The 576716-nt window shown below is 37.4% G+C and overlaps 3 protein-coding genes, 2 long non-coding RNA genes, 2 other non-coding genes and 2 pseudogenes across 12 annotated transcripts, besides 8 other annotated features; 6 read left to right on the top strand and 3 right to left on the bottom strand.

The window, feature by feature from the left end:
* Positions 7788 to 7957: an enhancer, noted in NCBI's record as "experimental_65484 CRE fragment used in MPRA reporter constructs". NCBI's record gives its function as "activates a minimal promoter by MPRAs in K562 erythroleukemia cells, with activity observed for both the introgressed and non-introgressed 3:154250890 or rs115812451 variant alleles {active_cell/tissue: K562}" and the evidence as "EXISTENCE:reporter gene assay evidence [ECO:0000049][PMID:34662402]".
* Position 7872: a transcriptional cis regulatory region, noted in NCBI's record as "Neanderthal adaptively introgressed variant 3:154250890 (GRCh37/hg19 assembly coordinates) or rs115812451 in the experimental_65484 CRE". NCBI's record gives its function as "modulates activity of the experimental_65484 enhancer by MPRAs in K562 erythroleukemia cells {active_cell/tissue: K562}" and the evidence as "EXISTENCE:reporter gene assay evidence [ECO:0000049][PMID:34662402]".
* GPR149 (G protein-coupled receptor 149) lies at positions 110783 to 206030 on the top strand. The gene is made up of 4 exons (NM_001038705.3): positions 110783 to 112338; positions 113265 to 113457; positions 119486 to 119934; positions 202702 to 206030. The coding sequence occupies exons 1-4, from the start codon at positions 111358 to 111360 to the stop codon at positions 203272 to 203274; spliced, it is 2196 nt and encodes a 731-aa protein (NP_001033794.1). The 5' UTR covers positions 110783 to 111357; the 3' UTR covers positions 203275 to 206030.
* Positions 156988 to 157157: an enhancer, noted in NCBI's record as "experimental_65451 CRE fragment used in MPRA reporter constructs". NCBI's record gives its function as "activates a minimal promoter by MPRAs in K562 erythroleukemia cells, with activity observed for both the introgressed and non-introgressed 3:154101690 variant alleles {active_cell/tissue: K562}" and the evidence as "EXISTENCE:reporter gene assay evidence [ECO:0000049][PMID:34662402]".
* Positions 177254 to 177423: an enhancer, noted in NCBI's record as "experimental_65446 CRE fragment used in MPRA reporter constructs". NCBI's record gives its function as "activates a minimal promoter by MPRAs in K562 erythroleukemia cells, with activity observed for both the introgressed and non-introgressed 3:154081424 variant alleles {active_cell/tissue: K562}" and the evidence as "EXISTENCE:reporter gene assay evidence [ECO:0000049][PMID:34662402]".
* DDX50P2 (DEAD-box helicase 50 pseudogene 2) lies at positions 186107 to 189057 on the top strand (annotated as a pseudogene).
* A 5123-nt stretch (positions 206031 to 211153) lies between the features above and the next one.
* On the bottom strand, positions 211154 to 211257 carry LOC124906350 (small nucleolar RNA U13). The gene has a single exon (XR_007096317.1). It is a non-coding gene; the product is annotated as a small nucleolar RNA U13 (small nucleolar RNA).
* Positions 216299 to 216593: an enhancer, noted in NCBI's record as "tiled region #7914; HepG2 Activating DNase unmatched - State 1:Tss, and K562 Activating DNase unmatched - State 1:Tss". NCBI's record gives its function as "activates a minimal TATA promoter and a strong SV40 promoter by Sharpr-MPRA in HepG2 and K562 cells {active_cell/tissue: HepG2 | K562}" and the evidence as "EXISTENCE:reporter gene assay evidence [ECO:0000049][PMID:27701403]".
* On the top strand, positions 216486 to 268427 carry DHX36 (DEAH-box helicase 36). 2 transcript variants are annotated; one of them, NM_001114397.2, is made up of 25 exons: positions 216486 to 216799; positions 224810 to 224934; positions 225693 to 225927; positions 229299 to 229337; positions 231150 to 231320; positions 234678 to 234757; positions 235805 to 235879; positions 236001 to 236167; positions 237563 to 237644; positions 239846 to 239986; positions 240277 to 240379; positions 241048 to 241135; positions 245676 to 245689; positions 247161 to 247225; positions 248279 to 248422; positions 251147 to 251264; positions 252009 to 252107; positions 255986 to 256159; positions 256304 to 256390; positions 257702 to 257785; positions 260111 to 260210; positions 260304 to 260394; positions 263255 to 263375; positions 264074 to 264226; positions 264617 to 268427. In NM_001114397.2, the coding sequence occupies exons 1-25, from the start codon at positions 216557 to 216559 to the stop codon at positions 264800 to 264802; spliced, it is 2985 nt and encodes a 994-aa protein (NP_001107869.1). In that variant the 5' UTR covers positions 216486 to 216556; the 3' UTR covers positions 264803 to 268427. The 2 variants fall into 2 exon arrangements, with proteins under 2 accessions (NP_001107869.1, NP_065916.2); NM_020865.3 differs by having other exon boundaries at positions 245634 to 245689.
* Positions 255426 to 255626: a silencer, noted in NCBI's record as "peak4869 fragment used in MPRA reporter construct". NCBI's record gives its function as "represses an SCP1 promoter by STARR-seq MPRAs in K562 erythroleukemia cells {active_cell/tissue: K562}" and the evidence as "EXISTENCE:reporter gene assay evidence [ECO:0000049][PMID:32103011]".
* On the bottom strand, positions 283148 to 419970 carry ARHGEF26 (Rho guanine nucleotide exchange factor 26). 5 transcript variants are annotated; one of them, NM_001251962.2, is made up of 15 exons: positions 419738 to 419970; positions 417898 to 419031; positions 416524 to 416563; positions 411254 to 411399; positions 391528 to 391584; positions 388041 to 388201; positions 353136 to 353288; positions 349555 to 349684; positions 346255 to 346329; positions 323015 to 323104; positions 314963 to 315117; positions 300394 to 300603; positions 287790 to 287857; positions 286149 to 286253; positions 283148 to 285642 (listed from the first exon to the last, which is right to left on the bottom strand). In NM_001251962.2, exons 2-15 carry the CDS (start codon positions 418978 to 418980, stop codon positions 285500 to 285502), a joined length of 2616 nt encoding a protein of 871 aa, NP_001238891.1. In that variant the 5' UTR covers positions 418981 to 419031; positions 419738 to 419970; the 3' UTR covers positions 283148 to 285499. The 5 variants fall into 5 exon arrangements, with proteins under 5 accessions (NP_001238891.1, NP_056410.3, NP_001238892.1 ...); NM_015595.4 differs by lacking the exon at positions 419738 to 419970 and adding an exon at positions 419454 to 419583; NM_001251963.2 differs by lacking the exon at positions 419738 to 419970 and adding an exon at positions 419454 to 419583 and having other exon boundaries at positions 286149 to 286188.
* On the top strand, positions 287000 to 292505 carry LOC105374167 (uncharacterized). The gene is made up of 2 exons (XR_924597.4): positions 287000 to 289651; positions 289746 to 292505. It is a non-coding gene; the product is annotated as an uncharacterized LOC105374167 (long non-coding RNA).
* Positions 419763 to 516572, top strand: ARHGEF26-AS1 (ARHGEF26 antisense RNA 1). Its single transcript, NR_037901.1, has 4 exons — positions 419763 to 419901; positions 432188 to 432304; positions 510597 to 510696; positions 514331 to 516572. It is a non-coding gene; the product is annotated as an ARHGEF26 antisense RNA 1 (long non-coding RNA).
* Positions 470456 to 470625: an enhancer, noted in NCBI's record as "experimental_65370 CRE fragment used in MPRA reporter constructs". NCBI's record gives its function as "activates a minimal promoter by MPRAs in K562 erythroleukemia cells, with activity observed for both the introgressed and non-introgressed 3:153788222 variant alleles {active_cell/tissue: K562}" and the evidence as "EXISTENCE:reporter gene assay evidence [ECO:0000049][PMID:34662402]".
* On the bottom strand, positions 516636 to 517177 carry RPL21P42 (ribosomal protein L21 pseudogene 42; annotated as a pseudogene).
* On the top strand, positions 533471 to 533606 carry LOC124900552 (U8 small nucleolar RNA). The gene has a single exon (XR_007096300.1). It is a non-coding gene; the product is annotated as a U8 small nucleolar RNA (small nucleolar RNA).
* Positions 566653 to 566822: an enhancer, noted in NCBI's record as "active region_20719". NCBI's record gives its function as "activates an Ori minimal core promoter by ATAC-STARR-seq in GM12878 lymphoblastoid cells {active_cell/tissue: GM12878}" and the evidence as "EXISTENCE:reporter gene assay evidence [ECO:0000049][PMID:35858748]".

Raw genomic sequence — 576716 nt, 5'->3', positions numbered from 1 at the left:
GGATAACATTCCTGATCCTGATTAATCAATCAAGAAATCTGTATTTATTTATTAGTTATCATTTTAATTTTTTTAAATATAATATTTCACAACAAATTCAATCTCAGAAAGAGCCTAAGGTTGTCTATTTGTTATGTGGGAATATCACTCAAGACACTGTTGAAAAATAACCTTTGTTCTGGAAATGGACTCTTGTTAAAGAGACATATGTTAATGCCATGTTTATCAGAGTTAGAGCATATAAGAGTTCATAGGATAAGTATAATGAATATGCCTGGATTATCAAACTTCATTGAAGATTTAGAAAAGACATATTTATAACCAAATAAACATGGAGCAATTCTATTTTTATATATTATGTTTTATATAATGTCTATAATAAAATAAACAGAGATAATAGAAGGGAAATTATATGTTATTTTAAAAATACCAAACATAAAAATATTGAAAATATGACAATCCCTTCAGACTAAGCTTCCAGCCCCTGGAAATTGGAATTCTTCATTTGTAGGAGAACTTTGGTAGGAAACTGTATATCCATAACAAAGAGAATCAAGATAGTTCTAAGAGCAAATGGATGACAAATAATTAGTACGTGGAAATACTGATACGATACACATGATTGCACAAGAGTATCTTATCCTCTTTGTTATCAATTTGTTGTTCCTCCTGAATTTGAACCTAGGGTTGATTTATTCCATAGATTTATTTACTCTCACTATGATGCAGGCACTCACCAGGCAATGAAAGCACAGGGATAAATATGACGTGGCCTCTTACCTTAAGGAACAAGTCAGTGATGATGGATATGCATGCAAGTGGCATAGGGATTATGATACAGTGAGGCCTAAGGAAGATGGCAGTCAGAATAATCTTCCTGAAACAAATAGGTATGCATTGTACTTTAGGATTTTAAAATTGAGTAAATTATAAAAAAAAAATTCTAAAGTCAGCCTGAGAGATATTTTTCCAAGTTTCCAAAACTATCTGTATATTATAAATATTCAATAGTTGATCTGTTGCAGACAGGATTCTCTAAGGATATTCAGACATGACCTTCATTTATTTTGTGTTCTGGCAGCAGTAACAAAGCTTCGATAGCCACTAAGAGCCCCTGGTTCCACTATAGCAGCAATGCTGGCTTCTTAGGAAAGCCATGGACCATTGAGAGAAAGGATTTTTGAATACTTCAATGCTTCTTTTAAAGCCATGGCAACCTTGAAACAATTGAAGAAATAGAATGTTTTGAATTCTTGACATTTAAAAAACATTTTTAGTGTTATGAATGTGTACTTGAGGAACTCTTATACAATCCATTATATTGAAAAGGAAATACAACATTATATTTAAGATTATACTTAAGATATGATGACTCTAAAGTGGCCAAAGTCCCCTTTGTCAGGAACACTGAATAATTTCAGCCTGCATCAGACTTTTTACATGCTTTTAATTTGAAAGTATTTATAATATTCTGAAAAAACCATCAGCCACTAAGACATTGAGAAATGTCGAGTTTTTCTGGATTTTATTCCATACCTTGATATGAGCCATGAATGAATAAGACAAATGACTATACTTTTTACTTTACAAGAAAACAAATCTGAACGTTTTAGCCCTTGATTTTTACAGACCACACCCAAAAACCTCAAAAAAGGCTCTATGAGCTGCTAAATACATTTTTGGAGATTCACTATTCTGTTTAGAAACGTAAGTATTATGCTTTCATAACTGAAACTAAGAATAAATTCTCTCTCTGTACAACTTTTCTCTAGGATATAATACCACTCTGTTTAGATCAGTGACCTTTCTTGGCATATTTATCCATGTCTGATAGAGGATCTGAGCGAATTGCTAAGCAGAGTAAAAACAAAGGAAGAATTCATTGATCTTTAAAAACAGGAAAGAAAAGAAAAACACATATTTGTCTTTATAAGTGTTCTTATTATCAACAGCTAACATGTATGCATGTCATTTAGCCTCATAATGAAATTATATATTACTCAGAGAACTATGTACAAATATTTTATTATTAATGATTTTGACATCACAAAGATGAATGTTATTACTGGAAAATCAATTGCTTAAAATAAGTTTAGAAAATGATTCAGTTTAAAAATGATTGAAGTTGCATCTAAAAAAATCTCTACGTACTAGTGAATCGTGAATCATAACTTCTGAGTCAAGTTTATTGTTTTCCACTTCCCACATACACTCTAACAACAAGGTCAACTCTAGGAATGGAATGGAAATTCTGTCTCTATACTTAGTACTGCCACACATTGGGAAACAGACTTCAACACCATCACGTTCATAGCAACTTTCTAAATCCAACTGAAACAATCACCATCAAATCTGGACTTCTACATTTGCTGATTTCCTTGGTAGCACCAGCCATTATGAACACTGAGATTTTGTTCAATAGACACCGACACTGGCAATTCAATAATAAGGGTAACACTGTTCAAACACCAAAACTTTTCCTTTCTTTTTCTTTCCTTGTTATTTTTGTTTGCTCTGTTCCCCCATCACAACTGTCATCCTTAAACATGACCAATACTATTCTACTGTTGGTCACAAAGTAAACTAAGACAAAGCCTGAAAAAAATTAACTCAAAATGGATACAATCCTGATTGCAGTCTTCTAAATCATGAACTCCTGGCAGCGAGGGATGGTGTTACCTTTATTATTGAATTGCCAGAGTCTAGCACATAGTTTTAATAAATACATGTTTTTAGAATAAAACTTAACTATTGCCTAGCCATATCAATATAAAATATGAAGAATATCCCAAGTAATGAGTTAAAGTTTTACTACATGCCCGTCCTCTCAATTTCTACATAACTTGTCTAAAAACACATATGAAACTTTGTGCTGCCTTGTATAGGAGGTTTATTTTTCTTTCTTCTCTTCATTTTCTTTCAAAATCACATGTATCCTATCCATTTGATGAGGCAATAAACAGCTAGAGAACAACAATCCTGACATGTTTTCATGTATTTCCAAACAAGTCATAAATTTCAATAGATAAATCCAGATTCATACACAATGTTCTACTTTCTATAGTTACTTTTATAATCATCATACTATTATCAATAATTTGAAAACATACCATAATGGCAATCCACTAACTAAATCTACTGAATCCACAAACATGTTAAGACAAGATTAATCGGGTTCTGATGATGTTAAAGATAATCAGGTTAGAAAGAAGATTGTTAAGAGAAAATTATGGTAGGATAGTGACCTTTCCCCTCCACTCTCAACTTTAAGCTATTTTATTTTCCTGACCAAATGCCTCTGGGATCTACAATTGAAGGGAGACTTTGGGCTTACCCTGGCATAAAAAAACTATTATGAAACTTTATCCAAGTGTCAAGCCAAGGTCAGGAATGAAAAGCAACAGGAACTGGGAAGAACTTGCCACTTAAGGGTTCCAAAAGTAAATTTGCCATCAGCTCCTTATGAATATGACAGGTGTTCCTAGAAAGAGTAATGGGAGAACTACTATAAATTTACCTGCACCTGAAGTTTGGAAGGCACAAGAACACAATAACTAGAGGCTTTGCCAGGTACCTCAGCCAACAACAGACAGACTTCCTGCCTTTGCAACTGAGGGCTACAGGGATAGAAACCTTTCTACGTTCCACCACCTCTGGAACTCCCACAGTTTGAAAGACTCCCCACAGCTAAAGCTGAGTTGTAATGAGCCAACAAAGAAAAAACATAACCCATCTAAGAGAGACCATCAGCCAACAAAAATCATAGAACAAATTTACAGTAAAATAGAATTGCTGGACTAGAGAACAGAACCCTGCATAAGAAAGTGAGAGCATCAAAAGAGATTCCAAAATTTGATGACTTCTCACTACTTTTACAATTACCATATTCCATGCCACCATTCTCTCCTGTCAGTGTTATTGCACTTGTCTCCTATTACTCTTCCTATTGTCTTTTCTCCACACAGAAACCAGCTTGTTTTATTGGGAAAGCAAATCAGAGAGGAAGTTGTGTGGACTATTTCGACATCCAAAGCTTCATTTATGAACCTCCCAAAAACCCCCATAGAAACAGAGAGAGCAACTAGAAAAGCCAAAACAAAAACCCATGAATAGCATCTCTAACAAAACTAGGTGGCAAGATAAGCCCACAGATCTCAAAATATAAGGAGGTAGTAAAAACTCTGAAATCTCCATGCTGCATGGTGTCAGCATTTCTGTGGGAGGAAGTGGAGAGAAGGCATGTGGTCTTCTGTTTGCTCTGAGAATAGGAGAATTCTAAAATCAGGAAAAAGTATCCTCCAGAAAGTGTAGTGGATAAGTCTAAAAACCACAGCGGAAGCTTTTTAAATCCATGCTGAGTGGAGATTATAATGGACTCTGCTGTAGTTGTGCTGGAGCAGTCTGGGTCTCATAAACTCTTGACACTAACAAATCTGACTTCAAAGCTTTACACTGAAGAAAAAATGCTGGTAGTAGGATATCAATTAAAAAGACACAGGTAAATATGGAAAGATAAAGAAAGAGGAGATCCATATAACAGTGGAGGAGAAAAACAGAAGAATCCAATATCTGAAAATATAAGACCGTATTTTAATCACTTGGCAAAATGGAAGGAATGCTTTAATACCCTTGGTGTTATAAATCAATCTGGACTTGTTTATTCAATGTTGTTAGGGGTCAAAAAACTACAGCCCAATGGCCAAATGCGGCCTGTGGCTGATTTTCTGTAGCCCTACAAGATAAGATTGGAAAGAAGAAAAAGAAAAAAAGAAGAAGTTGCCGGGGGGAAGCAGGGAAGGAGAAGGAGTAGGAGGAAGAGGAAGAGAAAAGGGAAAAGGAAGAAAGGGAGAAAGGAGAGGAGGAAAAAAGGAAAATGATGAGGAAGATGATGAAGTAGATGATGAAGGTAAAGGAAGTGAAGGAGAAGGAGAAAGAAGAAGAGGAGAGAAAGAAAGGAGGAAGGAAAGGAGGGGAGGAGGAAGAAGATAAAGGAGGAAGAGGGGGAGGAATGGAAGGTGGAGGAAGAAGAGGAAAGGAAAGATGGGGAGGGGCAGGAGAAAAACAGGGGAAAGGAGAGAAGGAGGCAGAAGCTTTATGTAGCCAACAAAACATCAAGTATTTACTATCTGGCCCTTTACATTAAAAGTTTGCCAGCCTCTACTTTAACAAAATTGAGACATAAATGCAATGTTGGATACCTCTTACTCCTAAAGGTAGGCAAAACTCATATCTTTTTTTAAAAAAAAACTAGGCAATATAATTTTTTTCTGAAACAGGTTATTGCTCTTTGCCCAGGTTGGAGTGCAGTGCCATGATCATAGCTCACTGCAGCCTTGAATTCCTGGGTTCAAGAGATCCTCTTCCCTCAGCCTCTCAAGTCACTGGAACTATAGGTGTGCATCACTGCACCCAGCTAATTTTTAAATTTTTTTAAAGAGACAGAGTCTTGCTATGTTGCCCAGGTTGTATAATTATTTAATCAAGGTAAAGAGAAGTTGTTACACAAAATAATGTTCCTACATACACACCAAAAAAAAGGTTAAAAGTATAAGTAAAACTATAATCTAATGTTTCCAAATGAGAATTTAAAAATTGAGAGAAGTATCAAAATTATAAAAGAACAACAAAAGTTAGAATTTTAAAAACTGAGAAACAAGATGGTAAGAAACAGGGAAGATATAAAAAGAAAGATAAAATAATATGGGAAGAATTAAGAGAAATGCTAAAAGTTATTTCAGAAATAAAGACCAAATTAGAATGAACACAAGAGTGAATAAATCATAGAAATAACAAGTTATATTAAGCTAAAAATAAGACATGAATACATGAAGTAAGGTTTAAGCTAACAACTAAAGAAAAGGGCAAGGACTGTATGACTGACAAGTTAACAGAGAGGATAAGGGAGTAGTAAAATATATTTGATTAATGTAAAAAAATTCAAGAAAGGAGGCAAAATGTCCAACAATGATAGACTGGATTAAGAAAATGTGGCACATATACACCATGGAATACTATGCAGCCATAAAAAATGATGAGTTCATGTCCTTTGTAGGGACATGGATGAAGCTGGAAACCATCATTGTCAGCAAACTATCACAAGGACAAAAAACCAAACACCACATGTTCTCACTCACAGGTGGGAATTGAATAATGAGAACACATGGACACAGAAAGGGGAACATCACACACCGGGGCCTGTTGTGGGGTGGGGGGAGCGGGGAGGGATAGCATTAGGGGATATACTGAATGTTAAATGACGAGTTAATGGGTGCAGCACACCAACATGGCACACGTATACATATGTAACAAACCTGCACATTGTGCACATGTACCCTAAAATTTAAAGTATAAAAAAAAACCATAAAACTAATGGGTCAATTAGAAAACAAGTAAAAAAGATCATATATAAAAACCCAAATGAATCAAAATTACACTAAATGTAAATTACATGCTTTCTTGTCTTACTAAATTTTCATAAAAATTAGTTTTAGCTTGCTGGACAATGAAAAGACCATAGAACACTTTAACTCCATTTACATTCACCTCACCTGCTTTGGTACTATTCTTGTGTATTTCAATGCCACCTGTGTGCAAGTGTGTGTGTGTGTCTCTCAGATAGTCACGATTCATTTTTAAATGTTTTAAATAGTTAATATTGATTTAGATTTACTCATATATCTTCTTGCATGTACTGGGATAATTTTTCTTCTGCCTAAAGAACATCCCTTAGTATTTCCTTTAATGTATGTCTGCTGATAATGGATTCTCTGCCTTTTTTCCCAAAAATATTTTATATTACCTTCATTTTTGAAGGAAATTTTTACTTATTATAGAATTATAGGTTGACAGTGATTTTTTCTCAGCACTTGGAAGATTTCAACCCACTCTCATTTATTTCTATTGAGAAATCAGCTGTCAGCCTTAGTGTTGCTCCTGTGAAGGTAATGTATTCATCTTCTTGGGATGCTTTTAAGGTTTCCCTTTATTTGGGGTTTTGAGTAGTTTTACTACAGTGGTATGATGTTTTCTGCATTTATTCTGCTGAAAACTCACAAAAATTCTTGAGAAAATCTATAACATTATCTCTATAGTCAATTTTGAAAAATTCCTGGATATTAAATTTCCAAATACTGCTTTTGTCAAATTCCTTCTCCACTCACTTTCTTGAATTCCTAATTTACATATGGTACATAATTTTATTATATCCATTACAGATATACATTGCTGTATATTCTTCCTATCTCTGTAATCTAGCCTAGATATTTCCTCTTACTCATTTTCTAGTATACTAATTCTCTGTTCAAGTGAGTTAAATCTGTTAAGACCACCTCTTGATTTCATAATTATTGTGTTTTTAAACTGGCTCTAGATTTTTCAATTAATTTTTCATAGTATTCAATTATTTCTTGAATGTTTTCCCCTTGCCATTTTCTGGAATATATTAACAATTGCTATTTTAAAGTCAGTGTCTATTAATTCCAATATTCACATCTCCTGTGAATCTATTCTTATGTTTTAAGATAAAAATTTAAATGTATATATCATATATCTCATATACATCGTATAAGATAATTCACATATGTATAACAAAACCAAAAATATAGTATATGTATGTATTACTTTGTGCATGCTTGGTTTTTTTTTTATTGACTGACAGAAATTGCCTATAGTCAAAGGAAGACAAATTTAAGTCCTGAGTGATGTCATCTTCCACCAGAGAGTGTTACTTTTCCTTCTGGCAGACATTTGAGTAGGAGTAGATTATATTAATTCATTAAGATATTAATTATTTCAAGGCTGGGCTTCAGTCATTTTGAGGCTTGGTCTTCTTTTGTTCACCTTATTTCTTTAGGTTCACAATGGAAAGCCTTGTGTGTTATTAGCACCTCATCTCTTTGTGGGCCCTAAACTCCAGTTTTGTTTTGATTTGTTTTACACAGCTATGTGGGAATGCCACAAGCTCTCTTGCTTTTCAACCTCTTGGCTACTGATTTCTTATCAGTTTAACTTCTCTGCTGCCACTTTAGAGTTGAAAATACTTGGAAAGAAAATGTAACATTTAACATTATGCTCACTTCTCTGAGAATCTTAGCCTCTCAAGAATCTTCAGAATATTAGGCTAAGAATCTCCAGAATCTTAGCCTCTCAAGCCTCAATCCCTTCATAGCTCTCTGATGCTATCAGATACATGCTGTCTACATGAGTCTTTCTTTTTAGCTGCTTTCAGTGAGAGATTTGATCTATAACAAGCTAGTCTGCTGTTACTGGAAGAAGAAGTTTATTATAATAAATATTGATGTAAAAGAAAAATATATAGAATGAACTATAATGCAAAGAGACTAAAATCATCTCTTAAACACAATAAACTCTTGAGTTGACGAATAAAATTGTCTGTTTTGAACACAGTGGTAACTAAGATAACTGTATCCTGCTAAAAACATCCAGAATCATGGATACAAATTTAAAGATATAAAAGATTTTTAATGGATTATTGAGCTCACAATTAGGAAATTAAAATCCTCACATAACAGAAATGAAGTTCAAACTGATAATCAGAGACATAAGATAGGAGCTGTTGTAGCAGCTCTCTCTCTCATAGTAATAGATTCATATCGGTCCAATAAATTAGGGGCTGGGTTTTAATGTGCACCTGAGGCAGTCAGCAAGGGCTATGACCCTTGCAAAGTAAAAAATTAAAACTGAGAATTCCACATAAAGTCTAGGCTACTCAGTAAAAGGATAGATATATAAAAATTCATTCACTGTAGAAGAGAAAATACAGCACAACTCATCTACCTCTGCTGGGACTCTGAGTAGGAAAAAACAAACATTTCTGCTAAACATCAAACTCCTGGTTTTGCATTGAGCTAAAGATTAACATAAAAATCATCCCAGAACAGTTATATCCTTGGAATACATAACAGAAACAATGCAAAACCAGTCATGGAGAATATTCCTGCAACTCAAGCTACAAAGAGTTTCCACAGGAAAAAAAAAAAAAATTAAGCCCTACTAAAAATAAGTTCACACACACAAAAATTAAAAGCACAGTAGAAAAACAATTCATGAGTGAAAGTGAGCAGATACAGCAAAAATCGTGGAAGTAAAGACACATGAACTTCATGTAAATTTTTTTAAAAATTAGAAAAGATATGAGTATTTTTCAGCGATTAAATACCTAAAACAAGAAACAAAAATGTTAACAACAGTACAAAGCTTATGAAATAAATAAACAGATGTAAAAAAGAACTGAGTAGAACTTTGACAAATACAAAGGTAGACATTAAAATTAAAAACAAAATGCAAATGTTAGGTGAAAGATTAAACACAGCTAAAAAATTACAAAAACTGAAGATAAAACTAAGGATAAAAAAACAAGATAAAAAAGAGAAAGATAAAAGAAAAATAAATATATTATGGGAGCAATAGAGATTAAACCCATAAACAGTGAGAATTCTGAAATTGATTAAAGTCATGTATCTTCACGTAGAAAAATTATAGAGTTCCAAGCAAAATAAAGCAAAATTAAATCAACACCTAGACATATCTAATGAAAACTATACAATAAAAAAGAAAGTCTTCAAAATTATCAAAGAATAAAAAACAGATTATATTTTAAGAAACAATACTCAGACTAACAACAAAGAGGCGAGAAATCAATGAAGTGATATTTTCAAAGTGATGAGAAAAAATAAATGTCAACTTAAAATTTTAAAGCAAGTAAAAATAAGTAAACCAGGGCCGAAACATCATCCAAGAGTGGGGAAGATGAAAGACATAGACACTGAGTAATGAATCTTATAATATTCAAACATATAAACATAGTTACCCTTACAGGAATAATGAAAGGCTGGAAATATTTTATATAGGTATAAAATAAAATATATTTGAAATAAAAATACTAAGCTACCTCAACAATAACTAGAAGATAGAGGCTAAAGTTGGGAGAGTGAATACATTAAAATATTCTAAGGATCTCCTCTGGGGAAGAGGTGAAAGAGAGGGAAGTAAAAGCATTGCAAAAGTCTCATCCAAATGGGTTTGTGAGACACTTAGAACAGCTATATATAATCACTTGGTAAAGAGTTGTATCTCATTTTTATATGATAGCTAGCAATCTGTTTATGACCAGGAAAGGAAAAGTAATCATTGTGAAAATGCAGAAATAAAGTAGAAGTTCCATATTAACAAGGAGAAAATAGAATAAATTGCAACTTGATCAGCCCAGCAAAAATAGCAAAAAAGAAATGGGACTTTAGAAAAAAATTAACCACAAACATAAAGATAGAAGGAATAAACCAAGTAAATTAGTCATTACACTAAATGTGAACAAACTTAAAGCTATCATTAATCAGAGTGGGTTGAAAAAAAACAAGCCATTTGTGGCTTTGAAGAAATACACATAAAACAAAGTTATCAAAAATGATTAAAAATAAAGGTTTAGAGTATTCTCACTTATAAGTGGGAGCTGAACAATGAGAACACATGGACGGACACAGGGAGGGGAACAATACACACTGGGGCCTGCATGGGGTGAGGGGGTGGGGAAGGGACAGCATCAGGATAAATAGCTAATGCACTTGGGGCTTAATACCTAAGTGATGGGTTGATAGATGCAGCAAACCACCATGGCACACGTTTCCCTATATAACCAACCTGCACATCTGCACGTGTATCCCGGAACTTTAAATTACATTTAATTAAATTTTTTAAAAATTAAACATAAAATTAAAATAAAATAAAGGATTATGCAAAGAAAAGTTTACCAGGCAAAGGTAAACAAAAAAAGTAGAGGGAATAGAATACCAACAAAGTGAAATTTAAAATTAAAAGCAATACATAGGATACAAAGAGATATTAAATCAGAATAGACACAAGAATTTTTGAAGAAGAAGCAATCAGTATGCACAAAAAAATAAAGCAGCTAATTACAAAAAGCAAAAACATTCCAAATGAAATAGGAATTTGATATGTAGACTGTTAAAATAAAACTCTACAATAGGCTTCTTTCAAATTGAGATTGAGCTAGCCAAAAAATAAATAGCGTATTTCCAAATTGATGATTTGACTTGCTATAAGAAAATCTCAGAAAAAAAGTTAATTAAGTGAAAAACAAATGTTTAAAGAAAACTTTAAGTACTTAGGTATTAGGAAACATGCTCCTGGATAATGCTTGCATCAAAGAAAGTATAAAGGTGATAACAAACTGTATAGACAGCAATGAAAAGAGAACACAGAAGATAAAATAGCGCACAAACTTTATTAGAATATAGGCATCTCTGTGACAACAATTTTGTGTTTACGTGGTCCTAAGTCAGTGAACACAGTAAGTGCTCAATAGATATCCGCTGGATATACATCAAAACTAACAGGCCACAGTGAGAACAGTATTCAGGTGAAAACTAAAGGGATTTAGTAATCACCATCAGAAATTAGAAAAAGAATAATAAATTTTAAAAAAAGTAAAAGAAGAAATTAACAAGAGGAATCTTAAAATTAATTATTTTTTCAAAATGAAAAAATATCCAAAAGCTGGTTCCCTGAAAATATAAAAATCATTGATTAATTTTGTCAAGAAAAACAAAAGAGGAAAACATACTTATGAGTTTAGAAACTAGAGTCGAAGTGAGGTTCCATAGTGTAATGGTGAGCACTCTGAATTCTGAAACTAGAGTAGAAATATAACCATATAAAAGGAGAATGAAAATAATTATTAGAAAATATTATGTGTAACTCTATAACTTTAAATTTACAAACTTCTGGAAAGGATGATATTCCTAGCAAAACTAAAACCATTCACTTTGGCCTCGAGAAGAAATTTAAAAATCTGAATAGACTTATTACAGTGAAGAAATTGGAAAGGTGGAAAAAGAATGCTTGTATTATTGGAAAAGGAATTTTATGAGATATCATTGACCAAGAAGCAACTTAATGATGATTATAATAATAATTAAGAAGAAAATGGGCAATTATCTAGTACTTTGCGTGTACCAGCAATATATATTAACTGATTTTACTTCTCAATATCTGTGGGGTTAATACATTTATACTCATATTACAGATGAAAAAATTAAAACACAAGGAGCACACACTCACGGATTTGGTGAATGGTAAAGCTAGGATTTGAACCCAACATGGCTGACTACAAAGTTTGTTTTCTTAATCACTATACTATGTTGAGAATGTGGAAATGTGGTTTATAATGACTGCCATTCTTGAAACGGTAACACACTGTTATATTTGCAAATACTTACATATGTTTATATATATAAATATAATGTGTTTATATTGAAGTATACAAGCATTGAGGAAAATGCAGAAGGGTGTATTCTCACTTTTTTATGTGACCCACATTATAAAGAAAAAGGAAAAGGAGGAAGGGAAAAGACAAGCAAAACAGAAACAGAAAAATCAAAAGACAATAAAAAAGCACGCATGCCATTAGTATCCAGATAGTGGCCTTGAAATACAACTTCTCATTCTAAAAACACCAGGGCTTCTTAGAGAAAAAGATGATGCCAAGTTGACCTGAGAAATGTACAAAATAATTATATATCATCTTGATATACCAGTTAACAAAGACTGCTAAGACCATGCCAAAGGGCTCAAGAGCCAAGTTGAAGGGTTTCCCTCTGGCCACATAATAAAATATGCATAACACTTGGGGGATAATTTAAAACTTTACTAGTAGACATAAAGGTCTAAATTTATAACTTAAGACCTAAATATAAATATAAATGCAGAAAAAGAGGGATATGGCAGATACATTGTTCTCTGAGAAATAAAATAAAATAAAATATTATAAAATAGTCAATTCTTACCAATAAATCAATCCATAGATTTGACATACTTCCAAGCAAAACCCTAACAAACTTTCCTATCTCACATTTATGGTGAACTTGTATTCCTATCAAATCAGGAACCAGACAGGAATATTGCTATTATTTGAAGACAAACTTATTATCTATGTAGGAAATCTAAGAAAGTTTATTGACGTATTATTATAATAAGAGAGCTTAGCAAAGTTATTAACTATAAGCTCAACATACAAAATCATTAGCCTTGCACGCTATTAATAAGAGATCCTTCAGACTGTCGATAACAATTAGAAGTGTACCTGAGAGATCAGTGATCTTTGATGTTACTATTGCAATTGTTTTGGGGCACCACAGATTGCATCCATATAAGATGATAAACTTAATTGATGAACGTTGTGTGTGTTCTGATTGCTCCACCAACCAGCCATTCCCCTGTCTCTCTTCCTCTCCTTGAGCCTCCCTTTTGCTGAAGCACTATATCGGAATTAGACTGATTAATAACTCTTAATGGCCTTAAATGTTCAAGTGAAAGGAAGAGTTGCATGTCTTTCACTTTAAATTAAAAGCTAGAAATGATTATGTTTAGTGAGAAAGGCATGTCCAAAGCTGAGACAGGCCAAAAGCTAGGCTTCTTGAACCAAACAAGTAGCCAGGATTTAAATGCAAAAAAAAAGTTATTGAAGGAAATTTAAAGTGCTACTCCAGTGAACACATACATGAGAAGAAAGCAAAACAGCCTTATTGCCAATATGGGGAAAGTTTGAGTGCTCTGAATAAGATATCAAACCAGCCATAACATACCCTGAAGCCAAATCTTAATCCGGAGCAATGCCCTAACACTCTTTAATTCTATGAAAACTGAGGGAGGTGAGAAAGCTGCAGAAGAAAAGTTGAAAGCAAGCAGAGGTTGATTCATGAGGTTTAAGAAGCTGTCTCCATAACATAAAAGTTCAAAGTGAAGCAGCAAGTGCTGATGTAGACACTGGAGCAAGTTACCCAGAGGATCTACTAAGATCAGTGATGAAGGTGGCTACACTGAATAATAAATTTTCAGTTTACATGAAGTAGCCTTTCAGTTTACATGAAGTAGCCTTAGATTGGTAGAATATGCCATCCAGGACTTTCATAGCTAGAAAGGGGAAGTCAATGCTTGGCTTCAAAGCTCCAAAAGACAGGCTGATTCTGTTGTTAGGGGCTAATGCACCTGGCAACCTCAAGTTGAAGCCAACACTCATTTACCATTCAAAAAATGCTAAGGCCCTTAAGAACTATGCTGAATCTACTGTGCCTGCACTCTAGAAGTGGAACAACAAGGCCTGGATGACAGCACATCTATTTACAGCATAGCTTACTAAATACTTTAAGCCTAATGTGAGACCTACTGCTCAGAAAAAGATTTCTTTCAAAATATGACTGCTCATCGACAATGCACCTAGCCATTCAAGAGCTCTGATGGAGATGTATAAGGAGATTAATTACTTTTTCATGCCTGCTAACACAACATTAGTTCTGCAGCCCATGAATCAAGAAGTAAGTTTGACTTTCAAGTCATACGATTTTAAAAATGCATTTCATAAGGTTATAACCGCCATAGGCAGTGATTCCTCTACTGGATCTGGGAAATGTAAATTCAAAACCTTCTGGAAAGGATTGACCATTCTAGATGCCATTAAAGACATTTGTGATTCATGAGAGAAGGTCAGAATATCAGCATTAACAGGAGTTTGGCAGAAGTTGATTCCAACCCTCATGGATGACTTTGAGAGGTTCAAGACTTAGGTGGAGAAAGTAACTGCAGATGTGGTGGAAATAGCAAATGTTCTAGAATTACAAGTGGTGCCTGAAGATGTGACTGAATTGCTGAAATCTCCTGATAAAATTTGAATAGATGAAGAGTTGCTTTTTATGGATGAGCAAAGAAAGTATTTTCTTGGGATAGAATCTACTCCTGGTGAAGATGCTGTGAACATTGTTAAAATGACAACAAAGAACTTAGAATGTTACATAAACTTAGTTGATAAAGCAGCAGCAGGGCTTAAGAGGATTGATTCCAATTTGAAATAAGTTCTACTGTGGGTAAAATTGACTCCAATTTGAAATAAGTTCTACTGTGAATAAAATTGACTCCAATTTGAAATAAGTTGTACTGTGGGTAAAATGCTATCAAACAGCAATGCAGACTACAGATAAATCTTTTATGAAAGTAAGAGTCAATAGATGAGGCAAATTTCATTGTTGTCTTATTTTAAGAAATTCCACAGCCACCCCAAACTTTCAGCAACCGCCACCCTGATCAGTCAGCAGCCATCAACATCCAGGCAAGACCCTCTACTAACAAAAAAACATTACAACTTGCAGAAGGCTCAGATGATTCTTAGCATTTTTTAGCAATAAATCATCTTTTAATTAAGGTGTTTACATTGTTTACTTAGATATAATGCTATGGTACACTTAATATACTATAGTATAGTGTAAATATCACTTTTATATGTACTGGGAAACCAAAAAATTTGTGTACCTCACTTTATTGAGATATTTGCTTTATTGTAATGTGGTTTGGAACTGAACCTGAAGGATCTCTCAGGTATGCCTGGAGAAAGTGTAATAAAATAAAGATTTAAAAGCTATATGGTATCTAGGGAAAGATATAATAACATATATGTGGGAATTTTACTAAGAAAATATAAATATTATTGAAGGTTAGTTAAAAGACATGAAATGAAGATAAATGAGCATGGATGGGAAAGCTCTGAGGAAGAAAATTTTCTATAAAGTAATTTAGAAAATCAATGTAATTTAAATAAAAATTTCACCAGTGTCCTTTATGGAACTTGACACACTAATTCTGACATGTATATGCCTGAATAAATAATAAGACGCTTGGGAAACAGGAAGATGCCAGATATCAGTACTGCTTTAGTTTATTAAAAACTAAAGAGTATATAACAGCACAAGAATAGGCAAAATGGTCAAGAAAGCTGAAAAAGAAGCCTAAACATAGACTTAAATGTACATAAAACTGTAGAACAGGATAGAGAAGGCAAGACACAAACTGGGGGAAAATATTTGCAACGTATAAAGCATTAGTATACTTTTTAAAACTTGCACATTTGATTATAGACACTAAGTCAAAAAAAGGCTTACACAAGTCAGTAGAGAAATAGAAAAGTTGGAAGATGATATAAAAAGATTATTCACAAAGAAAACACTGAATGGAAAATAAGAATGAAAAGTTGTTTTAACTACCAAGAAAAGAAAATACCCATCAGATTGATGAGTATTTTAGACCCTGATAATCAGACGTTTGTGTAGCAGTGGGGAAACAGGAACACTTTCACAGATAGGAGAGGAATAAATTAGACCAATCACTGAACAGAATACAGAATGTGATCTCATGTTCCACATTCTAAGAAATGCTACCTGTGTTGAAGTTGAAGAGCCTCTTTGACATTTAATAAATAAGGTCCTATTTCAGGAATTATTCCATTCCTCCTTTGGTTAAGAAGACAAGGGAGAAGAGTGAGGAAAGAAACATTACGAACCTTCGTCTTGTAGGAAATGTAATGTTCTTGATTTTCCCCATTCTTGTCATAAAAGCAAGAGAGGCTACTTCCCTGCTCCAAGGCAAAATAAAGGAGGCAAACTCCAAGAAAAATCATGTAATAATATAGGTGCTAGCAAGAAGGGGAAGATGGCATCTCACACCCCAGCTGGTGGCCTGCTGAGCTGCAGAATTCTCCTTCAGTCTTAGGATCATTGTGGGATTGCAAGGGGATGGAGCATGGTGAAGGAGTTCTTGGGCTATGTTGATATATATCCCCTGGAGTTTGAGGGCATACATGATTAATGAGACTATTCTCTGCTCCTCACCTGAATATTTCTGAAGGAGGGAGGCTTGATAGGGTAGTTGCAATATAAGGGCAGGTAGGCACCATGATGTAGTATACCTGGAAATAAAAGGATCAGGAGGAACCTATATTATGGTCCTCTGAAATTGCGTACAAGCAACTCAGTGGTCTCCATAGCAATGTGCATTGGAGAACAGAGCTTAGAGAAAGGAGGTAGGGCCAACTAAGCAAGATGTTCTCTTTGAAAAGGATTTGGGAATATGGACAACTAGCTGGGTTGAAAGTAGTCATGGCTACCTCTCTGAAACAGTCCTGGATATCAGTGGGGCTGCATAAGCTGCACACCAATCCAAAAAAACCCATGGTTACTTTTTATGTGCTTAACAAAAGTGAAGGCAACAAGCAGCAGGAAGAATTACAGTAACTCAGTGAGACAAAGAACTCCTCAACCACCTGAGGAAACCAGTTATGTGAGATCTCTGCTTTCACCCATCCTATCTGGCCTATCTTCAAAGACGGAGATCTAGAGCAAGAGATACGGAGGAAGTTTTACAAAGGTAGATCACACCCTGACCAGTTCCATCTTGCCACTAAGATGTTAAGAGTAAAATAGCAGATCATGCTGCCCTCTTCTCTACAAGTCCCTACAGCCGTATCTCTTCACTTTAACGGGGGAGTGGGATAATTCTGAACAGGATGTGATACTGAAGTTTTAACTGGCATGAAATAAGTTGTAATTATTGAAATTAACCAAAAGTTATAAGATCTACTCACAATACCATTAAGAAATCTACCACCCAGCGGAAAAAAAGATTCAAAAGAACAGAGTTGCAAGCATTGATTTGAAAAAGAAAAACATGTTTGTAGCTGTCCAAGTTGTTACCCATTCAACAAAACAATTACAATGGTCACAAAGGGAAATTTGTCAGTATTTAGCAAAGTAGTCAATGGGCATATGCAATCCTAGATAGGCTTTACCACAAGTGCAGAAGGAGACATGAATGTTTATTGCATCAATATTTACTAAATAGTCAAAATTTGAAAATAATCTAAATGTTCATGGGAGGGGGATGAATAGTACATTGTGATGCATTAAAACAAGTGAATATAATTCCACAATTAAAGTGGATACAGCTTTAAAATATGCTGAGTGAAAAAAAGAAAGTTGCAGAAAAATACATCAGTATATGAAACCAGCTACGTAAATTGAAAAAAAATAGGATAAGAACTTCACATTTGTTTTGGACACATGTGTATGCAATAAAAGCAAAATAAATACAAACTAATTCTATAGTAACATCACAATTGTTGCTCCAGACAAAGAAGCATACACTGGGAAAAGAAAGGAGGGGACTTCAACATTAATTTTCACCATTAAAAAATAAAAATGATCTGAAATGAATATGACAAAATGTCAACATAGTTTAAAATTTGGAAATATACAAAATTTTGTATAATTATGTGTCAAATGTTGTAATTTATATTGCCTCCCCAAGCCCTTTTCTACAGTCCTTTTCTCCTGTATGGTTCCATTTTCCTCAGAGGTGCCTAGTGGTGTGTCCTTTCTCACCATTGCTTTCCAAAAGCAATCCAATATCTGCCATTGATATTTAGTATAAATTAAATCAGTTTATTACTTTCAGAGCTATCTAATCATTGAATCTATATCCATGTGTACTTTTAAAACATTACAAATATCAAAGAACAGGTGGTTGCATCTTTTTAATTGCAGTGTTGTTTTTCTGAAAAAGTGCTTTTCCCCAGGCTCCTGAAATCACATCTGCTAAGCAACATTTTCTATGCCTGTGTGCAATTCAAGGCCAGCTCAATGGAATGTAACTAACTTGAGTATTGTTTTAGTATTAATGAGAGAAACTTGCATAAAGAGATGCTGGTATTCATGGCATCATATAGACATGCATTCATGAATGCATGTCTCAGTTCCCTAGATAAATAGGGTGAGCAAACACATGAAAAATCTTATCTTTACTTAGAGAGTGGTCCAGAGGCTATATAGGCTATCTCTGTGTGATGTGCAAGCTACTGAGCAGGATTTAAATTGTTGGCTGTTATGCATACAGGCAAACTGCCATTGGCTGGAACAAAAAGCCCAGTAACTTCCCTATTTGCAGTGGATTTAGATTTTTATCTCAGTTTGCTTTAAGTAACATTTCCTATAATTCAAGATTCTTTTAATGAGATAAACAACATTTTTGTAATATAATAAGAAGTTTATCCACTGGCAAATTCACTGGAAGACTCCCAGAAGCAATTTCTTTTGGAAATTGCTTCATGAGTCTTCCCGCTGCCAATATGGCTACAGAAAAAAAAATTTAAGAAAACTTGATATGATGGCCCCAAACAATACAACAGAACATTCAGTGCCTGTCATTCTTAAAATGTAGCAAAATATACTTGATTGAAGCTCACCAGTTAACATTCCCAAAGCTATAAGGAAGAAGCTGATTACAAAATGAATTAGAAATTAAGGAAAATATTCTATGTTAACACAGTAGTAAAGGTTGGTAAATGACAATTTATTATGTTGATTTTTGAAATGAAATATATGTATAGATTATTGGTTGGGTATAACTATAGATATGTATTAAGATTAAATTTTTGCAAGTTTAGAAAAAAGAATTTTAAAAAGGAAGATGTATAGCATATCCTCATTTCTAAGATCTTTACAAATGTCACAGGCAATTAGTAAATTTTATAGGTCTTTACAAGTATAATGAGAAATTCTAATACAAAATTACAGTTTGGTATTGTACTTTATGAGGTAGCCAGAATAGTGAGAAGAAACAATGGGCCGGGCACGGGTGGCTTATGCCTGTAATCCCAGCACTTTGGGAGTCTGGGGAGGGCAGATCACTTGAGGCCAGGAGTTCAAGACCAGCCTGGCAAACATGGTGAAACCCTGTCTCTACTAAAAATACAAAAAGTAGCTGGGTGTAGTGGCACGCGCGGCTGTAATCCAAGCTCCTCTGGAGGCTGAGGCAGGAGAATCATTTGAACCCGGGAGGCGGAGGTTGCAGTGAGCCGAGATGGTACCACTGTACTCCAGCCTGGGCGACAGAGCGAGACTCCTTCTCAAACAACAACAACAAAACAAACAACATTTTGAACACATTTATGCTTGGTTTATCAATGTTTGAGACTCTAAAATGAGAGCTAAAACATAAGTTTTTGGGTTCTTCATGTAATTAACTTTAAAACTTACAAAATATTTGATACAGAAATGTTACTATTTCCTCTCCCTAGCCTTGGGAAAATTGGTTAGAAAAGATGACAGTTGGAAAAATAATAGAAATAAAACCTTTGATAATATCAGTTAAAATCGTAATCTTTATGTAAATCACAATCTTTATGTAAAATCATTATCTTTAAAGGTTATTTACATAATGTTTAATCATTAGGTTATTGTTTGCTGAGCTGATGCTTCTCTTAGGAGACTGAAATAGTTCTATTTAGACAAGACCAGTCATTTCCTTAATGCAGGCCAGTTTTATTTAATGATTAAATCATGTTTTGTATCATTATATTTTTTTCATTTTGTTCAAGAACTCAACTGCACAACAGCCTGATGCATTCAGGAAGTTGCAAAACAAAATTTTCAGAATTTACTCTTTTAGTCAGTTAACCAACTTTATTGAGGGCAGGCACTCAAATGATGTGCTAAGAATTGGAGATACAGCATGGATACTGCCCTGAGAGAGAACTTGGTATGTATGGAGTTCAGTAATTGCAAAGGTAGAAACACCATCTGATATTATTACCAGAATCTGATATATTTTAATGTATAGCTTCATTTAACTTGAGAAAGAATCTAATAAAAAAAGTCATTAAGCTTCTCCATGTAACAATATCAGATTTGATATAATTTTACTATATTATTTCCTCTATGGAAATTATTTGCACAATGCATTTCAGCATTTATTGAGTGGTATGATTATTTAGCATCTTCAACCTCAGTTTTCTAGTCTATGAAAGAAGCAGCTAACAGTATCTAATTGGTGGTTTGGGGAGGGTTAAATGAAATTATACATATCAGCTTACCCTTACTTCAGACCTCAGTAGAAAAATATTTCCAGCATTATCCAGAAAGTGTTTATTTGCTCATAGTTAAAGCAATCACCATCAAGAGGAATAGGATTATTCAGGTTTTAACTTTGATCTGTGGGAGGAAAGGTACAAACACAAATAAATCTCGCTTTACCAGGAAGGCAGAAAAGAGGAATGGATATTGCAGGTTACTATTTGTGCGTGCCAGAGCAGTGACGACACTTTCATCAGAAGGGCATATATTGAAGGTTAGGGAAATCAAACCTAGAAAGGATACTCTGACCAAGGATCTCCTAGAACATGAATTTATTTAAGTAGGCAGGTAGTTAGGTAGATACAATTGTAAGATCAGGTGATATGAAGCCCTCAATGCAAGTCTGAAATTCAGTAACCAGAATACAAGGCTTGGAAGAATTGATGAAAACACAGTTCCACTCTTCTAGAAATTAAGATAGCTTTAAAGTAATTTATAGATTCAATGCTATTCCTATTAAACTAACAACATTATTTTTCATATAATTCAAAAAAAAATTCTAAAATTTATTTGGAATCAAAGAACAGCCCAAAAAAAATCCAAAGCTATCCTAAGCAAAAAGAACAATGCTGAAGGCATCACATTAGCTGACTTCAGACTATACTACAGGTCTACAGTAACCAAAACAGCATGGTACTGGTAGAAAAAATAGACAGACCAATGAAACAGAATAAAAAACCCAGAAATAAAGCCCCACATCTGCAACCATCTGATCTTTGACAAAGTTGATAAAAATAAACAATAGAGAAGACTCCCTATTCAATAAATGGTACTGGGATAACTGGCTATCCATATACAGAAGAATGAAACTGGTGATGGGTAAATCCTATCACCATGTACTGGTGATAGGATACACCTACCTATCACCATATAAAAAAATTAACTCTAGATGGATTAAAGACTCAAATGTAAAATCTCAAACTATAAAAGTCCTAGAGGAAATTTTAGGAAATATTCTCCTCAATAACAGCTTTGGCGAAGAATTTTTAGCTAAATTCTCAAAAGCAATTGTAACAAAAACAAAAATTGACACATAGGATCTAATTAAAGTACCGGGCTTCTGCACAGCAAAAGAAACTATCAAGGGAGTAAACAAACAACTTATAGAATGGGAGAAAATATTAGACCTATGCATCTCACAAAGGTCTAATATCCAAAATCTATGAAGAACTTAAAGAAATTAACAAGCAAAAACAACCCAATGATAAAATGAGCAAATAATACGAACAGACACTTCTCGAAAGAAGACATATAAGTGGTAACAAACTTGATAAAATGCTCATTATCACTAATCATCAGAGAAATGCAAATTAACACCACAATGAGATACTATCTCACATCAGTCAGAATGGCTTCTGCTAAAGTCAAAAAATAACAGATGCTGGTAAGGCTGTGGAGAAAAGGGACACTTACATACTGTTAGTGGGAATGTAAATTAGTTTAGCTGCTGTGGAGAATAGTTTGGAGATTTCTCACAGAACTAAGAGTTGAACTACCATTGGACCCAGCAATCCCATTACTTAGTATATACCCAAGGGAAAATAAATTGTGCTACTAAAAAGACACACACACATGTTCATCACAGCACTACTCACAATAGCAAAGACTTGGAATCAACCTAGGTGCCCATCAACAGTGAACTGGATTTTTTTAAAAATGTAGTACGTATGCATGATGGAATACTATGCAACCGTTAAAAAAAAAGAATGAAGTCATCTCTTTTGCAGCAACATGGATGTGGCTGGACGCCATTATCCTAAGTGAATTAATGCAAACAGCAAAACAAATACTGTAGGTTCTCACTTATAAGTGCGAGATAAACACTGAATACATATGGACATAAAGACAGGAACAATAAACACTGGGGAATAAAAGAGGTGGGAGGGAGGAAGTGGGGAAAGGGTTGCAAATCTACTTATTGTGAACTATGATCAATTATTGGGTGATGGATTCATTCATACTCCAAACTTCAGCGTCACATAATATACCTTTGTAACAAACCTGCACATGTACCCCCTGATTCTAAATAAAAGTTGATGACTTTTGGGTTGTAAATATATGAACACAAGTAAAAGTGATGTGACTGAAATTACAGTATGTAAAATTGTGTCACAGAAAAATTATGTGAGCCCATCTCTTTTGGACAATACCCTGGAAGGAATGGGTTAACCCCTGGACACTCAATCCTCTCCTCTAGTTACAGGAACACTTCAGTAAAACTTGGCCATTGGACAAATTGCTTGCAACATCAACTAAAAGAATGTGTCTGATTGGAAATAAATGTCCCTGAGCATATGGTATCTGGTTGTCAGGTTTGTCTATTATATTATCTGGTAAATTATGGACCACAGCTAAATTAAAGAATGAGAGCTAAATCCAAGAAGACTAGCAAAGTATTTAAACTGAAAATATCCAAGCCCCTGGGGCTGTCCTGTGCTGATATGACTCAAATGCCTGCTGGTTCTTATCCCACATGATGGAAGCATATCCCATGTGGTAACAGTGATCATGAAGAAGCATCTGGGAGCTTGTGGCCTACATGACACTGTTTTTATGCATAAGTGTGTACTTTATTCTTTCTTAAAGCTAATAACATTTTTGCTGAGTAAGCCTATACAGCTTTATTAGGCTGAATAAAGCTAAAACCCACTCTGGTGTCCTTATAGACAATTAATATGGTCGTGAATAAAATGGCTGAATTGATGCTGAGCCAACCACTGAACAGATGTTCTTTGAAGTACTCGTAACTAGTAATAGCATAGGCTCCATGGTCTTGGGTAAGGATTAGCTTTAAAATGAGTGGACAGGGTTTAAATGTCCCAGATTTAGGGTTTCAAGAGTGTGTTGACAAAGTGATATTAGCAAACAGTATAAAACTTTAATTCTTGTCATATTTATGCCTTCATGAATTAACACTGTAGTTCAATAACAGGTGCTCTGAGAGAAGCCATGTTATTGTATGAAATTAATTATGACCTCTTCTGGAGAAGGTACATAAAAATACATTTCTTCTGTGGGTTTCACAATTGAGTAGCTGCTTACTTCAAAATTTTCCATTTTTTCTGAAGGTATTAGTGATCATATACTGACTCAGATAATCCTTACATTAACTAGAAGAGTTACAATATGCTGTTTGTTAAATAAAATAATAAAAATAAAATTACCATACTATCCAGCAATTTTACTTCTGCCTACACAGACAAAAGAATTGAAAACTGGGACTCAAGAGATATTTTCACACCCATGTTCACACTAGCATTATTCACAATAGCCAAAAGGTGGAAGCAACCCAAGTGTCTATCAACAGTTGTTCCATTTATCAACAGTTAAATGGGTAAACAAAATGCAGTATATACTGTCAAACTAACTAACAGAGAAATAGGCTCTCTAAAGGAAAATGGTATTTATTGGAAGTAGCATTGTGATGAGCATATGTGTGCCATGGTAAACTACGTGCATATTCAAAGAGGTTGAGGTAAGGGGAAGTTTTTAAAGGCAAAATGAAGACTACTTAATTGTTTTGAGATAATTATTCTTGATTACAATGATCAATAACAAAGATGGCATCAGTCCAAGGTTGGACAGACAGTACCTGGGCAGATGTTGTCACCCAAGTAATTTTTTGTAAGGTTGTGTGGCCTTTGTGCAAGGTTGTGGTTTTTTGCAGTCTTGTGATAGTTCTTGTTATCAGGTATACATGCGTGAGAACCCTCTCTTCATGGCCTTCACTTGCTCTGCTTGTCAGGGTTTTAACACAAGTGACTCCATTTTGATTCTGACAGCTTTTGCAATACAGACAATGGAGCATTATTCAGACTTAAAAAAGGAGAAAATTTTAGCACACACTACAACTTGAACAAACCTTGAGGACATCATGCTAAATAAAATAAACCAGTCACAAAAGGACAAATACTTGTGTGTGGTGTGTGTGTGTTTGTGTATGGTCATGTCATCTACAACTGTATGTATATAAGTTTCCTGGAGTGGGCAAATTTATAGAGAGAGTAGATTGGGTCTTACATTTAAGCTTTTAATCCATTTTGAATTGGTTTTTGCAACTCAAAATGGTGAGATATAGAGGCCTAGTTTCATTTTTCTGCATATGAATAGCCCATTTTCCCAGCACCATTTACGGAAGACTGTCCTTTCCCCAGGAATATACTGTATGCATATGTTTCCTGGAGTCAGCAGGGAATTTATATAGAGAGGAAATAAATTGTTCATTTCCAGGGGCTGAGAGGAAAGAAAAATGTGGAGCTATTTTTTAATGGGTACAGTTTTGCAAGATAAAAAGAGTTCTGGAGATGGGTGATGATGATGGTTGCACAACAATGTAAACATACTTATGCCACTAAAATATTCATTTAAAAATAATTAATTTGGTTAATTTTATGCTATGAATATTTTACCACAATTAAAAACTTTTCATGGAAAAAAAATGCTGTTTAAATATTTCCCACCTCTTCAAAGTTCCAATCAAATTAAATACACTAAAGATTGGGCAGTTTCCAGAGAAATTCAGCAAGAGAAGGAAATAAAGGCCACCCAAATTGAAAAGAGGGAGGTCAAATTGTCCCTGTTGGTAGATGACATGTCCATATACGATATATAGAAAAGCCTAAAGACTTCACAAAAAAATTGATTAGAACTAATAAATAAATTCAGTACAGTTACAGGATACAAAATCAATATACAAAAATAAGTAGTGTTTCCATATGCCAATAGCAAAGTATCTGAAAAAATCAATAAAGCAATCCCATTTACAATAGCTACAAAAAATTGAATAACAAGAAATAAATTGAACCAAGGAGGTAAAATGTCTAGACAATAAAACTGTAAAACATTGATGAAAGAAATTGAAGATCACACAAATAAATGGAAAGATATCTTATGTTCATGGATTGGAAGAATTAATATTGTTAAAATGTTCATACTTTCCAAAGTGATTTACATATTCAGTGTAATCTCTATCAAAATATCAATGACATTCTTCACAGAAATAGGAAAAAAATCCCAAAATTCATATGGAAACATACAAGATCTCAAATAGCCAAAGTAATCTTGAGCAAAAAAACAAACAAAAAAATAAAGCTTGAGGCATTTTACTACCAAACTTCAAAATATTCTACAAAACTATAGTAACCAAAACAGCATAATGTTGGCATAAAAATAGATACATAGAACAAAATAGAGAACACAGAAATAAATCCACATACTTCACAATCACATTTTTTTTTTTTGACAAAGGTGCCAAACATTGGGGAAAGGACAGACTTTAATAAATGGTGCTGGGAAAACTGGATATTCATATGCAGAAAAATGAAACTAGGCCCCTATATCTTACTGTATGCAAAAACCAACTCAAAATGAATTAAAAGCGTAAATGTAAGACCCAATTCTATGAAACTACTAGAAGAAAACAAAGGAAAATCCTTCATTACACTGATCCAGGCAAGGAGATTTTTGGATAAGAGTTCAAAACCACAGGCAACAAAAGCAAAAATAGACAAAAGGGATGACATCTAAATAAAAAGCTTCTGCACAACAAAGGAAATAGTCAACAGAGTAAAGAGACAACCCACAGAATGGAGAAAATATTTGCAAACTATGCATCTTGCAAGGAGTTAATATCCAGAATATAAATGAACTCAAAGAAGCAAATAAATTGATTTATTTATTTGCTTCTGGGGCCAAAGGACTTGAATAGATATTTATAAAGAAGATATATGGATATATATTTATATATTTATTTATTTATTCAGTGGCCAAAGGACCTGAACAGATATTTATAAAAAAGGTATATAGATAGACGGCCAATAGATACATGAAAATATGCTTGACATCACAATCATCAAGGAAATACAAATCAAAACTGCAATGAGATATCGCCTCATCCCAACTAGAATGAACATTAGCAAAAAGGCAAAAAATAACAAATGTTGACATGGAAGTGGAAACTGTTGTACACTGTTGGTAGAAATGTAAATTGGTACAGCCATTATGGAAAACAGTGTGGAGTTTCCTCAAAAAATTAAAAACAGAAATACCATATGATCCAGCAATTCCTCTCCTGGTTGTTTAACCAAAGGAAATAAAATCAGTGTGTTGAAAAGATATGTGCACGCCAATAAACATGTAGCACTATTCACAATAATCACAATATGGATTTTACCTAAGTGTCCATCAATGAACAAATGGATAAGGAAAATGTGGTGTACAACAACAGGCAAGCCAAGAGCCAAATCATGGATGAACTCCCATTCACAATTGCCACAAAAAGAAAAAAATGCCTAGGAATACAGCTAACAAGGGGAGTGAAGGACCTCTTCAAGGAGAACTACACACCACTTCTCAAAGAAATCAGAGATGACGAAAACAAATGGAAAAACATTCCATGCTCATGGATAGGAAGAATCAATATTGTGAAAATGGCCATACTGCCCAAAGCAATTTATAAATTCAGTGCTATTCCTATTAAACTACCATTGAGATTCTTCACAGAATTTGAAAAAATCTATTTTAAAATTCATATGGAACCAAAAAAGAGCCCAAATAACCAAAACAATCCTAAACAAAAAGAACAAAGCTGGAGGAATCACACTACCCAACTTGAAATTATACTACAAGGCTGCAGTAACCAAAACAGCATGGTACTGGTACAAAAACAGATACATAGACCAATGGAACAGAATGGAGAACTTAGAAATAAGACTGCACACCTACAACCATCTGATCCTCGACAAACCTGACAAAAACAAGCAATGGGTAAAGGATTCTCTATTTAATAAATGGTGCTGGGAGAACTGGCTAGCCATATGCAGAAAATTGAAACTGGACTTTTCCCTTACACAGTATACAGAAATCAAGTCAAGATGGATTAAAGACTTAATGTAAAATCTGAAACTATAACAACCCTGGAAGAAAATCTAGGCAATACCATTCAAAAGATAGGCACGGGCAAAGATTTCATGACGAAGATGTCAAAAGCAATCGCAACAAAAGCAGTGGAAAAATATTTAAAGAGCCCAAACCCATTTTCACTGAGTAATATAAAGAAATACTGAACTTGAAGCTGAGAGGCACTAAATCAATAACATTCCGCTTACTCAGATCTAGTCCACATGGCTATCCTGATTTTTGCACAGTGTTCCTCTAACTGGTGAGTTGGAGGCCCTGGCTTTTTCTTCTTTGTGGTTTTTCCATCTTTTGCATGCAGTGTTTTCAATGTCACAGCACTTGGCTATATCAAATTGGTCAAATGAGAAAGAATATAGAAATTTGTGTGAGAAAGGTTTCTATGGGCAAGGTCTGGAGGTGGCACCTATCATTTCTGCTTACATTCCATTGGCAAGAAATCAATCATATGGTCACACCTAACTGTAAGACAAGCTAAGAAATATAGTCTAGCTGGTTCCAAGGAGAAAGAAGGAATGGTTTGTGACTAGTTAGCTAGTCTCTATTATAGGTTATTTGTCCTAATTTATTGTTGTATTAATTCTGGCAGCAATGCATCCTAACCCTGGCGTGGGTGATGATAATATATGTGTGTAATATCCCTAGATGTCCATTGAGATCTGATGATGCTGGTAATGTAGGCCCAAATGTCAGCTAGGGTCCTTCTGACCATTGAGTTTCTAATAAAATCTGCCCAAATTCCCCATTTAATGCACCAGAAATATCATTCAGATTCCCAGGGTCTTATATTTTCATGGTCTTCTCCATGCCCAACTCCTACTTTTACACATGCTTTTGCTATTTTTCACTGCCTTTTTTTTTTTTTTTTTTTTTTTTTTTTTGAGACGGAGTCTCGCTCTGTCGCCCAGGCTGGAGTGCAGTGGCGGGATCTCGGCTCACTGCAAGCTCCGCCTCCCGGGTTCACGCCATTCTCCTGCCTCAGCCTCCCAAGTAGCTGGGACTACAGGCGCCCGCCACTACGCCCGGCTAATTTTTTGTATTTTTTTAGTAGAGACGGGGTTTCACCGTTTTAGCCGGGATGGTCTCGATCTCCTGACCTCGTGATCCGCCCGCCTCGGCCTCCCAAAGTGCTGGGATTACAGGCGTGAGCCACCGCGCCCGGCCTTTTTCACTGCTTTGATACAGATATGAAATCCAGATCTTTCATGGATTTCCACTGAAAATACTCTTTTAAACACTGCATTTGTGGCCAAAAATGACTTTCCTAAACACTTGAGAATGACAGAGGAGGTTTAAATTATAACAATAGGAGCAACTTCACAGTAAATAGCAGGCAGCCTCCAGTCCTTTAGAACCTAATTCTGGGACATTTCTGAGGCCCTTCACCTCATCTGGTTTTCTTCCTCACCTCACCTCACTGTTTCCTTTCTCCCTAGACTCTCTTTATCTCTCAAAAGAAAAAAACGGATTCCCCTTATTTTGTCATGCAGAACGATAACCATTTTTATTTCATTGTTCCTTAGGTTCCTGCTGACACCAGTGTTCTGAGGGGCCTTATCTTCCACCCCCAAGGAGTTTATATGCATCCTAAGAGAAATTCACACATGGGCTATAAAGCTAAAATTTTCACATTATTTTGTACAAAGTCAAAATGACTTGAATACTAACCACAGAATATTAAGTGGCTTCCACTAGATCAGCATTCCCAATGTGTATCCTGTGCCCCAATCCTGTGAGTAAATTTGTAGACCAAAAAAATTGTGATCCATGATGAAAACATTTTGAGAAGCCCTGCATACTATATTCCCCTGTTGGAAATTCATAATGCACATTAAACACATTGAAAACTGTTGGAAGTCCTGCACTAAGAAACCTGCTTAGCTCTGATAGTAGCTAACTCACTTGATGACATAAACTTTTCTTCACAAATGTCCACACAAATGTATGGAATACAGTTTAGGAAACTCCGGGCTAGATGATTTCTAAGGTCCCTTCTAGCTGTGATGTTATGAAATGTTATAACTCTTAAGCACCTTTGTGATCAATGAGGAAACAACTGTGAGAGAATCAGCCCAACGGCATGGCCAGAATCGGTGATTTCATGGCCAGAGTTGGAGCTTTCTTGCTATAAGAGCCCTCTCAGATGACAACTGACTCCACCCAGAGCTTTCAGCCATCTGGTTATTCTAAGAATGTGAGACAGAGACCCTCAGAAACTAAGCAGCAATAAACAACAACAAAAAAGACAGACAGATTTCCAAGTTGAAACTGAAAGCTTCCTGTACTGTACCTCCACTTTCATCTTCGCCAAGCCTGCTAAGACAGGGCTTTGCTACCTGAAAAATGTGTCCTTCCTCTTTCCTCTCTGTATTCGTCTACTCTGGGATTGCTGTGTTCTCTTGAGATGAGTTGCTTCCACTCCCCTCCCCCTGCCCTGACACCCTGCAATACTCCACCTTTCATGAATCCTCATCTTCACATTTAATACTTTTGACCAAAGGTGTTTGGTTATAGCCAAATTTTACAGCAACTCAGCAGTCTAGACAGTAGATGACTTGTACTGCTCCTTCTAACCTTGGCACTATGAAATAGTTTGATTTTTCTTCTAGTAGAACATATTGACTAGCAAATTAAAGAAAAACAATTTAAATGAAAAATATTATTAGATAGCACAATACACTTTTGAATATTGTCACCAAGGCACAGGTCCACGCATTTCATTTGAAAGTGTCTTGAAAAATACAAAGAATAATATAAATATAGTAAATCATTAGTATTTCTTGTCACTTTCTATGAAGAACTATCCCTGCTTTACTTAGGTATTTCAGATGTTGGAATAAATGTATGCTGAAGTTTCATTCCATCTCCTCTCAAATAAATTAATTCTGACTGATACAACTTTCTTTAGAAAATATAAGCTTTGGTGCACTGATTAATTTGTTTTGTGAATTCCAATATAATGTCCTAACCAAAGCATGTGAGAAAATAAGTTTTTCTTTATTGTAAGGATCATAAATCCCTTTGAAAATGTGATGAAAGGGAACCTTTTCCAGAGGGAAAATGTACTCTGCCAGTTAAGATAGAATTTGACAATGAAAAAAAGAAAACCAGACCAGTCACTTGAGCAAAGTAGGAGATTTTTTTTCCCCAGAGTTAAGCAATATAGGACTGGTTACAGCAGTTCCACAATACAAGCAGACCTGTGGCCTTTCACTTTTCTGCTCCGCAACCTTTAACAAGACATATGCTCCACTTCCAACATGAATCTGTATTTCAGACAGGGAAAAAGGAAAGGATAGAGGGCAAAAGCTTTCTGCAGTTGAGTAAATTCCTTTTATCCAGTAACTTCTGCCTATGTTCTACTGGCCAGAATGTGTCACATGTGTAGTCCTAGCTGCAAGGGAGGCTGAGAAATGTGAATTTCTAGTGGGGTTCATTGCGTCCCTCAAACAAAATCCAACAGTGTCTGCCACATGTTCATATACAAAACATGAAGCTCTTTTAGGAAGGTTCCAAGTTAAGAATCATTGATTTAAAGACAAGGCACATGTAGGGCAACAAGTGATATTTTATTTATTAAAACTGTTTGTGGTCTATCTATTAGAAATTCATGTTTTAACATCCAAGGTAGTAAGACAATTGCTGTGTAAAATAGCCTAAAGCAGCAACTATTGAAGGCCACAGTTTCTATCAGATACATCATCTGTGATGCTGTTTCAGCAACATACAGATTATTTGACTCTACCAGAGACCTGATGAATTAGAATCTCTAGAGATGACACTCATGGTTTTTCATCTCCATTGGTGGTTCTTGTACAAACGAAAGTTAGAGAACTATCAGCCTAAACTCAAATGCCTGTGGAGGCCATGAAGTAACATAAATGAATCAACACATTGAGAATATAGAATACAATAAGGAATGAGGAGCCCATGGAATATATGACCCAGCTAATAGAGGCTAACACTACTTAGTGCCTACTATGGGCACCATGTGGCAAGGTGGACTGTGTGTTTCCAGTTCTTTAAATTTTTTTTCAAGGGAAGATGAACAACTGATTTTTAGGTAAAATCTCCTGATTTTTAAATGCTGGGAACCAGCATTAAAATATTTAAAAGAAGTTTTTTTTCAATAAATGATGCTGGAGCAACTGGAAATCCACATGTAAAAAAACAATAAATCTAGACATGGACCTTACACCTTGAAAAAAAATTACTCTAAGCATATAATAGACTTAAATGTAAGATGCAAAACTATAAAACTTCTACAAAATAACATAGGAGAAAACCTAATGGACCTTGAGTATAATAATGATGTTTTAGATACAACACCAAAGACATTATCTAGGAAAAGAAATGTATATGTACATGTGTATATACATGTATATGCTTATGTCAAGAGAATGAGAACCCAAGAAACAGACTGGGAGAAAATATTTGCAAATTACACATCTGATAAATAACTGTTACCCAAAATATACAAAGAGCTCTTAAAACTCAACAATAAGCTGGGCACGGTGGCTCATGCCTGTAATTCCAGCACTTTGGGAAGCTGAGGCAGGTGGATCATGAGGTCAAGAGTTTGAGACCAGCCTGGCCAAGATGGTGAAACCCCGTCTCTACTAAAAATACAAAAATCAGCCGGGCGCAGTGGCAGGCGCCTGTAATCCCAGTTACTTGGGAGGCTGAGGCGTGACGATCGCTTGAACCCAGGAGGTGGAGGTTGCAGTGAGCTAAGATCATGCCACTGCATTTCAGCCTGGGTGACAGAGTGAGACTGTGTCTCAAAAAAAAAAAAAAAAAAAAAAAACTGAACAATAAGAAAACAAACAACCCAATTTAAAAATAGGCCAAGGATATGAAAAGATATATTACCAAATAAGATACACAGATGGTAAGTATGCAAATAAAAAGATGTTCAACTTCATATGTCATTAGAGAATTGGAAATAAATATAACAATGAGATAGCACTACACATCATTGGAATGACTAAAAACAAAATACAACATCAACTGCTATTGAGGATGTAGAGTAGCAGGAATGCTCATTCATTGCTGATGAGAATGAAAACTGGTACAGCCACTTTGGAAGGCAGTTCAGCAGTTTCTTACAAAAGTGAACATACTTTTTTACCATACAATTCAGCAACTGTGCTCTTTAGTATTCACCTAAAAAAGTTAAAAATTTATATACACACAGAAACCTGAACAGGGATATTTATAGATGCTTTATTCACAATTGCCAAAACTTGGAATCAACCAAGATGTACTTCAGTGAGTGAATAGATAAGCAAACTGTGGTACATGGAATAGTATTTAGTGCTCAAAGAAATTAACTATCAAGCATAAAAACACATGGAGGAAATTTAAAAGCACGTTATGAAGCGAAAAATGTCATTCTGAAAAGGCTACATACTGCATGATTCCAACTATATGGCATTCTGGAAAAGGCAGAATTATGGAGACAGTAAAAAGATCTGTGGTTGTTAGGTGTCAGTGGGGAGGGAGGTATGAATAGATAGAACCCAGGGGACTTTTAGGTCAGTAATACTGTTCTATGTGAAACTATAATGGTGAATATATCAGTAAACATTTGACAAAATCCATAGAATGTGCAACACCAAGAGCAAATCCCACTGTAAACTATGGACTTTAGGTGATGATGGGTCAATAAAGGTTTGTCAGTTGTAACAAATGTACCATTGTGAGGCCGAGTGTGGTGGCTCATGCCTGTAATCCCAACACTTTGAGAGGTGAAGGTGGGAGGATTGCTTGAACTCAGGAGTTTGAGACCAGCCTGGGCAATATAGTGAGAACCCCATCTCTAAAAAACAAAAACAAAAACCAAACAAGCCAAATAATAATAATAATAATAATAATAATAATGTACTACTGGGCCAGGCGTGGTGGCTTACGCCTGTAATCCCAGCACTTTGGGAGGCCGAGGCAGGTGGATCACGAGGTCAAGAAATCGAGACCATCCTGGCTAACACAGTGAAACCCCGTGTCTACTAAAAATACAAAAACTTAGCTGGGCGTGGTGGCAGGCACCTGTAGTCCCAGCTACTCAGGAGGCTGAGGCAGGAGAATGGCATGAACCCGGGAGGCGGAGCTTGCAGTGAGCCGAGATCGCGCCACTGCGCTCCAGCCTGGGCGACAAAGTGAGACTCCGTCTCAAACAAAATAATATAAAAATAATGTACTACTCTGGTGCAGGATGTTGATAATGGGGGAGATTGTGTATGTGTGGACACAGGGGTTATATGGGACAGGGGAACTCTAATTTTCACTCAATTTTCCTGTGAACAAAAATTTCTCTAAAAAATAAAGTTTATTTTTTTAAAAAATTAAAGGACTGTGTATGGGTAAATCAAAGCAGGCCTATGATTTGCCTGTTAACAACCTCTTTTTGTTTGTTTGTTTGTTTGTTTGTTTGTTTTGAGATAGAGTCTCGCTCTGTCACCCAGGCTGGAGTGCAGTGGCCCAATTTTGGCTCACTGAAACCTCCACCTCATGGGTTTAAGCAATTCTCCCTGCCTCAGCCTCCCAAGTAGCTGGGATTACAGGTACCTGCCACCACACCCGGCTAACTTTTGTATTTTAGTAGAGGCGGGGTTTTGCCATGTTGGCCAGTCTGGTCTTGAACTCCTGACTTCAGTGATCTGCCCACCTTGCCCTCCCAAAGTCCTGGGATTACAGGCATGAGCCACCACGCCCGGCCTGGCATTTTTTTTTTTTTTTTAATGAAAGGGATATCAGAGTTTATCTGGCTCATGCCAGTAGCTTTATAAATTAGAATGTTTACACTCAAAAAAAGTAAGTGATTTGACTATGATGGCACAAGTAGTGTTGACAAAACCAGGCTAAGTGCTTAAACCACCAAACCTCCAATTTACTTTCTTATATAAACTTTACGGGCAGTAGCCCTCAAATGTTAGCTCTAAGAGAGATTATCATTCGTTATCATTCGTGTAGTAGTAATATTGGTAACATTTTAAATTAAAATCTTAAGAAGCATGCCTTGCTTCCCATCAGTAAAATGCAGAATATCTCCCCACACAACACCCTCTAACAAAATCAACAAGAGATTAACAAATGTTTTAATTTAAAAATACAAATCTCTTCTATAGGCTGGGCACAGTGGCTCACACCTGTAATTCCAGCACTTTGGAAGCGGAGGCAGGTGGATCACCTGAGGTCGGGTGTTTGAAACCAGCCTGGCCAACCACCCCGTCTCTACTAAAAATACAAAAATTAGCCTGGTGTGGTGGCGTGCACCTGTAGTCCCAGCTACTTGGGAGGTTGAGGCAGGAGAATTGCTTGAATCCAGGAGGCAGAGGTTGCAGTGAGCCAAGATCGTGCCACCGCACCCCAGCCTAAGCAACACAGTGAGACTCCATCTCAAAACAAACAAACAACAACAAAAACCAAGTTTCTAAAGTACGTAGGCCAGGAACAGAACAGAAGTAGACAGTAGAAGGCAGAACTGGCCCTGGAAACTACTGAGCTCTGGATTGTTAAGGGGCAAGGATACTCAGAGTTTTCTTGAGTAATTAAGTTCTGAGAGTGCTACATACTGGCCGTCTGTGAAACCAGGAATAAAAAGGACTTCTCTGGCCAAAAATTCAGCTTCAAAGAAGCTTGTAGCCATTGTCAAGGGCTGTGGTGGGAGCAGAGACAGCCACTAGCAGACAACTGGGCTACGTCAATGTCAGACTAAATCTGAACCATCCCTGGCATCATCACAAGATGAGAGGCTTAACAAAAATAGCAAACCACCAGTTTCTCAACCAGAAATTCAGGTGGAGGCAAACAAGCAAACAAACTGCAAGAGAAAAGGATGAAAGCAAAATGCACAAAAACACCATTTTACAGATGAACAAATTAATTAGCAGAGATGTTGCATATCTTGCTTGAAGTGCCTAAGTAGTGAAGTCAGGATTCCAACCCCGGCAGTCTGATTGCTGAGTCTATGCTTTTTACCTCTGTGGCGTACAGCCTCCCCAGTGAAAAAATTACCTAGTCTATAGAAAGTCTAACAATTTGATTAGCTGTTGTTTTTCACAGAGCAATTTATTTGTTTGTTTATGTAAACATTGTGTATACTGCATTTCACAGATCTTTCTATGAGTTTTGCAACACCTTCCCATGGGTAGCCCCTGTTTTGATTTCCCTCACCATAGATTAGTTTTGCCTATTTGTGAACTTTACATGAATGAAATAATACAATTTATAGTCTTTTGTGTCTGGCTTCTTTCACTCAACGTAATGTTTTCAAGGTTCATCCATGTCATAGCACGTATTAAGTTTGTTCTTTTTGAGTATTACTTTTTGGTATGAATACCACAATTTGTTGATTCATTTTTTTGTTGCTGTTGATAGACATTTAGGTTATCTCCAGTTCTGAGTTATTATAAATAATGTTTATAGCACCTGAATAAAGGTGCTATATGACACCTTTATTCGTATGTAATGACACGTAAACATTCTTTTATGTGTCATTTTCTGGACACATATTTTCATCTCTTTGGGACAAATACCTGGGAGTAAAATTGCTGGGTGCTAGGGTAGTTACATATTTAACTTGATAAAGAATTGCCAAGAGTTTTCCAGAGAGATGTTACTACTTTACATTCCTACCCTCATTGTTTCTATTGCTTTTCATCTTCAGCAACCACTTCAGTGGGGGCAAGATGACACTTTATTGTGGCTTTAATTTGCATCTTCCTATGACTAATGATGCTAAGCAGTTTTTTTGTGTATGCTTAATGGCTATTTCATATCTTCTTTTGTGAAGTTTCTGTTAAGATCTCTTGCCCAATATAATTGGGTGATTGCCTTCTTAACATTGAACTGTAGTTATTTATGTATACTGAATACAACTCCTGTGCCTGATATATGTGTTGCAAGTATCACCTACTCTATAGCTTACCTTTAATTTTATTTTTATTTATTTATTTATTTATTTATTTTGTATTATACTAAGTTCTAGGGTACATGTGCAGAACAAGCAGGGTTGTTACATAGGTATACATGTGCCATGGTGGTTTGCTGCACCCATCAACCCGTCATCTATATTAGGTATTTCTCCTAATGCTATCCCTCCCATAGCACCCCACCCCCTCCGACAGGCCCTGGTGTGTGGTGTTCCCCTCCCTGTGTCCATGCATTTTCATTGATCAACTCCCACTTATAAGTGAGAACATGCGGTGTTTGGTTTTCTGTTCTTGTGTTAGTTTGCTGAGAATGATGGTTTCCACCGTCATCCATGTCCCTGCAAAGGACATGAACTCATCCTTTTTTATGGCTGCATAGTATTCCATGGTGTATATGTGCTGCATTTTCTTTATCCAGTCTATCATTGATGGGCATTTGGGTTGGTTCCAAGTCTTTGCTATTGTGAACAGTGCCGCAATAAACATATGTGTGCATGTGTCTTTATGGAAGAATGATTTATAATTCTTTGAGTATATATCCAGTAATGGGATTGCTGGGTCAAATGGTGTCTTTTAAAAAGCAGAGGTTTTAAATTTTGTATTAAGTCCATTTTATTCATTTTCTTCTAGAATAGTTATACTTTCAGCTTTTATGTTTAAGTATGCAATCCATATCAAAATAATGTCTGTAAATGGTGTGAGGTAATTAATTAAGATTAATTATTTTTCATATATTTATCCAGCACAATTTCCTGAAAAAAATTTCCTTTCCTCATTGACATTTCTTGGTACTTTTGTTGAAAACTTTACTGACCATATATGATGGGTTTATTTCTGAACTCTATTCTGTTCTATTGACCTATTTTTCTATTCTTATACTAATATCACACTCTCTTAATTATTATTGCTTTATACTATGTCTTGAAGTCAAGTAGTATAAGTAGTATAAGTCCTCCAATATTTTTCTTTTGCAAGATTATTTTGTTTATTCTAGGTTTTTTTTTTTCAAAATAAAGTTTAAAATCGCATTGACAATGTTTACCCAAAAAAAGAATAAAAGCTATTTTAAAAGGGGCTGCATTGAGTTTAAATATCAATTTGGTAGAATTTACATTTTAAAAATATTGAATGGTCTCATTCATAAAAATGGGCTGAACTTCCATTTATTTAGATTTCCTGAAATTTCTCTTAGAAATATTTTTTAGTTAACTGTATAAAGTCATATATACTTTTATTAAGGTTATTCGTAAGTATATAATATTTTGATGCTGTTATAAAGCATGTTATTTTTGTTTTGTTTTTCAAATATCTGTTGCTAGTATATGGAAACACTACTATCTCCATTGTTCATCTGATTAAAATATTTTTTTCAGATTTACCATATGAATAAGACGATTTTAAAAGATAAAAAACAAATAAGTTTAACTCTGTAAACTACAAACCAAAATACAGTTTACATACACACAAAATTGATTTTTCAGAACTTATTTCCCACTAATGTCTTCATAAATTGGCTCTTCATTTATAATAAAGCTATTTAGGGGACTGTAATAGATAACACTAGAAATAAAAATTCTTAAATAATTTAACCAAATTTAGTCTTTTATTTCCATTTGTAGGCTCTCTAGCCTAAGCCTAACAACCAAACTTTCTCCTGCTAACGAATCCATGTTTAAAATTATGCTAGCTAATCCTGTAATTATCTGCTTTTCCTTCTCTTTTCAAATCTCTGAAGTTCTACTTCCATATGTTTTCCTTTTCTTTTATAATATCTCTCCTCATGCACTGATTATTTTTTTTACTTTGAGTTTAACCTCTCCTCATGCACCAATTTTTTTTTTACTTTTAGTTTAAAGATAATTAGATTTTGCTTTCTTTGAATGAATCTTCATAAAGGTGGCTTCCTCTAGATCCCACCTTTTTAATCTGCTTAAACCCAATGAATGAATGTATAAATGAAATAAATCTAGCTTCTATTCTCACAACTTTCTCTAAATTCTCTCATTAAAATTCCAATAACCAAATTCAGTAATTGTTTCTCATCCTAACCTCTTTTTAAAAATTTTGCTGCATTTGACGCTGTTGACTTCTCCCTCCTTGATGTCTTCTCCTGTACTTGCTTTAATGTCTCCCTTCTTTTCACATTATTACATTTCCATCAGATTGCCTTGTTCGTCACCTTCTTCCCTCTCACTTATAATGGCCTTCTAAATCTCTCCCTTCGCACTTATTCCTCAAGAGTTCAGCCAATTCCCACATTTAAATTACTCTTAGGTCATACAGCACATGTGTGAATGCAAAAATGACAAAACTTCTGGGCACCAGATGCAACACTATAGATGCACAGACTCTTTCCACCTTGGTGCAAATTTAAAACATCTGCCCCTTCCTTGGGCTTACCCAAGTGTAAAAACTATTCACAGAAATCCTGGGAATGGTTCCCAATTTTTTAGCCAGGACACCATGGCTTATTTATTATAAAGAGTTCCTGTGAATACTCCAATGTCATGTGGAATTTGACATGTCAAAAATCAAAGTTAGTTTTTCACACCCAAATTTCCTGTTATTTCAAATCCCAAGATCTCATAACCAGGCCCTCAGATACATACTCAACTTTCTATCATGTCCCTTCATTTTTTTTTTCGGAGACCACCACACTAAGCAAGACCCTACCATCTGACGACTTCACTATTTCAGTAGTCTCTTGCTGGAAATGCTTATCTCTTCAGTATCTTTACCTGATAACTAATTATTGATTTCAAAATAAAATCCACTAAAGGCTTACAAGCCTTTGCATGATCTGGCTCCCACTTCCTTGTGTAACGTTAGTATTAGAATTAGTCTCCCCGACATTTCATAAACCTTGTGCTTTCCCTTGACAGTCTGTTAGCATTGTAATTAAACAACTGTTTATTTATAAAATTATCTGTTTTATATTTGCCTCCAGCAGAATCACATGAAAGTAAGAATCACCTGTGAAAATGAGGATTGTGTCATCTTATTCGATCTTTATGTCTAGAACTTAGCACAGCATCTAGCACATAGTAGGCCATATATACACACAGTAGGAGATATATATATATATATATGTATATATATATATATATTAGAGAGAGAGAAATAAATGCAAATACTAGAATAGCATCATTTTAAAAATTGAAAGTGTCTGGTTAGATATAGCATATACTGAAAAATCCATGAATAATAGAGGGCAAATTCTGCCATGTAAACAGAGGAATAATTAGTAACCATTAGTTATTCCCACAATTTTATAGAGGTCTGGTTTCCTTAGAGAACATCATCAATCATTGCTACTGTTACAGACCTTATACTTCAGTATCTCGAAAACAGAACACTCCCTAATACTTACCACTTAACATTAACATTTTAACTAGTTCATCTCTCTTTATTAATGAGAGCTAGCACTGACACAAACAGCTGGAAGGAAGAAAGAGCTATTTGTAAATGAAACATGACTTTTACTCATCTGTTTAATATTTTAAAAGGTGACGTGGCAGAAAAGCTAACAGAAATATACATGAACAGAGTATATAACCGTTTTTCTATTTGTACCAATGGAAGAGAAAATTAATATTGATTTATTATTTATTACTAAGTGTAGAAACAGAAATGCCAGAGTTAAAATTTCCACAGCCCATTTCTAGTCAGATAGACCTCTGCCATGCCATTTCCACTGTGACCTTTGGTTAACAGAACTTTTTTTTTTTTGAGTCAGAGTCTTCCTCTTGTCACCCAGGCTGGAGTGCAGTGGTGCACTGGAGGTGCAGCTCACTGCAACCTCTGCCTCCTGGGTTCAAGCAATTCTCCTGTCTCAGCCTCCCTAGTAGCTGGGATTACAGGCGCGTGCCACCATACCCGGCTAATTTTTGTATTTTTAATAAAGACAGGGTTTCACTATGTTGGTCAGGCGGGTCTTGAACTCCTAACCTCATGATTTGCCCGCTTCAGCCTCACAAAGTTCTGGGATTACAGGTGTGAGCCACTGCACCTGGCCAACGGAACTTTTTATATGCAACTTCATTACTTACTGAGTAACCATGTAACAACATATGTTACATGGTTACTGTGCCACAGTTTCCCCATCTGTAAAAGCAGGATGATACTAACACTTAGCTTGTATATAATGAGATAATGCATCTAAGACTTTTGTCACAGAATTTAGCACATAGAATCAATAACTACTGACTCTCATTATTGTTAATATTGAATACTTATGGGGAGAGATTTGATAAATTTCTTTGACATCAAATTCCAGTGCCCATAGCCAGTTCTCTCAGAAGATTTTTTTCCAATTAAGGATAAAAATGTTTCGGTTTTTTTTAGATGGAGTCTCGCTCTGTCACCCAGGCTGGAGTGCAGTGGCATAGTCTCGGCTCACTGCAACCTCTGCCTCCCAGGTTCAAGCGATTCTCCTGCCTCAGCCTCCCAAGTAGCTGGGACTACAGGCATGTGCCACCACTCCTAGCTAATTTTTGTATTTTTAGTAGAGACGGGGTTTCACCATACTGACCAGGCTGGTCTTGAACTCCTGACCTCAGATGATCCACCCGCTTCAGCATCCCAAAGTGGCGGGATTACAGGGGTGAGCCACGGCCAAGGATAAAATTTTTATGTACAATGTAAACACATCAGAACCATTTGCAAAATTATCATTTAGTCCTATCCACACCAGTCACTGCCTGTTTGCTTATTAAGATCTTTGCTCAATGAGTTATACAATTACCCACAATTTGCATTTTTTGGCACTATGGTAAGTCCTCTACATTTGCAATCACCTGTATGCTACTCATCATTCAAAGATGAATGCCCGATATATGTCATCAGGACAGCGAATATTTCTTCTCCTATACTTATTTTGCATACAATGCAATTGATCTAACTCCCAAGTCACTTTGGGATGCGAATTTTATACTGAATATTTCTTTAGCACAGCCATTTCCATCCTTGCTTCTTTGCCATTTTTTCCCTACAACATGGACACGAGGTCAATATCTAACAGAATTATAAAGTATTTCCCTCTGTTAAAGGAATCTTCAAGCCAGGCGCGGTGGCTCACGCCTGTAATCCCAGCACTTTGGGAGGCCGAGGCGGGTGGATCACGAGGTCAGGAGATCAAGACCATCCTGACTAACACGGTGAAACCTCGTCTCTACTAAAAACACAAAAAATTAGCCAGGCGTGGTGGCGGGCGCCTGTAATCCCAGCTACGCGGGAGGCTGAGGCAGGAGAATGGTGTGAACCCAGGAGGCGGAGCTTGCAGTGAGCCGAGATCGCGCCACTGCACTCCAGCGTGGGCGACAGAGTGAGACTCTGTCTCAAAAAAAAAAAAACCTTCAGAAGATGCTCCAGCACAGCCAGTGCCGAGCACTAAGGAGACAACCCAAGAGGGAATGATATCTGCCTCTCCTCCTACTATGTTTATACTACCCATCCAAGCCAGAAATAGGAGACCCAACACCACAGGCCAGTGAAGATAATGTGTGAACTCCAACTAGCTCTTTTCATGACAATCACGCATATGGATCCCACTCCACAGCAGATGATATTCCAAAAAGGAGAACATGAGAAGAAACCGTCATTGAAGAGGCACCTGACCTTTGGCAATACCAAAGATTTTTCTAGGACTCAGCTCATTGGGAATGACATGGGATAGCAATTCCTCAAAACTCACTGCCTGCCTCAGCAAGTACTATAACTCATCAAATATTTCTAACAGTAAACTCGAAATGCAAGTTAGAAGGAAAATAGGAGCCCCTTCTTTCTGGAGTCCTTAAATAGGACAAGCTCACCCAAAAATATGACGGCAACAACATATAAAAATCTAGAATCAGGGGTATCCAAGAGACAGAATATAGTCATGGATTCTTAGTTTCTGTTTCTGGTTGGGCCAGTAAATCCCCTTTCTCATCCCTCTTTTCTGGTTATCATTAGAGACAGAAATTAAAAACCTGGTTTCAGGCTGCTAAAAGCCTAAAGTAAAACAAAACAACAACAAAATAAGGTGGCTTGGATAAACTTGATAGATGTATTGTTTCCAGTATTTGGCCAGACTCACTTTTTCTCTTGTATTCCCTAACTCTGGTCTTTTTTGAATTCTGACTTTGGCTCAAATGGTCACCTTAGAAGAGCATCACTAAGCATGCATTTCAGACACACTCCCTGGCTGGCTGGATCCTCTGCAGTCATTCAATTATGACCTAGTTTTGCTCACAGGTTTTAAATACTATTGATGGCTAAAGTTGTTTCTGCCTTCTTCCCAGGTTAGCATGTCTCAAGTAATTCTCCTCAAATTAAACAAATCTAAATTTTTATATAATTTTAATTAAAAACCAAATGTATACTTTTAAAAATATTTTCTTCTTAACTTTCAAATCTCTTTATAGCCCCTTTAAAATTTTCATAAAGTAATTTAGAGCCAAATAGTTTTACAAGGCTTGTGGGAGAAAAATATTGTCTCTTTACTATCCTATTTCTTACCCTACTTAAGCAACTATTTTCAATTCTTTCATAATTTTAACTCTAAATGGCAAGAATATTCTTTGCTTTTCAGTTCTATCCATTTTTCTATTGATTTCTAAATAATCAATAATTGTACAATTTTGAATAAGGATTTCAACTAACATAGTAATTAGAATAATAAGTTTTCTATGAAAAATTTTTGAATCATTTTTGTTACACAATAGAGCGACAGATTATAATTTAATCATTTTCTCTTCTGTCGGATATTTATTTCCAACTTAGAGGAGAGATGGCCCACGTAAAATAAAAATTAAAACACAATCCTGGTTTAGAAATCCAGGTGGCAAGATGACATTAGCATTCTCACAGAATGGTGGTTATCCCCAGTGTGACGATTCCTTTTGGATTCTCGACAGATGAGCAACTACCTGAAGAACAGGGTTCCATGGAGTTGTAAAACCTAACAATGCGTTCCTAAGAACTAACACTCAGTGTGCCAGCTAGCTGTGAAATGAAATCCCTGGTGTCTTGCTGGAAAACAAAAGCAAAAATAACTAAAAAGATGGCCTACTGCTGAACAATCCTTTTCATATGATACCAGTCAAAAGGCTTATGAAATGTAAGGTTTTCTATGTCAGCAGGAAGGCTGTAGAAGGTGATGAGTCATTTTGTCTAAAGCAATTCTTCATCATTTAGAACAAGATAAAAGTCATCTTAACACTGCCAGTCAGCTGCCCTGCCTTGACATCTGGACATGGATGTCCTACAGGGAGAACAGATGAGTGATGATGAAGATGACAAGCACCGGCATCACCACGAGTCTTGGGGAAAGGTCAGAAAAGCCAGAAGAGAAGCTGTGGCTTAAATAGCCATCACAGGGCAGCTTTCAGGTTCAGTCATTTTTAAACTTTTTCTTTTCTTGTGAGAAGGATCTTTCACTACTCAAGTTTTAAAGAAGTGGTCATAATTCTTGTCATTGTTGGTATCTAGAACTATTTTTCAATTTGCTAATTAAAAATTAAAATACACAATGCCATAAATGATAACAGCAGTGTCACTCAACAAGGACTGTGGAAATGCTTTCCCAGAGTGCACCCATAAAGTATTTTAATTCTCAATGCCTTTGCATATGCCGTTCTGTCTACGAGAGTCCTCCCTGCTCCTCTCCAAGCCTCCAATCTCCTTAGCCAGGGGAATACTTACCATTCAAGATGCAGGATTCAACAATCTCCTCCCCCACAGCTTTACTAGGACCTAATTCTGTACAAAGAAGCTGTTCTACACCTCCTTAAGGCACACAATGAGGATGCTGCCTTACCTCTTGCCTGTGTTTCTATTCCCCAGCTGTCCTAGCTCACCCTTGTCCCAAGACCATTGTCTCTGTCCCCACAAGTTTTTCCCACATCCCTGTGAATTTCTCTGAGAACCTCTTACCCTGGTGCTGGAGAGGGCCTAACCCAGAGACCTGTTCTGGGAGGCTGACTGGGATTTTCCTGCAGCCTAGGTAAAGATCCCACATTCTGAGCTCAGAGAACCACCACAGGCTATGCCATCCATCTCCTTTCAAGAACCACTTAGAAATGTCAGTTCAAAGACTTTCCTAACAACCTAGACTCCACCCACATCCCAAGATATTTTAAGGGGAGGACTAAGAGAAAGAAGGCTACCCTTTTGAGTGCTTCAGGGTTTTTAAAAAGAGACTATTCCCATCACCACACACCTACCCTCCCCACAGTGGTAGGAATGAAGAGGGGCTTCTTCTCCTTCCCAAAGCAAAGGAGGAGGACTCCAGGAGCATCAATACTAATATAACTTAAAATACAATTTGGCTGGGAGCAGTGGGTCATGGCTGTAATCCCAACACTTTGGGAGGCTGAGGCCGGTAGATCACCTGAGGTCAGGAGTTCGAGACCAGCCTGGCCAACCTGGCGAAACCCCACGTCTACTAAAAATACAAAAATTAGCCAGGCATGGTGGAGAACGCCTGTAATCCCAGCTACTCAGGAGGCTGAGGTAAGAGAATCGCTTGAACCTGGGAGGCAGAGGTTGCAATAAGCCAAGATCATGCCACTGCACTCCAGTCTGGGAAACAAAGCAAGACTCCATCTCAAAAAGAAATATGTGTGTGTGTGTGTGTGTGTGTGTGTGTGTGTGTATGTATGTGTATATATATGTATGTACATATGTATGTATATATTTATGTATGTATATATATGTGTATATGTATGTATGTGTGTGTGTATATATATATATAGAGAGAGAGAGAGAGAGAGAACAATTTTATTTTCCTAATTTAGGCTCTTCTAGAAAAAAACACCTGAGCAAGAGCTCAAATGCAAAATTAATTTATTTGAGAGATACAGGAAGTATTAGTAAGGGAGAGGAGAAATGAGAACGGGAAGGGTGGGCAACTGGAGGTTAATCTGTCTGGGGAAATTCAGAGTCAGTGTAAACCGCATGTCTCAGAGTGTTCTTTAATGTGCAAGGGAGCTGGGGCATTTATACATCAACTCCAGTGAGTAATATGTTGAAGACTGCCTACACAGGAGGGTGTTGGTGTTAGTAGGCCAGCACTCGGAGACTACTTCAGGTAACACATAGATGAGAAACTGGACTATGTTAGCAAGAGAGAAGGCTCTCAGACAAAGACATACAGATGCTGAAAGTTAGAAGATAGGCTTGGATGCACTAAGGTGGCAAGGACAAGGATATAGATAAAGCACTAAAAGCATTTGCTATGTTTATTATCATTTTGCCGGTAAATGGTTGCTGTACATCACACTTTATATTGCATATTATCTACTGCATATAGAACATCAGTTTAAGTACAAGGTTAATACATATAAACACAGTGTGATTCTGGATAATCCCTTGTGGTCTCAGTTACAATGTACATGTTATTAAGTACATGTTATTAATTTTTTAAATTGCTTCACCAGATATTTTCAAGAGAGAGACTACATGGTGTGAAGCATGTAGGGTGCCTGGTTGACTGAAGTCCCATTAAGGGTGTTACCCGGTAACTGAGCAGGAGTTCAATTTTTCTGTTTTCTAGCAGTGCTTAAACTGTACCAATTTAAAACTTTTAACTCTCAATATCCATTGACTTATTTTATTTGACTTCCTCTCTTATATGGAATGACATTTCAATGAGAGAGGAAACTGAATCATATATTCATGAATTTTTCAGATTCACAGCTAGTGACAGTTTGACCTAACATTCAAGACTCCTCTCAATTCAGTTTTCTTTTCCATTTGTGAACCTCCTGAGTTCTTCCTTGACTTTCAGTTCTTAAAATTATCCAGAGCCCATGGATATCAGTACAACACTAACACCAATGTATTGCTATTGCTTTAAAGATAATGTTTATTTTCTTGTCAAACTGATGTTCATTTGATGATATCTCTACAGAAACAATACACACATACAATGTCTGACACATTAGTATAAAGTGGAGGATCTATATTCGTATGTGCATCATCTTCTAAGTTTCTTCAAAAAATTCAGTACCAAAAAGATCCATTACATTTTTAGTATAGGCTTTAGAGTCTTCTCTGGTAGTATACAAGGTAATAATTTCTTTTTATTTTCTGTGCTCTCAGATATCCCAATAATGGGAAAAACATGTTGTTATGAAACAAGTGGAAAAATACTGTCTGTACTGAGAGCCATACAACAAGAATGATGACATTAGGTAGGCTTTCATCTAATCAAATGTATTGCTATATTCCTGAAAAGGGGAATTTGGGGATATGAGAAATGGAGAAAAAGGCCCAGAGCACAACACAGTCAATAAAAGTTTTCCCTATGAGAAGGAGTATTCTTTTTCCCTTTTTGTAGGGAACTGGCACAAATGTTTTGAATGAATGGTTAGTTTAATTGATTTTTAACATTTTGGAGTTTCTCACCTTAGAAGTACCAAAAGTTCACATTGGTTTTCTGTTTATAAACATATATATTTCATTTAGCCCTCCATTTAGACGAATACAATGATGATTAATTGTTGTTTAGTAAATGTATTAGTCAACTGGAGCTGCATAACAGAATACCATAAACTAGGTGGCTTAAGCAACAGAAATTTATTTCACACAGTTCTGAAGGCTGACAAATTCAATATCAAGGTACTGACTGATTCAGTTCCCCAGTGTGGGCCTTCTCTTCCTATTTCCCAGTTGGGTGCCTTCTCACTGTGTCCTCACATGGCAGAGAAAGACAGAGAGAGAGAGAGAGACTGAGAACTCTGTTCTCTCCTTTTCCTTATAAATACACTAATCCCATCACAGAGAACTGACCTGTATTAGCCCGTTTGCATGCTGCTAAAAAAGACATACCCAAGATTGGGTAATTTATAAAGGAAAGGGGTTTAATTGACTCACAGTTCAGCATGGCTGGGGAGACCACAGGAAACTTACAATCGTGGCGGAAGGGGAAGCAAACACGTCTTTCTTCACATGGCAGCAGCAAGGAGAAGTGTGGAGTGAAGCGGGGAAAAGCCTCCTATAAAACCATCAGATCTCATGAGAACTTACTATCATAAGAATAGCAGCATAGGGGGAACCACCCCCATGATTCAGTTACCTTCCACCAGGTCTCTCCCATAACACATAGTGATTATGGGAACTACAATTCAAGATGAGATCTGGGTGGGGACACAGCCAAACCATAACACCATCTTTATGAACTTATCTAAACCTAATTACCTCCCAGAGGCTCCATTCTCAAATACCATTATACTAGGGGTTACAGCTTCAACATATGAATTTGGGGCTTCAACATATGACACACACACACATTCAATTCATAACAGTAAGACTAGGACTCAAAAGAGTGATTCCTGGATGGTTATGTATTTTCAAGAATTTCAGGTATTACACGTCTGAAAGAACAACAACAAGCACCACAGAGAGTTATGAGGCACAAACAAACACACACACACACACATACACACACACACACACACATACACACATATATATTTTAAATTTTATTTTACTTTAAGTTCTGGGATACATGTTCAGAACATGTAGATTTGTTACATAGGTATACATGTGCCATGGTGGTTTGCTGCACCTATCAACTGGTCATCTAGGTTTTAAGCCCCACATGCATTATGTATTTGTCCTAATGCTCTCCCTCCTCTTACCCCCCACCCTCCCACAGGCTCTGGTGTGTGATGTTCCCCTCCCTATGTTCATATGTTCTCATCGTTCAACTGCCGCTTATGAGTGAGAATGTACAATGTTTGGTTTCCTGTTCCTGTGTTAGTTTGCTGAGAATGATGGTTTCCGGCTTCATCCATGTCCCTGAAAAGGACATGAATTCATTCTTTTTTATGGCTGCATAGTATTCCATGGTGTGTATGTGACACATTTTTTTTATCCAGGCTATCATTTATGGGCATTTGGGTTGGTTCCAAGTCTTTGCTATTGTAAGTAGTGCTGCAATAAACATACATGTGCATGTGTCTTTACAGTAGAATGACTTTTAATCCTTTGGGTATATACCCAGTAATGGGATTGCTGGGTCAAATGGTATTTCCAGTTCCAGATCCTTGAGGAATACCCACACTGTCTTCCACAATGGTTAAACTAATTTACACTCCTATTTCTTCACAGCCTCACCAGCATCTGTTGTTTCCTGACATTTTAATGATCGCCATTCTAACTGGAGTGAGATGGTATCTCATTGTGGTTTTGATTTGCATTTTTCTAATGACCAGTGATGATGAGCTTTTTTTCAAGTTTGTTGACTTCATCAATGTCTTCTTTTGAGAAGTGTCTGTTCTTATCCTTCATCCACTTTTTGATGGGGTTGTTTGTTTCTTGTTCCTTGTAGATTCTGGATATTAGCCCTTTGTTAGATGGATAGATTGCAAAAATTTTCTCCAATTCTGTAGGTTGCCTGTTCACTCTGATAATAATTTCTTTTGCTGACAGAAGCTCTTTAGTTTAATTAGATCCCATTTGTCAATTTTGGCTTTTGTTTCAATTGCTTTTGGTATTTTAGTCATGAAGTCTTAGCCCATGCCTATATCCTGAATGGTATTGCTTAGGTTTTCCTCTAGGGTTTTATGATTTTAGGTTTTACATTTAAGTCTTTAATCTATCTTGAGTTAATTTTTGTATGAGGTGTAAGGAAGGGGTCCATTTTTTGTTTTCTGCATATGGCTAGCCAGTTTTCCCAGCACCATTTATTAAATAGGGAGTCCTTTCCCCATTTCTTGTTTTTGTCAGGTTTTTTGAAGATCAGATGGTTGTAGATGTGTGGTGTTATTTCTGAGGCCTCTGTTTTGTTCCATTGTTTCTTATATTTGTTTTGGTACCAGTATCGTGCTGTTTTTGTTACTGTAGTCTTGTAGTATAGTTTGAAATCAGGTAGCATAGTGCCTCTAGTTTGTTCTTTTTGCTCAGGATCGTCTTGGCTATACGGGCTCTTTTTTGGGTTCCATATGAAATTTAAGGTAGTTTTTTTTCTAATTCTGCAAAGAAAGTGAATGGTAGCTTGATGGGAATAGCATTGAATCTATAAATTACTTTGGGCAGTATGGCCATTTTCACGATATTGATTCTTCCTATCCATGAGCATGGAATTGTTTTCAATTTGTTTGTGTCCTCTCTTATTTCCTTGAGCAGTGGTTTGTAGTTCTCCTTGAAGAGGTCCTTCATGTCCCTTGTAAGTTGTATTCCTAGGTATTTTATTCTCTTTGTAGAAAATGTGAATGGGAGTTCACTCATGGTTTGGCTCTCTGCTTAATTATTATTGTATAGGAATGCTTTTTATTTTTGCACATTGATTTTGTATTCTGAAACTTTGCTGAAGTTGCTTATCAGCTTAAGGAGTTTTGGGGCTGAGACGATGGGGTTTTCTAAATATACAATCATGTCATCTGCAAACAGAGATAATTTGACTTCCTCTTTTCCTATTTGAATACTCTTTATTTCTTTCTCTTGCCTGATTGCCCTGGCCAGAACTTCCAATACTATGTTGAATAGGAGTGGTGAGAGAGGACATCCTTGTCTTGTGCTGGTTTTCAAAGGGAATGTTTCCAGCTTTTGCCCATTCAGTATGATATTGGCTATGGGTTTGTCATAAATAGCTCTTATTATTTTGAAATATGTTCCATTAATGCCTAGTTTATTGATACTTTTTAGCATAAAGGATGTTGAATTTTATAGAAGGCCTTTTCTGCATCTATTAAGATAATCGTGGTTTTGTCACTGGTTCTGTTTATATGATGAATTATGTTTACTGATTTTTGTACATGGAACCACCCTTGCATGCCAGGGATGAAGTCGGCTTGATTGTGGTGGATAAGCTTTTTGATGTGCTGCTGGATTCGGTTTGCCAGTATTATACTGAGGATTTTCGCAGCAATGTTTACGAGGAATATTGGCCTAAAATTTTCTTTTTTGTTGTGTCTTTGCCAGGTTTTATTATTAGGATGATGCTGGCCTCATAAAATGAGTTAGGGAGGAGTCTCTCTTTTTCTATTGTTTGGAATAGTTTCAGCAGGAATGGTACCAGCTCTTCTTTGTACCTCTGTTAGAATTCGGCTGTGAATCCATCTGGTTCTAGGCATTTTATTTTTTTTTTTGGTTGGTAAGCTGTTAATTACTGCCTCAATTTCAGAACTTGTTATTGGTCCATTCAGGGATTCAACTTCTTCCTGGTTTAATATTGGGAGAGTGTATGTGTCCAGGAATTTATCCATTTTTTCTAGATTTTCTAGTTATTTGAGTAGAGGTGTTTACAGTATTCTTTGATGGTAGTTTGTATTTCTGTGGGATCAACAGTGATATCCCCTTTATCATTTTTTATTGTTTCTATTTGATGCTTCTTTCTTTTCTTCTTTATTAGTCTAGCTAGCAGTCTGTCTACTTTGTTAATCTTTTCAAAAAACCAGCTCCTGGATTCAGTGATTTTTTGAAGGATTTTTCTTGTCTCTATCTCCTTCAGTTCTGCTCTGATCTTAGTTATTCTTGTGTTCTGCTAGCTTTTGAATTTGTTTGCTCTTGCTTCTCTAGTTCTTTTAATTGCGATATTAGGTTGTTGATTTCAGGTCTTTCCAGGTTTCTGATATGGGCATTTAGTGCTATAAATTTCCCTCAACACTGCTTTACCTGTGTCCCAGAGATTCTGGTACGTTGTCTCTTTGTTCTCATTGGTTTCAAAGAACTTATTTTTTTCTGCCTTAATTTCATTATTTACCCAGTAGTCATTCAGGAGCAGGTTGATCAATTTCCATGTAGTTGTGCAGTTTTGAGTGAATTTCTTCATCTGAGTTCTAATTTGATTGCACTGTGGTCTGAGATACTGTTATGATTTCTGTTCTTTTGCATTTGTTGAGGAGTGTTTTACTTCCAATTATGTGGTTGATTTTAGAATAAGTGCTATATAGTGCTGAGAAGAACGTATATTCTGTTGATTTGGGGTGGAGAGTTCTGTAGATGTCTATTAGGCTTGGTCCAGAGTTGAGTTCAAGTCCTGAATATCCTTGTTTATTTTCTGTCCTGTTGATGTGTCTAATATTGACAGTGGAGTTTTGAAGTCTCCCAGTATTATTGTGTGGGAGTCCAAGTCTCTTTGTAGGCCTCTAAGAACTTGTTTTATGAATCTGGGTGCTCCTGTATTGGGTGAATATATATTTAGGATAGTTAGCTCTACTTGTTGCATTCATCCCTTTACCATTATGTAATGCCCTTTGTCTTTTTTTATTTTTATTGGTTCAGAGACCAGGATTGCAACCTCTGCTTTTTTTTTTTTTCTTTCCATTTGCTATTCCTCCATCCCTTTATTTTGAGCTTATGTGTGTCTTTGCACATGAGATGGGTCTCCCGAATACAGCACGCTGATGGGTCTTGACTCTTTATCCAATTTGCCAAGCTGTATCTTTAATTGGGGCATCTAGCCCATTTACATTTAAGGTTAATATTGTTATATGTGAATTTGATCCTGTCATCGTGATGCTAGCTGGTTATTTTGCACAATAGTCGATGCAGTTTCTTCAAAGTGTCATTGGTCTTTATATTTTGATGTGTTTCTGCAGTGACTGGTATTGGTTTTTCCTTTCCATATTTAGTGCTTCCTTCAGGAGCTCTTATAAGGCAGGTCTGGTGGTGACAAAATCACTCAGCATTTGCTCATCTGGAAAAGGTTTTATTTCTCCTTTGGTTATGAAACTTAGTTCAGCTTGATATGAAATTTGCGGTTGAAAATTCTTTTCTTTAAGACTGTTGAATATTGGCCCCCACTCTCTTCTGGCTTGTAGGGTTTCTGCAGAGAGATCCACTGTTAGTCTAGTGGGCTTCCCTTTGTAGGTAACCTGACCTTTCTCTCTGGCTGCCTTTAACATTTTTTCCTTCATTTCAACCTTGCAGAATCTGATGCTATGTGTCTTGGGGTTGCCCTTCTCGAGGAGTATCTTAGTGGTGTTCTCTGTATTTCCTGAATTTGAATGTTGGCCTGTCTTGGTAGGTTGGGGAAGTTCTGGATAATATCCTGAAGTGTGTTTTTCAACTTGGTTCCCTTCTCCACATCACTTTCAGGTACACCAATCAAACGTAGGTTCAGTCTTTTCACATAGTCCCATATTTCTTGGAGGCTTTGTTTGTTCCTTTTCATTCTTTTTCTCTAATCTTGTCTTCATGCCTTATTTCAGTAAGCTGATCTTCAATCTCAGATATCCTTTCTTCTACTTGATCAATTCAGCTATTGATACTTGCATGTGCTTCACAAAGTTCTTGTGCTGTGTCTTTCAGCTCCATCAGGTCATTTATGTTCCTCTCTAAACTGGTTATTCTAGTTAGGAGTTCCTGCAACCTTTTATCTGGGTTCTTAGCTTCCTTCCATTGGGTTAGAACATGCTCCTTTAGCTCAGAGGAGTTTGTTATTACCCACCTTCTGAAGCCTACTCCTGTGAATTCAACAATCTCATTCTCTATTCAGTTTTGTGCCCTTGCTGGAGAGGAGTTGCAATCATTTGGAGAAGAAGAGGCATTCTGGTTTTTGGAATTCTCAGCGTTTTTGCTGTTTTTTCCTCATCTTAGTGGATTTACCTATCTTTGATCTTTGAGGCTGATGGTCTTTGAATGGGGTTTTTGTGTGATGATCCTTTTTGCTGATAATGCTGTTGTTGCTTTCTGTTTGTTAGTTTATCTTCTAACAGTTGGGCCCCTCTTCTGCAGGTCTGCTGCAGTTTGCTGGAGGGTCCACTCCAGATCCTGTTCACCTGGGTATCACCAGTGGAGGCTGCAGAACAGCAAAGATTGCTGCCTGCTCCTTCTCTGGAAGCTTCATCCCAGAGGGGTACTGGCTTGATGCCAGCCAGAGCTCTCCTGTATGAAGGGTCTGTCGACCCTTGTTGGGAGGTCTCTCCCAGTCAGGAGTCACGGGGGTTGGGGACCCACTTAAAGAGGCAATCTGTCCCTTAGCAGAGCTCGAGCGCTGTGCTGGGAGATTCACCCTTGTGAGGATCAGCTGCCCTCTTCAGAGCCCGCAGGCAGGAAAGATTAAATCCACTTAAGCTGTACCCACAGCTGCCCCTTCCCCCAGGTGCTCTATCCCAGGGAAATGAGAGCTTTATCTGTAAGGCCCTGACTGAGGCAGCTGCCTTTCCTTCAGAGATACCCTGCCCAGTGAGGAGGAATCTAGAGAAGCAGTCTGGCCACAGCCGCTTTGCCACGCTGTGGTGAATTCTGCCCAGCCAGTCCAAACCTCCCAGGCTTCCTTAGCACTGTCAGGAGAAAACCGCCTACTCAAGCCTCAGTAATGGCAGATGCCCCTTCCCCCACCAAGCTCAATCGTCCCGGGTCGCCTTCAGACTGCTGTGCTGACAGTGAGAATTTCAAGCCAGTGGTTCTTAATTTGCTGGGCTCCGCGGGAGCGGCACCTGCTGAGCAAGACCACTTGGCTCCCTGGCTTCAGCCCCCTTTCCAGGGGAGTGAATGGTTCTGTCTCACTGGGATTTCAGGTGCCACTGGGGTACAAAAGAATTCCTGCAGCTAGCTTGGTATCTGCCCAAATAGCTGCCCAGTTTTGTGCTTGAAACCCATGGGCCTGGTGGTTTAGGAACATGAGGGAATCTCCTGATCTGCAAATTGCGAAAACCATGGGAAAAGTGTAGTATCCAGGCCAGGTACCACAGTCCCTCAATGGCTTCCCTTGGCTAGGGAAGGGAGATCCCCCAGCTCCTTGCACTTTCCGGGTGAAGCAACTCCCCACTCTGCTTCTGGACCCTCCATGGTTTGTACCCACTGCCTAACCAGTCCCAGTGAGATGAACTGGATACCCCAGTTGGAAATGCAGAAATCACCCGCCTTCTGCATTGGTCTCGTAGGGAGCTGCAGACCAGAGCTGTTCCTTTCAGCCATCTTGGCCCCTCCTCCCTGAGGCACACATATTAATGTGTACAGCTTCTTCTTAATATCTAGAAAGGAAATAAAAGCATTATTGAGAAGATTATCATTATGTCCATTAGAGATTTTTTTACACTATTAGAACATAATTTGAACATCTATATAAGAGTGGGACAGAATGTGAGTGTTTCTATATTTAAAAATTGGAGCTGTTTTTTGTGGTTTAGTTCAGAATAACCTCCTAATCAAGTCTGAAAGGCAGCTCACCATTACATCTACAAAGTGTGAGTTTTCTGGGAACAATGTGGTAAATCATTAATCCAGCAAATATTATTATGAGAAACAAAAGATACAATGGTGAATATTTTATGGTATTTGACTTCTTGGATATTGAACTCAAATGAGAAAAGCATTAAACTAAACAGACAAGTATGATGCAAAATAAGTACGAGTATAATGCAAAATAAGTAGTGGGAATACATAAGAGGGACAACCAACCCAGATTTTGGGATTCAGGGAAGACGCAGTTGGCCATGAGAGACATGGAAGAGCTATAAATATATTACAGACAAGGGCACTGAGGCAAAGGAATGCACAGCACCTTCGGGAAACTGAAACTAGTTTGCTGGGCTGCAGAGAAGTGAGTAAGGACTATAAATGGTAACAAATGGGCCAGGTAGGTGGGTTCCTGACAAGTCATATTAAAAAGTTGGAAATTTGTCTGAATATAATAATAATTATTTAAGGGAGCTTAAGGGAGAAAATTTCATTATCTTGTGCACATTTGAATGATCACTCTGGCTATGCCATGGATACTGTTCTTGGAAAATGTTAGACTTGTAGGCAGGGAAATTCTGAAGGGTGTTCTAGCAATAATTCAGATGAAAAAGAATGGTGACCTGAACTAGAGTAGTGATGGTGGGTGTGGTAAGAAATAAGTGTAGTTGAGAGATATTGACAAAGTAGATTTTGTAGGCCCTAGTGATTGGTTGGCTGCCAGTAAGGAGGAGAGAAATATTCAATACTTCTGGTCTGGGCAATTGGACAGGTACTATGCCACTTACTACAGATTGGAAATTGAGGAAGAGGTGCAGTTTTGGTGTGTTAAGCCATTTCCTGTAAATGAAATTAGTATTTACATAATAATATTTATCATTGTTTTAAATCGTCTCATATAATGTATATTTACAGGTAATGAATTCAAGGCTTAAAAACATTAAATATCTTCCCTAAGATTACACAGATCATAAATGATAACACCTGGACTGGGACCAGATATTATATGTTGAACACTTTTGCTTATTGCACTCTGCCTGCCTACCCTAGAAACTGCATTAACTCATAAGAGGGATAATATCTTTAGTAGTAATATCACTGACTTCCGGAATGATGTTCTCATGACCTGAAAGGGATGATGTTACCTTCCAAGCTATTCAATTTACTCATCCAGCAAGGCAATTTCAACCCCCCAGAGTATACTATCTTCACTGGCATCTTTATTTTTAAAATAACAACCTTGAAATAGCTTTTCTACTTTTCCCTTCAAAGTATTCCACAACTAAGTTGGAAATGCAGTTTGAAAAAAAAAATTCAGAAGTAGGTTCTCTTCAGATAATTAAATTATCTTATTTTTGTGATCATTGCATGACAAAAATACCGTGAAGTCTATTTCTCTGACTATAGATAAATCATTTACCATGGGCAGTTTTAATATATTCCCTTTTCTGCAGGAATTTTCCCCATATTACTGTCTCAGCACCACAGAGGCTTTCTGAGATCAATATCTAAAGGGGCTTTGCTCATATAAATCAAGTAAAATCTAATTTTTCCACATTTGTAAGATAGTAATAAGTAATGGATACAATGTTTTCAGTCATTGTTTTCTTTCACACATTTTTATTAAACTTGGTATCGGCTACAAATTATCTATATCAAAATCTAGTAAAAGGGATTCTGGGAGGATGGTAGCAGCAACAAGCTTTGAATTCCTACATAGAAATAGATAGAAAAACTACATAGAATCAACCATGGCAACATTAGGGAACAGACTATCCTCAGGAATGTCGAAAACACAAGCAGGTGAAGACAGACTGTACAGCCACAAGACTTGATGATATTAGCATTTGAGCAGGAAACACACAGGAGAGAAACAGAGCATCTGATGGACCTGATAATAAGAAAATTCCGAAAGAGCCAAAAACTAATCACTGGAAAGCACAGTGGGCTGACTTGGAAATAACTTAAAATTTGGAGAGGTTTTGCTTAACTCAAAGTTGGATGAATACAAGGAGTCCATGAGGGGAGCTAAAGGATTAGTTAAAAGTCTGGCCACTAAACCATGTGTACTCTTGCAATTGACTTGCCATGGCTTCCTCTTCAGATACTGCTCACACTCAGTAGCAACTCCTGGGAGCAGAATAAAAATCAAGTAGAGTATGTGTAACAGAGATGAAGAAAATAGGAGCTCCAGATGAAAGTGGGGAAGGGGAAGAGAGTCAAGAAATCTCAGAAAGCAAGTCGCCATATTTTTGAACACTATGCAAAAACAGGAAAAGAATGAGCACTGTGAAGAATGAGCTCAGATACAAAACATATCTGAGCAAAACCTCCTTCCAAAATGGCAGGAAAACTAATTTATCTTAAAAATGAGCCAAGATTAAGTATTGAGGTTAAATCTCATATGAAGCTACTATAAGAAAACAAATTGAAAAAAAGTGTTCAAAACAGTATCCTATTTTATACAGAGCTAAAAGATATTAATAAAACTATAAAAGAACAGTGAAAGAATAATATAAATCAGTATCAGAAAACCTCAGAGATAAAATGACAGTACTCAAAAAAAAAAAACACATAAAATGAAGATTAAACCAGAGGGAATAAAAAAGTCAGTGAACACTGAGATGATGAGAAAATCACTTATGAGAAATACATGGTGAAAAAAGGAGAAAAAAATTTAAACAAACATGATGAAGATATTTAAAAATTTGAGAGAAAGTGATAAATATTTAAGATAGGTTTTTAAAATATATACAAATAAAAGGAGTCTCTGAAGAGAAAAACCAAAGAGAACAGAACCAATACAAAACCTATAATTCAAAAAAAACTTTCCTTAAATAAAATAAATTTGAATCTATATATTGAAAGAGAAGTCCATATACTTGAGTCCGTATACAACTTAGAAAAACTAATACCAAGTCATATTCAAATAAAACTACTGGATTTTAACGAAAACAAAAAAAATATTTGGCCATCTAGGCAAAAGAAACAAAAATAGCAAATGACTTGTAGATATTACATCGTTAGCAGACTTTTCAAGAGTCACACTTTCTTTCACAACAAAATGGAGGATATTCTAGGAAAGAAAATATGAACCAATGATTTTATGATTTTAGATACAAACAGTTATCAACATGAAAGACTGCAGTAAATATTGTTTCCATAAGTCCTTGGTAAGGAATGTAGTAGAGAATGAACATCAGAAAACCAAATGACTGAAGAGAATTAAACATGTAGAATATATAGTTACTTTTAGAACTAAGACTAAATGAGGTTTAAAGAAAGACTGCAGTATGCAATGGTATTAAGTTCAGGCAATGTAGATAGAATATAACTCTAAAAAACGGTAGAGCGTGGGAAGAGCATATGCAAACAATATTTTAATTGTTCTTGTTAATTATGTTGAGGATGATAGTACAGTAGTGTTATTTTAAGACAGATGTGTGTATGATGTAAGATAAAATAAATGGGCTATTCAGATTTTACTATCTCCTGTGCATTTGAGACTGATTATTTGTGTAATTTAAATGAAGCTATGTAGAAATCCTGTAGTCCTGAATTTGAATTGCACATATCAGGATGAAGTCATGAGGAATTCTCTCTTTAAAATTATATATGTTTTCTGCCCACTAAGACGCCAAGAAGTAGTGACCTACTCAGTAGCAATTAACATTCCTTGCACCCAGATTGTAGTCTTCAATTGTCATTTCCTAATAAAAGAAACCAGAGCTTCTTGAAGAATTGGTTGATTCCAGGCTTGGGACAGGAAAGGCATGTAATGAACTAGGAAATCTTGTCAAACCGTATAGTGAGCAAGTTCTCACAAATGTCTAGGATCATGTTGAAAGGACTCAAGAGACCACTCAAAGATCACTGCCATTACCACCTCTAACATGAGAGATGAGCAGACACCGCATGCCATCTGAAGGAACACACCACCACCTAGAGTCTTGCCAAAAGGATCCAATCTGAATTTAATTGAGCCTCTGGTTCCAGGTACCAATTTGCAAAGGACAGAGGTACATGATGAAGTTTGCCATGAAAATGCAGTCAGCCAAATCTAGACAGTGGGAAACTCTGCAGGTCAAATGTCCTGGGTCTTTTAGCAGATGTAATGTTAGAGGGGTAGAGGGGTGAAAGGGGAAACTGTGAATTAAAAGAGACTTAAAAAACATTTCAAATAAAATTTTTTAATGACAAGACTAAACTATATTTTAAACTAGAGATTCACACCTCAGTGATAACACTGTAAACAAGGCAAAGTTATTACTTTAGAAGTTGAGATAGTGGTAGCCTTTGTGGGGGCCACACACATGAAGGGACATCTGGGGACGCTGGCAAAGTTTCTTAACTTGCTGATGATTGTATGGATGTTTACTTCAATATCTCAAAAAGTTATCTATTTGTTTGTGAAGTTTTTCTATATCTGTGTTTTATTTTAAACTAACATGTTTTTAAATTCAATATAATATGTAATTGCTCTAAGAGAAATAATATATTTTATTATTGTAGATATTTAAAACACTTTCTTTTTTCAGATTTTTTTAAGTTCAAGGGTATATGTACAGGTGTGTTACATAGGTAAACGTGTGTCATGGTGTTTATTGTGCAGATTATTTCATCACCCAGGTATTAAGCCTAGTACCCATTAGTTGTTTTTCCTGACCCTCTCCCTCCTCCCACCCTCCATCCCCTGATAGGTCCAGTGTGTGTTGTTCCCCTTTCTGTGTCCATGTGTTCTCATCATTTAGCTCCCACTTAGTGAGAACATGCAGTATCTGGCTCTGTGTTTCTACATTTAGTTTGCTAAAGATAATGCCCTCCAGCTCCATCCATGTCCCTGCAAAGGACATCATCTCATTCTTTTTATGGCTGCATAGTATTCCATGGTGTATATGTACCACATTTTCTTAATCCAGTCTATTATAGATGGGCATTTAGATTGATTTCATGTCTTTGCTATTGTAAATAGTCGCAATGAACATATGCCTGCATGTGTCTTTAGAATAGAATGATTTATATTCCTTTGGGTATATACCCAGTGATGGAATTGCTGGGTCAAATGGTATTTCTGCCTTTATGTCTTTGAGGAATCACCACACTGTCTTCTACAACGATTGAACAAATTTACACTCCCACCAACAGCATGTAAGTGTTCCTTTTTCTCCACAACCTCACCAGCATCTGTTATTTTTTGACTTTTTTTTTATTATTATACTTTAAGTTTTAGGGTACATGTGCACAATGTGCAGGTTAGTTACATATGTATACATGTGCCATGCTGGTGTGCTGCACCCATTAACTCATCATTTGGTATTAGGTATATCTCCTAATACTATCCCTCCCCCCTTCCCCCACCCCACAACAGTCCCCAGAGTGTGATGTTCCCCTTCCTGTGTCCATGTGTTCTCATTGTTCAATTCCCATCTATGAGTGAGAACATGTGGTGTTTGGTTTTTTGTCCTTGCCATAGTTTGCTGAGAATGATGATTTCCAATTTCATCCATGTCCCTACAAAGGACATGAACTCATCATTTTTTATGGCTGCATAGTATTCCATGGTGTGTATGTGCCACATTTTCTTAATCCAGTCTATCATTGTTGGACATTTGGGTTGGTTCCAAGTCTTTGCTATTGTGAATAGTGCTGCAATAAACATACGTGTGCATGTGTCTTTATAGCAGCATGATTTATAGTCCTTTGGGTATATACCCAGTAATGGGATGGCTGGGTCAAATGGTATTTCTAGTTCTAGATCCCTGAGGAATCGCCACACTGACTTCCACAATGGTTGAACTAGTTTTAATAATAACCATTCTGACTGGTGTGAGATGGTATCTCATTATGGTTTTGATTTACATTTCTCTAATGATCGGTGATGTTGAACTTTTTTTCATATGCTTATTGGCTGCATGTATGTCTTCTTTTGAGAAGTGTTTATTCATGTCCTTTGCCCACTTTTTAATGGGGTTGTTAAAACATTTTCATAATGAAACTATGTTTCATATGATCCACAGAGACCTCTGTCACTCTAGTTTTGAGTTAAACAATTATCTGACATTTGAGAACTACTGTAACGAGCAGTCACTGGTATTTCCCCGCTTCATGTTGATATTCGCAGAGCCTGGCATGCAGTAAATAGTCAATAATCTCCATTGAAAGAACAATGGCTGTTTTTCAGATGGCATATTTGGTCTTGAATTTTAAATTGTCATCTTTAAATAGACACTCCTTCATTTGCCGGCCTTTATAAAACTACTATGGTATAGGGAAGCCAGCCCATTCTTTGTAACCTCACCATTAATCTGGGGATAATTCTATTTTTTAAAACGGAAATTCTAATCACTTGAATAATAAATATTAGTCTTTTTTGTATAAAAATTTTTCTAGAGAAATAACATTTATCTACTTTAATACTTTAATCTCTTTGAAAATATAAATTAAAAAGTAAAGAAATTATAGGTGGCTTTGTATTTTTTCATAAATATCAAGTCCTTGACACTGGCATTTAAAAAATTAAATTCTAGTTGGAGAATAGGGAGTAAAATGAAAGTATTATTTCATTTATCCCCAGAAAATGTACATCAATATTTTGTAAAGTGAAAAAATAAAAACCAATATCAAAAGTTTAGGAAAAAGAATGTGAGCTTATAGCTATTTGATGCTCAAAATGTAGGATCTATTTCAGGTATAAATTCATTTTTAATTATGACCTGAGATTCTTCCAGTAACTTTAATCAGGGTTATTTAACTGCCTTCTGCACATTTTTTCTCTCCTTTGTTCTTCCTATTTAGAATTCTGGTTTCATTTTCTAAAGTGCAAAATCTATCTCTCCTTTCTAAATATGACTATTACATTTAGATCTTTAAAAACAGAGCTATTTTGAGCTGTTACATTTACTTTCCAAAATCATTGCCTTTGTCTTGGACAGAGAACTCCAGAATAGGCCAAATGTCTAAAAAGTAATTATCCTTGATTTTTTTTTCCCTGAGAATTCAAAGCCATTTTTATCCGATGCCCTAGTTGGACCTATGTAATATTTCCCTGATCAGTTCTATGTTGCTCTTTCTGGCATTGTTCATTACTAACATTTGGCAAATTTATACCACTCCACCTAGAAATAGCCTGGAAAATTCCAAAAACATAAAGATATTATTAAATTTGTAATCAAAACTTTGCTAGTCCTTAATTTGGCCGACAAAGTCATTTTTTTCATACCCTTGTGTTTGTGATCACCAACTATCAAATCATTCCATGCAGAACTCAGTAAACAGTGATCAGTCAGAACAGGCAACAAATTTACTAACTTTTTAATTAGTATCATTAAATTAAAGCTATTAATTTTATCCAACCATGAAAACTTTAAGAAAATCTGGAGCTTAGAAATACACAAATGGTGTACATGTAGGTACCATTTATTTTATGTCATTACTTGGCATCATATAGATACAAGGTGACAGGGAGGGCTCAATTCTGTACAACAATGGAACATATTTAATGGAAAAAATTACTCAGAAGTTCAGGTTCTCTGACACATATGCGTACAATGATTAGAGAGGCAGAGGCCTATGGGCAACATTCACTTAAGGAGAACATTTAGAACAATGACACAACTAACAATGACAAATGGAGAGCGGTTTTCAGATGTCTAGACCCAGCTCTGCTGTTGGGCCTTGCATAAACGTGTCTGAGCAAAGGAGGAAAGAGGGCTAAAATCCATCCTGTGCACCGTTCGCCAAGCTCGCACCCTGGCATGGGACTGCCTATCTCAGCATGTCATCTGATGGCCAAGCCATACTGTCCAAGTAGTCACACTCATCAGAGGGATGCTAGTCCTTAACACTCACAAGGTCCTGCTTAGACCAGTGTTGGGCCTACCTTACATCCACCTTAGAGCCACTGAATGCAAATAGGCAGGAGTGGTCCCAGTCATTTTCCCAAGTCCTCTAGTGATCTCTAATGATGCTCCATGGCTTAGGGCGATTTTAGAAACAGGGCTCTTTCTTGTACAGCATTCTTTCCGTACATATGAATCAGTTTAGGCTGTAAGAAGGCATGAGTCCTTCCAAGCTGAACGCTGTCTGGAAGCACTCTCTAAAGCCCCTCCCACTTTAGTTGTCTTTGTTCTCTTTGTCTGTCATGAAATATATAATATATTTTGTGAAGACAAAATCGAGTCTGTCGTGCATTGTATCCGCAGTGTCTAGCACAGTCCCCGGTGTGGATTCATTAGACATTTCTGAATGAATATATGTATGAATGGATAAATGGGTAGTTTGATGCATGGATGAATGAATAAATATTTTCTGCCAAACCAAATGTTTTCTATTAACTGCTTTAACCTCATAATAAATACGTCGAATGCAGGAAGTGCAAAATCAACCCAATGATCTTTAAATATCTAGTTGCTCTACCTCATGCTAGGTATACATATGATTAAACAGTTAATTTTATTTTCCCTCCATGGATTTCATAATAAACTGGTCATTTTGGCACTATATGGAAACAAATTACAACTTATAGAAATTATAACACTGAGAACAATAACAGAGAGAAAATGACAAAAATAACTTTCAGATATTCAGGTCAGGAGGATTTGGGGAACACTTTGTTTGGATAGTCTCAGATTTGCTTAAAATTGAAATTGCTGGTTCAGGGAAGATGGATACAGGAGGAAAAAAAGAAAGAAAAATTGCCAGCTGATTTAATAAACTACAACAAAATTAAATAAGGTTTATGTTTCATGTTATCTAATAGCATGAGTGGATTTCCCCAGGGAGCCATCAATGGCAAGACTTAGGCTTGCATATAAATATATCCTACAAATGGTATAAATATGACTCTTGGCCTAGGTGACAGCATGAGAAAATCAAGTGTTTATACTCAGAACTTTTTAAAATTTCCAGCGCCATCAGGTGCTGCCTATACTTCCCTAATCTTGTTCATTTCCCTCTTCAAAATAAGCCTATTCATCTATATTTCACAGGATTGTGTGTAAAAGAGACAAAAAGTGCCAGATATTTCAGAGCATAGAGCAAACACAAAGTACATGTTAATTCTCAGCCACTGTTTCACTAATTGGCATTATTACTATTTTATAACACTAAGGGAGCATGGTTCTTTCAAATATAAAAGGAAGCTAACTACACGCTTCAGGAGGACTTAGAGGCAGAGGAATGAGAAGAGCCCATGTGGAGTGTTAGGTGTGGAAACTTAGAAAGGAGAGAGTTGAGAAAAGTGGGGCTGATTACAATGTCGAAATTTTAGAGTTTAATCTTATAAACCTCCTTAAAATATTCACTTGTGTCTCACTCCCTTAAATCATAATTTGTGTCAATTTTTATTAGAATTTTTTCATTCACTCTCTCTACTTAACCTCCTCTCTCCATTTTATTTCCTGTAGTATCCCTAATTTTACACATCTCATGTACTTTATGAAAACAGTATCCTTTGACTCCACCACTGACCATAACACCCTTCATGTTCTTTTTTTTCTCTTTATCCAGCAAATATTGAAAGTTTATCTCTAGTATCACTCTCCTACTTAAACCATGAATTCCCTTACTCCTCTCTCCCCTCTCTCCTCTCTTCCTTCACCTTCCATTTTTTTTTTTTTCTTTTGAGACAGGGTCTCACTTTGTCACCCAGGCTGAAGTGCAGTGGCACTATCTCAGCTTACTGCAGCCTTGACCTCCTGGGCTCAAGCAATCTTCCCACCTTAGCCTCCCAAGCATCTGGGACTACAGGTATGAGCCATCATGCCTGGCTAATTTTTGTATTTTTGTAGAGAAGAGGTTTCACCATGTTGCCTAGGCTGGTCTTGAACTCCTGAGCTCAAGCGATCCACCTACCTCGGCATCCCAAAGTGCTGGGATTATAGCGGTGAGCCACCATGCTCTGCTCACCTTCCTCTTTAGTAAAGGCCTAACTCTGGTTAGCTCAACTCTTTACTTACTCTGCACCTGTATACAAGCAGCTGAACAGAGCAGAAGGAAGACTCACAACTGGGGTCTCTATTCAACTTTGAAAATACAAGTGGCTACTCAGTACTGCCCTGCAATCTTGCTTCATTCTCGTAGTAAATTAGCTTTCTTCTTCTCTTAGAAAACTAATTCACACCTTCTTTCTTATACTCAAATTTTCATTATCTCGCTTGCCACCGCCACCCCACCCCCCACCCCCGCCGTTCTCACTTCCTCCTGATGACCTTGCCTTCTATTTCTCTCAGAAAACTAGAAGCAATTAGGGAAAAAAACCTCCAATTTCCAGCACCAAATCTGCTAAAGTCCCTGCCTCTGTGCCCATATTCTGTGCCTTCTTTCCTGTTACAATGTGTGTTCGTAACCTTTCTGTGTGCCTTGATACCCTTTAGCAATCTGGTGAAGCCTGTGGACTCTTTTCAGAATAATGTTCTCAATGCATAAAATGAAATGCCTATGGATACAAAGGAGACTGATTTTATTTAAATTCCGTTATCTAAATATTTTTAAGCTGTGATTTAGTAATATATGTACTTCTTTATTAATGTATAATATAAACTGACTTAGCAGGCAGCCTAATAGCTATCTGTTTTAATGTAGTGAGCATAGTAAATGATATTTTAAGATATTTCCAACAGTTGTTATGTGATTTGAAAATATTTGTATTAGTACCTAATTCTGATTTGTTGACAACATTTAATATTGAAGGAAATGTTAAATTTCAGTCAGAGATTAGTAAAAATAAAAATGTCGTAGTTTGCTCATTCAAGTTCACAAACTGTACGTATCCTGTTTATGGGTTTCTGGGAAGTCAGTGGATCTCAAGTTTAACATGCCAGATAAGGCCAACCCCTCTATTTGTGCATTAAATACCATTTCTGTAAAGTATTCATAGACAACTGTGTAAGGGTTACATTCCTGAAATAATTCTGAGCTCCTTACCTGTCTACTTAATTATTACCATTGGCATATAACTGTTTTCTAATATCTTCCATCTCAAAGCAAACAAACAAACAAACAAAAAACAAAAATAATTCCTGTTATCTTGTGCCCCTCACTTCTTTGTTTCCGTTTATGGTAAAACTACTCAAAGGAGCTTGTTAGAATCATTGGTTCTGGCTCCACTTTCTCATCTCTATTTCTCTTATTGAAGCTAAAATAAACTTTTCTAAAATATTAATAATACATTAAAAAATTTTGATTAATCATGCAGAAGGAAAGACTACATTTATTTTTTACTCTCTCAATCAGAAATGCTATTACCAAATTTTTGTTACATAAACAGAAAGTGGCTTACCAAATTGGTAACTAAAAAATCCAAAATGGACAGAGGAAAAATATTATACCAAAGTCAGGCAGTTAATTAATTAGTATATTTTGAATTTTTAAAAGGTCTTTGTTGTATTTTGAATTTTTTTGGAATTTGCTGAGATTTATTGTATTATACTAAATAAGTAATATGATTTGTACCTAACTTTTGTGTTAGTCCATTTTCTTACTGCTGTGAAGAAACACCCAACACTGGGTAATCTATAAAGGAAAAGAGGTTTAATGGACTCACAGTTCCACATGGCTGTGGAGGCCCCACGATCATGGCAGCAGGCAAGAGAAGCATGTTCAAGGAAACTGCCCTTTATAAAGCCATCAGATCTCATGAGACTTATACACTATCACGAGAACAGCCCAGTAAAAACCTGCCCCCATGATTCAGTTACCTCCCACCAGGTCCCTTCCACAAGTGGGAATTATGGGAGCTACAATTCAAGATGAGATTTGGGTGGGAACACAGCTAAACCATATCAACTTTGTATTCTTAAATGTTATTATGAAATTGTAAAAGTTTTAGGTCCCCAAAAACCTAGATCCATATCTAAGCAAAAGCAATATTTAAAGAGGTAATGGCTGAGAATATTTCAAAACTAATGGTGGACATCAATACACACATTCAAAAAGGCCAACAAACCCTGAGCAGTATTAACAACAAAGACAAAACAAAACACATAGCTATATTGCAGTGAAACTATTTTTTAAAAAAGTGAAAAAAGATACCTTAAGAGAATCTAAAGAGAAAGGACATGTTACTCTAAAGCCAGAGTTTCTCAACCTCAACATGATTGACATTTGAGACTGGATAATTACTTGTTGTAGAGGGATTGTGAGATGTTTAGCAGAATTCCTGTCTTCTGTGCACCCAATGTCAGTAACATACCCACCCACCAACTTGAAGCAACTGAAAATGTCTCCAGACAATCAAATATTCATTGGGGGAAAAAAATCACACCTGGTTGAAACCCAGTATTCTAAAAAGAGCAATAGTAGACTGACAACTGACTTTTCAACAAAAACAATAAAATCTGGGTGACAGTGGAATACTTAACAGGAATCTAACCAACCCTTTAACTTCCAGGTTAACACAAAATATAGGAGTTAGAGAAACAAGTCAAATAATATCACAGACAAATCTATAAGTAGCCTTATCTCTTAAAAAAACTCAACATCATAATAGAAAAGCTAGGTTGGGAGAGGTTGTTCTAGATTTTAAAGACAAAATAATAAAAAGACATAATAACCAAATAAAGTATGGATATTGATTGAATTCTGATTTGAAAAGAAAGCTATGAAAGAGTTTTGGGGACACTGGCAGAAATTTGAATATGGACTAGATATAGATAATATCAGAAAAATGAGTCACATTTTTTAGATGTGATAATAATATTATGCTTAAGTAAGAAAATGTCCTTATTCTTGGGATGTGAATAGAATAATTAAGGATGAAGTAGCATGATGTTGACAATCATTATTTTGAAATGGGTTGAAATAAAATATTAATAATATATATTTAACCACAAATATGGGTGCATATATATGTGAAAATGCTAACATTCTGTGTGATGAAATTTTTCATTAAAAACTTTTTAAAACTTCTGAAAAGATTTTCATACTGGATAACACATACATACATACACATGCACACACACAGCTGAAGGTTGTTTATAAGACAGAGATGTAAAATATAAAGATATGTAACAATTAAAATTAACAAAATGAAAAATTATATGCCAGCAAACACTAATCAAGAAAAAGCAAGTGTATTTAAGTATTAGACCATGTATACTTTAAGGCAAAAAAAATTACTATAGATGAAGATAGTTTATAATAAAATGTTCAATTCATCAAGAAGATGTAACATTTTAAAATTTCCAGCACTACTGGCAGAACTGCAAATACATTTAAGAATCCACAATTAACATAAAAATTTAACACATCTGCCTCAGTATTTGATGATACAAGAAGAGACAGGATCAGAAAAGATATGAAAGATTTGAAAAACATGAATAATAAATATGGACAAACAAATATATATAGGACACAAAAACTAACAACTGCAGAAAACATTATTTTCAGGCATATTGCTTATCAACATTGGACTTATGCTGAATCATAAGGCAAATTTCAAAAAATTAAAATCTGGCTTCAGTGAAGTTAAGCTAGAAATCAATAACAAAAAGATTACTAGAAAAGACCTATATATTTGGAAATTAAAAAATACTAAATTACCCATGCATCAAATAATGAATTACAATAACAATTAGAAAACACTTTTATCTGAATTATAACAAAATTATATAATGAACTAAATATTAATATTTATGTGATGCAGATAAAGAAGTGTTAAAGAAAATTTATAGCGTTAAATGCATAGATTAGAAAAGAAGGGTTGAAAATTAATGAACTAAGCATCTATCTCACGATTGAGAGAATAAAAGCAAAAATAAACTCAAGGAAAAAAGAAGAAAGATAAGAGTAAAAATTTAAAAATTTTAAAAATACATATTAGAGGGAATTGACAAAGTCACAGCTTGATTACTTAAAAAGACTAATAAGTTGGTAAATCTGTTGAATAAAATAATCAAAAATATCCAAAAGAGACAACACATAAAACCAAGGAAATATTACTACAGATTCTTTAGACACTAAAAATGTATGAGCATGTTATGAACGACTTTATGCTGATAAAATATTGAAAATTTAAGTAATATGAACAAATTATAATAAAGAATATCTAGCAATATGAATAAAGTAGAATTTTTAAATATAAATAGTCCTGTGATTATTAAAGAAATTAAATCCATAATTTAAAACCTGTCTTAAATAAAACTCTAGGCCAAGATAGCTTCCCTGGTGAATTTTTCTAAACCTGTAAGAAATAGTAATAGTTATCCCCAATCTTACAAAAACTCTTAGAATATGGAAAAAGGGTAAGCACCATTCCGTTTGTTTTATAAAGCAATTATAATCTTGATACTACAACCTAACAAGAAAACCACAAGGAAAGAAAATCAAGTCCAACCTCATCCATGAACATAGACACAAAAATTCTAACCAAGATGTTAACAAATCAAATTCAACAAACAGAAAATTAATAAAACATAATGAATAAATAGATTTATACCAAGAAAGCAAGGTTGTTTTAACACTTGAATATCAATTTGTATAATTCATCACACATTAACAAAATAAAGTCATGTGATCTTAGCAAATACAGAGAAAAATAGTTCTGTAGAATTTGATATCCATTTATAATCATTGAAAAGTACTCAGCAAGCTAGAAGTTTCTTGAATAAGATTTTTTAAATACCAAAAATAATCTGCAAAATATTAAATAAGTTTGGTTAGGTTAATGAGTATGAGATCTGCCTTCCAAAAACTTTTTTTTTTTTCAGAAAAGCAGTAGCAACAATTTATAAAACAATACCACTCACAATAGCATCAACAAATGTCACATAGGCCTCTTTGCTTCCATTTTCTGAGTGAGTGAAAGCCTAAGGAGCCCCAGGAGAAATGAGTAGGCAGCAATAAAGGTGGAGTAGAGAATGGCATGTGAGTTACAGAGGTGAGAGGGAGGTTGCAAGTATTAATGAGAAGGGGTCACATACTGAAAATGCAAATATGAGGTCCTGCAAAGATGGAAGCAGCTGCGGCAGTGTTTCCACTGACATTTTAGGTTATATTTCAGACACTTGAAATAAGAATAAATGCAAGTTTAGGGAAGCAATGTGCAAGGACAGAATTATACACAGCTGTGTGGTTTACAAAATCTCACATATAAAAATATTGCACTGAGAAGCACTTTGTAAAAGTGGGGTTTACTTAGCTATAATACAGATACAATACAATTTATTATTCTTTTGTATATGAGTTTTACAAACATATTCAATCACGTAGCCATCACCACAAGATATAGCATCTTGTTATCACTTGTAAAAGCTTCACTATGCTCATTTGTAGAAAATTCTCCCACTCCCCACAAACTCCTAGCCTTTGGCAAAGATTGATATGTTGTGTGTTCTTATAGTTTAGTCTTTCACAAAATGTCATGTGCCTCTTTGCTTCCAGAAATATATTTTAAAAGAATGTAGGTATTTCTACAATACTTCAAAGAGGGTTCATTACAGCATCATTTTAATGAAAGAATTTCTGATGGCTTCATATTCTAAGCACAATTCTAAGTAAAATTCCCATGCATATTATAGTCATGTTTACTAAATTAGACAAAACATAGCCCTGATAAAAATGTGTTAAAATAATTTAAGACACTTATATAGTCTTTCCTATGTGCCAGATAGCCTTTTAAACACTTTAGAATTTCATTTCTATTATAGTTTCACATGTAATAACTCATTCAATCCAACAAAACTATAAGAAAATTACTATAATCCTCATTTTATGGATGAGAAAATTGACACTCAGACAAAATAATTTGCCCAAGGTCATATGGCTAGTAAGTGGCAAAACCAGAATTCAAACCCAGGCAAGTTGGTTCTATATCCATGCACTTAAAGAAAACAGAATATAATGTTCAACTGTAAAAAATTAGATCATAGCAACCTAGAAATAGAGGCTGACCTAGTCATGTACCTGTGTATGTACGCTAATGAATTAGATTCATCAAGTCATGGCACACTGCATATGGAAAGGAACTTAAAGCTCATCATGCCAAATCCTCTCACATTGTCACTGAGGAAATGCAGGCCCAGAGAAAAACAAAAATTTGTCCCGTATCACTAGTCTAATTTATTGTGAATTTGGCAGTAAAATACAGGCATTCTTTTCTACGCCATTTCAAACTATCCTTAATCACCTTGAAGCAGATGCTCCATGCCAGTTGTATGTCATATACAGTGGTCCTTTCTGAACACCCACAAGTGCCTTCATTCTCACAGACCCCATCTGAATAAAGATACATGAGGTGCCTTACACATAGGTAATTATGTTTTATTCCATGTGACCTTGCTAGTGCAGCATCTTTACATGACCAAGAGGACCTATGTGAGATATCTGTTATGAGAGCTGTACCTTACAGAGATACTCTCTACTGAAGAGTGATTAGAATATCTAATCCAACACTTAAACTCCCCAGGGGAATGCAAATAAGAGACACAGACATAGTCAGCAGGCACAAAGTGGCACAAAGGCAGGAGTCACAGAGAGCAAAAGTAAAAAGCAGAAGTCACAAGGCACTAAATTTCATAAGGAGCCAAAGACTTGAAATTAAAAATGAGAACTGGTGTCGGAGGATCCAAAAGGAATATGGAGGCACAGCTGAAAAAACTAAGTCAATAGGTCTAGAGTGGCCCAAGGTCAATGAAGTGGCTTTTATACTATGAGGCCAGGGTGCTCAAAGTGTGGACCCCGGTTGATCTAGCAACATGAGAATCACCTAGGAACCAATTAGAAATGCACATTTTCGGAGCCCATTGAGACTTACTGACTTTAAGACAGGAGGAGGCTAGGCTAACTGTGTTTTTAATAAGCACCTGGGTGATTCTGATACATCATTACAGTTTGAGAATTACTGTACTAGGTCAGTGACAGCATCCTACTGACCTACTGTACTAGGTCAGTAACAGTGGTCTCTATGACATCCCCTTCCCATGAGCAACTCCTGGATGCCCACACAGATTGCTTTTCTTCTTCCTTACTTCCCCCTCAGTCCATTAAGATAATTCCTGGAGTAACCCAACAGTTTTTGTTCCTTGCAGTAATCTAATTAACAACCAGCTTCAAGCTCTGGAGAACTATAAATAATCAATTTTAATGAATTGTTTGAAGTTCAATTATTCAAATTATGCTACTCTTTTGCACATTAATTTCTTCTTTCATTCATTAATTCAATAAATATTTATTACGTACTTACCTACCATGTGCCAACAGTACCTAGCAGTGAACATATAAAAATCCTTGTCCAAAATGAAGAAATTAAGAAGTAAATTATGAAGTACGTCAGATGGTCATAAATGCTATGGAAAAAACAATAAAGAAACAAGGAAGGAGGTAGAGAGTGCAGAGCAAGGTTTTGTGATTTTAAACAGGGTGGTCAGGAAGATGTCTCTGCTAAGGTGACATTTGAGCTAAAACCTGAAGATAAATGGGAGCAAGGCTTGTGTTTTCCTGGGGTTAGGGCCTCTTGGAGGATTATAGGAACAGCAAGGAGGCCAATGTGGCTGGGATGAAGGAATGATGGGAAGAGCACTAGCCATAAAACCACAGAGACCAGTGGGAGGCTAGATGTGTGAGACTTCACAAGTGGCTATAACCACGGGTTTTGATTCATTCCTGTTATAAGGCATGGATATTTTAGCTCTCTAATCACATAAACGTTGGGAGTCTTCGCTTAATAGGAATAAACTACCCAGTCTTTTAACCTACGAAGTACAGTCATGCCATTTGGGAGTGCCAGACTGACCTTCTAGCTTTACGATCATAACTCCAGGCTGACTCTGGAGAGAGAAATGCCAAAAACAGCAGTCTAAATTATCTTAACCACTTTGACAGGGAGAATCAAAAAATAAATCTGTCTTCTGGTTCTCTGGAGATAGATGAATTCTGTGCAGCATTTTGAGTAAAGAGACTTTATCTGACATGAAAATGACTCCACAGAGAGAACCATTCTCTTTTGGATAAGATTTGCCATCAGGAATGAGTTGCTTTCTGAAGACCTTTTGTTACTGAACACATAGAAAGTTATATGAAAGTGTTCAGCTTGACATAGCTGCAAGACCTAAATTCATATGAATAGACATGCGTGAAAACAAGAGTGATTGTGGAGAGCACATGTCTTCATTGCAATGTCCCAGAGAATGGGAGTCAGCAATGAATACAATAAACAACAGTCCCTGCAACATGGAGCTCACATTACAGTATCGGGGGACTGGGAAAAAAAAAAAACCACACATAAATGAAAAGTAGGTTAATTTTATATTGTTATGAGTGGTATAAAAAAGGTAGCAGGCAGGGAGTAACTGGCAGAGGCTCTGATTTCTACTTTCGATTAATTCTTCAGGGAAGCCCTCTCTGAGGAGATGACATTTAAGTTAAAACCTAAATGATGAGAAGCAGCCAGGCTTGCAAAAATTTGGGATCAAAAACAATTCAGATGGTTTATGATCCACAACAGTCCTTAAGATTTATGTTGTGTTCCAAGGTTTTCATTTCTGTTTCACATACACTAAGTTTTTAATCCTCATCATAATGTTGTGGAGAACATACAGTTGATATTAGAGAAACTAGGCTTCAGAGAGGTCAAAGGGTTTGCCAAAGACAGGATTTACAGATGGCTCCTTGGCAGCCATTCCTTCTTGACCCAGTTTGTTGTTACTGTGATTCCAAAGAAAATGAGTATCCTCAAGTCTGGAAACATCAATATGATACACAGGATAGAAAACAAGAAAAAAATTATATTTAGGTTTCAGTTATTTATAAAAGATGTAAATAATTCATTTGTAATTATTTAACTATAGATTTTAACTGCTCTCTATTTTTCATTTAGGAGTTGTAGTTTTGGTCATCTAGATTTGAGGGTTTATAGTACTCTTATGCTAATTATTGACTTGCATTTCTCTCTAAATTTGAACAACAATAGATAAATATCATTTTGAGAAAGCCAAAAGAGTAGAACTTAGTTTAAAATTTTTTTGAGCATATATATTCCCCATATCTAGGAATTTTCAGAATAAATCCATGTACAATTTTCAAAACCTAGTGTTACCTAGGACAGAGATATAGTTGATGATCCAATGAGATTAGTACAAGAGTTTTGAAAGATATAATACAAACTATTATTCTCTGTTATTGATATTGGTATTAAGAACTACATAAATATAAGTTTTTTTTCAATTCCCAGAGGCCTATACCACAGGAAAGACTATCTATATTTTTCCTAGGATTTCTTTACTCCCTAGCATTCTGACAATATCAACTATATAAATAACAAGAAGTTTTTTCTAGCTTTTCTGGAAATGTGTGGTTCTCTGTGTCATTTTACAATGATAAATTTCAGGGAACAGATTAAGAAATATCCTTGTCATCTTTTCATGAAATGAGAAATCCTTTTTTGCCTCATGGATCTAAGATGACTACAATAATATGCTTAGCTACTATACACCACAATTATGTGAAAAATATTGCTAAAATGTACTGAAACATAGTATTTTGAAAGTATAGGATAAAATGTTTCCAGTTTAACATTAAAGCTGATTTTATCACACCAATCTATATCAGTATATAATAAGCCAGTATGTAATTTCTAGGCTTTTTGAGAGTAAATCCTAGGCAATGACTTTGGGTCACAGCTCAAGGCAGGAAAGCAGAAGGGTAATGGCAAACATTGGTGGTGATAAAATTGAACAGTAGATGCAAATTGTGCTAATAATTGTAGTATAATAAAAGACAATATTTACTACTGGTTATAATGTGCTAGGTGCCAGGCTAAGCATCTTACTCACACTATCTTATTTAAGTCTAACAACTTTTAATATAGTGACTACCAGAATTATTGTATCTATTTTATATATGAAATACTGATTTGCAAGAGATTAAGTTTACCCAAGATCACGTATTTATTGAGCAGTAGAGCCAGGCTACCATTCAGAGAACTGTGAATATAAAGCTATCTTCTATAGTAATCTTATAATAATTCTGTGATATATACATATATGTGGCACATTTATACACTAGTAAAACATTGTTCAGTTGGTATCCCATAAAATACTACTGTAGGATAAATAATATCCCACATCAAAAAGATTTCATAACTGAATAATCTTAAGAAGGCCTGCATATTAAATCCCTTTCTTTCAGATTCATAATGCATATTATTATATAAAGGCTCAGAGAATATCTACAGTAAAGAAATATGTTTAACCAGCATTTTCCAAGGGGTGTGTGTGTGTTTGTGTGCTATGTAATACTTCATGAAATCCTGTGGGAAACGTAATTGGAGAAAATACAGCACTAAGTATTTTTTAATAATATTCAGATACATTCATTCAGGATAAGAATTCAAATCTATATGAGTGTAATTTAAAGCTTGCCATTAAAAAAGAAAAAGCTTCAGAAAATTTTCGACTGTCTTTTACCCACAGCTATTGTTCCTATGTCACCCACTTCTCACTCATCAGCATGCATGTGAATGTGTAATATTCTACAGGGTGTCTGCAAAATTGGGAAAAATGGGGCAAGCTTATTGTTAAGTAATTTTAGTTTAATTGTCAAATCATGTGCTCAACATATTTTCAGGTGATATACTCTTGCAAAGAAATGAGAAAGACCAGTAGGATTTGCATAACAGCAAGCTGATTATATGGCACTCAAGTATCTAAGGAGGCAGAGCAGAGAGATTCGGCAGATAGGCTGAAAACAAATTTTCCTGGTCCTTATATACAATCCTAAAGTATTTGGATTTTATCCTACAGTATATACCAGAGGTAGGCAAATCTTTTTTGTAAAGAATAAGATAGTAAATATGTTAGAATTTGTGGGCCATAAGGTGTCTGTGACAATATGTAATGCTGCCATCATAGTGCAAAAGTAGTTATAGATGATAGGTAAACAAAGAGATGTGTCCGTGTTCCAATAAAATTTCAAAACATTTGGCTGGCTAGATTTGGCTCATAGGCTATAGTTTGCCCCACTCCTCAGCCCTAGTACAGATCTTTGTCTTTCAAAGTTTCATCTGAGGTCCAGCAGCAGCAAACTTAGAAATTTGGAATATCAGACTCCACTGCAGACCCACTGAATCTGAATCAGCAATTAACAAGGTCATCAGTTTAATTGTATGCATGCATTCAAGTTTGAGAAGCACAACTAAAAAACATGAAAGGGTTTTAAGCATGGGAATAACATAGACAGCTTTGTTCCATATGCAGTGTGAATTTTTCTGAATATTCCCCATCCAATGTTTTCCATATCTGCAAACTGTCTAAAGTATTCAAGCCTCAGCTTGAATCTGACTCACCCATGAAACTATTTGCCACCAACCTGAAATAATTACTTCCCTATTTGACTCCTTGGAACACAAATACATGTTTTATCATGTAATTGTTTCATTGTTTCTCTGACTTCTCATAGGTAGTAATCTGTTCAAGCATAAGAATTATCCATACATTTTCCTGTATTTCCCTCAAAACCTACCAATGCAATATTTGGAGTAAATAGTATATTCCAAAAGGATCTGCCAGTTAAGTAATTGACCATTGTAATTTAGACTGGGGCTACAGAGTTGTTCACTGTGGCATTGGTATTGCCTTAGGAGAGCATAGCTTCATATCCCACATAAGCCAGTTACAAGATGGATGTGGTGAAAAGTGCCTGTAGGCCCAGCTACTCAGGAGGCTGAGGCAGGACAATTGCTTAAGCCTAAGAGTTCAGAGCAACAACATAATGAGATCCCTGCACTTTTTTTTAAAGCCAGCACAGTTGGGCTGGGTAATTCTCTAAAAGTATACTTCTAAGCCATGAGGTTTTTTTGGCTGCAAGAGGACTAGGTCAGAAAAATTGAATGGCTCAGGACAAATTGGTCTAAAGTTTGGAGGAAAAAACAAACATTCAGCAAGAGCATCATCTTTAAATATTTCCTCAACTCTTGCAAGTTTGATCTTCAGAAATATCCATCAAAACTTTGTTTCACCATATGAAGAGGCTTGTACAGTTCCAAACCAAGGCTCAAAAGAGTAGACTCAGGCTGGGTCAACCTGCAACATCTGTGGTATTTGTAACACTCTTGTAACCTCAACCAGGAAAGGTATCCAGCCTCCCAGGGTCAGCTCTACTTTAGTCCTGGTTCAGAGCCTAAATGATCTCTGGATGCCTTATTTACATAACCTTGGGTCACTCTGCAGAAAAATGAACTTGAGCTTTTAGTTCTCCAGGACAATCTCTACTCTGGGAATACCCAAGATTCAGGGTACTTACTGACTCCCTGTCTCTAGACAGGGACCTTAGGATGGGGTAGAACATCCCAAGGTCCCTGTCTGAAGGAACATAAAGCCAAAAAGGGAAAAACTGAAAGACAGATTGTCTAAGGGTGGAATCAGAATTAAGCTGAAAGACTGTCTGTTACAAATGATCTGAATAGTTACAGAAGAGAGAAACCAGAACCATCAAAGAAGAGCAAGCACTTATGATGGGAAGGTGGAAGGCACAGCCAGGAGTGATTCACAGAGATGTGGGAATGTGACGGCAGCTCTTCATGCTGTGCCAGAGACCTTGTTCTTACAAATATCCCACAAATTAAAAAGCAGAATAGAAGTCTGTTCTAAGTTTCATATATTTTTCAACTTAGGACAGAGCCAAGTGCAGTGACACATTCCTGTAATCCCAGCTACTCAAGAGGCTGAGGTAGGAGGATCGCTTGAGCTCAGGAGTTTGAAACCTGCCTGGGCAATATAGTGAGACCCCATCTTTAAACAAAACAAAACAAAATTTAGAAAAACACACATACACCAAAGGAAGTTTTACAATACAGAAAATTGAAAGAATGACAGTCTATTTACTAGATAGCTTATTTTACACAATGGACATCACAATATTGTTTTAAAATGTCTGCGTGAATTGTTTTGGGAAGGTTTAGATTTATTACCTTTGAAAAGGAAACAGCTTGAATATTCCCTTCCTTGGCCATCTAAGCCCTTCCCCAACCTCATCTAGAATGAGGATTGGCACTAAAACATAGTGAAATCCCATTATAATTGAGGCCTGGCAGCCATAGTTCAATTTAATGCCTAAATATTATCAGGTTTTCTTGAAAGAAATGCCATTAAGGAGGCATTAAAAAAGCAATGGGTTAGCATTCCAGAAATCACCTATGAAAATGATACCATGAATTATAGTAATAGAATAAAAGTTAACTTTGAGTGATTATAACAGGGCCCGGGGACTCCATACAGATGATTTCATTGTTTCCTTACAATGACACTTTAGATAAGTGTCAATGCATTCCCCATTTTATAGATGAGAAAACTGAGTTGCCAATCTGACCCTCTGTTTTTAACCACCACACAAGATGGCACCGCACCATGCTGTGTGCTCAGCAGGCTATAGACTCCTATCGTCGGAAGTGATCACTTGCCTAACATAAAAGACCATCCTTATCAGTACAAAGATGTTTGAGACACTCTCATTTTATGTATAATTTTACTAAGATAAAATACTTTAAATGTACAAACTTTTCAAATATCAATGACAGCATTTTTTCTTACAAATTCAGCCTTAGGACTCCCAAGTTTTTCTATTTTTATAGTGCACATAGCCCTAAGTGTGTCCCCAAATGTAACTTGTCCATCAATTATCTTTAGATAGCTTCCTGTAAAAAAGGAAACTAAAAGAGTCCAATAATACTGAATTTAATTAGCATACAATGATTTACACACATTTCAGCATTTTAGTCCACGCAGTTTCTATGTAACTGTTTCAGACTGGAGTATGACAAAACCTCCATGAAAAATAAAGATGAATGTTCTGAAATACAGCAATTAATTGACTTAAACATGGTAAATGATAACTAAAGAACCTCTTCAGAATGAAAACTTTTATGCCTGCTTTAAGAAATCTACAGAAAAAAACAGTTCACTAAAATATATGAGTCATGACCATTTTTAAGAGCATATGTGTCTTTACTATTTATTTAATTTATCCTCCAGAAATGTGGGAACTACAAAATTCTCTATTTTTATTTATACTCATTTATTTATATCTATTTTTATTTACACATCTAGTTGCCAGAATTTTTTTTAAAAATACTTTAAAATGGCTCATTGTCTAATTCCTTTCAAATCAAACTCCCTTTAATTTTATAATCTATCTTTTACAGCCTGTTTTGCTGCTTCCGTAAACTCTAAATGCAAGAGAAACATACACAACTTCAGAATTTTGATGATAAGTATGTTATCAATAAATGTTAACCATTATTACTATCATTAAATGTCTTTAAGAATAAGCTAACCACAAATAATAATAATAGCAAGATGTCCTTTTAGTGGGCGTAAGAAACCATTTTAATAAACGTTTATTGAGGGCAATGTGTCAGATGCTATTCTGAAAAGGAAGGTTACAAAGATAAATGGAGCATGGTCACCTACCTTTCATGGAGCTCATAGTTGAATGGGGAGGAAAAGCCCTCGAAAATGCCTTTTTGTATAATGGAAACAGGTATGAGATTCAATAGGGATATAAAGCAAAGAGCAAATGGTCATCTTAAGGATAAAGTGGGCCGGGCACGGTGGCTCACGCCTGTAATCCCAGCACTTTGGGAGGCCGAGGTGGGCGGATCACCTGAGGTCTGGAGTTTGAGACCAACCTGACCAACATGGAGAAACCCCGTCTCTACTAAAAATATACAGAATTAGCCGGGCGTGGTGGTGCATGCCTGTAATCCCAGCTACTCTGGAGGCTGAGTCAGGAGAATGGCTTGAACCAGGGAGGTGGAGGTTGCTGTGAGCCGAGATCGCGCCATTGCACTCCAGCCTGGGCAACGAGAGCGAAACTCCATCTCAGAAAAAAAAAAAAAAAAAAAAGGATAAAGCGATGTTTGAGTTAAGTCTTAAAAAATAAACAGGTGTTCATAAGATGAGAAGGAGAATTACAAACTGAAAGAAAAGTGTGGATAAGGATAAAGAAGGGGCAAAAGAACATGACACATTTAGGGAACAACTGGTCAATCAGGATGGCTAGAGAATAACAGTAGTCTACAAAGAAGGTATAGATTTCTAGATGTAAAAAAAAGTTATGGTTTAGCTTTGAATTTGAATATGAAGACTTAGAAGTGGGACATCTAAGTATGGAAGCCTAGGAGGCAGTTGCATACAGGTTTCTAGCTGAAGGGAAATATTTGATTAGGAGATATAGATATCTCAATCATCAGCAATCAGTTGTCAATTGACGTTCTGAAAATAGGTTAAGTCATCTGGAGAAAGTATATAGGATAATTGAAAAAGAGGCCTATGTTAGAAACCTTGGAAACTAATATTTAAGGGGCAGGAAAAGAGCACAAGACAGGGAAAGAACAGTCAAAGTAGCAGTAAAAGAATGAGGAAAGTGCACTATTTTAGAAGCTAAGACAGTTAAAAACAGGTACACTAGTACATACCAATAGTCCCACCTGCTCAGAAGGCTGAGGCAAGAGGATCACTTGAGCCCAGGAGTTTGAAGCCAGGCTGGGCAACATAGCAAGACCCCATCTCTAAAATAAAAATAATAACAACAATAATCATCATTAAATTTTTTAAGAAAGAAGCTAAAGCAATAAAGATGCTCAAGAAGAAGAGAGTGGTCATTAGTACCAAATTATAAAGAGATATCAACTCAGTGACCACGTAGAATATGGATGGTCAAAAGATACTCATTTTAGCAGGCAAGAGGGCCAATTATCAATTAATACCAAAATTCTTATGTTCATCAACTCATGGTCAGTATAGTTTCCAAATATATACAATATACTTGCCAAATATTACACAGCTAAAGGGTGGTTGAGCAAGCATTTTATTCTGCAGCTTTCAGACCCCAAAGCCCGTTCTTGAACATTGAGTTTGTTTAGTGGATTGAAGACATTTCTATTTTCTAACTCTTAGAACCTGTGGATATAACCTTATTTAAAGAAAAGGTCTTTGCAGATGTGATTAAGAAACTCAAGATGAGATTCTGCTGGATTATTCAGGTGAGCCTTAAATCCAATGGCCACTGTCCTTATAGGCAACACACAGGTGACAGACACAGGGAGAAAGGGAGAAGGTCGTATGAAGGGAGAGATAGAGATTGGAGTGATACAGCCACAAGTCATTCTTTGGAACCATCAGAAGCTATAAGAGGCGAGGAAGAATTCTCCCCTGGAGACTTCGGAGAGAATACAGCCAGTTCTACACCTTCTTTCATACTTCAAGCATCCAGAACTGTGAGAATACATTTCTGTTATTTTAAACCACCAAGTTTGTGGTAATTTGTTATGGTGGTCCTAGGAAATGAATACGGAGGATAAAGCTCCCCCAGTCAACAACCGGCACTCGTATTTTAGATAAAGAAACAATTCTAAGAAAAAGGAATTAGACTAATCAGATAAAAAACTGTTAAATAAAAACTTCTTGATTATCACTAAAGGACTATTACTATGCATATATTTTAGAGAATCAAAGGCACTTGTTTCATTTGAACTTAATGTCTATCACTGATGCAGCAAAATCTCATAATAAACCATCAAAACATGGCTTTCAATTAAAACTTTTGATTACAACTTATAACAAATGCTTTTGAAAAAGCAGAATGTTTTCTTCTAATATTTCAGTACCTTACAAAAGTAATCGACTGTGTCTTTTTTCAGCAGATCTAATCAAGATTTTTCCAGAAAAAAAAAATCATTGTATTCAACAACATTGAGATATTCTAGCATCAGATAAAACTAACTTTAGTTTGACGACTGGAAAATATGTTGATGATCCGAATTAAGAAGTATTACGTGGTAATCCTCAACTAGTATTTTCCCAGTGAGCCAAATTCAAGATTTGTAGCCTATAAAGGAAAGAAATTTCATTTTTAATTTTTAAACATCAATATTTACAATTTTATCAATAAGTCACCAAAGATAATGCAAATTTTTCTCCAAAGGTATGTTATGGACTTCACAGTACTCGTTTCTCAGATTAATAAAGGATAAATGATTTTTGCCTTGTATATGTGGCTTCATTTCTTTTTCTTATTTGACACTTTGACAGATCCTGCTTTTAGATACTATAACTCATTCAATATAATTGTGCTCTATTTTATAGCTTGCTACATTGTGTTTGAAAAGTACATTAAGTATTGTGACCTGAAAACATTATGGAATAAATGTGAATGTATTAATTTAGTTAACAATGGTTCATGCAAAGTGCAGATAGTATTAAAATTGATGTTTTCTTTGACTGCTAGTGACACACACATTATGGCAAATATAAAAGTAATTACTTACTTTGAAGTATAGTCATGTTACACTAGTATAAAACAACTAAGATAAATATCAGAAATGAGATTTTATTTTAATGCAAAGTGCAGTAAATAAGAACAGGAAATGAGGTTAAGGCATAAGAAATAAGTACATTTTTAGGCTCTTAAGGCAATTTTGAGGTAATATTGTGTTATGGAAATATTATGAACTTTGTACTCAAGCAAACATGATTTTCAGTTTCTGTTCCGCCACTAACAGACTGAGTGATACAGCATGTAGTAATTAACCTCTCTGAGATGTTACTCTGATCTGCATAACAGAAGAATATCTACTACCTCTGGACCGTTGTGAAGATTAAATCCAGTAAGTGAGAAAGACATCTAATAGCAAGTGACAGATAGTAAATGATCTTTCCACAATTGACATTCTAGGATGTGAAGTTTTAAAAGGACATTTGTATGATTTGAGAGTCTTCTTAGACATGAAATCACTTCTTTTCTCAGCCACGCTTCTCAGACTCTGCTACCATTTCTTGAGAAATTTGCCTTGTTAAAGATTCTTTTACGGGAAATAAATCATGATTTTTAAACCTGTCTTACTTGACTCATTATTATGTGACTTCATAATATTTTTCTAGGCAACTAGGCCCAAGCTCACTTCAGAGATATGCTATCCATGATGTATGAAGAGATGTATACTTAGGAAAATATTTGACCCATGTTTTACTTTTACCTGATATAAGACAATGATAAAATTTTCTGTCCCTCTTTGGATATAGACAGGAACATAACAAAACACTGGAGTACGATAAAAGCCACAGTAGAATTAGACAGATTGAGCACCTCTCCTTTAAAACTTGTAACTAAGTTGAAAGATTTTAATTTAAAAGATTTCCTTTTTACATGTTAAGAGTTATTCTTCAGAAATATCTGGGGCCAGGCACAGTGGCTCACACCCATATTCCCAACAGTCTGGGAGGCTGAGGCAGGAGGATCACTTGAGCCCAGGAGTTCAAGACCAGCCTAGGCAACATAGTCAGACCTTGTCTCTACAAAACTTCAAAAAAAGTAACCAGGTATGGTGGCATGCACCTGTAGTCCCAACTAACTTGGGAGGCTGAGGTGGAAGGATCACCTGAGCCCAGGAGATGGAGGCTGCAATGAGCTGTGATCATGCCACTACACTCTAGCCTGGGTGACAGAGTGTCACTCTGTCTCAAAAAAAAAAAAAAAAATCCAATTATATGTTATTAGTCCAAAGGTGATATCTTTCTCCTCTCACAAAAACCTAGAGGAAATCATTGTGATATCATCTTTTCAGACATATTAACGATTGTGAATTACACTATTGAGAAAATTCCAAGCTCCTCTTTAAGAATAAGAAAGGACAAAGTACTGCCTTGGCTGAGGTCCTGGGAGACTCTTCTGGGTGAGGAGTGAGGTGGGGTCAGCCCACCCTGTGCAGCAAGAAGCCTAGGCAGAGGGGAAGGATAACATTCATGGAGGAGGGCAACTCAATGCCAAATAAACTACTCACAGACAGAATCAAGCTCAAAGGGGTCAGGAAGAAAGATGAGAAGTTGTTCCAAGGCACTATGTCTACACATAGAACTAAACATGTTAGGAGGACAGATGAGTCTGAAAAGCCTCCAGTAAGCAGAGCCAGGGACCACCTGTGACATTATCTATGGAGATGAATGGAGCCACTCAACGTAATTCAGTCCAAAGACTACAATCAGTAGAGGTCATCAACACTCAATAGCTCACTTCCCAAATGCTGGTTTAAAATAGAGTCACCAGTAATATATTTCTACCCCAAATATTCTTTGGCCATTTGTGTTGCAGGATTATCTATTATGTGACTTTATCAGTCACATTAAGCTGACCCTGAAACTTACCTTGACTAAAAAATAATTCATTGCCAGTTTGGGTGCAGCAAACATGTAAAATGGGCCTAGAATATTACTTCTTATCACACCAAAGAGAAAGGAGGCAATTAAAGAATACAAATCCAGTCTAGATAATTGTTTTTATAAGAACTTGTTAGTATTTTTATGTGTCATGGTATGATTTTAAAAAGCAATGTTTATCTTTGAAAAATACAGTACATTCTAAAATATTTCCAGATGAAAAGCCGTGGTATCTGGAATTTGCTTTAAAATAATCTAGAAAGAAGTGGTGGAGCACAGACGAAACAAGTCTGACCATGAGTTAAGAACTGTTGAAGTTGGGTAATGGGGGTTCGTTATCCTCTTCTTTCTGTTTTTAAATGTATGTAATTTTTCATAATAAAAACTGTTTTATTAAAAATCCTTGACCTTGACCTTGTTGCCATTTATTTCGATTGATTTTTTATGGTTAGAATCACAATTCAAAACATGTTAGAAGTTATTACAAGGAAAGAATATTTCTATGACCATTGCCTCACAGAATAGACATGAGGTTATAAACAATAAACACAAAAAATTCCTAGCCATTTCCTTACACATCAAAGATGTCCAATAAATAGTGGTTATTATTATCATCTGTTTGACTAATGTAGTCCAAAATGAGTATATCTGAAAATACAAATTGGAATCTTCCTAGAAATGTGGTAAATTGAAGTTATGCCAGAAGCTTCTCTCTCCACCCCTTGCCTCTACCTTAGCTAATAAAATTTATTGACATGTATTGAGAGCTTACTACGTACCAGATACTGTTCTAAAACTTTGCTTACATTAACTCACTTAGTCCTCACAATAGCCCTATGGAGTTACTACAGAGTTAGAAAAACTGAGGTACTGCTAACAAATACAGAGCAGAAATATGAAGAAAGAGCTTGTGTTCCTAAACTTGGGTTAGATTGTCTCTCCTATATGAACATAACTGAAGAAACTAGAATACAGCTAAATGAAAGTAAGAAATTATTTCACATTATGCTGAATTCGGATATTTTCCCAACAACAACAAAAAGTACTGAGGCTACATTAGAATCATGTGAAGTCAGACAGAGTCAATCATAGTAATCCCACTTGCTTTGTCATGATTGGTTTAAGAATGGACTTACAAGGCAATTTTGGCCAATAATACATGACAGAAAACCTAGTGGTAAGATTTTGTAAATAGTGTTCTTTGATATTACAAAGGAAAATTAACTTTTCCACATTTAGACATTGTCTTGTGATATCTGGATGCGTGGCAGCCATCTTGAGACCATGAGGTAAACCTGGCTCTCAGAGAAGTCTACACACTGAAGAAACTAGATGTCCAATAAAACAAGGTAAACCCTAGTTCTTTGAAGGCATGTTGCACCGCTGATTAACCAACCCTTGGCACTGCCATTTAGATCAGTTGGCTTCAACCATTTTCTTCCTCATTTCCTCAGGTTTCAAAATTACAGGAGGAAGCAGCCAATGGGCTTAGCAGGAGGAAGAAGCCAATGGGCTTAGCTTGGGCCACATGCCCACCCCTTAGGTCATGGAGAATGGAACACCTTGAATGATATTATCATCACAATGCTGGTGTGCTTTACCACAGGTAGGAGAGCTGATTTTATCCTATGGAGAAAATAGGAAGCTTCTGCTTTTAGCCCAGTATGTGATTTTTATATAAAGATTCAGTATTTATACAGTAACATTGGCCTTTAATAAATTTCAGTTCATCCTAAATCCAAATTAATTTATATGCAAATATTTAGATAATACATAATGGTGATTAACATTACAATCAGACCTTAAAATTTATTTAGGGTTTCAAATTGAGTTCTTTTAAAAATACATTATTATCTTCTTTTCAATTTCAGTTTGCGAATATGTGTACTCCCCACGATTTATGTAAATGGAGTAAAATGTCACCATCAAAGTTACAGAATAATGTTTTGAATGATATGCCTATTACTGTCATAAATACATCTCATTAATGTAGGATCACAATGTACTCTGCTATACAATTACAAGTACCCGACTATGATGAAAATCAAACCCTAAACATTTTAAATTATGTTTGCATAATAGCTTACAATATTTTGTCTGGAAGAAATATTGACATTTTTAGATAGTTAAGATTTCAAAGCTCTTAATTTCTTTCAAAAAGCAGTCTGGGACCGGGCGCAGTGGCTCACACCTGTAATCCCAGCACTTTGAGAGGCTGAGGTGGGCGGATCACCTGAGGTCAGGAGTTCAAGACCAGCCTGGCCAACATCGTGAAAACCCATCTCTACTAAAATACAAAAATTAGCAGGGCATGACGGCGGGTGCCTGTAATCCCAGCTACTCAGGAGGCTGAGACGGAAGAATCGCTTGAACCCAGGAGACGGTGGTTGTAGGGAGTCGACATCACGCCACTGCACACCAGCCTGGGTGGCTGAGCAAGACTCTGTCTCAAAAAAAAAAAAAATGCAGTCTGAGTGAAAAAATATCACTACAGTGCCATTGTACTTTAGCCTGGGTAACAGAAGCAAGAAAGACCCTGTCTGAAAAAAAGAAAAAAAAATGTTGGAGGAACTTGGAGTAAATGACTTTAAAAATGCAACCCACTCATTCGGCAGATGTTTATTGGACTGTTCCTTGTTCCAAGTACCACAATAAATCCGTGGTATATAATGATAAGCAAGATATATTACCTTACCTCCTTCCACAGTGCAGAAAGGAGGACTCCTGTCTAAATAACCACTGTAACAAATGCTATGTCAGAAGTCTACACTCAATTCTGTGCAAGATGGAGGAGTGCTAAGATTCTCCTGGGGACCAAGAAAGAATGAGCTGGAGTTGGGGACAATATGGAATAAGTAGTAGAAATGCAGTTTGACTATAAAATTCATGGAATTTCACACTTAAAATTAATAATTCAAACCTGTAGAGTCACGGTTATATAATATACATATTTTTAGAAAGATCACTCTGGCAGCAATGTAGAAATGGATTAGTGTGGGGGTAAGACTGGAAACAAGAACACAGGGAGGAAGAAATTTCAAGAGGGGAGAATTAGGACAGAGGCAAGTAACTGAAGAGGAGACTTGTATATGAGGATATTTAGAAGGTAGGATTCAGGACATTGTGTGAGTGATTAAAAAGCAGAGGAATGGAGTAAGAAAGATTAGACCAGTGGTTCTTAAATGGTACCTGGGACAGCAGCATCAGTATCACCTGGGAACATGTTTGAAATATAAACTTCCCAGGCCGCACCCTAGACTGTCTGAATCACAAACTACTGGTTTTCAAATATATATGCACCTTGGAATAACGTGGGAAGCTTAGAAAAAGAGTATACTCATCCTAGAGATTCTGATTTAATTGGGCAGACTCTCTAATTGGGCAGAAAGGGGCTGGGGTGTGGGAGACCTAAAACATCAGAAAATCATTACTGAAACGCTTTGATTGCCCAGCAGAAGAGTAAGGAAACTTCATCATCTCAAAAATGCTGCCAAAAAACTAAAGCACTATCTGAGGCTTGGTAGACTTGGAATCAAGGCCAGCTCTGCCATTAGCTAGCTCCTGAGATTGTGTGAGTCACTTAGCCTCTCTGAGCCTCAGTTTCCTCCTCTCCAAAATAAAGCACTGACTAATCATCTGAAAGGTTCTTTGCAGTTCTTTGATTCTAACAGCAGATTGAAATTTTAAGCTCTTTCAAGGACAAATCAAATACTTTCTTTTTAATTCATTGAGCTATTGCAGGGACTCTATATCTCATTTGTGTGTAATAATACATCTACTCTTAAAATTCACTATGTGTTTTATACTTTTATTTATAATAATAGAGACTGATACCAAGTTTAGGATAATTACCAACAAATACAGCTAATGCACTAGATCAATTTATTTTTAACCTTGAGCCACCCAACTCAATTTTATAATGGCAAAATACTATGAAAATCCTAACGGTCTTTAAAGGGTCATTGTAAAAACTAGCCTGAAAATATTATAATGCCTATTTAGTTCTTGAACAATTTATTAGTAAAATTTTAAAGGTTGCACCCACTATCTGAGTTATGATTATTCTCTAAGCCTACAAAAAAACTCAACTACTAACTCTGAGGTGGATAGATAAGAATAATGAGTCACAAGTCTATGATTTTTATGTTTAGATGCAATTGCACATATCACATTTAGGGATTTGTGTCAAACTTGGGTTTAAATGGTGACAACTTATTTCTCTATTTTGAATTGATTCACAAAATGTCAGAGCCCCTCAAAAATCAATCTCTTTGCAAAAAGACATCAAGTTATTTGAGATTTTTACTACAAAATCTACTATGCTTCAGATATGCTATCTTCTTAAATGAAATCTTAGTTGGCATAAAAGTTCATCATAGTAGGACTCTTGATGGCTTCAGAGAAACACTTTATTAGATTCTAAAGCACTCAAGTCATACCTCCAAAGAACAGGCTAACCTACAGAGTCTCCATAAATTACTCATAGCCCAGCTACTACTGGGGCCATAAAAGGCAACCTCAGGCCGGGCGCATTGGCTCACGCCTGTAATCCCAGCACTTTGGGAGGCCGAGGCGGGAGGATCACGAGGTCAGGAGATCGACACCACAGTGAAACCACGTCTCTTCTAAAAATACAAAAAAATAGCCGGGCGCGGTGGCGGGCGCCTATAGTCCCAGCTACTCGGGAGGCTGAGGCAGGAGAATTGCATGAACCCAGGAAGCGGAGCTTGCAGTGAGCCGAGATCACGCCACTGCACTCCAGCCTGGGAGACAGAGCGAGACTCCATCCATCTCAAAAAAAAAAAAGAAAAAAAAAAAAGACATAGCCTCAGAACCACATAATTAAGACAGAAATTAGTTATTTATTCTGCTACCTTCAAAAGGAATATTTTTCATGTTATTAAGATCTCTAAAGCACTGTAAAATATCATGTTCCTGTCAATATTGACTTTAGATAAACATTCTCAACGTGAAATTAGTTCCCAGCAACTTAAAGTCAGTTCTTTATTTGACATATAGGTAGGGCTTACCATTCCCAATGAAACATTCTTCACATTGAATATTTCTAACAAATGTAGAAGGTTCATGCTATCCATTAATTTATCAATATTTTTGCCTAATTTGTACATAAGTCTTTTGCACAGAAATGAGAAATTTAACTATTAAGTGAATCTAGCTGAACACACATCGTCTTTTTTTTTTTTTTTTGCCTTCCTAATCTCAGTCTTCTTTTATTAACATTTTTTTAGTTCTATTGAGGTATAACTAACAAATAAAATTTTTATAGATTAATAGTATACAATGCGATGTTTTGATATACTACATAGACATTGTGAAAAAAATAACAAGCTAATAACATATTCATTAATGTACATGGTTTCCATTTGTTGCTGTCATTAGAACATTTAAGATCTACTTTCTTAGCAAACTTCAAGCACATAATACTGTTTTTTTTATTTTTAATTTTCTAATTTCAATAGATTTTTGGGGAAGAGGTGGTGTTTAGTTACGTAAATAATTTCTTTAGTGGTGGTTTGTGAGATTTTGGCACACCAATCACCCAAGCAGTGTACCCTGTACCCAATGTGCAGTCTTTTGCCCTTCGCCAGCCCCCACCCTTTCCCCCGAGTCTCCAAAGTTCAATATATCATTCTCATGCCTTTGTGTCTCATAGCTTAGCTCCACATATAAGTGAGAACATACAATGTTTGGTCTTCCATTCCTGAGTTACTTCACTTAGAATAAGTGGAGTCTCCAATTCCAGAGAGGTTGCTGCAAATGCCATTATTTTGTTCCTTTTTATTGCTGATTAGTATTCCATCATATATATATATACATACCACAATTTCTTTATCTACTCATTTGGACTGGTTCCATATTTTTGCAATTGCAAATTGTGCTGCTATAAACATGCGTGTGAACATGCTGCATCTTTAAAAATGTTTTTTTAATCTACTTGCAATTCTCATGAAACTCTAAGAAAAAATTTTTTTATAAAAATGGCCTCTGAAAGAGAGTCAAATGCTCACGATGGTGATTAAAATGCAGAAGAGTCATAAGCTGCCCCAAAACAGATAGTTCTTGACTGGAAAAAATTCTATGGGGGAAATTATATACCATAGGAAGTTATTGCATTGTACGTTCCGAAAATTTTGGAATATAGTTATTGCAAATGTTAAAGGTCTGTTGTCATATAAAAAAGACAAATAATAAAGAATCCTAAGTATTTGTTAAATCAACTACACTGTAGTAAGAATAAACAAGATCACAAGGTGAAATTACATAGTAAACTGTATCACGTTACAGATTTTAAAAAATGGTAGGAGCTATATAGATAAAAATAGTAAGATGCATCATGATTTTTAAATGCTAGAATATAACAAAAGACAGAGACCATTTCTGTAGTCCTGAGAAAACAAAAAGTTCTAGGTACATTTTGCCTCTAGGCATTTATATTTCCACAGGTTTCTAAAAGAGAATTCTGTTTGGAAGAACTAAATGAGAAACAAAATTAGAAGCTTTGGGAGAGATGGAGAGAGAGAGAGAGAGAGCAAAATCAATCTAAACTAGAGAACTAGAAGATTTGTGTATTGCATGTGTTTAATTGTGGATAAGTGGAACTACAAAAAGAATATTTTGTAGTCTTGTGTCATTCTTGCCTTTTAAATAAACTGGTGGCAGTTGTGCATTGGGTATTGGCTATGTCAACAGTAGAGTAAAACTCTTCTGGGGATATGTTTAAGAGACAAGTGTCTTTTGTTGGTTTTATTAATCAAATATTAACTAGCCTACAATTTTATTACTTTAATATGTGTCTCAAAGTCTTGTAGAATAATTTAAATCTAGTAATAACTACAATATCTCATTATTAAAAGCCTATATTTTTATTCCTAAAGATGCATTACCTTCTTTAATGAGATCCAAGAAATGGATTCTAGAATCACAGAGTTTCAGACCTTCAACTGAAATCATGAATCATTTCTAAAACTTCCCAAGCCAATAAGAATCCAGGTGCTCTTTGGACACTTCCAATAATAGGAAATCTCACTACTTCAGGATATCTTCATTTGAATTTCAGTGAGTTCTGGTCTTTTTTTTAATTCATATATTCACTTTAAATCTATCCCTTTCTAATTTCCCTTAGTTCTAATTTTCCCATTTGGAGAATCAAAGAATAAATCTAAGTTCTCTATTCTGTTCCATAAGCCATTATCCTTAGCAAACTAATGCAAGAACAGAAAACCAAACACTGCATGTTCTCACTTATAAGTGGGAGCTGAACAATGAGAACACATGGACATAGCGAGGGGAACGACACTCAGTGGGGCCTGTAGGGGGAGGGCAGTGGGGCAGAACATTTGGGAAAAGAACTAATGCATGCTGGGCTCAATACCTAGGTGATGGCTTGTTAGGTGCAGCAAACCACCGTGGCACACATTTACCTATGTAACAAACATGCACATCCTGCCTGAAACTTTAAAAAAAATAAAATTAATTAATTAAATAAATAAAAAAGAAATAAATCTAATATCATTTCTCTAATAAAAACTCCATAAATGTTCAGAGATAACTATCACAAGTAGAACCCTTGGAAGAGACTCTAGTATGAAGTATCCACTCAATAAATGCAAGGTATTATTATTTTTATCATGAAAACTCTGATTTTTTTATTTCTCTGACCTCTATAACGACTTTATTCAAAATCCCCTTGTTTAGAATGTCTTAAAGACCTCTCTCTCTCTCTCTACCTCAACCTAACACCATGTTCAGGACACTCAAATTATTCGCAGAGAGTTTGAGAACCTGACCTGAACTGACAAGATGCTATGTTTTCATCTTTATTTTTTTGCCTTTTTTTTTTTTACAAAGGCAGCTTAACTCAAAAAACAAATATTTACTGAAATATTTACTGAAAAACTTACAATCTCACATACTTCTTGGCTTTCAGTATATCTTCTTTCATAAATTGCCTGTTCATACTCTTTTCTTATTTTTCCATCAGGACAGTTGTCCTCCTACTATTGATTTGGAGCTATTCCTTTCAATAGATGCTAATAATTTGTTTTTCTTCAGTTCTAGCAACTGCAAAAATATTCTTTCCTTTTCTCATCTCTCCATAAACCTTGGGCATGGCATTTGCTTTTTAGCAAAAATTCTAAATTTTGATGAAAAAAGCTTCATCAATATTATTGCTTTGTAGTTTATGTTTGAAGTTTTAATCAATAAGATCTTCACTGTACCAAATTACAAAGAGCTTTTTTTAGTTTTGCTTTTTATATTTAGGTCTTTAATCCATCTAAAATTACACTTACTTGTGTTACAACGTCAGGAGCCATTTTTATTTTTTTCCATAAAGTAAGTCAGTTTTCCCATTATCATCTACCCTACAGCCTGTACTTCATGGGACCATGTTTGAAATACAGTAAGTTAAGTTGTCATATACATTCAGTCCTGTCTCTGAACTGTCTTCTGTTGTATTGGTAGTTCATATGTTCTTGTACCAATACCACACTACCTTTGCAACAGTAGCTTTATTGCATGTATTGTTGCTTTTTTAAAATACTGACTTAGCTTTTCATGGACCTCTATTTTTTCCAAGCAATTTAAGTTCATTGAACTTCTCAAGAAATTCAAGTCGAATTTTTATGTGGATTATATTTAGTATATAGATATTTTTAGAAATAATTTCTATCATTTTAATACTAAGACACTTTATCCAGAATCATAGAATCTCTCTATCTATTTAGATCATCTTCTATACCTTTTTTATTAAAGCTTTCAAGTTTTCTCTAAGTAGAGCTTGAGTGTTACTGGTTAAATTAGTTCCTCAAATACTTCATAACTTTCAGTGCTTCAAGGAATTAAATTATGAAAATAAGTATTTTATTAGATTTTTAAAGTTGTCTGTTCCTGCTACTGATTTTTTAAAATTGATCTTATACCCAACAATTGAATTCTCTTTGTAGCTGTTATAATTTATCTATAAATTCTTTGGGTACTTTTATGTTTATGATAATTTCATCTGCACATTAGGATAATTTTTTTATTTACATCTATCCTTTTCAAACTCTGCTTGTATTTTTCTTCATAGCACTGGGTAATATTATTAATGATATATTAAACAGTAATGCCAATAGTGGACAACCTTGTCCTATTCCTGTGGGGAGACAATTCTCCATGGGTCTCTCATGTTTCTGCAGGTTTTACAAGAAAAGACACCGACTGCCTTTTTTCTGGGTTCTCTTTTCAGTGCGGTTTGTATACCAAACAGCCTGGGAAGAAAAAGAAACTGTCTCCTTCCAAAGTAAAGGGCAAATCTGCTTACAGCCTTGGAAGACAGGGATAGTGTCTCCAGAGTAAGGGGCAGGTATTCTCATTATAAACTGCCATCAGATGTCACTTAACAATAGGGATATGTTCTAAGAAATGAGTCCTCAGGTAATTTTGTTACTAGATTACACTAATATCATAGAGTGTGTTTACACAAACCTAGATAGTATAGCCTACTGCACACCTAGGCTAGATGGTCCAGCCTGTTGCTCCTAGGCTGCCAACCTGTACAGCATGTGACTTGTACATGTTACTGTACTGAATACTGTAGGCAATTGTTGACACAATATTTGCCTAAATATTTGTGTATCTAAACATATCTAAACATTAAAAACATACAGTAAAAAGGTGCTATAAAAGATAAAATGGTATACTTCTACAGGGCATTTACCATGAATGAAGCTTGCAGGACTAAAAGTTGCTCTGGCCGATTTAGTGAATGAATAATGAGTGAATGTGAAGGCCTAGAACTTTACAGTACACCATTGTAGACTTTATGTACACTGTACACTTAGTCTGTCCTAGATTTATTTTTAAAAATTATTTATTCAATAATAAATTAATCTTGGCTTACTGTAAGTTTATAAACTTAAAATGTTTTTCACTTTTTGACTTTTTGTAATAACACAGCTTAAAATGTAAACACATTGTGCAGTTAAACAAAAATATTTTCTCTATATAGTTATACTATAAACTTTTTATATTTTTAATTTTTAATTTTTTTACTTCTTAAATTTTTTTTTAAACTAAGACCCTACACATTAGCCTAGGCCTATGCAGGATCAGGATCATCAACATCACAGCCTTCCATGTCCACATCTTGACCCACTGGAAGCTCTTTAGGGGCAATAACATGCATGGAATTGTGATCTCTTATGACGACAACGCCTTCTTCTGGATTACCTCCTGAAGGACCTGCCTGAGGCTATTTTCCAGTTAACTTCATTTTGTAAGTACAAGACACAAAATCTAAAATAACAATTAAAAGCATAGTACAGTATATATGTAAACTAGTAACATAGTCATTTATCATTATTATCAAGTATTATGTCCTGCACCTAATTGTATGCACTAGACTTGCATTGGACTGGAAGCACAACAGGTTTGTTTACACTAGCTATTTATTAAAGGGACTTCCAGTCAAAGATGGTGTAAACATAATTTTACCCAACTCTTCTCTAATAATTATATTAATTATTTTATTGTTCTCTACAAAATCAGCCATCCTTCCTTCAAAAAAATAGAATTAAAAATAGAGACAAGAACTCTAGCGTCACCACAAACATGTAAGTAATGCATCGTGCTACCATGTTATAACAGCTACAGTGTCACTAGGCAACAGGAATTGTTCGGCTCATATGGGGCCACCTTTCTATATACAGTCTGTCGTCGACTGAAACTTCATTATGACCAAAATGTGATTATGTGGCGCATGACTGTATTTGCATTCTCTAAACTCAGGGTTCCTCTTCTCTAACATAACCCTTACTGTATGTATGGATGTTACCTGACCCTCTCCACCTATTCCTTTAGGAATTTGGGGTTGGGAAACTGGCAAAAGAAAATGATAATATTCTGACTACTGCTGTTGCAGTCTTTTATTTCTGAACCAGGAATTCTATGTCTTTTGCCAAGAAACTGTAGCAAGCTCATTTATTAGCTTTGCAAGTTAGCTTGCAAAGGTAAAATGTACCAGCATTTCTTTGCAGTATCCCCCAACTGGCAACAACATAGATGTTCATCTGTGATGAATTAATAAATAAACTGTGGAAGGTTCATAAATTTAAATACTATACCTCACAGAGAAAGAACAAACCACTGTATTCCAAAACATGAATAAATTTTACAAACATTATGTTGAACAAATGAAGCCAGACATACAAAAGTACGTTATCATTCCAAGGAAACCTAATCAATAATTACAGATTAAAAATCAGCATAGTGGTTGCAGGAGGAAAGGTAGTAACTAGAAGGAGAACAACGCGGCTTCTTACACTCTGCTAATGTGTTTTTCTTCAAGGTTAGTTCACTCTGTGAAAACTTATTGAACTGCACACTTATCATTTGCACACTTTTCTGTATTCATGCTATACTTCAATTGAATTCATTGAAAAATATTATTTCTTTGGATGAATCAACAGAAAAGAATAGGTAGAACAGAAAAGAAAGTCTCAAATAGACCTAATTCATATGGGAAATTATTATACCTGTATATTAAAGGTGTCATATCAAATCAATTGGGAAAAGATAGAATACGTAAAATTATGTTGGTGCAACTGAATAGCTTCTTGGGAAATAAAAATAAAATAATGTTATTTTCTAAGCTCTTATGCCAAAATAAATTCAGCAGGTAAAACTTAAAAAGTGATAGCAAAGACTACTATCAAAAAAAGACAATAGCAAGTGTTGACAAGGACGCAGAGAAATTTAAACCCTTATGTATTGTTAGTAGGACTATAAAATGGTGCAAACACTATGAACAACAATATGATGATTCCTTTAAAAATTAAAAATAGAACTACTACATGACCCAACAATTTCACTTCTGGGTATATATCCAAAGAATTTAAAGCAGAATCTCAAAGAGATATTGCACATGAATTTTTATAACATCACTATTTACAATGACCAAGAGGTGGAAGCAACCCAAATGTCCATCAACAGACAAACTGATAAACAAAATGTGATGCACACATATGATGGAACATTATTCAGCCTTGTATTTTTTCTTTTTTTTATTTTGGTGACGCTGAGTCTCACTCTGTCGCCAGGCTGGAGTGCAGTGGCGCGATCTCAGCTCACTGCAACCTCAGCCTCCCAGGTTCAAGCAATTCTCCTGCTTCAGCCTCCTAAGTAGCTGGGATTACAGTCACGCACCATCACACCCGGCTACTTTTTGTATTTTCAGTAGAGATGGGGTTTCGCCATGTTGCCCAGGCTGGTCCTGAACTCCTGACCTCAGGTGATCCACCCCCCTCGGCCTCCCAAAGTGCTGGGGTTACAGGCATGAGCCACCATGCCTGGCCCAGTTTTGTATATTTTGATGGTCTGATATTAGATGCATAAATGTTTTTTATTGTTATGTATTCTTGTTGTATTGACACTTTTATTAACTTACAATGTCCTTTTTTGTCTCTTGTAAGCATTTTTTTTGTTTAGTCTCTATTGTCTGGTATTACAATAATCTGCTCTCTTTTTTCCTGCTATTTGCATGAAATATCTTTTTCTATCCTTTCACTTTTACCTACTATGTCTTTGGTTCTAAAGTGAGTCTCTTGTAGACAGCATTTGGGATTGTTTTGTAAAGCAAAATAATAGGAAAAAAAACTAATACGTACTTCAGTTAGAAAATAATTAAATAAATTATAGTATATCCATAAAATAAAATACAAAATAGTAATATAAAAATAATTAAGTGATGATATGATGTGATCTCCAATGAAATTTGATTCATGAAAGAACAAGATATTGAAACATATGTAAGTGTAGATTTCATTTGTATGTACACGTGAAACTGCCAATAGTCATCATTTCTGCAAAAGGAGAAGATAGTTTTCTTTTGTACTTTTGTGACTGTTGTTGTTTGCCATACCTTTAGTTATATTTAGCCCATTTTCAAATCTGACTTAATGGCATTCATCTCAAATCCTTTTTGAAACAAATAAACTTTAAAATATGTAATCTTTGTCTATTAACTTGTCTATATCCCTAACCTTTCTGGGATGACCATATTTCTTTAAATTCCAACGCCTTGACACAAGCACCAAAATACATCTGCTTGGACACCTCAAATCCACGTCCACTATGTATTCTCTTTCTTCCTTCCCTTTTCTCTCTTCTCCCCTCTCCCTCTCTCTCTCTCTCTATCACTTCCTCTTTCCTTTCTCTCCACTCTTTTCATTGTAAAGCATATTAATGAGCATCAAATGGAGAATTTAATTGTGTATACAGTGACCTTTGTTATTCTGATCTGCTTTTCATCTGAGCTTTAAAAGTTCTTCAAGATAGATATTATTATGTTTATGAAGATAGTGGAATTCAGCCATAGCTTAAGTGACTTGATGAAGGATTCAAAGAAATCCACAATGAGACATTTAGGTTATCAGATTCCAACTTCTCCACCATAGTAACTAGAGAATTGATATCACTTTTCACCTTTGCAGGACTCTTATTTTTAAGCCCTCACTACGTTTTTCTTTCATTCAAAATTTTTAAAAATCCTTCATAAATGCTTCACTTCAAATGCACCTAAAGTTTGGGCGTGGTGGCTCATGCCTGTAATCTCAGAACTTTGGAGGCCAAGGCAGACAGATCACTTGAGCCCAGGAGTTCAAAACCAGCCTGGGCAACAGAGTGAGACCTCGTCTCTACACAAAAATCAAAAAACGAGGTGGGAGGATGGTTTGAGTTTGGGAGGTCGACGCTACAATGAGCCATGACCACTGCACTCCTGAATACACCCAAACTAGGGATATTTCTCACTACATATCTTAAAGAACTTCCAACTTTGTGAGTAGACAAAGCATGAGGAAAATGAGGGAGATCAGTTTAATTTCTAATTGTCACTGAACTGCGGTGAACAAATGATTTTGTTTGCGTGCTTTAACATCTCAAGTGTAGAGTTTGGACAAAACCTAACTTTTTCTTAGGAAACTAAAAGCTACTGAGGTAATTTTTGTAAGAACTTGGAGCTCAATGATACTAAATGAAAAGAAAGAACAGGAGGCCATCTGCTGATTTAGGAACTGTAAAATATGTATTGCCTCAAGAAGTTCTCTTCCCTAGCAATCACTCTGATTTACTGAGGCTCACAGTATGTTTGGAAAGGCAAGAAATCTAGAGAATAGGGCAGAAAAATAAAGCACCTACCATCCTGTCCCTATAAGCCAGGGTTCTGTCTCTGAATAATCAAGTTCAATCCTAACCCCTTCGATTACCAGCAGTGTGGCTATAGGTTGGTTATTTAACCTCTGCTTCAGTTCCTCTGTCTGGAAAATGGGGCTAAACCTAATACCCATACCATAAGACTGTGAAATTAAATTAGTTAATACATGTAAATAACTTAGAAGAATGCCTAGCACATTATAAGAATTAAAATATTAGCCATTGATATTGTTGCCATAAATATTATTAATAATTATACATAATTTATGTATAAATATATTTATTACATAATATAGCATATTATTATGTATTTTAGAATAGACAGGGTGTATGGATATGTCTAAATCTCACAAATGACCCAAACATTCTACCAGAGATAATTTTACATTGAAATATTCCTCCATATAAACCAAGAATCAACAAAATGTTTTTTGAAAAGGGCCAGATAGTAAATATTTTTGTCTTTCTTGTTCACATAGCTCCTTTCAGAGCTACTCAGAGTTCAACTCTGTTGTTGTAGCTTGAATGTAGCCATTTAAGAAAAAGTAAATGAATGGGTGTGACTGTGTTCTGATAAAACTTTATGTACAAAAACAGGTCATAGTTTGCCAACCCCTAAAATAAACCAAGAAATGTTTCAAAGTCCTTGTTTTAACCTAGTGAGGAAAGCTTAGACCTCACTCAATAACACAGTTACTTTTCTGATGAAAGACATAAGATAAAACATATTTCCCATTACATTCTCCAGATATCACCTCAAGACAAGATAATGATGCTTAAAGAGAACACAGAGTGCTCAGGTTAAAAAGCAAAGCTGTAGCACTTGGCAAAGAGAGAAATTACTTCCAGGGCAATGTATGTCATTCATTTTGCAAAGGATTGGAAAGAGCAACCATCTTTGAGAACATGGTTGATTAACTTTTGGTACTTAAACTTTGAGCAATTGTAGATGTAGAAAGTGAGATATTTCTGAAAATGCTAAGAAAGGCATTATTTTAAAAGGAGCAATATCCCAATACATCCTGGTATGGGACAGAAATAATGAGGGTGCAGGGGGTGGTACATAATCATCAAGGATTAGCATATCATAAACCATACAAGATGAAGAGAAAGGGATTCTATCAGAACCAAAAACCATTGTCGTAACTACATAACAGTTTTCACCAGCTCTCTGATAAAAAAGAAACTAAAAATTAATAGCAGAACTCCCTTGCATATCATTTATAGTGATAGTAATTAGCTCAAGGTAATATTCTATTCTTGAAATACTGAGATGTTTGAAAGAATTTCTTTGAAATCTTGTAACTCAAGTGGACCTCATAATAAGGAACAAGGGTTCTCCCTGCATTACCTCATTACTAACTTAAGGCTTAGTCAACTTTATTTTTTTGCATCAGAACATTCTCATCCCAAGCATTAATTATTTATTATATTGAGTCCCTTGGGATGAGAGGTTATTTTCAAAAAGAAGAATTTAAGGAAGGTGATAATATGAAAAGTGATTAGACTGTAAGATTCACAAGAACAGTAACTACAGTATTCTGTTTACCACTAATGTACATGGTCTGATTGCTAGACACTCAAATAGTTGTTGAATAAATGAATGAATGAATGTTTATAGTATATTATTATGTTTAGGAGGACAGTATATTATTTATATTTTTATTCTATGGGATAGGTTGAGTCATTCGCAATCCATTTAACAGCTTCACACAGCTCTATATGAAAGCTCTCTTCCAGATATATTTATTATATGGCTAAATAGATGTTACATAACTACTGTGGTTAAGATCCATGTCCAGAATAGGTATTATTAAAACTGAATAAACAACACCAACTAATGAGAAAGCTTTTTCTCTCTAGCTGTTCTACTTTTACATGTAAACACACATATCTTTAACATTTTTGTGTCTTATCCATGGAATTGGTTAAAAATAAAAGTAATTTCCCATTTGAGACACCTTTAAAACAATCCCCACAAGTGTCAAGTACTGTCTTTGAACTGACAGCTTATTAATCAGGTTTCTAAAGATTATATTCACAAAAAAGTCTCTCTGACTTTGAGCCATGTGAAATTGTGTCCTAAACTCATAGTTATTAGATAGTACTAAGATGTTGTAGGTTTTTAATGATACATTGAAAAAGAAGAAAATAAATCACAGCATTTGGGTTCTCCTGTGATGCCAAATTGCTAGTCACTTTCTTGGAAAACTATCAGCTGAAGCAGAGTATGCGTGTATTTTATATAATGTAGATATACATACAATTATATAAGTTATAAATTTATATACTCAAATCTATTTGTATTTATAAAATATGAATTTTATTTATATGTTTTATGCATGAAATTGAATAATTTATGGATCTTTCACTTGAGATTTGTTGATAAGTTTGTAAGCATCTTATGCTAAGCCAGTACTCTAAAATGTTTTGGGTGCATAGCACTCTATTTCTAAAAACAGAAAAAAAAAATACCTTCATGATTAACTTTATCTATGATGCTTTATTTATTTTTATAAAACAAAACTAACTTATTTCATTTGGTCCTGTGGTAACTTTTTTATTGTCAAAGCCCCACATTGCTAAGAATGTTATTTTATAATATTCAACTATAACTTTTTACACTATTTCCTAGTCTTTGAGGATTTTCAGATATCATGCTCCGAGAATTTTTAGATATAGTGTGGACTTTTAGGGAAATAAATTGCCTGTGGTGCTTTGCAAAGATATAATTACATCAGAGCTTCATAAACTACAAGCCTAATGGAATTATTGCCATGCAATTTTCTGTAGGTTGTTTAAATTGTCTGCAATTTATTCCTGTAAAATTTCTGTAATTTAGCACTCTGTAGGTTGTTTAACAGTTTATAATACTGTATTACATATAGTACATGTTTTAAAGTAGCCAAAGAAGCAGTGAGATAAAAATAAGTGTCTTCACCTAAGCTATTCTGGCAGAACCATAACTTTTATTTAAATTAATGCAAATTTGCATTAACAAATTTAAAGACACAATTTACAATCATTGAAGATATAAAGTTCCATTATAGGTGAGACAGATGAACAAAGCTCACTCACAGGAACTGAGTAAAATTTTTTAAGGCACAAAGAAGCTTCTTAGAAATCTTTTTTCATGGTCTCCTGAAAGTTATTCTGGTTATTGAAAATGCACTGGGGTGCAGCCAAGATGGCCGAATAGGAACAGCTCCAGTCTACAGCTCCCAGGGTAAGCGATGAAGAAGACAAATGATTTCTGCATTTCCAACTGAGGTACCGGGTTCATCTCACTGGGGATTGTTGGACAGTGGGTGCAGGACAATGGGTGAAGCGCACCTAGCATGAGCCAAAGGAGGGCGAGGCATCACCTCACCCGGGAAGCACAAGGGGTCAGGGAATTCCCTTTCGTAGCCAAAAAAAGGGGTGACAGACGGCACCTGGAAAATCGTGTCAATCCCACCCTAATACTACGCTTTTCCAATGGTCTTAGCAAACAGCAAACCAGGAGATTGTATCCTGCGCCTGGCTAAGAGGGTCCTACACCCACAGAACCTAGCTCATTGCTAGCACAGCAGTCTGAGATCAAACTGCAAGGCAGCAGCGAGGCTGGGGGAGGGGCGCCCACCATTGCCGAGGATTGAGTACGTAAACAAAGCAGCCCGGAAGCTCGAACTCGGTGGAGCCCACCGCAGCTCAAGGAGGCCTGCCTGCCTCTGTAGACTCCACCTCTGGGTGCAGGGCATAGCCAAACAAAAGGCAGCAGAAACCTCTGCAGACTTAAATGTCCCTGTCTGACAGCTTTGAAGAGAGTAGTGGTTCTCCCAGCACACAGCTTGAGATCTGAGAACAGACAGACTGCCTCCTCAAGTGGGTCCCTGACCCCTGAGTAGCCTAACTGGGAGGCATCCCCTAGTAGGGGCAGACTGACACTTCACACGTCCAGGTACTCCTCTGAGACAAAACTTCCAGAGGAATGATCAGGCAGCAACATTTGCTGTTCAACAATATCCGCTGTTCTGCAGCCTCTGCTGCTGATACCCAGGCAAACAGGGTCTGGAGTGGACCTCCAGCAAACTCCAACAGACCTGCAGCTGAGGGTCCTGACTGTTAGAAGGAAAACTAACAAACAGATAGGACATCCACACCAAAACCCCATCTGTATGTCACCATCATCAAAGACCAAAGGTAGATAAAACCACAAACATGGGGAAAAAACAGAGCAGAAAAACGGAAAATTCTAAAAATCAGAGCACCTCTCCTCCTCCAAAGGGACACAGCTCCTCACCAGCAACGGAACAAAGCTGGACGGAGAATGACTTTGACGAGTTGAGAGAAGAAGTCTTCAGACGATCAAACTACTCCAAGCTAAAGGAGGAAGTTCGAACCCATGGCAAAGAAGTTAAAAACCTTGAAAAAAGATTAGATGAATGGCTAACTAGAATAACCAATGCAGAGAAGTCCTTAAAGGACCTGATGGAGCTGAAAACCATGGCAAGAGAACTACGTGACAAATGCACAAGCCTCAGTAGCCGATTCGATCAACTAGAAGAAGGGGTATCAGTTATGAAAGTTCAAATGAATGAAATGAAGTGAGAAGAGAAGTTTAGAGAAAAAAGAATAAAAAGAAATAAATAAAGCCTCCAAGAAATATGGGACTATGTGAAAAAACCAAATCTACATCTGATTAGTGTACCTGAAAGTGACAGGGAGAATGGAACCAAGTTGGAAAACACTCTGCAGGATATTATCCAGGAGAACTTCCCCAATCTAGCAAGGCAGGCCAACATTCAAATTCAGGAAATACAGAGATACTCCTCAAGAAGAGCAACTCCAAGACACATAATTGTCAGATTCACCAAAGTAGAAATGAAGGAAAAAATGTTAAGGGCAGCCAAAGAGAAAGGTCGGGTTACCCACAAAGGGAAGCCCATCAGACTAACAGCCGATCTCTTGGCAGAAAATCTACAAGCCAGAAGAGAGTGGGGGCCAATAATCAACATTCTTAAAAGAAAAGAATTTTCAACCCAGAATGTCATATCCAACCAAACTAAGCTTCATAAGTGAAGGAGAAATAAAATCCTTTACAGACAAGCAAATGCTGAGAGATTTTGTCACCACCAGGCCTGCCTTACAAGAGCTCCTAAAGGAAGCACTAAACATAGAAAGGAAAAACCAGTACTAGCCACTGCAAAAACATGCCAAATTGTAAAGGCCATCAAGGCTAGGAAGAAACTGCATCAACTAACGAGCAAAATAACCAGCTAACATCATAATGACAGGATCAAATTCACACATAACAATATTAACCTTAAATGTAAATGGACTAAGTGCTCCAATTAAAACACACAGACTGGCAAATTGGATAAAGAGTCAAGACCCATCAGTGTGTTGTATTCAGGAAACCCATCTCACATTCAGAGACACACATAGGCCCAAAATAAAGGGAAAGAGGAAGATCTACCAAGCAAATGGAAAACAAAAAAGGTAGGGGTTGCAATCCTAGTCTCTGATAAAACAGACTTTAAACCAACAAAGATCAAAAGAGACAAAGAAGGCCATTACATAATGGTAAAGGGATCAATTCAACAAGAAGAGCTAACTATCCTAAATATATATGCACCCAATACAGGAGCACCCAGATTCATAAAGTAAGTCCTTAGAGACCTACAAAGAGACTTAGACTCCCACACAATAATAATGGGAGACTTTAACACCACACTGTCAACATTAGACAGACCAACGAGATAGAAAGTAAAAAAAGGATATCTAGGAATTAAACTCAGCTCTGCACCAAGCAGACCTAATAGACATCTACAGAACTCTCCACCCCAAATCAACAGAATATGCATTCTTCTCAGCACCACACCACACCTATTCCAAAATTGATCACATAGTTGGAAGTAAAGCATTCCTCAGCAGATGTAAAAGAACAGAAATTATAACAAACTGTCTCTCAGACCACAGTACAATCAAACTAGAACTCAGGATTAAGAAACTCACTCAAAACCGCTCAACTACATGGAAACTGAACAACCTGCTCCTGAATGACTACTGGGTACATAACGAAATGAAGGCAGAACTAAAGATGTTCTTTGAAACCAACGAGAACAAAGACACAACATACCAGGATCTCTGGGACACATTCAAAGCAGTGTATAGAGGGAAATTTATAGCACCAAATGCCCACAAGAGAAAGCAGGAAAGATCTAAAATTGACACCCTAACATCACAATTAAAAGAACTAGAGAAGCAAGAGCAAACACATTCAAAAGCTAGCAGAAGGCAAGAAATAACTAAGATCAAAGCAGAACTGAAGGACATACAGACACAAAAAAAACCTTCAAAAAAATCAATGAATCCAGGAGCTGGTTTTTTGAAATGATCAACAAAATTGATAGACCGCTAGCAAGACTAATAAAAAAGAAAAGAGAGAAGAATCAAATAGACGCAATAAAAAATGATAAAGGGGATATCACCACCGATCCCACAGAAATACAAACTACCATCAGAGAATACTATAAACACCTGTACGCAAATAAACTAGAAAATCTAGAAGAAATGGATAAATCCCTGGACACATACACACTCCCAAGACTAAACCAGGAGGAAGTTGAATCTCTGAATAGACCAATAACAGGCTCTGAAATTGAGACAATAATTAATACTTACCAACCAAAAAATGTCCAGGACCAGATGGATTCACAGCCAAATTCTACCAGAGGTACAAGGAGGAGCTGGTACTATTCCTTCTGAAACTATTCCAATCAATAGAAAAAGAGGGAATCCTCCCTAACTCATTTTATGAGGCCAGCATCATCCTGATACCAAAGCCTGGCAGAGACACAACAAAAAAAGAGAATTTTAGACCAATAACCCTGATGAACATCGATGCAAAAATCCTCAATAAAATACTGGCAAACCGAATCCAGCAGCACATCAAAAAGCTTATCCACCATGGTCAAGTGGGCTTCATTCCTGGGATGCAAGGCTAGTTCAACATACACAAATCAATAAACATAATCCAGCATATAAGCAGAACCAAAGACAAAACCCACATGATTTTCTCAATAGATGCAGAAAAGGCCTTTGACAAAATTCAACAGCTCTTCATGCTAAAAACTCTCAATAAATTAGGTATTGATGGGACGTACCTCGAAATAATAAGAGCTATCTATGACAAACCCACAGCCAATATCATAATGAATGGGCAAAAACTGGAAGCATTCCCTTTGAAAACTGGCACAAGACAGGTATGCCCTCTCTCACCATTCCTATTCAACATAGTGTTGGAAGTTCTGGCCAGGCAATCAGGCAGGAGAAGGAAATAAAGGGTATTCAATTAGGAAAAGAGGAAGTCAAATTGTCCCTGTTTGCAGATGACATGATTGTATATCTAGAAAACCCCATCATCTCAGCCCAAAATCTCCTTAAGCTGATAAGCAACTTCAGCAAAGTCTCAGGATACAAAATCAATGTGCAAAATCACAAGCATTCTTATACAACAATAACAGATAAACAGAGACCCAAATCATGAGTGAACTCCCATTCACAATTGCTTCAAAGAGAATAAAATACCTAGGAATCCAACTTACAAGGGATGTGAAGGACCTTTTCAAGGAGAACTACAAACCGCTGCTCAATGAAATAAAAGAAGATACAAACAAATGGAAGAACATTCCATGCTCATGGGTAGGAGGAATCAATATCGTGAAAATGGCCATACTGCCCAAGGTAATTTATAGATTCAATACCATCCCCATCAATTTACCAATGACTTTCTTCACAGAATTGGAAAAAACTACTTTAAAGTTCATATTGAACCAAAAAAGAGCCCACATTGCCAAGTCAATCCTAAGCCAAAAGAACAAAGCTGGAGGCATCACGCTACCTGACTTCAAACTATACTACAAGGCTACAGTAACCAAAACAGCATGATACTGGTACCAAAACAGAGATATAGACCAATGGAACAGAACAGAGCCCTTAGAAATAATGCCACATATCTACAACTATCTGATGTTTGACAAAACTGAGAAAAACAAGCAATGGGGAAAGGATTCCCTATTCAATAAATGGTGCTGGGAAAACTGGCTAGCCATATGTACAAAGCTGAAACTGGATCTGTTCCTTACACCTGATACGAAAATTAATTCAAGATGGATTAAAGACTTAAATGTTAGACCTGAAACCATAAAAACCCTAGAAGAAAACCTAGGCAATACCATTCAGGACATAGGCATGGGCAAGGACTTCATGTCTGAAACACCAAAAGCCGTGGCAACAAAAGCCAAAATTGACAAATGGGATCTAATTAAATTAAAGAGCTTCTGCACAGCAAAAGAAACTACCATCAGAGTGAACAGGCATCCTACAGAATGGGAGAAAATTTTTGCAATCTACTCATCTGACAAAGGGCTAATATCCAGAATCTACAATGAACTCAAACAAATTTACAAGAAAAAAACAAAGAACCCCATCAAGTGGGCAAAGGATATGAACAGACACTTCTCAAGAGAAGAAATTCATGCAGCCAAAAGACACATGAAAAAATCCTCATCATCACTGGCCATCAGAGATGGCCACAATGAGATACCGCAATGAGATACCATCTCATACCAGTTAGAATGGCGATCATTAAAAAGTCAGGAATCAACAAGTGCTGGAGAGGATGTGGAGAAATAGGAACACTTTTACACTGTTGGTAGGACTGTAAACTAGTTCAACCTTTGTGGAAGTCAGTGTGGCGATTCCTCAGGAATCTAGAACTAGAAATACCATTTGACCCAGCCATCCTATTACTGGATATATACCCAAAGGATTATAAATCATGCTGCTATAAAGACACATGCACATGTATGTTTATTGTGGCACTATTCACAATAGCAAAGACTTGGAACCAACCTAAATGTCCAACAATGATAGACTGGATTAAGAAAATGTGGCACATATACACCATGGAATACTATGCAGCCATAAAAAATGATGAGTTCATGTCCTTTGTAGGGACATGGATGAAGCTGGAAGCCATCATTCTCAGCAAACTATGGCAAGGACAAAAAACCAAACATCACATGTTCTCACTCATAGGTGGCAATGGAACACTGAGAACACATGGACACAGGAAGGGGAACATCACACACTGGGGCCTGTTGTGGGGTGGGGGGAGGGGAGAGGGATAGCATTAGGAGCTATACCTAATGTTAAATGACAAGTTAATGGGTGCAGCACACCAACATGGCACATGTATACATATGTAACAAACCTGCACATTGTGCACATGTACCCTAAAACGTAAAGTATAATTAAAAAAAAAAAAAGAAAATGCATTGAGAATGATTTTTTTTCCTCAGGAGGGTATTTTAAAGAAAATGAAATTATGGCTAAGGAGTTTACAATTTTCAAGAAATTCATCACTCATATATAATAATGTTCATGAACTCAATTTATAAACAACCTTTTACCAACCTTTATGTTTTATAATACATATAATGCATTATAAATACGTATATACATTTATAATACATATAATGCATTATAAAACATATTTATGTATGTTGTAGATACATATATAATACATTATAAAATATAAAGGCTGGTAAAATATTGCAAATTAAAATTTTATAAAATGAGACATTTCAAACATTCTTTGAAAGAAAGAAAAGCAGAAATAAAACTTTAGATTATCTGTATCCATTGAAAGTGTTCCCAAGGATGGAGAACTAAAAAGGAGTTACTAGCAAATATGTATCTGTTGTGATTAAGAATGCAGAACTAAACTACAGTTTTAAAATCTAACTTAATAAATGTGTGACTTTGGGCAAATCAATTAATCTCTCATGCCTCTGTTTTCTCACCTATGAAAGGGGAGCAATAATATATCTAACAATATTGGGATGAGCTAGGGTATTATCCATTATCAGTCAACTCCACAAATTCAGTGATTTACACAACAAATTTTACCTCTCATTCATACAAAACTTGCTTTAGGTTCATACAGATCTCCAGAGCAAGACTTAATCTCTCAGTTGGCTCAAGATTTCAGGCTGCTTGAGTCTTATACTACCTTCTTATAAACAGGAGCCCCCAGGCTATCACAGAGAAGGAGAAATCATGCAGACCCAAGCATTAGTTATTGCTGGCTTCCACCTCTTATTAGATGACAATGTTGATTATTATAAAGTAGGCAGGAAATAAAATAGAGATAAGGTTAACCTGAACTTTTAAAAATTGTATCATTTAATTTTAGAACTGGAAAGGTCTCTAAAAATAATCCAGTCAAATCCCTCACTATGCTTTGAATGTGTCCCCCAAAGCTCATGTGTTGAAAACTTAATACAAGTGCAAGAGTCTTGGAAAGTGGGGCCTAAAAAGAGATGATTGGATCACGAGGGTTCTGCTCTCATGAGTGAATTAAGGCCATTACCTCAGAAGTGGGCTAGTTACAGAAGGTGGGCTTGTTATAAAAGTGAGACCATGTGCAGAGGCTCACACCTATAATCCCAACACCTTAGGAGGCCGAGGTGGGTGGATCACTTGAGGCCAGGAGTTTGAGACCAGCCTGGACAACATAGTGAGACCTTGCCTCTAAAAAATACAAAAAAAAAAAAACAAAAAAAAAACACCGTAACTGGTCATGGTTGCTCAAACCTGTAGTTCCAACTACTTGGAAGGCTGAGGCAGGAGAATCACTTGAGCCCAGGAGTTGGAGGCTTTAGTGAGCTATGATGGTGCCACTGCCACTCCAACCTGGGTGACAGAGCAAGACCCTGGCTCTTTAAAAAGAAAAAAAAAAGTGAGTTCAGCCCCCTCTTTCTCTCTTTCTTTCTCTCATGCTCTCTTGCCGTTCTACCTTCTACCATGGGATGATGCAGCAAGAAGGTCCTTGCAAGATGCTGGAACCTTGATATTGGATTTCCCAGCCTCCAGAACTATGAGAAATATTTTTTTTCTTTATAAATTTCATAGTCTGTGGTATTCTGTTTTGGCAACACAAAATAGACTAAGATGCCTCTTTATTTTACAGATGCAGAAACAGACAGCCAGAGAAAGTACAAGAATTGTTGTCCTAGGTTACCTATCCTGCAATAGCAGAGTCTAAAGTTAAATTCAGATATCTCTACTAGCTCTCTCCTGGCTGCAGTTCTGCTACCAACCCTTGGAAATGTGCTAAACATTCTTGTTTCTTCTGTAATAGCCCAAAGAACAGTACAACATGGTGATTAAGTATCCCTTTTCCAAATTTATATTTAATGGAAAACCCAGAAATGATGATAATAATAGGGGAAATGTTCTCAGACCTGAAATGGTACTACAGTAGCTATTATTAATTTCTATTCATTGTATATTAACAATCTGAGACTTATTGTCCAACCTAACTGAAAATGCAGGATTCAATACGATATTGAAGAATAATATTTTTGCTATGGCAAGGAAGAATAAGGTTTGTGAGAAGAGACAGAATGGCATGTCATGGAACTTTGAAGTCTTCAAAAATAAGATTTGTTTTTCATCATACTTTCTGAATCAACATTATTTTAAAATGAATATACCCTCAACCTTTCCTACTCACACAGCCCTACACAGTCTATACTATCAGTAGGGAGAGCTAGAGTGCTGAGCTAGCTGTTACATGTGTTTTTTGTTTCCATTTGCTGAGTAAGGGGGAAAATCAAACAATCAACATATCAAGATAAGTGAAATACCTGCTGTGTTTATTGAAGGGTGTGGCTGGTAATGACTAATGCAACCATTTTCTACTTGAACAGATTCGGGTTCAAAATGATACTTCAGTTATTTCTAAAATGAAAAGAATGATCGCAGTTCTATTACTACTTCCAGTTATTAAATCATTATCAATATCAACTATTTCCTTTCCCTTCCCCTGTTTCCATTTAAACCTCCAGCACTATGTGGGAGAATGCAGCCATCTGGTCATGAGGCTAAGCTGAGAAGAATGCTGCCCTAAAGCATCCTGGGAAATGCTGGACCAGAAGTACTTCTGTTAGATACTTCTTTGCTAAATCACGCATCTTGCAAAATTGACCATTAAGAGATACAACTATTGTATGTCCCAAATACTCTGGTTAAAAATGTAGGGTGATCTTCCTTTTAGGCCCTATGTAATATCTTCCGACTTTATGGATACTTAGACATATAATTTATTCGAATGACAGCCTGCTTACTTGATACCATTGACAGAAAATAGTTATAAATAAATGTCTAAAGCTAGTGTGACTCTATCCAAAGATTCTGTATAATCCCGTTTAGAGTAATGAGGACTATAACGACAATCTTAAGTACACTATTTTTTTAAAAGAAATCTGATACATCTGACTCTTATGCATGGGATTGATGATATTCTTCCTCCAATGGATTATGAAGCAGAAAGTCTAGGTAAGAATAAAAGCAGTCCCTTAGTTACTGGAGTAGCTTAGACCTCTCACAGGTTATATTTGTAGTTCACATCAAGCCTGAGCAAGTATTTGGACTAATTTTACATGTTGAAACCAAAGGGGAAGCTTAGCAAGTACACCGTTTCTTGCTTTGAAAGAGTCAGTCTAAGATATACGTATATCATTTTGTTCACACACTGAACTCCCCTCCCTTTTTTTCCTGCTTCTCTCCTGCTTGGAGCTGACTCCTCCTTCCTGCAGCTCCGAGGATCACAGGCTGATTGAAGAACACAGCGGTTCAGATGGGATTCTGTGCACAAGCTCCCTCTGACTGGCTCGCGCTCGCCCTCTCTCTCTCTCTCTCTGTCTCTCTCTCTCTCTCCACCTTCAAAGCTGAAACCTACCTGACAATCTCCTGCCTTTGAATCCAGCTCTGGAACCAAATGCATCATTTTACTGCTCTTAAAAGTGAACAGAGTTTGATTATCTCAAGCTACAAGCTGCTTTGCTCCATAAGAAGGACCCCAAAGGATCCAGACATCATTGGTTTTTAATGTACCTGAAGAGTTTTGTTTTGTTTATTTTTTTGGCTTTCTTCCCTGAAACTTGATGGTGGGAAGGAGTTTTTGCTTTGTTTTTAATTGGAATGTTGAAAAGTTATCTGTTCGGGTTTTTTTTTTTTTATGCTTGAAATGGAACCTAATTTTTAAATATAGCTTGAGTCAGATCTAAAGGAGACATGGCTGACCATTTTCTGCAGGACTGACAAGGAGAACATCTAGAGGGGAACTTGGTAGGAGGAATGAAATCTGATTTGCAGCAGCCGGTCTTTCTTTTGAGAAAATTATCAGACTCATTGATAAGGGAAATTAAATATTGACCAAGGACAATGTCTTTATTTCTCAGTAACTTATCAACAAATGACTCTAGCCTGTGGAAAGAGAATCATAATTCTACGGACCTTTTAAATCCGCCAGGAACCCTGAATATCTATCTTTTTTGCTTGACATGTCTCATGACTTTTGCAGCCTTGGTGGGCAGCATTTATTCACTAATTTCCCTGCTGAAAATGCAGAACAGAACTGTTGTGTCCATGCTTGTGGCTTCCTGGTCTGTGGATGATCTCATGAGCGTCCTGTCGGTGACCATCTTCATGTTTTTGCAGTGGCCAAACGAGGTCCCCGGTTACTTCCAATTTCTGTGCACCACCTCTGCCTTAATGTATTTATGCCAGGGCCTCTCTAGCAACTTGAAGGCGACTCTCCTAGTCTCTTACAACTTTTATACGATGCACAGAGGTGTGGGGAGCCAGACAGCCTCCAGAAGATCGGGCCAGGTGCTCGGCGTGGTGCTGACCGTGTGGGCAGCCAGTCTGCTGCTCTCGGCGCTCCCGCTGTGCGGCTGGGGCGCCTTCGTGCGCACGCCCTGGGGCTGCCTGGTGGACTGCTCCAGCTCCTACGTACTATTCCTCTCTATCGTGTACGCTTTGGCCTTCGGACTCCTCGTGGGCCTCTCAGTCCCACTCACTCACCGATTGCTGTGTTCGGAGGAGCCGCCGAGACTCCACTCCAACTACCAGGAAATTTCCCGTGGAGCTTCAATTCCTGGGACCCCTCCTACTGCGGGGAGAGTGGTTTCCCTGTCCCCAGAGGATGCTCCAGGCCCGAGTCTGCGGCGCTCTGGGGGATGCTCTCCGAGCTCCGACACCGTGTTCGGACCGGGTGCGCCCGCTGCCGCTGGGGCTGAAGCCTGCAGGCGTGAGAACCGGGGGACTCTCTATGGCACCAGGAGCTTCACCGTGAGCGTAGCGCAGAAGCGCTTCGCTTTGATCCTAGCGCTTACAAAAGTCGTCCTTTGGCTGCCCATGATGGTAAAAGTGCAGTTGCTCACAAAGCGCGAGTGTGTGTGCCAGACAGTGTAAATGAGTGTTGGGACCGGCGTCGCCGGTTTGGGGAGTCACCAAGAGACACACAGTGAAGTCCGCTTCCAAGTGTATCTCGCTGGGTTTTAGACATGCACTTAGAAGAAGGCAGTTCGGGACAGGGCTAGTTGGCTGCGAAACCTTTACTACTAAATGCTTCTCCTTTCAAAAGTCAGGGGCATGGGGATCGCTTTCCGTCGCGAGCGACTTAGTTTTCCATATCGGTGGTGGCCAAGGATATTGTCTCACACAGCAAAATCAGAGAGTATTCAGAAAAGGAAAGAGGGAATTAAAAGGTTTTTTCCCCACAACCTTCTGTCATCCCTTTCTCGCCGTTCCATTCCCGCCTAGAGAGGACGACGCCCATCTCCAGCAGGGCGGGATAGAGGGGAGGAGAGATCAGTTGTGGAGGGAGAAGACAGGGAACAAAACAGGCTTTTGTTCCTCCTTCCAGGAGGAAGCCGATTAAGAGGTGGCAGAGTGGCGCCCCACTGTGACGAGCGCGCATGGGCGGAGGTGAGGGTCCAGGGAGGCGACAAAGGCCATTCGGAGAATCAGATGCGGGTTTCACGGACGCCTGTTTCCTAGCTAGCGTCCCCCACGTTGTAGACTGTGCCTTTCTGGTGGAGTCTTGAATAGGCAGCGGGCGCAGATCCGGCACTCAAAAGCTGAAACCCCTCCCAACCCTGGGGGTGTGCCCCGCCGTTCCCAGGAGCCCATCACCAAGGACAGGGAGCCAGCTCCGTAGCAGAGGTCCCCGCTGTCCATCAGGAGAAGGAACTGGAAAGGGAACTGAGGCAGCGTGCGTGGAGAAAAGGCTTGAGAAGTACAAAGTATAATTTTAGGTTAGGTCTGAAGTTCTCTTGCCCTTGCAGATGCACATGGTGGTCCAGAACGTCGTGGGGTTTCAGAGCCTTCCCTTGGAGACATTCAGCTTTCTACTTACCCTGCTGGCCACCACTGTAACCCCAGTGTTTGTCTTGTCCAAACGCTGGACCCACTTGCCCTGTGGCTGCATCATCAACTGCAGGCAGAACGCATATGCAGTGGCGTCCGATGGGAAAAAAAGTAAGTCCTCAACACTGCAGTGATTGGCAGCAATATGCATTAGGTGACTTTCAGAAAAGTGGTCTATTAACAAAGTTGCCTCAGTAGGGGATGGAGAGTCCAAGGATAAATGTCAGTGGTAAATAGTGAGAAGAAATTATAACATGAAACAATCACTACAACAGTTTGGGGGTAGATTTTAAATTCAGCTGGTTTTGAAAAACCCCATGAAGTGCCTGTGGTACTGAATAATTATTTTAGGTAGAAAAAAAAAAGGGAAGACTAGGATTCATTCAGCACACCATGTCAACAAAGGCACTTAGATGATACATTCACCATAGTTCTTAGTCCAGAATAGAAAATATATTCCCCTCCCAAGTCTAGAATGAGATGCAGCATTGCTATAAGAAGCTTGCATTTGAAAAAGGATTATTAACCCTCTGAAAGGAGTTGAAAACTCATTACATTATAACATTATTATGCAATGGAACAGTAAAGAAAGGCATTTTTGTTGTTTTACTGCTAGTATTCTTCCAGGGTTTTGGAAAGTTTTCAGAGTAAGGAATCAGAGTGCTTGAAAACAGTTCCAAAACAAATTGTAAGTGTAGGCCTCTCTCTGTCTCACACACACACACACACACACACACACACACACACACACACACGCCCTGGTCCAAACATAAAAACAAACAAAACCCTCAGTTTAAAAAAAAAAGACACAAGTGACAGTTTGTTACTGTGTGTTCATGTATGGATCTAGCCAAGTTATTTACTTAAAGAAGATTCTGTGGTCTGAAGAGTACACCTAGAATGAGAGTGGAAAGCAGGGTCCCTTCCAGAACTCCCTACAGTGTAATTGTTCCCATATGCTAAGACAAGAAAAGTGTTGAGGAATGAGCTGTATATTTTGACTCTGCCAGGAAGAAAAAGGAGATTATTGTATTATTCTAGACAAAATATAGGATGTTCTATCACTTAATTAATCTGAGAATGCATTAGTGTATGCTGCATTAACTGTCCTATTAATTGTCCTTTGCTCAGAGTATGCAAGTATATTATTCTTTAACAGAGATGAAGGTTAAATTTAAACAGTCCATCTCAGGCTATTTTAGGGTTGCAAAATCTAGAGGATATCAAAGTATACTCTGCCATCAATTCAACGACAAAGTTATTTTATATAATTAGCCATGAACTGGCCATTTTTCCTATGTCATAGTGATGGCATTTAATATTTAGAATGTCTAGATATTTTTCAAATTACCAGAAAATTTTTTATTGTTAAGAATGCCATTAAGTTTTATTAGTAGTAGATGGCAGATGCATTTGTCTTTAAAATAACCTTAGAACTTATAATAATGATGTGTCTCTAAAGATTAATATCCAGAACAACAGTGACAGAGAAAATTAATAATAAACCCTTATGGGCCACTTATAAAAACATATAACATAAAGGAAACAATTCACAAACCTCAAAACTCTAACATTCTAATAAATCTTAGCATTTTGCCACTAAACTAGTGAACGAGCCCGGTCTTACAACATCTAAAATTGTGAGAAGGATGGTCTAGTGCCAGTGAAAATGAAAAGTCATAATGAATTGGTTGAAGGCAGTCATTTTTAAGAAGTGGGGACCACCCATCTCAGAGCTGAAAACAAAGCAAACAACAGACTTATTCTTGTAAATGACCTATGAAATATTCTACTTTCTGTACTGCACAGACAGAAGAGTCTTACGGCAGGCTAGCAGAATCAACAGTCACACTCATATCACAGGTTTGAAATTAAAAATATGTCTTTCGAGATCAAAATAATATTTTTTTCTAAAATTACCATTGCTTTTATTTGTGTTTATTTTAAAATTCCAAAGAAAGACTTGAAATATGAAGGCTTATGAAAAAGAAGCATGGCTTCACAAATAAAACATTGTGAGAAACTTTAGCTTAAGATGCTTATAGTTCAAATGACTCCATTCCCTCTTATGATCCAGGCTGTGATATCAGAAAATTCTGATAATAACAATGATGTGTTTCTACTGTCTGAGAAGCCACCATCAATTTTCCTATTGATAGTGTAACACAACAAAATTTTAAAACCCCAAAGGTAGCACATGCTTAGGTGGGCCAGGTGGTTGATCAGCTAGAGTATCTTAATTCTTTGATGGTTCGAGTTTTATGTTTAAACTTTTTGTCCATAACAAACTAAGATTCCCTCTCTTTACATCCTTTATCAGTCAGTGAACTTCAGAAGCAAGAGAGAGAAAATATTTTTTCCTAACATATTTATCATAGGTTAATGTTGAAGATGTAAATATAATTATACATCTCAACTTCACTAAATGGGAACTGAGAGAAGTGCAACCAGAAAATGAATGTGAGCAGTGGAAAATAATTTGCAGAAATAATAATCCTCTCCTGTTTCCAACAAGAATCTGTACTACTAGTGTCTCAAAAGTGTTTTTTTGTTGTTGTTGTTGTTTTGTTTTGTTTTGTTTTGCTTCTCAAATGATTTTAACATAGAGGTCTCAGGCAGTAGACACACTGTTTGGATATGGCTTTCAGACTCATTTTGTTTGCCTGACATGACGTTTTTTAAATTAAACAGCTAAATGTCAAACACATTGTATAAAAAACAGATTTTTGGTCTTTTTTTTTTTTTGACAAAATGATAGTATCTGGTAAGTGACATTACTCCGAAAAATGATTTGTTTTTATAAGTGGATGTAATTACTCACATCTAAAATTGTAATTGGCAAGATGTGACTAAAAGCAGAAGACTAGAGCTAATTCATATTTTATCAAGGATTTTGGAAGAATAAAGATTTTGCTTTTAAGAACAAAAATTATATTTATTTTTAAGATGTTTAGTATAAATTTCAAAAGATTCTAGACAATATTCTGATGGCTTTTAAGTTTCTTGCAAATTATTAATCAGTGAAAGATCTCTATCTTTCACAGACACACACACGAAATACAAAAAACAGTTTTTAAAAAATCTCAACTATGTATTTTTTTAGTGATATAAAAGTAGGAGTCAGGAACTGTAGCACTGTCAAGGCCTTCCTCCTATAAATAAATCAATATTATAAAGATACCATTTTTTTGAAATCATATGTTATTCAGCTAGCATCATTGAGTCAAGGCTAACCTAACAAACCATTCCTATCACACCAAGCATGATTCCTACAGGTTGCTTCATTCATTCATTAATTCACTCACTCAATAAATAAATATTTATTAGGGAAAAAGTCACTATGTGTCTAGCACTGTGCTGCATGTTCAGTAAGGAACAGAAATTCCCAACCCATGACCCATGAGCTGAATTTGGTTCAAAGATCTGGTGTTTAACCAATTTTTATTGTTACTTAAAACTAATTTTAATTATGGACCGAAATTTTAAGATCAGGATATTTTACATCAAGTCTATGAACGTGGTTTGTCTGAAAAATTAGAATTATTGACAACACAACCCCTAATCTCCCCACAACTGGCTGGAGCTGAGAATCCTCCTTAGATGGAGGAAGAACTTTCCCATTTGCCTTTGTTAATAATTAAAGCATAGGAGATATACCTAATGTAAATGACGAGTTAATGGGTGCAGCACACCAACATGGCACATGTATACATATGTAACAAATCTGCACGTTGTGCACATGTACCCTAGAACTTAAAGTATAATAATAATAAAAAATAATAATAATAATTAATGTTACCTAACTGGCCCCATAGACACTTTTTATTTTATATTTTTGGTTCATTTTTTAAAAAGACCTAATCTTTACCCTCAAAGAACTTAAAAATGATTAGTTTTGACTCTGATTCTCATATTTTCTTCAACCTAATTTTGATTATTAACTATGTTGTTTTAATTTGTTTTTATAGGGATTCGCCCCCTTACAACCAGCCTCTCATCTTACATTGTCAACTTTATGATACTGTTATAACCTATTATCTCAAGTTCAGGTACATTAGTTACTTCAGGCAGAATTTGCCATTTAAGTGATAAGTCACTAACAAGAAATGTTTCCATTGATTACACTTCATAATTACTGTATTTCCTCTGACTTAAAAACAGCACATTGTGTAATTCTGCTTCCATTAACATAATTCTTTCATGGGTCTGATTAGCAAGAAAACAATTTCAAATAAAGACAACTCCAATTCTGAAAACAGCTAGCTTTAAATTCATATCGTTTTACCTGTAAGCAATCTTCAGTAGCTTTCGTCTGTCACCCCCCGTTTTCTCCAGTGTAAAATAGAATCAATACGTTTTTTATTATGTAGGGTTGTTGTGTGTTAAATGAGATAATCGATGTGCAAAATGGCCTCAGAATGTTCTATCACATCATGGTCTCTTGATAATTCTCCTTTCTTTTCATAGCCTACCTCACACTGCCCCTTGTCCCTTGTGACATGGAGGTGAAGTCTCCTTTAACACATTCTGCACACTCCTTCAAAAACATTACTAATTTTTGCTTTATATATTTGAGATTACAATGTGCAACTAATAAAATTATAGTCATAGACATCAATTTTATCATGTTATATCACAAAATTGGGATTTTATGACAGCATTTGTTTTCTTAATGGCCTTGAAATGACAATTTGTCACTTTATATCTTTTTTGGAGAACAATAGAAACCCATCAATAATTTAAACATCCTTTTAGTTCCTTCACCTTTCACATTCTTAAAGCAAGTTAAACAGTATAACTTAATTTTACTTGACTATGTTACTAGAAAAGGTCAGTAAAAATATAAATGAGACAGTATATAAAATATGAACATCTGTTTCTACTTCTATTTTTTCTTTGAATCAAACTTGTTCTTGTTTGTGTTCTGGCTCAAACAACAATGAATGATACTAATAAATTCTATTTTTCAGTCAACAGAATTGGTTTATAAATCTTAGATTCTGAGAAACATTTCAGTAATAGAATCAGCATATGAATGACACTCGGGTATATTGCAAAATGGATCAAATTTTACTTATCTTTTCCATAGAAAGATTATAGCTTTTCATACATTTTTTTCTATCGAAGATAGCTAAATGTCTCAGTATAAAACACAGAGCTATCAAAGTAGAAAATATGTTTGAAACAAACCATGTTTTGACAGATGAAAGCAAAAACATTAAATTATATCTTGTCTACCACCTTGATATAACTTCATTCTTAATATATAAAACTTATCTAGCATTTAATGACATTCAACATAAAAATTGTATCACTTTCTGTCACTTTCTTGCTTTTTATTCTAAGATTTTGCATCACTCCACCAACTAATAGTACTATAATTATTATTTCATCATATTTCACCTGATTTAAATCATAAAAAGTTTTATGCATTCCTGCTAAACTCTTCTTGTAATAATCAGCTTTATAGACATTGTAAAGTGCTTCAATTTACAAAAAATATTAATCCATCTAATTTTTACCAGTTCTTTTCACATTTATTTGTATCAGAAATGTACATGTTATTTTTTAAAATTTAAAAGCTGTTTTGCAGTATAGTCTAATTTTTAATGTATGCACTTATAGACATATAAATGACAAAAAATTATATACCAAAATATTTTAAGAAGTTATATTTATTGGTGGTATTCTTAGCTGAATAACTCACATAATATTAAGGCTACTTAATAATTAATTTCTAGCAAAATAAAATTTATAAATAATATCTCTTATCCCAAAATATAAGGAAATGTGCAAAATCATTGGTAGACTAAGAAAAGCTAAAACAATGTATTTGAGAATTTCCTAATGTATGGCTAAGTTTTTGTTATGTAAGGCTTCTTTAGAGACTGAAAGAGTTTTTAAGATTGTATGTATTTAAAGACCATCATTTTGTAAATGAGAAAAATTAGGCACAGGGTGGAAAGATAATTTTCTGAGGCATAATTTCTTTGCATAACTGACAAAAAGTAAATGAAGATAGTTTTAAAATGTATAATAATCAAGTTGAATGCGCTTTCTATTTTTATTTGCTATATATATACAATGTTGTCTTTATCTACCTTACTAGCCATAAACTGTTGTTTTTATTTTTACTCAGTCAAGAGAAAAGGCTTTGAATTCAATCTATCATTCCAAAAAAGTTATGGGATTTATAAAATAGCACATGAAGATTACTATGATGATGATGAAAATTCCATATTCTATCACAACCTGATGAACTCTGAGTGTGAAACTACAAAAGACCCTCAGAGAGACAACCGTAACATCTTCAATGCTATAAAAGTAGAAATCAGCACCACGCCCTCTCTGGACAGCTCCACACAAAGAGGCATCAACAAATGCACAAATACTGATATTACAGAAGCTAAACAGGATTCCAACAACAAAAAGGATGCGTTTTCTGACAAAACAGGAGGTGATATTAACTATGAAGAAACTACCTTTTCTGAAGGGCCAGAAAGAAGACTGTCTCATGAAGAGAGTCAGAAACCAGATCTTTCAGACTGGGAGTGGTGTAGGAGTAAATCAGAAAGAACCCCTCGTCAGGTACAGTAAAAGTTGTTCTTGCTGTTAAATTGAAAGTGATACTAAATATGATAGTCATGAAAAACATTATCAGTTGTTTGTTTTATTCAATCAAGCCCAACATTAACTTCACTTGCCTCAATTAATTTCCATGCTATTTAATTTTATTTCAAGGTCTCTTTTGAAGGACTTTTTAATTCTTTTAATCAGTTTAAAATCTATACATTTTATAATAGGAAGAGTTAAACAGGCTCTTTAAGAAGGGTAGGGAATTCTTTTTTAACCTCAAGTAACCTGCATAAATTCAGATTAGATTCGCAGAACTCATGGTCCAAATTAATTTAATTTGTATATTTTATTTTTCCCTCCTCCATTCCAAAGGTATACCTTAAGTCTCCAAGGGAAGTTTTATTTTTTCATGTAAAGGCAAATATTTATACAACTAGCAGTGAGAAGTGTTGTTCTGTTGAAAGTATATTAGGCAGCTTGCCTATCAGTCTTACTAGAACTAATCCCTCCAGTACCCAGCAGAAAAAAAATATTACAGAATACATTCTCGTGAGCATTTGCAAGCCCTTACGAATGTTCCATCTCCTTAAATATGGAAGAATCATTTTATAATATTTTATAAAACTAAAAGAATTTGCACATGAATTTCTCATCCTTTCCTAGATCTCAGCCTTCCAAAAATGGTGAGGGATCCTTCTTATTCATTGAAATGGCAGTGTGATATTGATATGAGATTTTTTCTTTCCCCAAGCTCTCATATGTGATAATCAAGTTGCCCTTGCTTTCCACACTATTGATTTCCTAGGAAAAAGGAGTCTTTTTTTCTACATGAGTTAATGGAAATCAGAATCTACATGCACCTAATCTCTGGAATCAAAAGCATTATTTTAGAAATAAATACACTGCTAGGAGTAATGTACTCATTGATCAAAAGTATGATCATATAACACCAACTATAAATATGAGCAGAATAATTTGAGATTTTCTTTATTCTCATTGATTAAATAAAACTACTAGTCTCCTGATACCATTGTTTTAAAAGTGAGTTGAATAGTAAAATAAGGTGTACAAAATATATTATACAAAGAGACAATTGTGCATATGTTTAGAGTTTAGAAATCAAAGGAAAATATCACTAAATATTTGTCATAAATTAAATAGTACAGTAAAAGGTGGAGGCCAAAGAACACAACGCTCCATATGTTTAGGAAAAATGTGTTTCCCTAGCTAAGAGGGGAATTCCAACACTTTCATCGCCAATTTGCTCCTGAATAATGTAAACCTCTTAGTGTTGCACTTAGAAATTGTTAAGTTATATTCATAATGAAGCGCATATATGTGTGTGTGTGTCCATCCCAATAACTTGTAACTACCTTCTGTGCTAGTCACCTATATCATCCTCGTGATTACCCCTTACAGATTACAGCTATCTTGAATCTTACTCATATTTTTTGTTGTATTCTTCTATCACAAATGTATGTACTTCTAACATACTATATTGTTTAGCTTTGCTAATTTTGAGCCTTCTAAAGATGGTATCATGCTATATATAGTCTTCTGGGGCCTGCTTTTGTTCATTTAACATGACTAAGCTCAATTTTCTTATTTATTTCATCAAAACCATGGAAATTATTATCTAAAATACCACAACTTAACATCCTCATTTAAAAGCCTTGGTTATAGTTTGGAAAGTAGGGTCAAATAACTATAACTAGAAACGTGAAAGAATCAGACACTGCTTGCACATAAGTACATTGTCCTGGGAGAATGATGAAGAACAACTTACCCACAATCTTCTTTAAATCGAAAATTAAAATGATTTATGTAAAGTATAAAACTTTGATCAATCCAGGTATCTTTCAGCTATAAATATTGACTTGTTAAATATAGATATTTAAACAACTGTGATGATCAAGTCTTTCAGGAAACTTCTCTGAAATGGTCGCTATGAAAAATAATGATTAGTGGTAAAAGATGGATAATACAATATTCTGGAAAGGTAAAACTTTTTATTTCCAGGGACTAATTAAAATTAAATAAAATACTATCATAAATTTTAAAACAACAGGAAGAAATCCTAAACCACAGACTGACATTTTTTGTATAACCTTCCCTTAGTAAAAGTACCTGTGGTCTTTAAGGTTAGCCTTAAACACAAATACAAAATTTTAAATTAAAAAGGTTCTTTTTTTTTGAAAGTCAAAGTTGAATAGTGACCTCTTTTTTATTATTATTATTATACTTTAAGTTTTAAGGTACATGTGCACATTGTGCAGGTTAGTTACATATGTATACATGTGCCATGCTGGTGCGCTGCACCCACTAACTCGTCATCTAGCATTAGGTATATCTCCCAGTGCTATCCCTCTCCCCTCCCCCCACCCCACAACAGTCCCCAGAGTGTGATGTTCCCCTTCCTGTGTCCATGTGATCTCATTGTTCAATTCCCACCTATGAGTGAGAATATGCAGTGTTTGGTTTTTTGTTCTTGAGATAGTTTACTGAGAACGATGATTTCCAATTTCATCCATGTCCCTACAAAGGACATGAACTCATCATTTTTTATGGCTGCATAGTATTCCATGGTGTATATGTGCCACATTTTCTTAATCCAGTCTATCATTGTTGGGCATTTGGGTTGGTTCCAAGTCTTTGCTATTGTGAATAATGCCACAATAAACATACCTGTGCATGTGTCTTTATAGCAGCATGATTTATAGTCCTTTGGGTATATACCCAGTAATGGGATGGCTGGGTCAAATGGTATTTCTAGTTCTAGATCCCTGAGGAATCGCCACACTGACTTCCACAATGGTTGAACTAGTTTACAGTCCCACCAACAGTGTAAAAGTGTTCCTATTTCTCCACATCCTCTCCAGCACCTGTTGTTTCCTGACTTTTTAATGATTGCCATTCTAACTGGTGTGAGATGGTATCTCATCGTGGTTTTGATTTGCATTTCTCTGATGGCCAGTGATGATGAGCATTTTTTCATGTGTCTTTTGGCTGCATAAATGTCTTCTTTTGAGAAGTGTCTGTTCATGTCCTTCGCCCACTTTTTGATGGGGTTGTTTGTTTTTTTCTTGTAAATTTGTTTACAAAATTCTACAAAACATTCTAAATCACAAAGTTTAAAATGTTCACATTGTAATTTAAAATGCTAGCAAAAACACATTTAGGACTGAAAACCTTATGAGGACTTTTCCTAAGACTAAAACAACTTTTAATTCTTACCCTTTTCTTCAGCAGCAAATATTACATGGAAGTGAATGATGACTTAGAAAGGACTTTCATTTTTATCTTTTTCTTCCCAGTGCCGTTTTTTGCTCTCAAAGCAATGTTAACATATGTATCGTATATAGTGATGCATTAAACTGTGTGGTAGACACAGCAGTTACTCTATAAAAACACTACTTCTTTTGATTGTTTTATGGTTGTACTTTCAAACACTTAGGCTCAATTTATCAGTTTGTATCTAATGGTACTACATTTAATAGTAGGTGTTCTCAGGATATTTTAAAAGCAGATTTGATTTTAAACATATTTAGTGAGCTCTCTTTTATTTCTACAATATGCTTTTTTTTAATTAAAGTTTATGTTAACAATTTTCAGAATATTTTCTTGGAAGTCCTGGTAGGAGTGAGAATATCATCAAATTAAGGTTAAGGTGTAGAAATTATGGCAATACAATGGCTTCAGTAGATTTAAATGTGATCCCATAAAATTTACAAGAATTGAAGGTATTCATAAGACTGAAATTCAATTTAAACATGGCCACACAATTACTTCTTTTTGAACCCCTAATAAGTAGAAATCTAAGCAGTTTACCATTTTGAAAGTTCAGAAGAAATAGTAAGAAACGTCAGAGTTTTTTAGTTAGAAAGTCTTAATGTGATAGCCACCAGTATGACTCTTTCTGAAATGAAATGATAATTTTCTAGAACCCCACATTTTGTCATCTATGAATAAAGAAAATTGGACTTATAAAATAATTGGCTGGCTTGTGGGTGATCACTCTATTTTCTCTTTTAATACCAAGTTCATAAAATTACCCTGGATTCCATTTTCTTTCCTTTTAATGTTTTGTTTTAGAGTTCCAGAAACTCACTCATTTATTTTTGTGAATCAAAAACATAGATATCCTGAAACTTTTAATCTATTTACAATCCTATCATTATAGGATCTGTAAGGTGCAAGGTCCTCCATTTTGCCAGTAGGGTGTTTTAAAAACAGATTCTGAAATATTCCCTCTCAAATGAGAGACAAAGCAGAGGGAGGTAATTGTGTTTAAATTTACTACATAACCACTTAGCTTAAAGGATAAATAAGGCCAACAAGAACTAATTTTAAAGTCGCCTGAGAATCGAGGAAATTTTATTTTCATTTTAAGGAAAATGTTTTAGCTCTCTAAAAAGAGTTTTCTAAAGTTATGTTGTGTCAGTTGTTAACAGAGTTTAGTAGCAGCGTTGGTTTCTATAGTATTTTTAAAATATTATTATTTATTTAAGTAATTTTCATAGGAAACTACAGAATCCAAAAGCCAGCTAGACTATTTTGAGCTCTTTAGATCAGAGCTTCTCAAGTTTTAATGTACATACGAGTCAAATGGGTATCTTATTAAAATGCAGATTTTGATTGATTAGGTATGAGATGGGATCCAAGATTCTCCATTCCTAATAAGCTTCCAGATGATTTCTGTACAAACCAAGGTCCCACCTCAGACCTATAATCAAAATCCCCCAGTGGGCTAATATGCACATTAAAAATTTTAAAGTGCTGCTTTAGATTCTAATGGCTAGAGAATGCGCATGAGTTTGAAGTGCAGGGCAAAATTAATTCTTTCTATTTAATATACGACCCATAAAGTATAAGGCTGGAAGAAAATACTCAATACGGGTATCTTTTTCCTCTTCCTAAAAACTGTGCATCTTTTCTTTTCACTTTAAAAAATAAACTATTTAAAAAACGAGAACAGTGTATTGCTGTTTTCTGTTATATTATTAGCTTAAAATGAAGATGCCTAAACTTGTCTCTGAGTAATTTCTGACATTTTAACTGAAATGACCATACTAGAAAAAATCCACTTAAAACCTATTTATAGCCTCCACCCAGTCATCTTAACAAAAATAATCATCTGGAATATACTTTATTTTTGACTACATCCATTTGTTTGAAGTGCTTAGTTTATTACTAGCTGTTCAGAAAATTGAAAATTTGCTACACTGCCTAGTTTTTTAAAAGTACAAACTTTATTGTTTTTATAATTATTAAACTAACTTATAATTATTGTAGAAAATCTAGAAATTGCCGATAAGCAAAGAAAAAACTCACTTCCACCTACCCAGAGTTAACCACTGTTTACATTTTGTTGTATAAAATATCTGGCTGTTTTCTATGCATATATTTTTACTTTTGACAAAAACATACAAACCAAAAAAAGTCCTGCTGCATGTACTGCATGCGCTCTGCTTTTCTCCACTTCACAGCATAACTTTAACCTCAATTTAATTGTTTCAGCCCTTTGTGTCATTATCTGGTATAGTTTAGAGTGGCTATTTGAAGTGTGGCTGAAAATTCATCCATGAATATAAATTTGTTCTCAAGTATATAAAATCTTGGAAGTTGAACCTAAGGGAATTTTATTCTAAACTACTTCAGATATTTCATAGTACATTTTGTGATCTTCACAGCATGCATCATTTGCTGCAATGAGTAAAATAGCTCTAACTGCTCACGTTCTACAAATTGAAGGGAATTAGCATTGGATCAAAGCTTGTGTGGAATCATATAATTTATCTGTTAGCTAAGAATTCTGTTAACATTCTCATAAAAGTCTCCTGGCTTAAGAAACCTAAAAGATTGTGTACTGAAATGACCCAGCTGTGGCTTAAATCTCTTCTTGGTTACTCTCTACTTGAACTCAAGTGACTAGGAACTCACTACATTTTTTAAACTTTTTATTGTGAACTAATACATGACCTACAAAACAGTTGCAAAAAAATAGTACAGAGTTTCAATATATCTTAATTCAGTTTCCACTAATGTAAAGTTACACTGTACAATGCAATTATCAAGAAATTAATAACTAATCTCTAAATTTTATTTCAGCTTTACCAATTGTTCTCTTTCTGGTTCTGGATCTAATCCCTGATGATAAATCGTACTTGTTTTTATGTCTCCTTACCTCCAATTTGTAACAGCTTCTCAGTCTTTCTTTGTTTCGCAGGACGTTTACTCTTTTGAAGACTACTGGCCAATTTTGTTTTTTATTTTTGGAATACCCCTCAATTAGTAATTGTCTTATTTTTCAATTGACAGAATTAAAGACAAGAATATCACAAAAGTGATGTTCGTCTTTTCTAGTGCATCATCTCAAAAGGTACATGATGTTGATACATCTTATGATGGTGATGTGAACTTTGATCCCTTCATAAAATTGGTGTCTGCCAGATTTCTCTATGTAAAGTTTCTATTTTTCCCCCTTGTAATTTTTAAGTGTCTTGTGGAGAGACATTTTGAGGTTATGAAGATATTATGCTTCATATCACAACTTGCCAACTAACTTTAGCATGCACTGATGAATCTTACCTGCAACAATTATTATGCGATGGTAATTTTCTATTTCTACGATTCTTCTTTTGGTTTCATTCTTTGTATATTATGAATAATGTGGTGATAAACATTTTTATACATGATTCCTGATGCACATAAACACATTTTATTTATTTTTTTGTTTTTTTATTTCAATAGGTTTTTAGGGAACAGGTGGTATTTGGTTACATGAATAAGTCCTTTAGTGGTGATTTCTGAGATTTTGGTGCACCCATCACCCGAGTAGTGTACACTGTACCCAATGTGCAGTCTTTTAGCCCTAGCTAGCCCAACCCTTTCCCCTGAGTGTCCAAAGTCCAATGTATCATTCTTACACCTTTGCATCCTCATGGCTTAACTCACACATATGAATGAGAACGTATGATGTTTGATTTTTCATTCCTGAGTTGCTTCACTTAGAATAATAGTCTCTAATTCCATGCAGGTTGCTGTGAATGCCATTATTTTGTTCCTTTTTATGGCTGAGTAGTATTCCATGTATATATATATATATATACTACAATTTCTTTATCAACTCGTTGATTGTTGGGCTTTTGGGCCAGTTCCATATTTTTGAGATTACAAATTCTGCTGTGATAAACATGCATGTGCAAGTATCTTTTTCATATAATGACTCCTTTTCCTCTGGGTAGATACCTTCTAGTGAGATTGCTGGATCAAATGGTATATCACTTTTAGTTCTGCAAGGAATCTCCACACTGTTTTCTATAGTGGTTGTACTAGTTTACATTACCACCAACAGTGTAAAAGTGTTCCCTTTTTACCACATCCCTGTCAACATCTATTTTTTTTTTTATTTTATAATCATGGCCATTCTTGCAAATGTGAGGTGGCATTGCATTGTGATTTAGATTTGCATTTCCCTGATCATTAGTGGTGTTGAGCATTTTTCTATATGCTTCTGGCCATTTGTATATCCTCTTTTGAGAATTGTCTATTCAAATCCTTAGCCCACTTTTTGGTAGGATTGTTTGTTTTTTCCTTGATGACCTATTTGAGTTCTTTGTAGATTCTAGATATCACTCTTTTGTCTGATGTATAGATTATAAAGATTTTTTTCCCATGCTGTGGCTTGTCTGTTAACTCTGCTGATTATTTCCTTCACTGTGCAGAAGTTTTTTAGCTTACTTAAGTCCCATCTATTTATCTTTATTTTTGTTGCATTTGCTTTTGGGTTCTTGGTCATTAAGACTTTGCCTAACCCAATGTCTAGAAGGGTTTTGCCAATTTTATCCTATAGAATATTTATGGCTTCAGGTCTTAGATTTAAGTCTTGATCCATCTTGAGTTGATTTTTGTGTAAGATGAAAGATGAGGATCCAGTTTCTTTCTTCTACATGTGGTTTGCCAATTATCCCAGCACCATTTGTTGAATAGGGTATCTTTTCCCCACTTTATGTTTTTGTTTTCTTTGTCAAAGATGAGTTGACTATAAGTATTTGGTTTTATTTCTGGGTTCCCTATTCTGTTCCATTCGTCTATGTGCCTATTTTTATACCAGTACCATGCTATTTTGATGACTATGGCCTTGTAATATAGTTTGAATTTTGGAAATGTAATGCCTCCAGATTTGTTCTCTTTGCTTAGTCTTGCTTTGGCTATGTGGGCTCTTTTTTGGTTATACAAGAATTTTAGGATTGTTTTTCTAGTTCTGTGAAGGAATGATGGTGGTGTTTTGATGAGAATTGCATTGAATTTGTAGATTTCCTTTGGCAGTATGGTCATTTTCACAAAATTGATTCTACCCATACATGAGCATGGGATGTGCTTCCATTTGCTTGTGTCATCTATGATCTCTTTCAGCAGTGTTTGGTAGCTTTTCTTGTCTTTCACCTCTCAGTATTTTATTGTCTTTGCAGCTGTTGTGAAAGGGGTTGAGTTCTAGGTTTGATTCTCAGCTTGGTTTCTGTTGGTGTATAGCAGAGCTACTGATTTGTGAACATTAATTTGTATCCTGAAACTTTGCAGAATTTATTTACCAGTTCTAGGAGCTTTTTAGATGAGTCGTTAGGGTTTTCCAGGATCATCGCAAACAGCAACAGTTTGACTTCCTCTGTGCCAATTTGCCCTTTTTTCCTTTCTCTTGTCTGATTGCTTGCCTAGGACTTCTATGTTGAACAGAAGTGATGAAAGTGGGCATCCTTGTCTTGTTCCACGTCTCAGGGGTATGCTTTTTACTTTTCCCTGTTCAGTATAATGTTGGCTGTGGATTTGTCATAGATGGCTTTTATTACCTTAGGATATGTCCCTTCTATGCTGATTTTGCTGAGGGTTTTAATCATAAAGAGATGCTGGACTTTTGTCAAATGCTTTTTCTGCATCTATTGAGATGATTATGTGATTTTTGTTTTTAATTCTGTTTATGTGGTGTATTACATTTATGGACTTACATATGTTAAACCATTCCTGCATTCCTGGTATGAAACCCACTTGATCATGGTGGATTCTCTTTTTGATATGCTGTTGGATTCAGTTAGCTAGTATTTTGTTGAGGATTTTTGCATCTATGTTCACCAGGGATACTAGTCCATAGTTTTCTTTATTTGTTATGTCCTTCCCTGGTATTGGTATTAGAATGATACTGGCTTCCTAGAATGATTTAGGAAGAACTCTCTCTTTCTCTATCTTTTGGAATAGTGTCAATAGGACTGGTACCAATTTTTCTTTGGATATCTGATAGAATTCATTTGTGAATTCGTCTGGTCCTGGACTTTTTTTGGTTGGCAAATTTTTAATTACTATTTTAATCTTGCTGCTTGTTATTGGTCTGTTTAAAGGTTCTATATCTTCCTGGTTTAATCTAGAAGGGTTGTATAATTCAGGGAATTTATTCATCTCCTCTAGGTTATCTAGTTTATGTGCATAAAGGCATTCACAGTAGCCTTGAATAATCTTCTGTATTTCTCTGGTATCATCTGTAATATTTCCCATTTCATTTGTAATTGAGCTTATTTGGATCTTCTCTCTTCTTTTCTTGATAAATCTCGCTAATGGTCTACAGATTTTATTTATCTTTTCAAAGAACCACCTATTTGTTTAATTTATCTTTTGTATTAATTTTTTTTGTTTGTTTCAATTTCATTTAGTTCTGCTCTGATATTTGTTATTTCTTTCCTTCTGCTGGGATTGGGTTTGAATTGTTCTTGTTTCACCAGTTCCATGAGGTGTGACCTCACATTGTCTATTTGTGTTCTTTGAGAATTTTTGATGTAGGTATTTAATACTATGAACTTTTCTCTCAGCACCACTTTTGCTGTATCCCAGAGGTTTTGATAGGTTTTGTCACTATTATCATTCAGTTCAAAGAATTTTTAAATTTCCGTCTTGATTTCATTTTTGACCCAATAGTCATTCAGGAGCAGGTTATTTAATTTCCATGTATTTGCATGGTTTTTAGGCTTCCTTTTGGAGTTGATTTCCAATTTTATTCCACTGTGGTCTGAGAGAGTACTTAATATAATGTTAATTTTCTTAAATTTACTGAGACTTGTTTTGTGGCCTATCATATGGTCTATTTTGGAGAACGTTCCATGTACTGATGAATAGAATGTATATTCTGCAGTTATTGGGTAGAATGTTTTGTAAATATCTGTTAAGTCCATTTGTTCTAGGATATAGTTTAAGTTCATTGTTTCTTTGTTGACTTCCTGTCTTGATGACCTGTCTAGTGCTGTCCGTGGAGTATTAAAGTCCCCCACTATTATTGTGCTGCCATCTATCTCATTTCTTAGGTCTAGTAGTAATAGTTTTATAAATTTGGGAGCTCCAGTGTTAGGTGCATGTATATTTAGAATTGTGATATTTTCCTGTTGGACTAGTTCTTTTATCATTGTATAATGTCCCTCTTTGTCTTTTTAAACTGCTGCTACTTTACAGTTTGCTTTGTCTGATGTAAGAATAGCTACTCTTGCTCACTTTTGGTGTCCATGTGAATCCTTACGTGTTAGGCGAGTCTCCTGAAGATGGCAGAAACTTGGTCAGTGAACTCTTATCCACTCTGCCATTCTGTATCTTTTAAGTGGAGCATTTAGACCATTTACATTCAATGTTAGTATTGAGACGTGAGGTACTATTCTATTAATCATGCTATTTGTTGCCTGAATAACTTGGTTTTTTTCATTGTTATTGTTATATAGGTCCTATGAGATTTATGCTTTTAGGGGGTTCTGTTTTGGTGTATTTTGAGGATTGGTTTCAATAGTTAGAGCTCCTTTTAGCAGTTCTTGTAGTGCTGGCTTGGTAGTGGCAAATTCTCTCAGCATTTGTTTGTCTGAAAAAAACTGTGTCTTTCCTTCATTTATGAGGCTTAATTTCACTGGATACAAAATTATTGGATGATGATTGTTTTGTTTAAGGAGGCTAAAAGTAGGACCCCAATCCCTTCTAGGTTGTAGGATTTCTGCTGAGAAATCTGCTGTTAATCTTATAGGTTTTCCTTTATATGTTACCTGATGCTTTTGCCTCACATCTCTTAAGATTATTTCCTTTATCTTGACTTTCGGTAACCTGATGACTATGTTCCTAGGAGATGATCTTTTTGCAGTGAATTTCCCAGGTATTCTTTGACTTTCTTGTATTTGGATGTCCAGATGTCTAGCAAGACTGGGGAGGTTTTCCTGGATTATTCCCTCAAATATGTTTTTCAAACTTTCAGATTTCTCTTTTTCCTCAGGAACACGATTTGTTCTTAGGTTTGGATGTTTAACACAGTCCCAAACTTCTTGTAGGCTTTGTACATTTTTAAAAATTCTTTTTTCTGTATCTTTGATGGATTTGGTTAATTCAAAAGCCTGTCTTTGAGCTCTGAAGTATTTTCTTCTGCTTGTTCAATTCTATTGCTGAGACCTTCCAGTGCATTTTGCATTTCTCTGAGTGTGTCCTTCATTTCCAGAAGTTGTGATTGTTTTTTATTTATGCTTTCTATTTCACTGAAGAATTTTCCTTTCGTATCCTGTATCATGTTTTTGATTTCTTGAAGTTGGACTTCACCTTTCTTTGGTGCCTCCTTGATTAGCTTAATAATTGACCTTCTCAATTGTTTTTCTGGAAATTCCGAAATTTTGTCTTGGTTTGGATCTACTGCTGGTGAGCTGGTATGATCTTTTCAGGGTGTTAAAGAAACTTGTTCTGTCATATTACTAGAATTGTTTTTCTGGTTCCTTCTCATTTGGGCAGACTATGTCAGAGGGAAGATCTGGAATTCAAGGGCTGCTGTTCAGGTTCTTTTGTCCCACGGGATGATCCCTTGATGTGGTGTTCTCCTTCTTCCCCTAGGAATGGGGCTTCCAGAGGCCAAACTGTAGTGATTGTTTTTGCTCTTCTGGGTCTAGCCACCCAGCAGAGCTACTGGATTTCAGTCTGGTACTGGGGAGTGTCTGCAAAGAGTCCTGTGATGTGATCATCTTCAGATCTTGCAGACACGGATACCAGCAACTGCTCTGGTGGAAGTAGCAGGGGCATGAAGTGGACTCTGTGAGGGCCTTTGGTTGTGTTTTTGTTCAGTGTGCTGGTTTTGTGTTGATTGGCCTTCGGCCAGGAAGTGACACTTTCAAGAGTGCATCAGCTGCAGCCCTATAGGGAGGATGTAAACTTGCCCTAGGGACACCTGGTTAAGTATTCAGGTTTCTCAGGTGGTGAGCAGGGCCATAGAGCTCCCAAGAGGTTATTGCTTTTGCCTTCGACTACCAAGGCAGATAGAGAAAGACCACCAGGTGGTAGCAGGGATAGGCATGTCTGAGCTCAGCCTCTCCTTGGGCAGGGCTTGCTGTAGCTGCTGTGGGGGATGGGGGTGTGGTTCCCTGTCCAATGGAGTTATATTCCCAAGGAGAGGATTATGGCTACCTATGCTGAGTCACACAGGTCACCAGGAAAGTGGGGGAAAGTCAACAGTCACAGGCCTCACCCCTCTCCCAAATGCAGCCCACAGTCCTAGAGGCCCATCTCACTCCCACTGTGCCCCACTAACAGCCTTGCGTCTATTTCCAGGCAGCCAGTGACCAGGCTGAGAACTTGCCTCAGACCACAGGCCTCCCTGCTGAGAATGCAAGCTGACTCACAGGTTTTTGGGGTCTCAGGGAGCCTGCAGTGGTGATCCAATTCCTTCAGTGGGTCTGTGGATTCTTTTGGCTTTCTTGGTATGTTCCTGCAGTAGTTCTTGGAGCAAAAGTTCATGATGTGAGTCTCCACATGCTGCTCTGTCCATCTGAGTGGGAGCTGCAAGCTAGTCCTGCCTCCTATCTGCCATCTTCACAAGGTCTTATTTCTACCATTCTTTCTATATTTAGCATAGGAATTCTACTGTAAGGAAAAGCTATCTCTTCTCCTTCGTTTACCTATTTATTTATTTATATCAGTATGGATTCACAGATATTTATTTTAACTTATAGATCATAAACTATGCTATCATTTATTTTGTTACCCCAACTATCCTATATTTGGCCATTGGGAGCTCTTTCATGTTGGTATCTCTATCTATCCAACATGACATAATCATTTTTTAGCATTTTCTGACTTTCTGACAGCATGAGATATCCCAGCATCATTGTGTATTTTCCTTAACCTGGCCCCAGAATCAAGAGTTTTTCCAAGGAGCTCTGGTTCCTTTAATTGGAAAATAGTATTTAGAAGCCAAAATCTGGGTGCTAGATACACTCATTGCTACTGAGGTGTCTTGCTTCTAGGCCCTAACCTACAGAGCTAGGAAATATATATATATATATGTGTGTGTGTGTGTGTGTGTGTGTGTATACACATGACATATACACACATGAACATATATATACACATATGCTTATGTGTTTATCTATATTTCTATATTAATCACCCCATATTAATAATTTTAAAACAAGTTTATACTGATACCTCCAATTCCAATCAACTACTACAGAGTTCATTCAAGCCTTTCTCTTTTCTTATTTACTTCCTTTCCTGACAGTGAAAAAACAGGCTTTTATCCACAAATACGTTTACTTTTTTGCCCAGTTCTGATATACACATAAAGAAATTTTAGAATTGCTAACCCACACCCCTGTAGGAAAAAATATTAAGAGTATAATAATTGCAAATGGTTATTACCTTTAGCTTACAGGTTACAGTCAAAACATTATCTTCCAAAGTTACTTAGGTCAGTTCTTTGCATTTCCATTTTTCCATTCCCTTCATTTTATATTACATTTTTCATTATTTATATTTGACTATGTGAAGCATGATCAGGTTTTCAAGCATCAGAACTATATAAAACATGATGTGGTTTGGCTGTGTCTCCACCCAAATCTCATTTTGAATTGTAGCTCCCATAATTCCCATGTGTTATGGGAGGGACCCAGTGGGAGATCCTTGAATCATGAGGGGTGGTTTCCCCCATACTCTTCTTGTGGTAGAGAATAAGTCCCACAATATCTGACAGTTTTATAAGGGGAAACTCCTTTCACTTGATTTTCATTCTCTCTTGCCTGCCACGATCTAAGACATCCCTTTTCCTGTCTGTCATGATTGTGAGGCCTTCCCAGCCATGTGGAACTGTGAATCCATAAAACTTTTCTTTCTTTATAAATTACCCAGTCTCAGGTATGTCTTTATCAGCAACGTGAGAACGGGCTAATACAAAAGGCATATGCGCTTCATTCATTTTTCTTCCCTGATTTTATTTTTCTCATTCTTTCCACCTTGTTCCTACATACCTTCTGTAAGTAACCACTCATATAGTTTATGGTTTAACGTTCCTGTATTTCTTTTTGCAAAATTGGGTAGATACATGTTTGTCTTCTTATATCCCCTCTTTTCTTACACGTAGATATGATTCATGCTTTACTTTTTTCCTTAACAATAAATACTGGACATCTCTACATATTAGTTCATAGACATCTTCCTCATGGCTGTGTAATAACCCAGTGTGAATATACCATAGTCAATTTAACTACTCTGTAGCTTGTTTCCAATATTTTGCAATAAAATCAGTACTGCAATGAGTAACTAACCTTGTATGTATGTATTTGCACATTGTTGGAGGTGTAGCTTCAGGATAAATTCTTAGAATTAGAGTTTCTCGGTCAAATAAAAAATGTAGTTTTGCTAGGAATTGCCAAATACCCCTCTAGAAGGTTATACCAGTTTCTACTCCCACCAGCAATGTGTGAAAGAGGATCTTTTTTCCTACCACTTCAGTAACAGTGTATATTATCACACTTTTAAACTTTTTCCAGTGTGATAGGAGAGAAATGATTTCTCAGGGTTGTTTTAAATTATACTTATCTAATTGTGAGCAAGCTTGAATAGTTTTTATATATTTAAGGAACTTCTATCTTTTTCTCTATTATAAATTGTTATTATTTTTTCCAATTTTTATAGAGATTTCTTTTTCTTCATCTTCTAATTTTTAAGAGTTCTTTACATATTAGAAATATTAGTTCTTCATCCATTATATCCTATGTTACAAATATTTTTCAGCATTTATCAGATACCTTTTGATTTTTGTTTATAGTATTTTTTTACCATGCACAATTTTTTGTTTATAATAAAAATTATCAATCTTTTTATTAATTGCATTTGAATTTTTTTAATAATAGTTAGAAATCCAGTTTAAAATGGAATTCACCCATGCTTTTTTCTAAGTACTTGTATGGCTTAATTATTTCTATTTTGATCCCAGGTCCATTTGGATTTTATTTTTGTGGTAGATGTAAGATAGGGTATAATTGTATATTTTTTCCAAATGGTTGCTTATTATTATTAAAAAGTATTATTTATTTAAAGGTCAATCATTACCCACAGTGAGTTATCGTCTTTATCTTATACATTTCTATATCTACTTGGATCTATTTCTAGGCTTTCTACTTTTTTTTTTTTTTTTTTTTTGATGGAGTCTTGCTCTGTCACCCAAGCTGGAGTGCAATGGTGCAGTCTCAGCTCACTGCAGCCTCTGCTTCCCAGGTTCAAGTGATTTTCCTGCTTCAGCCTCCTGAGTAGCTGGGACTACAGGCGCAAGCCACCATGCCCAGCTAATTTTTTGTATCTTTAGTAGAGACGGGATTTCACCGTGTTAGCCAGGATGGTCTCGCTCTCCTGACCTCATGATCCACCCACCTTGGCCTCCCAAAGTGCTGGGATTACCTGCGTGAGCCACCACACCTGGCCATATTCACTCTTTTTTGTCTTCAGTATAAATGAGGTTTTCTCTATCATTATACCCTCTCACTGGCTATTGTTTGTGTGTATTAAAGGTATTGATTTATGCCCGTAAATTTTATATCTGCCACATTACTGAATTCTTTTATCGTTTAAATTTATTTTATCATTATCAAAAATTTATAAGTATAATATCATATCATCTGCAAATAGAAATTGCTTTACTACTTCTTTATTAATTCTTATGCCTCTGTTTAATTTCTCTTGTCTGATTATATTGGCTAACACTCCTAAAACATTGTTGAATAGTGGAGGAGGTGGTAAGCATTCTTGCCTTCTTCCTGATTTTAGTGGAAAGGTTTCTGATGTTTTCCTATTAAGAAAGATGACAGCTCTCACTACTTTGTGAGGCAGATAATTTAAATTTCTGCTGCTGCTGCTGATGATGATGATGATGATAGCTAGTATTTATTGAATACTTGCTATGTTTCACATGAGGTTCTAAGTACTTTACAAAAAATTGCTCACTTAGTATTCACAAAAACTCTGTGTGGTTTGTACTGTTACTCAATTTTACAGATGAAAAAACTGAAGCACAGAGAAGTTAAGCCTAAGGTCTATCAGAGCCTGTGAACAAACTTCAGTTATCTGATTCCAGAGACAGTCCATATGTTCACTACCATACACTGTTTCGGAGAGATAATTTTGATAGTTAGCAATCCTTTCCTACACTGAGTTTAAATCTATTCCCCTCACAGAGGCAGATTAGTATCACCTAGGGGATCTTTAAATATGTCACAATCTCACCCATAGAAGTTATGATTTAATTGGTCTGGAGTGAGATTTGGGTATTATTCTCTAAAACTCTGTGTGTGGATATTTGAAAAATATATAACAGAGAACTTATATTTAGAGTATGTAACTTATAAAGAACACCAATAGTACAACAAGAAAACAATAGACAACCCAATAGTATGTGGGCAAAAGATTTAAACTGATACTTCATGTAAAAGGAAATCCAAATAATCATGGCCATGTGTAAAGGTATATCTCAATTAAAATAACAGTGAGTGACCACCACACACCCACACAAATAGCTCCAATTAAATATTCTGAAAATTTCAACAGTTAATGAGAATATGGAAAAACTTAAATGTATATAAACTGTTGGTACGATAAATTGTTAAAAACACTTTGTAAAACAGGTTAGAAATATTTCCAAAAGTTAAATATATCCATGCCTTATGCTTCAGCAATGACACTCTTGGTTACACATCCTAGAATTGCACTGTCCAATACATTAACCACTAGTCACATGTGGTTGTTTACATCTAAATAAATTAAACATTTTTTAAATTTAAAACTTCATTCCTCAGGTGCACTAACCACAGCTCAAGTACTCAGTAACCAGATGTGGCTGGTGACTACTGTACTGAGCAGCACCCATATGGAACAGGACCATCTTGCAGTTCTATTGGATAGTGCCACCTAAATCATATTTACATGCTGGCAGCTCTTTTTTTTTTCATAGAGTTAGCATTTAGGAATGGACCAAAAGTCCATCAACATTAGAATACATTGTTGAATTATTTTTACAATAGAATACCACATGCGGAATTGTATTTTTCATGAAGCCAGTGAAGCTGAAACTTTGGGCAACTCGCTTGTGCTGATCTCTTCCAAGGCTGGGAGGATCCCTATCAATGTGTTCATGGGAAAATATGTTTTCATAAAGTTAGCAAAAAAGAAGATTTCTATACTTTTTTAAAGAACAAAGCTATATATGCTTTCAAGCCCCTTGAAATCTGGTTCTACCTCTAACTAAAAAAGAACAGAACAAAACTAAAGCTAACAAAACATGAATGAGTTTTGCAAACATGACAGAAATGTAGCATAAAAAGCGCTGACACCCTCAAGCCCTTTTTGCCCATGCTACTGCCTAGCATAAAGCATCCCATATTGTACATTTGTCATCTGTTGTTTGGACCCAATTATGTCTTATCTCTGTTAAATTTCATCCTGCTTCCTTTAATTTACTCTTTCTTAATTTCAATAGCCTTTCCTAATGCTGTAAAAAATGCTTTCAGATGCTGCTCCTAAGATCTGGCTTCTATACTATGATACCAAAATTTGTGTCACCTATGAACTTAATAAGTTATCCTTCATGTTTCTATCCAAACCATTGATTGTGGATCAAGACAGGGCCAAAGACAGAAGCCCTGCTATACACTACTAGAAACAAGTCCTCTCATTCATTTTTATTTATTTAAAAACACTGTTAATATTTTGGGTTCATATAGTTATTAATTTACTTAGTTGCCCTTGCAATCAATATGTTTTTCCTCCCTCTTGTTCACAAAGATTCCATTAGGAAATTACAAAATGCTTTAATGGAATACTAACATAAAATTTTCAAATGCATTTCTTTCATCTGCCATTAGTTTATTCAGTAAATATTTTTCATAGAAGCACTGTGGATATAAAGATATAAGCCTCCTGCTTTCAAGTTCCACACAGGCATGTATGTGAAGAAGATTTTCAAACAATTAGCTGTACTTCAGTGAGAAAAAAAGTGTACAGGATATAGACAACGCACTTACAGACCACAGAAGGTGGAGTGGTAAGTCCAGCAACATTGAGGAAGAAAGGAATTGATCCACAAAGACTTAGTTGTAGAGAAATCATACCGTGTTTTGGGTCTTACAGCTTTTTTTTTCTTGGCTTTCAAACTCTGTCCTTTCATCTTAGAAAGATGGATCTTAGAAACTTTCATGGATCTTTGAAACTTTCATGGATCTTTGAAACTTTCTAGGAATTGATGTAAATATCACTTGTCTACTTTGTTGAATTCACTGCTTTCTATTCTATATTTATTTATTTATTTATTTATTTATTTATTTGAGACAGGGTCTCACTCTGCCATCTAGGCTGGAGTGCAGTGGTATGATCATAGCTCACCATAGCCTCCAACTCCTGGACTCAAAAGATCCCCTGCCTTAGCCTCGTAAGTATTGAGATTACAGGTGTGAGCCATGGTGCCTGGCCTGCTTCCCATTTTAAAAACTGAAAATATTTGCACAGTTTTAATGTTCCCATTTGCTTTAAGGACATCAGCAACAACCATATTCATACAGCAACTTTTCATGGTAACTTTCAGTATAATTATTTTCAGAGAGAAATTTGCACTTCTGCAGTAGCAAGGATCTCTCATTATTTTTATTTTAAATTTGTCTTTCTTAATATTCACAAATACTTTCTTAGTGCTTTAAGATTCATTTACAAAGGATACAGAAACAAGTTTGGAGCTGAGGATATCAGCTTCTTCTTTGCCATCCCTTGACTTGATGGCATTAGCTGCAAGAAGTGGGCCTATTCCTTATTTTGACCTTTTGATTTAAACATAGGTTTCCAAAGACCTACTTTGTTGCTTTAGTATTTTTGCAAGCCACAGATTATTACATTTATTTAGACTTCCTAACATCAAACTTCCCATCTTTTGCAATGAGTAATTTGTTGCATAGGTCTCCCTCAGGCCGGATCTGATCTGCACTAATTTTAAAGATGAAATTTTCCTTTATCCCTTAACTGCATCACTTATGATTATACAGCCAAAATTGCAGTCTTGACACTCACATGTAGGTTTTTTTTTCCTGTTTTTCCCCCCAGTTTGCCTTCTGAAAGTTGAAATGTATCTAGCCTACTAAGTTCAGCATTTTTCTTCTGGATATCACATACTCTAGGAATTAATAGTTGTTTTTCTCCTTAGGTATCCAACTCTTCTACTTTCACTAATTATTTCTCTCTTATTGATAAGAATTATATTCTAAGAAACTGTTCCTTCTTGCTTCCTGTACTCTCTGTGAGATGAAGCTGTCAGCAAGGCAAGGCAAAAATATGCCATCTGATTTGCTTTATAGTTTAATAGATCCCAGCAGAATCATTTGAAAACATTGCCTTGCTACTGGGCAAACACAGATTCTCTCCACCTTCAAAAATAATCTCTATTCAAGAGCCACCTTTTCTATACCTTAAGCTGTGATTTAGAAATATTTATTTAGTTCAGTGGCACTATCTGCAAAGCCAGAAAAGTGTCAACACAAAAAGCAAATTAATACCACTTGCTAACAATTATTAGCAATGTATAAGAGTCACCAATTTTAAGCAGTTATAGGAATTAAAAGAGAAAATTTTCAGAAAATAGCTCACAGTGTTTTGCATTTCATCCTTTAAGATAAAGATAAAATTTGAAACAGCTTTCTTCTCTCATGAATCATACAACACTAAGTGGTAAAACCAGGACTCAAACGCATTCGTCATCCTGTGATACAACAAAAAATTCTATAATATTTTAGTGTAAAAGTCTAGTGTGTGTCCATTCATTTTGGAACAAATATTACTCTAGATAAAATGATATTTAATATCCTTTGTTTTAATCACTAATTATCATGTGTTTTCACTTTAGTAGTGGCTAGTCTCTTATGAAATGTTGCAGGTAGAGCACGGGCTTTGGAAACAGGCAGGCCTGAGCTTTAAATCGCCTTCAAATATTTCAAGATTATGACTCTTATTAACTGCGTATAACTTAATTCTGTAACCTTAGGAGGGTGGCTTTACAACTTTTGATTCATTGCAATAAAAATGAAGCAGAAATTACTCAGAGATGATGTCATGTAATTCAATAGAACATAGTACAGTGGTATCAGGGGAGGCTCTGGGATTTCTACATAGAGAGAGCATCAGAATGACAATATTGTGGAAGGAGTGTCTAGAGAAATTATCTTAAAGTTCTTTGCATATAAAGCTCCTTGGTTTTCATTAGAGAGCATGTTTATTGAAGTGGCTTTGAGAACACAGTGAAGAATATTGAAAAGGATACTAAGACCCTCTTCGAGGTTACCCATTGACACAACCACTACATATTATATGAAATATTACTTAAGGCAAATAATATAATTTCTGATCCTTAGTAAGCTTATAAAACTACTATGAGGATTCAATATTATGATAATTTGTAAATAATTTCAAATAAGGGCCGGGCGCGGTGGCTCACCCCTGTAATCCCAGCACTTTGGGAGGCCGAGGCGGGTGGATCACGAGGTCAGGAGATTGAGACCATCCTGGCTAACACGGTGAAACCCCGTCTCTACTAAAAATACAGAAAATTAGCCGGGCGCAGTGGCGGGCGCCTATAGTCCCAGCTACTCGGGAGGCTGAGGCAGGAGAATGGCGTGAACCCGGGAGGCGGAGCTTGCAGTGAGCCGAGATCGCGCCACCGCACTCCAGCCTGGGCAACAGAGTGAGACTCCGTCTCAAAATAATAATAATAATAATAATTTCAAATACAATTATTGACACACGTATATGATAATAGTACAGAAGTACTATTGAGAGAACCTCCAGATATGCATGTATTTCATAGAGTAGGGGCTCTATAATATGCTGTTAACTGAATGAATAAATTTCAGTGAAAGCAACTGTGTTTTTCAAGCTGGAGTGTGGAGGTGATTTAGGTGTTTGTAACAGAGTTGTTTCCTTGCTCTTTGGTAAAGAAACTCAAAGGATATCAAAGACTTCCTAATAATAGTGCACCAAAGATACCTCAGGCCATGCCTTCAACTTCTAACAGTTTTAAATGACTAAATGGACCATCAGTCTCTAGAGCAGAGGAAAGTTGCTAACAGGCCTGAAAACGCTGAGGGAATTTTGATTCCAATGTGAAGACTTAAGTTCCACACTGAATTTAAAGTTCTACCTGGAACTCTAGGTTCAAAGTAGGATACAGAGTGATTAGAAAGAAGGATTACAAGCTTAGACTAAGGAGAAAGGTGATATTTACTACACCAAGTGATGACTGACAATTTTTGAACATTTTTGGGGAAAGAAAGGTTATAACTGGCCATCTTTATGTGAAAAATATTAATTTATAATAGCATTTATTCGTTTTCTAGTATTACATAAAGTTTAACTTTTATATGAGAGTTGCAGTATTTTTTACAAAAGTATGAAGAAAAAGTTATTGTAACATGAATCTTTGACAAGATATTCACATTACAGGTGTAAGCTCTGACTTGTCTTTAATGAACCTGACCTCTGGAGAAGTACTTACTATAGGAAAATATCATAAATCCAGCCAGTGGTTCTCAACCTCCTCCAGACGTTAAAACTTAAAAAAAAATACTAATACCAAAGCCCAACTTCCGAATAACCAAATGAGGATCCCAGCAGGTTGGGACTAGCATTTAGTGTTTCTTAAATTAATGATTCCAATGAACATCTTAGACTGAATAACACTAGTTTGCCTTTTATAAATCAAAGTTATAACATAATGAGGGAAAAAGTGTTCCAATTTTAATTAGAGTCCTTCTCTTATGTTTATTGGAGTTACATTCAGCTCTGTGAATAGGATGAGACGTCATTTTGTACGTTAATTTGAGCAAATGGTGAAAATTAAGCAGAGTTGACTTGATCCAATCTTCCTGCTGTTTGCCAAGTCATCAAGGGGTAATAATCATGAGCATCCATGAACAAATGGTATTGGTTTCTCTGAGTTAGTTCCTACATTGATGAAATGAGTCATGGCCATTTTTAATTATTTAAGATCCAAGAGCACATATGGAAATAGTTGGGTTTTTGAACTTGTCATTTCAGCCAAATTTCAATTTTAGTAATTATTCTGCTTACCTCATTTCCCCATGATATTATAGGGTTGTTGTTGTTTCTTTCTTTCTTTTTAAATTGTACTCAAAGCTTCCTGTTCTCAGCTGTGTAAATTGAAAAACCACAATGGTTTCAATTCAGATGCAAATAGAAATAACCATTCTGAATGATCTATTTTATAGTTTAGGATAAAAGACCATTAAAATAAGCAAGAAAAATATCAGAGATAGAGAAAATTGACACAATTTACTAAAAGCAACTTTCTTCTCCAGTGAAACTTTTTTTGTTTCAGAAAGTCAAGATATTGTCATTTTAAAACCTTGAAGAAAGCCTGGACCACAAGAGGAAAGGCGGTTTCCCTAATCATTACCTTAATTGTTATTTGTGTAGTACTTAGCAGTGTGTAACAAACTTTCACATGCATTGACTAATTTCACCCTCTTTCTAGATAGTCAGGGAAGATGTTTTCTTCCTCTTTGACTGACAGTTGAACTGAGATTAATATCCCAATGGTGTGTTGATAAATGTTTAACAACTGCAACTGGCATTGTGGGGAAAATGTGTATGTGTATAAGTGTGTATATATATAAGCTTATATGACCTTTACTGATATAAAGAATGTGTAGCACATAATTTACAAATAATATTAACATAGATATTACTTTGTATTGTAATTTCCATACAACTACCTGATTCTCACAGAATACTTTGGTTGATTTTTACAAAAATCTTATAACCATTGCCAACCTGTAGTTACAACTGACAATATAAATGTTGGTTAACATTTATATATACTAATGAGTAAGATAAAAATTAAATAACTAAGGTATATGCTAAACTCACTTGTCAATGAGTAATTTTTTATTGAATTACACAATAGTTTTCAAATATACAATTTCCTGTGCATCTCTTCCCAAGTCTGCATTCAATGATGTCACAGTGCTAGCTTTAAATCAGCCATGGTGGGAGTATTTATAGCATGCAAGTCAGAAAATGCGACAAATTAGGACTCGTGATGTGCAGCAACACAATATTATATAGTATTTTCAACATATAGATACAATAGATGGAAATAATCTCAAGAACATGAGTAATAACAAAATATATTAGAATAATTGGGAGTGATGAGTTTTGAGTATTTATTGCCTTTGTTTTTCATATAATTCAGTTTAAGTTTATATAATTTATTTTTAATAATCAGCTTGCAAGATTTCTAAAAATTGCATGAGCCAGTTTGAGCCAACTCTAGCACACTCCTGACATAATCCATTCTTTAAGAAAATACAGCATAAAATGCATTCAAAAACAACCAAAGTCTGATCATATAAGCCATAATCCCTCCAAGCTGGCTGTCCTCAACTGCTCTTTCCCTCTCTGCCCTCTCTTAGACTGGTCTTTTCTGACCCTTCTTAAAATTTGATTCTTGCTCTGTTTTTTCATTTATGAGCCTGTCCTTTACCAGACACCTCACCTGAGAGTTGGTTTAGGTGTCTGGTCTTCCCAATTTGACTCTCAACTTTCCCCAATTAATAGGAGTTGGATTTGCTTCCATTTCAAATTCAAGCTCTAATTCAGCAACACTTACTTCTCTCCTTCCTCTCACCATATCCAAAAGACACAATAATCAGTGGGAAAGACTCAAACACCCAAGTTACAAGGCTGGCATTATTATACATTTTAAACTCAAGGTCATACCTTCTGACTCAATTTTAGTGCTCTTAAAAACAACAACAACAACAATGACAAAAAATATATATATAATATAATAAAAATAAAAACCCTTTCTTTAAAATAAGGAGATAACAGAAAAGACCATCTATTTTTTTTAACCTCTACTCCCTCACTACTCCAGTCTGATAGTCTGATAGAAATGATTCATGAAGAGCTAAAGTGTTAAAAAGACAAAGGGAAGAGCAATAGGAACTCGCACCTACAAAGTTCTTACATACATAATAAAGTCTGATCTTGATATTTATATTCCTAAAAATATTTTGTTGATATCAAGCTTTATTTGTAATTGTGTTTTATAGAATCATATTTTGTTTACATTTAGATATATTATAATTTAGATTTAAACTCCCTAAAAATGATACCCTACCAAATTATATAATGATTAATTTAAACTGTCTAAAAATGACACCCTACCAATGCCCTCATACTAAGTCACAACAAATTTAGATTTGTGGAGACTTTGAAGCAAAAGAAGAGTAACGAAGTCATCTAACTACAGACAGAAACATTTTAAGCCTCCCATTGCTACAAGTTAAAATTCATAAATCAAAAGAAAATGTATTTTAAACAGATATATTTATAATCAAGAATACTGTTGCTTTAGTAATGTCTTAAACAAAAATGAAAATTTCTTAATAATGGAAATAAAAAACATGTGAACTCTACTATTCCTCAACAATTAATTAGGTGCTTGAATTTGTTTCTTAAGTGTCTGTGACCTGTCTTGTAAAATGAGAATTGTTAGTTGATCCCACACTAAACAAACATTTCCTAATTTAAAAATGGGAGTTGATCCGAATGAAAAATTTATGTAATTTTATATGATTTATAAGTTAAAATTCAGCTAGGCAACGTTAAAAAAAATCTGTTTGGAACAAAATGTTCCAATGAGAATCTCAGAATTCAGACCACCTCAGTGCTTTTTAGACTTAGGTTCAAAACTAGACACACATTAGCATATTTATAATTCTTGATTGCTGGTTCCTCTATCTGAGCCTAAGGAATCAGGAAAAATATTGAATAGTCAAGAAATTATACACTTTCAAATATTAAATATTTTGAATCCCTTGGCTGTGTTTTTCTATAAAGAAATCACATTTGGTTTGTTTGTTTATTTGTTTGTTTGAGACAGGGTCTCCCTCTGTCACCCAGGCTGGAGTACAGGAGTACAGTGGCACAGTCATAGCTCACTGAAGCCTCCAACTTTTGGGCTCGAGGATCCTCCTACCTCAGCCTCCTGAGCAGCTGGAACTACAGGCACACACCACCATGCCTGGCTAAAGTTTAGTTTAGTTTATTTTCGTAGAAACAGGGTCTTACTATGTTGCCCAAGCTGGGCTCCAACTCCTAGGCTCAAGCAATCCTCCTGCCCTGGCCTCCCAAAGTGCTAGGGTTACAGGCATGGGCTAAAGCCCAAAAAGTAACTTATAAATGATTTCCTGCTTTCCTACTATTTTTAAAATTATATATATATATACTTATATATATATAATTTTACATATATTGTGTTTTTAGAATCATATTTTGTTTACATTTAGATATATATATATCAAGGTTTAAAAAACATTACCTTTAACTGGTAGAGTGTATATGTTCTTTAAGGTATTCATGGTTTTAGTCTTGCTCTAGAAATTACGATAAAACTTGATTTTAAAGGTATTTCCCAAAATCTGCCTTCTTAACTTGCTGCTCACATTCTAAGAATAAGTCAGTTCTTCTTAGAAGTATTATTTATTGCTTTTTTTGGTCAGTATCTCAATCTTCATATCTGTTCTGGTTTTTTAGCAAGTTGGTATCCCAGCACTCACTATTCTTTCTAAAATCTTCTGATATTTAAAAATCCTTCCTCATTATAGTTTTTTACCTACATGAACTATAGACTTGCTGATTTAAGACAATATATTTCTGCCTTGTAATCTGTAAGAAGGCAATTATTTGTTTTATAAATAAAGAAGGGAGGAGTTAACTACAATAATAAATAGTAGATGGAAGCTACTAACAGTTGGAATGCTATTAGAAGATCATTACAATAGCCATTCTAACACATGTGAAGTGATATCTCACTGTGATTTTGATGTGCATTTTTCTGATGACTAGTGATGTTGAGCATCTCATCACATATCTGTTGGCCATTTGTATGTCTTCTTTGGACTAATATCTATTCAACCCCAGAGCATATTTTTAAAAGTTGGTTATTAATTGTTGCTTTTTCTATGCATTGAGTTGTATGAGTTCCTTATATATTCTGAAAATTAACCTGTTATCTGATATTAACCTCTTATCTGATATATGGTTTACAAATATTTTCTTCTATTCTGTAGGTTACCTTTTCATGCTATTGATTGTTTCCTTTGCTGGACAAAAGCTTTTTAGTTTCATGTATTTCCACTTGTCTGTTTTTCGTTTTGTTGCCCATGCTTTTGGCATTACATCCATGAAATCATTGCCAATAGTAACATCATAAAGTTTTTTCCCTATATTTTCTTCTGATAGTTTTACAGTTTCAGGACTTATGTTTAAGCACTTAAACCATTTTGAGCAAGGGTCCACTTTCATTCTTTTGCATGTGGATGTGCAATTTTCCCAGCACCAATTATTGAGAATATGATACTTTCCCCATTGTTTATTCTTGGTGCCCTTCTTAAAGATTAGTTGATTATATAAATGTGGGTTTACTTCTAGGCTCTCTATTCTGTTCCATTTGTCCATATGTCTGTCTTTATGCCAGTACTATATCGTTTAAATTACTATAGCCTTGTAATGTATTTTGAAAATCAGGAAATGTGATGCCTCCAGTTTTGCTCTTCCTTCTTAAAATTGTTTTGGCTATTTGGTGTTTTTTGTGATTCCATATGAATCTTAGAACTATTTCTTCTCTTTCTGTAAAAGATGTGATTGGGTTTTTTGGTAGGGATTGCATTGAGTCTCTACATTGCTTTGAGTAATATAGACATTTTAACAATATTAAGTTCCAACACAAACATGGAATATCTTCTCATTTGTTTATATTCTTTAATTTTTTGTCAGTGGTTTATAGAGTTCAGTATATTAGTCTTTCATCTCCTTAGTTAAGTCTATTCCTAAGTATTTTATTATTTTTGATGCTATTGTAAACAGGATTGTTTGCCTAATTTCCTTTCAAATAGCTCATTGTTAGTATATAGAAACACAGCTAATTTTTGTATGTTGATTTTGTATCCTGCTGTATTACTGAGTCATTTATTAATTATAATAGTTCTTTGGTAGAGTCTTTAGGGTTTTCTATATATAAGATCATGCCATCTGCAAGCATGGATAACTTTAACTTTTTCTTTCTCACCTACATGCCTTTTTTTCCTGCCTAATTACTCAGGCCAGGATTTCTCTACTATGCTGAATAAAAGTAGCGAGAGTGGGCATCCTTGCCTTGTTCCTGGTCTTAAAGAAAACACTTTTAAAAGCTCTTCACTATTGAGTGTAATGTTAGCTATGATAATCTCATGTATGGCTTTTCATGTTAAGGTAATTTCCCTCTATTTCTAGTCTGTTGAGAGTTTTTAACATGAAAGGATGTTGAATTTTAACAAATGCTTTTTTGCATCTATTAAGATCATGTGGTTCTTATCTTTTATTCTGTCAGTGTGGTGTATTACCTTAATTGATTTTTATATGTTGAACCATACTTGCCTTCCAGGGATAAATTGCAGCTGGTCATGGGTGTCTGATCCTCTTAGTAAGTTGTTGAACTTGGTTTGTCAGTATTTTCTTGAGGATTTTTGCATCTATGGTCATCAAGGATATTGGCCTGTAGTTTTCTTTTCTTCTGATATTTTTGTCTGGCTTTGGTATCAGGCAACACTGGCCTCATAAAATCAGATTGAAAGTGTTCCATCTTCCTCAATTCTTTAGAGGAGATTGAGAAGAATTGGCATTAATTCGTTTTTGGATGTTTGTTCAAATTCACTATTGAAGCCATTTGGTTCTAGGCTTTTCTTTGGTAGGAAGTTTTTGATTACTATTTCAATCCCTCCACTGGGTATAGGTCTGTTCAGATTTTCTGTTTCTTCATGACTCAACCTTGGTAGGTTGTATGTTTCTGAGAATTTATCTATCTCTTCCAGGTAATCCAATTTATTGGTGTATAGTTGCTCATAGTAGTTTTTTACAATCTTTTTATTAATAGTTTGGTTCCATCAGTTGTAATGTCTCCTGTTTTATTTCTAATTTTATTTATTTGGGCCTTCCCTCTTTTTTTTTAATCTACTAGTGGTTTGTCTATTTTGTTTATACTTTCAAAAAATAAACTCTTACTTTTGTCCATTTTTGTCACATTTTTATTCTATTTCATTTAGTTTTGTTCTAATCTTTATTATTTCCTTCTTTCTGCTAACTTTGGCCTTAGTTTGTTCTTCTTTTTCAGCTTCTTGAGACGTAAAGTTAGGTTGATTATTTGAGAGTTTCCTGCTTTTTAAATATAGGCATTGACTGCTATAAACTTCTCTCTTAGTACCTCTTTTGCTGCATCCCCTAAGTTCAGGTATGTTGGGGTTTTTTTGTTTGGGTTTTTTTGTTTGTTTGTTTGTTTTCATTTGTCTTAAGAGACTTTCTAATTTTCCTTTTGATTTCTTCCTTGACCCATTAGTTGTTCAAGGTGTGTTTAGTTGTCACATTTTGCAAATTTTCCAGTTTTTCTTCAGCTACTGATTTCTAGTTTTATTCTATTGTGATTGGAAAAGAGGAGAAGGTATATTCTGCTGCTCTTTGGTGAAATGTTTTGTATAGATCTGTTAGATTAATTTGTTCTATACTGTTGTTCAGATCCTGTTTCCTTATTGATTTTTTTCAAATGTTATATTATTAAAAGTGAGATATTGAAGTCTCTCACAATTATCATATTATTTATTTCTTTTATCAGTTATGTTACATTTTGCATTGTATATTTAAGTGCTCTGATGTTGGATGTGTATACATTCATAGTTGTTATATCTTTTTGGTGAGTTGATCATTTTATCTTTGTATAATATCCTTCTTTGTCTCATGACAGTTTTTGACTTAAAGTCTATTTTGTCCAATATAAGTATAGCCAGTCTTTCTTTTGGTTAAAATTTGCAGCATGATTTTTTCCATCCCTACACTTTTGGCCTATATGTGTCCTTAAATCTAAACTTAATAAGTTTATTAAGTTTATTAATAATAATAAGTTATGTAAACTTAATAAGTTGTCAAACTTAAGAAGTTTACATAAATTGATCCAATATAAGTTGGATCTTGTTTTTTTTCATCCATTCAGCTACATTATGTCTTTTGATTGAGGAGTTTAATCCCTTTATATTTAGAGTAATTAATGTACTTCCTTTTGATGGGCGAGTACTTACTATAGCCATGTTTTTTTACTACCTTGTAGTTGTTTTGTTCATCTTTTTTTCCTTGCTGTATTCTTCTGTATTTTGTTTTGTATTTATTGCTATACTTTGATTTCCTTCTCTTTTTTTATGGCTCTTCTGTATGTACTTTCTTTGTGGTTACCAAGAAGCTTGTATAAAACAACTCATAGTCATAACAGTTTATTCTAAGCTTTAAACAACTTAACTTCAGTTGCATACAAAAGCTACACTTTTACTTCTCCCCCCACAAACCCCCCACACACGTTATGTTCTTGATGTCATGATTTATATCTTTTTATATTGTGTATCAATTAACACATTTTATGGTTATAATTATTTCAGTACTTTTGACTTTTTTATATTATGATTAAAAGTTTACCCACTACCATTACAGTATTATAGTATTTGTCTTTATATTTACCCTTACCAGCAAGTTTTATACTTTCATATATTTTATTATTGCTGTTTAGCTTCCTTTTGTTTCAACTTGAAGAACTTCCTTTAGCATTTCTTGTTAGGCAGGTCTGGTAATGATGAACTCCCTCAGATTTTATTTGTGAAGGAAAGTCTTTATCTCTCCTTTATTTTTGAGATCATTTTTATCAGGTATAGTATTCTTAGCAGGGGTCTTTTCTTTCAGCACTTTGAATTTATTCTCATCTACCTTCTCTGGCATGCAATGTTTCTGCTGATAAATCTGTTGATAACCCCACGGAGATTTCCTTGTATGGAATGAGTCACTTTTCTCTTGCTGCTTTCAAATTCTCTCTTTGTCTTCAAATTTTGTCAGTTCAATTATGTGTCTCACTGTGAATTTCTTTGGGTTTACTCTATTTGAATTTGTGGAACATCCTTGATCTGGGTGTTCATTTCCTTCCCTAGATTTGGGAAGTTTTCATTCATTATTTCTTTGAATAAGCTTTCTGTCTCTTTATCTCTATTTCTCCTTCTTCTTACACTCCCATAATGTGTATATTAGTCCACTCAATGGCATCCTATAAGTCCCTTAAGCTTTCTTCATTCTTTTTTCTCTTTGCTTTTCTAACTAGATAATTTCCAGTGACCTGTCTTGAATTTCACTAATCCTGTCTTCTGTTTGATCTAGTCTGCTGTTGAACTTCTCTAGTTAATTTTTCATTTCAGTTATTTACTCTTCATCTCTATGATCTGTTTCACATTTTCTTATATTTTCTATCTCTTTGTTGAAATTCTCCTTTTGTTTATATGCTTTGTTCTCCTGAACTCACTGAGCACCTTTACAAGCATCTATTTGAATTTTCTATCAGGTAAATCATATCTCTGTTTCATTAGGGTTGGTTTCTGGAAGATTATCGTGTTGCTTTGTTTGGAACATATTTTCCTGTTTCTTTATTCTCGACTCTTTGTGTTTATGTCCGCACTCCCAGTCTTCATGGATTGACCTTGTACAGGAGAGGATCCTCACCAGTCAGACCAGCCAGAGATTCCAGGGGCCCCTCAAATCCTCATGCTAGATAAAACTGTGACCTTTGTTCTCACTGATCATCAGGCATCTAGAACATGCTAGGTCTTATCAGAGTTCTGAGACAGATAAGACAGATGTCAATGCCTCTGGCAGCCCTCAGCACAATCAGAGTTTTGGAAGTATGGTCCAATTCTTTTCTTCCCTCACAAGAGAAAATCTGGAGCTAAGGATTTTTCCTACCCAAACACTTTGCATTGAGCAAGGGAGTGGGGCTGTGGCATGTGTTAACTTACTATTTCAAACCACAGTTTCTGGTCTCATTAGCTCCCAGGTAGCTATAATATGCCAGATTTCATTAATCCTCTAAGGCAGGCAAGACAGGATTCAGTGCTTTGGGAACCCTCCAAAAATATTAGAGCATTGGATTCATTGTCCTATTCTTTCTTACCCTTCCCATAGAGACACTGGGAGCTCTTTTGTTTGTTTCTGCTTGTTTCCCTTGTGCTGAGCTGGGCTGCTTCATGTGTTAGCTTGCCATTTCAAACCACAGTCATTATTCTCAGTAGCCCCAGGTGGCTGTAGTGTTCCTGGTTCCATCAGCTCTCCAAGGCAAGTGAGACAGAAGCCAGTATCTCAGGTGGCCTCCAAAAAAAATTCAAATGCTGAATGTATGGTCTTGTCCTTTCTTCCCTCCTCAGAGAAAAGCTGGGAGCTAGGATCTCCCCCAGTTGTATGGCACCATGACCATGCCAGGGGTAGGGCCCTTGGCAAGAGGGTGTCCTTGTCTCTCTTGCTGGTTTTCATGTAGTTGGTTTTACACTTGCTCCAGGATGCAGGAGACTTGTAACTAGTTTCTGGATTTCTCACAAAGTAAATTAGTTTGTATTTTATTATAGAATCATTGTTTCCATTGAGGAAAGATGGATCCAGGGCTTCTATTCTACCATCTTGCTGACATTACTGATTGAATTTTCAAATCTTTATATCTCCAAGAGCCTAGTATAGTGCCTAGTGTGAAATTAATACTCCATAAGAATGAACGAATGAATGAATGGATGAATGCCCTGGGGTTCAACCACTTTCTCCCATATTTTCCTACAAGTGATTTACCTTTTTATGGAGCTTTGAGGAAATCCATTTGCTCTTCCTCCTCACCTGGATTAACTCCCACTCCCATTCCTGAGGAAGTGCTTTTATGCAAGATGAAGTGGTTCTTTGTGTGTGTGTGTGTGTGTGTGTGTGTGTGTGTTTTTCATATGTGTGAAATGTTACCATAACCCTGGTTCTTCTGACAGTAGTCAATTTATCAGAAAGAATTCTCCTTTCTAGTGTCTGTGGTATGAATGATAAAGTTCAGTGTTAGGATGGTCAACCTCCAGCACATACAGATAGACTGGGGTCAAGTTAAGGGCAATAGAGTCAGGTGGAATAGAGTTAGGGAACGCTGAGTAATGGATTATAGCCTGCCTGCCTCTGTTCCTGCCTGTCAGCTCCACAGGCATTGCTGGGAAGGAGGCAAGGACTATGCTTTCTGAATGCTGTTTCTAAGGTACCAGAAAATTACTCCTAAATTAGCCCTCAGGTAAAAGCACAATTGGAGGCTCAAGTATATAGAAACTAAGAAAAATACAGAAATAGTAGCTAAGAGAACAGTGGAAAGCTGGGGAGAAAGAGAGACAGAGACAGAGGAAAAAAGATGTAGAGAAATTGAATTCTCCTAACACACTTAGGAAAAGCAAAAGGAAAATTGGATTCCAAATTGGCACTTTTCCCACAAACTACAGTCCATAAGGGTGTGTGTGTGTGTGTATATATATGTGTATATATATATGAATACTGCTGTTTACTCATCAATTTACAGTGTATTTTTCACAACTAATTTATAGATGAAAAAACAGTAAATGTAAAAGCACTATAAATGTAAGGTAACATAGATCAGTGGATTTTTCTAAATAACTCATTAACTAAAGCATACTTTTCCAAAATAACCTGAAAAACAAGTGTTTTTAAAAGTATTTTATTAGAATCTATATAGTTCACATATCAATATGCTTTCCTGCAATTCAAAATAGGCAAAAATGATTATTTCTTTATTTTAAATATCTCTGCACATTGAGGCAAGTTATAAAAATCAATGTCCCCACACATTAAAAAAATAAGCTATGCTTAGACTTGTTTTTCTTGCTGTTTGTCTTATTATTTTTTCAGTTTTTTTAAGGTCATGCCATAGAGGTTCACAAGACGTGTATTGTTTAATAATAGAAACAGCATAGGTAGAGTAAAAATGTTTCCAGTTTTGATTTGTTTTGTTTTTCCTGAGGGTAGATTTTTTAGCACTCTGGAGAGTGCCCGGAGCTTGCTTGATATAATGATAATAATGTACTCTCTAATAAGAAACCCTGGTTCTTTAGATGTGATCTCATTTATTTTTCACCATTCCCATGAGATGGAAGAAGGCACAGATTTTTGAAGCTTAATTAAGACAACCAGAGATAGTAGATGATTGAACTGGGGAAATAATTTAGGCTCACTGACTCATACTCTACCAAAATTGAAGGAGACATGGGATCTGACCTATACTTGGCTCCAGACAGGTTTGAGCTTATGTCAGGCTCACTGCATTTCAACCTCAGACACCGTGAGAAGAATATGAGTATGCTTCTGACATGGCCTATATTATTCACTCAACAAACATTCATTGAGCCCAAGGCTGGGTCTGAAACATTCAGTGCCAAATAAGACCAAGCCCTTGTTCTCAAGTAACTCAGAGATCAGAAGGAACAGGAGGGCACAGATAATGACAGTACCTCAAGAAAATTGAGTTCTACAGTTTGTGCAAAAGTGTTACAGGCACGGGTAATTTTGCCAAAAAGAGAAGTGAAGTCATTACAGCTTTCACTGTGAGCCTTGAAAGGAATAATAGTTCACCCTGCAGAAAAGGTGGGAGGAAGAGAGTGTGCTCAACACCCATAAGCATAAAATGTCCAGGAACTTTTCGCATTTCTTTTCAGTATAAAATGTATATTCAAAAATTGTCATGATAGGTATTGTTTTATATATATTCAGTTAATGGTTTTAAATGTTAACATATGTTGTAGCATAATCCTGAGATTCTCTCGGCTATTTCCCTTAATAGGGAAAAAAAAAGGAGAAAAATATACTTTAGCTCCTTCTTCCAAAAAAGAAAAGCTGAATTTATCCCAGTTGAATAGGAGGGAAATACATACATTATTATAAAATTTTTAAAATATTGGCTCTTCTATTCAGATATATTTAACCTTATTATTGGGAATTGTTTTATAAGAAAAAATTATAACATTATTTTTTAGCTATCCAAATCTTAACATCAGCTATATGAGAATTCAATCGCAGTGGTTTTGCTTCCTTTTTTGTCCTTAATCTTTTGTTTTCTTCAGCATGTCTTTTACAGGAGTAGCTTGTCCATAGAACACAGTCTCCCTAAGGCAGGTTCTAGGTGAAATCAAAGAGTAGAAGGTGATATCTCCTGAGGGGATGACACATGTTGCTTGAAGGAATTGGTTTGCACTACAAAGGGCTTCCTGTGCAGTAAGGAGATGAATACAAGCTCAACCTTGAAACTCTGATCTTCTGTTTTTAAATGTCTGTACCAACAGCCTTTTCTTATGACAACAGAGTCACACTATGAGACAGTGCCACCCAGGTTTCTCAACAGAGTATGCCCTTGACATCAGGTATGAATCTCTGGTGGGAATTCGTCAGGCTGAGCCTGTACTGTTGCAAACAAAGGTAGACAGACATTCTTGCGTCTTTAGAAATGATGTGTAGCTCTTTGCAATTGTGTAAGTTATAATTGCAGGTCTTTGGAGTCAGAACCAGGTACTTCAAAACTGGTATTGTCTAGTCCTGATTCACAACTATTGTTAGACCTCTTTTTGACTCTCAATTCCCTTAACTAAAAAGGAGGATGAAAACACTCACTTCACCAGATATTAAGGTAAAACAAGATAAAAGTATGAAATATCCTTCAAATATTAGATATTTTTATTCATTAAATATGTATTTAATAATGTATTCATTCAACTAATATTTGTCACAAGCCATTAGTCATTCCCCTTACCTGTACCTGAAGAGTCAGAGAGTTATAGAAATTTGTGTCATGCCTGTAATCCCAGCACTTTGGGAGGCCAAGGCAGGCAGATCACGAGGTCAGAAGATCGAGACCATCCTGGCTAACAGGGTGAAACCCCCGTCTCTACTAAAAATACAAAAAATAGCTGGGCGTGGTGGCAGGCACCTGTAGTCCCAGCTACTAGGGAGGCTGAGGCAGGCGAATGGTGTGAACCCGGAAGGTGGAGCTTGCAATGAGCCAAGATGGCGCCACTGCACTCCAGCCTGGGCGACAGAGCAAGACTCCTTATAAAAAAAAAAAAAAAAGAAAGAAAGAAAGAAAGAAATTTGTGAAAGTTATTGCATTGGAGATCTTTGGATGTGTGACTGTCCCTTATACAGCTCCTAAGAGTGAAGTTCATGTGTAGATGTGATTGTATAATAAAAACGAACAAACCAAAAAGAGTTTCCTTAAAATCACACAGCTGGTAAAAAGCCTAATCAACATCCTACCCAGAGTGTCAGACTCCAGTATTCACTTTCAACTCTTTTTGCCCTGCTCACTCCCCAGAAGACAAGGCAGTAATTCACAAAGAGGACAATGATTGGTTTATTGGAATTTTACAAAACATTTGTACCCAAGGGTGTTGTTCCTGTAGTAAGAGTGCCTCTTCTGATTTTCAAGCTTCTTATTGTTCACAACCGGTACAAAAAATATGAAAGCCCGCTCTAAATTTTCCATCTCCAAAGAATTCGCAGGGATTGGGGATGAAAGCCAGGTGAAATAATCTCCAATTCCATCATCCTGCCCTACAGCAGACATAGCACAAATTTCTTTTTAGCAAATTAGCTGAAAATCTAGTCATCTCTAGCTAAAAATATCTAAACACCAAGCACAAACAGATCCAAGTTCAACACATAAGCTCAGCTATGCACTCACACTTTTATCCTTTAGGAAACACACTCATATCCTTTGAGAAATAGTATTTCTGAAGCACAGACACACATACTATCACACGCAAAAGATATTCATCAAAGGCTTTATTTATATATCCATTTGGAGAAAGTCCATAGGAGAATTTGCCAGGAATGAAGATGAAGAGGAGGCAGCAATGATTCGTATTTTGCCCTCTTCTGCCCAAGAGAAATATTGATAACTATTCTATAGTTGTGCCATAGCCAAAAACAGTGGTCATCCTGATGTTAGAATTCCAATGACAAGCCCTAAATTAGCTCTAACCTGGCACAGAGTAATTCTACAAAAGGGCACAAAAACCCCAGAACTTTGGATGGCTTCCTTGTTGCTGGGTAGATTTTGGACTCTAGCTCTGGCTCTGGGACTGATTAATTGTGTAACAGTGAGCAGGCTCTTTGCCTGTGTTTTCTCATCTGAAAAATGAGGCATTTGAGAAAAACAGGAAGATTGGAGCTAAATAGCCTCAGGTCTTTTTCAGCCCTAAAAATGCTATAGTTTGTAATTCTTTCATACATTGCACAGCCCCAAGTTCCACTTTGAAAAGCTTCTGTCTCCAGAGTATTAGAGTTTTCCCCATCCCAGTCATATCAACACAACTTTTAGGCTTCCATGGTTACTATATAATTGTCTCAGTTGGTATTTCTCACTGATGTTGTTTAGAACAGCTGTAGAGGTATGTACCTTGATTATTGGTGCAGTTACTGATGAGGCAAATAACCTTGGTCTTGAATAATTCTTTTTATGCTTGAGGTGTTCCTAATTGCTATATGTAATTAAAGAGCCTGAACATATAGAAGCTATGAGAAAGTGAGTTTAGTTTACTGAAAATAAGATCTCACCCGAGGCTTTATGTAAACGCCTGGGGCTTTTTAATCTTCACAGTTTTCTAAATGTCCTTTAAGTTTCAGCACTCTGAGTGCAAAGTACATTGTCTCAATGCAGTATCTTGTATGTAAATTTCTCTCATCTTGTCTTAGTTGGCTCAGGCTGTTATAACAAAATACCATAAATAAGCTTATAAATAGCTTATTTCCTCCGAATAGCTTAAAAACAACAAAAACTTATTTCTCACAGTTCTGGAGGCTGGAAAGTCCAAGATCAAGGCACTGGCAAAGTCGGTGTCTGGTAAAGGTCTGCTTTTTAGTTCAGAGACAACCGTCTTCTCACTGTGTCGTCGCATGGTAGAGAAAGGGCAAACAAGCTCCCTTGGGCTGTTTTACAAGGGCACTAATCCTACTCATGAGGGCTCTACCCTCATGACCTAATCATCTCTTAAAATGTCCCCCAATACCATAATTTGGGGGATTAAAGATCAACATACAAATTTTGGGGGGACACAAACATCCAGACCATAGCATCTCCTCAAATATCAAGGAATGACTATAGTACCTCTGTTTTCCAAGCATATGCCCATGAACTCTAAACACTGAAAAATTTGCCACACAAAGTATAAATCAGAACTTTGTCATGGAAGTGTCCATAAATGACTTGAAAAGAGTCTGCAAGTGTCCACATATGACTGTATCAAGTCAACAGGCATTTTTTTTAACTACTTCGATATGGCAAGCAGTGTGCCCCATATTCACTGTGAAGGACTCGCACAAAGTAAGAAATAGAAATACTGCTTCCTTCCTAGGAAATAAATCTATAGAATCAGGTGCCCCCAATCTCAGCCAAACCTAACTTGAATCATTTCCTTTAATGGAACTGCCCATGATTTCAAAGAAGCAGAGATGATATGTTAAGTCTGAGATGGCATAAATTTGGCCTGCTCAGTGGAATGTCTCGCCCCCATTCCTGTTTCCCCAGCTTCTGCCTGCCCCAGTTCTCCCACAGCTGGGTCAACTCATTTAATCTTCTACAGATCCAGCCTCACTATTTATTTTCAGAGCAATTTGAGTTTTAGCAGGATATAAATAAGTAGCCTCAAGCCCAATGCCTCCATTTATCTAGGCTTATTATAGCACCCCTTTTCCTGCAGGCTGGCCCCAGCAATGGACACAGGCACTATGTCCTAGGCTGCCCTCACTTCATTCTCAACGAGAGCCATTCTGTATTGTTTCCAGATCCCACCACCCTCATCCCAACCCTAATCCTGCCCCACTAATTTCAGTCCGCATTGAAAACAGACCAAGTCATCAAAAATCAGTTCCCTGAAGGAGCAATTTTTTGAATGACTAATTCACTGAATGTAATAAATTTTCTAGTGTGCCAACAATTTTGTTGAAACATTTATTTTGAGTATATTAAATTAATTTGAGTATATTAAATTAAAACAATATTGAAGACACACTTTGTTTAGATATGATTAAGAATGTATTCTTCTTGAGTATATGAAATATGAATATTCTCATGAACCTATTCTTCAGGAACATACTCATACTCATAAGAAAACTAAATGACTCGTGATTTTCAGCATTTATAAATTTGAGCATTATTTAAAATACAGCTGAGTAAAATATATTAATTGAAGATATTCAAAAGGACTATTTTTCAATATGATATTTTGATAATTGAAAAATTTGATCAAGTGGTCATTTGACATTTGACCCTTTAGTGAATTAGCTTTCTGCAAATTGACTTGTCAATGGGATCTCGAGCCATCTGAGTGCTGTGTTCATACTTCTATACTTACCAGCAGCCTTCCTGGATTTCTGAGTGTTTCCCCACACCATCCACCTTGGTTGAGCTCTGCTACATCTGACCCCTGGTGTTGACTGGAGAATGCCATTCCCTGAAGTAGCTGGGTCTTACTTATGTGACTGAAACACCATTGCTAGATGCCTTGCCCTACCCAAATGGTGCCACATAGCTCTAAGACCCAACTCCTCTTCCAATCTCCTGCTCAGCATCACTGGTGAATCTTGAGCTATGACAGAACCAACAGCCTGTGCTCTTCTACTTTCAAAACCCAGATTTTAAATGTCTTCTAGTCTCTCATAATCATGCAAAGGGGATAAGAAAACTTGAAAACTCTCAGAGATATGTATTAAGATTGACTCACTATGTAGAAAAAAATCTTCTCTGGCTTTTAACCAACTATCTCTATTAGAAAAAACCTTATCATTTAGGGTATGATAGAAGTAGCTGGGCAAGAAAGTGGATCATTTTTAGCATCTATTTGACGCATCTGGGTTAAGAATAATATTTTCCCTTACTTCCTTATAAAGACAAATATGTATTCCTAAACAATTTATGCTAGGAAGTAATAACATATTTTTTTTAATAGTGCACATCACCAAATTCAATTTTGGATATTATGACTTATCAACAAGGCTTTCCTGGTCTTTCATAAACAGACTTCAAATAATTACCTTTATTTCTTCAAATAGACCTACATAAGTTGTTAGAGTAGTTCCACCAAACATCCTAAAGTCTTTTTTACCTTGCAGATCCTCATCCTCACCACAGATATAATGACTTTATATTAAATATCTTAAACCAATTAGAGATTTCTGGTATGGTATGAAACATTTCAAAATAATTATCAGTTATAAAAAAACTAAATCCTAAAAACTTGACGACTAACAGAGCTGTATTAATTTGTAAATACAGCCATTAAAATAGTAAAACCTTATTTTTCTTGGCACTCAAGAAAAATGCTAGTTTAAAAAGCTTGATTTCTCAGATAAAAATATTGTAGCAATTGTTGAACTGCCACATGTATAAGGTATAGTTATCAGAAAAGCAAGTATATGAGGAGCAACGAGAACACATCAGTTCTTTGGGTTATTTTCTGTTAGATTGTGACAATGTGAATGGAACGGATGAGATCATGTGAATAGCAACAGGTGCTGGGGTCCAGTGAATACACCATGATGGTCTACAGTGACCTTCTCCAAGGGTATCCATGTTTTATTCAGTATAAGTATTTTAACCTGGAAAAAAATATTTCAATTGCATCCATCATGATGGCATGCTTAACTGCCTTTTGGAGGCTTTATTTATAATAATGGTTTTCTAAAACTGACTACACGTTAGAATTATCTAATGATGTCCTGTTTCATATAGACTAATTAAGTTAAAAAATTCTGAGTGTGGAGACCTGATCTTTGTATTTTTTAAATTTTCTCCAAGAGATTCTGATGAGAACCTAGGTTGGAAAACACTGGTTTTGAGCATAATATCTGCTGGATTCAAAAAATAAAATAGCTATAGGAATTTTCTTTCAGCTCTTTCTGCTAATGGAGCCTGGTCATTGGCTTTAATGTTCCTCCTTTTAAAACCCCATATCTGACATTGGCTTAGCTCAAAAGATACTGAGCTTGAATTTGCTTGGGATTTATTTGGACACCTGGTCTAATAGCAAGTGGTTAAGCTAGTAGGTTTTCATTTAAAAAAAACTCTATATGAATAATTTAATTCTTAAATGCTTTTATAGAGTTGGATATTGGCAGTTTGAATTTAATTGATTTCAAGGACAAAATTTGACCTTGAAATAATTTATAGGGCTGGGTACAGTGACTCTTGCCTCTAATCCCAACACTTTGGGAGGCTGAGGCAGAAAGATCCACATAAATAATTTAGTGCAATCATATAAATGTAGGAATAGTGTAGAGGCAGTTCCGTTGCAAAATATGGTTTGTGCCTTTCTCGTTAACTTTATTTTGTTGTCTTCCTTATTTCTGTTAAATGACTGGGACAACAGTGGGGATTAGGAGAGATGGACATCAATTCAAATAGTAGAGAAACCTTTACACCAAACAATAATTTTTTGATTTTGAGGGTTTCTGCTGTGCGATACAATGCATGCAGTTAACTTTCTGGAAGCACAGTGAAAGCATAAAAGCTAGTTCCAGTCCACTGCACACCATTGATACTTGCCAGTTTAGCCAATGGAAAATTCTCTCTCTCTCTCTCTCTCTCTCTCTCTCTCTCTCTCTCTCTCTGTCTCTCTCACACACACACACACAAATTTTGTCAGAGGTGTTAATGAATAAGAGCTAGCAAATGTAAACTGTGTACCAAAACAAAATATATATATATTCACTTACCATATGAGCCTAATTATTTGATTCTCTAGACAATAGAAGATCATTCTGGGTTTTGTTGGGGGAGTTGTTTATTTTTATTTGTTTGCTTGCTTGTTTCTACCAAAAGATGAACAGAAAACACACATACACATATATATCCCCAAATTTATCCTGTGTTTAAATCTTATATTTTAAGAAAAAATACACAGAACTTACACTATCTGACTTCAAAACTCGCTATAAAGACACAGTAATTATGACAGTTCATGACTGGCATAAAGATAGACATATAGATATTATAAATGAAACAGAATTAAAGTTCTTACATTTATGGGCAATTGGTTTTTCACAAAGATGCCAAACAATTGAATAGGCAAAGTTTAGACTTTTCAACAAATGGTGCTGGGACACTTGGATATCAATATTCAAAAAATGAAAACAAAAACTTAGGCCCTTTCCTCATACTATACACAAAAATTAACTCAAAATGGGTCAAAGATTTAACTGCAAGAACTAACAAAACTTATAGAAGAAAATTTAGGAAAAAATTACTGTGACCCTGCATTAGGAAAAGAGTTCTTAGATATGACACCAAAAGCACAATCCATAAAATAATAAATTGGTAAAGTTTAACATCAAAGTAAATAAATAAGAGTTTAACATCAAAGTAAATAAATAAATAAGTACATTTAATTTATAAAAGAAAGTAAACAAATAACTTTGTGCTCCAAAAGACATCATTAAGAAAATGAATAGATAAGCCATAAACTGGAAAAAAAAAAAACCTTTGCAAGTGATATATCTGATAAAGGACTTTTTTTTTTTTTTTTTTTTTTGAGACGGAGTCTCGCTCTGTCGCCCAGGTCGGACTGCGGACTGCAGTGGCGCAATCTCGGCTCACTGCAAGCTCCGCTTCCCGGGTTCACGCCATTCTCCTGCCTCAGCCTCCCGAGTAGCTGGGACTACAGGCGCCCGCCACCGCGCCCGGCTAATTTTTTGTATTTTTAGTAGAGACGGGGTTTCACCTTGTTAGCCAGGATGGTCTTGATCTCCTGACCTCATGATCCACCCGCCTCGGCCTCCCAAAGTGCTGGGATTACAGGCGTGAGCCACCGCGCCCGGCCGATAAAGGACTTTTATATCCAGAATATATAAAGAACTCTTACAAACCAGACAACCTAATTTAGCCAGTTTTTAAAATGGAGAAAAGATTTAAACAGATATTTGATCAAAGATATAAGTGGCTAATAATCACATAAAAAGATCCTCAAAATCATTAGACAAACAGAAATTAAAACCACAATGAGATACCACTACACACCCACAAAAATGGCTACAATCAAAAAGGTACAGCAATAAGTGTTGGTGAGGTTAAAAAATGAAACGTGCATTGCTGGTGGGAATGTAAAATTCTAAATTTCTGTACAGACTATTGCACAACCTGTTTGGAAAACAAAGTTGTACAAATTAATTGGAAAATAGTTGAGCTGTTTCCTTAAAAATTAAACATAAACTTATAACACAAGCCAGGAATTCCACTCCTAGCATTCTACCAAAAAAAATTAAAAACATGTGTCCCTACAAAGGCAGCTACATGAATGGTTACAACAGCATTGTTCATAACAGCCAAAGATTGTAAGTAATCCAAATGTTCCTCAAGTAGAGAATGGATTAAAAATGTGTTATATAGTTCCGGTGTGGTGGCTTACACCTGTAATCCCAGCACTTTGGGAGCCCAAGGTGGGCAGATCACTTGAGGCCAGGAGTTCAAAACCAGCCTGGCCAACATGGTGAAACACTGTCTCTACTAAAAATGCGAAATAATAATAATAATAAGCCAGGTGTGGTGGTGCACACATGTAATCCCAGCTACTCCAGTGGCTGAGGCACAAGGATCACTGGAACCCGGGAAGCAGAGGTTGCAGTGAGACAAAATCATGCCACTGCACTCCATTCTGCATGGCAGAGGGGACTCCATCTCAAAAAAAAAAAAAGGGGGGGGGGATATATCAATATAATGAGATCCTGTTAAGCAATATAAAGAAATGAACTCCTGATACATCCTACCACATGAAAAACTTCAAAAACAGTATGCAAAGTAAGAGAAGCCAGACCCAAAAAACTACATATTGTGTGATTTCTTTTATATAAATGTCCATAAAATTTAAATATATATAACCAGAGGCATGTCAGTGATTATCAGGGCTGGGAAGCTGGAGCTAGGAATTAACTAAAAATGGGCATGAAGCAATTTCTGTGGGATATAATGGAACTGTTCTAAAACTGGATTGTGGTGATGGTTTCACAACTCTATAAATTTACTAAATATCATTGAACTGCACTCTTTACAATGAGTTAGTTTAGTGGAATGCAAATTATATTACGAAGAAGTTGTTTGTAAAAATAATTGCAGAGTGGGCCGGGCACAGTGGCTCACACCTGTAATCCCAGTACTTTGGGAGGCAGAGACGAAGGGATCACGTGAGGTCAGGAGTTCAAGACCAGCCTGGCCAGATGGTGAAACACCGTCTCCACTACAAATACAAAAATTAGCTAGGCATGGTGGCGCACGCCTGTAGTCCCAGCCACTCAGGAAGCTGAGGCAGGAGAATCATTTGAACCCACGAGGTGGAGGTTGCAGTGAGCCAAGATCACACCACTGCACTCCAGCCTGGGTGACAGAATGAGACTCAGTAATAATAATAATAATAATAATAATAATAATAATAATAATTACAGAGCAGATCAAGATCTTCTAGCCCAAAGTTCACTGTTCAATATTAGCTTACAAAGACATGCTTTATAAATTTAAGGACAAAACATCCTTTGCCTAAAATCCCTTTTATTTAATATTCTTGTTGAAAGGCCACACTATCAAATATTCACTAAGTCATAACACATTTCTATTCGATTTACTTTAAAATTATGTTCCACTGGCAATTCACGTCTTTTTACTTTATAAATACCTGCTATGATTTTCTACTATCCTCTACCCCATGTATTTTATTGCTTGTTATCCTCTTTTTTTTTTTTTTTTAATTCAGGGCTACCAGTGCTAACACTAATAGCTAATATTTTTGAAGTATACAGTCTTCTAAATACTTTACACATTTGTTTTATTTCATTATTTCACCTTATTTTATTTAATTCTCAAAATAATTCTATGAAGTGGTCATTATTGTTATCTTTTTATTATGTAAAGGCAACTGAGGCACAGAGAAGTTGCTCAAGGGCATCCATCTGTAAAATGGTAAGGCCAAGATATGACTCCTCTACCCAACCTCTTAACCACTGAGCTGCACTGCCTCTCAGGAGCAGTGCAAGAGAGGGAGTGTTTTTGCATTTTATCTTCCATGTTATAATAGACATGTATATTTTTAGATAAAGCTCTCCAAAACAGAAATGCCCAGTGAACACTGCTGCTTTCCTCCCGTTTCTCTAAGACAAAACATGAAATATGTGAACACATTATATGAATTTGTTTTCCATTCCTCCAAAATATTTGTTTGGTGTTGGTAACTGGAAAAAATTATAAATTCACATACTATATGAATACATATACATGTACACACTTACACATTTATTTGACTTCATTGTAGAACTTTGACATTAATCCCAATAACTAATCTCTTTATACATATTGTTTCATCCTGACATCAACCTGAACAGGGAAAATTGACTTATATAAGCACACAGCTACTACAGATGTCTTTTTAGAAACTGATTATTGATATATAGCAGAGAAACTTAAAATCTCTTTAACTAACTTGAAGTCCTGACCATATGACTTCTTTACAAACAATGAGATGAGTACCCTGAGAGATGCTGCTTCCAGCAACTAAAGATTGAATTAAATCATTAACAAATACATGATAAAAACAGGAATACATTGTATACATTTTGTATTAACTAGGGTTTCCTAGAGAAACAATAGATAAATGATAGCTAGCTAGCTAGATAGACTGAGTAATAGATTCATTATAGAATTTGGCTCACATCATTATGGAGGCTGAGAAGTCCCACAAATTTCTATTTAGAAGATGAAGAAGCTGGAAAGCCAGTGGTATAATTCAGTTCAAGTCAGAAGGCCTGAGAACCAGGGGAGCTGATGGTGTGAGTTCCAGTCTAAGGCCAAAGGCCCTGAAAGCAGGAGCATGGATGTTAGAGAGCAGGGAAAGATGGATGTTCCAGCTAAAACAGGGAGCAAATTTGTGTTTTCTATGGCTTTTTGTTCTATTTAGGCCCTCAGTGGATTGGATGATGCCCACCAGCATTGGTGAGAGCAATATTGTTTGCTGGGTCTGCTGACTGAAATGCTCATCTCTTCTAGAAACACCCTCACAGACCACCCACACCCCCCAAAAAATAATGTGTTACCAGCTGTCTGAGGATCCCTTAGTCCAGTCAAGTTGACATATAAAATGATATACTTTCCATAATCAGGGACATGAATATCTGTCTATTTTCAACATAATTCATCTGTTAAAATGTTTGATAAGACTGACTGCAACTAGGGAATATGAGAAAACATAATTTTATTCATGATAAATTTCAGTATTAGGATTCATTCAGCATGTTAAAAGTTTACATTCTGGAACATACAGTCCTCTGGTAAAAATAATGTTTTAGCTTCAATTTGACAAAATAGCCTACAGGTATTTTGGACAGGAATTTATAGGGAGTTAATACCAACAAAAATGCCCTGTGATAGGCTATGATGATGGTACTGAATAGAGTTCAATAGAGGAAATAGAGGAAAAAAACTCTCTTAAAAAGATTACAGTCATTTGAATTAATACAACATGTACAAAATGTAATGTTTTGGCATGGAACTATTGAAGACAAAGTGTCCTCAAATCATTTGTTAAATTTTTGAAGGTAATGTTTCCTATTTAACCCAAATAAAATTGGATATTGACCCAGTGTGCCTCTAGTAGGAAAAGGAGAGTAAAGTGAAAGAAAATGAAAGAAAGGGAAGCAAGTGATATTAAAAAGTGGCTCTTGGGTAAACACTTTAATTAGCATTTCATATTGAATATTTCTTAAGGAGCATATGAAATGTGAATTTTCAGGAACAAACCTCTGCCAAAAGCTGCCATATAACTAATTCTAAATACTTATCTTTGCTCAAACTGTACCACATTATATAGCTTGGAAGGCTAGCCAGAGGAAACAAGGCTAAGTAACTGTAATAGCAGTCTGTTAGAAAGGTTGGATGTGTTATTGGAAATGCCAGTAGGTTTGCTTAGCCCATTTCAAGTGTTTCTCTGAGGACCAAAGGCTGCCTCACTAATGATGGTATCAGAAAAGCATAAGGCAAGCCAGCAGTCAACTGCTTTTCAATCCTCCCTTGGTTCATAAGATTTGCCATGATTTCTTCTAATATATATATATGCCCTTTGGACCCATATTATAACCCAAATAAATTTGGCATGCCAATGTTCCTCTTCTTTGCTTTTTGAAAATCAGAATATTAATTTTTATGCATTTTGACTAACCCTAGTTTGAGTCTAAAACATCCCTCTATTTCTGGATATTGTGAGGGACTAGAGAGCCCTCACCTTCAGCTACCTACCATTTGGGGACCCTTGGGGAATATTAGGACTTTTGGGCTGAGTGTGTTCACTCATGCCTGTAATCGCAGCACTTTAGGAGGCCAAGGTGGGCGGATCACTTGAGTCCAGGAGTTCGATACCAACCTGGCCAACATGGCGAACCCCATCTTTACAAAAATACAAAAATTATCTGGGTGTCATGGAGCACACCTGTAATCTCGGCTACTCAGAAGGCTCAGGCACAAGAATCGCTTGAACCCAGGAGGCAGAAGTTGCAGTGAGCCAAGATTGTGCCGCTGCACTCCAGCCTGGGCAACAGAAAACAGAAAGAGACTCTGTCTCAAAAAAAAAAAAAAAAGAAAAGAAAAGAAAAGAAAGAAAGAAAATAGAAGGAAAAAAAGACTTTTGTTGGTCACTTCAGATATATGATTGAGCTCTCGAACAGCTCATAAATTTTTTAAACTGGTCAGGAAAACAAACTCTAAGCACCCAAAAGATATTTTCTGTGGCTGTTTTTGTTGTTTTGTTTGTTTGTTTATTTTTTCCCTTTTTTGTTAGACACAAAACTTAAAATTGATTTTCCCATTTTGCTTTCATCCATTAATTGAACAAACATTTGTTAAGTGCCTACTATATGTCAGACCTGTATCAGGCACTGTGAATACAGCAATGAACAATCATTTACTCTATTCATGGTAGGTTAGCTTTACCTAAAATCTCACACATCATACTGGTGCAGAAGATTTGAGGTATAGATGCCTGAATAAAGGAGTCCTGAGAGGAGTAGAAGACAGAGAATTCTAGATGCAACCCATGTATGTTCTTGTCTAAGTCATTTAAGTACAAGAAGGTAGAAAACAGGGTGAGTTGTATCTCTTGTTCTAATCATGTCTGTTCCTAAAATATACAAGCACCATATTTCCTTGAACAAAAACATCTGATGACTAGTTCTGACAGATACAAACAAACATAACAAGAGAGGATTTTATAAAATTGAAACTGTCAGATAAAACACAGGCTATTTAATTAAAGTACTTGGCAATCCGTGATGAAAGCTCCTGGGTTCCTTTCAAAATCTTCCAAGTGCTTTTCGATGTAAATTTCATCAGCCACTGTCCCAGTATGGGCCCCTGGTAGTAAAGAATGTGTATGTTCATCTTTGCATTGATTCCATTTTAGTAGCCTGATTGCTTATCTTGTGTTCCCTGCTCTTCCAGGGATCAATGAGCTTTTCAGTTCTTATCCTACCTGATATCTAAGCAGCATTTGACACTGTTCTACTCCATCCTTGACTTCCATGACATGACACATTCCTGACAATCCTCCTACCTCTTTGGCCCACTTTTTCTCAGCCTCCTTTATTGTCTCCTTTATCTCTGCCCATTCTTTAAATGTCCATGTTCCTTAATACCCTCTTCTCATTTCACACAAACTCCTGATTCAATTTTATTTCAAATATATACCCAAATATTTACTGAAATATATATTCCAGAAAAAATATCTCCTGAGCACCATGCCCTAGACCCAATCTCCTGCTACTGAATTTCTAAAATTGGACATCCAATTTCACCTCAATTTTAGCTTTACAACACTGAATTTATTATCTTCTCCTGAACCCACTATCCCATCCTCCCAAACTTGCTTCTCTTCTGTGTTTCCTGTCTCTGAAAATAATACCATCATCATTCAGTTGCCCAAGCCACGTACTTGGTCTACATTCTTAACTCCTCTTTCTCTGCCGCAACTCACATCAAAGCAGTGACCAAATCCTACAACCTAAATATGTCTTGATATACCAATATCTCATTATAGCCACTATTTCTCATCTATCCTCATCACCATTCTCTCTCCATGACCTCCATACTGGTCCTCTGGCCTTTAGGTTTGAACCCCTTGCTCTGGTTTGAAAATAATGGTGTCCCCTTCAAAATTCATGTTGAAACTTAATCCCCAATACAACAATAGCAGTAACCTTTGGAAGGTGAGATATTGGTATATCTACTTTATGACCTTGCAGCGGCATGGCAAGGGAGACAGGATCTTACAGGATTTTACAAATTGTGTTTACAAGGAATTGGAATTGGGAGCATAGGTAAGGTCTGCTGATCACAGAAAAACTGGTTTTTAACATTCCTTTTAGTTTTGGAGGGCGGAAGGGAGAGAGGGAGCGAGGACACAGGGAAGTTTACAACAAAATTTTCACTGTTAATAGCTTTCTTGGGAAGAAAACACACACACAAATTCTGATGTTAGGAATATTTTAAGCATATATCTTCAATATTATTCATCCAGGACCAAAGTAAGTCCTGATGCAGGAAAGGAGTGAGTTTCACAGCTTTCTGAGCCCCTACTTGACCCAGGAAGCCCAGCTGGAACCTCCTCTCAGTCTCCCCTCTAGACAGGACACCCCAACTGCTGTTGGGAACTGGACGGCAGTCGTTCTGGCTACTTTCTGCTGATGAGGGGCGAAGAAGGGGCCCTGCAGTTGTGGTGTCTTCCAGAGGGGAACTTTTTAGGCTAGTCAGAGACCAGTATGTCGATCCAGGGGTCCTTGGTAGATGCCGTGAGTTGAGCTCATTTGAGGTTCCATTTGTAAGACCATTTGTACCTTGATGGCCTCGATCCTGAGGAAACAAATTTGACAAGGAGGTTAAAAATGCAAGGCCCAAAAACGAGTAGGATGGCTGTCGCAGGGCCTAGAAAGGGGAGGAGCCGAGGTATCCATTGGTTAAACATATTCAAGCGCCCTGAGTGTTCAAGCTCCTTTTTTCTACTTTCTATTTGTTCTCTTATTTCTTTGACCTTTTCAGTAATGATTCCTGACTGGTTAACAAAATAGCAACATTCTTTTCCTAAGAAGAGGCAAGTTCCTCCTTTTTTAGCTGTTAATAAGTCTAGGGCTCTCCGGTTTTGAAGGACTACTGCAGCTAGAGAATTAAGCTGGCTTTGTAGGGTCACTAGGGAGTTGGCAATTCATTCCATGTCATCATTTAATTTTAGTGATAATTTATAATAAATTGGTGGTGGAGGTTATGCCTCCAATTCCAGTCCCAAGCCTGCCCAGTATTCCGACTCCTACAATAAAAGGGACAATAAGGGCTCACGTGTGGCGAGATTGGGGTATAAGGAGACTTTGTAACTCCTGTTCAGTATATATGGACATGGGAGGTGCTAGAAAGGAGAGAAAGCATTGTTCTTTCAGAGTGCCATTTAGGCATCAATAGGCTGTGTTATTATAGATGAAAAAAATGCCTGAAGTTAGACAAGTGAAACCTGAGGTCTTGCACTAGTCTCTGCTGACCATTTGTTTTTTGTATTCCTAGCATTCGGTTATTGCAAGGACTGTTACATTTTCTTACTAAACCTTGAGCTTTTAAATGTCTAACAATATCCTGTAATCCTTTGAGAGCTTTAGGCCTTAAGGTATATTGCCTTTAATAAGGAAAAGTGGTGGGGTCTTTTAGCTTGATTTGGACTGGATGGGCATTCTTTGCCTTTCCAAATTGTCGTTTTAAGGCCCATACCTCAAAGTTGATTCCTTCTTTAATTAGGGACAACAAATAGGTAATTTGTTCCCCATATTCCTGTAGATAATGGCCCCAGCTTTGGCTAATATGTCCCTCCCTAATAAGGGTGTGGGACTTTTGGGCATAACAAGAAAGGCATGTGAAAAGAACAAAGTCTCCTAATGGCAGCTGAGGAGGCAAGAGAAATACCTGGTTACAGGCTGTCTTAAGATTCCTCGGATAGTAATGGACTTTGAGGACAGTCGTTCAGGGCAGGAGATTAAAACTGAGAAGACCACACCAGTGTCCAGGAGGAAGTCCACTTCCTGGACCTCAACAGTCAACCTTACCTGGGACTCTGTGTGGGTGATGGCATGAGCTGGCACTTGCCCCAGGCACATTCAGTCCTGTTGCTGAATCATCTGGTTGGGTGCCTCTGGTCCAGAGGGCCTTCATCCTCTGGAGCAGTGCACCTTCCAAACCTTCCTTTCAAACCTTCTTGGCATATTGGACATGGGCGAGGGGACAGTTTGTTTTTTGTTGGACAATTTTTCTTAAAGTGTCCTTGCAAACTGCACTGATAACAAGCCCTACTAAGCGATTGGCCTCCTCTTCTCTTGGTTCCCTCTGAGCCACCAAGGTCTGCCTGTCTGAGGGCCATGTCTAAGGCTGCAGCCTTTATCTTATCTTGCTTGTCCCTTTTGGCCTGTTCCTCTTGGTCCCTGTTATAGAATACCAAGGTTGCCAGGTTTAATAATGTCTCCAAATTTTGTTCTGGGCCTAAAGCAGACTATGCCAGACACTGATTGGGTGATAAATTTATCCTTTAAAATAAGTTGACCTTCTACAGAATATGGAGTTAGGGAGGTGTGCTTTCTTAGGGCCTCCCTTAGCCTTTCTAGAAAAGCGGAGGGGTTTTTCTCTTTTTCCTGTGTAATTGTGGATAGCATTGAATAGTTGATAGGCTTTTTCCTAGTCTTCCTCAACCCTTCTAAAATGCAAGTTAGCAAATGCCTGCGGCTCCAATCTCCATGATCTGAGTCAGTATCCCAATAAGGGTCTACAGTGGGGGCTGCCTGTTGCCCTGTGGGGAATTTTTCCCTCTCCTCCGGGGTCATTCGATCATTTACCTGGCTAAAGTACCACAGATCCCCAAATTGCCGGGCTACAGCTAAAGCTGCTTCTTTTTCAGTAGGACTTAAGGTCTGATCAAGAAGCAACATGATATCTCTCCATGTTAGATCAAAGGACTGCCCCAATCCTTGCAGGACATCTATATAGTTATAAGGATCATTTGAGAATTTCCCTAAATCTGCCTTTATTTGTTTTAAATCTGAGAGTGAGAAGGGGGCATGCACGTGAATGGGCCCAAATTCTCCTCCTTGTAAGGGACATAGTCCCTTGTAAGGGAGATAGTTTGGGTGCCTGGCTCACGGAGTTTACGTTCTCTTTCCGGTGTGCCTTTAACACTTCGGTGGGACCGGATGGAGGAGAGTCAGTTGGGGAGGAGAGTGGGGTTGAGGGAAGAGGCCCTGAGTGTGGAGGCAACTGTGGGCCTCTGTCATTTGGGCAAAGCTTGCAGGCTTGGCACAGGGCAGTATTGTCACGAAGGGCAAAGAAAACCTGTACATAAGGGACTTTACTAAATTTACCTTTCTGTTTACAGAAAAGATCTAGCTGTAGAAGGGTGTTATAATTAATACTTTCCTCAGAGGGTCAAGTTTCTCCATTTTGTAAGGAATACTGTGGCAAGGCAGTGGTACAGAAGAAAATCAGCCGCTTCTTTTTTAAGGTTTCAGGGTCGAATTTGTCCCATCTTAAGGGAGTGTCCAGTTTTGAAGGCATGGTGCCCATTTGGAATTTTAAACACAGGGATTCCCACACCCGTGGTTAGTCTTGGGACTCGTCTTCCCTATGGCATCCCCCGAGGGTCAGGTCCAGTTGTGCTCAAGGCTCATGGCTGCTTTTCCTGAGCCCTCCATGTACCGGATTTAACCATGCTTACCAGCGGGATGGAAACTTCCCTTGCCCCTGCTGTGCGCCCATTGACCACTAAATGGGGCACAAGGACTGTTGGATTTATTGTGATCCTTCTGCCAATGCATTCTACCTGTTCCAGGGTGGCAAGGCCCGGGTCTGGGGCACCACTGATGCTTGCATGCTAAGGCCCAATTTACGTGGGCCTGGCCATAAAACTGTCCTTCAAGGAGGAATCTCTGAATTAGCAACAGGAGGCTTAGTAAGCATAAAGGGGTGGTAGATGTCTTCTAGGCCAGGGCTGAGAGAACAGCTGCTGTACTCTAGCCTTCTGTCCCCACTTGCCATCAAAGGAGTAAGCCCCTCTCTTAAGGCAGTACCAGTATCCTGTGTCCCAACTGACTATATTTTCTTCCTTCCAATACCAACTATTGAATGGTTGAAATAGCAATTCAACGGCTCTAAGAGCTGTACCCATGCACCACAGATTGTACTTGAGAGGCCCTAAGGAAGGGGAAAACCTATGTGGGAAGCAATGGAGGAAATGCCTTAAGGTTTTTACTATTCACATGAAAATTACAGGCCTGTCTTTAAATTGTCCTGATGTAGGGGACCATACCCTATGGTGGGGAACTGGCCCTTTAAAATAGCCATCAAACGATGATACCTGCCTAAACCCTGGAAGGTACCATGAAGAGGGATCCTCTGGGCACTACCCCAAAAATTTAAGACTTCTAAATAGGGAATCTTGATCCTGCCTAGTGGGAATAACCTTGCTTGCAAGATGAGAAAAGAAGTCTAGCCAGTGGACATTGGGACCCAGGAGACAGGGGTCAGAAGATGTGGTGGTCTCACGCTCAGTAACCCTTGCAGGGGGAGCCTCTGGCGGGGCCATGGTCTCAACCAGGAAATCTGGAAGACTAGAATGTCTACTGATAACTCCCGGGTGTACTTCGGGACCACCACAGAAAGTGAAAGAGTAGGAACTGGGTCCAAACTAACCAACGTTCCCAGCCCTGGAGGGTCGGGGGTTGTTAGACAGCCCTTTTCCAGACAGCCTGACACCCGTGTCTTTAGTCCGGCGGCCGCGCTAATCGCCTTTAAGTGGCTGACAGGTGCCCAGTTTAGCCTCTGAATTCTAAGGAAAGACAGGACAGAATAGCAAGCGAAAGAGGTCTAATCGTACTCACCATGTGAGGATCGAGATGCCTTTCCTGGAGATCCTCCTGGCTGGCTCGCCAAAATGTAACTCCAAAGGTTCTTGCCTTAGCCATGCCAAAGATTTGGTGGGGCGGCCGCCCATGGTGAGAGAGAGACATGGATCAGACCAAGAGAAAAAAAGCTGTAAGTTTTATTGAGCAGAGTGACAGTACAAAGCTTCCACAGCATGGAAGGTGTCCCAAGTGGGTAGCCAGTGTTAGATTTTTCAATTACATTTTAAACTCTTTAAGGAGGGAAATACGTGCAGTGGGAAGATGTTACCAGAGCAAGAAACAAAGACAATTAACATGTCTCAGATCTTGAGGAGAACCGGAATTGTAACTTAAGTTTATCTACTTTATGACCTTGCAGTGGCATGGCAAAGGAGACAGGATCTCACAGGACTTAACAAACTGTGTTTACAAGGAATTGGAATTGGAAGCATAGATAAGGTCTGCTGATCACAGAAAAACTGGCTTTTAACATTCCTTTTAGTTTCGGGGGGGGGAAGGGAGAGAGGGAGAGAGGACACAGGGAAGCTTACAACAAAATTTTCACTGTTTATAGCTTTCTTGGGGAAGAAAACAGAGGCACAAATTCTGATGTTAGGAATATTTTCAGCATATATCTTCAATATTATTCATCCAAGACCAAAATAAGTCCTGATGCAGGAAAGGAGTGAGTTTCACAGCTTTCTGAGCCCCTACTTGACCCAGGAAGCTCAGCTGGAACCTCCTCTCAGAAGCAGCGTGTAGTCTCCACCAGACACCAATCCTGCCAGAGCCTTGATCTTGAACTTTCCAGCCTCCAGAACAGTGAGCAATACATTTCTGTTCTTTATCCAGTCTCAGGTATTTTATTAAAGCAGCACAAATGAACTAAGATGGAAATTTGTTGACAATAAAACCAAACTCTGCAAAATATTTAAAGAGGTTTATTCTGAGCCAATATGAGTGACCATGTCCTGGGGAACAGTTTCAAGAAATCCTGAGAAAGTGTGCCCAAGGTGGTGAAGTTACTGTTTGGTTTTACAGATTTTAGAGAGACAGAAGCCACAGACAAAGATATAAATCAATACATGTAAGGTATACCTTGATTTGGCCCAGAAAGACAGGACATCTCAATGCCAGGGCTTATAGGTCATAGGTAGATTCAAAGATGTTCTGACTGGCAATTGGTTGAAAGGAGTTAAGCTTTACCTAAAGACTTAAAGTCTGTAGAAAGACATTCTTGAGTTAACATAAGGGGAGTTGTGGAGACCAAAGACAGATGAAGCTTTATAGGTAACAGCCATCACAGAGAATAGATGTAAATGTCTCTTTTTGGACCTTAAAAGGTGTTAGACTCTTAGTTAATCTTTCCTAAATCAGGGAAAGTCCTGGCTGCATTAATGGAGATTGTCTACAGATGCAAATTTCCCCCACCAAAGGCAGCTTTGCAGGGCCATTTTAAATTATGTCACAGAAATGTATTTTGGAGTAAAGTATTTTGATTTCCTTCAGGGTCTGCTATCTGTCATGTAATGCTGTACCAGAGTAGGTTCTAATATGATATCTTATTGCCTCAAGGAGATCAGTCTTATGATCTCTATTTTAATGTCAGTGCTGGTCAGTTGTGCCTAAACTCCAACAGGAAGAGAGTATAACAAGGAGTGTCTGACCTCCCTTTTTGTCATGGCTGAGAATTCAGTTTTTCAGGTTTCTCTAGGGGTCTGTTTGGCCCAAAGAGGGTCCAGTCATTTGGTTGAGGGCCTAGGATTTTATTTTTGGCTTACAGATTGGTACCATAAGTAAGGTATTGTTATAACAAATACCTGAAAATATGGAAACAGCTTTGGAAATAGATAATGGGTAGAGGCTTGACCAGTTTTAAAGTGCGTGCTAGAAAAAGCCTAGATTGCTGTGAATGGAGCATTAAGGGCAATTCTGGTGAGGTCTCAGAAGAGAAAAGCAGTATAAAAGCTTCAGTGTTAGATATTATCTAAGTGGTCATGAACAGACTGTGGGTAGAAATATGGATAGAAAAGAGCATTTTGAAGACATCTTAGATGGAAATAAGGCATATCTTATTGGAAACTGGAGGAAAGGTCATCTTTGTTACAAAGTGGCAAAGAACTGCCTGAATTATGTTCATGTCCTAATCCTTTGTGGAAGGCAAAATTTAAGGGCCATGAACTAAGACATTTGGTGGAAGAAATCTCTAGGCAAAGTGTTCAGGGTGGTGCATGGCTTTTCTTAACCGCTTATAGTAAAGTGTGAGAAGAGAAAAAATGCTCGAGATTGAATTTACGGTCAAAAGTAGAGCAGAAGGTAAAGATTTGAAAAAATTTCAGCTTGGTTATATAAAGAACAAAAGTATGGTTAAGGAGGGAAAACTGAGGATGTGGCCAAGCTACTCATTGATAAGGAAATTAGTATGAATAGAGGGAAGCCAGATGCTATTGATCAAAACAATGGAAGAATAACTCTGAAGGCATTTTGGAGATCTTTGAGACTGCCACTCCCATCACAGGCCAAGAATACCAGAGACTTGAAGGCAGAAGTTTCAAAGGAGGGGCCCAGGGCACCTGTGGAACCTTGGGGTTTGCTGCCCAGGGTCACCTCAAGTCTCTCCTCCCCCATACTCTGGTGAACTGCTCCCAGCTGTGGGGTTAAAAGGTATCAACATTCATCATTGAAGTGGTGCTAAGATTGCAAGCATGCAAAGTACACAAGCTGTGGAGGTATTGCTACCTCCACCTAGATTTCAAAGGATGACTCAGAGAGTCTCAGGTGGCCAGGCAAAGAAATGCCACAGGAGCAGGGTGGCTGCAGAGAGTCTCCAGTAGAGCAATGCCTAGCAGAGTCATGGGGTGGGGCCACTGCAAAAAGTCCCCACCAGGGCAATGCCTAGCAGGTCTGTGAAGGTGGGGCCACCACAGAGTCTCTACTTAGTCAATGTCTCATGAAGCTGTGGGAGTAAGGCTGCCCTGAAACTCCAGAACTCTAGAACTGCCAGAGTGCAATCCCAGCTTGCAGGCACATGACTCCAACTCATGAGAACTGCTGCATGAGCAGCATCCAGCAAAGCCATGGGGGTGGGATCCCCCAGGGCCTTTGGAGCCCAACTTCAGTCTCAGTAAGTCCGTAAGACAGGAGATAGAGCTGAAGAAGATTATTCTCAAGACTTGATATTCAACGTTGTTTTCCCTTTTAGGTTTTGGACTTACTTGAAACGTATTACTTCTTTCTTCTTGCCTATTTCTCCCTTTTGAGATGAAAATGTCTGTGTCATGCCTATCTCACCATTGTATTTTGAAAGTAGATAATTTGTTTGATTTCACAGGCTCATAGCTAGAGAGTAATTTGCCTGAGATGATTTATACCTTGAGTCTCACTCACATCTGATTTAGATGATATTTAGATAAGACTTTGGACTTAGACTTTAAAGTTGATTCTGAAACAAGTTAAGACTTTTGGGGTCTACTGGAATGGAATGATGTATTTCGTATGTGAGAAAAACATGAATTTTGAGGATCCAAGAGTGGAATGCTATGGTTTAAATCATGATGTCTTCTCCAAAACTCATGTTGTAACTTAATGCCCAATGCAGTAGTATTAAGAAGTATGACTTTTGAAAGGTGATTAGACCTGTGGGTTCTGCCCTCATGAATGGGATTGTTGCAGCTTTTTTACTCCCATAGTTCAGCAAGCAGGAGGGAGTGGCACCCAGTGGCTTCACTTCTTCACTCCCATACCTTGGTTAGTAGGAGGGAGTGGTGCCCAGCAGCTTCGCTTCTTCTCTCCCATTGTTCCATGAGAGGGAGAGAGAGTTACAGCTCTTTTATTCCTGCTGCCCACAGCTCAGCACAGCTTCCACTCCTGCATTTCAGTGAGTTCCAGGTTCTTGTCCCACAACCAAGAGGAATAAGGTACATGAACACTGGAGAGTGAGTAAGGCAGAGTAGAATTTTATTGAGCCACAGAAAGAAAGCTGTCAGTGGGAGGGGGACCCAAAAGTGGGTTGTCATCTGGGGTTTTTATGGGCTTAAAATAGGGGAATGCACGCTGATTTGTCCATGGCTGGTCTTGGAAAAAGCACCTTTGGATTGAAAAGGCATCATTCAGAAGGAACCAACCAAGAGAGACTGGGCAAGACAGGGATGGAAGTTCTCACTCCTGTCATGGACTCTATCCAGAAGTGGCAGCTTGGTTTTCAGGTTTTAGACTGCCCTTGGCTTGAAGGTTGGATTTCACTGGGGACTTGTCCCTGTCTGCCTAAGGAATTTGTCTGTTTCCTGTCACTATCAGGATTAACATCCTTATAAATGGGCTCAAGGTTGAAGAGAGCACCCTCTTCCCTGTCATTTTTGCTATGAGAGGACACAGTGTTTGTCCCTCTGGAGGCTGCAGCAATGGGACAGCATCTTAGAAGCAGAGAGCACCCCTCACCAAACACTAATGCTGGAACCTTGATCTTGAACTTCCTAGCCTCCAGAACCAGGAGGCCAATTATTCAAGACTGAATAATTTGTAAATTATTCAGTTTGTAGTATTTTGTTATAGCAGCAAAAGTGTACTGAGACAACCCTCTGATCTACACATCACAGCCCGGAATAAATTTGCAAAAATATAATTTTTCTCCTGTCAATTTTATGCTTAGAACACTTTGGTAGTTCCTTTCGCCTTAAGGACAAGGTTAAAACTCCTTAATGTGGCTTCAGTGATTGGTTCCTGTGGTTTCATCTCCCCTCAACCTCCCCTTGAACTATTTGCTTCAGTTTCTAACCTATTAATTTTATTTCCTTGAATATGCCATGCTCTTTCTTTCTACAAGACCTTTGCACCCTCTACCCAGATTCTTCTTAGAGGAGTCTTCAAAGATTATCTGCTAATGTGCATTTTCAAGTGATCTCATGTGTAATCATTTTCCAATGGAATACCTCTAAATAGCCCTGATATTTCTGCACTGAATCCTTAATATTGATCATTGACACATGGATGGATCCAGGTTATATAGGACTTGAATAGTGTTTGTTTGGGAAAAACAACTGTAAGAAAAAGTATGCAAATCATGAATACAAAATTAGATACAAAAATGAATATTTATTTATAATAAAAAAATATAATAATAAGTGTATTGGTGCCTTGGAGATTCAGACACACATTGTCTGAGATCTCTTTAGGCCATTTCCCAGATACACTTACAAAGAATGCATTCTGATTGCAACCTGGCTTCCACTCTTCACTCAGGGCACTGCCACTTTCAACAATAATCAGCACTCAGAGTGGCCCATGCATGTGATTAGCTGTGGAACTTAAGCTTCATTAGCTTCATGATAAATGTTTCTTCCCCCTGAAGTTTTGATATTTTTAATAGTTTTTAAGTGTTTCAGCTAACAAAAATGCTTATTGGCTTCTTTAGTTGTAATTCTGACTAAAACTTGGGAAACAGGAGAATATGGAAATCTAGCAAGATATTTCTCCATGTCTTTTTTGGGGTGACAGTAAATTAACCAAGAAAGTGTTTGCTCCATGTGACATCACAGCTCTGTCATTTTTTTTTTTTTTTTTTTTTGAGACGGAGTCTTGCTCTGTCGCCCAGGCTGGAGTGCAGTGGCATGATCTCGGCTCACTGCAGGCTCCGCCTCCCGGGTTCACACCATTCTCCTGCCTCAGCCTCTGGAGTAGCTGGGACTACAGATGCCCGCCACCACGCCCGGCTAATTTTTTGTATTTTTAGTAGAGACGGGGTTTCACCATGTTAGCCAGGATGGTCTCGATCTCCTGACCTCATGATCCACCTGTCTTTTTTAGGATATTCTAAGTCAGTAGTTCTCAGATCTGGCTATATATGAAAATAATCTGGAGAACTCTTCACAAATATAAATTTTGGCTTCCAATTCTAAACTACTAAATTAAAATTTCTCAAAGTAGAGACTATAAATGTATCTTTTTAATAAGCTCTGCTTGTATTTGTATGTGGTCAGTTCAGCACCAATCTAAGACTGGCATTTGTAAACAACATGTCTAAAGAATAAAGATTAGAGGTCTGGACCCTGGAAGAACAAATAGGTTCAATCAGTGCATTTAATGTTCCTCGAATACTTTTATAATAAAGGGAATTATTGGTTCTAAGAAGGTGGATACCCAGATTCCTAGACTTCCACATTAGGATGGCCAATTTATTCTGAAACCCTAACAAGTTTTGATAGAGAAAAGAAAAAAAGCACCCCGTACTGGTCCAAAATTTTTGAAAACAAAAGCTTTGGAGCATCACAAATTTTCACCCTGTAAAATTAAAATATACATTAGTGCATATGATTGTCCTATCCACTATATAAATAATGAATGTGAATTAAAACCAAAACTGAGAAAAAATTTAAATGCAAATATCTTAGTAATTCCATCAATTGAAAAAGCACTATCAATCAGGTTACAAAGAAACATCTAGATTTTATTAGGACACGTACTTTTATGTATTCCTGATGTTGTTGTTAAAATGTGTATGCTATTCTCTCCCCAGGAATAAGAAGACTAGTTGAATATGCCATTTTCACTTTCACAGAACTCATTTCCCCTGAAGGCAAGTGTCTAATTTCTGAAAAGTGTGCATATGAGTGATGTTCTATGTATAACTTCATCATTAGCATTCTTTTTATTTGAGATTCAATAATACCACTAGAATTTTCAGTTAATTTTTTATAAAGAATCTTTGTAATAATGTATTTTAAAAAGAATTGCTTTAGTATCTGCTGTGTGGGATGGGAAGATTTTGGAGACTTTGTCTTCTAAATCAATTTTAGAAAAGAATTTTCCGTATACTATATTCTGTTGCTATGTAGGTAGTGGGAAGAAAGAATACTTAAAAGTGGAAGAAAGAACAGAGCAGTCTTTTCATACTCCTTTAAGACTTGAAATTTTACTTTGTATTTTCTTCAAAAGAGAAATTAGTTGTGTTCAGTTTTGTCTTAAGAATAATTACTTTATTGTTTTTAATAAAAATAGCTTATGCTCATTATTTGTAAAATTCAAGCAGTACAGAAAACTACCAAGAAGAGAGAGGCATCTAACCTAAAATTATACTACCTAGAAATTACTATAGGTCTCTATGCACATATGCAGAGAGAATAATGAATGGATGTTTGGATGGACAGATGGATAATCATTTTGTATCTCCGATCCCTGGAGTAGTATCTGCCTCATATTAAGTACTCAATAAAAATATAGTGAATGAATAAATTGAATTGTACTATCTATTTTTTTCTAGTGCCATACTGCCCAGATTGGAATTCCAGTTCTACCACTTATTGGCTGTTTGACCTTGAAAAACATACTTAACATCTGTGCATCTCAATGTTCTCATCTGTAAAATGGGGATAATCGTAATACACACCTTCATCAAGGACATTCTTAAGTGAAATTGTTGGTTTATTTTTTACTCTATATGTGCAGTGATTAGATATACAGTGGCTACCAAGAAAATGTGTTGCCACAGCCTTGATTCTTGTTAAACTGCCAGCAGTTTTACCCACCATTGCTTTAGTACCTTCAGTAAAAATGTTACCATGGTGAAAATGATAAATAAAACCTTAGTATAGTCATTAAAATAGCTTGGGCCATACAGACCCCCTGAAACTGTTTGTAAGATGGGTTTTGACCACAGATCCCCTGAAACTGCTTGCAGCCCTCATTTTGAGAATCATTACTTTAAACCATCTCTTACCAAAATGGAATTCATTCATAGCCAGAATTCTCAGATTTTTTCAAATCGTCTTCTTTCTGGGCAACTGCTTACAGAAGTGGATGAATCTTTTGTTTCTGTTTGGTGGCCAGCACTCTTAGAAGTTTTGCATGAGACTGGACACTTTCCTTGTTTGGTTGCTCCTGGTGAATCTGTGACTGTTGTCTTTCTTCATCTTACTGGATGAGAGAGATTCTGTGATTGGACTACCTTCCACCACCTTCATCCATAAATGTTTTTGGGTTTTTTAATTAATTAAAATCATCATATTTTTCTTCATTATTTTAGTTAGGTTTTCTCTTCCATTGATTAGGAATTTGTATCTATTAAGGTTTAGTCCAAGGAGCAAAAACACTATGGGTGTTATGGGATAAGATACTTCGTTTAGAATTGTGGAGAAAGCTGGAGAAGAAGAGGACTTGAAGAGAAGTTTGAGGATCAGAGACAGAGTTACCACTCAGTCAGCTTGAGAAACCAAGTATGTCTAGCCAGCAAAGTAGGACCACAAAGGGGAAATTTGTGGAGAGGTCTATGAAAAGCTGTTGCCTCTGAATAACCACGACCTCTGTGGGCCCATAGCCAAGCATCTGGGGTGGATTGGAGGCTCTGTTGGTCAACAATACCAGTAGTCAAGAAAAGCTAGATGTGGAGCAGAAGTGAGTGATGACAAGCTGGCCCCTCTCTGGTACCCTTTCTTCTGTCTGTCTCTGATTCTGCCTATGAGAAGATTTTTCAAATGGTTATGGCCATTGCTTTTTCCACCTTCCAAATAGCATGTAACTTCCTTTCTTGGCCAACTTCAATCTGCAGGGATACAAGTAAGAGACATATGGAAAATGTAATTAATTCCCAGCTTAGCTTCACTGACAAGAATACAAACTACCAGAGTATAATGCCATATGTTATGTTTTTAAGGCATAAATATTAAACTTATCAAATTATTTTCTAGATAAGAAGTATCACAGAATTTTCTAAAGAATGTCCCTTATTTTGCACAAAAAAAAACTGAGAAGAAAATTCCATTGATTTAAATAATGCATACTACCCGTATAGGCTCTATGGAGTTAAACGATTTTTTTCACAAGGGTTAAAATTATTAAAGTTATAGTGATATAGAAGTCATCCTTAATTTTCTATGACCTAAGGCACTTCTTGGTGCATGTTCTTTAGATATATTTCAATAGCAAAATGAAGCAGTAATGTATTATTTCTATCACCAGAAAAGAGTTAACTATACATTATATATACAAACACCCATGCACAAATACATAAGACATGCACATCCCTGTATATGACCATATCTACAGGATCTTACATGGTCTCTTACCTGTATTCGAGCTTAATAAGTGTTTCCTATTGAAAGAGGGTATAAATTAGAAGTGTATAAGCATCATTAAATCATCCTTACAGGTTTCTTTCTAGTTCATAAAGGTCTATGAAACTCATAAACATGGGTTTATAATCTGCTTTCTTTTCATTCTTGTTGTATCTTCCCACCTCAGACATTTTCATTGTAGGCTGCGTAGTGGCTTTGATTTCATATATTTTGGAAGGATAAAAATATTCCTTCAACAACAATGCTTTATTGATAAATAAAGTTTCTTTTCAAGTATCTTGGATCTGTAATTTCTTTGGGGAAGTTTTTAAAGGTTTGGTGATTTTAATTTTTTTTAGAAGAGCTTTTATACTTAGATATTTTTCAAGGAAAAAAAGTGATTTCATTGAGGCTACTTTGCCAAAATAGCCATAGAATGTTGGAATAGGAAGACATAAGAGATACTTTGGGGTTTATTTAGCCCAACTTCTTTCTTTTATTTTTATTTTTATTTCTTCTTATACTTTAAGTTTTAGGGTACATGTGCACAATGCGCAGGTTAGTTACATATGTATACATGTGACATGTTGGTGTGCTGCACCCATTAACTCGTCATTTAACATTAGGTATATATCCTAATGCTATCCCTCCCCACACCCCCCACCCCACAACAGGCCCCAGTGTGTGATGTTCCCCTTCCTGTGTCCATGTGTTCTCATTGTTCCATTCCCACCTATGAGTGAGAACATGCAGTGTTTGGTTTTTTGTCCTTGCGATAGTTTGCTGAGAATGATGGTTTCCAGCTTCATACATGTCCCTACAAAGGACATGAACTCATCATTTTTTATGGCTGCATAGTATTCCATGGTGTATATGTGCCACATTTTCTTAATCCAGTCTATCACTGTTGAACATTTGGGTTGGATCCAAGTCTTTGCTATTGTGAAAAGTGCCGCAATAAACATACGTGTGCATGTGTCTTTATAGCAGCATGATTTATAATCCTTTGGGTGTATACCCAGTAATGGGATGGCTGGGTCAAATGGTATTTCTAGTTCTAGATGCCTGAGCCATTGCCACACTGACTTCCACAATGGTCGAACTAGTTTACAGTCCCACCAACAGTGTAAAAGTGTTCCTATTTCTCCACATCCTCTCTAGCACCTGTTGTTTCCTGACTTTTTAATGATCGCCATTCTAACTGGTGTGAGATGGTATCTCATTGTGGTTTTGATTTTCATTTCTCTGATGGCCAGTGATGGTGAGCATTTTTTCATGTGTCCTTTGGCTGTGTCTTTTTGATGGGGTTGGTTGTTTTTTTCTTGTAAATTTGTTTGAGTTCATTGTAGATTCTGGATATTAGCCCTTTGTCAGATGAGTAGGTTGCGAAAATTTTCTCCCATTTTGTAGGTTGCCTGTTCACTCTGATGGTAGTTTCTTTTGCTGTGCAGAAGCTCTTTAGTTTAATTAGATCCCATTTGTCAATTTTGGCTTTTGTTGCCATTGGTTTTGGTGTTTTAGACATGAAGTCCTTGCCCATGCCTATGTCCTGAATGGTATTGCCTAGGTTTTCTTCTAGGGTTTTTATGGTTTCAGGTCTAACATTTAAGTCTTTAATCCATCTTGAATTAATTTTTGTATAAGGTGTAAGGAAGGGATCCAGTTTCAGCTTTCTACATAGGGCTAGCCAGTTTTCCCAGCACTATTTATTAAATAGGGAATCCTTTCCCCATTTCTTGTTTTTGTCAGATTTGTCAAAGATCAGATGGCTGTAAATATGTGGCATTATTTCTGAGGGCTCTGTTCTGTTCCATTGGTCTATATCTCTGTTTTGATACCAGTACCATGCTGTTTTGGTTACTGTAGGCTTGTAGTATAGTTTGAAGTCAGGTAGTGTGATGCCTCCAGCTTTGTTCTTTTGTCTTAGGATTGACTTGGCGATGCGGGCCCTTTTTTGGTTCCATATGAACTTTAAAGTAGTTTTTTCCAATTCTGTGAAGAAAGTCATTGGTAGCTTGATGGGGATGGCATTGAATCTATAAATTACCTTGGGCAGTATGGCCATTTTCACAATATTGATTCTTCCTACCCATGAGCATGGAATGTTCTTCCATTTGTTTGTATCCTCTTTTATTTCATTGAGCAGTGGTTTGTAGTTCTCCTTGAAAAGGTCCTTCACATCCCTTGTAAGTTGGATTCCTAGGTATCTTATTCTCTTTGAAGCAATTGTGAATGGGAGTTCACTCATGATTTGGCTCTCTGTTTGTCTGTTATTGGTGTACAAGAATGCTTGTGATTTTTGCACATTGATTTTGTATCCTGAGACTTTGCTGAAGTTGCTTATCAGCTTAAGAAGATTTTGGGCTGAGACGATGGGGATTTCTAGATATACAATCATGTCATCTGCAAACAGGGACAATTTGACTTCCTCTTTTCCTGATTGAATACCCTTTATTTCCTTCTCCTGCCTGATTGCCCTGGCCAGAACTTCCACATTCAAATTCAGTGACTCACAGTTGAACTGTGAGTCAATTAAACCTCTTATCTTCATAAATTATCCAGTCTCAGGTATGTCTTCATAGCAGCGTGAAAATGGACTAACATAGCCCATAAGTCATCCACTTCAAGTGAGCAAGTGAATGATTTCTAGTAAGTTTACCAAGTTGTACAAACATCACCATAAATCAGTTTTAGAACATTTCATCACACCAGGAAGGTCCCAAGTGCTCATTTACTCTTATTCCCTGTCACTAGCCTCCTCTACCCTAGGACACTGCCTACTCTATTTGCCTCTTTAAATTTGCTTTTTAGTTTGATGCTCTTTGTATCCCAATATGATGTTTGACGAAAGTATTCTTGTCTTCCATACTTACATGAATATCATCAATGTAAACTTTAACACCTTTTCTGGAGTATAGCAACCTTACAAAAACATTGTATTTATCCTTTGAAACTGTCTTACGAATGAAAATATATCATTTCTGACCTAATTCTGGTGAATTAGGTATGAGAAATTTTTTTCTTGCAAACATTTTTTGTAGGATATTCCTAACATCCAATTGAATGAGTGCTTATCATTAGGATATAAAAAATTATTTCATTTCTTAGGATTCATTTATTCCTGATGAAATTTTATTTTCTTGTTAAATTACAATCAGTGTATGCTTTCTTTCAAGCTAGTTTATCCTCTTTTATTTTGTTAGAAAAACAGAAATAAAGGATAAAATATGGAAATAAATTTGGATACATATCATATCTGATTTGAAATGCCATTCTAAGAGATAAAACTAGAGGTTTCGTTTCTATTAGAACAGAGAATGAAAAACCCTGTCTAATAATCCCAAGAGAAACAACACACTTAAATCCAAAATTCCCTAAGGATTTATTGCAGTCTGTGATGATTGTACACACGGATTCACACAGGGCTAAAAAGTATGAATTGAAAATATGAGAATACAAATTTCCATAATAAGAAATGAAGTGGCCGGGCGTGGTGGCTCACACCTATAATCCCAGCACTTTGGGAGGCCAAGGTGGGTGGATCACGAGGTCAGGAGTTTGAGAACAGCCTGATCAGCATGGTGAAACCCCATCTCTATTAAAAATACCAAAATTAGCTGGGCCTGGTGGCACGGACCTGTAATCCCAGCTACACAGGAGGCTGAGGCAGGACAACCGCTTGAACCCAGGAGGCAGAGGTTGCAGTGAGCCAACATCGCGCCACTGCACTCCAGCCTGGGTGACAGAGTAAGACTCCAACTCTAAATAAATAAATAAATATAGTAACTTAAGTATCAAGATATATTCATTTCAGAAGCTTACGTTTTGGCCATAAAATCAATGTAAAATGAGGTTTCATGCAGAAACTTGATCATTTTTCATCAGAATGATTCATCATTTTCAATATCAGTGTGATTTGAGTAAAGCATTAGGCCCAGCTTCCTTCCATGCTGTCACTGCCCACAGGTAGTTGTGGCCACTGTGCGTGGAGGGAGGTGGTGGCCAGTAATGCCTGGGAAACTCCTTGGGGCGACATTATGGAGCTGAAAACACCCTTGGAGGAGTCCGAGAGCCAGAAGAAGGACAGGCAAAAGGTATTTATTGAACCTAATTTGTACTATACTCTTTGCTGAGCACCGAGGGGCTTAAACTAAGAAATGGTCCCTGCCCTCAAGGAGCCTGTAGAGGAGTTGTAGAGTCTTTCCTCCTCCCACCCGCCTGCCCTCCAAAAAAAAAAGGAAAAGGAAAAAAAAATCCTGAAACACTCAGAGGATCACAGGGTGCTGGAAAATGCACAGGTAAAATTTTTACTGGAAACATTTGACCTGCAAAAAAGAAATCAGCTGAAGAGGCTAAGGTGGCAGTATTTGAAGGCTGACATTCAACAAAAGAATGAGACTTATTTTGTATAGCCTTAGAAAGCAGAATCTACCCCCTGACCTTATCACTAAGAGCTCTATCGATATTGCAATTTCAGATAAGGGATTATAGACCTGTACTTCCCTTATAGGGTTGTTATGAAGATTTAAACAAGATAAGCTGAAAACACATTACACAGTGCTGGAGTGACAGAAGGAAGTCAAGGCACCATTATGACCCAGATGAGAAATCAAAAACAAGAGAAAATGTTGTTATAGATGACCTGGATGCTTCCAAGGCCAAAAAAAACTAAAATGAAAGAGAAGCTAAATGGAGACACTGAAGAAGGATTTGTAGACTTTCAGATAAATTCTCTAAATCTCATAGGAAGAAAAGATCTACCAAATGGAAATATTGATGAATATGAAAAAAAAAATCAAAGCAAGTATCATCCTTAGATAGTTCTACTCATAAATCAAGTGATAATAAACTAGAGGAGACCTTAACATGTGAACAGAAAGAAAGAGCTTTCTCCTATTTCCGTATTTCTGAAGAGACTGTAAAGCTTCTGAAACATCAAAGGGTAACATATCTCTTTCCTATTCAAGTTAGGACCTTGTCCTGTATTTGAAAGAAAAGATTTAATAGCTCGAGCATGGACAGGAACAGGAAAGACATTCTTTTTTGCCATCCCCTTGATTGAAAGACTCCAAAGAAATCAAGAAACAATTTTTAAAAAGCTGCTCAACAAAGGTACTTGTTTTGGCTCCAGCAAGGGAACTGGCAAACCAAGTAGCCAAAGACTTCAAAGATAAAACTAGGAAACTCAGCATGGTGTGTTTTTATGGTGCAATACCATATCAAAGCCAAATTAATCATATGCAAAATGGTATTGACATCTTGGTTGGAACCCCTGGTCATATCAAAGATCATCTGCAGAGTGGCTGATTGGATCTTTCTAAACTGTGCCATGTTGTGCTTGATGAAGTGGATCAAACGTTAGATTTAGATTTTAATGAACAAGTTGAAGATGTGATTCACAAATCCTACAAAACTGAATCTGAAGACCATCCTCAGACTTTACTTTTTTCTGCAACTTGCCCACAGTGGGTATACAAAGTTGCAAATAAATACATGAAATCCAGATATGAACAGGTTGACCTTATTGGATAAATGACTCAAAAGGCTGCAACTACTGTGGAACACTTGGCCATTCAGTGTCATTGGTCTCAGAGGCCAGCAGTTATTGGAGATGTCCTTCAAGTCTACAGTGGGTCTGAAGGGAGGGCTATTATTTTCTGTGAGACCAGGAAGAATGTAACTGAAATGGCCATGAATCCACACATAAAACAGAATGCCCAGTGTTTACATGGGGATATTGCACAGTCACAAAGAGAAATTACACTAAAAGGCTTCAGAGAAGATAGTTTTAAAGTTTTGGTGGCAACCAATGTGGCTGCCCATAGTTTGCACATTCCTGAAGTAGACCTGGTGATTCAACATTCTCCTCCTCAGGATGTTGAGGCCCGTATCCATCGCTCTGGATGCACAGGTAGAGCTGGACAGGGATTTGTATATGTTTTTATCAACCAAGAGAAAGAGGTCAACTAAGATATGTGGAACAAAAAGCAAGAATTACTTTTAAATGTGTAGGTGTTCCTTCTACAATGGATTTAGTTAAATCTAAAAGCATGGATACCATCAGGTTTCTGACTTCCGTTTCTTATGCTGCTGTTGATTTTTTCTGACCATCAGCTCAGAGACTGATAGAAGAGAAAGGGGCAGTGGATGCATTGGCTGCAACTTTAGCCCACATTTCTGGTGCATCAAGTTTTGAACCACAGTCTTTGATCGCCTCTGATGACCATGACTCTGGAAAGCCTAGAGGAAATACAGGATGTCACCTGTGCCTGGAAAGAACTTAATAGAAAGCTAAGTAGTAATACAGCGTCTCAGATTACCAGTGTGTGCCTCCTGAAAGGAAATATGGGTGTTTGCTTTGATGTTCCTACAACTGAATCAGAAAGGTTACAGGCAGTGTGGCACGATTCCAACTGGATACTCTCAGTGCCAGCCAAATTACCTGAAATTGAAGAATATTATGATGGAAACAAGTCTTCTAATCCCCAACGGAGGAATGGCTGGTCAAGTGGCTGGTCAGGCGGGTCAGGCCAGTCAGGTGGTCCATCTGGTGGCCTATCAGGTAGACAGAGTCGACAAGGGAGTCACTCAGGAAGTCGACAAGATGGTAGAAGATGAAGTGGGAATAGAACTCGATCAAGAAGTGGGGGCCACAAATGGAGTTTTGACTGAATATTTGATACTTAATCTACCAGTGTGAACTTGCCTATTTGTGCCTAATTATGTATATTATCCACCAAAAATTAGCTCATGATAGTTGAGGTATGTGTCTGCTATTTGCACAGAAGTTGGTCGTATTTTTTTTAAAAAGTGTTTCACAAGAATAGCTATAAACAAATCTACCTATTCAGTTATACCTTTGAATTAAAAAACCTCCTTTTATTATCTTTTTAGAAAAAATGAGAATATTAGATAATTAAAGACATTTGAAAAGATAACATTTTGTTCTTCATTTTATACAGCTATAAAATTGGATTTTGAGGGGTTTCTATTATTCCTTCCACTGAAATTATCTCCTCTACTTCTCTTAATTGTGAACCCTATAAAATAACAAAATTTATTTGTCCATTAAATTATTTATCCCTGTAATTTTAGGACTGTAAGGAGCCAAACAGATTGTCTGTCTTTTGCTATTCAAAGTATGGTTCCTACACCAGCAGCTTCAGCATCATCTGAAAACTTTTAGTAAGTGCAGAATCTCAGGTTCAACAATAGACTCCCTGAATCAAAATTTGCATTTGCACAAAACAAGTTTTTAATTTAATGAAGTCCAGTTTATCAAATATCCTTTTATGGATCATGATTTTTGTGTCAAGTCTAATAACCCCTTCCTAGCCTTAGATCTCAAAGATTTTCTCCTATATCTTTCAAATAAAATTTTTAGTTTTACATTTTACATTTAAGTTTACAATTCATTTTGAGTTAATTTTTGAATAAACTATGAAACAGATGTAGCTGGTTATTTTTTTTTTTTTTTTTTTTTTTTTTTTTTTTGTATGTGGATGTCTAATTGCCCTAGCACTGTTAATTGAAAAGGCTAACTTTCCTCCATTGAATTGTTTTTGTACCTTTGTAAAAAGTCAGTTGGGTATATTTGAGTGAGTCTACATTTGGATTTTCTATTCTGTTCCATTTTTCTGTGTCTCTATCCCTCTAGCAACAACTCAATTTTGATTATTATAGCTATATTGAAATTAGATATCCTGATTCCTCCCATTATACAGTCAACTCTCTGTATCTGTGGGTTCCTATATGTGAATTCAGCCAACTTTGGATCAAAAATATTCAGATACAAAATTATGCCTGTACTAAACACATACAGACATTTTTCTTGTCAGTATTCCCTAAACAATATAGTAAACAGCTATTGACATAGCATTTACATGATATTAGGTATTATAAGTAATCTAGAGATGATTTTAAAGTATATGCGAGGAGGTGCACAGATTATATACACATACTATGCCATTTTATATAAGGGACTTAAGCATCTGAAGATTTTGCTATCCACAGGAGGTCCTGGAACCAATCCCCCACAGATACCAAAGATCAACTGTATTTATTTTTTCAAAATAATTTTAGCTATTCTGGTTCATGTACCTTTTCATTTTAATTTTAGAATGATCTTGTCTATAACTGTGAAAATATCTTGCTGGGATTTTTGTAGGAATTATATTAAATGTATAGATCAATTTCTACAGAATTGATATCTTTACTGTCAAGTCTTCCAGTCTATGAACACAATATGTCTCTTCATTTATTCAGATTGTCAACTTTTTAAAGTGTCATGTAGTTTCCAGTATATTAGTCCTATACATGTTTCATAAGATTTACATCTAAATCTTTAACCTTTTTAGCAATTGTAAATGGTACTGCATTTTTTATTTTGATGTCCAAGAGTTCATTGCTAGTCATAGAAGTACAAATGATTTTGTACATGTATCTTATATCCTGTGACCTTGCTTAGCTCAATCATTAGCTTGAGGATTTTTTGTCGATTCCTTGGGATTTTCTACATAAATCAATCATGTCATCTGCAAGTTGCAAAAGTTTCATTTCTTCCTTTCTGGTCTGTACAATTTTTGTTTCCTTTTCTTTTCTTTTTTATTTTTGAGACAGGGTTTCACTCTGTCACTGAGGCTGGGTGCAGTGGCATGATTATGGCTCACTGTAGCCTCAAATCCCCAGGCTCAAGTGATCCTCTCACCTCAGCCTCCTCAGTAGCTGGGATTACAGGCACACACCACCATGCCTAGCTAAATTTTTTTATTTTTTGTACAGATAGAGGTGGAGGCTACAGTGAGCTGTGAGCATAGCACTGCACTCAGCCTTGGTGACAGTGCAAAACCCTATCTCAAATAAGTAAAGAAATAAATATTGATGCAGCCTTGAATTTCTGAAAGAAACCCTGCTTGATCATTGTACATAATTCTTTTTATAGATTGCTGAATTCTATTTGCTAATATTTGTTAAGGATGCTTGCATCTATATTCATGAGTGATACTAATCTATAGTTTTATTTTTTTGTAGTGTCTGTAGAGTTTGATTATTAGGGTAAAACTAGGTTTATAAAATGAATCAAGAAGTATTCCTTTGTCTTGTATTTTCTGTAAGAGATTGTGCAGAATTTATATTAATCCTTACTTAACTATTTGCTAGAGTTCTCCAGAGAAAACATAAGGCTGAAGAGATTTCTTTTTGAAGGTTTTAAACTACAAGTTTAATTATCTTAATAGTTACAGGGCTATTCAAATTACCTATTTCGCATTTGGCACATTGTAGTAGTTTGTTTTACAAGGGATCAATCTATTTCATGTAAGTTGTCAAATTTGAATGTGTAAAGGTGTTTGTAGTACTCCCTTATGGTACTTTCGATGGCTGCAGACTCTGCAGTGATATCCTGTTTCATTCCTAATACTGGTAATCTGTGTCTTCTCTTTGTCACTGCTGCTAGAGGCTTTTCAATTTTATTGATCTGTTAAAAAAATAACTTTTTGTTTCATTAATTTCCTCTTTGTTTTTCTGTTTTCAATGTCATTGATATCAGCTTTTATCTATTTTCCTCCTTTATATTTGCTTTCAGTTTATTTTGCTCTTCTTTTTCCAGATTATCAAGGTGGGAGGCTAGACTATTGGTTTAAGACTATTACTCTTTTCTAATGTATGCATTTAGTGCTTTAAATTTCTCTCTCAGATCTTCCCTAGCACCAATTTCAATATGTTGTATTTTCATTTTCATTCACTTTTTTTTTTATTTCCCTCAAGACTACCTTTTTAACTCTTAGATGATTTAGAAGTGTTTAGTTTCCAAGGGCTTGGAGATTCTCTTGCTATCTTTCTGCTATTTATTTCTACCTTATTTCTGTTGTGGTCAGAGAACATACTGTTTAATTGTGTTTCCTTTAAATTCCCTAGGGTTTGTCTTATGGCTTAGATAGGGTCTATCTCAGTATATGGTTCATGGGCACTTGAAAATAATGTGTATTCTGTTGTTGTTGGATGGAGTGTCCTATAAATAAAAATTTTCTATCTATAACATTTTCTACAAATGTTGATTAGATCTTATTGATTAATGATGCTCTTCTACACTCTTGTTGATTTTCTTTCTAGTTATCCTATGGATTGTTGCGAGAGAGGGGTTGAAGTCTCCAACAGTATTTGTAAATTTGACTATTTCTCCTTTCAGTTCTATCAGTTTGGCTTTATATATTTAACAGTTCTGTTGCTTGCTCTATACATATTTAGGATTGCTATGTCTTCTAAGTGGATGGATCACTTTATTATTATATAGTAATTTTCCCTGTCTCTGATAACTTTCTTTTGTCTGAAATCTATTTTATGTGATATCACTATAGCCACTCTTGTTTTCCCTTTGATTGATGTTTGCATGATATATCTTCTTTTTTTACTTTCGACCTGCTTATATTATTATATTTGAAATGAGTTTCTTATAGACAATATATAACTGAGTTGTGTTTTTAATCCATTCTGCCAATGTCTGGCTTTTAATTGGTTTATTTAGACTACAAGAATAAACTACTGCAGAGGAATCTGCTGTCTAATTCAGAGATAAAGATTGTAGAAATCAAGTTTTATTATCTACCTCTTCCTAGTCTCAACTACTGGCACTAGACACTAGGATTAGAAAGCTTAAAAACATCTTGGATTCCTCTCTCTTACTCAGCTTCCAATAATAACTAACATTTATGGAGCACTTACTATGTATGAGGCACTCCCCTAATCATTTCACACGCATTAACTCATTTAATCTTTATATTTTGCAAGTGAGACAACTGAGGCTTACAGAAGTAAGGATTATAGAGATAGTGACTCAGGTGTATGCGACTCCACAGCAGTACTTCACCACTACCCTCCACAGCCTCAATAGTTTTGCCTTTGCAATACTTCAATAGTCCATCCCACGTTTGCCATTTTTGCTACCTACTGAAGTTCAGATCTTGTTTTTTCTTTCCACGTATGATTTTAAAAACCTTCTATTGGTGCTCCCTTCCACCACACTCTCCTTTCTCCAATTCATCTTAGATCCTCAGTGGCATCATGGAAAGGATTTGGAATGTGAGCTGAATTTAGATCACAGTTAAAACTTTACCTTCCTATATTACCTGGGCAAGTTAGTTAATGTCTTCACATATAAATTTGTTTGTCTGTAAAATGTAAATAATTTTACCACCCGTGTGATTATATTATATATTTCGCATGTAGTAGATTTCACATGTAATATGGTTTGGCGGTGTCCCCACCTAAATCTCATCTTGAATTGTAGTTCCCATAATCCCCACACATCATGGGAGGAACCCGGTGTGAGGTAATTGAATCATGGGGGCAGTTACCCCCATGCTGCTGTTCTCATCATAGTGAGTGGATTCTCATGAGATCTGATGATTTTATAAGGGGCTTTTCCCCCTTTTGCTCAGCACTTCTTGCTGCCACTATGTGACGAGGGATGTGCTTGTGTCCTCTTCCGTCATGATTCTAAGTTTCCTGAGGCCTCCCCAGCCATGCTGAACTGTGAGTCAATTAAATCTCTTTCTTTTATAAATTACCTAGCCTCGTGTGTGTCTTTATTAGCAGCATGGGAACCAGCTAATACAACATGTAAAATGCCAAGTGCAATGCCAGCATATAGTACACACTTCATATATATTCATTACCTTCCCTTATTACCTCCCTATGACTCAATTATATCATCTATGAGTTCAGGATAATTACTATCTCTATTTTATAAGGTTGTTGTGAATATTAAATAAGAAAGTGCATAGACAGTGCTTAGGAAGAAGGTTGATACAAGGCTCTTATTCAGCAGGATCAGTAAATATTTTGGGGGATGGATATCAATCCTAAAAATCTGTTACTCAGTTGTTAGAGTTTTCATCATTAAAAACAACAAGCTGGCCAGATGCTGTGGCTCATGCCTTTAATCCTAGCACTGTGGGAGGCCAAGGCGAGCAGATTACCTGAGGTCAGGAGCTCAAGACCAGCCTGGCCAACATGACAAAACCCTTTATCTACTAAAAATACAAAAATTTAGCCAGGCATGGTGGGGCACACCTGTAACACTAGCTACTCGGGAGGCTGAGGCATGAGAATCACTTGAAAGAGGCAGAGATTGCAGTGAGCCAAGATTGTGCCACTCACTCCAGCCTGGGTGACAGAGTGACATTCCATCTCAAAAAAAAAAAAGAAAAAGAAAAGAAAAGAAAAACCTTAATTTGTAGCTTGAAGGCCTTTGAGGATTAAATGTGAAATGTGTTAAAATTCTTAGCACTTTTCATGCCTCTTACAGACCCTTGATGAAGGCCCTCATTTTCTTGCCCTTGTTCTCTCTTTCCTTGAGGAATTCTTGTGTTTTCTCTAATTTGTGTTCATCAAACATTTAAATGAAAATGACAGAATGACACAAGGTATATTCTGCGAGTTGAATATGTGAAAACAGTAACGACATAGTTTTGCATATTGAATAAAAAATAAATTCCAAAAAGTAAATTATTAAAAATCTACTTTTGTTTTTCTCACAAAGTTCTTGTTCTTAGTGCTATTTTTTCCCTCTCAATGTCCTTATCTCTACTAACCATCTTAAATGGTCGTGTTCCACTTAAATTCCTCAATGTCTGTACTTTAAGAGGCCTAAAGTCACCTAAATTACCTAACGATCATCTATATGAGTTTAATTGGGATTAAAATTGTCAGTCATTTGGGTTACTCATGAGTTAGTGACAGAATTCTACCTTCTAGGGCAGAAAACCAACAACTGACTCTTAGCTAGAGCAGATTTCTTTTAAAATAACAACATGATACAAATAATAGAAAGAGCACTTAACTGAGAGTTAAGAAACCTGAGTCCTGATGCCAGTCCTGATACTACCTATGTGACCCTGGGCAAGTGTTTGACCTCTCTGGCTATGAGTTCTTTTTTCATAAAATAAGAAATTAAAATGCCATGGTTTCTGATAAGTGCCATGATCCTAGATGCTATATAATGTCTTTCTAAAATTGAATGATTCAGATTATCAACAGACTACTTCACCTTCTTAGGAGAAAATTTTGCTGCAACTCTTTTTATATTATAATTTCACCCTGGATTCACCTGGAGGCTCGTAGTGAAGAAATCAAAACATTCAATGTGCCGAAGGTCAGTAACTCTGAATCAATTATCACAGGAGATTATGTGTGCTAGTGTGTTTACATGGCATGCTGTCTTCTCCTGGAGCATTTGTGTGGCTTAAAGACTGCTCTTTATTACCAAATAAAAAGCTCCTTGCCACCTACACTCAAGAATATAGCAATAATGGATTATCATTATTCCTGACAGCATATGCTAATTCATAGACTTTTAAATGAAAAGAAAGCAGAGATTACAAAAGGAATCGTTTTATGCTCTCTGAATGTATCATTCTTTGTCATTCAATAACTTTCACATAAAATTCAGTGCCATAATATTTTATTTTCATAAAAACAATCTATTCTAATATGACCTTCTGATGTACTTGTAACTATCATCATTTATTATATAAGGCTGTTTAAGTATAAATTTTAAACAGCAATGTTTTAAAAGATGATCCTATTTTTTGTGCGAAAAGTTAAAATATGAAATCTGAAAAGGACATAAGGTCAGTGTTGCCAATTTATGCACACTTTTGTTTGTCCATTCAACAAATATTTTTGAGGGCCTGTCATATGCCAGACACTGTTATAGGTAGCAGAGAAGAAAAAGATCAACAAGAGAATGTTCACTTCTTTTGAAGAGATTACATCACATGTGGATTTGACAGAAAGGGCCACATAGCCCCAGTGTCCAGAAAAAGATGGTCTGTTGCAGGACTTTTAAAAATAAGTTTTTTTCGAAATGTATTTTTGTACTGTTTGCATACAAAATTGAATTAGTTTCCCAAGGCTGCTGTAACAAACTATCACAAATTAAGATGGTTGAAAACAACAAAAATTTGTTGTCTCGCATTTCTAGAAACCAGAAGTCTGAAATATGGTGTTGGGAAGACCATGCTCCCTCTATAAGCTCTTGGGGAGGATCCTTTCTTGCCTCTCCCTAGCTTCTGGTGGCTCCCAGCAATCCTTGGTGTTCCTTGACTGGTGACAGCATAACTCCAATTGTTATCTGCATCTTCACATGACTGTCTTACCCCAGGTACATCTGCGTCCAAATTTCCCTCTTCTTAGAAGGATAAGAGTCATTGGATAAGGCCCATCTTCATTCGGTATGACCTCATACAACTTGCTTACACCTGCAAAAACCCTATTTCCAAATAAGGTCATATTCACAGTTTACAGGGGGACACGAATTTGGAGGGGGATGCTATTCAACTCATTACAAACATGAACATAAATTAAACCAATATTAACAGTTTTTGTATCATATTCTACTTCTTTCAATTAATGTTCATTTTCTGTTAAGATACTATTGCCTTTTACTTTTGAAGTCTCTTTTTGAAGTTGTCCTTAAACTTTTTGAATGATTTTCAAATCTGTTGGCTACACTGTGGTTTGTGACTCAAGTTGTATAGTATTTTCTTGTTTGTTGTTATTGTTTCCTGAGATGAGACTCTTTATTTGAACTTCACATTGACAGCTTGTTGGACTCAAATGTTTATAACAGTTTTCTAGTAAAATTCGTGAGGATAATCTGACTTATTACAGACAGTGGACTCTTTGAGAGTGCTATAAATATTTGTCTTACTAGAACCATAGGATTATTTAATCACTTTTCCTTTCAGATAATTTTAAAATATTTCTTTCCAGTCATGAGTGCCATTCTCTACATTTTTTCTTTTTCTTTCTTTTTTTTTGGGGGGGCGGTGGGGACAAGGTCTCACTGTCACCCGGGTTGGAATGCAGTGGCGTGATCATGGCTCACTGCAGCCTCTATCTCCCGGGCTCAAGTGATGCTCCCACCTCAGCCTCCGCAGTAGCTGGCACTACAGAAACACACACTACCATGCCCACCTAATTTAAAGAATTTTTTTAGAGACAGGGTCCCTCTATGTTGCTCAGGCTTGTCTCAAATTTCTGGGCTCACGTGATTCTACTTCTTCAGTCTCCCAAAGTGCTGACTGACAAAGGGATTACAGGGATGAACAGTCGCACCCAGCCTCTCCACCCTTTTCAAATGTGAATGGGAAATTAGCTATACCCCAGTTGAGACTCTCATTCTAGTCAACCAAACCATTAGGGCAAATTTTTGAAATAGTGCCCTCTACCCAACTTGTCTCCTGTCTCTTAACCTAAAAATAGAACAAACCCCAACACATACTCCAGATGATGAACGCTGAGGCTAACTACCAGCATCCAGCATCAGCAACACACACTCAGTACCCTACCCCTACCTCCTGGATGCCTTTCTAGTAATATTTTGTAATCTCTGCCTCCCTCACTACCTAATAAACTTCCTTGATCAAAAGAGTAATCATGATAATAAGAAAATAATTTAGAAATATAGAAATACCGAAAGTGAAATGCCAAGCCACTATTCACTCCCAGAGGAAGAAATTCTTGGTGTGTAGCCTCTCAAACCTTTTTCTATGACTGTCATATACAGGTATGCTTGTATGTCTGTGAATCTATTTTCATTCCTATACATGCTTAATTTTCTGGGCTGATTTCTCATGACTATTTTTAACAAGAAAACTAGATCATACTGTACACATTGTTTTGCAATTTGCTTGCTTTTATATCTTACAATATATGGAAATTATTTTACCCAGGCAGAACTTACAGCCTTACCTCATCTATTCAAGATAGCTTTTCAGAACATAACTGTATCACAATTTATTAAACTATTTTCTAAATGTAGATCTTTAGATTGTTTCTAATTTGGGGCTTACAAAAGTGCTGAAATAAACAAACATTATGATGTTCTGGTATTTGGAGGAACCGACTCACAGACATAGGATCAATGGTAAGTATACGTAGTTTTTATTTTATAGTCAAATACACAATCAAAATATACTCTAAAGATGGCATCAATCTTTTTATTTCTGCTGGGGTTTTTTTCTGTTTATGTTTTATGGAGGGCATTCTGAAAAGCTAAAATGACCATTGTTTTTACTTACTTTTAAAATTATTTGTAAGGCCAGGCATGGTGGCCATGGCTGTAATCCTAGCACTTTGGGAGGCTGAGGAGGGTGAATCACCTGAGGTCAGGAGTTCAAGACCAGCCTGGCCAACATGGCAAAACCCTGTCTCTACTAAAAACACAAAAATGAGCCAGTCCTGGTGGGGTACGCCTTTAATCCCAGCTACTTGAGAGGCTGAGGCACAAGAATCACTTGAACTTGGGAGGTGGAGGTTTCAGTGATCTGAGATCGCATGTACCACTGCACTCCAGCCTGGGTAACAGAGCAAGACTCTCTCAATAAAAAATAAAATAAAATAATTGGTCAAATTGCACATATTTTTATGTGTTTACTCTCCATTTTTCTTTAATTGTTTTGCCCACTTCCCTTTTCCATTTTTCTGCTAGATTGTTTATCTTACTGGTTGAGAAGAATTCTCCATAGCATCACTATTAAACTTTGTTTTATATAGACTACAAATATATCCTTCTGAGCTGCCTTTAGTCTTTCACTTTTGTTTATAGTATATATTTCTATACAGACATTTCAAAGTTTTTTGCAATCAAATCTGTCCATCTTTTACTTTGTGGTTTCCAGTTTTCATTCCAGATTTGGAAAGGTCTTATTCACTCAGCACTTTAAAAGAATTATTAAGAATTTTTTAAAATTTTTGCATGTAACATGAGATAGGTATCTAACTTAATTTTGTAATGGATAACTAATAATATGTAAGAAGTTTATTTGATTAACTCATTCTGTTTTTTGTTTGTTTGTTTTTAAAGTATAATTACCCTGCTTATTTTGAAATGCCATCTTCAGGGTATACTATATCTACTTTCTTGGCTGGCTGTCTTCCTTCATGGATTTACCAAATCTTGCAATGAACACCCTGTATTAATTGCTGTAGCTACATATTATACTTGGGAATCCACCTTGTTGTTTGTTTCCAAGTTTTCTTGGTTATCTGCAAGCATTTACCCCTGCAACTATATCTTAAGAGAAACTTTCAAAATAAAATTTCAGTGGAACTTTTATTAATATTGTATTAAATCAATAAATTAAAAGAAAACTGCCATAGTTGCGAAATAGTTTTCTCATGCAGAAACATTATTCTTTCTCTCTTACTTTTTCAAGACTTCTTTTATTATTGCTGTTTTTTCTTCATAAGGTCTCACATACTTCTATAGTATTGTTGCTATTTTGGATGGTACCTTTTAAAAATTATTTTTGATTGGCAATAGCTATTGATTTCTTAACATTTTTACCTAAAATTCAGCCACCTTACTAAACTCTCTAATTTTTTTAGATTACTTCTTTAGAATTTTCTAGGAAGATAATATTTTCATCTGTAAATTACAATAATGTCTCTTCCTACTCATTTTATATATATATATATATATATATATATATATATATATATATATATATATGTCTTATTTTTTTCTTGATTTTTTGCACAGCTAGGACCTCCAGAACAATGTTAGACAATAATATGGATATTATCTATAAAAACTGAGCCCTGCTCTGGGAAGGATTCTCAAGTCTTCTTTTTTCTCACCCCATCTAAGTTAGGCACCCCAGCCTGGGTCTATTGTTTCAGTCTTTGATAACAAAAATGTTTTCTCAGGATGGAAAGTTTTCAATATAACCCTTTAACTTGTGGTTTATCACTCAGAAAGCAAGGTTTTAAAATTGTAAATCTTGGCCGGGCACGATGGCTCACGCCTGTAATCCCAGCCCTTTGGGAGGCCGAGGCAGGGAGTTCATGAGGTCAGGAGTTCGAGACCAGCCTGGCCAACATAGTGAAACCCTGTCTCTACTAAAAATACAGAAACTAGCCAGGTGTGGTGGCACGCACCTGTAGTCTCAGCTACTCAGGAGGCTGAGGCAGGAGAATCACTTGAACCCAGGAGGTGGAGGTTGCAGTGAGCCGAGACGGCGCCATTGCGCTCCAGCCTGGGTAACAGAGCAAGACTCTGTCTCAAAAACAAACAAACAAAACTAAATCTTTTCTTGATTTTTAAGATCAATTTCACATGTCCCCCCTCCACAATATGACATCTCCCTACCCGAGATAGTCATTCCTTGGACCTTATAGAACTTGGTAACTATCTCTCAATTACTACATTTAGAACTAAAATTTTTATTTTGTTTATTTACATCCAATCATCTGTGGGGTCTTAAGAGATAGCATCTCCATACATCCAATGCAAGCTCAGAATCATGTACATCCTTACTTAGCAAATGTTTAATAAGTGGATGTATAATAATAGGAATGAAACCTACTTCTCTTTTGCCAAAAGTTGCCACCACTCAAATATTAATAGTAGTCTGATGCTGTGATGAACCTGTGTGGTCCCTCTGTCTCACTTATTTCAGCCAGCATTACACATGTAGAGTCAATGAAGTTCTTTGCCTTGGCAGACGGCTGGACTGAACATTATAGTGTAAATTTTCAAAATTTCCAAAACTTTATCGTGCAAGGCTCTACAGTTAGGTTCCTAGGTCTCCTTATGAGTAAAGAGAATTCAAGACCACTCCACAGAGAATAACCAGGAAAGAATGATCATATGTCTCACACAGCCCAGACTGTATTTTTTTCTAGTCTCTCAATTCAAGAAGTAGAGCGTGGGCCGGGCACGGTGGCTCATGCCTGTAATCCCAGCACATTGGGAGGCCGAGGCGGGAGGATCACAAGGTCAGGAGATCGAGACCATCCTGGCTAACACAGTGAAACCCCGTCTCTAATAAAAAAATACAAAAAAATTAGGCGGGGGTGGTGGTGGGTGCCTGTAGTCCCAGCTACTCGGGAGGCTGAGGCAGGAGAATGGCACGAACTCAGGAGGCAGAGCTTGCAGTGAACCGAGATCGAGCCACTGCATTCCAGCCTGGGCGACAGAGGGAGACTTCGTCTCAAAAAAAAAAAAAAAAAAAAAAAAAAAAGAAGTAGAGCATGAAGGCACCCCCAATGAAACTCATTCTTTTTCAAACTTCTTTAAACAGAAAATAATCTAAACTGTTCTCCAATAGTGAGAACCTGTCTTCGTCTAGCCACTGTTGGGTCCAGATTGAAAATGCCCATAGCAAGTAGGGTGATCAATCTCCCACTGCCCCGACTCCTGCCCATTTGTCTAACTAAGACTGAGGGATTTCCTGGGATGCAGAAATTTCAGTGCTAAATATGGGACAGTCCCAGGAAAATTGAGAAAGCTGGTCATCCTAAATTGGAAAAATACCATTATCTCCCATGCCAATTCCCCAGGTGGACAGACACATTTAGGCCAGTCCAGTTAGTAACTGTAGGTTTTACAAGTGGTAAGCACTTATATAAAAAGTGTCTGTTTATCTCCACCATTACCCCTTTTTTTCTGGACTACAACATTTCTTTAGTTAGAGCAATGGATCCCAAACTTTACTATGCAACAGAATCACCGGAAAGGCTTGTTAAAATACAGATTGCTTGACCCTGTACCTGGGTTGAGACCTAATTGAGTAGGTCTGGGATAATGCTAAAAACCTGTATTTCTGACAAGTTACCAGAAGCTGCTGACGATGCTGGGTTGGAAACTCAGTTTTGAGAATTACTGCTCTAGAAGTTTGGTACATTATCATCTTCTGGGACTAACACATAATCAAAAATCAAAACATGTCAGTTGAAAGTATGAAGACATGAATCAGCAATAAAAAGTACAGACTATTTTAAGAATCAATCTTATTTTCTTCATTTCTGAAGCACCTCTCAGTGGTAAGTACAGTTTTAAAAAAATCTTAATACATAAAGCATAATAGAAAATGTTTACCCTTTTAGGCAAGTTTTTGAAAGAGGTGGAATAGTATTCTTTATTATTGGGTTTACTTTAATGACTGATTTCTCTGTGGAAAAGTACGCTCTTTGTAGCATAGTTCTGGTGACATTCGGTTCCTGTTATGTATGCTCAACTCTAACAGTTGAAGTATCTTTTGTCCTTAAGCCACCGTTTCACAATTATCATTTACTTTGGCATACTAAACAGAAAAAAAAAGTTCATGTTGATAACACAGTCTACATTTCTTCCAACTTTTGCAAACGTTTTAATGTAACTGAGTATGTAACAAAAATATAAAAGTAATTTCAGATTGTAAATATGCATTCAATTTTATGTTCAAATTCTGCCTTTGAAAACATCTATTGCTTCCCATCAGTACACACCTTTGCCTTTAACTGGGGAAATATGCCCCTCATCTTCAAATAAAGGTTCCTAACTACCCTCATTAAATGTCTGATTTGGCCTAGGAGAAACTGAGGTATGGTGCTTTGGTGGCAGTATTTAAATCCCGTATCTGTAAAATGTTTCTAGGGAAATGGATCTGAAATAGAAAACCTTTATCATTCTGATGAACAAAATGAATTTCTAAATGTCTCAACCTCAGAACCTAGCTTTCAACAATAACAATTTTGTTTTTGTCCCCAGCGTTCCGGTTATGCCCTTGCCATTCCCTTGTGTGCATTCCAGGGGACTGTGTCTCTCCATGCACCTACAGGGAAAACCCTATCTCTTTCTACCTATGAGGTAAGCGCAGAAGGGCAAAAAATAACTCCAGCCTCTAAGAAAATAGAAGTCTATCGATCCAAAAGTGTTGGCCATGAACCAAACTCAGAAGATTCTTCATCCACGTTTGTGGACACCAGTGTGAAAATACACTTGGAGGTTCTTGAAATTTGTGATAATGAAGAGGCCTTGGACACTGTGTCAATCATTAGTAACATCAGTCAGTCCTCCACACAAGTCAGATCTCCATCCCTACGTTACTCCAGGAAAGAAAACAGATTTGTTTCATGTGACCTAGGGGAAACAGCCTCATACTCCCTCTTTTTGCCCACCAGTAATCCTGATGGTGATATTAATATCTCCATTCCAGACACAGTAGAAGCACACAGGCAGAACAGTAAAAGGCAGCATCAAGAGAGGGATGGCTACCAGGAGGAAATCCAGTTGTTAAATAAAGCTTACAGAAAAAGAGAGGAAGAAAGCAAGGGTAGTTAGTGGGTATTTGGTCTAACAGGAGCAAGAATGGATCTGCAACGTCAACTGTGAAACTAACACCTTTGTTATGAGACTGATTTCCTTTTATTTGTTGGCTTACATTAGTTTTACTGATTTAATAGTTAATTTTTTTGTGGGAACAACTGGAACTAGTGTAAACACTTAAGTGCATTTGATGTGTTACCTAAAGATCACACACTGTGGTAATGAAAAGATTTTACTTCTTATCTGACTTCTAAAAAATATTTTCTAAATCAAATCTTGGCCTAGTTTACCAATGTTTTTGCTTGTCAACTTCCTAGTAAACAGAAAATTGTATAAACTCAGTGAATATACTGTTCCATGCATATGTTTCTATATACAATGTTGGCCTTTACTGCAAAGGGGAAAAAAGAGGAATTCTGGGAATGGAAGAAATGTAACAAAACCCCAAATTATATTTGAAGGAACTTGCCTAAATGTGGCTAGCAAAACAAGCTTATTACACTTACTGCTTTAGCTTTACATTCTTCTGTAAAATGAAAAATTAGCTTCCAACTGAGAAACACGCAGGTTCCTAGTCTATAAATAGTTGTTTCCTTCATTTCTACCAAATATAAATTGTTTACTGTTTTTTCTTTTTTTCTTACCTATAACAGTTTTCCTTTCATCTTTTCAGTATGTCAAGACTGTCCCATAAAACAAATATATTGTGTGTTAGAGGTGGAATTAGAAGTATCTTTAACTCAAACATTATTGGAAAAAAGTTGTAATTGTGTAATTGTATACTTTATCCTAAAATTGTTTTTTTTTTTAACTTGAGTGGAAATTGGGAGAAAATACTGGCAGATTCAGTTATGAGAGGTACATCCAAACATGGTAGGCTTCTGGATACAGCAGAGCAAAATCCTCTAAGTCTAAAACAAAAGTATCTGTTTTTAAAGCTGAGGATTGGGCAACCTTTCTTAGTCATTCTTGAAATAGAAAAGTTTACTTCAAATATTATATCAAGTTTAGCTGCTTTTTTGTTTCTTCTCTAAAGACGTGTTGTCTCAAAGAAACAGTTGAACCTATTTTATTAAGTGATTGTAAGGTATACATTTCAAGATAATTCTAGAATGCATTACATTGCAAAAATGCAGGAATCACCTTGGCAGAATAATAGTAAGATGTATTTCAAAAATTATAAAGTGATTTTCCTTCAAATTGCTTTATTCTAACCTTCCTGTAAACATATATGAAATGTATTACCTAAAAGTTTATTTTCCAAAGTTACTGAGTTGACACTTTACATAGTCTTAGACTTTGTGCCCCTCACATCACTCACATACTTTATTTATTTATTTACAGATTGAATGAATTGTGTTTTAGAATGATTTATTTTGGTTTCTGTTTTATTAGGTTGAATTAGAATTCAAAATTACTTGACATCGGCTTTCAGAATGTTTCATCTTTTGTTGCCACAAGCATGAGTCATTTTCAAAATAATTATCTCAATGGACTTTCTCAATCTTTAACTTCTCAATATCTAGTTATCTAAATTTGGGAAACATATGTATTACCACTAATAATGTTTGTAAAGCAAGCCTCAAATAATGTGTAACATATAAATTCAAAGTCAAATGTATTCTCGTTACAAATATATTTTATTTTAAAAGACTGTATCACCAATATTAACAGCTATTTTAACACAGTGACAAATGGACAGATAAATCAGATATTATAAATCAGTAGCATTAAATGTCTTTATAAAAGAAAAATTGAATTGAATATTCTCATAATGCTTTGTAGAAGATAGGCTTTGATATCTTAAACTTAGATGTATAATTTTCTGAAAGAGAAAGGTGATATTGCTGCTTTAAAATGCAATTTCAGGCAAAAAGGAAATTAGACACAGGATCATAATAAAGCTGAAGAAAATAGCAAAGATTTGAAGGCAAACAAATTCTTTATAACTGCACAGCAATTTGAATGGGATGGAGATTATAACAGAAATCAAGGTTTAAAGAGCATTAAGAAATAGATAGAAGACAATAATACCCATTTTCCGTCTCATTTTATTTTAACTGGACAAGGGCTTAAACTGGGGGAATTGGAAAAATAATTAGGATATTCCCATTTAATTGCCCTTGGTTGTTGAATTAACTGTATAATGGATGCACATAAAAATTCTGCTGCATTGAAACAACACCAGTATTATTTAGCCCAAAGTCTTAGTTTGAAAGGCTAATCAGCACCATATTACTAACCTGTAACACTTCAAACTCCAAGCCAACAATAGCTGAATATACAAGAAAAATCTACTAGAGCTGTGCCTAAGCATGAATGACGCTCCAAATCCTTGTTAAGGGAGGAGAAGGTTAAACTACATAAGTTTACTTAAGTCTGCTTACTCTTTAGAGTGATTGATTATAAAAGTGTGTTTCTAGTAGAGGAAATACCTTTCTAGATATCTTGTGATATAGCCAAATACCTTACCCTTGTATAGTTATATTGTTCTTCTTATTAATAAATACTATATTTTGTATAGTTTTCTCTTTTCTCTATAAATTGATGTATCTGAAGGCAAAAACTTATTACCTAATAAAAATATCACCATCTGGTGGTGACTCCTATAAACTGCAAACACGTAATCCCCGAGACTCCCAAATAGTATAAACACCTAATATATAATCCCTAAGACTTCTGAGAGTTGTGACTGACAGAGGCAACTCTTTGAAGATAGCAAATGGCACAATATTACTTAAAAATATAATAAAAGAGTCTTAGTTATGCATTTTTTGGAAGCTTTTCTTGATGTGGTTCTATAATATTGGATTTTACAAATCGATTTTCTCTTAATTTCTTATACTTTTCAGCTACCTTCATTCATTTCTTCATTCTAATATTTAATAAATGACTACTACATACTAAAAATTGTTCTAGATACTTGGTTTTATAACTTTTGAACAAAACTCAAACAAAACAAATATATGTTTTTACATTTACTGTGAGTTTGAGACAACCACAAAGTCAGAGAACACAGTCCACAAAAGATTGCTCTCACTCCTGACACAAATCGCAAATTCAAGGAATTCCCAAAACCACTGCTAGTTTCAATAATTCACTAGAAGGACTCACAGAATTCATAGAAAACTGTGTACTCATGGTTATGGTTTATTACAGCAAAAGGATACAGAATAAAATCAGCCTAGAGAAGAGGTCATAGAGCCAAGTCCAGGAAAAGTTGTAAATGTGGAACTTCTATGGTACTCTCCCCATGGAGTCATGGACGGCATTACTTTCTTTGGCGACGATGTGTGACACCTTGCACAGACTACTGCCAAGCAGAAAATCTCAACTGAACCTTGGTGTCCAGAGTCCTTCCTGGGGCTGCATCATGGTAGGAGCAAGGGTAAGCATGGTTGACTACTCACATGACTGATATCTCTTTCTGGCTCTCCAGGAGGCCAAGTTGATACAGAATGCCCAAAACTCCCCTCTCAAAAACACATTGTTACTATCTGCTGGTCCAAGGCCCCCAGACAAACAAAGATACTATTTTCGGCTATGACATTCCAAGGGCTTAGAAATTACCTCCCCCAAAGCCAAGGACAAAGGCCAAACCTCTCTTTGGATAGGTTAAGTTCTTTACTATATATTTACATATATACATATGGTAGTGATAAGTGTGTGGTACATATATATGTATGCTGGTATTAAGTGTGTTGACAGAAAATAGGGACCAGAGGTAACAATGGCCAAAGAATAAAATTAGAATAAAGGGACAAAGATGGGAAGAGTGCTTTTTTCAATAATTTAGTCAGAAAAGCCTTCACTGATAAAGTAACATTTCATCAGAGTCTCAAATAAAGTGAGGAAACATGCTATGTGATTATCTAGGGAAATCATAGTCCCAGCAAAGGGAACAGCAAGTATCCAGAGGTAGGAGTGTGCCTTTTGTAATCTGTGAAACCATTAAGGAGGTCAATGTGAATGCAGCTGAGTGAGAGAGGTAGAGAGTGGTTGGAGATAAAGGCAAACAGATAATGGCAGGAGGAAACTGGCGTTGCAGACCAGGTATGAACATCTAGTCTTGTTCTAAATGAAGTGAAAAACCATTGGAGGGTTCTAAGCAAAAAAGTGACATGATCTCATTTCAAAAATGATTGTCTATTGCAAGGGTCAAAGACTGTACAGACACAAAGACCACCACAGAAAGAACAGTTAGGCTATTTTAATAGTCCAGGCTAGAGATGATGTTGGTTAAGTTTAGGGTGGTAGTAGTCGGGATGGCGTCATAATTGTATTCTGATTCAATAAGTGGAGAGGATTTCCTTGGTAACATGAAATAAATTACACATTTTTTAAAAGCCTATCTATGAAGTCTGTAGCTCAAGGGAAAAACAATTATCTCATTTATTTTCTGTCAATACTCTGCAATATCTCAATGTTTCTCAACTCCTTTATGTATCACAGAGGCTAGAAGACAGAAAACTTTATTTCCAAGACCCTCTTTTCAGCAAAGTTCAGGTTTCGCATCTAAAAATGAGAGGCATTTGTACAAGATTTGGAAGGCAGAGAGCAGCAGCAGTTAAATGAATGTTCCTTATCAGTAGGGCCTTTCTTCTTTAAGATATGGTTAAGGGGCCTAGGTTCATGTAGTTTTACATTTTTAATGTACGGTTCTTATGATCATTATGCTCATCTGCATCAGCTGACAGATGGGAAAAGGACATGAAGGATTCTGCACTGGAGTGCTTAGTGTGACTGGCTTGGAAGAACTGCACCTCAGTCATTGCAGCTTCTGCTATTGGATAGAACTCAATACAGAACCACAGCTGGTTCCAGAGAAGACTAGGAAATATATCTAGCTGTGTACAGGAAGAAGAACCCAAAATATGGTGAAGAGCTAGCTAGCCTGTCTCTGTTACATGCCCTGTAATCAACTAGACAAGCACATACTATACCATAACAGAATGTAAATAGCGCTCCCTGCCCATTTTTATAAGCTGCAGAGGCAGAGGCACTGCACACGGTAATTGAACAATGATACATTTTCCCAACTTTGAATTGTATGGTCTTAACCCTGAATCTGTGACGTCAACACTCTAGTTCAGACTATACTGCTCCAAATGTATGTTAGTTTATACAATCTCTTTCATAGTTTAATATACAAAGAAGATCATATCTACTAGTCTTTCCTACAGTCTTGAAGTCTTAATTTCAAATACATAGAGAATACACATACACAAACATTCATACACACGCATAGAAACATACATTCCTCTCAAGAATACACAGTCACTTTCCGGAATTGAGCAGTCAAAGATCCAAATACAAAAAAACTTTGAACACAATCTTTTGCAATGTCATATAGAGCAGTTTAGATATCCGGAGGCATGTCGTTTTTGCAACACTTTGTTACAGAGGAGGATCTTTGCTCTACCTTCACATATGCATAGTCTCACTGGGTAATTTTTCAAGAATAAGGGAAAAAACATGCCTCAGAGGTAAATTGTATTCTCTACCATTTAGTAGAAATACAACTTCCAAAAACTTTCTTTTTTCTTTTTTTCTTTTTTTTCTTTTTTTTCTTGAGACAGAGTCTCCTTCTGTCGCTCTGGCTAGAGTGCAGGGGTGCGATCTCGGCTCACTGCAGCCTCTGCCTCCCAGGTTCAAGCAATTCTCCTGCCTCAGCCTCCTGAGTAGCTGGGATTACAGGCACCTGCTACCACACCCAGCTAATTTTTGGTAGAGACGGGGTTTTACTACGTTGTCCAGGCTGATCTTGAACTCCTTACCTCAAGTGATCCACCTGCCTCGGCCTCCCAAAGTGCTGGTATTACAGGCATGAGCCACCGTGCCCAGCCCCAGAAACTTTCTAATGTCAGGGTCAAAAAATATTAGAGTTTAGACAAAGCCATGGTTGCCTAGTTAGAGTGGCAAAGTTACATTATCTACTTGCTAACTGAAAACTTTAGGCCTTACATTTTCATTATCGTTTTTAAATTTAAAAAGTTCTGTTCATTAAATAAAATTTCTTAGCACTCTTTCACAATATTTTTTCCTAAGATCTAAGATTGCATGCTTAAATTGGGTGAGGAAAATCCACCAATTTAATGAGATTCTGTAGTTTTAAAAGGAAAATGTTATGAAAATCTCTCAAGAGGGTCTTTAATGTGGATCTTGAAATCCTATGACCTCACGAAGTCACAATTTTTGTTTTCCTTTTTGTGGGAAACAGATGGAATTAGTAGGCAGACATGGCATTTGTTCAAACAAATATCTGATTCACCTAGGATAGTGCTATTTTAGAATTGTTTTCCTTCCATCCCACATGCTCTTCCTCTTCTTCCTTTTTTTTTTTTTTTTTCTGAGACAAGAGTCCTGCTCTGTTCTCCAGGCTGGAGTGCAGTGGCATGAATGCACTCACTGCAGCCTCGATCTCCTGGGCTCGAGCTATTCTCCCACCTCAGCCTCCCAAGTAGCTGGGACCACAAGCTTTCCACCACGATGCCTGGCTAATTTTTGATTTTTTGTAGAGCAGGGTCTCCCTATGTTGCCCAGGCTGGTCTCTAATTCCTGCATCCTGCTCTTCTAATGTGACTTTGGCTCTACTCCCACGGTGTGCTAAGGCCCTAGCCACCCTTAAACCTAAGTGGACATCTGTAACTGCCTCAACTAGTAAAACACAGTGGAAGTTATGCTATGTGACATTGGAGACTAGTTCATAAAGATGTCAAATGTCATGTACTTCCAACTTGCTTGGTGACATTTGCTCTTGAATCCAGCTGCGATGCTGTGAGGAGGCTCAAACTAGGCCACACAGAGAAACCAAATGGAGAGGCTATGTGTAGGCGTTCCAGCCCATAGCCAGACTTTATATTCTATAGAAGGGTAGGGTCACTTTTATCTTCATGTCCCTATCCCCACCTCCAAGTGAAAGTAGAAGTTAAAGATTTCATTTTCCAAGAACACTGAAGAAAATCTCCTTCACCCCCATGCCTTTGTGAATATTACACCTATGAATAAGTTATATAAGAGTTGTTTCCCAGGGTACAGATAAAAAAAAAAGATGAAGAAGAAAAGATTCCCTGAAACTGAGAAAATTGTGACAGTTTCCAGTGGTGGTGTGGCTCTGTGTGGCTCACCTTTGCTGCATTCCAGATGCAATGGCAGGTGTGATAGGGAGAACAGAAGCTGGACACCAAATGCTGTGGGTTTGAAAGCAGTGGCTATGCATTCTGTGGCCCAGGCCACCATTAATGAAGAGGACATTTGAGAGAGACATCTTTGTTGCCTGCCCAAAGAACAGCACACAACAGAGGACCAGTAAGAGAAACAATGGCAATTATAATGAACCATTCTGTTTGTTTTCTGGCATTAGGTAATGTAAAAATTTTCGCAGTTCTGATCAAGGCAGGGAAAAAAGAAAAAGCAGGTAACAACTGACATTTTCCTTCCCATCAATATCTTTCAGGTCTTTCGTTGAAAATCTTCCTTTTGTGCAGATTTTTACTACAGTGACATTTGTACTAAAGTGTTTGCCTAAAGGAATAGGCTCAAGCAATACCTTAAATACTTCATGCTGAAGAAGTATGGAAAACATAGTAATTTTACATTTATAACTAAGAATCTACTTAGGATCAGCAAACATGAGGCGAAGGGCAGTAAAACAATTTATCAGAAAATAGAGATAACACTAACTTTCTCTGGGGCTGTCATGAGGATTGTGTGAAATGAGATAAGGAATTGTATTACTTTTCTAGTGTAGCCATAAGAAATTACTACAGTCTTAACTAACACAAATTTACTATCTTACAGTTCTGTAGCATAATGTTTTGACAAGAGTCTTCACTGGGCTAAAATCAAGGGGTCAATATGGTTGTATTTCTTTTTATTTATTTATTTTTCTTCCTGTTAGATGAGCAATGTGCCGATGTCATAACAAGGTTCGAGGGTGGCACATCTCACACATGTGCACGAATACCCAATCATCATGCTCATGAACTGCAAAAGGATCAGTATGGTTGTATTTCTTTCTGGAAGCCCTGGGGGAGAATCTATTTTCTTTCCAGTTTCTAGAGGCTGCCTGAATTCTTTTGCTTGTGACCCCTTCCTCCATCTTCAAGGCCAGCAACAGCTAGTCAAATCCTTATGTCACATCACTATGACCTTCTGTTCTACCACCCTCTTTCACTTTTAAGGACCCTTATGATTACATAGGGCTCACCCAGATAATTCAGGATATCTTCCTGTTTTAAAGTCAGCTGCATTCATCAGGTTTCCCAGAGAAACAAAACTAATAGGACAGATATAGATACACAGAAACTGAGCTATATCATGAGAGATTGGATCACATGATTATGGAGACTGAGAAGTCCCACAATATACTTTCTATAAGCTGGAGACCTAGGAAAGCTGGTGGTGTAGTTCTAATCCAAGCCTAAAGGCTTGAGAACCAACAGTGCTGATGTCCAAGAACAGGAGATGGATGTCATAGCTCAAGAGGAGAGAGTAAATTAGCCTTCCACCTTTTCATTCTACTTGGGCCCTTAATGGATTGGATGAAGCACACTTACATTGATGAAGACGATCTTCTTTAGTCAGTCTATGAATTCAAATGCTAATCCCTTCCAGAAACACCCTCACAGACCTACCTAGAAATAATGTTTTACTGGCTCTCTGAGCATCCCTTAGCCTAATTAAGTTGACATATAAAATTAATTATCACATCGGCTGATTAGCAACCTTACTTTGCCCTGGCCATGTAATATATTCACAGTTTCCAGGGAGTTTCCATGAACATCTCAGCCAGGCACAGTTGCTCACACCTGTAATCTCAGCACTTTGGGAGGTTGAGGTGGGAGGATCACTTGATCCCAGAAGTTCAAGACCAGCCTGGGCAACATAGCAATACCTCATCTCTACAGATAATAATAATAAAAAAAATAGCCAGGCATGGTGGTGTACACCTGCAGTCCTAGCTACTTGGAAAGCTGAGGTGAGAGGATTGCTTGAGTCTGGGAGGTCGAGGCTGTAATGAGCCATGGTCATGCAACTGCACTCCATCCTGTGCAACAGAGTGAGAGCCCACCTCAAAAAAAAAAAAAAAAAAAAAAGACAAGGACATCTTTGGGGCCATTATTCTGCCACAAATGCCTGCCACTTAGTCTAATACCTAGCAAATGCTAAGTGACAAATAAACACTAATTCTCTTCCCCTCTGACTCTCCATATTAGTCTGTTTGTGTTGTCATAACAAAACGCCACAGCCTGGGCAGCTAAAACAACAGAAATGTGTTTCTTAAAGTCTGGAAACTAGGAAGTCCAAGATCAAGGTGCCAGCTAATCCAGTTCCTAATGAGAGCTGTCAGCGAAGAGTCAAACTCTAAAACATTTGAAGAGATTTATTCTGTGCCAGATGCTAATGTCCATGGCCCATGACACAGTCCCAGGAGATACTGAGAACATGTATCCAAGGTGGTCAGGGTACAGCTTTGTTCTATATATTTTAGGGAGACATAAAACATCAATCAATACATGTAAGATGCACATTGATTCCATCTGGAAAGGTGGGACAACTCAAAGGAGGAGGGAGTTTTCCAGGTCACAGGTGAATTCAAAGATTTCCTGATTGATTGAAAGAGTTTATCTAAACACCTGGAAACAACAGAAGGGACTGTCTGGGTTAAGATAAGGAGTTGTGAAGACCAAGGTTCTTATTATGCTGATAAGACCTCCAAGGTTGCAGGCTTCAGAAAGAATAGATTGTAAATATTTCTTATTCAACTTAAAAAGGTTCCAGACTCTTAGTTAATCCTCTTCTGGATCATGGAGAAGAAATGGAAAGGGGGAAGGAGGTTCTCTACAGAATGTAGATTTTCCCCATGAGAGACAGCTTTGAAGGGCCATTTCAAAATATGTCAAATAAATATATTTTGGGGTAAAATGCTTTCTTTCAGGGCCTACTACTATGTTGACATCATATTGCTACAAAGAGTCTGTTCTGTCAGTCTTAAGGTCTCTGCTTCAATGTTAATACTGGTCAGCTGTACCTGATTCCAAAGGAAGGAAGGTATAATGAGGCATGTCCAACCTCCCATTCCCATCATGGCCTGACCAAGTCAGGTTTACTTTAGGATGCTTTTGGCTTAGAGGACGGGTCCATTCAGTTGGTTGGGAGGGCTTCCAATTTTATTTTGGGGCAATGTGCGGTGGCTCACACATGTAATCCCAGCACTTTGGGAGGCCGAGGCAGGAGGATTGCTTACACCCAGGAGTTCAAGGCCAGACCAGCCAAAATAGGAAGACCCCATCTCTACCAATCTTTTTTTTTAATTAGCTGGGTGCGGCAGTACGCGTCTATGGTCCCAGCTACTTTAGGGGGCTAAGGTGGGAGGATCACTTGAACCAGGGATGTTGGGGCTGCAGTGAGCCATGACTGTGCCACTGCACTCCATCCTGGGTAACAGAGTGAGACTCCATCTCAAAAAAAAAAAATGTATTTTTGGTTTACAGAGCTATTCCTGGAGCATGGATGGCTGCTGTTTTGTCCTCACATGGCCTTTCGTCTGAGAGGGAGGAACAAGCTCTCTGATGTCTCTTTTTAAAGGGCACTAAACCTATTATCAGGATCTCACCTTTATGACCTCATTTTGCTTTAATTACATTTTTTAGAGGCCTCTTCTACAGCCATATTGGGAGTTAGGGCTTCATCATGAATTTTGCATGAACACAAAGATTTAGCCCATAACACTCTCACCATTTTCTTCCCACTTTGCCCCTATCATCTTCAGTATGCCTACTCAATCTCATCTCTTAGACAGTTGACATATTTTTCACATCAGGAGTGCCCAATTGGGATGCTTTTATAGAAACTATTCATTCCTACGGCCTTAATCACATGTGCCAAGGACTCCCAAAACATATAATTTCAGTCTACTCTCTTTGTACTTTTAACGTTTCAACTTTTCTTTTTTCTTTTTTTTTTTTGATGGAGTCTAGCTCTGTTGCCCAGGCTGGAGTGCAATGGGACAATCTTGGCTCACTGCAACCTCCATCTCCTGGGTTCAAGTGATTCTCCTGCCTCAGCCTCCTGAGTAGCTGGGATTACAGGCATGCACCACCATGCACAGCTAATTTTTGTATTTTTAGTAGAGACGGTTTCACCATGTTGGCCAGGCTGGTCTCAAACTCCTGGCCTCAAGTTATCTGCCCACCTTGGCCTCCCAAAGTACTGGGATCACAGGTGTGAGCCACCACACCTGGCCTCTGTGCTTTTAACTCTTACAGCCTGCTTTCTAGATACTCCATTTGTATGTTTCATAAGTTCCTCAAAGTCCACATGTAAAAATAAAACACATTAACTTGCCCTGCCCCTCACCCCCAAAATGTTCCTTGTCCTGTGTTTCTCATCTCAGGATACAATGTGCCTCCCCATGGGTTAATAATTCAAATCTTAAACTTGGAGTCGTTTAACCCTTCCAATTCTCCACATTCAATGAATCATCAAATTTAAGTAATTTTATCTTCTAATGTCTCCTGATTCCAATTCTTTCCACATGTAATGCCCTGTCATCCCATTTTGCCTCCCCTACATCACATTAACTAGTTTCCCTGTATCCACTCTTGTCTCCGCTATTTATTTCCAATTGAAGCAGTCAAAATAACCACTGCTCTGCATAAACATATCACTGTTCTTTAAGTGGCACATAAGTTTTCCATAATCAGACCCCTATCTACCTCTTTGGCCTTCCCCATCAGGCTTTAAGATTCAGGGTAGTTGTTTTAAGTTCTCCGATGTCTCACATCATTATCTGTCTTTACACATTGTTCCTTTCACCTGCCATACTTTTCTTCTGCCCATTAGTCTGGCAAAAGTCTACTTATCTCAAAAGTTGTTGCATAACTCACCTAACTCCAAAATTAAATTCTTTTGCTGTAGTATCTCTTGGCTCTTAGGGAGGAAATACTTTTTGTCTACTTTCTTAGATTCAGTGTTTGCAGGCCCCAGACTTAAAGTGACAAAACAGATTAGCAAAAGAAAAGACAGACTTAACCACATACATAATAGAGTTCACAGAAAAAGGTGATTCAGGGAGGTAGAGTTCTGACTTATCTACCATCTTATAAAGGGAAGGAAAGGGGAAAACAGCACGTATGGAAAAAACAAATGACTTTTAGTAAAAATAAATGACACCTTAAAACAGATGCCAGATATGATAGCTTTGTGACAATGTCTATTCAAGTGTGTTGCCAGCTTCTAACCTCCAGTGATAAGAGTCAGTCTTCCTGGGTTTCCCTCCCAGGGAGGAGCTTGATTTGAATTCCTCCGTGTGGTTCTGCATTTAGACAGGTAGATTTCAGAAACTCAAATGTCTTTGCTCAAAATAATTTTTAGGCCACAATGGTGTATTGTAGACCCCTTCCTGGCATACAGCATTTCCCTTTCTTAATTCACTGCACAAAGATAGCCTTTGTCTTTCCCTTAAGACTGTAGGCAAATAAAAGCTCATGCCATACTTGCTTTGTTCAGTGAGTATTCCCAGCACCTTTACATCAGTTAACTGTAACATGAGCTGGATATCTCCTGGTGTACATCCAAGCCTGTGTGGCCCAATTACTTGATTATTCAAGAACAGCTTGTACAAAACACTCAGTGTGCTGGTTAATAAACAGTATGTGGCTTCATATGAACACATGAATCTTCAAAGTAGTTTATTTACATTGCCTAAGAGCTCTGCACCGAATTTGGGTAGACACGCTCATCTTAACACTATTGGATAAACGTACTAAATAGTGACAACACTTTCAAGGAGGTAAGGGGATTTTAAATTACATATTTGAATAGTTGTCAGGCTGTTTTCAAGACTAGAAGAACTCATTTTTTAGAGACTTTTCTTTAGAAGACGGCGAATTGATCCAAGGGTTCTTTTGTTTCAATCAACGTTTACTACCCTAGGACCTAAGTGCAAAAAAACTGCGGATTTACCAGGAATAAGAAAGTAAAAACCAAAAGCTATTGGCTCACTTGCTGGGCCTAGGGAAAGAAAATCTACGAGCCTTTGGCTGGCTGTTGCTCCAGAGGTACAAAGATAAACAACTCGGGGGCTCAGACAGAACCTGATCCCTGCCACCCTCCAGACCACCGGGGTCGTCCTCCCGTGACGTCACCAGAAACCACTGCTTGTGACGCTAAATGGCCCGCCCTCTTGTGCGGTGCTACGGAAGCAAAACGGAAGTGGGCGCACAGTGGCTTCCGGGCCCGGACGCCATTTCCAGCGGTTGCTGGTTCTGACGGGTTGTAGTCTGCCAGGACAATGAGTTATGACTACCATCAGAACTGGGGCCGTGATGGGGGTCCCCGCAGCTCCGGTGGGGGCTATGGAGGGGGGCCAGCAGGGGGTCATGGAGGTAACCGAGGCTCCGGAGGAGGCGGCGGCGGCGGAGGGGGTGGTCGAGGCGGCAGGGGCCGGCATCCCGGGCACCTGAAAGGCCGCGAAATCGGCATGTGGTACGCGAAAAAACAGGGGCAGAAGAACAAGGAAGCGGAGAGGCAAGAGGTAATCTCGGATTCAGTAGTGGAGAGGATGAGGCAGCACAGGTTTTCTTCTCTCTCCCGCTGCCCCCTTTTTCTTGGTTTTGTTTCTTAAGTGATGCACGTGTTTTGTGAAATGTAAATGAGGCGCAAATATATTATGCTGGCGCTCCCCGTAGCGGGTGTACTGCGTAACATTAGCCATGCTCATCTGACCAAAAACAGGCAGGATTTATGCAGGCTGAATATATACTTTGCTTAAAGGACTTGAGAACTGTGACAAAGCAAATGTTAAGTTCACGTTCCAACCGAAATTAACTTTATTAGGAGTGTCGTTGTCGTATCTCTGGCCGTCCTTTCCCTTAGAATAATAATTGTCACTTTAAGGTCTTTGCCTGGTGAAGAAGCACATAGCGACCTTTCTACATTTGAGATAGGTTTGCGCGGAACAAAAGCAGGCAGACACTGTTTTGGATGTGGATCATTCAGAAAAATAGTCCAGCTTTTATTATTAGTGTTAAAATTATCTGCAAACCTAGGTTTTTGTTTTTTATGTTGGGGTGGAGAAATTTCTATTGATGAGCAGATTCTCTTTGAAAAGGAAAATGAAAGGAATCTCCAGAGATGATTTGGCTTACTCTCCTCTCTTCAGGTGATTGTCAGGTTGATTTGTGTCTTAAAGATCTGTAGTAAGGGAAACAAAGTTCTCCGAGTGACTAGTAAATAAAATTCTAATAAAAAATAATTTTTATCATTAAGCAGGAACTTTCTTAGTATAGGCCTTTGGTGACTTTTTAAAAGCACCTTATAAAATGTATTATAGAGTGTAATTAGATCATCATTTAGGCAACTTTTTTTTTTTTTAAGACAGGGTCTCACTCTGTCGCCCAGGCTGGAGTGCAGTGGCACGATCTTAGCTCACTGCAACCTCCGCCTCCCAAGTTCAAGCGATTCTCCTGCTTCAGCCTCCCGAGTAGCTGGGATTACAGGCGTCCGCCACCACCTCCGGCTAATTTTTGTATTTTTAGTAGAGACGGGGTTTCACCATGTTGGCCAGGTTGGTCTCGAACTCCTGACCTCAGGTGATCCACCCAACTCGGCCTCCCAAAGTGCTGGGATTACAGGCGTGAGCCACCACGCCAGGCCTAGACTACTATTTTTAAACCGTTCCATTTCTTTTTATTTCTTTTAACCATGTCATGTTCATTCAGGTGTTTTGGGGGCCTTATCCATTTATCTTCATAATTTAAACTTTTCTTTAAAAAACAAATCCATTTCTTTTACAGCCCCAAATTAACTTTTTCGTTGGGCATACTGGCTTGAAAATCAGGATACGGACGTCTAAGTAACTTTACAACTTTTATTTATTAAGGCTCTGTTTGAAACAAGGTTTTATGCATATTGCTCCAGGGACTTGAAGAAATGTGGTATTCAAAGAGCTTACAGTCTAGCTGAGAAAATAATACCTAAACAGATGAAAAGTTAAATAAGTCAGGAAAAAATGTTCATTATTGTTTCCACATGAAGGGTATAGCCAGTTGTGCAGTGGATGTTATGAATGGAACTTTTCATTTCTACTTGCGTTCCCATCCTCCTTTTAGTGGTGACACGACCATTTATTCACTTGGCAAGGCCAAATGAGATTTATCTTTGCTTCTTCCCCTTCATTTCAGCAAATCTCTGCCTTGTTAATATATCCCAATCTAACCACTTACCTCCAGAATAGTTACCATAGATCAAGCCACTGTTTGTTTTCTGTTCTTGCCTTCTAACTAGTCATCTAGCTTCCATTCTTGCTCTGCATTGTCTGTGCTTTACAGAGCCGCCTATGGTGATCTTTTAAAAGGAAAAATTAGATCATTTTATTACCTAATTCACAACTTCAGATTGGAAGTCATGTCACTTCTGTCTCAGTCTGATATATTTCAGTTGCATCTTGACATGTTCTCTGGAAATCTTGGTAATACGGCTTCAACGTAACAGGTTTACCGCTGTGCACATTTCTCTGAGCCCATGTCTCCAGTCTGATATAATTATAGTTTTTTTAGGCATACTTTATTTTTACTTTTCATTACAGTGTCATACTGTTCTCCTGTCCAAAATGTACCTTTCTTTCTTGTTTAAATAGGAGTATTTTTCAATGGGCTCGTCCCAGCTCTTCTTTGACCACCTTTAGCTTGATATCATTGTTTCCCAGTCAGAATTTCGGTAGCTTTCACTTTTAAAGTCATGTCATGTGTTTTCAAAATGAAGACTTTTTTTTTTTTTTTTTGAGTTGGAGTCTCACTCTGTTGCCCAGTCTGGAGTGCAGTGGTGTGATCTCGGCTCACTGCACCCTCTGCTTCCTGAGTAGCTGAGATTACGGGTGTGCACCACCACACTTGGCTAATTTTTGTATTTTTAGAAGAGACAGGGTTTTGCCATGTTGGCCAGGCTGGTCTTGAGCTCCTGACCTCAGGTGATCCACCAGCCCTGGCCTCCCAAAGTGCTGGGATTACAGGCGTGAGCCATGGCGCCTGGCTGAAAATGAATGCATTCTAATGATGCATTCTTGAACAAATGTTCTTTCAACAAATATTTATTGAGGACATTATTTTTGTGACAGTATCTTAAGCACTGTATTAATTAATAAAATAGATATAGGCTCTACAGAGATTGTGGTGTGTTTGGAGCGATAAATAGAATACAGTATTAAGGTATTAGAGAATATGGGCTATCACCTAACTCAGGGCAAGGTATTTTAGAAGATTTTTCAGGGACAGTAACCCTTAAGTTGAAACTTGAAAGATAACAAAGTGAATGTACGTGTGTGTGTTTGAAGTTTGGGGTTTGGAAAAGATTCCAGGCAAAGGCAGTAGCATGTGCCATAACATAGAGATCAAGGAAGCACATTTTCAGTTCGAGAAACTGTAAAAGATAAGAACATGGATGTGGAGTGTATTGAGATGAGGTTAGGGCAGTCAATTTCAAACTTGTTGGCCACTTTGCCCAAAAAGGAATGTATTTGAATTTACAACCCAGTACACACATATGTATAACTAGATGAAAAGTTTTGTAAAATAATATTTAATTATCTGCACATTGCTTTGAGGTTTTTTTGCTTTTGAACTTCTCTGTTCTCTTTTTATTAATGCTGGTCATGATCCTTTAATATAATTTCAGAAACAGCAATTTGAAAATCTCTGGGCTAGAAAAATACGCGGGGCCTTGAGATACATTGAGTCTTTCTAAGGACTGTAGCAAGTCATTAAAACATTTTAAACAAAGAATGAAATGACTGGATTTTAAATGTTTAAATTCACTCTGGTAGCAGTATAAGGAATGGATTGAAGAGAGGTAATCCTGGTTCAGGGGGACCAGTGAAGTAGCCCTTGCAGTAACTAAGGTGAGAAATGACAGCTTGAATTAGCACGTTGGCAGTGGAGATGGAGGGGAGTGGACAGATTAAAGTGATTTAGGAGGTAGACTCAAAATGATTTTGTGATGTATTTTATCTGAAGGGACGAGTACAGTGTTAATGATGACTCTTTTATGCCTATCTGTAAGGATCAGGCTTGTTGGAAGAAGGCTCAGCTATGGACACTATGAGTTTGATATTGTTATAGGGCATACAAATGAGGATTTGCAGGAGGGAGAGGGCTGTGTAGATCTGATGCCTAGAAAAATCTAGACTGGAGATAAGTATTTGACAGTTAATGGGCTCATGGGTAGTAGTTGGAGTGTGGGAGTGAACAGTCAGAAATAGAGTGGGCCCAGCCTGAATTCTATAGACCATTGCTTCTCAGACTTGAATGTGCATAGGAATCACCTGACATCTTGTTAAAATGTAGGACACTGGTGGGATCAGAGATTCGACTTTTGTTACAGGCTCCCAGGTGATGCCAGTGTTGCTGGTCTGTAGATCACTCAGGCTGTCAAATACGGAAAATGAAAATTTAAGGACAGGCTGAGGAAAAGAAGGTTACAAAATAATCTAGGAAAGATCAGCTAGAGAAGAGAAAAATAAGGTGTGTGTTGTTTTGAAATCTAAGAGTAGTGTTTAAAGGAGAGAAGAGCGTATCAACAAGAAGTAATTGATAGTGGCAAGCATGCACAAATGATGTAAGAGCAGAGAATGTCTATTGGATTTATCAACAAGGTCGTTGATGATCTTAATGGGAGTCCTTTCTGTGGCATTGTGGAAGTAAAAGCCAGATTGCGGTAGGGTGGCAAGTGAAACAGAGATTCAGAAGTGGAACATTTTCCAGTAGTTTTGCTGTGAAGATGAGGAAGAAAAATAGTGCCGTAGCTGATAGGGGTAGGGGAATTCACGAGAGGGTTTTTTGTTTTTAAGGTGAAGAGATTTGACCATGTTCATGCCCTGAGGGAAGCACCCAGTGAAGAGGAAATCAAAGTGGGCAAATCAAAGTGGGCCAAATTATGCTGCAGTAATAACCAACCCCCAAATCTTAATGGTTTATAACAAGCAAGGTTTGATTCTCTACCACATTACTAAAAGAAGCAAACCAGAATATCGGTTGACTGCCTAATGTCTACTGGAGAGGTTAGAAATTTAGGAAAGCAAGGTAAATTTCAGTGAAGGAGGTGGCCCTGAGGACATGAAAGGAACTGGACTGCAGAGCTCAGGTTGAGGGGTTAGCCTTTAAAATGCACTTCTTTTATAACAAGAAAGAAAAGAGAAAAGGATAAATTCTGATACAGGCGGGTTTAGGTTTGGTGATAACCAACTGAGGACCTTTTCTTAGGGCTTTTGTTTTGTGAAAAACTGCGTGTGAATGCTGAGGGCAAACAAAAGGGTGGTATTGGCCTGTTACAGAGAATGGGGAGACAGTGTGAAGTAGTTGCAGATAATTAGAAAGCTGATAACATAAATTTGATGGACATCATTTAGGGTTTCTTGCCAGGAACTGAAAACTAGAAGCAGGGTATTTGAGAATGTCCAAGAAAGTGGGAAATAATCAAAATTCTATGATAAAAGAAAATAGTCATGAAAAAAATGTGTTTTGAGATTCTCCAGGCAAGGAGTGAAATAAAGTGAAGCGTGGTAGAACTAGAAGAAGGTTGTTGAGGGGGAGAGAGGCATCCTACAAAAAGGCAAGATCCAAGTTTGGAATTAAGGTATGTTCTCTGCTACCTGCAGCATCCAGAAACTCATTGTGGGGAGAACATCATTAAAAATACAAATGTTTTTATTTAGAGTGTAAATTACATTTTCAAGGGCTAATCATACATGCTCATTGTAAAAGATTCAGCTGTTCATTCCTTCCATTGACAGACTTCTCTGGGGCACATACCATGTACCAGAATTATATCTGGCAGAGACACTGCAAGAAGTATAGGATATGGAGAGTGAATAACCTCTTTTCAAATTAATAGTAATAAAAACAAGATCCTACTACACAACTGACTTATTTAATACTTTGGTCATCTTTCCTGTTTATATACTTGCAGAAAGATCTACCCACTGTTAACCACTGGGTGTACTACAATTCAACTAATTCCTTATTGATTAGCAGATGCTTACTTGGTACATATGCATTGTGTAAGGTATCTTAAAGTCTACCAACTGATGTTGACTTTTTAATGAAAATGAATTTTGTTGTGATAGTTTGGACTGGAAGATTGTGTAGATCTGTTTATTTTCAGTAGACTGTTATGTTATCCAGTAATTCACCTTTTCCGGGGGCGTGAAATCTCATAAAATTAGAATAATCTTTTGTGCTGTTACGGGCAGGAAGTGGGCAATGTATTGTGAAATGTCAATCTAGGAAATTGTTTACTAAACAAAATATAGAGTAATGAGTTAACATGGAAAAGTGAGAACTGTAGGAATAGCAGATATAGGTTATATTCTAACTAAACAGATACATCAAAAAACCTTAAGAGGACTTTTAGTAGAGACATTTTATGTCCTGACAACTGAAATTAGCCACTCATTTTCACTTCAAAAAAGGAGGTAACATATAGTTCATTTGCTTTGCTTCTTCAGGTTTGTTGTTTTATCACTGATTTCTCATATTTATTACATTAGGTTATCCTCCTACCCATGTAAACTTATTTGAGCTTTCACAAAGCATGTAATACTGATTAGAATTAGAATGTCTTACAAAACCCTGTCTCTTGTCTTAAAGATGCTTATGTCTTGTTCTCCTGGGACACATACTCCTCTACCCACCCTGGGTTTTCAAACTTTATGTTAAACTTTGTTGTGACCAGCTATTTTGGTGTTTGTTTAATTGGGATAGAATACAGTGAAGAGAAGATAAGAGTTGCACTGTACAGAGTAAGGGAAGTATTTTGTGAAATTACTTGTATATGTGTGTACTGGGTCATTAGTTTTACTGTGGATTGCTATAAAAAATAAACAATTGAAATCTATTGCTCTAGATTTTACAGTATTTTACACATTGCTGTCTGCTTTCATCAGTCTCCTTACCCTAGCTCCTGCTTCCCTCTTTTTTCCCCAAAAATCAAAACCAAACCTCAAAAACCAAAAATACCTTGAAGATCATTCCCAACTGCCTAGTTGTTGGATACAGTAGTAATTTTTTCAGTTCTCTGCCTTACTTACGTCCATTTTATACTTCTGAGTCCTTTTTTAACACCTTTCTTCACTTCATAGGAGTGGTTTTCTCACTGTGTGCTCCTAGTCTTTTGTTTGTTCTCTTGATTACTCCTCTGACTTATTTTCTTGCCTTGGCCCCGTGAATGCCAGACTTGGTCATCCGTCTGTCCTCATCTTTGGAGGTGGTATTATTTGTAAATTAAGAGAATTCCTGTGTCTCTGTGATTTCAACTTTGCAGAACACTCCAAAATTTCTATCATAACTCTAAAAACAAAACCTCTCAGAGATCAATTTCCATATATTCATCTACCTAGTCATTATTACAAGTCGGGAAATTTCATCTTTGTTCTTAATTGCCTAAAATCCAAACTTAGCATCCTATTGTGACCTCCATCACCACCACATGTACACAAAAATGTACAGTAACACAGAGCAGCTTCCTTTTAATGATTCATCTTACTGCTGCTCTCTCAGGATCCACCCTTGAATTTGAAAACAGTTCTTTGATTCTTTCTTCCTTTTTGTCTCTCCCCAACTTCCACCAAATAGTCATTAAGTCCTGTGGTTTCTTTCTTTCGATTTTTGACTGTTTTCTTTCCATTTATACTTTTACCTTCCTCCTCCTTTGGTTCTTTAACCTAACACACTCTAATTTTCACCACTCCGCGTGTGTTTCCTTTTGCCTGTGGATTTATATGCACGTTAGAACCTAAGGTTTGTAGTCCCATAAATTTTGAAGAATCTGTTTTTCAACTTTTCAACTTACTATATCTAAATATAAAAGTCTCCAAAGAATTGGGTTTTGGCATTCATTCTCTTTTTTTTTTTTTCACCTTGGACATTTCTTAGATGCGTAAAGTTTCTGCAAAGTTTCATAGTTCACCAAGGACCTTTATATTTGTCCAGTCTGTTGTGTTTTATTCTCATTCTTTGAAGCAACTGCGTCATTTGCCACATTGGATCACCTTATAAGCACTGATGAATTTTATTTACTCCTTCTGAGCTCAGCCTTACTTACCAATTTATTCTTCTGTTTAGTGTAAGAACTTTCAAATGTTCATTACAACCAAACTATTTCCAGTTTTCAACTTTTTTCGTAAACCATTTGAGTTTTAATAACTTTGAAATTTTAAGATAAGGAGAAATTCATAATAATTAGTATGTGAGGGTTTGGGGTAAGAGAACCAGAGTTGTAGGAAGAGACATAAATGAGCTTTCTTTGCCAATCATATTAGGGCTAATTTTATAAATGCTTGTTGGAAAAGGTCTAGAAGGATATGTACGAAAATTTTAACAATTAATTAGGTCTAGGAAGGGGGGTATTGGGCTAGAGGACACCTGTGGATAACTTTCTTTTATATGTATTTGTTGAACATATATTACTTAGCCTTTATTTTCTTCAGTATCAAATAATTTTTGCATATGCTTTCTTATGTTGACAAGGATGCTTTTTTCTTTGCACAAACTAGAGAGCTGTAGTACACATGGATGAACGACGAGAAGAACAAATTGTACAGTTACTGAATTCTGTTCAAGCGAAGAATGATAAAGAGTCAGAAGCACAGATATCCTGGTTTGCTCCTGAGGATCATGGGTACGACAAGAAATATTTTTTTAAAGAATAGGCAAAGAGTAACACTTTAATAATAAAAATAACATCTTTATTTTCTTCGATAAGTGAATTTTAACCTTTACGTACTTTTTTTCCTTATGTAGATTAAACAGATTTAGAAAATGACTTTTAAAAATTTAGATGGCATGTTTCCATAGGAAAGCTAAATGGTATGAATAATAGTGTATCTGGATATGAGATGTATTAAGTTGTTATTTATTGTTCTCCCTACCTGTCCTCTTTGTATTTATGAAATTATTCTGTCTGGGAGATCTGCAAGAAGTGAAATTGCTACCGTTTTAGAAAGATTACAAGAACTGTATCATTTAGAGGAAAAATTAGTACAAGTATTTCAAAGACTGTGTATTGTAGCATCCTATTTGTAGCTCAGAAAGGGTGGCAAGAAAAAAAGATGTTGTGACATAAAACAAGTTCGAGAAATCCAGAAAAAGAGAAACACTGTAAGTAACCGCAGTGAAGGAATGACTATTCTGTGGATTTTTATTTTTAACTATCACAAGGAATAACTTAATCTGGCAATATCTATTTAAAGGGAAGAAAAATTTGAATTTATTATAAGAATCTAAGTATATTTTCATAATTACTGTACTAAGAGAAAAGAAAAGCTTTGGATTTGGATGACTTTGAAATATTTCAACAGCGTATTGTTTTGTTTTGTTTTGTTCCAGTGTTTGAGTGGCTCATCTGACCTTTCTTCCTTTCTTATTTTGTCAAAACAGATACGGTACTGAAGTTTCTACTAAGAACACACCATGCTCAGAGAACAAACTTGACATCCAGGAAAAGAAGTTGATAAATCAAGAAAAAAAAATGTTTAGAATCAGGAACAGATCATATATTGACCGAGATTCTGAGTATCTCTTGCAAGAAAATGAACCAGATGGAACTTTAGACCAAAAATTATTGGAAGATTTACAAAAGAAAAAAAATGACCTTCGGTATATTGAAATGCAGGTAGTAGAAAGATGTCAAAAAATATTTTGTCATTTTTTTCTTACACTTTATAAAAATGTATGTATGGTTAGAGGTAGCTGCATGGCATAGATCAGTGAGATCCTCAACAAGACATCCCTGTGGGAATTAATTTCTTTTCGAATGGTAGAGAAAAGCAGTGGGAATGGAAGTTACACATAACCTACAGTATCCTATCTCATCCACAGAAGCTTATGTGGTGAGAAGAAATGTTTGAGAAATGCTAGTGCCAATGAAAAAAAAACTTACTCTTCAGCTTTTCTAGGCCAGTTTAGTGAGGTGCCATGTGCAGTAAAGGCAGTTAAAATTGTAAAGCTTGTTCCAGATTACTTAATACATCTTCTTTTTATAGATGATAAAATTAAATATTTCAAAAATTATGTGATGTGCTTTGTTCACTAACATTTTAAATACAGGACTATCACAACACCTGAGATCTCCTGAATTCTGATATTTTCTTTCTATGCTAGGCAAGATATTTTAAGGTCCCTTTCAGTTAAAACATAAAATTGTGTGATTTGTGGGTGTTCTAGAGATGTAATAAAGTGGTCTCATGTATGTATGTATATGTTTAAGAGAAATTACTGAGGAAACTCTGAGGGCCATATCTTTAATATGTAAATACATACTGCTGTCTTTGATAAAGGAAGGATATAGCACCTCCTATAGGAAAGAAAGGATCCCTTGGCTCACTGATGAAAGCTGAATTTCCTTAATAGGAAAGAAAGGATCCATTGACTGTTACTGATGACAGTTGGATTTCCGTATTAGAATAGATAAGCTGAGGTTGTCCAGGGCCAAATTGTGTAGCTCTTTGATGCCTGTTGGGTAAAAATGTGATTTGAAAATGGAGGAAATTTCAGGATGAATTAATTGAGAATCTTCTGGTTGAGAAGAGCTGCTTTAACAGCCTTAACAGGAGGAATTAGTGTCTTTCTCTTTGCTGTATATGATGGACAGAACTCATATACTAAAGATGGGTGATTGATCTAGTTCAGAGAAAGAAAAATGTGTAAAACATTTAAAAAGTTGGTGGTCTTCCTATTTCCCATATGTTGTCATAAATGCTTCATGTGTACTATATTATTTAAGCTTCTCAACAACCTTGAATAAGAGACTACATGTCTGTTGTAGATGAGGAAAAAGATTTAAGTGACCTACCTGAGGTTGCATAGCTCATAACAGAATCAGATCTAAAATTCAGCTGTGTTTAACAACTCAGCTTTTTAATCATTTTTAGCATGTGCAATATTTTTTCTTTATGTTCTTTAATAAACATTAATTTTCTACTTACTGGATGCCAGTTACTGTGCTATATATGTGTGCGTGTATGTATATATATATATTTAAGACAGGGTCTCACTCTGTCACCCAGGCTAGAGTACAGTGGTGCCATCATGGCTCACTGCAGCCTCGACCTCCTGGGCTCAAGTGATCCTTCCACCTTAGCCTCCTGAGTAGCTGGCACTACAGGCATGTGCCAGTACGCCTGGTTAATTTTTGTATTTTTTGTAGAGACAGGGTTTTGCTTTGTTGCCCAGGCTGGTCTTGAACTCCTGGGCTCAAGCAATCCTCCTACCTCCACCTCCCCAAATTCTGTAATTATGGGAGTGAGCCACACCAGCCAGTTATGCTTATTACTGTTTTTGAAGAGTAATAAGATATTTCCTGTCCTCAGAGAGCTTATAGTTGAATTATCTCACATCTTCGTTATGGTCAAAAGTTAACAAAGTAGAAACTTTGGCTGCCTTGGGAAAGAATATTGGACTATACCTCTCTTTCCAGTGGCATTTACATGTATAAAGCAAATACGATTAATGCCAGTTTGAAATGCAGTGGGATAGCTTGTGTATAATTATGTGTTAAGATGGTAACATTTGACTACCTGGGGTGTTAATACTTATGTCATTAAAAATAGTTTTTAGATAATTTAAAAATTATTACAAGATAAGTAAGTTATTACAAGGTAAGATAAGTGTGGTAGCTTTTGTTATTTTAAATGACTAGAATTCATTTCAGTCTTCACATTGACTGTTATTTTTATGGTATTGGTAAGAATTACCTGACCATAACAAACATGGCAATAATATAATACTAGATTACCAAAGACAGTTCTTTATTTATTTTATATATATATATATATATATATATATATATATATATATATATATATATTTTAATTATTTCCTTTTTTTTTTTTGAGATGGAGTCTTGCTCTGTCACCCAGGCTGGAGTGCCGTGGCACGATCTCGGCTCACCACAACCTCCACCAATTCTCCTGCCTTAACCTCCCAAGTAGCTGGGACTACAGGCGTGTGCCACTATGCCCAGCTAACTTTTTGTATTTTTAGTAGAGACGGGATTTCACCTTGCTGGCCAGGCTGGTCTCAAACTCCTGACCTCATGATCTGCCTGCCTCGGCTTCCCAAAGTGCTGGGATTACAGGCGTGAGCCACCATACCCAGCCGATTTTTTCCATCTTAATAAAGGGTGTTTATTAAAGCTGACTTTATTTTTATGCCACTGAAGTTTTTTTTTTACATTATATGTACCTAGTTGAATGTAAACTACAGGACTGCTTCTTAAATGTTTTTATGTAATACGGGTATAGAGTTCCATAAAAGTTTTCAGAATTAGGAAGAAATTGTCACATAAATATAGGAAAAATAGTCATTCCTTTTGTAGTATTCTAATTGTAATTTAACACATTTGAAATTCATTGAGTAGCTTATATGTTTCAGAAACTGGTATTTGCTTTTTATATAAAGGTTTTTCATTTAGATCTTGTGGCAACCGTATGAGATAAAATCTTTGAGGCATTCATACTTTAAGTTTGACTTAACTGAGATCACAGCTCTAAAATGGCAGTACCAGATTTTCTGACTGCAGATATTACTTGTTTTAAGTTTTCTCTTACACTCAAAGGCAAGTATATCCTGAAATTTTTGATTCTGCTCCAGTACTTAATGTATTAGTAAATAGTGCACTGTTGGGTGGGAAAAACATAATATAGAAATCAAATCTAAGATGAATATATAAAACATATTGAAAAATAGTGAAAGTAATTTAGCAATTATTAGAATACTGTTAGAGGACAGATCCGATTTCATTTTACTGCCACTGACTTAAAGCATTGTCTCTATTTTGCTGGATGTAATGGAGTTCTGGTTTTGAATGTTTCAGACATAAAAGGAATTGGTAAATTATTCTTTATAATGTTTTTACACAAGCCATGAGATAATAAAAATACTTTCGGATTCTAGCCAATTTACCCTGTGATGTATCCTAAATACCATGATTATAATTTGATTACATATCTTCTGTGAAAATTTAAAACTTTTTTTAAATTTCAGCATTTCAGAGAAAAGCTGCCTTCGTATGGAATGCAAAAGGTAAAGTGCTTTTTTCCACTATTTAATTTGATTTGCAAATTAAATACACAATTTTTTTTAAAGCTCTATATCAAGAAAAAATGTAAATTAATGAACTTTCTTTTACAGGATAGTATTGGAAGTTAATTTTATTCTTTTGAATTAAGGACAAAAAGAAAAAAAAGGTTCATAAACAATTTTCCTCATGTTTGCTCCTGTTTTTGTCCATAATTGAAATCTTTGAAATTTAAAAAGTAAAATTTCCTCCTATAAGTTAGTTTGGATAAATACCTTGCAGTTAAGTCAAGACCAAATACTTCAGTTAAAAATAATATACAAATTATTGTATTAATTAAAATCAATGTACAAAAAAAGTACTACTAAAAATACAGTTAATTTTAATTTATTACACTATATCTTAACATATGATTACCCTATGTAGAATAATAGGATCTCTCATCCTTCTCTGTTTTCTCAACCTTATTTTATTTTATTTTACTTTATTTTTTACTTTTCATAGCACTTGTTACCACCTGACATCTGTTTGTCTTCCCCTCCCAGGCCAGTGTAAGTTCTTGAGGATAGGATTTGTTTTGTTCACTCTGTGTCTCTTGACTCAGAACAGTGCCTGGCATTCTAAAGACTTCCAGTAAATAAACTTCTGATTGGATGAATCACATTTCACTTCTGAGTATTTACCAGCTATAATTTCAGTGTTCAAACTTAAAACTTTTTCTGATATATACACATCTATGTATGTATAATGTGTTAGAATAAGTGGGGAATATATATATATGTATATACATATATATATATATATATATATATATATATATATATATATATATATTTTTTTTTTTTTTTTTTTTTTTTTTTTTTGAGAGGGAGTCTTGCTCTGTTGCCAGGCTGGAGTGCAGTGGCGCAATCTCGGCTTACTGCAAACTCCCGACTCTCGGGTTCAAGCGATCCTCCTGCCTCAGCTTCCCGAGTAGCTGGGGTTACAGGCACCCACCACGCCCAGCTAATTTTTGTGTTTTTAGTAGAGATGGGGTTTCACCATGTTGGCCAGGATGGTCTCAATCTCCTGACCTCATGATCCGCCTACCTCAGCCTCCCAAAGTGCTGGGATTATAGGCATGAGCCACCATGCCCGGCCTAAGTGGGGAATTTTTAAAAGGTAGGTTTTCAAGTTAAATTGTTTTATACATGAAAATAACCCCTAACATCCCTTTGAGGTAGTAAGATGACTTCGTTTATACAGTGAATATTATTATTAAAAATATTAATGTATACAATTTTGAGGAAGAATGAAACCCAAATATGAGGTTTTCTAGATAGCTTTGGTTTAGATATTCAATGACTTTATTTTAATTATTTGAAAGGAAGTAATTTTAAAATACAATATTCTCTTCCTTGCTCCTAAAATGGCATACAAAACTTGTTCTGCAGACAAAGCCATATTTATGAATTATATAAATTTGTAATGTCCTCAATAGTTGTTTAGGCCAGGAGTTTGCTTCTGTACTCAGTAGCCCCACATATCAACATTATTTTAATTCTTCTCCATGGAACTTATAAGCTGTCTCTTCTTGTTTATGTCAATATGTTTTTCTTTAACAGTGCTTTGGCTTTGTTCTTTATAATTTGGTGCACTTATCTCTTGCAGGTTGGTAGATCCAGATATCCAAACTGCCAGTATTGGATATGGCAAAATTTAGAAAGCATTAATATGTTTGTTAAAAATAGCTATGTTCAGTTTGGTCGAATTTTGATTAATATCTTTTTTCAGACTTAGTCAACATGTGATATTCTTTATTTTCCCTTTTGAAATAGGAATTGGTAAATTTAATTGATAACCATCAGGTAACAGTAATAAGTGGTGAAACTGGTTGTGGCAAAACCACTCAAGTTACTCAGTTCATTTTGGATAACTACATTGAAAGAGGAAAAGGATCTGCTTGCAGAATAGTTTGTACTCAGCCAAGAAGAATTAGTGCCATTTCAGTAAGTAATCTCTTAACTTATTAAAAATTGTCTTTTTAAAAGTAATCTTGCTAGAACCTACTGATTCTGAAGGTGTGGAGTGATTCTTAATTAGGCTTAGGATTGGTGACTATGAAAGCAAATAGTTGCTTAACATGTTTAATAATAAAGCCCAAAAAATTGAGTAACCTCTCTCTTAACAGATAATAGATATTTATGAATTCAAGATAAAATTGATATCCAGGCAAATTTCAGTACATGTTCACAAGAATGAAATAGATAAAATATTTATAGAATTGATTACAAGCTTCAAATAATCTCCATCATTTGATTCTTTAAATTTTACTACTTGGTTTATTTAACTTTTTTTTTTACTTCTGTCATTTTTTGAGTATGTAAATACACTGAATGGTGGTGAAAGTGGGAAACCTTGTTTTTTTTTTTAAGCTGCATTTCTGTAGTCAGTGATTTATTTATTTATTTTTTGAGACAGGGTCTTATTTTGTCACTTAAGCTGGAGCGCAGTGGTGATAACACGGCTCAGTGCAGCCTCAACCTCTAGGGTTCAAGTGATCCTCCTGCCTCCGCCCCCCAAGTAGGTGGTACTATAGGCATGTGCTACCATACCTGGCTAATATTTGTATTTTTTGTAGAGATGGGGTTTTGCCATGTTGCCCATGCTGGTCTCGAACTACTGGGCTCAAGCGATCTGCCCACTTCAGCCTCCCGGAGTGCTGGGATTACAGGCATAAGTCTCTGTGTCCAGCCATAGTCAGTCATTTTTGAATGCAGCTACTCAGTAAGAGGAAATTTATGAGGAAAAATAAGGTATTGTTTCTGGTTTGTCAAGTCCAAAATTTTGGGAAGGCATACTTAAGTAACAGTTTATAAGTAACTTTTAGTTCAGGTTGACTATACGAAATCCAGAATGCTCCCAAATCCAGAACTGTTTGAGTAGCAAAATGGAAATGCTCACTAGAGCATTTCACATTTTGAATTTTCAGATTTGGGATGTTTAACAAGGGCAAGTATAATGCAAATATTCCAAAATAGAAACCGGAAACACTTCTGGTCCTGATCATTTTGGCTAAGGAATACTCAGCCTGTACATTGATTTTGTTGTCGTCATCGTTTTTAGTTAGATGACCTAGTTAAATATGTGAGTTATATATTTTTTAAAGGTGTTTGGGGTTTCTTGTCATATTTCAGTGTGCATAGTGAATTTATTTATGCTATATAATTCTGTGTATAAATTATAAAGATTTGTGTTTGTCTTTGGTTTTATGGCAGTGCTGCTTATCACATGTCTAAGTCATTTAATATAGAATCTGTGGTTAAAAACATTACCAATTATGACAGCACTTGGCAGTAAATACAGTATATGTTTTAAGCTTTGGTTTCTAAGAAGTACTATAAAGAAAGAGCAGTAGACTTCACCCCTTTTTAAAAAGAAGTGTGTAAATTTATGGGATACAAGTGCAATTTTGTTACATGCATAGGTTGTGTAGTGGTTAAGTGAGAGCTTCTAGGTTGTCCATCACCCACATCATATACATTGTACCCATTAAGTAATTTCTCATCATCTGTCCTCCTCCTGTCTTCTCTTCTGAGTCTCCATCGTTTGCCATTCCACACTCTATGTCCACATATACCTGGTTTTTAGCACCCACTTATGTGAAATATGATATTTTGTCTTTTTGTGTCTATTTCGACATGATTTCACTCTTACAGCTAAATAGTATTCCATTGTGGTGTATATATACACCACATTTTCCTTATCCAGTCATCCATTGATGAGCACTTAGATTGATTCCGTATCTTTACTGTTATGAATAGTACTGTGATAAACATGCAAGACAAGTATTTTTTTTTTTTTGACACATTGATTTCTTTTCCTTTGGGTAGAAACCCAGCAGTGGGATTGCTGGATCAAATGATAGCTCTATTTTTAGTTCTTTGAGCAATCTCCATACTGTTTTCTATAGAGGCTGTGCTAATTTGCATTCCTACCAACAGTATGTAAGAGTTCTCTTTTATCCATGTCCTGGCCAAGATCTATTATTTTTTGACTCTTTAATAGTAGCCATTTTGACTGGGGTAAGATGATATCTCATTGTGGTTTTAATTTGCATTTCTCTGATGATTAGTGATGTTGTGCATTTTTCATATACCTGTTAGTCATTTGTATATCTTCTTTTGAAAAATGTCTGTTCTTGTCTTTTGCCCTCCTTTTAAGGGGATGATTTGTCTTTTATTGTTGTTGTTTGAGTTTCTTGTATATACTGGGTATTTGTCCACTGCTGGATGAATAGTTTGCACATATTTTCTTCCGTTCTGGAAATTATCTGTTTACTCTGTTGATTATTTCTTTTGTTGTGTAGAAACTTCTTAGTTAATTCCCATTTGTCTATTTTTATTTTTGTCGCCTGTGCTTTTGAGGTCTTAGTCATAAATTCTTTGCCTAGACCAATGTCCAAAGGAGTTTTTCCCTAGGTTTTCTTCTAGTAGTTTCAGTTTCAGGTAGTCTTCACCCTTTTATGGGGACTATATTCCAGGAAATTGCATAAAATTACAGAATGGTGAAAAATAAACCACTTTTGTCATAACACACTTTTGTAGCTAGACTTAAATATTTTCACTAATATATAGCAGTTACTGTATATGCTGATAGTAGGAAGAAATGCTAAGTAGGTAATTTTTCTCTTCTTTTTTCCACCATCTGTTGGAATTTGAGTAGACAGGTTAATGTGGTCTGTCAGTGTATACTAGATATACTTATTGGAAAGTTTTACTTGTAAAGTATTATTTCTTACAAATTATGCCATTTTCTATTTCTAATACCTTATTATCACTGTTCTGTCACAGAATAACTGTTGGTTACTTTTAGTTGTACAAATCAGTATTAGATTATAACATTTCATCTTTCCAAATCTTATTTTTGGCAGTCATAACTTTCAAAACATGACCAAGAACTAGAAATTCAACACCAGTCCCTACCACAAACAAAAACACAAGGGAAGAGTATCAATATGTAATTACTTTCAAATTACACATAACTTCTACAAGTTTAGATCTTGATTTACAACTCTTAGAAAAGACCAGAAAAGTATAAATTAATGAGAGGATGCTATAGAAAGGCACTTTGAAACTAGTGATGAGAGAACTTGGCCTTAAAAGACTTTATAAGAGGAAATGAAAAATAAACAGCTCTTAAGAGAGGCACACACTGTTTTAGATACCTCAGATTTTAATATCTATTTTTTTAACTCATTTAGAAATCTGAAGAACAATTTTTCAACAGTCCTAGATTTTCATGGACATTCAGGATATTTGTTCTAAAGGAAATTATATTCTCTTTATGTTTTATTTGAATTAAAGGTTGCGGAAAGAGTAGCTGCAGAAAGGGCAGAATCTTGTGGCAGTGGTAATAGTACTGGATATCAAATTCGTCTCCAGAGGTAAGAAATGTTCACTTCTTATATACAGGCAGATTTTAGTGAAACTTTGAAGCTGGAGATTCAAAAGAAAGGATATTTTCCCCATTTTTATGATGGTTATTACTATTACAATTACCATTTAAAGTAACTGCAGCGTAGATGACTTGCTGCCACAAATTTATCTTTTAACCCCACATCAGACTTGTATTGCCTTTTTTAAATGATGCTTTTATATTTGGAATGATTAGAAAAATAAACATTTTTCCTGGACATAGATTAGTAGACCATTACTCTCTCTGAAAAGATTGTGTAGACCTTTCAGTACCACCTCCATATACTTCCGACTGACTTTTTATTGATTTTGATATCTTAACCCCCTATCCAACTCCACTGTGCAGTACATAGTTGGTCCTTTTCTGGAGCTTAGGACTCCATTTGCCTTTTTATGTTTTAATTTACTTAATGTTTTTTAGAGATAGGTTCTCACTCTGTTGCTCTGGCTGAAGTGCAGTGGTGCAGTCAACTCACTGCAGCCGAAGACTCCTGTGCTCAAGCAGTCCTCCCACCTCAGCCTCTCAAGTAGCTGGGCCTACCGGCGGACACCACCACAACTGGCTAATTTTTTTACTTTTCGAGCCTGGATCTCGCTGTGTTGCCCAGGCTGGTCTTGAGCTCCTGGGCTCAAGCAACCCTCCCATCTTGGCCTCAAAGTGTTGGGATTACAAGCCTGAGCCACCATGCCTGACACATTTGCCTTTTCAAATGAGCTTTCCAATTACGAACCAAATATTTAGGCCCCATAAGTAATTCAGTTGTTGTCTGAATGTGAATGGTCGTATCTTTTAAAAGAAATTAACATTATATCAATGACAACAAAGATAATGTATAATGAACTTGAAGTATTTCCCATTACCCCATTGTGGTAGGTGTTCTTATAAGTAAAAAATTAAGTGTGAAGATTTTCATTAAAACTGAAAGCATTTCTAAAATTGAAGATATAAACCTTTGTGGTAGTTAATTATTAGAAGAGAAAACCAAGGCTTATTAATTCATGTCTTTCATTCACAGTCGGTTGCCAAGGAAACAGGGTTCTATCTTATACTGTACAACAGGAATCATCCTTCAGTGGCTCCAGTCAGACCCGTGAGTATGTTTCAATTAAGGAAATATAAGTGTTATCAAAAGATGTAATTATTAAATTGGATTTTACTAGTTGTTAAAGAAAAATGGTTTTAAAATTTTGTACTTCACACTTCTGCCTTAGGTATTTGTCCAGTGTTAGTCATATCGTACTTGATGAAATCCATGAAAGAAATCTGCAGTCAGATGTTTTAATGACTGTTGTTAAAGACCTTCTCAATTTTCGATCTGACTTGAAAGTAATATTGATGAGTGCAACATTGAATGCAGAAAAGTTTTCAGAATATTTTGGTGAGTAAAATGTATAGTTATTACATTAGAAAAGGTACTAGAAAAACAATTAAAAAAATTAATATGGTACTAGGTAAAGAGTAGTCAAAATGAATGTTTAGCTGTTAATTTTATTTTAATATTATTCTACCCTCCAGTTTCATGGATTAGACAATTGGGTCTATTTTTAAATGGTGGCATCATCTCTCATAGTGAGGACAGGTAGCTTCTTGTTGCTACCACCACACAATTAAGATGGCATCATTGAAGTCAAACCACAGATTTGCATAATTTTATAAACTTCTTTCTGTTGTTTTTCTGTGGCTTTTATCACAGGTTAGGGTGGCAGTTTGCTGCTAATACTGCTAGTGACCACTTATGGAACACCTTCAATGTTCCAGGTAGTATATTTGCCACTTTGTCTTCCTTAGTCTTTATAACACTTTATGAGGTAGTTGCTATTATCATTCACATTTTTACAGATGAGAAAGCAGCCTCAGAGCAGTTAAGTAGGTTTCCCAAGCTGAAGCTAGATTGGACCAGCTGCAAAAGCACATTCTTTTAAAATTAATCCTCACTGTCTTTCCTGCTTATACTTGTGAAGGAAGGAGGGGGAAAGGGAGGGAATTACAATGTAATATATTTATGTTTAATAAATGTTCTTGTCATCAGCTTTTTAAAAGTCCTTTAAAATACATCCCAGTTAATACTGAAAACCATGTAAGATTAGTTGGGGTAGGTGTTATTATTGTTATTTTTAAATGAGACTTCTAGAACTAACATTGAGTACTTTGCTCAAATGTGTGCACATCATGGGTAGAGCAGTGATACCTACTTAGGTATTTTGACCTCTGATGTGATGTTTGCTTTTTACAGTGTGTACTGCTTGTTTCGCTTGTTATGAAATGTAAAGAGCATTTAAATAACAGTACCGAAGTGATTTTTTTATTAGTAATTTTGAAATAGTAACAATCTATTTGTTTAGGTTTTGTTTTGATTACCTTTCTCCGCTAATTCCGGGTGCTACAAGTAGTAATGCTTATCTAGAATTCAGTAAAACTTTGATATTCTGGATATTCTATTATGGCACCATCTGGGTTAATGATGAAGAGAAAATAGACTTCTAACTAATGGATTTTGAGTTCAACTTAAAACTCTATTCTTTGATATTCTGTGTTATTTTGTAGAACTGTGAGATGTGTGTACAGTTTGGTAGCAGTAAAATGGTATTGAGTGAAGACTAGACTGCTGTTTTTTATTAAAGTAGGTGTGGAAAAGTAGGGTAGAATTGTAAAAGCTACAGGACCATTTTCTGGAATTAATAGTAAGTAATAGAGTCATTGTCCTATTTACAGTATATTAATGTTTTTAACATTTGAGTACAAATTTATGCTTATATTTTGTCTGCCGTAATAGGTAACTGTCCAATGATACATATACCTGGTTTTACCTTTCCGGTTGTGGAATATCTTTTGGAAGATGTAATTGAAAAAATAAGGTAAGTAAACATTAGGAAATAAAAAACATTAAAAAGTACTAATATATCACTTTTCTCATGTCAAACTTTAGTCTCAGAAACCCATCATTGACTATTTCCTTGTAAAACATTTTTCTGGGAATTAGCCACACTTGGCTGCACATTAAAATTGCCTGGAGCTTTTTAAAATCCAGATGCCTGATTTATACTCCCTACCTAAATTACATTACAGTGTCTGAGGTAGTAGCCAGGCATCCGTGGTTTTTTTTAATTGAGACAGAGTCTCTCTCTGTCGCCTAGCCTAGAGTGCAGTGGAGCTATCTCCGCTCACGGCAACCTCCGCCTTCCAGGTTGAAGTGATTCTCCCACCTCAGCCTCCCAAGTAACTAGGATTACAGGTGTGTGCCACCATGCCCAGCTAATTTTTGTATTTTTAGTAGAAACTAGTTTCACCGTGTTGGCCAGGCTGGTCTCAAACTCCTGACCTCAAGTGATTTGCCTGCCTCAGCATCCCAAAGTCCTGGTATTACAGGTGTGAGCCACCACGCCTGGCTGGTGTCAGTGTTTTTTGAAGATTCCTGGGCAGCAAAGTTTGGGAACCTTTGTCTTTAGTGTTTGAACCCTTTTGCTGGTTCTCCTGCCTGATTTTCACTTTCCTTTGTTGGCTTCCATTGCCGAACCTTTAAATATAATTTCCCCCAGTCTTCTCAATCATTTATGTTTTCACTGTGCAAACCTGTTTATATCCCTAACTGTAGTTCTGTATTTTCACAGCTTTCAGTAGTGTAGCTTCAGAACTGAAGCTTCTCCTGACCTTCGAACTGGCTTTCTGCTCAATAGTATTCTAGTACCACAGATGCCTTGAACCTAACATTTCTCAAGCCTAAATCATTATCTTATATTCTCCCACCAAAAAAATAAAACAATGTGTCTTGCCCAGCATACTTTATAATGGTTAATAATTATCCTCCACTTAGTTTTCTGACCTATAAATCAAAAAGTTAGTGTGTATCAGGCAGTTATGTACCAGGGTATGGCAACTGTTTTACACAGTGAGTAACCAAGTTAATCCAAGTCATTTTGTACTGCCTTCAAACACACACAAACTCTGGGAACTTTCTTCTTGAACATGCTTTCTCATTTTTATTTCTTTGCTAAGGTCCTTACTATCTCTCCTGTGCTAATACAATAGTTCCTCTTTTGGTACTATGTTCTTCACTCTTAGGGAAGCACTCTTTGTGCTATACATGAGGCTTTATCACTTTTTTTTTTTTTTTTACTTTATCACATTTTTAAAAATCTCATGCCAGTACTGTTACAAACATTAATCTCTCAAATAAGATAACTAAAGGCCAGATGTTTAATGCCTTGTCTAAGGTTACACAGCTAGTCAGTAGCAGAGGAGGGATATTCTGACTTGGGAGTCCATGCTCCAGCCCCTCCCCCATTCCATCTAGATGCTGTCCTCTAGTTGAGCTCAGAGATGCCTTGGGGTTAAAGTGTGGGTTCATTTTTGTCTTTTCCCACCTCGTGCCTCTCAGGACTGACAATGATAGGTAGAATTATTGTCCAGATGCGCCCTCTATGGTTTTAGCAATCACTACAGGATGGTAGTAGAATCATAGTACAGCACTCAATTGACATATGAGAGACTTGAATACTGATTCTGGATCTGCCATTAACTACAACTGTGTGACTGAGCAGAATTAAATAGTTCTCTAGCGTGGGTCTGTAGATCTGGATACACTATCTGAATCTCCTGCAGGCACTAATTAAAATTCTTAGATTAACAGACCCAAGGCATACCTACCAAATCCAAATCATCAGGGATGGGATTTAGGAGTCTGTATTTTACAAGCTCTCTGAGGGATTCAATTCTTACGTGCAGTCAGGTTTGGACTTAACATTAATATTAACTTTTGTTCTAAAGCAAACTTAAAATAGAAGGTAAAAGTTACTTACTTTAGTCTTTTTCTAAATTTTTGACTAAAAATGATCTATAGGTTTATATACTTCAATAAAGAAGAATGATTTTTATCCAAAATATCAGGTTTTATAAGTTAATGAACACAAACTGATATTTTAGCTAGCATTCACTTGAAAGCATAATGAAAATGTTCTTTGGAATCCTTTTTGAAAATCCTAAATATAAAATGTCACAGATTTTAGCTAAAACTAGAGTTTCAAAAAAGTGAAGATATTCAAGAATGTTTTTATTTTAGGTATGTTCCAGAACAAAAAGAACACAGATCCCAGTTTAAGAGGGGTTTCATGCAAGGGCATGTAAATAGACAAGAAAAAGAAGAAAAAGAAGCAATATATAAAGAACGTTGGCCAGATTATGTAAGGGAACTGCGAAGAAGGTAAGTTTATTTTGTCTGAAGGTGAGAAATCAGTGGCTAAATAAAACAAAAAGCCAGAGGCTGGGGGCATCTTCTTGAATCTGTACGTACTTAAAGGAGAGCATTGTGAGTCTCTTATTCGAGCTAAATATTGTGCTGATTTGACTTTTAAGCAGTAATTACCCCAGTAATTCTCTCCGATCTGTAGATTATGTTCCTCCATTTGCAGATTGAGTTAATTTTAAGCTTTTGTAGCAAGTTAACAGAAAACTTGATTAAGTATTTCATGACTTTGTGTTTAACTTTGATAGGTATTCTGCAAGTACTGTAGATGTTATAGAAATGATGGAGGATGATAAAGTTGATCTGAATTTGATTGTTGCCCTCATCCGATACATTGTTTTGGAAGAAGAGGTTAGTTTTATTTTTCTTTCTTCAGTTAACATAATTTTAATTTTATTAACGTATCAAGGCCATGAAAAATACAGTTTTCTTAAATGCTTATGAAATAGACTGGAAGAAATTACTTTTGATACTAGAAATCATCTCATAGTAGCAAAAGATTTAGGCATTTGACCTGTTTGAAGAAAAGACTAAACAAATATATGGATTATAAATCTCATTTTTTAAAAGTGAGCTTAGCTGGATGCAGTGGCTCATGCCTGTAATCCCAGCACTCTGGGAGGCCAAGGCAGGTGGATCACTTGAGGCCAGGAGTTCGAGACCAGCCTGGCCAATGTGGCAAAACCCTGTCTCTACTAAAAATACAAAAATTTGCTGGGCGTGGTGACACAGGCCTGTAATCCCAGCTACTTGGGAGGCCGAGCATGAGAATCACTTGAACCCAGGAGGCAGATGCTGCAGTGATCCGAGATCATGCCATTGTACTCCATCCTGGGTGACAGAGCAAGACTCTCTCAAAAACAATAATTAAAAAAAAAAAGCTTATATACTTTTAATTATTAACGAAAATTATCCTGAGCTAGTATAATTTTAATGGAGACTTCAGTGTGCACACAATTTTACTGTTACTGCATTTTGTTGATGTGATCCTTTGTAATGGTTATTTCCCCTTCATATAGGATGGTGCGATACTGGTCTTTCTGCCAGGCTGGGACAATATCAGCACTTTACATGATCTCTTGATGTCACAAGTAATGTTTAAATCAGGTACTATGTAAATGTATTTTACTGTAATTCAAAGAGTGGTATTTGAATTATATATGATGTGTATTTTTTTCTTTTATTCAAAGAAGTGTTGCTTCTACTAGGTCACAGATGAAGGTGAAGCTTTTTATTTAGTATTATGAAGAGAATATTTTCTTTCTTTTTCACAATTTGCCTAATAAAATTGGCTCTTAAAGCATAGGTATGTGAGGTTTTTCATTTTTTCACTTACTGCTGCAAAAAAGAAATCCCTTGGCCCAGTGTTTCTGAATTCTGAGTATACAACAGAGTCACCCATGGAGCTTCTTTAAGATTCAGATACCTAGACCCCATCATCACCCCAAATCTAAGAATGCGACCTGAACATCTGAAGTTGTTAAAAATTCCTCAAGTGATTTTGATCCTGTATGAACAGCATATTTTGAAACATATAAACTCTAGAGAAATGAATGAGAACCTTTTTTTCTATAAAATTTAGAGTATTTTCAGCAATCATTAACTTCAAATATAAAAACTACAAAGAAAATTCTATTTAATTTTTACAGTTCTGAATATAATTTTTTTATTTTGAGATGGAGTCTCGCTCTGTTGCCAGGTTGGAGTGCAGTGATGCCATCTCGGCTCACTGCAACCTCCGCCTCCTTTGTTCAAGCAGTTCTCCTGCCTCAGTCTCCAGAGTAGCTGGGATTACAGGCATGTGACACCATGCCCGGCTGACTTTCTGCATTTTTAGTAGAGATGGGGTTTCACTATGTTGACCAGGCTGGTCTCGAACTCCAGACCTGAAGTGATCCTCCCATCTCAGCTTTCCAAAGTGCTGGGATTACAGGCTTGAGCCACCACGTGTGGCCTCTGAATATAATTTCTAACCCTACTCTGTTGAAGTGCTTTTGACAAAATTAATTATTTATTTATTAATTTATTTTTGAAACAGCATCTCACTCTCTTGCCCAGGCTGGAGTGCAGTGGTGCGATCTCGGCTCACTGCAACCTCTACCTTCCAGGTTCATGAGATTCTCCTGCCCTGCCTCCTGAGTAGCTGGGACTGCAGGCACCTGCCACCACGCCCGCCTAATTTTTTGTATTTTTAGTAGAGACAGGGTTTTACTGTGTAAGCCAGGATGGTCTTGATCTCCTGACCTTGTGATCTGCCTGCCTCGGCCTCCCAAGTGCTGGGATTACAGGCATGAGCCACCACGCCCAGCCAGACAAAATTTATAGGCACTAGAAAATATTTTGATCTAATTGTATTGACTAAAATAATAAATGTATATATTTATTATTTGTTAAATCCTGTTATGCTCTGAAAGCATTCTCTGTAATTAAAATTATTTACTATCTAGCTTGCAAAGTATTTTGATCTAATTGACTTCTCTATAAAGAAATACTGCTTTCTGTTTTCTTTTTGTGTGATAACTTTATAGAAAAATTTGTCATGATTAGACAGCTGAATTTTTCAAACAACTAGAATTTTTTTATTGGCTAAATCTAACTCTGGCCTTTCCTTCCCCCATTATTATAAACATTATTGTATAGTGTACTTATAATTTTAAAAAATGTGTGTGCATATATTTACCAATGAAGATAAGATATATACCAAAATATAACGTTATCATTTAGTGTATGTGATGGAGAGTGGGAAAAGGGTATATTATAGATTATTATAATTGACTTCGTTAACTTTCTAGTTTGAATTAATTATTCTCAAGGAAAGAGTTGCTAATGTATACACTTCCACTACCAGCTCAATTCCTTTTAAAGGAAATCTTTCCAGAACTTGAGTGTTTTTTCTCAAATTATGTTGAAAAAAATTTAGCCTTGATAATCAGTTGTATAGTTAACCACTATCATGGGGAGAAAATTGGCCTAACTCTGTGCTGAGAAATTGAGTTTTGAAACTCAGTTTATTAAATGCTTATCAATTTCTTGTTTTTTTCTTTTCATAAGAGTATAGATTTTGTTCTCATTAACTCTCTTAGTTGTATGGTGTCAACAATATAAATTTTTTTTCCCAATTATATAGTCTTCAACAGAATTGTTTTTACTTTTATTATCCCTGGCTAACTTTTAAACTTTTTATAATGAAACATTTTAAATATACAAAAAAACTAGAGACTTTTTTTTTTTTTTTGAGGTGGAGTCTCGCTCTGTTTCCCAGGCTGGAGTGCAGTGGCACGATCTCAGCTCACTGCAACCTCCGCCTCCCAGGTTCAAGCAGTTCCCTGCCTCAGCCTCCCGAGTAGCTGGGATTATAGGCACCCATCACCACACCTGGGTAATTTTTGTATTTTTAGTAGAGACAGGGTTTCACCATCTTAGCCAGGTTGGTCTTGAACTCCTGACCTTGTAATCCACCTGCCTTGGCCTCTCAAAGTGCTGGGATTGCGGGCGTGAGCCACTGCACCCAGCCAAAACTAGAGAATCTTAATGAATCCACGACTTCAGTGCCAACAATTATTTTTTCAGTCCTAGTTTTTTCTTAAAGTCAATTGCAGCTGTCACATTTCATTTCTAAATGTATAAGCAAGAATCTCTAAAGGCAATTTTCTATATAACCATCATGTCTTTATCATACCTAATCCTTAATACCATCTGATAATCCAGTCTGTAATCAGATTTTCCCATTTTTCTGAAAAGTGTCTTTCACAACTAGCCTGTTCAAACTATAGAAAGTGTCAACATCTTTTGATCTAGCTCTAGAACATTGCTCCCCTCCACTCCCTGCTTTTCCTCATGGTAATGTAAAGTCATGGAAAAGACCAGGCCATTTGTTCTCTAATAAGTCCAACTTTCTGAATTTGTGTGACTCTTTATGCTATCATTTCATTTGATTCTCTCTTACCTTTATTTCCTGTAACTCGAAAGTTATATCTGAAAGCTTGATTCAATTCAAGTATTTTTGGCTTGAATATTATAGTTGTAATATTTCATACTGTCACAGAGACAAGTAATTCAGAGGATTCTTTTTTAGCAACATCAGTTGCTTGGCAGCTGTTCACTACTTTTTATTTTTAAGATTCGTAAAATCTCTTCACAGTCAGAGTCCATGGGGATCATCATATCCTTTAGATAACAACAGTTCTTTTCTGGGGAAGTATAGCTGACTTGAATCATTTGGGCATTTAAGTCAGATTGTATTTTTGTAAGCATAGTTAAATGTGAAATTAACTCTTGCTTTCTTGATACTCTCCCTTTCACCCATCACTGTATTACACCAGACTTTCTGTGTTGGCTAATAATTGTGAATGGGCTTGAGCTATTTCATTTGGAAACTTAAAAAGTAGGAATTTCTTATATTTTTAACAAAATATGTGTAAAATGTGGGTCACTTTTGGAATGTATTATTATTATTATTATTATTATTTTTGAGACGGAGTCTCGCTCTGTCACCTAGGCTGGAGTGCAGTGGCGCGATCTCGGCTCACTGCAAGCTCCGCCTCCCAGGTTCACGCCATTCTCCTGCCTCAGCCTCCCAGGTAGCTGGGACTACAGGCGCCCGCCAACACGCCCAGCTAAGTTTTTGTATTTTTAGTATAGACGGGGTTTCACCGTGTTAGCCAGGATGGTCTTGATCTCCTGACCTCGTGATCCGCCCGCCTCGGCCTCCCAAAGTGCTGGGATTACAGGCATGAGCCACCGCGCCTGGCCTGGAATGTATTATTTTTAACAAGGACTATTTCATTATTTTCTAACTAGGACATGGGTATTTAATAAGTAATTTGCTCTAAAAATTTAGATATTATCGGTTTGATTAAAATAGTGAGGATTGCCAGGTGCAGGGCTCATGCCTGTAATCTGTAATCCCAGTACTTCGGAAGGCTGAGGTGGGTGGATTGCTTGAGCTTGGGAGTTCAAGACCAGCCTGGGCAACATGGCAAATCCCCATCTCTACAAAAAATACAAAAATTAGCCAAACATGGTTGTGCATGCCTGTGGTCTCAGCTACTCGGGAGGCTGAGGTGGGAGGATCACTTGAGCCCAGGGGGCAGAGGTTGCAGTGAGCAGAGATCACACCACAGCAACGGGCAACAGAATGAGACCCTGACTGAACAACAAAAAAATAGGATCACCCAAAGTGTACAAACGTATTCATGTTAAACAGAATTGTTGCCTATTCATTCAGTTTTTATTGGTGTAATTTGAAAAGATTACTCCCAACTTTTGAGCATTCTTTAAGAATTTGGGGAAAATACTTATCAATATGAAATAAACTAACAGAACAAAATGTTAGCTTGAACTTGGAGCGCTCAGAAAACAAGACTATAAAGAAATTAAGTTGGTCTGTTTGTATGTAGAAATAAAAATAAAGAATTTTTGGTTCACTTAAACACATGGGCAGTTTGTCAACTCAGATGGTTTAGCTGTTTTCATTAAATAATGTTCAATGTCTTATCAAAAAAAGAATTGAGTGGTTCAGCTTCTGAATTCATTGTCTCATATGTGTTTGATGGAGCTTTTCTGCAACTCTTTATCTTAAAATTTAATTCTCTTTAATTTTCAGATAAATTTTTAATTATACCTTTACATTCACTGATGCCTACAGTTAACCAGACACAGGTATGTTAAATGGATACATTTGTTAAATGTATTTCAAACTGAGGCAAGCTTTAAGGACTGCTTGTTACGTGTTTTCCTTTATTTTTTTTAAGGAGTATTTTCAAATAGTAATTCATGTAAAAAAATACTTCTTTGAGAACCTTTGCAAATGAGTCTTCAGGGGATGATTGCTCAAAAACTTGAATATCAGCGGATAACCCACAAATCAGATTAGTTTTGTCTACATTAGGAAAAAGTTTAAAGAATTGGTTTCACCAGTAACTTCGTTGAGTTTCCTGAGTAAGAGAAAAAGGTCTGTGAGTACTACTAAAAGTAACCAAACCTAGAAATTAATGATCTGTGACATACTACAGTTTGATGATGATTTGAGATTTAATTTCACAAAGCTAGTATATTCACAGGTATAAAATTTCTGTTTTAATAATGTATTATGAATGTTTGGCTCCATCAGATACAGGCGCTTTCCTAATTAGAGTGAACACTACATTCTCAGAGGCAGGATAATGTTATGATCTACAGTATTTGCAGGCTCTTGCAAAATGAAATTGATTAGAAAACCTGCTCCTCCCCCCATTTCTAGTTTATCCTTTTCTCTTTTTATAAGAAAATATCAAGATACTTTTCTTTGAGACCCTTTTAATATTTTTGTTGCTGGTACCTTAGTCATGAATTAGATACAGAGTACATACCTGAGAGAAGAGAGGGGGCAAGAAAGAAAACTCTTGATTCCAAAGACTGAAAGAGTATCCAGCATGGAAGTATTCATCTTCCACACCATAACCTAGTAAATTATGTATTCCTTTGCTGGAGAGTATGTGAATAGCCTGGGAAACATTTTCTGTATTGACTACCAGTTTTGTAAATGAAGGGATAAGTTTTTGCTTTTTGTTTGTTTGCATTATCGCCAGTGGTACTTGATTACCTATCTTCTTTCTACTTTAGTGACATTGTCGGGTTGTGGGGCAGTATTTGTAGAATTCTCCATTTAAAGAGGATTTTTTTTTTTCACTCCAATCTGATCTCAAGCTAGTAGACAGTGGTTGGTACAGCTGCACAGTTGACATTTGTTCTGCTGGGTTGGGCATCTGCCTGATTATTCAGTGTTCTTACCCATGGAGACTTGACTTCATTATTCTTGTCCTAACAGAAATATCCCTCCCTCTACTTTATAACCTCCAGCTTTTGTTAAAAAACTGCTGTAAATTTAAATAATGATACCTCATTGGAAATCTTGTTTGTGATAAGATTGTGACATCTGTGGGAGATTTAATGTGGTTTACCAAAAGATAATTTTGTAATATTGAAAATGATCTGTACTTCATAAATACATCGATAAATATTAGATGTATATGTCAGTGAATGAACATAGAATGCTAAAAATGAACAGTATCTGAGGTAATTCCTCTAATTACAAATATAATGTATTAGAAGTTAGTGTACTTTTGTGATTCTGATGTATTTATTTTTACAGGTGTTTAAAAGAACCCCTCCTGGTGTTCGGAAAATAGTAATTGCTACCAACATTGCGGAGACTAGGTAAAAATAGTTTTAAATATCAAATACTGATGATTACATAAGTTTTAAACACCATAACGTGTTTATATACCTTAATCTTTTTTCTCTACCATATACCTTGTAATTTATTAAAAATAAAACCTTTTTTATGGCAGTGAGCATAGTTTTATTTTTTGTGGGCTTTTTTGAGACAAGGTCTCATTCTGTCACCCATGCTGCAGTGCAGTGGCACGATCATGGCTCACTGCAGCCTTGATCTCCTCAGCTCAAGTGAGCCTTCCACCTCAGCCTCCCAAGTAGCTTGTACTACAGGCTTGTGCCACCACACCTGTCTGATTTTTTAAATTTCTTGTAGAGATGGAGTCTCACTATGTTGCCCAGGCTGATCTCTAACTCCTGGGCTCAAAATGATCCTATTACCTCAACCTCCCAAAGTGCTGGGATGACAGGCCTAAGCCACCATGCATGGCCAGTTTTGTGGGGGTTTTTTAACCTATAGTAATGCTTTAGCTCAGAAATAGCATTTTAGGTGTTGGTTTTTGTTTGTTTTGTTTTCCTAAAGAAGCATGGGAGCTGAGGTAAATTTTGTCCTTTCGCCTGTTTCTGGTTGGGGGTAGTATTTGGTAATTAGTTATATCCAGCCTTTAAATGTTCTTGTATTCTCTTGGAGGTACTAAGATGTAGTTTAGTCACTGAAACAGATTCTTTTCTGGAAGCTGATATTAAACCATGCTGTTGGGGCTCCCATAGTGCTAGGTATGAGGCAACCTGTGATATTTGACTGTAGGCAAGTAAGAATTTAGTATATGATCTGAAGAACTAATACTGTGCTGTCACTTACAGTGCCTGACACTGCCTACTGTTAGGTACTCGATCCCTATAATATTGGTAATGTGGGTGTGAAGAGTAGTGAAAATCCTGAATGGCTAAAATCATTTGATGTAATAAAAAAAAAATGCTCTGAAATACCTATTTATTGGTCTTTTATAGGTTAATAGTGCTTTCGATGTGTGTGTGTGTGTGTGTGTGTGTGTGTGTGTGTTTTAACATTTTATATATCTGTTTTCCAAACAGCATTACCATAGATGATGTCGTTTATGTGATAGATGGAGGAAAAATAAAAGAGACGCATTTTGATACTCAGAACAATATCAGTACAATGTCCGCTGAGTGGGTTAGTAAAGCTAATGCCAAACAGAGAAAAGGTCGAGCTGGAAGGTAAGGTGGGAACTCTGTCCAAAGCTTTTAGAACACACAAAAATTTTGTGTAACAAAATGTGATGTTGGCATTTAAAGATATTTATTAAAAGAGTTACCTTTCTTATTATTTTGAGCTTATTGCAAAACATTTTTAAATAGGAAAGTTGTTCTAATCGTAGTTTGTTTGGAAAAGTATCTGCCAAGTTTTCTATTTTATGAATCTTTTGCCTTCAATTTCTAAGTTTGATTAATAAGTTATGTTACTTATAATAGTTGGTTTTCATTTTTTTAAAGCATATATTGTGTGATAATAATAGCAACTAATACTTTTTGAGTGTCAGATCATCTCCTGAACACTTGATCCATATTAACTTTCTTAATCCTCACTACAGTACTATGAGGTAGGTTATTATATCCATTTTACAGATAAGGAAATTAAGGTACAAGGAAATTAAATGACTTGTCCAAAGTCCCATAGCTTTCTAAATTACAGAGCCAGGATTTGAATCCAGGCATTCTGACTACACAGGCTAGGCTCCTAATCACTGAATTTTATAGCAGTACTGATTTTTCACCAGTAGTTTTCAATGAAAGCACAAGGAAAGTACTTTTCCTCATAATGTCATAATAACTTAAGAAGTAAAACTATCTCTGTCTTAATGATAGGAAAAATGATCTGTCTTGAACTTCTACAAAGAATTGGACTTTAATGCATATTTCACAGTATTTCTGCACTTATTCATATGAGTGATAAGAGCCATATATGGATTTTCAGAAGAGGGTTTTTCTTTTGCCTCTTACAGATAGAATGAGAGATTTCCATTAATCTTTCGATACAGACTTAAGAAAAGGAGAGTTGAAAGAAAACTTTACAGGCCATTTATCAACCCCTCGTTTTAAGTTTGTACAATATCCATAAAGCTCTGACTGACTTGCTGTAATCTTTGCACATTATCCCAGTATAATTTGATTTCAAGACAGTTTATTAGATAGTTGATGCTATTGAACCAAAATCGTGGTTTAGTCAAAGAAGTATACCCTCCTAATAATCAGTTATCAGGGAATAACTTGATAAGGGACCCAGAAAGACTGAGGTTTTCCCATGTAGACCCATCACCTCTAAATATTGATTCAAAAAGTATTCACCATAGTGAACAGGTTTTGGCACACCTTTATATGTGAATAATAAACATACTAAGCCTTAGATTTGTTCCATGAAACAATAATAGAGCTAAATACTAATCCTTCGTCCTCACTCCTGTGCGGTAGGTTAACTGTGGAATTGCTGTTTTAATTTAAAAGGAAAACAGTCTTTTGTAGGCTCCATGGATAAAAATTCCTTCTGCAAACCTTATTATTTTGGAGATCAGAAAAAGCTATAGTATGTGGCTTTCAATGGAGGTACTCTTTTTTTTTTTTTTTTTTTTTTTTTTTGAGACGGAGTCTCGCTCTGTCGCCCAGGCTGGAGTGCAGTGGCGGGATCTCGGCTCACTGCAAGCTCCGCCTCCCGGGTTCACGCCATTCTCCTGCCTCAGCCTCCCAAGTAGCTGGGACTACAGGCGCCCGCCACTACGCCCGGCTAATTTTTTTGTATTTTTAGTAGAGACGGGGTTTCACCGTTTTAGCCGGGATGGTCTCGATCTCCTGACCTCGTGATCCGCCCGCCTCGGCCTCCCAAAGTGCTGGGATTACAGGCGTGAGCCACCGCGCCCGGCCTCAATGGAGGTACTCTTATTTTAGTTTCTACTGGAGAGATATTGAGGTATATTATATAATAGACAGTGGGTCTATGTAGACTCATGGAAAAAATAACTAAGATTTTTAGAATTCATTTTTGTTCCTATAGCAGCAAGAGCCTAAAGAAATATCTCTTCTACTTGAGAATACATGAATATGGTCACCTCTTCACATCTAGTTTTTTTTTTTTTTTTTTTTGAGATGAAGTCTCGCTGTGTCACCAGACTGGAGTACATGGCACGATCTTGGCTCACTGCAACCTCTGCCTCCTGGGTTCAAGTGATCCTCCTGCCTCAGCCTCCCACTGGGACTACAGGAGCACACCACCACACCCAGCTAATTTTTTGTATTATTTTTTAGTACAGATGGGGTTTCACCATGTTGGCCAGGCTGGTCTCAAACTCCTGACTTTAGGTGATACACCCACCTCGGCGTCCCAGAGTGCTGGGATTACTGGTGTGAGCCATCGCGCCCGGCCTACATCTAGTCTTATCATTGTTCAAAAAATGATATCATTCATGGCTCTAGTTACATACATAAAACAGAAACTTTTAATATCCCTCTGAAAACTCACTAAATATATAGTACTTAAAATGTTTTTCAGTAATATAGACAGGTTAGCATAATGCCAGGATTCATTACATAATAAGATTGATCACAAGGCATACTTGACGTTACTATTCTTAACCTTAACCTAGGTAGACTGCTGTTACTGAGCACAGTAATTTGGAATCTGTCAGAAATAGGGAAGCAAATTATTGGCATGGGGAGGAATTACTGTGTATCTTTCTTAAAACTGTGATGAGGGTAGAGGGTATAACGTTTTTCTAAACAGAAGAAATACATGATTCATAAAAAGGAAAAAATAATTACGTACATTAGCTATTATGTGGCATGTAAGAAATTGATATTGGCTACTTCCCTGCCTAGTATTTTCTCTGCAGTTCTAAAAAGTCATTGATGACTGTCCCTCTTTGTTTCATTTTGTTTTGTTTTTTTTTTAAGAGTTCAACCTGGTCATTGCTATCATCTGTATAATGGTCTTAGAGCAAGTCTTCTAGATGACTATCAACTGCCAGAAATTTTGAGAACTCCTTTGGAAGAACTTTGTTTACAAATAAAGGTAAATTAGGTGGGAGAATGAAGAAACTAAATGGAAGTGATCTCATTTTCAACATCTTTTGTAGAACAAAGTACTGTATTAATCTCCAAGAAACAATTATTAACTCACAATTTATTTCATGTGTGCATTAGTAAATTGTGTGTTTAAACTTCCTTCAAATGTATATTCAACACTTTTAAATTATATACTGCTCTAGAGGAGGCAGGCTGCCTGTGTTTGAATCCTGCTTCTACCCCGGAAAAGCTAGTTCTGTTATATTGGGCAGGTTGTTTAAATTAACCTCCTAAAATCCTTAGAACAGTGCCTGGCACGTGGTAAGTGTTTAGTAAACAGTAGCTACTGTTATTACATGTTAACATGTTATCCTTCATTATAAACTACTTATTTCAGTATCTTGTGTCTTTTGATATAGTTAGACTTGTTTTGAAGATAGTGAGTAATCAGCTTGTTCACTGAGATTTTAGCCAGCTACTTTTGAAGATAGTGGGTAATCAACTTGTTCATTGAGATTTTAGCCAGCTACTTTTCCTATTAATAGAGTTGATGGTAGAAAGTAGTAATATATATAGGACTTTAAACATGTTTTTATAGAAATACAAATATAATTTTAATTCATTTTGGTAAAATAACTTGAAAGTCATGTATAAATTTGATGCTTTGAGTCATCAGCCCAGGTAGGACTAAGTTGTAATGCTAATATATTAATATTATATGTATTTAATAATATTTGTCTCCCCCACTTAGATTTTAAGGCTAGGTGGAATTGCTTATTTTCTGAGTAGATTAATGGACCCACCATCAAATGAGGCAGTGTTACTCTCCATAAGACACCTGATGGAGCTGGTAAATTTGTTTTCTTGTTTTTTTAATTCTAACTTAGAATACTACAGCATGTAAACCAGTTAATTATAATGTTTACTCTCATTACTGCAAAGTAGACCAATAATGTCCAATGCCAAATTTGATTGGCTATTTGACTATCAATTTAGAACTATCAGGTTATGAGATAGGCATTAGAAAGTTATAAAGTGATATCTTCGTAATAATTCTTAAAAGACTAGGATCTTTTTGCACATTTTTTTTTATTGTAGGCTTGATTTAAGATTACATAAAATTTGAAATTTTTAAGTTACTGGTCTTTAATTACTGGCGAGTAAAACAAATATGCAGCTAAATGATTTATCACAAAGGAAGGACTATGTAGTAATTACTTACATCAAGAAGAACATTCCCAGTATGCTAAAAGCCCCCTTCCTACCCTCTCATAATCACTCCACTGTCCCTTAATCCCAATCATGATAGATAACCTCTATCATGACTTTAACTATAATGGCTTGATTTTTTTTTTTGATGGTTTTTACAAGTATGCATCTTCATAAAGAGTTCAGTTTTGCCTATTTTGTGAACTTTACATGAACCCATACAGAATGTGTGTGGTTTTTTTGTTCTTTGAGGGAGCAGAGCTCTGGATTATTTCACTTAATATTATGAGATTCAAATGTATTGTTGCTTTAGCTATGGTTTTTTTTCTTTTTCCTCTTTTTTTTTTTTTTTTTTTTTTGAGACAGAGTCTCACTTTGTCACCCAGGCTGGAGTATACTGGCATGATCTCAGATCACTGCAACCTCCACGTCCTGGGTTATAAGGTACATGTATGATCAAGTTGGGTAGATAACGCCCAACAGTTTTCCATGGTTGCAAACCACTTAAACTCCTACCAGTGGTGGATGAGAGTTCCCATTGCTTTGTAGCTTCACCAACCTTTCTTATTAATTGGCCTTTTATTCTAACCATGCTGGTAGGTATGTAGTGGTTTTAATTTGCATTTCTATGACTGTCATTGAAGTTTTCAGCAGCTTTTATGTTTATTATCCATTTGTGTAGTCTCTCATAAATTGCTAGTGTCTTCTGTTAGGTTGCAGATCATACAGTCCTTTTGTACTCTTGATCTGCGCTTTTTATTGGTTGTATATTGCATATCTGTTTTCAACTTTCCTTTTTTTAATACCTTGATAAATTCCTTATTTTATTTTATTTTATTTTATTTTTGGAGAGAGTCTCACTCTGTCACGCAGGTTGGATGGAGTGCAGTGGCATGATCTCGGCTCACTGCAGCCTGCAACCTCCACCTCCCAGATTCAAGCGATTCTCCTGCCTCAGCCTCCTGCTGGGATTACAGGCACCTGCCACCATGTCTGGCTAATTTTTGTATTTTTCGTAGAGATGGGGTTTCACCATGTTGACCAGGCTGGTCTGGAACTCCTGACCTCAAGTGATCCGCACACCTCAGCCTCCCAAAGTGCTGGGATCATAGGCATGAGCCACCACTCCCAGTCTAAATTCCTAATTTTAATGCAGTAAGATGTATCATTCTCAAAGGTTATTGCTTTTTACACTTTAATAAGTCTTTTCCTGAGGTCATAAAGATACATTTAAAAAAAATTTACTGTTTTGTTTATAATGCATCTGCAGTTGATGTGTGTTGGGGTTGAGGTAGAAATAAAAGTTTTTATAAATAAATGTAGAGCATTGACTGAGCACCATTTATAGAAAAGTTCATCTCTTTTTGTCCTTGTTCTGCAGTCTTTGATAGGTCAATGTCTGTGGATTTGTGTGTCTGTTTCTAGGCTTATTTCTCATCTGTTGGCCTGTATTTCTCTCCTGAGCTGGTATCACATTGCCTTAATTACTCTAGCTTTATGATAAATCTTGTTTTCTAGTGGAACAAATCACTCCCTTTCATTCTTCTTCAAAAACGTCTTGACTCTAGAGACTGAGGTGGGAGGACTGCTTGAGCCCAGGAGTTTGAGGGACACAGTGAGCTGTGCTTGCACCACTGCACTCCAACCCAGATGACAGAACAAGACCCTATCTCTTAAAAAAAAAATAATAATAGTAAATTTTTTTAAAACAGAGTGTCTTGGTCCTTCTTGGTGATTTGTTTTTCCAAATACATTTGAGAATCTTTGGAGTTTGATTTTGATTGAATTCCATCTATAAATCAGTTTGGGGAGAACTGACATCTTTACAGTATTGAGTCTTAGCAAAAAGATCATCATCTATTCCTCTGTTTATTTGGGTATTCAGTCTCAGTATTTTAGAGTTTTCTTTGGGGTTTTATATGTCTTTATTTAGATTTTTTAAAATTTAGATTTCAAATATTTAAAAGCAGAATCCAAAAATACCACTAATCTTCTAGGTTAGTGGTATTTTTGGATTCTGCTTTTAAATATTTCATCATCTTTCGAGTCTGATAATACAGAAATAAAGTTGCTTTTTGAATGATTGTATTCATTAATGCTGTAAAGTCCCCTTATTCAAATAACTTCATGTAGATTTTTTTCTGCATATATTATCACATCTTTAAATAATTAGAGTTTTATTTATTCTTTTTTAAGTTTCTGGGACCCTTAATACAATGTTGAGCAGAAGTGATATGATAGTGTGCCTTCTTGTCTTATTCTTCTTAAAGGAGAAGCTATCAGCAAATCATTGAGAGTAAAGTGTTTGTTGGTGTTTTTTTTTTTTTTTTTTTTTTTTTTGGTGTGTGGAAGCTCTTATTACGTTAAGTTTACTAAGACATTTTTATCTTGTATGGATAATCAGTTTTATCAAATATCTTCTGCTTCTGATGAGATTATGGTATGACTATTTTAGTTGGTTCATGTATTCAGTTAAACTGATGTTTCAAATATTAAACAAATTTTTCTTTTTAGAGTAAACCTAACTTGCCAGCATTCAATTTGCCATTATTTTGTTTTGTGATTTTCATATGTAAGTTTATTTAGTTTTCTTCAGATGTCCTTGTAAGATTTAGATATCAAGCTATTCTAGGTTCAGAAAACAAGTTGAGGGTTTTACATTTCTTTTATTTGAAAGAGGTCTTTTAAAAAAAAAAAAATTAAGTGTATTTTCTCCAAAACTGTTTAGTAAAAATCTGTGTCTGATGGGATGCTTATGGGTTCTTTTATTATTATTTCTTGTTTGCATCTATATGCCTAGTTATTTTAATTGTGCACTGGAAATTCTGTTTACAAAATTCTTTATAGATAAAAATTTGAAGCTTGGGATGAGGGTAGCTTTTTTTCAGCAAGGTTTTATGTTCCTTTCTGCCAGGAAAAGAGGCCCCAACCTCTGCACTCACCTCCCCTAGATGTCTCTCATTCCCTAACCTCTTGATTTACAATTCTTTGTTAACTCCTTGTATCTTCAGGCTACTTTTCTAGCTGTCCACAGTGGGGTGGTTGGACCAGATGACCTAGGGAATCAGAGCAGAAGTCACTCCCATTTTCTGTGGTTTTAGATAGTTCCTTTTTCTTTTGCTTTTCTGTCTCGCGTCACCTAAACTACTAGAATCTAGAGAGTGTGCATTATGTATTCCAGATGTATAATAGTGTATCTTTTGTTTTTGTTGTTTGTTTCTACAACTTTTATACTTTATTAGGTGACTTTATTTAACAGAAAGTTTGTCATTTCTGGTATTTCTCTCAACACAGAAAAGCCAAGTTGTGTGTTAATTTTGGTTATGTTTAAATAAGTTTGTAACCTTTGCTGACCTCACAACTTATGTTTTGGTAGGGAAAACTAAAGCTGAACAATATTTGGGCATTTGGACTTAGAAGAGAGAGTAGTGGCTTGTTACTCTTTTTAAAGCAAGCTAAAATCGTTTTAAATGTAATGCTTTACAGGATCTATTTTAAACACACACTCTTCCTTTACAGAACGCTTTGGATAAACAAGAAGAATTGACACCTCTTGGAGTCCACTTGGCACGATTACCCGTTGAGCCACATATTGGAAAAATGATTCTTTTTGGAGCACTGTTCTGCTGCTTAGACCCAGTACTCACTATTGCTGCTAGTCTCAGTTTCAAAGATCCATTTGTCATTCCACTGGTAAGAAAAATGGAAATAAAACCGAGTTATTTTAGATGTGAACAGGAGTTGCTTAGATATATTTTTCATTAGCGTTTTATTAGAATGTCATTCTCCATTATAGCATCAGAGCAATTTAAATTGGCTATGTCTGCTATTTTTAAGGGAAAAGAAAAGATTGCAGATGCAAGAAGAAAGGAATTGGCAAAGGATACTAGAAGTGATCACTTAACAGTTGTGAATGCGTTTGAGGTAAAAAAAAAAAATTTTGTCCTGGATTATGATAGTTTATTCAAATGAAATGCTAATAATAGAATAAGGATCATATTTAACCTTTTGAAATCTCTGTTATAAGGCCGGGCGCGGTGGCTCATGCCTGTAATCATAGCACTTTGGGAGGCTGAGGCAGGTGTATCACCTGAAGTCAGGAGTTTGAGACCAGGCTGGCCAACATGGCGAAACCCTGTCTCTACTACAAATACAAAAATTAGCTGTGTGTGGTGGTGGGCATTTGTAATCCCAGCTACTCAGGAGGCTGAGGCAGGAGAATTGCTTGAACTCCGGGGCGCGGTGGTTGCAGTGAGCTGAAATCATGCCACTGCACTTCAGCCTGGGCGATGGAGTGAGACTCAATCTCAAAAAAACCAAAAAACCAAAATCTATATTATCATAGGTATCAGGAGTAAATTACTGAGAATGTTGAAATTTAGCTGAACATTTGAAAAAAGTTATAATTCATTTTTAATTTTGTAATAGTTCATTACATTTACCGTTTTGGGGAAATAATAGTTTTTGGTAAGAATGAACAAGTGAATAGTTTATTTTAAAATTTTGTATTTAATAATTTCTTTGTATCTTTGGCTTATTAACGCTAATGACAGTCTCTTTCTATTCATTAATAAACTACCCTGTATTCAGATTTAACATGTAATAGAGGATCATAATCATGTACATAATTCAGATTAAAGAGACATTTTCTGCTCCCAAAAGCCACGTGTATCTGAGGGTAAACATTTATCACCTATCTTGGTAAAATTTAAATGTAATTTGGTTTTTAGAGGCAGTATCTTTTTTCTGTGGCTCTACATTCTGTTTCATGTGACATATTATGGGAAAGTTCATGTTTTTTTGTCTTTGAGCTTATTCAGCTTGTCTTTCCTTTTTCCCCATTTCCCTCCTCTTAAAAAAAAAAGCAAACTATAAAGAAAATCTGTGAATTTGAAAATATATAATAGCATTTAAGTCAGTTTAATAGTGTGTTCTTTTTGATTAGTGTATTATGTACAGTTTGGATGCCATTTTGTGTAAAATACATAATTAATATATTACTATATACTTAATTGTATAAAGGTCTGGAACTTCAGTGGTGGTTGTCTCTTAAGGACTAGGATCATGGGGAGTGTATGTGTTTTTAGTTTTATCAGTTATAAAATTCTTTGAATTTTTTACAAAGAAAATTAAATATTAGTAGAATATTAAGCTTTTACTAAAGTAAAGAGGGAAACCAGTAGTAATCTTTGTTTGCGGGAGAAATATAGATTTCTTCATTTCTTTGCCCCATAGGGCTGGGAAGAGGCTAGGCGACGTGGTTTCAGATACGAAAAGGACTATTGCTGGGAATATTTTCTGTCTTCAAACACACTGCAGGTAATGGTGAATGTTTTGCAGTAATTATCATATATGCTAGATTAGAGAATATATACATCCATTTTGTACAATTAGATCTATAGCAAAAAAGTCAAATATATGGAAATTGAGTATATTTGTATATATACACAAAGTAATGGGGGATCTTTCTGAAATCAACTGCAACAAAACAAGGAAAAGAAACATGGTTCCAGAGGATAAGAGCAAGGCACAGTAGGGTTCGATTTCTGTTCCTGTCCCCACATTCTAGTTGCTATTTTGATGATTCAAACTGAGAATTTTTGCTAACACTACTAAAATCTGTTGAAAAGTATCAAATAGGATAGATATCTGTAAGTTTTCTGGTTTAGTATAGTGAAACACCACAGGCAAGCATTTGTAAAACAGAAGAAAACAGTAAAGAGGGCATATGCCATCACATTTCAGACTACACTGAACTGGGTATTCGAAGCCAGTGAGAATAGAAATATCCTCATCTTCTCCCAGTACACATACACTCCAGCTATGTGACATGAGGCCTGATACTGGACATTTAACAGATCTACAAATTAGTAAACAAAAAAATCTAACATACCAAATCAGAAGTGCCCAGTCATTAGCAAAATGGAAAAAAAGGATCACCACAATTCGGAAGGAAAGGAAAAGAAAAAAAAAAGAGTGGAATGCCATGTTTCAGTAGAAAACACCTTTAAACTGTTTCATAATATGGAATAGCTAATAAGAATATGAATTCAGCAAAACATAGGTTAGAAAATAAACAGTAGAGTGAATGAAAAGACACCTGAGCTAAGAAAACAAATTGAAGATCAAAAGAAATCACAAGGAACAGAATGGACACCCCTTAAAAACAAGTTATTGCCATAGGAAAAAAGCTTGAAGTAATCACAGTTTATGGAGGTACCTGAAAAAGACAAAAATTAAAGCAATAAGTAAAATCTTAAAGACAGGAAGACAGGACTCATCCATTATGAGAACAGTAGACATTAGTGTCTGCATACAAATCCTGTGTAATTGAACGTTTATTTTGAGATGTATGTAAGAACACGTTTTGAAATGGAAATAATGAAATGAACAGAGAAGTGAACAGAAGCATGAAAACATAACTGAATCCAAGTGTTTGAGAATGTCATGTCCAGTCAGGATATGAATTCAGGTGTAAAGAAAAACAACAGGCATTCAAGAAATACTGTACCCCTGAGCTCTTCTTGAAAAGCCCATTGACGGTGAAATGCTGTTAGTTAAAAGGGGAATCACAGTGGAGATTTCAGGAATGGAGAGTGCATGCTTAATCAGCTGGTGTATATACATTAGAAGTATTTAAATATAGAGCTAATAACAAAATGGTGTTAGGAATTACACATGCAAAATAGAATGTAAAGATTATTATCCTGAACAGTATAAAATAATGGCAGTAAAAACCAGGAGGTGTCTAAGAAAGTCAGGTGTCAGAAAAATTAGGTGGGGAAAGTCACACCTTTCATAAAAGGGATATATACTTAAATATAACCAACTTTATGTTTCATAATCTCTAAAAGGAATTCCTTAGGAAATATTTCTGTTATGAAAATACAAGATTCATCTGGTCATTCACTTTCCTTTCTATTTAACTTTTCTTTAAATTGTACTAAAGTTAATTGTTTTATAAAGAATTTCTATACTATGATTCTGTTATTAGGATGCATTTCTTCTATCAGTATATATACTTAATGGGTGTCTGCAATCTTATTTATTTAGAAGACTGAGTATTGAGGCAAGGGAAGTACTTTTCTATGTTACTTGAATGCTTTGTAATAAGCCATGTATCATTATTTAAAAAAAAAACAAAACCTTAAGCTTACCTGCCATTTTTAACCATATTTAATTCTCAGTAATAGAAATATGGATGTGGATTATTTTCTTTATGCTTTTCTATATTTTTTAAAAAATGGGGGTGGAAAGTAATTTTAAAAATTCTATTAGTCTTTCACAAAATAGAGTAATCCTTAAACATCAGTGGCTATTCCTTACAACATGCAAACTTTTTCTGTGAAAAGTCGGGTAATATTTTAGGCTTACAGGCCATAAGATCTCAGTTACAAGCATTGACCTCTGCCATTGTAGTGCAAAAACAACCAAATGTAGATGAATGGGTGTGGCTGTGTTCCAATAAAATGTTATTGACAAAAACAGCTTTTGTAGTTTGCCAACCCTTGCTTTAAAACATGTTTGCTAAAGTGTTTTCATAAAGCAGGGATAGCTTACAACTCAATTTATCTATTAGTGTATGGTTTATAGCCTCAATGTGTGAAAGGTATTCTAGTTCTATTTGTTACCATTGCTCCCTAGATGCTGCATAACATGAAAGGACAGTTTGCTGAGCATCTTCTTGGAGCTGGATTTGTAAGCAGTAGAAATCCTAAAGATCCAGAATCTAATATAAATTCAGGTACAGCAGGAAACACAGTGTAAATAAGTATCTTTTGTCTATTGTATCAGTATTTTACTTTTCTTTTCCCCTCTACCTTCTCACCCCCCATAGATAATGAGAAGATAATTAAAGCTGTCATCTGTGCTGGTTTATATCCCAAAGTTGCTAAAATTCGACTAAATTTGGGTAAAAAAAGAAAAATGTAAGCATTGAAGATTATTATTAATTACTCGTAATTCTCTTCTTAAACTTTTGAAATCTGCTCATGTAACAAGGCTTATATTATAAATTTGTTCTTATTCATATGTGGGTTATATTCTTGTTCTTTTAATCATTTCAGAGAAGGTGAACTGTTTAGCCATTGGTATCACTTTCCCTCACAACACATCCTGGAATCACCTCTTTGATAACCCATTATTCACAAAGAATGCTACCACATGATACCAGTGTAAATATTAGAAGAGCCAGCCTGCTAGTAAATACCAGTGGCTGGATAAAAATTGCTTAGAGTAGATTTTATTTCAGAAACTTTTTTCCTCTTGCCTTATAAATGGATAACTTAGCTCTTTGAATAACATTGTGATTTCACTATTTTGAGAAATAAAGTGTAATAATATATTTACAGGTAGCCTCAGTAGTAATTGGAGACAACAGTGAAGCATGAGCTAGAATGAGCTCATTCTAGCTAAAGGATACAGAGAAACTAAGAGTCACAAATGGCCAGTAGTGTGGTTGCTGCTATTTTGGAAGACACTCTGTATTAGAATTATGATTGAATCATTAAAATAGTCAGTGACCCAGTGCATGAGTTTTTAATTTGATAGATGTGTCTTAAGGAAGTAATTTCAAATGTTTTCTAACAGCTATATTGTAAATAATATAGATTTCTAGTAGCCATGGGAAAATTGTGGTTTTATAATACTGTAATGCATCTCCATAGGTGGGCATTAAAACAGTCATTGTGTAGTAACATGTAAAGTATTTAAACTGATGTTAAATGAAAGTTGGATATTCTAGAATTATAAACATGAAAAAATAAAGACTTTAAAGATAGGCCAAAGTGCAGACATTGTTCTTGGGCAGTGGTTCTCAACTGGCATGATTTTGCCCCCAAAGGGGACATTGGAAAGTGTCTGGAGATACTTGTGGTTGTCATAACAGTGTGTCAGTAGTACTAAAGTCAAGAAACCCTATTCCAAGGTATAAAGTAATGGGTAGCTGATGAATTTTAATCATTGTGGTTGGATTATTCACATTTTAAGTGACCTAAGTACTTTTTCAAAATAATACTTGGCCAGAAATTTTTTTGTATGTGTGTACCTAACTTTACAGGTAGCTTAACAGTGAGTCACTTTGAAATTCATTTTATTTTCCTCTCTGCCATCCTGGGAGGGCTTTCTGAAAAAATGTAGTTTTCTTTGGACTGGTGCATTGTTTTGGTCCAGACTAGGGGTCAGCAAATTTTGACCTATAGGCCAAAAACTTGTTTTTGTCCTTTTTTTGTTGGAACACAAACATGTTGTTTTCATGTTGTCTATTCTGCTTTCCTTCTACACTAGCAGAGTTGGACAGAAATTATAGAGCCCCAAATATAGACCCTAAAATATTTACTCTCTGGTCCTGTATAGAAATTTGCTGGGCCAGGCACAGTGGCTCACACCTGTAATCCTAGCACTTTGGTTGGCTGAGGCTGTTAGATTACTTGAGCCCAGGAGGTGGAGGTTGCAGTGAGTCAAGATCACACCACTGCACGTTGAGAGATCATGCTACTGCAGTCCAGCCTGGGTGACAGAACGAGACCCTGTCTCAAAAAAAAGAAAAAAGAAATTTGTGAAGTTCTACTGCTCTAGTTATGCAGGGTGGCAGGATGGCATTGGTAAATTGACTTGAAGTGAGAAAAAATAATTTCTGGTTTTATTCTAAGTATTTAAAACTGTAAATTCATAACCATGATTCATGATTTTGATTACAAGTCTTATGAATTCTTAGAACTTCAGAAGTGGCCGGGTGTGGTGGCTCACACCTGTAATCCTGGCACTTTGGGAGGCCAAGGTAGGCGGACCACCTGAGGTCAGAAGTTTGAGACCAGCCTGGCCATCGTGGTGAAACCCCATCTCTACTAAGAATACAAAAACTAATTGGGTATGGTGGTGGCACATGCCTGTAATCCCAGCTACCCAGGAGGCTGAGGCAGGAGAATCGCCGGAACCCGGGAGGCGGAGGCTGCAGTGAGCTGAGATTGGGCCACTGCACTCCAGTCTGGGTGACAGAGCAAGACTCCGTCTCAAAAAAAAAAAAAAAAACTTCGAAAGAGACACTCGTAAAAACAAATAGGAAAGATTAGTGGATTATTAGCTTTTATGCTGTTAGTTAATACAGGTAATTAACATTAACTATTTAAAAATAAATTATTAAACATCTCCCTGTTGAATAATACTAAAGACTTTTACAAATTGAGATAAAATGTGTATGACTATCAAAAAAAAAATGACCTAGGAATTGAGAGATTGAATTAGAACTGTCAACATGAATTTAAACAGAATTCTTAACTTTTCATTTTTTATTCATCTGGGTCATACTCTGTAAAATTTTTAAGTTGATAATTTTACAGTTATTTTGTAAATCAAGGGCTGTTTATCAGTATTATGATTGTCATAGTAAAATGTATAAACTCTTGGTATGAATCACTTAATTATTTTAGGTACTTTTTTGTTATTTATTCTTCAGTGGTATAGTGTGCATTAACATTAAGGAAAAGAATATTCTGCCATTTTTCTAAAATGTTGAGTAATTATACCTGCAAGAAGAAGATTAGTTACATGATTTAAATTATTCATACTGATAGCATTTTTTCATATATTTTTAAGGAAATTATGCTCTGTCCTCAAATATAAATATATTTTTTTGCAAAAATAAACTGAATTATTCTCTGGAATTTTTTTAGATTCCGGGATTTGTTTGGTTTTTACCAAGCTCTTCTATCAGTTTTTCAAGTAGTGTAAAAAAAGAAAATCCTCTAGAAGACTTCTTTTTAACAAACTGCATTTTAACTTTTTTTAAAGGGTAAAAGTTTACACAAAAACCGATGGCCTGGTTGCTGTTCATCCTAAATCTGTTAATGTGGAGCAAACAGACTTTCACTACAACTGGCTTATCTATCACCTAAAGATGAGAACAAGCAGTGTAAGTGAACATTTAAAATAATTAAGGATCTGATTATCAGTCTCATTGTATTTTTATGATTGTGTAGTTTTAACAATTATATACAAAATTTTTTTTTTGTTGTGTCTTATTCCTGTGACGTGAGTAACTTTTTCCCTCTAACAAATAACCTATTCTTTTAATTTTCAGGTCTGTAATGATGGATCTTTGTATTTTAATTAGTTAGGACAGTTATTTGATTGCATAATTTTCTTTCAGAACTTGCTTTCAAGAAATATTGGCATATTTTATGGTGTACAGGAGTTTACATTGTATAGAAAGTTTTGTTAGCATGTCAGTATACCTTATAAGTATTGTTCAGCATGTTGAGATTCTGTTTATTTATATTTTTCTCTTTAGAACAGTAATTTGAGATGATTTATAAAAAACTGGATAAAAATAACTTCGGCAACATTAGTGTTTTGCTTTTGTCACTCAGAAAATATTTTGTTCAGAGTAGTGCTTAGTTTAAACTAAAAAATATTAAAATACCTATGTTCTCTGAATAATGAAGATGGCTCATTTAAAATGGTATTTCTTACAAATCTCTGTAATTACAATAGAAGGTTAATATTTTAGAAGGAAGATACTCATTAATTAATACTGGTAATATTGTTGAATTTATATAGTAATCTTTTCAGACTCCTGAATGTATTAATTCACTTTAATTTTCATTACAGATATACTTGTATGACTGCACAGAGGTTTCCCCATACTGTCTCTTGTTTTTTGGAGGTGACATTTCCATCCAGAAGGATAACGATCAGGAAACTATTGCTGTAGATGAGTGGATTGTATTTCAGTCTCCAGCAAGAATTGCCCATCTTGTTAAGGTGACTGACTTTATGTGATTATCTTAAATCTACATGTAAGTCAGCATGTGGTCATGTGGTTTTGTTCTAACTGTTAAATAGATTAACATTTCTTGCTCTATTTCAGCAGAGCAAATAATTTTGAAAAAATGATTCCTGGTTTTTCTGAATTGTGTTTTGAGGTGGTAACAGACCAGCCATTCTAAATGGCTCAGTGTGATTGCAGTGTGAATTTTAACTGCACTTTAGTTATTCACTCATAACCACACTTTAGTTGATTGCTCACTAAATGTTTTAGCTTTTGAGCCATCGCTTGTGAAACTCCTTGTATCAGGTAAATTAGTTTCATTTATTATGTTATTTGGTAATATATCTGCCTTTGTTGAACATGTATAATTTTTCCAACCTTAGGAATTAAGAAAGGAACTAGATATTCTTCTGCAAGAGAAGATTGAAAGTCCTCATCCTGTAGACTGGAATGACACTAAATCCAGAGACTGTGCAGTACTGTCAGCTATTATAGACTTGATCAAAACACAGGAAAAGGCAACTCCCAGGAACTTTCCGCCACGATTCCAGGATGGATATTACAGCTGACAGCTTTTCAGGGGTGGTCTGAAAAGCCAGTTTGACAGCCATTCTTCATCATTGTTTAAATTTTGGCTGGATGCCAAACCCTGGGACATGAACAATTTTCATGTGTAAGGTAGAAGCCTTCAGTAGGTAGTAAAGACTTAATGTGCATGACTTGATGTTATATGTAGAGATATATATATATATATATATATACCATAAAAGCAATATGTTCTCTGATCATATACTCTGCTGTGGTCATGCCCACTCTTTGGGAGTATATTCCCTTTATATATATTGAGTATTGTACCACTTGAGAAATTCCTTTGTTCTGTTATACAAAATTAATCTTTCTGCTCATAATGATTGATGATACCACCAGTAAAAATAGGATGTTTACCCCAAAACAAGTGTCAATTAAGAATTTGAACACAACCACATTTTTTAAAATGAAACTTCTATCGGAAGTAAATTAATTTGTTGTAATAAAGTCCAGTATTTAATAAAATGTACAATGTTAAATCTCAGCCAACCTCTTGGATTGGTTTCTACATTTTCACCTATGGCTTGGTTCATTTGATATTTTTACTATTTTTAAAACACGTGCCCTTTTTATATCACCCTGTGCCTCATAATACAGCAATTGAGAGCACGGTCTGGAGCCTGATTACCTCAGTTCCAGTCTCAGCTCTGTCAGTTAGTCAGTGTCTTGGCTTCTCTCCTTTTTCCTTATCTTGTAAGATACAGTTGGCCCTTCATATCCATGCATTCCACATCTGTGGATTCAAACAACTGTGGATAGAAGATATTTGGGGAAAAAAAGGATGGTTGTGTCTATACTGAACATGTGCAGACTTTTTTCCTTGTCATTCCCTAAACAATACAGTTTAACAGCTATTTATATAGTATTTACATTGTATTAGGTATTATAAATAATCTAGAGATGACTTAAAGAATATGGGAGGTTGTGCCTAGGTAACATGCAAATACTACGCCATTTTATTATAAAAGACTTGAGCATCCATGGATTTAGGTATTTGAGGGGTTGGGGTTGGAAACCAGTCCCCCACAGATACTGAGGGACAACTGTACATGTAACAGTTGTGAGGATGAAGTACATTAATACATGTAAAGCACATAGGCTAGTGCCTGTACTCTCTGAATCTTAGTTGTTATTTGTCCCTGAAATATTTTCGTAAATGTCTAACAATCTATTATATTACACTTTTTATTTTATTGCTACTTATCTTCTTCGCCAAGGAATAGTGTAACAACACATGCTGTACATTTTCAGCCCTATCAGATTGTGATAAATACTGTTGGTTGCCGGCCAGCAACTATTTTGTCCCTCCCTTCTTGCTTGCTTATTCTGGTGTTCCCTTCTGTGCAGCTCTGTGTCCAGGTATGTTGGACCCTTTCCCTAAGGGTGAATCCTGCTGTTCTAAATGAATCACATGTGGTCTTATCCCCCTTATAAGTAATTGATAAGGCATGAGTACATAAACATGTCCTAGTGAATGGCAGCTGAGAAGTGATCTTCAAGGGGGTGTCTGAAAAATGTTTTACTCACTAATAGGCTTAGAGGAGGAAATCCTGCTCTCTCTGGACATTGTCTTTTCTGACTCTGATAGTTGGAACTGCTGCAGCCAACTAATGATCACAAGGAGACACGGACTCAGACTGAGGTTAGCTCAGTGGAAAGATAGAACTCACCAGAGCCTTTGATAATGCCGGTAAGCTTCAGAATTAACCCATTCTAGAGCTGCTTTACATGTGGACTTATGTTGATATAATAAAAACCCTTCAATTGTTTAAGCCACTTTTAATAGGATATTGTTAGTTTTTTGTTGGTTTTTTGTTTTGTTTTGTTTTGTTTTTTGTTTTTTGGAGACAGTGTCTTGCCCTGTCACCCAGGCTGGAGTGCAGTGGTGTGATCTTGGTTCACTGCAGCCTCGACTTCCTGGGTTCAAGTGATCCTTCTGCCTCAGCCTCCCAAATAGCTGGGACTATAGGCATGCATCACCACACCCAGCTAATTTCTGTATTTTTTGTAGAGACACCGTTTCACCATGTTGCCCAGGCTGGTCTCAAAACTCCTGTGCTCAAGCAGTCTGCCCGCCTTGGCTTCCCAAAGTGCTGACATTACAGGTATGAGCCACTGCACCCGGTCCCTAGTAGGGTATTTTTAACTTGGCAAAAAGGGTATTAATCAGAAACATACACTATCCATCACTGAGTATTATACTCTTGATTTTGCAATGTAAGAGTTTTAACCTATTTGTCTGACAGAAGGTGTAAAAGTGCTGGACATGCTGCAGAAAGAAACAGGAAAAGCATCTTGCTGCACTCCAAAGAATGCAAATTTTAATGTGCCTTCCAATAAATGCAAGGAAACCGAAAGAGTTAATAGTATCATACAATGACTGGGATGTATTGATAATGCTACAGTGATCCATTAACAGCACTTGTTCAGGTACTGCTCCCAATCCTGGGAATGTGTGTTACCTGTTATGTCTCAAATCCTTTATCTTGGCTGTTCTTCTAAAAGTGATCTGTCTGTCATTGAATGCTGGCATTAGAGTCATGTCACAATATTAGAGCATACTGGTTTTGCCTCTAACGTCGAGGTGACCATCTGGTCTTTCTTGCTCTGTAAGAGTTTCTGTTTGTGCTTTTTTTTCCCTTACTTTTATTATCCAGTTTAAATCCAGTCAGTTGGCCAAAATGGTCTTGGAAGAAAGGATTTAGAGATTCTGTAAAAAAGATTATTAGTTGGTTCTGTGTTTGCAAACCAGTATGTAATTCCCATATGAATGGGGAAAATGTTCCTGAGGAATTATTTAATTGATGAGGCATTCACAGAGATTAAAGCAGTTATTGTTACCTCCAATTTATGTCTTCTGCACAGCTGATTAGGTTGGACATTTTAATCCAAGGTGCTACTTACATTCTGTTTCTTTTGTTTACAAAATAGGGCATTACTGAGTAGAAAATACATTCCAGGTCTAAGAACTGTTTGTTCTTTAGTGGATTTTAAAGAATAAGACATTAAATTAAGAAGGAAAATCTGTTTGATTCATCATTTTGAGTAATGCAGAGAATAACTCTTAAAAAAAAAACCTGAAACAGAAACTTTCAGGAAAAAAACAAAAGAAATTAAACTACTGAATAATCTTTCAAAAGCATCGTTGAACAGTGAGCACATGTGATGCCTTCCCAATTAATTAATTTGGGCAAAAGCTCTAGATAAACTTACACCAATTGTTGCAAGGCATTCTCTATTACTGCATTTTTAAAACAAAGTCCTCCCCTAAAAGTTATGAATTATACAAAAGCTTTAGGAGGAATTTTAGTACTCCTTTACCCAAAATAAATAGTGGTAAATTTCCTTCTGTTCTTAGCTCTGAGTTTGTATTTATTTATAAGTCATTGTGATCATGTATACTTATATATTTTTAATATGCTAATTGCTTTTAAATGGGATTTTTGTTCTGATTTTAAAATAATACATCCTCCCTGGACAATATTTGGAAATGTAGCAAAGTAAATCATGTTACCATTGTTCCATTTTGATATATATAAACTTTAGGTATTATTTTATATATAATAAATTTTAAGATATTATATACAATAAAATTAACCAATTTAAGTATATGATTCAGTGAATTTTGTCAAACATATAGTAGTGTAATTACCACCACCACAATCTTGATACAGAACTTTTTTTTCCCCAGAGATGGAGTTTCGCACTGTCACCCAGGCTGGAATGCAATGGCGCAATCTCGGCTCACTGCAACCTTCGTCTGCCCGGGTTCAAGCAATTCTCTGGCCTCAGCCTCCTGAGTAGCTGGGATTACAGGCACGCGCCGCCATGCCCGGCTAACTTTTGTATTTTTAGTAGAGATGGGGTTTCACCATGTTGGCCAGGCTGGTCTCGAACTCCTGACCTCATGATCCACCTGCCTCGGCCTCCCAAAGTGCTGGGATTACAGGCGTGAACCACCACACCCAGCTGATATAGAACATTTGTATCACCTAAAAATTTCCCTTTTACCCCTTTGTAGTCAATCCCTCACCCCCACTTCTATCCCCTCGAAACCCATTGATCTGCGTTTTGTCACTTTTCGTTTTGCCTTTTCTAGAATTTCAAATAACCAGTCTTTTGTGTCCAGCTTCTTTCACTTAATGTAATACTTTTGAGATACTGATATTGTTACATGTATTAGTAGGTAGTTCCTGTTTTATCTTCTATTCAGTAGTATTTGCATTGTATAGTTATACCACAGTTTGTTAATTCATTTACCAGTTGATGGACATTTGAGTTGTTTTCAGTTTTTTTGCTGTTATGAATAAAGCTGCTATGAACATATGTATATAAGTCTTTGTGTGGTTATATGTTTTCATTTGTCTTGGGTAAATACCTAAGATTAAGGTTGTTGTATTATAGTAAGTGTGTTTGTATAAGAAACTGCTAAACTGTTTTCAGAATTTGCTGAAATTTTACATTCCCAACAGCAATGTGTGTTGGGGGGGTCAGAGTATTCCACATCCTTGCCAGTACTTGGTATTTTTAGCTGTCGTTTTAATTTTAGCCTTTAGTGGATGAGGAGTCCTGTCCCATTATGGTTTAATTTTTGTTTCTAAAATGATTAATGATGAGCATCTTTTCATGTTGTTTGCTTTTTCCTTAGTTATCTTATGTATTTCTGTTTGGGTTTTGATTTTTCATCTCATGTCAAATGATTGGAGTTTTAAGGATATATCTGACTACGGAGAAGGAAGATTACTAATTAATTTTAGAGATACAAAAAGTTGTTATTTACATTCCTTGAGATTTATAATGGCCAGATGTGTTACTCTTGACTTGGTTGGTAAAGTGTAAAGAGTTAAGCCAGTGTTATTAAGTGCCAGGAGAGACTAGCACCAGTTTTATATAGTTATGAAGGCAAGAGGTGTATTCATCATGAGGTGAAGAATGGGACATAAGAAAAAATATTTATTAGTATTGGGAAAGTCATTGGAGATAAGGAAAACAGCTGATATGGAAGCACTGTAGAGGCGATCTACTGTGGATGATAGAGAACTTTTAAATTGTGACTACCTTTTTTTTTCTGGTTCTTAAATTTGATTCATATCTTAATGGTCTGGTATAAATTTTTGAGTTGTATTTTTCTATTTCTGAGTCCTTATGTAGTATATTATGTTACCTTTACACAGTGAACATCATGGTTGGGAATAAAATTAACTTTAGCAAAGCTTTAATTTAATGAAAAAGTGATTCCTTGGTGACTTTTATCTTTTAGGCCCTTTTAAATATTTCAATACTTAATCTTTCCCATAGCTTCCATTCACCTCACTTTTCTCTTAATGGCTGTTTCTCCTGTTAAATGAGAGAGTTTGATTATTTTTACTTGTTCTGGAAGCCAATTTTTTTCTTGTTTATTCAAGCAAAGGCAAAACAGACCTATCTCTAACGTTTTTGTGGTGTCTGAAGTAAGAATATAAATGGAAGCCAACATACTAGATCTCTAAATATTTTAAAATTTTAAATTAGTTTAACAAACTTAAATAAAACGTCCTTTTAGCCAGGTGTGGTGGCTCATTCCTGTAATCCCAGCCGTTTGGAAGGCCAAGGTGGGTGGATCATTTGAGCCCATGAATTCAAGACCAGCCTGGGCAACATGGTGAAACCCTGTCTTTACAAAAATTACAAAAATGAGCCAGGCATGGTGGCATGTGCCTGTAGTCTCAGCTACTCAGGAGGCTGAGATGGAAGGATTGCTTAAGCCTGGGAGGTCAGGGCTGCAGTGAGCCACTGCACTCCAGTCTGGGCAGCAGAGCAAGACCCTGTCTCAAAAAACTCCTTTTGACAGATACACATTAATAATGACAAAATAAAAAATGGCATAAAACAATATTGAAGATGACTTTTAGCCATAGTTTCTTATTTTTTCGAAATATTCTTTTTTGCATCAATTGGCACAGTAACCATATGTTTTTTTCTTTAGCTTGTTAATATTGTAGATTGCTGTCTTAGTCATTTTCTGTTGCTGTAACAGAATATCAAAGACTGGGTAATTTATAAAGAAAACACATTTTTTTCTTACAGTTCTTAAGTCCAAGACCAAGGTATCAGCATCTGGTGAAGGCCTTCTTGCTGTGTCACAAATGGGGACATCACATGGCTAGAGGGCAAGAGTGTGTGTCATCTCAAGTCTCTTATAAAGCCACCAGTCCCATCATGGAGGCTTCACCCTGATTAACTTAGCTAAGCTTAAAATTACCTCACAGAGGGCCCACCTCCAATCAACATATGAATTTGGGGATTAAGTTTCCAATGCATGAAATTTATGGGACACATTCAAACCATAGCAGTCACATCAATTGATTTTTAAATATTGAGTAATCCTTGCATTTCTTTAATAAACCCCGCTTGGTCTCAGTGTGTAATTTTTTAAATATATTGCTGGATAGGATTCGGCAGTGTCTTGCTGAAGATTTTTGTCTCTCTATTCAGGAAAGATACAAATCTATAGTAGCTTTTGTTTTAATAATGTAATGCTGGCCTCATAAAATATGTTGGAAGCTGTTGTCTTCCTCTTACGTTTTCTGGAAGACATTATGCATAATTGCCATTAATTCTTTAAATGGTTGTAGAATTTTCCAACGAAACCATTTGCACTTGGAGATTTTTTTTCAGAAATTATTTTAAATTGTGAGTTTATTTAGTAATTATGAGATTACTCAATGTCTTGGTAGTTTGTGGTTTTTATTGGTTCATTTTCTCTAAGTTGTTGAATTTATGTATGTAAAGATTTTTTGTATTGATCAGAAGCCTGGGAAGCAGTAAAAAATTTTTGAGTTTTTTGTAACGCCCCTTTATTATTTTTTTAATGTCTGTAATGTGGGATCTTTAATGATATATTCATTTTTCATTGATTTTTCTCACGTATTCTGTTTTCAATTTTATTGATTTCTACACTTAACCTTATTTAGTTCTTACTGCTCTTTTGAGTTTATTTTGTCTCATTTCTTGAGGTGAAAGATTAGATTTCTTTTCTAATACAAGTTTTTTGTGCTATAAATTCTCTAAGCAGTGCTTTAGCTGCATCCTATGTATGTTGATATTTTGTATTTTCATGTCATTTAGCCAATGTATTTTTTATTTCCCTCTTTATATATTTTTCTCTTTAATAAATAGATTAGTTGTGAGTGTGCTGTTATAAGTTCCTAGTGTTTGGAGATTTTCTTGTCCATTATTAATTTTTAGCTTGATTCCATTATGGTCAGAGAAAATACTTTGTATGATTTCAGTCCTTGTAAATTGGTCAGTTTGTTGTATGACTCAGAATATGGTTATCTTGGTGAATATCCCTTAGCTATATTTAAAAAATGGATAATCTTATGTTATTGGATAGTACACTGTAAATGTCAATTATATCCCATGTGTTGGTGTTCTGTTCTATACTCTTTTTTTCTTTTTTTTTAAGTTCTAGGATACATGTGCACAACGTACAGGTTTGTTTCGTATGTATACATGTGCCATGTTGGTGTGCTGCATCCATTAACTCATCATTTACATTAGGTATTTCTTCTAATGCTATCCCTCCTCTCTTCCCCCACCCTGCGACAGGCCACCGTGTGTGATGTTCCCCACCCTGTGTCCAGGTGTTCTTATTGTTCAATTCCCACTTATGAGTGAGAACATGCGGTGTTTGGTTTTCTGTCCTTGAGATAGTTTGCTCAGAATGATGCTTTCTGGCTTCATCCATGTCCCTACAAAGGACAGGAACTCATCCTTTTTTATGGCTGCATAGTATTCCATGGTGTATATGTGCCACATTGTCTTAATCCAGTCTATCATTGATGGACATTTGGGTTGGTTCCAAGTCTTTGGTATTGTGAATAGTGCCACAATAAACATACATGTGCATGTGTCTTTATAGCAACATGATTTATAATCCTTTGGGTATATACCCAGTAATGGGATGGCTGGGTCAAATGGTATTTCTAGTTCTAGATCCTTGAGGAATCGCCACACTGTCTTCCACAATGGTTGAACTAGTTTACAGTCCCACCAACAGTGTAAAAGTGTTCCTATTTGTCTACATCCTCTCCAGCACCTGTTGTTTCCTGACTTTTTAATGATCGCCATTCTAACTGGTGTGAGATGGTATCTCATTGTGGTTTTGATTTGCATTTCTCAGATGGCCAGTGATGATGAGCCTTTTTTTCATGTGTCTGTTGGTTACATAAATGTCTTCTTTTGAGAAGTGTTTGTTCATATCCTTCGCCCACTTTTTGATGGGGTTGTTTGATTTTTTCTTGTAAATTTCTTTAAGTTCTTTGTACATTCTGGATATTAGCCCTTTGTCACATGGGTAGATTGCAAAAATTTTCTCCCATTCTTTAGGTTGCCTGTTCACTCTGATGGTAGTTTCTTTTGCTGTGCAGAAGCTCTTTAGTTTAATTAGATCCCATTTGTCAATTTTGGCTTTTGTTGCCATTTGGTTTGGTGTTTTAGTCATGAAGTCCTTGCCCATGCCTATGTCCTGAATGGTATTGCCTAGGTTTTCTTCTAGGGTTTTTATGGTTTTAGGTCTAACATTTAAGTCTTTAATCCATCTTGGATTAATTTTTGTATAAGGCATAAGGAAGGAATCCAGTTTCAGCTTTCTTCATATGGCTAGCTAGTTTTCCCAGCACCATTTATTAAATGGGGAATCCTTTCCCCATTTCTTGTTTTTGTCAGGTTTGTCAAAAATCAGATGGTTGTAGGATGTAGTATTATTTCTGAGGGCTCTGTTCTGTTACACTGGTCTGTATCTCTGTTTTGGTACCAGTACCATGCTGTTTTGGTTACTGTAGCCTTGTAGTATAGTTTGAAGTCAGGTAGCATGATGCCTCGAGCTTTGTTCTTTTTGCTTAGGATTGTCTTGGCAATGCAGGCTCTTTTTTGGTTCCATATGAACTTTAAAGTAGTTTTTTTCCAATTCTGTGAAGAAAGTCTTTGGTAGCTTGATGGGGTTGGCATTGAATCTATAAATTACCTTGGACAGTATGGCCATTTTCACCATATTGATTCTTCCTACCCGTGAGCATGGAATGTTCTTTCATTCTGTTTGTGTCCTCTTTTATTTCTTTGAGCAATCATTTGTAGTTCTCCTTGAAGAGGTCCTTCACATCCCTTGTAAGTTGGATTGCTAGGTATCTTATTCTCTTTGAAGCAGTTGTGAATGGGAGTTCACTCATGATTTGGCTCTCTGCTTTTCTGTTATTGGTGTATAAGAATGCCTGTGATTTTTGCGTATTGGTTTTGTATCCTGAGACTTTGCTGAAGTTGCTTATCAGCTTAAGGAGATTTTGGGCTGAGATGATGGGGATTTCTAGATATACAATCATGTCATCTGCAAACAGGGACAATTTGACTTCCTCTTTTCCTAATTGAATACCCTTTATTTCTTTCTCCTGCCTGATTTCCCTGGCCAGAACTTCCAACACTATGTTGAATAGGAGTGGTGAAAGAGGGCATCCCTGTCTTGTGCCAGTTTTCAAAGGGAATGGTTCTAGTTTTTGCCCATTCAGTATGATATTGGCTGTGGGTCTGTCATAAATAGCTCTTATTATTTTGAGATACGTCCCATCAATACCTAGTTTATTGAGAATTTTTAGCATGAAGGGCTGTTGAATTTTGTCAAAGGCCTTTTCTGCATCTGTTGAGATAATCGTGGGTTTTGTCTTTGGTTCTGTTTTATGATGGATTATGTTTATTGATGTGCGTATGTTGAACCAGCCTTGCATCCCAGGGATGAAGCCAACTTGATCGTGGTGGATAAGCTTTTTGATGTGCTGCTGGATTCGGTTTGCCAGTATTTTATTGAGGGTTTTTGCCTCGACTGATCAGGGATACTGGTCTAAAATTCTCTTTTTTTCTTGGGTCTCTGCCAGGCTTTGGTATCAGGATGATGCTGGCCTTATAAAATGAGTTAGGGAGGGTTCCCTCTTCTTCTATTGATTGGAATAGTTTCAGAAGGAATGGTACCAGCTCCTCCTTGTACCTCTGGTAGAATTCGGCTGTGAATCCATCTGGTCCTGGACTTTTTTTTGGTTGGTAGGCTATTAATTATTGCCTCAATTTCAGAACCTGTTATTGGTCTATTCAGGGATTCAACTTCTTCCTGGTTTGGTCTTGGGAGGGTGTATGTGTCCAGGAATTTATCCATTTCTTCTAGATTTTCTTATTTGCGTAGAGATGTTTATAATACTGTCTGATGGTAGTTTGTATTTCTGTGGGATCAGTGGTGATATCCTCTTTGTCATTTTTTATTGTGCCTATTTGATTCTTCTCTCTTTTCTTCTTTATTAGTCTTCCTAGCGGTCTATCAATTTTGTTGATCTTTTCAAAAAGCCAGCTCCTGGATTCATTGATTTTTTTGAAGGGTTTTTTGTGTATATCCTTCAGTTCTGCTCTGATCTTAATTATTTCTTGCCTTCTGCTAGCTTTTGAATGTATTTGCTCTTGCTTCTCTAGTTCTTTTAATTGTGATGTTAGGGTGTCAATTTTAGATCTTTCCTGCTTTCTCTTGTGGGCATTTAGTGCTATAAATTTCCTTCTACCCACTGCTTTAAATGTGTCCCAGAGATTCTGGTATGTTGTGTCTTTGTTCTCATTGGTTTCAAAGAACATCTTTATTTCTGCCTTCATTTCGTTTTTTACCCAGTAATCATTCAGAAGCAGGTTGTTCAGTTTCCATGTAGTTGTGCAGTTTTGAGTGAGTTTCTTAATCCTGAGTTCTAATTTGATTGCACTGTGGTCTGAGAGACAGTTTGTTATAATTTCTGTTCTTTTACATTTGCTGAGGAGTGCTTTACTTCCAAGTATGTGGTCAATTTTGGAATAAGTGTGATGTGGTGCTGAGAAGAATGTGTATTTTGTTGATTTGGGGTGGAGAGTTCTGTAGATGTCTATTAGGTCTGCTTGGTGCAGAGCTGAGTTCAATTCCTGGATATCCTTTTTAACACTCTGTCTCCTTGATCTGTCTAATGTTGACAGTGTGGTGTTAAAGTCTCCCATTATTACTGTGTGGGAGTCTAAGTCTCTTTGTAGGTCTCTAAGGATTTGCGTTATGAATCTGGGTGCTCCTGTACTGGGTGCATATATATTTAGGAGAGTTAGCTCTTCTTGTCGCATTGATACCTTTACCATTATGTAATGGCCTTCTTTGTCTCTTTTGATCTTTGTTGGTTTAAAGTTTGTTTTATCAGAGACTATGATTGCAACCCCTGCTTTTTTTTTATTTTCCATTTGCTTGGTAGATCTTCCTCCATCCCTTTATTTTGAGCCTATGTGTGTTTCTGCAGGTGAGATGGGTCTCCTGAATACAGCACACTGATGGGTCTTGACTCTTTATCCAATTTGCCAGTCTTTTTCTTTTAATTGGGGCATTTAGCCCATTTACATTTAAGGTTAATATTGTTATGTGTGAATTTGATCCTGTCATTATGATGTTAACTGGTTATTTTGCTCGTTAGTTGATGCAGTTTATTCCTAGCATCAATGGTCTTTACAATTTGGCATGTTTTTGCAGTGGCTGCTACCAGTTGTTCCTTTCTACGTTTAGTGCTTCCTTCAGGAGCTCTTGTAAGGCAGGCCTGGTGTGACAAATCTCTCAGCATTTGCTTGCTGTAAAGGATTTTATTTCTCCTTCACTTATGAAGCTTAGTTTGGCTGGATATGAATTTCTGGGTTGAAAATTCTTTTCTTTAAGAATGTTGAATATTGGCACCCACTCTCTTCTGGCTTGTAGAGTTTCTGCTGAGAGATCTGCTGTTAGTCTGATGTGCTTCCCTTTATGGTAACCTGACCTTTCTCTCTGGCTGCTCTTTAAGATTTTTTTTTCCTTCATTTCAACCTTGGTCAATGTGAGAATTATGTGTCTCAGGGTTGCTCTTCTCGAGGAGTATCTTTGTGGCATCTGTGTGTTTCCTATATTTGAATGTTGGCCTGCCTTGCTAGGTTGGGGAAGTTCTCCTGGATAATATCCTGCAGTGTTTTCCAACTTGGTTCCATTCTCCCCGTCACTTTGAGGTACACCAATCAAACATAGATTTGGTCTTTTCACATAGTCTGATATTTCTTGGAGGTTTTGTTTGTTTCTTTTTACTCTTTTTTTCTCAACTTCTCTTCTTGCTTTATTTCATTCTTTTGATCGTCAATCACTGATACCCTTTCTTCCACTCAATCGAATCGGCTACTGAAGCTTGTGCATGTGTCACGTAGTTCTCGTGCCATGGTTTTCAGCTCCTTCAGGTCATTTAAGAACCTCTCTGCACTGTTTATTCTAGTTAGCCATTCGTCTAATCCTTTTCAAGGTTTTTAGCTTCCTTGCGATGGGTTCGAACATCTTCCTTTAGCTCGGGAAAGTTTGTTATTACCGACTTTCTGAAGCCTACTTCTCTCAACTCATCAAAGTCACTCTTTGTCCAGCTTTGTTCTGTTGCTAGCGAGGAGCTGCAATCCTTTGGAGGAGAAGAGGTGCTCTGGTTTTTAGAGTTTTCAGCTTTTCTGCTCTGATTTCTCCCCCTTTGTGGTTTTATCTACCTTTGGTCTTTGATGATGGTAACCTACAGGTGGGGTTTTGGTGTGGATGTCATTTTTGTTGATGTTGATGCTATTTCTTTCTCTTCGTTAGTTTTCCTTCTAACAGGACTCTCAGCTGCAGGTCTGTTGGAGTTTGCTGGACGTCCACTGCAGACCCTGTTTGCCTGGGTATCACCAGCAGAGGCCGCAGAACAGCAAATGTTGCTGCCTGATCCTTCCTCTGGAAGCTTTGTCTCAGGGGGGCACCCACCTGTATGAGGTGTCAGTAGGCCCCTACTAGGAGGTGTCTCCCAGTTAGGCTACTCAGGGGTCAGGGACCCACCTGAGGAGGCAGTCTGTCTGTTCTCAGATATCAAACTCAGTGCTGGGAGAACCACTATTCTCTTCAAAGCTGTCAGACAAGGATGTTTAAGTCTGCAGAAGTTTCTGCTGCCTTTTGTTTAGCTATTCCCTGTCCCCAGAGGTGAAGTCTACAGAGGCAGGCAGACCTCTTTGAGCTGTGGTGGGCTCCACCCAGTTCAAGCTTCCTGGCCGCTTTGTTTACCTAGTCAAGCCTCAGGAATGGCAGACGCCCCTCCCCAGCTTCGCCACCGCCTCGCAGTTTGATCTTGGACTGCTGTGCTAGCAGTGAGCAAGGCTCCATGGGCTTGGGACCCTCTGAGCTAGGCATGGGATATAATCTCCTGGTGTGCCATTTGCTAAAACCATTGGAAAGGTGCAGTATTAGGGTGGGAGTGTTCCGATTTTCCAGATACTGTCTGTCATGGCTTCCCTTCGCTAGGAAATGGAATTCCCCAACCCCTTGTGATTCCCCAGTGCAGCGATGCCCCGCCCTGCTTCCCCTCACACTCTGTGGGCTGCACCCACTGTCCAACAAGTCCCAGTGAGATGAACCCGGTACCTCAGTTGGAAATGCAGAAATCACCCGTCTGTGTCGCTCACGCTGGGAGCTGTAGATTGGAGCTGTTCCTATTCGGCCATCTTCGAAATCCTGTTCTATACTCTTAACACTATATTGTCATTTGTCTATGTTTTCCTTTTAGTTCTGTTTTGTACTTCATATATTCTAGTTCATGTATTCTGTCCTAGTTTGTACTTCATGTATTTTAAAGCTGTATTACTTGCTGCATACATATTTAAGATTTTTATGTCTTCTTGGCATACTGACCCTTGTATCGTTATATATTGTCCCCCTCTGTGCCTGATAATTCCCTTTGCTCTGAAGGCTTTGTCTGATATTAGTATAGCCATTTCAGCTTTTTTTTTTTTTTTTTGGATTGGTATTTGCTTGACATGTTTTTCCCTTCATTTATTCTAAACCTACCTATATTTATTGTATTTGAAATGTGTTTTGAATGGATAGCATATGGTCCGGTAATTTTTAAAGTTTCTGTGAATCTGTCTTCTAATTACAATTTAGACACTCAAATTTTATATATTCATTCATGTTAGGAGTGAAGTCTGCTGTTCTATTTTTGCTTTCTTTATATATTTTTTTCTTTCCTGTTTCCCTTTTCCTGCCTTCCTGTGGGTACCTGATTTTTTTCTTATTTTTTACTGTTCTGTTTTGCCTTGTCTATTGTGTTTTTAAATATATCACTTCGTATACATTTTTTGTTGCTCAGTGGATTACAGTATACATATATAACATCAGTTGACTAGTATCAACAGTTTGACACTTCTAGTGAAATGTAAGAACTTTACAGCCACTTAGGTATTTAGCTTACTGCTTTATAATTTATTTTCTTAAATAATTCCTTTACATACATTGACAACCATGTCAGATAATATAATTTTGCTTTCAGCCATCTCACATTTTTAAAACTCAAGGATAGCCTATTATATTTACCCAAATGTTTACCCATTCTGTTCTTCATTCCTCATCTTCCAAGTTTCATTCTGTTATTTCCTTACTTTGAAAAACTTTCTTCAGCAATTCTTTTTTAAAAATTAATACTTCACTTTTTAGAGCAGTTTTAGGTTTACAGAAAAATTGAGCAAAAGGTACAGAGGTCCCATAATCCCCTTTACCCCCTCCCACCAGTTTTTTTAAATTAACATCTTGTATTATGGATTATATTTGTTATAATTAATGAGCTAATTTTGATACTTCATTATTAAAGTCCGTAGTTTACATAGGGTTCACTCTTTGTGTTGTACATTTTGACACATGTATATGTATCCACTATCACCGTATCAGAGAACACTTTCACTGCCCTAAAAAATCCTCTGTGCTCTACCTATTCTTCCCTCCCTACCCCTGAGTCCCAGGCAACCACTCTATGTGGTTTGCCTTTCCAGAATGTCATTTATTTGGAGTCATAAAGTGTGTAGGCTTTTCAGATTGGCTTCTTTCACCTGGCAATGTGCATTTAAGGTTACTTCATGTCTTTTTATGGCTTGATAACTTTTTTTTATTGCTCATTAATATCCCATTGTATAGATGTAACAGTTTATCCATTCATCTATTGAAGGACATCTTAGTTGCTTTCAAGTTTTGACAATTATGAGTAAAGCTGCTATACACATTTATGTGCAGGTTTTCCTGTGGGCATATTTTCAACTCATTTGGATAAATACCAAGGAGTGTAATTGTTGGATCATATGGTAGGTGTGTATTTCTCTAAGAAACTGCCCAACTGTCTTCCCAAGTTGTTTTTGCATTTCCATCAGCAGTGAGTAAGAGTTCCTGCTGCTCCACATCCTCATCAGTATTTGGTATTTTCAGGGTCTTAGACTTCAGCTATTCTAATGAATATAGTGGCATCTCCTTTAAATTCATCCCTCATGTATGATCTTAGATATCTTTTCATATGTTTATTTACTAATTGTGTTATCTTTGGTGAGTTGCCTAGTTCCCCCCCCGCCACCCCTGAATTTGAACACTGGGTTGTTTTTCTGTTGAGTTTTAAGTTTTCTGTATGTTTTTGATTGCCAATCCTTTGTTTTGCAAATATTTCCTGTCTGTGGCTTTTTATTCTAACAGTGTCTTTCACAGAACTGAGGTTTTTACTGTAAAAGTTCAACTTACCAATTTTTTTTCTTCATGGACCATACTTTTTATGTTGTAGATAAAAAGTCATTACCAAACCCGAGGTCACCTAGATTGTCTCCTATGTCATCTTCAAGGAATTTTATAATTTTGCATTTGGAAAGGCCTAACTTTCCAAATAAATTGATAATTCTTAATTTTTGTTTTCTGACCTACTTATGTTGCCATCAAAGAACTCACTCTGCATAACTTCAGTTCTTTAAAATTTGTTGGAATTTGCCTTATGGCCCAGGGAATAGCCAAATGTTGTAAATATTTTATGTGCTTGAAAAGTATGTATATGCTGAAATTGTTTGCAGAGTGTCCTATATATTCCCATTATGTTAAACTATTTCATTAAAATTTTCTATTCTTTTCCTGATTGTATCTATTCTTCCTATCAAATACTGAGAGATGTGTTGAAGTCTCATGCTATGATTTTAATTATTTTTTCTTATATTTCTGCCAACTTTATTTAGTTGAGGCCATATAGTTAAATATGCTAGGTTATTGCTAGAATATATATTTAAGTTACTCCATCTTCCTGATTAGATGAAACGTTCATCACTATGTAGGCACCCACTTTATCCCTAGTGATACCTTTTACCCTAAAGACCACTTTATGTAACATTGATAGAGCTCCATTTAGTGAACGTTGTGATGTTCTGCCCTGACCCCCCATCAGGACTGAAGGACTTTTTGCTTTAGGTGCTGGGAATGCAACTGGATGACAGCCTTCACCCATCAACCCTCTATGGGAATTGTCCTGAGCTGAAGGGAGCCACCTTATCCAAGACCACTCTCTTTTCCTGGGGATAGCCTGCCTCTCATATCTGGTCAGAGCAGGGTTATAAAGGTCCAGCCCCTTGCCAATGCTGCTTTCTCTCTCCACTCTCCTCTGGGATTCCAGTTAAATCCCTACATTCTCCAGGTCTCCTCTCTCCATGCTTCCTTATGGGTAGAATCTTCTAGCCTCTCTTCCCGTTCCCCAATATCTCTTTTAACTCTTACCTAATCTGGCATTAAACGCGGTTCCATAATTTCTAGGTTTTTTTCTTCTACTACACAGCTGTGTAGTTCCGTTATGGCTTTATCTCCATCAACAGCAATGGTAAGTACTTTAATGTCTATACCTAATGATTCTAGTATACAGAGTCCCTGTGTTTGTTTTTTTCTGGATCACAATGCCATGTCTTAGTGTTTACTGAAACTTTGACAATTTGCTTTTAGAAGTAACAGAAGTCTTAGTTCTGATGATGCTGGTTTCTTTCAGAGACAGGATGTGTTTTCTTCTTCCAGGACTTTAATATACTGAAAACTCAGAAAGCAAACCTTTAGATCTTTCAGATTCATACTCCCACAGGAGAATAAGCCCTTTAGGGACCAAATCCATGAGAAGTGTTATTAATGGTACTAAACACTGACCTGGATTATTTTTTAGCACTGCAAGTCCACCAAGTAGCTCTGCCTCTCTGGTACTTGCCAAAGCCTAGGAAAAATGCATCAGCGATTTCAGATAGGGGATGGAGCAAATAGGAGGATGCATCCTGCTACTTCCAGGGATGGTATTCCTTACCTCTTTCCTCTTCCATCACTAGCTTGAGTGAAAATCCAGGAAAGAAGGCTTTGAGTGGTGTATTCTAAGATAGAGGTAGCTGATTGCTGTTTCCTATCACATAGCTAGGTGTATCTTAGCTGCAAGAGATGCTGGAAACTCTAAGCCTCAAACATCTTAAGGTTTTATAGAAGGTGTTATAGGCAGAAATCTAAGATGTCCCCCAATATCCCTCCCTGATACTACATCCATAATTATTTTATATTGCATGGCAAAGGAATTTAGCAGATGTAATTAAGGTCCCAAATCATTTGATTTTGAGTTAGTGTCATAAGGGACTTATCTCATGAGTCTAACCTAATTATGTAAGAAGTTATTTAAAAGCAGAGTTTTCTCCCGCTGGTAGCCTAGGAGGGAGTCAAACAGATTCCAAGTGAGAAAAGGAGTTAACATGCCATTGCTGCTTTGAAGATGGAAGGAGCCTGTGGCGAGGATATGAAGGGCCTCTAGAAGCTGTGAGCAGCCCCCAGCTCACAGCCAGCAAGCAAACAAGGACCTCAGCTCAGCAACAGCAAGGACGTGAATCCTGCCAATAACAGAAATGAGCTTGAAAGAAGACACCAAGCTCCAGGTAAGAAAGCAGCCAGCCAACACTTAGAGCCTTGTGAAACTCTAAGCAGAGAACCCACCCATGCTATTCTAGACTTCTGACTACAGAACTGTGAGATATTAAATGGGTATTGTTTTATGCCACTAAGTGTGTGGCAATTTGTTATGCAGCAAAAAAAAAACTAATGTCAAGGAAGTCATTTTTTTACTTCTACCAAGGTTCACAAGGTGGTAAAATTTCACAAACACAAGGGTTCAGATACGAGGTGACCAAATGAATGGTAGAATATGCTCCAGGGGATAAGGGAACTGTGCACTATGTAAGATAAGCGATTTAGTCCTGCAGGTTTATGCCAACTACGAGAAGAAACAGCATGACCCATCTCCTAAAAATGTTCTAGTCTTCTAGGGCAGCTGATGCCAGCATGTACCCAAAGAGAAAAGATTAGTCCTCTGAAATGTTAGCTACAGATACCTTTTAAATAGAGCTCTGATTTGGCCAAAAACCCAGGAAACTGTATACTTAACTGAAAACAACCTAGAGTAAAATAAATCACACCAGCACAAAAGGACAAGTATCTACAAAATCTTTATAAATTCACATATTTTTCTGAAAGTGTACAAGCAGTCTCAATTTACTGGGACAAAAATGAACATTTTTGTTCTTTAGTAATGAAGTCAATGTACAATTCAGAGCAGGTGTCCATAGAAACAACTAGGTTTGAAAAAACTTAAGACAATTCACAGTTGAAATCAAACAAACACTGTGAATGTGTTAAATACTTGCCATATAACAACACTTTAACATTGATCTTGCTAAATAAGGCTATGATTCATAAGATGCATGTATTTCCAAAGCTGTTTAACATTCTTATAAATTAATTCACAGGATTCAAATAGTTGCTTTTTAGCTTCAACTGGGTATTAGCAAAAATAATACAAAATGATCCCCGTGCAAGCACAAATTTACCTTCCTTCCTAAATAAAACATGACAGATTATATTACAACTTGATAGCCTCTCTTTTAAAAAGTCTGTGACATTATTAAAGAGGTGACGGAATGCTTGTTTTGCAAACCCCAACACATCTTTCACTGTGGACCATTGCTATTACTTCATTAACACAGTTGCTCAGATCTCAAGGTACTCACGGTCTGAAATATATTTTACAATTAGAAGGTATGCACAGGTCAAAAAGAGCAATCCAAGGGTTAGAAGTCCCCAGTGCCCCACACTGGCTCATTGCCGAGGTGACAGGGTGCAGGCTGTGTGAGCCAGGCACACTTACCCCTCAACTGGGCTTCTGTAGCTTTACAATTTGGATAACTAGTTAGCGGACAGTAGTTGGGACATGTCACATACAGATTTGAGTCCTCCAATAATGTACACTTTGCCAGGTTTTATCCCTTTGTTAAAGCAAATAGAACAGAGAGGGAATATAGCTGCCAGTAAAAATCATTTCCCCCCTCTTAATCTCCCATCCTTCATCTCCATGAAACCGACTATTAAGATAACCTTTCTCTCTCTGTGCACTAGTGGAAAAAGTAAAGTTCTATAGAAACTCACAGTTAAGAGGGACTCTGAATACAGCAAGTTAAGGCTTTTAGTGCAAATAGAATGAATTCCCACTAAGGTCAAAAGGTTTCAATTGGGTACCATGCTGACTTCTTGGTATCTTTTAAGGCCTAATTTTCCCTTCCTTGAGATTACTGTAGTGTGTTCCAGCTAATTTCTATTTGGAAACGAGTTGGAACAGCTGAAAACTAGGTATTATTGAAGGCAAAGCAGCCTCACGTCAGTTTTTTATCAGCTCATTTGGGAAGGTTTTTTTTTTTTTTTTTTTTTTTTTTTAATTAATTAGAAAGTAGGCTGGGCACGGTGGCTCATGCCTATAATCCCAGCACTTGGGGAGGCCGAGGATCTCCTCTCTGGTGGATCACTTGAGGGCAGGAGTTAAGAGACCATCCTGGCCAACATGATGAAACCCTGTCTCTACTAAAAATACAAAAAGTAGCTGGGCGTGGTGGCATACTCTTACAATCCCAGCTACTTGGGAGGCTGAGGCAGGAGAATCACTTGAACCTAGGAAGCAGAGGTTGCAGTGGGCCAAGATCACACCACTATACTCTAGCCTGGGCGACAGAGGTGGGGAAAAAAGTAGGACCCCTGTCCTATATTCAGGTTTTTCTCACATATATGAACCCATCTAAATTCTACGTTGTTAAAGGTAGCTTAGGTTAATTAGTCTATACTTATTTAAGAACAATATGGGGTGAGATGGATTTTTTTTTAAAAATCCTAAAGTAAGGCTTTCTACTTTCCTTCTAATGAGGAAAAAGGTGACAAAAATTCAAGTGTCAATGTCCCCTTCCTGGGAAGAGGTTTAGAAAAACAACAGCTCACCTTCTGAACTCTACCAGTTCCTTTTGAAGTTAACGAAGCATTAAAATCAGATGTAAAAAAAGAAAAAAAAAGGCAGGGAAATATTTACAAAACTGGACATTCTTTACAGATATACAATCTTGCTAATACTGGGAGAACCATACAAGGATGTATAAAGAGAGACAGTCACCTTAGTAATGCAAGGATAGAGAAAACCAGGATATAATATGTGTTTTTTATTGCCAGAACATGGTGAAACTAGGAGGAGCAGAGATGACCTGATCCCTGAAGTGAACTGCTCAGCTATTCTGTGTACCTCAGGAGGTCTGCAAGTGTGTGGTTAGGTAAAAACTGAGCTGTGCAAACTCACTGTATCCAAGCTCTTCTCATGAGAGAGCAGAACAACCTGGCAAGCTTAAAGGCAAGTGTTTTCGTTCTTTTAATTAAATAGGCTGTGACAAAATTAACAATAAAACTAGCCCAGAACCAACCAGCCCGGTAAGTGTCGTGCAAATCTTGCAGTAACAAAAGACCATCTGAGAGACTACACGTTGGTCTCCAGTCCTAGCAAGCGTCCCATTCTCTCCACATTCTTATCAATTGTAGCTTGACATGTTATCTCCTTGGCACATTCCATAGGAAACCAGCCTCTTTCTCCATCTCGTAGTCGTTCCCCCTCATACCAGCCTGTGAAAAAGAACAGAGTCCACACCAAACAACAAGTATTTGGAGTGTGCCAGGCTCCAAGGATATGAAAAAGCTGAGAGGCAGCATCCCTCCCCAGGCTAAGTGCTACGGTGAGAAGAGAAAGTGGGACAGGGAAAGCTTTCGAGGGGGAATGAATGACATGGCAGGGAAAGAACGTGAGCAGAGGCCCTGAAGTGAGAAGGCTGAGAGTATTTGAACCTGGGCTGAGCTGGGAAAGGAGATGCTTTGGGTAAAGGATAGCAGGAAGAATGCTATTTTTGAAAGGACGAATATTTAGAGATAAGAACTGGGTCACTGAGGGACTGGGGAAAAAAGAAAACGTCATGGTTTAGCCTTAGAGATGAGAAGACAGTACATATATGTGATCTCAAACATTAACATGTCAAGATTTGGAATATGGGCAATGATGACAAAATGACACTCCTCGGGTCTATAGCACTCTGCATCCTGGACCACGAGTGTCCCATAAGAACGCTCCCACTCACCATCGCTGACACGTTGATAGATGAGGACGACGTCAGCCACCTGCAGGGAGAGTTCATCTGGCTGCTTAGCAGTAAATGACCTAACGATTTCCACCTGGGTCAGTGCTGAGGCCAAAAGAGGACATACTAAGTTTCCAGTAGCAGAGAAAAAACATGTGCAATCCAATAATGTACACTTACTTATTTTTCTCTGCAATTCAGGGCCAGCATTGAGAGAAACAAGTTGGGCTTCTAATAAAAAGCAGAACATCTTTTCTAGCAACTCCCTTGCTTGGCTATAAGCTTTAGAATTTTAGAAGCTCAGATTTGAGAGGCCTTTTATGATGCATGATTCCCCTCAATAACAGGTTGATCAGGAGTCATTAGTCATGTCACACAATGGAACAGAAAACAGCCACTCTGCATTAGGGAAACTGAGACATGAAAGAGTTGCTGATGTGCCAAGGCCATGCAAAATCTGCAACAGACACAGTTCTCCTGGCTCTCATCAGAGTGTCTCCCCATCCCAACAGCAGCACATGAAAGTTTCCAAAAAAAAGTTTAGAAATAAAATGAGCTCCAACCAAAAGCTGAGAAGTCATGTTAGACCTCCTCAGAAATGCTGACATGTGGCCGGGCACGGTGGCTCACGCCTGTAATCCCAGCACTTTGGGAGGCCGAGGCAGGCGGATCACGAGGTCAGGAGATTGGGACCATCCTGGCTAACACGGTGAAACCCCGTCTCTACTAAAAATACAAAAAATTAGCTGGGCATGGTGGCGGGCGCCTGTAGTCTCAGCTACTTGGGAGGCTGAGGCAGGAGAATGGTATGAACCCAGGAGACGGAGCTTGCAGTGAGCTGAGATAGCACCAGAGCGAGACTCCATCTCAAAACAAACAAACAAAATGCTGACATGTGACTTCTTAATTTGCTTTTTAATACAAAGCTTGATTTCCGGGAACTTTCAAACCAGTCATTTTGGCTTTTAATCTAAGCTTAAAGCTATAATTTTTGAGTGTTCCAGGATAACAATGTTTTGTTCTAATTCTTTGGATTTGACCTTGCAACTGTAATAATCTAAGAAACCACAGCATCAAAGTTAGGAAGCTAATAGGCATACAACACCCCCCTTCACTGCGCCAGTTTCTAATTCTCTAGAATAGTGAAACACACTTTCTTAGAAGGTCAAAAAGAATTCTTAGGTAATTTTCTTTTAGATTAAAAATACTTTTCAGCTTAAATCCAGACTGTCAGTATGTAGAAGGTTTAAACATGATCAACTGTTGCCCACTGATAATAGCTAAAAATTTAAGGGCTTTACAGTTCAAGTAGGGCTTTTAACATAGATTATTTAACTTAATCTTCACAATAACCCCATGTTGTATATAATGGTGTAACTGACTTGCAGATGGTTAAATAGGCTCTGCAATGCTAAGCAATGATTTGACACGTTTACACAACAAAGAAATGCACCTTGGATTTGAATTCAGACCCCCTGACTTCCAAAGCAAGGATCATACATTTTTGGTGTAAAGCAGAAGGAAGCCCTGGAGGAAACTTAGGCAAGTATTGTGGCAATATAACTCGTTAGTAACCCGGCGTCCAGCAGGGGGCAGAGCCCATCCATGTTCCCAAGTGGGCTTCCCCTTGAGAGAACTTACAGGTTCGGTCTGCAGGCGGCTTCCCGCTGCTGTGTCCCAGGGCAGTTATCCAGCGGGCTCGCTCGCTCCTAAAACAGAGGGCAGATCCAACTGAGAGACTCAAGGTGTAAAAACACAGAATGGAGTGTTTTCTAGGCAGCCAATGCAAAGGCACTCCCAGAAAACAAGAGATTCTCTAGAGAGGTATGGTAAAACAGGGTGAGAGTAGTTTAAAAGTGATAAGCTGGAAAGTCTAAAATAAGCAGGAGACTAGTCATCATTGTCAAAAGAGTCTGAATGAACTTGGCTCATTATTGATTAAAAGGAACTTCCCATATGACAGTTTAAAAGTTAATAAGGAGCTGATTACACGAACACATTATAACTCCAAAAGGTATTTAGCATACCCATAATTTGATGTTTAACATTTCAAAAGCAGTTAAGTTTCATTTTTTAAAAATCCTACTAATTTCTCTGCTTCCTCCCCACTTCCCTTCCCACACACTCAAACCTTTCCGTAAACTTGAGAAACTTGACATATTTAGTTGTCTCATCCCTCATACAACTAATTTTGCCAAATATGAGTCTTACTGAAATAGAAATTCTTTGGCCACTTTTACACTGTTCCCAAATGCTTAAAATGGTTTAATGAGCACAGGAAAAATGACCAATACTTTTAATATAATATTAAGCTATAATTACATAAAAATAATTATTCAACTAAAGGATCAAAAGTTTCAGATAAGCAAGCACTTCTCTACATAATGCAGTCACCCTGGTTTTTTATTTTGAGCACCAAGTATTAAAATTACAATTAATTAAATACTGCCCCGCCACACACATACTTTTAACTCTCTTATGTATTTATTAAACACATGCTACATGTCAGACACTGCACTCAACATCCACTATTCCATGTAATCCTCTCAAAAGCCCATCTGAAGGATGCTAAGATCAGACAGAAGTTCAGAGGCAAGCAATTCAAACCAAAGTCAGTTTCTACTGTGCCACTCTACATTCTTAAGAAAAAATGCCTTCATGACCAACACCTGGGGAAAAAAACTCTTCTCTCATAGCAGCCTGAATCTACAGATGCTTGTCGCTGTCACCCCACCTTCATCCCCATATGCATCCTTCCAACCCAGGCAGAGAGGATGACTTACCGCATTGGAACATAGCACCCTTGCCCCAGCCTTTCCTATTCCTTCCCTGTTTTTGCGTAGATAAGCCCACTCATTATTGCCATTAAAATTTCTTAACATACATAACATAAACTGAGTTAATCATAAGCGTGTACAGCTCTGTGTTTACTTACCAAGACACAGATGCGCCAGGCATTTCCATTCTGACCCTTTCCAATCAATAACCTCTGTCCAAAGGTGACTGCTCTTGTTTTCCATTACCATGGAATTTCTATTACCATGCTTCTTTTGTACTTTTTGCAAATGAAATCCTTTAGTATGTATGCTTTTGTATTTGGCTTCTTTTGCTCAACATATATCCACTCAATGCTGAAAACACAAGGCTCACTTCCTCCAGTGGGGGCTCCTCTGATACATAAACCAATCCTTCCATCTCCATCCCAGTCTGATAATCCTGTTTCTAGGGCACCCCTCTGCACAATTCTATTATATTGCTGGTCAACAGTAAGCCTCATAAAAGCAGGCAGCTTATCCATTTGGTTCACTGCATTATCTCTACAACATTGCCCAACACGTAACAGGGGCTCAGTATATGTCTGCTAATGAATGAATTATATAACTCATCACATATTGAGCCCAATCATTTACTGACTCATCTGCTTCTCTTACCAGGCTATAAACTCCAGAATGGCAGGAATTGGGCCTTGTTCTAAATAATATTCTGAAGCACCTATGTGTCAGGTATGGTACTAAACAATTGCAAGTATCATCTAATCTAATTTTTACAACAATCTTGAAAAGAAAATATTACCAAAATTATTTCTATTTTTTTCAGAGGACAAAGCAAGTCTGGTATGTTAAGCACCTAACCCAGGCAGTCTGAAATCAAAGAGGTGGTGTTACGCAGCAGGTGTTTACAAAATAATGATGGAAGGCAGGAAGGGTGGAAACTGTGGTATCTTGAAAGACAGGCATTTTCAAAGATTAAGATGAGGCTGGGCCTTGATCAAGATGGTGTGTCAAGTAGTAATATGCACAATTTATATAGAAGCCAAGGCTCCTGTCTTGCTTTTAAAACCTCTCTCTCTCTCTCTCTCTCTAATACAGGACAAAGGGCTTTACAATAGTTCTGTAAGAAATAAGCAAAGCACAACTTCATGTAAAATAATTCCCAGGCAAACACTTGTATCTTTGCTATGATGTCTTTATTGGGAATAAGATCTATTTTTTACACAGGCTCAAGTGGAATTTGCAAAGTACAAAGCCAATCGAAAACAAAATACCTCATGAATAGAAGTGTTGCTCACCAAGAGAAATCTAAAATGATCCATTTGTGTCTCTCTATGCCATACTGAAACAAATTATACATAGCCTATACTGCTGTCTTCTGGAGCAATTTAGAGCAACTTGGAGCCAGTGAGGCAGATCTTCCTGTACACAGACACCGTCTCTGGCACTGAGTGGCCAGTATCAGCAGTGGCTTTGCCCTACAGCCAGTTTCCAGAAGTCCAGATGAAATCTTTCACTTCTGTGGCATGCTGCCTGGATGCTAATAGCATCTCTTAGACATGGCCACCCCTCACAGGGACTCCAGAGGATAGAACAAGACACTCCTTGTTGCTATCACTAAAAGGAGCAGCTTTTTGAGACTTTCAATTGAGTGAGTCCCACCCCCCCCTCTTAGATGCTGTCAAATCCACAGGACTTCCCCTGGGGCTTTCAAGAGTCTGCCAAGAGGCCGGGCGGGGCGGCTCACACTTGTAATCCCAGCACTTTTGGAGGCCGAGGCAGGGATCACCTGAGGTCAGGAGTTCGAGACCAGCCTGACCAACATGGAGAAACCCCATCTCTGCTAAAAATACAAAATTAGCTGGGCGTGGTGGTGCACGCCTGTAATCCCAGCTACTCAGGAGGCTGAGGCAGAGAATTGCTTCAACCTGGGAGGCGGAGGTTGCGGTGAGCCAAGAGTGCACCATTGCACTCCAGCCTAGGCGACAAGAGCAAAACTCCGTCTCAAAAAAAAAGAGCCTGCTAAGGAGCTCCCCCAGCTATGAAGCAGAAAGTACTACATCTCTAAAGCAGGAACTAAGTTGTTATAAGATGGATTCTAGGGACAGGAAAAACCAGGGCATAGACTTACCCACGATTAAATTTAGACATGAAGTCTAGGGCTCACTCACAGACATCTATTTTCTCCAGGGACGTATCGATATAAAACAATTGAGATGAATTCACAATCTACCACACAGCCAGTTCACAGACTTTTCCCTTTGCACAAAGTGACAAGAGTAAGCAATGCTGCACTGAATCCCATCTGTGGCATATCAACTTTGAAGACTCGCCTTACCACTCCTTCCTCTACCCACATTCACTTTGCACAGGCCCTGGGCTAGCTTGGAGAGGTGCACAGCAAATACACTGGAGTCCCTTGCTTTTTACCGCCCTCAGTATGAGGGAACACACAGAGCAGAAAACACTCACAAAATCCAATACAGCATGCAGTGTGCTGAAATGGAACACTCTACCAAAACATTTGACCTACGTAGAGAAAGACGACTAAATTGAAAAGAGACTCTTTTAACTTAAATGTCTATAAATGTAGTCTTTTCATAACCCTCAAGTTCTCCATGCATGGCATGAAATGATGTTTCTACAGTTTCCTATCAGCTATGGTAGCACCTTGTCCTGTCTCTCATATAATTCATTATGCACAGTAGGTTTAACTTAATTGCATGAAGGTCAAAGATACAGCAAAGTCTCACTTCTTATGGAATACCAGGCATCAGCTACAAAACATAGATACATACTGAGAAAGTAGGAAGTAGGCTTTGAAATCACAGAGACAGGGCTGCAGGTGAGGCTGCACAGAACAGAACATTGGCTGAGGACTCCATCACTAACAGGGTTTTCTGATTTCTCAATAGAAAAAAATAGCCCTTAGTTGCTCTTTAACCTTCCTTTTATCCCTCCCAAAGTGGCATTTGACCAGTTACCTTTTGTGTTTCTTTTTACAGCCTACACATTTACCTGTGGTTCCTTTTGATTTCTCTAAAGTCCTTCGAACCTTTGTAAAGAATAGGATTGTGAAGATAGTTGTTTCTGTTCATTCCCTCACAAACTCAATTCAACTAGATTAGTTCAGAAAACTGATCCATGAAAGAAAGCCCCATAGCGTGAAAAAAAGTCATTAAAAATGCTGAGACCAGGCCTTAAAAAACTAGATATCAGTTCAATTTGCCAAATTTTAAAAAATCTAACTGAAGCAAAATAATATCCCTAGCCCACTAAGAGTTCTAAAATTTAGATTTTTGTCACATGCTATATAGTTAAATCAATTATTTCTTGTTTATCATATTACATTAGCTCAGACCTAAAAAATCTGGTCCAGAGTCCTTCAGTTAACCTGAAGCGGGTCAATGATGTTTTCCTGCTGATAAAAGACCTCTTGTCCTATTGGGGTTGGTGATGAGGACCACATTAAGATCAGATCCTTTGACAGGCACTAGATAAATGTAAGATTATGACTGGACTTAGAATTTAGATTTAACAAGGAAAAAAATGCTATACCCTACAATAAATAAAATGTTTCCATGTATACTGTCTTTATGTTGTGATTTTTCTAAAAGGATGAAGTATATGACTATGTCAGAGATACTATTTACAATTTTATTCCATTCCATGTACTTCCTGTTGTTAATTAAATCATTAACAGAAGCAGGAAAAGCTCAAAGACTCCCTGCAAACAATGCCCCTTTATCAGGAGGCCCAGGAATTGGTGTCTGGATGGTTGACAGCACCAACCACATTCATTATGCTTCTAGCTCTGTGAGGGAGAAATTTTGAGAAGGATATTTGATTATGGGCTAAGGTCATCATATCCTATAACTGACATATAATGAGTGAGGAAAGTTTGTGTTCATCACTGAACATGTCCTAGATGTTTCATGACGGTATACACTACACCCAAATGACATCTAAATTTTACTGCAAATGCAGGAAGCCAAGGACTCCACTTGCCACAGCCTGTTGTGTGTGCCAGCTGCAGCTGTCTGTGCTTCATTTTAATGAAGGCAGACAAAGGGGGCTCTCTGGCTCCCACATTCCTCTTGAAAGGCCCAGAGGGAAAAAAGAATGACAGTGGTAAAACATTCTTCCTTTGTCCTTTTATAAAGGGTAGACTTCTGTATTTTTCACAGAGTATTGTCTCATTGACGATACCATGACTTAGGGCCTGTCATGGACAAACAGATATAACACAGTATACATGACTTCGACGTACATCCTAAAAAACATTTGACTGAATCCTTAATAGCAAAAAATTGAAAAACAAGTAAAATTTGGGAAAAACCTGCTCCAGCAGTAACAAAAAGGGCAGTAAATAGAGACAGGAAGCAGTTTTTCTCCACACCTGGTTACTCTTCTACCTTGTCTCAGATAGAGAAAAGCTAGTTATAATAATTATGGGTCAATCCCAAAAATATTTATTGGGAACCTACTCGCTATGTACAAAGCAAGGAAAGGACAAAACTAGAGCTGAGCTTAGGGATTAGTGATAAAACTACTGTATTGATGGGAGAGGAGAATGGCTAGGAGGCCATTGGGGTAGTTCAAAAGCCATGTGGTTGACCTAGGAAGGAGGCAGTGGAATGGAAAGATGGGGAAAGATGAAATAGACTTTTACACAGGAAGAACTGGCAGGTGATGGATCTGTTCTGACACAGAAGCATCAAAAACAGCACCAAGTCTCCAGACTGGATAACGCAAAAGAGTGTCAATAGTACCATTTACAGAAATGTGTGTGTCGGGGAAAGCCACGGGCAGTGTTGATGTTTGGTTTTGGACAGGCTGCATTTCTGAAGAGACAGAGAAGAGGAATGGTCATAGGTGTGAGAGGCAAACTAAGAGCATAGATAAGAGGCTGAGAAAAACATAATCTCAAAAAAAGGGTTAGCATGAAAGAGCTGGATGGTCAATAAAACTAAATGATACTAGAGGTAAAGAAAGGAAGATTGGACTGCTGGGTGTGAAACTAGGAAGCCTGTTAATCTGATGGAGAGGCCTCAACAGGGTGCCAGAGGAAGAAGTCACGCCAAGGTTGATTAAGAAACAACTCAACTAGCTAACAACTCACTGCACGTACCCCTACCTTGATTAAGAAACAACTCAAGCTAGCAGCTCACGCCAGCAGCTCACGCCAAAAATCTAAATATCATCGATTCCTCTCTTCCACTTACTGCCACCTCAACTCATCCAATCCATCAGTTGGTCCTGTTGTTTTTGTCTCCAAAATATAACATTTCTATCTCCTCCTACATATCACGGTCCAAGCCAACATCGGGACTCCCCTCGACTACTCCAACAGGATTAGGGTTAGGGTTCTTATTGTTTGCCCCACTGAAACTTCTGTCCCCAGGGCCCCTGTTGTTCCTGGAACTTCCTGCTATGGCTTATGTGGTTCTAAATCAGTGTTTCTCGAGATATCTCTGGTAGAGAACCAGTCTCCACCCCTTGAATCCATTGCAGACCAAGCATTTTTAGAAATACAGTAAAAATAAATTAATTGTTAAAATAATCACAAGTTTTGATGCCTCAGAAATGTCAAACTGCTTCCTACATACCAGGCTGGTAACTACTTGAGGACTGATGGCCCACAGACAGCACTGGGGTAGCTCTGAAGACAAACTGGACTTTGTTGCCCATTGACTGCCACCCCTCTCCCTGGTTTATTCTGCTCCAGCCACATTCTCCATGTTCAAGCCAAGTTTGAGAACACTAAATTCGTTTCCTTAGAGGTTTTGCACCTGCTGTTCCCTTTGGCTGAAACATTCTGACTCTGCATTTTCCTAAGGGTTGACTCCTCCTTTTCACTCAAGGCTCAAATATCACCTCTTAAGAGAGGTCTTTCTGCACCACCTAAGTTAGAGTACCTATCCTCACCACCCCCCAATTAGCACTCACTCCGGATCACATCACCAGCTTTAGGGTCTTCACTGCACTTACCACTACCTGAAATGATCCTTTATTTTTAACTGGATCATGAAGAAATACTTTCCCATCATCCTAGCTCATTGCAGACCATTTGCCCAGGCAGACTGGCCAAAGCTCCCTTCCATCCAAAGTCACCCTTCCTAAGAGCAGGAAGCCCAAGGGGATCGGTTCTTCACTTGGATATAAGCCTAAGAGCAGAGATCTGATCTCCGTATGGTTCACTGCTACATCCCAGCACTGAGAATAACACTTGATGGGAAGTAGGTGCCTGACAAAAATCCACTGAATTAATCTGGAGAAATGAAGGCCACTCTCTTGAGAAGTTCTGTAAAGGAAAGGAAGGATGTAGCAGGAGGCTGGGAGTTTGGAGTCATACAGTGGAGGGTGGGTGAGACAGAAAACATGAGGGGAAAAGTGAACTAATGAGTGGCACACACAGCGAGCACTGGGCATTCTCAAGATGAGACTGCAGTGTGCAGTACTGAGAGGCTCCTCAGCAGAGGAAAGGCTTGACATGGGCCCTAAGAGGAGCCATCTGGCCATCTGAGGAGGCCTGAAGAGGGCATTCCAGGAAGTATGAAAAACACAGGCAAAGGAACAAAAAAGGAAGTTTAACATGGAAAATAATTTTGGGGATGCAATATCTATTTAGCATTTTATCATAAAATATTCTAACCCATATGATATCCTAAATTTAACATCTAGGTTTCCACAATCTTTTTTCCTTTTTAAAGCCTACGGATTGAGGCCGGGCACAATGGCTCACGCCTGTAATCCTGGCACTTTTGGAAGCTGAGGCAGGCAAATCACTTGAGGTCAGGAGTTTTGAGACCAGCCTGGCCAACATGGTGAAACCCCGTCTCTACTAACAATAAAAAAATTAGCCAAGCATGGTGATAAGCACCTGTAATCCCAGCTCTTTGAGAGGCTGAGGCAGGAGAATCACTTGAACCCGTGAAGGGGAGGTTGCAGTGAGCCGAGATCGTGCCACTGCACTCCAGCCCCGGCGACAGAGTGAAACTCTGTCTTAATAAAATAAAATAAAAAATAATAAAGTCTTTGGACTTAAAAAATTCTATATTTTAGTAGTTTCTCACAGTTAATAGCGACTGACTTCCTGGAGGTTTCCTTCCAAATCCAGAACAAGCCAAACTGAGCAGCAAAGTGGGGGTGGAACAGCCTACTGGTTGGCAGCTTCTCCGTAAAAAGAATAAAATTTGTTACTAGAAAGACTGCTAGACTGTCAGGAAGGCCAGATTCTAGTTCCAGCTTTGGCAATAACTCACTTCCTGTATGGCCTTTGTGAGTCACTTCACATGGGGGAAGAAAATGAGAGAGTTGGACCATGTATATAATTATAAATATGTGTATATATTTATAATTTGTTATTGATAATATTTTGTTTTATGTAATATTATAATTATATATAATTAGGGTCACCATATATTTCATTGTATAAACGAGGACCTTTTGAGAGTCAAAAAGAGTATCATTCATAATTTCACCAGGACAACGGACCCAAACTTGAACAACTGATTCTGGGAAAACCAAGATGTCTGATCACTTCCCTATATGCTTTCTTCAGCTCAAAATTCTGTCCTCCTCTAGAAACACCCATGGGTCCCTTCGTCATGTTCTATAGCTGGCTCAGTGCCTGGCATATCCCAGATGCTCACTGTTTGCCCCAACTCCTTTTGGTGAGCATTTCTGCATTCTTTACGTAATCAAAGCCATTGATTTTTCTTCCACAATTTCACTGTCTTATGAAGTTGAATTGTCCTTGTGCCAAACAGCTGCACCCCTCCTACTGCTGATTTTACATGTTGTATATCCTCAGGTGGCCTTTAGTGACAACAGTTTTTCAAAGAAAGTAAAGATTTAGGTGTAAAATTCATTATTTTTCAGGTCAAAGAGTAAGTAGTGAAATTATATACCTGACTCTAAGTTCTTCAATTACTTAAGGCTAGAATGGTAGTGCAAACCTTGTTTTTTCAACTAGATTGCCAATGAACCATATTAACCAAAAAGACATAAAAGAAAGAAAACCTAAACAATATATACTTATTGATGCATTTCACAAATGTTGGAAGAAAATAACACATTCTATGCATATCAAAACTCTAATTGCTCAAAACTCGGTAGCCCAAAGCTAACCTGCATATTTGCAAACATGGCATGTAACAATTTGCCAGGTTTTTTAATAGTCTTTTTTATTTTTAAGGAAAGTGCGTCTTTAGTTGTTAAATATATTTTTTCAACACCAATACTATTTTATGTCTTGAAAGCATGTCCATTTATTTACTTCTCAACTGTAATTGAGGGTGGGGGTGGGGAGAGCAAAGAGAATGAGAGAGTCACTCCCTCTGTACCCAAGGAGACCTCTGTCCCATGCCCCTTCTGGAATGTTCTCTTGCTATTAATTAAATAACTACAAATATGAGTCAGACCTATGGGTTTCCAAGTGACATGACTAAATATTCTGAGAACATGTCTGATTGAGGAAACGAACAACCATTCAGTCTTTGGCAAGATTAAAAGGCAAAAGGATGGAACAAATGCTACAGAATGTCCCAGGAAAGGATCTAGCCTTGGCGTGAAATAAGCTGGACATGTCAGTTCACCTCCTACTCTCTTGGAATCATCTCAGAAATGAGTGGTGGAGACTACATAAATTATGAATGAGACAGTCAGGAAAATCTCTGTTGAGATGTTGGCAAGGCCTGAATAAAGAACAAACAATCCTTGTAAACCAAAGAAAAGGAAAACACAAGGCAAAACCAGCAACACTTTCACCATTACTAACTATACGGGGAAAGGGAAGTCTCTAGTTTCTGAGAATTCTCTGGAACACTGGAAAATTACTGATTTCCAAAGTGTTAAAGTCATTCTCATCCTTAAAGTCATATAAAATCCAAAGCACAGGCATACTAAAAATTCTGTTTTGAGGAGAAGTTTCCCCACACAAAGGAAGTCTAGTTTGTCCTCACTGGCCAAGAGGTTTAAACCACTTTTGGAGTTCAAGTAATGCCTCCCCTTGACCCTGGTCTTGGGTGTGTCACTTGCTGGTCACCTCACAGATCAGCAAGCACACGCCCACCCAAGCTCACCTCCCCACAGCCGCAAACACAGAGGGGCATGCTTGGAATGCCATCAGCGCTTTTCAGCACCTTTAGGGGAAGAACTCTGGGATCTCAGAGAAAGGCATTTGTTTGTTTTGTAAACAAACACATGAAGATGAAGCTCCCTTTTTTTTTTGATGGCTGCTGACTAGGGTGATGGTTGCTGAAGGTTTGGGTGGCTGTGGCCGTTTCTTAAGACCACAGTGAAGTTTGCTGCATCAATTGACTCTTTCATTCATGAAAGATTTCTGTATAGCATGCAATGCTGTTTGATAGTATTTTATCCTCTGCAGAACTTCTTGCAAAATTGGAGTCAATCGTCTCAAACTTTGCCACTGCTTTATCAATTCAGTTTACGGAATATTCTAAATCCTTTGTTGTCATTTCCACAATGCTCACAGCAACTTCACTTTCTTTGCTCATCCTGAAGAAGCAACTCCTCATTTGTTCAAGTTTTATTATGAGATTGCAGCAATTCAGTTGCATCTTCAGTCTCCATTTCTAAATCTAGTTCTCTCGCTATTTCCATTGCATCTGCAGTTGCTTCCTCCGCTGAAGTCTTGAACCCCTCAAAGTCATCCATGAGAGTTGGAATCAACTTTTCCCAACTCCTGTTCATGTTGATATGTTGATCTCCTCCCATGAAATTATGAATGTTTTTAATGACATCTACGATGGTGAATCTTTTCCAGAAGGCTTTTAATTTACTTTGCCCAGATCCATCAGAGGAACCACTGTCTATGGTAGCTGTAGCCTTATGAAATATATTTCTTTTTTCATTACCTTGGTGAACTCTCCAGCTCATTTGGAATATGCTACAGCTTTCACCAACCTGTCCTTGGTTTTTTCTCTAGCCTGTGAAATGCTACTTCTAGTGCCAAAAGATATGAAATAATTTGACATTTTATGTGGGTGCCTTGTAATTTTCACATTTTTCTTATGTCTCTTGACAAAGATTCTTGGCTTGGCCAAACTTCAGTTAGATTTCTGTACCTTCTCCTAGGCTCATCTGTACAGTTCTTCGTAAAATCCAGTTTTAGCAAAGAACCCTACTAAGTCAATTTGGCAAGAATATCCCCTACCCCATCCTCAATATCTGATAAGATTCATTATTCTCCATCATCCCAGAGGTTATGATGTCTAATTACCCTGGCCTGTCTTCAGCAAGAATCCTGTTTGGTTAGTTTAGCCAGAATAGCCCTTATCTCTGATATTTCCTCTCAGTAAGTTTCCATCCACTGACCTCCATCCTGCCCTATGGCTATGAATTCCCACTTGCCCATGCTGTGTTGGAAGTTGAGCCCAATCTCTCTCCCCTACTGGAGACGTTGCTGCAATGGTCCTTACGCCTGTTAAGATGACCTTGCATAAAGGCTGCGAAGCTTACTGCGCTTTAGCAAGTGTCCTTCAATAACTTTTCTTGAATATTCTCGTTAATCATCTAGGAACACTGTTAAAATCAGTCTTAAGGTGAAGATACCTCTTTGGGATCACTTTCTCTAAGATCTTGCTACAATTTTAGGGTTGTTATTCATCAGCTGCTGATCCATTTTAACCACACCATTTAGGAACCCTGGCAGACATGGAGTTGGAGGCAGGAATCTGAGAGGACAAAGAATTAGGGAACTTCTCCTTTCCCTCCACTGTTCCACTCTCTGACCCAATATAATATCTGCCCATGATGATTATTGCAAGAGGAAGTTTCCAGTTTCTAAACAAAAACATTGGTCAGTCATCTTTAAGTGGACCAAAAAATCACTAAGGTGGACTTGAAAGTTAACCCTCACTGCCACTCATCCAATGTGAGAACTAAGTGCACACTAACTGCTGGCGAAACTGCAGGCACCAACAGGACGCCTGTTTTGGTCGTGCATAAACTCTGGATTAGAAAGAGGATTTATCAGTATATTTCCGTAAACTGGGTAGCTCTTTTGACAGAAATCATTGGGCTTTCTGCTCTCTGGTTGAAGGTAGGTGACTGAGAAACGACCTGAATTCCATTACCTAAGAAGGCTTATGGCCTAGACTCAAAATACCAGTTGAGTCATATTCCTTAAGGATAGTGTATCATATTTTTGTCAATGAAAAAAGTAAAATGATTTTTAAACCACTCTATAAAAATAAAGACATCACCTAAAGCACAGTGCATCTATCAGGACTTATAGGGAAAAAATAACAACATCCTTCTCCTGTAAGAAGATTACAATGAAAAGAACAACATCTGTAAAAATTACCCAGTCATAGTGCTTAGCGAACAGTAGGTGCTCAACAAAAACATGAATAGTAGCTGCTGTTTTTAGGAAGTCTGTAAACCAAAGAAAATCAGGTCAGGGAGATACTATCAGCTATTCCAATCTTTTCCCCACATATACTTACTGCGTCTCAGCTCCTAGTAGCATCTCCACTTTCTCATTCGCGTGGTTACTAAGGACTGTCAGAGTAAAGAGGTGACTGGCAGAGCTCTGTCTTGAATAGAGCATTGTGGAGCTGTTCTTCCCTGGAGAAGAATTAAGCTCTTCATTGTCACAAGATTCCACCAATAGCTGATCTCTTAAGGAATAATCATTGACGTTGTAACTTTCTTCACTGTAAAGGAAAGGGAAAAGAACACGTCAATTATTCAGCAGATAAGACTGACATTGTCAGTTTTCGAGGCACATTTTGGTGGAAACAGCAAGGAGTGGGCAGGAAGGAGAGGGAAAGAATGACTTATTTTAAACTATGAATTGGAATTTGAATTCTATCTACTGATTATGAATCAATGTAACCCCCTCCAATTAAACCTAATTACTATTTTTATGGATGTAACACACTAAATTGCATCTCAAGTATTGACATCATCCTGGAACTGTTATAATAAGTGATCCTTGCATCCTTACATGCATCTTGGTCATGCTCCAGCAGGTGTACCTCCCCAGCTTCCACATCTCTATTTGCAGAATGAAGGAGGAGCCTTCTACTCATGCTCTGGGTAACAAGACCTCACCCCCCAAACCCCCCATCTCCAAATGACCATGCATTGAAGAGAAGAGCCCCAGAGGTCTGCTTGCTTCTGGCAAGACACCCAACCCATCCTTGTGTCCCACACTCAGAGCCTCACCACCTGTTTCACAAACCACCAGGACTAATCTCATTATGCCCTCCATTCCTGCTTAGGCTCAGGAACCCCAATATCCTTCTTTCTCCTGCACTCCCATTCCCATCGCACTGTGAACATGCCCAATCTGGCCCCACTTTTTTCCACTCCTCAGCTGGTTCCTGAACCCCTTCCACTGTACCCTCTGGGAATGCAATTCCCTCATTTAAGAAACTAGTAAAGTCTTCTAAATACTTGGCCTCGTCTCTGAACCCTCCCTTCACATTCTTGCCTTAAAAGAAACCTGGCTCTCCCTAGAGAACAAGGCGTCTCCTGAGAGCTCTCTGCCTGCTTGCTTTTTATTCCTGCTTCTATACAATGATCACTTCCTCCTCCTGAAACATCATCAGCTTTGAAGCTCATGGCATCAGTCTCTAACTCATAACTACAGTCATCTATAGACCCCTGGATCGTTTCCGATCCTCTCCCTTGAGTTTCACTGCTGGCTCTCTGTCTCTCTCCAACAATACTTCTTCATACACACACACACACACACACACACACACACACACACACACACTCTCTCTCTCTCTCTCTCTCTCTCTCTCTCTCTCTCTCCCTCTCTCTCTCGGTCATTTACATCAAGTCCCCAACACTACTTCTTTCTTGAAGTCTCCTGTAAAGGATCTTTCCATTACCCTGTACCCTCAATTCCCCGACTTTACTCTCCTCCGATGATCTTGTTTTCTGCCCTACTTCAGCCACAAATCCATGGTTATACCTTAGTCCTTGTCATTACCATCAACTACAAACTCTCTGTAATCCCAGTGTCAAACATACCACTCTCTAACCAGCATGGCCTTTCTTTCCAACTCACCTCCTCTAATCCTCAACACCAACCATTATTTAACTCACCAGTTCTTACAACCCATTGACTCTACAACCTTCCGCCTCCCCCCCTTAATTCCCTCATGTCCTCTTGTTCATGCATATTAAATTAGCTAGCTTGCATTTCTTGGTACCCAGTTAAATCACATCTTGCATACACATTCATCTCCTTGATTGTATTTGCCTGGCAAATCCCGAACCTGGTGACATACAGCTTTTCCTCTACTCTGCACCTGCACCCTTGCGAGTGAACATGAGAGTGCTCAATAAATAACTGTCACATAAGTGGATGAATATGCAATAAATTCTAATATACGCTAGGAATATCGAATAATTACCTCATTTAATAATAAATGCAAATGAATGATGTCAGGGGAGCTTAGAGAAAAGAAAACTCCTTGTGCCTAGTCCAGTACACTAGGAGGAATTTCAGAACAGGCCACTTTGCTCAAGATTTCCTGGAATTTATTTTCCTCAGAATGGACATCTACCTGTCAACCACTCTTTTGTCATGCTCCTTGAAAAACTTTATAATCTTTTCTAAAATTTGGTTTGATAGATTCTGCCCTCAAAAAACAGCAAATGCAGTTATCTATAAAAGCAAAATATTGCCTTCTGATCAAGCCTAATTGTTCCTAGGATAGTAATCTGTATTAATTAAAAGATTGTGTGGCACGATTATCTCCAAAGTTCTCCTGAGACTGCCTACAGACCAGCACACCCACACTTGGATATGTCAAATATTTCTCACATCCAAAATGAGACTTATCAAAGTAGACATGATGTTTATAAAAAGAGGAAGGTGAATAATACGCTTTACAAACAAATACGGTCATTTTTTAAAAGACTATGTTTACTAGAAACAAAGCAGTCAATTTTTAGCAACACAGAACAAGTTTATCATGTTGTATAGATACTATATCAGACATGCATTGAACAGCATAGGACTCAGGATAAAAACCAAAACCAGGATAAAACAGCAAACATAACAAAACCTCAACAACAACAGCATCAAAAACAAGAGAAAAAGAGGATGAACTGAGGCTTCTTTGTTACTATTTTCTCTCTGCCCCTTATGATTACTCTTTTGGTCCAATTTACAAGTTAAAAAACCTGTTAGTCAAAGGCACCTGTTTCTGTTTAAAAACAATTCTGCTTCAGAAAGAGAAATGGAAGCAACCTAATATTGTGAACATGGGGTAAGGCCCTAAACAATGACATGTGTGTAGGCGTTGTAGGTATTTCCAAAGAAATAAAAGTCAAAGAAATGAATATGCTATAAAGTCATCATTTGAGATGACTCAAATTCGAAAATGTTGTCAACATAAAGTGGTTTCACCTATCAAGTCATCCCAATAGAATTCAAAACCAAGGGTTCACAGAAAATGAATATAAGCTAATATGAATAAACTAGTTAAGTGTGTGTGTGTGTGTGTGTGTGTGTGTGTGTGTGACGGAGTCTCACTCTGTCACCCAGGCTGGAGTGCAGTGGTGCACTCTCAGCTCACTGCAACCTCCGCCTGCCAGGTTTAAGTGATTCTCCTGCCTCAGCCTCCCGTGTAGCTGGGATTACAGGCATGCACCACCATGCCTGGTTAATTTTTGTATTTTTAGTAGAGACAGGGTTTCACCATGTTGGCCATGCTGGTCTGGAACTCTTGACCTCAAGTAATCGGCCTCCCAAAGTGCTGGGATTACAGGCCTGATCCACCACACCCAGCCAGCTTCTTTTTCAATTTTCAGTCATAAATGCTTTAATTTCTTGTCTTTGGGGGATAAAGACAGAAGTAGATACTTTTTTAAAATGTTTATTAATTGTTCTCTTAAGCAATGACAACTACAATGCCACTGATTAAGACCCAGGATGGCTGCTGGGCTCAGTTTATGCCTGTAGTCCTCTCAAATGTCCAGTTTGAATGATAAACTGTGGCTGCCCTAATCACAGCTATATGATTTCACCTCAAGTGTTTATTTCCACACATCTGCATAGTTGTGTCATTGAATATGCCTGAACAAGGAACTTGGCCCACTGGACTTCTGGGTCCAAAACAAAATGCAGGAAACATGTTGGCCTTTTTGTTTGTTTTTAAAGTAATTTACTATCACCCAATATCCAATATCATTACTTCGTCTAGGCCAGTAAACTTCTGCATTATGCAATAAATAATGTAGGTCTTTACACCTTCCTTACTGCTCTTTTAGGAAATCTACTATAAAAAGAAACAATTCCATTTAACAGTAGTGCTTCAGTAGAAAGAGGAGCAGAAACTCTATAGCCAGGTGCAGCTGTTTAAAGCCCGTTTCCCATCTCTGCTTATTTACCCCATGTCCAATAAGTATGGAGCAGGCTAAACAGGGTTGGGAAAGAAACCCCCTTCCTGAGGGAAGCTGATGCTAATCAGACTTCCCCATGTTTGTCTCTATCGTTTAACAAACATATGGTTTATATAGTCTCTGAAACAATTTGGAACATGTAATGAGGAAGTTAAAGTGCTCAGAAAAGGGCAAATGGAAAAACCATCTTTCCTTGCATGGAGAAGTTTATATGGAGACTTCCTTTGATTGTCTTATATGTGCTCCAAGTTTACCAGCTGCTCATCAAGGCGTCTGCTTTGTGCAAGCAGCAGCTCCTATCAGGTGCTTCAACTGAATCAAATCTATATAAGTCTGTTGCTTGAAGTGTAAACAGTGATGGGTTCCTCTGTTGAAATCCACTTAAGGTCCTAGTAACCTTTGTTGAGATTTCTTTCTTTTCTTGTTTTTAACAAAATAAAGAACTACTAGTAGAGAACAGGATATGATGGTAAATACATATTCTGATTGTTTTTTTCTTCTCTGGAGGGCATTCTTTGTTAAGCAGGTCAGTGTTTGGTTCTACTATACGCAACATAACATCAAAGGCAGAAAAATGATATACCTTATTATCAACAGTGGCTTTCTTAAGGAGATTATTATGAAGCCCTTTAAGTTTCTGTCCCATAATTTCTATAAAGGTTAGAATTTTCATTCTGAGCATATATTTATTACTTTGAAATCAGGAAGACATTTAAAAATTTGCATACAACTTGCATACATTTTAAAAATACTAAAGCTCCATATATGTATCTGCAGTAGTTAGCACAAGAATAAAGAGATGCCAACTTCAGCGGAGCAGGTACTCTGGAGAAGAGGAGGAAGAAGGGCTGAGGGTGGAAGGACTTTGGGTAATCTGAAGTGTTTTATATATTTTTTTTTGTTTAAAAAGGAGGGATCTGACACTAATACGGCAAAAAGTATCTGTTAAGTATGGATGATAGGTATGTTCATGTTTGATAATTTTCTGCAAGGTTGAACCATTTTACAAGTAAAAGTAAAAAACAAGAATTTCATCAAAAATACATAGATATGACAGCTATCATCACTCTAGGTGTCTGTGGCTGCTTAAGGATGCAACTGAAGTGACTACCTGATAGTGGAATGTCTTTTCTGCCCTCTAACAACTAACTCTTTGCAGATGACATCATTGACTGAAAATATACTACCAAGTGAGAGTGAATTCAGTAAAGTGATTAGGTGTTAAAAAATGGCTTTTGTATATATGAATAACACCCAGTTAGAATATAAAATGAAGATGTCACTTTATTTATGACAAAACCCACTTTATGACAAAACCCACAAAACCCTTAATATGGATTAAACTTAACAGGTTTCTTCTATATGTAGATAACCTTAAACAACTTTAGAAGAAGGCCCAAATTAATGAATAGAAAAGCTTGATATTATCAAGATACCAATTCCTCCTAAATTAATACATAATTTAAACACAACCCAGTGAAAACACAAGCAAGGGTTTTTTGAGAGATGGCAGGGAGTAGAAATAGTTGAGTTGATTGTAAAACACGGAAAAAAAATAAACATGCAGAAATAGCCAGAAAGATTGTGGAAAAAAAAAAGAATAAACTAGCCTTATGATGTATTAAAACATACTGTAGGGAGGCCAAGGCGGGCGGATCACAAGGTCAGGAGATCGAGACCATCCTGGATAACACGGTGAAACCCCGTCTCTAAAAATACAAAAAATTAGCCGGGCGCGGTGGTGAGCGCCTGTAGTCCCAGCTACTCAGGAGGCTGAGGCAGAAGAATGGCGTGAACCTGAGAGGCGGACCTTGCAGTGAGCCGAGATTGCGCCACCGCACTCCAGCCTGGGCGACAAAGTGAGACTCCGCTTCAAAAAAAATTAAAATTAAAATTAAAAAATTAAAAAATAAACATACTGTAAAGCTGCAGAAATTCAAAGACTGGGACAAGGGCACGAGTTGACTGATGAATTGTGAAGCAGAATAGTGGGTTTGCGAGTTGACACAGACATGTCTGGGGATATAGAGGTGACATTTCAAATCTCTAAAAAAATTAATGGGTTAATCAATAAATAATATTGGGACATTTGGGGAAACATATCAAATATTTTTTTAAAATGTTGATCCCAATCTCACTCCTTAAACCAGGATATTTCCTTGGACCCAAGCTCTGGGTACATAAAGAGTTGTGAAGAAAAACTAAGTGACAAGACAGGTCTTTCTGCTGGATACAGACCTTTAACGGCCTGCCTTGTGGTCAGAGAGGTGCTGTTAAACATGTACATACCTTAGGGCAAGTTCTCATCTTAATCCTTATTAGCAAGCATTTTAGATACTTAATACGGATGAACAGGAATGGAAAATAGGCTAGCTTACCAAGATGCACCCAGGATAGTGAAAGGAAGGATGGTGATGGGGAGGCAAGGGAAAGGGTTAGACTGCACAAGCCAGCTTTCCCACAACCCACGTCTCTCAGCCCCAGCTGTAGGTGTAACTCTCACGTACCCGCTTACATTGTTTTAAAACTCTGTTTTATGGCCCAAATCCGACAGATGGAAACCCAAGCAGCACTTCCAGTTCTTCCTTTTGTAAAAAGGTTTAATTTAAAAGAAAAGATGCTATTGAGATTTATCACATCATTGATATTCATATGATTTTTGGCATATATTCTCAAGATAGTGACATTTATTTTTTACCTATTCAGTAGTTTCCTTTCCATAGGCTTTAGAACATTCACATAGCTTTTCTGTCCCGAAAAAAATATTTACTAGAATGTGCTGGTGCCACAACAAATGTTTCCTGAGTTAGCAGCTGCCTGCGTTTTTTCAGACCCTTGTGCTTACAGGCCAGTGAAATGGCTTCCGAAGGCCACCATGGCCCATCACCCCACCAAATTAAACACCTGGATTTCACCATTATTTCTCTTTGCATGTATACAGAATCTAGTGACACTGAGCAACTGTGAATCCTGAAACTCTATCTTCTAATGCCTTCTGTGACATTTCTAAGTCATTCTTCTTTGGGGACACTCTCCAAGATCCTCTTCTAGACTGTCGTGCATTAAATCCCTCTGAGGAATTTAATGGCTCTGACATTCCCCCCCAGTAGCACTGATACACAGGAGTTAATGGGGTTTATGAGATCAAAGGAAATTCTTCCTACTTTCCTCCAATATATGTATGAGAAAAAGTGTTCTGTAGATTTCAACTTGTTTCCCTTCTCCTTCTAAAAAACATGATTCCTAAACCGTCGCACTTGATCGTGTGTTTAAATGGAACAGAAACACTCTAGTCAAACTTTGCTGGGATGAAGGACATTGAATTTATGCTGAAATTTATTTTAAGTCAAGGAGTTAAAAATTTTTTTTCACTTGACTGAGGTTGATTTCCATTTCAATTTGGTTTTAGAATTATACTACTAACATGTTTTTAGTGGAATAATATACAATTTTAAAGGAATGAAATATGGCACAGCAGGTAAGAGTAGAGCCATGATTTGGAATGTCTGGTAAGAAACCCAATTCTAGGCTGGATGCAGTGGCTCACACCTGTAATCCCAGCACTCTGGGAGGCAAAGGCAGGTGGATCACGAGGTCAGTAGATCCACACCATCCTGGCTAACATGGTAAAACCCCGTCTTTACTAAAAATAGAAAAAAAAAATTAGCCGGGCGTGGTGGCAAGCACCTGTAGTCCCAGCTACTCCGGAGGCTGAGGCAGGAGAATCGCTTGAACCCAGGAGTTGGAGGTTGCAGTGAGCCGAGATCATGCCACTGCACTCCAGCCTGGGTGACTCCGTCTCAAAAAAAAAAAAAGAAAGAAAGAAACCCACTCACTCACTGGCTTTGTGAACCAAAGCAAGTTACTGATCCTCTCTGTGCTTCAGTTTTCTCATCTGTAAAGTGGGAATAACAGTACCAACTTGACTGGATTGTTGAGAGGATTAAATGAGATAATACATTTATTACCTCATTGTGTGTAAGGCACTTACAATCATGCCTGACTTACAGTAAATGTCAGCTATTTTTTTTATTTTCTTAACAGAACGCCATCCATTTAAATTGCCTGACATTTTGTTAAAAGCCTGATAATTATATGTTTTGCAAATGCACAAGTGGACCAAGCATAATTAGAGCTAAATACCCATGTCAAGAAATCCACAATTTGGCAAGTGCTCAGACCAGCAAAACAAGGCACAATATTTATCCAGAAACTGATTTCAAATAGGCTTACTTGCTCAGTTCCTCAAGCTAATTCTGAAGTCTAACAAACATGCCACATACATCCTATTTCATTGTTAATAATATAACAAATAGTGGAGATGAGGATCCCCATTCATCAGTATGACTGCCACCAAAAAAGATGGCCAGTGACCCAGAAAAGGGCCAGGAAGCCCCATCCCTGTCACCAAGGGTCACCAGATGCCACAGCCCAGCACTTCTGTGGCTGCTCATGGGATGCTCTGAACCCATAGTCCTTGAAAAAGAGGAGATGGACAGTTCTGAGAGGCTGTCACCACCTTTCTGAAGCTCTCTCCCTGGGATAAGCTGAACTAAGCAAGCCCTGAAGAGCAGGCACAGCTTCTTAAGTGGGTAACAAGGTTATCCAAATTATACAGCAACCCCACACTCCAATTCAGGAGTACCACACTACTGACGACATCAATAAAAAGGAAAAATATACTATTTATTTCACATTTTTCAGCAACAATGTTATAGTGTCTCCTAGTCATTTAGGAATAGTGAAAAAAAAAAAAAACTGCTACTACAACGTGTACACATGATTTACACCAATTTATAAAGAATAAAAATTGACCAATAGTTTTTCCTCACTCACTTGCCGCCTGACATGGGTTTCATGAGGAGGGAAAGGCATAGAGTTAAAGGCATTTATTCCTAAACTGCTCATGTTCTGGAGGCCATAAATTCATGTCTGGTCCTAGAGCGTGCCGTACCTTCAGCTATGTAGCAATTACGTAAAGGTTTAAAATCATTTTTTAAAAACAATAAAATATTCTAGAAGCAGAAGGGCAATAATTTGATTTACGGCAAAATCTTTAGAGAGAGAACACAATACCAAAAATAATCTTAATGATAGCATGTATCAGTTACTTAGCAGGACTATTCATATTCACTGTAGTAAGAGCTTTATGTGCATTATCTCATTTAATTCTCACAGAAACTCCATGATGAAGATGATGTTATTATCCCCATATTACAGATAGAACACTGAGGCTCTGAGAGACGAGAAGTAATTTGCCCAGGATTTGAGCTCAGTTTTCTGACCCCAGGCATCGATATTGTGCTTCTCAGTAGTGGCAGCTTTCAACATTTAACAGCAATGCCAACTCTCCTTACAGATGCAGGGGAAACAATACCTCATAACATCAGAGGAATCAAGGCTGCAAATGACAGCGGAAGAAAAAAAGGAGCAAAAAGGAAACAGGGCTCCCATTTCTTTTCCACCCCATCTTGCCATCTTGAATTTAGAACTCAATTCCAAAATGGTCAGAAATAAGCAAGCTTCATGTGTTTCAGGAACAAAGGAGCTTGCAATCATTTTTACTGCCTTTCCTTTAGCCAGGATACTCTTGACTTCCCTAGGAACGAGTTTATTCTGCAGATGAAACAGGTATCAGGTGATTTTCAGCTTTCTATAATAGGAAAGAGCATTCTCATGGAAAAAGCAAAAAATGGAACCAAACCAGGCCATGAACCTTTCAAGGGAGCCTGCACAGCTTTGAGCCACTGGGTGTTCAAACTATTTGGGAAAATCCAAATTTGAACTTAAGTCCTTGACCTTATGATAATGACCTAGTAGTTTGCTATTACAGAAAATTTTATAAAACCTGAAAAAAAAATTAAAAATTTTGAAAACCTTTTTATAAAACCTAGAAAGTTGTAACCAGGGCTCAAGCTATACACAGTATTTATGGAACCAGAAATCAGGAAGTAGAAATCTCCTGTCTTAAATGTCTGCAGGAAGGAAATGTTAACAAAGGGAAACTCTTCCCCAGATTCTGATGCTAGATTAGCTAATGGCAGAGGAAAACTCACAAATATGATTTGGTACTGGTTCTAGTTTTCTCCTACAACCAGTAAAACTATAAAAATACTCAACAAAAGCTTACTTTGGAAAAGATGTTTCTCCAAACAAACAAAAAAGTTGTAAGTTTCTATGCTTTTTTCCCCCAATAACTTTATAGGATGAGGGGAAAAGTGAAATATTCTAGAAAAATAAAATGAAGAAGTAATGAACATAAAGAAATTGAGCCTCTGGAAACAAAGACTCAGATTAGAATCCTGGCTCTGCTGAAAGACCTTGAAAAAGATATTTTATCTCTCTTTTCCTCAGCGTCTTCATCTGTGAAATGGAAATAATCCTGGCCTCCAGAACTGTGAGACAATAAATTCTGACTGTTTTAAGCCACTCACTTTGTTTGTGGCACTTTGATACAGCAGCTGTAAGAAACTAACACAGTAAGGAAACAAATACAGGAAGGAAAATTTTGCTTTCAGCTTCAGGTGATATTGGTAGAGAAGACCTAAGCCAGATAGAAGGGACTATATCTTACAAAATAAATCTTTTAGTAGCTTGAACCTAGTTAGATCTTGGATTCAGTTTTGTATTTCAAAACTAGGAACAACAGTATTTAGACCATAGGTTATACATGAAGGTACAGTCTGTAATTCATCTTTATTATAATAAGTTATCAGTAGGCACATATTGGATATTATAATGTTATTTGTTAATCTATGAGTATAACTTGACAATAAATTACTTTTATAATACAATATTACTATTCTTGCTGTGTCAGTCTGATAGATTTTCACACCTTCACTACTCCAAAGGCAAAGCTAGTTTAGTTTACTACCATGCTAGTATAGTGGTTGTCAACTAGCAGGGATTTGCTCCATGGGGACATTAGGCAAAAACGTCCAGAGACATTTTTGGTTGTCGCAACTAGGGTGTAAGGGGGCTGTTACTAGCGAACAGTGGATAGAGACGAGGAATGCTGCTAAAACATCCTACATTATTGCACAGGACAGTCCTCTACAACAAAGAAACATCAGGCCCCAAAATGTCAATCGTGCCAAGGTTGAGAAGTCTGCTCTTGCAGTACCCAGATAACTTCTAGTCAAAGCTTCAAATACCAAAGTGTTCATGTCCTCATCCCTCATCCAGAGTAATCAATCATGTATCCTTTTGAAATCTGGTAGAACCAGGCTATTAACAGAGTGACTCACTAGCAGCCAGGGCTAATGAAAACTTTAAACTTTCTTGTAAAGAGAAAGGCACATGCCCACAGCCCCAGCTACTCAGGAGGCTGAGGTGGAAGGGCTGCCTGAGCCCAGGAGTGTGAGGCTGCAGTGTGCTATGATCATGCCTGTGAATAGCCACTGAACTGCAGCCTGGGCAACATAACAAGGTCCCGTCTCTAAAAAAAAAATTAATAATTAAAATAAGCTTGTTTTTAATGTTCTAAAAAAGTGAAAATTCCTGTCACAAAGACAGTGTCATGGCCACTCATCAAGCCAGCTTTACAAGCACAAGCAGTGATACATGCACTGTGAAGTGGAGGGGGTCCACACACCTCAGCAATCTATGGAATGTGCCCAGTATAAACCTTCTGCCAGTCTGGATCGGAGGAGGAAGAGTAACTGTCCTCCCGAGCAGCTTTTCTCAGTAGCTGAAAAACCTCCCTGAAGAGGAAAACCACTGGAAGCCCAGCTGCTAAGTTCCTTGACTGAAACCTGGAATTAGAATTAGGCAGTGGGTGGCTAGATCAGTCCTCAAGCGCTGGCACAGGTGATTTTCCTTTATCTGTAACTTGTGGCCAAGCCTAAATTATCGCCTTGTTCAGGGTTGTTGTATCTCCTTTACTGTTGCCTCTGGCATGCAAAGCATTTGCAGTTCGCCTCCTTGAAGCTATCATGTAAATACGGTCAGGCATAGTGTACATTTTTAACCAAGTCTGTTTATGAAGCTTCTGTGGTTTGCATGTAACCTCACCACATATTCAGGTCATAAACAATTAGGTCTCCAATACTATTACCTAAGAACACCCTAGAAATATAATGAACTAATTGGTAAGGCAAAAAAAAAATTCTAGTTTTGGTAAAGGCCAAGTTAGGTACTCAGGTTGTCCTCTCCATTGGAGCTGTGTATCTTGCTCTTAAAAAAAAGAAAAAGAAAAAAAAGAAAAAGAAAAAAAAAAAAAGGCCAGGTGCGGTGGCTCACGCCTCTAATTCCAGCACTTTGGGAGGCCGAGACAGGCAGATCACCTGAGGTCAGGAGTTCTAGACCAGCCTGACAAACATGGAGAAACCCCATCTCTACTAAAAATACAAAATTAGCCAGGCATGGTGGCGCATGCCTGTAATCCCAGCTACTCAGGAGGCTGAGGCAGGAGAATCACTTGAACCTGGGAGGCAGAGGTTGCAGTGAACCAGAGATCATGCCATTGCACTCCAGCCTGGGCAACAACAGCAAAACGCCCGTCTCAAAAAAAAAAAAAAAATTCTCAAAGACTCCCAATGGCATTGCTCTTTATTAATAATACAAGTTCAAATTTACCTGAGCAAATAAATGTGGGATAGCTAGGAGAGCAACACCATCTGTGAAGGGCAAAGTACGCTACTAAGTAGAAGAGCATATACCTTAATTCTGACTTTCAATAGTCTATATTTATTGAGTAGGTCTGTGCAAATTCAAGAACAAAAGTTGCACTGTACTGGTTTAAATACCTTTAATATTTTCATTAAGTCACCAAAGTCATCATAATCGAAATTACATTTATATTTAAAATTGGCTTGGTACTGTCAGTGTACATTTTACCATTTAAATCAAATTTTAGTTAAAGCTCTTGGTCTACTGAGACAGAACAAATATTTCAACAGCTGGAAGATGTTAAAAGTCAAGAGTTCTGGCATTTGAAGAGACATATATAACTACTCTCCCCTAAAAACAAAACATCCTGGAGAAAGCCAAGGAAAAATGCTATCTCATAGGAAACCAACAAAACACAAAAACATAAAAATTATAATTCTTCTCCCATCTTTCTTTATAAAATTTACGGCTGGGCGCAGTGGCTCATGCCTATAATCCCAGCACTTTAGGAAGCTGAGGCAGGCAGATCACGAGGTCAGGAGATTGAGACCATCCTAGCTGACATGGTGAAACCCCATCTCCACTAAAAATACAAAAAATTAGCTGGGTGTGGTAGCGGGCGCCTGCGAGAGGCTGAGGCAGGAGAATGGCGTGAACCCGGGAGGCGGAGCCTGCAGTGAGCCGAGATCACGCCACTGCACTCCAGCCTGTGGGACACAGCAAGACTCTATCTCAAAAAAAAAAAAAAAAAAAAATTTTTACTTAGCTGCTAGAACTATTTAGACTACTCCAGGTAAGAGAAGTAATTTCTCCTTGGAGATATGGAAATAGAATTTTCCTAAGTATGAAAAATAATGATCAGCATTTTAATGTATGTATCATTGTCACATTATGGCTTCTCAGGGAAGACCATACTAACATTTCATTTCAGCTAGACAGCCACTCAGCTGAAATAATTCATAATATGGTCTGATTAAAAGGAGCAAAAAGAAGAACTCAATCTGTTTTAATTTAGTTTGAATTTTCAAGCTATAAAGTCAGCAACTCAGAACTAGCATTTAATTAAATATGCCTGATACATTTGGACATTTATTTTGTATTTTCATAGAGATCTGTTTCTATAATTCTCTTCACCTTGCCTAAATTGCACCCCAGGACCACCCCTGATCCCACCATATGCCATCAATTCAGGCCACCATCATTTCCCTCATATGTGGAAATAACAGCCCACAGATTTAAGTTTTCACTCTAAGTTCATATTCTAGGAAAGACGGAATATTTACATAGGACCTTACATGTGTTGGGTGCATTTAATAAAGTATGTTCCCTAGAGAAAGGCAGAGCTGAAGGGGTGTGTGTGTGTGTGTGTGTGTGTGTGTGTGTGTGTAGAACAGAAACAGTCTGACAGAAGAAATACTGGAAAGAAAAGGTTTCTACAATATTCTTCATGGACATCTCACCAGAGCTGGACACAAACACAGAACTAGAAGCCTGGAGTAAGAAGAACAAACACTCTGCCAATCAAATGATTTACTTCATTCCCTTCAGAAGGGAGTATGGCTAACACCTTCCCAGTCACAGGGGAATGTTTTAGACTAAGGATCATTAAAAGCAGTGCATTTTAAATTAAGTTAAAAGGAGCACTAGAGTTGCTCCCCAACCTGTTCTCAACTGGACCAACTTTTTTCTGTTTTACACAAAAATTTTATGGTAGAAGGAGTCTGAAAAACACAGAATGAGAATAAAAACAGTGCTACCTTCTCAGGGATATCATAAGAATTGAATGATATAAATGTGTAAAATGCTTAGAACAGTGGCTCAATAGAGGTTGGCAAGAATTATGATGCAGATAATGATTCGTCTGAAACTACATAAGCAATTTAAAGAAAATGAACCATAGATGCAATTATGATTCAGTATGTAGAAACTATACTTCCAACATTTCTAGCTTTTAAAGGATGATCACCCTAACAGGCATCTGAATTACAGAACTTTAAAACTGGAATGTCTAGTCAGCAACACCAGATAAAGACTTACCTCTTCTTCTTGGTGATAATGAGCACATCGTTAAAGAGAAAGAAGTAGACTTGCTGTTTGGATGTCCTTCTTGAGAAAAGCACAGTGTCTTCAACATAGGCTGTCAATTCACCTCTTTTTACCAACCACCGGGAAGAGGAGACTAAAGGAAAAGGCTACAAAAGGAGAAAAACCCAGTGACCAAAGCTAAATTGAAATCCTTTTAAGTTTACTGAAAGTAAAAGCTAAAACGTACATTCAAACAAATGATACTTATCATAGTATGCATCATTGTTTTATAGGCATATAAAACTGAACTATAAATACAGAAGTACAGTGCATTCTTCAAGAAAAAATGAAAAAGAACAATATATCTTCCACTATAAAAAACTATTAACTTCCCAATATGAAACTAAAACTCAATGAGAAAATGTTATTGGATCAATAAAAAATTATGACCCTTCTATTAACTCTTAACTGAAAAAGAAAGTAAGGAGTTATTTACAATTGAAAAGCCTAGTAATAAAATATATCAGAATCAACTAGTTATTTTAAATATCTCAAATCAGAATCTAAACATACAGAAAAACACAACTATAGGTTAACGAGACAAATATAAAAGTCTACATTTACTTCATGAAGTAAAAAGGTTTCTTTCAAGAGAAAAAAACCTACATGCTTATTTTTTTGTCTACAAATTATCTATTTAGCCATATTCTTGAGAACACCTGTTCTTAAGATCATGGTAGCTTGCTTCATGGAAGTTTGTACCTGAAAGCATCATACTACTTTCTGGCTGTGAAAATGAGGTTCTTCCAAAATAATCCATCATAATCATTATAATATCATAGAAAAGGCTGTATCCAAAAAATTACATACTGCTTTTTTATTTTCTTTATTCAGTCTTGTACAAGCCAACTGGAAAACTCTCAAAACTACAGAACAATCCTTACCCTTGAAAGCTTTTTTTTTTTAAGTTACCAGAAATGTTTACTGCCAAAACTCTGATTTAAAAGACTACATCCATAAAATAAGCAAAAGTTCTTGGACACACAAAACATAATGCAGAAATGTGATGCAATCAAACATCACCCTTTTCAGGAAATAATGATTAAAAATAGCTAAAGGAAATTGAGGATATTAGAGAGGAAATGAGAAGGCTAAGAAAGGATTTCATATTTATTTTAAACTTTATAAAGAGCTTTTATAAGAAGGTTGCTTATCATTTATATACTATTTTCCTGAAGGTCCAAAAAACGAAGATAAAAGATTATGGCTAACCCCAAACTTTTCAAAACTGGCTGCTAAGGGAGTTTATGAAGTTCCCAACCCCCAAAATCTCGAAATCAGACAATTACCCTACAGAGACAGCTGAAACCTTAAAGGTCGACAGATTGCTTAGATAACTCCGGCAGACTAGGCAGCACATACAAGAGGTCACCTTGTGTCAGGGTAGGTCCGGCTGAAGGGCCGGAATTACAGGAAACACAGGACTATCTTGCTATTGCGTATAACCCTACAAGATGAACCAAGGACAATATTATGGTTAAGTTTCAGTGCACATGCTGCCCTGTGACTGTTCTGATTTAGGGGGTGGAGAAAGAAAGATTTTTAAATTGTTTTATTGTTTTTAAAGCAGATTCATTTTTATGGAGTCCTCATACTCCACTAGGGGCAAAACTAAATTTCTACCTATAAACACCTAAAATTGACAAAAGCTTTCAATACATCTATGCTTCTTTTGAAAACAAAAGCCCAACATTTTATATATAGTTTATGTTTCAGATTTATTGTTAGAAGACTGAACTCAATCAGATAGGTTTTATTAAAGAAGAGATATTAAAATGATCCAAATAAAGGAAATCAGAACAGCCCAAAGTGAGCATGAGTGAATTCCCCTAGTAAGGAAATGCTGAGACTAGAATCCATGTGTGAACCAGAAACTAGAAAAGAAATTCATGAACAAAGATATATCCTAAATAGTACTGAAATACTATCCTAAATAGTACTGAAATAGTCTGTGCCTATGGAGCACAGACATTTCATTTTTTTTTTTCTATTACCTGGCATCCTAGAAAGCTAGCCTTGGCATAAAATGTAACTAATTTTATGGGGCAGCAAGAAAAGAGAGAGCTGCTGAAGAGCAAATAATTTTTTTAATGTTGAGATAAAATTTACATAACATGAAATTCACCATTTCACCACTTCAAAGGGTGTAGAATACAGTGGTTTCTAGTATGTTCATAATATTGTTCAATAATCAACATTATGTAATTCCAGAGCATTTTCATTACCTCAAAAGGAAACCCCATATGCATTGAGCAGTCATCTGCCACTCTTCCTCCCCCAAGCATCTGGCAACCACTAATCTACTTTCTAACTCTATGGATTTGTCTATACTGGATGTGTCATATAAATGGAATTATACAATATGTGATCTTTGAATTTGGTTTCTCTCACCTAGCATAACATTTCCAAGGTTCATCCACAAGGCATGTATAAGAACTTTATTCCTTTCTGTGCCTAAATATTTTACTATATGCATATATCACATTTTGTTTATCAATTCATCCGTTGATTTGGGGTATTTTCACTTTCTTGGCTATTATGAACAATGCTGCCATGAAGATTTGTGTATATGTTTTTGAACATCTCTTTTCAGTTCTCTTGGGTATATACCTAGGAGTGGAACTGCTGGGTCATATAGTAGTAACTCTTATGTTTAGATTTTTGGGAAACTAACAAACTGTCCTCTACAGCACAAAGATTTTTCTTGGATTTCCATTGTTAGCAAGGCCCCCAAATGGCAACCAGCAAAGCCTTCTGTCAACTAACATACCACCACTCCACTCAATCACACTGAATGTATGTCTCCTAAAGCAGCCTGAGAAACCTCAACTTCTCCATGTGCTTATTCATAAGGTCAAACTTTCCATCGCAAGACAAAAAAACAAAATTCTTCCCAACTCTGTAGAGGCAACTTTTAAAGAAAGCTGTTTTCTAGTGGAGAAAAAACACTGGATTTGAGACACAAACTAATCTCTGGTTTTCGATCTTCTTGGTTTAGTGACCAGCTTTTTCTCTACAACCATCATTTTCTTTCCTCCCATCTCAGAGGATAAGCTCTCCTGTCTTCAACACCCTGTTTTCAGCTCTAAGGCCTTATTCCCTTGATTTATTCCCCTCTCATTAGTATTCTCTCCCTCCTGGCTCCCTTTCTGCAAACTATCCTGAAGACTATTCACAAAAAATGGTCCCTTGACTTTGTGAATCCTCTAGTTATCATCACTGCCCTATCCTCTTGATAGTCAAGCTTCTGGAATGAAAAGTCTAATCTGCTTCAACTGCTTCACATCCCACTCACTCTTCAATGCACCCACATCTATTTAACTACTCTGATAAAACACATCAACAATGTTTGCTGCTTGTTTACTATAAATCAGGTCTATTTAAACCCTTTATATCTCTTAAATAATTTAATTTTCAAAATAATTCCATGAGGGAAAGTACTATCATCAGCTTCACTTTAGGGTTCAGAAAACCAAGACATGAAAAGGTAAGTGATGCCCAAGGTTGTACAGCTAGTAAGTGGTGGAGCTTCTACTGCAACTCAGGCAGGTCAGTTCTGGAGCCTGTGCTCTAACTTTACACTAGCTTCCAAAGTGCCAATCCAGGGATGCTTTCCATCTCCTCTCATATTACTGCAGTTTAGCACTTGACAGTCTTCCAGAAAATCATAAGCAAAATTAAAAATAAAAAACGTGTGAAATGACAATGAAAAACACACACACATGCCCTACAAAATTTACTTTCCTCCAAATTAGAAAAATATCCATATTATCATTATCATACAGTCATTGTTAAGAATGTGGACTCTGGAGTCAAAGATTTGAATCTAGACTTTATAACGTCTTGGTGTATAACCTTGAGCAAAGAATTTAATCTCTCTAGTTTCAGGTTCTTCATCTATAAAGTGAAGTTAATAATAAGGGTACATTATAGGGTTCATGTGAGAATTAAATCAGATAAATGTGAAAATGGCACTACTTAGTAAATTTGCAACCAATATTCTCATAGTAGTAGCACCTATGGCCATACCATAAACCAAATATGGCCAAAATAGAACTCATTACCTTCCCCCAAAACTTGTTCCTCCTCCTGAATTTCCTATCTGAGTGAGTGGGTGGCTCTCCACCCAGTCAACCCGACAAGGCCCACTCCCTGACCACTGCCCCTCACGGGTAATGACCAATAACTAGTTTCATCTGCATCTGTCCAAATATTTCATCTGCAAAAGCAAACTGTATTTTTTTATATCTAAACCTTACTTTTTTCATTTAATAATATATAAGAAAGCTTTCCATATAGGTATCTAAAATTCTCCTTTATTCTTTTGAGTGGTATCACATTATTTGCGTATACTATAATTTATTTAATTAATCCTCTTTGATAGATATTTAGATGTTTTTCCTCATCTTTCACTATTACAAACAACACTATAATAATAGCTCAGTGTGTGTTTAATTTTATACATTCATGAGTACATCTGTAGAATTCTTAGAAGTAAAATTGCTGAGTTGTAGTAACTTGCATTTGTAATTTTGATAGTTATTGCCAAATTGCACACCATTGGGGTAAAACAATCTTTCCCACCAGCAACATATAAAAATGCCTTTTTCTCCAATTCCATCAATAAAATGGGGTATCAAACTTTTGAATTATTTATAAATCTAAAAGGTGAAGTTCATTATCTTTATCTGCTAATCTTCAATTAGCAATTTTCCTCTGAGTGAAATAAAGCATCTTCAAAACTTTGTCATCATTTGGATTTCCTTTTCTGGTAGCAGTTTTCTAATTTGCAACTTTCTAGTGGTTTTTTTTTTTTGTTTTACACAACAGGAATTTATGTCTCACAGTTTTGGAAGACAGGCCAAGATGAAAGTGTCAGCAAGGCCAGGCTCTCAGAAGGTGCTAGGGAATAATCTGTTCCAGGCCTCTCCCCCAGCTTCTGGTAGTTTGCTGGCAATCTTTGGTGCTCCTTGGCTTGTAGACTAGTGGGTCTTCTCTTATCATTTTGATTTTATACATCGGGGATATTTACCCTTTGTCTATATGTGAGTTGCAACTATTTTTTTCTCCAGTTTGCTATTTGCCTTTTCACTTTTTTCATGGTCTTTTTCCCTCTATAGAGAAATTTTTTAAAAATTTATATAGATTAATTAGGACTTTTTTCTTTTAATGACTTCTGGATTTGGAGTAAGTTGGAAAAGCCTTTCCCCATTGCTGAAGTTGTCTTTACTAAACACACATCTGATTGCTTCACTTCCCTGCTTAGAACTTTTCGGTGGCTCCCAAATGACCTCACTCAGCTCCTCCTCTTGGTACACAGGGCTGTCCGCAGGAGTGTTTGCCTGCTACTGTAGCTCCACCCTGCTCCTCTTGCACCCCAAGTCTACCCACACTGAATGCTTACAATTCCTGGGCCACAGGAGTGGAAACTGTGCATTTGTTTCTGCTCTAAGGCCCTTCTTAACTCACCTTTCAAGATTCAGGTCAAACACACCTCTGGCATTAAGCCTTGCCAGACTGCTCCAAGTCCCCCAGCCCTCTCTGTCTCTTGCTCTTAGAGTTGTCCATCTCCCTTCCATTTCCAGTATTTTCCATAGTCTTCTAGCTACTGTGACAGCTGTAGACTTTGCTGACTCCTTTGATTTTCAGCAGTCTTCTACTAGACTATGAGGGGAGGGATGATCACGTTTTTATCTACTGCCTTCCACATGGAAGATGCTCAGTAAATCTGCTCTATTCTTACAATACTTGCCATGTACTTGGATAAATCATTTAACCTCATTGAACCTCTATTTTATCATCATTAAAATAAATTAAATAGAAATGTCCACTGTTATTCATATAGTATTATAAGGTCCTAAGATTTTACGAGTATTTCCAATTAGTAATAATTAGTAATTCTAAGTGTTCTAAATGAGGTGCTCCACTGTAAATCCATACTTTATGCTCGCAAATATTTTAATCATTGAATGAAAACAACCAAAACTCAGGAACTCAACTGATGTTAATCACTTACTTTTTTGTTTGTTTTTTGTTTTTTGTTTTTTTTGAGACGGAGTCTCGCTCTGTCGCCCAGGCTGGAGTGCAGTGGCACGATCTCGGCTCACTGCAAGCTCCGCCTCCCGGGTTCATGCCATTCTCCTGCCTCAGCCTCCCGAGTAGCTGGGACTACAGGTGCCCGCCACCACGCCCGGCTAATTTTTTTGTATTTTTAGTAGAAAAGGGGTTTCACTGTGTTAGCCAGGATGGTCTCGATCTCCTGACCTCAGTTAATCACTTACTTTTAATGATCCTTGGGGTTAGCATTTTTCAATTACAAATTAATTTTGGGTACTGGACAGAGTTTCTTTTTCTTTTTCTTTTTTTTTTTTTAAGAGTCTTGCTCTTTTGCCCAGGCTGGAGTGCAGTGGTGAGATATCAACTCAATGCAACCTCTGCCTCTTGGGTTCAAGCAATTCTCCTGCCTCAGCTTCCCAAATAGCTGGGATTACAGGTGCCTGCCACTACACCCGGCTAATTTTTGTATTTTTAGTAGAGACAGGGTTTCATCACGTTGGTCAGGCTGCTCTCGAACTCCTGACCCCAGGTGATTCACCCACCTCGGCCTCCCAAAGTGCTGGGATTACAGGCATGAGCCACCTCGCCCGGCCTAGACAGAGTTTCTTAAAGTAATCTTATACCAAGTGACTTTCAGTGAAGAAGGGAAAAGAAAAATGGTTAGGGAATTTTTCATCTTTCAAAAGGAGGAAATTAAAAAACAAAAAACAAACTTGTCAGATATACTTTCCAAAATATTTAGAAACAAATTAGAGAGAACGAGATTCTGAGAGTTGGGAGAAAGATGGGTTTTTTAATTGCTATAAAATTCTGTACAAGAACATTAAAACTATTTAAAGTGTGCGTGCATGCATGTGTGTGCATGTGTGTCTGGTTTTTGGCAAATACCCATCTTCTTCCCTTTTACAGTTTGTGTTTCTGCATCTAAACCATTAGAGTCAGAATGTTACAGTAGAAGAGTTTACACTGACCTGCAAGTCAGGACATCTAGACCTTAGTCCTGATTTTATCACCACTAGCCAAGTGACTCTGCTGACAATTATTCTCTGGGTTTCTTTTCCTCATTCATAAAATAAAAGGGTGTAGCTGGACTATATCAGTGATCCTCAATTCTAGTATATATGCTGCCAAAGCAAGCATGCAGTAATCCTCAAACTACATGACATGGCAGAGAATCTGCTCTTTACAGAATACCATGAAATGCTGATCACTATAATTTGACTGCATGAAATAGAAACACTTTTACTAGGGAAAAATATGACCAGTCATTTAAAATTGTTTAATTACATTTACAAGTTATAAAACAATAGAGTCACAATCGTGAGCACTCACTTCCCATTAAAAACTCAGCCATGAGCCAACAAAAGAATGGCCATGACCTAGATTTGCCATTAGCTGTCATTTTCTTCTTTTTTGTTCATCTTGTCATCTGCTCAAGAGCAGTATCAGACAAGGAATAACAAGCAGCACATATTCAAAAAAATTATGAGAGAAAAACAAACTTGAAAAAAATTATCCATTAACGATCTGTTTTGTAAACGAGAAAAGGAGTGTCCTTATTTAATTTAGGAGAACACTGGTCCAGCTCATGGAATATTACTGTTTTTCAGAACATTTTGAGAATAATGAAGGAATCTCCTTTCAATTCTAAAATTCTATTATTTTAACTACCCTATTCTATTATTTTATTTATTCCCCTAAGCTTGGTGTCTTCCTGGAAAAAAAAAAGTGCTTCTTAGATAATGCCTGGCTTCAGGGCCTGGAGGAAGGTCACTCTGTCTGGTACAAGCAAAAGCAAAATTGCCTGAAGCATCTGCTACTCCCTCTTAGCAATTTATGACCCTTCTTTGAAAAGCAATTTCCTATCTACTTTGTTGCCCTCAACTGTCTCTCTCTATTTAGAGAAAAACATAGGCAAGAACAGTAATGAACAAGGTACGAGAATACCTTAATTTTAAATTCCAGCTGGGAGTTAATTGTGTACATCATCTCAGTCCTTTCCATCTTCCGGGCGCCCTCATTGCATAGTCGAACCAACTGGGAACACAGAAGAGTAACGAGGGTTAAAGGTCAAGGAGAGAAACCTCACTTTCAAAAGCAGAACTCTCACAGGAAATAATTACCACTTGGGAAGCCCTAGAGATTCATTTCTGACAGAGAACTCACAGTTTTTCACAGTTAAGACATTCGTATCCAGTTAGAAGTGGTGTGATTAGGATGTGAAGACAGAAGGGAAAAAAAGGTCACCCTATCTCAGGGAAAGCTGCAACCCTCGCCCTTCTTCCAAATCAGAGCAGCTGAAGGGAGATGGCCAACCTCAAAGGCAAAATCTAAGCAGAGTGCTGTGTAAAGCATGTGACCAGTAAACAAGTGCTGAAGCTTCTGCACAGCAAAAGAAACTACCATCAGTGTGAACAGGCAACCTACAAAATGGGAGAAAATTTTCGCAACCTACTCATCTGACAAAGGGCTAATATCCAGAATCTACAATGAACTCAAACAAATTTACAAGAAAAAAACAAACAACCCCATCAGAAAGTGGGTGAAGGACATGAACAGACACTTCTCAAAAGAAGACATTTATGCAGCCAAAAAACACATGAAAAAATGCTCATCATCACTGGCCATCAGAGAAATGCAAATCAAAACCACAATGAGATACCATCTCACACCAGTTAGAATGGCAATCATTAAAAAGTCAGGGAACAACAGGTGCTGGAGAGGATGTGGAGAAATAGGAACACTTTTACACTGTTGGTGGGACTGTAAACTAGTTCAACCATTGTGGAAGTCAGTGTGGTGACTCCTCAGGGATCTAGAACTAGAAATTTCATTTGACCCAGCCATCCCATTACTGGGTATATACCCAAAGGACTATAAATCATGCTGCTATAAAGACACATGTACACGTATGTTTATTGCGGCATTATTCACAATAGCAAAGACTTGGAACCAACCCAAATGTCCAACAATGATAGACTGGATTAAGAAAATGTGGCACATATACACCATGGAATACTATGCAGCCATAAAAAATGATGAGTTCATGTCCTTTGTAGGGACATGGATGAAATTGGAAATCATCATTCTCAGTAAACTATCGCAAGAACAAAAAACCAAACACCGCGTATTCTCACTCATAGGTGGGAATTGAACAATGAGATCACATGGACACAGGAAGGGGAATATCACACTCTGGGGACTGTTGTGGGGTGGGGGAAGGGGGGAGGGATAGCATTGGGAGATATACCTAATGCTAGATGACGAGTTAGTGGGTGCAGCGTACCAGCATGGCACATGTATACATATGTAACTAACCTGCACAATGTGCACATGTACCCTAAAACTTAAAGTATAATAAAAAAATAAATATTTTGTATAGACATAAAAAAAAAATAAAAAATAAAAAAAAATAAAAAAAAAAAAACAAGTGCTGAAGAGGGAAGTCTTGCAGGGGAGCCTAACAGTGAAGGATTCTTCAACAATAGCCAAGCTAAGGCCATCAGTTAAATTTGTTTCACTAGAAGCACTAAATTATCTATAAAGCAAAATTATCTATAAAGGACTTTCACAGTCGTTTAATGAGTACCTAATCTTAATTCACTGGTCTAAATCAAAACAAATTTTGCATCTCAAGTATCTCATTAACTGGAAAATCTGGAAAAAAAAATGCCCATATTAGAGTCATTTGCCATAAAAACAAATGTGATTGTTAAAAGGACTGGAAATTTTAATTGGATTTATTTTTAATAATATAAACATACCCACTATAAAAATAAATACTATAATATAGAAGTAAATAAAATAGGCCATAAAAGGTCCTGACCTACTCCCACTGCACAGATGTAGTTGGAAACAGACTGGGTCATACACTTTCTCTTTTTTTCCTATGTTATATATGAACATATAAATACACACATATATGTACAGAAATTTTTCTTTTTTGGAAATGATCATTCTATGCTTGTATGTCTTTTTTCTTTTTTCACTTATCAATTATTACAGACTAAATGTTTGTGTCTCCCCCATATTCATGTTGAAATCCTAACCTCAGTGTGATAATATTACGAGGCAATGTGATAATATTGGGAGGTTATTAGGTCATGAGAGTAGAGTCCTCATGAATGGGATTAGTGCCCTTATAAGAAGAGACAGGATAGCTTTCTTCTTCTCTCTGCTCTCTCTCCACCATGTGAGGACATAGGGAGAAGGTGGCCATCTGCAAACCGGGAAACCAGCCTTCAGCAAACACTGGTTCTGCCTATATCTTGGTCTTGGACTGCCCAGCCTCCACAACTGTGAGCAATAAATATCTGTTCCTTAAACCACCCAGTTTATGGTACTCTGTTACAGCAGCTTGAATTAAGACAAAAATATTTCCCCTTCTAAAATATTATTCATTAAAAAAAAAAGTTTATTTAGTGCCTACTATGTTTCAGGTACTAGGGTTATAATACTTACAATCCCTAACCTCACGGAAGGGCAGACAAAAGGCAAAAAAAAAAAAATCACAGACTGAGATCATAAAGTAAAAACACAGGTGAGTAGGGGAGTGGGAAGTGGGGAGGGATCCAAAGGACCCTCTCCTGAGAGGTCATTTAAGCTGAAAGCTGAAGGAGAAGTAGTTACTACTAAATGATAAGATGGTTCACAGAGAAGGGACACCATGAGCAAAGGATGAGATGAGAAAGTGTGTGACTGAGTGAGTCAAAGAAGATCCTGGCATGAAGGAAGGTGGCATGGGATGAAGCCAAAAGAGATAGGCCACGGTTAGATCATGCAAGGTCTTAAGGTGTCTGGATTGTATTCCAGGTGCAAAAAGAAAGTCACCAGCATGCTTTCAGTGGGGGAATGACATGATCCAATTTATGCTATAATAATTATATGGACTTTCCCCAATATATTTATTCTATTTCCTATTAATGGGCACTTAAACAATTTCTAATTGCTCACTTGGTTTTTAGATTTAGAGGGCAAACCTGTCTTCAATGACAGCATATCTTTAGCTGTGGCCTGTGAGTTCACTGATGCAGGGATTGATAGCTATATCTGATCAAAGCTAAGAGCCAAAATATCTAGGTGTGAGACAGGAGCAACCTGAAACTGCAATACCCTGAAAGGAACAGGGCATATCAGGGTGAAACCCAAGCACCATACCAGGCTCCTGCTGCTTGGGACATTTTTGTGACTTCTCCTGGGGAATGTGTTCATAGCTCCCAAATCTATGTTCCCAGACTTTGTCTACATCCTAGGCTCTGATCCAACTATCTACACGGCACCTCTTCTTAAATTTCCCAGAGCCATTTCAAATTCAGCATGACCAAACCTGAGCATCTCCTTCATCACGCTCTTGTCCCTGGCTCCACACTGTCTATCCTGGTGACTCAACTCAGCATCATCCACTTTCCTCCAAAACTTGGCCCTCACCACTCAGACCCCTCCCTCTGCTTTGCCCTCCACATACAATCCAAGTCTCCTTAATGATGCTGTCCTGCTGTTCACTTCTCTCTACCTGCCCTGGCCACTGAACTCAGGCTCAGACCTCTTGCTGCCTGGATTACTGGCTGCTTAATTCTTTTCCTCACTTCTGCCCTACCCTTATGAGTCCTCCAAAAATAAGATGTCAGTTTTTCTAAGTTCAGATCTGATCATGAAACAACTCCACTAGAAATCCTTAAAAGGCTCCCTGAAGCTTTCAGAATAAAGTCTTAGCAAGACCCTTCATGATCTGGTGCCTACTTCCTTGATCCCTAACCTCTCACTGCTCCCATGTGGGGCCTCGGCCCTACCAAATGTTGGATGCATATGCTGTGTCCCACCTTCCCTCTTTTGCATGTGTGTTTCCCTGTCTGAACATCCTTCACCCCACTCTGTCCGACTGACTCCTTATCTAGATTTATATCCCCCTACTTGTCTTTCAGTGCTCAATGTGGGCACTACCTCTCCAAAAAGACTGGAGAGCACAGACTATAAAATTTCTGTAATTGTAAGCCCAGAGCCCAATATAGCACCTAACGCCCAATGGGATATTCTGCAAATGTTTCTGCATAAACAAACCACCTTCAGAGCCTATTTGTAAGTCATTTTTAAAAAAAAGAAACAATTTATTCATAGTTATCTTCCCGTCTTTTTTTGTGGAGATGGGGTCTCACTACATTGCTCAGGCTGGTCTTGAACTCCTGACATCAAGTGATCATCCCACCTTAGCATCCCAAACTGCTAGGATTACAGACATGAGCCAGCACACCAGGCCAATAGCTATCCCTTCATAAAATGAAAAGAAAAAATGGCATTATTAAGTTTGGGTTATCTTATTTCTTAAACTTCCAAATTCTGAGCCCATCAGCAAAAGCTGGAGTCATGCCACCACTAGGGAAATCCTAAAGAAACCAAAGGTGCTTCAGAAGTCAGACCAAACACAAGATTCCCAAGATGTCTTAAGCAATGGTGCATCAATGGAGTTGATTTTAATTAGTATTTTGAAGGGACAAGCATTAATTTGAACATACATGTTCTGCTGTTTTTATTGAAAGCAGCCTCAGTATATTACTGTACCTTCCTTCAATTTATGCCAAAGCTTTATTAAATTTGGTTCACTAAAGCTTTTGTCCCAGGCCTAATAAATATATATTAGGCCTGGAACAAAAGCATATATATATATATACACACACACACACACACACACACACTCTCTCTCTCTCTCTATGTTACTCGTAAAGAAATGTAAATTAAAACACAAAGTCTTTTTGATCCATCAAATTAACAAAGATTAATAGAATATCTGATCCTGGCAGTATGCAGTAAGATAGACACTCTGAAATACTACTGGTGGATGTGGACATGAACTTTTCTAGAAGGCACTTTGGCATTATATACAAAAGAATTTAAAACATTCTTGTGTTTTTCTTCCCATGAACCCACTTCTGAAAATTTATCTTTAGAAATGGTTAGATGTGCACAATCATTTAGGTAAGACAATGTTCAATGGAGCACAACTTAGAATGTTAAATGAAATAGGTACCATATATACCATGGATCCCCCACCCCCAGGGCCATGGATTGGTTAGGAATCCAGCGCACGGCAGGAGGTGAGTGGAGGGCAAGTGAGCATTACTGGCTGAGCTCTGCCTCCTCCTCCTGTCAGATCAGTCACAGCACTGGATTCTCATAGGAGTGTGAACCTTATTGTAAACTGCGCATGTGAAGGATCTAGGCTGTGTGCTCCTTATGAGAATCTAATGCCTGATGATCTGAGGTGAAATGGTTTCATCCCGAAACCACCTACCACCCACCTACCCCCCAGCCCCCCACCCGTCTGTGGAAAAATCGTCTTCCATGAAACTAGTCTGGGGTGCCAAAAAGGTTGGAGACCACTTTTAAGTGTTCCTTTACAGTCATATGCTAATATTGGAACAGAAAGCCAACCAGAAGGATACAAAATAGAATGACAGTAGTCACCTTTAAGTGATAAAATTACTGATGCATTTTACTGTCTCTTAAGTTTTCCAAATATTCTGCAATGTACACTTATTATTGTATCCAATTTTCCCTTTTTTTTTTTTTTGAGACAGGGTCTTGCTCTGTCGCCCAGGTTGTAGTACAGTGGTGTGATCATGGTCACAGGGTCTATCATGGCATGATCAACAACCTGGGCTCAAGCAATCCTCCCACCTCAGTCTCCCAAGTAGTTGGAACCACAGCTGTATGCCAGGCTAATTTTTTGATTTACTGTGGAGAAGAGGTCTCACTATGTTGCCCAGGCTGGTCTCGAACTCCTGGGCTCAAGCAATACGCCTACCTCAGCCTCCCAAAGTGCTGGGATTATAGGTATGAGCCATTGCACTTGGCCACTTTATGCACTGTTAAAATATACCAATGTCAACTTAAATACGTTCTTACAGAGCTGTACTTAGCCTTATTACTTCCTCCCTTCCAAACTCTCCTCCCTTTACCACAGCTAACAATGGTTGAAAGTGTAATGTGCATGATTCTGGGACTATTTCTACATATCAATAAAATACACACACACACACACACATATATATATACACACACACATATACATTATTTTCTAGGTGTCATTATACTATTTATATTGTTCTGCAACTTAATTTTCTGCACTGACCAATACAGCTTGTTTGCATGTTAAAATATATATATTGGCCCAAGGCCAACTAAGATAATGGAATAGAAGACTCCACTGATCATCCTCCCCACTACCCTCTTCAAGGACACCAATTTAACAACTATCTACACAGAGAAAACACCTTCATAAGAACCAAAACTTAGGTGAGCTCTCAGTACCTGGTTTTATCTTCGTATTGCTGAAAAGAGGCACTAAAGAGATAGAAAAAACAGTCTTGAATCCCTGATGCCACCCCCCACCCACCCCCGTCTCCTACAGCAGCGGCATGTTGCAGAGAGCATCTCTGGGCACTGTGGGAAAGAAAACACAGCAATTGTGACACACTGAACTCAATGCTGTCCTGTTAGAGCAGGAAAAAAAAAGACCAAACTCAGCTGATACCCATCCATGGAGGGAGCATTTAAATCAGCCCTAGTCAGAAGGGAATCACTTATCCCAGCAGTCTGAACTTGAGTTCTCACCACCAAGGCCTACAGCACTCTGTGACTCTCAGTGAACTTGAAAGGCAGTTTAGGCCATAAGGACTGTGACAATTAGGCAAGTCCTAGTGCTGAACTAGGCCCAGAGACAATGGAATGGGGGCTCACATGACATACTGAGACACCAGCTGTGGCAGCCAAGTGAGTGCTGGCAAGCACAGCTGGGGCTCCAAAAGAGACCCCTTCCTTCTGCTTGAGAAGACGAGAGGAAAAAATGGGAAGGGCTTTGTCTTGCATCTTGGATACCAGCTCAGCCACAGTGGGAGAGGGTAATGCTCACTGTTGTGAGGCCCCCGTTCCAGGCCCCACCTCCCAGACAAATTTTTTTTTTTTTGGTGGGGGGACAGACTTAATCTGTCGCCCAGGCTAGAGTGCAATGGTGCGACCTTGGCTCACTGCAACCTCCACCTCCCGGGTTCAAGTAATTCTCCTGCCTCAGCCTCCCAAGTAGCTGGGATTACAGGTGCCCACCACCACAACCAGCTAATTTTTTGTATTTTTAGTAGAGATAGGGTTTCGCCATATTGGCCAGGCTGGTCTCAAACTCCTGACCTCAGGTGATCCGCCTGCCTCGGCCTCTCAATGTGCTGGGATTACAGGTGTGAGCCATTGTGCCTGGCCCCAGACAACGTTTGTAGACATACCCTGGCGCCAAATGCAATTGGCGGCCAGGTGCAGTGGCTCACGCCTGTCATCCCAGCATTTTGGGAGGCCGAGGTGGGCAGATCACTTGAGGCCAGGAGTTTGAGACCAGCCTGGCCAGCATGGTGAAACCCCGTCTCTACTAAAAATACAAAAAATTAGTCAGGCTTGGTGGTGAGTGCCTGTAATCCCAGCTACTTGGGAGGCTGAGGCATGAGAATCGCCAGAAGGGAACCTGCTGCCTTGAAGAAAAGAACCCAGTCCTGGCAGTATTCAATACCTGCTAACTGAAGAGCCCTTGGGCCCTGAATAAACAGCTTGGATACCCAGGTACTATGCCGAGGGCCCTGAGTCAGCCTCTGAGACTTCCTGGATTCAGGTACCAGCATGGTCACAGGAAGGTAGAACACCAAGCAGGCTCCTGGGGTCCCCGACTCCAGGACTTGACTTCTGGATGGCATTTCTGGACCTGCCCTGGGTCAGAGGGGAGCCCACTGCCCTGAAGGGTGAGTCCCAGGCCAGGCAGCATTCACCACAAGCTGACTTAAGAACCCTTGGATCTTCAGGGAACATCAACAGTAGTCAGGCAGTACTCCTTGTGGCCTGGGGTGGTGGTGGCTAAAAAGAGAGGCTCCCGTCTTTGGAAAGGGAAGGTTAGAGTGGGAGGAACTGCATCTTGTGGTTTGAGTGGCAGCTCAGCCTCAGTACAACAGAATGCCAAGTAGACTTCTGAGGTTTTAGACTTTAGACCGTTTGTGAACGGTACCTCTCGACCCACCTGGGGCCTGGGGGACCTCCCTGGCCTGAAGGGAAGGACACAGGCCTGGCTGGCTTTGCCGTCGACTGACTGTAGAGCCTAAGGGCCTTGAGTAAACAGGCAGTAGCCAGGGAGTGGTTAGAGCAGACCTTGAGCGAGATCCAGCACTGTGCTGGCCTCAGGTCTTACCCGGCGCAATCATAGTGAGGGTGGCCACAGGGGTGCTTGTGTCACTCCACCCTCATCTTTAGGTGACTCAGAACAAAGACAGAGGCTATGTATCTGGGAGACAGTAAGGGAAGAGAACAAGAGTCTCTACCTGGTAATCCAGAGAATTCTTCCAGATCTTAGACCATCAAGGTGGTACCTATATGAATCTGCAAGAACCACAGCGTTACTGGGCTTTGGGTGCCCCTAAAGCAGATACAGCTTAGATCACAACACCCAAGTTCTTTCACATGTCTGGAAAGCCTTCCCAAGAAGGATGGGTACAAATAAGCCCAAACAGTGAAGACTACAATAAATATCTAACTCTTCCATGCCCAGACACAAAGAACACCTACTAGCATCAACACCATCCAGGAAAACATGACTTCACCAAATGAACTAAATAAGGAACCAGGGACCAATCCTGGAGAAACACACATATGTGACTTTTCAGGCAAAGAGTTCAAAATAGCTGTGTTGAGGAAACTCAAGGAATTCAAGATAATACAGAGAAGGAATTCAGAATTATACCAGCTAAATTTAACAAGGAGATTGAAATAATTAAAAGAAATCAAGCAGAAATTCTGGAGCCAAAAAATGCAACTGGCGGCCAGGCACAGTGGCTCACGCCTGTAATCCCAGCATTTTGGGAGACCGAGGTGGGCAGATTACTTGAGGCCAGGAGTTTGAAACCAGTCTGGCCAGCACGGTGAAACCCCGTCTCCACTAAAAATACAAAAAATTAGCCAGGCATGGTGGTATGTGCCTGTAATCCCAGCTACCTGGGAGGCTGAGGCATGAGAATCGCTTGAATCCGGTAGGCGGAGGTTGCAGTGAGCCAAGATTGCACCACTGTACTCCAGCCTGGGTGATAGAGTGAGACTCCATCTCAAAAAAAAAAAAAAAAAAAATGCAATTGGCATACTGAATACTGCACCAGAGTCCTTTAATAGCAGAATTAGTCAAGCAGAAGAAAAAATTAGTGAGCTTGAAGACAGGCTATTTGAAAATACACAGTCAGAGGAGATAACAGAAAAAAGAATACAAAATGATTAAGCATGGCTACAGGAGCTAGAAAACAGCCTCAAAAGGGAAAATCTAAGAGTTATTGGGCTTAAAGAAGAGGTAGAGAAAGAGACGGGGTAGAAACTTTATTCAAAGGGATATAACAGAGAACTTCCCAAACCTAGAGAAAGATATAAGTATCCAAGTACAAGAAGGTTACAGAACGCCAAGCAAATTTAACCCAAAAAAGACTACCTCAAGGCATTTAATAATTAAACACCAAAAGGTCACAGATAAAGAAAGGATCCTGAAAGCAGCAAGAGGCTGAGGATAGCGGTCACACCTGTAATCCCAGTACTTTGAGGGACCAAGGCAAGGGATCACTTGAGCCCAGTTTTTGTTTTATTTCCAACGTTTATTTTAGCTTCAGGGGTATGTATGCCCAATATGCAGGTTTGTTACATAGGTAAACATTTGCCATGGTGGTTTACTGCACAGTTCATCCCATCACCCAAGTATTGCCCAGAATCCACTAGCTATTCTGCCTAATTCACTCCCTCCTCCCACCCACCATCCTCCAATAGGCCCCAGTGTATGTTGTTTCCCCCTTGTGTCCATGTATTCTTATCATTTAGCTCTCACTTATAAGTGAGAACATGTGGTATGTGTTTTTCCGTTCCTGCATTACTTTGCTAAGGATAATGGCCTCCAGTTCCATCCATGTCCCTGCAAAGGACATGATCTCATTCTTTTTTGTGGCTGCATAGTATACCATGGTGTATATGTACATTTTCTTTATCCAGTCTATCACTGATGGGCACTTAACTGGATTCCATGTCTTTGTTATTGTAAGTAGTGCTGCAATGAACATACATGTGCATGTGTCTTTATAACAGAACGATTCCTATTCCTTACGGTGCATACCCAGTAATAGGATTGCTGTGTCAAATGGTATTTCTGTTTGTAGGTCTTTAAGGAATCACCACACTGTCTTCAATAATGGTTGAACTAATATACACTCCCACCAATAGTGTAAAAGCATTCCTTTTTCTCCACAACCTCACCAGCATGTTATTTTTTGAATTTTTAATAATAGCAATTCTGACTAGCGTGAGATGGTATCTCATTGTGGTTTTGATTTGCATTTCTCTAATCAGTGATGTTGAGCTTTTTTTTTATATGTTTGTTGGCTGCATGTATGTCTTCTTTTGAGAAGTGTCTGTTCATGTCCTTTGCCCGCTTTTTAAAAGAGTTATTCTTTTTTCTTGTAAATTTAAGTTTCTTATAGATGCTGGATATTAGACCTTTGTCAGATGCATAGATTACAGAAATTTTCTCCCATTCTGTAGGCTGTCTGTTTACTCTGTTGAGAGTTTCCTTTGCTGTGCAGAAGCTCTTTAGTTTAATTAGATCTCATTTGTCAATTTTTGCTTTTGTCACGACTGTTTTTGGCATCTTCATCATGAAATCTTTGCCCATGCCTATGTCCCGAATGGTATGACCAGGTTTTCTTTCAGGGTTTTATAGTTTTAAGGTTTACATTTAAGTCTTTAATCTATCTTGATTTTTGTATATGGTATAAGAAAGGAATCCAGTTTCAATTTTCTGCATACAGTTAGCCAGTTCTTCCAGTACCATTTATTTAATAGGAAATCCTTTCTCCACAGTCTGTTTTGGTCAGATTTGTTGAAGATCAGATGATTGTAGGTGTATGGTCTTATTTTTGGTTTCTCTATCTATTCCATTGGTCTTTGTGTCAGTTTTTGTACCAGTACCATGCTGTTTTGGATACTGTAGCCCTGTAGTATAGTTTGAAGTCAGGTACTGTGATGCCTCCAGCTTTGTTCTTTTTGCTTAGAATTGCCTTGGCTATTTATGCTCTTCGTTTGTTCCATAGGAATTTTAAAATACTTTTTTTCTAATTCTGTGAAGAATGTAATGGCAGTTTAATAATAAAAGCATTGAATCTATAAATTGCTTTGGGCAGTATTAGCGTTTTAAAGATACTAATTCTTCCCATCCATGAGCATGGAATGTTTTTCCATCTGTTTATGTCATCTCTGATTTCTCTGGGCAGTGGTTTGTAGTTCTCCTTGAAGAGGTCCTTACTTCCCTTGTTAGCTGTATTCTTAGGTATTTTATTCTTTTTGTGTTAATTATGAATGGAAGTTCACTCATGATTTAGCTCTTGGATCGCCCACTCTTGGTGTATAGGAATGTTGGCAATTTTTGCAAATTAATTCTGTGTCCTGAGACTTTGCTCAAGTTGTTTATCAGCTTAAGAAGCTTTTGGAGCCCAGGAGTTTGAGAACAAGCTGGATAACACAGTGAGACCCCATCTCTACAAAAAATAAATAAAACAAAAGCAGCAAGAGAAAAGAGACAAATAACATACAGTGGAGCTGCAATATATCTGGCAGCAGACTTTTCAGTGGAAAGCTTACAGGCCAGGAGAGAGGGGCATGACATATTTCAAGTGCTGAAGGCAAAAAACTTTTACCATAAAATAGTATATCCAGTGAAAATATCCTTCAAACATGAAGGAGAAACAAAGACATTCCCAGACAAACAAAAGCTGAGGCATTTCATCAACACTAGACCTTTCCTGCAAGAAATGCTAAAGGAAGTACTTCAATCAGAAAGAAAATGATATTAATCAATAATAAGTAATCACCTGAAGGTACAAAACTCACTGTTAATAGTAAATACATAGAAAAACACAGAATATTATAACACTGTAACTATGGTGTGTAAACTACCCCTACCCTAAGTAGAAGAGTAAATGATTAACCAATCAAAAATAGTAACTACAACCACTTTTCAAGGCATAGTCAGTACAATAAGATATAAACAGAAACAACAAAATGATTAAAAGTGGGGGTACAAAGTTAAGGCATAGAGTTCTTATTAGTTTTCTGTTTGCTTGTTTCCTTGCTTATGCAAATAGTGCTGTTATTGTGTTAAAATAATGGGTTATAATATTTGCAAGCCTCATGATAACCTTAAACACAAAAAATAAAAAGCAAAAAACTAAATCAGATGAAATAATCTTCACTAGAGGAAGACAAAAAGGAAGGAAAGAAGGAATAGAAGACCACAAAACAACCAGAAAACAAATAACAAAAGGGCAGGAGTAAGTCCATACTTACCAATAATAACATTGAATGTAAATGGACTAAACTCTCTAATCAAAAGACACAGACTGGCAGAATGGATGAAAAAACAAGACTGATTGATCTGTTGCCTACAAGAAACACACTTTACCTATAAAGACACACATAGGCTAAAAACAAAGGATGGAGAAAGATACTCCACGTCAATGGAAACCAAAACAAAAAAAAACAGGAGTTGCTATACTTATATCAGACACAATGGATTTCCAGAAAAAACTGCAAGAAGACACAAAGAAAGTCACTATATAATGATAATGAGGTCAATTCAGCAAGAGGATATAATAATATTAAATATATATGAACTCAACACTGGAACACATAGATATATAAAGCAAATATTATTAAAGGTAAAGAAAGAGATACACCATAGTACCATAATAGCTAGAGACTTCAACATCCCACATTCAGCACTGGGCAGATCTTCCAGACAGAAAATCAACAAAGAAACATCAGACTTAATCTGCACTATAGACCAAATGGATCTAATAGATATTTACAGAACATTTCATCCAGGAGCTATAAAATACACATTCTTTGGATCATTCTCAATAACTGTCCATATTTAGGTCACAAAACAAGTCATAAAATATTCAAAAATTCTGAAGTAATATCAAGCATATTCTTTGACCACAATGAAATAAAACTAAAAATTAGTAACAGGAATTTTGGAACGTGTACAAATACATAGAAATTAAAAAATATGCTCCTGAATGACCAGTAGGTTAAAGAAAAAATTAAGGAAATGTAAAAATTTCTTGAAACAAATGATAATGGAAACACAACATATCAAAACCTATGTGATACACTAAAAGCAGTATAAAGAGGGAATTTTATAGCTGTAAGTGAATAAATCAAAAAAGAGGAAAAGGCTGGGTACAGTGGCTCATGCCTATAATCCCAGCACTTTGGTAGGCCGAGGCGGGGGGATCACTGGAGACCAGGAGATCGAGATCAGCCTGCCAACATGGTGAAACCCCATCTCTACTAAAAAGTAATACAAAAATTAGCCAGGCATGTACCTGTAGTCCCAGCTACTTGAGAGGCTGAGGCATGAGATACGCCTGTACTCAGGAGGCGGAGGTTGCAGTGAACCAAGATCATGCCACTGCACTCCAGCCTGGGAGATACAGCAAAACTCTTGTCTCAAAAAAAAAAAAAAAAAAGGAAAAGAAAAATAAACTAACAATGAAACTCAACCAAACCCAAAATTGGTAGAAAACAAATAATAAAGAAAAACTAAAGGAAATGGAAAATTCCCATACACATACCACCTACCAAGATTGAACCAAGAAGAAATCAAAAAGCTGAATAGACCAGTAACAAGTAATGAGATTGAAGCTGTAATAACAAGTCTCCCAGTAAAGCAAAGCCTGACACTCAATGGCCTCACTGCTGAATTCTACTAAACATTTAAAGAACTAATACCAACCCTACCCCACCTATTCCAGGAAATAGAGGAGGAGGGAATACTTCCAAACTAATTCTACAAGGCCAATATTTCCGTGATACCAAAACCAGACAAAGACACATCAAAAAAGAAAACTACAGGACAATATCTATGATTAATATTAATGCAAAAATCCTCAAAAAAATACTAGCAAATTGAATTCAACAACACATTAGAAAGATTATCAAAAAAAAAAAAAGAGAGATTATCATGGCCAAGCGGGATTTATCCCTGGGATGCAAGGATGGTTCAACATAGGCAAACCAATCAGTGTAATACATTATATCAACCAAATGAAGAACAAAAAAAAATGATCATTTCAATTGTGCAGAAAAAGCATTTGATAAAATTCAACATCCCTTCGTGCTAAAAACCCTCAAAAACTGGGTATAGAAGGAGCATACCCCAACATGATAAAAAATCATATGACAGACCCATAGCTAGTATCAACTGAATGGAGAAAACTGAAAACCTTTCCTCTAATATCTGGAACATAACAAGGATATCCACTTTCACCACCATTATTTGACATAGTACTGGAATCCTAGCTAGTACAATCAAACAAGAGAATGATATAAACACCATCCAAATTTGGAAGGAAGAAATCAAATTATCCTGTTTGCAGATGATAAGATCTCAATAAAATACTGGTAACCCGAATCCAGCAGCACATCAAAAAGCTTATCCACCATGATCAAGTGGGCTTCATCCCTGGGATGCAGGGCTGGTTCAATATATGCAAATCAATAAATGTAATCCAGCATATAAACAGAACCAAAGACAAAAACCATATGATTTCTCAACAGATGCAGAAAAGGCCTTTGACAAAATTCAACAACCCTTCATGCTAAAAACTCTCAATAAATTAGGTATCAATGGGACGTATCTCTAAATAATAAGAGCTATCCATGACAAACCCATAGCCAATATCATACTGAATGGGCAAAAACTGGAAGCATTCCTTTTGAAAACTGGCACAAGACAGGGATGCCCTCTCTCCCCACTCCTATTCAATATAGTGCTGGAAGTTCTGACCAGGGCAATCAGGCAGGAGAAGGAAATAAAGGGTATTCAATTAGGAAAACAGGAAGTCAAATTGTCCCTGTTTGCAGATGACATGATTGTATATCTAGAAAACTCCATCGTCTCAACCCAAAATCTCCTTAAGCTGATAGGCAACTTCAGCGAAGTCTCAGGATACAAAATCAATGTGCAAAAATCACAAGCATTCTTATACACCAATAACAGACAGAGAGCCAAATCATGAGTGAACTCCCATTCACAATTGCTTCAAAGAGAATAAAATACCTAGGAATCCAACTTACAAGGGACATGAAGGACCTCTTCAAGGAGAACTACAAACCACTGCTCAACGAAATAAAAGAGGATACAAACAAATGGAAGAACATTCCATGCTCATGGGTAGGAAGAATCAATATCTTGAAAATGGCCATACTGCCCAAGGTAATTCATAGATTCAATGCCATCCCCATCAAGCTACCAATGACTTTCTTCACAGAACTGGAAAAAACAACTTTAAAGTTCATATGGAACCAAAAAAGAGCCCACATTGCCAAGTCAATCCTAAGCCAAAAGAACAAAGCTGGAGGCATCACGCTACCTGACTTCAAACTATACTACAAGGCTGTAACCAAAACAGCATGGTACTGGTACCAAAACAGAGATATAGACCAAGGGAACAGAACAGAGCCCTCAGAAATAATGCCGCATATCTACAACTATCTGATCTCTGACAAACTTGACAAAAACAAGAAATAGGGAAAGGAATCCCTATTTAATAAATGGTGCTGGGAAAACTGGCTAGCCATATGTAGGAAGCTGAAACTGGATCCCTTCCTTACACCTTATACAAAAATTAATTCAAGATGGATTAAAGACTTAAATGTTAGACCTAAAACCATAAAAACTCTAGAAGAAAACCTAGGCAATACCATTCAGGACATAGGCATGGGCAAGGACTTCATGTCTAAAACACCAAAACAAATGGCAACAAAAGCCAAAATTGACAAATGGGATCTAATTAAACTAAAGAGCTTCTGCACAGCAAAAGAAACTACCATCAGAGTGAACAGGCAACCTACAAAATGGGAGAAAATTTTCGCAACCTACTCATCTGACAAAGGGCTAATATCCAGAATCTACAATGAACTCAAACAAATTTACAAGAAAAAAACAAACAACCCCATCAACAAGTGGGTGAAGGATATGAACAGATACTTCTCAAAAGAAGACATTAATGCAGCCAAAAGACACATGAAAAAATGCTCATCATCACTGGCTATCAGAGAAATGCAAATCAAAACCACAATGAGATACCATCTCACACCAGTTAGAATGGCAATCATTAAAAAGTCAGGAAACAACAGGTGCTGGAGAGGATGTGGAGAAATAGGAACACTTTTACACTGTTGGTGGGACTGTAAACTAGTTCAACCATTGTGGAAGTCAGTGTGGCGATTCCTCAGGGATCTAGAACTAGAAATTTCATTTGACCCAGCCATCCCATTACTGGGTATATACCCAAAGGATTATAAAACATGCTGCTATAAAGACACATGCACATGTATGTTTATTGTGGCACTATTCACAATAGCAAAGACTTGGAACCAACCCAAATGTCCAACAATGATAGACTGGATTAAGAAAATGTGGCACATATACACCATGGAATACCATGCAGCCATAAAAAATGATGAGTTCATGTCCTTTGTAGGGACATGGATGAAGCTGGAAACCATCATTCTCAGCAAACTATCTCAAGGACAAAAAACCAAACACTTCATGTTCTCACTCTTAGGTGGGAATTGAACAATGAGAACACATGGACACATGAAGGGGAACATCACACACTGGGGCCTGTGGTGGGGTCGGGGGAGGGGGCAGGGATAGCATTAGGAGATAAACCTAATATTAAATGAAGAGTTAATGGGTGCAGCACACCAACATGGCACATTTATACACATACGTAACAAACCTGCACCTTGTGCACATGTACCCTAAAACTTAAAGTATAATAAAAAAAAATCTTATATTTGATCTCCACAAAATAAAAACTATCAGAATAAACAAATTCAGTAAAGTTGCAGGATACAAAATCAACATACAAAAATCAGTAGCATTTCTATATGCCAACAGTGAACAATGTGAAAAAGAAATTAAAAAGTAATCTCATTTACAATAGCCACATGTAAAATTAAGTACTTAGGAATTAACCAAAGAAGTGAAAGATCTCTATAAGAAAAACTATGAAACACTGATAAAAGAAATTGAAGAAGACACTAAAAAATTAAAAAATATTCCATGTTCATGGATTGGAAGAATCAATATTATTAAAATTATTAAATTAAATTATTAAATTAAAATTATTAAAAAGTCCATACTACCCAAAGAATTCTACAGATTCAATGTAAATCCTAACAAAATACCAATGACATTCTTTACAAAAATATAAAAAATCCTAAAATGTATATGAAACCACAAAAGACCCAGAATAGCCAAAGCTGTCCTAAGCAAAAAGAACAAAATTGGAAGAATGACTTTACCTGACTTCAAATTATATTACAGAGCGATAATAACCAAGACAGCATGGTACTGGCATAAAAACAGACACATAGGCCAGTGGAGCAGAAAAAAGAACTTAGAAACAAATCCACACACCTACAGTGAACTCATTTATGACAAAAGTGCCAAAAACATACACTGAGGAAAAGACAGTCTCTTTAATAAATGGTGCTGAGAAAACTGAATATCCATATGCAGAAGAATAAAACTATACCCCTATCTCTTACCATATACAAAAATCAAATCAAAATGGAGTAAATACTTAAATCTAAGACCTCAAACTATAAAAGTACTACAAGAAAATATTGGGGAGAATCTCCAGCACATTGGTCTGGGCAAAAATTCCTTGAAAAATACCCTACAACCACAGGCAGCCAAAGCAAAAATGGACAAATGGGATCACAACAAGTTAAAAGGCTTCTGCAGAGCAAAGTATAGAGTCAACAAAGGGAAGAGACAACCCCCAGAATAGAAGGAAAATATGTGCAAGCTAGCCATCTGACAAGGGATTAATAACCAGAATACATAAGGAGCTCAAATAACTCTATAGAAAAAAAATCTAATAATCCAATCAAAAATGGGCAAAGATTTGAATAGACATTTCTCAAAAGACATACAAATGGCAAACAGGCATATGAAAAGGTCAACATCACTGATCATTAGCGAGATGCAAATCAAAACTACAATGAGATATCATCTTATTCCAGTTAAAATGGTTTATATCCAAAAGACAGGCAATAACAAATGCTGGCAAGGATGTGGAGAAAAGAGAACCCTCATACACTGATGGTGGGCATGTAAATTAGTACAACCACTATGGAGAACAGTTTGGAGGTTCCTTAAAAAACTAAAAATTGATTACCATATGATTCAGAAATCCTACTGCTGGGTATATACCCAAAATAAAGGAAAGTAGTATATCAAAGAGATATCTGCCCTTCTATGTTGGCTGCAGCACTGTTTACAATAGCTAAGATCTGGAAGCAACCTAAATGTCCATCAGTAGATGAAAGAATGAAGAAAATGTAGTACATACACACAATGGAGTATCATGCAGCCATGAAAAAGAATGATATCTAGTCATTTGCAACAACACGGCTGGAACTGGAGGTCATTATGTTAAATGAAATAAGCCAGACACAGAAAGACAAACATTACATGTTCTCATTTTTGGGATTTAAAAATTTTTTTTAAAAATGAACTCATGGACATAGAGAGTAGAATGATGCTTACCAGAGGCTAGGAAGGGTAGTCGGGGGCTGGGGAGGAGGTGGGGATGGTTAATGGGTATAAAAAAAAAATAAAATGAACAAGACCTACTATATGATCTATGTGATAGCACAACAGGGTGACTACAGTCAATAATAACCCCCTACATTTTAAAATAAAGAGTTTAACTGAATTATTTTTAACTCAAAGGATAAATGCTTGAGGGGATGGATACCCCATTCTCCATGATGTGCTTATTTCACACTGCATGCCTATATCAAAACATCTCATGTACCTCATAAATATATGTACCTACTATGTACCCACAAAATTAATAAAATAATAAAAATACTTTTGTATCTACTTATCTATAAAAAAATTTATTTCAATACTTTTCAGGGAGCAGGTAGTTTTTGATTCCATGGAGAAGTTCTTTAGTGGTGATTTAGGAGATTTTGGTGTACCCATCACCTGAGCAGTGTACACTGTGCCCAATGTGTACTCTTTTATCCCAAGCCCTTTTCCCCCTTCTCCCCAAGTCCCCATAGTCCATAATATCATTCTTATGCCTTTGCATCCTCATAGCTTAGCTCCCACTTATAAGTCAGAACACATGATATTTGGTTTTCCATTCCTGAATTACTTCACTTAGAATAACGGTCTCCAACTCCATCCAAGTTGCTGCAAATGCCATTATTTTGTTTCTTTTTACAACTGAGTAGTATTCCATGGTGTATATATGCCACATTTCCTTTACCCATTCATTGGTTGATGGACATTTGGATTAGTTCCATATTTTTGCAACTGCAAATTGTGCTGCTATAAACATGAGTGTGCAAGTGTCTTTTTCACATAATGACTTCTTTTCTTTTGGGTAGATATCCAGTAGTGGGATTGCTGGATTGAATGGTAGCTCTACTTTTAGTTCTTTAAGGAATCTCCATACTGTTTTCCATATTGGTTGTACTAGTTTACATTCCCACCATCAGGGTAAAAGTGTTTCCTTTTCACCACATCCATGCCAACATCTACTATTTTTTATTTTTGAATTATGGCCATTTTTGCAGGAGTAAGGTGGTACCTCATTGTGGTTTTAATTTGCCTTTATAGTTAGTGATGCTGAGCATTTTTTCACGTTTGTTGGCCATTTGTCATACACATGTACTTCTTTGTAAATGGCTGAAGCAATACGTTATACGAAAAGATTAAATAGAGCTTGACTATTTTGCCTCTGGGAGAAAGGCTCATAATGTAACACTATCTCCAACTCTAAACGGAATTTTGATGAGGTCAGAGTTAAAGCAGACATTCTCTTTCCATGGGAGAGTAAACAGAAGGAAATAACAGGGAAGATTCATTTGGCATAAGACCATCTCTTGATCACTATTCCTTACATGGTACACATCACTCTAGATGAGCTGAATTACCAGATTCCTATGGAAATTATCAGATTCCCTAGAATTTCTCCCCCCAGCATGTTAACAGAAAATCAGGAGGTAAGCACATTTTCATTTTATAGAAATGTTGTTCTTGTTTTTGAGTTGTTTGATTAGGTCAGTAAGTCTTTCCAAGGCCCTAAATTAAAGAAATTGTCACAGTCTTTAAGGCAACATGCATGAGCAATTTCAGCAAAGTATTATTCGCATCTTGCAAATAAACTGCATTATTTTAACTACCAAAATGGTATGACTCTTTTTTTCCAAGAATGAGTAACTACCTAGAGAGACTTACCCAAGACATTAAGGCAGCATCTGGTTCTAAACCTTGGGCCTCAACATACCAAATTTAACTCTCTAAAATAAAATATTGGGAACTCCCAATTTCTCTGATAAAGCAAACAAGTGTAGTTCTACATTTTCATTCTAAACCATAAATGCTCTCTATGCATACTCTTTCTGCTGAAAATATTCATATTGTTTTCCCAGATTCTATAAAACCTCATCAGTAACCTTTACAAATAAAAAAGAAGATTAATTATTGAGCTGACTATATCAACGATTTCAGTTTCCCTGTAACGCTGGGAGACTGAAGGAATATTTCTAATATTCATGATTCATGCTCAATAGAGAGAAAGGAATGATGCCCTTCAGAGAAAGCAAGTCACTGGAATGACATCTCTTCACATGATAGCTTTTTGTATACTTATAGTATCAAGGTAAAGCAACTCACTGGTCTATTACATTTTTGCCAGCCTTTCCTGAAAGTATCAGTATGAAATCAAGTGAACAAGAGATGCCTGAAGGAATGTAGTAATCTACTGTAACTGAGATGTAAAATTCTTGAAAAAAATTAAGTAACATTCCAGGTTTAATTCAACAACCAACTACTAGTACCTTCCTATTTTTTTCTCTGTGCAAATTCTTTTTTTTTTTCAATTTCTTAGTAACAACCAGGCAAAATTTGTCAAAATCCCATTTATGTCCAAGACTAGAACTTCTCTAGTAGTTTCTCCTAAAAACCTTCCCCCGTTTCCCTCCCCAGTTCCTCCTCTAGGAAAGCAGCACAGGACTTGAGGTCTTGGAGGAAGCACCACTGGCAATAGTACCTTAGGTAACTTCTCACTTGTCAGGCTTTCTTTACTTACTGTTCCCAAAATAGGTGTGCAGACCACTGATGGGATGAAGAGATGAATTTAAGTGGCTCACAGATACACTTACTTTTACTACAAAAATGTTAGAAAAATAAACAACTAATAAAACCCATGATTTTGTAAATATTATTGGCAAGGAAGAGGGTAAGTAAAATGGTGACTCGATGTAAATTGACTAAAAGAAACAGTACTTCATAGCAAAGTGGTACAAAGCCATACCCAATTCATATAGGGCTATGTAACTGGAGACATTTAGGAAGCTTCTGATGCTACCATTATCTTTGCTCCTCTGTGCCAACCTCATACAGTATCCTCAGTGACACCTACACCTTCTATTGCTTCCTCTCAGCTAGATATTTCTATCAGTAGCTAACCCTACCTACATTTTTCTAATCTTTAAACAAATACACTAACGAAGACCCTCTCTCACTTCCCTTTCAGCTACAGCTCTTTCTCTTTCTACTCCCTGAATTTAGACAGTTAGCTACCACTGCCGGCTGGCTGCATATTCACACCTCCCTCTCATTTCTCAATACACTCAGCTCAGGTTCCCTATCCCCGCCCCCCAACCCCAGTATACAACCTACTGATGATAAACCTAAGGATAACTTCAATCATTATCCCACTTTATCTTTCAGAAGCATTCAACAGAGTTAACCACCAAATTAACTGCCATTTGCCAAGCTATTACGGTTTTCCTTCCTCTTCCCTGGTATGTTTTACTTTGTTTTGTTCTTTTTAGTTTTCTCCACTGGCTCATTTTCCCTAATAAGACTATGAATGCTAGCATTCCTCATGGTCATTCCTCAGGCTCACTGCCCTTCTCATTCCAGTCTCCCTAAGTAACCTCATCCACTCACCCAGCTTCAACTATTGTCCATATGCTGATGATTCCCAAATCCATGTCTCCAGTTCAGGTCTCCTCTCTGAGCTTCTGATTTGTTTATTTAGCCAACTTGGACGTTCTATAGGAATCTCAATGACAACACAACCCAAATGGAACTTATCCACTCTCCCTATGTTTCTATCGTAGATGAAGGAAGAGCATCTACCTCGCTGCCCAAGCCACAGACAATATTCCTTGACTTCTGTCCTGAAATGTGCTCACCCAATCAGTTTCCAAGTCTGCCTCCCCAGTATACAGGTAGACTTCTCACCACCTTACCATCATGTCAATAGGGGCCACTGCCATCCCTTGCCTAATCAACTATCACTGGCCTCAGAACTGGCCCCATCACCACTATCATCTTCATAATACATGAATTTAGCCTCTACATCATCTTACGATCAGGCCCCCAACAGCCTAGCATGTATAACAAGGCCCCACACAGCTGGTTCCCTAGTGCTGTCTCTCAGATTGCATCCTAGCCACATGGAGAACATTCCAGTTCTTCAAAATCTCCAATATTTTCTTGCCTTTGGACCTCTACACATACCTGAGACACTCTCTTCCCCCAATCCTGGGCTCACAGCCACTCCTGTGTTAGGTCTCAGCTTAGACACCACTGTGGACTTCCCTATCACATCACCCACTACCCTTCATTGTAACTCTGTTTAATGTCTGCCCTCCTCTTTCCACTGCACATTCCACGAGCACAGTGACTACACGTGCCTCACTCATCACTGCATTTCCAAGAACTGGCATCATTCTTGGCACAGTGGTTGATACTCAATAAACATTTACTGAACGAGAAATGAATAAACAGCTATTCAGCCACCAAAAGAAAATGAGGTATCTGTAGGCTCTTAAAACAAAACTGTCTGAAACAGTAAAAATACCAACTTCACCTGAGTATAGCAAATATGATTTTGTTTTGCAACTACCTAAAGAACGCTGTACAAATGGCTGTGAGACTCTACCAGTTTTCAGCATCAAGCCAAGACACACTTTGTGTCTGAGCTAACTGAATGGTTTCCTGTCTTACAAACAAACTGTCACCCAACAGTTACCTTGCTAACTTCCTTCAAGGCTCTTTTGCAGACTTCATACTTCGGAGAGTCCTTAGGTGTTTTTTGACAGATAGTCTGTAATGAAATAAAAGTGAACAAAATTTATTGATCTATTTTATTAAGTAAAATAAAACCAATGTCCAGCCATATCCTTTTACTCATAGCAAACAATGCCAAACACGATATTACGGATGAGTATGAGGATAATATTAAAACCCAATTTAAAAACCAGGAAATAATCTTTAAACACAGGATCCAAGTCCATCCAGGGAATGGTTAAGAAAGATAGAATTCAGAGGTGGGTAACCCTGGTTTCAAATCCCAGGTCTGCCCTTACTAGTTATCAAATCTTGAGCAAGTCACTAACTCTATCTTTATAAGCCTCTCTTTCCTCATCTGTAAAACTGGGGTGATGCCAGCTACATCACAAGGTTGTTAGAAGTGTTAATGATAATTTATGTAAAGTTCTTTATTAGTGCCTGGCATAGGGTATGCCCTCAATAAATAAGAGTTACTTTAATTATCACCATTATAATCATTATTATTAGAGGCAATTATATTTATAGATGATACATTTTGAATAAAAAGAACAGCCAGGCACAGTGGCTCATGTCTGTAATCCCAGCACTTTGGAAAGCCAAGGCAGGCAGAATACTTGAGTCCAGGAGCCAGGGCAATATGGAAAAACCCCATCTCTACAAAAATACTAAAAGAAAATTAGCCAGGCATGGTGGTGTGCACCTGTGGTCCCAGCTACTCAGGAGGCTAAGGTGGGAGGGTCACTTGAGCCTGGGAGGTGGAGGTTGCAGCGAGCCGAGATCGCACCATTGCACTCCTGGGTGACAGCATCTCAAAGAAAAAACAGTCAAAAAAAAACCCAAAAAAACCAGCAAAGGAAAAAAAGCCTGCTAGGTTTTCTGTTGATATATTTATACTGAGAAATTTCATTTGTGATAGGAAAATCAGGTCAAACAGGGTCAATTCACGGTAAATTTAATTACATATAACTTTAAAGCTATACACACACATTCAAAGCCCAGGGAACCACTTTAATTACTGAAAGTGTTTATTTTAATGAACAAGCTTAACTGAATTTCCAAATGAGGTAAAATTGAAGAGACACTATTTTAAATACATTTACATTCTGCCTAAATGGCCAGATTTCCACACATGAGAAACAGATTAGAGCAACAGGCATCAGGCAGAGGTAGAAAGTAGTTGGCTACTAGCAAGTCACTGGTCCCTTAAATGTACAGAAGCACCAAGCCAAGCCATCTGAAAGTCAGGCATCAAGATTTTTAACTATCTGCTATGTGAGAAACACAGAGTGCACCATCTGTGGAGGTTCTTATATTTTTTGACTATGACTCACTGTAAGAAATACTTTTACACTGCAACCAGCACACATGCACACATAAATGAACCAGGATTTTATGAAACAATATTTAACCACTTTATGAGCAACGTACATATGCTCATAATTCAAAAATCAGTTTTATGGCCCACTAATGGGTATGAAAGCAGCATGAAAAATACTGGTTTATGTCCCTGAGAGCAGGCATCCTTAGCTGGATTCCATATATTGATATTTTATGTAAAATTTTGTGCATACACATATTCTCTGGGAAGAAAAGCTATAGCTTTACTCAGAATCTCAAGGGGGGGTCTGTGGCTTAAAAAAAGTTTAAAGCCTACTGAGCAATCATGGCATGAATCTCCAACACTGTATAACATAATGTGTTAGATTTTAGAGTCCCATTCCATACAAGTAATTTTCTCAAATTTAAAGAGGATATAAAAGGCTTGGCCATCACAGCATATATAAAATCTGGAAAACATGTTTAAAATGCATTTTATTTATTTTTGTTCTTTTATTTCAATTCTCAAAGAGGAATAAAATGCATTTTCAGAAGAAGAAAACCCTGAAAATTCAAAAGTCTAATATTACAAGAAATGTTGTATTTACAAGGCATTCACTTCTTGCTTAAAAAAATAGTCATGTTTGAAATAATACTTCCTTATATGGACCAAAGTTTCCTTCTTAAGCAAAAATTCGATTCTGATAACTTAGCCACATTCTATCTTTAAACATGATAAATACTGATCTCAAAAAAAAATCAGAAAGTGAAATGTTCAAAACTGCAAGCTTCCCAATATGTACACAGGGGGGAAGTTCCTGAATTACAGGTGATGGGTGGAGAAGGTGTAAAGGCAGTAGATCGAAGTAAACTTGAGGAGCACAAGGTGCTATGAATCCTGAAATACCTGACAAAACGTCTCCAAAACTGCAGCAGTCAGCTAAATGCTCATGATTCCATGCTTTTACACATTTCAAAATTTCAGCATTTTTAAAGAATGTATTTTAGAATTTACAATGGGATACAGAATGTGAAATTTACTTTGTAACCTTAATCATAATTTTTAATATATATTTTACTTTGTTTTGATTAGTCAAAATCAGGTATGTAAAAAGTTGACCTTATATCAACATTATGATCCAATTTTAAAGTAGGAAAATCATAACAAAATATTTTCTAATTAGATCAAAAAGACACTCTGTGATCCACTGCTAGAATGGCACCTGTGTCGAGCCACCCCACTTTTCTCTTTTGCTGCCCCAGCAGCTCCAGTGCAGCCAGTGGCAGGCTCTCCTGCCCATAGCCTACCTGTCTTTCCAGCTGCACGTACTACTAGGCAGACTCTACTCACTTTTCCCAGTCATGTCTTGCCGTGATTCAAAGTCAAAAACACTTGCTTTCCTCATGAATGCTGCCTAACACAAGAAGGAAGCTGGGCTTTCCTCACTCACTTCGCACAATGCATAATACAGGCAGTACTATGCCTTGTCATGCTGAAGAGACTCTCATTCCTGTATGAAATGGAAGGCCCAGGGCACCTTGGAACATTATAGATGAAGGGATCTCAGTGATCAGTCTGAGGAATCTTAGGCCCAAAGAGACTGAGTTGCTCAAGGTCACATGCCTAATGGCTTAGCTAGAATTGGAATCCAGGCCTCCTGACATAAAGAAGCCACAACTCTTCCTATTTCAAAAAATGCTGAGTAAGTGGGTGATGAGATCCAATTTCTTCAGAATGACCATAGAAGCCTAAATGAAAGATAATTTCCAGAGATATCAGATACAGGTGAGACTTTCTGAACAAACAACACCTTCTCACTTAATTGGGGGATTTTTAGACCTTTAAATATGCATCAATTTAAGTGGAATAATAATAATTTTCTAAATCAGATTTAGAGAAGCACAGCTATCCACAGAGGAAAAAGCCACCGTCATGTCTTACATCCATCAGCAGGGGAAGGCGGGTCACCCTCTGCATGGGGAGAATGAGAAAAGAGATCATGGGTAAGTTCCTACAGTCTTCATGGGACTCAATCCTTGACAATACTTCCTTAAAGGATGGATTGGTAGCTCTGAGGGAAAACAAAGAAAAGAGAAACTTCAAAATATTTCCTCCTCAAATTAAGCAGCAAGTAAAAATGTATTACAAAATACTGTGATAAATCCATATAGCATCAACTATTTTAAACTGTATGAAAATATCATAAGCACATAATTACACTGGCAAATACGAATGGCTTGTCTGCCTTTTATATTCAAGGCTGAATATAATAAGATGTGGATTTCACATAACAGTATTAACAATAAGGCAAAACATGTAGGAGCTAGAAATTTATACAAGTGGAAGGTAAGCAAATGAAGAAGCTGTGGTATCATAATGGTGAATATATGGGTCATAAATCAGTATACAGACTAGGTCTTTTATATCCGATCATCTATAAACATATATCATTAATAAGATCATAAATAATATGTTTTAAGCCACTTCTCCAGCCCTAGACAATGGCATAAGAAATTAACAGTTAGACTGGACTTCAGAGGCTTTAGGCCACAAAGATCCTCTTTCTGAGACAGAAAACCTTTTCATCACATCAGTCGAAATATTCCTCTTTTTCTCCTGTTAATGCAAGAAAAGTATTAATGCTGCTATAACATTTTAATGAAACTTAGCGAGATACTGTGACATACATTCTTTCATGTGGAACCACCTACGTAACTTTTAAGGAAGGCCAGATAGGGATTCCAGTAAGAAAATGGAATGCAGAAAGGTCCCTACCTCACCAAGTAAATATGACTTAGTAACTGCCAAAGACAGAAGTCAAACCCAGGTTTGTTTGTTTGTTTGTTTGTTTTGAGATGGAGTCTTGCTCTATCACCTAGGCTGGAGTGCAATGGCACAATCTCGGCTCACTGCAGCCTCTGCCTCCCAGGTTCAAGCAATTCTATGCCTCAGCCTCACAAGTAACTGGGATTACAGGTGTGTGCCATGACGCCCAGCTAATTTTTGTATCTTTAGTAGAGAAAAGGTTTCATGTTGGCCAGGGTAGTCTCGAACTCCTGGCCTCAAGTAATCCACCTGCCTCGGCCTCCCAAAGTGGTGGGATTACAGGCGTGAGCCACTGTGCCTGGCCTCAAACCCAAGTTTTCTAATGTTAAATCTGACACTCTTGTCCCCCCATTTCTCACTCTCTTACCTCACTTCATCCCATGAGGAGCTCTGTAGAGTTCCACTGCCACTTTCCAAGGCAAGGAGGGTAGGAGGTAGATGGATATTGTACTCCCATGAAGGGAGAAGGAAGCAGGATAGTGACAATAGCAGTCATTTTTTTTAAAAAAAATGTTATTTTGAAAATTAAATAATCTTGTTCAAGGCTGCTACTAAAAGCAGGGAGGGGGAGAATGCCAGAATAGCAAATGAAAAGAAATTATACAGAAACAATTCATTTCCATTTTCTCTAATTGAGAAGTTTTAAGTTTCCTTTTACTGATAGCTTTGACAAGATTTTTAGAAAGTTAAAAAAAAAAAACAAAAACCTCTAAATTAGTTGTATATTTAAATAACTCAGGTCCCAGTCCCCTCCCTCACCTTCCAAAGGTTCTGATTAAATAGTCTGGGATGGACTCTGGACAGTGTACATTTGCTCATTTTCAGGCCCCAAGGCATTTCTAACATGCAGCTAGAATTGAAAGCCACTGTTCTAACCTTAAATTCACATAAACTGCGGGCTGGGCGCAGTGGCTTACGCGTGTAATCCCAGCACTTTGGGAGGCAGAGACAGGTGGATCACGAGGTCAGGAGATCAAGACCATCCTGGCTAATACGGTGAAACCCAGTCTCTACTAAAAATACAAAAAATTAACTGGGTGTGGTGGCATGCACTTGTAGTCCCAGCTACACGGGAGGCTGAGGCAGGAGAATCGCTTGAACCTGGGATGCAGAAGTTGCAGTGACCCAAGATTGCGCCACTGCACTCCAGCCTGGGTGACAGAGTGAGACTCCATCTCAAAAAAAAAAAAAAAAAAAAATCACATCAACTGCAACAAATCCCCTGAAAACACTACTAATTGCCACGTGAAAGTGCTGATGATGTTATCATTAAGCTAATTTAGATAAAACCTTTAAGAGTCACATGATGTATAGCAGTACCTAGTGACATTTTTTAAATCCTGCAAAACAAAATGAAACCCAAATTTATCTCTAATTCAAGGCTTTGTTTTCAGACATGAACTTGCATTCTCTAACAGTTACAGAGAACCTCTGTTCCTATAGCAGCGGTTCCCACCAGGGCGTGGTGGAGTGAGGAAGTGATGGGTGTGGTTTTACCCTCAGGGGACCTTCTGCAATGTCTGGGGAGATTTTTGGCATCTAGCAGATGGAAGCCAGGGATGCCCTTAAGCATCTTAAAATGCATAGGACAGCCCACCACAAAGACTTATCCAGTCCAAAATGTCAATTGTGCGAACAAACCCTGCTTTATACTAAAAATCTCATTGGGGTTAGCAGCTGTGTGTTTTCCACCCTGGCTATATGAAAATGTCATGAAGATGTGGAGGAAAAAGGGGGCCATCATCAGCCCTTCTCATCAGCTTAGAGGCTTTGACTATTTCTCCAAGCAGCCATAAGTTAGTCATCCTCAACCCCTACTCCTCCATAGGGGTCTCACATATTGCACAGAAGTTGACCGAAGCTCCATGCCGTGGTCATAAATGCCACAACTCACAGGAGGGGGTGAGAACGATAACAGCCATTAAGCTCCCAAACTGGGTTTACAGCAGTGCACAACTGTGCTGTAAAACAGCTACTTGTGATAAACAGGACTCTTTAAAATACATATAGGCATTACTGAACAATTGGTGACTCTTTTAAGGACACAGATGGCATATGCATCACATCAAAACTCTCAGTAACCTAAAAAGGACAAAAAGAAAAGATGTGGCAGGAAATCTAATGCTTAACTCTTTTGCTGCATAACTGAAATCTTTAAGAACATTACTTTTTTCTACTGCTTTCCTTCAGAACTTCCCTCCTCTCTTCAACTCTAACTACCCAAGTGGGGGGAATAATCAGCAATTTTTATGAACAATTTATTATCGTTGTCAATTGAATGGAGGGAGATCAGAATAGTAGAGAAAACTCTGAATCTTAGCTTTTAGCTCAATCAACTCAAGAATCCCCTCTAAGCCTCAGGAAAACCACTTAATTGCCAGTAAAAAGCTTAGAAAACTGCGGGTTTAGAGTGAGGACCACCTCTGTTTCCTGCAACAATTAAAAACAACGAAACACTAAACAAGGACATCAATAACAAGCTATAATTTCGTAAGAGAGAAAATTCTCTACACACTAGATTTTTCTACTTAAACACCCTCACCCTAAAAGTAATGCTCTTAAACATTTCTCCTCTGGGAAATAGCCTATCAGGAGGCATTTCTAAATATAATTCAAAAGATCAATTAATTTCAGTCAATGTAGCCTAATTAAAACTAGGTTAGATGATTAAAACTGTAGCATTCGACATTGCTTACAACAATTTTTGTAGTGTTCGTTGTTGGTAGACTTCATTTGTGCAGTATTTCACATATGGGTCAAATGTGGATGCTGTGTGTTTTTCCACAATGTCACTTATGTCATCTATGAAGATATTATTCTGATGTCTTGCTTCCAACTCTATAAAGAACCTGAAAAACCAAAGGGAAAAAAAAATTAACACTTCTTTCATACACTCTAACAGATAACAGATTAGCCTCATGTAATGTTATTACACGGGGTTTGAAAATTCAACAGTACACAGTACCAACTAAAAAATATTTTTAAAATCTATAAAAATTTTATCTAAGTTTAAATCTATCATATTAACACCTCCTTGAGGATGAGCATTGTGGCTCACGCCTATAATCTCAGCACTTTGGGAGGCTGAGGCAGGAAGATCACTTGAGGCCAGGAGTTCAAGACAAGACAAAACCAAAAAAAAAAAAAAAAAAATCAAGTTATTGCTTCAAGTGTTTGGCTTCAAACATTGATCTGCTCTGCCTTCAGGTACTTTAGACTAAACATATTTCATTATTTTTCAAGAATTCTTTATGGGAAGGGGAGTGAATGCTTATATATTTTATTGTATGGAAAAATACATGAGCAAAACACCTAAATAAATGCTTAAAAAATAAGTCTGAGGCCAGGAGGTGTGGTGGCTCACATGTGTAATCCCAGCACTCTGGGAGGCCGAAGCGGGTGGATTATGAGTTGAAGGGATCGAGACCATCCTGGCCAACATGGTGAAACGCCGTCTCTCCTAAAAATACAAAAATTAGACAGGTGTGGTGGCACGCAGCTGTAGTCCCATCTACTCAGGAGGCTGAGGCAAGAGAATCGCTTGAACCCAGGAGGCGGAGGTTGCAGTGAGCCGAGATCACGCCACTGGACTCCAGCCTGGCGACAGAGACTCCGTCTCAAAAAAAAAAAAAAAAAAAAAAAAAAAAGTCTGAAATAAATCTAACAGTATATGTTTTTTTCTCAAAATAAAAACAATCACATTATTTTAAATCTGATAATATACATGATATTTAAATCCCTCCCTCCCTTTCCCTCTTTCTTTCTTTCTTCTGAGAAAGGGCCTCACTCTGTCACCCAGGCTGGAGTGCACTGGCATTATCTCACCTCACTGCAACTTCTGCCTCCCGGGATCAAGTGATTCTCCTGCCTCAGCCTCCTGAGTAGCTGGGATTACAGGCATGTGCCACCATGCCTGGCTAATTTTTATGTTTTTTAGTAGAGACGGGGTTTCACCATATCGGCCAGGCTGGTCTCTAACTCCTGACCTCAACTGATCTACCCACCTTGGCTTCCCGAAGTGTTGGGATTACAGGTGTGAGCCACTGCACCCGGCCAGGGTTACCAGATTTAGTGTATAAATAGATAGCAATTTAGGGTCACCTAAATAGATATACACATACAAGTGTATATATCTATAATACACATATGATATATATCATTATATATGTCATATAGATAGCAATTGTTTATCCATTCATCTGCTGATGGAGACTTGAGTAGTTTCCAGTTTTTGGCTACCTGGAATAATGCTGCTATGAACATCTGCATACGAATATCTATTCTTGTGTCTGTTTTCAAGTCTCTGGGGTATATTCCTATCAGTGGAATTTTAACCACACTGACTGTACAATAGTATGTGTATAGGGGTGTGTGTGTGTGTGTGTGTGTGTGTGTGTCTAAGTGTGTGTAGAGAAACGGTAGCATAATACTTGAACCAAAACAGAAGAAGCTGAATTATATGCCAAGGAGAGGTTAGCTCATTAAACAAAATTTAGTAAGAAATGATCCTTTCCCTCCCAACACTCACAGTGGAGCGGTTGATGGGAGGCATGCAGCCAATTACAATACAGGATCTATAACACAGGTGTGGTAATAATAAGTATTTGGTCTTCATCCCTGGTCCTTGGAACACAGCTCCTTGAAATACCTGGAATCTCCAGTGACAGGAGTGTCTTTTGTATGCCAGTGAGATGACTGGTAGCTGGGGACCCTTAGATAGCTTCAGCATGGCTCTCAGCATGCCAGAAAGACCAAGGCATGATTGCAGAGCTGGAACTTTCAGCCATGCCTGCCTATCTCCAGTCATAAGAAGAGAAGAGTTTGAGTTCAATTGCCAAGGAACAATGATTTAATCAATAGTGCCTATGTAATGGAGCCTCCACAATAACCCTTAACTGATGGGGTTAGGGAGGGTCGATGAACACCTTGAGGTGCTGGGAGAGTAGCAGGCCCTGAGAGGGACTAGGTGGTCTGCAGTACCTGCACCCCCTCCAGCCTTGCCCTGTAACAATCCTTGTATTTGGCTGTTCTTGAGTCGTACCCTATATAATAAAGCAGAAATTGTAGAGTACCTTCCTGAGTTCTGTGAGCCATTTTAGCAAATCATCAGGGCCTGAAATAGGGGTGGATTGTGGAAATCCCCCCACAACTTTGTAGCCAAGTAGAAGAGAAGTGTGGGTAACCTGGGGACCCAATACTTGCATCTGCCGTCTTAAATGAGGGCAGTATTGTGGGCTGAAACCTTAAACCTGTGGAGTGTGATGCAAACTCAGGGTGGTTAATGTAGGAACTTAAATTGTAGGACCGGAACTGTAGGACACACAATTGGTGTCTCAAGGGTTAGAGAGTCGGTTGGTATAAAAAAAAAATTCACACATTTGGTGTCAGAAGTATGGTGAGTAAAAAACCAAAGAGGCCTACAAAGAAAACTCCAGAGGGCAGAGTGACCACTCTTGTGGTAAACACAGGTAAGGACACGTGTAAGCTGGATTATCAGTGCGAAGGATGACATGACGGGAGCAGGGGAGCAAAGCACAATGGGCAGTGGAAGCAACGTGGGTCTGGTTGGGGAAACTGGGAAGTTCAGTGGAGCTGAGGTACAGACTCCACTCCAGGAGGAACAAGGGCACAGAAAGAAGACTGCAGAGCAGGGCTGAGCTTGATTGCAAAGGTTATACTGCATGCTGGGAAGTTTACAATTAATCTGTAGACAATAAGAAACCACTGGAGGTGTGGAAGCCAATAAATCACTCAATCCGAGAAAACTGGAGCAGAGCAAGGATGGATTACTAGTAGGGAGGAACAGATGGCAAGCAGGCCGGTTAGGTGGCTAATCTGGGCAAGCTGACAATAAAGCCTGGTAGTGGGAAATCAAGAGGACCCAGCATAGGGTAACAATCTGGAGATAAAATTAATAGACTCAAGAAACGCATTAGATGGGAAGTCAAGGAAGATGCTGAGATTTCTGGTCAAGGTTTCCACCCGGTCAATAAAGTGGGTTCTTAAACCATTAATGAAGACAGAGATTTAGGAACAGGGAGAAGCAGCAGGAAGAGCTCCATTTAATTTTGCCTTGGAGATGTCTAATGGACAGCTAAAAATACACATCTGTGAAAATTCAGAGGAACTGGAATTCTAGGTACTATATAGTTAAGACTATTTGATTTCTAGCTGTTTTTCATAGAAATGTGAAATATTTGTCATTTAACTCCAACTGTTTTGTAATGCAAATGTAAAGAAAATTGTTTAAAGAAAATTGAAAGGCCGGGCACGGTGGCTCACGCCTGTAATCCCAGCACTTTGGGAGGCCGAGGTAGGTGGATCACAAGGTCAGGAGATCGAGACCATCCTGGCTAACACAGTGAAACCTCATCTCTACTTAAAATACAAAAAATTAGCCGGGGGTGGTGGCAGACGCCTGTAGTCCCAGCTACTCGGGAGGCTGCGGCAGGAGAATGGCGTGAACCCAGGAGGTGGAGCTTGCAGTGAGCCGAGATTGCGCCACTGCACTCTAGCCTGGGCGACAGAGCGAGACTCCGTCTCAAAAAAAAAAAAAGAAAGAAAATTGAAAAAAGAAGAAACCATAAGGCCGTTATAATTCTAGGATATAAATATCTTGAGGCAAGTAGCTCTTACAATTTGTCTTTAGCTTACACTGTTACCAGCCTGAAGGAATGCAACTATATAACCAAAAACAACAGTAACTTGGCTTTTCCCAATGAAAAGGAAAATTTCATTTATCACTGTGAAAGGTTTGCCAAAGTACGATATTAAAAATAAGGTACTAATTAAATTTCTGTTTATGCTACTTACTTCAATATAAACCAAACCACCCACCTTTTATTTTTACATTGACATAATTAAGACATAATTTAAAGCTTTCTATGTTAAATGATCTATTAGTTATTTTGGAAAATTTGCATACTTTACTAAGTGAGTTAGCTACAAAAAGATCAAGAAAGTATTTCTAAAAAATGAGGTATGATTTCGGGAACCAAGAATGCCGGTGAATCAAATCAAATCTGAAGCAAAAGTAAAAGTATTCTGGTTCCCTGGATGAAACTTGAATGAAATAATTTGGCTTACGAGGAGGACAACTTTTTAATGGAAATACGTATTTAAGTTCTATGAATTTTTTTCGGGGATAATACTTCCACTTATTTCCTCTTTGTAGTATTACCAAGATGTTCATGTTTTATAACCAATCATGTTACACAACCTTTATCTTTTTTTTCCCTGTAAAGCATTTCCAATCTCACCACTAAAGAGAAACCTTCTGTGGACCAGGAAAAGCTGCCTAGAAACATTCCCTCCTAACCAGAAACACAAGTTAGCCCTGTTTGGCTGTTAACTCACCATCACAAGCAAAATCACACCCATACTTCAAATGAGTGCTTTAAATGATTGTAGTCTGCCAAGGTGAGCTCCTCAGCTGTGCAGATAATGGTCCTACCAAACATATAAGGTCCACCTCCCAGGAGGTTCAAGATGATTCAGCTAAAACCCATGTTTGAAAAAAGAGCCTGATGTGGAGCTTGCTTATGGTCTAGTAACCTTTCTTCTAACGTTTTTTAAAACTGCAGGGATTTTTTTTAGGTCTTTTGTGGTTGCTTTATTATGTGATGATCTTAAATGTGGCACTACATTTTTGAGGAAAAAACAAAACCAACAGCAAGCCTGCTTTATGAGATGGTCATTATACCCATTTTATAGATAAGAAAACCAAGGCAAAGAGTGCTTAAGTCACAACTTCATTTGAAACCAGAGCCAGACCCTGTGCTTGAACCAAAACACCTGCTGCCTCAGCTCTCAGCGGTGAGCTGATCTTGCCCACCTGTTACTACTGGCCAACCCTCAACTAAGACATCCAGCAAGAAGAGTAGCAGCTGGAACTGCAAAGAAAAAGATCATTTTCCAAGATTAATGTTGAATGGTCTCAGCAAATAAATTACACAAATCAACGTAGTGCAGATGTTCACAGTAAGATCCACGCCATGACAAAATGTGCAGACAACAGAAGGGTCAGCAACCATATCAGGTTCAGCCTCCAAGAAAGATAATCAGGAAAATCACAGCCAGCAATGTGCTCTGGTCCTGGTTGACACAGTGTGATCAAATATTGGTTTACAGGTGCCCTGTGAAGCCCTCTGGGGGTTATTCATTTTGGCCCTCCTATTCTCGCTCCCCTTTTTCCCTCATGAATCCCACTCATCCTTCATGCATCAGATTAAATTTCATCTATTCCAGGAAGCTTTCCCTGAACCTGCTGGGATAGGCTAAGTTCTCTTGTTCTATGACTTCATAAATCCCCATATATTTTCTTCAGTGTACCTACTATGATGGCAATTAATTCTTTTATAATTTTTGTTTACTTTTGTCTCTCTTAGCAAGGTTTAGAGGATGGGGCCATGTCTGTTGTGTTCACTACTATATTTATATATATATATAGTGTGTGTGTATATATATATTGTGTGTGTATATATACACACACACACACCCAACCACCCACCCACCCAGACTTGGCCATAGTACCTGGAATATAGGAGACAGTCAAATATTTGATCAGTGAATACATAAACAAATGAAATTTATTGTTTTAAATAAAAAATGATAAAGGTGAAACATGTAAAAGAATTTCGTTCTATTATTATTTTACTAAGAAAGTAATGCCCACAAATTGGGTCAGTCTCTACCTTGCTTTTATCACTGATAAGTCAACATATATTTAATTGACCACAAGTTGGCTTCCCAGAACTGTGCTAGGTACAGGAAGGGCCACCAATGAAGACACAAACTCCCAGCACAAGTCTTTACAATTCTTCAATTAGGATTACTAAAGAGAGACCCAGTCCAATCTGAGTTTCTTCAATGCCAGCTGCATTTTCTGAAAAACCTGCCAGACCAGCCCCTCCCCTATCCAATTCAGAAGGATGACAGAGAGACTAAGCAGCGCAGCACTCAGCACTCTAGCTCTGGAAACACAGAAAAAAAGGAGCTCTGGTTATAATCAATGCCGCTGTCCGGTGCCCTCCTCAGAATGGCATCCTTTCAAGGTACTTTTTCTTCATTAATATCCATCTGCCTAAAGCAAACTGAAATCATTCTTGGACGTCTCCCTCACTTAAATGAGCTGTCAATCTAAATGGCTGCAGTATCCTACCAGAGAAGGTCATATTCACTTAGGCTGGAGACTTGTAACATACCAGGCAGATTTCACATGTCTAAGTTGTTGTTATATAATAAAATATCTTCCCTAAACAAAGAAATATTCCAGATAAGTGGCAGCGAAGTATGTGCTGCTGGAAATACTTTCCTAATACAGAACATTCTGTACTCTACCAAAATGAATTTATATTCTGCTGCCGGTAAGTAAGATTTGGGGCTGCTTTATTTGGAATTTTTTTGGTGGTCACATTGACACTGAAGGTTGAAGTCAGTTTCTTTTGACATACTGGATCAGGGAGAATAAAAGCATGGCAAGCGCACCGCCACTAACCCATGGCAGGCATCAGTAACTGTCTGGCACTCTGCCTACATGCAGAGTTTGCACTCCAGGCAGCCATTAACAATACATCAAAATCAGTGCTGAGGAAGATGAAGCTCATCGATGAATCCTTCACCAGAGACTAACAGTGATAGGAAATGTGTTGATTCGACACAAATATAGGACAGTTGCTTCTCAATCAGAAAATATCCTACCTACATCCTGATCTGGTAAAGGTCTCAAGAGACTTCCTTTTCAGCAGACTATATGTCTTCTCATATTCTATTTTAGCCTTTTCTTCTGAAATTTTATCTCTGGATTGATAATAAGAGGATAAGAAATTAAAAGTGGTTTGGGATGTGAGGGGAAAAAAGAGTTCTAAACAAAAATGCTCTGGTAGTTCTCATTCCCATTCTGATAGCTACTGTTTTAGTAGGTACTTACCAATGACAAAATTAGAGGAGGATGCAGCACAGACCTTTTTAAGTCCTTTGTGTTGGTACCTCCCCAGTGAGTTACATGTGGGAGAGAAATGAACCAGGGAAAACTAACAGTTCTCAGCAACTGAGAAGTGGTGGAACATTTCTTTACATGCAAACACTGTCCTTGGCCTTAGCGTAATCATTGTGAGGAAGAAGTCATGTCACAATTAAGAAGCCCTGAGCAAGGAACAGACACACTTGGCAAAAACACAAAGGGCGCCATGTTTATTTTTAGAGCCCCCTGTGGCAGGCTAAATGATGGCCATGTACATGTCCATTATTAATGTCCATCATCTCAAAAATGTCCATGTCCTGTGAATATGTTATCTTACATGGTAAAAGTGATTTTATAGAAGTAATTAATGATACTGAGATGGGAAAATCATCCTGGATTATCCAGGTGGGCTTAAAGTAATCACAGAGGTCCTTATAAGAGAGGGAGGCAGGAGGATAAGAGTCAGAAGAGAAGTAGAAATCAGAGAAGATGGTACACAGTAGGCTTTGAAGACAGAAAAATTCATAAGCCACGATACAAAAGTGACTTCTAGAAGCTGAAAAAGGCAAGAAAACGGATTCTCCCCTACAGCCTCCAGAAGGAAACAGCCTAGTGACACCATGACTTTAGCCCAGTGAAATTGATTTCAGACTTCCCACCTTCAGAATTGAAAAAGAATAAATTTGTGTTGTTTTAAACCACTAAGTTTGTTGTAATTTGTTATAGCAGCAATAGAAAACTAATACATCCTCTTAATCTGTCTTAGAAACTCTCTTCTAACCTCTTGTTCCATTCCCAGTAACCAACATCCAGTATCTGCATACGGGTCCCTTGTAACTCATGGGCCCTACTATATATAGCTTCATCCATCCCAGAAAGCTGATGGTTCCAGATTCAATTCCCTTCCCTACCCATTCTTTCAGTGACTACTTAGTGAATGCCTACTATGTGCCAGGCTCTATTCTAGACACATAAAATACACAGCCCAGGACAATTCCAACAAAAGTCTCTGTCTTCATGGCACTCACCATCTAGTTCTCAGAGAGGCTAGCCCTCTCTGTTCAATTCCCTCAAGGCCCTGCTGCAGGACTGCACACACAACTGTGGAGCAGCAATGGTGGAAAAAGGAGCCAAACCACCTTCCTTTCCAGCAGATTCTCTGAAAGATACTCTAAAAAGCAAGAAAGCTTCTCATTAGGCAATCAGCAGGAAGGAGAAAAGGGAGAAGAGAGGTGAGAGAGTAGTTTGAACAAAGAACACTCAGATTGTGCCCAGCCAATGTGTTGGTGAACTTCATGGTTTGCTAATGGTGCCAGAGCAATCACAAACTCTCTGAACTTGCATGCCAGGTTTGTTGTTGTCAGTACAATTATACATGCATATTTTTTTTTGAGGAAGCAAGAAACGTATGGCTATTGGATGATTTTCAAAGGGGTCCATAACTAAAAGGAAGTTCAATAATCACTGACTTGTATAATGAAACATCTAGTGCTTGTATAATGAAACATCTACGCAAGAACTTGGAAATTACTATTAAATGAAATTATAAACATAGCCTGGGCCTAGACCATGTAGAACTCGAAATGCCCTATTAGAGAGTTTCAATTTGTTTCAAAGTAACAAGAGAACCACTAGGGTTTCTGGTATTTTAGGAAAGTAACCCTGGAGGGAGCAGGGTGAAGGGCAGGGTGTAGGGCTGGAAAAAGCTGAACTGAGGTGCAAAGGTGGTAAAGAGGCCAGCTGCAAGTCTACACATATCCACTTAAGAAGAGGCCGGCAGTTCTTCAAAATGTTAAACATAGTTTCCATATGACCCTTCAATTCCACTCCTAAGTATATACCCGAGGGAAATAAAAATCGAAAGCACAAAAACTTCAACACAAATGTTCATAGCAGCATAATTTAAAATAAAAAAGAACCCAATATCCATCAATTAATGAATGGATAAATAAAATGTGGTATATTCACACAATAACATATTATTCAGCAATGAAAGGTACTTACTTACACATTACAATATGGATAAACCTTGAAAACTTTATGCTAGGTAAAAGAAAGCAGTCATCAAAGACCACATTTTATATTTTCTATTCATATGAAATCTCCAGAACAGTCAAATCTATAGAAACAGAAAGTAGACTGGTGGCAGCCTAGAGCTGGGGAAGTGTGGGGGGAAATGCGGAGTGAGCGCTAATGGGTAGGGCATTTCTTTTTGAGGTGATGAAATCGTAAAACTCTGGTGATGGTTGCACAATCTATGACTATACTAAAAATCACTAAATTATACAATTTTAATGGGTTATTTGTATGGCATATGAATTGTGATCTCAATAAAGCTTTTATTTTTATTTATTTATTTATTGTTTTTTAAGATGGAGTCTCACTCTATCAACCAGGCTGGAGTGCAGTGGCATGGTCTCAGCTCACTGCAACCTCCACCTCCCGGGTTCAAGCGATTCTCTTGCCTCAGCCTCCCGAGTAGCTGGGATTACAGGCGCCCACCACCATGCCAGGCTAATTTTTGTATTCTTAGGAGAGACAGGGGTTCACCAGGTTGGCCAGGCTGGTCTCGAACTCCACATCTCGTGATCTGCCTGCCTCGGCCTCCCAAAGTGCTGGGATTGTTACAGGTGTGAGCCACTGTACCTGGCCAATAAAGCCCTTTTAATAAGTGCAGCAGCTAGAGAAATGGATGGAGGGCCGGGGCTTGTATCAGCTAGTTTTGTTCACATACAGAATGCTCTCTTTTCCTGCTTCCCCAGATAGTGGATTTTGTATGTGTTTCATCCCTTTTCAAGTGAATCTTATGAAAAGTCCCAAGACTTCCACAATAAAAGAGAGCTGTTCTGCTTGTAGCAGGGTCAGGAGGCCCAGGGCCCAGTTATTTGCTTCCCTGACACCCAAATTGGCAGACCCTAAAGTGCCTTCAGGGAATTCCAGGCCTGATGGAACACAATCCGAAACCACTCTATAGATCCAAATGGCTGAGAGATGTGGAATGTTAAGCATCTTTGTATTTGTAGGGTCAGTGAGAGGGAATTCAGCCAACATGTCCCCCACCCCAGTCACACCAGGGAATTAGAGACAGTTATGTCCACACTAAAGCCAGTCCTGCACAGCCTTTAACACATCACAACTCTTATCCTTCTGCCTAATCACCATGCAAGGTACCCTGGTAAGAGGAAATAATGGTTTCACTTGTAGGAAGCTAAGGGAAGTTTGCTTTTATACCCTCTTACAAGGCTTTCGGAGAGGTCCAATGCATGTGAACTTAGTTCAGAAGGGTCAAATGTTTCATATCCCAAAATCTTACCTGGCATTTGACCATAACCAAGCTGCTGGCAGCCTCTAACTTTAATAACAGTAAATTTAGAATTATAAAATACGTTACTTCTTTAGGGAAATTTCTGTAGCATGTATATTCTTAAATCTATGTTTCCTGCTGCCAATCAGTAATTTGTAAACCATAAACAGTCACATTTCACCAATGTTGTTCTGTTTTATACATGCATCCCTTACTTATTTCTCTACCCTGGCTTTGAAACACACACCTTCTGCAATGGGCTTTTTATGGTATTTACTCTTCTCCCTTTTATTCTTGCATCAATCCCCTTTTAGAGACTCTACCAAGCCAGGCACAGAGGTGTATGCCTATAATTTTAGCTATTCAGGAGACTGAGGCAAGAGGATTGTTTAAGCCCAGGAGTTCGAGACTAGCCTGGGCAATGTAGGAAAACCTCATCTCATAAAAAGATATATATATGTATTTTTTTAAAAGGTAAAAAGAATCTACCAAAATCTGCTTCTAAAAACGTCTCTGGCCGCATTACCCTTTTTCTCTGAAACATCAGACCCGGCTTTTCAAACCGAATTTCTAACTACTGGCTTCTAACCATACAACACCGTCTACGTAAAGCACACAGAGGCACGCCTCATCTTGGTTCTTCCCAACCAAATCTCAGCCACTTTATGCCTCTCAGCCAGCCTAAATGCCTGGACCCATCTACATCCTGTGAAGCAGCGTCATTGCGAACTCTCCTTTCATTGCTTGTGAAGGATGCTGACACTGATCACCAGGACTATGTCACTCACCAGGACCCAGAGCAGCTGATTTGTAAGTAATCACACCTTCTGGGAGTTTGTCATTTTCTAGTGTTACCTCTTTTTTTTAATTGCCTCTTAATAATTACAGTGAAAACTACCAAAAAAAAGTTTATCTTAACTTTGGCCCATATACATATACCCTTGCATTTTGTCACTTCCCTACCAAAGATTGGCTCCCAAACATTCTCTCCAGCCTCACTTTCTGCCACAAAAGCAGAGCTGGCTCCCAGCCAGGTGCAGGAATGTGAAAAATACTAAAGAAACTGCCTATTTGTCATTTACTCAGGGGAAGGCTGCACTGTGATCCTTTCACAGGGTGATAGTCTCCGGTTTAAAAGGGATGGAGAAAGATATACCTGCAGAACAGAAGGTAGGCACCACTGGATAGCTAGACTGTGGGATCCAGGCCCTGCCACGGTAACAATACTGTTTGAGTTGTCAGCAGCTACTCTGGTTTCTATAAAATGTCAGAGCCCCAAAATGCCCTGGCACCTGTGCTAATAACAAAGCCAGCACAGAATGATTACCTGTTATTATATTAAATAGCTAAACTATACCTTGCATAATGCTTTACAGTTCCCAAGTGGGTTTATACATCTTTCCATTAAACATTAGTACCATTTCCAAGTGCTTTCCTTAGAACTTATTACAGCTATGCAAAATAAATACCATCTGGCTTCTTTGTAAAACAAAACAAAACAAAACAAAACATACAGTGCCAATACCTTCCTTTGAAGGGGGAACTAAAACACCCTCCTTCCGTTATTGAGAATTGTTCCCTGGAAAGTGGTCTCTGAAACAAAAGTGGTCTTTGAAACAAAAATCATTTGTAGGTTCTAATTTGTAAATTAGTATTTCTCAGGGGATACAAACCAGAGGCAATTAGCTTCATGAAAAAGTAAGTATGATTTATCTTTACTAAATTATCTATAGGAATGTTAAAAGGACTCAAGATTTTTGAAAATACAATTTTAAAGGTTTTTCTTTTACACATCTCCAGGGTTTGGTACATTAATTCCTTGCACTTTTTTTTTTAACACTAGCTTGAAATTTAACCGTAGAAAAAGAAGAGGGAAGCATTTCATTTCCTTGGAAAGTTAATGAACATATGAAAAGGTAAAAAGAGTTACCACAATGCCCGCCCTCCCTCTCCAACAGTAGAAATAGCCTACAATATGCAGCTTCCACACTGAGTTACAGGTACAGCCCATGTCAGGCTTAAACACTTTGATTTAGGACTAGCTGCAGGTGTAGGAACAGAGGTCAAAGATCTAACCATTACGGTTTATAGAACCTTTAATACAAGATGAATGGGATGCCATCACATTTTCTTAGACTTTCAAAATCTGAACTTTACCCTCTAGTCTTATGACACAGAATGGTAAATTCAATTTTTTAAAAAACATACAGGCTGAAAGCAGTATATACAGGAGACCCATTCACAGTAAATCATGACTTGCATGCGGAGGGCACTTACACTATGCCTAGGACAGTTAGAGATTGAACATAAAAATAGTCTCCATCATTTTTCTTTGCAATGTTTATAAAAAGTATATGTCTATATATTTTCTAATTTTAAGCATTTTCTCAGTTTTCTTTGCCAAGCCAACTCAAATTTCTTAACTATTTTTTAATTCAGAAAAAAAAATGAGTATGTATATGTATGTATACATTTCCTCATTCTTTTAAAGAAAGGCTACTTTGTTTTTACTTCTGTGTTAATACTATAAAAAAGAAATCTACCTGATCCTTTAGGTGCTCTAATATAAAAAATCTGACAAAGGCATATTATTTAACTGATTGCCCAATTAACTGTAACAGGAAGGAAAATGAAGGAAAGATCAGCATGCTTTATCACTGAAAGTTATATAATTGTATTTCCTCAATGCCTCAAATTACATATTAGTATTTATTAATATAATTCATTAAGATATATTTTCCCTTCTTCCCTCCAACCCCTGCTGAATTTGTAGAGAGGCTCTCTGAGGAACTTCAAGAGTGCCACCTGATGCATAGGCACAAGCCCCAGCCATTGTATCAAGCTAATTCAGACCAAAAGATCAAGCCAACACAGTGTGCTTCGGAGCTCTCAAATGGATGGCTGGTGGGTTGAAACTGCCCTACACATGTATTTTAAAAACCTAAATTAGCTCCAAACATTTAAAAATTAAGGAAGTGCACCCACACATCTAGATTTCCCACTTTTTCTGAAACATCAGTAGATCTGGCAACACTGAGCTTACATTCCACCATGGCTGGAATGACTGGCGCTGTACTCACAGCCCAGTTTATGGTGATCCCACTACTCAGACCCATCTCACACCCATCCTACTTTACTAAGCTATATGGCCTGGCTGCCAGGGCAGGTATTTGAACTTGTCTCCCTGTAGAGAGAGCTCTGGAGTCAGATCTTGTCTGAATTCTGGATTAAATAACATAAAGTACTAAAAGAACTTACCACAGTACTCAGCACACTGGGCTGAATAAATGGTCATAGATACTATTATCATCTTCAAATGACAAGGCATTTAAGAAATACTTGAGAAGATGCTAATTTTCACCCAAGCCAAAAAGGTTTCTGAAATCACTCATTTCAACTCTCCAAATTTATGTTTTATTTAGAAACAAACTGAGTTTTTAGGGACTCATTAAACTTCTGCTCTTGTTTGTCAGGAACCTGCAGGCCTCCACTCTACATATGCAGAGAAAAGAATAAGCAAACCTCTGCAACCTCTGGTTTTCATTTAGTTGCTAAGACAAGCAATAGATTGCAAAAATAGTTTTATACATGTATCAATCTGTACCCTACTCCTGAAAAGTTTCTCATATTAACATAAAGAGGGAAGAGAATGCCAGCTTTCATTAACCTATAAAACATTAAACATTAAAGAACGAATTAATTGCTGCAATTAGCATCAAACGTTGACAAATGTATGGTTGTAAAATGTTTATCTTTCATTATAAAGGCTCTGGAGTTTGCAAATTGCAATAATTGATACTCTGTAAGAACTGTAATTAATTGAGAACTTTTACAGTTCAATTACAGGAGTAAAGGAAAGAAAAATTACATTCAATTGTCTCTTCATAATTTTAATGCAATCTTGGTGAATTAAAATTGGCAGAAAATCTTACCAACTTACATTCATAATCTGAGACAGACAAAACTGTAACAGAAGCTAAATCCAATTATTTATTCTATATTGGCAAAAATCCAAGGCAGTAACATAATGAATTTTTACGTGGATGGCTGCAGGTGGGGTGGGGGGGTGGCAGGAGTGGAGGGTAATGCAAAGAAGAATCCATGTAAACCTTTCTAATAAATTCCCTTGAAATGGCATAATTACGATATGAAATGGTATTAATAGTACTTGACTGAATATACTATATTCTGATAATAAAGTAAACGTTGCTGTAAAACCTTAACCATTTCTCAAATGTCGACTTTGGCTACAACATAGGCTACGACATATGTGAAAATTGGTACTCATGATCCTTAATAAGCATTTTACTTCAAAGTCAACAATTTTACAGCACAGCCTATCCCTTCCATAATGACAACTTAGAGTTATAAAATGGGGACATTACTTATGCAATTTATGTTTATAAAGCTAATTATTTTTGGAAATCAAATCACTACAAATGACCCAAAAAAACCCTTGGATGTTTATTTTATAAGAAGAAACATATTGAGGATGAACATGTTCCCCTTAGAATGAATGTATCTGTTCTATATGGCTGGCTCTTCCTTTGCTTTTGTTTTTGGTTTTGTTCTTTTGAGACAGAGTCTTGCTCTGTTGCCCAGGCTAGAGTGCACTCATGTGATCTCGGCTCACTGCAACCTCTACCTCCTGGGTTCAAGCAATTCTCATGTCTCAGCCTACAGAGTAGCTGGGACTACAGGCACACACCACCACGCCCAGCTAACTTTTTTATTTTTAGTAAAGATGGGGTTTGCCATATTGGCCAGGCTGGTCTTGAACTACTGGCCTCAAGCAATCCACCTGCCTTGTCCTCCCAAAGTGCTGGGATTACAGGTGTGCACCATGGTGCCTGGCCATGGCAGGCTCTGCCTAGGCTGGCCTGTCTTTAAACACAACCTGTGCTTTCCACATTCTGAAAACAAATGAAAGCAGAAGACTCATCCACATTCCACAGCTACTGTGAAACTTCAACAGCATCTACTGCATTTACTGAAGTGCTCTACCTCCCCTTCACTTTTCACTTCTTTGGAAGTGATGCTGATTACTCCAATAATCTTCTGGAAGGCACAGGGGCCATGCCATGACTCCAGAGTTCCAAAAGTGTATCCTTTTTACACTGATGACACCCTGAATGAGCCGGTCGCACCTGCTTCTTGCGCAGAGCCTTTCCTGTCTACAACTCTGTATCTCATTGACATGGCACAAAATACTGATCCTCAAAAGAATGCCACAAGAGATTGAAACCATTCTTAAGGTATGTTGATTCTTCCTTTATAAATATGGAAGAAGAAGAAAAAAAATTACATCCTGCTTGCCTTCTAGAGCACACATAATCCGGGGTTTCCTTCTACTCCCACTGGCATCTCCTTCTCAGCATTCTTGGCCAGTCCTCCCCCACCCCCAACTTCTCAATATCTTAGTGTTGGAAGGTCTCAGGGCTTGGTGCTCAGCTTTAACTTCTCTATCTCTAGTCTTTCTCCAATAATCTCTTTCAGCACCATTGCTTGAAATTCCATCTACATGCTAACCACTCCCAAATATGTCTCCAGCCTTCAAATGGCCCAAATCCAAACCTGCTTGCCTGCCTGTTCAATAGTGCCTCTTATGTCTCATAGCCATCTCAAAAGACTATGTGGGACAAGGGACAAATAACTACTGCAAAACTCAACAGCATTAGAAAAGGCAAAACTATAGAAATAATAAAAAAGATCACTGGTTGTCAGGGGCTTAAGGAGAGGGAGGGATGAACAGGTGGAACACAGAGGATATTTAGAGCAGTGAAACTATTCTGTATGATACTAATAATGATGAACACATGCCATTATACATTTATCCATCCCATAGAGTGTAGAACATCAAGAGCAAACCGTAATGTAAATTATGTACTTTAGGTGATAGTGATGTGTCAATGTAGCTTCATCAATTACAACAAATGTACCATTCTGATGTGGGATGTTGATAGTAGGGTAGAAGCTGTGTGGGGTGGGAGCAGCATCAGGGGGTATATAAGAACTCTGTACTTGCTGCTCAATTTTCCTATAACCTAAAACTGTTCTAAAATATAAACTATATTTCCCACAAGTCTTTCCTGGCTACTAGAGAAAGAGCTGTCCAGTGGGAAAGATATAATCTCTCTATGCCAGAACCAGATTCTAGACCACTTTCTTTCACTGAGCAAAAACACAAAATAAGGAAACAACACACAATTATGCCACATGTGAATACTCAACCTGTTCCTCTCCCATTTCTCTTCTCCAAGCAGCCCTCCAAAACCAGGAGGAGGGAGTTTTTCAACTTACTTCTTGAAGAAGAAAAAGAAATCAATCGTCCCAACAGGTATTTACAGAAATAGCCAATAATTCAGTATTAGCTGATAATTATGAATCATCCTTACATTAGAGGGTGACCATACAATTTATCCTCCAAATTGGGATATCTTTTGAGAATGAAAGGGGCAGCTAATCACAACTAAAATTATCCTGGGCAAATGAGGAGATGCAATTACTCTAATCATTTAAAAAGCACTAACTGTATACCAGGAGCTAGTCTAATGGCTTTCCATAGACTGACTGACTGATTCGTTTAACTTCCATAATAACCCAAAGAAGTAGTTAGTGGTATCATCTCCATTTTACACACATGACTGCTGAAGCACAAAGATGTTAGGTATTTTGCTCAAGGTCACACAGGACAAATGGTACAGAAGGGAATGGAATCCAGGTGGACTGATGACACTCTTAGTCACCATGCTATACTATCAGTAACACCACTGTCAGCAACTTTCAAAATGTCTCAATTGTTATGATGTTTTATAATAAGCAATTTAACCTTGTATTTCATAGTCCTGAGTTATCTCAATAGGAAGTCATGGGTTTGTTTGTTTTTTCTTTTCTTTTCTTTTTCTTTTGAGACAGGCTCTCACTCTGTCACAGGCTGGAGTGCAGTGGCACAATCATAGCTCACTGCAGCCTAGACCTCTCCCGGTTTCAGGCAGTCCTCCCACCTCAGCTCCTGAGTAGCTGGGACTACAGGAATGCACCATCACACCAGGTTAATTTTTGTATTTTTTGTAGAGATGGGGTTTCACTCTGTCGCCCAGGCTGGTCTTGAACTCCTGGGCTCAAGCAATTCACCCACCTTGGCCTCGCAAAGTGCTGAGATTACAGGCATGAGCCACCACGCCCAGCTAGTTGTTTTTTTTTTTCTTATAGCTAAACTAAATTATTCCTCCTGTACCTTAGGGTAGAATGAAAAGAAATAAAACATAGCTAGAACTGGCAGGAAGCTGACTACTTCTGGCTTTGCATTTACTATCTGTTCTCATTATTCCCAGAAGTTATGTTCCATGAAGTTGCTGTGAACATTGAATTACTGGAATACTGAACTAGTGGAAACACAGTGTGGGTTCCTACAAGCCTCTGGTCACAATAATTTCATCAACTGATCAATACATAACTTTGTTTTCTGAGTGTTTCAGTTTAAAAACACCTTATTTAATGTATACAGTGTTGATTCACTAACAATGAACTCACGCCAATGGCACTATCACTGCAGTCACAAAACTATGACATATTGTTGATTTGTTAATATTGAACTCACGCCAACAGCAGTACAGCACTAGAACTCTAACTTACAATAGCACTATGAGCTTACCTTAAACACACATTTTCTCTGTAAGACACCACAGCCTTCTTGTAAACACTAAACAGTTTTGCACGATGCTTTGGGATCACTTTAAACAGCAAAATGATCAACAAAAAGCACAAAAATACAAAAAACTGTGGCACTTAATCGACCATCAGAAGGACACTTGTTTATAGTATAAGAAAAGGCAGAGACTGCCTTGTTCAACCTCAGCTGGAAACACGCGTGTCAGGAAACACATTTTTTTTTTTGCTGCTCTGCTTGCATGACTGTGAATGACCATAAAACCACAAGTATTGATTTTGGGTTAAAAATAAATTTTAGCAAATAGGTAAATTTGCAAATATGGAATCCGCAAATAATGAGTATCGACTATACTTGTCACTCACAAATGTATCAGGCTCCTGTAGCAGATGAGGAATTGAGACTTCAATACTGGCAGGCTAATCTGAGTGCAGGCCCCCATTGAGACTCCGAGTGCTTGGGTGACTGTGGGTAAGGTACTTTACCTCCATCTGAGCCTCCCCTTTCCTCATCTATAAAGTAATAATGCCCAAACTTTTTCTTCTTTGGGTTAAATAATAGCAATTTCAATAATTTCCCACCTTGTACTTTACATTTCTAATCTTTTTTTTTTCACTACAGTCTTCATAGAACTATCTCACATTTCTCATATGCTAGAATTAAGCTAAAGATAGCAACCTAGTTCTGATCTAAGTGGACAAAATAAAGTGGTATCTGTAGGCACACTGACTTTTTTCAGGAGCTTAAATTTAAACTTTCTTGAGAGAAAAAAAAAAGTGGCAGAATCGCATATACAGTCAGCACGCTGTTTTTAAAGAAAAGTGGGACAATAAGAAACCATTTTTATTTGCCTGTATCTACATAAGGAAATGCTAGGAGGATAAACAAGACAACTAATATAATACATCAACAGAAGGTGAAGGGTAACAGAGTCAACGCGTCTGGGCTTCTCAGTATATAAACAGATGCTATTTGATAATCTTTGGCCATTTTTGGGTTTTTCTGTTTTTGTTTTTGTTTTTTAAGACACAGAGAGTCTCTGTCACCTAGGATGGAGTGCAGTGGAGTGATCTCGGTTCACTGCAACTTCTGCCTCCTGGGCTCAAGTGATCCTCCCACCTCAGCCTCCCAAGTAGGTGGGACTACAGGCATGTGCCACCACGCCTGGCTAATTTTTGTATACTTTGTAGAGACAGGGTTTCGCCATGTTGCCCAGGCTGGTCTCAAACTCCAAAGCTCAAGCAATCCACCCACCCCCACCTTCCAAAGTGCTGGGATTATAGACGTGAGCCAACGTGTACAGCCTCTTTGGACTTTTAAGCCACGTAAATATATAACATACTAAAAACACAGTGAACCACCCTTTCCTATAAAATGGGTCAGAAGTCCTGAGTTCTAGCCTTAGCTCTAATTCTAATTAGCTGTGAGATCTGGGATACTATCTGTAAATTACAGAATGGGATATATGGCCTCTAAACTCAATCCCAAAATTCCATGGAAGTAGTTTATTAATCACAGAACAAAGTGAAAGAGTAAAATAAGCTCATGCACACCACATGGCTTACTAAGATAAATAAATTAACAGCAGGTGAGCTATATCTTAATCAAGCTAATGATCACACAGTTGATAGGTTGTACAATTTTATTTCTTATTTTTAAATAAAATACCTGGAGATTGTAAGAACAAAACTGCAATCATGAGTTACAGAAATTTTCATAAAACTGTTACCTAAGGACATGATGTAAAAGGAGTTTCTAATGAACCTGAAGTATAGATCAGATGACTTTTCCGTAAGCTAAATAAATTGACAGGATCCAAATCTTCCAGATTTAGAAATCATTCAGAGGCAGGGAAATCCAAGAATTATGCATTCAAACTAGAAATATGTTTCGTATTTTGCACTGTGACATAATCCAGGCTCTGTTTTTCTTTAAATAAAAATTTTCATATTGTAGCTAAAGGATCAATTTAACTACAGTGCAGAAATGTTGGTTTATTAAGCTGTTCCATACATCCCAGGTGCCCATTTAATGAAGTTACTTGCAAATATAAAACAATTAACATGTGACTAGTATGGCATTTCTATATCTAGAGACTAGACTGAATTATATTTGAATTAAAACATCTGATAAAGACTATTAATCTAATGAGATTAATTTGACAAAGGAGGAAAGGAAAGAAGATTGAGCGGTAAGGAAAGGTCACTTCCTCAGTTCCCCCATCCAGGCCAAGGTCCTACTTTAAGGAATACTCTGTTTCTCAGGCATCTGTTCTGTGTGTGTTTATCCCACCAGGTCTCAAGGACAAGGACCTCGCTTGTCAAGCTTACTGTTACATTTCCAATGCCTAGCACAGTGCCTGGTACACAGTAGGTGCTCTCATCCTAAAATATTTTATCAAGGAATCAGATGTAATGCTCAATAAGAATCCCATATTCAGAGCAATGACTATTTTCACAATAAAGTCCATAACTCATGTGGACCTATTCATTTAAAGTTCCTAAGTAGAAGAAACTACATAAAGAAAACTTGGGCTTATTTGGGGAGCATACAAAGATTTTAAAAAATTATACTCGGTGTTATTCTTAAGACTCTGGCTGTTTGATGGACTAAAAGTAAATAGGTACTGGTGCATACAGTGTGTATGGTAGGCAATCATCGTATTAAAAAAACTGTACTTGTATGTGCAGAGAGTATCTCTGGAAGCTACGCCCCAAACCAGTCATACAGGGGGACTTGTTTCTCAGTGCATACTTTTTGGCAGTATTTGAATTTTACACCATGTACATTTATTACTTTCAGTGGTTGTAGGCGGACCCTCTCAACCACTGTTTCTTTAATTAAAGCTGAGTAGCCTCCTCCAGATGGATAAGCATTGAGGCAGCCCCTGATGAGGATACACACTGCTCACAAGAAAAAACACAGGCATTGCAAATGGATTAAAAGCAGCTCTGGAGAATTCAAACTTTTACCATGCCAAACAGCCTACAACTCAATACCAGCCTTGCTCAAATACATACACTCACTAAAATTATCAAAATATTATGTCATGTTTCCCTCAAAGATGTTGTTCAACAATTCCAGAGGAAAGGAAAAGGCAGCTTCTTTATAAAGCTTTCTGCTCCATCTGTTTTTCAGAGCATGAACGTTCCCTCTCAGAAAACCATTTTCATACGTTACCTTCCTATCCTCAGGTTATTCATATGTTTGCTACCTCTAGCAACTCTTTCCCACATTAAAAATAAATACTGGCTGGGCACAGTGGCTCATGCCTGTAATCCCAGCATTTTGGGAGGCCAAGGCGGGCGGATCATGAGGTCAGGAGATCGAGACCATTCTGGCTAACATGGTGAAACCCCGTCTCTACTAAAAATACAAAAAATTAGCCAGGCATGGTGGCATGTGCCTGTAGTCCCAGTAGGAGTAGTAGATTCTCCTACTGAGGCAGGAGAATCGCTTGAACATGGAAGGCAGAGGCTGCAGTGAGCCAAGATCACGCCACTGTACTCCAGCCTGGGCAATAGAGCGAGACTCTGTCTCAAAAATAAAAAATAAAAATAGATATAAATAAATACTGTAGCAACATGTACAGCTAGATTTTTTCAAACCATCCCCAGGAGGCTTTCACTACATCCAGACCCTGATTTAAGTCAGACTTCTGAGCCTAAGGTAATGTCTGCAAAGCTAAGTCTCTAAAAGACTAACTTCCAAATCCACATACCATGGATAGAAATTATTGTTTAGAAAAAGCAATGGTACGAAAAAGAATTCTCCAGTGTGAGCTGGTGATAACAGACTCACAGCAAGTGAAACCTTAGGGCCCTGGTTTTAGATTATTTAGTTATTCCGATAAACATTAGTTCCATGCTGATGGAAAGTTCATTTAGCAGCTGACATGCAGAGGGACAAAGTGATCTGTCTAAGGATGAGATTAACATTCCTTATGCAGGTCTCAGGAAAAAGAAATGTGATCAATAAAAACTAGTATTCAAAGTTGGTAATTAGTTCATGCCAGGAAAGTCTGGAATAAAATAGATAAAGGCAGGCAAGTTTCTCCAGTTTGAACACCTGAGTTTCCAAATATTGGGGTCTTCAAAGAGTCCGGAAAAATATGCTTTATTCAACAGCATGCAGAGAAAACGTATCTTAGTTCTAAATAATTATACTGTTTTCCCCATTCTAAGTTGGAAAAGGTACTCCATAAGTAACAGAAAATCACTTAGTGTCTCTCTCTCTGAAATATTAATAAAATGATATCCTGATCTCTAAATTTATTAAAACAGTGGTAAAATAATATTCTGGACAAATAAAATTATATTACAATCACAAAAGCAGCTTTGTGAAAGTAAACTGGGTATTGGCCAGGAAGACTGAAAAAAGAAAAAGGATTAAAAAATAAGTCAAGGTTCAAAACAGGAGGCATACAGTGACCCCTAGGAATGGCATAAGCATAAGTGAGGTAAACCAAACTCCTCCCATATTTAATATTTTTAAAACCTGAAAAACACAGATTCTCAAACGACCATATGAGATCCTCCAAAAATCAAAGATAAAATAATTAAATCTATACCTGTGACATACATTTTTTAAACCAGTCTTCCTAAAAATCCTTAATGCCACTTAGATAAATCCAAGAGAATAATTTCATAACTTAATCACTCCAGCTTTCTTTTCAACTGAATGCCTTCAAGTAAAATCTCAACTTGTAAGAACGCTTGCTGAGGATTTCTTGGAAAGCATCTTATTCACAGCAGATTTTTTCAGAGCTATCTAAAAACATTCACAAATGTACACCTAAATATTTATAACTAAGTAGTGTGTATCAAATATATACAAGACTCAAGAGAATAAGAAGTAGAAGCTACATCACAGGACAACTTCAGCAGATGAACACAAACATTCCTATTGTGCCCTGTTCTGGTCATTCGTATTACTCTTCTCTGCTAGAAAAGAAATTCCAATGAACTCCCAATACAGAGACAGTTTTTCTTGTTACAAAGGGACCTTTGTTTGAATCCCCCACAAGTGACAAGGTCAATCTTAGCCAATCTTGACATTTCTATGGAACCTTTCCACCAAAATTTTTTTCAAAGTCCAAGTCATTTCCCGAAACCTTTTTGAAATCCAAAGGAAACACTGTATAAAGTATCTATTAAGTTCTTTAACAAATACCATTCATCATATGTTCCTCAGGATATTTTTTATAAATATATTTTTAAAATTAAAAAACAAGGCTTACATGATTTAATCCACATCCTTAAAACAATTAGAGAATGGTAATAATATACTGAATTAATACTAAAACAGTCTTCACCTTCTTCTTAGCATATAGGTGATTTCAAAATTTTTTTTAAAAATCATATTTTCACAGCTTTTTTACATAAAGTTGATACTCTAAAAAATTAAAATATTTTGCTGTGAGGTTGCTCAGTATTTATATCAGCACCTAAGATATAAGAAATTCTTTAAGTCCTAAAAAAAGACTTGCAAAATCATTTTCTACAAAAGTTTATTTTGAAAACAGATTTTTTAGACCAAAAAGCAGAAAATTACAACCTGAATTAAGTTGGCACTTTCCAAACATACATTTTCTTTTCTTCCTCAAATCACTGTAAAGTAGTTTAAGGAGGGTAGTGTATGTTATTTGGGTATTTTTTTAATCTGAGGAAAGTACATAGACAGCATACATGCAAAAGTTAATAAATACAAACTCCACACACTTCAGATTATGGGATACTTTTATAATCAATTAGGTTATTTCTAGAGAATACTGCAATGCCAAACCATTGGGACACATTCACAGACTGCTTATGCTAAAGATATGGACAATATTCTTCACTTCGGGAACAATGTCCATGAGAAAATAAGACAATGACCTTTATGATGTGCCACAGAGCTGTGCCACAGAAAACAAGATGCTCTTTGCTTTTAAGTCTCCATATTCTAAGAGGTCAAAGACATTCAAATATGAGATAAAAATCTCATCACTCCGTCTGACTAGCTCCATGGGTGATGTACACCAACAGGAGCAAGTTCAAATAATTTTCCAGATGTGTAATCCCTGGCAGATTAAAATTTAAATTAAAATTTAGTTCTGTAGACTGAACCCTTAACTGCACTTACAATATATATGTATTTTTGAACAAACAGTCTATGCCAATACATTATGAAGAATCAAAAAACTCACTAGGTACAATTCCAGTTAGGTGAATGACTTTAAACAAATCCACGTAACTAATTTGGGCCTCAGTCTCCTTACCCACAAAAGGGAAATGGTAGTACAGTAAGTCCACACAATGTTGTTGATAGGTTTTGGGGGCTGTGACTCTAAGTGAAATGATGTATAACTAAACTAATTTTACCAAAGGCTCATTGATATAAACAAAAGTTAAGTTCCTACAGGATATTTCTGGTCAAAAAGAAAATCACCAAACTTCTAAATAAACACTCAAAACACTTCTAATATTAAACACTGAAATAAATGTAAGCTAGATATACATTTAAGAAAGAGAAGTAAAAACAAGTAAGACAATTATTTACCCAATTTTTGGTGAATCAGTGAGTGACAGCAGTGGGTTAAATCAAGGTATAAATGTTTGCAAAGTGAAAATTGGAAGGAGCACCTCCTACCATCATGCGGTTCAAAAACAATCACAAATACGGCGGCTCAATGAGCGCTTTCTAAAAGCATCGTTTATTATAGTGCATTTGTATGATTATCATATATAATACAAATTTATATTTCATAATCATTTGCATTCATTCATTCATTCCTTTCCCAAGCATCTTATTCCAGTTCAGGGTCACACCTGGCCAGAGCCTATCTCGGCAGCTCAGGGGGCGAGGTAAGTGTCAACCCTGGACAGGACACCCTTCCATCACAGTGCACTCTCACACACCCACATTCATTCAGACTGGGGCCACAGACACGCCAATTCACCTAATGTGCACATCTTTGGGAGGTGGAAGGAAACCTGACTACCTGGAGAAAACCCACGCAGACACCGGGAGAACATGCAAACTCCACACATGCAATGGCCCTGGCTGGGAATCCATTTTTCCCCTCATCAACATTATAGCAAAACAACATTACTCAAGGATTTGGCATACTTCACAGCATGCTATTAAGGATTAAATCAGATGAAATAAGAAAAGTTTTTGGAGAAACACAAAATTGATGCCCAGATGCTAATAATTAATGCACAGCAATTAGAGGCAACATCCTATGATAAGCAATTAGAAGGCTTTAAAAAGTCTGCTTTTGAAACTTAATTCATCAACCATCTCCCTTCCACTTAAATCAAGTGCTAGCTTTAACTTGGCTAGAATACAAAGTTTAAATTAAAATCTTTTCCATCAGCCAGAAAAACTGTGTGGTCCTGCTTGTTTTACTCACAACTGGCAGAGTCAAAAATCCATGTAATGGTTCAAAATCCACAGCTATAAATGCAATGCAGATGAAACACTGCAACCAAACCCCAGTCATTGTTTCTTTTTCCACAAAATTCTACCCTAGTTTAAGATTGATAACAGCTAATGACTAAGTAGGTAACACTTTAGTCTGTCCCAACCAGGCTCATTATCCAAGTTTAAATCTCCATGTGACAACTCAGAATCCACAGACTTAGAATTTGTAAAGGCAATGCAAAAAGAACATAATGGGTCCAAATGCCTGCAAAAAGTGACCAGGAGAATGGTCTAATTGGCAGCTGAAGCATGCCAGGGCCTGCTCTGAAGCACTGATTCAAGGAATCTACCACTCACAAAGAAAACACCAGGCTGGTTGGAAAAAATAGCTCAGGTTTTAGTCCTAATCTAGGTCACAATTAATTCTTTATGATTATGGAAGAATCTATTTACTTTGATTCACTCAATGTCAAAATAAAGATGATTGCTAAAATGTAATATTGTGCCACAACTACCTTTAAAAATAAACTCATGCAAACCATTGCACTAGATGCTGCATAAAACAAGACCTATTCTTTAATTTAGTCCTAGACCAATGCTGGCAGAGGCATATATTTACAAAAGTCAACAAATACAAAATCCAGAGACATTTCAGAATACCAGACATAGATGATAAAAATCATTTAGTAATAACATCAACAAAATAATTGCTACTAAAGAACTTGTCTAGTGTTATGCTAAGCATTTTATGTATATCATTTAATCCTCAAAACAATCTTATAAGGTTAAGTATACTATCATCCTTATTAAATGAGAAAGAAACTTAAGATTTAAAGTCAACAAGTACTTGCCTAACATGTTACTAAAATGGATATTTCTTGAGGCTTTTTATATTTCTGCTGTAATACTCAACTTATTGTTTCCTGCAAAACCTAATAATGATGTTAATAATAATGTATTTGAACATAAATCCATTAACAAAGATGATAAAATGTTACTTAACCTATACTATGCCAATCACTATTTGACAGAAAAGGGACAAAGTGTACACACACACACACACACACACACACACACACACACACACACACAAACCTGGCTACCAGCATTCCAAAAGGAGAGTAGCGCAGAAGGCTGTGGGTGCCAACTGCCACTATACCTTCGTTTCCTGTACAACAGTCCCCTTCTTATGTGGTCCTGGGTCTCCTGGTCCAGTATTCACCAATGCTGCCCTGCTGCTGGGGTAAAGAGGGTCATCATCTTGCTGGGTAGAGCCAAAGAGGGGATCTAGGATCTGACTACTTCTCAAACAGATTTGCATGAAACTTGCAGTTTTAGTCACACCTTTACCCAACTTCATCATCAATTCCTGCACCTAGGAATTACCTTTAACCTAGTCCTAGACCAAATTAATTAAGTTAATCATACTTATAGGTCTTTTTCTATTAACACAGCAATTATCTATAAATTACTCCAAGTAACCATAGATTTGTGAAGGAAGAACCAATCAATCAATCAATCAATGCACCACCTTTCAGAGGTTCTGGGATTTCAATCTGGTTGATCCTTGGTTTTCCTCACTACCAGTCTAGATTTAAACTTTCCTGCATTACTGGACAACCATCTCAGGTTTTTCAGGTTCCAAAATATTGTAGCTGTTGTCTCATTCTTATTTTCTTTTTCCTTGTGTATTGACCTTCCCATCATTTTTACTGGGATTTTTAGAAGAGAATGAATACAGTGCATGTCTCTAATCAGTCATCTTTAACTGGCCTCCTGTTCAATTGTACAAAGACTTCAGATCCCACACTGCTTTCCTGAGGTCTTATCCAAAGGACTGCATCTATTAAAACATCACTAGTTTTTCTTTCTTTATTGAAATAATACCTAAACAACTACCTATTTCTTTTACTATTACTCCAGACACTGGTTGTTGATAAGAGCTGAACAACATGGACTAGAATACTCACGTAGACTTACTTTGAAGTATTGTGAAAATACTTCGGGTGAATTTCAAATAAACTTCTTTGTCATTAATCTCAGGATAGAGAAACAGTCAAAAAGTGACATAAAGAGTGGCTTCTGAATGTCACTGTCTTTCAACTGTCAGTTGAAGAAATTGATTTTAGAAAGAATAAAGTTTCTCTGTTATATTCAGGAAAATAAGGTAATGGCTTTGTTTACCAAAGACTCTGGGGTAAGTTTATCTTGAGTATATATGGAGTAAGAAAATAACATTTGCTAACAAAAATAGCAACAGCCATTACTTCAGGGCAAAAATTAAACAGGTTCTACAACTTAAAATGTTCCATATTCTCTGGCCTAGTTAAATTTAATGTGTTTTTCCTTTAAAATTTAGCTTTAAGAATTAGTCAGGAAAGTTAAAATTTTAATATTCATACTATAAAAGACTTTTGAAGGTTTACTGTTATTTGCTTATGCATTAAAGTTTAGAATTTTAATTACCAAATAGAAACGTATTTCATAATGCAGATATGCTATACTATTATTTACATAAATTGTCATTTTTTGGTAATATGAACTCATTTCATAAAATAATATTAAAGCAAGTGCATGTAAGGTAGTTTTTAATGTCATATGACATTTCAATTTTAATAGAGTTTGATTAAAATTAGGGAAAAAACTTCTGGAGAAGCAAGTGCGGGGTAAGTACTATTTTGTATGTTTACTATTATTGTAATTTACTCTGCTACACAAAGCAGAAACCAGAGAATTTGGCATTCACTGCTCATTATATGTTGGGAACAAATTCAGTTCCTCAGGACACAAAAGCACATTGATGGATATTTTTACTTTACTCTGCAGAAATTGAAGACAAGCATAGTTTTAGTTTTAAATGGCTTTCCAAAGAATACCAATGTTTTAACTTTGTAATTGGAAAAAGAGAAACAAGTACCTTGCAAAGGTCTTCAGTAGCATATTTTTATAGGGTACTAATAACAGCACACTCTGTTATTGAAAAAAATTAAATGAAAGACTGTTAACATAACCTAGGTATTTAGAATGAAAACTCAGAATTGAGAGTAAAAACCCATCTTTTTATGAAACATCAAAGCAAAGACTCATCTAATTTTCATTTTGCAGAAAACTTTTTAACACAAAAGACCTTATTTAGACCTTAGAGTTTCTAAATATGGGAGAAGGGTTAACATTCAGTCTTCTACAAAAGACAATTTTCTTTCCTAATAGTATCAGTCTTTTAATAGGGATGTATCTTAAATTTAAAAACAATTGGTGTTAGATCATATTCTGTTGCAAATCATTGTAAGTTAATCACATTTATAGGTCTTTTTATATTAACACAGGGATTATCTATAAATTATCCTAAGTAACCATAGATTTTTGTAGATTTTGTAGGGGAAGAACCAAAAAAAAATCAAAGGAAATATGAAAATATGCAAAGTATATACTATGTGTGATGTTTAGTTATGAATTAAGCCTATTCATTTCTAATTGAAAGATGATATCAAATACTCCATTTTTCATGAGATGATCAGGCTTTTAAGATAGCCGAGGTCCTTAAAAGACAAGGAGATCATGAAACCAGGAAAAGCTCATGAATTTGAGTCAGAGGGAAGAAGTTGGTACAGTTAAACAGGAAGGAAGTAGAGTTGGAAGTCAAAGCCTTTTTCCCTGACACTGACCCAAAGTCATCTAGGTACTACCTAAATTTAAAGAATTTAGCTCTAATCATTCCATGCAAAAGGAAAGTGTGTCACCCTTCTTAGGCAGGGTAAAAACAATCAGTAGGATTCTAACTCCCCAAATACTCCTTTTAAGGAGGGTTAGAAAACAAACAATTGTTAGGCCATGGCACTAAGAGACAGAGTAACAGGAAGGTGTTAATAAGAGAGGCAAACCCTTTACAGCCAAAGGACTTAAGATCCATGCACACTGTGCAATTCCTCTTATCCTATTTAACTCATTTCTGTTCCAACCCACAGGCTCCTTAAATGTTTCTTTGTCAAAATTCTGACATTCGTCTTCTTTTTACTCCATGCATCTCAAAAAGGGCTTCAGTGGCATTTGGGTGGGACAATTCAGGCTTATCTGGGACTGTCCTACTAAGTGTAGGATGCCTGGCACCCTGGCCCCCACCTACTAATGTCAATAGAGCCCCCCAAGTCTACTGGGGCAACCAAAAATGCATTTCCAAGTATCCTTAGGGGGTAAATACCACCACCACTGCTTACAAACCACTGCTACAAGTTGTAGTTATCTCATTTAAACTTAAAATGACAAGAACCACCTCTGTGACTCAAATTGACATCCCTACTGAAGATTTTTCTGTAGTTCTAACCTGCTTTTCTCTTTTTAACTAAATACCTTACTCTCATGTTCCAGGCACTCAAATGCAAAATGCCCCAAACTGAATTCCTTGTCTCCCTCCCTAAGCCCCAATCTGTTTCTCTTATATCCTGGTTAATACAATTTCCAATGATAGTCAACCAGGTAGAAACCTGGGAGGCAAACCTAGGAGGACCCCGCCTTTTCAGCAAGTCCTCAAGAGTCCATATTCTAAATATCTCTCAATATCCCTTGGAGGCCCCTGTCAGTTTCCACCCTAGCTAGCTGTGTTACTTCAATTGCCTCAAATCTTTTAACATTTTCACCTCTCTGCTAAGACAAACACCATACTGTTCTCTACAATGCCACAAAATCAGTCCCCTACTTAATTGATAAATGTTTCCACATAGGCTTTAGGAAATGGTGAAAATGCCTCAGCAGGGCACATAATGGCCTTCACGAACATCTGCTCTCATGCTCTCCTTTGATTTTCACCAAGGGCCTTTAAACCCATAACCTCCAGCCAAACCCAAGCCTTTCCATTTCAAGGAAAGTGCCCTAAAACGCCTCTGCAAATACATTGGAGGTGTTCGCCAACTACCATGGGTCCCAAGAACCAACGGCCCCTGGGGAGATGCCACCAGCTGAAATGCTTTGGAACTTAGGAGCCTTGCAGAATAGGAGGCCCTAAGTGTTAACTGAAATGAGAAATGTTTTAAAAGAAGAAAAGAATTTTGCAGAGACATACTACTGATACATACGTACACACACACACAGTCAGAATGATCGTTGTCCCTGCTTGTCTGTTTTCAAATAGTGTCAACTTACATAAATCTTAGTGTTATTTATTGGCAGTCAACAACCTAAGCCACAATACAGGGGACTAGACAACACACTGTTAATTTGGATGTCCAGGATGTTCTGACCGCAACCTATATTGAATATGTCATCACCTATAGCTATAATTTTTCATTAGGTAAAAGTAAAACAATGAAGATAGCCCTGGTTATGACATACTTAACAATACCATGCTTACTCTGTAATATCTAATTCAGACACTGATCATTTATTTTACTCAAGATTTTATTTCGCATTTTCTTGGGACTGCAAACTCTTTCATGAGTAATACATTAAGTAGTTACCAACACTTGGGTGTCACTCTTGAAGTTCAACAAGCAGGCCTTACATCATGAAATAGCCTTTGCAAATAAATCTTCTGAGTACTTTGAATTTCAAAAAGGCTGTATCTGAAATGAGTGTTTCAAACTAAATCAAAAACACTTTTGTAATGTAAGTTATTATGATATAGACAGAGTTATCATGTAAAAGCTGAACATTCCTAGTTGAAATATAACAGAGATCAAATTATTACAAAGGCAGATATCCATATTAAAGCATTGCATTTGAAGTGAAAACAAAATAAAAATGTAAAGAATACAGATATTTCTTTGTTTTTCTTTTAATGGAGGATGAAAAGTATCTGTTTTCTTTTTTAAATAAAAAATAGACAAAAATGTTCAAAATAGCCCCTTACGATAAGCTATGACAGAGATAAAATTTTTAATAAAACCTTAAATGAATTTTGTAAATGACTGAAATTAAAGTAAAATTTTAGTCTATACTTTAAATAAAATGACTTATTTCAAGGTTAACCAATTATGAATTTGTCAGCCATATCCAGTGACCTCCCCTGTTTTATTCTGGGCTCATATTTCTTACTGCTTGTTTCTCATTTCCTTGTGTTTCCTTTTCTAACTACATTATGTTTATTGCAGATGCTGAAACTACAGATAAGTACACAGACAGAAATTAAAATAACTCATAATTCTATCATTAAAGATAATTATCCTTTATGTTTTGATAAATTACCTTTCAAATAATTAAAATCTAGAACAATATGAAATCCCACTCTTTAGACCTGCTTTAAAATCTGAATATATTAAAGTCCATATTATTAAATATTCCTTTAAAGCATTTTATTGGTTAAATAATCGTACATTATATAGGTATACATAGCTTATTAAACTAAAACCATATTTCTATTACAGTCCTTTTAGAATTTTCCTTCAGTTTTCCTGGCCTCTTAGAGTGATGATCTTTACATGCCTACTAACCATGAACTACATTATACTTTTGTTATTTCTCCTAAGACTTTGTTCACTGAGGGCAGTCTATTTAAGGATACATACATACTCTATTGAAAAGGCTACAACATAATGCTTGGTATGAATTATAAGTATTCCATAAAAGATAACTAAAATAATAACTAAATAAATGAACGTACACGTCCTTCAAGCCTCAAGGAATACCCTGGATTCTAATATTTTGGTATTTGATAAATTCAGTTATGTTCATCATTTCTACTTGTATTAACTTTTTCAGATAAGATGCCTCTAACAGCTTCTAACTTTTTGAGCAGAAAAAAAAATGCTAATACGTTTTCCCTCTCCTTCTTATTAAGCAGATAATTCTCTTTCACTAGCTAAGCCAATCTTACATGTTAACATTGCTGATCTAGTCAAAGCAAATATTCTTGTGTTTCAGCGAGCATTAGAAAACCTCTCCTTCCTTGACTTTTGTTGATGTAATGTTAGTGCTTATCTCAAATTTTAAATTGTTCCAACATCATAGAGGAATATTATTAGTTTAGTAATATTTTACTGACACATACTATGTTCCAGATGGCTCTTATTCATATGGAAAAGCTTATAAGAGAAATGCTAACTAAAACTATGCTCAGATAATCCTCCTTACCTATCAGACAAAATCTAAAGGTTAGATGACAAAAATCTAAAGGTTTGTTGACATACTCTGCTAGAAAGACTCTGGGGAAGCAAGCATTCATCTATTCTTGGTGGTACTGCAAAATGGTACAATTTCTTTGAAGAAGAATTTGGCAGTATCTTACAAAATAGTATACGCATTTACCCTTTGATCTAGCAATCCTAATTCTAGAAAATCTCAAAGATAGAATGGCTAATATATAGCAGGGTGTAAGCACAAAGAAAAACTATCTGTAACAGTGAGACTGAAAATAATCCTAATGCTCATACAGATAGGCGGCTGGATGAATAAACTACTACACAGTTACTCGATGATAATTATTGTAGCTGGAGAAAGGAGTAAAACATCTCCATAAACTACTATGGAGTAACCTCTAATATATGTTGTTACATGAATAAAGAGGCTGAGAAAAATAAGTAGAATATGCTTTCATTTATCTAAGAAAGTGAGGGGAATACATATACATAAGCATATGCATATGCTTATTTTAAAAAACAAAGATAAACAACTTATTTAAGAGTATCTATATGGGAAGAGAATAGGATAGAGGGGACAAGAATAGAAACTAGACTTTCTTCTTTATGTTTTAAGCTTTATTGAGGTATAATTGATACATAAAAAAGTACCTATTTAATATATATACTTTGATAAATTTGGAGTGTCTATGGGCTTTTAATATATCTAGTTTTATAGAGAAAAATTTGGATTTTTTTTCTGGGTATCTACTGAAACAGCCTAAAACCACTTAGCAATGAGCACGCTGGTACTCACTGAGGTTTTAAATACCACCTCATTTCAAAAGACACCAGAGCTCTTTGGGGAAATGGTTGATTCCAGGCCTGGAGCAGGAATTGTAAAACATGATCCTTTAACATCTTAAAATGTCATATAGCAAGAAAATAATCAAAAATTGTTAAGATCAAAGATGGAACAATTTGAGCACTAATAAATAGAATAACGTGAACTTTACCACTGAATATATGAATAGATGGATGTACCTTTCCCTTTATAGAAATATTTCAGCTAATAAATGAATAAAGAACGATAAATTAGAGTAACACTGTTTTACAATCCTTAATGAATTAATGGATCTGGTATTGATCACCACCCATAAATTATGTGCCTCATGGGAAATTCTACAGAACAAATGACCGGATTTCTTCAACAAATAATTGCAAGGAAAAAACATAAAAATGAATAAGGAAAGTTTTAATGTGCAGACATGCTATAATCTCCAGGATAGAGGTAAAAAAAAGTAAGGAGCAGAACAGTGTTTATAGTATGGTAACATTTAAGTAAAAACAAGAAAAATATATATATACATGTATTTTCTTACATAATCATAAAGTATTACTAAAAAGATACACAAGAAACAAATGTTGACTCTGGTTGTGTTTCAGGTGGCCAGGGAACAGTATATGAATGGCATTTTACTGTAGGATCTTTCATATTTTTGGAATTTTGCAACATGTGACTCTACTACTTACACGTACAAAACTTAAATGGAATAAAATCATAAAAGCATCATCATAAGTATAACCACAACAGTGTAGTTATGTAAGAAAATAACCTTATTCTTAAGAGCTGAATACTGGAGCATTTATAAGTAAAACATCCAATGTATATACTTGGAAAAAAATTAAGCAAAAATAATAGATAAGTAAATATGGAAAATTTTAACAATTGCTAAATATAAGTTTTGAATGTATAAAAGTTTATTATATGATTTTATCTACTCTTCATGACAAAAAGTAAAGCAAAAATCCTTAAATATAATGAAAATATATATTATTAAATCGTAGCCAGATATTGCCTGCAGAAGACCTAAGCCTAAGGCTTACTCTTTCTTTACTGAAATGGATGAATATCACAGACTAGCACCAAACGAAGACACTTTCCTTGATGTAATCAGAAGTAAAGAGCAAGCAAAGTGGGGAAAGAGGAATAACATAACTTAGGACAGCCGTCTGCTGTGACAACTCATTACACACTGAGCATCTGTCTATTCACCAAACTTGAAACATATCTCAAAATGTATTTCAAGGAATCAAGACAAAAGCCAACTGAATGAGACTTGATAACCAGAAATGCCTTCCTTTAGAGATAACAAAGTGTTTATTAGTACGCAACTTCTTGGCACGACCAAAGGCAGACTGCAGTGCACTTACTTTTTGCTTGCCTCACAGACATCTGTAATATTGGAGAAAAGATGGTGCCTCTCGGTTTTAGTCATTGTATCACTCAGTTCTTTAGAATTTTTAAACATTCGTATCAAGATCTCCAAGCTGAGTAAATATGAATGTTCAGAGGATATGACTTCAAAGATAGCCTGGTAAGAAGGAAAAAGAAATGTATTATTAATTCTTTTAATTAAAGAACTAAATATAGCTCTCATAATTTTGCTGTAAGAATAACAAGATACTCCACTTTTCAGGTATAGTATCTTGGAAAGTACAAAAAGAACATTAAAGAAACAACATCACAAAACTACTCTCTTTATATAATATACATTTACCCAAATCTTAAAAAATAATCACTATCTGTAAATATGAAAAAAATGAAATCATGTGGATGACTTGACATCACATCCTGAGGTCATGCCTTTGCCAAGGGGTAGAATCTATGGAAGGAAGCGAGGGCATGTCATAAAATCTCAGTGAGACATTAATTAACCTTTGGGGTCATCTCCTCCAGCCCTGCTTTCAAAGCATGCTGCTTTAGGGACAGTAAGGATTTATGGTCATCTCTTGAGATTCAGAGAAAATTTCTCACACCTTCCTTCCCTTCCCTCTTGTGTGTCACACTCTTCCTCTCCCTATGCTTAATCTGACTAATTTTCAGTCAATAACAGCAAATATTCTGGTATGACTGTGTCTACCCTCAAAAGGTTCTTATCAACCACAGGAATTCTTTTATATAAACTCATACAATTGAAAGTAATTCCATCTATTCAACAAGTCACATTCTCTACTCTCATCAATGTCTCAAGAAGGAGCAAAGGACTCTCTGCAGAGACTCTCAGTGGCAGGCACACAGTGGTTTTCCTGATAACTGTTAATGATGAAATACCAACCCACATATGTGGATAAGATTCCAATGCCCTGCGTAAGGAATTCATCTAGATCCTTAACAAAATCAAATTCAGATCCTCTAAAAAGGGATATAGGGAAAATGCAGGCCTAAGATTCACAGCCTTCCTGGAAAGCTCCCTGGTAATTCTGTCTTCATCACCCTGATCTCCAGGGCTCCACCCCTTCAAGTCCTTGCCCCAAAGAGCAGAGGGTACTGTGGCTGGGTGGGAGCAGGAAAGGCACAAGCAGGTGGACACCCAGCTGCTGATGGGTGCTCCATATTTTATAAATCAGGTTAGAAGTGCTAATCTCAGTGCTCACCTCCACTTTTAACTTCCGTAAGGTTTAGGGACTTGGGTCTTACTTAAATGTGCTAATCTAGCCTCAGTTGTATTTCATGAAATTAAGTGATGTAACTATCTGAAGAGTAAAGAGTAAGAATGTTAAGAGTCTCATTTAACCTGCGTATTGAATTTTTTCAATCAATACAATAACCCCCAAAAACTATACACAAAGCGAATTAAAGAAAAATTTCCCTTCTGGACCATAAATAATGGATTTCAGGTGTTGATGTATACGATGCCTTGGAATTACTTAAAATATTTGCAACAGCAAAGACATTTTTCACTTCTTCAATGCTGTACTATGCTAACTGATTAATGTGATTAAGTGATAATTGAGGGTTTTGAGAACAAAAATTAATATTGCTGAATTCAACATTTTAAATAATTTCTTTTGTTCCTGAAGGGCATAAACAAATAAGCCCTTTGTTATCTCCAAAGGAAGCCATTTAGGGTTATAATGTCTCATGCATTTGGCTTTTGTCTTGATTCCTTGAAAGAAATTTTGAGGTATGTTTCAAGTTGGGTGGACAGACAGATGTTCAGTGTGTAATGAATTGTCACAGCAGACAGCTGTCCAAAGTCACTTCATTCCTTCTTTTCCCCCACTCTGCTCACTCCTTACTTCTGATTACATCAAGGAGAGAGTGTGTAATCTAATCTAAATACTCAAACTGGGCAAAAAGACTTAATGAACTATTTATAATAGATCACAGGAAAAGGTAAATAATTGGCAGTTTATTATAATAAGTTTAATAAAATAATTGCTAAAATATCCTGCAATAATACCATCAACTATTTAAAAGCAAATTAGGTTAGACCTGTTATATATAGCAGGTAGGAATTGCTATATAGGAATAGAAAGTCTGAATAAATATTTTCAGAATATGATAGAAATAGGCAAGGTTATATAAGGTTTAAAAGAACAAAAATGTTCAAATGGGATTAATATCTTGGAGGAGCTTTTAAATTTATCCACAAGGAGAGGGAAACATTTTTATGTCACAATGTTAACAATGAAGGAAAAAGTCCCACCTACTGTCCAGCATTGGAAAAATAGATAAAAAATATTTAAAGGTGGTGTTCATAGACTAGAGTACTATATGATGATTGAAATGAATGATCTAGATTCATATGCATTAACATGAATAATCTCAAAAATAATGTTGAGTGTAAAAAACAGAAAACCAAAAAATATGCATAGAATCTCATACATATACATTTTAACACACATGCACAAATATGTGTGTGTATGTTATACATAATTTTAAAACACAGGCTGGAAGTATATGTACCAGTTCATAATTATAGTTGTCTCTGGGGAGGAAAGGAATAGGACAGGACTGAGGAAGAGAATGCAGGCCTTCTACACTATCAGTTTTATGTTCTTTTTAAAAAAGGAGAAAAATTACGATTGTTATACATTTGTTAATTCTCAGTGGATGGGTACACCAAAGTTCTATACTATTATTTTTTTTAAACTTGAAAAAATGGCACTATACTGCACCCTTGTATTTCACTTTATTCTATGCCAACCAAAAAAAAAAAAAAGGACATCCTTGGGTCCTTTGTGGAATCAATTTATATGTATGTATATGCATTGACATACACACACACACACACACACACAATAATATGCAGGAAGCAAGAGGAAAATGCTTTGAGAGCTTCACAATATTATTACAATAAGCAATTTTCTCAAATTGCATTGATTTAAACTTCAAGTTGTAAAACTGCATTATTAACCTGTTTTTTTTTTTTTTACTAAATAAACTTTTTATTTTGGTATAATTTTAAATTTATAGAAAACTTGCAAAAAGGGTTCAGAGACCCTTGTATGCTACATCCAGCTTTCCCTAACCTAGGGTATCTTACATAAATAGGCTACATTTGTCTACAGACTAACGTGACTATCAGTTTTTCCATAAACATCCTTTTTCAGTTCTAAGATCTAATGTTGGTTTCATTTTTTATCATATTTCTCTCAGTTTAAATACCTGAACTAGGTGCTTTGTTGTTTAAAATCAAACGATGTTGAGTGATGTTGAGATATTTAAAATTTTTTCTTTTCTGGGGGCTTATGCGTAGCTTTACATTAAAATGATCACTTACTGCTTTTGTTAAACAAATACATTTTCAAAGGGCAACACTAAACAAGTGCACACAGTAAGTGAAAACACAAAAAAGCAGACACCGACATGCACACTCCAGAGCTCTAAAGCAGCTGCTCGGTAGAAACATACCTCTTGTCTCTTTCTTTCCTCCTGGCTTACTGTCTGAGATAATCCCTTTCTTTTCACCTAGGAGAAAAAGCAAAGTAGAGTTGACTCATTTATTAATACTTTAAAAGTTTCAAGGGCATTATTCAAGGCATAACTCTATGCCCTTCAAAAATGAATTAGGAGAAACTATACAAAATGTTGAATTCATCAATATTAATTTATTAATTAATCAACAGTTATTTAATAAATATTTATAGTGTGCCAGACAATATACTAAGCATTTTATACTCTTTTTCCCATTGAATCCTCATACAAACTCTAGAAAGCTGATACTGTTCTTTTCCCCATTTCACAGATGGGGGTAACAATTGAGGCTTAGGATCCAAGAGCACATAGCTAATAGGTAACAAGGCCAGGATCTGCATCGACGCCAGTCCAACTCCAGGGCTCATGCTTTTAGTCAATATTATTGGTTAGGGACCCCCTACTTTATATGAAAGGCATCCCATTTCTAAGGGTTGGGCTAGCATCACTAAGACCCCTTCTAATACCAAGTCTGTACCAGTTTTCATGTGTTTTTTTGGTCCACATGTATCTTGGAATGTTCTTAGCTTTACCCACCATCCTGACCCTGGGTCAGCCTGTCAGCAAGAATTCATGGCTAAAAAGGATTCTTTACACATTTTAATAAGGGAGGAGACTGGCCAGAAGAATGTAACCCTTCAGAGCTGCTCCCTTTGGTTAACCCTGAGCAGGAATTTCACAGGATTTCCTGCATGACCCAAAGTCCGGCAGATGGATATACAGGTGCCATGCCCACAATCTCTGCAGGTGAGGTCACCAGCAAGAATTTCCATGCCAGTGGCATCTCCACCCAAATGGGGTTCAGACCCAAAAAATCTTAAGGAGAAGAGAATGAAAAACCTGGGCTTAGCGACCTACACAGATGACAGCTACTTTACTGAGGAATTAAGAGTACTTTGTCCTATCAAAAGAGAGGGCAAACCCACAACTAAAGTACTTGCTTTTTTGAGGGGAAAGAGAAGGTAGTTTTGACAAAGGTAAAGTATTAATATACAGAATTATAATCTTTCACTAATACTAACATGACATATAGTAAAATATTCCTTTAACAAGCCATCAGTAAGGAACTAACAAAATTATAGTGCTAGAAAAAGAGATTCCGGGAAGCCTTCTTGTATTCTGATTGAGAAAACTGAAGTGTCACACATTTGGGGAGCCTGAAAGTTTCTTCTAAGGTATGACAAAGCGGCTCCTCATGGCTGGCTGCCAGGCCGCTGCTCCTGGGCCTGTGCTTCTGTCTCTGTCCTTCCACGGCCTGTAACAGAACAGGCTCTAGAGGTTCTTCCTCCAAGGCCCAGAGGAGTCATTTTGTCCACCTGAGGCATCCTTCCACAGTCAACTCCAAATTAAGTAGCACCTTATAGCAGGTGTCTGGAGGTAGAAGGTCATGAACAGGCAAGAAGATTTCAGAGACTGATCAAGGTGGAGAGATGAAACCCAAGAGGGGAGAGAATGATCTGAAAAGGGGACCCCAAGAAGACTGAGAGAGAGCAAAGAAGAGACAATCAGGGGAGAATGAGAATGTAGGTGAATAACATCAAGTGGAAATAAGGAAGAAAGGCAGAGAGGAAGGGAGGGAGGAAGAAAGGAAAAGGAAGAAAAGAAGGGGAAAAAGAATGTGTACAAAGTTTTTAATAGGAAAGACCTCTGAAAATTCTCAAATTCAGACACAGGGACCTTATCTGTAAACCTAAGTAAAAATCACTTGATGTTCCAGGCTTTGTAGCATGAAAAACATATGTTTATACCTATAGTCTTAAAATAGACAAGCTTTTTGAAGTTTACCAATTTTTGCTATGAGAATCCAAAGTACTGTCAAATTTATCCCATTTCTTCAAGTGTTTCTATTGTCTCCATTCGTGGGAAAGAAAATATAATATACCAGTTTCTAAAACCTATGAGTCTTACTTGATACATAAAGTGAAAGAAATTAAAATTGTACAGGCTCCTTTTTCGTATTTATTTATTTATTGAGATAGAGTCTCACTCTGTCGCTCAGACTGGAGTGCAGTGGTGCTATCTCAGCTCACTGCAGCCTCCACCTTCTGGGTTCAAGCGATTCTCCTGCCTCAGCCTCCTGAGGATGAGGAGCTGAGATTATAGGCGTGCACCACAGTGCCTGGCTAATATTTGTATTTTTAGTGGAGAGGGGGTTTCACCATGTTGGTCAGGCTGGTCTGGAACTCCTGACCTCAGGCGATCCGCTCACCTTAGCCTCCCAAAGTGCTGGGATTACAGACGTGAGCCACCATGTCCGGCCTCATTTTTAAAATATACATTTCATACCAGCTTCAGCTGGGTACAAATGGGAACATGTAGACAGCCAAAGCAACACTCCTTTAAACACACAGACAGCCAAAGCAACCTCATTTGAACTTTCTTATTCCTCACTGGTTTAAATTTCTTATTTAAATATGTCATCAACAAGTAAAATTGCAAAAGTAGTTTTTAACAAAGCAGTAAGAACTGGATTTAATGTGAGGTTCTTGATTTTGTATAATCCAGCCAATTCACAAACTGTTCAAATCTGTAGATTCTGAATTTTAAACAGAATATATGAACATATGTCTATATCTTCAGCATTTTAAGTGGATAAAAATTCAAATAAAACAAGAAAATGAACAATACTACAGTTTTGACATGTTAAAAATATAAGCATACATCTGTGCCTTATTAAGATAGTGAATGCATAGAACTTGCTAATGTTATAATAGTTTTAAATTCATAATTACAAATTTACTGTATAATTGGTGCTGAAATTCTTGACCTGTGATCTTTATAACTGATATATTTTGCATGTCGAAATGAGATAGAAATTAGTAATTGGCTAAACCTAATAAAGAACACTACAAGATATTTCTTCTATGGATATGATGCTGTCTAGTTAGACCCAAAACATAGTTTATGAAATTTGTAAAAGGGTAAACTCCCAAAGTATAGATCCAAAAGGTAATTAGACACTCCACCTAAAATCATGCCGGTTTCCTTTTTGATACCTTGTGCTATGGTCTGAAGGTTTGTGTCCTCCCAAATTCATATATTGAAATCCTAACCCCCAAGGTGATGGTATTAGGAGGTGGAGCCTTTCAAGAAGTGATTAAGCTTTGCTCCATGAATGGGATTAACGCCCTTTAAAATAGGCCCCAGAGAAACCCCTAACCCTTCTACCACGTGAAGATGTAGCAAGAAGGCACTATGTGCCAGAAAGCAGCCCCTTGCCAAACACCAAATCTGCCTTGATTTTGGACTTTCCCGCCTCCAATACTGTGAGAAATAAATTTCTGTTGTTTATAAGCTATCCAATTTATGGTATTTTGTTATGGCAGCCCAAACTAAAGTACTTTGCAGGTCTGAGCTTCTCAGATAAATACTCTAAAAAGGAACAGACAAGCTTTAGACCGTGAGTCCATTATTACACTCATCACAGTTACACTAAGCATCTCCACCTTGCAGAGAACTGTGTAAAAGAACTATAAACTTTGTGTAATATTTCTTGGTCTTTGACTCTACTAACTGGAATAGGTTATGAGCCAAGTTCTCTAAGCCCCAAATAGATCCCTCAAATTGCCATTTACACAGAACTTATCTATGGATACAGCCAGTCCTACATCTGTGGAGAGAACCAAGATTAGCACCAGTCTCTTGGCTGATCAGATAATCATTTTCTGTGAAGTAAACAGGGATATTTATGTTCTGATGCCCTCTTTGTTCTCAGACCCTCCATGACTCGATAGTGTTTCTAGATGAATGTGCATTCCTTCTATTTTTGCCCACCACTAGGGAAAACAGATGGGAAGAACCCAAAAGCCTCACAAACCAAAAAGACTCAAAAATGTAGCCAGTTAAAAATTACATTAGATTTACAATCCAAGATCACTCTGTCTCCATCAAGCACTAATTTATACTGAACACCCATCTGAGCTAAAACTCAATGGAGTTTACCCATTTGCTGAAAGTAAGCTTGCTTTTCATGTCTATTGGTGATTCTCTACTTACAGGCTTCTTTTCTCAAGAGCTCAAATGGGAAGGGATTTCAAAGTAAAATTATACCACAGGACACAATCACTCTCAGGTCCTTTCTACAGACTTAATGTAACCTGAGTCATCCCTGAATTACAAGTGAGCTAGAGTTCTTTCACTGTAAATAACATGGGAACAGCAGCAGTTTGAGAGTATGCTTGAAATCCTTAAAATGAAAAATCTGCCAGAGTCCAGAAAGAGTGTCCTCTGTAACCAGACCCAATAGGCTCTCTTTAACCCCACTACATCCACAAGGAAAGGTTCTAAGACATCACTTTTCCTAGCTAGGAGCTGCCACAGAACACAAATTTCAAAGGGCCAGAGATCTGCATAACCAAACACTAGACATGAGGTCAAGATGGGTCATCCTTCTGGGGAGTGGTGGGTAAACAGAGAGAGAGAACGCTTTTTTTAAGGAAAGAAAAAGTAGAAGGATAATAGCACATATCATAAAATCATATGCTTAATTTAAAAATGCATCAGGTAATATGCCAGTGACATCCAAATTAATTTGTTCAAAAAGCTGATCTCTCTGATGTCCTATTGTTAAGCTTAATTCTATAATCCTCAAAAAAGTGTTTGAATCTCAAGAAATAGCAAGTACTCAGCCTCAAGCAGGCAACATCGAGTTTGCTAAAATAATGGAAAACTCAGATAAAGCAGACCAGGACACTTGCTCCTCTATGCCCTGCATCACCATCTACAGACAGAGCCAGGATTCCTGAATGAATCCAAATCATTTCAATACAGACATGAGGCTGAGAATACAAACTACAGATAAGTAATTAAATGCACAAGAATGAACTGCTGTGCTTTGTACATTTAGGAAATAAACGTGCATTACTTCATTTGCAGCCAGCACTCACCAGCTTGCTACCCATGTCTTGTCAATTCCTGATTCAGAGTTCTGGTTGGTTCTCAATTTATTTCTCAAACTACCATTATATCAAATGTTTACCATGAACCAGGTACTGTTCCTTCCATGCATCTAAACCCTGTAACAATTCTGTGAGGAAGGCATTACTATCCCTAGTTTACAAATAAAGAACGGAGACACAGAAAAGTTAAGTCATTCACCCTAATAATTGGAAAGCTGAGATTCAAACTTGGGCCGGCCTGTCCACCCCCAAAGCCTGAGCTCTTAATCACTGTAGCACACTGCCTTCTAAAACTTCAGAGTTTTTAAGAGCTGTGCAAGCTACTCTTCCCCTAAATTAAGTTGCTCCCCCTGAATGCCCCAGAAACAACATCTCTCATTGGCTTCCTGGCTTCTGCTGCAGTGAAAGCTAAGCTGTCAGCAGGGCTCCCTGGTCATTTAACTTGTTGATCAATCCTGACATTTCTACCACCAAACAAATTCCTCTTTTCCTTGTGGCTCTCTCTAACCTGCATTTCCCGCTGTGGGCTACTGAGCCTGGACTAAAATTTATGTATTCTCTATCCCCCAAATGAGCAAGAGATGCAGTTCTCATGTATCTATCAGCTAAATTAAGAAGAGAAAATGAGGTTAACAAATACATGAAAAGCTAATGACACAGAAGTAACAAGGATGAAAGGGAATAAATTCAGGGTAAAGGGCAATTCTATAATTTAACCGAAGACTAACAATTTTTAAACGTGCACTATTTAATAAAATACTGGGGGACAGACCAGACTTATAGCAGTGGTTAACAGCTGAGGGGTTGGGAATGGTGGTAAAGTTAAGCAGCTTTCAGTCTTAACTGTTACATTTAATATTTTAATAAGGAGAATGTATTTCTTTTACTTCAGTAGTTCAAAAATAATTATTTTAAAAAACTTAATCAGCCTTAAATTTTGAATTTTAAATTGAAAAATTAGAAACACACACATGATTAACAACAAGAAATTGGTTAAAAGAGCTAAACATCCACTTATTTGAGGAGCTAGTATGTGGGCTTTAAAAAGGTTGTAGAAGAATATTTAATGACATAGAAGGTCATTCATAACACTGTTAAAAAAAGGTGACAAAACAGCAGGCTTAATAACATGAAAAGATATTTACGACACTGTTAAGGGAAAAAAGTGACAAAACTATTACTACATTATTGATTTTTGCGTAAAAGACAATCCTTCTATATATTTTTAAATCTGAAAAGTTATAGACAAAAATGTTAATAGTGATTGAATAGAAAGAGATAGTTCAATTTTTTTATCTATTGGTACTTTCTGATTTTTCTGTAATAAACATGTCTTGGCTTTGCAATTAAAGCAACACTTCGAATAACAAAAACTAAAATACTACTTCAACATCCTCTCCCAAAAAAGAAACAAAACGAGTAGGGCAGACAAGTAGAACTGTTTAAAGGTGCCAATAATACCTCTATTTCTTTGTTGCTGCCCCAAAGAGAAACTAGAGAAATGAGAGATGACCACCTGTAGATAAAAGAAATGAGAAGCTAAGGTAAAGGGAGGCAATAAGAAAGAAAGATTTTAATCAAGTCCAAACTGAGCAATAGCTTATGAGGCAGTGCTGAAAATGAGTGATGACAGGCCAATCTGCAAGCATGAGAGATAAAGGAGGATAAAGGAGTCTGCGTAACTGAGAATGATGCCATTTACACATAGTGAAGGTATGAGTCAAGGGGTTAAGGAAGGTACAACAGGTCTGATGTTCCTCTCTTGCGGAAGAAAAGAACACCTATTTCTAAAGGTGATGCCAATATATTAGTTGCTATTTTATTTTTGCTTGCTATTTTTGTAAAATGACCAGTGGATAGGAATGAGAAACTCCAAAACAATAAGCTACTTAGAACAACAGCGACTCTGAATTTCTGAGATTTTGCAATAAAAATCTAACCTGAGCAAAATCTGTTTCTGAAAAATGGGTAATAGAGTAAACTGATGCTTTCCATTAGATGTACAAAGCAGGCAGTGGTTTCTTTGGACAGGAATTACCTTATTGTACGGAGATCTGAGAAACAGACACAGAAGTCCTATCTTTCTTCTTCCCTTTGCCTACCTATCAAGCTTTATTGGCTGGGCGCAGTGACTCACGCCTGTAATCCCAGCACTTTGGGAGGCCAAGGCAAGTGGATCACTTGAGGCCAGGAGTTCGAGACCAGCCTGGCCAACATGGTGAAATCCTGTCTTCCTATCTCTACCTTAAAAGAAAAAAAAAAAAAGAAAAAGTTTTATTCAAGCAATTTACACCTTCATTACTTTTATTTTCTCCTCTTCTGCCCAAATAGCCCATCTAGTTTAAGTTACATCCTATAGACAAAACTTTCCTCATCTTCACTTCACTGCTTTCTGTGATTTCAACTGTGTCATTCACTTTGGCATTCTGTCCTACATCCTTTCAAAATATCATTCAGACATTTCATTTCTATTGTCTTCTGCTCTAGGTTCTAAGCTCCTGGAGGGTAGGCTGGGTTTTAGCCTTGTTTTGTTTGCCTCATTCACTACAGTGCAGTGGAAAACAAATGAATTTTGGAGTCAGATATTACCACTGTTCAAATTATAAGTTATAAACTGGCATTGAATGCAAAATAAAGTCTTATCATGAAGTGATCGTTATCTATTTAAATGTAACAGAACAGAAAAAAATTAAAAATACTATAGTACACTGCAAGCAGAAGTATAAAGTAACTCCTGCCTTGTAAAATTTCTTTGAGATATATACACACATACATATGTGCAAACATACACATTCAGACACACATACTGGTTTATAAGGTAAAACATATTTCTTATCATGTTAAGCTGCTGATAAAGACCATGGTTACAATGTCCACTCCATGATGTATAAATTTACACTAGACAAAAGTCAGTCAGTCATGTCGTTTAACACTTCCATGGACCTCTACAAGAAAAACCATTCTACTCACAGCCTCTGCAAAAGCAGCAGCCCCAAGGGACCACATTTTGTGCCATAGTACATCATGGAGGCCAAAGCTGACTGGAGCAGAGTTAGTTAAGCACCTAGCTAAATGACAATACATGTTCTAGTGACCTATTAAGCGGGGGCAAAGTAGCTGAGCCAATATAATTCTCTTTCTCAAGGAACTAAACTGGGCAACTAAACTGTGTAACTCACTTTGGCATTCTGGCCTACATCCTTTCAAAAATAGGATGGAAGGCCAGGCACGGTGGCTCTCACCTATAATCCCGGCATTTTGGGAGGCCGAGGCGGGCGGAAAACGAGGTCAGGAGATAGAGACCATCCTGGCTAACACGGTGAAACCCCGTCTCTACTAAAAATACAAAAAAAAAATCAGCCGGGCAAGGTGGCAGCCGCCTGTAGTCCCAGCTACTCAGGAGGCTGAGGCAGGAGAACTGCGTGAACCCAGGAGGCGGAGCTGGCAGTGAGCTGAGATTGTGCCACTGCACTCCAGCCTGGGCGACAGAGCAAGACTCCATCTCAAAAAAAAAATAGGATGGAAGCTGAAAGAGTGACTTGAGGGAAGGACAGGGCTGTTAACACAGTCTCAAGTGCTCAAGTGTAAGTTATGAGAACTCAGAGGCTGGGCATGGTGGCTCATGCCTGTAATCCCAGCATTTTGGGAAGCCGAGGCGAGCAGATAACCTGAGCTTAGCAGTTCGAGACCAGCCTGACCAACATAACAAAACCCTGTCTCTATTAAAAATACAAAAATTAGCCGGGCGTGGTGGCGTGTGCCTGTAATCCCACCTCCTCAGGAGGCTGAGGCAGAAGAATCGCTTATGGGAGGCGGAGGTTGCAGTGAACTGAGATCGTGCCACTGCACTCCAGCCTGGGCAACAGAGTTAGACTATCTCAAAAAAAAAAAAAAAAGCACTCAGAAACCCTGAGTATTCAGGAGCTTTCAGGAAAAAGACAAGCATAGTAAAAAGGGAAAATAAGCCAATTTATGAGAAGAAAAAAAAGCCCAAGTCAGAGTTGCAGTCACATTATTGGCTGAGCACCTGGGAGAAACATAGTTCCTGCTCTTCCAGAGCCCTAGGTACATGTATCCATCTTTTGAGGTCACTGCAGAGGCTGTTCCAAGTAATCTCAAGACCTTAACTAGCAGCCGCATTTAACATCCTGGCCTCTCAGCTGACTTGTTACAAAGTAAAGAATTTGTACTTACCCTCGTGGCATTGTCCCGGGACTACATAAACTGTATCTGAAATTACCTAACACAATCCTGGTACACAATAAGTCTCCTGCAAATATGTGGTCAGTAATTTAACTGCATGTAAACAAATCAATACTGTGATGATCCCAGAGCTAACAGCTATCCTGCAACTCAGTCTGCTCATTCAGAACTTTGGACCCATGTGGATATAAGGGCTCCCTGTTGCCCAGGTGGGCACACAACAATCAGACTCCTTTGCACTCCACTACCAGAAGCAGGGTTTCTAACCAGGCTAAGTGGAAATTGCTCCATTTTTGTATTATTATAGTTGGATAGGCTTATTTCCTACAAAGAGGGAAATAATCTGCAATTTTATTTTACTGTCAATAATACTTCCTGCTACAGAAGTTGTCCACTGACTGTATAGTTCTTATCTCCTCAAAATAATAGAAATATAGATAATAAACATCCTAATATTAAGATATTAGAGTACAGGCTAATAATCTAGAGAATTAACAGGCTATATGTGCTCCAGATAAATCCACAAAATTTGAGTAACAAATTTTTAAGGATTCCTTATTTAAAGATTCAATAGTAATTTTAAAGGTGACAACACTCTCCAATCATCATGGAGACCAACCACTGTGTGGATGTGGCCCTGAGAAATAGCCCTATCTTTGGACTGAGGAAGGAGACCCCACAAGAGGATACATTAAGCTCAACAGGGCAAATACAAGAATCCCATAGATGAATCTGCAATCCAAAGTCAGTATGAAAAAGCCTTTCTATGCAGTTATTCAGAACTCTTCAACATCCCTGAGCCTTCTCTTCCTACAGACTGCTATTATTCTTGAATGTATCCCTTCCAACTCCCCAAAAGAAATAGCTAGTTGAGAATAAGTCCAAAATTTAATTCGATTTCATAGTAAGCAATAACTTGGAAGTCATCCGAGTATATGATATATTTAAAAGTACAAGATTGATAAAACCACCACATGAGTGCAGGTAAGAGAAGAGGCCCAAGGATGAGCCCAGGGGCCCTCCAAAATTTAGAGAACAGAGGAATGAGGAAAAACCCACAAAGGAGATCAAGATGTTCCAGCTGCACTGGCCTTATCCCAACTCCTCTTACCCACCATCACCCCAAATGTCTGTGCACATGACATTTTCTCTACCTGAGACTCTTCTACCCTGCCACTCCCCAACTGTGCCCCACCAGCTATCGTCCTGGACCCTCCAGATGACAGCTCACATTACCTCCTCTGACACCTGCTCTCCACTGACCGCACCTTGCCCAGACAGGTGCTCTTTTCTAGAAGATCTTGCAGCAGCACCAGTAAGTCATTCACAGCTTTACCACAATAGTAATTATGCATTTATCTATGGGATGATTTGATATCTGACATCTGTCTCGCCATTCAGGTTGTTTACAAGGACATGAATGCAAGGTGGAGTCTGTTCTTGCTCTATCTCCAGGGCCTGCCATAGACAGAACTTCATGTGGGGCAGGCCCTTGATGAAGACAATGAATTCATCAATCTCTCTCATCGATTTTCTACTCAATGAAGTAAGAAGACCCTCTCTGTCTGGACCCTGTTGTAGGTTTGTAGTTGAAACATCTGCCTTTGTAGTTATGCCCATAACAATTAACTAACCGTGTTTTCATCTCCTCCTGCTTTCTTGGAGCACCTGTCATTTCTGATCTCTGCCTACCCTCGGGCAACTGGTGCACACACCCCCATATCCCAACACTTCACTGTTCTCTCAGAAGAATCAATTACATAAATATTGGCAGATCTACCACTCAGTTGCCCTTTAATTAGTGAGCTCCAACCAGAGTAGTTTTTTCCTCAATCTCTGTCTATATTTTTAGGAGTTACATAAAGTTCCAACGCTGCAACAATGCAGATACAGAAAAACTTTTTAAAGTGATATTAACAACATGGAAACTGTACTCAATACATAACAAGCTACACTAAGGTGCTCCTAGTATTTGGAAATAAAGTCAAGAAAAAAATACTCTCCAACTAAAACTGAAAAAACAAAAATTATTAAAAAAATTTACATGTATACATGTGTGCATTTTTCTACAGAGAAAGCCTATGGCTCATAATTTTTATTAGATTCTTAAAGCATGTATGACACTCCCCCAGTAAAGATGGCTAAATGCATATCCATCCTATGTATTAATGCAGTTATAACACTGTAGATCATGTGTAGATATGAAATGACTTATAAGACACATAGTGCAGAAAAGAAACAAGCTGTATATTATAAATAGTCTGTATATTTACATAAATATGGGTAATCTATATTGTTTCCTTAAATGTATATATGTGGATTTTCAGAAGAGTATTGCCAAATTGAGAGCAGCATTATCTATGGAGAAGGGGATAGAGACTGGGATTGCACAAATGACCAAAAGAGCCTTTAGTCTAATCTGAAATGTCCCAATTCTTCTTCTTCTCTTCTTCTTTTTTTTTTTTTTTAAGAGATAGGGGTCTCACTATGTTGCCCAGGCTGGTCTCAAACTCCTGGGCTCAAGAGATCCTCCTGCCTCAGCCTTCCAAAGTTCTGAGATTACAGGCAGGACCCACTGTACCTGGTCCAAAATGTCTGAATTATTCTCTACATGAAGGACATATTATATATTGCTTACATAAGTCAAGTTAATTTTCAGAAATGTACCATAATCTAATTATACATAAAAAGCAAGACCACATACAGAGCCCAGTCCCTGGCCCAAGCTAAGTAGTCCCCCACCTTTATCTCTCTTAGCTAGAGTAGTAATTCTAATTGGGGTATGTCTTAGTCCGTTTTGGGGTGCTTACAACAGAATACCTGAAATTGGGTAATTTATAAAGCAAAGAAATTTATCTCCTACAGTTATAGAGGCTAAGAAGTTCCAGGCTGAGGGGCTACATTTGGTGAGAGCCTTCTTGCCGGTGGGGACACTCTGAAGAGCCCCGAAGTGGTGCAGGGTATCATATGGCAAGGAGGCTAAGCATGCTAACGAGCTAGCTCAGGTCTCTCTTCCTCTTCCTATAAAGCCACCTGCTCCCCTCCCATGATAATTCATTAATCCATTAGCCCAGTAATCTGCGGCTGTTAATCTATTCACGCAGGCAGAGCCCTCATGATCTAATTACTTCTTAAAGGCTCCACCTCTCAATACTGCTACATCAGGAATTAAATTTCCATATGAGTTTTGGAGGGGAAAAATATCCAAACCATGGATCTCAGGTCTAGGCACATGGGCCTCTATTTTTGTTTATAAAGACACAAGGATTCCAGAAGACCCACAAGCCAACTTGAAAATGTGGACTAGTATGTGCTTGCAGTTCTGTTTAAACCATGATGTGAGCTAAATGTGAGCCAGTTATAAAAAGTGAAAATAATTTTCCATATCTTATACACACACAAAAAAAGATATGGTAAAAGGTTTTAGTCACCATCTAAAGTAAAAAAATAATCTTATGAGACTGCTGCGTTGCCAAACTGTAAATGAAAAATTATAAAACTACAGAAATTACTATTTTAAGCAACAAGTCACAAACAACTGAAAATTCAGACAAATGTGAAAATTTAGGGAAAAGAATAAGTTTAAATGCATTAAGCATTTCTGCAAACAGAATGACATTCAGGTATATTACATTTGTTGAGCTCTGATTTTTACTAGAAAATAGTATGTCTTTCACAATAAGCACAGAGTAAATTCTAAAATAATAAGTCCCATCACCTCAAACTACTAAGATGCCAAAGTGTCTGCTGCATTTTCAATGGAATGAAATGATATTTATAATAAAATTCCTGCTTTTCAAATCTTCCTTTCTCATCCTGCAATTCCAGAAAGTCTCCCACAGGTACACTATGTGTGCTTTAAGAGCTGAGCCCAGAACCAGAGACTGAGGTCTGAATTCTAGATCTCCCATTGCACTGTTAGTCACACTTAGCACAGAGCTGAAAAATACTTTAATTAAAATACTTTAGTTAAAATATTTTAATTAAAATTAAAATACTTTACTTAAAATACTTTAATTAAAATTAAAATACTTTAGTTAAAATATTTTAATTAAAATTAAAATACTTTAAGAAATCAAACCATTTCTGACTACAGAGTTCAAAATATTTGAGCAAACTGAAGAAACATTCCAATGACTTAAGATTACTGATAAAGCCACATGTCAGCAAGTACAAAAGAAGAGTGCAGTAGAGGATGACTCTATTAGGTGCTGAACAGAGAACACCCTTTTCAAAGGTATCTGGCATTTCAAGGTGATGGAAATTACACAAACGCACCCCATGGCAAATAAATCAGGTCAGGGCACAGCTGGCAAATATGGTTTTGGTTCCATCACCGAACTTAACATAACAAACACTGGTGTTGCAACAGTCATTTCTTCATACATGCATAGTACATGATCTTGGAGAGGTGGAGGGGGTACTTACAGTGAAAAGCAAAAACTCTAGTCAAAATCTATCTAAAAGAAAAGACAATAAATACTTCCGGGGTCCTACTAATGAATGAACCCTTTGGAAAACCTGAAGTTCAGCTGACTACACACCTGGCATTAACTGTAACAAGTACACAGTGTTCCATCCCTGACTAATACAATCAATATTTTCCTTCAAACCCACATGCTTTTCCCAGAGATCCAAGAACTGCTGGCTTAATGTTTGTGCTGCTGTTTTGGGTGAGGCACCGGTGATTTACCTGCGTGCAGCAGGGTTTTTGTCTCTGAGTAGAGTTCCAGATAATCTCCAGGGGTCAAAACTTACTTTTCAAAGTCATTGAGGTTTCAAAACCTCAAATCCCTTCCACATTTGACCAACCCAAACTGGGAACTACGACCATTAACATTATTTCAGGACAAGGGGGATATTACCACTGACCCCACAGAAATACAAACAACCATCAGAAAACATTATGAATACCTCTAGGCACATAAAGTAGAAAATCGAGAAGAAATGGATAAATTCGTGAACACATATACCCTCCCAAGACTGAACTAGGGAGAAATCAAATCCCTGAAGAGACCAATCACGATTTCTGAAATTGAGGCAGTAATAAATAGCCTACCAGCCAAGAAAAGCCCAGGACCAAGCAGATTCATAGCTAAATTCTACCAGATGTAAAAAGAACTGGTACCATTCCTACTGAAACTATTCCAAAAAAAATTGGAGAAGAGGAACTCCTCTCTCATTCTATGAGGCCAGCATCATCCTGATACTAAAACCTGGCAGAGATACAACAACAAAAGAAAAAAACTTCAAGCCAATATCCTTAATGAACATCCATGCAAAAATCCTCAACAAAATATGGCAAATCAAATCCAGCAGCACATCAAAAAGCTTATCCACCATGATCAACTAGGCTTTATCCATGGGATGCAAGGTTGGTTCAACATGCACAAATCAATAAATATTATTCATCATATAAACAGAACTAAAGACAAAAACCATGATTATCTCAATAGATGCAGAAAAGGCTTTTGATAAAATTCAACATTGATTCATGTTAAAAAAAAAAACCTCAATAAACTAGGTATTGAAGGAAAATACCTCAAAATAATAAGAGCCATATATTACAAACCCATCACCAACATCATACTAAATGGGCAAAAGCTGAAAGCACTCCCCTTGAAAACCAGCACAAGATAAGGATGCCGTCTCTCACCACTCCTATTCAATATAGTTGATATGGTTTGTCTGTTTCCCTGCCCAAATCTCATATTGAATTCCCACATGTTGTTGGGGGGACCAGGTGGGAGTTAAGTGATCATGGGGGCCAGTCTTTCCTGTGCTGTTCTCATGATAGTGAGTAAGTCTCACGAGATCTGATGGTTTTAAAAACGGAAGTTTCTCTGCACAAGCTCTCTCTTTGCCTGCTGCCATCCACATAAGGCGTGACTTGCTCCTCCTGGCCTTCCACCATTGTGGAAGCCTCCCCAGAGTCCTCCCCAGACACAGGGGACTGTAAGCCCATTGAACCCTTTTTCCTGTATAAATTACCCAGTCTCAGGGATGTCTTTATCAGCAGCATGAAAACGGACTAATACAATAGTACTGGAAGTCCTGGCCAGTGCAATCTGGCAAGAGAAAGAAAGGAAGAAAGAAAGAAAGGGTATTCAAATAGTAAGAAAGAAAGTCAAACTATCCCTGTCTGCAGATGACATGATCCTATATATGGAAAACCCCATAGTCTCAGCCGGAAAGCTTCTTAAGCTGATAAAAAAAACTTCAGCAAAGTCTCAGGATACGAAATCGATGTGCAAAGATCACTAGCATTTCTATACACCAACAACAGTCAAGCCAAGAGCCAGATCAGGAACAAACTGCCATTCACAATTGCCACAAAAAAATAAGATACCTAGGAATATAGCTAATTAGGGAGGTGAAAGATCTCTACAAGTACAAAACACTGCTCAAAGAAATCAGGGATGACATAAACAAATGGACAAATATTCCATGCTTATGGACAGGAAAAATGAATATCATTAAAATGGCCATACTGCCCAAAGCAATTTATAGATTCAATCCTATTCCTACTAAACTAGCATTGAGATTCTTCACAAACTGGAAAAAAACTATTCTAAAATCCATATGGAACCAAAAAATAGCCAAGAAAATCCTAAGCAAAAGAATAAAGCCGGAGGCATCACACTACCTGACTTCAAACTACACTACAGGGCTACAGTAACCAAACAGCATGATACTGGTACAAAAACAGACACACAAACCAATGGAACAGAAAAAAGAGCCCAGAAATAAGGCTGCACACCTACAACTATCTGATCTTCTACAAACCTGCCAGATCAGATAGTTGTAGGTGTGCAGCCTTATTTCTTTAGTCCTAATATAGAAGTCTGTGGCTCATTATTCTATTGAGGCTCAGTTAAACAAATGACTATCATTTATTATTCTACTGAGGCCCAACTAAATAAATGCCTCTTCTAATTCTCCTTTATTCCTAAATGACAACACTACAGTTAAACCTGTCCCAACACCATAAATGGGGAACCACCTGTCATCTGTATAGCTGAACACTGCCTTACCCAGCATGGTCCAATGAAACCAAAGGAAACATAAACACGCCCAGACAAATTACAGCACAGACTCAAGGCTTAAAGATCTTACGTAACAACCATAAATTACTGCAAATTGCTGCACTTCAAAAGTATTCAGCATACTGAATGCTTCTTATAGTCAACTGATAAGGATAGTTTCACCATCCCAGGAGGCAGGCATTTGCAATAAAAAGATTTTTTAGAAAATAAAACAACACCGGCTAATGCACATGTGCACTCACTCCCTACCCTCCTTAGCAGGAAGTGAAGGTATATGCCGAACTGAGACCTAACCCACTGCCAGAAAACCCCTTGTCTTTAAGAAGAGTTTTGCATTAAAATGTTATACTCAAAATTAGACGGGCTACCTTACTATTTTGATTATTAAAATTAAGCATGGAAGGATGATTTTATATACGTAGATGATGCTAGGTTTAATATATACATTATACTAGGTATTTATATATATAGACCTCCAACTCTATATATACACACACATATATATTTATATATTACATATTAAAGCTGAATATATATATTAAAGTTGAAAGTCTTCTGAGACCTGCCCTAAACGCTGCAGCTTCACTACCAGGAGGGGTCAGATAGAGAAATAGAGGTGCCGATCACTTTTGAGAAACATCCTGACATTGTTAATGATGCACGAAGCCTCCGCTCGTTAGGGTCCTAAATACAACTTGAAAATTTAGTAGCAGATGAGCTTCTAAAAAGGTAATGGCTGCTTTCTGGTGTTAAAATATCTACTTTCCTAAAAGCCAGAACTGGTTATATCTTTTTGGTGGACAGAAAACCCTCATGGGAAGGACAGAAGAGAACGTCAGGGATAGTGGTTATCTCTGGGGAGGTAGGAAGGAGAAAAGAACTGGAAAGGAAGGAGGGGTTCGCTGTAATAGTCTAAAAAAATAGAAAATGAAGCAAATATGTTAAAATATTAACATTTGTTCAATCTGAGTGATAGGTACACAGAAATTGATTAACTTTATTTATTTTTTAATTTTTCTATGGGTTTAAAGCACTTTATAACAAAAAAAATTAAAGTAAAATGTAAGTGAAAAGAAGACACAAAAGGCACAAAGAAATGCAGGCTGGTGCCTAAGTAATGCTAAGTGGCCAAGTCCAATCATGCTGCTTTCATTAAATTTAATTGCCAAGCAACACAATAAACACACACAAGCCTCCCGGGAACACTCAACTCCAAGATAACATACACTAAAATCAGAAATCACTTTATAGTTTTACATTTTATTACAAGATAGTTCTATGATATCAATATCATTTACAAAAGACACAACATTCATTTTTTGCCAAATAAAATGCAAGTCCATAAACAAAGTTGAACTGAAGGATATGCACTATTATTTAATTGTATATACATTTGTTCATGTATATGAAAGCCAAACTCCAGGAGGCATAAATATGGCAGCCTGTTTCTTGGGCTAAACTGAGATCAGGGTGTAACTGACATAAAAATCCACATTTCTTTTTAGCATTCTTTCAGAGACCAACAGCACGATTTAGGCCTGTGCTAACAAACCCAGCTGCTGCCACAGAGAGAAAACAAAAAATTCACAGCCTTCTTTCTTCTCCTGGATCCTCTACCAAATGGTCCATACCAACAACTGAATGAACTGAATGACAGCCATTTAGAGCCAACATGGCCTCAATGGACCTTGTCATCAGTTTTTCCACATATCTGTTTTGGGATACACATATCATGAGATCATTAGATTAGGGTATAAGGCTGCTAATAAACCAATTCTGTGGCTAGCTTTTACCACCTAACCACATGCAAAAATTTTAAAAATATCACAGAAGTTACAAACTGTTAGCATAGAGGGCAAATCTGAATACTTTCTTGGACACACAACATTTCTTTAAAATTTGAGTTGAGAAAATACTCATAAAAGTCTGGATTTGTACATTCTCTTTTCTAATTATCAGAACATCTGGTCACACTGAGCCCCTGCACTCACCTGGTTTGAGCTAAGTAGTAGCTGCTCAATTTATATAAGGCCTGTTCACCACAGCTCCCACCACTCCCTATCACCTACATATACCAGCATCACATATTCATTCTACTTCCCCTGACACTGTGAATATTTTAATTTTTGGCATAATCATAAGGGTGCTATACCTCAGAGGCCCTGGAAATGAACAGATTCTCCTGAGAACAAAATTAGGAGGTGGGAAGAAGACAGGGAGAAAGCGCTTGGTGTATTGAATTTTGAATTCCAATACAGGTTAGAAGAGGGAAGGTAGAGCTTGAAGCAGAAGTTGTCTCCCACCGTTTACATACACATATTCCCACGGCCCTGGCTATACAGCACCAACATTAACAACTCCTTTTCTTACACCAGTGGGTTCCCTAAATACACAAGATTCCTGATTCTAAACATCTCTGTCACCTCTGCTCTGATATTGCCTAAGGACTCATGGAGGTGTACTGGCTTGTTTTTGATGCAAAGCTCCCCTGAACCAAGCCAGCCATGGGAATTCCTTTCTACTTGCTAATTCATCAGATATTCGCAAATGCTGTGCCCAAACTCTTATCAAGTAAACTAAGCATCAAACTGTGACATTGTAAGCCAGGAGGAAAAAAATATACAGTTAAAAAACAAAAGGTGTCTGATGCAGAGAGGAGAAATTACTCATCAACACAAAATTAAGTGTCAGAGACAGGCATACAAAAAAGGCACAGAGATGGAACAGAATATCATTCATTAATCAGCTTTAAGAATATATAAACATTTCTATATCAAATTAAATTTCCAAGGAAGGGCTAGATGCGGTGGCTCATGCCTGTAATCCCAGCACTTTGGGAGGCTGAGGCAGGCGGATCACTAGAGGGCAGGAATTCAAGACCAGCCTGGCCAATACGGTGAAATCTCATCTCTACTAAAAATACAAAAATTAGCTGGGTATGGTGGCACACGCCTACAGTCCTAGCTACTCAGGAGGCTGAGGCAGGAGAATCACATGAACCTGGGAGACTGCAGTGAGCCGAGATCACGCCACTGAACTCCAGCCTGGGCGACAGAGCAAGACCTCATCTCAAAAAAAAAAAAAAAAATTTCCAAGGAAGAATTGTAACTAGCTTTCTATTGTGCAGAGATACATATACAGGTACATACATACATGTACATATACACGCATACATACATAAACACACACGCATATATATGTAAATAGCCATAATTATGATAAAGTGCAGGCTATATTTAACAAAAAGAGAGATCTCGCAGAAAGAGTTTCCAGAGGTCACAGTACATCAATCTCATAGCACTTTATTTTATCAAACCTAATTTTCCTGATCAGAAGTGTCAAAGTTCATGTTCTCATTAGTGCGGGCAGAGTTCCGAGAAACATTTCACAATCTAAAAAGAGTCTTTCTCCTTAGTTACAGGATCACTGGCAGAAAAGAACAAAAGCCAAATCCACACATAATTTCCAAAACTTGTTTTTTTCCTACCACAGATAGAAAAGAAGATAAACACTCACCGCAGAGAGTTGGCTCCATGTGGATCTCAATGGCTTATGGTGAATCACAATTTTTTCATCTGACTTCTGTTCTTTGGGCTCTGACTCTTCATCAGAATCAATGTCAAGGGCCTTTTCCTTGTAGTTTTGATACAGGACAGCATTTTCTGCAAGAAAACAAGGCCTATGTGTCACTAATTGTTCTCAATCATTATGTTACTTGTTCTAAATAAACATCATATGTACCCAATGTTTGGCCTCCAATTTTATAAACAGAGAGACAAACAGATTTAGTCCCTGAAGAATAATTACAGAAAAGTGATTTTCTCATTCACATAGCTCTATCTCAAACTCAACTGCAGGGGAAGGGGACCAGCCCATACAGAGAATGCCAACAGAAGCAGTTTCCATGTCTCTGTCCACTACTCATGAAGGACAGTCAGGCCTGTTAAATCACTGTAATTTAGGTTAAATTACATCCTATCTTTTATTTAAGGTCCATCACCATTCATTTATCTATTTAATAAACATTTATTGTGTATCTATGACGTGCCAAGGGCTGAGAGTAAAATGGAAAACAAAAGAAAGACACCTCTGATGCCTCATGAGCTCTCATGCCCTCATCCACCTCTCATGAGCTAACAGTTTAATTAAAAAAACTGTCAAATTCACTCATGCATTTATTCATTCAACTGTTACTTAGAAAACACCTACTAGGAACCGGCAACAGCTTAGCACGTGAAATACAATAATAGACACTAAAAATCTCAATATTCAGGAGCTGATACTAAAGCATGAGAGAACTGCAATAAATAAGCAAATAACTTTGATAGTATTTTGATGCTGATAAGTGTCATGAAGAAACATGAAACAGGGAAGGGGGGTAGAAAGCGCTGGGAGGAGGGCATGTAGATGTTAAGTAGGGTAGTTTAGGAAGGCCTCACTGGAGTGACAATTAAGTAAAGACATAGAACAGGTGAGAAAGTGAGCCACCTGTATCAAAACTACAAAGAAAAGGCCCTTGATGTTGACTCTGATGAAGAACTAGTGCCCAAACAGCATCTCATCAGGGACACAGCAAGTGCAAAGCCCTGGGGCATGAGTCTACTTGGTATGTCTGTATGTACCAAGAGCAGCAAGGAGGACTGCATGGCTGGAGTACAAGGAAATGGGGGGAAAGTACAGAAGATGGGAGTTGAGGCCGGCGGGCATGGTGGCTCACACTTGTAATCTCAGCACTTTGGGAGGCTGACATGGGCAGATCACTTGAGGTCAGGAGTTCGAGACCAGCCTGGGCAACATAGTGAGATCCTGCCTCTATCAAAAATACAACAAATTAGCCGAGTGTGGTGGTGCACCCCTGTGGTCCCAGCTACTCGGGAGGCTGAGGCAGAAGAACTGCTTGAACCTGGGAAGCAGAAGTTGCAGTGAGCCGAGATCATGCCACTACACTCCAGACTGGACCCCATCTCAAAATAAAAAAAAGAAGAAGAAGATGGGAGTTGTGGGTGACCAGAGGGCTGATCATGTAGGGCCTTGCCTCAGCCATTAAAGGACTTTGATTTTTACTCAAAATGTGATGGCAAGTCACTATAAGTTTGAGAACATAATGATCTTACACAAATACATACCTACAAACTGAAGGATTTATATAGAGGTGAGAACAGACTGTCAGTAGGGTGTGATCTAGTCTGGCAGTCAGATATTTGGTCAATGAGGAAAGTCTAAGGTCTGAAAGCTGAGAAGCTACAGAGCTACAGGAAAAGCATACACAAAAGCTATAATGCGAACATAAGAGGAAACATAATACAGTCACGCATTGCATAATATTGTTTTGATCAATGACAAACCACATCTACAACGGTGGTCCCATATGTTATAAAGGAGCTAAAAAATTCCTATCACCTAGCCATCTTAAATGTTGTAGTGTACCACATTACTCACATGTCTATGGTAATGCTGGTGTAAACAAACCGATTGTACTGCCAAAAATACAAAAGTATAGCACATACAATTATATACAGTTCATGATACTTGATAATGATAATAAACTATGTTACTGGTTTATGTATTTACTATACCATGCTTTTTATCATTATTTTAGAGTGCACTCCTACTTACCAAAAAAAAAAAAAAAAAATAGTTAACTGTGAAACAGCCTCAGGCAGGTCCTTCAGGAGGTATTCCAGAAGACACTGTTATCATTGATGACAGCCCCATGTATGTTACTGTCCCTGAAGACCTTCTTGTGGGACAAGATGTTGAGATGGAGAACAGTGACATTGATGATTCTGACCCTGTGCAGGCCTAGGCTAATGCATGTGTTTAGTTTCAACAAAAGAATTTAAAAAGTAAAAATGAAAATTTTTTACAATAGGAAAAAGCTTATGGAATAGGTATGTGAAGAAATAAAACATTTCTGTACAGTTGTACAATGTGTTTGTGTTTTAAGCTGTATTAAAACCAGAGTTGAAAAGATTCAAAAATTTTTAAATTTTACAAAATAAGTTACAGTAAGCTGAAGTTAATGATTGAAAAGTTTCTTTAAAATTTAATATAGCTTAAATGTACAGTATTTGTAAAGTCTACAATAGTGTACAGTAATGTTCTAGGCCTTCCCATTCACTCACTACTCATTTACTGACTCACCCAGGGCAACTTTCAGTACTGCAAGCTCCATTCACGGTAAGAGTCCTATAGAAGAGTACCATTTTTAATATTTTATATTGTATTTTTACTGTACTTTTCCTGTGCTTAGATACACAAATATCATTGTGTTACAACTGCCTACAGTATTCAGTACAGTAACATGCTGTACAGGTTTGGCTCTACCATATATCCTAGGCTATACCATCTGGTTTGTTTAAGTACGCTCTGTGATATTTGCACAACAACAAAACTGCCCAAGGGTGTATTTCTCAGAATGTATCCTCATCATTAAGTGATGCATGGCTGTATCTTAAAAGAACTAGGGAAAGTCAACGTGGCAAAAGCTTGGGTATGTCTAGTGGCCACAGTGTACAAGGTGAGTTTAGAGACATGAGCCAGACAGTCCAAATCAAGGAAATATTTGTAGGCAATGGTAAAAACTGGATTTCACCCTGAGTACAAAAGGATTGAGTTTCTTTCACACTGTCATGATAGCATTTCTTTCCTGAACACAATGGGACTCCATGAAAAGGAAAGACTTGCTTAGATTAGACAGCAAAACATTGACTACCTAGGAGACTAAGAAGCTATTGGGGTAGTCAACGAAAGATGATGGAGATTTGAGCTACATAACATAGAACAGACTGGTGAAAGACCGGATATGGGGGCAGAGAGAGGGAGGTGTTAAGGGTGTTTCCTAGGTCTGCAGGCCTCACAACCAGAAAGTAGGAGATGGGAACACCAGAAGAGATTCAGGTTTAGTGGGGAAGATTATGAGTTTGGTTTGGGGCATTTTGAGTTTGAACTGACTTTCCCATCTACCAAAACAAGCATGCATCTGCCCCTTTTCTCATCAACTACAGAATATTCTGTATGCACTATGACTAAAGTAACACTGGAGTCTATTCAAGATTTTACTGGTCTCTGATTGTCATGCTATGTAAAGCAGATTATGAGGGTAAAGGCTGAGTCTCCCCTAGTCTTCAAAGTACTAAGTAGTTGGCACAAAGTATATATGCATAACATTGTTGACAGATTTCTCATTCATTTTCACAACAACTTAGGCAACAGTATTATTAACCTCATTTCACACATGAGGTGGCTCAGTGAGGTCCCTGTGATATTAAGGGTTTTTCTCAGTATCACTTAACTGATGAACAGGAACAGCAAGACAGGAACCCAGGTCTGCCTGGCTCTAATATCACAGATTCTCACCATTTAGACACACTGCTTCTTTAGTTACATTCTTGTTAATCATTAACTGTAAGAATCCTGCATTCCTCATGTACATATGTATGTACATGAAAAAAATTTCTAGGTCATTATATTTGAGAAGAAATGAGAGGATACACAGAAACAGCTCCTTATAAAAGGAAATAACGTAAAACTAGTTATAATGAAGTCTACTCTCTGACTTCAAAAAAAATCTAAAAATTTTAAACTCTCTTAGGCAGAGGTCACAAAATAAATATCAAATTCCAGGGAATGTAAAGCATCTCCTTAGGTAAATATTAGGTAGATGCTGTTCACTTCATAGTCAGAGTGCTATAAGAAGCAGCAAACTGGACTAAGAACTCGATCTGTGTCCTACTACTGGCTGTGTAACTAGGTGTGACAGCAGACAGGTTACCAAACCTCTCAGATCTTCTGGTTTCCTCAATTATAAAATTAGGGAGATGAACTTATTCCAACCAGCTAAATACTATATCTGGATTTCCTAAGATTGGTGCGGTGAATGAATTTTTATAGATAAGTCATTTATAAATGTTCCAATGGGAAACTCATCTTTATAAAAATTATATAGGGAATTACTTGACAATCACCTAAGGCTACATATTTTATAACTCTGGGTGATTGTACATTTGCTTGACCTATGGAGGGGCACTCCCTTCTTTATTATTCTTTGAAGGTTGGAAAATCTTCACACTTCAAAACATGACAAAAATTTAACTACCCTCACTACCACCATGACCCTCTAGCCCAACAAGTGCTACAGCTGGGACTGCTCCCTTCATGCTCTTCCAGTTGGCTGACGCTTGACCCATCTATTTAAAAAAGTCCATTAATCTGATTAGGGTTTGAACACCTGGTTGAAGCTGCTTTTTTTTTTTTTGAGATCCTTAATAAAAATACTACATGGGTTGAAAAGTCTTAAGAATATGTTTTTGTCAGCCAGGAGAGTTAGAGTTTCCCCAAAGCTGAAACTTAATAAGGAAACAGGAAGTCAGAAATGATAATCAAATGTGGAAATATGGGCAGAATACTAAGTCAAAGGAAATGTGACCTAAAGAAATATGACTTCAGATCTAAATGCCAAAATCAGAATTTTTAACTAAAAAGCTAGATCTTGCTCTTACCCTTCCTGAGGAACATGGGGATGGAGCCAAGGTAGAGAAGAATTAAAAATCCCAGGACATCGACTGAAAAAGTTATCAGCCTATAAAAAATGCCATTAACTATATTCACCATTAGTATTACTAGATAAAAATTTAGCTTAGTGAGAAGCTTTGGACTGTATAATTTGAGAAGAAGTTGGACATATTTCTCATCGTAAGCATTTTTGTTACTGCAGTTGGATTTCAACTTATAATTGGTATTCCACATTGAAACAGCAATGAAAGTTTGGAAAATTAAATGCTTACCTTCCCCATCAAATGTTCCTTGTCCTTTCAGCATTTTTTTCTAAGAGACAAAAAAAAGTAAAAAAAAAAAAAAAAAAGGAAAAGCAAACTATGTATGAATGAGCCAAATAGAAAATACAGCTATTTTAAGTAAAAATACTTTTTTTTAGTCATTACATTAATTAGATTTCCAAGAGCGCACAGAAGCTGAGCCCTGGAGGAGTTCACTCATTTGATCACTACAATTCACTGAAACAATGAAATAAAATGTACAAGATCCCCCACACCCTGTCAAAACAGATTGAGAATCCTCAAATAACTAGCAGGTCAGCTCATTTTACAACTCGTGATTCACCATCACTGTTAAATTGAACTTTGCTATACTTGCAGAGTTGGAAAAAACACATAAAATGTTATGTAATTTATTTTCTTTAAGACCACGGGCTCTAAAATAAAACAGGCTTGCTTGTGTTTTGCATATGTGCCATTTATATAGACTGGTTCCAGTGCTCTGATTAACCAAGAAAAAATGTGGCTGCCAAAAAGAATCTGCCTTATTGCTGAAACCTGTGTTGTTTCTGTGGAAGGAAGCACACACTCCAAAATACCCCTCTTCAGTTTTCCCTGTTTCTTTATGTCATATTTGACAATATTTTAATAAGTGCAGCTAATGGGACAATATAGGGGAGCAATACCACACAGTGTCCACCCTAACCTTAAGTTTTCAGCTGCCAATCTGTTACATGCACTCAAGGATGAATGGGCATACAACGGGAATAAAACACAACCAAAGGCCACGGTGACAAAAACAAGCAACAAAAAAGATGACAAAATATTTATGTCTTTTGTGATCCTGGCAACTGATTTTCAAATTCACATTCTACCTGAATGACATCAAGTGCGTAGTAACCACTCAAAATTCAGTAAGTAAAAGCAAAAAATAATCAACAGGCTCAAACAGGAATCAGTATTTTTCTGAATCAGCTGTGATAACAGCTATCATTGACTGAAACCTCTAAGCAAACTCCAGACAACTTGACTGCAGAGTGCGGTTCTGAACATGCTCCTCCCCCTTTCAGCTATCTCTTTTAAAAGTGGTAAAGACTCACTCAGCCAATAATCTGCCATATTTCACTCTTGTCCCCCCCAATTCTGCCTGAGCTTAGAAATTTAAAAGTGATGAATTTCACTTCTTCCCACAAAGTTGCACTAAACTCGGCTGTGCCTGCCAGCATCAAAGTGGCCAAGAGCTGGATGTACACTAGCAATCAAGAGCAAAACACAGAATTAAAACGGAATGACTTCTTCGGGTTTCCTCTACGCTCCTCCTCCCCACTCCCAACACATTTACTTTCCGCTTAGTGAATGGCGTGCCACACTCCTGCCCACTTTTACCTTTATCCTTCCCAGACTGGAAAACTTCTCCTTGTCTTCCATCACCACTTTCAGAACAGGCTGGGACATTCTGTTCTTCTTCTTCGAGCTGGTAGGACTGTCAAAATCAAAGCCACTGACCACTGCCCTGCGATAAGACGTGGACCGCAAGCCTCTCCGCAGAGACCCTGGGCTATCCACGTCGTTATCGACCTCACTCTCCTCCCCTGCGTGACCCAGGGGTCCTCCTAGGCCCTCCACCATGCTGCGCACCTTGAGGAGTCTCTTGTGGGGCTCCACATTTTGATTGTTGGATTTACTTATTTTAATTTCCGAGGCCAGACTCTTCGGAATGATCTGCTGCTTCCCCACTTTGAGGGCGGCGGGGCTGTTTGTACTCAAAACCACGGAAGGATTCTCGAGGAGCTCGTTCTCCTGGGAGGGCAGCCTTTGGAGGGGGAGTTTTTGTTCCGAAGAACTTTTCTGGGGCCCAGGAAAGAGCCCCCGTTCGGGGTCCTTTGCCTTCCGGCCGGACTGCGAACCTGACCCAGGAGAGTCGTTATTAGCGGCAAGGCCATTTGCAGTGGGCGAAGGCACCGGGCTGGCAGTCAACCCAGTAAGGTCCTCCTCGGGGGTGCAGGGGGCGGGCGCGTTAGGAGTCCGCGGGGGGCGCAGAACCGGCGGCGGCGGCGGCGCAGGCAAGGTCACCGCGCCATTTGCTGGGGATTTCGGGGAGCCGCCAGGCACCGCTTTGGGGAGCTTGGGTGACTTGGGCCGTCGAAGTCGAGGAGAGGCAGCCCTGTACTCCGGGGATGCCGTCCCACCATTGGCCACCGCTCTCCGCTGGGCGCCCAGAAGCAGGGGGCTCCTATGTACCGTCCTGCTGTCCGAGGCGGTGGGCACCTGGGCGGGAATCTGCGCTGCGAGGAGCGTCCCTCCGTCCTCCACCGGGAAATCCGTAATTAGTAACCCGTTGGGGCTCTGGTAGGACTGGGGCCTCGGCTTGCTCCGGCCCAGAACCTGGTGGGGCTGAGGAATCGACCGCCTCCGCCACAAAGGGGTTATGCTGTTGCTAGAAAAATCCACCTCGCTCTCGCCGTCCATAGCCGGGCCTCGAAGTCAGCGCCGGGAGGAGCAACACCGAGTTAGTCTTGCCTAAAGAGGAAAGAAGTTAGGAAACTGTGCCTCTGGACAACCGGGGACGCCTGGCCGACTCGCGTGCTCCCAGACCGGCGGTCCCCCTGCTGCTGCGCAGGACACGACTGCACCGCACTTACCCGCCCTTTCTCGGGCAAAAACTGCACCACTGCGGTGCGCGGTTCCCGGCAGAAATCTGGGCTGCCGCCCAGGCGGATTAATCCAATCACCTCCGCGTCCCTCCCGCGCCAAAAGACCACCCGCAGCAAATGAGCCCGCCACCCATTCACTGAGTGCAAGCCGAGGCACAAGAAACTTGGGACGAGTTCAGCTTTCTTGGGAAACTCGCCGCGGGACGCTCCCTTCTGTCGCCATCCAGCCTCCCGCCCTCATCATGGGTACCCTCGCGCTCCAGGTGCGCGGCTCCCACGCAAATTTACCTTCTGGGGCTTGCAATGTCCGGGGCCGAGGAGCACCCACTACCCCGTGGGTGGCCCGGGTCCGGGACCGAAGCGCAGCCGCGAGAGCTTAGGAGAGCGCTGCCGCCGACCGCGGCGCCGGCGCCGGCCCGCCCCCACGCCTGACTACGCCCCCACACTTGGCCCCGCCCCCGTTTCGGCCCCGCCCAGATCCGCCTCCATCGCAGCCAGAAGCAAGAAGCTGTCTTCCCGCCCCCGCGTGCCTACAATCAGCCCCAGTCTCCCTGGGAAACCGACGAGCGCACCTGAGCTGGGTTCTGAGCTCCAGCGTTTTGGGGCTAGAAGTTGCGGACTAGTAGCTGAGGCGGCACGGGAGTGTAGGCGCGCGGGGTCGTTGCCGGGGGCACAGAGTGAGAACAAGCAAGGGAGCCCTGCTGAATTGCAGCTTAGGAAGCCCTGAATCCTGGAGGTGCGTTGAAACCGAGAACGCGCGGCGTAGTAGACTTTGTGAGATGCGTGGGCAGTAGCGCAGAGTTCTAACGCAGAGTCATGCCCTCTCAGCATTCAGGTGGTCTTAAATCAGATGGGCTCGTCCCAGTGCTGAAAATGCATTATAATATAAACAGATAGATGGGCTTGTTTGTGCCTAGAGTCTTTCCGTAGGAAAGACTGGCAGCTCTGAAGAGGGAAACTGGGTGGCTAGGAAACCGGAGGGAGGGAGAGTTTTCATATAATTATTTTTGGTCCTTGTATGCTTTGCATCTTGAAACCTATCTGTGAAAAATAAGCTCAATTTACACTACAAAAAAAGTATTGGTTTCCAACAGTACATAGAATAAAACTCAAAATCCTTAGCATGGCTTACAAGACACTTCACTACTGCCCTACTTCTTCAGCCTAGTCTTTCCTCCATCACTTTCTTCATTATTTTTTTGGCCACACTCAAAGTTTGACAGCCTCATAACCTTCCCTTTCGTTCCTTCTTGACCCGACTTGTCACTGCGTCAGAAAGGCCTTCCCTGTCCCCTCCTTAATTATACCATTGCCCCGTTTATTTTCCCAGCCACTTGTTCTCTTCTATTTTTGCACTTATAAAATTTTGTATATATATATATTTATGTGTTTATGTTTATTGTCTTTTGTCTTTACACAGTAATTTGCATGAGGGCAGGGGTCATGTTTTTTTTTCTTCTCCGTATTTCCGGCACATGGTGGGCACTTAATATTTATTTAATGAGTGAGAGAATGAATGACAGGAATGAAGTGAAAACAGTGACCATTCCTTCCAAAGTGCTTGGTTGTCAAATAGTAGAAAGATGGCTGTGTCTTGGCCAGGCTCCTGCTGTGTGACAATAATGAGGCAAACTTGAGAAGACAAATAATTTTAGACCATAAGAGCTGTATAATTGATTCTATTAGCAAGACAAATGGGCCCTTCTCCAAGTTCTCTTTCTGCATTCATGCATTCAGCAGGGATGCAGTGAGCATCCACTGTGTGCAAGTTATGCTGCCTGTTTTTGCCCTAGATTGAATGCAATGGCCAAAAATATTAAGATGTGATCTCTGGGTGGTGAGATGAAGGATAGTATGTTTCATGCTGCTTTATATTTTTCTATACTTAACGAAATATCCTGGACAATGAAGATATATTACTTTGATCTGAGACATTTTCATAAACAAAGAAAAAAAGAAACGGCATCGAAAAATGTATAAGAAACTTTTTTTTTTTTAGACGGAGTTTTGCTCTTGTTGCCCAGGCTGGAGTCCAATGATGCGATCTCGGCTCACCGCAACCTCCGCCTTCAGGGTTCAAGCAATTCTCCTGCCTCAGCCTCCCGAGTAGCTGGGATTACAGGCATGTACCACCACGCGCGGCTAATTTTGTATTTTTAGTAGAGACAGGGTTTCTCCATGTTGGTCAGGGTGGTCTCGAACTCCCAATTTCAGGTGATCCACCCACCTTGGCCTCCCAAAGTGCTGGGAATTGCAGGTGTGAGCCACCGCTCCTGGCCTAAGAAAATTTTTAAGAAAGAAATTTTCCACATTGGGTGGAAGACATGGCTGATTACATACTCACATGTAGGTACATAGACTTTTTTTTTAATATAAGGTGTTTTCTATACCAACATGTATTGCTGTTATATTGGGGAAATATAATAAATTAATTTCAGAAGTGGTTACCGACTGACAAATGGAGTATTCACCTAATTCAAAATGCAACCTGTGACCTATGTTAAGAAGCTGTAAAAGGTGATGTGAGAAGGTGGCTTTTCTTGAAATTATGTTGCTTCTACAAACAAGTATAACCAATATTTGTGACGACTTCATAGGATCTTCTTACCTCATTTCCAACAGACAACAAAATACCTACCAAAACAACAACAAAACACCAAGCTCTGGTCCTTCACTGAGGGAAGTTTACAAACTCACAGACCTAGTGCCTATTCAATTTATTGTTATCTATTCAAATCTAACCTATCTTCAATTATATGTTCCACTCAAAAGAAAGGAAAAGAGCTGCTAATAAAACTATGACAATATGTTATGTCATATCGAATTTTTACTTTATACTTAGTGCTTTTAGACACTTATACATAGATTTGCTTAGTACTGTGTGTATGTAGGAAAGGAAAATATAAGCAAAATGAATTTACCAAAGTCCCGAACATTGAGCCTGATTCTTCTGAATACCTTTTCATGAAAAGCATTCATGTGTGTTTTTCCACACAATATTGTTGATAGTGCACCATTTCTTAAAAGGATGTTCCAATCTTGTTTCTGGGATTTGCCTCCTAGACAATGACACTCATTCTGCAGTTGTGATGCTGGCACTATCCCATTTGACTAAACACATAGTTTTCTTGTTCAACTGAATTGTATGTCACTACAAGCTATGCAGCTTCTCTATTAATGGCCAGGAGAAAGTTTCTCACAAATGGTAGTTTCATGCCTTAACCATAGTCCTGCATGATACATGAATTGGTTATATCAACCTCTCTTTGCTTTAGAATTTCTTTCACCTAATCTGTCATATCTGGTAATTTCTCCTGCCTTCAACTATGTTTCTTGGCATATGGCTTTGACACAACAGGACTAAATTTCATAGAATTTAGTAGAAATGATAACAATTCATTTATGCCCATGTTCAAAAATAGGCAATGCCAACTATATCATCACTATCACCTGGCCACTGGATGTTTATTTGATAGTAAGACACATCCCAGTTTCAAAGAAATTAAAATGTGGTACCAAATTATTCTTAAAATTGAAGAAATACAGTATGTCAAACTATTTGTAATGATATTTTCCGCTGGTATATTCCAATGGTATATTGAACTATTAGAATATTCAATGGTACAACGCAAGATATATATGGCTACATTTACTAAACAAATTCACATTGGTCACAAATTTTGTGTCCCAAGCACAATAATTTGGCTAATTTTTAAATGCAAATTGTTAGCTAGTCTTATTACAATATATGTCCAATTTTCCAGTATTTCCCATCCCGTGTACCTTTTGTTTATTTATACATTCAACAACTATTTATTGGGTGCATTCAAGTGCCAAGCATTAAGACAAACATTCCTGAACCTTACAGTTTGGCTCATGAAACATGACTGAAACATTAAAATAAAAGACACCCAAACTGTGTAAGATGCATAGTAAGCTCTCTGTTCTATGGAAACCTTTGTGAAGGAGTCTGGATAAAACTGGCCCAGAAGGGTAGATAAAGTATTGCAAGGTGGAGAAGCGGACAATGATGTCACAGAAAGATTTCCCAGGATAAGCAAAAACATGGAGGGATGGCTGGAGAACTGATATTCATTAAGTGCCAACTGTATTTTAAGCTTTGTTGTTTGTTACACATAACTTAATCTCACATTAGTTCTGAGCCCACTTAAATATGAAGCTGAAGCCCAAAAAGCTCTTCTCATACTGTTGATAATTGGTTGAGTCAGAATCCTAAACTTTTTCTTTACAATACTCCAGAGCCCATGCATCAAAACATACAAGAAACTAAGCTCACCAAAACACAGTTTGCTTTTAGAAGTTGTGGGATGTTAATTTGGCTGAATATGGTGAGAATAGAATGTGGTATGCAACAGAGACTGAGGGATTGAGATTTTACCTGAATGACAACTAACTACTCTGATATGATTTGGCAGTTTGGCTCTGTGTCCCCATCCAAATCTCATCTCAAATTGTAATCCCCATGTGTTCATGGAGGGAGGTGATTGGGTCATGGGGGCAGTTTCCTCCATGCTGTTCTCATGATAGTGAGTGAGTTCTCATGAGATCTGATGGTTTTATAAGCGTCTAGCATTTCCCCTGCTTGCACTTCTCTCTCTTGCCACCATGTGAAGAAGGTTCTTGCCTCCTCTTCACTTTCTGCCATGAGCGTAAGTTTCCCGATGCTTCCCCAGCCATATGGAACTGTGAGTCAATTGAGCCTCTTTCCTTTACAAATTACCTAGTCTCAGGTAGTATCTTTATAGCAGTGTGAAAATGGACTAATACATACTCCTTGAAGAGATTTAAACTTTGCCATCTTCTAAAAAATGAATATGATGACACCAGTGTCAGAAATAAAAAACAAAACATTGACAGATTTGACAATTTAAACATTTTAACCTTTGTGCATTAAGAAAAGCCACATAAACCCATACATTTTGAGGGAAATCTTCTCTTAGAAGGAAATTAGAGAAAAATATTTAAATATATATAAAATATAAATATAAATAGGTTTGTGTATGATATAGCCATTTAACACTTTGTCATATATATTTAAATATTTATATGTTGTATATTAAATATATATATTATATATTGAAATATATAAATATATATGACAAAGTGTTAAGTGGCTGTATCATACAATCAATAAGAATAAGATAACGAAAGTTGTAAAATGAACAGAGTAAGAATAAGCATTTTGGAGAAGACATGAATGTCCACTATACATCAAAATATACTCAATCTCAATAATAAAAACAAAATTTAAGAATTAGTGAGATAGTTTTTCATTTATTAGATAAGCAAAGATTGTCTTTTTTTTTTTTTTTTTTAGATGGAGACTTACTCTGTTCCCCAGGCTGGAGTGCAGTGGCGTGATCCTGGCTCACTGCAACCTCCACCTCCTGGGTACAAGCAATTCTCTGCCTCAGCCTCCCAAGTAGCTGGGATTACAGGCGCCCACCACCATACTCGGCTAATTTTTATATTTTTAGTAGAGACGGGGTTTCACCATCTTGGCCAGGCTGGTCTTGAACTCCTGACCTCATGATCCACCCGCCTCAGCCTCCCGAAGTGCTGGGATTACAGGCATGAGCCAGGGTGCCCAGCCAAGATTGTCTTTTAAAAAGGCAATACCCACTGTTGGTAAAAGCACAGGCAAAAGAGAATTCTGAATCATTCATGGTAAGAATGTAAATTGGTACCTCTTTCTGGAGAGCAATTAGATGATTCTTAACCAAACCTTTTGTTATGGTGGCCAAAAGTTAGCAACAGGCTAAGTGTCAGCAAGGGACTGGCTAACAAACCATGATGTGCAATGCAACCACCAAAAATAATTATGCAAAATTATAATTATACAAAAATTCAAAATATGTAATTAAAGTTTTTTTAGAAAACTGTTTTAATACACACTATGCAAAATATCCTACTTTGAGTTTTACAAACTGCAAATAGCTATATGTAAAACTGTTTGTAAATATATAAAACGTATTTGTGTATATATGTAATGCCTAGATTTTGAGTATTCACCAAAATGTTGTCATGTCTACTCTGCACAGCTGGATTAATGGTGATATTTAGGTATGTTTTGCTGTGAAACAAACCACCCCAACACTTAGTGACGTAAAATAGCAACTTCTATTATTTGTTATTTTTTCACCATTTTGTGGGCTGGCCTGGCAGTTCTTCAGTAGGTCTCACCTAGGTTTTCTAGTGTGGCAGCAGGCAGCCAGCTGTGGGGTTGTCTGGGTCGGGAGGACAAAGCCCCCTCACATGCCTCACAGCTGGTTGATGCTGGCTGTTATTTGAGGCTCCTATTCTCCCTTTCTCAAATCTTCAATGTTCTGAACAGGAATCCCCATGATTCCTGAGACAATGGAGTGGTAAGTCAAAATGACAAAGAAAATTCTGGAGAGGATACTTGAAAAGGAGGTTTTGAAAATTGACTAGATCTCTTTGGGAAAAGAGTTCTGAAAAGGAGACTTTCTACGACACTTATTAATGATTTATATATTATCTTACATGTTAACATTTTGTGAGCACTTACAGTATACAGACCCTCTTTGAAGTGCTTCAACTGTATTATATAATTTAATCCTCACAACAACCTTATGAGGTAGGAACTACTACTGTAATCCATTTATACACAAGAAAATTAAGTATAGCACAGAGAGGTTAAGAAGCCATGCATCCTGGCTCATAATTATTACACTATATTGTTACATGGTTTGTGATTCCATTATGCATTTATATTTTTCACAAATAATATATAAACACCCCAACGTCAGGCTGGTTCTTTATCTCCAGTATTGCTTCAGTAATGGACAGGTTGATCAATTGGTGAAAATGCCCAAAGTTATAAAGAAAAAGAGGTGGAGGAAGGGATGTCATGCAAGTGGGAAGAAAGCCACAAAAGCCTGAGAAAGGAAGTTTCCAAAAGGAAAGTCAGATCAGCAGCTCCTGGTTGGTACCTGGCCCTAGGCTACCAATAGGTACAGTGGTGAAGAAAATAGGCACATAATCCTTACCATGGTATATCGGGAAAGACTAACCTTAGATAGCATTGAATGCTAAAGATGCTGCTCACTTAGTGCCCTTGCAACTGGTACCTTCAGTCTTGGTGGGCACTGAACCCAACTGGCTGGGCTTATGGAGAAGGCAAGTAGAAAACAGTCTAGGAACTTAACTGCAACTGTGGGAATTGTGACAGTAAAACGAAGGAGAAAAATAGGGCAGTAGATGGAGGATAAGGGAGAAATAAACAGTTTTAGTTTCAAGACTGAGGACACTTGGCTAGACATTAGGAAGCTGGGTTTGAGTTTGTGTTTACCACTTTTGAACTGTGGGAATGAAGACAAGTCATTTAATCTCTAAGACCACAGTTTCTTCAGCTGCAACATGAAGTTGTTCCTCCTCGCTAGCACAGTTTGGGAAGCACTGGTATAGATTAGAATAATTTGGATGTGGCCGGTCTAATGGTTGGAGGAAAGTAGGACGTGGAAATGGAGATGGGGACAAAGAGTAGGGGAGACCTGGCCAGATAAGTGCACAAAAAACTGAATTCTAATTTATTTCCCCCCTCTTGAACAGCAAATAATTAGAATAAAATTTTGTTATTTTTAACTCCATGTTAAAGAATAAAGATCATAATGAGAAAAGGGTTAGGACTTGTTGAAAGTGACTCCGAGGACTCTGCATGGCCAGATGGAAGGGAAATGGCAAGAAGACTTCACCAAGTGGAGAAGGGCTTCTTTCTTGCTCCCAGCCCTTGCCTGCAGCATCCAATCTGTTCACCCACAACAGCAGTGAGAATGATTCAAACGTGATGCATTGAACCTCCAGTGACACCATGTTTTGAAGGGGAAGGTCCCCGTTTAACTAGAGTAATTAAGATCCCAGGTAAACCATGAGGTCAGAGTGAAGAGTGGCTCCCACAACTGGCAGCCACCAAGAGCTGTTAGCTTTTGTTCTTTGAATTGTAGGAATGAGATAAGCAATTGAGCAGCCACTTTGTTCAACGTGTTCTAGTATGAGCTCACTGTATGCCTTGTACGGACGCTTTACCTCTCTAAACAGTGATTTCCTTGTTGCTTTGTTTTTTGTTTTGTGTTTGCTGTAAAATATTTAATACATGCATGTAGTAAAAATTGGGACTGCACAAAAGTAAAAAAAATCTCTGTCACTCTTGTCTCTAGTTTCCAAGTTGGCCCGCTAGAGGCGTCCACTGTTAACAGTTTGTTGTATTTTATAAATTTTCAGATGTATGGTAGACATTAGTAAACATATATATCCCTACACATACTACACACTGGCACCCTATAACACTCCTCTGTTCCTTACAAATTACCTTAAATACAATTCATTTAATGCCGGTACTTATAGAACTACCATATATTTTTAATAGCTGTAGAGCATTAGGTAGATCAAATAAAATTGCCATTTTTATGAGTCAAAAGCAATCAAATATCAGGAATTTCATATGGTTTCACCTAATATTACATAATTCATTAGCAAGTTTCCTATTAACAGACATTTAAATTATTTATTCGCAAAATCTGAGCACCAATGGAAAAACTGTAAAATTCCTTCCAGCTCTTCATTTCTGTAATTCTTTGCTTTGTTCCCATCCCTGAATGCCTGGAAGATGTAAGATAGTAAAAGAGAATACTTTATTGAACAAAGATGCAGGTGTTATTTAATTTCGTTATGTTTAATTTAGAGTCTGCTCTTAATGCTGTCTTAATGGTGAAATCATCGTGCATCAACATGCTCTAAGCAGGGTTCTGGTACTTTCTGGGGAAATTGGGTTGAGGTGCTATTATCACTATTACTATTCTTTTGATGATTATTTCTCTCTTTTGTGTCCTTTCCGGGATCCTGCTCCTTCTGTGGATTAACAAGACAGCATGTAGAATCACAGCTCTTGTTTCATGAAGTTTGTTAAGTAATTTGAACAAAGGTGTGTTACACTATTCCTTTTGTACAACCAGTTTAATGTTTGCAAAAGAACTCAAGATTTAAAAAACAAATCTGTTGTGTCCACTCCAGTTTCCAGGTAAATTTATATCAGGAATCACATGAGGATACTTAAGACTGGCCGGTACTTTCAAGTTTTCTCCTGCCCAGATCTGTTTGGAAGAAATCTAGTCTTATCTACCTCAAAAGTCCAGCAGAGAATAATAGCTGAAATAAATGAAGCCTGTGATTACTTAGTTCTGTGTTTACCTAGACATTCTGGCATTTGGCTCAAAAGACAAAGCTTTTTAGATGTGCTATTTGAACCTGGTTTTGCTATAGATTTTAAATTGGAAGAAAAAATGGTAACAAAGTGAAGCTCTCTAAATCATACACATTTGGGCTGACTACCAAGCTCGTCTCACCCAGCAGTACTAATAGAATGTGAAAAATGCTTTCCAGAGATGAGGTCTGCCACCTAGCAACCGCTTTGAAATGCCTCCTGCACTGACCCAAGGCTACTCAAAATGCCCAGTTTTGAAATTGGTGGGACATTTTGCTGTGTATGGGCCACAGTCATTGAAAGGAGGATTAGAACTTTGTTTTTCAGGCCAAAGACATGCAGATTAGAAGGATTGTTTAATTTAACTGCTCAACTGGTTTGGAAATAGAACTGGCAGATTAAATATAGATGAAAGATGATTACATCGGATATACGCTAAAAAAAAATCACTCATTGTTTATCTGAAATTGAAATTGAACTAAGCATCCCGTATTTTTATTTGTTAAAACTGGCAATCAAATTTTGGAGAGACTTTTTTAGTACAGAGGTGAGGGATATTTGTAAAATATGCACTGTAAATATTAACTTGATCCCCCAAGGCTCATAACGTTGTAGACCTAGACACCTTTCTCAGAGCACTGGCTTGTGCCTGTGAAGAAGCCTGAAGCATAGGAGACCAAAGGTGTGGGTAGGGCAGAAACTAACTAACAGAAGACAAGAAATTGCTTCAAGTTTGCACTCAGGAAAGCTATGCTGAATGTAGGACAGGCAAACGAAGGGGTTGAGCACAGAAGGGCAGTGACATCCCCCAGGCAGAATGGTGGGTGGTGAGGAGAGGGAAGTGCCCAGAAATGAGAAGGAAGTGGACGTGGCACGACATCAGCAGTCATTTTATATTTGGGGGAGAAGGGGTGAAGTGAAGCCAGCTACATCAATGTTCACTGTGAAGCCTGGGCTGAGGTGGGAGGGGTGTAGCCTGGGATCCACTGGAGGGCATTGCCACCTTCATGCGGCATCCCAGCAATTCTCAGGCTGCTTGCACCAGCAAGGGAGCCAGCCTGGGAGTACAGAGGCTTTTTCAGGGACCCCCTTTCAGCTTCACCTGGCTCAGTTCTGAGCTTATCATTTTGTTATCAGAGCCTCCTATCCCCCAAATCTGTAGCCTCCACTCACAAAATTAACCTAGCAGTACAGAACAGTTAAAACATAGAACCACGTACATAATCCCTATGTGTTTGTGCATAATTCAATACCTTCTGAAGAACACACAAGAAGCTGCTAACTGTGGCTGCGGCAGTAGATGGCGAGTGGGTTGGAGGAGGTAGATCCTGGATGAAAGCAAGATATATTTATTCCATATATCGTACATGCTCATCTATTTATTTTTCCTTGTGTATGTATTACTGACTCAAAATGAAATTTAAATATAATTACTATAGACAAAGCCAGCCCAGAATCTGACTCACATTTAAACTACTTGCATCATTGATTTAAGGTGGCTCATTACACTAAGGTGTTTTAAAATAAATATTTTATATGGTTTTGTATTATTTATATGTTTGAGAGGCCTGGGGTCTGACATTTTAGTGTGCTTTCTGGAAAATTTGCTGCTGAAATAAGGGAAAAATCAATAGCAACCCTGGACAAAAAGCTTTTGCTTATCTTTTCAAGTATTTACTCTGAGTTCTGTGCCATGTTGGTTTTATATATAGATATTTAAAAGTGCAAAATGAAAGTTTGATAGAAACCAAAGTCTTTTATAGCATTTTTTCTAAATAAAAGCTATATGGAGTCCTCCTGTGTAAATTCCATTAGGCCAGGAGTCTCTGCCTCTTTTGTTCAGTAATGGATCTCTAGGACCTAAAGCCTTTCTTGGCATATATTAGGTGCTCAGTAAATATTTGTTGAATGAAGGAATACATAATCATTATAAAAATCCAAGCACTACAGAAAAATATGCCATGGAACATGTAATCTTTTCTAATGCCTTTCCTCCAAATAATCATTACCCTAGTCTCTTAAAATGAAAGAACAAATCATTTTCTGAGGTGTAAAATTTCATTATAAATATATTTTTTAAAAATAATTATCAGCAGTTCGAGACCAGCCAAGCCAATACAGTGAAACCTCATCTCTACTAAAAAATACAAAAATTAGCCGGACATGGTGGTGTGTGCCTGTAGTCCCAGCTACTCAGGAGGCTGAGGCAGGAAAATCGCTTGAACCTGGGAGGTGGAGGTTGCAGTGAGCCGAGGTCGCGCCACTGCATTCCAGCCTGGGCAACAGCATGACACTCCCGTCTCAAAAAATTATAATAATAATAATTAAATGGCACCATAAAGAATAAAAAGACAAGCAACAGAATGGGACAAAATGTTTGCGAAAGACTAGTATTTAAAATTACGTGAAGAACTCATTACAATCAATTAGAAAAACGGACAAAACACTTGAGTACACACTTCAGGTAAGAGTAAATCCTAATGGTCCAAAAACATATGAAAAGCGCTTCATCTCATTAGTCATGAGAGAAATGAAAAAAAAAAAAGAAAAAAACACAATCAGCGGGTTAACAAAAATGTAAAGTCTCTGGCCGGGTGCAGTGGCTCACGCCTGTATTCCCAGCACTTTGGGAGGCCGAGGCAGGCGGATCACGAGGCAAAGATCGAGACTATCTTCGCTAATATGGTGAAACCCCATCTCTACTAAAAATACCAAAAAAAAAAAAAAAAAAAAAATATATATATATATATACACACACACACATATATATATATATAAAGTCTCACAGTACTAATTGTTGGTGAGGACCCTGAGCAACAGGAACTCTTGTATACTGCCTGTAGGAGAGTAACTTGGTAATCTACTTTACATAACTCTTTGGCATTATCTTCTAAACCTGACTATACAACAATTTTATGTATATGAAATAAAAATTCATTAACATAAAAGCAATATTTATTACATGCCAAAATTGGCAACTACTCAATTATCTACCATCAGAAGAAGGGATTTAAAAGTATAGTATAGCTCCACTGTGGAATTCTACAAAGCAATTAAAATGAACAAATAGCATCTTCAGGCAAAAACATGGATAAACTGATTAACATATAGTTGTCATAAGGTTCTGTAATGGCTTCCCTAGGGGATCAGCAAGTTATTTCAGTGGACAGACTCTTTTAGCAATTCAGAAATATCCCAGTGCTGAGATAGTTTCTATCTGGAAAGCCAGCTCCATCTGGGGACAAGGTTTTATAGGGTTCTAAGGGAAGAGGTACATATAGAGGTCACTAAAGGGGTCTGTAGATGCAAGGTGGACTGTGGGGCCAGGGAAACATTCAGACACTGGCATACAGTCCCTGGCATAAGGAGCAAAGAGCAAGTCTATAGCTGGGGCTACCAGAATCTCTCCTGAGGTCTTTATGCTGGGATTCTTAGGCCTGGCTGTGGATCAAGAGTAAATTCTGCTGCAGTGGGGATTCTAAAGCATCTGGGAAGAAAGGGGCTGCAGAAACATGTGAGTCCTCCAACTACAGAATCCATGGAGGCAGAGACTCTGGGTGACGTGCTTGGCTTCTTGTCTCTGGCCTGGGGTCATTGTCACTGATGTTGGTCTTGCTGCTTCTCCTGCTGAGTGTCTTTGGCTCAGTTATTCTTGAACCACACCAGAACTTGCACTCAACTCAGGGTGAGTGTTTTAGCCCATGCCTCCATTTCTTTGTGGGTTGGCCATCTCATCTTCTCATAGTTTTTCTGTAACTCCTATCACTGTCCCCTATCATAGATATGTTCCTGACCCTTCCTTCTTGAAGGGACAGCTGTGTAACCATTCAACCATCTGGCCATCAGTTTCCACATCTGTGAAATCAACTTCTGCCTCATGGAGCCGTGAGTTCCCAAGGTACTTGTAATCCTTTACTACTGCTGTTTCTACCTGTTGTTGTCACTTTGTTCTGAAGAACCACTGTGAGTTGGTTCTGCAAATGTGAAGAAATGTGAGTTTTAGGGGGTTTGTATGAGCTCTACATATGGATAAAGACAGAACTTGTAGTTATGAAAATATAATGAAATCTGAGCTCTACCATTTTCTAGATGAATCTTTGAATAAGTCCCTAAATCTCTCTGACTGTAATTTCTTTATCTTGAAAGTGGAGGTAATACTCCTAGCCCAGACAACCACCCAGACTGGGTGTGGGCGTGAAATTTTAAAATGCTTATGAAAAACACCTTATAAAATCTATACAAAACAAAGGCAGACATTTATTATTTATTCACAGGGGCTGAATTCTCACAGTCAAATGAACATATGAATTGCCTGAGAAGCAATTTTTTTTTTTTTTTTTTTTTTGAGACAGAGTCTCGCTCCGTCGCCCAGGCTGGGGTGCAGTGGTGCCATCTCGGCTCACTGCAATCTCCACCTCCCGGGTTCACCCCATTCTCCCGCCTCAGCCTCCCGAGTAGCTGGGACTACAGGCGCCCGCCACCATGCCTGGCTAATTTTTTTGTATTTTTAGTAGAGACAGGGTTTCACTATGTTAGCCAGGATGGTCTCGATCTCCTGACCTCGTGATCCGCCCGCCTCGGCCTCCCAAAGTGCTGAGATTACAGGCGTGAGCCACCGCGCCCGGCCGAGAAGCATTTTCAAAGCACTCAAGGTCGACTCCTGCTTAGACCACACTGGTCTTGTGGTCTTGAGATGATTTTTATTCTGTGGGCTGCAGCAGAGCCCATGAATCTGCATTTTATAAAGCAGCCAGGTGATGTTGAAGTAGATGACTTTTAGATCTCACTTTTAGAAAATTTTGGTTTCACTTTGGGTAATATTAACTTTTTCACATGCAGATGTTATTTGTTTAAAGAAACCTTTAGTATTTCCCTATGAATAGAGGGGATATTAACATTGAGCATCAAATTAGGGATGCTAAAGGAGCTCTCTAGAACGCTTTCTTGAGGATATAAGTAGAATTCTGATAAGCAAAAGGAAATTTTCCAAGCCAAAACTTTGATGTGTGTATGTGTGTATATACTACTTACATATATTTTTTCATGCATCAATTGTTCATACCCCTTGTTCATACCCTTTGTGCATTTTTATGTTGGGCGGTTGATCCTTTCCTTATTCAATGTGAACACCTTGAGTATCTAGGAAAATAGGCTTTTGCTGGCTATATGTCTTGCAAATGTTTTTCTAGCTTGTTGTCTTTTGACTATGTTAATGCACTCATTGCTGTACAGATTTACAGCAAATATTTCAGTAAGTATTTTCTTGAACCACACCAGAAATAGTGCTTAACTCAGAGTGAGTGTTTTAGCCCGTCCCTCCCTTTCTTTGTGGATTGGCCATATCATCTTCTCATAGTTTTTCTTTAACTCTTATTACTGTCCCCTATTATAGATATTGTAGAGAGGCCTATTTCACGCTGTGATTATTTTTTAAAAAGTAACCAAACTAGGAGAATCACTTGAACCCAGGAGGCAGAGGTTGCAGTGAGCCAAGATCACACCACCGCACTCCGGCCTGGTGACAGAGCGAGGCTCCGTCTCAAAAAAAAAAAAAGCAACCAAACTTTCTTTGGGAGCACTTTTGCCCAGAGGGCATGTCTTACAGTAGATATTTTGGCACTAGTAATAGGCACCTCAACAATAGTGTTTCTTTCCCTCCTTTTCTCTTAGTGTATACATCACTGAACCAGTTGCTTTATTCATGTTTACTCTTAATCTTAGTGCCTCATCAGATATTACTGTCTGTACTTTACTATGAGACCTACAGAAGTGTTACAATGAGGATACTCTTTTCTTCATTCCCTACCCTCTGAAACAGTTTAAAGAGCCTAAGACTGACTCACTTGCTTTTTGAAAACTGGAAAACTTCACAGTGAAACTGCCTGAACCAGGCTTTTTTTTGTGGGATGGCTCTTTATTATTTCTCTCAGGGTTATTTCTGTATTCGGATTTTTTAGCTTTTCTTGAATCAGTTTTTGTTTTTATATTTTCTTAGATGTATTGAATTCTTCTCTTAACTGCCTTAATCACCTCTGTTTCTAAGATTTGTTTTATTTTCTGTCTTACTTTTAATATTCTGCATTTGTGCACTCTTATTACTATTATTATTATTATTATTATTTTGAGATGGAGTATCACTCTATCACCCAGGCTGGAGTGCAGTGGTGCAGTCTCGGCTCACTGCAACCTCTGCCTCCCGGGTTCAAGTGGTTCTCCTGCCTCGGCCACCTGAGTAGCTGGGATTACAGGCGTATTTTTAGTAGAGATGGAGTTTCGCCATGTTGACCAGGTTTGTCTTGAACACCTAACCTCAAGTGATCCAACCGCTTCAGCCTCCCAAAGTGCTGAGATTACAGGCCTGAGCCACCGCACCCGGCCACTTTTATTTATTTGATTAATATTGCCATACAAGCTTGCTTATTTAAATTTGGCAATTTTTTAAGGTTTCTTATATGTATTTATCAATTCTACTGACTCTTTTTTCTAAGTTTTTTTTATCACTAGTAATGTCCTCTGTTTTTCTTTCTTTTGTTTTATTCTTTTTCTAATTTCTTGAATTGAATAGTTTGTATCAGTCTGGATCCAATTAGAAGAGGGAGATAAGCCACATAATTTGAACAGGGAAGGTTTAGTATAAAGAATTATTAACCACATTAAGGCACTAAAGTAATTAGGGATTGGCTGGTAAGAAGTAAAGAGAACATTAAACACAGGAATAGCACATAGAAGGAACAGCCACTACTCTCGGGTTGAGATGGAGCACCCAAGAAAGAAGCTCCCACTCTCTGCCCCACCCCATCCCTGGGACTGGAATCTGACCTTGTTGGAGAGAATGCCCTCTTGGCTCACTGGATGGTAAAGAAGTCTCTGTGATGCTGCATCAGTGGAACTTGCTGGAAATCTGCTCTCTGAAACTTGCCAGAAATCTGCCCTTTAGTATGCTAGGAAAAATTGTTCACAGGAAGGTGTCTCACTCTGCTACAAAAGCACGCAAAGGGGATGTTGGGGGGTGGAGTGGGAGAATTTCTGGCCCCTGAGTGCTGCTGTCCACTGCAGTGTAAGAGCTTGGCTTTGGAGAAGCTGCAAGCACTGCAGCTGGCAGGCTGCTAACCACTAGGTTATGTGGCTGCCATGCACTGCAAAAGTTGAGCCCTCAAGAAGCTATGAGTGCTTCAGGAGCCTGGTGCTGGAAAAAGCCACCCACTCACACTCTTAGGAGCCTGCCTCATAAGCACACGAGAACCAGGAAGCAAGATCCTTTTTCTATTACAATGTCTCTCCAACACTCTTTACTGATAAAGCTTCAGTGCCAGCCAGCAAGCAAAAAACATTTCAAAGACCGACCAAGATTCATTTTACAGAGCAATCACGCAGGGTAAATTTGGAGCTGAGAGGCAATGAATAGATAATTTTTATTCTTTTTTTTTTTTTTTTTTTTTTTTTTTGAGACGGAGTTTCACTCTTGTTGCCTAGGTTGGAGTGCAATGGCACGATCTCAGCTCACTGCAACCTCTGCCTCCTGGGTTCAAGCAAATCTGATGCCCCAGCCTCCTGAGTAGCTGGGATTACAGGCATGCGCCACCACGCCTGGATAATTTTGTATTTTTAGTAGAGACAGGGTTTCTCCATGTTGGTCAGGCTGGTCTCGAACTGCCGACCTCAGGTGATCCGCCTGCCTTGGCCTCTCAAAGTGCTGGAATTACAGGTGTGAGCCACTGTGCCTGGCCTTATTTTTATTAATGCTTATTGAATAATAAAAGTATTTAAAAGTATGCATTTTATTTGGAGTAAGGTGTAAGTACTTCTCATAAATTTAAATGTTGTGTTGTCATACTTATAGGTCACTGGTGCTTTCTAATTAGTCTGCTATTGATGCTTTGAATTTCTGTGACTCAATAGTGTACATTTTATTTCTCGTTAATAAGTGGACTTTATTATTTGTGTTTTGTTGCCATACAAATATTTACTTTTATTATATTGTTGTCAAAGAACGTGCCTTTATTAGTTGTACTATTTGGAATATATTAAGAAACCCTTTTATAAAATGCATCATGAATTTTGAAAAGAATATGCATTGTCTATGTGTAAAAAGCTCAATATATATACATGCTAAGCTTTTAAATTATATAATGTATATTATATTTGTTAGCTTGTTCTGTAGAAGACTGAGAGACATAGATTAATGTCTGATTTTTTTCAATCTATTCACAGAATTTCTCACAAATTCGATTAGGTATATTTTAAAACTGTTATTTAACACATAAACACTCACTGATTTAGCTTGAAAAATTACATTAAATTCTTATCATTGTACGTTTGCCTAGATGTCTGGCATATAGTAGACATTTAACAAACAGAAATTTAATTATGACCTTAAATTTTTAAAAAATAATTTTGAATGCCACTTATTTATTAGCATCAATATCATATCACTTATATTGGTTGGAATATGCTTTAAAATATGTTAGCCAGAAAAAAGTGTATGGAAGAGATGACAGAAGATTGACCAAAAAAAAAAAAAGTTGATAATCACCAGTGTTGGATGGAGATACGTGAGGGTTAATAACAATATTCTCTTTTTTTGTTTATGCTTGAAATTTTTCACAATAAAAGATTAAAAATAATGTATATACCATCATTTATTAATTCTCCCCTTGTAGGATAAAAAAAGTTCATTCTTCTAATAGTTTCAGGTTATTATTATTTGTGATTATAATAAATTATTTTAATTTTACATCTCTTTAAAAAGCTACTTTCATAATTTTTACAATATTTGCAGATTATGTCAATAGCTAATTAGACATTAATTCTAAATAATGTTGTAGAGGATATCTAGAGTTCAGAACTGGCTGAGTTGGCAGCGCCGGAGGAGATGTGCAGTGTTCAGTGACTGCTGCAGTGGTTTCCACCCTATGAGTCATGTAGCAAAGGACTATGGGAGGCTACTACTGGTCAATGGCTCATGAGAAATTGAGGCCCGAGGTCCAGTGGCCCCCAGTGAACTGAATCCTGCCAGAAACCACCTGAAAGAGTTTGGAAATAGATTCATACCTAAAAGAACTTTAAGATGATTGCAGCCGCAGCTGACATCTTGATGGCAGCTGTACAGGAGATCCAAAGACAGAGGACCTGTCTTATATGGAGGCAGGCTGTGCCTCCATGTAAACTGTGAGACAATAAATGATGTTTTAAATCACCAGGAATTTGTTGTACAGCAATAGATAAATAATATAGTACCTAATATACTCCCAATAGATTATTTTTCTGTTCAAATTTACCTTAAGTTAAATTAACTTAATTTCTGCAAACTAGAACCTTGACTGATATAATCACTATAGTTTGCTTAGTAACATTTCAGTTCCATATTTTTTATATTACTGAGTCAACTGTAATATTCACTTGAGATTTTCTCAGAAATGGTATGTGCATGATAGATTCTATAGCTCTCTTTTTCTTGAGTATTTTCAAATGCAAACTACATTAAGAAATGCACCACCAAGTAATGAAATAAAATGCATTTCTTATTGTGGGGTGGGATTGGAATCAGTTCCATCCAAGCCACATGGTTATTACACATTAGAGGAGGGGTTAGTGAGGACACAATTACAATACCACACAGTGATTTTAGAAGGCATCTGTGTTTGTCCCAAAATACCCACTTTAATGGATGATGAAGTCATTGAGCATTTCATAAAATTAATCTAGCTCATGAATGACCTTGACTTACCACCATTCCTTCTGAATGTTTGACCCCTTCTAGAACAATTATTAGAGCAGAGGTCACAATCTGGTAGATCACAGATGGGTTTCGTTAGGACCACACATTGTTGGTCCACATAATACTTTTAAAACTTTGAATAAGTTGCCAATCTTTTAAAAATCAGGAGATTTTGCATTAAAAAATATAGATTTCTGGCTTCCCTTGAATCAGACACTCTCTGGCAGTGCTGAGCACACACTCCCTCATGGCAAGAATAAACTGGAGCTGAGTAGCAGCTGCCTACTTCAGACAAGGCATGCATTTTCCAGGTTTCTACAGACTTCTTTGGACCATTTTGCATGCATAGGTACCCTTTGGCCTCTGTAGACTTGTTAGTCTGCAATCATTGTCTAAGGCCCTGCTTATGAGCTTGCCCACCCGCTGTGCACATGCAACTCAATATGGTAACAATTGAGCTTACCCAGTACTGACCCTGGACTCCATATGGCAAAAATGTTGTAAATTGTGGCTAAGAAATAACTGCTTGGTCAAGAGCTACTTTTCAGAAATTCCTCTGCAGAGTCCATATGCACATAAAACTATAAAAAATGGAAAATTATTCTTTTGTCTTTATTAAGGACTAAAAGATTTAAAAAGATGATATTTTTAATTGGCAAATTTGAATCCTGGACTTGTTAAGTATGAGTAGAAAAAAATCAGTAGTAAAATAAAGCAAATGTAATATGCTTCATTACACCTCCACATGCAGTGTAATATCACCCTTGCTCACTTCAACAGACAGTAAACCAGGCCTAAGTCAATCAGAAAATAGCATTTCCTAGAAACACAGGTTACAGCACAATAACTTTATTGGGCTGTTAACTTAGATTTTAGAGGTATAAGAGATTCTAGAATTAAACTATTCAGTGTACTTATTTTTAGATGAGGAAATGAAGTCCTTAAGAGGTGATGTGAATTGGCCAAGGACCTGTAGCTGTCTAGAGGTAGATTGAGACCATAGCTGAGTCTCCACACTCTGTCTCTTTTATTTAAATTCATTATGTTGCCTTTAAAAATGAGTATCTTTCTTAGAGTTATTTTGCATTCATCATTCTCTTACAACTACTATTATTTATATTATTTTACAGCTCAACTCCATTCCTGCCCTATTTACCATATAATATTTCCATACTGTATGCCTCCCTACTCCGAACTCAAGATATATATTGTTAATTTTGCTCATTTTATAACTGTGTCAGTCAGGACTCTTCTAATCACTAGAAGCAGAAAACCAATCAAACTGTCCTTGGCCAACAACTTTTTGGTTTTTTTTGACTCAGAAGTCTGTTGGTGCTGACTTCAAGCACTGCTGAATGCAGGGCCAATGATGTCATCAGATTTATTGATCTGCTCATCTCTGTCCTCTGGGTGTATTGGACTACTTCTGGAGCAGACAACTTTCTCTAGACATCTGGGGAAGATAGGTCCAAGCAGTACCATACGTCATAATCATAATTTAGTAGCCAAATGGAGCGGAGTTTCTTCACTCAAAATTTGTATATTGAGCTCAGAGAGAGACTCTGATTGGCCCTTCCTGTGTACCATGTCTGTCCCTTATACGAATTTCTGTGTCCAGAAGAATATGCTGCTATTATAGGTTCAGATTGGATCTTGTTTTTACTCATTAGGGGAGGGGTTGAGTTACTACGATGAAGGGCACTCACTAGTATTACATGGAACTGGAGGGTGGGGGGTGTTCCTTAAAAGAAAGGACTGGCAAAGGACAGGGATGCTGCTAAAAGAAGAGGTATGGAAAAGAGTATTGGGTGTTTACAAATAATACCTATCAGAGTCTGCTGAAGCAATCAAGCAGTCAGTATCATTGCACTCAGTATGATTGTGTTTGGGAAATAGAATAAGATTCTGCTCAATTCCTATGCATTCAGGAGATAGACGTTGTCGGGTTCCAGAGAGTATATCCAATGGTGGCAGCAATAGTTATTTACGTGAGGAAACTAGGAGTGCTCTAAGAGAGACACAAAGCTGAGTGAGTCAAGCGTGGAGACGGGATGAGGTTGAGGGAGTTGAAGATCAGGCATGGGGATGGTTTAATGAGGTTTGCACAAAGCCAGCTTTGTTGTTTGTTGGTCTTACCATGACAGCAGTATCTTGCCCTACAAATGGATTCTTAAGTTCTTTCAAAACTCTTGACAGAGTTTTGAGACTTAGAGCAATAGAGCAATTGCTGGGGTAAAGCGCAAATTGGTTTAAACTTGAGTTTACAACATGTATGCCCTTGGACTTAGCTAGTCCCCTTCTCCGAATTTATCCTATGAAAATATTTATACAGAAGATGTTGCCATAAGCTGTTAGTTTTTTTTGTTGTTTTTTGTTTGTTTGTTTCTTTTTTTAGACGGAGTCTCGCTCTGTCACCCAGGCTGGAATGCAGTGGTGCGATCTCAGCTCACTGCAAGCTCTGCCTCCGTGGTTCACGCCATTCTCCTGCCTCAGCCTCCCGAGTAGCTGGGACTACAGGCACCCGCCACCACGCCTGGCTAAGTTTTTGTATTTTTAGTAAAGACGGGGTTTCACCATTTTAGCCAGGATAGTCTTGATCTCCTCACCTCATGATCCATCCGCCTTGGCCTCCCAAAGTGCTGGGATTACAGGCGTGAGCCACGGTGCCCAGCCACTGTTAGTTTTTATTGTAAGTAGTTAAAAGATGAAAAGAACCTAAGTGTCTCATAGTATAAGATCAGTCAAGCAAAGAAATAACTGCAAATACAAAGGAATACATTGCAGACATTTAAAATGCTGTTGTAAAAGACTATATAAAGAAATAGAAATTTGTTAATATATTGTTACATGAAAAAACTTCTGAAATGGTTTAATATTAACTTTCATTATGCTCAGTTATCTATCAGACAATTATATTATCTGATTTAATCCTTACAATTCTATATGGTAGGTATTATCACGTTCCCCATATGACTTGTTTTCTCCAAACTTAATTTCCTTATCCATAAGTGGCATATGGTTCCTATTATAAATCATCACATATATGCACACATAGACACACAATATAAATGAAGAGAAAAATTTGCAAACCAATACTTATTCTTGCCTTTTTTTTTTTTTTTTTTTTTTTGAGACAGAGTCGTGTGGCTCCGTTGCCCAGACTGGAGTGCAGTGGTATGATCTTGGCTTACTGCAACCTTGGCCTCCCGGGCTCAAGTCATTCTCCCACCTCAGCCTCCCGAATAGCTGGGACTAAAGACATGTGCCACCATGCCTGGGAAATTTTTGCATTTTTTGTAGAGACTGGGTTTTGTCATGTTGCCCAAGCTGGCCTAGAACTCCTGAGCTCAAGCAATCCACCTGCCTCAGCCTTCCAAAGTGCTGAGATTGCAGGCGTGAGCCACCATGCCTGGCCTATTGGATGCAATCTGATATTTTCTTTTCACTGCATTTCATTATAATTTACTTAATTCTATTCCATCCTACTCCATTTAAAAAAAAATAATAATTGCAGCCCACAAAACACAACCCACTAATGGTGTAATGCCTGTTACTCAGCAGATGTTGGATAAATTTCAGCTATTATTCTTACTGTTATTATTATTAGTGGTAGTAGCATTAAGATTGTATGAGGCGGTAGTTAAAGGCTGTGCCCTTCAAATATAGTAGGGAATTGATGGATTGAACTTATTTTGGTTTTACCATAAGCTTCAGAGTATAGAAGTAATCCGTAAGCACAGTGTAGATTGACATGATTAGTATAGATGTAACAGATCTGAGAAAGCAGGTGAGTTTGTTCTGTACTTTGTAATAAATTCAGTTGTCAGTGATGATGGCAGTAAAGCTGGAACTTTGGTTTAGAGAGGCAGAGGCAGCCAATATTAAATGAAGTAAGTTAGAAGACTGCATTGACCAACACGCTTCAGAGGTATTAGGACTCTTTCAGTTGCAGGTGATAGAAGCCCAAAACCAGGCTTAATGGAAAAATAATTATTGGCTTATATGCTGAAAAATCTAGGACATCTACTGGCTTCAGGTATTGGTGGATCCAGGCCCTTAAAAAAGTCCTCAGGAAGCTATTTTTAAATTACTGTCTTTTGGTTATACTTTACTCCACTGGCTTCACTCTCAGTCAGGTGCTTTCTTAATGGTGGCCTCTGGCAACTTCAGCTCCAAAACTAGAAGAAAGAGAAAGTGTGCCCTGCTAAGTTCCAATAAAAGTCTTGGGCCTGGTTCTCTTTGACTTGCATTGTACTCCATCCTGGACCCAATTTCTCTAGCCGGGAAGACACATTTTTATGATTGGCTGGAGTCCCAGAGCCACACAGACTGAATGAAAAATAGATGGGTTGCCGAAGGAAATGAGAGTGCTGCTACCAGTAGCAGGGAGAAGCAGGATTAGGGAGACATGGGAGTACAAAAACCAAGAAATGTTTACAATAGATAGTAATAGTTCAGAGCTAGACAGAAGATCAGAAGTCCATGTAGGTAAGCAGCAGGTTTCAGAAACCCATGTAAAGTGAATGGTTATGAGGGGCTGAAATCCAGGCATTAACCACAAACAACTTTGGAGCAGTGATAACGAAAGAATTTAGAACTCCAGTTACCCTTCTGTGCTTTGCCGGCCTGGTGTATACAGAGACATCTAGTTAGGAGCATCCTCCTTAGACAAGAAGGGGAAAAGAGACCTACAGCAAGAGAATTGCACTGAACTAATGAATATTATCTTAATTTTTTTTAAAAAAAGATCCTCAGGCAGCCCTGGGGTGGGTAGTAGTGTTTACACACACACACACACACACACACTGTCACACAGATAGAAAGTGTTAGAGTCAGTATTTAAGCACAGCTTTGTCTTACCCAAAGCCCATGCTTGTTACATCTGCTTGAAATTTTGTTCTTGTATTTTCCTGAATGATGAATCCTGAGCTACACTTTAGAGTGTCCAGATGTATCATGCATCTCTGGGCTCCCATAACACTTAATTGACACCATGACAGCAGAATCTTTTAACACAGTGCAATAACCAGTTGTTAATATACCTGTCAATGGTCTTAATTTGTTGCTCATGCACCCAGTGGTAAAAAACAAATCTGGGAATAGCCTCCTGGATATGTATTTTTATGTTTATATACATTTGTGACATATATATACTATTCCATATTTATAATACTAATGTTAGTATTAATATTAGATGGTAAGCTCATTGAAGGCAATGGCTGTGTGATTCATCTTTATCTAGAGTTTTGCATGGTACCTGAAATGTAGCCACAATAATACAATTTTCCAATAAAAGTTTTTGAACATATACTTTGACATATGACAATGATGTAGTTGTCCATTATCGCTAACTACTTGCTGTATGTTATCCTAGAAAATAAAATCTTCTTATTAACTCTAAGTGATAGGCACTACTTTTCCCATTTTACAGATGAGAAATCTGAATTTACGTAACAGTTGACAAAACTTGTATTCTAATCCAGTTATTCAGAGCCCCCAAAGATACTGAAGTTAAATACTATGCTAAATTTTTTTTTTAACACATGAAGTGACAGTGAGTCAGAATATTGATACTGTTCTGGAAATTTAGAATATAGACTGTTAAAACTTTTTTTAAAGACAGGGTTTCACTCTGTCTCCCAGGCTGTATTGCAGTGGCACTATCACGGCTCACAGCAGGCTCGTCCTCCCTGGCTCAATGAATCCGCTGGTCTCAGCCTTCCGGATAGCTGGGATCACGGGTTCACACCAGTACACCCGGCTAATTTTTGTATTTTTTTTTTGTAGAGATATGTTTTTGCCATGTGGCCCAGGCTGGTCTCCAACTCCTGGGTTTACCATTCTCCCACCTCGGCCTCCCAAAGTGCTGGGATTACAGGGATGAGCCACTGCATCCCCTAAACACATAATTTTAGTTGTTCATTAAACAGCCATGTGTTAGCAACATTTTTGTAGTTTTATGCTTTGCCTTTCTAACTAGATTATAAGGCTCTTATGTGTGCATAAATTTTTACCATTTTCTATTCCACCTTGCATTGCTCAGATGCTTAACCAGTGTTTTTGGGTGAGTTATTTTTGAGAAAGACCAGGGAAAGTTGTATGTGGGAGAGTAGGCAAGTGTGAGTAGAGAGGTGTCAGGTGGGTGGACATGGGGTATGTAGCATTGACAGCGGAACGGCTTTCAGCCCACTTTCCACACATCACATACCACAGGCTGCTAAATATCCTAGAAAAATCTTGTTCATCATTGCTTGATTGAAGAGGAGACCTAACTGAAAAGAAAAAATTCTACAGAATATTAGGCACTAAGATTTCACAACTTCACTATCCAACAGTAAGAGTGGCATAGAAGTGATCACTCTGAGTTACTGATGATGTTATTTAAAAGAAGAAAATTTCAAATTTAAGTCTCAGTAAAAAGCCAAAGGTTTAAATAAATGGAAAGCAGCCAGCAAGGGAATGGTGTCTGCAGTGCTGGCTAACATAATATACAATGCAAAAAGGCTTCTTCATAATGAAATTCAACTTAAACATGGGGAGACACATTGTCCTATTTTAAATGCTACAAAATGATAGATACGACCTGAGAACCAGAAAAAAATATAAATGACATTGCAATCCGGAGATGAGAGAATGTCTTAATTTTCTGACAGCGTTTTTTTCCCTGCCACTAAATCACCTGTATCAGGCAAGGCCTTGCACCCACCTTGTTGGAAATGAACTCACTTATCTACTGTATTTCAAAAGTGAAATGATGGTATAAATTCATTTAGATATAAAATTGAAGAAATTTCCTTATGTATACATGTCTCAGAGCAACACAGCTGTGCCCTCTAGTGATCATTTTCTTCTGTTGTTTTATGAGGAGTCTTGAAAAGCATTGTAACAAATTTACTCCAGGTTCCTCTTCTATTTTATAAATTAGTTTTTTGTGGGAGATGATTGCTACTTTGGAAAATAAATGCTACTTTGGCACTAGGTATAGTGAGTGTAAAACAAAGAGTTCTTTATTTTTGTTCTCTGGAGCTCCATTTTCTTCACTTATAAATTCACTTTGTTGGGCCATGCCTTCAGTTTCACCCTAGTCAGTTACCAGAGGATTGGATTGAAGTATAAAGAATACATATATTCAGTATTGCAAATCAGTTGGATCAAGTCAGGGCAATTTTTTTAAGGAATATTAACCTTCCTTAATACATGTTGTGAAATGTGGTATGGCAAGAACTCTGTTAAAATTTTTCAGTCAAATTTGATCCTTGGCTCAATTTGATTTACCAGGTATACAAGTGTTCATGTCTCAATCCTTTGCTCCGTTGTAAATGCCTTGTATATAGGTATTGTATCTTCTAGAGCCTGGCATTTTGCACTATACTGTGTTTTGAAGTGTTCCTCAAATGCAAAAAGTTTTTTAAAAAGTTAAAACAATCAACAGACTTTAAGTTGCAAGTGCAAAGAACTTTTTTTTCTGGACCATTTAAGAGAAAGTTACCAATATAATGCCCTGTGTTCCCTGGATATTTTAATATGTGTTTTCCAACATTAATATGTTACTCTCACCTACACCTCAGACTTTATTTCAGTTGTCCCAATAATGTTCTTTTTTACCAAAGGATCAATTTCAGGATCATGTGTTGCATTTAATTGTTACTTCTCTCAGGGTTCTTCCACTCTAGAAAAATTTTTCAGTTTTTTTCCCCAGTTTCATGACCTTGATACTTCCTAAGATACCAGCCAGTTATTTTGAAGAACAATCTTCAGTATGGATGTGTCTGAAGTTTTCTCATGATTATATTTAGGTGACACATCATTGGCAGGAATATCACAGAAGTGATGCTGTGTTCTCAATACATCCTGTCAGGTGCACATGATTTTAACTTCCCCCATTACTGATATTTTCACTTTTATTACTTGATCAAGGTGGTGTCTGCCAGGTTTCTTCACTGTAAAGTTACTCTTTTTCACTGTATAATTTTAGAAGTATTTTGTTGGGAGTTCTTTAAGACTATGTAAATATCTTGCTCTTCATTAAACTTTCAATTTATTCATTTACTTATATCTCTTAGGGTTCATATTTTCTATTTTATTCCATAAACTATAATTTCTTAATATCATTATTTATTTTAATGTTCAGAGTTCCTCCAGTTTGGCCAATGAGAACCCCTGCAAGTTGATGTCTGTGTGATTTTGACACGTTCTATTACTTTTTCAGCACAAAAATTGATCATTTTGTACTTTCCTTCCTCCAGCCCTGGAATCTGCCATTTTTTCCAGGAAGTTTCTGCTTCCTTTTAGTAGCGAATAATATTTAGAAACAAGATCTCGGCACTAGATACTCCTGCTGTCTCTCAGAAAACTAAGCTAAGGAATAGATGTATGCGTATGTACACACACACACCTATGTTTATTTCTATATCTATATTTATTGAAATGCATAAGTTTATTGTCAATATCTCCAGTTCCTGTTCATCACAGAATTAATTCTAGTTGTCTTTTTTCCTTTGTTTTAATTCCCCTTTCTGCGAGTGAGAAACTTGGCTCTTATAGTCCTTCATATATTCACTTAATCAACTTGTCTAAATGTTGCCAATGAACATTTTCCCTGCCAGGCATCGCACTCTGTGTCTGGTGGCTCGTATGCCTGTTCACTGTCTCGTTCCAGCTCTGAGAGCCTATGCAGGATTTCTCCTATGAGTGGATATTCTCTTTCTCTTTTTTGAGACAGAGTCTTGCTCTGTCGCCCAGTTTGGAGTGCAGTGGCATGATCTCGGCTCACTGCAACCTCCGCCTGCTAGGGTTAGAGTGATTCTCCTGCCTCAGCCTCCTGAGTAGCTGGGATTACAGGTGGGTGCTACCATGCCCAGCTGATTTTTGTATTTTTAATAGAGACAGGGTTTCGCCATGTTGGCCAGGCTGGTCTCGAACTCCTGACCTCAAGTGATCGGCCTGCCTTGACCTTTCAAAGTGCTAGGATAACAGGTGTGAGCCACCACGCCTGGGCCTTTCTCTTCTTATAAGAGTATGTCAGATTGGATTAAGGGCACACCCTACTTATTAACTAATCACATCTAATTAATTAACTGATGAACAAATGGCATTTAGAAACTAAGAACTGGATGCTAGGCTCTCCTGTGGCTTGGCCACTTTTAAGAAAAATTACCTTTTTCTGATTTGCAGATTCTCAAGGGCTCTGTCCTAAGCCCTTTTTTTCTCTTTATGTTAAACTCTCCTACCCATTCTTATGGTTTCATATAACATTTATGTAACAACTTCCAATGCTGTACCACTTCCAATCTAGACCTTGTTCCTAAGCTTAAGATTTTATATTGCATGCTGCCTAAATCACTCCACTTGGTTGTTTCTCATATTCAAAGCCAAATTCCCCCCTACTCACCTATCTGCACCAAAATTGTATCTTCTCCCACCTTTCCTGTCACAGGTAACACAAACCAGATACCTGTCAGTCATACTTGATACTTAATCCTCCTTCAAATATTTTTCCCAAACCATTGTCATGAATTCCCAGATCTTTTGCTCACTCTTTTGTCTTCTTTCCCTCTCAGCTGCCATCATCCTAGTCAAAACGACCATTACGTCTTGTGGGTTTACTAAAGTTGCCTCTGACTGGTATCCCCAATTCTTAGATTGTCCTTTCCAATCTTTTCTTCATAATATTACTAGAGTGATTTTTAAATTAACAAAACTTTTTGTTATAACAATTTTTAGCCATACCCAAAAGTAGAAAAAATAGTGTAATGACTCCCATTTAGCCATCAGCCAGATTCAACAGTTACCAGCGTCTCAACACACTTGCTTCTTGCTTGTTGTATCTGTCTTCTCCCTTTTTTCATTCTTTTTTCCTTTTTATTTTTGAGACAGAGTCTTGCTTTGACCTAGGCTGGAGTGCACTGGTGCCCTCATACCTCACTGCTGCCTGGAATTCCTGGGCTCAAGGGATTCTCCCACTTCAGCCTCCCAAGTAGCTGGGACTACAGGCATGCACCACCATTCTCAGCTAATTTTTAAGTTTTTATTTTTGTAGAGGCAGGGTTGCTCCATCCTGCCTAGGCTTGTCTCAAACTTTTGGGCTTACATGATCCTACCACCACAGCCTGCCAAAGTGCTGGGATTACAGGCATGAGCCGCTGCGCTTGGCCTCTGTTTTCTTTTTTCCCCTTTCTCTCTCCTGTTCTAATTTTTAGAAACATTTTTGCAGATATAGTTTATAGGAAATTCCTGATGTCAAGTAATTTCACCTAAAATACTTCAGGAAACATCTCCAAAGAATAAAGAAAAATGATTTTTAAAAATCTGTATTTAAAGGCATTATATAATCACAATACCATTATCACACCAAACCAAATTAAATCAAATTAAAAATAATTCCTCTATCATCTTATCCTTAGTTGACACTCAAATTCCTTTAATTATCTCAAATGTGTTCTTTTAAAATTAGTTTGTTACACTTAGTTAAAAATATGGATCATGTTCCAGCCAACATGGGGTAGCCCCATTCTTCCCAGGTTCTCCATCCTAGAACCGAAAAACCTTAGAGACAATACAACAAACAGGCATAGGAAGATTCAAAAATGTAGAAAGAATAAGGCAGATGGTCTAGGGACCTTGAAAATTGAAGGATGACATGATGGTGAGTTGCTTAGGTTTCTTGATTGCCTTTCACATCATCTTGAGAAGTTGTTGTCTGCAAACTGGAGCTGCCAGTAGGCCTAAGACAAAAAGCTCCAAGAAAGCCTATTCCCATTGCTGGAGGATTGGGAAAAGAATGACCTAACAGCAGAAAAGCCTTTTGGCAATACCTGCCCTACTCCAGCCAAACACCAGTGGAAAAACTGCCTCCCTTCCTGCAGTTTCAGTGGGACCAGACAGGAAGTAAATCTTCCATTCCTTCTTCCCCACCCCGCTCCCATGGAAGAAGCCGTTGCCTGTGCTGATTCTCGTGCATATGCCTTGTGCATTTTTCCTTAAGAGCATCAAGCTTATTTCAATTCAGTACCTTTTTGTAACCCTGAGCCATAAATTCCCTTTCTTTCTCATTTAAACACACTGAAGTACCATCTAAGTATGTGAGAACTGTGAAAGGAGCACCTGTCACAACACCTAAGTCCTTAATGCTTTGCTCATCCAAGTTGGAGTGCACTAATAATGTGATTTTTCACATAATAATGGCAAAAATAAGTAAAAAGTAGCTTAGGAGGTGCAGAGAGACTTATAAAAAGAAGTATAACCACCTATGGCACCAAATATCAAACAGATTACATAAAAACCATTTTTCTTATAATCCGTGTCTTTTTTTCTGGGTTTTTCTCTTGCTCTGGTTTGGTGGACTGACTTTAAGCTGACCTCCAGTCCTTATGCCCTCACGTAATTCCCTTGTGTTGAGTGTGGGCTGGTCTGGTTCTAACCAATAGAACATACCAAAGGTTATGGATTGTCATTTTCATGACTAGGTTGCAAGAGACAGTAACTTCTGGTTAGCTAGTAGACTCCCTTGCTGGCTTTTATGAAGGATACTGCTATGTTGTGAGTGATCCTATGGAGAAGTCCATGTGATAAGGGACTGAGGGTAGCTTATGGCTGGCAGCCAACAAGGAACTAAGATTCTCGGTTCAAAACATAGAAAAACCAAATCCTGCCAACACTTGTGTGACCTCACTTTCTGGCTGAGCCTTTGGATGATATGCACCTTGCCCATCGCCTTGATTATAGCCTGTGAGAAACCCTGAAGCAGAAACCCCAGCTAAGATACATCTGAACTCCTGACCAAAAGAAACTGTGAGATAATAAATACGTGTTGTTTTAAGATGTTAAATTTGTGGTAATTTGTCCTGCTGTAATAGAAATAATTTTAAAATTGTTTTAGGGAAGATCTGTGAGTGGCACACTGATCTTTTGTGAGGCTAAAAAGTATTTTTTTGGCCGGATGCAGTGGCTCATGCCTGTAATCCCAGCACTTTGGGAGGCCAAGACGGGCAGATCACTTGAAGTCAGGAGTTCGTGACCAGCCTGGCCAATATGGTGAAACCCCATCTCTACTAAAAATACAAAAATTAGCTGGGCATGGTGGTGCGTGCCTGTAGTCCCAGCTACTTAGGAGGCTGAGGCAGGAGAATCACTTGAAACTCCGAGGCGGAACTTGCAGTGAGGCGAGATCAAGCCACTGCACTCCAGCATGGGCAATGAGCGAGACTCCGTCTCAAAAAAAAAAAAAAAAAAAAGTATTTTCTTCTAGGCTTGGAAGAAATACTTCAGCTTTTGTCTAAAATTCAAGATTTTCCATAAACATTCGAAATATGACTGCATTGTTATTTAGCTTCTGTTGTGGGTAATGAGTCTAATTATCATTATTTTGCAGGTCATCTGTCTTTATGTGTTTTTCTTAAAGTTTTTCTCTTTATCTTTTATATACTTTAAGAAGAATGCATTGGCATGGAACACAACCAACGTATGTTTCTTTGTTCTTGTTTTATTATACGCTCCTATTGTTTTTATCTTACTTTAGGAAATGCTGAGTTAATGTGACCCAGCTTGTTCAAGGAGCAGCCAGGATACCAGCCAGCCGCAGAGGCCTGAGGAAAGCAAAAGGAAACCAACTTGAGGCCACATGACTGAATGACAGTCCAGGGTACTTGGCACTGATGCAGTAGTGATAAGGAATTCTTTAAGAATTTAGGGCAGGGGTGTGAGGGTTAATGTCAAGAAGGTTAGTCTGATCTTAGCAAACAAACCAAGGTGAATCGGATTGACAGAAATTCCAGTGAGAAGTTTATGATACAACTGCAACCCAGTGAGTGTGATGACCATGAGAATGGAGTGGAGAGTACAAAAATAACAGCATTTAGTTGCAGATTAGAAACAGATGTGAAGGGCGAAAAAGCACCATAGGGAAGGACATAAGAGGTCCCTGGAGTCAGACTTGGGAGATGTGAGTTTTATCAGTTTTGCCATTAGGTAGTTGTGTGCACCCTTGGGCATATAGCACTTTTTTGGTAATTCTATTTTCGCACTTTTCAAATGAGATGCAATTAGATTAGAGACTGTAAAGTAAAAGCTGCCATGCTTCATTTTTTTAAACCAATAAAGCATTTTATAGGAGTTTGAATTGACTGTCGACATTTATACACTGGAATAACATACAAATCTGGATTTCTAGCTTCTCTTGAAAAACTGGAAAATCTGGTAATACCAGGCTCCTGATCTCATATGACAGCAATGCGCTTCACCTTGAGTAGCAGCTAGAGTGCTGTCTAGCCAGGTGACCACAGTTCTCCCTACTGTCCTTCAACTTGCGAGTTTGTTTCAATCATATTATGTCCAGAATTGGTGGGTTCTTGGTCTCACTGACTTCAAGAATAAAGCCGCGGACCCTCGTGGTGAGTGTCACAGTTCTTAAAGGCAGCGTGTCCGGAGTTTGTTCCTTCTGATGTTCGGATGTGTTCGGAGTTTCTTCCTTCCGGTGGGTTCATGGTCTCGCAAGCCCAGGAGTGAAGCTGCAGACCTTCGTGGTGAGTGTTACAGCTCTTAAGGCGGCACGTCTGGAGTTGTTCGTTCCTCCCAATGGGTTCGTGGTCTCGCTGGCTTCAGGAATGAAGTTGCAGACCTTCGCGGTGAGTGTTACAGCTCATAAAGGCAGTATGGACCCAAAGAGTGAGCAGCAGCAAGATTTATTGCAAAGAGCGAAAGAACAAAGCTTCCACAGTGTGGAAGGGGACCCGAGCAGGTTGCCACTGCTGGCCGGGGCAGCCTCGTTTTATTCTCTTATCTGGCCCCACCCATATACTGCTAATTGGTCCATTTTACAGACAGCTGATTGGTCTGTTTTACAGAGAGCTGATTGGTCCATTTTGACAGGGTGCTGATTGGTGCGTTTACAATCCCTGAGCTAGACACAAAAGTTCTCCACGTCCCCACTAGATTAGCTAGATACAGAGTGTCGATTGGTGTATTTACAAACCTTGGGCTAGACACAGAGTGCTGATTGGTGCATTTACAAACCTTGAGCTAGATACAGAGTGCCAGTTGGTGTATTCACAATCCGTTAGCTAGACATAAAGATTCTCCAAGTCCCCACCAGATCATCTAGACACAGAGCGGTGATTGGTGCATTTACAAACCTTGAGCTAGATACAGAGTGCTGATTGGTGTATTCACAATCCCTTAGCTAGACATAAAGATTCTCCAAGTCCCCACCAGATTAGCTAGATACAGAGTGCTGATTGGTCCATCCGCAAACCCTGAGCTAGACACAGGGTGCTGATTGGTGTGTTTACAAACCTTGAGCTAGATACAGGGTGCTGATGGGTGTATTTACAAACCTTGAGCTAGACACAGAGTGCTGATTGGTGTATTTACAATCCCTTGGCTAGACATAAAGGTTCTCCAAGTCCCCACCAGACTCAGAAGCCCAGCTGGCTTCACCCAGTGGATCTCACACCGGGGCCGCAGATGGAGCTGCCTGCCAGTCCTGTGCTGTGTGCCCACACTCCTCAGCCCTTGTGCGGTCGATGGGACTGGGCACCGTGGAGCAGGGGGCGGCACTCGTCGGGGAGACTTGGGCTGCGCAGGAGCCCACGGCAGTGGGGGAGGAGGCTTAGGCATGGCGGGCTGCTGGTCCCACGCCCTGCCCTACAGGGAAGCAGCTAAGGCCTGGTGAGAAATCGAGCACAGCAGCTGCTGGCCCAGGTGCTAAGCCCCTCACTGCCTGGGGCCAGCGGGGCCCGCCGAGCCCACGCCCACCCAGAACTCGCGCTGGCCCACAAGCACCGCGCGCAGCCCTGGGTCCTGCCCACACCTCTCCCTCCACACCTCCCCGCAAGCTGAGGGAGCTGGCTCTAGCCTCGGCCAGCCCAGGAAGGGGCTCCCACAGTGCAGTGGCAGGCTGAAGGGCTCCTCAAGTGCCGCCAGAGTGGGCACTCAGGCAGAGGAGGTGCCGAGAGTGAGTGAGGGCTGTGAGGGCTGCCAGCACACTGTCACCTCTCAATATCAATCATATTGCCTGTCTTGGCCCTGTAGGCATTTGAGTATTTTTAACCCTGGACCAGTTGATTTTCAAGTTTCTTGCATTTGTGAATCTTGTGAATCTGTAACTCTCAATACATACCCTAAAAAATGCGAGGTGAAAAGGTAATGGTAACAGTCATAGCTTTATTAAGAACTTATTTTGTACACTATTGTCCAGGTGCTTTATATATATTGTCTCATTTAATCCTCATAACAACCTTTAACATCAATATTATTTTTTTATCATCATCTCCATGATACAAGTGAGGAACAAAGGCTTAGAAGGCTAATTTGTCCAAGGTCATACAGCAGGTAAGAGGTAGAGTTAGGATTTGAACCTGACAGTCTAACTCCAGACTTAATGCTTCTAACTCTTAAGCTTTGCAATCATAGAAAGGTTAGTGAATTTTGGAGAAAGCTAGTTTTTCTAGGTGTATGGAAGGATGATGGTCAGGGTATTACCGTGGCCACAAAGGGGATGAAGATCATCAAGATACTTGCTAACTTACTTAGGTAGAGGAGTGAGAATCCTCAACTGCTATGATTCTCTATGCCAACAGCTAGACCATGGGAAGAATATACCCAACCTAGACCTACAGAAATGAAGCATTAAGAGATGGGGAGAAAGGCCGGGCATGGTGGCTCACGCCTGTAACCCCAACACTTTGGGAGGCCAAGGCGAGTGGATCACGAGGTCAAGAGATCGAGACCATCTTGGCCAACATGGTGAAATCCCGTCTCTATTAAAAATAGAAAAATTAGCTGGGCATAATGGCGTGCACCTGTAATCCCAGATACTCAGGAGGCTGAGGCAGGAGAATCACTTGAACCCAGGAGGTAGAGGTTGCAGCGAGCCGAGATCATGCCACTGCACTCCAGCCTGGTGACTGCGTCTCAAGAAAAAAAAAAGAGAGAGAGAGAGAGATGGAGTAAAAAAGGCTTTGAAAAGGACTTAAGAATTAAGGGAGAAACAGAAGTCAGAGTGGCAGCCCAAAGTGGGGAGAGCATGTTGTAGTAAAGCCAGACATGTGTTAGCTTTTTTCTTCTGCCAGGAAGCTTTGAGTGCAAACTTGAAATCTGGACCCAAGGCCAGGCAGGTGCAATATTATCAGATCATGCTTACAAGCTATGGTGAACAAGCTGTTTTTACAAGATTATCCATAGTGTCTCTGGGCAATGGAGCTACAGAGAGGGCTTAATAACTATTTTAAGTTGCTGGTTTATTAACCATGGAAATCTAGCATATATTATTTGTTTTAATAAAATATGGAAAAATGTACATAAGTCTTCAGAAACGTCATGAAAAAGCTTAAATATGAAACTATAAGTGGCATATTTTTTCTAAAATGCATATGTAAGCATTTTCCTTCTTTGGTTATCATAATTTTCACTTCTTTTATTCTTTCATTTTTTATTCCTTTTTGTGTTAGTGAAAAATAATTGTGGGAAATTAAGAAAATTATATATTTAATAAAGGACAAAAAGAACATATATATATATAAATGAAAAGATAATGTTTTATAATAATTGGGCCAATTGAGACAATATGGATTAGAGAAATAGCTTGCCTGCTATGATATGTTTTTGGAAGAGTCGATAATAAACTAAGTTGAGAACTGTATTTTATTGTTCCATTTAGGAAACATTTATTAAGCACCTATTTTGTGCTTGGATCTCAATGAGAGGTGGAGGGAAAAAACAATACGAATGAGATTCAGCATGGGCTTCAAGAAATTTACAACTTCCTCCAGTTATCTGAGGCCTGGTGACAGTGACAGTGACTGACTGTTTGGCTATTTTGAGGTGGATGACTATCTATGCTAAAATGTGGATTGAGCCACTCCCCCAAAATCTCTTCTCCTACTACCTGACGCTATAAGCTGTATGTCAGGATGGAATCAGGCAGAATCTCGGACTGCTATCAGTCTGATACATTCAGCAGTGCTTTTCACACTCCCTCCTTCCAAAGTGTGCAAAACACGTGTATGTTTAATGTTAAATTCTATTTCACATCATTCTTAAAATGGAAAAAGGTTAAGCCAGCTCTGCATAAACTGGCTCTGTTTTCTACTTCTGCTAAAACTGCTTTTAGAAGTGTATAGAGTGTTTTTAGGGCAATACTCATGGTTTATGTTGATTGTTTTTTACTTCATGAAAAAATTAAGACAAATGTGACCAGGACTGGGAAGGCAGGAATTTGTAAAAAAGTGAAAAAAGATTTTGGATCAGCTCCTTAGACCAAATACTCTTTAGACCAAATACTATCCATTTTGAGAAGTAGCATAATCTGTTGATGTGTCAAGGGACAACTTGTCTTGATTTCTCTCATTGTCCCCAAAGCCACTCCAAGTAATTTCCTAGAAAATCTATGAAAAAGCAATGGGTTTGCTAGGCAAATGCAGCTTCACCAAAAGCCCCACAATACCCACTTCTAAACAGGATGAGTCAGCTGAGCTTTCTTACATAAAAATTCTGAAGCATCCACCAGCTGAAATTCATTTTACAGAAGTTTTAAAGCTGCCGCTAAGCCCCACTCCAATCCTGTCCTGGTGCTATCATTAATCATTTTTCAGGGCTAATAAAAATGCCTCTTTTAACAAGCAAACTATCCTACAAGGATTAAATCCATGATGTACAATGAAGGATGGATTGGTTTAACCAATTTGGCTGGGAAGACTAGGAAATACAGGTGTTCTGATGGTGGAAAAGAAAGAATATGAATCTTTGCACACTGTCTGGAAAAGCAGGTCTGCTTGGGTGTGAACCTCCATGAGAACACTTGCAGTGGGGTGGGACCAAGACCCCAAGATATGTTTTGACCAAGACCCCACTTGCACAGGTTATATACAAATACTACACCATTTTTATAAGGGATGTGAGCATCTGTGAACTTTGGCATTCAAGGAAGAGTCTTGGAACCAGTCCCTCAGGATACCAAGGGATGACTGTATAGCTAGCATTTAGAGGTCAGTAGGTCCTTCTCCTAAAACAGGCTATGTAATCATTCATGCAGACTCCTTTACCAACTTGTATGTTCACTTCAGCAAGTCAACCAAATTCAATTCAGTGTTCACTTTGATAGAGCTTTTTCTTCATCTGCAAAATGAAGGTCCAGTACTTCTTGATCTCCAAGGCTTCTTGAAGCTCTACAGGTACGTATTTCTATGTGGAATGCTTTGCAATTGAGTGAGCTCCAGGGATGCCAATAATGTCCATAGCCAGATGTTTGAATTTGTAGTGTTCATCACAAATGATAAAGGGGTTTCCTGATAAAAGAAAGGAGAGAAAAGGGAGACCAGCTTGGAGTTCCTAGCTTTGAGCACACATTGGGGTGGGCAAAGTGAGGCTCATTTGGCTAAAGGTGTCCAGAGTGGGTGGGGTTCTTTATTTCATCTAGAACCTGCAATTACATAGGACTGATAAAATTGTGGCAAACCCATTACAATAGTCAGAGAAAACATGGTTTAAGCCTTCAAGAGTGAAACAGGCTGTAACAGAATGACTTTTTTTTTTATTTTGACTAAAGACTTAACTTTGTCATTCTTTACTTAAAATGAGTTATTTACATTGTTTGTATAGGCAATTGAGAAATATAGTTGAGAAATAATAAGTTTTATATGTAAAACCCAGAAAATGTATGTGGTTAAAGCCTTTTATTTACATATAGTAAATATTTCTGTGTTCTAGCTGTGTTAAGCCAAAGATGTGTAACTAATATGGTGTGCATATGGCAAATGGGGTGGAGAAGGAAATAGTTTATGAATTTTAAAATCACTGTAATTAATAGAAGAAAATATACAAGCCATTTTCATGTAATCGAATACACATGAACAGTTTCCACTTGCATCATGGGTGTGGAACTAAAGGCAACATGGAATAGAAAGGAAGCCAATTTTAAAGATGTTTATTTTTTCAGCATATGAAGAACATGTGGAATTAACTATATAGAAAAATACATCTGAAAATTAAATGACTACGTCAACAAGTTAATATTCAACTCTTTAAGGGCAGAGAGAGTTGATTCCATTTTTCAATTATTAGTACTTCTAACAGTACTTGCTACACAGAACGCATTTAGTAAATTTTGAGAAAGGAAGAAAAAGTTTTTCTCATTCAAAGTTAAGAAAAGATTTACTTGAATCTGAGGAAGAACTAATCATTTTCAAAAAGTTGTAATAATCTGCAAATAAAAACCAGATCACTTTATAGAGTACAGTTGAATTACTCTTTTAATAAATATTTATACTTCACCTCCAATGTGCTGGAAAATATACCAAGGTTACGAGAGCTAAGAAGAGAAATAAGACATTCCTTGTCTTTAGGGAATATTTGATCAAATAGGGGAGATAAAATATACACAAAAAATGGTGACAAAGAGATAAAATGATACAAATATTTGCTATGTTGTATAAATGCTCAAGGGAGATGTTACCTTTTATTTTTTTTTAAGAGATAGGATCTCACTTTGTTGCCCAAGCTAGAGTGCAGTGGTATGATCATAGCTCACTGCAGCCTCCAACTCCTGGGTCAAGCGATCCTCCTGAGTTGCTGGGACTACAGGCATGAGCCATTGCACCTGGAGAGATAGATGTTAATTTTGGTTGGTGGAATTTATTGAATACCTATTACACGTTAGGCACATTAAACATCATTTCTTCTGTCACATGGTAGGCATTATTTTACCTGCCTCATAGATGAGAAAACTGAGGCTCAGAATGGTATGCCTGGGAAGAATTCAGAGTTGGCATTTTGTGATGAATACATGGTGGCCCATGCTCTTTTAATTACCACATGATGACTTTCAGGATCAGAGGAGGTTTATGCAGGAAGTACCACAGGTTGGGCATTGACAGGCCTTGAATCTGGTAGAGTCCTGTCCCATAAAGATTCAGCTGGGAGTAAGCCCTTGAGGCCATATCAGTCCTCTGTGACTGTCCTTCCCCGACTCCTCGCTGACCCATCCTAAACCAGATCAGGTAGAACCTGCTCTTGGGAATTCTCAATCTGAATTTTAAGGAATAGAAGTGGTCAACTCTCAATGTATGGGAGCCATGGGAAATACGTGCTGGGAACTCTCGTCTACCATGTCCTACAACACAGGGAAGACGCTGGACTACTGCAGAGAAAATGAAGCTGATATATCCGTAAGAGCAGAGATGAGAATGGAAATGAAAATGAGAGACAAAGTGCAAGAGAGCGCTGCTTTCACTTTTCCTAAGGCCCAATTGTAGCCCTTTCCTCCCTCTGCCAAGGGAAATATTCAAGAACCCTTGCAATTTCTTTGACTAACTTAGCTTGAGTTCTGCTGTGGATAGGCCGCCAAATCTAGCCATAAACTGGCCCCAAAACTGGCCATAAACAAAATCTCTGCAGCACTGTTATATGTTCGTGATGGCCGTGATACCCATGCTGAAGGTTGTGGGTTTACCAGAATGAGGGCAAGAAACACCTGGCCCACCCAGGGCAGAAAACCGTTTAAAGGTGTTCCTGAACCACAAACAGTAGCATGAGCCATCTGTGCCTTAAGGACATGTTCCTGCTGCAGATAACTAGCCAGAGCCCATCCCTTTATTTTGGCCCATCCCTTTGTTTCCCATAAGGAATTCTTTTAGTAAATCTATAATCTACAGAAACAATGCTTATCACTGGCTTGCTGTCAATAAATATGTGGGTAAAACTCTGTTCAGGGCTCTCAGCTCTGAAGGTTGTGAGACCCCTGATTTCCCACTCCACATCCTATATTTCTGTGTGTGTGTCTTTAATTTCTTTAGCACTGCTGGGTTAGGGTCTCCACGACTGAGCTGGTCTCGGCAGAGTTAGTTTTTTTATCTCTTGCAGCTAAAAAATGAGTAATATGATGAGGTGGTCTTTGAAGGCAATATAAATAATGTAAGCAAAAAAGCGGGGGAAGAAGGTCAGTGTGGGTTTCCCAGGAAGCAGAGCCTGAGGCAAATGTGCATGCACTGGCACTTCATAGGGAGTGCAGTCCTCAGGAGCAAGAGTGAGGGGAGTGGGACAGGAAGAGAAGGACGTGCAATGTGAGGACGTGTTATTCACTTGGCTGCCACTTGATGTTAGTTATAAAGGATTTTTCTCACTTCTGAGGGGAGGAATTTAGCCCCTGACTCCCATCACCTAATGGTCAAAGCTTTGTCTGGCGGGGCATGAATTCTCTGCTCTTCTGAGTTGCACCACATAATTGGTTGGGGTCCACATGACCAGCAACAACAGAGAAGCACTGAGCAGAAGTGAAATGTGTGATGCAGGCAGGAAGCAAGGTGCTGTTGAGTTGTGTCTGCATGGAATTGGTCAGAGTTCATTCAGAGTCTGTAATAATTAATCTTACCTACTTGACCTGTTGACATAAGAATTAAATGTTACTGCACGTAATGTACACAGGACACTGCAGAACAGCTAGTTATCCTTAGCATTCAGTAGATATTAACTATTGCTGCTGTTGTTACTGCTGCTATTGCTATTGCTACTACTACTACTATTACTGCCATTAGTATTATAGGTGTTAGAAAATAGTGATGATACCATAAGGGTATATAGGATGGGTTAGAATAGGGGAGAAATAGAGGTGGGGAGACCAGGTAAAGCCTGGAGCACACACCTGAGTGTATTGAATGAATTAATCAGAAAGCTATTGAAATAAGTTCAGGTAAGCAAATAATTAAAGCAGGTTGGTATATTTTTTAAAATCCCATGGTTCTCTTGCTCTTTTTTTTTTTTTAATTAAAAAACATGAATAGGCTTGGCATGGTGTCTCATGCCTGTAATCCTAGCACTTTGGGAGGCCAAGGAGGGAGGATCACTTGAACCCAGGAGTTTGAGACCAGCCTGGGGAACAAAGTGAGAATCTGTCCCCACAAAAAAATAAATAAATAAGTTAGCTAGGTGGTGGCCCGTGCCTATAATCCCAGCTACTTGGGAGGCTGAGGCAAGAGGATTACTTGAGCCCAGGAGTTCAAGGCAGCAGTGAGCTATAATTGTACTACTGTGCTGCAGCTTGGGCAACAGAGTAAAACCCTGTCTCTTACAGACAAAACAAAGCGAAACAAACCAAACAAAAGCCATGAATATAGAAAAATATTTATATACCAAAAGAAAAGCACTGCTAATATAAATAGCAATGGATTATTGGTTTTGATGTCAAGGGGATAATGAGGAGCACTAGGGACTGAGATAACCTGGGAAGCACATGCCCTGTGCAAAAGAATAACTGTTTCTTAGTGGCGGTTTACTAATGCCACATGAGAAACCAGGCCAAGTACTGCCAGATCTTCAGATTTCTCAAGAATGGCTAAAATCCTGAGATTTGTTGAAATCACTCACATTTTAAATATTGGCTGAAATTTTTCTAAAATATTACGTGAGTCAAAGACGACATATGTACCAGCCTCTTCTATCCTAAGCTTGTTGATTTGCAATCTCTGTGGGTAGTGGGGAGCGCCCAGAAGCCAGATCATAAGGCTGGGATGTCCCAGAGTACAGAATCCTATCTTAATGATTTGTATATTCAGTACTAATAGTACCTCACTGGCACAGGTATCAGTAAAAATCCTTCTCTTACAACCGAGGTGGGAGATAGGCATATGAACATATTGTTCATTTCTAAGAAAATAAAATATTTCATTGTTCGGCAAACAAGCTTTTTATGCTTCCCCATTTTTTCATGTTCATATGCCTATCTCCCACACTATGTTATTATTATTATCTTAATGATTTGTATATTCAGTACTAACATAGTGTGATAAATACACTGACAGATACGTCCAAGGTATTATGAAAGCGCAGCAGTAAATCACCTATTAAGAGAGCCGATGTCCAACCAGGACTTCTTGGAGGAGGTGACACTGCATTGCTAAGTAGTAACTTTAAAACTCCTAAAAAGGTTGACATGTATATTTTTCAATATTTGCTTTAACTGTCATTGCGAACACTTAAAACATATATTGAAAGTTGAAGAAACACGAGGTAATTCTGTATCCTGTTCAGTTTCATGCTATGATAACAGTAAATGCATTAGAGGTAGGAGAGCAGGAGGACTTGTATTCTGGTCACAACCCTGCTGACCAAAACAGGATCTGGTCCAGACAGGATAAAGTAAAGAAACCAACAGAAACCAGTAGATGGTAATGAAAATGATCCCTAGTGGCCCTTATAGCTCATTAGCATAAGACCAGCACCATGACAGTTTACAAATGCCATGGCAACAACCTGGAAGTTACTCCCCTTTCCTAGAAAGTTCTCAATAACCCACCTCTCAAATTGCACTAACCTGCCCCTTAATTTGCACATAATTAAAAGTGGGTATAAGTGGATATAAGCACAGTTGCCAGCAGCCCATACATTGCCAACTCTGGGCACACTGCCTGTGAGTTAGCCCTGCTCCACAAGGAGCAGAACCATTCAATAAAAGATTGCTGTCTACCCACTGCCTCATCCTGGAATCCTTTCCTGGGTATGCCAAGAACTCTCTTGGGCTAAGTCCCAATTTTGGGGCTCACCTGTCCTGTATCACATTAATATTTCCTCTTAAGAGTGAAAATGGGGAAGCATAAAAGGCTTCTTTGCTGAACAATGAAATATTTTATTTTCTTAGAAAATAACCACGTCAGCTTGGCGCAGTGGCTCACACCTGTAATCCCAGCACTTTGGGAGGCCGGGGAGGGCAGATCACTTGAGCCCAGGAGTTCAAGACCAGTCTGGGCAACATGGCACATGCCTGTAATCCCAGCTACTCCAGAGACAGAGGCATAAGTAGACACAGGATTTTGCCATGTTGGCGAGGCTGGTTTCAAACTCCTGGGTCTGGGCCAGGCTAGTCGCGAACTCCTGTAATCCCAGCTACTCCAGAGGCTGAGGCAGGAGGATTACTTGAGCCCAGAAGTTCAGGACTGCAGTGAGCTATAATTGTACCACTGTACTACAGCTTCGGCAACAGAGTAAGGCTCTTCTGTTAAAACCGAAACAAAACAAAGTGAAACAAGCCAAACAAAAACCACGAATATAGAAAAATACTTATATGCCAAAAGAAAACCACTGTTAATATAAGTAGCAATGGATTTTTGGTTTTGATATCAGGGAGATAATGAGAAGCTCTAAGGGACTGAGTGCTGAAACTCCTGGCCTTGAGTGATCCGCCTGCCTTGGCCTCCCAAAGTGCTGGGATTACAGGCGTGAGCCACCATGCACAGCCTAGTACATTATTTTTAAAAGACACAGATTTTATCTTTGGGAGCCAATAGAAAACTTTTATATGCACATTTCAACAGTAAAATAATTTTTAGGAACACCTTTGAAAATCTTTCAAATGTATGGTTGCATTTGAAAATCTTCAAGATTGGGGGGACGTAAAATTCTATTTCTCTTTTTTTTTTCTGAAAAAGGTCATATTTTGTTCTTGATACAGATATATCAGGTTAAGAAGGAACTTAAATAAATGTGTAATCACAAGCACCAAATTAGTTTAATTAGCACTTTATCAATCACTAATGTGAGCAACATGGAGGACCTCAAATGGAAGGATTGCACTGTTTTGAAAGAGCCAGTCACTATAGTACATTATTTTTGAGTCTGGAGGAGTTTTTATTTTGGGCCTTTTTACTTTTAATAAAAGATGTAAGAGAGCAACATTTTAGGAGGAAATACCTCTATGGGGAGACACAATCTTCAGGAATGGGAGACTGACTGCTTAGCGTACCTCAGCCACTCACATAATTCTGCTTCAAAGGCTAGTTCCTGGTCCGTAAAATATATAATTTTGGCTTCGGCCAATTCATAATTTATACTAAGCCAGATGGGACATGGGGTAAAATTTATTTTTGAACCATTTAAAAGGGGGTGAAAATATTTTAAAGCAGCTTAATGTTATACGTGAGTCTGCAGATGAGATGTTTAAGATGATAAAAAAGGAACAAGCTGTTCTCAAACACTTTAGAAGTATGGACTTGAATAAACAGATGAGCTATGTGCAAATGACTTAAACCTATTCTAAACCCTGTTCTATTTGTTATGAATCTGAAAGGTTATTCAGTAGCATTCTAGTTTTACCACCTTAAACATATTTATTTGAAAATACTTTGCTCAAAATGTCACTAGTAAATAAAATTACTTTTCTTAGACCACTGTATAATTCCTATTGTTCTTTCCAGAAAAAAATCTAAATCAGCATTTTTCAAAATAATATCTGTAAATTATTTTGAGTAGCTTTCTTTATCTTTTCATTAGATTTTTACCTCTTTCTAAATGTATAGTTTCGAGAATTAAAAAAAAAAAAATACCTTGGGTTTGGCCCAACAGCACCTGACAAACTGACAGGTGGAATAGAGAGTGTGGAGCTGGGGTTAGAACTGATGCTTGGCCTGTGAACAGACTTAGCCACATGGACTGATGGTATCGATTCGACAAGCAAGTCAGGGTAGACAAAACAGTATGGTAAAAGAAAATGGAAGCACTGGGGCTTCAAGAGGGCATCCTGGGAGATTTGTGGGGCAGAGTCAAGAGGAAATCAAGTGATGTTTGATGGTCAAAAGCCCAGACAGTTGCCTTTAGGAAAGTTAGCCAATAGACCCAGGACCAGATCCTTAGCAGAGGGTTGGAAAGAACAAGATAAGATCCAGTGCTAAATAGCATGAGTAACAAGGCAGATAACTAAGACAAAAAGCTAAAGAAACAGAATGAAAGACAATAAGCATATTACCCCATACCGACGTTTGGGGTATGGTCGATCCCATCTCCCAGGTCGTGAACATAGTATCCATTACTCGGTTTTTCAAACCTTGACCCCCTCCTGCTGTCCTTCCTCTAGTAGTCCCATAGTGAATGTCAGGACTTTTACTAAGATGGCTGCAATGCAGATGCTCTCTTCCTTCTTTGGCACTATTGCAGCCAGTTTTGATACCATGAGGGAAACCATTTTAAGGAAAAGGCTGACAGAAGAAGATGGGCAGAACTGGAAATTTGCAGAGAAATGAAGACAAAACTCTAAGGATATAGTAAACCTTGGCTTGTGTGATGCCTAAGAACAGCATTACCTCTGGACTTTTTAGTTGCCTGGACCAATGCACTTGCTCTTTGTCGCAACCATTTGGGTTGGAAAACAATGGATACATTAGCTGTTGGCCAGGGATGATGAATAAACTCAGTTGTTAGAAGATGATTCACAGTGGGCACCCAAGTCTCAGGATTAAGACCAAAGCCTTGTTGTGATTTGTGAGACTTGAGGTCAGAGATAATCTCCTTCTGAATCCCAAAGTACTGGGCAAGAATTATTTAAATTTCTTTTGCTGAAGATTAGAATTTGTGCTATAATTTTCAGTGAAATTTGAATCTGCAGATGGACAACAAATTGGATGAGAGAAAGATGAGCTAAGAGACAAGCTGGGCCTGAATTCATTTATAACACTCCCAAATTTGATTTATTCTTAGAATTGGGAACAAAGGTTTTGGGTGGGACCCAAACTCTAATTTTATAATGTATGGCAAAGGAAAATATAACTACACATAAATAAATAAATAGTTAAAAATATTTTTCCACTGGAAAAAAGAACATTTCTTTTTATGAACCTGAATGGATAATTCATTCCCTCTGCTCTTTCATCTTTTTTAAAGAATAATTTTAACTTTTATTTTAGATTCAGGGGGTACATGTGCAGGTTTGTTACATGGGTATATTGTATGATACTGAGGTTCGGGGTATGATTGATCCCATCTCCCAGGTAATGAGCACAGTACCCATTACTTGGTTTTTCAATCCTTGATCCCCTCTTTCTGTCCTCCCTCTAGTAGTCACTAGTGTCTATTGTTGCCATCTTTATGTCCAGCAATACCCAGTGTTTAGCTCCCACTTATTTGTGAGAATATCTGGTATTTGGTTTTCTGTTCCTGCATTAATTTGCTTGGGATAATGGCCTCTAGCTGCATCCATGTTGCTGCAAGAGACGTGATTTTATTCTTTTTTATAGCTACACAATATTCCATGGTGCCTATGTGCCAAATTTTCTTTATCCAATCCATCGTTGATAGGTACCTAGATTGATTCCATGCCTTTGCTATTTTTTATTTTATTTTATTTTATTTTATTATTTTTTGAGACAGAGTCTGGCTCCGTCACCCGGGCTAGAGTGCAATGGCACGATTGCAGCTCACCGCAACCTCCGCCTCCCGAGTTCAAGCGATTCTCCTGCCTCAGACTCCCAAGTAGCTGGGATTACAGGCATATGCTACCACACCGGCTAATTTTGTATTTTTAGTAGAGACGGGGTTTCTCCATGTTGGTCAAGCTGGTCTCCAACTCCCGACCTTAGGTGATCTGCCCACCTCGGCCTCCCAAAGTGCTGGGATTACAGGCATAAGCCAACACGCACAGCCACCTTTGCTATTGTTAATAGTGCTGTGATGAATATATGAGTGCATATGTCTTTTTGGTAGACAGTTTATTTTCTTTTGGATATATACCCAGTAATGGGATTGTTGGGTCAAATGGTAGTTCTGTTTTAATGTTTTTGAGAAATCTCCAAACTGCTTTCCATAATGGCTGAAGTAATTTACACTCCCACCAACAGTGTGTAAGTGTTCCCTTTACTCTGTAGCCTTGCGAGCATCTGTTCTCTTTGACTTTTTAATAATAGCCATTCTGACTTGTGTGAGATGGAATCTCATTGTGGTTTTGAATCGCATTTCTCTGATGGTTAGTGATGTGGATATGTTTGTTGATTGCTTGTATGTCTTATTTTAAGAAGTGTCTGTTCATATCTTTTGCCCACTGTGTCAGTCAGGGTTCTCCAGAGGGACAGAGCTAATAGGATATATGTGTGTGGAGGGGGGGTATATATATGTATATATCCTATAGGAGTTTATTAGAGAGAATTGACTCACACAATTACAAGATGAAGTCCCATGATAGGCCATCTGCAAGCCGGGAAAGAGAGAAGCTGGTAGTGGCTCAGTCTGAATCCGAAAGCCTCAAAATCAGGGAAGCCAACAATGCCACTCCTGGCAAGTCATGGTGCAAGTCCCAGAGTCCAAAGGCTGAAGAACCTGCCTTCTGATGTTTAAGGGCAGGAGGAGCAGAAGGAAGCATCCAGCACGGGATAAAGAAGTAAGCCAGAAGTCTCAGCAAGAAAGGCCATCCCACATTCTTCCACCTGCTTTGTTCTAGCTGCACTGGCAGCCAATTAGATGGTACTCAACTTCATTGAGGGTGGATCTTCTGTTCCCAGTCTGCCGACTCAAATGTCAGTCTCCTCTAGCAACACCCTCACAGACACACCCAGAAACAATATTTCACCAGCCATCTGGGTATCTTTCAACCCAATCAAATCGACACCTACTAGTAACCATGACACCACTTTTTAATGATGTTATTTCTTTTTTGCTTGTTCAATTGCTTAAGTTCTTTATAGATTCTGGATATTAGACCTTTATCAGATGCATAGTTTTGAATATTTTCTCCCATTCTGTAGGTTGTTTGTTCACTCTGTTGATAGTTTCTTTTGCTGTGCAGAAGTTCTTTCATTTAATTAGGTCCCATTTGTCAATTTTTGGTTTTGTTCTAATTGCTTTTGAGGACTTAGTCATAAATTCTTTGCCAAGGCCAATGTCCAGAATGGTGTTTCCTAGGTTTTCTTCTAGGATTCTTATAGTTTGAGATCTTACATTTAAATCTTTAATCCATCTTGATTTAATTTTTATATATGGCAAAAGGCAGGAGTCCAGTTTCATTCTTCTGCATATGGCTAGCCAGCTACCCCAGCACTATTTATTGAGTAGGGAGTCCTTTCCCCATGACTTGTTTTTGGTGACTTTGTCAAAGATTAGATGGCTGTAGGTGTGTGGCTTTATTTCTGGGTTCACTATTCTGTTACATTGATTTATGTGTCTGTTTCTGTACCAGTACTATGCTGTTTTAGTTATTGTAGTTTTACAGTATAGTTTGAAGTTGGGTAATGAGATGCCTCCAGCTTTTTTTATTTTTGTTTAGGATTGCTTTGGCTATTCAGGCTCTTTTTTGGTTCCACATGAATTTTAGAATAGTTTCTTTTATCTGATTCTGTGAAAAATGATGTTGGTAGTTTGATGGGAATAGCTTTGAACCTGTATATTTATTTGGGCAGTATGGCCATTTTAATGATATTGATTATTTTAATCCATGGACATGGAATGTTTTTCCATTTGTTTGTGCCATCTATGATCCCTCTGAGCAGTACTGTGGTTCTTTTTGTAGAGATTTTTCACCTCCTTAGTTAGCTGTATTCTTGGGTATTTTATTTTTTTTCATGTGGCTATTGTAAATGGGATTGTGTTCTTGATTTGGCTTTCAGCCTGAATATTATTGGTTTATAGAAATGTTACTGATTTTTGTACATTGATTTTGTATCCTGAAACTATACTGAAGTAGTTTATTCCAGGATCCTTTTGGCAGAATCTTTTAGGTTCTCTAGTTATAGAATCATATCATCCGTGAAGAGAGGTAGTTTGAATTTTTATTTTCCTATTTGGTTGCCCTGTATTTCTTTCTCTTGCCTGATTGCTCTGGCTAGCACTTCTGGAACTATTTCGAAAAGGAGTGGTGAGACTGGGCACTCTTGTCTTAGTCTAGTTCTCAAAGGGAATGGTTCCAGCTCTTGCCCATTTAGTATGATATTGGCTGTGGGCTTGTCATAGATGACTGTTATTATTTTGAGGTATTTTCCATCAATGCCCAGTTTGTTGAGGGTTTTTATCATGAGGAGGTCTTGGGTTTTATTAAAAGCTTTTTTCATGTCTATTGAAATGATCATGTGGTTTTTGTCTTCAATTCTGTTTATGTGGTGAATTAAATTTATTGATTTGTGTATGTTGAACTAACCTTGCATCCCAGGAATGATGCCTACTTGATCATGGTGAATTAACTTTTTGATGTGCTGCTAGATTGGGTTTGCTGGTATTTTGTTGAGGATTTCTGTGTCTATGTTAATCAGGGATTGGCCTCTCATTTTCTTTCTTTGTTGTATCTTTGCCAGGTTTTAGTATCTGGGTGATGCTGACTTCATAGAATGAGTTATGAAGGAGTTCTTCCTCCTCAATTTTTTGAAAAAGTTTCAGTAGAATTGGTACCAGCTCTTCTTTGTACATCTTGTAGAATTCAGCTGTGTATCCATCTGGTCTGAGGCTTTTTTTTGGTTGGCAGAATTTTTATTATTGATTGAATTTCAGAACTCAATATTGTTCTGATTAAGTTTTCAATTTCCTCCTGGTTAAATCTTGGGAGGTTGTTCATTTCCAGAAATTTTTTCATTTTTCTCTAGATTTTCTAGTTTCTGTGCATAGAGGTGTTCATAACAGACTCTGAAGAGAATCATTGTAATGTCATCTATGTCGTTTCTGATTATGCTTATTTGGATCTTCTCTCTTTTTCTTTGTTAATCTAGCTAGCAGTCTATCAACCTTGTTTATTTTTTCAAATAACCAACTTTTGATTTCATTGATTCTTTGTATGGATAGTTTGTTGATTCTTTGTATGGGTCTCAACTTCATTAAATTCTACTCTAATTTTAGTTAATTATTTTCTTCTACTAGCTTTGGGGTTAGTTTGTCCGTGTTTTTCTAGTTTCTCTAGGTGTGATTAGATCATTAATTTGAGACCTTCCTAACTTTCTGAGGTAGGTATTTAGCCCTATAAACTTTCCTCTTAGCACTGCTTTTGGTGCATCCTAGAAATTTTGGTATGCTGTGTCTCTGTTTTCATTTATTTCAAATAATTTTTTGATTTCTGCCTTAATTTTCTTGTTTGCCCAAAAGTCATTCAGGAGCAAGTTGTTTAATTTCCAGGTAATTGAGTGGTTTTGAGAAATCTCCTTTGCATTGATTTCTATTTTTATTATGTGATCTGAGAGTTAAATTTCTTTTCTAGCCAATACCTTTATTAACTGAATTAAACCTATATAATCAGCCATTCTCCTTATCTTAATTGGCGCCAAGAATGCCAATGAGAATAATATGATAGTAATTATAATTAGAGGTTAAATTTCTTTTCTATCATCTCCAAAGAGACTATACCTATATTGTTTAGTGTTATATTCCCAGTGTATAATGCAGTTATTATTTGGAAAATTGAGTGGATAAGTTGGTTGTCTTTCTGTGGGCTCCCCACAAAGCTGGCCTTGACATAAGGACTTGGGTGTTGGTGGTTTATTTAAGATGTAAATTCAGGCAGCCAAGTGAGGTAATATGGAAGAGAGACAGGAAAAGAAAAAGAACCAATAAAAAGTATAAATAAACCAGCTATCTTTGTAGGCAATTGGAATTCAATCGCACTAGAGACATTCTAAGAAAGCATATTGAACATACCTCAGAATTGTCCCACTGGACAATGAGAAGGTTAGGATTTTACCTACCAATTCACACTCTTCTCTGAATGAGGATTGACTCTATCCCTGGTAGTTAATTCACTCATGCTTTGTCATGAGTCTCTGTGATGGCGCAAGCTTTCACAGTGTAGAGAAAACCCTCAGGCAGATAAATGAGTAGAAGCAGGAACTCAAGAGGGGAAGCTACCAGTGTGCCAGAAACCATCTACCACAGTGACAGGTGAACTCAGAGCTGGATCAAGAGGATATGGAGTGGACACCAAAAGCATCTGCCACACTGCTTATCAACATCTGTTGTTTTTATCTGGCCATTATCTCTCACCCACATCTTTGGGTCATGGCATCTCCCTTTCATTTGGTGAACTGTTAGTCCTCTACTCCATGCATTTCATGTGTGTCTGCCAATCAAGAACTGCTTGATTCTGTCATACTGCCATAGAATTTTATATGTGGACACTGGAAGAGAGAATATGTCTCTTTTCTCTTAGTGAACTGACTAGAATAATACAAACCTGGAGCTGTCTACAGCCATCCTTTTCCTTCCAATGCTGCAAGGAGAAAGCCATCTATAGTAGGAGAAAATAAAGTCAATATATACAAAGATAAGCAAAATCAAGGAATGGAGAGAACCACATAGACAAGGTTGGGTTCTTAAATGCAATCATTCTCTAAGGCCGATCTAATCCTGTCAGGTAGGTACCGTTGACCTATTGAGTCTCATGAGGAAATTAATTTTTACTCTACCCTCCCCCCACCTAATTTTTTTCTTTGCATATGCCAAACTGAATTCTGTCACAACCAAAAAAGCATTAATTAATACACTTCGTTAAATATATATATTTATTCCAGAATGTGACACGTTGTGACATGCAGTGATATGGTTTAGATCTGTGTCCCACCAAATCTCATATTGAATTCTAATCCCCAGTGTTGGAGGTGGAGCTTGGTGGAAGGTGATTGGATCATGTGAGCGGAGTTCTCATGAATGGCTTAGGAGTGAGTTATCGTGAGATCTGGTTGTTTAAAAGTATGTAGCACCTCTTTCTTCTCTCCTTGGTCCTGCTCCTGCCTTGTAAGACACCTGCTCCTGCTTGCTTTGTCTTCCACCACAAGTAAAAGCTCCCTAAGGCCTCCCCAGAAGCAAATGCTGCCATGCTTACTGTATAGCCTGAGGAACCAGGAACCAATGAAAACCTCTTTTCTTTATAAATCTCCATTCTCATGTATTTCTTTATAGCAGTGTAAGAATGGACTAATACATGCAGCAACCACTATTTTTTAGGAGGTTGAGAATCCTGAAATGAACCACACATACCTCATGTACATGAATGGAAACTTAACAGCTGGGAAGAAAATAATTATCTCTGCACTAGGAATAGAAGAAAAATGATGCAAATCTTGTGTGGTCTATAGAAGAACAAAATATCTTTCAAAGGCCCTGAGTCTAGTGCATAGAAAGGTGGGTTTTATACCCAAGTTTTATTTTGGACATCAAAGCACACATGGATTTTGGCAGAAAGGGTCCATCAGGGAAAGCTTTGTATCAGCAATGTGACCTTGGCTTTTGTGTGTTCCTTTAAAGATTGTCTGTAACGCTGTTTTACTGTGTATTATTTTAGTAAGTAGTACTTTGTAATGACATCTTAAAGACTTCAGCTCTTTTCCTCTTCTTTTTTTGCATCAGTTACTAGAAACAAGTTTAAGAAATAAACAGCTTGATAACATCGTTATCTACCTTAAAAGGTATTTTTTTCTTTCTTTTCTTTTGTTAAACAGAAAATTCTTATACTTCTCCCAATCTGCTCCTATAAAACTGTTTATTTACAGCTTTTGTGTTCGACACTTTTGTGACACTTATTCAAATGGAAAAAAAAAACAGCTTCAACTAATCTGTATTTACATACATCATCCAGGATGTGTTTTCTTTTTTTCTTTTAATTATATTTAAGTTTTAGGGTACATGTGCACAACGTGCAGGTTTGTTACATATGTATACATGTGCCATGTTGGTGTGCTGCACCCATTAACTTGTCATTTAACATTAGCTATATCTCCTAATGCTATCCCTCCCCGCTTCCCCCACCCCACAATAGGCCCTGGTGCGTGATGTTCCCCTTCGTGTGTCCATGTGTTCTCATTGTTCAGTTCCCACCTATGAGTGGAACATGCGGTGTTTGGTTTTTTGTCCTTGCGATAGTTTGCTGAGAATGATGGTTTCCAGCTTCATCCATGTCCCTACAAAGGACATGAACTTATCCTTTTTTATGGCTGCATCGTATTCCACGGTGTATATGTGCCACATTTTCTTAATCCAGTCTATCATTGTTGGACATTTGGGTTGGTTCCAGGTCTTTGCTATTGTGAATAGTGCCACAATAAACATACGTGCGCATGTGTCTTTATAGCGGCATGTTTTATAATCCTTTGGGTATATACCCAGTAATGGGATGGCTGGGTCAAATGGTATTTCTAGTTCTAGATCCCTGAGGAATCGCCACACTGGCTTCCACAATGGTTGAACTAGTTTACAGTCCCACCAACAGTGTAAAAGTGTTCCTATTTCTCCGCATCCTCTCCAGCACCTGTTGTTTCCTGACTTTTTAATGATCGCCATTCTAACTGGTGTGAGATGGTATCTCATTGTGATTTTGATTTGCATTTCTCTGATGGCCAGTGATGATGAGCATTTTTTCATGTGTCTTTTGGCTGCATAAATGTCTTCTTTTGAGAAGTGTCTGTTCATATCCTTCGCCCACTTGTTGATGGGGTTGTTTGTTTTCAGGATGTGTTTTCATGTAAAAATAGCAAATCCGTTTTTTTGAGAAACATTTAAAAATTGACTTATGCAAGCTTCTGATCAGTGTTTAATAGAATTAAACACATTTCGAGTAGTTTATGTTGAGCAAGGATTGTGGTAGACCCAAAATATTAGGTGAGTGCAAAAGTAATTACGGTTTTTGCGTTGTTAGAATTTGTCATTTGATAAAGGAATTCATTCTTAAATATATGGGAATTATGGCTATTTTTTGCTAATAACTTATTACTTGCTGTTTATTTTATGTTTATTTTAGACTATGGAAATGATGTTAGACAAAAAGCAAATTCAGTTTGAGAAATAAAGGGGCAGAGTACAAAAGAGAGAAATCGTAAAGCTGGGCATCCGGGGGAGACATCACATGTCAGTAGGTTCCGTGATGCCCCACAAGCCACAAAACCAGCTAGTTTTTATTAGTGATTTTCGAAAGGGAAGGAGTGCACAAATAGGGTGTGGGTCACAGAGATCATGTGCTTCACAAGGTAATAGAATATCACAAGGCAAATGGAGGCAGGGCGAGATCACAGGACCACAGGATGAGGGTGAAATTAAAATTGCTAATGAAGTTTCTACACGCGTTGTCAGTGATAACATCTTATCAGGAGACAGGGTTTGAGAGCAGACATCCGGTCTGACAAAAATTTATTAGGTGGGAATTTCCTCGTCCTAATAAGTCTGGGAGTGCTATGGGAGACTGGGGCTTATTTCATCCCTACAGCTGGACCATAAAAGACAGCCGCACCGAAGGGGGGCATTTTAGAGGCCCACCCTCAGGGACGCATTCTCTTTCTCAGGGATGTTCCTTGCTGAGAAAAAGAATTCAGCGATATTTCTCCCATTTACTTTTGAAAAGAAGAGAAATATGGCTCTGTTCTGCCTGGCTCACTGGTGGTCAGAGTTTAAGGTTATCTCTCTTGTTCCCTGAACATTGCTGTTATCCTGTTCTTTTTTCAAGGTGCCCAGATTTCATATTGTTCAAACACACATGTTCTACAAACAATTTGTGCAGTTAACACAATCATCACAGGGTGCTGAGGTGACATACATCCTCCTCAGTTTACGAAAATGACAGGATTAAGAGATTAAAGTAAAGACAGGCATAAGAAATCCCAAGGGTATTGATTGGGGAAGTGATAAGTGTCCATGAAATCTTCACAATTTATGTTCAGAGATTGCAGTAAAGACAGGCGTAAGAAATTATAAAAGTATTAATTTGGGGATCTAATAAATGTCCATGAAATCTTCACAATCCACGTTCTTCTGCCATGGCTTCAGCCGGTCCCTTCATTTGGGGTCCCTGACTTCCCGCAACAACAAAAAGCAAATTCAAGCGATTTTCTTATTCAAGTTCAAAATGGGTCATAAAGCAGTGGAGACAACTTGCAACATCAACATCACATTTGGCCCAGGAATTGCTAACAAATACACAGTGCAGTGGTGGTTCAAGAAGTTTAGTAAAAGAGACGAGAGCCTTGAAGATGAAGAGCATAGTGGCTGGCCGTAGGAAGTTGACAACGACCAATTGAGAGCAATAATCGAAGCGGATCCTCTTACAACTACAGGAGAAGTGCCTGAAGAATTCAGTGTTGAGCATTCTACCATCATTTGGCATTTGAAGGAAATTAGGTGAAAAACCTCAATAAATGGATGCCCCATGAGCTGACCAAAAATTTTTAAAAATCGTCATTTTGAAGTGTCATCTTCTCTTATTCTACACAGCAGCAATGAACCATTTCTCAATCGGATTATGACGTGCGACGAAAGTAGATTTTATACGACAACCAGCAATGATCAGTTCAGTGGTTGGACCAAGAAGAAGCTTCAAAGCACTTCCCAACACCAAACTTTTACCAAAGAAGGGTCATGGTCACTGTTTGGTGGTCTGCTGCCGGTCTGATTCACTACAGCTTTCTGAATCCTGGTGGAACCATTACATCTGAGAAGTATGCTCAGCAAATTGATGAGATGCACCAAAAACTGCAAAGCCTGCAGCTAGCATTGGTCAACAGAAAGGGCCCAATTTTTCTCCAGGACAACGCCTGACCATACATTGGCACAATGAATGCTTCAAAAGTTGAATAAATTGGGCTACGAAATTTTGCCTCATGTGCCATATTCACCTGACCTTTCTCCAACCACTTCTTCAAGCATCTTGACAACATTTTTCAGGGAGAACGCTTCCACAACCAGCAGGATGCAGAAAATGCTTTCCAAGAGTTTGTTGAATCCCTAAGCATGGATTTTTATGCTACAGGAATAAACAAACTTATTTCTCATTGGCAAAAATGTTTTAATTGTAATGGTTTGTATTTTCATTAATAAAGATGTGTTTGAGCCTAGTTATAATAATTTAAAATTCAGGGTCTGAAACCGCGACTACTTTTGCACCAACTATCAGGATTCATGTCCGGGTCTCACATAAAGCCTGGCAGATGATCCTTCTTACTAGAGTAGTTCTGCCAAGAAATTACTGTGAAACTCAACTGTCTCTAGGCTGTTCTGAGAAGAGAGACCTGGACCCATGGGTTGATCCCAGGGAAACACTAGCCATGAATGAGTTGGGCCCGGGTAGGGGCGTAGGAGAAAGTTCGCCCAGAACCACTGAGGCCAGTCAGTTGGAGGGAAAGCACAAGTAACAGAAGGAAAGGAATGGTCATAGTAGCACTGAGTATCAGATCTAGAGGAGCTTAGGGCAGAAAACAGAAAATAAGGCATCTGAGAGCAGGGAAGATTGAAAAACGTTGGATCAAAGGAGTGTCAGCTGTGTCAGCAGTGAGAGGGTTGAAGGCCCACTTTTCTGGGGTGCTAGCAGGAGTGTCTGGTAGTTCCCAAGAGCTACTCAGAACCAGACATTATTCACAGTCAAAATAAATGCAAATCAAAGCAGTGGAGGTAATCTGCCCATTTACTTACCATATGCCAAATAATTTGTTAGATTAAATTGTTTGTCCCAATGTGGTTGTACCTATTTACATTCCTATTTGTCAAAGATGGAAATTGCAGTTGCTCCTCATCTTCACCTGTAGTTTCTATCATTGGTCTTTTGTATTTTAAGATAATCATTATTTAAAAACATATCCTGTTTACCTCATGGGGAGCAGGGTTGAGAACCAATTTTCTATGCTTTGAGAGAATCATAGTAGACAGATTAGACAGATGAGAATAAAAACAGACATTTAGAAGAGGCATGTGAGAAAATTAGCCTCTTTGTGTTAATAATCCTCATCTGTGAAATTAAGATAATAACCTCATAAGGTTATTGTGAAGATTTGAATGTGTGAAAACATGCAAAGCACATTGTGTTTGCAATGTCAACTATTATTACATCTTCACCATAGAGTCAATCAAATAGTGAACAAACATTCCTCGGTACAATCTTCCATAGATTGTGCTAGGCTTCCCTAAACACTCTGACACTCTACAGTATATCCAGTCACTCATTCATTTATCAGGTGTGAAGATCATAAGAGGCACTTTTTCAGTCATTATGTGACAATGCCAGACCAAAAAAAAATTATGAAAAAAAAGTTTGACTAGGAGATAGGAATAAATGAAGATGGGTCATCTTCTTTATAATTTCCATCATATAAATATCTTCACAAATATTATGAGTAGGTAATGATACTACTTTTTTCTCAAATTTGAACTGTTGGCTTAAGAGAAGCCTAAGAAATATAATGGAGAAAGTAAAATTTAAAAATCACTTATCATTGTACACATACACATAAAATAATTTCTACCAATTCATACAATCTCAGAAATGTTATAATTTCAGAAGACGAGATGGCAGATGCTATCAGTGGGGTCAGTGTAAACTTAATGTTAGCTTCATGAAAACACATTGTTTCATACCAACACAAAAAATATAACTCCAAATGTATTTATAATTAAAAGCAACAACTGAGCATTCACACCAAGTGTGCCATCTTTTACTTTTAAAATAGTACTTATAAGCAAGAATAGCATATTTTGTTTGTGGCTATTTAGGACTCAGCTCAAGTACATAAGTTTGAGGAAAGGTTGTGAATAAGCCTACAGTTTTTATTTATCAACCACCGTATAACCAAGACAAAGCATCTTTGGATGTACAAGAGTCAAATGTGTATTGCAAACTTTTTACACTCGTCATTTAAATATTATCTTATACAAATTTGAACAATATGTAATATTATAGCAAAGAAAAACACATCCGGAAACACTAGCACTATTATGTTTTAGTGTTCATGTTTGAATGTTTAATAAACTTTAAAAGTTTAGATTTCTCATTAGAATTCTCATTGGCTAACTGGGTTGCTCAGTTAGATTCAGATACAATCAGATTCAGAGTTCTCAGTCACCTTAAGCCCATCAGCATATTAGCCCAGATAGGTACAGATGAATTCAGATCAATAAGATTATGTTCTGGGATTCCAGTTCTGGTAAGCAGATTTTCTCTTTTCTACTGAAAACATGTAGCCTGGACACCTTCTTGAGACTTCAAGGAGAATGCCTGTTGGGAATGGAGCCATTGCTAAGGAAATATTGCTGAGGAACAAGAGGAAGCAACTATGTTCTAGTCACATTGTATGAACCATTGGATCAATCTTCTGAAACTGTACCTCCTTTTGGACTTTTCAGTTACATGAATCAATAAGTTCTCTGTATGGTTCAATCCAGTTTGAGTTGGTGTTTTAGGTACTTGCAACCAGTTATGCTGACCAATATACCGAGCTACTGGCAGTTCCATTTTTACGGAACTCTAAACTCCATGAGGGAGATGGTAAGGATCTGTTCTTGTATGTAGTCTCAGTTCTTTCATGAAACCACTACTTCTATAATGTGAAATGTCATATGGATAGACCACTGGGCTTGGTGACAGAGGAAGTAGAGTTCGGTCTTGGTTCTGACATGTTTTTGACCGTTAATTCAGTAATTCATTTAATCTCAGTTTATCTATAAAGTGAAGAAGTAGGCCTTTAGTTTGTTTACATATCTGCGTTATCTATCTAGCTATCAAAGAGCTCTTTTTCAGAAGAAATCTTATGTAGAACTCAACAAATAAACCATGTACAATTGTGAGTTATAAGAAAGGCAATTTTTTTTCTCATTCCTGTGTCCTTAGCATAACCATAAACCTGGTGAAATGTATATACTCAGCAAGTAGTTGCTGAATGAAGGAATAAAAGCAAAGTTCCTCTGTTGGAGAGATGACATGGAAGCTGGGTCCCCACTGGCTTGGCCTTCCCCTCACCACCTTACCCACCCTTGAGGTCCCACTAAGAAACTCGAGGGCTTGGCAGATTCCAAGCTGAAAGCCAATGACCAAGTCATCTCTAAGGCCCTTCCAGTTCTAACATTGTGTAGTCCAATTTAGTGATTCCCAGCTATGACAGTGGAAGAGTGCAGGTTGATTATGTCATCAGAATTATGAGACTTTTCAAATAATTGTTCCCACTCTACTGAGACTCTCTTTCTGTCACCTCAATCAATGAACTATTTCTATTAATTAACCATGTACTAGTTTCATTAATGACAATTTGATGAATCATTTTAAAAAGAGCCTCCCATGCCCAGGCACTGCGCACGGGCTAGTGGTCGACCGCTAAACAAACAAGACAGAGTGACAGACATGATCCTGATACAGCTCCAATGAGTGGAGGAACACCAGGTTCTTCCTCTCGAGTCGAATTAGAAAAACCAACACGGACACACGTGGAGTAGTTTTAAGGAGCAGGGAGTTTAATAGGCAAGAAAGAAGGGGGAAGAAAGAAAGAAGCAGCTCCCCTGCGCAGAGACAGAGGGAGGGAGGCTCCAAAGTCAAGAGACAGACAGAACCCTGCTTTCAGGTAATATCAACCAGCTGTATTCCATGGCTGGAGGAGGTGGTGTCTGATTTGCATAGGGCTCAGGGGATTGGTTTGACCAGGCATGTCATTCACGTAGCCCACAAAAAACTGGCCCTCCCAGCCTAGCCTTTTAATATGCAAATTCAAGGCGCCATGATGTTCCACACACGCAGGGATATGTGGGGGCGACCATGCTTCCAGGCACATGTGGGGCAAGGGCAAGAAGGGCACGGGAATTGCAATGTTGGGTGGACCCAGTTTCTAATGGCCTGCATTTGCATATCAAAGTTTGCCGGCCTGGTTCTAAGAGCCAGGGCTTTACAAGAAACTTTTCTGGGGATGCTTTAAAAATTAAAACTTCCCAAGGACCCCTTTTCCTCTCTATCTGCCTAAAATAATTTCTTAGTAACTCCTACAACAATCCCATTCTCTTGGAGCTTCCTTGGTTGAATATTATGTCTGGGAGCTGTCAAAATCTTGATGCTTTAGGTCCCACCCCCAGATAATCTTATTTCAAAATTAAAAAGTATGAAATTATGACAGGTACTGTTGTTTGTTGAATGATAGCTAACTGAAGAAATTAGTACTTGTAAAAAGGCTTACGTGGAACATGCTGAGTTCTCTACGTCTGAGGCAGTCAAGAGAAATTGGGCAACTACTCTATAGCTATATCTGTCTCTGTGTATATATATATATACACAGAGAGAGAGGAGTCAGTCATCAGGAGGTGGTTTTATAAGTCTGAGCTTATCAGAATGTGTGAAGTTAACACACCGTCACTCTTCATAATGCAATATTCTATGGGCTTTCAGGGGATAGCTTCATGAAAATGAGGAGATATCTGGGGGCAGAGTTTTATTCCTTTTCCCACAATGTGTGTGTGAGTGTGTGTGTGTGTGTGTGTGTGTGTGTGTGTCTAGGAAAGACTGTGTTGGGATGAACAGGTCTGAAGGGAGTAAGGACCTTTTAGCTTCTTGGCAGAAATGGTATCTAGTGGGAGGTAACTACACATTAGGTATATGGAAGAGGAAGTATTTGATGGTGAAGCTATTTTCAGATGAAAGTGTGATAAGTAAAGCTTTTAAAACCAGCATATTTCAGCCTGATTTAATCCTTACCTGTGGTAAAACAAATAAAAACAAAAACTATACCTATGTGACTGTGAAATTTAAAAGAAAACAAAACCAATCTCTTTAGTTACCTTGAAGGATGGGAATCTATGTATTAGTTTAGGCGATTAGAGTTAGTACCAGTTCTGGTATTTAAACTTAATAGAAAATAAAAAATAAATAGAGTTTAAAACACTCAGAAAACCTACTTGTTGTTTTCAAAGTGGATACTTTGATCATGGTTGCAGTGGAATTTTAGACTAGAGCAGGAATTAGATGGTATTTGTGCTTCTTGCCTCTGTGCATTTATTTATTTCTTTTAAGGTTCAGCTCAACTGACATTTTTTTGTGAGAAATCTCTAATCCTTGTCAGCACAAAGGAATTTGACAATCTTAAGACATGTAAAATAGTCACAGTTACATTATGTATTATTTTTAACGCTAAAATTTTTCTTAATCAGTTGCAAGCTCATAGAGGCACGACTTTGGTTCACTTCTCCCCCATCAGGCCAAACATAATGCCTCAGTATCACAGGTCATTTACTGAATGAGATAGCTTTGTTTTCTTCCCCTGATTCTCTAATGAGCGATATTATGGTGCAATGGTTTTTTAATTCTGGCTCCCATTGTAAGAAGCAACTGCAACAACTTTTTCTACAAACCTCACCATTAGATATAGCAGTTTTGATGTGCAACTTCTGAAACCAAACCAGGAAAAGACATTATGTATTGATGTTAGAAACCCACAAATGCTTGTTTTAAATACTTTCCACTGTTTATTTTTTTCTAATTCATCAAATGAAATCTTTCCATGTTTTAGCTCTAGGAGAGATTAAGCACATTCAATCTAATTATGCAACCTCCTGGCAAAAGCAGTCTCAATGTGAAACACTGTGCTGGTTGTATTTCACAGTTGCTAATGGAAACAGAGACAAGTTTGGAAAACTGCAAAGTCAAGTCTGAGCCTTGGCATTATCATGCCTCTGAGGAAAGGCATTTCCTGGGTCTGTTCTTTCTTTCCTTCACTCTCTGTATGCATGCTGTATGCGTCCCGTCAGGCTCTACAAATAACTGAAAATGGTCACATGAAGGTAGGAGTACCATAGACATAAAAAATGAATAAAAACTTGAAAAGTCTCACAAACAACAAACAAAATACAACTTGCCAGGGAGTCTGAGACTTGATAATTTTGTGTAGATAGATAAAATTAATTTATCTGATGTTAAAGAATACCAGTTGTCACGGCGTTTAAAAAATTCCTAGTTCCAAACATCCTTGGCAGCTCCTCAGGCTAACAATGCAACCTTACAAATTATAGTTGTTAGCTGCAGGTTTTGTTTTTCACCCATAGTTACATGGTATATTCAGATACAGAGAAGTCATTATATTATTTCCAAAACAAGTTTTTAAAACTTTTATTCACTTTAGGCTCAAAGATGAAACAGTGTGTTATCTTCCTAAAAATAATTTTGCTGAATTATAGACCAGATTTACATGAGAGCTGGAAAACATTTTGGAAGTGAAAAAAAGAATGCTGGCATCCGCGTGAGGAACATTGAGATGCACAAATGGTTTCCCTGCGACAAAAGCACTCACCCATGTAAAGACAGCCAGTTTGATCAGACAGCCAGTTTGACTAGTTTCCTTTCCGTCTTCTCTCTAGGCTCTCGTGTGTATTATCTGATTGGAAAGTCTTTACAGCTCACTGACAGGTATGGCAAACCCCTGCAGGACTGCTCTAACAGGAACTGAACTCTGTGTTAACCTTTCTGTCAACTCTGAGCGCCCAAGTGTTAACCTAAGCATCTTGGACTGTTTTCCTGAGCTCCTCACCTTACAGTGGGCCCTGCACTGATGTGTGCTGTAGGCCCTGGGCTCTTCCTCTTTCCTTCTGGCCTGGGGTGCTGAGGTCCCAGCATGCCTGAGGCAGGGCCCACCCAAGGGACTGCTTGAATAGAGTTTCTTATTTACACAAATCTTGAAATAATTAAAAATTCAGTTTTTACTTTGTATTTCATGTCTCAGTCTCTTGTATTATTAGCCAACACCAAAGACCTCCCAGCTGGAATGACAGTGCTTGCCAAGTGCAGGATTAACGTTGACTATTTCCATTCATTCATTTATTCACTCATCCAGTCATCTATTCCCACCTCCATTTAGCAGATATATCTGTCAATCACATACCATATGCTAGGCACAGTGCTGTGAATACTGTAAGCCAAAGTAGACATGGTCCTGTTCACATGGATCTTACAGTCTACTGAGGACAGGGAACACTAATCAAATAATCACCCCCCAACAAATTTAAAATTAGAAATGTGAGCTGGGTGCAGTGTCTCATACCTGTAATCCCAGCACTTTGAGAGGCCAAGGCAGGCAGTTCACTTGAGCGCAGGAATTTGAGACCAGCCTGGGCAATGTGGTGAAACCCTGTCTCCACAAAACATACAAAAAATTCGCCAGACATGGTGGTGTGCTCCTGTAGTCCTAGCTATTTGGGAGGCTGAGGTGGGAAGATTGATTGATCCCAGGAGTTCAAGGCTGCAATAAGTAGTGATCACACCACTGCACTCCAGCCTGGGCGACAGAGCGAGACCCAGGCTCCAAAACAACAACAACAGCAACAACACAAAAACTAAAACCGACAAATGAGGTAATAAGTTCTATGAAGGAAAGGCGCACAGTGCTATGAGGGAGCCTATTAGCTTGAAAGGAGGGGGCAAGAAGGCTTTCTCCTAGAAAAATTACAACTTGTCTGAGCTAAGATCTGGAGTGTGAGTTGCAATTGTGTTGCCAAAGGATTAAGGTGGTGGCCACAGCAGAGCATTTCATTCAAAGGGGTCCATGCACAATGTCCTCTGGCAGGCAGAGGCTCAGCCTTTCTCAGGAACTAATGGCAGTATGACAAGAGCACAGAGAGTGAGAAGGAATAAGGAGGGAGAGAATCTGGAGGAAGCCTTGTAGATCATGATAAAGTTCTCGTCAGAGACTAAAAAATGACTGAAGGCTTTAGAGCAAGGCAGTGAAACGACCAGACTTATGAGTATTTTTAAAGATTACTTTGTCTATTAAGTTGAAAACAGATTCGAGTAGTGGTAGGAGTGAGGTGGGCAATAGTAGTCTTGGTGCAGATGAAGGTCCTTGTGCCTTGGTGGTGGTGGATATGAACAGTAGTGGATCAGTTTGAGAGATTTTTCAGGACAGATCCATTGTGCCTACTAATGTATTGCGTATGAAATGTGAAGAAGATGATTCTGTGATTGCAGAATGTTCTGACTAGTGCAGTCATTTGTAGGGAGGGGAAACACTGGAAGGGGGTCCCATTTAGAGGGGAAGATTATGAAGGTGGTTGTGAACATGTTGAGTTTGGAACATTGAACAGGAGACGTCCAAGAGGCACTTGGATATTTTGGTCTCAAGTTCAGGGGAGAGGTCTGGATTGGAATTGCACATTTGTGGATCATTGGTGTGTAGGTGGTAATTGCAACCGTAAGTATGAAGTATCTCTTCTGTGTATAGTGTGGAGTGAAAAGACAGGAGAGCCTAAGAATGACTATGACATTCCAACATTTAGTGATCAGACAGAAGAAAATAAAATTACCGTTGAGGAGAGTTGTCGGACTAAAGATAAAACTGAGGGAGAATTATGGCTATTCTCTGTTTGTCTGTCCATGCTTCTCCATGCTACTCTGTGCCCTGGGAATAAGATATTATGAATTACATCAGCCGGGCTCCCTTGCTTCTGGCTTGATACTGGGTTAAGCCAATGAGAGAAGAGAAAGATCCTGCCTCCCTCCCTGTTATGCTGTGATTTGACAGCAGTTTCATTTTCCCAAAGTCTACAGTTTCTATATCAGAATAAGTAGTTGAAGAGCACATGAAATTAAAAAAGGAAGTATATTGATGAGTCTTAGGAGACACTTAGTGTGGCTTTAGGCAAAGAATGTAGCCACTGTCAAATTGTAGCATAGCAGATTGGTCTTAATGCCCTCCTTCATACAAAATGTCTAGTGAGACTTGCCTGTTCTCTCTCTTTATCTTTTTCTGCATCTCCCACAGGCTCTTCAACTTATTCCAATCTGGCAACTTACCAACATTTTGTATAGAGGAAAAGTCAGTCAAAGAAAAGTAGCTGGAGATGAATATGGGCTTAAAAGAGGGTTTTTAAAAAAGCTTCAGAATCAGCATTTTGTGGAGACTGGAATTCACTTAGTTGCCAGAGGTCAAGTGTCTACTGTGCAATTGGAAGAACCTTGCACTTCCACCTGAATAACATGAAATGTATTGCTGTTCTCTATTCCTCACCACGAAAGCCCAACGTGTATGATAAATTCCTTAACTCATTTGATTCTCTGGGCAGCAATATCTTGGTCAAAATAATTAAGTGGGTCCATTTAGTACTGATAAATTATCTATATGGAGATTGGAGAGTTTTTAACTTGAAAAATTTAGCAGCAATAGGAGAAATTAATTGGAAATTGTTAAGCGTATATTTTGAAATGAGAACTATATAAAAGTATTCTGTGGTGTTCATAATAAGGCATGAATAATGAACTAATCCAGAAATTAATGTTCACATCTTCTTTTTAAAGTTATTATTGAATCATTTAACCACGATAAGCTAAAGACTTATTTCTGACCTGTTTTCTTTTCTTGAGTTGTCTGTGTTGTTCTGCACATGTCTCCTGTCTTGTGCCTATCTGTGCTAGGAAAGTTATATCCTTAATTCGTTGTCTTAATGACCCATTACAAAAGGGTTTTTAAAAAATTCTATCATTGCTCTGAGTTTATTGTCAATATAGAGACATTATCAATTGTCTTTGAAGGAGGTGGCTTCTATCCAGTGCTTCCTGTTTAATGCCTTCTGCTTATTCCATTTTATTCTCTTGGAAATGGATTCTCTTTTTGTTTACTGGATTGCAGCTTCGGCTTCTTTTTCAATACTCTATGTATTGCCTCTGTATTCTACATGCATGCTGCAATGTGAGGGGCTTTATTTCACTTATTTTTGTGATGGGAAAGTAATTTGCAGTTTGAGTCTGAACTAAAAAAGGTCCCCCACTGGGCGGGAACAGTAGGACCATGGTAATTCTTGTATAAGTCTGTTAAACGTCTTTCCTTTCCTGTATGCAAAACCTCAGGAGTTTACTTTAACCTCTTAGAACCAGTATCATGTAGGTTATGTAGATACCAAAAGTTAGATACATAACAAAGGAATTTGAACAAGTAAGGTTACAGAAGTGGAGTTTAAACCTGGACTGAGACTTCAAAATCTGACAAATACCAATTCCAAATTTTTTCAATTCCTAGATATTTCATTCTTGGGGATAAAGTAGTCCTAATAATTATTATATTGTCAGGGCTTACTATAATGGTGAAAGACTGTAGGTCCAAGTTTACCTATACAGAGTGGGAACAAAATCATCTGTGGATTTGGATCCTCAATAGCCATTTCAATTTAGCCATTCTATTCTTGCTCACCCTGCGGACTAGACTCTAGACTCTGCCCGGGTGTCTGCTTCTCAACTGCCTGCATTAGCTGAAACTCCCTAGATTCTACTACTTGCCTGCCCCAAACTCTGATTAATCTCAGATCCCTGTCTGGGCCCTTTGTAGCCAATTTGGCCTTGCCACATCCTGTATGGGACTAGCAAGACATTGAGTTTGGGAAGAAATTGTAAGGTGCACTGGGACACTAAAACAGATCAATAAATATGATTGTTGGTAATAATAGTTGACATATACTTCTATTACCCTCACTTATGTAGATAATCTATATAAGTATAAAACTTGTAGGCAAATTAACATGAACTATTGACTAAAGATGTTCAGTGGCCAGGCATGGTGGCTCACGCCTGTAATCCCAGCACTTTGGGAGGCCGAGATGGGAGGATTGCTTGAGGCCAGGTGTTAGAGACCAGTCTGGTCAACATGATGAGATCTGATCTCCAAATAAATAAACAAACAAACAAATAAATAAATAAAAAATAGAGATGTTCAGTGATGGCTTAGAAAATATCATGTAGGAGACTCAAGATATACTTTCTTTTAATTCATGAAAATGGACTCATTCTAAACATCATGGACTACAAATATATGTTTATTCTTAAAATTAAGAAAAGAGAGTAGCGATGCCCTTGAAGGTGTCATTATATTTAAGCAAATAAAATGGTTGCAGCATTGTGGAGATTCTGGCATATTGTGGATTTTTTTCTTTCAGGTCACCTGTGTGATGGGAATGGATTGCAATATATGAATTTAAATGCAAAATGTTGAAGTTGTATTTCTTCTCTTTTAAATATTAAATAAGATTTTTTCCATTAGTTTTTTCATTGTTACTAAAGTGATAAAATTTAGAAGGCACTAGTTTTTGACTGATTTTAATAAATTGCATTTTCTAAAACCTTTTATTGTTTAATAGTTTTATATATTTTAAGACCTTTTTATAAGTATATAAAAATTAGAATTATTGCATCTTCTTAGTGAATTGAAACTTTTGTCATTATTAAATTTCCTCTTTACCTCTAGTAATTTTTTTTGTTAGTGTTTGCATGGTATATATTTTTCCATTCTTTTACTTTTAATATGTCTGTATATTTATATATAAGGTTAGTTTCTTGCAGGTAGCTTAGAGTGTTTTTTCCCTCTTAATCCACTCTGACAATCTTTATCTTTTAATTAGAATATTTACTTTGTTTATATTTAATATAATTACTGATTTATTTGAGGTTAAGTTCACTGTATTACAATTTACTTTGTTTTTTTCCCATTTCCCATCAGTCCTATTTTTCTTTTTCAATTTTTTTGCCTTCTCTCTGATAAATTATTTTTCTATTATTCCATTTCTCCCTTTGCCATCTTTATAGTTATAAATTCTTTTACTGGTCTTTTAGTGGTTACCTTAGAGATCACAATATACATCTTTGAATATTAATTTCTATTATAAATTAGTTCTTTTGCCACTTTCTAAACAATGCAAGAGCCTTGGAATACTCTAACTTCACTTACTTCAGTCATAATTTATATGCTATTGTTTATGTACTTTAATTCCCTATGTATTTGGAACCCCATAGAGCATTATTTTTACTTAATTTTATTATTTATTCAGTTAATAATCATTTAAATATGTTCACATGTATCTCCTCTCCACTACTGTTTATATCTTCCCATATTTTCAAGTTTCCATCTGGAATCACTTTTTTTCAAGAAAGGCTTTCTTTAGTATTTCTTTTTGGGTGGTTTGCTCGTAATTAATTCTAGTGTTTGTGTGTTTGAAAAGTCCTTATTTCCTCTTTACTTTTTCTCTTTTGAGACAAAGTCTTGCTATGCTGCCCAGGATAGAGTGCAGTGGCTATTCACAAGTGTGATTATAGTACACTTCAGCCTCAAACTCCTGGGCTCAAGGAATTCTCCCACCACTGCCTCCTCAGTAGATGAGACTATAGGCACACACCACTGTGCCCAGCTCTGTCCACTTTTGAAGGATATACTTGTTGGTTATCTAGGTTGTCCACATTTTTAAGAAAGCATTTTGGAGATATCATTCCATTGCCTCCAGGCTACCACTGTTTTCACTGAAAAATCAGTTACCAGTCCCATTGTTGTTTCTTTGATGGTAGTTGGACCTTTTCTTACTGCTTTAAAGATTTTCATGTTGTATGTATTTTCTTGTAGTTTTATACTTATATACATATGTCTAGCTTTCTGTTTTATTTTCCTGCTTGGGATTTGTAAGGATTCTTAAATCTTTACAAGGAACTAAGTAAGGAGGAAATAAGGACTTTGTTCAGACACACAAAAACTAGAATTAATCACCAGCAGAGCACCCAAAGGAAATACAAAAGAAAGTCTTTTTTGAAAAAAAGTGATTTCAGATGTAAACTTGAAAATATGCAAAGAAATAAAGAGTAGTGGAGAGGAGAAATAATGTGGGTACATTTAAATAAATATTAACTGAATAAATAATAAAATTATAATTAAGATAATGTTTTCTGGCGCTGGAAATACATATGGAATTTAAAATAGATAAAAATAATAGTATATAAGTTTACTAAAGTAAATGAAGTTAGAGTATTCCCAGGCTCTATTTTAAAGACCTTATGTGTTTTGTCAATTTTGGATAATTTTTAGTCATTATGTCTTCAAATATTGCTTCTGCTAGATTAGCTCCTCCCTTTTTAATGAAATTATAAATAATCATAAGGTAGACCTTGCTGATACACACACAGATCCTCCCCAGTTTAGGATGGTTTGACTTAATGGTTTTTTTGACTTTACAATGGTGTAAAAGCGATACTGGTCTAGTCATATGTGGTATGATACTTTCTCGTGTTGCTGGGCGTTGGCAGCAAGCTGTGGCTCCCAGTAAGCCATATGATAGAAAGGGTGAACAACGGTGTACTGCATCCCCAGCTTTTTTTGAATGTTGTGTTTTTGCATCCCGTCATATCTATAGAATGCTTATCTGTGTAATATGGTTTGGATCTGTGTCCGTGCCCAAATCTCATGTCGAATTGTAATCCTCAATGTTGGAGGGTCTGATGAGAGGTGATTGGATCATGGGTATGGTTTAGCACCATCCCCGCAGTGCTGTTCTTGTGATAGTGAGTGAGTGAGTTATTGAAAGATCCAGTTGTTTAAAAGTATGTCGCACCACCCCACTCTCATGGTCCTGCTCTTGCCACGTAAGACACCTGCTCCCACTTTGCCTTCAGCCATGATTGTAAGTTTCCTGAGGCCTCCCCAGAAGCCAAGAAGATGCTGCCTTGCTTCCTGTACAGCCTGAAAAACCATGATCCAATAAACCTCTTTTCTTCATAAATTGCCCAATCTCAGGTATTTCTTTATAGCAGTAGAAGAACTGACTAATACACTGTGTACAGTATTCAACAGTATTTTATTATAAAATATGTTTTGTGTTAGATTATTTTGCCCAACTGTGGGTTTAATGTAAGTATTCTGAGCACATTTATAGTGGACTAAATTACGCTATGATGTTCAGTATGTTAGGTGTATTAAATGCATTTTTGACTTACAGTTGTTTTAATTTATGATAGGTTTATTGGGACATAACCCCATTGTAGGTTGGGGAGCCTCTGTATTTCATATATTCTATATTTAAAATAAGAAACATTTTACTTACTTTTCAGTTCACTAATTCTCTTTTTACCTTTGTCTAATATGTTCTTAAATCCATTTATTAGATTCTTTTTTATATAGTTTTAAAATTCTTACTAAAATTCTTAGTCTGAACTTGGAATTCCTTGAAAACACTACTGATACTTATTTTCAACTACATCTAATAAATCCATTATCTGGAGTCTGCCTTCTTTTTTTCTTTTGGTTTCTTATTATCAATTGTTGTCTTCTCATGTGTTCAGTTATTTTTTATTGAGTCCTAGACAGTATATGTAAAAATTTGTAGGGCTATTTTAAGATTGTGGAAGATTTTATCTTCTTTTAGAGATTTAGTTTTGTTTCTGACAAGTGGTCAGAACTAGCAGTCCTAGCTGAACATTCATTCAGTTGTGTGCAGTAATGACTCAAAACTGGGCTTCAGTCTCTGTTAGTGCTGGTCTATTTTTTGTTCACCCTAACTTCCAGATGCAACCCTTACATGTCCCAGTCAAATCCCTGTGTTGTTTTTTTTTTTTTTTGTCATGGTTATCTTTCCTTGGTAAATCCCAGAATCCCAACTTCTGTCCCAGCAGCCTCTGTAGTCTGCTCAAAGCTATGCTCAGCTTCTCAGACTCTTAGCTGCCACTTTTAAAGTCAGCAGACTCCTGTAAGAAAAGAGTAGTCTCAAATGTCAGACTTACCTCTCTGAGCTTTCTTTCAATCCTAGGTTTTGTCTCTGCAATTTATTACTGGCTTGTTAGTTGTTTGATGCCTCAAAAAAACATGTTTTATACTTAATTTAGTTTTTTTTTTAAGTTGTTATCAGTGGGTATATTGGTGCAAAATAACTTGGTTAGTTATTGCTCCATGTGGTGCATTTTAAGAAAAAATTTTATCAAACTATTTAGACATTGAATCTGAAATACACACATCTATCATTCTAAAATAAATACTGTAATTTGAGATGAACACTTAACATCAATAAATTATTTAGTTACTGCTATTTATTAAAGTAAAAGTGGCTAGTTTAGTGCCAATTTGGATTTTGTTTCAAACATTTTTCCAAAGCATATATGCAGATAATGATGAATAACGGAATTTGGAGGAAAAGTGCCAGAGAAGACAAATATTTTCAGATGTTAATGTATTTTCAGGGAGGAAATATATAAAATTACTGAAAATCTTCATATTGTAATGACTAGTGCAACTTTAAAGGGAAATGTGCATTTTTAGTTCCTTTTCTACTTAAATTTTTTTCACTATAAAAGCAAAATGACATTTTTGTTACAAATACTCCATAGGTGATGTTTTGTATTTCTTATTCTATCATATCAAAAGGTAAGTAATATTTAGTGTCCTGTTACTGGTGAAGCTAGGTTTGATTACCTGCTAAAGGTGCTGACTGCCACACTTTCCCATTGTAAAGATATTTTCTTTTTCTATAGTTAGTAAGGAATTTATGGGGATGACACTTTAGATCTATGAATATAGACTTCTCCAAGAGGATCACAAGGAATTGTTTTAGTAACAATTGAGGATCCCTGCCTGAAGCAGTTTATAAACTGTGGTTTATAAAATGGTGATTTTCTAATTCTTACCATTCCTTCTCTATTAGCTGGCATTCACTAAAGAAGAATTCTCCATGTCCTCCACACTGTTTTGAGTGTCACAGAAGGGCTCTTTCTCCCTTGCCACTCTGTGAGCAGCACTGTGCTGCAGAATCTGGTTCCAGGTTACTCTGGCATGCATCCTCCATCCTGGATTTTCACACAGAATAGCCCTTCAGTAGTTCAATTATTTCTTCAACAATGATCCCTTTAATCTTTCTTTTTGCTTAAGTTAATCAGAATCAGATTTTAACAAACAATACTAACAGTCCTTATTAATAAAATTTGGAAAATTGCTTTCTAAAAGTTGGCACCAATCTATAAAACCACTTGCAGTGTTTGAGGATACCAGTCTCTCTGCGCTATAGTGTGTTTATCTCTGTCAAATACTAAAATAACCTTAAAGTAATTGTGTCTAATCTATAAAAAGACCTTTACTCATTGGAAATGAAGAACTTAATTATAAAGAAAATTGTTGTTGTCATTTGTATTTAAATGTTTTATCAACTTCTTCATTCTGAGAATAGAAAGTAAAATCTACTTGGACAATGCCACATATGATCACTGAGAATGTATTATGTGTCAGAAATTGGAGCTTTACCAATGAATGAGAAAGATATGGCTACATTTTTGTAGCTTTTAGTCCACTAGAAGAAACAAACATTTAAGCATATCATTATGTCACAAATAACCTGCATTTTAATGAATCTCTGATGCCTTGATCCTTTTTTTGATGTCACCAGAAGCTCCCAGTAGAAAGTTTTTACACAACTGTGTCATGACTGGTTGGTGATATTATCAATTAAATCATGCACCCTCATTTTTGCAATATTAAAATATGAAAAATGTGAATCTTAGAATTGGTGAAATGTAGTAGCGAGCACTTTGATTAAAAAGTTGAAAAAGAAACAGTCACAGAAATGAACATGCAAAGTGGATGGAATATTTTTGAAGGAATTGAAGTCTTGTCTGAGAAATGAGGGATGAGCAGGAATTTCTGAAGAGAATGGGCAGGAGTATTCTAGGCAAAAGTCACTTCCCCTGACACTCTCCTCATTTTTGAAATTAGGAGTTTGGGTGCTAGTTTAAAAGATAGATTTAGTAAATATTAGTATTTTAGTTTATTTTGTTTTAGCAGCAATAATTTTTAAGAAAATTCCGATTGTGAATAGTGCTGTAACAATAGCAAAGACATGTAATCAATCAAATGCCCATCAATGATAGAATGGATAAAGATATGAGGTACATATACACCATGGAACACTATGCAACTATAAAACAGAACCAGATCATGTCCTTTGCAGGCACATGGATGGAATTGGAAGCCATATCCTCAGCAAATGAACACAGGAACAGAAAACCAAACACCACATGTTCTTAATTATAAATATGAGTTGAATGATGAGAACACATGGACACACGGAGGAGGAGAACAACACACACTGGGGCCTGTCGGGAGATGGGGCATGAAGAATTCCCCTTGCCAACCCTCCACCCGCTCCCACAACACACTTTTTTGAGCATCACAGAAGGGGTCTTCCTTTCCTGCTCCTCTTTGTGAGGAGCACGCTGTTCTAGAATCTGGCTCCGGGTGACTGGCATACATCCTCAGTTTTGTATTTCACACACAAGTTTCTGAAGCAGCATGGTTTTAAAACCACTAGACTAGATGATCCCAAGATCCCTTCTACTTTCTACAAGATTTTTAATTTTTAATTTTTGTGGGTACATAGTAGGTATATATATTTATGGGGTACCTGAGATGTTTTGATATGGGCATGCAATGTGAAATAATCACATTATAGAGAATGGGATATGTGCCCCCTCAGACACTTCTTCTTTGTTGTTATAAACAATCCAATTACACTCTTTTAGTTATTTTGAAATGTACAATTAAGCTATTATTGACTATAGTCACCCTATTGTGCTATCAAATAGAAAGAATGAATAAGATGCCTTCTACTTTTAATGGTATATAACTCAAAGTAACATAGTCATTTGGACTCTGTCTGAAGCTCAATTCAGTTTCAGAAAGTTATACAACTGGTAAGTGACAAGGGCGGGCTTTGATACCAGATGCTCTAATTCTAAACTTCACCCTCTTAACCTTATACTATACTGATTCTACAGCGCACTTACTATTTTTTCGATCTGTGAAATGAGGATAATACTCTATTCTAAGGTCATTGAGGAACAAATGAACTTTATCTGTTTGTGCATGAGTGACATTCCTTTGTGTGTGCCCATAAGACCTTCTTCCTTCATCTATTATTACATAACAAATTATCCCCCAAACTGTGGTTTCAGACAATAATAATTTTGCATATAGACATTATCTATACATATGCAAATACATATGCAATTTTACACATACATATGCCTTTGTTGTTTGGAAGTTTCGGTAAGTGGCTGGATGATTCTTCTCCACATGGCATTGACTGGGGTTACTCAGTGTTATGAGTGGCTGATCTGGCCTGGAGGCTTTACTAACACGTCTGAGGCCTTCCTAGGTATGGCTAGAAGTCGAGGCTCAGTTGAACCCTTCTTTTCCAGTGGGCCTCAGGCTTTTCCACTTGGTCTCTCTATCAGGTGACTGACATTTTTACAGTAGCTGAGGGTGCCAAGAGTGACTCTTCCAATAGAGATAAAGTGGAAACTGTCAGTCTTTTAAGGCCTGGGCCCAGAAACTGAAACAGCGTCATTTCCTCCACATGTTGTTGGTCAAAGCAAGAACAGAACTTATTCACATTCTAGGGACATGGACATAGATCCAGTCATCTCTTGATGAGAAGAGTACCGGAGAATCTGAGGTCATCTGTATTCTGCCACAGATCTGGCTAAGAAAATAGTCTGTTAGAGCACAGGTAGCAAGCACAAATGGGTTGAAGGCTGGATTTATATTTTTCCCCTCCAGTTTCAGGGGCGAGGAAATTACAGAATGCTAGAGGATTTATGGAGCAGTTCACTTAGTCAACCAAGTATGAAGGTTGTTCTTTATCTTTGGGAAGGAAAGCCTGAATATAAGAACTGCTAGCGTTCGTTTAAAGAAATCACTAGTCTCAAAAAAGGTGGGAAACCAGTTTGAATTAAGCTATCGTGGCAAGGGCAGAAGAAGTTTAAGGTTAAAATATACTTTTACTGTGGCTTGGGAAATTGTCTACTTGTCAAGTATTGAGCTTTTAGGATGGAAGAAAGAGCACGACAGTATATTCTTTAGAAGATGAGACTGTGATAACCTCTGAGAAAGGAAAACTAGCTATGAAAATGCTCATGGTTGCCCTGGGAGGAGCAGAGGAGGTAGGAAGAGCTGGCCTATCTCTAGCAGTAGAAAAGGGAAGGTAAAGTGAAATAACTGAGATGAAAACAGCTACCAAATAATAAAGAGAAAGTCCTTGGGACCGGAAAGGAAGGGAAAAATCAGTAGATTTGGCTTCAGGAATTAATACAAGGAAGTTACAGATTTTGGAATGGATGTGGGGAGGAATGAAGATGAAATTAAATGTGAGGTATAGCAAGAACATAAGGAGAAGAAAGCTCTTGCAGATAAAAGGAACCAGTAGAACTCGGCTTTGTGAGTAGAGGAGGAATGAAAGAGGGAAAAGAGTATAGAGGAACCAAGGGATGGAAAGAGGAAAGTGAATGGGGCCAATAGGCTTGCAGCAGACAGAACAAAGACCCTAAAAGTAAGAACACAAATGGAGGAAGTGAAGGATATGACAGAAGCTGAGGTTAACTGGAGGGACAAAAGAGAAGTCTATAATTATATTACAATGCCATTATTATTTTTATTGTTGTGGCTATTGTTATTATTTTGTTACTTCTTCAGAATTCCCCAGTTATTTCAAACCTTTTCCACTTGCTAACCTCTGAGCTCATTCTTAGCCAGTGACAATATCTCCTACTCTGTTGAAAGCAATGAGACAAGTGTGGTAGGAGCCCCATTAACTTGCTTCAATTTTACATCACATTTTTTGTGCATTTAATATTTCTGTATATTTAAGAATGTATATTTAATATTTTTTGTATATTTAATAATTCTCATCTTTATTCTAATTTTAAAATGTCCCTTCTTTTTCAAGTTACCCTTGATATTACTCCCTCTTGCCTCTCATAGGAATTGGCTCTTTAATTATCCATTTCTTTCTCTTAGTCAGTGCCTCCTGCTCTACTCACTTCTTTCCTTCTGAGGAGAAGCATTTTCATGTCTTTCCTGTGCTGAACATATCTTGTTTCTCAATTTGCTATTACAATGAACTATATACTTATTTATTTATTTTGTTTGTTTTTTTGAGACAGGGTCTCTGTCTGTCCCCCAGGCTGGAGTGCAGTGGTATGATCTCGGCTCACTGCAACTTCTGCCTCTCAGGTTCAGGCAATTCTCCTGCTTCAGCTTCCTGAGTAGCTAGCACTACAGTCATGTGCCACACGCCAGGCTAATTTCTGGTATTTAGTAGAGATGGGGTTTCACCATGTTGGTCAGGCTGGTCTCGAACCCCTAACCTCAAGTGATCCATCTGCCTCAGCCTCCCAAAGTGCTTGGATTACAGGCGTGAGCCACTGCTCCCAGCCTGTTTCTTTCATTTCATTACTAAGCTTCTTGCAAAAGAAGTCTACATCTTTTCAGTCCACCAGTTAAATATTTAAAGTTTCAAAGCAGGAAAGAAGAGTGTATCACCTGAAAAGAAAAGAAAATAATGCGGAAGGGGGAGGCACAACAGCGCTATCCCACAGCCAAAGATAATGATAGTGGAGCCAGTTATCAGTGGTTCTTGATAGGTGAAGAAGGTGAAGATGAAGGACAGGGTGGAAAAGAGGCATCTGCAAAAGGTTTTTAGGGATTATATTGCAAAAGAAGAGAAAAACATAGAGAGGAGAATCACAATCATGGGGAGGAAGACCATACAAGTCTAGGAGTTTGGAAAATGAAAAATAACACACAAAAGAGAAATGGAATAAGGAAAAATGTGTTCCATTGTGTGTGTACATACCTATGTGTGCATTTGTGTGTGTGTATGTGTGTATACTACGAGTAAGTGATAGATAATATTTTTGAAATTTTACTCAGCTTGAAAGATAAATTGTAAATATGTATGGTATATAGTATTAATCATAAGCCACAGAGTCAGATCTGGAGGAAATAATCCATTACTTTATTTTCTCTAAATCAACTTGAACCCTGACCTGGTTTCTCTATTCTGAGAAGTGGATGAGAAATAAGGTATTAATCCTGACCACGGCTCTTTCCTCCATCTAGGATGATACAGAGGATGTATGTGGTGCTTAGGAAAGGAAGGAAGAGTCTCAAATTTCTAGCCCTATGTGGTTGCTGTTCATGGCACAAACACCTGCAGATTCTTGAAATTCAATAGTTCGGTGTTTTCAGTGCCATGTGTAGAGCAAAACTCCTCTGTGGGCTTGGTACCCACCCTGGGCTTCCCAGGGAGCAAGATGTAGATCTTCTAGAACTTTCTTCCCGTTCAGTTGTCCAAGACCATCCATGTCCCACTCTCCAACAAAGACACAGACTCACACATTCACCCTCAAAGAAACCCCAGGACAACTAGCATAATATCTCCAATGGATATAGACTTTCACAAAAGATTACCTTTGAGCAGTTTTTGCTTCATGCCCTACAAATATCCCTGAGCATCTGGACTGGACAATGGAATCTGATTTGGGTTTGAGGATTGGTAAGAACTATAACTTGGACTCAGCTTACTCCTGAAGCATCACAGCAGCAAAGCAGAAACATATAAAGACAGGGACACAAGTATGTAGGTGCAGCTCCTCGCTTTCCCCCTCATATCAGGCAGAGGCACAGCCAATCTCAGGGGTCTTGGCAGCCCCTGAAAAGGGGAATGCCTGCCAGGTTGGGGATGGGCTTGCTGTTCTTTGTATTTCCAGCCACATCAGCACCCAGAAATAACATATCACCTTGAAAGGTAATACTTAACCTTCTCTAGGAAGCATGTGAACCAGACCAAAAATCTGGGTTCCAGGCCGTGAAATTGTTGCTTTGCTAGCACAGGGACATTCTCTCCTTATCTGAGTTTTCCATTTAAGTCTCCTTAAGGGCTTTCTGTGGGCAGGCCTGGCAGTGGCCACCACACTGAGGAGAGGATATTAGAAAGACACTGTCTACCTTCTTGGAAAAAAGAGAAGAAAAACACATTAATACAGCAAGAACTTCTGCCAAACATATGTAAATATCTTTTATTATGTAGAGAGATCAAATTAAAGTATGTACGTGGAAATGTTCTGACAAATGGACCATAGCCCTGGGACATATTTTATTTCTGTTTTTCAAATTATAGTTTCCAAGTATCCTGAGTAAGGTTTATGACAAAGACACAGCTTCCATTTAGACAGTTGGATTTGTAATAGTTTATTTTAATAATGTATTTTAGAAATTCATTTCTGGCATAATGAATAAGATAATGTCTTATTCTGAGACTGAGTTTTGCTCACTGAAAGATAAATATTGTGGAAAAAACATAATAACTGGCAGTAATTAACTAGAATTATATACTGGGATGTTGGCTACAATAATTGCTCAATATTGTGTGTTTTCTTTGAAACAGCAAAATATGATTGATGGGATTTCTATAACACTTTTACTCTGGAAGATTAGGGAAAAAAACCAATAGAGATCAGTTGCTAAACTCAAATATTTATCTATAGGCCAAGCAACAGTTCCAAAGAACACTTCTCTTCATTTATAATATAGCAACACAGTTCTTAATCTGGAAAGATGGCTTAACATACCCGCTATTCTCAGTAGGGCATGCGCTTTGAATTTTCCCTCAGATGGCATGGAAAATGGGACCAGAACAGAGCAATCTGCTGAGCTAACTGGAATCTGATTCCCCACTACCAAGGTCTATCTCCAGAAGGGGAGAGTGAAAAAAAATAAAAAGAAGGAATTTATGAAGATATAATGGCTAATTTTTTAAATATGATGAAATATACAAATCTAAAGATTTGATAATTACAACAAATTCTAATCACACTTGAACGTGTCATAGTGAAACTGCAGAAGTCTAAAGATAAAGGGAAGGTTTTAAAAACAAAGAAAGAGGATAGATGCTACAAAGAAAGGACAATTAGACTAATGTCAGACTTCTCAATAGCAATAACAGATCCAGAAAATGGTGGAATTTTATTTATTTAAACTGCTGAGGGAAAATAAATGTCAACCTACAATGATAAATTTTGCTTGATTTTTAAGAACGAATACAAAATAAAGATATTTTCAGACTTGGAAAACTGAAAAAATTTGCAACCACTAAGTTTCTCACTAAAGAAAATTTTAAAAGATGTATTTGACAGTACAGGGCTCCTATTAGGGACAACGAAAATGTTTTGAAATTGATTGTGGAGATGGTTACAGAATTCTAAATATACAAAAAAATGAATTTTACATTTTACTCTGTACAAATTGGTGAATTGTACGGCACATGTAGAGGTTGAATAGTGTCCTCGCAAAAATTCACGCCCACCTAGAATCCCAGCATCTGACCTTATTTGGAAATAGGGTCATTGCAGATACAATTAGATAAAGATCTAAAGAAATTATTCTGGATTTAGCACCTCAAATTCAGTGACTGCTGTCCTTATAAAATGAAGAGACACTGAGAGACACAGAGAAAAGACCTTTGTGAAGATGGAGGCAGAGTTTGGAATTATGCTGCCACAAGCCAAAGAATGCTAGAAGTCATCAGAAGCTAGAAGAGGCAAGCAAGGATTTTCCCATAGAGCCTCTGGAGGGAGGCTGGCCCTAACAGCAACTTGATTTTGAACTTCTGGACTCTGCAACTGTGAGAGAGTAAATTTCTACTGTTTGAAGTCACTAAGTTTATGGTAATCTGTTATAGAAGTCCTAGGAAACTAATATAGTATGTAAATTATATCTCAACATTTCTATGATGTTCTCTAAGAAGAAAGTAAGTTGGAATTCAGACATTCAAGAAGGACTGGTGAGCAAGATATCTGGGAAATATGTAGGTAAATCTGAAGAAAAATTGGATGGTATAAATGCCATATTTGATTTGGGTAGTTAAATTGTTATACAACATAAATATTTAGAAAAATTAACATGTATGATGAGGGGGTATGAAAAGAGTTAAACGTAACATATTTGTATTTGGGAGAAAGTTTGAAATGTTGAAAAATTTTAGATCAAAGGAGTTTGCATATTAAAATCTTAAAGTTAACCAGTAAATGAATAGAAATAGAGTATGTAATCTTCAGAACTATAGAAAAAAATGGAATTAGAAACTTAAACTTATGAAAAAAGGAAGTGGTAAAAAGAATCTGAGCTCCACTTAGAAGACAGAGATAGGTTGGATTAAAAACCAAAAGTCTAGTATGTAATCTCCAAGAAAAATCTCAGGTGCAAAGTGATCCAAAAAGTCAAAACGGAAAGATAGAAAATAGTTATAAACTGACTTACTATCCCGGTTTGCTCTAATCTCTCTGCTTTTGAGTATGTTTGAAAATATCCATAATAAAATGGTAAATCAAAGAAAAATGGTATCACTGGAGAATTAACAGATATTTAGAAGAGAGCAAGAGATCTCTGTGAACAAATTTATGCTAATGAATAAAAAAATCATAGACAAAATGAACAATTTCCGAGAAAAGCATACCTTAGCAAAACTCAATCAAGAATAAGAATTTTTAGTGCTCACATAACTAGTAAAGAAATTAAAGCAGTAAAAATACCCTCAGAAAGAGAACACTAGACACCAACAGTTTTACTAGTGAGTTCTATCAAGCCTTCATAAAGGAGTTAATTTCAATGCTTTAAAACTTTTCTGTAGTATATAAAAAGAATGACTACTCTTCAACTCATCTTACCAGGCTAGTAAACTCTAAAACTAAAATCAGAGCAGGATGTTATAGTAAAAGAAAATTGCTAGGCACAGCAGCTCACGCCTGTGATTCCAGCACATTGAGAGGTCAAGGTGGAAGGATCACTGGAAGCCAGGAGTTTGAGGTAATCCTGGGCAATACAGAGAGACCCTGTCTCTACAAAAAATAAAAAAGCTTAGCTGGGTATGGTGTCGCGCCTGTAGTGCTAGCTACTCAAGAGGCTGAGGTGGAAGGATTACTTCAGCCCAGGAATTTGAGGATGCTGCAGTGAGCTATGATAGTGCCACTGTGCTTCAGCCAGAGTGACAGAGGGAGACCTTGTCTCTTAAAGAAAAAAGAAAAGAAAATTACAAAAAACTGGGCTTTTGTATTTTTTAATCTATTGTGGGAGCTCCTCAAAGCCACCAAAACTCTGCCAATTCCTGGTATGAACTGAGAACAAAGTCTCAACTAGAGATTTTAATGCCATTAAGCAGAAAGAAACCAGCAGAAGAGAAACCAGCAAATGCCCCCAGAGAAGAAAACAGCTGGCGATCATGATCAACATCTCATCTAGGAAGGACTATTCTGTCTCTGGAATTTTAGTTCATTTACTCCTAATTGTTTCTATAGTTGTTCATTTTCATTGTTTTTTGGTATTCAATTGAATGAGGATATTACCACTTATTCTTCTACTTTTTATGAACCTTTAGGTGTTTTCAATATTTGGTTATTATAAATATGTTACTATGAACACTTGGTACATGTCTCCTGTTGCACATGCAGGGGACATACTTAGAAGCTGAATTGCTGAGGATAGGATCTGTGTATGTTCAACTTTGGCAGTTAATGTCAAATAATTTTCCAAATTCTTGACCAATTTATATTCCCACCAGCAGTGTGTGAGAATTTTCATTGTTTTAATTTTACTCATTCTGATAAATATGTAGTGAGAACATAGTTTGTCTTTAATTTGCATTTTCTTGATTACTAATGAGGTTGAGAATCTTTTTCTGTTTACAAGTCATTGGGATGTCTCTCTTTGGAATTCTCTTTTCAAGTTTCCTGTCCATTCTTTTTTGCTTTTTACCATAGTCATCTCTCCTTCATATTAGTTTGCAGAAGTTTTTAATGTAGTCCTAATATGAGATTTCAGTTAGATTTATATGTTTTCTCTCATTCTATGACTCACATTTTTACTCTTTTATAGCATTTTTTTAGTTACATGTTTGCGTTTAATTTTGGTAAACGCACGCAACATAAAATTTACCATTTTAAATCGTTTAAAGTGTACAGTTCAATAGTGTTAACTATATTCACATTGTTATGCAAAAGACCTCTAGAACTTTTATATCGTGCAAACTAAAACTCAATACCCTTTAAGTAACAACTGCCCATTTTACCCAATCCCTAGCCCTTGACAAACATCATTCTGCTTTCTGTTTCTGTGAGACTGGCTACTTAAGATTATTTCATATAAGTAAAATCCTACAGTGTTTATTACTTTGTTATTGGCTTATTTCAGTTAATATAATATTCTCAAGGTTTATCTTTATCATAGAATGTGACAAGGTTTCTTTTTTAAGGTTGAATAATATTCCATTCTATGTATGTGCCACATTTTCTTTAACTGTTCATGTCAAGGGACATTTGGGTTGCTTCCACCTTGTGGCTTTTATGAATAATGCAGCAATAAACATGGGTGTGCAACTATCTCTTCCAGGGCCTGCACTGCATACTTTAGATATGTCCTCAGAAATGAGATTGCTGGATAATAATTCTCATTTTTAATTTTTGACAAATCTCCACAGTTTTTCATAGTGGCTGCATCATTTTTTTCCCACCAACAGTATGGAGGAGTTCCAATTTCTCCACATCCTCAACAGATTTCTTTTTTCTTTTTGTTAATTTAATTTTTATTTTAGGTTTAGGGGCATACATGCAGATTTGTTATATATAGGTAAACTGCATGTCACAGAGGTTTGGTGTACAGATTATTTCATCAGTCAGGCGATAGCCATCATACTCCATAGGCAGCTTTTTGATCCTCTGTCTCCTCCCCACCTCCACCCTCAGGGAGGCCCCAGTGTCTGTTTTTCCCCTTTGAGTCCATGTGTTCTTGTTGTTTAGAGTTGTTTATAAGTGAGAATATTCAGTAATAGTGTTTTTGATTAATAGAAGTTCTTCATTTTAATGTAGTTTAATCAATTTCAACCTTTTTATTCTTCCCTTTTTTCTTATTTAACTGACTAGTTCAACCAATTCAGCTGACTAATTCTCTGTGGTTTTTGGCATCTCTGATGTGTTGTTTTGCACATCTAGGAGATTTTGTAGTTTTATCATTTGTACTTCTTCAGCTTTACAATTATTTAACAATAATGTTTATTTCTTTGTTGAAATAAATATTATATTTATAATAGTATAAATATTACCATAATTTTATTGTAATATTACTATTATAATATATTTTATTATAATAAATATTATATTAAGAAATATTATTTCTTGACTGAAATAAACATTGTTAAGTAATAATTCTAAAGCCAAAGAAGTACAAATGTTAACTATAAAATGCCTATTTATTCATTGACACCATATTTTTCTTCAATTCTTTGAACTTTTTTTTTTTTTTTTAATTTGAGATGGAGTCTTACTCTGTTGCCCAGGCTGGAGTGCAGTGGCACCATCTTGACTCACTGCAACCTCCACCTTCCAGGTTCAAGCGATCCTCCGGCTTCAGCCCCCCTAGTAGCTGGGATTACAGGTACGCACCACCATGCCCAGCTAATTTTTATATTTTTAGTAGAGATAGGGTTTCACCATGTTGGCCAGGCTGGTCTCAAACTCCTGATCTCAGGTGATCCACCCGCCCTGGCCTCCCAAAGTGCTGGGATTACAGGCGTGAGCCACCATGCCCAGCCAATTCTTTGAATATTTTTATAGACATTATAACTGTCTCTGAAGTGAGTGCCACATGTGCCAAAATACTTAACTAACTACCAAGTTTTTTAGCATAGGGAAAACCCACAGAGAACCAGGTTTTAAAAGCAGTGCAAAGACGGAACAGGGCAAAAAGAGCATGGAATGGTTCTAAGATACGAGTAATTTCCTGCAGGTTTGTTTGCTTTGGGATCTGTATTCTGACCTTTAGGTTTTCTGTTACTTGAACTTTTCATAACTGGGAACATGCTTTTTTAAGAAAAGCATCCAATTCATAGATTCTGCTCAATATCACTGTATTTTTCTAGAATACACATTATCTTCCCTCTGCCTACTTCTCTGTGGTGTCTCCTGGAGCCTTAAAATATACGAATAGTTATCAATCAGGCATTTAAGTAGTTCAGATTCTGCATTTGGGTCTCTGTGGTTTTTATATTGTGAGTTCACAATTCTTAGCTCTTCCACGCAGTTTTTGTATTTTTATTTATGCTTTTAGATACTTCTCAGTAACTTTAGGCAGTTTTGTTTTTAATGTCTTTCATGTTTTATAATTGCTATCTGCTGCAGGTTTGCAGGGCCACGTATCTCCTACTATTACTGGAAGTTGATTTTGAATTAACTTTGAATATCAATTTTTTATTATCCGAAAATGTATATATTTCACTTTCAGTTTTGAAGAATGATATTGCTGAGTATAAAAATCTAAGTGGAAAGTGGTGTTTCTACTGATATGTTAAAGATATTTTACACTTTAAGTTTTCATTCATTGGTGCTCTTGGAAAGTCATCTGTTAGTCTGTTGCTACTTTGAAAAGAATTTATATTTTATTTTTCCCTTGGATGCTTTTAAGGTTGTTCGTTTTTTATTTGATTATATGTTTTGCTATGATGTATCTCTGTGTAAATTTCCTTTAATCTGCCCTGCGATCTCTTGAAGCTGTGGCTTGCTTCTTTTATCAATTTTGGAAAATTGTCAGCCAATATTATGTAAATATTTTTGTCCCACTCTCTTATCTTTTATTACAACTACAATTAAATGTATGCTAGATCTTTCATTGTTTTCTCAATGAATCAAACCCTCCTTACTGTATTTTTCAAATTTTTGTCTCTCTATGTATCATTGTAAGTAGTTCTTCCTGACCTGTCTTCCATCTTTCTTTAATCTGTTCTTAAACTCAGCCACTGAGTTATTAATTTAGCTTATTTGTACTTTCAGTTTTACAATTTCCTTTTTGTTGTGCTCACTCCTGTAATCCCAGCACTCTGGGAGGTCAAGCCAGGGGGGAGCTGATCACAAGTTCAGGAGTTGAAGACCAGCCTGGCCAATATGGTAGAATTTCCTTTTTATTTGTTTTATTTTATTTTTATTAATTGACAGGTAATAATTGTGCATATTCGTGGGGGTACTAGTGATGTTTCCATATATATAATGTATAGTGATCAGATTAGGGTAATTAGCATTTCTGTCATCTCAAACATTTATCATTTCTTTGTGTTGGGAATGTTCAATATCAAATTAGTTCTTTTTAAAATTAGCAATGTTTACTCTTTACAGTTTCCAGTTCATTTTGGAAGCTTAAAAGTTGGCCTTTTAGCTTCACTTCATAGACATGGTAATTGTTTTATGTTCTGTTTCTGACAACTTTACTAACTGAAGAAGTTATGGATGTTTCTGCTGACTGTTATTTGTACCAGATCTTGTTCATTTTATCTTGTTTCCTCATGTTTTTCGTTATCTTTGATTAGGTGCTGCATAGTGTATTTGAAAAAATTATTTATAGAAATAATTTGAGGCCTAAGATGATGTGAATTCCTCCAGGGAAGATTTACTCTTGTTTCTTTTATGTGCCTGGTGGCAGTACTAATCTAGGATCTCCTAAATCTAATTTTAGGATTTGAGATATTCTGTGTTACCCAGGAAATCTGATGGCAGAGAGATGCTGCAGTCCATATAGTTCTTTGATTATTTCCAGTTTTCTTATTCATGGAATGCAGTTTTCAGCCCTTCTGAGCCCCAAATTAAATAGGGAGTTCTTTTCTATTTTCCCCAACTTTGACCCCTACTTATATGTTCCTATTCAAGTGATGTTATAAAAAGTGTTGCACAACCTTTTAATCATCTCTTTTTGGATTTACAAATGCCCACTGGTGGGGTGGTTTTGAATGTTAGGCTCATCTCTTTAGATTCCTGTTTTCTTCCAAATTTCTCCTAAATTTGATAATTCCTAATTGCATTGTTAGTTCTTTAATGCATTTAGGAAGTTAAAAAATATTAGCTAGTCTTTTTTATTATCTTTAGCAGGTTTGGCCCAAATCACTGAACTAGATATTGCTGGAAGTAAAATCCTCCAGAGTCAGGGATTTGCATTCTAAGCCATGCTATTATACTCCCTCTCTTACTTTTGCTTTTTAAATAAAAAGAACAGTGTTCAGAATCTTTAGTCCCAATTGCTTCTCATCTCATTCATAATGTAACCAAAGTCTTTAGAAGAACCTGTAAGATACTACTTGATCTGCCCTTCTCCAGCTCTCTGATCTTATTTTCCACTGCTCTCTCGTTCACTTTGCTCCAAGCACACTGATCTCTTTCGTCTTCATCTAACATATCAGGCATGCTTTTGCTCCTTCAGGATCTTTGCATTTGCTGGTGTCTGTGCCAGAAATTCTCCTTTCCCAAATAGCCACACTTCTTTACCTTCTAAGGCTTGAAATTAAATGTTCCCTTTTTAGTGGAACCTTCCCTGACTGCCCTGTCTAAAATTTCAAATACTGTTTTCCTCTCACCTATTGTCTTGGTTTGTTTTGTGTTGCTATAACAGAATTCCACAGACTGGATAATTTATAAGGAGTGGAAATTTATTCTTTCACAGTTCTATATACTGGGAAGTTCAAGATTAAGGCACCGTCAGTTTAGAGCCTGGTCTCTCTGGTTCCAAGATGGCACCTCACACACTGCTTCCTCCAGAGAGAAGGAATGTTGTGTCCTCACATGGCAGAAAAGCAAAAGAGAGAGAACTGACTCCCATGAGTACTTTTTATGGTGGCATGGCAGAAGCTTCGTGATCTAAATGGCTCTCATTAGGCCTCAACACTGCTGCACTGGGGAACAAGTTTCTAACACATAAATTTTGGAGGGGATACATTCAAACCATAGCACCTATGTGCTACCTATTGCTATATTCTGTTTCATTTTTTTCTTAGAAAGTATTATTATCTAACATATTGTATATTTTCATCTTTTAAGTCTTATTAGCAACCTCTCTTTCACCCAGAATATAAATTCCATGGAGGCAGTGATTTTTGTCTATTTGGTCATTGTTCTGTCTCCAGTAAAGAGAGTGGAGTTTGTCACAAAATAATATTCAGTAAATATTTGTTGAATGAATAATAGAGAACTTTTGTTTATATATCTCAGATAGGCTAGATATACCTAGAATTGTGCTTAAGGAATGCTTTCCTAAGTTCCTTAAGGAGTAAAAGGCAATACTGATCAAATGTTGTTTTTATTAAAAGTTTAATATAAAGAGAAAAATAAATCATATACTGATCAAATGTTGTTTTTATTAAAAGTTAAATATAAAGAAAAATAAATCATATACTAGAGGTAGAAAATAGTGTACTGGTAATTAATAAATAGTAAAACAGTAGTTCTTAAAGTTTAGCTTGCTTAAGAAATATGTGAGGATGCTTATTAAAATAAAGGTTCTAGAACAGGCCCTTTCTTCACGGATACTAAATCAGCAAAGATGGGGTGATAGCCTACAATGTGCATTTATACTAACATTTGAAACTTGGAGAAATATTGATCTAAAGAATCACAAGTTGGTCCCTGAAGCATAGAAATGAGTACAGTAGTTACTAGCTGAGCTTGGAAAAATATTTCCTTCTCTAACATTGCAAATGCACTGACCATATCCTCCTTCAGCAATTGGTTTTTAGACTCCATGATAATTTATGGGAATTCTCAGGAGACCAACTTCTTCATGTCTCAGTTTTATTCTTTATATAATTAATTACGGACTCATTTACATTTACTATTTCTTATTTACAAAGTGTTGAAAGGCATTCCTGGAGCAGAATTGAATGTATGAAAACATCTGATAATAAACAGAGATTATACTGGAGAGGAATTCACGGGCTCCTGCTTCATCCTCTTGGACTGTGATATTAAAATGCTCACCAGCTGTGTTTAATCAATAGTTCTTTTCATATTTGAATGTAGTTCCAACTCAGAGACAAAGGTCTAAGAAATATATTCTAAAATTTATCAGAGAAAGAATTAAATACCTATTCATATGCCTCCCTTTTTTGACCTGTTTTCTTCAGGCTCCATTTCAGTAATCCACAAATTCTTGCTATCACCTGATAAGTGAATATAAAGCATTAAAGTGCCAATTGCACAGTTTTTGTTTTTAAGGGTCAGGGAAGGGTTAGGACATCCTGGGTCTGGATTTCATTCTTTTCTAGACTTCCTGTGTAATTTAATGCTCCTCCATCTGCACTCAGAATCCTATTAGAATAAAAGAGAGATTTCAGCTGCTTTTTCGCTCGTATGTAACTGTGTTTCTAATGGCAACTTCCCAATAGAGGTTCAGGTGCTTATGTGAAGAAAGGACATTCTCACTCCATTTCAATAAATTTGGAACAGTGCATTTAGAAGAATAAGCTTTATATCTTTCATCCAGCATTCCTCTTACCTTTAATTTAGAAGCAAGCAGGTCTACCCCTAAATATGTTTTGAGATTTTCTCTACTAATCTATTGAATTGTTTATTTTTTGAGGCTCTATGAGGATGATGGTATTATTATGTGGTAGTTATTGTTTTAAACTGCACAACAAGTTTTCCCATATGCACCTTCTTACTTATATAATAGGCCCCTTCCTTATATAACCCAGTATTAGTGGATGGGAATAACAGTTGTGGCCAACCGAAGCACTCATTATTCTGGCTGCATACATTGGTTGAGAGGTAGCTTAATGACATCGGTCAATCAATCAGACTCCTTGGGATATTCCTATTGGGACAAGGGTGGAAAATTGTTTCTTGCCTCTGTGGTCCCCTTACTGGAAGGATAGGAAACTAAGAGCACTAGAAACTATCCTACTCATCATGTGGCTACAGCCAGGCAACAATACTAGAGAATGAGGCCCACACCTAGAAAGACGCAGAGCTGAAACGTGAGGAAAAGGCTAATTATTATTTTTTTTTTGAGACGGAGTCTCGCTCTGTTGCCCAGGCTGGAGTGCAGTGGCACAATCTCGGCTCACTGCAAGCTTTGCCTCCCAGGTTCATGCCATTCTCCTGCCTCAGCCTCCCGAGTAGCTGGGACTACAGGCGCCTGCCACCATGCCCAGCTGATTTTTTTTTTTTTTTTGTATTTTTAGTAGAGACGGGGTTTCACTGTGTTAGCCAGGATGGTCTTGATCTCCTGACCTCGTGATCTGCCCGTCTCGGCCTGGAAAAGGCTAATTTTTAAAATTTTGTTTTTAATTGACATGTAATAGTTGTACATTTACATGGAGTACACTGTGATGTTCCAAGGGGAAAGGATCTTGGTGATCTGGTCCTGAATATATTAGGTTGGTAAAAAATGTTTGATGCTGGGATCATTCCTTTCCTTCCCTATTACATAGTCAATAAATTAATTTTTACCACATGCTAGTTGAATTGCATTTCTGTTATTTCAAACTGAAAACATCCTGACAAAAATAAACAATAACAACAAATAGAAATGGAGATTGAAAAAAACATGCAGGAAGTTAACAATTCCTTCAATGGTACAAATGAGTTTTCTGGATATGTCACAGGTATAAGCATTTTCGTTAATAACTTGGTTTTGTGTCAGGATTCCTTTATTCCTCCTGCATCTAACATTAATAAATTGCTATTTGTTGTTAAGGGAAGTAGGGAACTCCTATAATATTAAATCTAGGGAGATCCCAGAAAGTTAGCCATCCCAAAGTCTTTGAAAACCTGGCTACATTGTCACCTTAAGCTTAGGAAGCCAAAATTCAATATGGACATAGAAATATCTCTTTTTTAGGGGGAGAATTCCAGAGTAGCTGATAAATTGTATTATTTTTTGGCACCATGACTCATAGCTATAACTTTTTAACTCTTTAGGGGGACTTTTGCATTTGCCATGGGAGATGTCATTTCAATGCCTAAAAGTTAGATAGATTAAAGATAGGATGTAGCTAGGGACATGCATACTGGGATATTTCTGAGTGTGAAAGGGGTTTCTATCAACAGTTAGACCCAGGACAATAGGTCCGAGAACACCAAGAACAAGAACACCAAGAACCAAGAACATGCTAGAGAAAGGGAGATATTTGTTTGTCTTTGCCAAAGATGATAGACTCTTTTCCTAGACTAGTGGTTTCCAAACTGGTTCCACATTAGAATTGCCTGGGAAACTTACAAAAATACAGAAGCTAAGTTTCCTCACCCAGAGGTTTTGATGATTTGTCTGGAGTGGCATATGGGAATTTCACTTTTAAAGAGTTCCCTGGAGACTGTACAGCATAGTTTTAGTATTTAAGTATCTAAACCTGAATCTCAATAGGCAAAGACCTGGTGTCTCTTCTTCCATGAGCTAGGTGTGTGATTCTGGACAAATAATTTTCTGATCTTCAGTGGCTTCATCTATAAAAAGAGGGGTTTAGTCTAAAAAATACTCTAAGATCTACTGAACTCTGATATTCTACAATTCTGATCGTTTGAAGAGCTCTTCTTTACAGGGATTAAAATCTCTTAAAGTCAGAACCTACTTCCCCTTGTCTTGGACAATGACAGAACATTATTTGGAGGAAGGCTAATCAAGTTCGTTTCTTAAAAGCCAAGGATGTGTTGTATAAACGAAGTGATAGGACATGCGCACATATTAATTCTAGTGCTGTTTGAGAGCACCTAGCAGTTTTCATGCCAGCTGAGAGGATGAAAGGCCTGCAACCCCCAAAGACATTATGTAATCTTTGCAATCTAATTCAGCACAACCTTCAACAACTGAAATGTTGAAGGGCAGGTTTACTCTTCCCCAGAATGAATTTTTATGGTTGCTTATACTGAGAAGGCAGTGCATTGTATGTGTCTTGTTAATGACCTAATGCAGTGTGTTCTTCTGTCTATAAATGGAGACAAACTGAGAGATGTACAACTGGTCTAAAATAGAGGGCCTAGTTCAGGGTGTGAAATGTATTTTGTTAAGTCATGTTAAGCCTCAGTTCCTCATTCCTTTTAACAACAAACTCCTTTAAAGATTTAATGCTAGCATTGAATTACTTTTTATAACCCCATAAGAACCCTATCCCCTCTGCTTCTTTTGTTCTGGCTGAGTTAATATATCAGGTAGGATACGCTGGATCGTGGCACCTTCTCAAACTCATCAACCAGCAATCTTCCCTTCTTTTTTCATAGAGTAGTCCCTAATAAATACAAACGAGAAGAAATATCTCTCTACTTAATGTTTCACTCCTGAGTTGATCATATATAGCCTATTTGTCCAAAAACATTTTTGAGTTCCTACTGGGTTTTCAGCAGACCTTTAGATTTAAACTGCCCTAAGTTTTTGTTTGTTTGTTTTTCTTCATCTCTGTATCTCGGCCTGTACAACCTCCAAAGATGATCCATATTGCAAAATGATGTCTTCTGCATAGATCTCAAACCAAAATAAAAATTCCCCTTCCTGGCAATAGTATCAGCTTAAGAATTAGGAAAAAATCAATTGTGTTAAACTAATTTATATTACTGTATAAATGACTAAAAAATATATATTGTTTCAGTAGGACAATAAAATGTATGCATTCTATTTAGCTACTTATAAGTAGCTAAATTTTTTCCTCTTTCTGCATGCTTTCTAAAAATATTCTGACTTATTTCTTATATGCATTTCTCACAATAAGTTGAGTTCATATATTAGGGTACTTGGTGCACATTTCCCCATGAAGTAGAGCTGCAGATGATAGCTAGCTTATCCACCAGTCCTCCAAATCCCCATCTAACTCTTCTTGTAATTTATAAACAGAGGATTATTAATAAATGTTGCTTAAGTGAATAACTGAATAGAAGTTAGACAGGGAGGAGGGCTCATCCATGAAGAGGGTCTGTGGGTAGTATTCAGTGCTAGAAGACACTTCCTCCTCTTTTCCAGGGCAAAACACTGCTCTGGGTAAAATTATAATGCTCACAGAGCATCTTTTGTATCATAACTCTCTACTCATACTTTCCAACCTCTTTAGATGCTCTCTTCAGTGCTTTCCTAGGTTTATAAGTAAAATCTTTGATCTTGCCCTTCTCATGGAAGGCCTCCTTGCTTCAATATGACCTGTTTCTCCCCTGTGAAAACCCATCATACCTCTCAAATAAAATCCATCTTTTATGAACTCTTCCTAATCACCTTTTAGTATGAAAATAAGCTGATTTAAACATAAGACTCCAAGATTGTTTGTGCTTTAAAGGAAGATATATGTTAACCCAAAATATCTCCAACAGTGGAGTTTTATGTAGTCTGGCTAATTCAATGTGACAATTCAGGCAGAGTGAGAGAATATATTTTCAAGGGGCCAATCTATAGAGTGTCTTGACTGTGTTTCTTTCTCCAGAGTTACCTCCCTTTCATATCATTTCTTCTTTCTAGGTTTTATTTGGGCGGAGGAAACAATGGTTAAATTATGTAGATCAATTATCTAGAAAATAAATATCAAACAAATTGTCTTGAAAGTATTATAAAATTTATTCATGCTTTTTTGGAATTGTTTTGAATGTTTTTATAAATTTTTTCATCCTTTTTTTCAGCAATTCAAGAATAATTTGCTTTTTGCTATGTTGCAGCAGTGAAGGCAGTGAGGGGCTGTGGTGTGATCCAGGAGGCTGAGAATTATGCAGTGGGTGCTGTCACCTTGAAGACATCAGCGTGATCAGGCAGATCATCATGGTAGTAAAATAGATTAAAAATTGCTCTAAGAGGCCATTTTATTAAATAGAAGTGATTTACCACTGAGCAGGAGATATCCCAGTTGTGGTGGCTGGAAGAGAAATTTTCTAAGCAAAGATGAGAAAAAGCAAATGGCTGGTGCTGACGGATCTTTCCAAGCAGTGCTATGTGGCTTCTGTACGCTTCTGCAGACACTGCATCTGTATTCCTGTAGTGAGTGATTCTGACATGGCACACATGCATATCAACACAGATTTCCCTGAAGTACACACTTCACAGGGTTTCAATGACTGAGAGTTTTTGTCAGTGTCATTTTTAAAAGAAAGTGGAGAAGGACCTTCACGTTGTGCACATGTACCCTAGAACTTAAAGTATAATAATAAAAAAAAAGAAAGTGGACGTTCACTACAAATTTTGATTTTTTGTTGTTGTTGTTGATGTTGCAGAAAATGATACAGTGTATCTGTTATGATTTTGTGAGTAAATGTTTAATTTTTCACAGATTTTATAAAGTTAAAGATGAAGCAAGATGATTCAGGAATCCTGTAACTTGCAGCCCACTCCCACTCTCCCAATCCAACCCATATCCATCACCAGCTTGAGAAAGGGAAAGGGAGGAGGACCCAGCAAAGTGGTTGAATCTCAGCAAATCAATGAGTTTGGAAAGAAACAGTTTCAGACTGAAGATTGCAGAGGAAGTTTTTATTTATTTATCTATTTATTTCTTTTTTCTTTTCTTTGTTGCCTCTTACCTTGGTTTGGCAAATGAAAGGCTCTAGTGGATGTGGAATTTGAGAGCACTGGAGAAGAGAAGAGAAAACAAGATGCACTAACTGTGACATTTTGCTGAGTGCCTAGAAATAGATTCCCTTTACTGTCTTTACAGAGGTTTAACTAAGGAATGAAATTCCACTGAAACCTTTTTTGCCTGTTTGGATTGTGCCTCATTGACAGTGATACCACTCTGGGGCTAAGTCTGATGTGTCACAACCCAACAGGGTGGGGCTTTATCTCTTTTTCAATTGATTACATGAAATAATTGTATTAAATAGAAAATATAAAGGTATAAATGCCTTGATATTTATTTCTTATCAGTCCTTATATTCCTTAGTAGATCTCTATTTAAAGCTCTAAAATTATTTATCTTCTCCTCCCCTGATACTTCTTTTCAGTCTAAACTCTCCAAATTTTGTGAATGTGAAGAAACTTACAAACTCTGAATATTTCTGAAAACAATCTTCTATTGTAAAAGTAATATGATCCCATTAAACAAAATTTGTAAAAAAAAAAAAAAAGAAAAGAAAAAAATCACCTACAACATTATTAGCCTAATATAAACTGATACAAATGAATATAATACTGCTTTGGTATTTTCTCTCCATATTTTCTTTTACAAAGCCTAGTTATGATTATATTAAGCACTTTACCTCAGGTAAAGCACTCAGCTTCCCCTTCGATTCTAGCATTTGGCATCTGAGGGCCATGATCTTTGGTAGCCATTTTTTTATACTTCAGGAGTTTATATGCCAGAATCAGGCTGTCAAATAGGTCCATATTAATACCTGTTAAATTCTGAAAGTTCAGGGACAAACTTTTAATCTATCCTTAGCAAAAAGTGATAAACTTGGAGGTGCTAAGTAAATAAAATGTCTTAATAAAATTCCATTACAATGTTCACATGTACCATTCTGATACTGTATATTTGCCCTTACAGTCTTGTCTGCATAGCAGGATGCTGTGCCAAATCATCTCAGCAAAAGGTCTCTACATCACGATGTAGGCAAAGACATTAGAGTGGGTGAAGAGAACCTCTTATTACCTTTTCTGGGCCCAATTTTCTCATAATGAACCTGCACAAGATGATCTCTAAGGTTCGGTTGTGTTGTAGCAATATATTCTGTAGAGTTGAGAACTTGAAAAGTTTCCTCCACTTAGCATAGTTATTTCTAGACAGAAATGTCTTTTGTATTCTTAAGGCATATCGTGTATGACAGTAATCTCCTAATTTTTTCTTACACACCTGCTAAAAGAATTCTAAAAAGCTATATACCCTCCTGCACATTTAAAAGGACATTAAAATTTCTTTTCATCACTATAAACAATGATAAGGGATGTAATATTCAGTATAATATAAATATTGACCTTTTAGAATAAAACCATTTTAAAAGCACTCAATATAACAAAAACCATAGCAATGTGTTACTAGCTATAACCCATTCAAAACTAGGTGACCATGCTTTTCAAAGAAATTTAATTTGTAGTTTTCTTTGTTCTTTTATTTCCATTCCATCCCCCCACAGAATTGTTTCTTAATTCAATATATTTTTATGCTTAAAAATCTTCTATTGTTTCACTTGTAGTTTTCTTCGTACTTGTATTTCTGCCTCTGAATTATAACCTAATTGATTTTTATGCTTAAAAATCCCTTATTAATCATATTACTCGGCAATAAATACATGAGTATTCATTTGGGAACTAATTTTTAAAATTCATGTCCATAGGTTCTAACTGTTCAAATGTTTCTTTTGGATTGAGTTTTCATTATAGTTATTAGTACAAAATTGGACTAAATGGCATGAATATATTACACATTTTGATACATAATTATTAAGCAAATGCATTTCTTAGGGGGATAGATATAATTTTTTTAAACAATTAGCTTATTGTAGACATGCATGAATATTACTAATTGTTAGGCAGGGTTGAGCATCAACTTTGCTTTGTTTCTCCTCCTTAGAGATGAAAAGCTTATGTTCACTTAAATAAGTAGATGAGAATGAAAGTTTTGCTACAGTAATGTTACTCAGTTTTATTGACTCAAGTCATATGCAAGAAACACATATATCTCTGTCATGGTTAACTTTATGTGTCACCTTGGCAAGGCTGTGGTGCCCAGTTATTTGGTTAAACACTAGTCTAGATGTTGCTGTGAAGGTATTTGTAGAGGTGATTGACATTTACAACCAATACACTTTGAGTAAAGCAAATTGCCTGCAATGATGTGGCTAAGCCTCATTTATTCTATTGGAGGCCTTAAGAGCAAAGACTGAGGTTTCCCAAAAAAGAAGCAATTCTACCTTAAGACTGCAGCCAGCATAGAAACCCTGCCTGAGTTTACAGCCTACTGGCTGCTCTATAGATTTTGGTTTCAAGACTGCGATGTCAACTCTTACTTGAATTTCCAGCCTGCCAGCCAGTCTTACAAACTTCAGACTTGTTAGCCCCACTGCAAGAGCCAATTCCTTAAGATAGTTCTCTATGTATCTCCATCTCTATCTCTATCTCTCTCTATCTCTGTCTCTGTTTATATCTCTATCTCTATCCCCCCCTCTACCTTTATCTCTATCTGTATCCCCTAATCTCTATCTCTCTCTCTCTCTCTATCTCTCTCTATCTCTATTTCTATCTCTGTCTCTGTCTCTGTATCTATCTATATCTTTATCTCTATCTCCTATTGCTTCTGTTTATCTGAAGAATCCTAACTAGTAGTCTCATATCAAAAGTACTTTTAGTGACCTATCATTGACAACTGAATTAGACTCTTTACAATTTTTTTAAGAAAAATAATTGAGTACCCCTCAATTGAAAAAAAAATGATTTGTTACCTAATCTTAATTTTCTTTTCTTTTTTTAGGTACTGCATTTCCTGGACACGATCTTAATTTTCTTAATACCTCCACCGACATTTCAAATAGCGTCTCTAATGCCCCAGAGACTTTTATGCCCCTAAGGTAGTTTTCTTTCTTTTGTGAAGCAGAAGAAGGGAAATTGTTAAAGGGAATATTTTAACTAAATTTATTTCCATAAAACTATCTTTGTCTTTATATCTCATGGAAAGTGTTAGGTAGCCTCAGGATTATATCTCCGTTGGAAAACTGTAGATGTAAACCTTCTTGCTATCTACATACTTACATATTTTTCTGTTGTTATTTACTTATGAATAGCATTTTGATTATAGCAGAAATAAAATACATTAAATGACTAAGCTCAGAAATAAGAAAAAAAGGTCAATGGTGATCATTTATTTGGAAACTATGATATTTTAATGATATTAATGGTGTAATTGACATTTAGTTAAACATATTTCATCGTAAGTAGAGCACTTTAACTCTTACGGTCCACTTAAAATGTAATCATACGTTTATGTATTTCTAGTTAATGTATCAAACTCAACTGAGTAATCAATGTACATCATTTATTTTGCTCCTAAGTTAATACACTAAGTTATGCTTTAAAATTACTAATTTGCTGCAATATCCAATACTCTCTTTTAAGTCTTACGTCTGCAGAAAAGGATATAAACATTTCATGACACCAAACCCAAGTATTTTTGATGCCCTTGGCAGTGTCAGTTGAACAGACAGTGTCATTTAATGTTTGAGACAGCATCTGAATTCCTTTTATTCTTAAAATTCTATTTTAAAATGCAGTTTTTGGAAAGTTAATGTGAATAGAAAAATTTCTAACATTTTATGTGCATGTGTTTTGTTTGTTACAGGCTTAGCATCTCAAATCTGAAAATTCGAAATCTGAAATGTTTCTAAAATTCAACTCTTTTGAGTGCTGATATGACTTTCAAAGGAAAAGCTCATTGGAGCATTTCAGATTTTGGATTTTTGGATTTGGGATGTTTAACCAGGGTAAAATATAGAATGCAAATATTCCAAAATCTGAATAAAATTGAAATCTGAAATGCTTATGGTTCCAAGCATTTTGGATAAGGGATAATTAAGCTGTATAACTTATAAAACTGAATATAACAAAATTTCCCAACATGTGGAAAATGATGTCTTTTTTCAAAAATGTCAATAGCAGATACATGGTACAGTAAGTTAGGGGAAAAAATGAGGTTTCATATCTTCTAGTTTCCTAATTAAAAGGAGCCCATTCTGGGTTGGAAGAAAGTGTCAGTAAGATCATTTCTCCTATTTGAAAATCATACAAAGCTTGTCAGAGTGACTCAGGCCAGGAGTGTAGCTGGGCGTGTAGCTAAATGATATCTCCCCACATCTATATAATAAGCTGTTACCTGCTTTAAAAGGAAAAGCTCTCAGCATGACTCTAATGTTGCATTTCTGGAATACAGCTTGAAAAGCTCTTCTCAGGGTTGAACAGAGCATGAAGGTAATGGTTATTATCTACTCACATTAAAAAAAAAAAAAAAGAAAGAAACCACCACAGAAAACTACTTACTGTCTTTAGGCTCTACTTTCAAAAGTGCCCTTTATGAACGCTTTTACACTGTTGATGGGAGTGTAAATTAGTTCAACCATTGTGGAAGACAGTGTGGTGATTCCTCAAGGATCTAGAATCAGAAATACCATTTGACCCAGCAATCCCATTACTGGGTATATACCCAAAGGATTATAAATCATTCTATTATAAAGACACATGCACACGTATGTTTATTGCAGCACTGTTCACAATAGCAAAGACTTGGAACCAACCCAAATGCCCATCAATGATAGACTGGATAAAGAAATTGTGGCACATACACACCATGGAATACTATGCAGCCATAATAAAAGATGAGTTCATGTCCTTTGCAAGGACATGGACAAAGCTGGAAACCATCATTCTCAGCAAACAAGAACAGAAAATCAAACACTGCATGTTCTCAGTCTAAGTGGGAGCTGAACAATGAGAAAACATGGACACAGAGAGGGGAACATCACACACTGGGCCTGTTGGGGGGTAGGGGGCTAGGGGAGGGATAGCATTAGGAGAAATACCTAATGTAAATGACAGGTTAATGGGTGCAGCAAACCACCATGGCATGTGTATACCTATGTAACAAACCTGCATGTTCTGCACATGTATCCCAGAACTTAAAGTATAAATAAATAAATGAATAAATAAATAAATTTTAAAAAGTGCCCTTTATGTGTGTGTGTGTGTATATATACATATATATTACATATATGTTTTAAATATATTTATTTTTTGTAGTTCAGAGGTCTTTTATCTTTCTATACCTATTATGCCATGAATTCATAGGGAATAGGTTCCAGCAGCTCAGGCTCCTCTCCATTGGTTCTCCAAAGTGTGCTCCTCTGGGTGGAGCTGGCTGACACCAAGTACCTTTGTCTTTGGCTTCCTTTTTTTCTGATCATTTTCCTTCACGCGTTTCAGGAAGCTATTTCGGGTCTTAGAGTGCTTAATGTGCTTAATATGCACATTAATTCTCTTGGCAAGAATCCTGCCCTTGTTTGTTTAGAACAATGCCAACAGCATGCTGGGTAACATTGTAGACTCTTCCAGGTTTGCCATGGTAGCACTTGTGGGGCATTCCTTTTTGAACAGTATCCATTCCTTTGATGTCTACAATATCGCCTTTCTTGTGGATTCCCATGTATGTGGCCAAAGGAACAATTCTATGTTTTCTGAAAGGCCAAGAGAACAATTATCAGGTGACTCTCCTGTTTCCCTTTGTGTTCGTCATTTTGGTGAATTACTGGAAGATGGTGGTTCTGGCTGAAAGAGCTATTTTTGTAGCTTTGATTCTGCAGTTATTAATTTTTATATTGTTGATTTGTGCATGTGTAATTATATTCAACCTTCTCTCTCTGAGATCTGATGGTATAAAAGGATGACATTTATGTTGCCAAATATTTTACCTAAGTAAAAAAATAACTGAATATAAAAGATTACATTTATCATAAATTATATACCCTAAACTGCATAATCAGAGTAGCAAAATGCAGACACTTTCATCAATTCAATTTTGATGGTTTAAAAGCATTTTCCCCCACTGGTGTGCTGAAACTGGCCTGCACTGGCTTATAACAGCTGATTGTTAGATTTTTAGGAATCATGTTGGCAGCTTGAAATCAGTCATAGAAGGAGTATTTACACCATGGAAACCAGCAAATGTTACAAACCAGCACTTTTTTTTTCCCTCCAGGGAGAAGCCAGATGTTAAACATTAACCAGTACACTACTACCTATGTACACAAAGTCTCTCTCTTTCTCTCCTCTCTCTCTCTCTTTTTCTCCTCTCTCTCTCTCTTTCTCTCCCTAATAAAGTTTGTATGATTAGGAGGAAGAAATTACATGATTAATATCAAATTGCCTATTACAATTTTTTTGTAAAGTTGTTGTGAATTGAATGTATTATATTCTTGGGAGAATAAAATGAAGTCTGGACCAAAGATGAATGTCTTGTAGAAAATGTATGAATTGGTTTCAGAAGGTACAGTTCTAGATTTTCTCGACAATCAAAAACATGTTCAGTGAAAATGAATACTTTTTTATTTTAATAAATAAGGACTCCATTTACAACTGAGCAACTGTCTTTTTTTTAGGGGAAATTTTGTACAAGATTCCTCCTCTTGCCTCAAAAAATAAGGAGCCCAAACTTAGACTCAAGCTCTGTTTAATGTTAGGCAATGCTTCTTGGCAAAGCAAGAGAACTGTGATGTTCTATCACTATAGAATTAGCCACGAGGCATGCTGCTCAGAATACTGTTACTTACATTGTTACCAGTTACAAGAGCCTCTATTGTACTCAATACACACACACATACACAGGAAAAGTAGAGTCAATATTGGTGGTGGAGCTGTGAGTTGCACAAATATGCTGCCTGAGTAGTTATGTGTCTGAATTAGCTAACATTAGCATCCATTATGCCTAAATAGCTTTCAAAATATAATACTGAAATTTCTCTCTTCTGCCCCAGAGTTTACATGTCAAAAGTTATTGAATTTAGAGATTTCTAAGATTGACATGCAAACCAGTGTAGTCCAATATTCTCTTACAAGGCTACTTATTCAGAAAATTTGTGAGACCTAGGTCATATCTCTTTTCATTCACACAATTTTTCACACAGACAGATTTTAGCAATAATTAGAGTGTTATCATTGTCTTATATAATTTTATTCTTTAATAAAAAATTGCAGTTATGACGGAAAAAACATCTACTTATCATGGTAATGAATTATTCACTCATGATCGAGACAGACACCTATAATTATATGATGATTTGGCTTATCTTCGATAAAGAGTTTTAAATTTTATTTTTTAATGATTTGAAATAAAATTATGTGGTATATAATTATATTTTGTAAGTGTTCCACTTGTATTTGAATAAAATGTATATTTTTAGCCAGGCACAGTGGTTTATGCCTGTAATCTCAGAACTTCGGGAAGCTGAGACGGGAGGATTGCTTGAGGCCAGGAGTTTGACACCAGCCTGGACAGCATGGTAAGACCTCATCTCTACAAAAATAAAAATAAAAAAATTTAGCTGGGCATGGTGGTACATGCCTATAGTTGCAGCTACTCAGGAGGCTTTAAGTGGGAGGATTGCTTGATCCCAGGAGTTTCAGCTGCAGTGAGCTATGACTGTGTCACTGTACTCCACCCTGGGCAACAGCGCAAGACCCTGCCTCTTAACAAAAAAGTATATTTTCTGTTTGAGAGTTCCCATAGGAAGTTTCCTCACATGATTTTGTATTTGTCAATTTCTCTATTTATATATATTGCAGCTATACTTGGCTGTTGTTCTTTCTTGGTGAATTATTCCCTTCATAAATTTGAAATACTCCTTTTTGTCCTTTTCAATATCTTCAAATCTACTTTTTTTTTGCTACTAAAAATGCTAGTACATCAGATTTTTTTAACTAATATTTCCTTGTTGGTTTTTATCACACTTGGAATCTTAAATCTTTTGTGTTACTTTGTTTAAATGAGTCTTTATATCATATGAACAGTACAGTATCTGAGAATTTCTGTCTTTTATGAGGTAAATTTAAAGCATTCACTTTTGGGGGGAATTACTGGTAAGTTTGGACTTATTTTGTCATTTCTTTTTTTTGTGCTCAATTTACCATCCTTTCCATTCCTTGGTGTTTTCTTTTCTACTTCTTACTGGGTTGGCCAATCATTCTATTTTCACCTCTATCCATATGGTAGTTCTACATTTTTTGTAAGTTCTAATTTTCAGGAGTTCCCTTAATATTTGACATTTTTCTTGATTTCAAGGCAAGAAATCATAAACATATAGTTTGATGATTTTTCACACCCAAAACAAAAAACAGAATATTAGTAGCATCCTGGAGGCCCCCTTGGGCCCTCTTCCAGTTCTAACTTCTTTCCCCAAGATAACCATTATCCTGGCTTCTAACATAAGAGATTAGTTTCTCCTCTTCTTGAATTTTATATACATGGAATCATGTGGTATTTATTTTTGTTTGGCTCTTTTTTTCTTGCTGACATTATGTTGGTGAGATTCATCTGTATTGTTACACATAGTTGTAGTTTATTCATTGTCGTTATTATATAATACTTTGTTGTATCACTATGCCATAATTTATTTATGCATTCTACTGTTGATGGGCTTCAGGTAATTTTTAGTTTTTGGCAATTACAAATAATGCAGCCATGAATATTCTAGTACAAGTCTTTTGATGTATATTAGTACTAGTTTATGTTGGGTATATTTCTATAAATAAAATTATTGGGTCATATGGTATGTGTATATCCAATACTGGTAGACACGGTCACTTTCCCAAAGTGATTGTACCAATCTGAACTCTCACCAGCAGTGTATGAGAGTTCTGATTGTTCCACATCTTCTCCAACACTTAGTAACATGTGTTATTTTCTTTTTAGCACTAATATTTTAAATATGAAAACTTTAACTCATGTTGAATCATAATTTTACAAATTACGTTGGGTTAATCTTATCCATTGGGCCCAAGTACAATTTTTTTCTTCTTCTCCTTCCTTCCCATATTAAGATCATCTAGAATTTCAGTTACACATTATTATTATTACTTCTCACAGTTTTTGTAATTCTTTTTTTCCTTAAACTCTAGCTAATCTTTCAGAGTGAGTTTTTGAAAATTACATTTTAGTATCTGAAAATGTCTTTATTTTGCTTTTTCATGATTTGAAATTCTAACAAAAATTATTTCTCTTTTAAACTATTTAAGATACTTCTCCATTATTTTGCATTCATTCTTACCTATGAGAAGTTCTATGTTACTCCAATTATTGCTCCTTAATGGGTCTTTTTTCCTCTTTGGAGGATTTTCAGATTTTTCTGATGTCTCGAAATTTTGCTATAATGGGTCCACAGAAAGGATTTTTTTCATTTTTTCTAATGAGAACTTTAAATATTCTTGCCTCTTTTATGTTCTGAAATGAAAATAAAATTTTAAATATTTTTCCCTTCCATTTTCTTTGGTCCGTTTGAAACTTTTGAAATTTTTGAAACTTTTCAATCTGTCCTCTTGGCATTTTGGGGTTATATTCTAGGTGAAATATTAGCATTCTGTGTGTGTGTGTGTGTGTGTGTGTGTGTCTTTGGATATGTATAAGGAAAACCCATATACACACTATCCAACCTCAAGAACTATCATTATTCACTTTATGTATTTCTATTCATGATTGATCTACTTGTCTATTCCCATAAATGCACTATGCACTATATAAATGTATATATGTGTATATATATATATATTTTTGGTTGGAGTTTTCTTAAAGTAAATTCAGACAAAATCGTTTTATTGGTAATTACTTAAATATTTCCAATAGATAAGGACTGTTCTTTTAAATTTAGCTACAATACAATTATAATCTTAAAATAATTAATGATAATTCCTTTATAGTATTTAACACCTAGTTTATGGACAATTTGAGTATATATATCAGTTGATTTGTTCAAATAAGTCAACACATTGCATTTGGTTGATTTACCTCTTAAATTCCTTTATTCTATTGCAGTCCTCACTTGTTTTTAAAATACTATTTGTTTATTGCAGAAACAATACTTTTGTCCTGTAGACTTTCCCATACTGTAGATTATGTTGATTGCATCTTTCTGGTATAATTTAACATGCTTTTCTGTCACTTGAAATTTCTATAAGTGAACATTTTGATGTAGCTGCTTCATTGGATTCTGATCCAATTTATTTTTGCAAGATTAATACGTAAGTGGAGCTAGGTTTGTAATACAAAGGTAGTTCTTTCTGTCTTCGTGATCTTAGGATCCACTGATGGATTCAGGTATTCTCTGCCTAGCCAGTCATCATAAAGATCCTTATCAGTAATATTAGCAGCCGTTAATGAATACTATAATATTAATTATTAGGGGTACAAAAGTGTTTCTTTTCTAATAGATATTATTTTACAGAGGAGAACCCATCCCTTATCAACTTTCTGATCCCTCTGAATAGTTGTTACAGAAAAGATAAATGCTAATTATTTCACTGATTTCAGTTTTCTGAAAAAAAAAATCGTCCTAACAACCTCTAAAAATTGTTAGGCAAGGATTTTGGAGTTTTATTATGAACTCATGAATTTTTATATACTTGATATGTTTCTATCTATCACAGTCACAATTTTTTTGATGTTCAAATTTATATTCTTTATAGAAATATGTTATATGGAAAATATATCATGTTATATAGAAACTTTAAACATATATTAAAATATTATCAAAAATTTGGTAATCTTGTTTCATCCCTCTTCCAACTGTTTTCATGGATTATTTTATGGCACATTGTATGCAAAGCAGCTCAGTTTTTTGGCTTATGTTTGTCCTATCTATACCATGTAATGGTGTCAGCAGCTATTTAACCCCAAATCTCCTCCTCTTCTCCATAGGACTCAAACAGGAATCCAGAGACTCATTTGCACTGGGAGACAAACTGAAATGACAGTCTCATGCCATCCTCCTTGATAAAGAACACTTTCATTTTATGCCCATGTACAAGTTTCAATTGCTGCATAACAAATTACCACAAATTCAGCAACTTAAAACAATGCTCATTTATTATTTCACAGTTCTATAGATCTAGGCACCCTGGACCGGGTTCTCTGCATAGGTCTCACAAGGCCAAAACAAAGATAAGCCAGGCTGGGCTTATGTATCTGCAAGTTTTGAGGAAGAATCTGCTTCTAAGATCATTCAAATTGTTGGCAGAATTTAGCATCCTTGTGACTGTAGGACTGAGATCCACACTCCCTTGTTGGCTGTCCACCAGGGGTCACTGTCACTCCTCATGGTCTCCCTCCAGTTTTTGACCACAGCCCCTCCATCCTCACAGCCGGCAATGGTGTATAGATTTCTTTTTGTGCTTTGACTCTCTGATTTCTTTTTCTGCCACCAGCCAAACAAAATTTTTTGCCTCTCAAGGGTTTGTGTGATTAGATTAGGCCCACTCGAATAACTTTGCATTTGATAAACTCAAAGTCAACTGATTAGTGACTTTATGTCTACAGAATCCCTTTGCCGAATAAGATAACATAATCCAGACATGTTAGCTCATTGTACTCAGAGGTCCAAGAATCAGGGCAGACAGTCTTCAGGGGCTGCCTTAGAATCATGCCTGCCATGGCCCTGCTTATTTCACTTTTGCCACCTTTAGGATGAGTTAGCTCTTAAACATTTCCGAAAAAGTAGGTTTCTGGTGAAACTTCTTCCCTGCCTTGAAGTTTAGGTCCAGATGTAACAGAATTTTAAATTATGTTGTAGTTGAGACACTTACACACAACCACACACACACACACACACACATACACACACACAGAGTCCATCTTCAAAACAGCTTTTGACTGTTAACATGATTCTTTCAATTTGGAGGGATGCTTAAATGTTCCGCCATAAAAACATTTAGCTCTTTTTGCAATATTTCATTAGAGGAGAAGACTATCTTTAAAAGAAACAAGTTCAAATGATTCCTAAGAGTCTTGAAGTATTTTCAAAACAGTGTTTTCTAAATCTTTTCAAAATGCCAGCAGTTCTTGATAAATGAAAGGTCGTGTTAATTCTTTTGGCATTTAAATCAGCACCTTTAACATGATTAATTGACTTAGCATTTAATACCTGATTGTGCATTCCACTGTTATTATATGGAAATACTGATTTGGATCCAGAAGAATATTAAAACAATTATTAATTTATTCTAATTGTGCTAATCTCTGCATTTAATTATCTCCCATCAATTTAATGAAATGAAATAATTACTTTTATAAAATGTAGCCCATTTTGCATTTTAGCTTATACTTATAAAAATAAAGGTTTAGAAATGTCTTATGATATAGATGATATAATAAAACTATCCACTTCCAGTGTGAAAGCAATATGAACATTCTGTATTCAAAGGAGAAAAGTTTTAAAAACTAGTATTGTACTTCCAAGGAAGAACAATTGCAGAAGCTTCACTGTATCCCTTTCCTCTCTAGAGATGAAGATGACTTATGCTAATTTTGAAATTGAAAATTCTTTTACACATATTACTTCCTGTCCTTTATATCAGGAGGAATAAAGTAGGTGAATCCCTTGAATAGAATGCAAACTCCTGGCCAGGCACAGTGGCTCACGCCTGTAACCCCAGCACTTTGGGAAGCTGAGGCAGGTAGATCATTTGACGTGAGGAGTTCGAGACCAGCTTGGCCAACATGGTGAAACCCCATCTCTACTAAAAATACAAAAATTAACCAGGCGCAGTGGCACATGCCCAGTAATCCCAGCTACTCGGGAGGCTGAGGAAGGAGAATCGCTTGAACCAGGGAGCCATAGGTTTCAGTGAGCCCCCAGATTGCCCACTGCAATCCACCCTGGACAACAGAGCAAGACTCAAACAAAACAAAAAAAAAAGCAAACTCTGTTTTGATCTTAGATCTCTCTGTAACATTCTGTTCTCCTAACTGGTACCTCGGGAAATCTGGGCCTTTGTAATTTTATCATTATCTGGGCCTTTGTAATTTTTTCATTATGGTGACATTCTTGATTTTGCTTAACATTCTTGGGTTGTTATTTTTGAAATAGTCCTTAACTTTCCTTTGGGGAAACTCCCTCAATCCTTTTGCGAGTGGTACCTTAGTCTTCCCCTAGGCGTTGGATGCTGTTTTCCTGAATAACCAGTTGGGACTGATTTATACTTGGTACTTATACTCTCAATAAATAGCATATTAATTACTGTTACTAAGATCCCTGGAGCTTCCTCAGTTCCTGCCCTTCCTGAAGCCTTGTTCTATGTAGCTTTTATTCAATTTTTTGAACTATCCTTATAGACTTTTTTTTTTTTTAGACAGAGTCTCACTCAGTCTGTCTCCCAGGCAGGAGTGCAGTGATGCAATCTCAGCTCACTACAACCTCCACCTCACGGGTTCAAGTGATTTTCCTGCCTCAGCCTCCTGAGTAGCTGGGATTACAGGCATGCACCACTGCACCCATCTAATTCTGTATTTTTAGTAGAGACAAGGTTTCACAACATTGGCCAGGTGGGTTGTGAACTCTTGGCCTCGGCCTCCCAAAGTGCTGGGATTACAGGCCTGAGCCACCATACCCGGCCTATCCTCATAGATTTTTAGTATCTTTCTCCCCGACCAAGTTACCAAGAATTACTTTCTGTTGCCTGCAGCCAAAGAAACCTAATTAATACATCCATTTAACTGTGTAGAAATTCAATTCTATACCCATTAGAGTTATCCTATATTTATCGTGTTATTATCCTCAAAGGCTCCAATGTCCCAAGGCAGCAAGAAGAAATCACATGGACGTTGCTGTTTTTCTTTCCTGCTGTGGCTCAAATGTGAACACACAGAGCATGTTCAATATATTTATCTGTTTGTGTTAATGAAATCCCAAACATTAGGTTTGAATAACAACAACAACAAAAGGATCTGAAAATCACCTCTTTGTCTTATTGTACATTAACCACGTTTGGAGAGAACATTATTAAATCATCTGGCAGGTTGAAGAACTAGTACAGTTTTTGAAAGTCGGAGCTACTTGTCCAGTAGCCTGAGGGCAAGCCAGTTACAGGAAAGTATGTTGGCAAAAGGGACAGGAAAGGCTTTAGATTGTGTCATTTCTCAAATGTTTGCTCACATTTGACTTGTATTTTCACACATTTATACCACATCGGTTTCTTAAAATTGTTTTAAGAAACTCATAACAATTCTTTTGTGCTATAAATCGCAGAAAGATTTTATGTGAAATTTCAGCTGGTTTTAGGAAGAATTTATCTTTTCTTTGGTTACTATAAGTTATTATTCAGTTTTTACAATTTGTCATGAAAACATGCTATGCCATTTCTATGCTACTTTAAAGAATTAAATTCTGTTTGTAAAAGTACATATTTCATTGCACAAAGGGTTGTATTTAATGGATAAAGGGACTGACAGATTAAAAAAAAAGCCATGAAAACAATGCTAATTCAAAGGGATACAGATATCAAAAGAACAAGGGAAAGAAAAAGTATTAGGGAAAAAAAGAGTAATGAAATGTTTTTAAAAGAAGAAATGAAAAAGGTTGAGGCCCCAAATAGCCTAAGGTCCTAAAACATGTGGCCAATTGATCAAATTAAACCTGACAATGTTAATATAATTATTTGTTCGTGTCCCTATTTCTCTAGGATTCTACAGTTGTGCTTCACTCTTCCCTTTCTCTGGGCTCAGTCCCGTCACTACGAACTGGAAATAATGAATTCTAAAACAGTAGGAACTGTGGTCTGGTGTCAGGTCTCCTCTGCTCCTTGTTCTATCCTTTACTATTTGTTTTCACTCACTGGTATATTTCTATTTGTTTCCACCATATGCCCCATCCAGAAATGGAGTCATGCTTTGATTCTTGTGTTAAGGATGTTTTTTGCTATCTATAACAGAAACTTTGAATACAGTAGCTTAACAAATCAGAGTTTTATATTCCATTTCTCATACCTAATCCAGAATTAGATAAACCAGGACTTGTACATTGCATCACAATGCCATCAGAGACCAGAGCTTTTCTGTCTTTTTACCCCGCCATCTTTAGCATCTTTATTTATATACACTTGATCACAAGATGACTTTTGCACCTTCAGATATTAAATCTGATTTAAGGCAGCGAGATGAGGAAAGAGTAAATGCAGTACTCTTGTTTTAGGGAAAAAGGCTTTCTTAATATCTCTCCTTTCTCTGCTATTGGATTTCTATGTGTCTTATTTATCAGCATATTAGTTTTTGATGCATAACAAACAACTACAAAACTTCAATAGCATACAACAATAAACATTTATACATCATGATCTGGGATTCAGCTAATCAGGGCCGGGCTAATAGGAGTGGGTCTGCTGAGTTCTGCTGAGCTCCCTTAAACATTTGCACGTTAGCTGAAACTGTGCTCTAGGCTGGATGAGGCTGGGTTTGGTTGAGGCACCTTTATTCAAGCGTCAGCTCTGCATCGTCATTTTCTTTTCCTCTTCCTGGAACCGGGAGACTATCCCAGCAGAGCAGAGGTGCAAGATTAAGCAAATATATATATGCAAAGCCTCTTGAAACCTCTTGAAAGCCAAGCTTAGAATTGGCAAGGATCATTCTGTTGGCCAAAACAAATTACATGGATGAACTCAGAGTCAGAGTTGGAGAGCACAGCAAATTTCCATGACAAACCACATGGCCACAGGAAGAGTGAAGAATTTGGGCCTTTAATGCAATTTTCCAGGCAGTCAGTGCCACACAACCATGTCTCGCTATAAGAAAGGCTGAAAAATAAAAACATTTACCTGGGACATCACTATTGAAACAACACTTATTTATTTCCTACCTTTCTTCTTTTTTCTTCCTTCTTTCTCCTAATTCTCTTCTTCCTTCCCCTCTTCCTTTTCTTTCTTTCTTTTTTCTTTTTGCAAAGAAAGGGAGTGGAAACAGACATCAGGTAGGCAGTGAACATTGATAATCATTATTTCCTATATAGTACTCTTATATCTTTAGTGTAATTGCTACTGGACCTCTCTAACAGCCTTCCTTTCTTGTCCATTGCTTATTCTATTTCCTGTTTGTGAATACTGAACCTTACCCACTTGCTGGATTTCCCACTTGTTGCCTCTTGCCATGATCCCTTGATGTCATCTCATGCCCTTGCTAGGAGTTTCCCTGATTGCCTGCATTGAATCTAGGAGTCTATACATTTTAGTCATTTCCAGTATCCCCACTTAATTTTTTTTTGGGGGGAGCGGGAATGGAGTCTTGCTTTGTCTCCCAGGCTGGAGTGCAGTGGTATGATCTCTGCTCACTGCAACCTCCCCCTCCCAGGTTCAAGTGATTATCAAGTGATAGCTGGGATTACAGGTGTGTGCTACCACACTCAGCTAATTTTTGTATTTTTAGTAGAGACAGGGTTTCACCGTGTTTGCCAGGCTACTCTTGAACACCTGACCTCAGGTGATCCACCTGCCTTGGCCTCCCAAAGTGCTGGGATTACAGGTGTGAGCCACCGCACCCGGCTCCCACTTAATTTTGACCAACATTAAGTAAAAGAAAAATGGAAAGAAAAATGTAATGACATTTTTGTGAATCTTAAATACAGCCTATCAAATTACAATTTTATCTGACTAAATAATCATCAAGAAATAAGATTAGATAGAAGATAAAAACATAGACAAATTAAGGCTGAGGATTTAAAGCAAAAGCAAAAATGAGAGTGTCAAATCAGTAAGTATTCCTGAAAGCTGAACGTGGGCAGGGCTCCTTGAATGCAATCATTATTGACTGAAATCAGCTGAGGAAATCTAGTGGCGAACACAGTGGGAGAGTGTGAAGGTTGGTGTGGCCCAGGAACAACATGACGGGAAAGAATGATGCAAAGTCCCAGCTGGACAGCAGGACTTGGTAAATTAGACTTGTTTCTGACATTTTAGAGACAATTTTTGAAGAAGCTTGAACAAATTTTCCTTGAGCAAGGCTTTAATGTTCTTGTTTGTGTTCTTGTAAAATGGAAGCTCTCTACCAAATCTTAATATGTTTCTGCAATATTGGCTGCATGCTGTTCCCATTACTTTGCAGTATTTATAGAATTCAGACATAAATGTGATTATTAAAACCAACACAGGTGTTTAGTCTTTAAAATAGAACATTATGAAAATATGCCTTAAAAGCAATTTATAATAGATCAAATAGTTTCCTTCCTTAATTCTCAAAATTTAAGAAAATGTTTCCTGGACTCTGCCCACATCCAGTTGAATATATTTATATTTACGGTATATATCTTGATCAAAATGTGTAAACATAAACAGAACAAACACAAAAACATAAAACAAAACACTAGTTGGAACAAGAAAGCCCAAGTTCTACCATTGGCTGTAGCACTAATTTGACATGTAAATTTATGTCACTTCATGTCTCTAGGCCTCAGTTCACACATCTGAAAATGTGATTGTGTAGCAATCATTTTATTTTAAAGAAACGATGTAATTATAAATTACGCTTAAACTAATATAAGCTCATAGTGATAAAGTGAAGTATTACTGAAGATTGCAAAGGTAAAATATACCTGATTTTTTTCACTAGTGCCTAATTCTTACCTTTAATTCAGCAGTAGCAATCTCTGTTACCAGTATCTTGTAGACTTTCAATAACCTTACCTGCATATAAAAGTATAGTAATTCTTAGGCCCTGGTAAAAGAAAAAAAAAAGTGGGTCCTTGTGTCCAGCACCCAGCACAGAGCCTGGCATACAGTGGCCCTCAGTAAAGGTCTGTTTCACAATTGATACCTGAATGACTTGATCCATGTGCCCCAGGTCCTGCCTTACAAACTGGTTGGTGCTAAATTTATTTTTCTCCTGTGTTCCGGCATTTTTCTTCTCAGTCTACTATATCACTAGGGCTTTAAGCTGTGCCCTTGAACCTCACTCTGTGGCTGGGGTTCTACTTGACTCCTGATACATATTTTTCTGAAGTCAACTACGGCTTCCCATCTGGCGGCAGCCTGGCACTGCTGGGCACACCCAGTTCTTGTCTCAAGCCAAGCCAGTCTCCTCTTGACAATATGGTTGACTCTTCCAAGTGTGGTGACTGTGTCATAAGAAAACACATAACAGAATGGGTATTTTTAAGTTTTGCGGTGTTTTCTCATATGTCTATTGTACAGTTGGACCGTAAATGGGCACCTCGGGCCAGCACCATCATCTGCAGACCATGACATAAGTACAGTGGGGCTGAATTTATTGGCTCTGAGTTTTCCCAGCATGACCTCAAACTATTACTTAGGTTTTTATATAAGCAAATAGACTTTTGGCTGATACAGGTTCTAGCACAGATGCCTGAAGGAGTGACATAGAATATGTTGCCGATTAACTGTCTAGAGGGACTACTGTGGAATTTGAAACCGTCGGAATATCCATGGGCTTTCCCAAAATCACTTTTCTGGAAGTGGTGTTTTTGTGTCAGCTAATCTGCTTGTCTGACAGGCTATTATAATAAACACACAGGGCCATGAAAATGCTCTTGCCATATTTGGTTCAAATTTAACATTTTATTTAATATTCCATGGACAAAAGACTGCATCTGTAGATTACAGGCTAAAGAGTGTGTATGGATAGTCCAATCAAAAAGGATATAATATATTATAGATGTTTTTAAAAAAGATTGTCTTCTACTTAGACTAATCTATGTTGGTTACTTAAATTAATTGATCAGATAAAGTATTATCTAAAATTGAGCTAAATCTACTACAATGTATTATATTTTGATTAAATATTTTTAGGGGAGGATAAAAACCAAAACAACCGTGAACCCCAATGATCTTTTAACTTTTTTCAGTTTACCCATCTAAGTTCTGTAGATCTTTTATATAACTTCTTATTGTAAAAATGTATTATAACACCACCAATGAAAATTAAAATGGCAAAATATTCCCTCAATAGCTCTGCTTACATTTTCTCATATTCTTGTAAAGTTCTTGTTACCTGAGTATGTATAAGTTTTTAGCATTTTAGTTGTAGGCTATAATTATATATCTTAGTTCTTTTTTAAAATTAAGAAATATTTCAAATTTACAAAATAATATTATGAGCTGACGTACATATAGAACTAAGCTTTAACAAATCTTAAGATATTGGCATGTTTTCTTCAGCTATCTTTTTTTCAAAAACATCATAAAGAAATAAATTAAACATTGTAGAGTTAAGATCCCCTATACCCTGTATGCCCTTCTTTAGTTTTATTTTTCTTGTTTCTTCTTCAAAGGTAACCATTATCCTGAATTTAGTGTTTATTTCTCTTGTGCATGACTTTTTACCATGCAAGTATTTAATCTTAAGCACCCTGGAACATTGTTTTTCACGGTTCTATAATTTATATAAATGGTATTATATTAAATATCGTTCTTTTGCAACTTATTTCCCTCCAAATATATGTTAGAGATTTATTTATGTTGATACATATAGCTTTAGCTCATTCATTTAAAGTATCACATAGTAGGCCTTTATATGAATATACAGTAACATTCATCCATTTTCTAACTGAGCTGTGAGCATAATTACTGCTTTACATCACTGGCTATTGGAGTAGTTTGTTATGCAGGGTATGTAAACCAACTTTATTAGATATTGACAAGTTGCTTCTCAAGGTATTTGCACCAATTTTATAATTCTGTGATTGCTTCTCAACATACTTGCCAAACCTCGGTATTGGCAGGTCGCCACGTTTTCATTAATTTTATGGGTGGGAAATGGTAAATGTTACTCTTTTATTTTGTGTTTTTCTGGTTGTTGGTCAGTTTGATTATCTTCTCATATGTTTGTTAGCCATCTAGATTTCCTATTCTGTGACTTGAATATGTTCCAATTCCATACCTATTTTAAAATTTGGTTGTGAACATTGTTCTTATTAATTTTCAGGAATTTTTGCATTTATTCTAGGTACTAGTTCTTTTTCAGTGACGTGTTGCAAATACCTTCTTTCAGACTTTACCCTTTGCTGTATTAAAGTCCACTTTATTAATATCTTCCTTTGTGGTTTATGTAATTTGTATTGTTTAAGAATTCTTTTTTATAACAAGGTTATAAACATATTCTATATTCTCTTTTAAACATTAAAAATTTTTGTTTTTAACATTTTGGCTTTAATTCCTTGGGATTTATTTTGGAGTATGGCATAGGATAGGCATATTATTTAATGTTTTACCTTTGGATAACCAATTGTCATAGCCCCATTTACTGAATTATTGGCAATGCCACTTCTGTCATATATCTAGTTTACATATTCTTGTGTCTATTTGCTGGATTCTATTCTGCTCCTGGTCTGCTAGTTTATCTCTGCCAGTGCTCTCCTAGCTTGAATGACAAAACCTTACAATAAATGTCTTCATATCTGGTCTTTAGTTCTTATTCATTAATTTTTTCTTCATTATTTTTGCCCATTTGATCTTTCATATTTTCTTAGGATAAACTTATCAAATTGCATGGAAGACCTTGTTAGGATTTTGATTGGAATTACATTAAACTTTTATGTTAACTTGGGGACATTTGACATTTTTAAGGTGTTGATCCCTGAGATTCATAAATATAGTATCACTGTTCTTTTAATCAGATCTTCAATAATGTCTTCTAAAGTTCTCTATAAAAGTCTTGCATAGTTTGTGTTAATTTTAAGTACCCTTTGATGTATTGCTGTAGAGAATGGTATCTTTTTCTTTTACATTTTGTAATTGCTTATTAATGGTAATAGAAGGACTGTTTTTTAAAAATTTTATCTTTTGTGGGTACATAGTAGGTATATATATTTATGGGTTACATGAGATATTTTGATGCAGGCATGCAATGTGTAATAATCACATCAGGGTAAATGGGTATACATCACCTCAAGCATTTATATTAATATCCTTTTAGTTATTTTAAGAAGAACAATTCAATTATTTTTAGTATAGTCATCCTGTTGTGCTAGCAAATTCTAGGTCTTATTTATTCTTTCTATTTTTTTTGTATGCATTAGCCATACCCCCAGAAGGCCTATTTTTGTTCATTGACTTTATTATATATTCAGCAATCCTTACCTCTGTCATTAATTTGAATGGTAGGTTTAAGAATTATCTTGGATTTTCTGTGTAGACAATTATATTGTCAGGATATAAGTGCTGTTTTTTTATATTCCTTTCCTGTTACTACTATCGTTTCATTTGTTTTTCTAGGTCTTCCAATAGGCTGTTGAATGGAAGTCATGATGAATATATTCTTTTCTTGTTTCTAATGTTAAAGAAATATCTTCAAAGTTTGTTTGGCTTGTTGATAGATATCCTTTATCAAGTTATGTTGGTCATTACTGTTTGTTCTTAGATCTCTGCCTTTTTCTTGCAAACTGCATCTCCCAGACACTCCCAACTGGGCTTCTGCTATGTTTGGCCAATAGAATGCGCTGTTAGGAGACAGGAATGGAAGAAAAAGTGAAGTTGGGAAGTTTCTCTCCTACTCTTGATGCTTCTTCAGGTAGTATCTGACAGGAGTTTCATCTCCTAGAGACAGTTCCTTTTTCCATGGTCCTCGTTCATGCCAGAGTCTTTATATACATCCAGCCCTTGCCTGGTAGCCTTAGGTCTTGGCATCTACCTACATTACCTCCTCCTTTTGTACCTCACATTAGGAATGTTATAGCTTCCTGCTTCATTAATGTCTGTCACCTTTTAGGACTTTGCACTCTCTCCACACCTCTGTAACTAGTTCCTTATGTTAAATTCTGTAAACAGGACAACTTGGTATGGGATCTATCTTATTGACTGGACCCCAATAATACATCAGATTAGAAAAGTTCCAGTCCCTTCTTTGTTTGCTAGTGGTTTTGTTGGTTTGCTTTGTTTTTTGTTTTAATATAGTCAAATTACATTTTACAAAATCATTTTTGTTATTGAGTTGCTATATGTGAACAACTGAGAATTGTACATATTATTTCCCTTTTATTCTGTTAATGTGGTATATTAAATTTAATAGACTTCCTAAAGACACTTCATTTTTGCACTCCTTGGGTGAACCCTATTTGTTTATGATGTCCTTTTAAGAACATTGTACTGATCGTCAGGTGGGAGAATTCTTACATGTTCCTCCTTTTGCAAGGCAGATTAGAACATGATGATTGGGGTTCGCATAATATGTGATTAACGTTTCTGTGTAATCAGGACTTGCAACATCCCGAATGCCCTTACCTGACACTTCTTAAAAAAATAAATAAATAAAAACACAGTGCTAAATTTTATTGTTTGCTGTATTTTAAAAGAATTTTTGCATCTGTGTTCATGAGTGTAATTATTCTATAATTTTCTTTTCTCGTATTGCCCTTATCTAGTTTAGTAATGCAATTTCAGTGCTCATTGTGAGTTTAATTTGTGTTCATTTCAAAGGTAATTGGTTATTTATTTCAGCTTTTAGGACTCTTCATCCTTGACAATTACAGTTCTATTATGATTTTACTCTTTTGAATAGTTACCTCTTTAAATATTACTTCTGCATTGTTTCCTTCATGCTTTTATTATATTCCTGTGAGATTTACATTGGACACACTTTCACCTCTGTGTCACTTAAAAATGTAATTACTTCTTTTAAGTAATACCATGTTTTTATTTTATTTTTGCAAGTTGAATTTCTTAGATTTTAATTCTTTTTTCATGGATATGATTCATTTGTCAATTTAAATACTGTAAATATTGATTATAAATTCTTTGTCAGTTTTTTAATAAAATTAATTTTATCTTCATTATATTAACATTCTGATTATATATTTTTTCTGGTTGTCTTTCAGAGCTTTAGATGTGGTCCTAGTATTTTGATTTTTAGCCTCATTTTGAATGGTAGTTTCTTTCCCCCTTTTATCTCCTTCTCTGCTTGCTCCTCTCTAATAAGTGTTTTTTTTGTTTCCACATAGGCTCCAGGTCCCCAGTGAGAACCAAGTGTTTTAATGTATTTTGGTGCCTCTACACTGATATAATTTTGGTGATATTGCAGATCCAATCACCAAGCCAGCTATTGGCTTAGTTCTATTTCCAGACTTGAGCCTGTGTTTGTGTCCTACTACCTTGCCAATTGTGGTAGGCAGAATAATGGCTCCCAAAGATGTGCAGATCCTAATCCTAATCCTTAGAACCTAGGAATATGCTACCTTATGAGGAAAATAGACTTTTGTAGATGTGATTAAGGTTAAGGACTTGATATGGGGAGATTATCAAGGTGGTCCAGTCTAATCACATAAACCCTTAAAGACAGAGAAACTTTTCTAGCTGTAGTCAGTCAGAGATAAATGTGATGACCAGAAAAAGGGTCAGACAGTTGCTGTCTTTGAAAATGAAGGAAGGGGCTCAAGAGCCAAGAAATGATGCGTGGTTTCTAGAAGATGGAAAAATAAAACAAATTCTCCCATAAACTTCAGAGAGGAACGCAGTCCTACTGACGTCTTAATTTTAGCCCAGTGAGAACTGTGTCAACGTACAGAAGTGTAAGATAATACACTTATGTTTTTGAGGTAATTCGTTACAGCAGTGATGGAAGACTGATAATAATTAGTTTTATAAACCAATTATAAACGATATCCTCAGTAAGAGGTGTACTTCTTTTAAAAGTACTTTCAATACTATAAAAGTGCTTTTACATACTTTTTAAAGTACTTTTAATCTAATGCTTTTAAAAGTTCCATTTTATTTCCTTTATTAGCTTTTTAGCTATACCTCTTTTAAATGTATTAATGCTTGCTCTAGGAACCCTTAATAAATAGTTACATTATAATAAAGATGTATTACAATATGCATCTTTAACACAGTCTACATTGAATTAATATTATACCACTTCACACACAATCTGAGAACCTACATTTACCCCTCCTCTCCTTTGTTTTATTATGTATAACTCTTCCATCTATATTATAAACCCCACAATGCAGTCTTGTAGTTTTTACTTTAAGCAATTATTTTTGAAAGAATTAAATAAGACAGTATTTTTAATTTGCCTTCATATTTACTGTTTCTACTGTTTTTCACTTCCCTGTAATTCCAAGTTTTCATATAGCTTAATTTCCTTCAAATTAAATAACTTTTTAAAGTACTTGTAAAATGAAAGTATTGGCAAACATTATTTTAGCTTTCCTTTATCTGCAAATACTTTTATTTCACCTTGGTTTTTAACGTATATTTTTGATGGATATGGAATTTTAGGCAAATAGTTTTTCTGCCAGTACTTTATAGAGGTCATTTTATTGTCTTCTGGCTACCATTGTTTCTTATGAAAAGTCATTGATTATTCTTATCATTGTTTTTCTATATGCACTGTGACTTTCTCCTGTAGCTGCTTCTAAAAACTTTATCTTTCATATTTAGCAATTTAACTATGACGTTTGTAGTTGTGGTTTCTGTTAAAATATTTATTTTGCTCAGGATTTGTTGGGCTTCTTGAATCTGTGACTTGAGGTTTTGCCCATCAAATGTGCAAAATACTACAATTTCTTCCAAATATTTTTCTGTTTTATTCCCTTTTTCTTCTGTGACTTTAATTATACATGCGTTAGACTATTTAAATATATCTTACAGAATGCAGATGATTCTCTCCTTACAAACTATTTTATTTTTTTCTACAGTTTATGTAATTTCGATTGGCCTGTCTTCAAGTTCACTTAGTCTTTTATGTACTATTTGTGTGCAATTTGCTGTTAATCTTATCCAGTACATTTTGAAATGTAAAATACAGTACAGTATTTTTTTTTGGTTGTAGAAGTCTATGTGATTCTTCTCTCTTTAAATGCTCTTTACCTACTATATTATTATTTAATATATTAACAATAATTGTTTTAAACTTCTATCTGCACCTTAGGTAATGGGGTCATCTGTAGTTCTGCTTATTGGCTGTTTGTGTTCCAGACACTGTGATAAGAAGAGCAATAGAGGCGTTTCATCTCTCAGACAAGGTGATTGCTCAGATTCCTTTTATAGTTGAGTTGTTCCAGGTTGGGCCACAGCTTTAACTAGATTGAGTTCATCTGCGACTAGCCCAACTTCCAATATCTAGTACAGCTGCCTTTTTTTTTTTTTTTTTTTTTTTTTTTTAAACCTTAGCTATGTTTCAGCTGGGAAGGGGCTGAGCTGCAGTTTTGGATTTTTAAACTTTCTCGTTATACTCACTCCAACTATGTTCCGGGAATCCAGTCACTGCGCGAGTATCTAGAACTATGGTTCCAGACTCCTCTCCACTGCTGCTATGACTGCGGGAAAGAAGGTGAATTTTGGGAACAAATACATTTTTCTGTGTGAGTGTGATTGCATTTCTTCCAGGTTTCCCCCTGTTTGGCTGGCCCACACTGTCTTCTAGAAGCTTGTCTAATTTCTCCTCTTCCCTGTAAAATGTGTCAGGACCAAGGGAAAACTTTTCCTTTACTCTGTAAAGGTTCACTGAAAATCAACTCACGAAAGGCAGTTTAATAGGAGAAAAGGCATACAAATTTATTAACATGTACAGGAGGACTTTATGAAATCTCAGTATAAGATCTCAGAGAAAAGGAAGATTGTTGACACCTTTACATCACCTTGAGATTTTAGAAAAAATAGAGGTTTGGGTCATGGCAGAACAGGTTATTGAAGGAAGAGAAAAGGAGGCCTGGCTAGCCAATGTGGTCTTGTTATGCAGACAAAACCTCACAGGAAGCAGCCCTGAAACAAAATAAATGTTTCTTTCAGACCTCAGTTAATCTTTCCCAGATCAAACCAGGAAAGGTCCTCAGATAGAGCCTGGCTGCAGCAGTGCAGACTTTCTCTAGAGATGCAAATCTCCCACAAAAGACAGCTTCTCAGCTATTCTTGTATTTCCAGCCCTCTCAATAGTCATCTTGAAATACATAAAAAAAATTTTTAGGGTGAAATATTTGGTTTATTTCAAATGTCTTGGTCTGTGGAAAGTCTGATACCCTATGTTCCAGTACCTAAACCAAGCACCCATCTCCAGGTATGGAAATTTCTCCTAAGAAGGGGTCTGGTTGAAATTCCTTTCATTTGACCACAGATAAGCCATGACTATGCTGATGCTCTATTTCATTGTATAATAATGTTTAAAATTGATTTTAAGTTAAAAAATGCAGACAGATAAGAGACTCAAAAACAGTTAGAGTTGCCTGAGACATTCCAGTTCTATTTCATGTACAGTTTGTAAAAAAAAAAAAAATTGTCTTTTCTCTTTAACATCGTAAATTGGTCCCCTGATTTTTTTTTAACGCACTATTTTAGTTGGGACTTAAGTTTTCTCATGTGGATTGTCCTTTAACTTTTTTATGTCTTTTTTAGTAATTATAATAAATTTCCACAAATCATAGGGTGGGCTTTATCTTCCGTTTTTTTTTTGTTTGTTTTTTTTTGAGACAGTTTCACTGCCTGGGCTGGAGTGCAATGGCGCGATCTCGGCTCACTGCAACATCCGCCTCCCGAGTTCAAGAGATTCTCCTGCCTCAGTGCCCCCAGTAGCTGGGATTACAGGTGCATGCCAACACGCCCAACTAATTTTTTTTTTTTTGAGTAGAGATGGGGTTTCACCATGTTCGACATAAAATATTCTTCTGTTAGTCTCCCAGTTGTATCCAGGCATCGTGCTCTCTATTTTATCACTACTTTAAAAATGGGATGGTTTTCCTCAAATGGCCCAAAGGGTTTATTGATGTGAAAAATTTTAGAATGGCATTTCATAAGGCATTTTAGAGACTCACATAGTGCGGATTACAGGGAAACTCTAGGGGAGTAATAGTGCAATTTATTTTCACTTTTCTTTTAATTGTCAAAAAATCCCTAAATATAAATGTATTAAAATATGAAGTGAGAGTTCTTCTTTTCATACAGCTGTCACTAAACTATCAAAGCTGAAAACAATTGGCTAATCTGTACCACTCCTTGTGTCACATACTGAGTGCCCATGTAGGAATGGGGTTGCTTGGAGACCCTTTCCTATCTGTTTCACTGCTCTACTTGTCTGTCTGGGTACCAGGCATGTCCAGGTGTGTATTTACTTTTAACTATACTATTCAGTAACTAGTATGTTCTTTATATGTGAGGATTACCTTTTTCTGCAATTCGGAAAAATCAACAGCAGTGTATTTTCAGCTGTGACTTCTTATTCATTCTCACTGATCTCCATGTCTGGAATGCTGATTAGCATCATGTTGGAGCATTTTAGTCTATCCTCCATGACTCTTAAATCCTTTTCATATTTAAAAACAATCTTCATATTTTTATGCTGGCTTTGGTTTAATTTTTGTATATTCTCCTCCAATTCATTAATACCCTTTGGCTAGGATTTATATAATCTATAATTTTTTAATAATAATGATTACAATTTTAATTCCTAGGATTACTAAGGGCTGCTTCTCCTGCCATTCATATCTTCTCGTTCTCCTTTTCTTCTTTCTCATTGTTTTTTCAAAATCTCTCCTGTCTTTGATGCATAGCTACTTAAGTTGTATGTAGTTTTTGTTTTGGCTTTTTGGGATGTTATTCCATTTTTAAAACTTTTGAGAATTTTAAGGACATGTATTTTTCTAGAAGACTTTTAGATTATTTTTTATTTGCTTAGAATTGGGTCTTCCCGTTTGTTGAATGTTTTACAATTATTTTGGCCATCTTTCATCTTATTCTGCTATGTGTTCTGATTTTTTTTGTTTGTTCGTTTTTGAGAAAAGCCTCACTCTGTTGCCCAGGCTGTAGTGCAATGGTGTGATCTTGGCTTAGTGCAACCTCTGCCTCCTGGGTTCAAGCGATTCTCATGACTTACCCACCTGAGTAGCTGGGATTACAGGTGTACACCACCACACTCAGCTAATTTTTGCATTTTTAGTAGAGATAGGGTTTCACCTTGTGGCCAGGCTGCTCCCAAACTCCTGGCCTCAAGCTATCTGCCAATCTTGGCCTCCCCAAGTGCTGGGATTACAGGTGTCAGCCACCATGCTTCACAGTGTTCTGGAATTTTAGTTTGCAAGTTTATCTTATGCAGAAGTTTCTTCCCCACCTTCCCCACCTTTCTGTCATCTTCCTGACTCTTGGTGTCTGGTGCTTCCGTGGGTTTCAGCAGGGTTCCCCACTCAAGAACAATTTTATATTGGTGGATCAGGACTTTTGTTTGAGGAACTAATGCTGATCAGTAATAAGAAATTTGGTCCAGTTCCTGTTGTTCCTTCTTGGCCACTCTAGGCAATGGCTCTGTGAAGGCCTCCAATAGTGATGATGCACTGACTTTGGTTAATGGGTTGGGGAAGCCCTCATGGCAGGACAATCTCGCTTGACTCAGTGGGCCTGTCTGCTCTCTTTCCCCACAATGATTAGGGACTTTCATCCTTGTTGTCATAGTAGAGGTGAAAACTGTCTGCCTGTTATGGATTTCAGAGCTACTGCTTATATCCTGCTTATATCCCTGTATTTTTTTTTCTCTGTTTTTTTTTTCTCCCTCTGGAGTCATTTGTATGTGAGGAAAAGTGTGTGTTTGCGTATTTTCTTGTATTATGTCTTTGCTATTTTGGAGTGAAGGCAAGAGGCAGAAAGGTGGTCTTCTATATGAAATCGTATACCATCTTGACCAGAAGTTCAGATTTATATTTTAGAAAGGTAAGTCTGAAATAAGTATATAGTAGGCTAGAGCGCACTGAGGCCTGAGACATGAGTTCCTTTCTGAGATATTTTAGGACTTTTTCCTGAAAAAGATAAGAGTGTTCTGTGACAAGAATAATGGAGGAGAAAGAGATAAATTCCAGAGATTTCTTTTTTTTTTTAATGTTTTCCTATTCAGTAGACTTTTTTTTTAATTATTGTTATACTTTAAGTTTTAGGGTACATGTGCACAATGTGCAGGTTAGTTACATATGTATACATGTGCCATGTTGGTTTGCTGCACCCATCAACTTGTCATTTAGCATTAGGTGTATCTCCTAATGCTATCCCTCCCCGCTTCCCCCACCCCACAACAGTCACCGGAGTGTGATGTTCCCCTTCCTGTGTCCATGTGATCTCATTGTTCAATTCCCACCTATGAGTGAGAACATACAGTGTTTGGTTTTTTGTCCTTGCAATAGTTTGCTGAGAATGATGATTTCCAATTTCATCCATGTCCCTACAAAGGACATGAACTCATCATTTTTTATGGCTGCATAGTATTCCATGGTGTATATGTGCCACATTTTCTTAATCCAGTCTATCGTTGTTGGACATTTGGATTGGTTCCAAGTCTTTGCTATTGTGAATAGAGCCTCAATAAACATACGTGTGCATGTGTCTTTATAGCAGCATGATTTATAGTCCTTTGGGTATATACCCAGTAATGGGATGGCTGGGTCAAATGGTATTTGTAGTTCTAGATCCCTGAGGAATCGCCACACTGACTTCCACAATGGTTGAACTAGTTTACAGTCCCACCAATAGTGTAGAAGTGTTCCTATTCCTCCACATCCTCTCGAGCACCTGTTGTTTCCTGACTTTTTAATGATTGCCATTCTAACTGGTGTGAGATGGTATCTCATTGTGGTTTTGATTTGCATTTCTCTGATGTCCAGTGATGGTGAGCACTTTTTCATGTGTTTTTTGGCTGCATAAATGTCTTCTTTTGAGAAGTATCTGTTCATGTCCTTCGCCCACTTTTTGATGGGGTTGTTTGTTTTTTTCTTGTAAATTTGTTTGAGTTCATTGTAGATTCTGGATATTAGCCCTTTGTCAGATGAGTAGGTTGTGAAAATTTTCTCCCATTGTGTAGGTTGCCTGTTCACTCTGATGGTAGTTTCTTTTGCTGTGCAGAAGCTCTTTAGTTTAATTAGATCCCATTTGTCAATTTTGGCTTTTGTTGCCATTGCTTTTGGTGTTTTAGACATGAAGTCCTTGCCCATGCCTGTGTTCTGAATGGTAATGCCTAGGTTTTCTTCTAGGGTTTTTATGGTTTTAGGTCTAACGTTTAAGTCTTTAATCCATCTTGAATTAATTTTTGTATAAGGTGTAAGGAAGGGATCCAGTTTCAGCTTTCTACATATGGCTAGCCAGTTTTCCCAGCACCATTTATTAAATAGGGAATCCTTTCCCCATTGCTTGTTTCTCTCAGGTTTGTCAAAGATCAGATAGTTGTAGATATGTGGCGTTATTTCTGAGGGCTCTGTTCTGTTCCATTGATCTATATCTCTGTTTTGGTACCAGTACCATGCTGTTTTGGTTACTGTAGCCTTGTAGTATAGTTTGAAGTCAGGTAGCGTGATGCCTCCAGCTTTGTTCTTTTGGCTTAGGATTGACTTGGCGATGTGGGCTCTTTTTTGGTTCCATATGAACTTTAAAGTAGTTTTTTCCAATTCTGTGAAGAAAGTCATTGGTAGCTTGATGGGGATGGCATTGAATCTATAAATTACCTTGGGCAGTATGGCCATTTTCATGATATTGATTCTTCCTACCCATGAGCATGGAATGTTCTTCCATTTGTTTGTATCCTCTTTTATTTCATTGAGCAGTGGTTTGTAGTTCTCCTTGAAGAGGTCCTTCATGTCCCTTGTAAGTTGGATTCCTAGGTATTTTATTCTCTTTGAAGCAATTGTGAATGGGAGTTCACTCATGATTTGGCTCTCTGTTTGTCTGTTATTGGTGTATAAGAATGCTTGTGATTTTTGTACATTGATTTTGTATCCTGAGACTTTGCTGAAGTTGCTTATCAGCTGAAGGAGATTTTGGGCTGAGACAATGGGGTTTTCTAGATATACAATCATGTCGTCTGCAAACAGGGACAATTTCACTTCCTCTTTTCCTAATTGAATACCCTTTATTTCCTTCTCCTGCCTAATTGCCCTGGCCAGAACTTCCAACACTATGTTGAATAGGAGTGGTGAGGGAGGGCATCCCTGTCTTGTGCCAGTTTTCAAAGGGAATGCTTCCAGTTTTTGCCCATTCAGTATGATATTGGCTGTGGGTTTGTCATAGATAGCTCTTATTATTTTGAGCTACGTCTCGTCAATACCTAATTTATTGAGAGTTTTTAGCATGAAGGGTTGTTGAATTTTGTCAAAGGCCTTTTCTGTCTACATGCCCACAAGAGAAAGCAGGAAAGATCCAAAATTGACACCCTAACTTCACAATTAAAAGAACTAGAAAAGCAAGAGCAAACACATTCAAAAGCTAGCAGAAGCCAAGAATTAACTAAAATCAGAGCAGAACTGAAGGAAATAGAGACACAAAAAACTCTTCAAAAAATTAATGAATCCAGGAGCTGGTTTTTTGAAAGGATCAACAAACTTAATAGACTGCTAGCAAGACTAATAAAGAAAAAAAGAGAGAAGAATCAAATAGATGCAATAAAAAATGATAAAGGGGATATCACCACTGATCCCACAGAAATACAAACTACCATCAGAGAATACTACAAACACCTCTACGCAAATAAACTAGAAAATCTAGAAGAAATGGATAAATTCCTCGACACGTACACTCTCCCAAGACTAAACCTGGAAGAATTTGAATCTCTGCATAGACCAATAACAGGCTCTGAAATTGTGGCAATAATCAATAGCTTACCAACCAAAAAGTGTCCAGGACCAGATGGATTCACAGCCGAATTCTACCAGAGTTACAAGGAGGAACTGGTACCATTCCTTCTGAAACTATTCCAATCAATAGAAAAAGAGGGAATCCTCCTTAACTCATTTTATGAGGCCAGCATCATTCTGATACCAAAGCCGGGCAGAGACACAACCAAAAAAGAGAATTTTAGACCAATATCCTTGATGAATATTGATGCAAAAATCCTCAATAAAATACTGGCAAACCGAATCCAGCAGCACATCAAAAAGCTTATCCACCATGATCAAATGGGCTTCATCCCTGGGATGCAAGGCTGGTTCAATATACGCAAATCAATAAATGTAATCCAGCATATAAACAGAACCAAAGACAAAAACCACATGATTATCTCAACAGAGATTTCAAAAACAGTATCCAGTTAGAGATGAACAGTGGTTCTCAACAGGGCTACACTGCCCCCCAGGGGGTCTTTTGGAAATTGATGGTAGTATTTTGGGTTGTCAAGGTTATGGTGGGAAGCTTCTGATATTTAGCAAGTAAGGACCAGGCATGGTTAATTTCCAGGAATGTGCAGGACAGTCCTGTTCAACAGTCTTGTATGTCCTGAATGACTTTCAAATGTCCCAGGCAGACACTCATATGGGTGAAGCACCTATTTAAAATCATTTAAGTGCAAACCTATTTTACAAGTTAATACTATGTATTTTTCACAAGATTTTATTATATACTGAATTTTCCAGGAAAACTACAACATTAATTCAGTGAAGATTATACGTATTTTGTTTGGGACTTCACCATGAATTATTCATCATTTCAGAAAATCATTTCACTGACAGCAACAGTGATTATGGTATTAAATTACCATAATAACAAATCTGGACTATTTTGTTATTTGTGATGTTCATTCACAATAGAGAGAATAAAAAATTCTTTTGAATAAACTTAAAATTAAATATTATTTAATGAAATCACATGAAGAATGAGGATTTTGCTAAATTTTATTGTTTCTTAAGAGAGTTTCATATTATGAAACTGGTGGATCAGGACTTCTGTTTGAGGAGATAGTGTTGATCAATAATATGAAATTATTATTGATCATATTATAGTCATCACATATATTTTTTATCTTTTTTAGTGACACAATGTTAAATATATATATTGGAAATTGCATAATGAAATTAGTTATTGCTTTTGGGATCCTGTTGCTTTTCAACATTACTCTAGTACTGTCTCCAAAGGCCTAGCACACTAGTTCTCTTTAGTCTTTTGTACTGAAATTCCTTGCTTAAAAATGACCCTTTATTTTTATCTATTAAAAGCTATGCTTTCTAGAGTCTTTGTAAATTTTGAGACTAAATGCATGCTTCAACATGTAGGGAGATTTCAGGAGAGATGATAATATTTTTGCACTGTCTCATGTCATAACAGAAGGATGCTTTTGACACTACACTTATAGCTTAGCTTATTTGTGAGAGTATCTTTGTGAGGGTATCCTACTTTCACTCATTTCTTCCACTTTGAAAGCATGTGACTAATCTTTGTATTTATCCTTACTTTATTCGATGTTATTTTTCTCTTTCCCTTATCTTACACAAAGGATTTTGGTTTATTAATATGTATCTTACCAGGTTTTATTCTAGTGCTATTCATGTTGCTGTTCTTTTCTTCTTCCAACTACCTTGAATAGTTGGCTTCTGATCATCTTTCTTTTCTTAAATCTAAACATTCTCATTATAAGTAGATGCAATCACCTGACTACTTCAAAATGTCTTCTATTGTAGTCATGTCTGAGAAATTATATATTGGAATACATGTGATTTTATCATAAATTTACTTTTAAAAATTTTCCTTTTATACTATAGTTAGGACATTATACTGATTATTTTGATGTTTTTGTGGACTGAATTTTGTTTTCCCCTCAAATTCCTATGTTAAAGTTCTAACTCTAGTACAACCCCCAGTGTGATAGGGCCTTTAAAGAGGTAATTAAAGGGTTAGGTGACATCATCAGGGCAGGACCCTAATCCAATATCACTGATGGCCTCTTAAGAAGAGGAAGACTCACTAGGGATTAGGGATAGGCACACAGAGAGAAAAGACCATATGAAGACACAGTGAGAGGGAGGCCTTCTGCAAGCCAAGAAGAAAGGCCTCAGGAGAAACCAAGTGAACTGATATCTTGATCTTGGACTTCCAGCCTTCAGAACTGTGGGAAAATAAATTTCTGCTTTTTAAGCCTACCAGTCTGTGATATATTGTTATGGCAGGCCTAGCAAACTAATACAGGTATTATATCTGTAGGCAGGTGAAATTGTCTGTACTTATCGCTTTCAAGCAAGTTAAGAGAGTATCACAAAACACTTGTTACAAATGAGGTTTGGGAAAGTCATGGAGTACTCACAAATAGCCACATGCTCTCCCATATTCTCCAGCCCCCAAGCAGCTTGCTGGAGCCATAAAACCAGTATTACTCCTGGCTGTGAGCAGAAATACTTACGTTATTTCTGGTCTGAGCTATAGATGAGTCAGAATATAACTTCTAGCGGTGTCTTTTTACCTGTAACAGCAATGAGCAAGGTCCTGCGTTCAAATGGTGGAGCACAAGGAGCTAGATCTGAGACAGCTGCTCTTGAGGATTGAAAAAATTCATATTGGACATTGTGTGAGTAAGAAACACACTTTTCTCAGGGTTACAAGGTTCATTTTTTAAGATAGCAAAACTTATTGCTATTCTGATTATACAAAATTTGGCATAGGAAGAGGGATGCTATCATAACAAAAGCTGAAATATCTTTCGTTGGCTTCACTGTCAGGTAGTGGGTAGCAGGGAGACTACTGGAGTCCAGGAAAATGGTGATCTATGTTATACAGCGTAAAAATATATTAACACTACTATCTTTGGTAATATAGAAGGCTAGCAAGCATAAGGAAGTAGTTGGAAAAGAACATTAACTATGTGTACTGGGTGCTATGGGTGACTTTCAGGAAGATATAAGAAAAGAGGTGAAATGAGTAAAGCATTGTAGTGAATAGAGGGAGTTCAGGACCTTGCGGTGATGGAGAAGCCAACTGCTTTGAGATCCTAGATGAAAGAGATATTTAAACAAGCCTTCAGAAATCAATACCCTGAAAACCTCTCAGGTACCTAAAAATCTTCAGGGAAAAGATTAGATAGAGAATTTGGTCTCCCCATAGTAGCCCAGCAACTTCAAGGTAGCAGCCACCAAGTTAAAAACAAATATACAAAGAAAAAACAAACAAACAAAAACACACCAAAAACCTCACGTGGGTAAGGGAGAAAATAAGTACAGATTAATGACATCACAAAAAGACCCAAAGTTGTAGTTTCTGGAATATTGTTCTCAAAAGAAGCAGATAGATAATGAGACATGAGTCTGGTATGAAAAAGCTGTGACTATTGGAGATTTATTTATTTTAATTTTTATTTATTTGTTTTAATTTAATTTAATTTTTATTTTTCCCCGTAAGTTATTGGGATACAGGTGGTATTTGGTTACATAAGTAAGTTTTTTAGTGGTGATTTGTGAGATTTTGGTGCACCCATCAGCTGAGCAGTGTACACTGCACTATGTTTGTAGTCTTTTATTCCTTGCCCCCCTCCCACTCTTCCCCCCAGGTCCCCACAGTCCATTGTATCATTCTTATGCCTTTGCATCCTTGTAGCATAGCTCCCACATATCGGTGAGAACATACGATGTTTGATTTTCCATTCCTGAGTTACTTCACTTAGAATAATAGTCTCCAGTCTCATCCAGGTCACTGCAAATGCTGTTAATTCATTCCTTTTTATGACCGAGTAGTATTCCATCGTATATATATACATATATATCACAAAAATATATATCTATCATGAAAATATATATATCACGAATATATATATATATATATATATAATGGTTTCTTTATCCACTCATTGATGGATGGGCATTTGGGTTGGTTCCATGATTTTGCAGTTGTGAATTGTGCTGCTATAAACATGCGTGTGCAAGTATTCTTTTCATAAAATGACTTCTTTTCCTCTGGGTAGATACCCGGTAGTGGGATTGCTGTATCAAATGGTAGTTCTACTTTTAGTTCTTTAAGGAATCTCCACACTGTTTTCCCTAGTGGCTGTACTAGTTTACATTCCCACGCAGTGTAGAAGTGTTTCCTGATCACCGCATCCATGCCAACATCTACTGTTTTTTTTTATTTTTCGATTATAGCCATTCTTGCAGGCATAAGATGGTATTGCATTGTGGTTTTAATTTGCATTTCCCTGATCATTAGTGATGCTGAGCATTTTTGCATATGTTTGTTGGCTGTATTAGTTCATTTTCATGCTACTGATAAAGACATACCTGAGACTGGGAAGAAAAAGAGGTTTAAATGGACTTACAGCTCCAGATGGCTGGGGAGGCCTCAGAATCATGGCAGGAGGTGAAAGTCACTCCTTACATGGTGGTGGCAAGAGAAAAAATGAGGAAGATGCAAAAACAGAACCCCCTGATAAAGCCATTGAATCTCGTGAGACTTATTCACTACCACGAGAATAGTATGGGGGAGCTGTCCCCAGATTCAAAATATCTCCCACCAGGTCCCTCCCACAACACATGAGAATTATGGGAGTATAATTCAGGATGAGATTTGGGTGGGAACACAGAGCCAAATCATATCATTATGCCCTGGGCCCCTTCAAATCTCATGTCCTTACATTTCAAAACCAGTCATGCCTTCCCAACGTCCCCCCAAAGCCTTAACTCATTTCAGCATAACCCAAAAGTCCACAGTCCGAAGTCTCATCTGAGACAAGGCAAGCCCCTTCCTCCTACGATCCTGTTAAATCTATAACAAGCTAGTTACTTCCTAGGTACAAGGGGGGTACAGGCATTTGGTAAATATACAGCCATTCCAAATGGGAGACATTGGCCAAAACAAAGGGGCTATAGGGCCCATGTAAGTCCGAAATCCAGTAGAGAAGTCAAATTCTAAAGTTCCAGAATAATCTCCTTTGACACCATGTCTCATATCCAGGTCACGCTGTTGCAAGAAGTAGGTTCCAGTAGTCTTGGGCGGCTCCACATTTGTGGCTTTGCAGGATATAGCCTGCCTCCTGGCTGCTTTCACAGGCTGGTGTTGAGTGTCTGTGGCTTTTCCAGGTGCATGGTGCAAGCTGTCAGTGGATCTGAGGTCAGGATGATGGTGGCCCTCTTCTCACAGCTTCACTAGGCAGTGTCCCTGTAAGGATTCTGTGTAGGGGCTCTGACCCCATATTTCCCTTCTGCACTGCCCCAGCAGAAGTTCTCCATGAGGGCCCCACCCCTGTAGCAAACTTTTGCCTGGGCATCCAGGAGTTTCCGTACTTTTTCTGAAATCTAGGTGGAGGTTCCCAAACCTCAATTCTTGATTTCTGTGTACCCACAGACCGAACGCCATGTGGAAGCTGCCAAGGTTTGGGGCTTGCACCCTCTGAAACCATATTGGACATTGAAACCACATTGGACTTTGGCCCCTTAGCAATGGCTGGAGTGGCTGGGATGCAGGGCACCAAGTCACTAGGCTGCACACAGCATGGGGACCCTGAGCCAGGCCTATGAAACCATTTTTTCCTCCTAGGCTTCTGGGTGAGTGATGGGAGGGGCTGCCATGAAGACCTATGACATGCTCTGGAGACATTTTCCCCATTGTCTTGAGGACATTTGGCTCCTTGTTACTTACGCAGATTTCTGCAGCCAGCTTGAATATCTCCTCAAAAAAATGGGTTTTTCCTTTCTGCTGCATCAAGCTGTAAATTTTCTGAACTTTTATGCCGTTACCTTTTTAAAATGGCATGCTTTTAACAGCACTCAGGTCACCTTTTGAATGCTTTGCTGCTTAGAAATTTCTTCCACCAGATACCCTAAATCATCTCTCTCCAGTTCAAAGTTCTACAAATCTCTAGGACAGGGGCAAAATGCCACCAGTCTCTGTTAAACATAACAAGAGTTGCCTTTACTCCAGTTCCCAGCAAGTTCTTCATCTCCATCTGAGACCACCTCAGCCTGGACCTTATTGTTCATATCACTATGAGTATTTTTGTCAAAGCCATTCAACAAGTCTCTAGGAGGTTCCAAACTTTTCCACATTTTCCTGTCTTCTTCTGAGCTCCCCAAACTCTTCCAACCTCTGCCTGATACCCAGTTTCAAATTTGCTTCCACATTTTCGGGTATCTTTTCAGCAACACCCCACTCTATTGGTACCAATTTACTGTATTTGTCAATTTTCATGCTGCTAATAAAGACATACCCGAGACTTGGAAGAAAAATAGGTTTAATTGGGCTTACAGTTCCACATGGCTGTGGAGGCCTTAGAATCATGGTGGGAGGTGAGAAGCACTTCTTACATGGTGGCAGCAAGAGAAAAAATGAGGAAGATGCAAAAGCAGAATCCCCTGAAAAGACCATCAGATCTCGTGAGACTCATTCACTACCATGAGAATGGTATGGGGGAAACCGCCCCCATGATTCAAATTATCTCCCACTGGATCTCTCCCTTAACACCTGGGAATTATGGGAGGGCAATTCAAGATGAGATTTAGGTGGGGACACAGAGCCAAACCATATCATCGGCCATTTGTATATCTTCTTCTGAGAATTGTCTATTCATGTCATTAGCCCACTTTTTGATGGGATTTTTGTTTTTTTCTTATTGATTTGTTTGAGTTCATTGTAGATTCTGGATATTAGTCTTTTGTCAGATGTATAGATTGTGAAGATTTTCTACCACTATGTGGGTTGTCTGTTTACTCTGCTGGCTGTTCCTTTTGCCTTGCAAAAGCCCTTTAGTTTAATTAAATCCCGACTACTTATCTTTGTTTTTATTGCATTTGCTTTTGGGTTCTTGGTCATGGAATCTTTGCCTAAGCCAACATCTAGAAAGGTTTTTCCAATGTTATCTTCTAGAATTTTTATAGTTTCAGGTCTTAGATTTAAGTCTTTAATCCATCTTGAGTTGATTTTTGTATAAGATGAGTGATGGGGATTCAGTTTCATTCTCCTACATGTGGCTAGCCGATTATCCCAGCACCGTTTGTTGAAAAGGGTGTCCTTTCCCTACTTCATGTTTTTGTTTGCTTTGTTCAAAATCAGTTGGCTGTAAGTATTTGGGTTTATTTCTGAGTTCTCTATTCTGTTCCATTGGTCTATATACCTATTTTTATATGTATAAAATGTTGTTTTGGTGACGATGGCCTATCGTATGGTTTGAAATCAGGGTAGTGTGATGCCTCCAGATTTGTTCTTTTTGCTTTGTCATGCTTTGGCTATGTGGGCTGGCTCTTTTCTGGTTCCATATGAATTTTAGAATTGTTTTTTCTAATTCTGTGAAGAATGATGGTGGTATTTTGATGGGGATTGCATTGAATTTTTGGATTGCTTTTGGCAGTATGGTCATTTTCATAATATTGATTCTACCCATCCATGAGCATGGGATGTGTTTCCATTTGTCTGTGTCATCTATTTCTTTCAGCAGTGTTTTTAAGTTTTCCTTGTAGGGGTCTTTTGACTCCTTGGTTAGGTACTCAGGAATACCCAAGTATTTTTATTTTTTACAGTTATTGTGAAAGGTGTTGAGTTCTGGATTTGATTCTTCACTTGGTTGCTGTTGGTGTATAGAAGAGCTACTGATTTGTGTAAATTAATCTTATATCCAGAAACTTTGCTTACTTCTTTTATCATTTCTAGAAGCTTTCTGGAGGAGTCTTTAGGGTTTTCGAGATATATGATCATATTGTCAGCAAACTGTGACAGTTTGACTTCCTCTTTACTGATTTGGATGCCCATTATTTCTTTCTGTTGTCTGATTGCTCTGGCTAGGACTTCCAGTACTGTGCTGAAGAGGAGTGGTGAGAATGGGCATCCTTGTCTTATTCCAGTTCTCAGAGGGAATGCTTTCAACTTTTCCCCCTTCAGTATTATGTTGGTTATGGATTTGTCATAGATGGCTTTTATTACATTGAGGTATGTCCCTTCTATGCCAATTTTGCTGAGAGTTTTAATCATAATGGGATAGTGGATTTTGTCAAATATTTTTCTGCATTTATTGAGATGATCATGTAATTTTTGTTTTTAATTCTGCTTATGTGGTATATCACATTTATTGATTTGTGTATGTTAAACCATCCCTGCATCCCTGGTATGAAACCCACTTGATCATGGTGTATTATCTTTTTGATATGTTGTTGGATTCAGTTAGCTAGTATTTTGTTAAGGATTTTACCATCTATGTTCTTCAAGGATATCAGTCTGTAGTTTTCTTTTTTGGTTATGTCATTTCCTGGTTTTGACACTAGGGTGATGCTGGCTTCATAGAATGAATCAGGGAGAGTTCCTTCTTTCTCTGTCTTGTGGAATAGTGTCAATAGGATTGGTACCAATTCTTCTTTGAATGTCTGGTAGAATTCTGCTGTGAATCCGTCTCATCCTGGGATTTTTTTTTGTTGGTAATTTTTAAATTACCATTTCAGATGGCCAAATAGGAACAGCTCCAGTCTACAGCTCCTAGTGTAAGCGATACAGAGGACGGGTGATTTCTGCATTTCCAACTGAGGAACCAGGTTCATCTCACTAGGGCTTGTTGGACAGTGGGTGCAGGACAGTGGGTGCAGCCCACCGAGCATGAGCCGAAGCAGGGCGAGGCATCACCTCACCTGGGAAGTGCAAGGGGTCAGGGAATTCCCTTGCCTAGCCAAGGGAAGCTGTGACAGATGGCATCTGGAAAATCGGGTCATTCCCACCCTAATACTGCACTTTTCCAACAGTCTTAGCAAACAGCACACTGGGAGATTATATCACGCACCTGGCGCAGAGGGTCCCATGCCCACGGACCCTTGCTTATTGCTAGCACAGCAATCTGAGATTGAACTGCAAGGTGGCAGCGAGGCTAGGGGAGGGGAGCCCGCCCTTGCTAAGGCTTGAGTAGGTAAACAAAGTGGCAAGGAAGCTCGAACTGGGTGGAGCCCACCACTGCTCAAGGAGGCCTGCCTGCCTTTATAGACTCCACCTCTGGGGGCAGGGCATAGCTGAACAAAAGGCAGCAGAAACCTCTGCAGACTTACATGTCCCTGTCTGACAGCTTTGAAGAGAGTAGTGGTTCTCCCAGCATGGAGTTTGAGATCTAAGAACGGACAGACTGCCTCCTCAAGTGGGTCCCTGAACCCGAGTAGCCTAACTGGGAGGCACCCCCCAGTAGGGGCAGACTGACACCCCACACGGCAGGGTACCCCTCTGAGACGAAGCTTCCAGAGGAACGATCAGGCAGCAACATTGGCTGTTCAGCAATATTCACTGTTCTGCAGCCACTGCTGCTGATACCCAGGCAAACAGGGTCTGGGAGTGGACCTCCAGCAAATTCCAACAGACCTGCAGCTGAGGGTCCTGACTGTTAGAAGGAAAACTAACAAACAGAAAGGACACCCACAACAAAACCCCATCTGTACATCACCATCATCAAAGACCAAACGTAGATAAAACCACAAAGATGGGGAAAAAGCAGAGCAGAAAAGCTGAAAATTCTAAAAATCAGAGCACCTCTCCCCCTCCAAAGGAATGCAGCTCCTCGCCAGCAATGGAACAAAGCTGGATGAAGAATGACTTTGACAAGTTGAGAGAAGAAGGCTTCAGACGATCAAACTTCTCTGAGCTAAAAGAGAAAGTTCGAACCCATTACAAAGAAGCTAAAAACCTTGAAAAAAGATTAGATGAATGGCTAACTAGAATAACCAGTGTAGAGAAGTCCTTAAATGATCTGACGTAGCTGAAAAACATGGCACGAGAACTACGTGATGAATGCACAAGCTTCAGTAGCCGATTCGCTCAACTGGAAGGAAGTGTGTCGGTGATTGAAGATCAAATGAATGAAATGAAGCGAGAAGAGAAGTTTAGAGAAAAAAGAGTAAAAAGAAATGAACAAAGCCTCCAAGAAATAAGGGACTATGTGAAAAGACCAAATCTACGTCTGATTAGTGTACCTGAAAGTGACGGGGAGAATGGAACCAAGTTGGAAAACACTCTGCAGGATATTATCCAGGAGAACTTCCCCAATCTAGCAAGGCAGGCCAACATCCAAATTCAGGAGATACAGAGAACACCACAAAGATACTCCTCAAGAAAAGCAACTCCAAGACACATAATTGTCAGAGTCGCCAAAGTTGAAATGAAGGAAAAAACGTTAAGGGCAGCCAGAGAGAAAGATCGGGTTACCCATAAAGGGAAGCCCATCAGACTAACAGCTGATCTCTCAGCAGAAACTCAACAAGCCAGAAGAGAGTGGGGGCCAATATTCAACATTCTTAAAGAAAAGAGTTTTCAACCCAGAATTTCATATCCAGCCAAACTAAGCTTCATAAGTGAAGGAGAAATAAAATCCTTTACAGACAAGCATATGCTGAGAGATTTTGTCACCATCAGGCCTGCCCTAAAAGAGCTCCTGAAGGAAGCACTAAACATGGAAAGGAACAACCAGTACCAGCCACTGCAGAAACATGCCAAATTGTAAAGACCATTGATGCTAGAAAGAAACTGCATCAAATAACGAGCAAAATAACCAGCTAACATCATAATGACAGGATCAAATTCACACATAACAATATTAACCTTAAATGTAAATGGGCTAAATGCTCCAATTAAAAGACACAGACTGGCAAATTGGATAAAGAGTCAAGACCCATCAGTGTGCTGTATTCAGTAGACACATCTCATGTGCAGAGACACACATATGCTCAAAATAAAGGGATGGAGGAAGATCTACCAAGCAAGTGGAAAACAAAAGACGGCAGGGGTTGCAATCCTAGTCTCTGATAAAACAGACTTTAAGCCAACAAAGATCAAAAGAGACAAAGAAGGCCATTACATAATGGTAAAGGGATCAATTCAACAAGAAAAACGAACTATCCTAAATATATATGCATTCAATACAGGAGCACCCAGATTCATAAGGCAAGTTCTTAGAGACCTATGAAGAGACTTAGACTCCCACACAATAATAATGGGAGACTTTAACACCCCACTGTCAACATTAGACAGATCAACGAGACAGAAAGTTAAAAAGGATATCCAGGAATTGAACTCAGCTCTGCACCAAGCAGACCTAATAGACATCTACAGAACTCTACACCCCAAATCAACAGAATATACATTCTTCTCAGCACCACATCGCACTTATTCGAAAATTGACCACATAGTTGGAAGTAAAGCACTCCTCAACAAATGTAAAAGAACAGAAATTTAACAAACTGTCTCTCAGACCACAGTGCAATCAAACTAGAACTCAGGATTAAGAAACTCACTCAAAACGGCTCAACTATGTGGAAAGTGAACAACCTGCTCACGAATGACTACTGGGTATGTAACAAAATGAAGGCAGAAATAAAGATGTTCTTTGAAACCAAAGAGAACAAAGACACAACATACCAGAATCTCTGGGATACATTTAAGGCAGTGTGTAATTTATAGCACTAAATTCCCACAAGAGAAAGCAGGAAAGATCTAAAATTGACATCCTAATATCACATTAATAGAACTAGAGAAGCAAGAGCAAACACATTCAAAAGCTGGCAGAAGGCAAGAAATAACTAAGATCAGAGAAGAACTGAAGGTGATAGAGACACAAAAAATCCTTCAAATGTCAATGAATCCAGGAGCTGGTTTTTTGAAAAGATCAACAAAATTGATAGACTGCTAGCAAGACTAATAAAGAAGAAAAGAGAGAAGATTCAAACAGACGCAATGAAAAATGATAAAGGGGATATCACCACCAATCCCACAGAAATACAAACTACCATCAGAGAATACTATAAACACCTCTATGCAAATAAACTGGAAAATCTAGAAGAAATGGATAAATTCCTGGACACATACACCCTCCCAAGACTAAGCCAGGAAGAAGTTGAATCCCTAAATAGACCAACAACAGGCTCTGAAATTGAGACAATAATAATAGCCTACCAACCAAAAAAAGTCGAGGACCAGATGGAGTCACAGCCGAATTCTACCAGAGGTACAAGGAGGAACTGGTACCATTCCTTCTGAAACTATTCCAATCAATAGAAAAAGAGGGAATCCTCCCTAACTCATTTTATGAGGCCAGCATCATCCTGATACCAAAGCCTGGCAGAGATACAACAAAAAAAGAGAATTTTAGACCAATATCCCTGATGAACATTGATGCAAAAATCCTCAATAAAATACTGGCAAACTGAATCCAGCAATACATCAAAAAGCTTATGCACCATGATCAAGTGGGCTTTATCCCTGGGATGCAAGGGTGGTTCAACATACGCAAATCAATAAACGTAATCCAGCATATAAACAGAACCAACGACAAAAACCACATGATGATCTCAATACATACAGAAAAGGCCTTTGACAAAATTCAACAACCCTTCATGCTAAAAACTCTCAATAAATTAGGTATTGATGGGACATATCTCAAAATAATAAGAGCTATTTATGACAAACCCACAGCCAATATCATACTGAATGGGCAAAAACTGGAAGCATTCCCTTTGAAAACTGGCACAAGGCAGGGATGCCCTCTCTCATCACTCCTATTCAACATAGTGTTGGAATTTCTGGCCAGGGCAATCAGGCAGGAGAAAGAAATAAAGGGTATTCAATTAGGAAAAGAGGAAGTCAAATTGTCCCTGTTTACAGATGACATGATTGTATATTTAGAAAACCCCATCGTCTCAGGCCAAAATCTCCTTAAGCTGATAAGCAACTTCAGCAAAGTCTCAGGATACAAAATCAATGTGCAAAAATCACAAGCATTCTTATACACGAATAACAGACAAACAGAGAGCCAAATCATGAGTGAACTCCCATTCACATTTGCTTCAAAGAGAATAAAATACCTAGGAATCCAACTTACAAGGGATGTGAAGGACCTCTTCAAGAAGAACTACAAACCACTGCTCAATGAAATAAAAGAGGATACAAACAAATGGAAGAACATTCCATGCTCATGGGTAGGAAGAATCAATATCGTGAAAATGACCATACTGCCCAAGGTAATTTATAGATTCAATGCTATCCCCATCAAGCTACCAATGACTTTCTTCACAGAATTGGAAAAAACTACTTGAACGTTCATATGGAACCAAAAAAGAGCCCGCATTGCCAAGTCAATCCTAAGCCAAAAGAACAAAGCTGGAGGCATCACACTACCTGACTTCAAACTATACTACAAGGCTACAGTAACCAAAGCAGCATGGTACTGGTACCACAACAGAGATATAGACCAATGGAGCAGAACAGAGCCCTCAGAAATAATACCGCACATCTACAACAATCTGGTCTTTGACAAACCTGACAGAAACAAGAAATGGGGAAAGAATTCCCAATTTAATAAATGGTGCTGGAAAAACTGGCTAGCCATATTTAGAAAGCTGAAACTGGATCCCTTTCTTACACCTTATACAAAAATTAATTCAAGATGGATTAAAGACTTACCTGTTAGACCTAAAACCATAAAAACCCTAGAAGAAAACCTAGGCAATACCATTCAGGACATAGGCATGGGCAAGGACTTCATGACTAAAACACCAAAACAAATGGCAACAAAAACCAAAATTGACAGATGGGATCTAATTAAATGAAAGAGTTTCTGCACAGCAAAAGAAACTACCATCAGAGCGAACAGGCAACCTACAAAATGGGAGAAAATTTTTGCAATCTACTCATCTGACAAAGGGCTAATATCCAGAATCTGCAAAGAACTCAAACAAACTTAAAAGAAAAAAACAAACAATCCCATCAAAAAGTGGGCAAAGGATATGAACAGACACTTCTCAAAAGAAGACATTTATGCAGCCAACAGACACATGAAAAAATGCTCATCATCACTGGCCATCAGAGAAATGCAAATCAAAACCACAATAAGATACCATCTCACACCAGTTAGAATGGCGATCATTAAAAAGTCAGGAAACAACAGGTACTGGAGAGGATGTGGAGAAATAGGAACACTTTTACACTGTTAGTGGAACTGTAAACTAGTTCAACCACTGTGGAAGACAGTATGGCGATTCCTCAAGGATCTAGAACTAGAAATACCATTTGACCCAGCCATCCCATAACTGGATATATACCCAAAGGATTATAAATCATGCTGCTATGAAGACACATGCACACATATGTTTATTATGGCACTATTCACAATAGCAAAGACTTGGAACCAACCCAAATGTCCAACAATGATAGACTGGATTAAGAAAATGTGCCACATATATACCATGGAATACTATGCAGCCATAAAAAATGATGAGTTCATGTCCTTTGTAGGGACATGGATGAAGCTGGAAACCATCATTCTCAGCAAACTATCGCAAGGACAAAAAACCAAACACCGCATGTTCTCACTCATAGGTGGGAATTGAACAATGGGAACACTTGGACACAGGAAGGGGAACATCACACACTGGGTCCTGTTGTGGGGTCAGGGGAGGGGGGAGGGATAGCATTAAGAGATATACCTAATGTAAATGATGAGTTAATGGGTGCAGCACACCAACATGGCACATGTATACTTATGTAATAAACCTGCAGGTTGTGGACATGTACCCTAGAACTTAAAGCATAATAAAAAAAAATTACCATTTCAGTCTCACTGCTTGTTTTTGGTCTGTTCAGGATATCTAATTCTTCCTGATTTAAGCTAGGAGGGTTGTATTTTTCCGGGAATTTATCCATCTCGTCTAGGTTTTCTAGTTTATGTGCATAAAGGTATTCATAGTCTTTTGTATTTCAGTGGTGTCAGTTGTAATGTCTCCTGTTTCATTTCTTAATGAGGTTGTTTGTATTTTCTCTCTTGTTTTCTTGGTTAATCTTGCTAATGGTCTATCAATTTTATTTATCTTTTCAAAGAACTGGTTTCTTGTTTCATTATCTTTTTTTTGTTTGTTTGTTTCAATTTCATTTAGTTCTGCTGTGATCTTGGCTATTTCCTTTCTTCTGCTCGGTTTGGGTTTGGTTTGTTCTTGTTTCTCTAGTTCCTTGAGTGTGACCTTAGAATGTCAGTTTGTGCTCTTTCAGTCTTTTTGATGTAGGCATTTAGTGCTATGAACTTCCTCACAGCACCAATTTTGCTGCATCCCAGAGTTTTTAACAGATTGTGTTATTATTGTCATTCAGTTCAAAGAATTTTTAAATTTCCATCTTGATTTTGCTGTTGACCCAATGCTCATTCAGGAGCAGGTTATTTAATTTCCACATATTTGCATGGTTTTGAAAGTTCCTTTGGAGTTGATTTCCAGGTTTATTCCACTGTGATCTGAGAGAGTGCTTGGTATAATTTCAATTTTCTTAAGTTTATTGAGGCTTGTTTTATGGCCTATCATATGGTCTATCTTGGAGAGAGTTCCATGTGCTTTTGAATAGAATGTGTATTCTGCAGTTGTTGGATGAAATGTTCTGTATATATCTGTTAAGTCCATTTGTTCCAAGGTATAGTTTAAATCCATTGTTTCTTTGTTGACCTTCTGTCTTCATTACCTGTCTAGTCATGTCAGTGGAGTATTGAAGTCCCCCACTATTGTGTTGCTGTTTATCTCATTTCTTAGATCTTTTAGTAATTGTTTTATAAATTTGGGAGCTCCAGTGTTAGGTGCATATATGTTTAGGATTGTGATATTTTCCTGTTGGACAAAGCCTTTTACCATTTTATAATGTCCTTCTTTGTCTCTTTTAACTGCTGTTACTTTAAAATTTATTTTGTCTAATATAAGAATATCTACTCCTGCCCCCTTTTGGTGTCCATTTGCATGAGATGCCTTTTTCCACCCCTTTAAGTTTATGTGAGTCCTTATGTGTTAGGTGAGTCTCCTGAAGGCAGCAGATAGTTGGTTCATGAGTTCTTATCCATTCTGCAGTTCTGTACCTTTTAAGTGGAGCATTTCGGCTATTTACATTCAGTGTTAGTATTGAGATGTGAGGTACCATTGCATTCATCATGCTATTTGTTGCCTGTGTACTTTGGTTGTTTTTTTGTTTTTGCTTCTTAACTTGTATTTTTGTTTTATAGGTCCTGTGTGATTTATGCTTTAAAGAGGTTCTGATTTGATGTGTTTCCAGGATTTGTTTCAAAAATTAGAACTCCTTTTAGCAGTTCCTGTAGTGGTGGCTTGGTAGTGGTGAATTCTCTCAGCATTTGTCTGAAAAAGAGTGTACCTTTCCTTCATATAAGATGCTTAGTTTTGCTGGATACAAAATCCTTGGCTAAATAATTGTTTTGTTGAGGAGGCTGAAGATAGGGGCCCCCAATCCTTGCTAGCTTGTAGGGTTTCTGCTGAGAAATCTCTGTTAATTGATAGGTTTTCCTTTATAGGTTACCCGGTGCTTCTGTTTCACAGCTCTTAAGATTCTTTTCTTTGCCTTAACTTCTGATAACCTGACGACAATGTGCCTAGGCGATGGTCTTTTTGTGATGAATTTCCCAGGTGTCCTTTGTGCCTCTTGTATTTGGATGTCTAGGTCTCTAGCAAGGCTGGGGAAGTTTTCCTCAATTATTCCCCCAAATATGTTTTCCAAGATTTTAGAATTCTCTTCCTCCTCAGGAACACCTATTATTCTTAGGTTTGATTGCTTAACATAATCACAGACTTCTTGGAGGCTTTGTTCGTATTTTCTTATTCTTTTTTCTTTGTCTTTATTGGATTGGGTTAATTTGAAGCTCTGAATTTCTTTCTTCCACTTGTTTGGTTCTATTGCTGAGACTTTCCAGAGCATTTTGCATTGCTATAAGTGTGTCCAATGTTTCCTGAATTTTTGATTATTTTTTCCTTAAACTATCTATTTCCTTGAATATTTCTCCCTTTACTTCTTGTATTGTTATTTTAGATTTTCTTGCATTGGACTTTGCCTTTCTCTGGTGCCTCCCTTATTAGCTTAATAACTAACCTCCTGAATTCTTTTTTAGGCAAATCAAGGTTTTCTTCTTGGTTTGGATCCATTGCTGGTGAACTAGTTTGATTTTTTTGTGGGGGTGTTAAAGAGCCTTGTTTTGTCATATTACCAGAGTTGGTTTCCTGGTTCCTTCTCATTTGGGTAGGCTCTGTCAGAGGGAAGGTCTAGGGATGAAGTCTGTTGTTCAGATTCTTTTGTCCCATGGGGTGTTCCCTTGATGTAATACTCTCCCCCTTTTCCCATCAGTGTGGCTTCCTGTGAGCCAAACTGCAGCGATTGTTGTCTCTCTTCTGGGTCTAGCTGCCCAGGAATTCTAGCAGGCTCTGGGGCTGGTACTGGAGGTTGTCTGCACAGAGTCCTGTGATGTGAACCATCTGTGGGTCTCTTAGCTGTGGATACCAGTGCCTGTTCTGATGGAAGTGGCAGGGAGGTGCAATGGACTTTGTGAGGGTTTATGCTCTATTTTTGTTCTGGTTGGCTTCCTGCTGGGACATGGTGTTTTCCAAAGAGCATTAGCTGTGGTATATGGAGAGGAACCAGCAGTGACTGGGGCCCTAGAACTCCTGAGATTGTATGCCCTTTGTCTCCAGCTACCAGAGTGGGTAGAGAAGGACTATCAGTTGGAGGCAGGGCTGGGCGTGTCTGAGCTCAGACTCTCCTTGGGCAGGTCTTGCTGCTGCTGCTATGGGGGATGGGGGTGAGGTTCCAGGTCAATGGAGTTGTGTACCTAGGAGGATTATGGCTGCCTCTGCTGAGTCATGCAGGTTCTCGGGGAAGCAGGGGAAAGCCGGCAGTCACAGGCCTCACCCAGCTCCCGTGCAAACCAAAGGGCTGGTCTCACTCCCACCGTGCCCCCCTTAATAGCTCCAAGTCTGTTTCCAGGTGTTGAGTAAGCTGGGCTTGAGAACTTGCCCCAGGTTACCCACCTCCCAGCTGCAAAAGAAAAGGGCTTAGTTCTTCTCCTGCCTGTGGAGTCTGCACACTGGATTTGTGCCCTCCTCTGAGTTCTGGCCAGGAGGCTTCTCACCCAGTTCAAATTGTTACCAAGTTATCTGGAGATTTCCTTCTCCCTGTGGTGTTCACCCCTGCCCTCTGATTCCTCTGTCCACCCTCTCGATGGATCACTGTGATGCCATGCAGAAATGGCCTGCCTGGGGATCCGGTGAGCTTCCAGGGCCTTTCTGCTGCTTTCTCTACCTCTGTGTTTTGCTTGGTTCTCTGAATTGACTCAGCTCCAGGTAAGGTCAGAAACTTCTCCCGCAAACAGACCTTTGGTTTCTCCTGTGGGATGTGTGTTCTGGAGAGGAGGCTCTCCCTTTCTCACTTCTGCAGTTGGGGCACTCACAGTATTTGGGGTGTCTCCTGGGTCCTGCAGGAGCAATCTGCTTCCTTCAGAGGGTCTGTGGGTCCTCTTGGGATTGCTGGTTTGTGCTTGCAGTTACTATGTGAGCCTCTGCATGCTGCTCTGTCCGTCTGAGTTGGAACTACAATCTATTCCTGCCTCCCATCTGCCGTGATGATGACTTGTCAGGAGATTTAATACAAAACTTACTACAGTATGATTTTGGTGGCTTTATACAACCAACTTTTTTTTTCTCATTTACCTCAGATCTGATGCTAGTATGATGCTTCACATTTATTGGCCCATTGAATTTCATCTTCTATTTATATTTTTTGGCTCATTTTTCTCTTGGTATTTAATTCTTTTTAACTGATTTACATACTGTACATATTAATCTTGTGTCTCCATGTAGACTCCAAATATTTTCCCCATTTTTCATTTGTTTCTTAACTTTGTTTACATTGTCACTTTTTTAACATAAAAGTTTTAATTTTTCATGTGATTCAAACTGTCAGTCCTTATGGCCACCTAAACATTTCTAAGTGTTCCTTATATATAAAATACTCTTTTTCTTATCTTATTAGGCCTGGCCCTCTAGAAAAATGTCAAAGAGTGGCAGTAATAAAAGTCATCATTGCCTTGTTCCTGGTTTTAATAGGAATATTTCTAAAATTTTACCATAAAATAGTATATTTGCTATAGGAATGACTTGCTTTAAGTATTAGATGAGGTCCTCAGCACATAAACTATAAATAATAGCTATAATTTATTATTTGGTGAACTGCTTAAATTTCTGTTCCAAGTCTCTCCACTAGCAAACAAGGGATTGGGTCTGGATAATCTCTAAGGTTCTTTCCAGCATAGTGAGTCTTGCAATTCCAGGGCAATTTTTTTTTCTTCTTTTTGAGACGGAGTTTCATTCTTGTCGCCCAGGCTGGAGCTCAGTGGTGTGATCTCTGCTCACTGCAAACTCTACCTCCCAGGTTCAAGCGATTCTCCCGCCTCAGCCTCCCAAGTAGGTGGGATGACAGGTGCCTGACACCAGGCCCAGCTAACTCTTGCATTTTTAGTAGAGACAGCATTTCACTATGTTAGCCAGGCTAGACTTTAACTCCTGACCTCAGGTGATCTGCCTGCCTCGGCCTCCCAAAGTGCTGGGATTACAGGCATGAGCCACCATGCCTGGCCTCCATGATAAATTTTCAAAAAGCTTCATGTCATTTTATCAACCTAAATAATCACTAATCTTATCTATAAAATAAAACACATAATCTCAAAGCCACATAAACACACAAGCACAAGAGAGCCTCTCAGCCACCTTAGTAACTCATATTTAGATATATAAAGTGGTCTTGGTAAAGGATTTTAACTTTCCTATATTTATAGTCACTTTATAAAGTTGCTTGGCAACTTTTATTAAAAGAGAAAAAAGAAATTGAGAGGAAATGAAAGCGAAGCAATGATTGGAAAGTCACTGGTGAATATGGCAGTATCCCAGCTTCAAAAGCCAGCTGCAATCTAGTCAGTGTTGGAGTAGAAGTGCTGGGGCTCAGAAAACAACACCCCAACAAAAGGCCCAAGGAACAGCCTTAGAAGCAAAGTCTCTGTCTGACCTTCTCCTGTCTTCTTGTCTCTTCCCCCTCATTCTCCCCTGAGGCAAGGCATAGAAATGAGAATCTCTGTTCCCCTGGGCAGGTCAGAGAAACCAGAGCCATTTTTTCCCCAAAGCCAGCAATAAAACCTAAAAATATTACTCTCAGCTCCCAGCAAACTGCCTTTCTGTATAACAGCTGGTCATAAAGAAATTAAGACCCCATTTCAGAGGGGTCCTACCCCATATCCGAGAGGAAAAAATGCTGCAGAGAGTCCAAAAGAAATTTTGGACAGGTCTTGCTGAGTTTCCACACTGAAGTCTCTTGGCATTAGATTATACCTGTTTTGTCCTATCATATTTTTACATGGCTGTCCATACTCCATTCAACCTAAGCATAAATCCTGTGTTACATAAAACTCTGATCAAATAAGTCTGTCACGCTTTTCTCTTCTGAACTTGTCTTTGTTAGAGTAGTGCCAGCCGTGACCTTTATGATGGGGAGGAATGGGATCGCTCCCTTTCCATTCTTACAAAAGCAATTTTTAAAATTATTATTATTGTTATTCTTACCCCCCAGTGGGGTGGAGACTCAATGTCTGGGAGGCATTGAGAGGAAGAATACCAAAATTGGGAATAAACAATTTCCTATCTCCCATAAAGATACAAGAAGCAAAGGAAGAAGGCAAATGCTCATTGGGTGTAAGCAATTGAAATTGCTAAAGAATGAGAACTGAGAAGCAGCCAGAAATTATGCTGAGCGGAGGAGCAGAGATTGTGAGAAATTGGCAGGCAGTCACGATAGATGAAGCCAGGAAGGAACACACAAAGGGCCTGAAATGAATCAGACTTTATAAAAGGAGTTATAGGGGAGGGACAATAAAGCATGAATGTGGGTGCCTGCCTGGGACAGAGGAGGGTGAGAAGGGTAAGGAAAGGGTCAAAAATGCAAGGTTAAATCCAGTTCAAGAAGCTACCTAGAAACAAAGGTCTAATTAGCAGATTGTCAGAGAGCAGATTGTGGATAAAAAATGCCCAACAAATTGGAATACATGGTGCCATCCAAACTCTAAGAGGCAGGGGAAACATAGTTAAGATACAGTGAAGTTAAGAGCAAAACCACCTCCAGTGAACCAGATATGGCAAAAGCTATTATGGGAGGCAGGACTTTGATGAGGAACAACTCTCACATTGTTTTATTTTCAGAAATGGAATAAGAGAACAAATGGAAGCCCACATTTCTCATGGTTAAATATTTAAAAGTTATAAATTAAGCTACCAGACTGTTAAATAAAATGTTCTATTTACCCATCTTGACAAAACACCTTCTTTTTTTTTTTTTTTATATATGATAAATTTATTTCATAACAGTAAAAAAGTCTGCATTATTGAACAAATAGTATATAACGTTTGTCAAGTATAGCTGTAAAAATAATTAATGCATTTTTAACAACTTACCCCAAAATATTTTCCAAATGGAAAAGATTTAAAGATTTAAATGTAGAAAAGTAAACTCATACAAATACTTAAAATAAATGTAAGATATATATTGTATTTATATAATTTGTGAGTGGAAAAGGTTTCTCTAAGCATGGCATCAAAGCTTGAAAGCATAAAAGACCAATAGAGCAAACAAACTAATAACAACTTATAATTGTAAAAGATTTAAAATTATATTAGGACATGAGAAAAAATCTATTTACTACATATTATAACAAAGTATCATTTCTAAGAGACTTGTGAAATCAATAAAAACACAAATATGCTTTTTACGGAAAATATAAAAAGGAAATGAAAAAGCAATTCACAGAAGAACTATAAATGTCCAATAAGCCTAGAAGAATTCATGAGCCTCAGAAATGCAATTAAAATTTCACTGGGATTTCATTTTATTTATTAAATTGGCTAGGATCATAAACAACAGTAAAACTCTGTGCTAAGCAGCACAGGAAAAAATGGTTGCTTTTTTTTTTTTTTTTTTTCTTAAAGACATAAAAAATCAGATTCCCATTTAGAATTCTTAATTTTTTTTTTTTTTTGAAACAGGGTCTTCCTCTGTCACCAAGGCTGGAGTGCAGTGGTACAATCATAGTTTACTGTAGCTTTGACCTCCCTGGCTCAACTGATTCTCCCACATCAGCCTCCTGCGTAGCTGGGACTACAGGTGTGTGCCACTATGCCCAGCTAATTTTTATTTTGGAGAGATGCGGTCTCCCCATGTTGCCAGGGCTGTTCTCAAACTACTTGGCTTAGGGGATCCTCCCACACTGGCCTCCTAAAGTGCTGGTAGTACAGGAATGAGCCACCTTGTCCAGCCTCTTAAACTTTTTGAAGTTAGCCAGATTGTGGCAGTATTCAAAGAGTTGAATGTTCATTGTCCTGGGGACTTGACCTCTATTCTTCTCAACTTGCCTTCAGCCCTTCTCTTCCGTCCCTTGCTCTGTTCTGCACCATGAGGGCCTGGCTTACTAAGTGTGGGTACCCTACCTAGCGTGTATTCCCAAGCTGCATTCCCCTTACCTTTTTAAAAACACCATGTGCAAATGCCTTTTGCTCACTCCTCAAGCCCAGGTGCTCTGTTGGAAAGAAAGAACAAACCTGGGAAAGGCTTATGTGGCTCTTAGAGGAAGTTTGGGGCTGTTTGAGCAGGAATTACAGGTCCTGAGCCTCCAGAGCATGGCCTTTGGGCAGCTGGGCAGTTCTGGTCCTGTTGGCTCCTCATCCCTTAGAGTGGGGATCACTCAAGAGCATGGGATTAGGGCAGGACAGCCTCCTGTCCAGGTCTAAGGGTAGTGCTTGACTCTGAACCCTGTCAAATGAAACTAGGCATTCTTGTCACTGAGAGTTTCTAGCAGACCAAAGCTCTTTGGAAAGCACGAGTACTTCATTGGTTGACTCTCAAGTTTTCTGGCCATTTTTGGCTTATATCGGGTTCCAAGAGTTTTCCTTCTTAGTTTCCATGTACTGACCATTAAGTTCAGTGTTTCTTGTGCCCAGAGATGAGAAGAAACCAAATATGGAAAAGTCGACCAGGCTTTAAAAAAAATTGTCTGTACTGTGGCACATATGGAGTCTGGGTGGCAGTGCTCTTTGGTATATAAAAATATAATTAATATGATTTAACACACATTTTGTCATGTTCACAGGTAAATATCTATTTGCTAAATTTCCATTACAACTTGTCTCACTCCTATTAATTTTCACATCTTTCCCCTCAAGGATATTCTTATTTCTGAAACACTTCTCAGCTCAGTCCCCACTGGTGCTGTGACTTCTGAGCACCATTTGGCATGATATATATGTCAACAAGCAGGCCATGAATGCCAGGTTGAGGAAAGAGGAGAGTGAGAAGGGCAGATTCATTTAGGAGTTTATTCTTCAGCAACCACATTGTGAAATGACACATCCCACTTCCTGGCTGAGGGTGAAGAGCATTATTTAAATCCCCTGAAGAATCTACAGGTGTGTGTGTATCTTCTTGGATCAAGCATTGGCATCAAATGGAGTATTTTGATCTTTCACACTTTTTGCAGAAAGCATAAGGTTAGAATACAAGTCACAATTAGTCCTTAGAATGTAAATGAATTAGTTTATAGGGTTTTTTTTAGTACTCTGCAGGGGAATATGGAATATAGTATAAAGAAACTAATACCACTGACTGTTTGGCAGAATTCTATTTTAAATTCCTTGGAAAAGTAAGCTTTTCATTTCTGAACAAAATCAGAATCTAGTAAAGACTTTGAACTAGTTTTCAACTAGCTCAAGTTTAAATTTAGGTCCATGAAGCGTGGGAGTGCCTACAGCCTGGCAAAGAATAAAGTACTCCTGCATAGATCACTTAGCTTGGGTCTCTGCTGTGGAGGGTCGCATTGGGGCCAGTTACTTATAGCTCAAGGTTTCATAATTTCAGCACGATACACATTTCAGGCTGGATAATTCTTTGTTGTGAGAGCCTAGTCTGTGCATTATAGGAATATTTAGCAGCGCCCCTGGCCTCTATCCAGTAGATACCAGTATCCTGTGCCACACTTCCCTAGTTGTGACAATGAAAAATGTCTTAGCATTGCCAACTATGCCCTGGGGAATCAAAATTGTCCCTGATTGAGGACTTCCCAGCAGCTAGTTTATTTTCTACTCTCCTATGTGCTTTTCAGGCAGGAAGAGGGAGAGAGAAAGCTGTAGGTGACATGAAATCTGCTTTTGGCTTCTGAAACAACATGAGAGAAATGAAAGAGAAAACGAATACTTACTAGCATCTGTTGTGCACTAGAATACACTCCATTTGTGCTTTTACATAAATTTGGGCTTCTTAAACTAGAGAGTGGGCCAGAGTTGCACTAAACCAGAAGGTAAACATATAGCATCAATTTTACTTGATGGTAAAAATTCTGAAATATTTATTTTTCTTTAAATCACATGCATACAGAGTAGAATATAATGTGTGTGTTAATATTGAAGTTAAAGTATAAAACTACAAATAAATTTTGCATGAGTTGGATTTCTTATGACTGGCCCTGCTCCCAGAATCTGCATAGGCATGGATGCACTCTCAATCACTGTGGGTATCTTTGGTGGAAGCGTGTAAGAAGCATGATGTATATTAATCAGTTTACATTTCTGTGAACTAAGTAGGTATACTCCTATCATTTACTTACTTTTTTAGATAAAGAAACGAAGGCTCAGAGAGGTTAAGTAACTTATCTAAGCTCACACAGCTATGGTACAAACACTATAGGAACTTTTCAAAGTCTTCAAATACTATGTTCTTTTCATTTTCTGATGAATTAATAGGCAGGGTTAGGTCTGGGTAAATTTTTGAGAAAGGTGAAAATTTGTCTTTTCTTTCTTTAATTTTTGTACTATCTTTATTCTCTCCTCGTGTAACCCCTCTTCCCAGAAATAAAAAAACACCCAGTGCTCTTTCTCTGTTCAGATATGAACATCCATCTGCTAAGCATTGCAGGTCTGCTTATTTATTAACTGGAAGAAATGGCTGATATTTCAGACCTTGTACAGTGGTTCTACATGGTGATGGTGATGGAGGTGACAGTAGCAGTAAGTGCAAGAGTTTCCCTTAAGTCACGTATGTAGTCAAATCTGTTCTTGTTGAGGCTAACCTAGAGAGTGGAGGTCAGTAGTGGGCAGAGATTGAAACCAGACAAACCTCTCTGTGTGACTTCAAAGACTTCCTTGTCTTTAACTCCAGGAGTCTAGTGGTAGTAGGGTCCTACCACTTATCTGGTAGGGAAGATCAAATTGTCTTGAATTCTAGAAACTCCCAGATGGAACAAAACAAAAGAAAGTAATTGGGAGGCACAAACTGTACCCTCCTGGCGCCTTCGTGGGAGTCTTACCATATTTTTTTCCCTTTCCCCTTCTCAGCACTGTGCTGTCGCCCAAGCACCAGGGGAACCCAGCTGCCTGGTTTTCTTTGGCGGGGTCTTGTGGCTGCTTTTTAGTCTGTCTTGTTATCTCTCTCCTCAGCTGACCCTAGAAATGCTTAATTTGGCTGTGTGAAAGTAATGCTAATTTCAGTCATTTAAGTAATCATTTGCCATTTATACTAAATTGCCGTGTAATATTACAGTGATTATGCATATCATTAAATATGTGTCACATTAGTCTTGTGGTGGGTTTTATTTGATTATAGCACTAAATCATGCTCAGGATTCTTAGACTTCTTAGTTTGTTGCTTATATTATATTGTGATCATTACATAACTTAAAAACTTAGGGAGAATGTTGCCATTGAGGGAAAGTTTGAGAGAACACATCTATTTCCCTTCCTGCCTCATTATAACCATGAAATTGACAGCATTGGTATCATTCACATCTTTCAGGTCTCTAAATTTACCTTTTTGATCTCACAACGTGGATTGTCTACACAAATTCATCCTTTTGAAACATTTAATGAATAATCTGTTTTAAATTGTGTTTTAAAAAGCTTATCTGCATTTCCTATTGAATCAGGTTATTTTCTATGTTCACCATGAGTCTTCACCCATATGCATAATGTTAATGTATAAAAAAGAATAATTGCTGTCCTAAGAATGAACATAGCTTCTTTTTCCATGGGAATACAATCTTAAATGATATACACTCAGTGTTAGCAGTGCTTATCTACATATAGATCTTGCATTATGGGATTTTTTTAACCTTCTTTATATTTTTTGGTACTTTTGTTTTTAACTAACAAGCATGTTGTTGCACTTATTTTCAGAAACTAAGTAATTTAACACCAAAATGTTTCTTGAATATATGTTAATTTTTAATTGACATCTTCAATATTAATTACCTTCTTGACTATAATATCAAACACATGTAATATTTTGACCCTTTGATCATTTTACTTTGGAGCATAACCATAGGCTTATTATCTTATAATGTATAAAAAAGCAACTAAATTTTTATTCTCCCTGTCCAATCAGTTTTAATTCACTTCAGCAAATATCCTCTCTATTCCATATATCTGGAAATACCACAGGACCCAATTTTACACCAGTTGGAGTCCTCATCTCCTGTTTTTTTTAAACTTGATTTTATTTGTCCTTTTTAAAATTTATTATAAGATGCTTCACATTATTTTATAAAAGTGGAAAGGCATGGAAAAAGGTAAGACTTTGTCCTGATGTACCAGTGCTCACAAGAAAAAGACTGCCGTTTTATGAGTGCTTCACGGTGGAATTGGGAGGTAATAGCTGCTGTTCTTCATTTTCTCCACATAGTGTTTTATTCACATACTGGAATGCTTTGTGGACACAATTGTCAAAGGCAGGGAACCCCAGCTGCCATGCAGTGGTTTATCTCCGCTATATGAAAAATGGCAGATTCTGACTTATAGTTTAATTCCAGATTTCTCTGAAAGGCAGGAGAGAGGAAAGGGAAAAAATACAGGAGGGTAAAGATAAGAACAGGCTAAGATTTGCACCTATGTTTTACAAAGTTATCTGAAAAGCATAATTTCACAAAGTATTTCCCTTTAAATTAAATTACTGAGCTGGGTTTTACACCTGTCTCTCTTAGCTGCTGAGACAAGTCCCAAATGGAGATGACATGACTGATGGCTTTAAGTGTTTATCCATTGTGTCTCCTGAGCAAGGATTAAAACAGCTACCTCCTGTCATGTTTGCTTGCCAAGTTTTAGACAGATTTTTAAAAAGAATTTGATTTGAGAACTGTTCTTGACTTCGGTTGCAGTGATCAAATTTACCACTAGACAGAGCTGTTTGTCTTATTTTTAACCATTGCAGACTAAGATTTGCAAGACAATTAGAACCAATGAAAAGGAAAACCATAAATGATAATATCTTTTATGAGATGGACACTCTTAAAGAATATACTTATTGCCCTTTTACTGCTGAAAATACATAATTTACAGGTTGTTCAGTGTCATTGTCACTTGGGAGGCTGCAACTCAATTCTCAAATTTCCACTCATCAGCAGGAAGATTTCAATAGCTAATAAAGATAATCAGGATGTATTATGCAATTTTCTCATTCTTTTATATTACCGTAGCTAAAGTCACAGTGACATCCTACATCCTAAGCTTTTACTGGAAACATCTTTGTAATTTATTCTCTGCTCTTTTCTATGAAAACTACCTATTTTGCAAGCACAGCTTTTGGAATTATAAGAATGTTATACTATTGTATACATTATATGTTTTATTTGCACAGCAATTTTCTACCAAGATGTGCAACATGTTTAAAATTTTTAAATTGCTACCATCCAAACTGAGTCCATCCTAAGCCCAATCCACAAAACCCTAAATTCTGGCTAAAACCATAATCTAGGGGTTCTTCTGAGGAAGGGCCTGGGCAGAGAACCCAAAGCAGGTCTTTAGTCTTTACATGCATGAGTCACCTTTACTTGTCAAGGTATACAACTCCATAGTGCCTCAAACAGTCCTCAGAGTTTAGTCTCTGGACAAGCAGCAGTACATCCCCTGGGAACTTGTGAGAAATGCAAATTGTCTGGCCAACCCCAACCTACTGAATCAGAAACTCTGGGGATGCAACTCTGTAATCTGTGTTTTGATAAGCCTTTTGGGGGATTGTGAAGCAGGCTAATGTTTGAGATTTGCTGACATTTCCAAATGAAAAAGAGAAACCAAATTATGAAAAAATAGTTATCTGAAATAGAAACAATACACAGAACAGTAGAGAACATCCAAGGAACTATAATTAATGATCTCAAAAATATACAAGAATGCTGTGAAAGAGAAGAAGAAAGAGCTCCTGAAAATGAAATATTAGTATATAAAATATTCAATGAAGAGTATTAAATTAACTAAATGAAATTTAAAATCAAAATTTAATAAAGAGTATGAAGATAAAGTTGCAGAAAGTAGTATAAAGAAAAAAACAGGTGGGAAAGAAAGACTAGATAACAACTTTGAATTATGAATACATGACTTCCAGTATCTACTTAACAGGATTTTCACAGAGACACAGAGGAAATTATCAAATAAACACTAAAATTGAATATTTAAATACAGAACCACCAAATGATGTAAAATTAATTCCAATTACTTTTTAAATTTTCCTTTATTTAACGTGGTTTATTTCTCAAATTTTTCATATACAATATAATCTGTCAGCTATTCTCTTTTTGCAAATTTTAATTTAAATGAAAGTGAACATTCACGTTTGTATGCTAAGATAAATATTGTTTGTTGCTGAGCTATACACTCTACTATGTGTATGATGTTTCCTCTTTTACATAACTTTTTGTTTTCTCCTAAAGTTAATAATTGATTTTTTAAAAATTTGCTTAGTTTTTATTACCTATGACCTATGTGATAGACCTTTCAACTGCTTATTGATAATATTTTCCAGATAATCTAACATGGGATGATCAAGTATTTCATTTTTTTTTTTTTTGCCTAGAGACCTCAATCCATCCTCCTGCCCCAACAATCTGACAGGTAGTTTTCTGGGTGTGCTGAGCAATTGTCATCCCAGAACTTCCACTGTCACTTTTCCTGTGTTGGATCCACTGTTTCCTAGTGCCATGTCTCCCTAGTCCTTGATTTACCCTTTAACTTTGTTGAAGCACACACTCTGCTTGCATCATAGGAAAGGAGACACACAAGTGGGATAAATATTGTGAATCATTGCATGCCTGAAAAATTCTACATTCTTGATTAGCTCAGTTTAGTATTTTAGACTAAAATTTATTTTCACTTCAATTTTTGAAGGCTTTGCTCTGTTGTTTTCTGACTTGCTGTGTTGCTAGTGAGAATTCAGATGCCATTTTCACTTTCTTTTTCCTTTTTATGTGACTTTTTGACTTTCCCATCAAACTTTTAGGATCTTCTGTTTTAGTAGGTGTTCTGAACTTTCACACTAATGTGCCTTGCTGTGAGCCTTATCTCATGAGCAGAGCACTGAATGAGCCATTTCAGTCAAGAGACTCACACTTCTCAATCCTGAGAAATTTTCTTTTAGTGACTTTTGGGTTAATGCCGAAATGAGCTGAGACTTTGGGAGACTGTTGGGAAGGCATGATCGGTTTTGAAATATGAAAATATGAGATTTGGGAGGGGTCAGAGGCAGAATGACATGGTTTGGCTGTGTCCCCACCCAAATCTCGCCTCCAATTGTAACTCCCACAATTCCCACGTGTCATGGGAGAAACCCAGTGGGAGGTGATTGAATTATGGGGGTGGTCTTTCCTATGCTGTTTTTGTGATAGTGAATGAGTCTCACAAGATCTGATGGTTTTAAAAATGGGAGTTTGCCTGCGCAAGCTCTCTCTTTGCCTGCCGCTATCCATGTAAAATGTGACTTCCTCCTCCTTGCCTTCTGCCATGATGGTGAGGCCTCCTCAGCCATGTGGAACTGTAAGTCCAATTAAACCTCTATTGTTTGTAAATTGCCCACTCTCAAGTATGTCTTTATCAGCAGCATGCAAAAAGACTAATACCAGTGTCGTGCTGATAATATTAGTTTTGGTACTGGCAAGGGGACTCCCCAAATGATCCTAAACTGAACTTGAAACTTACCTACCACTCATCTTTCCTATCTCAGTGATTGGAACCACCATCTGACTAGTTGGTCAGGCTACAGACATGGGGATGGCCCATTAATTCATTTAATAGACATTGAATGCTTACGACATCCTAACCACTGTGCTGAGAACTGGAGATACAACAGTGAACAAAGCAAGATCCAACTCTGCCTCAATTCGAGGAGCTTATATCCAAGTAGTGGGAGATAGTTAATAACCAAAATAAATAAACTGTACATCATAATTCAAAGAGTGATAGGCATTAAAAAGAAAATTTGGAGTACTGTCATGGAGGTTGAAATTTTTAGTGGTATGATCAGAAGAGGCCTCAGTGAAAAGGTGATATTTAAACAAAGACTTGAAGAAGGCAAGAGTATGAACCATATTGTTATCTGGATGGAATAAATAGCAAGGGCAAGGCTCTGAAGCAAGATAGTGCCAGAAATGCTTGGGTACCACCAGGAGATTGGTGTGAGTGAGATGGAGTGAGCTTGCAGGAGGCAATGGGGTAGGGGTAAGTGGGGTGATGGGTTTGGTGTAGGCTTCGTCAGTCCCTATAGCCCACTGTAAAGACTTTGGCTTTCATTTTGAGTGAGATGGGAAACACCAAAGGATTTTTAGCTGAGGAGTGGATGTGACCTGAGTCATCGGTTGAGAATGATGACTTCCCACTTCCTTAACCCTGCCAGCCAATCATCATGGGCTATCAGTTCTATTTCCCCACCCCCCACTGTCTCTCAGATCTGTCCCACCTTCTTTTCCCCTCATCATTGCTGCTACCACACACTAGTCCAGGAAACCATAATTTCTTGCTTGAGTTATTTTAATAGCTTCTTAGTAGGGCTTCCTGATTCTTATTTGCTGACTTCTAATTCATTTCCCACAATGTTTCCAGAGTAACCACTCTGAAAATTTGATAGATTTACACTTCTGGTTAAAGCCATAAGTAGCCTTCTTTTCCCTCTGAGAATAGATTGCAAAATCCTCAACATGACTTTCCATGGTCTATTCCCCAATCTTCAGCTTCACATGTTCCCTGTCCTCCTATTTCACATTATACGTTCTGGCCATCCTGAACTTTTCATTCCCTGAATATATGATGTTTTCCTTTGCTTCTGAGACTTCACAGACTACTTGCTCCAAGAGCCTTCCTTGGTTTTTAAATCTGGATTGGTTCATTATCTTTTTGCTCTTCTAGCACCCTCTACTTCCCCTACACTGAAACTGTCATCCTATATTCCAACTGTTTCATTATCTATTTCCTCACTCTTCTTTTGCAATAGGTGAGGACTGTCTGTCTTGTTCACACCCAGAGACGCATTGTCTGTGACATAGAAGGTGCTCAGTATAGATGGGGGTGAATGATGAATGGATGCCAAAACTGCTCTATAGATACTAACACTTTGAGGACATTAATGAATTACTTCTTGTCACAGCCAGAAGACACTAAAATATATGTTGAGTGCATGAAAGAAGGAATAAATGAATAAATATGTTTTTAATTCTTTATATTCTACTCATTTGCCCCTCATTGTTTAACTGCTCATCAATAATGGTAATATGTGGCCACCCACTAGCCCTACACATATGTGCAGCAGGTAATGGCTTACACAGGGTAACCTCATGAGTAGTCCTCACTATGAGTTCTCCTCACCTTCAGCCCTTGAAGCAGTGGCATGAGCAGCACTGGCTTTGGCTAGCTTTGAACATGTGGTCAGCTCAGAATGCTAAGCCAGCAATGATCTAAGTGGTGGTCAGCCCGGTCAGTGACGTTAGTGGATGCCAGTAGTTGCACAGCCAAGGGAAAAGCTTAATACTGGCTTCCAATTATAGTGCTGTTTCCTTTATTTAAATCTGAATGTAGTAGAAGCCTCAGTAGTCAATGGATAATGAGAAGATTGGGTTAAGAGTACATTTGAGACATATTTCAGGTCTTTTAGAAATACATTGGTAGTTTTTGGCCAAGCATGTGGCTCATGCCTATAACCTCAGCACTTTGGGAGGTTGAAGTGGGAGGATTGTTTGAAGCTAGGAGTTCAAGATTAGCCTGGCCAACACAGCTAGACTCCATCTCTACACAATTCTTTTATTTTTATTTTTTATTTTTTTGTTATACTTTAAGTTTTAGGGTACATGTGCACAACGTGCAGGTTTGTTGCATATGTATACATGTGCCATGTTGGTGTGCTGCACCCACCAACTCGTCATTTAGCATTAGGTATATCTCCTAATGCTATCCCTCCCCCCTTCCCCCACCCCACACAGGCCCTGGTGTGTGATGTTCCCTTTCCTGTGTCCATGTGTTCTCATTGTTCAATTCCCACCTATGAGTGAGAACATGCTGTGTTTGGTTTTTGGTCCTTGCGATAGTTTGCTGAGAATGATGGTTTCCAGCTTCATCCATGTCCCTACAAAGGACATGAACTCATCATTTTTCATGGCTGCATAGTATTCCATGGTGTATATGTGCCACATTTTCTTAATTCAGTCTATCATTGTTGGACATTTGGGTTGATTCCAAGTCTTTGCTATTGTGAATAGTGTCACAATAAACATACACGTGCATGTGTCTTTATAGCAGCATGATTTATAATCCTTGGGGTATATACCCAGTAATGGGATGGCTGGGTCAAATGGTATTTCTAGTTCTAGATCCCTGAGGAATCGCCACACTGACTTCCACAATGGTTGAACTAGTTTACAGTTCCAGCAACAGTGTAAAAGTGTTCCTATTTCTCCACATCCTCTCCAGCACCTGTTGATTCCAGACTTTTTAATGATCGCCATTCTAACTGGTGTGAGATGCTATCTCATTGTGGTTTTGATTTGCATTTCTCTGATGGCCAGTGATGATGAGCATTTTTTCATGTGTCTTTTGGCTACATAAATGTCTTCTTTTGAGATGTGTCTGTTCATATCCTTCGCCCACTTGTTGATAGGGTTGTTTGATTTTTTTCTTGTAAGTTTGTTTGAGTTCATTGTGGATTCTGGATATTAGCCCTTTGTCAGTTGAGTAGATTGCAAAAATTTTCTCCCATTCTTTAGGTTGCCTGTTCACTCTGATGGTAGTTTCTTTTGCTGTGCAGAAGCTCTTTAGTTTAATTAGATCCCATTTGTCAATTTTGGCTTTTGTTGCCATTTGTTTTGGTGTTTTAGACATGAAGTCCTAGCCCATGCCTATGTCCTGAATGGTATTGCCTAGGTTTTCTTCTAGGGTTTTTATGGTTTTAGGTCTAACGTTTAAGTCTTTAATCCATCTTGAATTAATTTTTGTATAAGGTGTAAGGAAGGGATCCAGTTTCAGCTTTCTACATATGGCTAGCCAGTTTTCCCAGCACCATTTATTAAATAAGGAATCCTTTCCCCATTTCTTGTTTTTGTGAGGTTTGTCAAAGATCAGATAGTTGTAGATATGTGGCATTATTTCTGAGGGCTCTGTTCTGTTCCGTTGGTCTATATCTCTGTTTTGGTACCAGTACCATGCTGTTTTGGTTACTGTAGCCTTGTAGTATAGTTTGAAGTCAGGTAGCGTGATGCCTCCAGCTTTGTTCTTTTGGCTTAGGATTGACTTGGCAATGCGGGCTCTTTCTTGGTTCCAAGTGAACTTTAAAGTAGTTTTTCCCAATTCTGTGAAGAAAGTCATTGGTAGCTTGATGGGGATGGCATTGAATCTATAAATTACCTTGGGCAGTATGGCCATTTTCATGATATTGATTCTTCCTACCCATGAGCATGGAATGTTCTTCCATTTGTTTGTGTCCTCTTTTATTTCATTGAGCAGTGGTTTGTAGTTCTCCCTGAAGAGGTTCTTCTGGCACAAGACAGGGATGCTCTCTTTCACCACTCCTATTCAACATAGTGTTGGAAGTCCTGGCCAGGGCAATCAGGCAGG

This window comes from Homo sapiens, chromosome 3, assembly GCF_000001405.40.
Source record: "Homo sapiens chromosome 3, GRCh38.p14 Primary Assembly".
Lineage (NCBI taxonomy): Eukaryota > Metazoa > Chordata > Mammalia > Primates > Hominidae > Homo > Homo sapiens.
Note: the sequence above shows the minus strand (reverse complement) of the source record. Positions and strands in the feature narration are given on the sequence as shown.

Coding starts and splice junctions, on each gene's coding strand:
- GPR149 (NM_001038705.3), top strand. CDS start 111,358: ATGTCTTTATTTCTCAGTAACTTATCAACAAATGACTCTAGCCTGTGG. Junction 113,458..119,485: donor GGCGTCCGATGGGAAAAAAA/GTAAGTCCTCAA, acceptor ATTTTTACTCAG/TCAAGAGAAAAGGCTTTGAA. Junction 119,935..202,701: donor CAGAAAGAACCCCTCGTCAG/GTACAGTAAAAG, acceptor TTTTGTCCCCAG/CGTTCCGGTTATGCCCTTGC.
- ARHGEF26 (NM_001251962.2), bottom strand. CDS start 418,980: ATGGACGGCGAGAGCGAGGTGGATTTTTCTAGCAACAGCATAACCCCT. Junction 323,105..346,254: donor CCTTGAAGGAAGTTAGCAAG/GTAACTGTTGGG, acceptor CTGTGTTCCCAG/TTGGTTCGACTATGCAATGA. Junction 286,254..287,789: donor GCCGCCTGCAGACCGAACCT/GTAAGTTCTCTC, acceptor TTTTGGCCTCAG/CACTGACCCAGGTGGAAATC.
- DHX36 (NM_020865.3), top strand. CDS start 216,557: ATGAGTTATGACTACCATCAGAACTGGGGCCGTGATGGGGGTCCCCGC. Junction 236,168..237,562: donor AAAGTTTTCAGAATATTTTG/GTGAGTAAAATG, acceptor CTGCCGTAATAG/GTAACTGTCCAATGATACAT. Junction 237,645..239,845: donor GATGTAATTGAAAAAATAAG/GTAAGTAAACAT, acceptor TTTTTATTTTAG/GTATGTTCCAGAACAAAAAG.